Source organism: Pelobates fuscus, chromosome 10, assembly GCF_036172605.1.
Source record: "Pelobates fuscus isolate aPelFus1 chromosome 10, aPelFus1.pri, whole genome shotgun sequence".
NCBI lineage: Eukaryota > Metazoa > Chordata > Amphibia > Anura > Pelobatidae > Pelobates > Pelobates fuscus.
Window position 1 is genome coordinate 53692648 of NC_086326.1, and position 484046 is coordinate 54176693.

At 42.1% G+C, this 484046-nt stretch overlaps 5 protein-coding genes and 1 non-coding gene across 10 annotated transcripts; 4 read left to right on the plus strand and 2 right to left on the minus strand.

Annotated features, from left to right (window-relative positions):
* The first annotated feature begins 65332 nt into the window (after window positions 1-65332).
* CPN1 (carboxypeptidase N subunit 1) lies at window positions 65333-123716 on the plus strand. Its single transcript, XM_063434152.1, has 9 exons — window positions 65333-65715; window positions 74446-74642; window positions 86036-86191; window positions 86995-87180; window positions 89709-89820; window positions 96421-96560; window positions 103561-103660; window positions 119859-119977; window positions 121641-123716. The coding sequence occupies exons 1-9, from the start codon at window positions 65481-65483 to the stop codon at window positions 121770-121772; spliced, it is 1377 nt and encodes a 458-aa protein (XP_063290222.1). The 5' UTR covers window positions 65333-65480; the 3' UTR covers window positions 121773-123716.
* On the plus strand, window positions 80987-81071 carry TRNAL-UAG (transfer RNA leucine (anticodon UAG)). Its single transcript has one exon. It is a non-coding gene; the product is annotated as a tRNA-Leu (tRNA).
* A 69870-nt stretch (window positions 123717-193586) lies between the features above and the next one.
* On the plus strand, window positions 193587-356749 carry DNMBP (dynamin binding protein). 4 transcript variants are annotated; one of them, XM_063434689.1, is made up of 17 exons: window positions 193587-193680; window positions 264365-264511; window positions 284742-284864; window positions 295556-297538; window positions 337475-337671; window positions 339156-339255; window positions 343649-343796; window positions 344324-344341; window positions 344881-345080; window positions 346237-346367; window positions 347399-347503; window positions 348980-349108; window positions 349888-350220; window positions 350371-350550; window positions 351422-351620; window positions 353650-354194; window positions 355196-356749. In XM_063434689.1, exons 2-17 carry the CDS (start codon window positions 264367-264369, stop codon window positions 355379-355381), a joined length of 4722 nt encoding a protein of 1573 aa, XP_063290759.1. In that variant the 5' UTR covers window positions 193587-193680; window positions 264365-264366; the 3' UTR covers window positions 355382-356749. The 4 variants fall into 4 exon arrangements, with proteins under 4 accessions (XP_063290759.1, XP_063290760.1, XP_063290761.1 ...); XM_063434690.1 differs by lacking the exon at window positions 344324-344341; XM_063434691.1 differs by lacking the exon at window positions 264365-264511 and having other exon boundaries at window positions 193657-193680.
* Window positions 356750-362844: 6095 nt separating this feature from the next.
* On the minus strand, window positions 362845-424924 carry ABCC2 (ATP binding cassette subfamily C member 2). The gene is made up of 32 exons (XM_063434151.1): window positions 424766-424924; window positions 409366-409539; window positions 409043-409180; window positions 408813-408947; window positions 405438-405548; window positions 404176-404231; window positions 402441-402669; window positions 401023-401198; window positions 394480-394657; window positions 394149-394403; window positions 393638-393703; window positions 393104-393241; window positions 391441-391587; window positions 390413-390497; window positions 389863-389929; window positions 389610-389736; window positions 388401-388577; window positions 384411-384578; window positions 383768-383954; window positions 382473-382596; window positions 382016-382133; window positions 379229-379448; window positions 378713-378867; window positions 377962-378117; window positions 376724-376923; window positions 376502-376628; window positions 373365-373466; window positions 372342-372485; window positions 371588-371746; window positions 366783-366949; window positions 364271-364465; window positions 362845-363337 (listed from the first exon to the last, which is right to left on the minus strand). The coding sequence occupies exons 1-32, from the start codon at window positions 424805-424807 to the stop codon at window positions 363208-363210; spliced, it is 4653 nt and encodes a 1550-aa protein (XP_063290221.1). The 5' UTR covers window positions 424808-424924; the 3' UTR covers window positions 362845-363207.
* A 6497-nt stretch (window positions 424925-431421) lies between these two features.
* On the minus strand, window positions 431422-446477 carry CUTC (cutC copper transporter). 2 transcript variants are annotated; one of them, XM_063435146.1, is made up of 9 exons: window positions 446346-446477; window positions 438965-439041; window positions 438840-438899; window positions 438557-438755; window positions 436954-436989; window positions 434486-434619; window positions 433501-433528; window positions 432656-432761; window positions 431422-432263 (listed from the first exon to the last, which is right to left on the minus strand). In XM_063435146.1, the coding sequence occupies exons 2-9, from the start codon at window positions 438977-438979 to the stop codon at window positions 432152-432154; spliced, it is 690 nt and encodes a 229-aa protein (XP_063291216.1). In that variant the 5' UTR covers window positions 438980-439041; window positions 446346-446477; the 3' UTR covers window positions 431422-432151. The 2 variants fall into 2 exon arrangements, with proteins under 2 accessions (XP_063291216.1, XP_063291215.1); XM_063435145.1 differs by having other exon boundaries at window positions 438557-438766.
* A 621-nt stretch (window positions 446478-447098) lies between these two features.
* On the plus strand, window positions 447099-461083 carry LOC134574480 (cytochrome c oxidase assembly protein COX15 homolog). The gene is made up of 10 exons (XM_063433576.1): window positions 447099-447183; window positions 448225-448401; window positions 450794-450984; window positions 451180-451302; window positions 452865-453051; window positions 454491-454658; window positions 454795-454876; window positions 456953-457107; window positions 458649-458762; window positions 460189-461083. The coding sequence occupies exons 2-10, from the start codon at window positions 448318-448320 to the stop codon at window positions 460318-460320; spliced, it is 1236 nt and encodes a 411-aa protein (XP_063289646.1). The 5' UTR covers window positions 447099-447183; window positions 448225-448317; the 3' UTR covers window positions 460321-461083.
* Window positions 461084-484046: the final 22963 nt, after the last annotated feature.

Sequence of the window (484046 nt, forward strand, 5' to 3'; positions counted from 1 at the left end):
TATTTGTTTTGGTGGCAAAAAGCAGACATTTACCTCCTATTGGAACATAACTGAGCAAATTCAGTATTTATTTTGGGTTTTTTAATAAAGATATGATTTGCAAAACTGAGCAAACTCAAATGATTTTTACAGAATGTTGCTAATCTTGAGTGTATTTAGAAAATGTATTGTATTTAATGTATTTAGTAAATAACTGTGTAAGATAACTCCCAGTTGGAAATATTTTCCAAGTCAGTCATGTTTTCAATTCATTTATTAACACCCGAACTTTAAAGTTCACTTTGAATATCCAAAATTCATACTTAAGTGAATAATGCTGAAGGTTTAGAATCTCTTCTAAATTCTAGCTTAATATCTATTCTTAAAGTCTCTGCAATGGGCAGCGTCTTAGACGTATCCCCAGTTAACCGGAAATTAGTTACTTGGAAAGTGGCAGTTTAAGTAAAATATATTCTGTTAAATAATTTATTGGATGGATTCCCAGGAAAGGGTAGATTCCCCTCCCCCTCTTTCAAGGGAACGTTTTAGCAAGTAGGTGCAACAAGAGAAGGGTTGCAGGTCAATTTATGTGTCCGTAAGAACACACTCTGCCAACCTTTATGGTTTATAGAATGGCAAGAAAATTAATTTTGCATGTATCTTTGAAGATTTATATAACGAAAAATACCCCCTTCTACCCCCCACTCAATGAATCTTATTTAATCCATCCCTCAAAAATAAAGCAATTACTTAACCATGTAATCATCATACAAGGGTGTAAACGTCTGTGTAAATATTACACCTCCAGTTACACGCATCTTAACCCCTTAAGGACCAAACTTCTGTAATAAAAGGGAATCATGACATGTCACACACGTCATGTGTCCTTAAGGGGTTAAAGTGAATCCATAACGACCTGTCCACTTCAACATATAACATCTCCTTAGGCAGCAAGCATATATTGCTTATGGTGAACGTATTTATTTGCTAAGATAACACCAACCCGTTTGAAACATGCCACACCACAGAATTCAAATGGACGTCTTGTGGAAGCAGAGCAGTCTGCTTCAGGACATCGACATACTGTCTTCAATGACACCACATCAACATCAGAGCAGAATGACATTGGTTCCAATTTTTCTATAGGAAACATAAGGTGTGTTTGATAGAGAAATATCACAGCAACTACAATTTACGTGCTTACGTTACAGTGATGGAGAGTAGGAGAAACAACTGTTCACCTACTTCTATGGCAGGTTCTGCATAGGCAATTTTTGGCGCTTCAGATGTTGTCGACTACATCTGCCAAAATGCTCTTACAGCCATATTGATTAGATGTAGTGCACAACATCTGGAATGCCGAAGGTTGCCTACCTGTCATCTAGGGAGAGTAAAGAGGGAGTGGAAATCTGTCCTTTGATGTTGAATCCAACAATAGTCTAATCACTTTGCTGTACTTACAAAGTCTAAATAAATCAGACGACTTGTGCCAGCCACAGACCACATTGTAACATTTACCAAGCAACAAATTAGTAAGGGTAAATACACTTCGAGGAAGTCACTTCTAGATATCGGGGAAATTTTAAGAATTAAATACAGGAGGTAGTTCAAAAGATTAAAATTTTTTACCAGATTGCCTCCTATTTGATCCTGAAGCGTCCCAGATGGGAATCCTTTTTAATCTGCCAATGGAAATTAACATTGGTCAAGTTAAGTTCCAGAAGGTACAGGGCCTGTGGCTAGATATTTTTGTGGACAGAAGCTGCGATTGATGGGACTTGCAATTACAAGGTCAAGTTATACGGCTTCTCTCATAGAAATGCCTTCATGAAAATCAAATCAATGAATTGAATCAAAAATAAAACCTAATCTAGATTTTTGCAACCATAATCCATTTTGGGCTAACCGCTCTATTAAGAGTCCAAATATTTTGAATAAACATTTGTATCTCTAATTGTCTGTGCATCCACTACATCACAACGGATGGGTAGTGACTACTCCATCACGTGCCATTGTTATTCTGGTGTACTTTAGCAATGGTTCACCATGTTTTTGCAAATCTTTCTCGCTCTACAGACACTTCTGTTTTTTATATGTTAAGATTCTATTACATTATAGACTCTGGTTATAAGAACCGAGAAACTATAGGTGTATTTGTAGGTTAAGAGTTAAAACAGACACTTGAATGGGATCGAATCTACCGCAGGTTGAAGACATGAAACTTGCATCTTTCGTAACAAGAGAACTTATCATTTGATGGAAAACATAGTACAAACATAGATGGTGGGACAGGATAAGGTTATCGTTAGATAATCATAGAAACCCAGACAGAGCCTCAAGCCCTTCAGAAGATGCACGTAAATTCTCACCATGCGGTTTCAAACTATAAAATAGTCTCATTGTTTTGTCAAGCCAGTATGTGTGTATGACAGATTTTGTACAATAACTCAGAGAACTTTAATGTAAAATAGGACTCACCCCAGGCCTAATAGGTCCTTTATTCAGGTTAAATGCTGTGGGCTGTTTTGCCAGGAGCAATGCTCATATAATTTATATCTCTCCATGAGCCAGGATTTAATCTTTCCATTTAGCACTAGGCTACATAACTAACAATGCTGGCCGGGCATCGTGGGAAATACAGTTCACAAATATTCGCACGGTCAGTTTTGAATATCCAAAATATAAACTACAGCGGGTAAACATTTAAAAGGAAGAGGGTAGGTTGGTTGTTGTACAAAGTCACTTGAAGGTCACACTTGGACCTGCGGCCCACCGACTGTACTTAATGCCAATATGCAGTGAAGTTGAAAATAGAACTCCTTTTCATTCATATGACGAATGGTATGTAGTTGTTTCTGCTATTTGTACAAAGTTATTGTATTTTGTTTGCTAAGGATTTACAGGTACTCCTCAGTTACCAACCGGGTTCCGTTCCTGTTTGGTCGGAAAGAGTTCCCTGCTCTGGTGCGCTCGTCTACGGAAATTTCCCCGAACATAGACGAACGCAGCAGAGCAGGGAATCCCTCTAATTCCCATGATGGCTCGCACTTACCACCCGGCGAGAGCTGGTCGTAAGTGCGAGCCGTAGTAAAACAGGTAGGTCGCAAAACGAGGACCACCTGTATTGTAACCAATATCATAAACAAATGTTATGACTATAGGAAACTAAAGGTTATTGTTGCAGAAGGTGTACAGCTAAGGGATCTATTCCCTAAACCTGACATTTTAATTTTATATTTTGGGCACCTTATGTATTGTATTATGTGGAGACATTGAGTTTCTCTTTCCAGATAAGTATTATTTTGTACCACATTCCATTAACTTTTTCTTTTTTTCACATTGGGTTATATTAAAGGAACACTTTAGTGCTGGAGTAAATATTTAGGTTACCGGATCCCTCTCTGTGGAGTAAAAAGGTTTTAAATAAACATATTGGACAGCATTGAAATAGTAAGCAGCTATAGTGGCCGTCTAAGTGACTGTCACTTTAGGGGTTACCAGCCAGAAATGAAAACACTGCCTTTTCTCCGAAAGGGAATGTTTACATTGAAAATCCTGCAGGGACATGCTATAGACACTAGTACAACTATATTAAGCTTTAGTGGTTCTGGTGACTATATTGTCCCTTTAAGGTTGCCAGGGCCCTAAGCATGGGTCTAAATTAAAGGTCCAGTGGAAAGCCTTCCTGGTGCTCTGGTAGGGGATCATTGTGGACTGTACCAATATTGGGTGCAGACCACTTCAACTCTCTGGTAATGCGGTGCTTAGTCAATGACTCTGAGGTTGATGCTCTGAGGCATCAAGAAGTCTTTTCTGCACCTGATATAGGTCAGCCCTGTCAAGCAGGATATGGGGCTCAGGACAAATCAGGGAAAAATTTTTTTATCTCCATGCCAGCTTAAGCATGGATCCCTCATAGCCAGAGCCAGATCTCCAGGCCTAGGCAAAGGCCCACCGGCCCCTCTCTGAGCCCAGGTCCTAAGTAATGGCTATTCTTTATCCCTTAGGGATTGAGTTGCTGCTATTCATTAAGAGGACCTTTTAGTTACTTTCTTTTTGCTTTTTTTGAGGCTCCCTTTTAAGGCGCCTGTACCCGAGTTCCACAATGCAGTCTGGTTAGGTGAGATAGTTAGATTTCTTTGTGTGAACTGCTTAACTCTACAGGGCCCCATGCAGGCCCTTGGACTCGGCTGGGGCCCCTTAGTGGCCTGTGTGTGATACCAGTAAAGATGAAAAGACTGCAAGGCAAGCAGCCATTAAGTAACGGGTTGCTGTAGTAGCTCCTGTGGGTTCCTTGTGGCATGGAGGTGAGGATGAACGAAGTAGTGGATTTAGGTCTTGGTTCAATGTCACTGTTGCCGGTGCCCTGCACCCTGTTACATTTTGTTTTCAGTTAAAGGGACATTATAGGCACCCAGACAAATTCATCTCATTGAAGTGTCCCTGTCCCCTTAACCCTGCAGCTGAAAACATTGCAGTTTTAGAAATACCAGACAGTCACTAGAGGTGCTTCCTGCTGTTTTACAGAGTTTAACTCTATAAAACGACACTGAACTACGTCACACTTTGAAGGAGTCAGAGACAGAGCCAAGGCCGAGGGTCCCCGGCGCTGCAATACAATAAGGTGAGTGTTTAGCAGGTAGTTTAACCAATGGAATGTCACGGGAGGGGGGCTGTGGGGGCAGAGGGGGTATAGGGACACTATAGTTATCGGAATACTATTTTGTATACTTAACGCTCTAGTGCTCCGTTAATCCAATTTGGGGTTTAATACGTTTTTTTTTTTTTTTTTAAAGAGACACTAAGCACCAAAACCAACTAAACCGTAGTGATATTGGTGCCTAAATGCAGTCCTTCTCTTCTTGCAATGTTTTAGACAAATAACATTTTGCCTCAGGAACTCCTGGAGTGGCTGTCAATCAGCTAATAAAAGAGCATCTTCTCTTACAAACTGCAAAAGTCTATAACACTCGGCATCATTCGGCCCAACATGATGACACCGAATGCAGCTGGACTTTATAACATGGAAGCATTAAGATAGCGACTCTGTATGAGAATTCATTTGGCAAGGAGACGCTGACTGCTACACATACACAGTAGGATAAGATTAAATATCACTCTGGTGATAAACTCACAGTAAGTTGAGTAGACTATTGTGGTGGTGGATAAAAGGTGAGTTTAACTTTTTTCCAAAAATGACCATAAACGCTATAAAGATATAAATACATTTTACTGTTTAATAAATAATCCCTGCTGCTTACTTAAAAAAATATTCTGATGTTATAAATACAGTGGAATTAAAGCTCAACAACAAAATTCAAGCTAATAAACCAAAGGTATAACTAAATGGTGGTTTTCAGTTCAATACATTCACTAATTGGTGAATAAAGTGTATTATCAATATCTTTCTTATACAGGTACACCTACAAATGAAATAGTTAAAACACACATAAAATATGCTGATGCAACATAAATTCATGCAGACAGACAAGAGGTTTAGATATGAAACAGGATAGAAATTTAAAGCATGTGACTTCCAGATACTGAAACCGCCAAGCATGGCACGTATATTCATAACTCGTTCAGAAAGGGCTGACCTCCTGGGATTTTCACTGACTTTATTCTCTTGAGATTGCATATAATGATGTGATAAACAAAAAACAGTGAGCAGCAGGTGTGTGGGCAAAGTCACCTTGTTAACGAGAAAGAGGTCACAGGAGGATTTACAGATTTGCGTTAAAAGAAAGGCCATGAATACTGATCCACTTTGGGCCTTGAGCCACCCGTGGCATTTGCCAGGTCCCCAAGCAAAAAATAAAAAACACAACAGGTCCCCTGTTAATGTGGACCTCATCTCGTGGAAGGGGATCTTGGTCTTTGGTGGTCAGATTACTCATCTGTGCCAGTGCACTCTGGGCAACGATGATAAAGAGATAATGCCCCAGAAATACATGCAACCAGGACACTGTAGCTACTGGACATCAAGAAAAACAAAACTGCGAGGGGCTTGGATGAGTCAGATGTCCAACAGCCGTATCTCTTAGACTTGAGAGATAAACAATACTCTGTAGGTCAAGGGTTGAGGGGGCATAATGTAAAGGAACACTATAATATTAGGATTACAAAGCTGTATTTCTAACACTATATTGTCTGCGCATGCTCCCACACCAGCCACTTCTCCGCCAATCTAAAGGATTAAATAACCATTTAACCACTTACCTGATTCCAGCGCAGGTGTCCCTCAGCACTGGATTGCGCTCTTCCTCCTCCCCCCACATCAGCTGATAGGAGGAACTTAATGGGTGTGTGCAGTGCGTGCATTAGGCTTTCCCCATAGGAAAGTACTGACTCCTCATGAAAAGCATTAAAAAGTCCAGTGTCATTTCACGGAAACAAACTACATCTAAATACAGGAGCACCTCTAGTGGTAGACAGCCACCAGAGGCAGTCTTAACACTGAAATGTAAACATTCTTAGCATTCCTGAGCAACGTGGTCTGCCTCCCATTTGGGAAGTTGCAGAGACACGTTCTCCACTCATAGGAGTCACATCCTCCCGATCGTAATGTATGGCGCGAAAGGAAAGACTGGAGCTGGGCGGCAATTGAGTAGGTATCTGACACATATACAATAAAAACCAAAGAACAAAAAGGAGTTATCTACACATATTTAAACACGTCCAACCAGGGACGTAACAGGTATGTTCAACAAAAAACAGTAGTTAATGACCTTGGACCTAGTACGTCCGTGGCAAATAGGAGCCCTGGACTTACCTGGACCGGCGATCCATGGTGATCAAGGTCGAGGGGGGACTGCTTAAGCCACCGCGGCCCTCCTGCTGCCAGCAGGGGGACTGTCTGAGTTGTCAGGCAGTCCTCCAGACACCTAAAAAGTTAAAATAAAATAATAAAATAAATATATTATACATAACTTATATATGTATAATATATTATAAAATAATGAAAGCATTTTACAATATATTATACATATATAATGCATATACATGTTTTCATTATAAGTGTACTTTGAGCTATATAAACACATATACAATTATTCTCCTCCCCCGAGAAAATAGTAGAGAGCCTGTAGCTCATCCGGGTCCTCCATGGCGTGTGTGACTGTGTGTGTGTTTGACTGTGTGTGTGTGTGTGTGTGACTGTCTGCCTGTGTGTGTGTGTGTGACTGTGTGTATGTGACTGTGTGCGTGTGTGTGGCTGTCTGCCTGTGTGTGTGGCTGTCTGCCTGTGTGTGTGGCTGTCTGCCTGTGTGTGTGGCTGTCTGCCTGTGTGTGTGGCTGTCTGCCTGTGTGTGGCTGTCTGCCTGTGTGTGTGGCTGTCTGCCTGTGTGTGTGGCTGTCTGCCTGTCTCTGTATGTGTGGATGTTTGCCTCGGTGTCAGTGACTGTCTGCCTTTGTGTGTGTGCATCTGCTAGTGAGTGAGCGAGCAAGCCTCTTTGTGTGTGTGTGTGCGTGCGCGTGCATCTGCTAGTGAGTTTGTGTGTGTCAGTGAGCTTGTCTGTAGTGAATCTGTGTGTTAGTGAACTCTTCTGTAAGGAGCATGTGTGTGTCAATGGGCTTATCTGTAGGGAGAGTGTGTGCGCATCAGTGAGCTTGTCTGTAGTGAGCGTGTGTGTGTGACAGTGAGCTTGTCTGTAGTAAGCTTGTGTGTGTATCAGAGTTTGTCTGTACTAAATTTGTGTGTGTGCCAGTAACCTTGTCTGTGTGTGTCATTGAGATTGTCTGTCAATGAGCCTATTTGTGTGCATCAGTAAGATTGTCTGTGTCTGTGTGTGAGTATACTTTACTGTATAATTTAAATACCTTTGCACTCAGGCTTCAAAGTTGTGTGACCAGGTGCATCACCAGGGCTCCAGTATCCCGGCAATTGAAACAGTTGGCTGCACGCTCAGATTTCCTTAAAACGTAACTTCTATTTTTGCTTTTTGTATGACTTATGTGTATTGATATTTATTGTTCAAAAGCAAACAAAATCAAATAAAGATCTATTGAAAAAAAAAAAAACTAACTTTTATTGAAATATTTAAGAGAAGATCAACGTTTCAGTCCCTCTTGTGGACTTTCATCATGATCCTGATGAAAGTCCACAAGAGGGACTGAAATGTTGATCTTCTCTTAAATATTTCAATAAAAGTTACGTTTTAAGGAAATCCGAGAGTGCAGCCAACTATTTCAATTGCCTATACTGTATATATATACCCTACATAGCACAATGAATTATGGGGCTGGCATAGATTTTTTTCCAGGGCTACTTCGTATCCCCAGTCTGAAGGGAGGGGGGATATAACATACATTTATTTTTAATACAAAAAAATCTAAACATATAAAAATATTTGTATGGATCTGCCCCCCCACACAATAACTCCCTACACATTTACACACTGCACCCCCATACACACAAACACTGCACCCCTCACACACTCACACACACACTACACCCCTCACACACACTACACCCACTGGCATACATACCGGGGTCGCAGCTGCAAATGGGCCCGGCCCACCTGCGACCCGGGTATGTACGCCAGTTTGACAGCCTCTTCTCCTGGGGGGCCCAGGAGCTGGCCACCTCAGGGCCCCCCGAGGCTGGCAGTGGTGTCAACGGGCACGCGCGCAAGGGAGCAATCTCCCCTGAGCGCTCTCTGCCCAGCTCCCTCTTGCGCATCACAGTGATACCGGAATATGACGTCACTTCTGCATCAGTAAGCGGTGCGCGAGGGAGCTGAACAGGAGGATCAGTGCTCCTTGCCGTCTGCAGGACTGCCCGCCCAGCAGCACCCAGGGCCGGCGCCACCTGTAAGGCGACCTAGGCAGCCGCCTAGGGCGCACCTTAGCAGGGGGCGCTGGATCCCTGTGCCTGGAGTCCCCGCTGCGGCTCCTCATGCTGCGCCGCCTGAGCGCTTTAGCAAGCCCCAGGCGGCGCAGCACTGCTGTATTGAGGGCGGCCAGGTTTGACTGACCAGCAGGAGGGAGGCGCAGAGGGCACCCTCTTGCCGGTCTCTCAATGTAGCGTGGCCGGGCGACACGGAACGCGGGACAGGAACCTCTGTTTGCTGTACCCGGCCGACGGCGGACTGACAGGAAGTGTTCACTGAGCTACATAGGCAGGAAGGAACAAAAGAGGAGGGTAAGGACCATTAGGGGAGGGGAGGAGAGGGGGGTGGGGGGGAGTAAGGACCATTAGGGGAGGGGGGGAGTAAGGACCATTAGGTGAGGGGAAGGAGTAAGGACCATTAGGGGAGGGGAGGTGGAGGGAGTAAGGACCATTAGGATAGGGGAGGGGGGGAGTAAGGACCAATAGGGGAGGGGAGGGAGGGGAGTAAGGACCATTAGGGGAGGGGAGGGGAGTAAGGACCATTAGGGGAGGGGGGAGTAAGGACCATTAGTGGAGGGGAGGGGGAAGTAGGGACCATTAGGGGAGGGGGGGGGAGTAAGGACCACTATGGGAGGGGGGGGAGTAGGGACCATTAGGAGAGGGGGGGAGTAAGGACCACTAGGGGAGGGGAGGGGGGAGTAAGGACCACTAGGGGAGAGGGGGGAGTAAGGACCACTAGGGGAGGGGGGGGGAGTAAGGACCACTAAGGGGTTTGGGAGAGGGAGGACCACTAAGGGGGGGAAGAACCACCAAAGGGTGGTAAGGAGGGAGGACCACTAAGGAGAGGGGAGGAGGGTAAGGACCACTAAGAGGGGGGGGAGGGTAATGACCACTGAGGGAGGGGGAGATTACCACTAAGGGGGTGGGGGGAGGAGGGGAAGGTCTACTAAGGGATTTGGGAGAGGGAGGACCACTAAGGGAGAGAGGGGGAAGTGAGAAGACCACCAAGGGGGGACTGCAGAGGGACAGGGGGCCAAGGGAGAGCACTAAGGGACAGAAGGGGAGAACACAGAGGTACAGGAGGGAAGGGGAAATCAATAATTGACAGGAGGGGAGAGCACTATGAAAATGTTTTAAAAAAATAAAGAGCTGCTCCCCTCTCAGTCCCTATCCTACCCCACAAACCCTCTCTTTTACACTACACACATACACAATGCATCCCCACACACACACAAACATACAATGCATTCCTACTCACACACAGACACACCCGAAACACACAATGCATCCCTTACGTTCACACAAACACTCATTCTCTTACACACATAAACAAAATATATCTCTTACACAATCAATGCACCCCTTACAGACACACACTGCATTCAATTACATACACAGAAACACACCTTGCACCACTTACACACACACACTCACACACAGAAACATACAATGCATTCCTTACACGCAAACACACACTGCATCCCTTACACAAATTGGTATCCCTATACACTACATTCTATAAGAACACACACATTACATCCTCTACAATAACACATAAAACATCCCCTACACACATACACTCCACTTCCTGTGGGAGACCTTGAGCTGTCTAAGGGGCCCTTAAAACATGGAGCTGCTTCCTGTTCGTTAATTGTTGTGAGCACTGTTAAAAACAGTCTCCAGTGAGCCTCTTCTACACTAGACCTGTGGAGCCAGACTGAGCCCATCATCAGCCTCTTGTCCTCATCTGGTGGTAAGTAGGCAATCCAATATATTATTAGTGGCACTAATCTCACATTAAATGGATACTATAGTCACCAGAAGCACTACAGCATAATGTAGTGGTTCTGGTGTCTATAGCCTGTGCCTGTAGGCTTTTTAATGTAAACACACTGTCTTTTCAGATAAAAGACACTTTGTGAAGACTGGCGTTGGCCCATGTGGCAGAGCATATGGGTGGGGCATTGTGATGTCACATGGTGGGCAGGACATATGGGGGGGCGGCAAATATTTTTTTTGCCTAGGGCAGCAAAAATCCTTGCACCGGCCCTGGCAGCACCACTGGACCCCAGGGAAATCTGGAATCCCCTCAGCACTCCCAAAGGTAGTGTGCATGTGTGTTAGTGTGTGTGTGTTAGTGTCACGACTACTAGTGTGGTCCAGCACGCAGAAACTATGTAAACATATACATAGACAAGAAAAGGAAAATAAAAGAACAGAGCGTAAACTGGACCTTAGAATGGCCGGACTAATACACTAGAGACAGAGAATGGTCAAAGGTAAAGCCGAGGTCAAGGAAGCCAGAAAATACACAATACCGTTTACACAAGCCAAGTCAGGGAAACCAGAATTCAGAATAACCAGGGAAAAGCCAAGATCAGGATACCAGGAAATCAGATTCACAAATATAACGCACTCTCAGGAAACCACTACAGGGCAAGGTACTGGAGTGAGCTAGGGATTTAAATATCCCTCTCAAAGGTCTGATTGGTCAGAGGGCGACCTCTGACCCCAGAACGTGCGTGTGCGTCGACGTCGTGACGTCATGCGCACGTCCGTATAAACGTTGGGGGCGTAGCTGAGTTTACGCGCGACCACGTGGTCAGCGCCATTTTGGATCCGGGCGCGGCGGTCGGAGGATGCGGAGAAGCGGCTGTCGGCTCGCCGGTGAGCAGGTAAGCTTGTGCCGTTGGCTAGACTGTGCCGGTCGGGCACAGCTTTGCCACGCGGCGAGCCGGCAACCGCAACAGTTAGTTTTTGTGTGTCAGTGTGTGTGTGTTACTGTGTGTTAGTTTGTGTGTGTCTGCTGAGTGTGTTAGTTTGTGTGTGTGTTAGTTGTGTGTGTTAGTTTGTGTGTCAGTGAGTGTGTGTCTGTTACTGAGTGTGTTAGATTGTGTATGTCTGTTAGTGAGTGTGTGTTTGTCAGTGAGAGTATGTTTTGTGAGTGTGTAAATCTGTCAGTGAGTGTGTATGTATGTATGTCACTGAGTGTGTGTATGTCAGTAAATGTGTGTGTTTGTTAGCTAGTGTGTATGCGTCTGTTCGTGAGAGTGTGTGGTTAAAACCCCTTCAGCACTTACCTTTCTCGAGCGCGGGGCTCCCTTGGCGCTGGGGATCTCTCCACCCCGATCCGCCTCTCAGCTCCGAATGCTCTTGCCGCGCGTGCATTCAAACCACCCATAGGATAGCATTACTCAATGCTTTCCTATAGACGTCCAGCGTCTTCTCACTGATTTTCACAGTGAGAATCGCAGAAGCGCCTCTAGCGGCTGACAGTGAGACAGCTACTAGAGGCTGAATTAACCCTCAGTGAAACATAGCACTTTATCTGAGTGGTATCATTGTACTCAGGAGATGGTGCTGAACACATAATGAGGTATTATTTGGCAGTAACCCTTAAAGTTCTTAAATTGCTATGTGTGTCAAAAAAAATCATCAATAATTTTTTTGTTTTAAATTTGGCATAGATTGGTGGTAAAATGGTTGCATGAAAAGAGTCAAAATACCCCAAGTTTAATACCTTAGGTGGTCTTTTTAAAAAAAAAAATATACATGTGAAGGGTTAGTCAGGGATTCCTGACAGATAGTATTACAATGTAACTTTTGTTAATTTTGAGGTTAAGAAAAGGGTTTGGAAATAGCAAAGTGCTACTTGCACTTATTGCCCTATAACTTGCACACACAAAAAAGCTAAGAACATGTTAACATTTCTAAACTCAGGACAAAATGTAGAAACTATTTATCATGGGTGTTTTTTGGCAGTTGTAGATGCGTAACAGATTTTGGGGGTCGAAGTTCGAAAAAGTGTGTTTTTTAAAAAACGTATCATATTTTATAAAAAAAATTCTAGTAAATTATATGATATGATGACGATAATGGTATCTTTAGAAAGACCATTTAATGGTGAGAAAAACTGTGTATAATATATGTGGGTAAAATAAATGAGTAGGAGGAAAATTACAGCTAAACACAAACACGGGCAGAAATGTAAAAACATCCCTGGTCCTTAACGGTAAGAAATTTGAAAAACGGTCTGGTCACTAAGGGGTTAAATAAGTGGAGATTATTTAGTAACACCAATGACCATTAGATGTAAACCCGCCTGACACATGCTCATCCAAGGATAAATGGAACTGATGTCTGACCGTCAAGCAGCTGCACAAGAGTTGCTACTAGTTTAACCCCTTAAGGACCAAACCTCTGGAATAAAAGGGAATCATGACATGTCACACATGTCATGTGTCCTTAAGGGGTTAAAAACTGCTAAACTGTGAGTGGAGCTGTAAGATGCAAATACACGTATACAGGAGGATTACAATACTTTTTTTTTTATCATGTTATGTTCACCAGAGAATTGCACATGCAAGATCTACATAGTTGAGCTGTGAACATTTAGTTGGATAATTTGTGGGTTAAAAATGCATGATTTATTTAATGTGTGGTATTAACACTGTGGGTCTGTGTGGGAGATAAATACATCAAATGTATCAGGAAATTATGGGCTTAGTTTCCGTCATTCTGTGCCTGCTTTATCATTTGCAACTCACCACTTTTAACCCCTTAAGGACACATGACATGTGTGGCATGTGTGCTGCTACTAATAAAAAAAAGTCAACAGGTTTCTGTGGTTAACACTTGACTTTTTGTCTACACAATCTTCACATTGTTACTGACCACCCTTAGCATTTACGGTTTTGGGGGTTGGAAATATCTATATATATATATATATATATATATATATATATATATATATATATAAAGAAAAAGTCACATTTTCCAATTCATTGACATAAAAACTCCTCCAGGAGGGCGGAGCCTGACTACACAAGAGAGCAGTCGCCATATTCCCTAGCTCCGGAAAAATAGTCTTAAATCCCGCAAATAACGCACACATCGCACCCTAACGACATACGAAAGTGCCAGATAAGAACGGAGGGCACCATACGGAATCCACCGATGCCGTTCTTTCACACCGCGACACGAAAAACCCGCAGCCGCGGCCCTAAGGCCTACCACGCGGGAAGCAGCGCACTTGAGCTGGATTGTACCCCGGAGGTGTGGGGCAGTCTCTACGCACTTGACCCGACCCAGAAAGTACCCTCTGCGGAGGAAATGGGGAGGAAGCTACAGAAACAACCGCCATCCACCCCACAAGCTCACCAGGACATTGGCCAGTTATTGCGAACACCAATGCCGGCCCCAGCCCAGACTCACCAGGCGGAGGAAATACATTCTCACCGCCACCAAACCCCAGCAGAAACGGGGACTTCTACTCCATACAAGGCGGCATACAAGGGGCTCCTGCAACAAAGGGGGATATCCAGGATATGCTGACTACCCTCCAACGAAACTTCTGCCAAATGTGGGAAGCCGACTTGGCAGCACTCCAAACAGAGGTACAAACGCTGACAGCCCGCACCCACACGACTGAGACAGACGTCCTAGGCCTGAAACAAGACCTGAACACATAACGTGACCAGGTACAACATATGCAAGCTAATCAGTCCAACATAGTAAACCAAGTCAGCATACTAGATGATAGGGGCAGAAGAAAGAACATTAAACTCAGAGGGATCTCAGAGGCAGTACCTTTGGAGGAACTACCACACTATATCAGAAGACTGGCGTCATCCCTTCTCCCAACACGACAAACAAAACTATTTTCCTTCGACGGGGTCTATAGGATTACCAAATCCCCGCAATCCCCTAACGCAGCACCACACGACGTCATCCTACGGTACCATTCTCTGACGGACAAAATGGGCCTAATAGCTGCCCTTAAGGGGAAGACACCGTACAAATTTGAAGGCAGCAACATCTCCTCTTTTCAGGACCTAAGCAGATCTACTCTAATATGGCGCAAGGAAATGCAGCCCATCACTAGACTTCTCCAAAAAGCAGGACTACCGTACCGGTGGTCAACCCCCAGATCGCTGCTGGTCACGAAGGAAGGGAAAACATACAAGGCAACTGACCCTGCGAACGGCCCTGCCTTCATAACAGCATTGGGCCTCACTCCGCAAGGATTACCCATTCCAGGCACACCCAATACCCGTCAGAGTGACTCAGAGGACTCCCACGCGTAGAGGAGGACGAGACCCGGAAACCTGACCTCGTCCAAAAGAACGGACTTGAAGTTTATAATCTTGTTGTTCCTGATTTCATTTCTGCTCTTTTTATTTTTATGTTGTGATCTTCCTTTCACTGTACACACGGTTCTCGCAATGTTTCTCATCATGCAGAATCTCTGCTCTGAGATGCCACCCACACGCTCTTTTCAAGTCACCAATAGCATGGCGACAGCCCTGCACACCGACTCCACCACTCCCCCCCCCCCCCCAATGCCCTGGGGTTAAGGGGCACAATCAACACGAAGCGCTACACTCCACACCTAGACTTCAACATATAGGGAACACATAACCAAGGTGCACGGACACAATGGGCGTACCCCTATAAACCTACAGAATAGATAGCCACGCTTCGAAACACAATCCGTCCCCATGTAGACGACACCTGCCAGCTAGGCCAAAGGCCACCCTACACTGGCTCAACACATTCAGGAACCAGACAGACTATAGTACCACATAGTGATACGGACCTGCTAGACATCGGTGCTAGTGCACCACCAGCCCCGCCTACCACACTTTAATGCGCCTGAACCCCCACCTGTAACCCAGCAGCCCTAAGACTAAATACACCCGACACTAACGGGGAACACTATGCACCCTCTACCAAACTGGGAAGACAGGCAGGTGGCACAATGTCTCAGGTCCACGAGATCAACAACGCCAGGTGGTGAGTCAGACGGCTCACAAACGCCTAACCCACAATAGACAACACCCAGTGGCTGAGCCACCCCAGTGCACCTCACAGTCTAGCTCACACATATACTAAAGTAAGCCAATTGTTATAACTTAACAGTCCATCATACTAAAAATGTGCATGCTATGTTAGCCAACTTAATGTATTGACATGTTTAACATACAAGTTCACTCATTGCTGTTGTGGCAAGTGAAGAAATGTCTGTACCAATACAAAAAAAAAAAAAACTCCTCCAGAACACCATAGAAGATTCACTCATCTCCAATCATTTAAGACAGTTGCCGTTATGGTCTTATAGACCTGACTTTCCAAACTGGAAAATTACTATAGTTTTGATGTTGAAGGCTCTCAAAATTTACACACAAAAAAAAAAAACTCTTTATTTGGACCATTCTATGCAAGACAGGATTTTATAGGCAAATACTGAGGGAGAAAATGAAGGCCTTAGATCAAGCATGTCAAACTTACGGTCTGCAGCCCGCATGTGGCCCACAATGGGCATCTTTGCGGCCCAGTGAGCCACAAGTGGATGCTTAGTGTTAAAGCAGAGAAGACACCTGCTTTCTCTACATTGCAGGTGCCTACTCTGCTTAAAGTTAACCGGCCGGGGAGGAGTGGTTCCTGGCGGCAGTGAGGGAACTCAGCCTTCCTGCTCCTCACTGCTCCCTCATGCGGTCCGCCTGTAGTGATGCCAGGCACTGGAATATGGAGTGCGCGAGGGAGCAGTGAAGAGCAGGAAGGAGATCTCCAGATAGAAGAGGGCCCACACCAGCTCCCAAAGGTAGGGAGCAATAAATACAATTATGTGAGTGCCAGAATGTGCAAATGTGTGTGTGTCTGTATGTGTGTGTCAGTGAGTGTGTGCCTGTGTGTGTCTGTGTGCGTCTGTGTGTTTGTCAGTCAGTGAGTGTGTGTGTGTCAGTGAGTGTGTGTTGGTCAGTGATGCATTGACTGCGACTGGACAGTGGAGTACCATTCCGACATGACATTGACGTGCTCCACCTTCAGAGGTTTCCAAGAAGTAGCGGGAGGATCAGATTTGGCACAGGGCACAGACGGCGCCATTTGGGGTATACCAGAGGCCGGAGTCGCATACTGGCAGTGGCAATGTGAGTGGAGTCTGCTTGTTGGCTAGAGGGGGGTACTGGGATTTAGTATATGGGGGGGACTGGGATTTAGTAGAGGGGGTGCTATGATTTAGTAGAGGGGGATGCTGTGGTTTTTTTTTATATACTGTACTTTTCAAAATAAACCTCAGTTTCTATGAAAATTTAAGGTTTACTTTTTTGCGGCCCACATAAACTTAAACCTTGTTTATGTGGCCAATTCTAGACTTTGAGTTTGACATGCTTGGTGTAGGGAGTTAAGGGGAGGACAGAAAGGAAAACACGTTCTAGTGCTGCCTTTGATAAGTTGGAATTACAGTCCTCAATGGCTGACCTGATTCTGGTACTAGTGCTTTGTTATGTATCTGTAGCGTGGCTGGGCAGCGCGGACCGCAGTACAGGAGTTCTGTTTCCTGTACCCGGCCGGACTGAAAGGAAGTGCTCTCTCAAAAATGGAGCTGCTTCCTGTTTGTTGATTTTTTTGTGAGCACTGCCTCCAGAGAGCCTGTTTTAACACCAGACCAGTGGAGCCAGACTGCAGCCTGAGCCCATCATCATCCTCATCTGGTGGTAAGTAGGCAATCCAATATATTATTAGTGGCACTAATCCCTAATTTACCTCACAAATAAAAGCTTGATGTAGTGGTTCTGGTGTCTGTAGCCTGTCCCAGAGAAAAGACACTGTGTGCAGCACTGGCGTTGGCTTATATGGCAAATCATATGGGTGGGATATTGTGATGTCACATGCTGGGCAGAGCATATGGGGAGCGGCAAATGTTTGTTTGCCTAGGGCGGCAAAAATCCTTGCACCAGCCCTGGATACTAGGAGCCACAAAATACAGGCATTATTACCCATTTATTACAGGAAATAACATTGATGACATCACTATCGGCATTTAAAAACATGCTCTGCTGACAGATCACATAAAATAAAATACATTTATGCACAAATAAGCATTTATACAAATACATCAAATACTCATCTGTAAGGGCATGTTTAATTGCTGGCACAAGGAGTTACAGTTGAGAGATGAATATGATTAGGGCCTAGGGCAGCAAAAAGCTAAATAGATCACTGTATACTTTGTTCTATACTTTGGTTACCAAACTTGGAAAACTTGATGTGTGTCACGTATTATTCCTTGAAGTGCATCCTGGTTCTGTTTAAGTTTTCATTGTAGATGCACTTTAAACGTTTCCTAGAATGTCTTAGCATTGTACCCTGTTTTTATGCCAACCTGGCCTCCCCAGTAGTTTCAAGGTGTCATTATAGTTTATATCTCGGTAATCAATGGTACGATCTACACAGTAAGAATGAGCATTCACAGTGATCTGTCCACGCCATGAATGAAAACCAATATGTTTTATTAAAGTCATGGTCACTGTCTCATCTCACACGGAGTTCGCTGGCAAACATCTTCAGGGACATGAATTTGGAAGGTGGCTCAGCTTCAGGTACCACAGTCCTCCATGAAATATTCCAACCAGCCAGGCCAAGCCTGAATAGTATTAGTATTGAGAGCACAGGCCACCAGTCCATGCACAAACCCACACAGTAAAGACCCTGCATAACTACCATGCATCCCTATTTAGGGGGGGGGGGGGGAGTCCCTATTTTCAGCCATAATCTTACTGTCCCCCATTACTATCTTTGTGTGAAGCTTACAGATCAGGTAAGTGAGGGATGAGAGGGGGCAGCCTACAGATCAGGTAAGTGAGGCATGGGGGGCAGCCTACAGATCAGGTAGTGAGGCATGGGGGGCAGTTTACAGGAAGGGTCAGAAAGGAGCAGGAAGGTAAGTAGAAGAGGGAGCATAAAGGAGAAGGAACAAAAATGAGCAGGACGGGGCATTAAAGGAACACTATCGGGTTAGGAACACAAACATGTATTCCTGATCCATTTGTGCAAAACCCACCATTTAGGTGGCTTGACTCCCCCCCCCCCCCCCCTTAAAAATTAATAAAACTCACCTTATTTCCAGCACCATGTGGGTTTGCCGGCGCTGGCCCCGCCCCACATTAGAATTAATGCATCTCTATGAGGAAAATTCAGCTTCCCCATGCAGAGCGTGGAGATGCTGAAAGCAGGGCCGGACTGGCCCACCGGGATACCGGGAAATTTCCCGGTGGGCCGCGGCACCTGGGGCTGGGCTGACAGCCTCATTCATCACTGGCCAGGCTCCTGTAATCCCGGCCGGCCCGAGCAGTGCGGCCGCACTGGGCCCCATGGGAGCAGCTCGCACATGGCCGACCGAGATTGGAAAAAAAAAAAAGAGAAAAAAAAATATATATTGCAGCGGGGGCGGAGCTTACCGGCAGGCAGGGCGGAGCTTACCGGCAGGTGGGGGCGGAGCCCCTGGTAATTGCAGCATGGGAAGCAGGAAGGAGTCCCTGCTTCCCCAACAAGCAGTCTCCAGGAGCTCCAAGCAGGAGGTAAGAAGCAGGGCAGTGTATGTGTGACTGCCTGTGTGTGTGTGACTGTCTGCCTGTGTGTGTGTGTGTGTGACTGTCTGCCTGTGTGTGTGTGTGTATGACTGTCTGCCTGTGTGTGTGTATGTATGACTGTCTGCCTGTGAGTGTATGACTGTCTGCCTGTGAGTGTATGACTGTCTGCCTGTGAGTGAATGACTGTCTGCCTGTGAGTGTATGACTGTCTGCCTGTGAGTGTATGACTGTCTGCCTATGTGTGTGTGTATGACTGTCTGCCTATGTGTGTGTGTATGACTGTCTGCCTATGTGTGTGTGTATGACTGTCTGCCTATGTGAGTGTGTGACTGTCTGCCTGTGAGTGTGTGACTGTCTGCCTGTGTGTGTGTGTGTGTGTGACTGTCTGCCTGTGTGTGTGTGTGTGTGACTGTCTGCCTGTGTGTGACTGTCTGACTGTGTGTGTGGCTGGCACAAGATTGTCTGGCACAGGGTGCCTAAACACCTAAGGTCGGCCCTGTGTGTGTGCAGTGAGCTTGTCTGTAGTAAGCATGTGTGTGATCGTGAGCTTGTCTGTAGTGACCATATCTGTGTCAGTGAGTTTGTCTGTAGTGAGCATGTGTGTGTCAGTGAGCTTGTCTGTAGTGAATCTGTGTGTTAGTGAGCTCTTCTGTAGGGAGCATGTGTGTGTCAATAGACTTGTCTGTAGAGAGAGTGTGTGCGCATCAGTGAGCTTGTCTGTAGTAAGCTTGTGTGCAGGGCCGGTGCAAGGATTTTTGCCGCCCTAGGCAAAAGTAAAGTTTGCCGCCCCCCATCCCCCCCCCGATATGACATCACAATGCCCCATGTTAACTAACGCAAGTGCTGCAGTGCCACCGTGTTTACATTAAAAGGCCTGCAGGGACAGGCTATAGACACCAGAACCACTACATTAAGCTGCAGTGGTTCTGGGGACTAAAGTGTCCCTTTAATGTGAGGTAAATTAGAGATTAGTGCCACGAATAATATACTAGATTGCCTACTTACAATCAGATGAGGATGGTGACGGGCTCTACCTGCAGTCTGGCTCCACTGGTCTGGTGTAGAACAGGCTCTCTGGAGGCTGTTTGTGTTCTGGGAGAACAGGAAGAAGGCTCCATTTTTTTTAAGGCCCTTTGCACAGCTCAAGGTCTGGGCCCCAGGGTCCACCTTCATGTTCCACCAATTAGTTTGTTCACAGGAGTAGGGGATGTCCTGATATGTGTGTAAGGAATGCATTGTGTGAATCTGTGTTTGTATGTGTAAGGGCTGCAATGAGTGTTTCTGTGTATGTACGGGATGCAGTGTGTGCGTCTGTAAGGGGTGCATTGAGTGTGTGTAAGGAATGCATTGTGTGTTTCTGTGTGTGTAAGGGATGCATTGTGTGTAAGGGTTAAATTGCTTGTGTGTGTGTGTGTGTCTGTGTGTAATGCATTGTGTGTTTTTCTGTGTGCAAGGGGTGCATTGTGTGTGTGTGTGTGATGGATGTCAATCTCTCCCCCCTCCCTTGTCACTCTCTTCTCCCCCTCTCCCTCCCTCGTCACTCTCTTCTCAACCCCCCTTGTCCCTCTCTTCTCCCCCCCATGTCCCTCTCTTCTCCCCCTCTTGTCCCTCTCTTCTCCCCCCTCCTCCCTTGTCACTCTCTTCTCCCCTGCGTGTCCCTCTCTTCTCCCCCTCCCTTGTCACTCTCGTCTCCCCCGTTGTCACTCTCTTCTCCCCTCCCCACTCTCATTCCCCCTCCTAATCCCATCAATTCCCCTCCCTGTCAATTTATCCCCCCCCCTTTCAATTTATTCCCCCCACCCTGCCTGTCCATTTATTCCCCCACCCTGCCTGTCCATTTCCCCCCCCCTCCCTGTCCATTTATCCCCCCCGTCCATTTATCCCCCCCTCCCTGTCCATTTATTCCCTCCCCCTCCTGTCCATTTATTCCCTCCCCCTCCTGTCCATTTATTCCCTCCCCCTCCCTGTCCATTTATTCCCTCCCCCTCCCTGTCCATTTATTTACCCCCTCCCTGTCCATTTATTTACCCCCCTCCCTGTCCATTTATTCCCCCCCCCTGTCCATTTATCCCCCCCCTGTCCATTTATTCCCCCTTCCCTGTCTGTCCATTTATTCCCCCCTCCCTGTCTGTCCATTTATTCCCCCCACCCTGTCCTCCCCCCCTCCCTGTCCATTTATCCCCCCCGTCCATTTATTTCCCCCCTCCCTGTCCATTTATTTCCCCCCCCCTGTCCATTTATTTCTCCCCCCTCCCTGTCCATTTATTTCTCCCCCCTCCCTGTCCATTTATTTCTCCCCCCTCCCTGTCCATTTATTTCTCCCCCCTCCCTGTCCATTTATTTCTCCCCCCTCCCTGTCCATTTATTTCTCCCCCCTCCCTGTCCATTTATTTCTCCCCCCTCCCTGTCCATTTATTTCTCCCCCCTCCCTGTCCATTTATTTCTCCCCCCTCCCTGTCCATTTATTTCTCCCCCCCCCTCCCTCTTCATTGATTTCTCCTCCTCCCCTCCCTGTCCATTTATTTCTCCCCCTCCCTGTCCATTTATTTCTCTCCCTTCCCTGTCCATTTATTTCTCCCCCCCCTCTTCATTGATTTCTCCTCCTCCCCTCCCTCTCCATTTATTTCTCCTCCCCCCCTCTCCATTTATTTCTCCCCCCCTCCCTCTTCATTGATTTCTCCTCCTCCCCTCCCTCTCCATTTATTTATCCCCCCCCCTCTCTATTTATTCCCCCCACCCTCCCCTACCTCTATAGTAGCGTGGCCGAGCTCTGTATCATGGTCAGCGGGTACAGGGAGCTTTTGTTTCCTGTACCCGGCGGACTGACAGGAAGTGAACACCAGTGTTCACTTCCTGTTAGTCCGTCCGAGTACAGGAGACAGATGCTCCCTGTACCGGCGGACTATACTGCGCTCGGTCACGCTACAGAGAGGGAGTGACAGGAGGGAGCGCTGAGCGCTTCCCTCCTGTCAGCCCCCTCCCTCTCCTCATGCTGTGCCCGGGCGGTGCGCCCTCATGGACGCACCAGCCCGGGCAAAGCTGCAGCCGCCTGCATTGTGTGTGTGTATTGTGCATTGTGTGTGTGTGATGGATGTCAATCTCTCCCCCCTCCCTTGTCACTCTCTTCTCCCCCTCTCCCTCCCTCGTCACTCTCTTCTCAACCCCCCTTGTCCCTCTCTTCTCCCCCCCATGTCCCTCTCTTCTCCCCCCTCTTGTCCCTCTCTTCTCCCCCCTCCTCCCTTGTCACTCTCTTCTCCCCTGCGTGTCCCTCTCTTCTCCCCCTCCCTTGTCACTCTCGTCTCCCCCGTTGTCACTCTCTTCTCCCCTCCCCACTCTCATTCCCCCTCCTAATCCCGTCAATTCCCCTCCCTGTCAATTTATCCCCCCCCCCTTTCAATTTATTCCCCCCACCCTGCCTGTCCATTTATTCCCCCACCCTGCCTGTCCATTTCCCCCCCCCCCTCCCTGTCCATTTATCCCCCCCTCCCTGTCCATTTATCCCCCCCGTCCATTTATCCCCCCCCCTCCCTGTCCATTTATTCCCTCCCCCTCCTGTCCATTTATTCCCTCCCCCTCCTGTCCATTTATTCCCTCCCCCTCCCTGTCCATTTATTTACCCCCTCCCTGTCCATTTATTTACCCCCCTCCCTGTCCATTTATTCCCCCCCCCCTGTCCATTTATCCCCCCCTCCTGTCCATTTATTCCCCCTTCCCTGTCTGTCCATTTATTCCCCCTTCCCTGTCTGTCCATTTATTCCCCCCTCCCTGTCTGTCCATTTATTCCCCCCACCCTGCCTGTCCATTTATCCCCCCCTCCCTGTCCTCCCCCCCTCCCTGTCCATTTATCCCCCCCTGTCCATTTATTTCCCCCCTCCCTGTCCATTTATTTCCCCCCCCTCCCTGTCCATTTATTTCTCCCCCCTCCCTGTCCATTTATTTCTCCCCCCTCCCTGTCCATTTATTTCTCCCCCCTCCCTGTCCATTTATTTCTCCCCCCTCCCTGTCCATTTATTTCTCCCCCCTCCCTGTCCATTTATTTCTCCCCCCTCCCTGTCCATTTATTTCTCCCCCCTCCCTGTCCATTTATTTCTCCCCCCTCCCTGTCCATTTATTTCTCCCCCCCCCTCTTCATTGATTTCTCCTCCTCCCCTCCCTGTCCATTTATTTCTCCCCCTCCCTGTCCATTTATTTCTCCCCCTTCCCTGTCCATTTATTTCTCCCCCCCCCTCTTCATTGATTTCTCCTCCTCCCCTCCCTCTCCATTTATTTCTCCTCCCCCCCTCTCCATTTATTTCTCCCCCCCTCCCTCTTCATTGATTTCTCCTCCTCCCCTCCCTCTCCATTTATTTATCTCCCCCCCCCCTCTCTATTTATTCCCCCCACCCTCCCCTACCTCTATAGTAGCGTGGCCGAGCTCTGTATCATGGTCCGCGGGTACAGGGAGCTTTTGTTTCCTGTACCCGGCGGACTGACAGGAAGTGAACACCAGTGTTCACTTCCTGTTAGTCCGTCCGAGTACAGGAGACAGATGCTCCCTGTACCGGCGGACTATACTGCGCTCGGTCACGCTACAGAGAGGGAGTGACAGGAGGGAGCGCTGAGCGCTTCCCTCCTGTCAGCCCCCTCCCTCTCCTCATGCTGTGCCCGGGCGGTGCGCCCTCATGGACGCACCAGCCCGGGCAAAGCTGCAGCCGCCTGAGGCTCTCTACAGAGCGCTCGGGCGGCTGCAGCATTAGGGGGGCCGGCGCTCCTGGCGGCGCCCCTTCCCAAGGGGCGCCGTAGGCAGCTGCCTAGTCCGCCTTACAGGTAGCGCCGGCCCTGCTTGTGTGTATATCAGAGTTTGTCTGTACTAAATTGTGTGTGTACCAGTAACCTTATCTGTGTGTCATTGAGATTGTCTGTCAGTGAGCCTATTTGTGTGCATCAGTAAGATTGTCTGCATGTGAGTATGCTTTACTGTATGATTTAATTACCCTGAAGGGACTAATATTTTGAATTAGAAAAATAAATATACCAATAATATATATATATATATATATATATATATATATATGTTTATAAATAAACACACACACTACATAGCACAATGACTTATGGGGCTGGCATAGATTTTTTTCCAGGGCCTCTTCGTATCCCCAGTCCGGCCCTGGCTGAAAGGCACTGCTGCCTACTGTGCAGCATTAAGCCAGGAGGCACATCAAGTGGCCATCTGAGGAGTGGCCACTAGGAGGTTTCCCTAGAGTCAATGTAAACACTGCCTTTTCTCTGAAAAGACCGTGTTTGCATTGAAATGCCTGAAAGGAATGATTATACTCACCAGAACAACTACATTAAGCTGTTGTTGTTCGGGTGACTATAGTGTCCCTTTAAGGAGCGGAAAGGGTCTGCAAGGAGCACAAAGGTAAAGTAGGAAAAGGAGCGCAAAGGAACAGAAAGTGTAAGCAAGGAGCTGGAAAGGGCAGCAAGGAACAGAAAGGGGCAGCAAGTTGCTTGAAGGGGCAGAAGAAGCACAATGGTAAAGTAGGAGAAGGAGCAGAAAGGAACAGAAATGAGCAGGAATGGTCTGCAAGGAGCAGAAAGAGGCAGCAAGGTGCACAAAGGTTAAGGAGCAGAAATAATCAGTATCAGCACAATGGTAAAGTTGGAGAAGGGGCAGCAAGGAGCACAAGGTAAAGTAAAAGGAGCAGAAAGCAGAAGGAATAGAAATTAGCAAGAAGGGACGTAGGAGAAGGAGAAAAAGGGAACAGAAATGAGCAGGAAGGGTCAGCAAGGAGCAGAAAGGGGCAGCAAGGAGCAGAAAGGGGCAGCAAGGAGCAGGAAGGGATAGAAGGAACACAAAGGTAAAAGAGCTGAAATAATCAGAATGAGCACAAAGGGTAAAGTAGTAGAAGGAGCAGAAAGGGGCAGCAAGGAGCAGGAAGGGACAGAAGGAGCACAAAAGGTAAAAGAGCAGAAATAATCAAAAGGAGCACAAAGATAACATAAGAGAAGGAGCAGAAAGGGTCAGCAAAGAGCAGGAAGTGTCAGCAAGGAGCAGGTAGGGGCAGCACGGAGCAGGAAGGAGCTGCATGGAGCAGGAAGGGGCAGCACGGAGCAGGAAGGGGCAGCACGGAGCAGAAATGGGCAGCAAGGAGCAGAAAGGGACAGAAGGAGCACAAAGGTAAAAGAGCAGAAAAAATCAGAAGAAGCACAAAGGTAACGTAGGAGAAGGAGCAAAAAGGAGGAGGAAGGGTCTGCAAGGAGCAGGACGGGTCTCCAATGAGCAGGAAAGGTTTTCAAGGAGCAGGAAGGGTCTGCAAGGAGCAGGAAGGGTCTGCAAGGAGCAGGAAGGGACAGAAGAAGAAAGAATCAGAAATTGCACAAAGGTAAAGTAGGAGAAGGAGCAGAAAGGGTCAGCAAGGAGCATGAAGGGACAGAAGTTGCACAAAGGTAAAGGAGCAGAAAGAATCAGAAGCTGCACAAAGATAAAGTAGGAGAAGGAGCAGAAAGGAACATAAATGAGCAGGAAGGGTCTGCAAGGAGCAGGAAGGGTCAGCAAGGAGCAGGAAGGGCCATAAAGAGCAGAAGGGAGCAAAAGTAGCAGAAAGGGATCAGAAAGAGAAAGGAGCAGAAGGGCGAAAAAGAAGCTGAAAGGTAAAGGAGCCAAGGAGGAGAGAACACAGTGTCAGAAGAAAAAGAATACTCTGCCAAATGAAGGAGATGAAAAGAAGATTGGAGCAGGAAGGACAAGTGAAGTGATCCCTCCTTCACTCTGGACACCAGCTCACAAGGCTTTGGTCTCTGGGCCAGGCAGGGAAACTTTGGACCTTCTCATCTCCCCAGGTAAAAAAATCAGCGCTAATGTGTTATATGTTAGCACTTTTATTTACTGAGTGTCAGGAAGCACAGCGTGCCGCTGGTAGGGGTGACCCAGGTTGGTTAGCTGGCACTCTAACCAATCACTAGATCCCCATTCATAAAAAAAGTAAAACATTTTATGAACCGGGAACTAGCGATTGACTTAGAGGATCAGCTGACCGTCAAAAGGGGGCCAAGCATGGATGTCATTACAATTATGTCCCCCCCTGGAAAAATTCCTGCGGACGCCTATGACCAGACCAACAGCTTATTGTATTTGTTTTGGTGAGTATAATTCGTCCCTTCAGGCTTTTTGCAGTAGACACTGTCTTTTCAGAGGAAATGCAGTGTTTACATTACATCCTAGGGATACCTTTAGTGGCCACTTCTCAGATGGCTGGTGATGTTCAGTGGCAGTGACGTTCAGTGTCTCCACCCTCTGCATGGAGATACATCTCTATGAGGAGATGTTAATAGGCCTGTGTGGTATTTGGCTATCCATAGGAAAGCATTCTAGTGGCTTTCACTTGTCAATTCTGATGATCTCAGCCAAGGAGGCAGGGCAGGGGTGGTACCGGCGCCGGTGGGCCTGCACTGAGCTGGAATAATGGCAAGTTTTATGCTTAATTAAGTGGGGCGACCACCTAGCATGGTTTTTTAAGACTATAGAAAATACATATTTGTATTCTTGACCCTGGAGATTTTCTTTTAACCATACTTAAAATGTTTGATTTTAAACTGCAGGATTCATCAGGACACAACCATCAAATCAATCTTTATTGTATTTTTATTTAAAGCCTCATTTAGCTCACCAGAAGTTATTATTATTGGCATTTATATAACGCCAACTAATTCTGCAGTGCTGCATCAATAATAATAACCACTATTAATTATTATATGTTTTTATCCCCTCTACCAACTGTTTAAGCGAACATGAAAAAAAAAAGCATTAGCAATTCACAAAAAAAAAAAAGAAAGAAAAAAAAGTTTTGTTGCTAGTGTTAATCAGACTTACTATATTGCCACCTACTGTTATCAGTCAGTATTACAAAGTTTCCTTATTTAACCTGTGATAAACAATATTTGGCAGGAGTCAAACTCCTGGAAAGTCCAGGAAGTCCTGGTTTTCCTACCACGCATTTCCTTGCTGCAACTGGAAAAAAAATGATACACCTTTCTGTGTGTGTTTTTAATGAGAGCCCTTAGTCTGTCATAGAAACACATTAAGCCATTCACAACTATTTGTGACTTTAACAATGCTCACTTCATGAAGTATAAGGAACAAGTTATCTAGAGCACAATGAGGGACTCTCCGTTTCCATAGCAAATTCTAAATCAGAAGTGGAAGTATACCTTTAGAAGTTTTTGCATTTAAACTGATAAGTAGTACATTAAACAAAATCGCAAATTAAAAATAAAAAAACATCATTGACTAACACTAAACAAACAAACAAAAGTAGATTTTAGAGCTTATGTGCCGATAATAAGCCATATATATGCAAACCTGTAATTATAATGCTATAGTGCCCTAGTCCATAATTAGATTCAGCCCCCTCCCTTGCGCAATACAAATAAGTAAAAAAAAAAAAAAAATGTTTAACTTCCCTTTTTTTCAGCGTCAAAACTCCCTCAGTGCTGCTGCCTGCCCCACCTCCTGAGACGTTGCTTCCTAGCGGATTGTCCAGTCCAATGCTCCTCGTATAGGAGCATTGGGGACAATGTACCTGCGTAGGTGCCACGCTCGTGTCCAGTGAAATGTTCATTGAATTCAATGCTTTCCTATAAGTTGCATTTAATGACGTTAATGGATGGTGAAAGTCACATGACCCAGTTTTACTCTATTGTTATTATTTTATTTTATTTATATGGCACCATCAAATTCCGTAGCGCTGTACAATGTTTTGCACAGGAAATGCCTAGAAGTGTATTTAACCCTTCCCCAGACTTTCTGTGACTTTCAATCACAGACTTCCCAACATCTTTGCAAAGCAAGTGCTCTATGTAATTGCTTGCGTTTATCTCCACTAAGCTGAACAAACAAGGAAGTGACAGGACTTGTTGTCTGATTGACAGTCAGGGGGGTGTAACATGGTTAATATTTAAATGTGTCATTTTCTGTTTAAATTGCTGCGCTTACAAAGCATTTCGGCAATCTAAAGTGCTTTAAGGTGTGGAGCGTCCCTTTAAGAATTTTAATGTTAGGGAAAAATATTTTTTGAAGTAAGAAAAGTCTAATGAAGAAATTAAGAAAAAAAATAACGAAACAAAACACTATTTAACTATAAACACTTGAACTAACCATAGTTAAACAAAATAGCTTTTTTGTTGTTTTAACTTCCTGTACTTAAAACTCTTACCGTTCCTTATCCTGTGCTGATTTGTTAGTTTTAAGTGAATCAGCCCTTGAGATAAGTTTATACTGAAATTACATTTTCAAAGGTCGAAGGCAAAGCTTCAAAGATCAGCACTTAAAAAAGCATACACAGCAATTAAATGAGGAATGAGGGTTATTCCAAAATACCCAGTCTCTTGTCACCTGCCCATTTCTGTACTGCAGCTGCAAGAAATCAAATGTGTCAGACAAGCTCAATGGGATCAGCAAATCTTGCTGTAGCTAAAAATCACAGAGGAACTAGTTTTACCTATATTATAACAGGGTGGTCTATGATCTATGGTTCACTCATCAAAATGACAGGAAACAATCCATGCTGAATCATGAATATCACTATGAATGGACACAATGATTCATAGCTAAATGTGTAATTTGTTTAAGGAACCCCATTGAAGGGAGACTATAATGCTAAGTATACAAAATTGTATTCTTAGCACTATAGTACCTTATAGTGCCCCCTTGTTTGCGTGTTTCCCCTTCGCTCCCCAGCAGTGCAGAAAGAGCTTCTGTCACTTACCTGAATCCGCCTCTGCTCCACCTCCCCCGACGTCAGGTCAGGGACCTAATGTGCATGTGCGGTGATCGCATTAGGACAACCCCATAGGAAAGCATTCAATCAATGGGTTTTAGTCGCCTAATAACCTGGAAGCACCACTAGAGGTGGAGTTTTCAATCACTGCAATAATTACAATTGCAGAGTTAAGGGGACAGGGACAGAGGCGTAACTAGAATCCACTGGGCCCCGGTGCAAAAATTGCCCTGGGTCCCTCCTCCCATATGTCTCATCCACCCTCCTTTGGTGTCTCATTCCCGCACCCAGACCCCCCCTATGTGCCTCATTCCCTCTGCCCCACAGCCCGTCCATGTGTCCCATTCCCTCTCCCCCTGAGCGCATCCATGTGTCCCTTATGCTCCTCCTCCAGCCAGGGCTGGACTGGCCCACCAGGATACCGGGAAATTTCCCAGTGGGCCGTTGGCACCTGGGGCTGGGCAGACATCTGGGTGTACTGGCGGCCGCTGGAATGGCGGCCGCTGGAGGAGCTGGGAAGGTTGTGCTGTCTCTGCTCCCCAGCGCGCTATTTAAGGTCTCATTAAGTAGCGCGCGAGGGCGGGGAAGCAGAGACAGCTCAGCTTCCCCTGCGGCTGCCATCCCAGCTCCTCCAGCGGCCGCCTTCCTAGCTCCTTCTGCGGCCACCATCTCAGCTCCTCCAGCGACCGCCGTCCCTGCTCCTTCTGCGGCTGCCTTCCCAGCTCCTCCAGCAGCCGCCATCTCAGCTCCTCCAGCGGCTGCCATCCCTGGTCCTTCTGCGGCCGCCTTCCCAGCTCCTCCTGTGGCCGCCAGCACATCCAGCTCTTTGTAATTCTGTTAGTGTATGTGTGTGTGTGTGTGTCTGCCTGTCATGGTGTGTGTGTCTGTGTCATGGTATGTCTGTGTCATGGTGTGTGTGTGTCTGTCATGGTATGTCTGTGTCATGGTGTGTGTGTGTGTCTGTCTGTCTGTCATGGTCTGTCATGGTCTGTCTGTGTCATGGTGTGTGTGCGTGTCTGTCTGTCTGTCATGGTGTGTGTGTGTCTGTCTGTCATGGTGTGTGTGTGTCTGTCTGTCATGGTGTGTGTGTGTGTGTGTGTGTGTGTCTGTCATGGTCTGTCTGTGTCATGGTGTGTGTGTGTGTCTGTCTGTCTGTCATGGTGTGTGTGTGTCTGTCTGTCATGGTCTGTCTGTGTCATGGTGTGTGTGTGTATGTGTGTGTGTCTCTGTCTGTCATGGTCTGTCTGTGTCATGGTGTGTGTGTGTGTCATGGTCTGTCTGTTTCATGGTCTGTCTGTGTCATGGTGTGTGTGTCGTGGTGTGTGTGTGTGTCTGTCATGGTGTATGTGTGTGTCTGTGTGTGTTTAAAAATAGTGTTTTTACTCACTTTTTTCCCCCACGCCATTCTGGTCTCCCCTCGACTAGCCCTGCCTCTATGGCTTGCCATAGGATTGGCTGCAACACGATACACCAATCAGCATCTCTTCATAGAGATGCATTGAATCAATGTATCTCTATAGGGAACCTTCAGTAGCTCCAGAGCGTGGAGGCCCTGAATGTAGGTGCTGCACACTGTGCAGCACTGACACAGGAAGCACCTCTAGTGACCGCCTGAGTGACTGTCACTAGAGGTGTCACTAGGAAGCAATGTAAACACTGCCTTTTCTCTGAAAAGTCAGTGTTTACATTGAAAAGCCTGCATGGACAGGCTATAGACATCAGAACCACTACATTAAGCTGTATGTGTGTGCGCCTGCTAGTGAGTGAGCTTGTGTATTTATGTCAATGAGCTTATGTATCTCAGTAAGATTGTTTGTCTATGAGGCTGTGTATCAATGAGCTTGTGTGTGTCAGTGAGATTGTCTGTGTCTGCATGTATGTATGCTAACTGTATAATTAAATGTTTTACTATGAAATGACTAATATATTGACTAAAATATATTTATATATCATCTGGGGTGGCAACACATAGCCTTACATATTACATGTGACAATATATGGCGCATTGACTTATCGGGCTGGCATATACCCTCCATCTCACCCCTCCCCTCCCCCTCCCCTCCCTGTGTCCCATACTCTCCATCTCACCCCTCCCCTCTCCTCCCTGTGTCCCATACCCTCCATCTCACCCCTTCCCTCCCCTCCCTGTGTCCCATACCCTCCATCTCACCCCTCCCCTCCCCGTGTCCCATACCCTCCATCTCACCCCTCCCCTCCCCGTGTCCCATACCCTCCATCTCACCCCTCCCCTCCCCGTGTCCCATACCCTCCATCTCACCCCTCCCCTCCCCGTGTCCCATACCCTCCATCTCACCCCTCCCCTCCCCGTGTCCCATACCCTCCATCTCACCCCTCCCCTCCCCGTGTCCCATACCCTCCATCTCACCCCTCCCCTCCCCGTGTCCCATACCCTCCATCTCACCCCTCCCCTCCCCGTGTCCCATACCCTTCATCTCACCCCTCCCCTCCCCGTGTCCCATACCCTCCATCTCACCCCTCCCCTCCCCGTGTCCCATACCCTCCATCTCACCCCTCCCCTCCCCTCCCCGTGTCCCATACCCTCCATCTCACCCCTCCCTCCCCTCCCTGTGTCCCATACCCTCCATCTCACCCCTCCCCTCCCCTCCCCGTGTCCCATACCCTCCATCTCACCCCTCCCTCCCCTCCCCATGTCCCATACCCTCCATCTCACCCCTCCCTCCCCTCCCCGTGTCCCATACCCTCCATATCACCCCTCCCTCCCCTCCCCGTGTCCCATACCCTCCATCTCACCCCTCTTCTCCCTGTGTTTCTGAGTTCCGTTTAACATATATGTTATAATGCTATATTCTCACAACAGGCGATTTTTATTTTTTTTAAATTGTAAATAAAATTTTACCTGAACACAATCCCAATGTACATTAAATAACAGAGGTTTTTAGTACCACTGCAATGGCCATTAAAGTAAATGTTCACCGGTCAAACGTGAATTCTACATGTATAAATCACTTTGTTGCTTTAAGGATAATGCAAAAAGGGGGCTATAAACTAAAAAAACTCTAAATAAGGCATACATGGGATGCATGTTTTCCCAAATTTTATATGGACAAAGAGGGACACTTTAATTTTAGGGGTAAAACTGGGGGTGTGACCAGGGGCAGATCTGTTCTGAGAAATTATAGGTGACTTACTAATAACAATTTATGCAGCTGATATGTAATTTATAACAAGAACAATGTATCTTACAGTGATTTCTAGTCAGAGCCTGATTAAGAGCCCAATGGGCCTGGTGCTGACAATTGTGATGGGCCTAATTACAAAATCGTATCGACCAAAAACACTAAAACAGTCCTACCTCCCAAGCGTCATGTATCTGATGGAGATGGTGGTGAAGGGAAACTCATAGGATGCAGCTATGAGAAAACAAATACCCTATGCTAATATCTCACTGTCCTCTTTCAAGTAAATCCATACCCCTAACCACAGTGTCCAGTGAAGCAGTAAGTCTATGGATGGGGTAAAAGGGAGTGCCACTGACGCGAATGACGTAACCAGAACTGCCGAAAGGGGCGAACATACCCAAAAAGGGGGAATATCTGCCCAAAGAATTTGAAGGACAGCCTGGCATGAATGCATGTCCAGCTACCTGCCAATCATGCAGGCTGGCCAACTAAGGGCATACTATGCAGATAGCACCCTAAGCTTGGCATGAATGCATCTAATGATGCACTTGCTCCACTCTAAGGACTGTCCTCTAGCAGTCACATGTACACTTGTCTCCTTACCTTACTAGCAGACAGAAGCACTTGGTATATAGTCTGGGACAGAGAAAAGGTGTATGTAATGATGGTAGAAGAAAGGGAACATGCCACAGTGTTAGAGAGACCAACGTCTGCATTACCTAAACTAATTTCATTGTCAGCCAATCCACACAAGTTTTGTTCCTCTACATCTCTCTTAAGTTTCCATACTTAAGCAAGAGTATGTGAAAAGTAGTCAGGGTTGCCACCTTTCTTGAACAAAAAAAATACCTGCCTTACTAATTTGTATAATAAAGGTTGTATGTGTGACATCACATGATGTAAATCACAATGAGTGACGTAAGAGATAATTCTGTAAAATCACCCAAAAAATACCTACAGTTTGATTCTACTGTATCTATGGATTGCTCCCAGTGTCTCCCAGGTCTCCGAGTGTTCCTATGTATCACAATGTCCCCGTGTCTCCCAGTGTCCCCTAGTCTCCCAGTGTCCCCTAGTCTCCCAGTGTCCCAGTCCCCTCGAGATAGACATCTCCCAGTGTCTATGTCCCCGTGTCTCAGTGCCCCCTAGTGTATCACAGTGTCTCAGTGCCCCATGTCTCCCAGTGTCCCCTCGTGTCTCAAGGTCGCCCAGTGCTCCCATGTCTCTCCCCAGTGTCCCCATGTCACTAGGACACATGGGGACACAGAGACATTGGGGCACTATGAGACATGGAGACACAGACACTAGGGGATACTGGGAGACATGGGGACACAGGGAGACATGGAGTTGCTTAAAACATGCTTATATCTATCACAGTGAGTGCTTGAGATGTTTTATTTTATACTAGGGAACAATGAGACACTGGAAGACTAGGAGACACTGAGACACAACGGACACTGAGAGACACCAGGGACACTGGGAGACATGGGGCACTGAGAAATTGTGATACATAGGGGACACTGGAGACTTGAAAAAAGACCTGGGTACAGGTTGAAACATTGCGGTGTCCAATAAACCTGCTTAAATCTATTATTATTATTTTATTATTTATATAGCGCCAACAAATTCCGTAGCGCTGTACAATGGGTGGACTAACAGACACATAAATAGAAACATCTATCACAGTGAGTGCCTGAGATTTTTTCCATGTCACTAGGACATTGGAACACTGTGAGACATGGGGACACAGACACTAGGGAACACTTGGAGACCTGTGGACACAGACACTTGGGGACACTGGGAGACTAGGGACACTGGCACACTAGGGACACTGGCATACTAGGGACACTGTCTGGGAGACTTGGGGACACAGAGGCTAGAGGCCACTGTATCCCTAGTGTCTCAGGTGTCAGGGTACCTGAAGCCTCTACCTCTGATAGAGGTAGAGACTTAGAAGTTTATCCATCCGGACGGCATGTCTCCTCGGTTCCTCGCGGTTCACCCGGTCTTGCAAACGCCGGCCGCGAGGGAGTCACTTCCTTTTATAGCAGGAGGCCCGGAGGCCGACGTCATGACGCCAACCCGGAACGCCCTGTCACTCAAATCTGTGGAGACGAATCAGGACTCGCCGGAGGCGTGTCTTCTCTCCCTAACCAGGATACTTAACAGTGGCTCTCTCATTTACTCATTGCCCTGTCGTGGTTCTAGTCTGCCTAGTCACACAGTGCTCTGTTATTCTCTTGTCTTTTGGTTCTGACCCGGCTTTGGTATTTACTCTCCTGTCTTTCTGTTATCCTTGACCCGGCTTGTCTCTCGCTTACCTGTCTTCTCGTTCCCTCGACCTCGGCTTGTCTCTGACCATTCTATACGTAGTTTTACGTTAAGTCCGGCCATTCTAAGGCCCGGTATACGTATCTGCTACTCTTTGTACTCTGCGTGTTGGATCCCTGACCCGATCCTGACATTACGACAGGGCCATGGATCCTGCAGGTACAAATTGTCAGCTTGGTTCTCCTGATCCTAGGTTTGACGCCATGGATCATAGGATGGATCAGATGGCTCTAGCACTACAGGCGCTGCTTTCACGTCCTATTAATCCACCTGAGGAGATGCGTAATACGTCTGCTTCTTCTGTGGGTTCAGGGCTAGAGGTAGCTACTGTAGGTGCTTACCCCACGAGTTACCCCACCTGTACGTTATGCTGGTTCTCCTGATAGGTGTCGTGGGTTTTTGAACCAGATCAGTATCCATTTCGAGCTACAGCCCCGTTCCTACCCTACTGATAGGGCAAAAGTGGGATTTATTATTACCTTACTCATTGAGAAAGCTTTGAGATGGGCTAATCCATTGTGGGAGAATGATAATCCATTAGTCTATAACTATAATGCCTTTGTAGCTGCTTTTAAAAGAACTTTTGATCCCCCTGGCAGGAAGGTCAATGCAGCCAGATTACTGTTGCGCCTTAGACAAGACAACCGAACACTTGTGGATTACGCACTAGAGTTCAGGTCTTTGGCGGCAGAGGTAAAATGGAATGAACAGCCCTATATAGACGTATTTTTAAATGGATTATCCGATGTAATACTTGACGAGGTAGCGACAAGAGAGCTTCCCGAGAACTTGGAAGACTTAATTTTCTTTATCTCTCGTATTGACGAACGTCTAAGGGAGAGGCAGAATACTCGAGATAGAACCGGTAGATCTTCCTTTAGACTAGCACCATCATTTCAAATTTCTGAAACCAAAACTCCACAGTTTTCAGAACCTATGCAGTTAGGCCTTACTCGTCTGTCAGAGGAGGAGAGACAGTACAGGAGAAGGGAGGGACTGTGTATGTATTGTGGAGCCAGAGGTCATGTACGTTTGAGCTGTCCCAGTCGTCCGGGAAACGCTCGCACCTAAGTTTCTCTAGAGGACAGACCTTGGGTGTTTCGATTTTGTCCTCTACTCATAACTACAAAGAACATAGACTCCTATTACCGGTCTCTTTAACTTGGGAGAAGGGAACCTTAGAGACTATGGCATTGATAGACTCCGGCGCTGCTGAGAGTTTTATCGACCAAAAGTTTCTCACCAAACACACTATCCCATCCCAGTTAAGGAAGACACCCTTGGCTGTTGAAGCCATTGATGGTAGACCTTTAGTTGAGCCTGTGATTTTCCGGGAGACCACACCTCTTAACTTAACTACTGGTATTCTACACAAGGAGGAAATATCCCTACTACTCATTTCATCTCCTTCTGTTCCCATAGTCCTGGGATACTCCTGGCTTAAGAGACATAACCCCGTTATAGATTGGAGATCAGGGGAAATAGTTTCTTGGGGTCAGGATTGTCAAGAGAATTGTTTAAAGAAAGTGTCACCTCTCTGTAGTGTCAACGCACTTAATAACGCTACTGACTCTACCAAAGTACAGATACCGTCCTTGTATCAAGATTTAAAGGCAGTATTTGACAAAGGAAAGGCTGATACCTTACCACCACATAGGTCTTTTGATTGCAAAATTAATTTACTTTCTGGTACTATGCCTCCCAGGGGTCATGTATACCCTTTGTCTACGAATGAGAACTTAGTTCTAGAGGAGTATATTCGTGAAAACCTAGACAAGGGGTTCATTAGGAGATCCTCCTCTCCTGCTGGGGCTGGATTTTTTTTTGTTAAAAAGAAGGATGGTTCTTTAAGACCTTGCATTGACTACCGAGGTCTTAACAAGATAACCATTAGAAATGCATATCCGATTCCCTTGATCACCGAGCTTTTTGATCGATTAAAAAGTTCTAAGATTTTCACTAAGTTAGACCTTAGAGGTGCTTATAATTTGGTGAGAATTCACGACGGAGACGAGTGGAAAACTGCGTTCAATACTCGATATGGGCACTATGAGTATACTGTAATGCCTTTTGGTCTCTGCAATGCCCCGGCGGTATTTCAGGATCTTATTAATGAGGTTCTTAGGGAGTTTCAAGATGACTGTGTGATTGTATACCTTGATGATATACTTATACATTCCAGGGATATTGAGACTCACCACGGACAAGTCAGAAGGGTTTTACACAAACTTCTTCAGCATGGCTTATACTGCAAATTAGAGAAATGCAGCTTTGACCAATCCCAAACTACCTTTCTTGGTTACGTGATTTCTGGAGAGGGGTTTGAAACGGATCCGGAGAAGCTCCAATCCATATTAGATTGGCCTTTACCTAAGGGTCTCAAGGCTATCCAGAGATTTATTGGTTTCTCCAATTACTACAGACGTTTCATTAAGGGATACTCCTCTATCATTGCTCCCATCACCAATATGACCAAACAAGGGGCTGATACTAAGAATTGGTCTACTGAAGCACTTCTGGCTTTTAAGACACTCAAGGAGCTGTTTGCTTCCGCACCAATTTTAGTTCACCCTGATACTACACTACCTTTCCTACTCGAAGTTGACGCTTCTGAGACAGGTATAGGTGCCGTTCTGTCCCAAAGGTTGGGTGTAGATAAACCATTACATCCTTGTGGATACTTTTCCAAAAAATTGTCAGGTACTGAAAGCAGATATGACATTGGTGACAGGGAACTCCTAGCGGTTATCATGGCCTTAAAGGAGTGGAGACATTTATTGGAGGGGACTTTGCATCCTGTTACTATTTTGACAGATCATAAAAACTTATCCTATATTGGAGAGGCTAAACGACTATCATCTAGACAGGCTCGTTGGTCCATATTCCTCACTCACTTCAACTACATACTCACATATAGGCCAGGTTCTAAGAATTCTAAAGCCGATGCCTTGTCTCGCCAATATGAACCTGCTGCCATATCTGAGACTGTTTTGTCCTCTATAGTACCCAAGTGTAACATTATCGCTAACACTACTCTCAAAATCCACTCTCCGCTGCTTGATCAGATAAGGAGCTTGCAGCATCTGGCACCTAGACTGACCCCTGCTTCCAGACATTTCGTTCCTCCTGAACTCCAACTGGAGCTCTTACAGTGTCTTCACGAGAGTAAGGTGGCTGGTTATCCGGGTGTTCGCAAGACGTATTCTTTGATCTCCAAAGATTTCTGGTGGCCTTCGTTACGGAGGGATATTAAGGATTTTATCGGAGTCTGTGAGGTCTGTACTAAAACTAAACTACCGCATTCGCTTCCTTGTGGCCTTCTACAACCTCTGGAAATTCCTGACAAACCTTGGTCCTGTGTGGCAATGGACTTTATTGTGGATTTGCCTGTTTCTAAAAGGCACACTGTTATCCTCACCGTAGTTGATAGGTTTACCAAGATGGCACATTTCGTACCTTTACCTAAACTTCCGACTTCTCCTGAATTGGCGGAGATATTTGCTAAAGAGATTTTTCGCTTGCATGGGATTCCTTCGGAGATCACTTCTGATAGAGGCTCCCAATTTGTTTCACGTTTCTGGAGATCATTCTGTTCTCAATTAGGCATCAAATTGAATTTTTCTTCCGCCTATCATCCTCAGTCTAACGGAGCTGCTGAACGAACCAACCAGAAGATTGAGCAATACTTACGTTGTTTTGTTTCCGAACACCAGGACGATTGGGTCGGTTTGATTCCTTGGGCGGAGTTTGCGCACAACAATCTCGTTTGTGACTCTACGCATTCAAGCCCCTTCTTCATGAACTATGGCTTTCATCCATCTATTCTTCCCTCGGTTTCTCCTTCCCAAGGAGTGCCGTCGGTTGATGTCCATGTTGCCAATTTGAGGAAGTTGTGGGATCAGACTCGACAAATTCTTCTACACAATTCTATGCTGGTTAAGAAACATGCTGACAAACGTAGAAGGGCGGCTCCGAATTTTGTTCCAGGCGATAGAGTTTGGTTGAGTACTAGGAATATTCGCCTTAAAGTTCCTTCCATGAAATTCGCTCCTCGTTATATTGGTCCCTACAGGATCTTGACTCGAATTAACCCAGTGGCGTATCGTCTAGCTCTCCCAGCTACTTTACGCATCCCGAACTCCTTTCACGTGTCATTGCTGAAACCTCTAATCTGTAACAGATTCTCCTCCACAATCGCCCCTCCTCGCCCTGTTCAGGTGGAGGGTCAGGAGGAGTATGAGGTTAACTCCATTATTGATTCTCGTGTCTCCCGGGGGAGAGTACAATATTTGGTTGACTGGAAGGGTTATGGTCCTGAGGAGAGGAGTTGGGTACCACAAGAGGATGTTCATGCTCCTCGCCTTCGCAGGGCATTTCACTCCCGCTTTCCATCTCGCCCCGGCTCCTTCCGCCCGGTGGGCGTATCTGAGAGGGGGGGTACTGTCAGGGTACCTGAAGCCTCTACCTCTGAGAGAGGTAGAGACTTAGAAGTTTATCCATCCGGACGGCATGTCTCCTCGGTTCCTCGCGGTTCACCCGGTCTTGCAAACGCCGGCCGCGAGGGAGTCACTTCCTTTTATAGCAGGAGGCCCGGAGGCCGACGTCATGACGCCAACCCGGAACGCCCTGTCACTCAAATCTGTGGAGACGAATCAGGACTCGCCGGAGGCGTGTCTTCTCTCCCTAACCAGGATACTTAACAGTGGCTCTCTCATTTACTCATTGCCCTGTCGTGGTTCTAGTCTGCCTAGGCACACAGTGCTCTGTTATTCTCTTGTCTTTTGGTTCTGACCCGGCTTTGGTATTTACTCTCCTGTCTTTCTGTTATCCTTGACCCGGCTTGTCTCTCGCTTACCTGTCTTCTCGTTCCCTCGACCTCGGCTTGTCTCTGACCATTCTATACGTAGTTTTACGTTAAGTCCGGCCATTCTAAGGCCCGGTATACGTATCTGCTACTCTGCGTGTTGGATCCCTGACCCGATCCTGACATCAGGGTACCCATGTCCCCCAGTGTCTCAGTGTCCCCAGGTCTCTCACCATCCCCATGTCTCACAGTTTCCCCTAGTGTCTTATTGTCCCCATGTGTCCCAGTGACCCCTAGTGTCTCAGTGCCCCCATGTCTCCCAGTGCCCCTTAGTTTCTCAGTGTCCCCAGGTCTCTCAGTGTCCCCTAGTGTCTCCCAGTGTCCCCTAGTGTCTGTTTCCCCTTGTCTCCCCGCAGCCTTTCTCCCAATTCCTCAGTTACCTGAGCTATAAGCGGTCTCTGCAGGCTCGGAGCTGCTGGCTGGACTCTCTGGCAGAGCTGCTCCCCCGCGGATCATTGAGTAGAGAGAGGCAGGGAGGGAGATGCTATAACTTCCTATCCCTGCCTCTCTCCCTACTGGCCAGCGCTGGTATTGCACTAGAGGCACAGGTAAGGCAGCCTCAAATACTGGAGAAATACCGGCCACGTGGCAACCCTAAGAGTAGTGTGTAAAAATGTTTTTTTCCATGGGCGTGGGCCTGGAGCTGCAGCTCCATCAGCCCCTATGTTAATCCGGCCCGGTTTCTAGAAATATCTATTGTAGATTATAGATGCATTACTGGGAGTATTATTGCTGTGGAGCTGTGTTATACTCTCAGACACACCAAGAATATGGAGCACCCAGAAAAGACTGACATTAGGATAGAAAAGAGGGATGAGGGTCTGAATTGGACCAAAGACAGGGACTGTCCCTCCTAAATAGGGACACATGATATTTATGGAGGGGTGCTGCAGCAGAGTAACCAGACTATGTGAAACAAAAGGCAAACAAAAACACATAATTAGCCATGCCCTCAAATCCCAAGTACTTTTGGGCAGCAGCCATACCTGATGTATTCAGCTAGTATGTATAGAAAAAAGTTGATCGTTTCCTCCCTAAATTCCTATATACTTTTAACCCCTTAAGGACACACGACATGTGTGACATGTCATGATTCCCTTTTATTCCAGAAGTTTGGTCCTTAAGGGGTTAAATAACAGTCACTATACTTAACATTACAACGGAATTCTTAGTGCAAGTGTATTGTTAGAACAGAATTTCTAAGATATATGTTTTTTGCTGAACTGGTCACAGTCATTTCAAAAGACGAAGAAGCCACATCATCAACTTTTTTAGTCTCAAATTATGTTTGCATTGGATGTTTGAATAAATAGATGGTGGTGGTAGGATATGTCTTTCCCTTTCCTTTTGATTATCAGTCTATTTTTTTTTAAGAATTCCGTAATGAAGGAGTTTATAAAAATCATGCCAGTAGATTGTTTGGGTATACGGCAGACTCTGGAATTTACTCATCAATTCCAGGTCTCTATGGGAGTGCCATATCTGGTGAATATAGTCCAGGTATGCAGCCATCATACTTCATAGACTTTTTTTTTATTAAGCTCCTTTGAAAAGGATCCTGTTAGACTGTTTTAGATCGGAGCTGTTGCAACGAGAAAGCAGTACCATTACTGCAACATTTTTAATGATAGTATTTTTTTTTGTAAATTTCTTTTTATTGAGAATTTTCTTGTCCAAGATACCAGTAAAAGAAAGAAACCACTGTGTGGACTCGCAGGTCCCACCGGTCATTTTTAAAGCGGCTAAAGGTATGCGAGAACCAGTATGTTTATATACTTGCAGACATTGGTGACGCACAGGTCACAGTGTTTCATTGTATATCGTGATGCACTGGACTCGCAGGTCCCATTTCTTAACAGTAGTACTTGCCAGGGTAGCCGGGGGGGTATCAAACATTGTGGGCACGCATGTCTAATCATGTACGGAACTTGTCGTCTCATCAAGGTCATCCGTAAGCAGACATGGTTCATCTATAGCAAACCCAAGGGTTCTGATGTGTATGTGACAAGACAGGCGTGATTCCATGTCCCCCAGAGGGCACAATGCCCGGTCCCGTTTGTCGTCCCGGCAGTCCCTGGTGGTGTTCTGTCTGCTAAGGGTAGGTGTCAGTTATCGTGGGGGATGGGGGATAGAGATGGAGTGTCCACCCTCTCCGGGTCTGTTCGCGGATAGTATTTTTAAATCTCTAGGTAATCTGACTCAACAGAGTCAGGTTACCCATTAGCCGACCAAGGCAGCCATCTTGGGTCACGCTCAGACAGGAGCCTGGAGCTCTGGCTCTGGGTGTCAGGGAGTCCTTCTCGACCGGCAGGAAGATTAGAAAAAAAACGGGCACAAAATACAAAATATTATATAATACGCACATCATTATAGCAGGTGCTTCCTCATTTTTCTTTTATATTGCCATTTCATGTCCTGTTTTTTTATTATTTAACAGAGGCCAATGACAGTTAAAATTCAAACCGTTCCAGAAAACCAATGGAAAAAGTATCCAAACTGCAATACTGAATAAAAGAGCCAAATGAAGGAGCCAATATGGTGACTCATTTGTCTTTTACATCCCTATTCTGTAAAGTAAGCTGGATTATACCCCTCTCCTTAGAATTACAGTCTAATTTCGCTCCCCATCTTGCAGGTTTGCAGCAAGACGTCCAGTTATTAGAAAGCGACACAATCAGAGTTTAAATTAATGTTTCTTATTTTTATTTATATTTTATAAATTATTTATATTTTATACATTGCTCCTGTCTGTAAATATGACACAACCAAGGTTGTTCACGAAAGTCGGAATTTTGGGGAATTCAAAATACCGGTAAATTTCAAATTGTAGACAAAAATATCTGAACTGCCGACTTTTTCAAATTCAACTATTTAGAACTTAACACTTTGAGTTCCCACCAATTCTCACTTTAGAGAATGATTCTGAATGATACTTTATAGAGCATAGAATATGTGTGCTACCTACCTGATAGTAATATTTATTAATAATTATTCCATATATATATATATATATATATATATATATATATTGTGACAAAAGTACTCCTTTCCCTTGGTACCTTGTCCTGGGATTGGGGTGTTACACACAGTCTTTTCAGGCTTTAGAGACACTTCACACGCTGGATGAGGTAAAAGAACTTGCTCTTTTATTGAGGTTCCAAAATAAATGCACAGTAAGGTATAAAGGTAACAAAAATATATCAAACAAAAGCCTTGCTCTTCTGAGCACTAACTAAACAAAATAATCAGCTAACTGGGTTGGATGGCTTATCCATTTCCCAACATAAACATAAACAACCTTACTGCTTCAGGGTTTTCAGCTCTCTGTTTCCACTCACAGAAACCAAACACAATCTCCCTCCTTCCTTGGCAGGGGAGTACTTATTAGCACTGGTAATTGACAATCCTTTTCAGGTGAGTTAGATTAGGATTCAAACTCTGGAACTGGACTTCTCACCTGTAGGTTACAAGCAACTTCCAAAATGTGGAGTGGAGCACTGGCCCACCCTACTCTCCAGGTGCTCCACCCCAGGGCCCAAATATACACATATTTAAAGTGCAACATTCATTATAACAACACAATTCCCTGGGGCTAATTACACAAAGTAAGAACCTTGCAAAATCTGGGGAGGTATATAGGTTCCTTCCAGCACAATTCCTTGCTTTCGGTCACAATATACATACATATATATACACACACACACACACTTTTTTTAAAAAAAAGGGACTTCCTCTGATGAGTCACATTTAAAATGAGTCTGTGCACCATAACCACTATACGACGGGGGCACTTTCCTTTAGTTTTCGAGCAAGTTGCCAAAACCAGCCAAACAGTCCGCACCCATCGGGATCTCAGTATAATCCACCAAGTATATCATGGAATATGCATACTTTATTGTAGAAAAATGGTTAACAACAGGTCATAAAATATGTGCAGTCCTCATAAGTGATAGGCAATAAAAAATCTTCAAGCACATGTCAGTTAATGCAGACTTTCTCCCTCAGGGGAGTCCAAAGTTAAAAAACAAAAATACAAAAAATGCAGTAACACAAAAAGGGAAAAACTTGTACCTGCCAAAAGGGAGTAAAAAAATAAAAATATGAAAAAACAAACAAAAAACTTACAGTAACTCTGGACGCTTTTCTCGCCAGTCCTGACGCTTTATCAACATCAATATTTGAGCAGGTTGACCAAAATTGGGCGTTCCCAAGGTACCTGATACCCAGGCCTCTGCTATTGCTAATAATTTCTCTATTAGCAATAATAAAATTTTCTTCATATATTAATTCCCAATTATTAGTTGACTTGCTCTTCAAACTAATGAATTTAAAATGTCTGTAACTGATATTGCTAATGTGACCACTGGTGCTTTGGACACCCTTGGTTTTGGTCAAACCAGTTTTGACTGAGAACCAGGGAACGTTATAAGCATGTAGTGGTTATGGTGCCTAGACTCATTTAAGGTCATTATACACAGGATTTACACGCAGTGCTGTATAAAGTAAGATCAAGATTTTTTTATAATGAATTAAGGACTTTGTATTTTTTGAGAATGAAGGGCAATTTATACAGTGTTTCCCAGTTCCAATATTGTGTTCTCAGCATTTTTCGGTACAAACAATCACATCGCGGGAACCTTGTGTCATTACCGCAGTCATGAGATAAAGCACATTATGACAATTGAGATGTACTCTTTGAACCCGCCAATCACAAGATGCGGAATGATGCGAATCAGCTGCAGAGAAGGACGGACTTACCAAATGCACCTATCGGACTGGGGACAGTATAAGGCTGATGAAAAACGATAGTTGAAACTTGTTGTGCTATATTGGAAAGATATTTTATGGTCTTTACTCACCAGCTGGTATTTATCTAGTGTTTCTACACTTTTATATTGTTTGTTGTTTTAATAAATTATTTTCCCTGCACTTATCTACAGGTTGGTGTGTTGAAGATTCTTCCTGAGTCCATAAGCCCGAGAAAGGAGCACCTTTAATGGCTCTGGACCATTTGAGTGGTACCCTCTATAACAGGGGTAGGCAACCTTCGGCACCCCAGATGTTGTGGACTACATCTCCCATAATGCACTTACAGCCATTATACTGACAAAGCATCATGGAAGATGTACTTTTAAACATCTGGGTTTCCAAAGGTTTCCTATCCCTGGTCTATAATATTGCAAACACAAATTGGGGTTTTGTGTTGCAATATGATTTTTTTTTCTTGTTTCTGTTCAACTTAGAAATAGGTTTATTAATTAATGCGTAAAAGAAGAATTGAGAAGGAAGTATTTTTCTTTATTTAGATTTTATTCTCGTATTCTGTTAGGTTATTTCCTGCACTGTTCGCGTTTTACTTTTCTATACTGAATGCTAGTATGATTTTACAGTACAGGAACAATAAAAAACAAAACAAAACCCAGTCCTAAATCGGAGGGGTGCAGCTCTACTAGCCCCTAAATTAATCCCACTCTTGACTTGATTTTTCTTCAAGTTACTGTATTGAGTTTCCCATAAGAGCCAAGTTAATCTCAGTTTGGAGATTTACAAAGAAGCTTGCTTGTTTTTGCCAAACTTGCCTATTATGTAACAATAAGGGCAGAGACATAATAATCCACTTCAAGGGCCAATTTAGAAAGGTATTCACTAAACACTGACTTTTTAATCCTTTTTTCTTTATCACCAAGAAGCAAGGTAGAATACAGTATATAAGGGTATACGGTACATTATTAACAAGACCAACATTTTTTTTAAATAGACAATGTTCCGACTGACAATCAACTATACATTGTAAGACGTAGGCCAAGTGCAACTTCAATGTTCTATTTTACTCACTTAGCCTAGGGGGTACTTTTAACAAAATGTTTAACCTCAGCATATTTAAACTCTACCAAATACTGATATTATATAATTTAGATCTAAATATTTGTGCAGGAAAAAGAAATTCCCCAATCCACTCTTAGTGAATAATCCCCTAGTACTATTTTTTTTGCCAAGGTTTTTGTGAAAATTCCACCCTATCACTTTTTTTTTTTTTAAGAAAATCCTTCCAGGAATTCTGTCTATTTCAAGCAAAGCACACAGCTTAAAAGAGAAAGAAAAAATAATCCACAGCACTTCTCCTTCGCAGAGAATTACATTAATTGCCAGAGAATTCAATCAAATGCCCGTAGACTGTTTATTAACATCCATTTTCAAAAGGTGTCTTTCACTACATACAGAAGATTGAGAAAAAAAAAGTATTAAACAATTTGCAAGTCATTAAGATTGTTTAAATAAAGTCAGTCTGATCCTGGTACGATGAACTATGATGTTTGCTTAGAATATTATGAATTCTCAACTGACAAGCGAGTGGAAAGGGAATGTGTGTTGGCACAAAATATCTGAAAGTGCATCCAAAGCACAAACAGCCTTGGATAGCTCACTCTAAATCTCCAGATATGAGGAATTTCTGATTCAATCCCCCAAAATCCAAGCTTTTGATGTTGTGCTCTGCTGAATGTATTCCATCTATTCTTTGTTCGTTGTTAAATTTAACATTGGAGACTCGAGCAATTATTCCCGTAAGGACTTTAAATCCGTAAGTAATAGCTGCATTTGTTGATTTTTGAGTCCTCTCTTCTTTTAATGTCACAATTCGGAAATTAAATCACAATTGTTAAAAGGAAAGTATTTGTGCAAAATCTACCATTATATATTGAACTACTAACGTATGTTAACTTATGAAGTAATAATGATCAGCAGCTTTAGGTTTAAAAGACTGGAGGAGTTTTATAACCTCTTCATGGTATTAGTGAAAGACTGAGAAAGAGTCTGTGCCCATCCTCTAAGCCAGGGGTGCCCAAAAGGTAGATCCCTGGATGTTGTAGAACCATAACTCCCATGATGCTTTGCATGCCTTTAGAATGCCTTAGAATGACAAAGCATCATGAAAGATAGTTTAAAAACATCTGGGGATCTACTTTTTGGGCACCTCTGCTCTGAGCAGACTAGTTTCCCTTGAAAGGGGCGGTCTATACATCAAAACTACATGCTGCTGTTGTATTTATGGTACTAAAGCATGTTCCAAATGCAGGTCACAGCCTTCTTAGACCCTGGTCCATACAGGGATTTGCTCCTGGGCACTGGAAGCGACGTCCAGCTGGACGGCCTCAAAATCAGCACATTGGGGCTCTGAAAGGTGAATCTGTGGCAATGGGGAACCTCGGAACCAAGAAATTGCAATATCAGCTGCTGAGCAAGAGTTGGCTAAGGGGAATACCTTGCCTGGGCTGCAACACGTTGAACACTCACCAGGTCAGGCGCAGCCCGTCAATCAGTGCTCGGTCCAGGTCCCCTATTCCCCATGCACACTCTTTCGGGACTCAGGGAGCCGGCAAAATGTTACAATTAAATAGGTACTCGGGGTGTAAATACGGTACATACCGTAAATTTCAAGAGTAAAGTGCACAGGCGGGAGAGATGGAGCTGCAGCTACACTAAATATAGCGGTGCTTTGAATACTTAATAAAATATCAAAGTCGGTATGTTTGATGTTTAAAATATTTATTTCTTCATTTTGGGCTACAAAAATAGGGTTCGTTTTGTACACAGAAAAATATGGTAAGTTCCACTTCTGTATTAACATTATAAATCACATCCCTATTCAAACAGCATTGATTAGCTGATAGTGTCAATTGCATGTAGTGATTTTGGTGCCTATATTTCCAAATTAAAAGAGATGGAGCTCATTTTGCTTATGGGTTCATGTCAGATGCTGTTTCAAAGTCTCAGAACACCAACTTGTAATGTGATACAATTGCTTCATAAGGAAACCAATAAACACTGTTGCTGTATAAAGTACTTGTATGAAGTCACTATTATGGTGGTTTTGAGACACACAAAGATGTGACGTGGGTTTAAGAGACACGTTACTGTGGGTAAAAGGTCACACACACAGGCAGACCATCACACACACACAGACAGTTACACAGACACAGGCAGACAGTCACACACACACACAGGCAGACAGTCACACACACACACACAGGCAGACAGTCACACACACACACACACACACACACACACACACACACACACACACGCAGACAATAACACATAGTTACCTCTGTTCATTATGGAGGTGAAAGTAGTGCAGCTCCTGGATTCTGGTTGTTGGGGAAGCAGGGATCTGGTGGTTGGGGAAGCACTTCTAGCCTCGCCCCCGCCGCACGCTAAGCCCCGCCGCAATGTTTTTTTGTATTTTTTAATCCCGGGTGGAGAATAATGAAATCCTCCACCCGGCTAGCTGCGCCCCCTGCTCCATGGCGCGCTGTGCGGCAGCACACCTCGCACACCATTAAGGTTGGCCCTGCCTGTAAGGATTGCAGGAGAACCTACAGATCCCTGAGGATCTGTGAGAGCAAGAACAGAGCATTGGAAATACCAGGGTGGAGGAGGAATACCTGAAGGGTAAAGCTGAACTTTGGAGGAGAAATGGCTAAATAGGCAATTGGCCATGTCAATTGTTTTTGTTATTTTGAGCTTTATAACCAGGGATTTAGCTCCTAATGCTACCACTAACAACACCACTGGTTCACAGATGTGAGGCGTGCATCCATGTAGCAGCTGCTAATAGCTCTGTTGAGTTTTACAGTGGGCTTAAATCCCAGAACTTTTATGGCCTTGGCAACTTATTCCATTCTGTCCATTGCCTGGTTAACAAATCACATCTCAGACCAATCTTCAGTTCTTTATGCTGCACATTCTAATGTTAACGGTTATATCCTTTCATAAAAACATGTGGAAATACAGTTACATTTTGTTTTATACACTGAATAGTGAGTGGTGGATAGTTGAATACTGCAACTCCTTCTCAAGTTATTAAAAAAAATGAAAAAATGAACATTTCCAAAGTTTTAATTTTAAAGATAAGATAAAACAATATTTGTGTAGAGCATGGGCCGTCAACCTGGTCCCTACCGCCCAGTAGTGGGCGTTTCAGGATTCCTGGTGGGTGGTAGGGATTTCAGCAGCTAAATCCTCTTTTTTTGAGGATTTCTCCTTTTGGGCGGTCGGGCGGGCGCGAGTGGCTATGCCTGTGGCTGCTCACTGTTAAAAAAAAAAAAAAACAGGACCTTTTGTCCTCTCCCCCCGGCCCCCACCCCTGAGCGGTGGGTGGGGGCCCTAAATACTAATAAGGGGGGACCTAATGTCCTCCCCCCTGGCCCCCACTCCTGAGCGGCGGGTGGGGGCCCTAAATTGGCATAAGGGGGGGACCTAATGTCCTCCCCCCTGGCCCCCACCCCTGAGCAGCGGGTGGGGGCCCTAAATACTAATAGGGGGGACCTAATATCCCCCCCCTGGCCCCCACCCCTGAGCAGCGGGTGACCTATTAATTTTTACTTCGTATTAGTAAATTTGTCTGAAAGATTAATTCAGGTCTTTCAGCCTTTTGGTAGATAACTCCCTAATACCGTGGGAATTAGGGAGTTATCTACTAAGCGACTGCAATAGAAGTCCCGAAGTGCCAAAGTCCCGAAATTCCGAAGTTGCCAAATTTCCGAAGTTGACAAATTTCCGAAGTTGCCGAATTTCCGAAGTTGCCGAATTTCCGAAGTGCTGAAATGCCGACGTTCCGAAGTTGCGAATTGCCGAAGTCCCGAATTGCGAAAATCCCGAATTTCGGAAAGCCGAACCCAACCGAAACTTTTCCCCATGCACATGCCTACTGAATATCACCGAAAGAGGAGACCTTACGAAAATCAAACCAGGTATCAAATATTTAGTCTTGCAGCATCAACCTCAAGGATCTAATTAATCACTAGTAAAGGTAATTTCAATTCACTTTATTGTTTTCTCATTAAACTTTATAAAACTTTATAAAGTTAAAAACATTATAAACATGCATGAAGTAGAAATAATGAATGAGCTCTGGGAGAGGTAGGAAGAGCACTAGGAGAGAGCGGTATCTCGTAGACCGAGATTATGGAGGATGAGAAGAAGCTGTTGATGATCAACAGTGTCAAGAGCAACAGAAAGGTCGAGGAGAATTAGGATAGAGTAGTGGCCATGGGATTTTGCAGTGATAAGATCATTGGATACTTTGGTCACAGGAAGTCTGTCAATCTCGCATACACAACTCTCTCAAGGATCTTGGAGACAAACGGCAGTAGCGAGATAGGGCGGTAGTTGGACGGGGAACTAGGGTCAAGGTTGGGCTTTTTCAGAATCAGGGTTTCGGTTGCATGTTTGAAGGGTAGAGGAAATGTGCCAGAGAAGATTTGTAATGTCTGCAGTAGGCAAAAGAGCAGATAATCAGGGGTTGCCATTTACAGACCCTCTACAGATTGGGAGAGGGATAGCATGGCCCCCTCACAGAGAAACTTGCTTTTCTGCAAAGTGGAAACTAGTAATGGAATTAAAGGAAAAGATCATTGGGAATTTATGGAAATAAATGTTATTGAGAATTTTAAGTTAAAACTACACACACTGTGAAAGGTTGGTTAATGTGACTTGTTAGAGTTAATGTGATTAGTTATATTGGTCTAAAATTGTAAAGTCAAGTGTCAATCACAGGTACATAAACGGCCACATGTCATTAAGAACAGGAGTGTCACTTTATAGAGAATTCAGCATAATATATGATTTCTCCGGTGGCTTGGAGGCCGAGGAAAATGGCGGCGTAAACCCGGTGCTCCCCAGCAGGCTCCGACAAAACCCTCATCACAGCACCTAATCACCGGAGATAATGGGCAAAACACACCGGGCAACGCACACACCCAAACCCGCCGACAAAACTAAGGGGTCCGCGGCCCCATCGGTGAGACAATACCTGACGCGGCCTGCAGACATGGCCTCCCAGGCTTCAAATGACACGGAGGCATCCAACGTCTCCCGCCCGACATCGCCACGTGGCGAACAACAAGAGACACGGACTCGGACTCCCCCGGTTCCCCAAACGGACTGGGTACAGCTGATCCGTGCACTACCAAACAGACAGGACCTGAAGGAAGCCAACATGGAACTGAGAGCCTCCATCACTGCAGAACTACACTCACTCAGGGAGGACATTCAGGGCCTCCATACTAAGGTTTGAATTAGAAGCGGATTGTGACCACCTGACATCCGCCCAGTCGGCTAACACTGACACCCTGCACTGCCACACAGAGCAAATGAGACACCTAGCATTACACATGGAAGACCTAGACAACCGGGGACGGCGGCAAAATATCAGAGTGCGGGGCATCCCTGAAGAAACAGACCAAACCGCCCCGGTAGCGGATACCCTGCGTGAGCTATTCAATAAACTCCTGGGTAGGCCGACGACCACTGCCATCGAATTTGTTCGAGCCCATCGAGCATTGCGACCGAAAGGCCCACCGGAGGCTCCCCCAAGGGACATATCTGCTGCATAGCCAGTTTTCAAACCAAGGAGGACATACTGCGCAAAGCACGTGGCACAGAGAAAGTCACACTTGATGGAGTTACCATCCAGCTCTACCCGGACCTCTCACCAGCCACATTGGCATACCGACGGGCGATGAAGCCCCTTACCAGGATCTTACAATCCCACAGAATTAGATACCGGTGGAACTTTCCGACCGGGCTACAGGTCATCACACCGAAGGGACCCTTCAACGCCCGCCACTTCGAAGACCTCGGCGACCTGACCACGGAACTTCAACTCCCGCCCATCACTATGACATGGCCGGACCCACTTGCATTTTACTCAGCACAGCCTGCAGCCCGGGGCCCCCCGACCCTACCACATCATAGTAGAGGAACCCGCCAACAGACCACCCGACCCTCGGGATCCGCAACATACTAAGGACCGGGGCCAGAACAGTACTCAATCGCAAGTAACCACACCTGTGACTTTTCTTTTTTCCCACTGGGATATCAACCCCTCACAGACACTCTGCAATGCAGGCCCGTGAACTGACATAGCTGCCCTACCGAGGGAAACGAGAAAGGGGAGGGGGTAATACTAGGCCACATGACCACCTACCACCAGACATCCCTCTAATCTAGCCGGTACTCACACTCGAAGAAAGGGGGGAGGGGGGACAGTGGGAGCGGACACAGCCAGGACCTCACTAGGGGTAACATGCTGATAGGGAGATAGCAATGGAGGAAGGCAACTCACAGGGGGGATACCCTGAATAGGGGGCCACGCAGGCAGAGGGGACGAGCGAGTCATGGCACTGGCTGAAGATCCGACTTTCCACCGAAGGACGGGGAGGGGGATGCCCCACCTGGACTGGGCCCAGCCACTGGGGCCACAGACACCCTGTGATGACCTAACCGAGCGGGGTTTGGGCCCCACCGGCAGGACCCACTCACACACTGGTGGGACGAGGGGGGACTTGAGGCCCACTGGGCCGACTGGAAACCAGCTCGTGCGGGGCGGCGGGGGCCTGCGTCCCGCCCTCTCCGCCCCGCGCTGACCCGACACATATGGAATATTGGGGATGAAACACAAAGGGGATTGAGGGTGGAAGGATAACCTAGTTGGGGAGGCACCAGGAAAGAGGGCACATATCCTAAGGAGGGGAGGGGGAAATTAGAGGGAGGAAGCGCACACATTTTACCACAGACACTGGTACTGCGAAAGGAACTACTGTTACTGTTTAATGGCAGGCTAGCCGATGGTAACGCCATGCTCTTTTGTTATTTCATTAATGTTATGTTATGTTATTTTCCATGTACACACTGCGGACACCCGCAACTATCCTACGACCAGACCCGGAGCCCAGAAATATCACGCTCCACTGACGAGGACCATAATGACGGCACAAGTAACATAGATAGAGCCGATGGGGGACCCACACGGACCCGACGGAGTCAGAACACAACACAAAGGTACACGCCTACCACTACCTCGCGCGGGGACACGGGGAGGTCCGACGAACGGAAATAGAGGATAGATCGAGAAGAAATAATATCCGAATAAAAGGAATACCAGAAAACATAAATCATGATGATATGGAAAATTATCTTAAAGAATTTGTTGGCCAATTTCTTGATAACCAACACGAAGGAACACATCCTTTTGAAAGATGGCACAGGTTACCGAAACCAATGGGAATTAATCCCTCTGAACCTAGGGACGTTATTGTCCGATTTATGAACTGCCTCATAAAAGACAAGTTGCTACAGAAAATTAGATACCAAAAACCACACGACGAAAAATTTACAGGACTTGTTATTTACCATGATTTATCAGCGGCTACACGTATGTCTAGGAAAAAATTTCAAGGAATAACCTTACAACTACGAAAAAACAATATCCATTACAGATGGGGTTTTCCAGTAAAATTAATTATCCTTCACAAAGGGAAAACGATAATTATCTCGGACCCACTAGAGGATGTGGGTAAACTGGGACTATTTTAAACTGAATGCCACCACTAAAAATAGATGGAAAAAAAAGAGATGTAAGGGGGATTAGGTAGAGGAGTTGGAATTATTAGTCATATAATTATATATATATATATATTTTTTTTTTTTTATTTTTTTTTTAGTGAGTAAGGACAAATAATAGAAATATTAACACAACATAGGAAACAACACGAGTAAGACTAGTAAGATTTCAAGAAAGGTGTGGAATATGATGAACGATTGCATACATATATATAGTCTCAAATTTATTTGGAATGAATGTAACTGAGTGAAAGTGTTTAATAGAGACCTATACGGTCTCCACATTTTTATAAAGGGTAAGGGATAAGGGGGGAAAGGAAAAAAGGAGAAAAAAGTGTTTCGTTTTGTTTTTGGCACTTATAATATATACACAAGTAAATACTGAAATAGGTTAGGGGAAATTAATAAATAAAGGCAATTGTATTAAGAAATTCGATTTAGCAGATATTTAAGGGAATTTGGGTAATAGTTTATATGAAATTTAGATTTAAAACACATACTATTTGATCCAAATAATATATAACTTAAACCCACAATAGGATATCCACAATGGTGAATACTGTGAACTAGAGACATATCAGGGGAAATTAATAAATAAAGGCGAGTATTATTAAGAAATTCGATTTACCAGATAGACAAAGGAAATGGGGTTATAGTTTATATGAAAGGGAGACTTAAAACACACATCACTCGATCTAAATAATAGATAATATAAATCCACATCAGGATATCCATAATGGTGAATATTGTGAACTAGAGATATATCATCAAAGAAAATGATGGTAGATCCCTAATAAATCAATGTAGAATTATATAAATTAAAGAGACTTGGATGGGATAGGTTCCCTCCCTCTCCCCCCTTTTTTTTTTTTTCTTTCTTTCTCTTCCCTTCTCTCCCCCCCCCCCTCTCTTTCCCCCTTCCACACAACCACGTCAGCAACTGTGATCTAGCTAGTAGCTCAAATTAGAGTAGCTAGACAATGTATAATCCTGTGGATTACTACCCAGTGATTATAGTGACTTGTAGATCCTGTGTCCCCCATAGGGACACAGGCTCATTTGTTTGTATGAATGTGTGCATCAGGGGTATACGGAGAGGGAATTGGAGGGATGTTTTTAGAACTACTATAGATTATAAAGGACCAGAAAAGACCCATGAATATGGTTAGGGTACTATCTATTAATGCCCAGGGATTAAATACCCCTCAAAAGAGAGGATATCTATATGATACAATCAGAAAGAATAAAATAGATCTATGCTTCGTTCAGGAGACACACTGGCACAAACAGAATATCAATTACTGGAAATTTTCTAAATTCCCAGTAATTTTCACATCAAATTATAACAAAAAGAAGAGAGGAGTTGCAATAATAATCTCAGCATATACTAAATTTGAACTTATTATGGAAAGAAAAGACAATCAAGGTAGAAGTTTGATTCTGATCTGTAAACTAGATGAAGAACTATATACATTAGTAAACTTATACGCGCCAAATATATATTCTGGTAAATTTTTTAAATCACTGTTTAAAGAAATTGAAAAAATTAAAAAAGGAACTTTATTAATAGCTGGGGATATGAATGTTACACCAGATGTAATGGATAGAACAGTAACTAGTAAGAACAATCGATATTCCAGAAAAATAATTAATAATGCCAGATCATTTAGTAATATTATGATAGAACACGATCTTTATGATATCTGGAGGGTTCATCATCCTAACAATAGAGATTATTTGTATTTTTCTCATGTACATAAAACATATTCTAGAATAGATATTTATTTAACAAATTCGTATAATTTACAGAAGTTCGAGAATTCTAATATCGATAACATATCTTGGTCAGACCATGCACCAATAATAATTAATATTAAACAAAAAAATCATACTAAGGTAACTATACCCTGGAGGATGAAAGACGAAATTCTAGATTCAGTACCTGGTCTAAAATATTTGGAAGATCAAGCAGAAGAATTTATAAGATTCAATGATAATAAAGAAGTATCTAATAGCACCCTTTGGTGTACATACAAATGTTTTATGAGGGGAAATTTTATAAAAGTTGGAGCAAAACTGGAAAAAGATCGGGGGAAAAACTTAACGGATCTTCACATAGAATTAGCTATACTTGAAAATATTAATAAAAAAGACTTTAGTACAGTAACATTAAACAAAATTAAACAAATACAAACTCAAATAAAAACTAGTTTATCAAATAAAGTGAACAATGCTATTATAAGGTTAAAACAACTATGGTACCACGGAGAAAATAGAACGAGTAAAATCTTTACTGATAAATTAAAATTCAAAAAAAGACAACAAAGGATTATAAAGATTAAATATAATAAAAAAGATCATTTGTCACCAAATGAAATAGGGGAAGTATTTGGTCAATACTATAAGTCATTATATAATTTACCCGAGATTACCAAAACAACTGACGAGATAGACACCTTTCTATCCACTTGCAAATTACCAAAAATTAATGCAGAACAGATCCAAGACCTGGAATCTCCTATATCCATAACAGAAATTACCCACGCTATAAAATCACTCCGTAAAGGGAAAGCTCCTGGACCAGATGGTCTAACGGATTCCTTTTATAAAAAATTCCTTATCCCTATAGCCTCTCTTCTTTTCAAAGTTTATAACGAAGTGAGAATTTTAAAAAAATTCCCTAAGGAAATGTTACAAACAATGATTACTCCTATCTTAAAACCAGAGAAAGACCCACATTTTGTATCAAACTATAGAGATGGAAAGACGTAGAGGAGGCAGAGGTCGGAAGACCGCTATCCACCCTACCATGGCTGAGAGGGGGGAGGACTGAGAGGCAATGCACACCAAGCACGGCAGCAACCATGCGCGTTTGGAGGTCGGCAGTGGGGAGGTAAGGACTGGCGCCGTACCCATCCCCCCTCCTGCCCTTGACACATAACGACAGCTTCCCACCAGGCATGGACCCGAAGGCATTCCGGGACCTGCTTCGCTACGAGACGCCTCGCCTACACCACCTCCTTGACAGGACTGAATGTAAGACACTAACGACCCTACTAGAGGGTAGCACTCCCACCCCCTTACAGACACTTAAGTACAGACAGCTGCAGAGCTATGTGCACACCCTCCCAGGGGGCACGGCACGAACATGGGCCCACACCACGTTTGAGAGGCTATGCCTAGATCCAGACCCCCAACCCCACGGGATCTCGTACATATACGCCATGCTACAGAGGGAAACCCCGACAGAGACGCCCAAATTCATGGGGATATGGGAACGAACACTAGGTAAAACATTCACAGACGGGGAATGGGAGAAGATATGTTACCTAACACACCACTGCACAGTTTTCAGCAGGACCCAGGAAACGGCGTTCAAACTGCTGACAAACTGGTACCGCACTCCCACTTCACTCCACGCTATGTACCCAGACCAGTCGGACCTATGCTGGCGTTGTAATAAAGAAACCGGCACCATGCTTCACCTATGGTGGAGCTGCGAGGTCATCCAACCCTTTTGGAAGGGCATACATGACATACTCCAAACATTCTCAGACGCACCACCACCCTTCCTCCCAGAGGCTATGCTTCTCCATCACACGAAGTCACCTAGATCCCGCTATAAAAAATCACTTACCATCAGAATCCTAAACGTGGCCAAACAAGTACTTCCACAATACTGGAAGCAAACACTGACGCCCCCACTGACGGCATGGTTCTCCCAAATGGAAGAACTTCGAGCCATAGAGGAGCTTAACCTGAGCGCTAACAACATGCCAGACAAATACCTAGAAATTTGGACACACTGGATATTGACGACTAGTAAGACCGAGTTCATGGATAGGCTCCGTTACAACGGGTAGAGGGGGGGGCGGTGAGGAGGTCCGGACCGAGGCCATGACTGAAGATGCAGACGATGACAGCCCTGATGATTCTACGCCTACCCTGACGAATAACCCAATTCCCAAACCCACCCTACCCTACACACAAACCAACAACCCAGACACCAACATACGGCAACAATGCACTCCCACCTGGGAGAGGCTCTCACGACCATAACACTACTCGAGAAGTAGTACACCCTTCTAGACACTCAACACACGGTGAAATGCCGAAACACAGGAAAGCAAACACACGGCCGCCATTTTGGTGCCAGACATCTAGAACTAGTACGGACACATGATACCCTACACGAGAAACACACGACCAAACACTCCGAATACAGCATAACCCACTTACTACGAACCAATACTCTGAACCTACGAACTACTGAATGGTAGAAGATCAAGGGACCTGCGTGTCTCCAAAAATGTGATATATACAAAACTGACGAAACCTGCGAGTTTCAAAACACAATTGACATGTTATTACAAAAGGTTAAGTTTTGAGGACCTGCGAGTCCTCCTGTTACTCATAATCCTAAAAACAAATAAAATCGAATTTACAAGAAAAAAAAAAAATATGATTTCTCCAAGTCAAATTCCTGACAAATGTCTATGAAACCCGTAAGAAGTAATTGGCAGGAAAGTTGAATACAAACGTATATAGAATAGAATTTCTCACCCCTTCCTGGGTGGTATGTGTATTCCTCATTCTCGGGTCCTCTACGAGAGGCCTGGGATTCTGAGGATTCTACGTGGTATCTTAGCTGTTCCTTGAACTGCACTCTTCTGGAAAGCGATCTCAGATGTCCCACCTGGAATCTGTTGAAGCCACTCCCCCAACTTGGGAGCCACAGCCCCGAGTGCTCCTATCACAACTGGAATAACTACTGCCTTCACTTTCCACATCTGTTTTAACTCTTCTTTCAGTTCTTGGTATTTCTCCAACTACTCATGTACCTTCTTCCTGATGTTATGGTCACTGTGTATTGCCACATCCACCCCCACTGCAGTCTTCCGTTCCTTGTTTACCACCACAATGTTGGATTGGTTGGCCAGCACTTGCTTGTCTGTCTGGATCTTGAAGTCTCACAGGATCTTTGCCCGGTTATAATATATATTACTATCATTACCATTTTGAGGTGCAATGTTGAAAGAGAAAACACTCTTCAAGGGTGCATGTCTTTTTTAAGTAAAGTTTTTTTTAATATTAAAGTTCAATAAAGATTACTTTCCTCGTTTCCAGCTGGCTGCGCTGCCTTCATCAGCATGCCTCCTGACTCTTCCGCATTCTGTTCCAATCAAATACTTCTCAGAACACAATGAGACAGTTCTGGAGGCAGAGGCACCTCTAGCAAGTGACTATTTCACCTCATGTACTAGAGGTGTATTTACCACTTTATGTAAACATTGCAGTTTTTACAAAACAGCAATGTTTTGCATTGAAAGTTTAAAACTACAGGCCCCCTGCACACAGACCACTTCCTTGAGATCAGGTGGTCTGAGTGCCTTTAGTGGTCTTTTAAAACCTCCACGTTGACATTATCTTTCAAATGTAATTATCCAAACATTAGTTTAAAAAGGTCATATTTACATGCAGTCATGTCATGTATTCCAGCTATACGGCAGCAGTAGCTATATGCAGTGGCGTACTAAGGGGGGGGCGGGGGGGGCGGCCCGCCCCGGGTGCCACTGACTAGGGGGGTGCCATGACTTCCAGTGTCATGTGTCACCCCCCATCATTACGCTGCGCACAGCCGCAGCACCTTTGCGGCCAAACACCGGCGGGACTTCCTTCTTTATGAGGAGGAGGGGGAGGAGCGTTGCGGGCCGCGGCATCGCGCAATGTTATGACGTGCGCAGCGCCGTCAGTCCGCCTTCACGGATCTTCAGCGGAAGGATCCATTTCCGGGCGGTGAGGCACCCAGTGGTCGGACTCGGCGGGCAAGCAAGGCATCATCAAAATGTAAGTATAAAGTACTTATTTTATGTCTGGGGCTGAATTAATTAAAGGGGGGGAGTATTAATTAGAGGGGGGTGGATTCATTAAAGGGGGGGGTGTATTAATTAGAGGGGGTGGATTCATTAAGGGGGGGTGTATTAATAAGAGGGGGTGTATTAATTAGAGGGGGTGTATTAATTAAAGGGGGGTGTATTAATTAAAGGAGGGTGTATTAATTAGAGGGGGGTGTATTAATTAGAGGGGGCGTATTAATTAGAGGGGTGTATTAATTAAAGGGGGGGTGTATTAATTAGAGGGGGGTGTATTAATTATAGGGGGTGGATTAATTAGAGGGGGTTTATTAATTAGAGGGGGTGTATTAATTAGAGGGGGTGGATTAATTAGAGGGGGGTGGATTAATTAGAGGGGTGTATTAATTAAAGGGGGGTGGATTCATTAAAGGGGGGTGTATTAATTAGAGGGGGGTGTATTAATTAGAGGGGTGTATTAATTAAAGGGGGTGTATTAATTAGAGGGGGGTGTATTAATTAGAGGGGGTTTATTAATTAGAGGGGGTGGATTAATTAGAGGGGATGTATTAATTAGAGGGGGTGCATTAATTAGAGGGGGGTGTATTAATTAGAGGGGCTGGATTAATTAGAGGGGGTGTATTAATTAGAGGGGGGTGTATTAATTAAAGGGGGTGTATTAATTAGAGGGGGGTGGATTAATTAGAGGGGGTGGATTAATTAGAGGGGGGTGGATTAATTAGAGGGGGGTGGATTAATTAGAGGGGGGGTGGATTAATTATAGGGGGGCGGATTAATTAGAGGGGGTGGATTAATTAAAGGGGGGTGGATTAATTAGAGGGGGTGGATTAATTAAAGAGGGGTTGTGGATTAATTAAAGAGGGGGTGGATTAATTAAAGGGGATGTGGATTAATTAAAGGGGATGTGGATTAATTAAAGGGGGTGTGGATTAATTAAAGGGGGTGCAGCACGGGGGAAGTTTATTTAGAGGGGTATGTTTAATTAAAGGGGGGATGCAGGTTGTTTTTTTATTAAGGGGGTTGCAGTATTTTATTTATTAAGGGAGGATGTGCACTGCAGATTTTTGTTTTTTATTAAGGGGGTGTGCAGGGTTTTTATTAAGGGGGGTGCATGTTTTTTGTTAGGGGGGTTGTGAAAGTTTTTGTTTTTTATTAAGGGGGTGTGCAGGGTTTTTATTAAGGGTTTGCATGATTTTTTTTAATTAAGGGGGGTTGTGCAGGTTTTTGGTTTTTTTAAGGGGGTGTGCAGCTTTTTTTTTTTTAATTAAGGGGGATGTGCAGGTTTTTTTATGTTTAGGGAGTGTATGAAATTTATGTGATCGGGGTGCAGGGTTTTTATGTGTACGGAGTGTATGAAATTTATGTGATCAGTGTACAGGGTTTTTATATGAAGGGCGAAGGGCAGGGGTTTTCTAGAAGGGGCGAGACCAGGGGCTTTGTAGAAAGGGGCAGGGGAGGAGTTTTCTAGAAGTTTCTCACCAGCCCCTTTCTACAAAAGCACTGGTCTTCCCCCTTCTACAAAAATGGTGCATTTATACAAAACCCCTGCCCTGGCCCCCTTCTACAAAACCTCTGCCCTAGCCGCTACATCTTTTGAACTCAAATCCCTTTCCTATGCTATTTCTAAGGATCCGCTCAATAAAGTGGTATGGGTGCCAGGTCCCTTTAGTTTTAACCCTGCAGCTGAAAACATATGTTTCACTGAGGGTTAATCCAGCCTCTAGTGGCTGTCTCACTGACAGCCACTAGAGGCGCTTCCGCAATTCTCACTGTAAAACTCACCGTGAGAAGACGCTGGACGTCCATAGGAAAGCATTGAGTAATGCTTTCCTATGGGCAGTTTGAATGCACATGCGGCTCTTGCCGCGCATGCGCATTCGGATCTAACGTCGGCAGGGGGAGGAGAGGTCACCAGAGCCGAGAGAGCCCGACGTTGGAGAAAGGTAAGTGGCTGAATGGGTTTTAAGGGGTGACCTCTTCTCCCCTGCCGACGTCAGCTCCCGAGTGGAGCCGAATGCGGCAAGAGCTGCGCGCACATTCAAACAGTCCTTAGGAAAGCAAAAAATTGTGGGTGTTTTCTTACATTTTTATTATGGGGGGGGGGGGGGGGGGGGGTGCCACACTCAGGGTCCGCCCCGGGTGCCAAATGCTCTAGGTACGCCCCTGGCTATATGGTCCCCATATCAACCAACACAAGTGTATAACTTGCTGCTCAACTGTTAAATCAATCAACTGTCTCAAGTTTTTTTAGAACTTGTTTTGTGATTAAGCTTTAAAACTTGCATCATCTCTGAATTGCAATTATGTCCCAAGTTCAATGGACTATGAAAACATGGCAAAGGACAGTTTGTGCTATAATACCAAATACATTTAACGTGGCAACCTTGAAAAGTTAAAGGGAAAGTTGCAAAATAAATAAATCAACATTTGAAGCATGTCTGAAAAGTAATACCACCCTACAGAAATAATAAATTGTGTAAATGCCAAGGTTAATTCCTAGATTTATATCTTCATACAAAATGATTAGACAAATATCCACCATTACAACAGTAACTCCTTCGAAATCAGAAGTTTAAAGATTATGTTCCTAGCAGAATTAGCAGTGAATGCACCTACATTCTGCTTATTTACAGAAATATTAGTACGAAAGGTATCATATGCAATTTTATGATCACTTGTCAATCATCGCAGCATTATACATCATCCTATTCTGGACTGCTACCAACTCAGATTTATAACCGGTTTCCAACATAGTGGCATTAGACTAGAATACTTCATCATTAAATGAAAAACACCAGGTACGGGGCGGAGCCTGACTGCCAAGGGAACCAGACGTGCTCGGCAAGAGCTCCTGCATCTGGTCCCTATAAATCGAGATTTACACTCAGGTCACTCACCTAGCAGACCGTTTTCGGCACCTATCTTACCGAGGGAGTCACGGTACACCAGAGGATACTCGCCGTGAGCTGATCCGACCCCGGTACGTCCTGATAGCAGTCAGCGGCCTACGAAAGCCTGAGCTCTGGAGAGACGGCCGCTCTCCAGGCTCCTTCGTTGCCTGAATGGCCCGGGTAACCGAAGCTATGCTCCTTCCCCCCCCCTCTGGACCGGCGGGGGTTATCCCGGTATCCACTGGCTGGTGCCCCTGTCAACCCTGCACAGCTCCCACCTCCCGACGCATGATAGTGGCTGATCCACCTAAGATGGCGGCCGGGCCCCTGCATCACCATCAGGGCCTACTGCAGCACATGGAGACACGGGAAGGTGCAGCAGAATATGTGCTAGAGCGACTGGATGCCACCTTTGCGGACTTCTGGGCCAAATTGGAGGCATTATTTGCAGCAACACCAAATCATTCTCCAGAGGGAGATCAACCCAACGAGCTATCCTACAAACCTGCAGAAAGCCAGGCAGTTCCAGGGGGATATTCTACTACACGAAGCGGCAAGCATAAACCCCCCCACCCCCCCCCCCCCCCCGCACAACTAACAAACGGAGAAAGCGCAAGAAACCACAGTGGCGAACAAAACTCCGCCGACCAGGCCAGCTGCATGGACACTACCACTCACCTCGACCACGGAGCTCCAGACGCCCGCAACAGGGGCAAAGACCCCCAGAGGCGATCTCCTTAAGCTGCCTGCCATACAAAAATGCCAACCCATGGAGGTCACGATCCCCACTGGCTCAACGCCGCACATGGAAAGTGCAAGAAGGGGGAGCAGCTAAGGCTGCGCCTGGCAGCTTATTGGACTCACACAACTGGCACCACCGATCCAGCCGCGAGGCCCGAGAGGCCAACACGCATACCAAGTGCAGAGCTGGCGTCGGTTGACTCAGGGCTACACAGCGGACTATAGCCACAATTCCGCCCGAGCACTGGAGAAAGCCAGGCACTATAATATGAACATCCAGATTGCCTTGTTACCATGGGTTGACCAGGTGTCTCCTTTTTGTATCCGTCTGTTCTCTTCTTCCTCCTCTTTCCAATATCCTTCTGTTCCTATATCAGGAGCACTGTATGCTCCATATCTAAAGCCTGTACACAGCGAGAGCACCATTGCTATAGATATTATCACTCAGCCTGCATTTAACGTGTTTTATTAATCCTAATGTTTCAGCTTCGAAACAACAAACATGTGAGTTATTATAATCAGTAGTTTAAAGTTGCAGTCAGTTTCTAGTACTAGCCTGTCATACTCACCTGAATTTTTACACAAGCATAATCTACAATGTCGACTGATCAGCGAATATGCAGACTAAGCCTGAATATTGTTTTAAGCATAGACTTTAAAGTCGATTACATAAGCAGAATATAATAGAACTCATGTGGTCAGACGTTATTGTACAGCATGTTGTGTTTTCTTACTCTTAATGCTACAGCTTAGAACCAACAAACGTGCGACTTATTATAACCTGTAGTTTAAAGTTGCAGGCAGTTCCTCGTACTAGCCTGTAGTACTCACTTGAATTTCTACATATGCATAATCTATGATGTCAACAGATCAGCAAACGTGCAGACTAAGCCTAATTATAGATTTAAGCGTACACTTTGAAGTCACTGACTTAAGGCAGAATATGATAGAATTCATGTGGTCAGACGTTATTGTATAGCCTGTTTAGACTGTATCTAATATGCCAAAATAGTGCAAAGTCCTGTTATATCCTAAGCTTACTAAAATTAACACTAAAAATGTGCAAGAACTAATATATACCTCACTGTACTTAATGTTTGAAAAAACATGTGGATTGCCTTTGGGGTACCGCATGTACGTTCTGTTACGCTTGCACTACAAAAATAAAGAATTAAAAAAAAAAAAAAAACACCAGGTACCATAACAACTTCAAACGTAAGTTGTTTTAGTGCTAGGAGGTTTAACCCAAACATCTTCTCTCAGTGCCTTTTTGCTCCTCCAATATCCGCTTTATTACAATCCTCAAAATGGACACTGGAATCAGGGAGGGTCGCCGCTGATTGGGTTTAAGCCAATCAATAGCTTTCCGTTCATAAAAACAGCAGCTTGAGAAACGTATATACCTATGGACTTGCATCCATCAAGTTCAGCCTCTCTCACAAGTTCTGTTTCTGCTGTTGATCCCTCTAAAACAGCATTTCCAAATTGATGTTCTGCGGAAAGAATAAAACTGGGGCACTTATGGCCACTTGAAGGGTATTGCTGAACAGGGGCCGGATAAGGCGCCCTTTAAGAGGGCGGCCCTGAAGTATCGGATGCTGGGAAGAAGCGTCAGTCCTCCCAGATGATCGCCGCACTGGAAGGAAAGAGTCAGCGGTGGGGAGTTGGCTGCTGCCAACTCCACAAACCAACCTCAGCCAGCAGCACTCTAAACAAAGCCACTCTACTGCAGGCAAAAGGTATGCTAACAGGAGGATGGCTGCAAATATAAACATTATGATGTGTGTGTCTGTGTGTCAAGGTGTGTGTATGTATCAGTGTGTATATCTGTGTGTCAAGGTGTGTATGTGTCACTGTGTGTATCTGAGTGTGTGTATTGGTGTGTCATTGTGCGTATCTGTATGTCAGTGTGTACCTGAGCATGTGTTTTCCCCCACATGTTTGTATCTTTATGTATATATGTGCCAGTGTGTGTATCTGCCACTGTGTGTGTGTGTGTCTGCATGTCAGTGTGTGTATCTGTGTGTCAGTGTCTCTGTCAGAGTGTGTGTGTGTATGTGTGTATCTGTCAGAATTTGTATCTGAGTGTATGTGCCAGTATGTGTTTCTGTGTGTCAGTGTGTGTATGTATGTGCCAGTGTGTATCAAGGTATGTGTATGTGTCATTGTGTTTGTATCTGAATGTCAGTGTGTGTATCTGTGTATGTGCCAGTATGTGTACCTGTGTGTGTGTTTCTATTTATTAATGTATATGTATGTATGTGGCAGTGTATGTGCATACATCCCAGCAATCAAACACCAACACAACATACTAGTAAAACCCCTGCAGACACAAACATGACATACAAAGACACCCCTGAATTCCAACTCCAAAATTATATACAAACACTCAAACTCACCCTTCACTAAAACTAATACTACAGACAAATGTACATCAGCATTTAAAATGTAACACTACATCCAAACGTACCTCTGCACGCAAATGTAAACATTACATACATACATACACTCTCCTGTATTAAAATGCTAAAATTATACAGTTACACACAGAAGCACACCTGCTCCTAAGGACTACAATTTGTTTACTATCTGTAGAAATTAGTATATATATATATATATATATATATATATATATATATATATATATATATATATATATATATATATATATATATATATATATATATACATATATATACATATACACACATATACACACACCCCAAAAATTATTTTTGCAAAAAACAGAAAACATTACGCTTTGCTAATTAAAAGGTTTGTGCTATGGCGCCACAACATTTTTGCGGTTCCACATTGTTGGTCCATGGGAAGAATGCATTGGGAAGCCCTGCTCTAAAGCAAGGGCAAAGAAAGGGTTTTGTCCAAATCACTTAAAAACTTATAGAAGTTTCAAAATGTCTTTGTTTATACAAAATCTAATTATATTCTAAAACATCCCCCCTTCCCACAATAACACACACACACAAAACAATCTAGCCAACTGTGTCAGTGAGTTTGATCGACTGCAGGATTAAAGGGGGCCTTGTGAGCAGCAAATGTTGGTGTTTGCCGCTATAAATCATTCCCTAGGATGCTGTATAGCTGTGCAGGGAGGGGCCCTGTCAAAGTACGCTCTCTGCACAGTCCACCTCACACACTAACATCCACTGGGATGCAGTGGGCTGGCACTTCTGTGTGAAACCAGAGCTAGCTGGTTAAAGTTTACACTTCATAGAACAGGAGAGCTGTGTTACATTGTATATAGAAACTTAGCCATGGTTCTAAGGATGAATGTGGGATTGTGGACTCTTCTTAAACTTTGCCTCCTGTGCCAGGTGGCATGCTCAGTGAATTTCTACCATCACCGCTATGAAGACCTGGTCAGAGCCCTTTACAGCGTGCAGAATGAGTGTCCTTATATCACCAGGATATACAGCATTGGAAGAAGTGCTCAGGAGAGACATCTCTATGTCATTGAATTCAGTGATCAGCCTGGAACCCATGAACTGTGTAAGTACTGCACTGACTGATCTAGATATCCACACACAGACATGGGGGGCACCTGCCTAGGGAAACTGCAAACTGTACTGCAGATCTGTTTATTTGGACTTATTTACAAACAAGAACAGAGAATGTCTCTGCTGCTGCTGTGGAAGTACATCTCTCTATGAGGCTAGAGTTGTAGGAGTTGTACTTAAACAGTTTCTAAGAAAACTACCTGTAAAAGCACTTACTTTATAATTGCAAGTCAGTGTTTGTGTGTTCTAATTAACTCTTTCATTACAGCAGATCGATTGCCTGGGACCCTGGTGCTGATGAGGTTAAATCTATAAACACACAATTTTTTTTTTTACAAGGACAATATATATATATATATATATATATATATATATATATATATATATATATTATTTTTTATTTTTTTTATTTTTTTTACATAGTGCCACACCTGTTGTATTTCACCTGACCTTTCTTTATGTGTTATATGTGATTAACTGCAGATTTTCAAAGTGAGAGAGGAAGCAGTGCATGGAGGGAACATGTGTTTTTATTGATAAAGGGCCAAATGTACAGAGAGACATTCTGGGATGAACTGCTAAATGAAGAACCCAATGGAATAATCCTGATTCAACATAGGCTTGCTCTTAATGCATGTGTCTCATTGAGGGGGATGTTAAAGTCACAAGCAGTAGTAACAAGCTGTCATCAGTAACTTTGTTGAAATATTCTGGTTGAATCCGAAATTTGTTAAAAAAAAATGTACAGAATTACTGATTTTTTTTGGAAGTTTTTAGAGGGAAAAGAAATAGCACATGACTTGCTATTTTATTTGCAGTCATTTTTGCCCCGTTATGCGTCAAATCATCTTTTAATCTACTTTTTAGAATTCTAAAAGAATAGATTTATGGGAATCTGCAATGTACAGTTTTAGGAGCAAACAGATATGTCAAAAGTTGTGTGGGGGTTATCTGAATTTATTATACCAATAACTTAGTACTATGTGCCAAGAGCAAAGTACGTAATTCATTGGAAAATATTCTAAAAATTATAGGTACTGCTTTTGCATTTATAGTTTGCCCTGTTATAAAAATACTTATGTAATGGGATTTACTGAGATTTAAAGGCCAATGGTTTTATTCACTAAACATTGAACTGCAGTGATTTGAAAACCTAACTGCAAAAATTCAGATACAATAGCCAAGGTGGATAATAGCTGTTCAACGTTTACTGAATACAATCTCAAAACATGACCGCTTAAAGGCAACAGTTGGATCACAAATCATTTGAGATCAATTGACTTTGAGGACACAGAATGCCAAAGTTGAGTTATGCCATGACTGCCCCATTCAGACTCCACGTTGGAAAAACAGTAAATTGTAGCCGGACGTAGCTGAACTCATCAGCTCACCATACCCAACATTAACTTCATGAAAGTCAAAGTTACAAAGGATGTAATGGCTAACCGGAGTGCTAAAAGAGTCACTAAGTTGAAATGTCAAGTCCACTCAATTACCATTTCTCTTCTTGGTTTTCCTATAAAAATAATCAACGTGTACATGTATTCACCCTACTCCAATTCTTTTCCATGCTACATTGATATTTACAAGGATGGATGGAGGTGCTCAAAACCTGTATCTCCATTTACATATGGTGAAAAATCACACTGAATTATAATTGGTATGTCTGTTAGTTCACAGTTTTTTTATGAAACCTACAGCTGCTTTAATGAAAAAAAAAAAAAGGCTTTAAAAAAAACCCACAATATCCTTAGAAAAGCAGATTGGAATCTGCACGTTTTTAAATGACTGGCTGTCAGACCATACAATGGTGCCTGTTAGTTTTTGTTACATGATTTTAAAGGTTCCCTGCTCCCCGTTGATACTTACTAGCTGAGGAATTGTTTCTCTAGTATAGTCATTGTGTGAATATTTGTGCCTGGAGGGGATATTGACAAAGCAATTAATGCACTCACTACTGTGTCTATTCTAATGGTTACCATTCATTGCAGTTTGAAACTTGGTTGCATTCTATTATTGATCATTGTCATGCAGACGTCTAGACCAGTGGGTTTCAAAGCAGTTCCCATGCACCTTCCAAACAGTTGAGGATTTAGGGATTTCCCAATTCTGTTCCATTGCCAAAGGAAAAACATTGCGACCCTTGAGGGTGGAAACTGTTTCGAAGGCAATTGATGCATTTTGTGATTTCATTCAGATCCTGATATTAAGGGACATATCTTAAAATGAATGATGTAGTTGTTTTGCTAACGGGGATCCCGTTAGCAAACTGCATCCACTATAATAAGATGATTCGTACCATGAAGTTATTACCGAAACCCAGCAAGAAGCGAAAAATAATTGAAACTGCCTTTGCTCAGGCCGCGTATCTATTCTTGAATGCATGTAAAGTGGCACATAGGATATGATTGCTGTCCCACTTTTTTTCCCCAGCCTTTGGGATGTAGCATTTATTTACCTCAAAGCCAACACAATCATGGATCTGAATATGGAAAACCTGCCTACAGCCTAAGGAACCCGTGCGCAGACAAACACACACACAAAATACAGCTTTATATTTTACAAGGCTACTTACAATCACCTGTCATGGCAAACAAATATAGGGATTCAGTTGTACCATATGGCTATATTGTGTTAAGCCCACCACTATGTCATAGTACCCCAATATCGGTGGGTCCTACACTTATTTTAACATGGGATATAAACATGCTGACTGCAATAATTACTGTTTAAATTGCTTCCTGGCACTCTCCTCAAATGTATGTGTATATGTGGTCACTTTAAAAGGGTACCTATAGTGGATGAGTGAGGTGCTCAACACAAAGGGAATCTTGAATATGCCTACAGCCATCAGAAGTGCACAAACCTAGTACTTTTTAACGTTTTTATTTAGTCAACTTGGTAACATTTTGATCCACTCAGGCCCTTTATCATGCCTTTCATGAAAGGTATTTTTTTTACTTCTAGGCAGTAGTGAGTGTATGCTGGTTTATTTTCTTTGAATAAAAATATACACACAAGGGCCAGATTGCCGGGAGAGAACAGTGTAAGTAGTAGTAGAAGTAACTTGTAGCCAGGGCCGGCGCTACCTGTAAGGCGACCTAGGCAGCCGCCTAGGGCGCAACTTAGCAGGGGGCGCCAGATCCCTGCACCCGGTCATCACCGGTGCGTCTCCTCATGCTGCGGCCCCTGAGCGCTTTAGCATGCCCCAGGCGGCGCAGCACTGCTGTGTGTCGGCGGCCGGATTTGAGTGACCGGCAGGAGGGAAGCGCAGAGCGCTCCCTCCTGCCGGTCTCTCAATGTAGCGTGGCCGGGCGGCGTGGAACGCGGGACAGGTACCTCTGTTTCCTGTACCCGGCCGCCGGAGTACTGACAGGAAGTGCTCACTTCCTTTCAGTCCGCCGGCGGCCGGGTACAGGAAACAGAGGTTCCTGTCCCGCGTTCCGCGCCGCCCGGCCACGCTACATTGGCAGGAGGGAAGAGGCAGAGGAGGGTAAGGACCACTGGGGGTGGAGGGAGGGGGGCAAAGGACCACTGGGGGAGGAGGGGGGGAACTAAGGACCACAAGGGGGGTGGAGGGGACTAAGGACCACAAGGGGGTGGAGGGGGAGGGGACACTAAGGATCACTGGGGGAGGAGGGGGGGGACTAAGGACCACGGAGGGAGGGGGGACACTAAGGATCACTGGGGGAGGAGGGGGGGGACTAAGGACCACGGAGGGAGGGGGGACACTAAGGACCACTGGGGGAGGAGGAGGGGGGACAAAGGACCACTGGGGGAGGAGGGACACTAAGGACCACTGGGGGAGGAGGAGGGACAAAGGACCACTGGGGGAGGAGGAGGGACAAAGGACCACTGGGGGAGGAGGGGGGGACTAGGACCACTGGGGGAGGAGGAGGGGGACTAAGGACCACTGGGGGGGAGGAGGGGGGACTAAGGACCACTGGGGGAGGAGGAGGGGGGACTAAGGACCACTGGGGGAGGAGGGGGGGACTAAGGACCACTGGGGGAGGAGGGGGGGACTAAGGACCACTGGGGGAGGAGGGGGGACTAAGGACCACTGGGGGAGGAGGGGGGGACTAAGGACCACTGGGGGAGGAGGGGGAGGGGACACTAAGGATTGCTGGGGGATCAGGGGGGGACTAAGGACCACTGGGGGAGAAGGAGGGGGGACTAAAGACCACTGGGGGAAGAGGGAGGGGACTAAGGACCACTAAGGGGGGAGGGGACTAAGGACCACTGGGGAGGAGGGGGAGGGGACACTAAGGATCGCTGGGGGATCAGGGGGGGACTAAGGACCACTAGGGGTTTGCCAGAGGGAGGACCACTAAGGGGGGAAGAGGGGAAGGACCACCAAAGGGGGGGAGGGAGGACCACTAAGAGGGGGAGGGGGGAGTGAGAAGACCAACAAGGGGGGACTGCAGAGGGACAGGGGGCCAAGGGAGAACACTGAGGGACAGGAGGGAAGGGGAAATCACTAATTGACAGGAGGGGAGAGCACTATTAAATTTTTTTTAAAAAAAATAAAGGGCTGCTCCCCTCTCAATCCCTATCCTACCCCACAAACCCTCTCTTTTACACTGCACACATACACAATTCATCCCCACACACACACAGAAACATACAATGCATCCTTACACACAGACACACCCGAAACACACAATGCATCCCTTACGCTCACAAACACTCATTCTCTTACACACAGAAACAAAATGCATCTCTTACACACTCAATGCACCCCTTACAGACACACACTGCATTCAATTACATACACAGACACACCTTGCATCCCTTACACTCACACACATCCAGAAACATACAATGCATTCCTTACACGCAACACACACTGCATCCACTATACACACACACTACATCCCTTACACAAATTGGTATCCCTATACACTACACTCTATAAGAACGCACACATTACATCCTCTACAATAACACATAAAACATCCCCTACACACATACACTCCACTACCTGTGAGAGAACTCATGGGTGGGCCATGTAGGTCGATTTATGTGTGGGCATTGTAGGCATACTCACGGTCAAGCCCTGGGGGCCCAGACCTTGAGCTGTGTAAGGGGCCCCAAAAAATGGCACTGCTTCCTGCTCTACACCAGACCTGTGGAGCCAGACTGAGCCCATCATCAGCCTATTGTCCTCATCTGGTGGTAAGTAGGCAATCCAATATATTATTAGTGGCACTAATCTCTAATTTACCTCACATTAAATGGATACTATAGTTACCAGAAGCACTACAGCTTAATGTAGTGGTTCTGGTGTCTATAGCCTGTGCCTGTAGGCTTTTTAATGTAAACACACTGTCTTTTCAGATAAAAGACACTTTGTGCAGACTGACGTTGGCCCATATGGCAGAGCATATGAGCGGGGCATTGTGATGTCCCATGGTGGGCAGGACATAAGGGGGGGGGGGCGGCAATTAGTTTTTTTGCCTAGGGCGGCAAAAATCCTTGCACCGGCACTGCTTGTAGCGGTGCCCTTATTTCTGTGATGCTTATGGTTTTTCCTTCTTCAGAGACAGAAAATCATTCCCAGTAGTGCATAGGGTTCCTGGACTCCTGATGTGAAATCAGTTAATCACAGCCATGATCCCCAAAGGAAACACTATAATTAGATAATTGAAATCCTATCTAGAGCACATGAATTTCACATGCTGCTGGGCAGTACTTTCAAACCCGGCCTGGTAGAATGTAGAATTCCTTCGACACCGTGTAACCAATATGCATCTTGACAGTTTTCTGGTATCTGAAGGAATCGTGGCTCTCAGACTATGACCCACAATTTGCACTGCACATCTGATCCCTTGCACTGTACATGTGCAAATACGGTTTGTGAATCCAGCGAGTAAAAGGCCACAGCCTGAAAATTGCAAGAGAGTGCATATTATAAGATGAAGCAATTTTATAGCCTAATATTTGATGCAATAATGTATCCTTCTGTTAGAATCACTCAATCTATTGATTCTGTGCATGTGTGGGGAGCTCTTTTAGTAAGAGGGACAGACTCCTGGGTATAGTGAACTACATTCTGTGGCCAATGGCAATGTAATTACTGTTCTCTTCAAGTGTTTTGATACATTCTTAGTATATGCCCCAGCAGCTACACTTACAAGGAATGGAGATAATACCAGCGTGTTCTACGGTTGAAGATGCTAAGATGCTCCCTTTTTAAAACAAACAAACAAAAATAATTGAAATTACAAATTTATCTCCACTTGCCCACATGTATTAGGAAGTCTCTTTCCTTCCATTGAGCTAGGCCCATGCTAAATTCTCTGAGGGCTGAATTGTTCATGTCAGTTGAAGGGACACTATAGCACAACTTAACTATCTTAATGAAGCAGTTTTGGTTTACAGATCATGCCCCTGCAGTCTTGCTGTTCAATTATCTTTTATGTAGGCGTTAAATCGCTTTGTTTATGTAGCCCTAGTCACACCTCCCTGCATGTGACTTACACAGCCTCCCTAAACACTTCCTGTAAAGAGTCTTCTAATGTTTTCACTTCCTGTATTGCACATTCTGTTTAATTTTTTAATTTCTTATCTCCAGCTCTTATAATCGCTTGATAGACCCTGCATGAGCTTCCTGTATGTGATTAAAGTTTACTTTACAGAGCAGGAGACACAAACTTTTAAAGTAAGTTACATCTGATTGAAAATGAAACCATTTTTTTCATTGTGTCAGTCTCAGCCAGGGGAGGAGTGGCTAGGGCTACATGGATAGAAAAAAAGTGATTTAACTCCTAAACGGCAGTGAGACTGCAGGGGCATAATCTACACTGAAACTACTTCATTAAGCTAAAGTTGTTTGGTGACTATAGTGTCCCTTTAACTTTTCGTGCAGACCAGGTGGGGCCCATTCACTAAACATCCTGTTATAGCAAGCTGGCCAAAAACACACCTTTTGGTTTATCCCTCAACCTTTTCCATTTTCTCAAACTGGGTTTAATGACCTACATTTGGCAACATATTGCAATAAATAAGGATCTGAGGTAAACAACAGATGCTATAAATACAGGGAGTGCAGAATTATTAGGCAAGTTGTATTTTTGAGGATTCATTTTATTATTGAACAACAACCATGTTCTCAATGAACCCAAAAAACTCATTAATATCAAAGCTGAATATTTTTGGAAGTAGTTTTTAGTTTGTTTTTAGTTATAGCTATTTTAGGGGGATATCTGTGTGTGCAGGTGACTATTACTGAGCATAATTATTAGGCAACTTAACAAAAAACAAATATATACCCATTTCAATTATTTATTTTTACCAGTGAAACCAATACAACATCTCAACATTCACAAATATACATTTCTGACATTCAAAAACATAACAAAAACAAATCAGTGACCAATATAGCCACCTTTCTTTGCAAGGACACTCAAAAGCCTGCCATCCATGGATTCTGTCAGTGTTTTGATCTGTTCACCATCAACATTGCGTGCAGCAGCAACCACAGCCTCCCAGACACTGTTCAGAGAGGTGTACTGTTTTCCCTCCTTGTAAATCTCACATTTGATGATGGACCACAGGTTCTCAATGGGGTTCAGATCAGGTGAACAAGGAGGCCATGTCATTAGATTTTCTTCTTTTATACCCTTTCTTGCCAGCCACGCTGTGGAGTACTTGGACGCGTGTGATGGAGCATTGTCCTGCATGAAAATCATGTTTTTCTTGAAGGATGCAGACTTCTTCCTGTACCACTGCTTGAAGAAGGTGTCTTCCAGAAACTGGCAGTAGGACTGGGAGTTGAGCTTGACTCCATCCTCAACCCGAAAAGGCTCCACAAGCTCATCTTTGATGATACCAGCCCAAACCAGTACTCCACCTCCACCTTGCTGGCGTCTGAGTCGGACTGGAGCTCTCTGCCCTTTACCAATCCATCCATCTGGCCCATCAAGACTCACTCTCATTTCATCAGTCCATAAAACCTTAGAAAAATCAGTCTTGAGATATTTCTTGGCCCAGTCTTGACGTTTCAGCTTGTGTGTCTTGTTCAGTGGTGGTCGTCTTTCAGCCTTTCTTACCTTGGCCATGTCTCTGAGTATTGCACACCTTGTGCTTTTGGGCACTCCAGTGATGTTGCAGCTCTGAAATATGGCCAAACTGGTGGCAAGTGGCATCTTGGCAGCTGCACGCTTAACTTTTCTCAGTTCATGGGCAGTTATTTTGCGCCTTGGTTTTTCCACACGCTTCTTGCGACCCTGTTGACTATTTTGAATGAAACGCTTGATTGTTCGATGATCACGCTTCAGAAGCTTTGCAATTTTAAGAGTGCTGCATCCCTCTGCAAGATATCTCACTATTTTTGACTTTTCTGAGCCTGTCAAGTCCTTCTTTTGACCCATTTTGCCAAAGGAAAGGAAGTTGCCTAATAATTATGCACACCTGATATAGGGTGTTGATGTCATTAGACCACACCCCTTCTCATTACAGAGATGCACATCACCTAATATGCTTAATTGGTAGTAGGCTTTCGAGCCTATACAGCTTGGAGTAAGACAACATGCATAAAGAGGATGATGTGGTCAAAATACTCATTTGCCTAATAATTCTGCACTCCCTGTATAGGTATTTTATTTTGACAACAAAAGGCAGTAGAATTCTTTAGCAGATTAAGTTTGTTTCTCTCAGTTTCATAGCTAATCCACAGGGTCACAACTTTCAACTAACGCGTGCTTAATTTATTGTTCTCCAGTGGAGCCGGAATTTAAATATGTTGGAAACATGCATGGCAACGAGGTACTCGGAAGGGAGCTACTTATCCAACTCGCAGAGTTTCTGTGTGAAGAATATCGGAATGGCAATGATCGGATTACCAGGCTAATCCAGAATACAAGGATACATATTCTGCCGTCGATGAATCCAGATGGGTATGAAGTGGCTGCAGATCAGGTACTTACAAACCTCATATTTGACATTTGCAAACATAGTGTGGATTTGACTCTTTTAATTGAATTTATTTATTTGGCCAGGAAAATAACTGGGAAACAAAGTTTCAATGATATTTTCTCACAATTGATTTTCTGTCCGGTGCAGTGGGGCTGTATGCAGTTTGCAAAATTTATCAATAAAATTTTACATTCTTTAAAGGGACACTCCGTCACATACCAGTACAGCGGTCTTGAGCATGCAGAAATTACAATCGCATGATTATTTTCATTCAACTTCGATGACGTTGATAGACTTAGAAAGGGCTGTGGGTGTTGGGAAGAGAACCTTTTTGTCAAGCTATCCAAATTGATTGTGCAATATAAATAAATTAAAATATATATAAATAATTTTAAAAGTGTGTCATGCCCATAGATTCTTGGCAGCATGACCGTGAGCTGTGCCTTTGATAACCATGTTTATGTATTTGCATGAATGGTGCACATTGAGTTGGTTATAACCTACTTATTTGTTTAGTGATATACTGCATTCATCCTCTGACATGGGAAGGTTTAGCATCACGGTTTTATTTTTTCCTATTTTATTACATTTCTCATAGAATGTATCACTGTTGTGTGGAATGTTAAGTATGGTAAAGAGCGAATTTAAATGCTTTATTTATTTATTTATTTTTTAATTCTTTATTTTTGCTGTGCATGCAGTAACAACAGGCTTGCAGAGCCACAACAGCAACTGCAGTCTTTTTCATAGTATTTTACAGTGTGGCAGATTAAACAGCAAATTTCTTAAGAACAAGAAAGTATCTGACTTTCGAACATCTGTAGATTGCTTTAAACATACTAAACTAGACAGGCTTATGGTTGATTTCGTTACGTTAAGATTATGTAGAGTATATGGCATTACATTCCTGAGGAGTACAAACATTTATACATATGCCAGGATTATAATTGTTTGAATTCTTGCTTTAGGGTAGAAACAAGCAAGGTAAAAAGCATTGTTTAACAGGCTTATGGCATAGATAGTTACTGCACATATTGTTGTTGGGTTAGCATAATGCACTTGTCAGGAAAGAATATGCAGAGGAGTGACAAAGGGTGAAGACAGGACATGTGCAATCGTAATTTTAGCAAAGTTATTCAATTAGGTTCATGCTAGGCTTGTCAATGTTGCATGTTATGTTACACTTATGCTAAGGTGTAAATGACTTAAAAACATATGTGAGAGACATTAAAGGCAGTATCAACAGATAATATTAAACTTTAAAGGTTAGAGTTTAAAGTTTCCACCCCAAGGAGATCCCATGTCAGCCAGGTGAGGATCAGCGTTTGTATGCCAGGTCCTCCTTTTTTATATACAGTGAGGGTAACTTTTTCAGGATCAACGGTTAGGTGACTGCTTTAATACTTATAGACTCTTTGAGTGCTCATGGAGGAGGGAGATGGTCTCGTTGTGGGTAGTCCAGTCGGGTGCTTGCTTTGGGATGTCCCAGCAGTTTGTTAGGTGCAGCATGGCGGCTATGGGTGGTCAGTCCTTGTGTTGCGGCCCCCTTGTGGTGAGCTGTGCGGTGAGGCAGGTTAGGCCGGTGTGCGGTAGGGTTGTCGCACTCTGTTATTGTTAGTCCCCGGCTTGCCAGGTGTTCTTGCTGCTTCTCTTTGGTTATGCTTGTGAGGTCTCGGCACTTACTCGCTGGTTCCCGCTGAGATCAAGTCTGCAATCTGCTTGTGTGGCGTCAGGGTAGATGGGTGCATCCAGCGAGACTCGCATCTGTGCTGCTTGCCATGAGGTCTCGCCATTTTGGAAGCGGCCACTATGTACTGGGTCTGCTCCGTCGCTGTTCCGAGTGCTGATGTTGTGGCACTCCGATGGGCCTCAGGGTGGGGACCGGGATCACCCCCGCCGGTCCAGAGGGAGGGGGAACAGGGCCAGGCTCGCCTAGTCTCGCGTTTCTGCCTTACCACCGGTGGGTAGGATAGCTGGGCGGCGGCCGTCCACCCCGCTCACCGCCCGAGCGGCCCCCATCCTGTGCGACAGGAATCGCCCCCCCCCCCCCCCCCGAGGGACTGGAACTTCGCAGCTAGCCTCTCCTCGGGACCAGGGTGGCTTCTTACACCGGGTAACAGCTGCCGGTCTCCAGGTAAGCGTTAGGTTGATATTTAGGAGCTTAAAATTGGAGACTTTTACAGGAGCCACTCCAGTGTGCGACCATTCAGCCTGGCGGTCCGGCCACGCCCCCTTTAAATGCTTTATTAAATCTAAATTTTAGTTGCTCAGAATAATTTTTATTGTTCAGCACAAGTGTTCAGTTTCCTTAACACTTGGTTAAAGGGACACTCAAAACACCATAACAATCTATTTCCTTGTGTAGGGTATGGTGTAGGGAAGTCCTCTATCACTGCAGCAATTTGGTCTGCCTCTTTTATGATCAACACTAAAGCAGACATTTTAGTGTCCCCCTTTGCCTTCCACATTCCTTCTCTCTGGTCTGCACAGAAAATAGGAGCATCCTCGCCTACAGTTGCAGTCGTTTTATGGGGGGATAAAGATGTGCAGACCCTACTTCCAAAACCACTAAATGGACCATTAAATGAGATCAGACCCATAGACCAGAAATTGCAGTACATGCATGAAAGTACAGCAGTGATGAGGACTCATAGTGGATAAAGAGCAAGGAACTGAATCAAATATCTGCCCATAGTATTCCCTGTGGGCCTCTGCACTCCAAGTGGAGAAGTCATCTTTGGGGACCTTGGTAAATGTACAGGGTGGGCCCAAATTCAGAGTAGGGTTTGAGAGGTCAATAACCTTTGTTAATGAACCAATTTCAATGATATTACATACAATGAATGCTTAGCGTATGCAGATTTGTTGGACTAGGTACAGAAGATGACATATTCTAAATGAGTTCCATTTGGAATCTTTCGATTGCATTGTTCATAACATTAGTTCATGTTTGAGGCTCACATACACCCGCTCCTTCAGATATCCCCACAGGAAGTAATTGAAAGGTTGGGTGAACCGATTACTGTACCCGCCACAAAAAAAATTACCAACAAATACGTTATTTGCCTTTCAAATCCTGATCTTAAATGTTGCCCACCCTTTATTTGCAGAGACCTCTAAAAGGTGACACAGCGGCTTTAAATTCATATTTTTTTTATATTTTAGGTGATGTAAATATATTATTTAAAAAACAACAACTCAGTTAAGCACTAGACTAATGCATGGAATATGAACGCAGATTTGTGTTATGAAAATTGTCTGAAACACGCACATTTACAAACTCAGCTGAAAAGACTTTATTTTGCTCTATAAAGAGGAAGAAATTGTAGCCCTACCAGACTATAATCCTTGTGGATGTTTTGCTGCAAAATCCAACAAATTTGCTTCTTCGTTTCCAGCACTAAGGGTAACCAAAATAACTGTAATCAAAATTACAGAGTGACTTTTTTTTTCAATTGAAAACTAAAAACAGACATCCAATGAAAAAAAAACACTAATGTTCATGGCTTTGGCTTGCATTGAATGTTTGGTTATTCTTCACAATGGGAGACTTATATACAAACTCTCCTTTCAAACACAATTTTACCACATGACAGGAGGCTTCATATTTGCATATCTTTCTTTACTGAAAACTCCAGCAGCATAGAAACAGTAACAACCAATCAGAGAAAAGATATGGTGCCCATAAAAGGCCCTGTCTATGACATCACTTCCTCTTTCTTTGCTGCTCCAGCCTCAAACAGGTCAGAGTATTTTTTACCTCTCTAATATTCTTATTTGTTTGTACTTTACTATCATCATTGTACTTGATATTTCTATTTCCTTGTACTTTGTATTCCCCTGACTGCCTAGCCTGTCTCCCTGTTCCCCCTTTCTCTGTGTGCCTCCTGCATTTATTTGGTAGTGTTTGCCTTTAATCCCTGTTTCTGTTTCTGGCGGTCCGCGGGTGTCGCGGCTGCAATCCGTGCCGTGCTCGCCGCGAGGACCTGCCCTGCGGACACTACTGGGGACTGTGTGGGGACGGGTGGAGGCTGTCTTTGCTGTTTTTTTTTTCTCACCCTGACTACCTATAACCTGTCCCTTTCTCCTTCCCTTATTCAGTTCCCCTGCCTCATCGGATTTGTTATCTTTTTTGATTTATTGTGCTTGTATATTTCGGCCCGGTGGTCCGCGGGCGTCACGGCTGTCCGTGCCGCGTTCGCCGCGCGGACCTGCACTCGTTACATACAGGGGCTGGGTGGGGACGGGTGGGGGGTAGCCGGGGTTGAGTTCTCCTTTTTTGCCGCGTTTTTTCCGGCCCGCTCGCGGCCGCGAGCGGGTAGTTCTTATTCACACGGCCGGCGGCCATCTTGGATCTCGCGGCTCGCGAGACCCGCGACGGCCGCCCTACCTTCACACACGGCGGTCTGGGAATCACCCGACCGCCGCAGCGAACTTGGGGGATTGCCCTCAGGGCAATTTTTCTCCCCTAACTGCATCTATCTCTGGCAGTTGGATTACACTGAGTAAATAACCCTTGCAGAGCAGGGTAACAAGCAGGCAGTATGAGGCTTTAGAGAACATACTGTATACCTTTTTATTGTGGCTCATAAACATATTGCCTTTTTTAACCCCTTAAGGACCAAGCCTCTGGAATAAAAGGGAATCATGACATGTCACACATGTCATGTGTCCTTAAGGGGTTAAGCACCTTAAAATATTCTCTGTATGTTTGTATGTTTGTTTTTAGTTTTTATAGTAATTAAAATAAACTTAATTATTGGCATAATTCTAACAAGTTATGACTTATGAATGGATGTAAACTATCATTGGTTCATTATCTGCCCCTATACTGAGCATACTACTTAAAGGGTCCCTGCAGGGCAATATGAAATATTACATCACCCCTCAGGGGATTTGGCAATACTATACCCTCCAAAGGGAAGATCATATTAGTTACCCTACACAGGGTCATATTATATTACTGTACCCAAGGGTGCAAGCTGATGTGGGTGTCCTCTGGGTATTTTTTTCATGGCACACCACCTGGGGTGACCCCCCAGATATGCATGCAAGGTCATTCATAGACCATAACATTGATGTGGGTGTCCTCTGGGTACTTTTCATGGCACACCACCTGGGGTGACCCCCCAGATATGCATGCAAGGTCACTCATAGACCATTACGTTGATGTGGGTGCCCTCTGGGTATTTTTCATGGCACACCACCTGGGGTGACCCCCCAGATATGCATGCAAGGTCATTCATAGACCATTACATTGATGTGGGTGTCCTCTGGGTATTTTTCATGGCACACCACCTGGGGTGACCCCCCAGATATGCATGCAAGGTCATTCATAGACCATTACCTTGATGTGGATGCCCTCTGGGTATTTTTCATGGCACACCACCTGGGGTGACCCCCCAGATATGCATGCAAGGTCATTCATAGACCATTACGTTGATGTGGGTGTCCTCTGGTTTACCACGGCACGCCACCCGGGGTGAACCCCGATGGAATACAGGAAGTCCTATGCCTCAACTTTATCACTGATTACTGCATACATATATGGATGTTTAAACACTGCCTGGTAGTTTTTACATTAAAACAACAGTACCACCTTGCTGGATACGATTTGCAGGCAGGATCATGAGTGAACTGAGTGTATTGCGGAGTACCCTTCACAGGGATACATATCTGTACAGTTACTGTACCTGGCGTACATATTGAACGTGGGTGTCCTCTGAGTAAATTTTCATGGCACACCACCTGGGGTGACCCCCAGACATGCATGCAGTACTTGTAAGGTGCCAACAAGTATAATGTGGGTGTCCTCTGAGTTACCATGGCACACCACCTGGGATGACCCCAGTCGAATACACGTGGGCCCTGCGGCTGCAGGCCTTATGGAGACAGGTCCCACGCGCTTCTATAATAAGCCTGTATAGTTACATCCGTGCATACAGCTCGGGCGTGCATTTATGAACTCGGCTAACCGGACTAGCACTACCGTTCAATCGCGCCTACGCCACAGCTCCCAATAGCCGGATTAAACTAATGGAGGTGACCCCTCTACACTTGACATGAGTATTTCATACACTCAGACAATCTGATGCAGGCAATTCAAGCCGCTTTACCTGGGTGACCCCCAGTGCTACCAGAAGTCTAGCACCCCTACGTGCTGACCCTCAAACACTACTCCCACTGACTACCACTATTTCCCAACAGGACGAGAACGGGTCATGGAGAACACTCTCAACCCCTAGGACTTCCAGGCACTGATAAACGACGCAGTAGCGGCCTCGGTGGAGAAGGTTTTCTTGTTATGAGCTCTGCCCCAAACTGCTTGCTGAAGACCTCAGCAGCAAGGTAGCGTGGCCGAGCGGTCTAAGGCGCTGGATTTAGGCTCCAGTCTCTCTGGAGGCGTGGGTTCGAATCCCAACCCCGCGACCTTTCATGTCAAAACGGCAAGGGAAGGGCTCCAACCCCCCTGCCACTAAGGTCTAAGGCAAGTCGCCCATCGAACAGACCAAGTAGATGGAACACTGGGAATCCACGACCCTGTCCACCACAATCTTCCGACAAAGAAGACTACTATCCACCACGCAGTTGGACATACTAGATCACTCACACGAAGACAACTCGCCATCTGAGGAAGGGGAACGTGAGAACGACTAGTTTTCGGCCCAGAAGCACAAATCCTACTATTTGACGGCGGGAACTTACCCACCACACTAACTTTAGCCCAAACCTCGCTGAAGCAAATCCTCCACACCCCTTCGGGGAAAGGTGTTTTTGGGAGGACTGGTCGGTAGCGGAACCGAACCACCAACCGCTTCATCTACTAGCGAGTCAACCTATCACCAAGGGTATCACGCGGTATACAAACGCTTCAGGATAGAGAAAATCAACCTTCTACTAGACCTCCTGAACGATAACGACTGGTTTACACATCTGGACCCCGAGGACACATACTTGTCAATATCCGCTACCCTAAACTACCTAGTTTTCCTCCGATCCCAGTGATGAGGACTAACACAGCAGTTTACGACTCCGTGGTACCCACAAAGCTACTGAAGCTGGTGAGTGCTCATATCCGCGAATTTGGATGTGCGATGTCTCGTGTACCTGGAAGACTTGCTGACCCTTTGCGAATCCAGGCTACGTTTGCGGTCAAATTTGACGTTCACGTTCTGGACTCCACGGGTTTTTTGGTAGTACGCAGACAAATCGACTCCCCCATCTGTGTCGGGTCAGTTCCTCGGTTTCGACATCGGCTTGGAGAACTACGTTCCGCGTCGGTCCAAGCTCAAGATCACCCATATACGGATGGATATCGGACACGCTCTAAGGTTGGATACGATTCCTCTCAGAATACTCACCGTTTTGTGGGATCCCTCTCCTCCTCTCCTCCTCCGTACAATCGATATTCCCTGGCCCACTACACTACAGGGCCATGCAACGACTGCTGACTAGATACGTACACGCCGATCACTCATGCGACCACTGGATCCCACTGTCGGCAGAAGTGAGGACGGAATTCCGATGGTGACTACTTCACTTGCAAACTTGGATCGGCAAATCGATCTTTGACTCTTCCTCCGGATGCGTAGTGGTGGATGAACCCATACAAACGGACCCAACCGCTCTCCACAATGGCAAGGGTGCCTCGATACAGACGCACACACAGGATATCGCTCCTGCTCATGACACCCCTCGGACAATGCCAACCGTGGTTCCCGGATCGCCTGGGGGCGTCTCGCGGAGACCCTCTACCACTCCCTACCTTCCCTCTACTTTTGACAGGACCGCAAGGGGAAGCCCACTCCTTTGTCATGGAAGGACGACTGGCACTAGTGGACTGGACGATTTCAGGGCCTCCTGAAATGTCCACGACCTATTGCACCAACTACGACCTCTGATGGGACTCAGACTCCCGGCACCAGGATTGACTATATTTCTGCCTGATCGGCCTGGAGTGTTTGGTGGGTGGAAAGGGATTCCGATCCCTTTACCGCACCTGCCCCACTGATCCTTAACTATCTGTCACACCTGGTCTCATTGGGGCGGTCATATCAATCCCTCAACGTGATCGGATCCGCCATATCGGTGGCGCACGTTCCAGTACAGGGCGGACCAGTAGGTCAAGATCCACTGGTTTGTCGGCTACTACGGGGTACCGAGTAAATCGAGACCCGGCACCCAAGTATTCACACCTCTGGCAGGTGGATGTGGTGCTGTGATTCCTTGGGGGAATAACAGGAAAATCCTTGTTTGTCACTGAAACAACTTTCAGCCAAACTAGCCCTCTTGTTATGCCTCGTCTTATTTAGACGGGTGACGGACGTTGGGACTTTCGATATGGATGTTTTTTCTCTATCACACCAGACGGGATTACCTTTACCATATCAAGACGAACTAAGTCCAATTCATCTTCGGTGTCATACCCATAATTTGTGTCAGACACCAAACTAGGTGCGGTCGGAACGCTAATGGGGTATACCGAAATCATTCCCCCTTTGTATTCATGCGACGGGTCTACTCCTGACTTCTTACGTGGAACTTCATGGAGAGATGTCTACCGCTACACTGGCCAGATGGATCCGCTGGCTATCGCATCTAGCGGGCGTCGAACCTTGTTTCGGAGCCCACTCGGTCAAGGGAGCGGTGGCCCCACAAGTCCTTTTCGGACGACGCTTCCCTAACCGACATTATACGATGCGCGGTTTGAGCGCGAGAGGGTACGTTTAGAACGCTCTATTTCGGCAAACATCTCATACTTCCTTCACACTGGTCAATTCTAAGCTTTAAAAATGCAAATATGAAGCCTCCTGTCATGTGGTAAAATTGAAGATTATACTAGCTTTAGTGTACTAATAATCTTAATTTTAGTAATGACAGGAGGCGAATATTTCCCACCCTATAGGATCCCTCCCATGTTTTTCTCGTGTTTAACAGAATATGCCCTCTATGTTCAGGAAGGTAAGTACGTTATGGTTGTATGTTTGCTACTTAGATATGTGGCTTGAGAGACTTGTATAGGTTGAATAATTAGACATGTACCTTGAATTATGTTGTGTTTACAGATTCTTAAATATCATTGCTTTAGAATTAATATATATTGATATGTTACTCATTCTAGTATCCATTGGTATATCAGATTCTTAATGTTTATTGTATGCGGACAAGCTACCACGCCAGAGTCCTTTCACCTTTTCTTTTTCTTACAGCGTGAACGTCTTCTCATCAAGACAAAGACTCACCTTCCATAACTCTACATCACGGAACTACTGGAGTTGATTATTCTAATATGTTGTGTAACTGCTGACGTAATATGATTATGTTTATTGTTGATATTTATTGTTTCGCTTCAAAGAAAGAGGAAGTGATGTCATAGACAGGGCCTTTTATGGGCACCATATCTTTTCTCTGATTGGTTGTTACTGTTTCTATGCTGCTGGAGTTTTCAGTAAAGAAAGATATGCAAATATTCGCCTCCTGTCATTACTAAAATTAAGATTATTAGTACACTAAAGCTAGTATAATCTTCAATTATTGTGACATTCTGCAATCTTGTAATCTTATCACACAAGGGACAATACATTGTAGGCTAATGAAGAAACCTACTCTAAAAAACTGTAATGGAAGAAAAATTCAATGAACACCACAGTTTTTATAGGCCTGGAAGATATCTGGATTTTGCTGGTGCACATACTGCGCACATATATAATTTTGACTTCATAGCGTTATCCTTTTATGAGGACAATGAGATGTGTTTCTGGGTGGCAAAAATACCAGGGGCTTTAGTCCAAGGGCAAATTCTACGCCATCACCTTTATTGACTTAAAGATCTCCATACAGCCTGTCTTATAACCAGGATCTCAGACCTATACTTATGCATGTCACACCAAGCTTTATTAAATTAGCACCCTCAGCATTAACCTTAAACTAGCAGCACTAAACCTGAATTACGCTGTATAATTAAAAGGGATAAGGTAGTCGCCAAAACAACTTTAGCGTAAAGGACACCATAGTCACCAGTACAACTACAACATATTGTAGTTGTTTTGGTGAGTATAGTATGTCCCATCAGGCTTTTTAATGTAAAAACAGACAGCCACTAGGGGTGGTTCCTGGGGCAGTGCTGCACAGTGTGCTCTCTGCATTGAGACACTGAACTTTAAATCAATGCATCTCTATGAGGAAAGTTCAGTGTCTCCATGCAGAGGGTAGAGACACTGAATGGTAGTGTTGCTCACTGTGCAGCACTGCCCTAGGAAGCACTTCTAGCAGCCATCTAAGGAGTGGCCAGTGGAGGTATCCCGGCCTAGGCTGTAATGTAAAAACTGCCTTTTCTCTGAAAATACATGCTTTCTTATACTCATATAAATACAATAAGCTGTCGTTCTGGTGACTCTAGTGTCAATTTAATGAAGCAGTTTTGGTGTATAGATCATTCCCCTGCAGTCTGTCTGTTCAATTCATTCCCATTTAGGAGTAAAATCTCTTCTGTTTCTGCAGTTCTAGCAACACGTCCCCTGGCTGTGACGGACACAGCCTGCATGAATAATTCTTTCATTTTTAATCAGATGTAACTTACTAGAACTCTTTATCTCCTGCTCTGTAAATCAAAGTTTGATCACACACAGGAGACTCCTGTCAGGCCTAGCAAGCTATTAACAGTGCAGGAGATTAAAAATTCTAAATTAAACAGAATGTGCAATAAAGAAAGTGTAAACATTAGACCTTACTTTACAGGACGTGTTTAGGAAGGCTGTCCGGGTCACATACAGGGAGGTGTAACTACGGCTGTAAAAAAACAAAGTGGTTTAACTCCTAAATGACAGGGATTTGAGCAGTGAGACTGCATGGGCATGGATTATACACCAAAACTGCTTACTTAAGCAAAAGTTGTTCTGTTGACTATAGTGTCCCTTTACCTCTAAATTACAGTGGCAATGTAACAAATTATTTAACTGGATATGATATTTTTCATTCAATGTTACATGAGAATCAGGGCCAACAATAATGGTTGCTTGTGTCTCCAGTGTGTGAATTGTAAAATATATATCTTTGTTAATATATAATTTCAACAAGATGTCATATCAGTAAACATCCATTGCTAAAAATGTGGTTTTGATAGCACCAGGGCCATGCTTAGGCAACCTTCGACACTCTAGATGTTGCCTACTTCATTATGACTGTAATAGCATTATGGGAGATGTAGTCCACAACATCTGGAGTGCCAAATCTTACCTATCCCTACGTGACTAGACTGAATGCAGGGGTTTGTTATCCGCTGTATGTAGTATTTGTAGTGAAACCTCACTCTCTAAATCCAGTCACGTGACAGATTTATAGCTTGATTAAATATGCTGCACTATGTTCACATATGTGCATTCTCACATACTCAACAGGGACCAGAAACAAACGGGTACCTCACTGGACGTAGCAACATCAATGGAGTGGATCTGAATCGGAACTTCCCAGATCTCAATATTATAATGTATTACCATGAAAAGAATGGCGGACAAAATCATCATATACCTCTCCCAGACAACTGGAGAAGCCAGGTAGGATAAAGTTATTTAATATGAAGAAATGAACAATTAAAGGTGATTTTCTAATTCTTTGTAAGTACAATTTTTCTATATTTTAAGTCTAGGTCTTTCATTCATTTTATTTATTATTTATTTTTCAAAGTAAGCCCATCAGAGGAAATGGGTGCTGCTTAGTATTAACCCAACCTATTTTTCCTCTCACCCTTAATACTTACATACTGGGGGAGGTGCAAGGGCACTCGTAGTACCATAACCACAACAGTGCTCTGTCAATATCTGGCACTCCAGGTCTTTTGGCTGGCATGATGATTTATCAGCCAAAGTGCCAAGGATCATGCAAACAGTCACACCAGCTGGAATGTCATGGTTTATCCAATAATTGAATACTTGACCCATGGTATTTTGTATAACACACACACACACACACATACACACATATAGAGAAACATTCATACAGACACAGCAGTTCCATTCATAAATAAGACCGTTGAAATATTTGCTTTGATTTTGTCAAAAATTACATTCATATATTTATATTTTTTACAGAGTTTTCATTAAAGTAAAAAAAACAAACAAACAAAAAATCTACTCTAGTTTATAATGCCACCTTTAAGAAGAGAAAACCGTTTATATTGCATATGGAGTCTTCTTACACCAAACTACCTCTAGCATCAAATTTCTCAAATTTTCTCTTTGTGTTTCGATAACTTCAATTAGCTCTTTCTGTACATAACATTTATGCTATGGTAATATTAATAAAAAAAATAAAAATAAAAAACTTAATAGTTAATAGGATACACAAATTACTTTTACAGGTGGAGCCTGAGACACTGGCAACAATTGAATGGATGAATAATTACAATTTTGTCCTCTCTGCAAACCTGCACGGTGGGGCTGTAGTTGCTAATTATCCGTATGATAAATCCAAAGACTATAGAGGGAAAGGTTATAGACGCACTACAGGTCATACTCCAACACCAGATGACAAGATGTTTAAAAAGGTGAGCCAAATACAAATCCATCTATTCAACAGTGAAACTAACATTTTACAGTGTACCCGTGCTTAGCTTGGTGTAAAGTGTACATTATGGCACTAGATGCAATGATTTTCTTTAAATCAAATTATTTACAGATTAGAGGAATTCAGGGTATAGTTTGTTTCAAGTGTATTACTGTTATGGGGAAGAAATCCAGTTGTGCATTAGGTTCTTATTTCCCTTTTCTCCCAATAGCATGTAAGCTTTATATTTTGTAATGCAAAACAAAATCTAGTCCATAAAGCCCGACTTACCTTTCTCTTGGTGCCAGTGTGGTTACTTACACTGCAGACAAATGCATATTATTTTTGCAACAGCTCAATTCAGTGTGACGTCACAACGTCAACGCGCACGCACGTTCTGGGGTCGCCCTCTGACCAATCGGACCTTTGAGAGGGATATTTAAATCCCTAGCTCACTCCAGTACCTTGCCCTGTCGTGGTTTCCTGTTCCTGGTTTCCTGAGAGTGCTTTATATTTGTGAATCTGATTTCCTGGTATCCTGATCTTGGCTTTTCCCTGGTTATTCTGAATTCTGGTTTCCCTGACTTGGCTTGTGTTAACAGTATTGTGTATTTTCTGGCTTCCTTGACCTCGGCTTTCCCTTTGACCATTCTCTGTCTCTAGTGTATTAGTCCGGCCATTCTAAGGTCCGGTTTACGCTCTGTCCTTTTATTTTCCTTTTCTTGTCTATGTATATGTTTACATAGTTTAGTCGTGACAATACTGTAGAGATGCATAATATACCCACAGGTACATGTTTACATTATAATAAAATTAGTTATGGGCAGTAAAGAAAATAAAAGCTCAACCCATAACTTACTTTTAGGTAGTTACTAGCTTGTGCTAAAATCTCAGTTTGGATTCTATGTAGTGATCGACCGAAATTAAATTTTTTTAGAGCCGATACCGATAATCTGTGAATTTTCAGGCCGATAGCTGAAAACTTGCAGATACCGATATTCTGTACATTTACCGTTTTAAAAAAACAAAACTATTTCTACACAAATCTACTGTTAACTGAACATGTTTATTTATTTATTTTTTGCAAATCTTTTTTTTTATTAAGGTAAATGAACAAAATATACATGCGAGTCAGAATATTTAATGTTTTCAAGAATATATGTGTGTAGTGGATGCCGTGAGAGTATTTGGTTAGTGAATGTAGTGTGTGTGTGTTTGTGTAGTGGATGCAGTGTGTGTTTGTGTAGTGTGTATATAATGAATGCAGAGCGTGTGTTTGTGTAGTGTGTGTGTATAGTGAATGCAGTGATAGTTTGTGTAGTATGTGTATCGTGAATGCAGTGTGCGTTTGTGTAGTGTGTGTATATAATGAATGCAGAGTGTGTGTGTGTGTGTTTGTGTAGTGTGTATAGTGAATGCAGTGTGTGTGCGCATAGTGACATAGTGCACTCTTACTTCCCTTACCAGCAGCTCCCCTGTCTAACTCTTGTGGCCTGCGTGCCGCACGGAACTTTGCCATGGTAACCCGTGGCAACGCTCTGATGGCTGTGGGACTTGCGAGATTTAGACAGGGGAGCTGAACGGAGCTGCTGGAAAGGCAAGTAAGAGTGTGCTGCGGGACCTTCAGGACCGCAGGGCCCATGACAACCGTCTCGGTTGTCATGCCCTGATGGCGGCCCTGGTCTGCATTATCGTCAATATCGGTATCTTTATAGTCCGATACCGATATTGCTGAAAATTCTGAATATCGGCTGATAATATCGACCATACCGATAATCGGTCGATCCCGAATTATATGTGCTTTAAAGGGTTACTCCATGTATAAAATGTACCTACAATCCTGTGCAGTGTGCGCTGATGACATACATATTTTTGGCACATAATTGACACAGATTTCCTGGAATGTTTAAGTCACATATGCAGGGGGTGTACCGGTAATTAGCCCACAGCACAAAATAGCCGATATCTCTGTACGTGCAGTATTTCAAGCAGAAATGCTGCACATACAGACTCCTACTACTATGACCACGTCTAAAAGCAGAAATGGTCATGGTGGTTGGAGTAACCCTTTAATGTTTATGTTAAACACTCCATCACTGGCATGTCTCTTTTACCTCTTATCACCCATAATCTTCAGATTTTTAAAACTATCAATTTCTAGGAGGTATGGAAGTGATCAAGAGTGAAATATTTGTTCAGAATATTAAAAAGACCCCCCCCTGGCCGAACATGACTGGAATGATTGAAATAATTACTATGTGTATAAAGAAATATGTCTATTTTCCCTAAATTCCCCTCATATTAAGAAAATTCCCTGGATCCATGTGATAAATGTATCCTCATGAGGAAAGTCATTGGCGCCAAGAACCCGTGAAGAATCTATGTTGATCAATAACACATGACGATTTGAACATGTTAAGCTGTAGAGCGTGTATTTATTAATAGTTTTAACTTGTTTGATAGATTGGAGCTTTTTGTAGTTGACCTTGGTCTTTATAGGTGTTACTGATTTCTCACCTTTTCACACAGCTTGCTAAAGCCTATTCTTATTCACATGGTTGGATGTATCACGGATTGAATTGTGGAGATTATTTCCCAGATGGAATCACTAATGGAGCTTCCTGGTATTCACTAAGCAAAGGTGAGGGCTAATCCGTGTGATGAGCATTAATTGAGAAAATGAGCATTCACCTGGTTGGTTTTTATAAAAATAACCAAGTATTATTTCAGGAAAAAATACTTTTAAGGTTATTAAAATACGTAAATTCTTAGGAATTCAAAGTAAATTTAAAAAATGTTGGCCAACATTTTTAGGATTCTATGATGAAAGTTATGCATTTTAAATAACGCAGAGACCAGAAACGTGAGCTCAATAATCAAATTAAATGTCAGATATTATATAAAATGATATGTGTTTGTTCTCTAAAAAGTGAAATTTGTGGAGACTCGACAAGGAAATCCCAAATTATAGGAAAATAAGAAGTAAAAAAAAAAAAAAAAAATCTCAAAATCACGGCGGTGATATTTTTGGAAAAAAAATGTGAGATGGAGAGAATTAAGCTTTCATTGTTAAACTGTAATTTTTGCTAGAATTGGAGACATATATACACACACACACACACACACACACACACACACACACACAATCCCCAGGGGTACCACACTCACAGTCTCCACTATTTTCTTGTTTAGATGACACTGATCATCTTAGATGATATTGAATGCTTATATGCTATTTAAATATTTTCTTTTGAATTCATATTTTTTTTTTACAATTCTTTATTTTGGTGTTGCATTGCAAATACATGGTTGGTATAGAGCAATTTTGTAAAATGCAGGTAAAAAGATTGTAAATTGACATTGCTATAACACGGCACCTTTTTTTTTTTCCATAATAAAACAAAATTCAACATTTGGGGTGTATTTAAGAAGGGGTGCAAGATAAGGGGATTGTTAGATGAGGAGAAGCTCTAAGGTGCTCCTATGCTTTAGGTTTTTAATATGCTCGAGGGTCTATGTTTAGAGGGTTGGATGGGTTCAGCATATTCTAGTTCATGGAGGTATGTAGGCATTCTCCCATGAGTGACCTAGCGCTATCCCATGCGATGATGCCAATCCTTTTTTGCACAGTTTGACTACTTACCTTGCTCATTACAGTTGCACGCACCGCTTCTGCCACATTCATCCTTCTTCAGCAGGAGGGACCAGATTTGTCTATAAAGCACAGCAAGGCCATGCAGGACTATGCTCATTGGCTGAGAGGGTCAGTTGAACGCTCTCTAAGCCAATAAGCATGGTCCTGCATCTACCATGTGCTATTCTACAGAGACACCTGGCTTCTCCAGCTGGGGCGCTCAGCAGGACCCAGGTAAGTTGCTAAACTATGCTAAAAACACTGACATCTTACCTTGGGACAGTGCCAGGGCACTCCTAGCACCACAACCGCTACAGAGGGCTGACATGGTTATGGTACTTGCAGTGTTCCTTTAACGCTGATTATATGGATATAGTAAATACGTTTCCTATAATTAGATAACAGTGAATACTACATACTTATGATATCAAAATATTCATTACACAACAGGGGGGGGGGAGGGGGGAGAAATAAAGTGTTTAATAGAATTTTATGTTTCTAATGTAAAGTGTTTGGGTTGCTGATGTTGCATTTTTTTTTGTTTTTTTATCATGGTGGGTTTGAAACATGGTTCACAGTGGTATTGGGCATTATGCTGTGGTTGTAACTAGTTGAATGAGCAATTTCTAATATTCTTTGTGTGCTCTTCTGTATTCTAACTCTCTACCAATTCATAGACCAACGTAGCCAAGAAAGAGAATTGATTTATTTTAGATATTATGGCTTAAAAGGGTTACTCCAATTATCATCACCAGTATAGCCTACTGTAGTAGTTATGATCTGAGGAGTACCCTGGCCCTTTTCCTCCATAGCTGGTCAAACCCTTTAGCAAAGGTTTGCCCCCTTTCTTAGTTCACTCAGGCTCCAATGCTCCCTGCTGGTCTAGTGATGCCCTTGCAGAAGCCGGGAGCCACAACCATCTCTATACATTGGATGAAAGCGTCAGCTGACCGCCAATTAATGAAATTCTGTTCTAGAGTTCCAGGCTGGCTTATGACATTCCAATGATGCTGCCAAGGGTTGAGTTACTCCTCCGGTAGCATAGAGGATATACTCCAGGCACCATGACCACTTCAAAATCACTGATGTGGTCATAGTACTTGGCGTATCCCTTTCAAATTGTTGATTCCCTTGTCAGTTCTCCACCGTTGCCAGCTTAGTGAATAAACTCTATAAAACCTCAAGCAAGCTGACTATAATAAACACTATAAAAATTCTAAGATTTTTAGAAGCAGTACATCAACCCTCTACAACAATTCCTGGCATTTGAAGTGTAATTAGGATAAAAGTAAAGAGATTTACAGTGATAATAAGACACATTTGTAAATCTAAAAGGGTGGACTATTATTCTACCATTACTGATGCTCTTGATTAGCTTCAGCGCCAGAGAGATGAATTGCACGCCTTTGTGAATTAAATTACTAACATGTGTAAGTCTGCTTTACCATATTTAGCATGTCTTAAAAGAAATAAATGGATTTTTCACAGTTTACCAGGCGAAAACAAGTCAGATATTTCAAACCATTAAAGAGATTACTTCTGTGTCTGTAAAATAAATTGCTTGGGCCTCACTCTTAAATAGGATTCTTTAAATATCTCTACATTTAAAAATTAAAAAAAATATATTTTAGAATGTTTACTTTCAGTTATTAATTACAAACATCAGTACGGTTTAGGTTTTATGTTTACGTTAAGTTACAGCTCTTATGATGGATGTTTGGTTATTTTTTTTTTTTTTTATTAATGCGTTTTGCTCCATAAACTAACCCTTTCTGCACATCACTCCTAAAATTTCAAAGGACAATAAAGGCATTCTTCATTATAGCTGTTGTGTCTAGATCAGAAGTGGGGATATCTTGGAATATTGGCTTTCACTGTTAATCTTTTTTATGTAACTGAAAATGTAATTTTAAACAAGAACAGATGTATCTTATTTATACAGAGTGATTTCTAAGCACGTTTATGATAGTTCATTTATTGTAGTTTAAAGACACATCACCAATAGTTTTATGGCATTGAAGCTTTGTTATATACACACCATATATTTAAAGCACTTTGAAAAGAGGGACAGGGGAACCCAACAAAGTGAAGGGGGAAGAGGTGAAGTATTTCCAAAAACTGGAAAATACACCCTGGACAGGATAACGGATTTCTGGGAGTTGCAGTTCAGATATTACCTTTCTACACTGAAAATCATAGCTGTGCCCATAAACATGCTTGTGCGATAAGCTTGGTAGTGCTATGCAAAGTAAAGTGAGCACTGTGATTGGCTGAGTCACTTCCTGGTTTGGGCAGAGAGCTCTGCAGAATATGAAGCATTGGGGATTTGCAGGAAATGGGAAAATCTAGTATATGTTAAACACATTAGATCCAAAAGGCATAAAAAAAAATGGTAAAGCCTGGAGTATCCTTATGAGTAATGAATGAGTAAAGCAGTGGCTGAGTGAAAGGCAACAGAGGGTTGTAGTCAATATTTAAAACATGCTCAGTACCTCAGGGTTCTGTACTTGGACCCATTCTCTTTAATATTTTTATTAGTGATATTGCAGAAGGTCTTGATGGTAAGGTATATCTTTTTGCTGATGATACTAAGATATGTAAGATATGATGTTCCAGGAGGAATAAGCCAAATGGCTAATGATTTAGGTAAACTAGAAAAATGGTCAGAGTTGTGGCAACTGACATTTAATGTGGATAAGTGTAAGAGAATGCATCTTGGATGTAAAAACCCAAGGGCAAAGTACAGAATATTTGATAGAATCCTAACCTCTATCAGGAGGAAAGGGATTTAGGGGTGATTATTTCTGATGACTTAAAGGTAGGCAGACAATGTGATAGAGCAGCAGCAATGCTAGCAGAATGCTTGGTTTTATAGGGAGAGGTATTAGCAGTAAAAAGAGGAAAGTGCTCATGCCATTGTACAGAACACTGGTGAGACCTCACTTGGAGTATTGTACGCAGTACTGGAGACCGTATCTCCGGAAGGATATTGATACCTTAGAGAGAGTTCAGAGAAGAGCTACTAAACTGGTTCATTGATTGCAGGATAAAACTTACAAGGAAAGGTTAAAGGATCTTAACATGTATAGTTTGGAGGAAAGACGAGATGGGGGGAGGGGGATATGAAAGAAACATTTAAATACCGTATTTATCGGCGTATAACACGCACCGGCGTATAACACGCACCTCATTTTTAGAAAGAAATTCCAGGAAATTTCCCCCCCCCCATAGTATTCCCCCCTCATCCTATAGTGTTCCCTCCCCTCCCATAGTATTCTCCCCCCCTCCCCTCCCATAGTATTCTCCCCCCCTCCCCTCCCATAGTGTACTTCCCCTCCCCCCCTCCCATAGTGTACTTCCCCCCCTCCCATAGTGTACTCCCCCCCTCCCCTCCCATAGTGTACTCCCCCCTCTCCCCTCCCATAGTGTACTTCCCCCCCCCTCCCATAGTGTACTTCCCCCCCTCCTCCCATAGTGTACTTCCCCCCCTCCCATAGTGTACTCCCCCCCTCCCATAGTGTACTCCCCCCCCTCCCATAGTGTACTTCCCCCCCCTCCCTCCCCTCCCATAGTGTACTTCCCCCCCCTCCCATAGTGTACTTCCCCCCCCTCCCTCCCCTCCCATAGTGTACTTCCCCCCCCTCCCTCCCCTCCCATAGTGTACTTCCCCCCCCTCCCTCCCCTCCCATAGTGTACTTCCCCCCCCCCCTCCCTCCCCTCCCATAGTGTACTTCCCCCCCCCCTCCCTCCCCTCCCATAGTGTACTTCCCCCCCCTCCCTCCCCTCCCATAGTGTACTTCCCCCCCCCTCCCTCCCCTCCCATAGTGTACTTCCCCCCCCCCTCCCTCCCCTCCCATAGTGTACTTCCCCCCCCCCTCCCTCCCCTCCCATAGTGTACTTCCCCCCCCCCTCCCTCCCCTCCCATAGTGTACTTCCCCCCCCCCTCCCTCCCCTCCCATAGTGTACTTCCCCCCCCCTCCCTCCCCTCCCATAGTGTACTTCCCCCCCCCTCCCTCCCCTCCCATAGTGTACTTCCCCCCCCCTCCCTCCCCTCCCATAGTGTACTTCCCCCCCCCTCCCTCCCCTCCCATAGTGTACTTCCCCCCCCTCCCCTCCACTCCCATAGTGTACTTCCCCCCCCCTCCCCTCCACTCCCATAGTGTACTTCCCCCCCCTCCCCTCCACTCCCATAGTGTACTTCCCCCCCCTCCCCTCCACTCCCATAGTGTACTTCCCCCCCCTCCCCTCCACTCCCATAGTGTACTTCCCCCCCCTCCCCTCCCCTCCACTCCCATAGTGTACTTCCCCCCCCCTCCCCTCCACTCCCATAGTGTACTTCCCCCCCCCTCCCCTCCACTCCCATAGTGTACTTCCCCCCCCCTCCCCTCCCCTCCCATAGTGTACTCCCCCCCCCCCCCTCCCCTCCCCTCCCATAATTACTTACCTGTCCTGAAGCGTGGGCCGGCTTCACAGCTTGCACCGCGGTACAGGAACTTTAATTTCATGTTCCGGTTTCCGGTGGGACTGAAAGGAAGTGTGCACACTATTGTGCACACTTCCTTTCAGTCCCGCCGGAAACCGGAACATGAAATTAAAGTTCCTGTACCGCGGTGCAAGCTGTGAAGCCGGCCCACGCTTCAGGACAGGTAAGTAATTATGGGATATCGGCGTATAACACGCACCCACGATTTTTCCCCTATTTTCAGGGGAAAAAAGTGCGTGTTATACGCCGATAAATACGGTACATAAAGGGAATAAACACCGTAAAGGAGTAGACTATATTTAAAAGAAGAAAAACTACCACAACAAGAGGACATAGTCTTAAATTAGAGGTGCAAAGGTTTAAAAATAATATCAGGAAGTATTACTTTACTGAGAGGGTAGTGGATACATGGAATGGCCTTCAAGCTGAAGTGGTAGAGGTTAACACAGTAAAGGAGTTTATGTATGCGTGGGATATGCATAAAGCTATCCTAACTACAAGATAAGGCCAGGGATTAATGAAAGTATTAAAAAATTGGGCAGATTAGATTGGCCGAATGGTTCTTATTTGGGACCTAGGCCCCTACCTTGGCATTCATATAGCATATCCTTTTCTTATTTTTGTGCTTGGAGTGATCCTTTAAAAAAAAAAAAAAAAGTATTCTCTAGGCTGCCGTATTATATCATAATTAATTAAGAATTGTGCAAAAACAATACTTTGCAGCTTCTGTAAATGTAGCTTACAAAATGGTGCACAATTAGTTGTGATGATGGCGATGAGCTTATCCCATAAATTGGCACAGCATGGGTGTCTGAGAGTTTTAGTTAAGTTAGCAGTTTTTTACTGTAGAAAGACAAGCTCTACTACAGCTCTCCAAAACCTTTGCTTTGCATCACGAAACACCTGTATTATTGGAGCAAAAAGGTCAAACGTTTTTTTGTTTGTTTTTGACCTATCCCTATTTGCAACTGTCTTCTATACATCTCTTGGGTTTTATTGCAAAACTATTAGCAGCTCTTTGCAAATTCAACTATGTATTATGTAATGCTGCCAAGCTACAGTATATTTCAAATTGTTGTTGAGTGTAACCCAGTGATGTAATAGATGTCTTGATATTGTAACAGGTATGCAGGACTTTAATTACCTTTACACAAACTGCTTTGAAATCACTCTGGAGCTGAGCTGTAACAAGTTTCCACGACCGGAAGAACTTGAGAGAGAGTGGTTTGGAAACCGTGAAGCTCTCATCACGTACATCGAAGAGGTAAATCCTGTCTAATGAATTTCTAATCTTGTCTGTCCATACCTGCATTAGTTATGTTGAGTACGCACACAAGGGCAGCCGGTTTAGTTAATAGTAAAGAATGTTTCGAGAACCTTTTGGATGAAAGGCTTACAACTAACCCCATTTACTATAAGAAAAGATACAATGGAATCTCTAGTTCCACTAAACTAATAAATAACTCCAAGGATAGTGAAAGAAGTAGATATAACACCCCTCAAAGGGGTTTAACAACCACCAATAAATCCATGCTGAAAACAATCTGTGGAACTATGAAACTTTGCATATACAGAGAAAATGCAATTTGTTGCTGGAGGTTACATCACCTCCAGCAGAGCCGTAGAGTAATTAGCCAGCCCAGAATAAGACTGGCCAATGTCAATTATATGACAAGCTGGTGTAGGACAGTCAATGGGTACATGGCACATTCAGTGGTGTCTCTAGGATTCATTTTTAGGGGGGGCACATGGTGGGCCAGGGACAAAAGTAGGGGGGCACATTTAACACTGCCCTCACCGCCCCTGCTGCATGTTAAGCCCCGCCCCCGACACAATGTGTTTTTTTTGTTTTTGTTTTTTTTTTATAATCCCTGGTGGAGAATTCATTATTTTCCACCAAGGATTATTTAAAAACAAACTCATTTCCCTTGATACAGTCCATACACACACACACACAGACTGCCGAGTCCTTACACACATACAGACTGCTGAGTCCATACACACACACACACACACACACACACACAGACTGCCGAGTCCTTACACACATACAGACTGCTGAGTCCATACACACACACACACACACAGACTGCTGAGTCCATACACACACACACACACACACACACAGACTGCTGAGTCCACACACACACACTGCTGAGTCCACACACACACACACAGACTGCTGAGTCCACACACACACTGCTGACTCCATACATACACACACACACACACAGACTGCTGAGTCCACACACACAGACTGCTGACTCCATACACACAGACTGCTGACTCCATACACACACACACACACACACACACACAGCTGAGTCCATACACACACACACAGACTGCTGTGTCCATACACACACACACAGACTGCTGTGTCCATACACACACACACAGACTGCTGTGTCCACACACACACACACACACAGACTGCTGTGTCCACACACACACACACACACACACACACACAGACTGCTGTGTCCATACACACACACACACACAGACTGCTGTGTCCATACACACACACACACACAGACTGCTGTGTCCATACACACACACACACACACACAGACTGCTGTGTCCATACACACACACACACACAGACTGCTGTGTCCATACACACACACACACACAGACTGCTGTGTCCATACACACACACAGACTGCCGAGCAGTGGCGGATCCAGAACCAAATCCCGGGAGGGGCACTGGTGGTGGGATAGAGCGGGGTGAAAAGGGCTGCAGCGGAGGAATAGGGGACTCTTGTTTAGGGGATAGGAGGCTGTACACATATGCGGCCACACACAGTGAAATGAAAACACAATAACACACTGGCACATACACACAGAGAAAAACATATATCTTCACACACATACACTGGCACACCCACAGATACAAACCTATACCTACATATTCACACATACCTACACATATACACACACAAACACACACATCCCTAAATATACACAAAATGACACACATGCCTTCAAATACACACACACAGATACAAGGCAATAGAATATACAGACAAAACTCCAGGTACTGAAGATATATTTATTGGAGTACTTTTATGTGGTGTTCTACCCACGGGCGTATTAGCCGCGAGGCAAACAAGGCATTTGCCTTGGGCGGCATTTTCCAGGGGGCGGCAATGTCTTGTTAGGGCTGGGCTGCCGGCGGGCTGCTGGGCGGCTGGCGAGGGAGCACTTCCTCTGAGCTGTCTGCTCAGCTCCCTCGCGCGCCGCAGAGTGAGGCTAGGAGCCGGAATATGACGTCATATTCCGGCTCCGCCTCCCAGCCTCACTCTGAGGCGCGCGAGGGAGCTGAGCAGACAGCTCAGAGGAAGTGCTCCCTCGCCAGCCGCCCGCCAGCCAGTGCCGCTCGCCCAGCAGCCACTGGACCACCAGGGAGGAAGAGACACCCCCCCCCCCACAATTCCTAAAGGTAAGGAGGCTGGGGGGGGGGGGTGTTTAAATGCATTTTAAAAATGTGTTAATGTGGGTGGGTGAGTGTGTGTCTGTTAGTGTGTGTCTGACTGTGTGTGTCTTAGTGTGTGTGTTTGCCTGTGTGTGTATGTTAGTGTGTGTGTCTGCTAGTGAGTGAGTGTGTGTCTGTTAGTGAGTGTGTTTGTCTGTTACTGAGTGTGAGTGTGTCTGTTAGTGTGTGTGTTTCTGTTAGCGAGTGTGTGTTTCTGTTAGCTAGTGTATGCGTATCTGTCAGTGAATGTGTGTGTATTTAGAATGCGGGGCGGGGGGGAAAGGTTGGGTGGGGGTGGCGCGGGGGGGGGGGGGGGAAGGCCTGAGTTTTGTCCTGCCTAGGGCAGCACAAAACCAGCATACACCACTGGTCCTACCCTTCAATAACTACACCTTCAGTACCCGGAGTGTTGCCTGTATATTCTATTACCTTGTATTGTTGGACGGATTAGCAGTGTCTTTCTAATGCAGAACACCTCTGAGGCTGTGTGCCAGAGTGAAAAGCGGAACCTGAGTGCAGTGGTACACACAGATACACACTAACACACAAACATACTCACAGATACACACTGAAACTCACAGATATACACACACACACACACACATACACACCGACACTCACAGATACACACCGACACTCACAGATACACACCCATACAGATACATATACACACTGACACTCACAGATACAGATACACACTGACACACACATACACACTGACACTCACAGATACACACTGACACTCACAGATACTCACAGATGTACACATACCTAAACATACACACTGGTACACACACAATTTGCAGCTTCCATAATGTTAAGCCACCCCCCCCCCCCCCCCCCGCTTCCATACCTTTTGGTTGCAGGGAGGTGACTTTCTGGGGCTGGCTGATCCTGGTGGGAGTCCTCCTCCTCTCTCAGCTGCCTCCTCCTTCTCTATCACCTGCCTGCAGCCTGTGTCTTCTCAGCCCACGCGGTCTGTAAGCTGGGAGGAAGTAACAGTCACTTCCTCCCAGCACTCCCTGCAACTTTAAAGGGGCCCGGTCTGCCAAAGGGCTGCAGCACCCGACCGAGCCCCTAATGAGGTAGGTCCACAGATGGCAGCTGCACTATTTTCGGGGGGGGAGGAGGGAGGGGCAAGTTGCCGGCATCTGGGGGGGCCCAGCATGATGTAGGGGGGGCCATGGCCCCCCCTAGCGACGCCACTGGGCACATTGACAGCTAGGAGAACTTTTTTTATGGTTTTAATCAGGGCTAGACAAATCTCCAGGCACCTTGGATGTGTCTACCCCCTTTCAGCAGATGCGGCCGAAGGTGAATGGAGTCCACCCAGTGAGGGAGCATGCAGGAGGCCTGCTGAGGGAGAATGAGGGCGAGAGGAACGGAACCGTTACTTTCCTAATCTCCTTGCTCCGCTCCCTCGCACGCCATACAGTGATGCTGGGAGACGGGATATGATGTCACTCCAGCCTCAACACCAATGCACAGCGCTCTAGGGAGCAGAGCAAGAAGAGCTCCCCCCAGGGAAAGGATCCACTCCAGCTCTCCCAAATTTAGGAAGGCTTGGTAGAGAAAAAAAATATGTAATTTGTGAATGCGTGAGAAAATGTGTGTGAGTGTGTCAGTATATGTGTGTCTGTCAGTGAATGTGTGTGTGTGTGTGTGTGGCTATTGAGGCTATTGCGAATGTGCTAATCAGCATTTCCTCATATAGATGCATTGAATTAGTGCATCTCTATGGGGAATATTCAGTGCCTCCATGCGGAGCATGGAGACTATGAATGTAGGTGCTGCACACTGTGCCGACTGAGTGACCATCACTAGAAATGTTACTAGGCAGCAATGTAAAAAGGCAGTGTGTACATTGAAAAGCCTGCAGGGACAAGATATAAACACCAAAACCACTACATAAAGCGGTAGTGGTTCTCATAACTATAGTGTCTCTTTAAGAATTTTGAACAAACCTACTGGGTGGGCATTTAATAATATTCAGTAACATTGCAATTGCATCATTAAAATCTCAATGTGTTTTAATATTGTCATATTAAACAGCTTCTTTACACCTATAATGCCAATAAGGAATAAGCAAATAGGTGTTGTAATAGAGTTAACACACTCTTGAACATTAGGCCAGTGAAATAGCTCAGTGGGCTAATGCATCATCAATAGAATATGTCTATCTGAAATCCTGGGTTGACTCAGCCCTTCATCCTTCCCAGGTAGATAAAATGAGTACCATTAAGCTGGGTAATAGTAAATATTAAATTGGGAAATAGTAACAACCCTTGGATGTTGGGCTAAGGTGACATCCCCAGGACGTACTCGAAAACCCAAGTAATCTGAAATGACTGCCTTTTAGCATTTATGCAAACATTATATAGATTAACCCAAAACAACGTAATGCACCATTCATTGGATCTAGAACTCAGATTAAAATAACTTCTTTCAACTAATGAAATGGCTCTATACATTAAAAAAAAAAAAAAATACCCAAAAGCAAAAACATCCATGGAAACGCAAGAGGAAATTTCTTTCCAGTAAATTAGGTTGTTACCCACCTCCCCCCCTAGAGTTATCTGTTTGAGAATATATATTCACAACATAAAACTAGAACAGGGGAACTACAGAAAGGAAACCAATAGAGAGTCCAACACTGAGCTTATACATCCATGACCTGTGCCAAACTCAGGAAACATTAACTGAACACAGTACAAACCTTGTTGCCCTTCCAGCTTCACCTTCCATATTCTGTAGAGCAGCAAACATCGAACAGACCTGGCTCAGTGATGCACCTGGTTTTATAGGCTTTAAAACTGCACTGACGACACTTAGAGACGTGTCACGTAGTAACCTGTATAATCATGCCTTGACTTCATTTTTGCTTCATAGAGCAAATAAAAATGCCAGATTATTAAAGTCGGATTTATATCTTATATGGAACCTGTTTGGGACATACAGTAACATGGGGTGGCCTATTACGTGCCAAAGCAAGCTGCCACAGCACCAATATGTCTTACACGGAATGTGACTGCAAAGGAGGCAATAGACCTAACACACACACACACACAAAACATAAATCTAAACAATGATTATTTTGTCCACACACGACATATTGTAAATGTCTCCGAGTGTATTAACCTTGCTTCTATTCATTTAATTACCTCACCAATGAAAGGATGGAGGGGTGATCATATTTCCCAGTTTGCCTTATTGTTCAGAAAGGTCTGAGCTTAAAATATGCACTGCATGTAACTATTTAAATTTGTTACAGTTAAACATTATTTTGTTTGATCTACTTTAAACATTTAAAGTATGATGAATGGGAAAAAATCCTGAATCCCAAGCCTCATGGTGTGAAAATCCAATTAAATCCATACTGTATATAGAATACAAACCTGTATAGTGTCCCTTTAAATACTTCTAACATTATATTGTTCCTTTAACCAGTAAAGTTGCACTGTTTTTTTTTTTTTGCTTTTTTTAAATAGTATTGGGGTTAGATATATTATTGTCCATCTTACTGGTACTCATTATATTGTTCCTTTAAAGTAGTATTAGGGGTTCAAAATATTATTGGCCATCTTACTGGTACTCATTATATTGTTCCTTTAAAGTAGTATTAGGGGTTCAAAATATTATTGGCCATCTTACTGGTACTCATTATATTGTTCCTTTAAAGTAGTATTAGGGGTTAGATATATTATTGGCCATCTTACTAGTACTCATTATATTGAATTTGGAAAGAACAGTCAGACAGTCAATGGGTACATGACTGAGTTAACCTGCGCCGGGAGCTCTATACACCGTACTATCTCATCGATAGTATGCTATTAACAGGACACGCGAACAGTAAAGTTTACCAAAAATGTACACAGATTTATATTTCACATTTGTTTTAAGTTGAGGGGTCATCACAGTGATTCAAATAGGGAAGACCATACATGTAACATTGCAGATATGAGTTGACAAAAAAGGCTGCTATATATCATGATATACATCATGTGATGTGGGAGGCATCCAGAGTGGCAGAAGATGTGTTTTGTTTTTTTAAACTAAAAATGAAACGTATTGACTTAAATACGCTTGTGAATAGACAGAAAATCAAGTTTATCATAAGAAACAAAATTGATTTGCTTTGTACCAATTTCATTTGCAATTTTTTTGTTTGCAAGCAAAATTTGACAAGCCAGTGATATTTTAAACCTATCAATCATCATCATCATTGCTGCTGAGTGAGGGGTGAGAAACAGAAGCGCTAGTGAGCATAGCTTCCCACCACTTCCTTCCCCAAATTCCTCGGGGAGTGGGGGGGGATTAGTACAATATTGAGGAGAGCTGGTGTAGTTTTCCTTCTATGCCCCTCACCTATTGAAGTCTGCTTCATTCCCCCAATTTATTGGGCAGTGAGATAGGGGAATTGGTTTAATATTGGGGGATCGGATAGCTACCTACAAATAAAGCATTGCCTGGACTAATTCTGTCCAATGTTTCCGCGTATTTCGTTTATAATTCAATTCGTTCATTTCGGTTTCTGACTAATTAATGAATTGCTCTATATTCGGTTCAATTCACATTTGTCCGAAAACAAATGCATGAGAATGCTTGTAAACAAAATTGCAAATGTAGGTTTTATTACCCAATTTGGATAAATTTGTCATCTCTGCTTCAGCCATCATCAGCCTAACTTTCTACATCAGTGTGTGTTTTCAGTTTACTACAAGTCACGGTTTATTGAATAAACTTCTCCTACAATGATTTACAATTTGTTTCCTGATTGATATTCTAGGTTCACCAGGGAATTAAAGGCATTGTAACAGATGAAAATAACAATGGAATAGCTAATGCGGTAATCTCTGTGAGCGGCATTAATCACGATGTCACGTCTGGTAAGTTTATGTCCCATTATATTTTGGGCATAGTGATCCAATTCAAAATAAAATATGAAAAAAAATAATCTAAACTAATATAATATTAGAGAAATGCACACACACATACACACCAGTTGTTGCTGGCCAGCAGGAACCAGATTTGGGAGTCACAGGGCTTTAATTAATACTGCAATAAGGAGCCACAATCTCTTGATTACAATTTTAACTAAAAAAAAAAAAAAAGAGTGGAGGGGAACAAAAAGATGAGATGGATAGGAAAGAACTGGAAAAGCAAAAAGGGGCAAGAGGCAGTGGTGTATTTTGGATCTGTGCTGCCCTAGGCATGACGGAACTAAGGCACCCCCTAATTTACTTTACCCCACCCCTTCCTCTCAATGCCACACCTCTTCCTGTTAAAGAGTAACACACACACTTTGACAGACCTACACTCTCAGATACACTGATTTGACACAATCTGACAGACACACACAGTCACTGACTCACTGACAGACACACACACCCACTCACACACACAATCACTCAGACACACACATTCACTAACAGACACACTCACTCACAGACACATACTGACAGACAAAAAGGAGTTAGAGTCTGCGCTAATTCAATTAAGCAGCAACCCTAAAAGGGAGATCCCTCGGGAAACCCTTTATTGAAAACAAGAAAATGCAAGAATGGGGGTCAAGGGCTGCGCTTGAACAAAAGAAGTAAAAAGTGTATAAAAATATATATAGATAAAATAAGCAATAATAATAAAATCAAGTAAAGTTCATCCGGATGTATAGAAAAATAAATATAAATGAAATTGAAACAGTCTCACTGGTGTGTAATGATACAGTAATAATCCTCAAGTGTTGCTCCGTCCGTATGGTAGGTAGTCCATATATGTGAAAATAAAAGAGAAAAGAAAAAGCTGCCAATGGTGAAATATGGTGAAATATTGTATGTCCAGATGTGGTATATATTCAAAGGAAATGTATTTCACTCACATTTGTTGGAGCTTTAGCCAGCTCTAGGAGAAAAGACACTTAGTGGTTTGATCCCCACTATCGGATGTACTTAGATGGTTGGTCCGTCTATCCGGCTTGGGATTCCTGTAGTGTAGGCTAGGACCTACTCAGATATGCGTTGTTCTTTAATGCTGGGGAGATAGGTCCGCCTTTCCGGTATTGGATGGTAGATGTCCACGGAATATATATAAAACAGCAAATAGTGCTCTCAGTGTGAACAACAAGGTAATATATTTAAGAGTTATACTTACAAGAATAGAGCAGACAGGTACTGCTCTATTGCCACAGCGCTGGTGGAATTATCCCCACCTAAGGATTTCTTTTGACGGGATACACTCCGAATAAAAAATAAAAAATAGAAGGATAAAAAGTAATAATAAAACTATAGTATGATAATATAAAAAATATAAAAAATGCCAGGAGTAGAAAAAGTGTATAAAATACAATAAAAATAAGTATACAATTGGTCCTAGTATAAAAGGTAACCAAAAATAACTTTTATTGATTAAAATACACTTATTAAAACCATTTACGCGTTTCACCTTTGGGGTTTTCTCAAAATGGTAAAAGAACAGTACACCTGGCAAGGAACTGAATATATAAGTTTACAGAGATTGAATATGGCGCCAAAATTTGAGTGCACCAATCACAAACGAGTATTAAAAACGAAACTTTCAATACATTTTAAAATATCATTAAAACCATATAGGTACATTTATATGAGCCTAATTAGGCTTAAGAGATTTAAATATTGCTAAAACGAAGCTTTAAAAAAGGTATTAAAAGGATTTTAAAAGGATCTCATTACTTTTGGACCCGATCATGTGATACATCTCAAAACAACATTAAAACCATATAGGTACATTTGTATAAGCCTAATTAGGCTTAAGGAATTTAATTTTAATTAAAATGAAGCTTTTGAAGGGATTTAATTACATTTAAACCCGATCACATGATCGGGACACAGTGCACATGCTCAGATCGTCTAATGGGCGAAAATACTTCCTGGTATAGGCGGAGTGCTCAGTGGTCGGCCAGGAACACAATGCTCTATGGGAAATGAAGTCCTGCCGGTCTGTTTCAATTTCATTTATATTTATTTTTCTATACATCCGGATGAACTTTACTTGATTTTATTATTATTGCTTATTTTATCTACCGTATATACTCGAGTATAAGCCGAGTTTTTCAGCACATTTTTTGTGCTGAAAAACCGGAACTCGGCTTATACTCGAGTCAATAGTCTGTATTATGGCAATTTGCATTGCCATAATACAGACAGGGGCTGTGGGGGCTGGCAGAGATCTTACTTACCCGTCCTGCAGCTCCTGTCAGCTCCCTTCTCCTCTGCGCCGTCCGTTCAGCACCTCGGTCAGCTCCCACTGTAAGTCTCGCGAGAGCCGCGGCTCTCGCGAGACTTACAGTGTGAGCTGACAGAAGAGCTGAACGGACGGCGCGGAGGAGGAGAGAGCTGACAGGAGCTGCAGGACGGGTAAGTAAGATCTCTGCCAGCCCCCTCTCCCCCCCCACTGAACTGCCAATGCTGGACCACCAGGGAATGAGCCCCCCTCCCTGCCATGTATCAAGCAGGGAGGGGGGACGAAAATAAAAATAATAATTAAATAAAAAATAATAAGAAAAAAATATATTAAAATAATACAAAATAATAATAAATAAAATAATAAAATTGCCCACCCCCCACCACTGCAACACACACACACACACACACACACACACACACACACACACACGCACACTGCACACTGCACACTGCACACTGCACACTGCACACATACACACATACACACATACACACACACTGCACACATACACACACACTGCACTCATATACACACACAGCACTCATATACACACACACACACTGCACTCATATACACACACACACACACACTGCACTCATATACACACACACACGCTGCACTCATACACACGCTGCACTCATACACACACGCTGCACTCATACACACACGCTGCATTCATACACACACGCTGCATTCATTATACACACGCTGCATTCATTATACACACACTGCATTCATTATACACACACTGTAAATAAATATTCAATTAATATATTTTTTTTAGGATCTAATTTTATTTAGAAATTTACCAGTAGCTGCTGCATTTCCCACCCTAGTCTTATACTCGAGTCAATAAGTTTTCCCAGTTTTTTGGGGTAAAATTAGTGGCCTCGGCTTATATTCGGGTCGGCTTATACTCGAGTATATACGGTATATATATTTTTATACACTTTTTACTTCTTTTGTTCAAGCGCAGCCCTTGACCCCCATTCTTACATACTGACAGACACACAATCACTCAGACACACAGGCTCCCTCACAGACACACACTAACAGACATACTCACTCAGACACACACTGACAGACATACAGACACACTGACACAGGGCCGCCATCAGGGGGTGACAACCGTGACAGTTGTCACGGGCCCGGCGGCCCTGGGGGGCCCGGACTGCTCGGGCCCCACTTTCCCTCCCTGCACACATAGATAGCGAATCTATGTGTGCAGCCCCGGGCCCCCGGCTCCCTGTTACCGCAGAGGGGGCCCAGGCAGCACACTGCTTCTTCTCTTCTCCTCCCTGCTAATAACGCTCGCGAGACCCGGTTGCCATGGCAACGCTCCGCGGGTCTCGCGAGAGTTATTGGAGGAGAGAAGAGGAGAAGCAGTGTGCTGCCTGGGCCCCCTCTGCGGTAACAGGGAACCCGGGGGGCCCCACCATGCCACCGGACCACCGGGGATGGAATCTCCCCCCTCCCTAGACACAGGTAAGCAGGGAGGGGGGAGAAACAATTTAATTAATTAAATTATTATTATTTTTTAAATAATGTTAAAATGCCCCCCCTCCCCCTCCTCATTGGACATTTACACACACACACTACATACACTGACACAACACACACACACACACTACATACACTGACACAACACACACACACACACACTACATACACTGACACAACACACACACACACACACTACATACACTGACACAACACACACACACACACACTACATACACTGACACAACACACACACACACACACACACACACACACACTACATACACTGACACAACACACACACACTACATACACTGACACAACACACACACACACACACACTACATACACTGACACAACACACACACACACACACACTACATACACTGACACAACACACACACACACACTACATACACTGACACAACACACACACACACACTACATACACTGACACAACACACACACACACTACATACACTGACACCACACACACACACTACATACACTGACACAACACACACACACACACACTACATACACTGACACAACACACACACACTACATACACTGACACAACACACACACACTACATACACTGACACAACACACACACACTACATACACTGACACAACACACACACACTACATACACTGACACAACACACACACACTACATACACTGACACAACACACACACACACACACTACATACACTGACACAACACACACACACACTACATACACTGACACAACACACACACACACTACATACACTGACACAACATACACACACACTACATACACTGACACAACACACACACACACACACACACTACATACACTGACACAACACACACACACACACTACATACACTGACACAACACACACACACACTACATACACTGACACAACACACACACACTACATACACTGACACAACACACACACACTACATACACTGACACAACACACACACACTACATACACTGACACAACACACACACACTACATACACTGACACAACACACACACTACATACACTGACACAACACACACACTACATACACTGACACAACACACACTACATACACTGACACAACACACACACTACATACACTAACACAACACACACACACTGCATACACTGACACAACACACACACCACATACACTAACACAACACACACACACTGCATACACTGACACAACACACACACTCTGCATACACTGACACAACACACACACTCTGCATACACTGACACAACACACACACTGCATAGACTAACACAGCACACACTGCATAGACTAACACAGCACACACTGCATACACTAACACAACACACACTGCATACACTAACACAACACACACTGCATACACTAACACAACACACTCTGCATACACTAATACAACACACACTGCATACACTAATACAACACACACCGCATACACAAACACACACACTGCATACACTAATACAACACACACTGCATACACTAACACACACAGTGCATACATTAATACAATACACACACTGCATTCACTAATACAACATGCACTCTGCATACACTACACACTAACACACTCACTGCATCCACTATACTGACACACACTCTGCATTCGCTACACATTACCGCACTCTGCATTCACTACACTAACACACACTCTGCATCCGCTACACACTAACACACTCTGCATTCACTACACTAACACACACTCTGCATCCGCTACACACTAACACACTCTCTGCATTCACTACACATTAACACTCTGCATTCACTACACTAACACAGACTCTGCATCCGCTACACACTAACACACTCTCTGCATTCACTACACATTAACACACTCTCTGCATTCACTACACTAACACACTCTCTGCGTTCACTACACTAACACACTATCTGCATCCGCTACACACTAACACACTCTCTGCATTCACTACACATTAACACTCTGCATTCACTACACTAACACAGACTCTGCATCCGCTACACACTAACACACTCTCTGCATTCACTACACATTAACACACTCTCTGCATTCACTACACTAACACACTCTCTGCGTTCACTACACTAACACACTATCTGCATTCACTACACTAACACACTAACACACTATCTGCATTCACTACACATTAACACACACTCTGCATTCACTACACATTAACACACACTCTGCATTCACTACAAATTTACACACACACTACATTCATTACACTGACACACTCTGCATTCACTACACCCTAACACACACTCTGCATTTATTACACACTAACACACACTCTGCATTCACTAAACTATGCACACACTCTGGATTCACTATACTGACACACACTCTGCATTCACTACACTAAAATACACTCTGCATCAACTGTACACACAGCATCCACTACACAAACATCCTGTATTCACAGTACACACACTACATCCACCACAAATTGAAACATTCTGCATTCACTATACACAGACAGTGTCTAATACACACACTTCATCCACTACAGACACTGCATCCACTAAACACATTTCATCTAGTACATACAAACACTACATCCACTACACAAACACACACTACATCCACTACTCAAACACTCTCTGCATTCACTACACTAACACACACTCTTCATCCGCTACACACTAAAACACTATTTGCATTCACTACACATTAACACACACTCTGCATTCACTACACATTTACAAACACTCTGCATTCACTGCACTAACACACACACTACATTCATTACACTGACAAACTCTGCATTCACTACACACTAACACACACTCTGCATTCACTAAACTATGCACACACTCTGGATTCACTATACTGACACACACTCTGCATTAACTGTACACACAGCATCCACTACACAAACATCCTGTATTCACAGTACACACACTACATCCACCACAAATTGAAACACTCTGCATTCACTATACACAGACACTGCGTCTAATACACACACTACATCAACTACAGACACTGCATCCACTAAACACATTTCATCTAGTACATACAAACACTACATCCACTACACAAACACACACTACATCACTGTACACACACTACATCCACTACTCAAACACACTCTGCGTTCACTATACACACTGCATCCGCTACGCTAACACACTCTGCATTCACTGCACAAACAGTATCTAATGCACACAAACACTACATCCATTACACACATTCTAATTCACTTCCACTATACACACCACATTCAGTCCCGCATCATTGTCAGCGGACTAGGTAGGGCGTGGGCGGGCCCGGGAGGGAGGGGGAGAGGAGGAGGGAGGGGGGGGGCCCAGACCTTGTGCTTTGTCAGGGGCCCCAAAATTTCTGATGGCAGCCCTGCACTGACAGATATACAGACACACTGCCAGCCAGACACAGACACACACTGCCAGACAGGCACAGACCCCCCTGCCCCACCCCAACACATTTTTTAATTTTAATTTAAATCCACCCCGCCTCCCTACCCTCAGCGGTGGCTTGGGTCCACCGTCTCTCCTCCCCTGCCGACATCAGCAATGACTGCGCTCGCATTAGGATTTACCCATTATTCAACGCTTTCCTATGGGATTTTGGGTGACGCTGGACATCTCCATGCATAGCTTGAAGATGTCCATCGTCAGTTAGGCGACCAAAAGACACCTATCCACCTGAAAGTCCCTCAAGTGGCTGTCTAGTAGACAGCCACTAGAGGTATAGTTAAGCCTAGCAGGTAATTCACCTACTCACGGTTAAGGGACCTGGGACAGTGCACTCAGACCACATCAATGAGCTGAAGTGGTCTGGGTGCCTATAGTGTCCCTTTCATAGAGAGCCAAAATAGAGGTAAAGTGGTGCAGTTTTTTACATTTAAATTGTAATTTTCCAAAAACCACATTTGATAAATACATGTTTTGGACTCTGCAACTCTTGAGGAACTTTCATTTTTCTATTCAACACCTGGTGGCCTTGATAATCCCCACAAAGTAAGCCAACACTTCATATTTCATGGGGTTTAGCAGATTGCCAAAACTCCTCATGCATCTACTGCTAGCCTTTGAGATATTTCTTTGTGTAATTGTATATACTTTGTATTTGTAGCTCTCACAAGTATTTAATTCGCCATTTTTGTTCTCGTCATATCTATACCTCTTGCACTGTGCTACCAATCAGTGATCAACGTGTCTGCGCTGGTATTATAATGTGTCAACAGTCTAGGGTCATTTTTTTTTTTCATTCATATTTAAAAAGGACACCCTGGACCCCAGAACCAACACAGTTTATTGAAGTGGTGCCAGGATAACATCTCTTTAGTCTTTCATATAAGTAATTTAGCAAACTTTTCAAAACAGATCTTTAAAGCTAAGCTCTTAGTGCCGCATACAAGCCCGGTCAGTCAGAGAGATGAAAATTGCACTTCCTTGTCCTCTGAACACACGGTGTGCTGACATGGAGGACCTGTCAGGCACTGCATAATGGGAAAGAGCTCTTGCAAGTCCAGAGAGTGACATGTCTCTGTGATGATCGGTGCTAGGCACACAAGGAAGGATCTCCACGTCAGCACTGATGTTCCGATTGATTTAGTATGAGAACCAGGACAAAAGAGAGCATGGAGAGTATCCTGGCACCATAACCATGTCAGCAAGATGAAACCGCCATGAGGCCTTGGTTGTCCCTTTTAAAAAATATATATTTTTTGTTGTTGTTGTGCATATGAGTACAAGTAAGCTTACAATGTCACAACAACATTAGTAAGCAGGCATATTAATAAGCACAGTAATACATTGGTATGACATTCCTTACGATAGCACATTTCTAGAAATAGGGTAGATATTCTGGGTCTGAGCTATGCATTAATGTTGAAGATGGTAAGTATTCCTAAGCTTGTGAAACTGACAAAGGTATCTAGACATGGATAGTATATGAAAGCTATTGTTAACATGCTGAGATAGATTCTCTGTTATACCACCGGGTTATGGCTTGCATTCAAAGAATGGGGTATTAGGAACAAGAAAGTAATAATAAAAATAGAAGACAGCAGGTCTAGATAAAGTAAAAACATAAGAGCAAGACCATGGCTACGGAGGGACTAAGGATAGTAAGTCAAGTCCAATGGCTAATGAAGATTGCAATATGCCCTTGCCATTATCACAGATGGGTCAACCGATGCCCTTCAGTGATAGAGGTGTTGTGCAGCTTGAAAAATGTGGGTAGGGGACTACAGGATATCTGTACCAGAATTAAGCTCTCCTCCAGCCCCATGCCTGTGTGAGGGCACTCTCGAGGGCCAAGTTCTTTCCCCTTCTGGGGTGTGCGGCGGTTCTAGGTCTTGTGATCCTCCGTATAGGTGGACGCTGTTGTGAGGCAGTGCCCCTAATGACTTCCAACCCGGGTAGGTTGTTCCTCGGGTGAGAGGTACTTGCGGTGCTTGAACGACAGGAGGCCTCTGTCTCCTGCAGCTTGCTTCCCGTCTGGCTCTCTTGCTGTGGCGAGCTAGCTTGTGCTCGTGTCAGAATTTTCGCCCAGAAGTTCTGGAAGATTTTATCCAGACGGTGCAGAATGCTTGCTGTCGAAGTATAGAGAGGATCATGAGTTGGGTGCAGGCCCTGCTCTACCATTGGAATGGAGGCCGTCATCTTGCCCTCAGATCCCTGTGGTGTGCGGTGAGCTTGCGGCACAAGGTAGGAGCTATATAGCAAATGCCAAATCACCCAGTGGCGACCAAGATATCCTGTGCCGTTCCAGGAGGGGGAGGTGGCTTAGTAGAACTGCCTCTGCAGGCTAGAAAACTGGAGCTGAAGGAGATCGGCCACTTCTCCCCCACCCCGTCCATGGTAGGCCGCATCGGGTCTCAAGAGATACTTGTGGGCAAGGTGTAGTCGCTTTGTTGTCGGGATAAATGCCCCAAAATCAGCTAAAAGGCGGGATCCCTGGCACCACGCGTCTGCTCCATTCAGTAGCTAGGCTCCACCCCATCTAGGTCATATTTATCTGCCTCTTTCCCCCTTTAGGGGTAATTCCTTGCCTTGAAGCCCTCTCGCTGTATTCAACATGGGCATTTTTAGGTCTTTTTGCACCATAGACTAGCCATCTGATTGTCCCTATGCTGTATATTCTTATGAATGTACACCCTTCTTTCATGGATATTATAACTTTATCTTGAGAATTGGTGTTTAATATTTGTAAAATGGGTGCATTTACATGACGTCTGTCCATGCTTTGCTTTTTACTGCTATATTATTTTGTCATGACATTGTACCACCCACAAAAATACAAAATACATTAAAAAAAAATAGTAAAAAACATTCAGGAAAGCGACAGTTCCCTTTAATTCATTATTAATTTAGCACTTTACTGCACACAAAAATGCTTTGCATTTTTTATATAAATCTATACAAATCGAAAAGGTACTCATTAAAGGGCAAGCAAGGAGAAAAGTTCTAAACCTTGTGTAGCACTGCCAGAAATAGGTTATTTAATTATTAAAATGTAAAACAAACTCAATAATTAAATTTACTGAGAATTGGAAACACAGAAAATGACCTACTCTATCAATTCCCTTAAAAGGAGAACGTCTGAACAATAAGCATGGAATCACTTATTTCATTACTTTTTACAGTTCAGTAGATTGCATAATCATGGAGCTCAGAACAAAATCATATTAAAAATAGATCTTTAACCATCATCTTCCCCAAACCAACAGTCACCACTATATGCTCTCTGAAGTGAAAGACAAAACTGAAATTAAAGAGGAAAAAAAAATATATAATATTCTCAGAACACCAAAAATCCCCTGACATGGATGTGAATCACATGAATACAAACCTAATGCTCAGAAACGTGTTTAAAGACCCCTTTAATGACAAATTGTTGATGTGGTAAATTGCAGAATTGCCGACTTGGTGCTCAGAAACACTAACAGGGTTATTTGACAAATTGAGATTACAAAGTGAATTTCATGTCTATTTGAATATGTGGCCCTTAAATTTGAAATTCACGAGTGGCGGAGCCAGCACCTGAACGAGCAAGTCGCAGCCTACCTTAGCTCTGAGAGCCGAACCCGATAAAATGGATCTATTAGAGCCAAAAATTAACCTCTGGGTCCAGAGAGAGGTCCCCTGAGAACCCTATACCATGGGGAAAAAGACGAAGAAGCACAGAGCAGATCCCGGCTCCGAATCAAAAGATATTGGTGCTTTTATGCGCCTGACCCAGTGGCATGAGCCTGTCAAGATGGCGCCGGTGGTGGCCTACACTTCAGTCGCCGGACGACGACAGCTTACCTGATTCATTATCTGCACCCTCCAAGGTACAAACAATGCCCCAGCAGTCAGAAGAGCTAGGAGACCCAGCTCCTTCCACAAAAGCCAACATAAAGGCGCTGATGCATAATATTAAGGCGATGTCTGACGCTGACATGGCACTTGTCCGAGGTGAAATCACTACACTCACTGGTCGCATGGTGTTTGTGGAGGAGACCCTCAGGAGCACCAGAGTGGCGCAAACGGCCACAGACGCAACCCTGGGATCCTTACAAAAACAGTGTGTCACACTGATGGCCCAGCCAGCTGGTTTGGAAGACAAAGCCAAGGCAAGAAACATGCGGATTCGGAGGATACCCGAAACGGTCTCAAACATGGAACTGCCGCATTCCTGTAGAAGGCTTGTAGCCACTTTATTGTTACCTAAGCAAGCTAAGCAGATCGGAATTGATTCCTGCTTTCGTTTCCCCAGAGCTACTAAGGCGCACAAGGATGCACCACCGGATGTGCTTATTAAATTTGTCATTATGGGAGCAGCAAGGGGCTCTCCCATGATCACTTTTGAAGGAACAAGCCTGATATCATATAGGGGCTTTTCAAGACACACTCTTACATGGTGCAGAGCCTTCCACCCAGCAGCTTCGGGAGAACTCAATCCCTTATAAATGGGGTCGTCACCTTTGCTGGCAGAACACGCCAGCAAGACGCTCCTCCTGACGCATATATCCGAGGTGCCAACTTTCCTCCAGGCATTGTGTCTCTCAGCGACAGCAACGACATTGGATGCCCGTCCATCTTGGAATATCGCAGAAATAACTCCCTTTGTGCCCAGAGGAACTGTGCCGCAAGTGGAGGACTCCCTAACCTAAGCTTGGCAGTCGCATACTACTGTATTACTGTACTACTTTATCTTGTCTCACAATGTTCACACCACAGTACCCAGTTTTGGGCTTTATGTGCCTGTTTTATACACCTGTTTTTTATGTTTTCTATTTATAAGTTGCACTCCCTAACCTGGCTCCGTAAGCGGACAGCCAACGCCACCATATAAGCAAAATCCCCCCCCTCCTTCTTACCCAGAACGTGCTGGGTCCCGACCCTCTAGTTTAAGCACCTCGGCACACGTTCAGCTCATTACCTGGAGCTCCGGACCGTACACAAGATCACAGCATAAGGCCTTGGGCAACCACAGGCCAAAATATCCACACTCTCTTAACCTCCAGTGCGTACACCTATGTACAGTGTGCAACCCCGCCATTTTTCAGCAGGGCACACCACGCATATTACCTACACCCTACTAGGCATTAACTTGCACAACCTTTCATTAAACATGAGGGGGATTATCCTTATTTACAAAAAATAAAAAACTGTGTAAAAAGTACCTGTGCTGTTATAAATGTTACATAATGGATATTTTACTTGTACTTCATACATGTACTTCCTTTATGCACATGTCGTAAACTGATTTTTCTTCTTGAATACCCACAAAAATAAAGAATTTCAAAAAAATAAATAATCATTTGAAATTCACGTTGAATTCTCAAATTAGTGAATAATCTGATAGACAGGAAGAGATCCCTAATTCCTACAGATACAGTTTACACAGTTTGAAGCAATAAATGAAGTGAATGTAACTCTTCCCTACTAATTCTGTCTATATGTGAAGATATGACCCTGTCGTCTCTAGCACTGAAGGTGGACCAGTTCAGGCATGCTTTCGGCCATGGGTTTCTTTTACATCACCTGCACGCTGACTGCACCACTCAATGCTAGGGCTTAGGTTTCTGGTTTACCATCTGGTTACTATATGATGTTCTATGTATCTAGTCCTCTGGCAATACTCTTATTAGTAACTATATAAACAAGTGGTGTGTGTGCGCTCCTGGTATAAAAACAAAAATATAAATAAGAATTCAGTAGCAACTATAGCTTTAATAAATTAAAACACGGACTAGATACAATCAAACTCCAAAAGGACAATGTATTACTGTAAGGATTAGATACTGATCTATATAAAGCCTGTGTATCTGTGTTTGCAATTCAGGTTTAGATACAATCTCTACCTTGTCTGTTCCTTTTCTACATTGGTTACACTGTGACTATGGTTGTTATTTACGGCATAGTGTCACAGGCTTTATATAGATCAGTATCTAATCCTTACAGTAATACATTGTCCTTTTGGAGTTTGATTGGATCTAGTCCGTGTTTTATTTATTAAAAAGTTACAATTGCTATCAAATTCATATTATGGTTTTTATAAAAGAGGAGCGCTCACACCACTTGTTTATATGATTTATTCATTTTAAGTCACTCATTTTATGGTGTTGGGCAGCCCATATTAAAGGATCACTGTAGTGTCAGGAAAACAAAGCGGTTTTCCTGACACTATAGTGCCCTGAGGGTGCCCCCACCCTCAGGATCCCCCTCCCTTGGCGCTTTACTTACTTTAATCCAGTGCCTGTGACCTCTCCTCCCAATCCGACGTCAGTGGAGCCGAATGCGCATGCACGCGCATTCAAAGTGTCCATAGGAAAGCATTTCTCAATACTTTCCTATGGACGCTCTGCGCGATGGATGCGAAATTCCACTAGAGGCTGGATTAACCCCAAATGTAAACATAGCAGTTTTTCCGAAACTGCTATGTTTGCATCAGAAACTGAGGGACCTGGCACCCTGACCACGTCATTGAGCTGAAGTGGTCTGGGTGACTATAGTGTCCCTTTAACGGTCTTATTAGTAACTACTCTAAAGAGAACAATGAACAGCAATCTACCTGAGAGACCTCAAGGAAGAGACAAACAAGCTTCTTGTTGGCAATTCTAAAAAACCCTGACAGTTTATTGTAGAAAAAGTCAGCATATATAGATCACAGCGTACAGTAAAACATATTGTACATATATTTACACCAATGGGAATACAGAACTGGGCAAATGGAGCACAAAGGAAATAACTGGTTACATAGTCATTCATTCTGCTAGTTTTTGAACCCTGTGCAAGTCCACTCTGACATCAAAAGGTTATCTTGATTGGGCACGTAGATATCTGGACCCCATCTGTCCACAAGTAGACATGCACAGGAGCCTGCCATATTCAATGTACAACTTATGAAGGACAGCATTAGGGGGAAAAGACATGTGCACTATAATATTATACCAAGTCCATTATAGCATTACTGCTGTAGGTTCTACATATACTGTTTGTGGCAATATAGCCAAACAGACCAATAGTTGTAGTTTTTTTTGTTTTTTTAGACAAATATAGACTATATAGAGGTAGATCGATAATTTATGTTTCAAAAGTGATATTTGATTTTCTGCAAAACTTTTCTACACCTTATGCACGGATTGCAAGATAAGGGATATTACATCATCACAAATGTTTGTTCCTACCAAACTTATAAAGTATTACCAAATAAGCAACAAAAATGCATACGTAACGGGTATATTTCTGTTATTCCTTTGTAGCAGTAACTTAGTAGCTCTTAAAATTGTTCATTCTCAGGTTTGTATTTTTTTATACATTTTGTGTTTACAATAATAGCAAAGAAATAAAATATTACTTGTAACAAGTCATCAATGCAACCAAGTGCAGGTATGAGGCAAAGGGTTAAATGTGCGGAGACATTCAAATGGTTCCTATGGCGATTGCTCCTTATGGATATCAAAATAAATACCTGGTTTATAAATACGGTCCAAAAAGTTTTATACACCAAGCCTCACATTTCAGCAACCATGTCAGATTGCTAATACTCAGAGGGAGACTTGGCCACAATTCTTCTAAACTTGGCAGATCTGAACAGATTAGTTTTTGTTCCTCAAAAGTTCCCCTAAGCTCAGTTCAAAGAAAGCCAAGTCTTATTTAGTTCAATTTCCAATTGTCAAGTAAACACTAAAATTGTTACGAATGGAAACTGTGACGAGGATCATCTCAAAACAAAATTTACATCAGATCAAATAATGAGTAAATATACAAAGACATCCTCAATAGCTTCTAAAGTCACGTGGAAAAATAAATATGAGATAAAAATCCTCAATGTATCAGAAGTGCCCAAAAAGTAGATCCCCAGCTGTTGTAGAAACTACAACACCCATGAAACTTTGCCAGTTCTAAGTGTGGAAAAGCACTTATACTTCTGAAACGTCTGTGGGTTTCTCAATACAATGGTTGCAGCTATTAATATGATGCTTAGACACATTCTAAAATACAAATGTATCTTTTATTAGGGCAGCCATAATACCATACTAAATTCTATATTTTCCACTGTACATCTCCTAATTACCCCATGCAAATCTCATGTTAACCTCCTCTTTCTCCTGCTTTTGCATTAACCCTACTAATACAGTACTTATACTTGCACCTCCTCCCAAACGCTCAAATTGTTCACTCTGCCAGTTGCCATTAGCAAGTATAACTGAGCCCTGGTATGGAAGGCAAACCTTGCCTACTTGTAGGAAGGGACCTGGTTTTAGTTGTATGAAGCACAATCTTGGAGTTTTGGTGAGTGCATTAATGTGTGTGTGAGACAGAGAGAGAGAGACAGAGACAGAGACAGAGATTTGCTCATGTCTGTCCCTTTTCCTCTAATTGTCACTGTCACCTTTCCCCCCCCATTTTTTCATGTTTTCTGTGTTTTGTGAGGCAACCCCTGACTGGCCCTGTAGTCTTACATACATTTGGCAAGGACTTAAAACCTATGTATGTATCTAGCCATCACTCATGGTATGAAGCGCAGATTTGGCCAGTTGGTAGGGGTTTTGGTTTGTGGTTTTGTTCTTTTGTTTTTTTACTGTTCAGTCATTTGCCTGTTCTTATTCTTAATGTTAAACTCCGATTGAATACAGGTTTTCTGCTCATTTTGTTGAGTCCTTTAGTTACAAGTACATGATATAGTGTTTACATCACAGACTTCCTAGTATCTAAGATCATAACTGGCCGAACTGTAGAGCCTCAGCTATCAAAGAACCCGGTCACGTACCTCAGACCACCCCTTTATTAGAGACCTGAATGTAGGTAGGAAGCGGTGTACTTTGGAACGTGTATAAAAAAGTTTTACATTTGTTTTATAGTGCTATAACATCTACATGTGCTGGATTTTTTTTTGCGTGTGTGTAGGTAAAGGCGGTGATTATTTCCGGTTGTTGTTGCCCGAAACATACAGCGTGACAGCTTCAGCAGATGGATATTATGCAAAGACCACAACCGTAACAGTTGGTCCATCTGAACCAGCGGTGGTAAGTTACTGTAACCTAAAATTTCTTAATCCGTGCTCATCATTCACTGAAAAAATTTAATTGTGATGGTTCATCTCAAAACAACTACATTTCCAGATTGCTCAGCTGTACCACAGTTCGCTCTCACTGCAATAAGGAATATAAAAATAGCACCTAATTACCAGACATGCCTACCAGTGAAGGGCCTCCCTCCATCTTTTGATGGGAATAATGATGCTCAGCAACTATTATATTAGGGCTTACATTATGACATCTGGTGGAAATATGTAAGTTTTCTATTTGTAGCCAACTCTTACTCAGTCAGCTACTGGCATATACATATAAACATACAATGCTATCCCTATTATGGCTGGGCTCATCGTTGACTAAACCCATGTGAACTCCATCTATGGTTATTGTGGGTTTCATAACAAAATGTGTAGGACCAGGGGTGCAACAGAGGGGGAAGGTACACACAATTATCTGAACTTCTGACATGTTCTTCTTTGCCTAGGTCTCCAACTCATAATAGATTCATTTGTCTGGACCTTCTTTCACAATGAAACTCTTGTTTATACACAAAATTATGAAATGGAGGTCTATGAAAGACCCCACAATCTAGCACAGGGGAATTCAACCCCAGCACTCCAGATGGAAACTCAATAGCTTGCCCTTCGATAAATCCCCACTTAGGTCTCAAATAGTTTTTGTTCACTTGTGACATTACAGAGAGAACCTATACCATTAGATATCGAAATGATCCTACTCATAAGGACAGTCCAGAGCCAAGTTTTCTGTGCATGAAACATACAGCAACCCTGGACAATCGTTCCGACCTTCTTTGGGCCTCGTCTGTGAAGGTGTAGCCGTTATCCCACTAGGCACAGTGAGCATGGGGTGCCTTTTGTCCTCTGGAATCCCACATATGAAGACAGAGACAACTAACAAGCAAATGCAGCACCAACATATCATTAAATTAGCTCGCTCTGCACAGAACAAAAACAGGAAATTTATCTCATGTGAGAGCTCTTCAGCTTCCCTGGAAGAGCATTGAACCAACATGCTCACTTTGAGGGGGAATGCTTGTCATTGATGGTGACACAACAACCCCCGTTTGTGGCACCGCCTCCTTCCCATGGGGCCACTGTGACTAAAAAAAAAAAAATGCTAGGTCAATTTTTTTTCCCCCCAGGCAGGCCCTGACTACATCTATTCCAGTACATCTTCCTACATACACCCTTTAGCAGATGTACTCCCAAAATGAGATGTACTCTCCAAATGAGTTGTCATAGCAACTCATATGTATCACACAAATCTTTTACTGATGGGTAATTGCAGAATATGGTTACAGAAGCTCTGTCCATAGAACACCATGCAAAAAAAAAAATCAGGTCTGACATTCAAGGGTTTTTTTGTCTGCTTTATGAAAAAGGGACAGTGGTGCTTTAAATATTAATAGTTGTATGTGATATCAAAACTTATATTAGTAGCAGCTATATTATTCTGAAAACTATAAGTAATAATTACCACTAATAAATTAAATACATTAAAAAAAAGAAAATGTGCAAAAAAATATAAATACATAAAAAATATATATATATATTTTTTTAAATAATATGAAAAAAGTAAGTTAAATTACATATTCTGTGTAAGTCTGGCGTTCATACGTCTATCTTTCTTCCAGGTTAATTTCCAACTGAAGCAAGTTAAAGTATCCAATTCAAGACGAGATGAAGCACATTCCCTTAGAAACATAAACAAATTTCAGGGGAGAAAGATTATTCCGAGATCGATTAACAAAAGGAGAAGACAATAGAAGAACTACGAGTCATCACTTTTTGGCAAATATTCCCCTCACATATCACCTCTTACACTCTGGCACATCATTCATGAACCTGTTATTCAGTAATAATTATTTTGTTTTATACTGCTTAGCGAAAGACGTTTTGATATCCCTAGTGCCAAAGAATTTCCAAGGAATAAAAAAAGAGAACGTTTATAAAAAGCGATTCCAACACTGATCTCATCCTAGGGATTTCGGAACATCATCAGGAATGTTGTTTAGACATTGGGGAGAATACAGCTTGAAAGGAAGCTATAATTAATTAGGAGTTTATAGCATACTTTTTTGGTTTGGGGTAATAGCAAAAATGCTAAAGCAACGTTTCAGACCATGTCATTTTTATTTAAAGACATTTCAGGGAAGCATCCATGTTGTCTTTCTACAGGTCACTCCCCCATTGTATATGCGAAAACAATTATTACAGCCCGTGCCATAACTACTTGCTCCTATGGTATTTTTGGCTATGGTGTAGTGGTGTGAGGGGCCCCCTGTTCCCAGCTTAGTGTAAACCAGAATGAATACACACAGGATGATGTAATACCTACATTCATTTCTGCAGTACGGCCATCAAAGGGTCAAGGGGATAGTGGTTTCTGTATGTTCATACATACCAGTAGACCATCAGCAGAACAGGTTGAAGAAAGGTTCAGAGCTGGTGGGTCCTATGTCCACTTTTGGGTCCTATGTCCACTTTAATTCCGTTCTAAAACACCACACATACATGCTACCATGTTCTGGGTAGATGTTAATAGGGATTCTCACTGGGATATGGGTTTTAAGACAAATCCAAATTTAACTGTATGAATGATTTGTTACAAATTCACTTTGCAGCCACTGTAGTGGCCGCTTTTGTATGGATCACATGACACATAGCACTGTATCCCTAAAGATGGCCTTGTACCATTGCCAAAACACAAGATGGTCTTCTTTGGTGCTACCTGTTTATTGCTTAAGATATATACATATATTTACAAAAAATATGTTTAAGAGAACATTCTTAGCTGGTCAATAGACTTCCATCAAGCGGGTATTACTTAATTTTTTCTTGCTTTTTTTTAAGTGCATCTGGGAAACATGAAATTTAAAATATTCGTTGACAGTCACTGATAAATAAAAAAAATTAAAAAAATGTGGGTCAGGCTGGAGAGATCATTTGACACTAACAGTCACAGAATTCAGGATTTGCTTAATGGCACCCTACATTCCACAGAGAGAGAGAGTTGTTTAAATTTCCTTCGAATATCATTTTCACAAGGAACATATTGGATTAAAGGAAAAAAAAAAGTATATATAAAATGGCTAAACACATTTACAGTAATCAGTACAATATATGATCTGCTGTGTGTGCTAAGTGTTGCATAGAGCATAGATAAGGGAGTATTGTTTGAACTACTGCTGGGGATCCACTTTTTGAGCAGTCCTACTCACAGGCACTTAATTGTGACAAGGAATAATTGTCTTATATTAATGGGTGTGTTGGTGAACTACGTCAAGGCCAGTGTTGCAGAATGTTGATGCTGTAGACATTTGATACATTTCTTTATTTCTCCTCCTTAGAAAGTATAACTCACAGTCATTATGTAAAAATCCACTAGTTATAAATCTAATATGTAGACTATAAGAATTTATATTTGATAAAAAATAAAAAAATTACATAAAATATTTAAATTCAGCCTCAAAAGGTATTATCATCTTCCTTCCATTCAAACAATAATTTATTGATATTTTGTTATTATTTTTTCAGTATTCTATTTCTGTATTTTTCTTCTCTTTACAATCACCAGTGTATTTCATTATTTTGTGGTGCTATAGTCATTTTGGAACTCAAGCCAATATTTAAAAAAAAAAAAAAACTGTAAATTTAAACTTTTCATAAGCGAACCAATAAAAATATATTGTGGTTTCGTTTATTTTTAACTTGTTTAAATTTTTTTTTTATTTTTTTTTTTTATGTGTTTGTCATTTTTTGCTTATTAAAAACAGTTACTGGGAAATAAGCCTGATCGCAGAAAAAGAGAAGGAATGTGATAAATGAAAGAGGACTATGACTTAGTATTAAGTTAATCCCATGTTGGAAAGGCATTTAAAAAATATATATATATATATATATATATTTGGGGAAAAATGCATAAATACGAACTTTGGAATTTTATCAGAATGTATTCCAAGCATTTGATACAATGAAAAGGAGTGAACTGGAGTAAGTAGAAACAAAGATGTATATTAGGGATTCAATGTGGAATTAGAATTTTAGGCCAAAATAGTCAAACTAAAAATATACTTTAGATCATATATGCTTTCAATTCATATATTATGACCTAAAATGTTATATTCACTTAATTCACATTTTAAATATTTTTTTTCTCACCTTAACATTTGTATTTATATACATATATATATATATATATTTATAAAATGCAAAATATTCTACATGTGTTTGTTATATAGAGATACAAATAGTGAGCAGACAGTGCTCAGTAGAATGGCAACTAGCCTGTCAATCAAGGGAGGCGGTAGATATATAAAGAATTATTGGGAAACAAAGAAAAAAAAACAGCCTAAACTCCTAGAAGTCTAGGCAGAAACCAATAAAAATTCCAAATAGAAGGGAGAACAGCATTGCTTTCAGGCATGGAATGGCTTGGCCTGCAACAAATCTATAGTAATAAGCACAAGAATATTCAAGTTAGCTCACAGAGCTCTGAAGAGACTCATCTACTCAAAGTCGGCTCCGGTTACATAGTTCCATAGCTGAAAAGACACTTGTGTCCATCAAGTTCAGCCTTCCTCACATTTGTTTTTTGCGGTTGATCCAAAAGAAGGCAAAAAAAAAAAAAAACAGTTTGAAGCACTTCCAATTTTGCAACAAACTAGGAAAAAAATTCCTTCTTGACCCCAGAATGGCAGTCAGCGTAATCCTTGGATCAAGCAGCTATTACCCTACATCAGGGATAGGAAACCTTCGGCACTCCAGATGTTGTGGAATACATCCCCCATAATGCTCTTACACCCACTATGCTGACAAAGCATCATGGGAGGTGTAGTCCAAAACATCTGGAGTGCAGAAGGTTGTCTATGCCTGCCCTACATCAACCACAACATCTTTTATATACATAAGAAGACATCTTCTAAAGAAAGCTTTATATACATAACACCTTCCCCCAGCAGTCCTGGATCTCTTCTTTATATGTCAAAGGACCATATTGCTCCAGTCCATCCTCCTACCTCACACAAAGGGTCTATATATTGTGAATATCCTCCTTGTACTCTACTGGAGCCTAGAATGCTTAATGTAATAGGTGGTACTAAATAGCACACAAGGTGTTGAGAATCAGTATGCAGATGCATGATTTCTACAAGGCAGCTGTATTTATTATATGTTGAATTATTGCCAGGAAAGGTACAGTCCAACATTTGTTTCATATATTTGTATGTCTGGAGAAGTTTTATAATTATTGGTATATTCACATAGTTTTACTGATCCCTAATGTGCCTACAGCAAAGTAAAACAAATATGTAAATTTTACAGATGTAGTTTTTTATTTTTTGTCCTCACACTCAAGGGGGAATATTTATTATCCTATAATTCTCTGCTGAAAAAGAAAGAAAGAAAGAAAGAAAAAAAAAACAAAAGATACACTTTGATTTATGTTACACCTGTGTTTTAAAGAGTCACATTCATGTGGGGGTGTGATAGATGTGTGAACTCATTGACGTATGCCACAACACTTTGATGTAACGCAAATACCTTTTCAACTCACAACATGCAACTTTGGGGGATAAGTATGTCCCTTAATAAACTTTTCATATAGAATGTAATCTACTTTTTGTGAAAAGAGACACAGACTGGTTCTAGGGCATTTTTTTTTAGATATAGCCATCAAGCTCCCTCCAAAAAAAAATACAACTATATCCTAACATGATGTTCTGTGCCTACAAGTTGGCAAGTTGTTAAAGAGTTGTAAGAACAACGTGAGAAGATGCATTTATTTTAGGCAGATATTATTAGCATTTCTCACACAGCACAGAATAATTTCACACTCAAGAAATACATTTTATAAACTCCTCAATGCTTTAAAACTGCAGCCACAATTATAATAATTATTATTATTTTTTTTTTTTAATAGCGCAGGCTACGATCCCTGTAATCAAGCCTTGAATAATAAAAAGGTGACTTCTTTTCCACTTACCGTAATTAAGATTGCAAGCATCCATGTATAGTTTTGTGTAATATTTAGCCAGCTCGCTGAACAAATTATCTCATGGAATCTGCTCTTTGCTACAGGGGAGCTGCCACAAGTAAAATATGCAGCAGTGTGTGTCAAGGTGTCCATGGGGCATGCTCCGTGGTGACACGTTCCAGCACAGCTGGCTCTGGCCTCCTCCCTCTTGTCCTGGACTCCCATTCGGCATATTAATAGACACACACCACTTCAAAATTCTGGCCAATATATAGCCCCACCTCCCTGGAAACTATTAGTAATGAGAACATGCGTGAATCGTAACGCATACATCATGTGCACATGTTCTGGCGTCAATATTCTGGCATTTATATAGCTATATAACTAGGGATGTGCATGGGCAAAACATTTGGTTTGGTTTGACACTTCTCAAACTCAGGATTTTGGCAATTCCCTAGCCCTAACCCTATCTTTAACCCTACTAGGGATAGTATTGGGGGTAGGGTTATATTCCGGTCATCATTCCCTTAATTTCCCCTTCCTCTCCTGTTTTGACACTTTTCAGAAATCCAAAGCAGTTTGGGACTTCTGAAATTTGGCAATTCGGACATTCAGAAGCATCCGAATGTCCGAATTGCCGAAATTCGTCCACATTGACATTCGAACCGAAACGAATTGCACATGTCTATATATAATGTTCTGGCGTATGTATAGCTCATTGTGACATTAGTGCAGTACCCTGTCGTGGTTTCCCTTGTGGTTGTCTGAGAGCATGTTCTAATAATTGATTCGGCTTGTACCTTGACTAATCAATCTTCTGTATTCCTTGATATGGCTCGCCTTATCGTTTACACACTGTCTCCCTCACCTTGGCCTGATCTGTACTATTCTATTTGTTAGTGTTAAATCCAGCCATTCTAAGATCTGGTAATACGCTTAAGTAGTCTGGTTATATTTTATTTTGAAAACTTAGCTATGCATGTTGGGTTTTCATTAAATCCTGACACAGTTGTAACATTTAGGTTATTTTAATGTTAACTATTGGGCACATGGGCAGATTAGGGCTATCACTGGACACATTTTGATATTGAGATTGCTTCATGTTCTGCAATCGTACAGGATATTATTTAGTCACATATGGGTTTTATACTACAAAATGATAAACAAGGCTATGGACATTCCATTCCCAGGAGTAGATATACTCAATGACATGCACACAAATACACGCACACTTTTTAAAAACAAATAATCTCTTTTTTTGTGTGCACATGTTAAACAGACAATCTTTCAATGCCCCAACAGCACTGGCAAGAAAGTTAATTGGACAAGGCATTTTAGTTACAAGGCATTCGAGTATACTGTGGCAAACCTAGCCACTTCTGAACTATATGTATTGTAGGTTGTCCATAGGCTGAATGTATACTGTAAGTCTTTACCTGTAATAATGCTATGTTACAGCCGTTCGCATACTGGCCGCCGTACCCTGCCAGCATACAAAGCATTCGTTGACGGAACATGGCTATCCCGGCCGTTCGCCGTACGAATGCGTGCTCCCCAGGTAGACCACACATTCACCAGTTGTGTGGCACCAATTAACCGATTGCAACAATGTTGCAATCGGTAATTAAGGGCTCTCCTAGGTGGCCGCCGATCGGCTACCGACCATGCGGCGGTCGGCCATCTTGGATCCTTTGTCTCTGCAGCGGTGTTCGGTCGTCGAGATCCTGGAACCGAAAACGGCTACTCAATGATCCGAACACCGCTGGACTTCCAGAGCGTTCGGGAGTGCCGCGTTTGGTACATTATGTTCCCCATAAATGTTCGGTACTTTTAGACCGAACTCAATGTTTGAATGTATTTTGTGCGGCGTTCGGTTAGAGTAGCTGGGATCGGAGCGGTATTCTCACTAAATGTGCCCGCCGACCCCAGCTATCTACCGAACGGTCATTCGTCTAAAAGCGAGTAAGAATGTATAAAATATGGATTTCTGTATAAATTGTCGGTTTTGCTCCACGAGGGGATAATCCACTTAATCGTCCATTTTAGTGGGAGTATCCCTCTCGTGCAGCAATGCCTGTTGGGATAATTACAATGCCTGATGGGAGAAATCCCCTGTAATAGCTGTAAGGAAACCCCTTGCACGGGGAACTGCATAAATACGGAAGTCTGTGAATAAAGCGAGTTAGTTGACTCCCAAACTGTGTTTCGTCCGGTTATTGGGAGGATGAGGAATATTGCCGTGCTTTCTGTCCTGACTGTGGATTTCCTGAAGATACCAACGGATATCGTGGACTAATATACTGCGTTCCGTTACAATTGGTGGCAAGCGACGGGATCCGAACCTTACAGCCGAAAAACGGAGTTCGTGTAACTGGAACTACCGAACGAGGAAAACAAAGGCAATTCGTATGGAGATTGATTATACCATACTGAAACGACAGACTTTAAAGGAACTACTGGAAGCCAGAGGGAAAGTAGCCAGCAGCAAAACCAAGGCTACAATAATTGCCGAGCTGATGGAGGGAGACCAAGCCCGCAGCGCTACACCCCCAGTAGTTATGGAGGAAACGCTCTATGAAAGAGAGATGAGGACCAGGCTAGCGTTTTTGCCGCAACCTATATCGGAGGCCATGTTGAATATGGTAATGGCAAATGTGCAGGAATATGTTATGGCACACAGCCCGCAACACACCTTGACCCGAACCGAGTCCAACACAGGGTCCCTCTACAACCCAGTAAAGCCCAAGATCCCGTACCAGGCCTTCAGGGCTTTTTGCGAGGAAAAGGACGAGATAGACGGGTACTTGCAGGACTCTGAAAGACTGCGTGATCTGCATGAGCTAGAACGGTCCGTATGGGTGCAACTGCTAGCAAGCAAACTAGCAGGTCGGGCAGCCGAAGTGTACCGTGCTGTACCCAGTGAGGACAGCAAAGATTATGCCAAAGTAAAACGCGCAATCTTGGAGAGGTATGCCATTACCCCAGAGGCATACCGGCGCAAGTTCCGACACTTACGCAAACCAGAGCGAGATTCGCACGCAGAATGGGCACACAAATTGGATCAAGCCTCCCAAGGGTGGATCCAGGCCAGCAACGCCACCACCATGGAGGAATTGCGCCAGCTGATGTTGCTGGAACAATTTTTTAATGGATTATCCCCGGAGACTCAAGAATGGGTGCGGGACAGGAAACCCCTCACCCTAACGGAAGCGGCTAGATTGGCCGATCAACACTTTGATGCCCGGAGACACCAGGGACCTGTAGCCAAAAGCTACTCCCGACCCCCAGGACTACCTAGCGCTACCCCACCTCTAGCGCCCACCGCCGCCCCGTTCCGTCCCTCACAAGGACAGATACCGCCACCTTCCAGATACAACGGGCGGGCCAACATCCAGTGCCATTCCTGTAAACAATGGGGGCATATGGCCCGAGAATGCACCCAGAATCGCAGCAGGCCCACCTGGAATCAGGGCCGTCCAAACCCCGCACCCAGGGCGGCTGCCCACCATTACCAGAGGGAACCCGCCACTCAGGATTTATGGAGTGTGCAGGCGGAGGAACCTCTGGGTATCTTGCACGAAGTCATGTCGGTCCGAGCCACTGATAACCGGCAGCATCACCGACAACTGGTAACACTCGAGGGAAACGAGGTTCAGGGGCTGCGGGATTCGGGAGCTACCTTAACCCTGATAGCCCCCCATTTGGTTTCGGAGGGCACGCATACCGGCGGATCTGTGGCTGTTCGGGTAGCCGGGGGAGCTGTATACCGACTACCCACGGCGAAAGTACATTTGAACTGGGGTGCGGGAGAGGGGACAGTAGAAGTGGGGCTAATGCAGAACTTACCAGCAGATGTTGTGCTAGGGAATGATTTGGGTCAGATTACCTCTACCTTTGTTCCACAGGCCCCCTACCAGGAAGCCCATCCAGTAACCACACGGCAACAGGCTCGCACCACGGCTACACTCTGAGGCTCAGGTAAGAGACCACGACCCCCACCCGACTTCCATATCCTGGGATACCCCGACTACCTTTGTCACTGAAGTACAGACCGATCCCACTCTACAAGTCTATAGGGACCGGGCACAAGCTGACCAGGCCGGGCTAGAGGGGGAGCATTACACGTGGGAGAAAGAGTTATTGTACCGTATCACGGCCAAGGACGTGGGGGGGTCTGTCACCTTGACTAACAAACAGTTAGTGGTACCACGGAAGTATAGGCAGGAGCTGCTCAGAATTGCTCACGATATCCCCTTGTCAGGACACCTAGGGATGACCCGTACCCGATACCGCCCAACGCATGCGTTTTTCTGGCCCGGAATCTCACAGGATGTACGACAATATTGCACCTCCTGCGACGTCTGCCAGAGAGTAGGTAAACGAGGGGATCGCCACAAGGCCAAGTTATGCACCCTCCCCATTATCGCCGAACCCTTCAGCTGGGTAGCAGTAGACATAGTAGGGCCCCTGCCAAAACACAGTCCCTCTGGGAAAAAGTACATTCTTTTTTTTTTTTTGACAATCTTTATTTTCAAGAATCAAACGTATACATGACATGTAAACAGGGTTAGCTGGAAAGTACCTCTAGCATTATAGACATATATGTAAAACTCCGGTGTGTGGCAGAAGGGTTTACATCATAGCAGAGTTACAGCAAAAATGAGCCCCATACGGAGCCTTTTAAATAAACATAGGAAGCAACTGATAGGCAGGTTGGTTAGTGCATCTGCAGGGAGCCACAGAAGTCTGCTTGTGGTCCAGAGTATGTAACATAAGACAGATGTGGGTAACTGCAAGTCATTGATGCGTACATAGGTTAATCAAGGGTGTGGTGTAGAATACAAAAAGGGTTTGGGGCAAGAATCTGCCAACATTAGGGAGTTTCCGTTCTAGTAGCTGACAACAATAAAACCAGGTATGAATCACATGCGGGGTCACTCGGCTCAGTAGTAGTGTGAGTCGTGAACTCCTCTTACGTGAATGCAAACTGTGACAGTCAGCGAACGGGGTATGGGGTACCAAATGATGGGGTAAAGGTATGCGCCTATGTCCCGATACCAAGTCTGGAGGTAGTTACGGAGCAGTCTGGCGGTTATAGGTAGGGGTCGTCAGTCCCAGCTGTCAAGGAATCTGGGACGGTCAGAGTCTGTCCAGTCGGCGAACCAACTTGAGGGAGGCCGTGCAGGCCAGGATGTGAGGGTTCAACAGTTCTGTGTCCGAGTTCTGGGTATGAGTGACAGGTGTGAAGGGGAAGGCGAGGTGTGGGCGGTTTATGGTCGGTGTTTTAGTGCAGGTGAGCGGGGGGGGGGAGGGGAGGAGAGGGGGGGTGGGGAAGAGGGGGGGGGGGAGGAGGATCCACGGTTCCCGTCCCATCCATCATGAGGTACCACAGCCATGGCATCCAGGCGCGGTCGCACTTCTCCAGTCTGCCCTGTAGGGCAGCCGTGAGTGATTCCATGTGGTGTATCTCCCGAAAAAGTACATTCTAACCGTGGTGGACTACGCCACCCGATATCCCGAAGCGGTAGCCCTCTCTAACATTCACGCTGAAACCGTGGCGGAAGCTCTAATAAAAGTATTTTCCCGGGTAGGGTTTCCCCAGGAAATAATATCCGACCGGGGCACCCAATTTACTGCTGAGGTTACCCAACAGATGTGGAAGGTGTGTGGCATTAAGCCAATAGTCAATTCAGCCTACCACCCCCAGTCCAATGGACTATGTGAACGATTCAATGGGACGCTGAAGCAGATGCTTCGGACGTTTGGGGAAACCCACAAAGACTGGGAGAGGTTCCTACCTCACCTGCTCTTTGCGTATAGAGAGGTTCCCCAAGAATCGACCGGGTTCTCCCCATTTGAACTATTGTTTGGGAGAAGAGTACGGGGACCCTTAAACTTGATTAGAGAGCACTGGGAGGGGGAGAGTACCGCTAGCGAAACCCCTATCGTATCGTATGTACTGGAGTTCCGAGACCGACTGGAAGCGTAACCCAGGCTGTGCACACCAACCTCCAGGCGGCCCAGCAACGTCAGCGGCGATGGTACGATAGGGGAGCCAGGGACCGCAGCTTTCAAGTGGGACAGAAGGTTTTAATTTTAAAACCTGTCCGCACAGACAAGCTGCAGGCCATCTGGCAAGGCCCATACCAGGTAGTGGAGCAGCGATGCGACACTACCTATGTGATCGGCCCCTGCTCAGGGGTGGGGAAGAGACGCATGCTTCACGTAAACATGCTCAAACCCTACCACGAGCGGATAGAGGATGTGACGGCAATCTGTGCCTCCGCCATAGAAGATCAGGAGAACTTGCCACTACCTGATCTGCTAGAACCGGAAGAGCCGGTAGAGCCCTCCCGGGGAGTTCAACTGGGGGAGCGGCTAAGCCCTCGCGAGCGTGCCCAGATACAGGCGCTGATCGTAGCTAAAGGGGCTACCTTCTCCAATTTACCTGGGTACACTCCGCTGGCTACACACCGAGTTGAAACCCCGGGACAGCTACCTATGCGACAGGCGCCATATCGAGTTCCGGAATCAGTCCGGACCCATATGAAGGCCGAGCTGGATGAAATGCTGCAGTTAGGGGTTATCGAACCCTCAGATAGCCCCTGGGCATCGCCGGTAGTCCTGGTGCCTAAAAAAGACGGCACGACCCGATTTTGCGTTGACTACCGGAGGCTGAATGACAAGACAGTGTCTGATGCCTACCCGATGCCCCGTATAGACGAACTGCTAGATAAGATGGCACGGGGTCAGTATCTCACTACCATTGACTTATGTAAGGGATACTGGCAGATTCCTTTAGCCGATGATGCCATCCCCAAGTCGGCGTTTGTCACTCCGTTTGGCCTGTACCAGTTCAAGGTCATGCCCTTCAGAATGAAAAACGCTCCGGCTACTTTTCAGCGGATGGTAGATCGGCTACTGGACGGCTTCCAGGACTATGCCTGTGCCTACCTGGACGACATAGCCATCTTCAGCCAGACCTGGGAAGATCACCTCCAACATATAGGGGCGATCCTAGACCGTATTGGGGAAGCCGGGTTAACGCTAAAACCCAGTAAGTGCCACGTAGGGATGGCCGAGGTGCAGTATCTAGGACACCGAGTAGGGTGTGGGCAGCAGAGACCCGAGCCAGCCAAAATTGAGGCCGTAGCTAAGTGGCCTACCCCCAGGACCAAAACCCAGGTGCTAGCGTTCCTAGGAACTGCAGGGTATTATAGGAAATTTGTACCCGACTACAGCACCCTGGCCAAACCCCTGACGGACCTGACCAAAAAGAACCTTCCTCGACTGGTTGTCTGGGCCCCAGAGTGTGAGCAGGCATTCCAACAGCTCAAGACCGCCCTAACTAATGCTCCTGTGTTAACGGCTCCTGATCCAACTAAAAGATTTCTTGTCCACACAGACGCTTCAATGTTTGGATTGGGGGCAGTGCTGAGCCAAGTGGGAGCCGATGGCGGAGAACATCCCGTAGCCTACTTAACCCCTTAAGGACACATGACATGTGTGACATGTCATGATTCCCTTTTATTCCAGAAGTTTGGTCCTTAAGGGGTTAAGCCGCACGTTGTTACCCCGTGAAGTGAGCTACGCCGCCATTGAGAAAGAATGCCTGGCCGTGGTGTGGGCCCTTAAAAAGTTACAGCCGTATTTGTATGGACAACCTTTTTCCTTACTCACAGATCACAACCCGTTGGTGTGGCTAAACCGTGTATCTGGAGACAATGCCAGGCTGCTGCGCTGGAGTTTGGCGCTGCAGCCCTTTGACTTTACCATCCACTACCGGCCAGGAAAACAAAACGGTAACGCCGACGGGTTATCCAGACAGACTGAATTAGAAAAATGATCTGTGAGTACTCCCCCGGACATCCCCAAGCCGATCCGTTGGGATCAGACTGTGTATGCCGGCTTGGTTCTGGGGGAGCATTGTGGCAAACCTAGCCACTTCTGAACTATATGTATTGTAGGTTGTCCATAGGCTGAATGTATACTGTAAGTCTTTACCTGTAATAATGCTATGTTACAGCCGTTCGCATACTGGCCGCCGTACCCTGCCAGCATACAAAGCATTCGTTGACGGAACATGGCTATCCCGGCCGTTCGCCGTACGAATGCGGGCTCCCCAGGTAGACCACACATTCACCAGTCGTGTGGCACCAACTAACCGATTGCAACAATGTTGCAATCGGTAATTAAGGGCTCTCCTAGGTGGCCGCCGATCGGCTACCGACCATGCGGCGGTCGGCCATCTTGGATCCTTTGTCTCTGCAGCGGTGTTCAGTCGTCGAGAGCCTGGAACCGAAAACGGCTACTCAATGATCCGAACACCGCTGGACTTCCAGAGCGTTCAGGAGTGCCGCGTTTGGTACATTATGTTCCCCATAAATGTTCGGTACTTTTAGACCGAACTCAATGTTTGAATGTATTTTGTGCGGCGTTCGGTTAGAGTAGCTGGGATCGGAGCGGTATTCTCACTAAATGTGCCCGCCGACCCCAGCTATCTACCGAACGGTCATTCGTCTAAAAGCGAGTAAGAATGTATAAAATATGGATTTCTGTATAAATTGTCGGTTTTGCTCCACGAGGGGATAATCCACTTAATCGTCCATTTTAGTGGGAGTATCCCTCTCGTGCAGCAATGCCTGTTGGGATAATTACAATGCCTGATGGGAGAAATCCCCTGTAATAGCTGTAAGGAAACCCCTTGCACGGGGAACTGCATAAATACGGAAGTCTGTGAATAAAGCGAGTTAGTTGACTCCCAAACTGTGTTTCGTCCGGTTATTGGGAGGATGGGGAATATTGCCGTGCTTTCTGTCCTGACTGTGGATTTCCTGAAGATACCAACGGATATCGTGGACTAATATACTGCGTTCCGTTACATATACTGTACATTTTTACTATTTTTTTATGTAGTGTAAATAACAGGCTAAGCAGAACATGTCTAGGTTACCTATTGAGCGAGAGAAGCGAGGCTATACAAAATCGTAGGCATGTTGATAGAGGTATGAAAACAATAAATTAAGTAAGACAGGCTAACAAAGAATGTCTGATGTGCTGGGTTGTGCGGAGTTAGTCAGGCTTGAGACAAACAAGTGGTGAATCTTAAATGTGTAAGTGTGAGCAATGTTAAGTTACAGGTTTGTATAGAAAGTACAAGCTAAGATAGGTTTAAGATTTACATATAGCGTAAACATAACTTAATTCAGTAGGGCTGATCGTTGCAGGTTAGGCACCCCTGTGGGTCACAATGTAGGAGATTAAAGATAATGTGGTCTTGGATTAAAGTCCCTGTGCTAGATATGATAGTCCCCTGAGAGGCTGTATTTGCAGAGGGCCCCATGCATGGCAGTTCGTTCAGCCGATGTCCTGTCGCCAGGCAGGCACCAAAGAACCATCTGGCCGGGCACAGGATATTTTCTTTTTTTCTGCGAGGCAACCTGAAGAAGCCTATGAGAGCCCCAGTTGTGGGTTATTGCCCGGTGGTAGGTAGCCCATGGGGCTGATCCTCGTTCCAACTGGAGTTCAGAGCGCGTGGGGATTGGCTCAGGCCTAGCGAGCCTTGGAGACCTCTTCTCCTTTGGGAGCCAATGCGCCGAGCTGGCTGGGGTTTTACTTTCCCGCCCTGCAGCAGCTTGTTGGCGTTGGAGGGGTCCCCCTGCTTCACGGAGTGGCCTTCCGTGGGCCTGGCTGGATGTTCATAGTGGTGGTGGTTTGGGGGGGAAGTTGGTCCCATTTCCCTTGTCACCTGTTGCTTGTGGTATACCGGGAGCCACTTGTTGCTGCAGCCTGTCCCAAAAGGCTTTGCATAAGTCGTTGAATGCCACTGGAAGGTCTTTGTGAGGTGGTGTGGTGCTCTGCCGCCATCTTGAGTTTAGCGGGTATGCCTTCCGTAGTAGCAGGGAGTTTTCAGATCAGCCCCAGATTCAAGGGTGCCGTGATATCCCCCAGCAGCAGGGGTGGAAATGAGGATGTGCACCTCAGTGTCTGCTAGCGGTGTGCCGGCGGAGGAGTTGGCCACCCCCTCACCCACACGCCGCCAGACCGCAGCTAGGCCTCGGGGATGTCCCGGTGACTCTGCCAGCTAGCGGTAACATTGGTCCACAGCTCTGGTTAGAAGCTCCAGATTAGTAGTTATTTTGCAGAGTAGTAATGTGCTAAATTCGGGTTCCTTAGATTGTCTGGTAGGTTCAGTTTTGCTTGAAAAGACCAGGAGCTCAGACTATGTGTGACCGCTCGCCATGCTGCTCAGGCCCCGCCCCCAACATGCACACAATTAACTATGCATTTTGGATCATTGTGAATATATCTAAAACCCCACAATCAATAAAAATGTGATTGCAAGCCCCCACCTTCTTCTCCAGCAGAGACATTCTGTGGCTGTCCAATCAAGCACTTCCCTATTCAGCTCAATGAGAAGTCTTTGCAAGGCAAATTCTCTGGGTGCTCCATTGTGCTAAACAAGCCAGGAAGTAACAGGACAGGTTGTCTGACTGACAGTAAGGGGGTATAACAAGAAGATACACTCTTCATACATAAAGCACTTCAGCAAGCTGAAGTACTTTAGGGGACTGGCTTGCCCCTTTAATTGTAGTGTGGATTGTTGGGAATTCAAAGTGAATTATACATTATAAGAAATAGATAAACTGGATATTTTCTCCAAGTAAACTGTTTTTTTTCATATACACTTTCATAGAATATGCAATACTTAAACTGCATTTCTAGTGCTTGTGAGTGCTGAGCTTGTGCCAAATCAATATCGGTTAAATGGCTCTCCATTAAAATTTCTGTGGGGCCAAGCAAGGAATTAGTCATTGAGACAGTTACACGATGGCACACCGACAAATGTGGCAATACCCCTTTAAATTTCATGTTCGTAAGATTCAACAGTTTTACACATTTTTTTGAATTTCTAAAATGACAGGGTTACAGCATGCCTGTAAGCAGGGTTTGTGCTGTACTTACTAATCTACTTTCTGTGTAACTCTTTGTTATTCGATGTAAATCAAGAATGTGGCAAAACCGTAATTGATTGCTGAAATGGAATTATGACCAGAATGGTGTATAATTATATATTTGAAACAGTTTTTATTCAGTGTAGCATAAAATTCTCCAATATATAGATGACAATGTAACAGGTTTATTCTCCTGTATTGAATGTTCTGCCTACACTAAATTATGTATTCAAAATAATACATTTACAGCCCAGGTTACCCTCACAGACATTCAATAATTTAAAAAGGGACACGGTAACCACTTAATCTCATCAAAAGTGGCAGTAGTGCAAAATGTAAACAACAAAGGTGTAATGTGCAAAAAAGAGCTCATATACTTGGACACAAATCAGCAGCTCAAAAACACTTGTGTTGAGTTAACCTTACTCCCCTCACCAAATAAAAAAAAATAAACAAATAAGTGAAAAACAGGGTAAAATGGAGTATTTTACCTGTGACAAACGCTCCTTGCCCTGGACGTTTGCCACAAATTCATGGAGGAGTGTAGAAGCTGGCCTCCTGCCCACCGACAATGGGCCGTATACAAAGACTCTGTTCGGGAGTTAAATCTCCCCAACCTCCATAAGTAGCTTGCCCAAGTTCGGCACTTGACCTTAATGTGAATGGAACCAAAAGCTGGCTCTCTGGCAGACAATCACGTGAACCAAACCAAATCTTAGGTAGTGTTTGTTCCCCTTATTCTAAGGCACCTTTTCTCCAAAAAGCGCTCTCCTGGCGGATTCAAAGTGGTCCAAAACTGTGACCGGGAACCCACAAAGTCCTCATGCCAAAATTAGTTCCATAGCAGTCGTGGCTAGGGGCATCCAGGGCAACCAACTAATGGCGGTTGGGGAGATTTAACTCCCTAACAGAGTCTTTGTATATAATTCATAGTCGGAGAATGATTGGAGCACTGCTCAATTAACTGAGAGCAGTCATACTTCAACTGCAATCTGTTTTTTTTTTTTATCCAGTCCAATTCACTGATGAATGAAATGGACTGTGTTTTATTATTGACTGAGCTGTGCATGCAAAGCCCATGACTCCACTCTACCTGGCCTTCTCTGATGTACATAGACCAGGCACACATAACAGTGACATAATTATCAAAGACACCCTGAAATAAGTATTTAGGGGCTACTTGATGGACAGTCCTGGTGGGCTGTCTTAAAGCAGCTGAAATGTTTACTTTTTTTCCAGAGACAGACCCTTTAAATTCGTATAATTCAATTCAAACGTTATTTGAGCACTGTCCCAAATCAATGTGCACATTTAAATAGTTGTACTAAAAACCTCCTGCTATTGAAATGTGCAGAGAGATTTGGGATAGTGCACAGGTAACTTTTTTTTTTTTAATTAAATCTGTAAAATAGTCTTGAGATTTTCCTATTCGCCACATCAGCAATATTTGCTTACAGAACAGTAAATCCAAAAGCTTTGTAAGAAATTCCAATATCCATTCCCAGACATTACACTTCGAGCAGACTAAATCTGTGACACAAAATGAAATAAGTCACAAAATAGGATTAGCGGTGTCTCCAATGAGCTCCAAGATTCAAATATAAGATCCAGCTAAATGCACATAAAGAACACAAAACTCAAAGTTAAATAGTAACCATTACAACATCTCTCTCTCAAATTATATACTGGACACAGACCGAGTCCTGCGAGGGGCCCATGTGGTATGAAAACGTGCCAAAGTGGCACGTGGACATAACTGGTTTCAAAACCGTTGCTATAAAAAGAGCAATAAACTAAATATAGACTTTAGCCATCTAAATTCAAAAACATGTTTATTGTTAATTATATCTGCTCGTTAACATTCTAAGAAGCATACTAACTCCAGAAAGGTACGAAAATAGTTTCAACCAGTGGTTCTAAAATCACAGAGCAAGCAAAAAAACAAGCACAACCGTGGTTCAAAGATTATTATAAGTCTGCAAGAAAATTATAATATTCTTCCAAGGATAGACAAATAAAAGGTATGTATAGAATGTGTGTAAATTCCACAGGGTATATAAACCTCAACCACAGAGAGCTTGTTTTCTTTTGTGGTTCAGCATACCCGTATGTGTGTTAAATTGGTATATTTCTTGTTGCCTTGACTTTGAATCAGACTATGCTGATCTCTCCCATCTTGACATTTGGCTTAATGTCTCTTAGAGTCTCTCTGGTATCTTCAACCCAGCTAATATTAGACTTTGCTAGACTCTTTCATCATGTGACATTTGGATTTCTGGGAAGTTTAAAGGAATACTTTGAGCTTGTTGTAGTAGTTATGGTGCAAGAAGTGCCCTGGCACCCTCCCAGAATAAGCAGCACATACGTAGACAGGTACTTTGTATTCCTGACATTATAATGTTCCTTTAAGAATATTATGACAAACATGTATTCCTGACACTACAGTACTGGTGTAGCTGCTAAGTTTCCTGGCACCCCTCAGATGACGTTTTTAATCACCTTTTTTCCCATGCTGCGCCGTCGTGCGGCAGCTGGCTCGGCCCTATTGATCTTGATTATCTCAGCCAATTCAATGCTTTCCCATTCCCATACACACACTACTCTATATCTCCTATAAATACACATACTATACCCCTATACAAATTCTACACCACCTATGCACACACTATACCCCTATACACTAAACCCCATATGCACAAATTTCTGCACTTGTACACACACATCATGGGCACCCTACATGCATACACACTCTAAAGCCCCTAGATACACTCACACAGTACAGCCCTTACATACACATATAACACCCCCTAGGCCCACACACACTCTACACTGCCTATAAGCACACACACATACTTTACAGCCCAGAAACATACACACATTACAGTCCCTAGCCACACATGGAACGCCACGAACAGACCCCTTTTACACACACAATACAACACAAAGAGTTTGCACTACACACATGCAATCTCACAAGCAACCTCCAAACACATACAGCACTTCAGGGAGCATCCCCACACATGCACAACACACTTTAACAGCCCTGTTGCACTTTTGTTCTCTGGTGTCCCACTATTGAGGACACCAGAGACAAGTCACCAGCAAACACAGCACATGCTTAAGTTGCACAATCCTCCACCTCCCCCCAAAAAACACGGGACATTTACTTCATCCAAGAGCACTGGATGCTCTAGAGAGGCAACACACAAACATACTCATTTGGGAAGGGGGTGGGGGGCAATGTGCTAGTTAATGATCATGACATAACATGCCCCCTTTCTGGCCCTGCTCTGCCTTTAATTGCCCAGGATGAATTTTTGGCCCAGTCTAGCCCTGGATCAAGTTGTGTAAGTTAGTGACAGCACAACATCCTTGGCAGACTCTTTCCCAAACACATTTGAGGTTTTGTCACTCAACCCATAATTGTATTTAACTGAAACCAGAATGGCAAAAAGATTAGGGAAAACTCTCAAACTCTGCTAGTTATGGGTCGGCTTTTTCAGCCTGTATTTTCCAATTTGGATTATGAATGCGTTATTTTCCTATTTACTAAAAAGTCATCTAACTGCCATCTTTGTTTACTGTGATATAGGAGTACAAAAATCAGTTTATGAAAAATGACACGCTGACATTTATTTTCCTATCTACACCTTTTTGATTTGATTGAGTCGGAAATTAGAGACTCTACACCTTCACAGTCAAATCACTCGAGCAGACGGATATTTAAAAATATTTCGATTTTTTTTTCCATAATTAGGAACTGTGCTAAATAAAGAAATGAATGCAGATGGACAAATAACAGGATGTCCCCAATATTGCATGGCTTTTAAAATTGCCCAATCTATTCCTAAGCGTTATCACTAAATAAACATTTGTTCTGCTCAACCTTTGGTGTTCCTGGCCTTTGACAAAGAGGATTAAATAAATGATTCACTAATTATTCACAGAGGGCTCGTGTTACCTGAAATAGTGGGTATATGGAAGCAACCCCCTTAAACCTAAATGGGTCACTCTAAGCGCAATAACAACTTGGCATTATAGCCTTATTTATGGTGCAGAAAGTACACTGGTCACATCATGAGCTCTGATAATGGCCACTTAGTGTGCACTTCCTATCAGTCCGGCCGGGTACAGGAAACAGAAACTCCTGTACCGCAGACCGGAGAGGAGCTCGGCCACGCTACAGGAAGGGGAGGTGAGGTTAGGAGGAGAACTGGGGAGGGGGGGGGGTAGAAGAACTGGGGGAGGGGAGGGAGATAAGAAGAAGGGGGTAAGAAGAACGAGGGGAGGGGGGTAAGAAGAAGAGGGAAGGTGGGGGAGTAAGAAGGAAACAAGGGAGGGGGGAGTAAGAAGAAAACAAGGGAGGGGGGAGTAAGAAGAAGACAAGTGGAGGGGGCAGTAAGAAGAAGACAAGTGGAGGGGGGAGTAAGAAGAAGACAAGTGGAGGGGGCTAAGAAGGGGGAGGGGGAGTAAGAAGAAAGGGGGGGAGTAAGAAGAAGACAAGTGGAGGGGAGGAGTAAGAAGAAGAGGGGAGCGGGGAGTAAGAAGAAGAGGGGAGCGGGGAGTAAGAAGAAGAGGGGAGCAAGAAGAAGAGGGGAGGGGGTAGTAAGAAGAAGAGGGGAGGGGGGAGTAAGAAGAAGAGGGGAGGGGGGAGTAAGAAGAAGAGGGGAGGGGGGAGTAAGAAGAGGGGAGGGGGGAGTAAGAAGGGAAGGGGGGAGTAAGAAGAAGAGGGGAGGGGGGAGTAAGAAGAAGAGGGGAGGGGGGAGTAAGAAGAAGAGGGGAGGGGGGAGTAAGAAGAAGAGGGGAGGGGGGTGAGAAGAAGAGGGGAGGGGGGTGAGAAGAAGAGGGGAGGGGGAGTGAGAAGAAGAGGGGAGGGGGGAGTAAGAAGAAAGGGGGAGGGGGGAGTAAGAAGAAAGGGGGAGGGGGGAGTGAGAAGAAAGGGGGGAAAGAAGAAGAGGGGAGGGGGGAGTAAGAAGAACACAGGGAGGGGGTGAGGAGAGGGGGAGGCGAGAAGAACACAGGGAGGGGGGAGTGAGAAGAACACAGGGAGGGGGGAGTGAGAAGAACACAGGGAGGGGGGTGAGGTGAGAAGAACACAGGGAGGGGGGAGTGAGAAGAACACAGGGAGAGGAGGGTGAGGAGAAGGGGAGGTGAGGAGAACACGGGGGGAGGTGAGAAGACACGGGGGGAGGTGAGAAGAGCACAGGAGAGGGGGTGAGAAGAAGTGGAGATGAGGAGAAGGGGAGGTGAGGAAAACACAGGGAGGGTGGGTGTGAGAAGAGACCCCCAGGGGAGGGTGTGGGGAGAGGAGAGACCACTAAGGGGCAGGGGAGAGCTCTAAGGGACAGAAGGGAGAGCTCTTTCACACTACACGCAAACACACACAATGCATCCCTATACATACACAGAAACACACAATGCATCCCTTACACACACATGCAAACACACACACACACACACACACACACACACACACACACTGCTTCTCTTACATACACACAGAAACATTGCATTTCTTACACACACTCAATGCACACAATTACAGACACACACCTTGCATCCCTTATGCATACAAACACAGATTCACACAATGGATCCCTTACACACAACCACAAACACACACTGCTTCCACTACACACAAACACACTGCATCACCTACACAAACTGGTATGCCTATACACTACATTCCATAAGCACACACATTAGATCCTCTACAATAACACATAACACATCCCCTACACACTACACTCCCTGTGAGCGAATTTAATGGGTGGAACATATAGGTGGACGTATGGGTGGGCCTTATGGGAATACTCACCGTCAGGCCCTGGGGCCCAGACCTTGAGCTGCTTCCTGTTCTCCCAGAACATTGAATTTTGTGACCGCAGTTACAAACAGCCTCCAGAGATTCGGTTCTACACCAGACCAGTGGAGCGAAACTGCAGCCAGTGCCCATCACCATCTTCATCTGGTTGTAAGTAGGCAATCTAGTATATTATTAGTGACACTAATCTCTAATTAACCTCACATTAAAGGGACACTATAGTCCCCAGAGCCACTGCAGCTTAATGAAGTGGTTCCGGTGTCTATAGCGTGTCCCTGCAGGCTTTTTAATGTAAACACAGTGTGCAGCCCTGGCATTAGTTCATATGGCAGATCATATGGGTGGGGCATTTTGATGTCACATGGGGAGCGGCTAATTTTTCTTTTGCCTAGGGCGGCAAAAATCCTTGCAACGGCCCTGAGTGAGGGGAGGAGAGAAGGCCATGGGCACAGTAGTTCCTGGTGTCTAGTGGTTGGGGAAGCAGGAACCCCCTTACTTCTAATCCACAATATGCAGCAAAAAGAAATTCGGTTCCAGCAGCATTTAATTCTGCCCCCTTGCATGTACCAGTGTGTAAAATGCTCTACCTCGTGCCACGCTGACACACTACAAAGTGACAGGTTAGACGGGTTTGCTGTGTGCACTCCTCTCCAGCCAGTCGCATGGGACAAACTGCCCTCTCCAAATACACTACTGGTTAGTGAGCCACATTAAAGGCAAAAATATCCATAAGATCAACTCCAGTCTATTCAGGCTCGATCTAATGTGAGTTTAGTAGCTCACTACAAAATTTGCACTTTATTACTTGTTGCACTTCACAGTATTACACTATTATTTATATTGTATTCTATGTAAGAACGCAATAAAATAGGGGTAAGTCTACAAAACTGAGTGCTTGACACTATTTTGTTGCCTAATTACTATCTTTTGTTTTGCATGTCCCAGCTGACATGGATTCAAAAGGATGTCTGTGTAGTATTCATGGTCAGAGGCAGCTCTAGACTTTATGAGGCCTTAGGCGAAACTCAAACATGAGGCCGCACTAACACCAAAGTGAAAAAAATAAAGTGTGTCTGACAGAGTATCATTGTGTGTGAATGTATGTCTCTGTGAGCATGTTTGCTTTTTTATCTGGGACCGTATGTGTATGGGGTAGCTGCTTGAAGTGTGTTGTGTGTATGGGGGGTGGGGGGTTCTGTCAGTATGTCAAAGCTATGTTTCTGTGACTGTGTGTATGATGAATGTCTTCAGCTGGTGACTGTGATAGGTGAGTAAAGGGCAGCGAGAGTGTGACAGGGTAAAGGGGGGTGGGAATGGACAGGGGGGGGGGTTGTGAGAGGGAGAGGGAGTATGACATGGTTTGATGAGGAAGTGTGACAGGGCGAGTGGAGGTAAGTGTGTCAGGGCAATTGTGGCAGGGTAGGAGGGACAAGTGAGACAGGATTAAGAAGGGGTTAATGTGACAGGGTGAGTGTGGCAAAGTGAGGGCAGGTAAGTTTGGAGGGGGTGAGATTAAGAGGATTAGGAGTGGTTATTGTGAGTGTGGATGCATGAAGAGGCTGACAGTGTAGGGAGGGGTAACAGTGTGTCTGGGGAGGCTGTGTGTGTGTGTGAGTGGGGTGATACTGTGTGTGTGGGGCGATGATCCTGTGTGTGAGAGGGGGGTGATGGTGAGAGGGAGAGGGGGGGTGATGGTGAGAGGGAGAGGGGGGGTGATGGTGAGAGGGAGAGGGGGGGTGATGGTGAGAGGGAGAGGGAGAGGGGGTGATGGTGAGAGGGAGAGGGGTTGGTGATGGTGAGAGGGAGAGGGGGTGGTGATGGTGAGAGGGACACGGGGTGGTGATGGTGAGAGGGACACGGGGTGGTGATGGTGAGAGGGAGAGGGGGTGGTGATGGTGAGAGGGAGAGGGGGTGGTGATGGTGAGAGGGAGAGGGGGTGGTGATGGTGAGAGGGACACGGGGTGGTGATGGTGAGAGGGAGAGGGGGTGGTGATGGTGAGAGGGAGAGGGGGTGGTGATGGTGAGAGGGACACGGGGTGGTGATGGTGAGAGGGAGAGGGGGTGGTGATGGTGAGAGGGAGAGGGGGTGGTGATGGTGAGAGGGAGAGGGGTGATATTGAGAGGGAGGGTTGGGTGATGGGGGGTACTAAATACCTTTATTCCCTGGTGGTCCAGTGTGGTCCGCCTGGTGGTCCAGTGGCCATTACAACCGGTCTGCAGCTCCACAGAGCTGCAGACCATGTATCTCGCGGGACCTGTCAGAGCGTTGCCGTGGTAACTAATTTATATGCTAAGCAATTTTTTTATACCAATCCTGGTAGCTATGTAGTCAGGGAGCATGCTTGGCATCCCACAGATGTCCCTGAACTTCAGAAATTCTGGGCTCTTACAATGCTCATAGGGATAATAAAGAAGCCATCAATTCGCTTTTACTGGAGCACCAACCCAATCTGTTCTAGTCCAGTGTACTCCCAAACCATGTCTAGAACAAGATATGAGTTGATGCTGGGATACTTACATTTTAATGACAATACCCTCTGTCACCCCAGAGATCACCCCCAATATGATAGGCTTCATAAAATACACCCACTGGTAGACCATCTTCAGCACAAATTTTCTGAAGTTTATACTCCCCCAACAAAATGTATCCATTGATGAATCCTTAATGAAATACAAAAGGAGATTAGGATTCAAACAATACATCCCCTCAAAGTGTGCTAGGTATGACGTAAAATTGTACAAACTGTGCGAGAGCGAAAGTGGCTATACGCTTGCCTTTGGCATATATGAGGGGAAAGATGGTCAACTGGACCCTCCTGGCTGTCCTGACTCTCTGGGGACAAGTAGGAAAATTGTTTGGGACCTACTGATCCCCTTGTTCAATAAAGGTTACCACCTTTATGTGGACAATTTTTTATAGCAGTCTCCATTTGTTTAAAACGCTTTATGGTTTGCAGACACTGGCCTGCGGCACGGCAAGAAAAAATTAATCTCAAAGAGGCCAAATTAAAAAAAGGTGAATGTAAAGCTCTGAAGTGCTTGCAATAAAATTTAAGGACAGGAAGGATGTTGATATGCTAACCACCATCCATGATGAAAGCATGTCAGACGTCACTGTCCGAGGCAGAGTACAGACCAAACCTGTTTGCATCAGGGCTTATAATCGGCACATGGGGGTGTAGATTTGGCTGATCAGCTGGTGCAGCCACGTCTTATTTTAAGATGATATAAGAAGGTGGCTATCTGATGCAAGTAGCAACCCACAATTCAGTTTTACTTTTTTTAAAAATGAATCCTGGAAAAAACACCTTTCTCCAATTTCAACTTAAACTGATTTCCACAATCATTTATGGAGATGGTCAAGTTCCAACAATGGTGCCAGAGGAATCCAGAATTGGTGCTACGCATTTGAATTTTTTTTTTTTTGTTTCTTTTGAAAGTGGAAATTTTTAGTTAGTCAGTTTCCTTCCCCCAAATCCCCAGTTAGATTCTTTTTGCAGGAGTTCGTTAAGAGATTGCTGCTAAAGGTGCATTTGATACCTGCACATTTGGTTAAAAAAGTTAAAATGTTTTCCTGCAGAAATCTAAAAGCAATGTGTGTATAAAAACAGAATTCAAAAATTACCACCACACACTTTCTCTGAATTTGTTTGGGCAGAATGGCTGGGGAAAAGAAGTCAAAACCTTGGAGGTCTACTTTATACAAATATATACTTTCAAACCATAAATTCATTCGGGGGATGGAAAAATGCACCACACTCAACATGTGCCTAGCAAAGTAAGCAAAACTATATTCAGCCAAAATTTGTTCCTGTAAAATAATGGCAAACCAATGCATGGGGGGCATGGGTGTACTCAGGGGACTTTGCAGAAAAAAAACTGGGGTAATTTCTGGCAGTAACATATAACCTGATGGCTTAAATCAAAAAGCAGAATTAAAAAATGATCACCATGCACGTTCTCTGAATTTTTTTTAGCGCAATGGTTGGGGGAAGGATATTAAAATACCCCATATACTATACCCTGGGATGTCTACTTGATAAAAATATCTACTTTCATGAAATTAACACTAACTGGAGGATGCAAAAATACACCAAACTGGAGATAGGCCAAGCATACCTATAAATCAAGTTGAAAACCTGACATGTACAAGTCTCTATCGTGGCCTTTTAGCCCCCAAACAACCCAGCAAACCATTGCATGGGTGGTATCACTGTAATCACTGAGATGTTGCTAAACACATATTGGGTGTTGTTTGGCAGTGACACATAACAGGATATGTTAATTCATGCCTGAAGTACAATGTGTGTGAAAAAACACAAATAAAATTTACTAACTCAATGTTTGACAAAGCCTGGTGGTAGAATTAGTGCATGAAAAGTGTTAAAATACCAACATTTGAAATACCCTGGGTTGTCTACTTTTCAACAATATATGGTTTGATGGGAGTAGAATACATTGGCCGGCTTCAAAAAATGTCCCAAATAGGATATGGGCGCAGGTTGACTACATGTCAAAATTCCAAGTTGGAAAATGGATATGCACACCTGCCAAATGTGGCCTTTTAGTCCCCTAACAACCTGACAAGCCTATGCATGGGTGGTATCACTATACTCAGGAGATGTTGCTGAACACATATTAGTGTGTTTTTTGGAATCAACACATAACAGGATCTGTGAATTTATACCTGAATTGCAATGTATGTGAAACAAAATTAAAATACCTATGCGAAGTTTGGCAAAGATTGGTGGTAAAATGGCTGCATAGAAAGTGTCAAAATATCCGTAGATGAATACCCTGGGTTGTCTACTTTAAAAAAAATAATAAAATAATAATAATAATAATAATATGTGCATGTGGGGTGTTTTCTGAGATTTATGACAGATAACCGTGTTACAATGTCACTATTGATAAATTTAAAAAAATATATATTTTGAAACAGCAATATCCTACTTGTACTTATAGCCCCATAACTTGTAAAAAAAAAAAAAAAAAAAAAAGAAAAGCAAAACAGCATGTATACACTGGGTGTTTTTAAACTCAGGAAATACTTTTGAATCTATTTAGCAGGTTTTTTTTTCATTAACTTTTTTAGATGAGTAAAATATTTTTTAAGTAAAAGTAAAACAAAAAGTTTTTGTTTTGTTTTTTCACCATATTTTTTTTTATTAATTTTAAATTAAATTATATGACATGATAGAAATAATGGTAGGTAAAGAAAGCCCCTTTTATCCTGAAAAAAAACAATATATAATTTGTATAGGAACAGTAAATGAGAGAGAGGAAAATTACAACTAAACACAAACACCACAAAAGAGTTAAAACAGCTCTGGTCCTTAACGTACAACATCGCCAAAAGAGTCCAGTCCTTAAGGGGTTAAAAAAATAATCAATAAATAAAACAAATCAAGCATGATGCCCCACAACCATGCCTGCATTTAGTGGTTATGGTGCTTGGACTGCTGGATTTGGTCTCTGAAATCCCCAGAAATGGTACACCAGACTAAAGGTGAGACAGAATCCCAAAGTTAAGATTACGCTTCAAAATATTAAACTGCTTGGAGATCTATTGAGCAGTAGTAACTATGGTACTTAGAGTGCCCATTTAAGAATGCTAGTGGTATAAATATTTTTTTCAGTTTACAAACATATTAGCCTCCATCCAAAATAAAATCCTTGCCTAGGAAATTAGGCTGTGAAACAAACAGAATAATACATGTGATCATTTCACAAGCGAGAGCAAGAATATGGGACTTCTCTTTCTATGGTTGTATGGTTCCCTCTAGTGGACACAATCTGTAATACATAATGATAATTATTAGACTTGGGCATTCCCTTTTGGACAAACAGGTTTTCTTCGCATTTCGGCTATTCATCCATTTGTCAGAAAAATGAATGAACAAATAGATATTACAACAAATGAAACAGAGACCGAATTACTTCTTGGACAAAAATGTTGTCTGTGCTATTCCTTCTTCAGTCGTTTAATTACAAGAAGGGAGCTACCAGCTAACTAATTAGGAATGAATTGAAACAAATTATTTGATATCCATGGATTTTCATAAGAATAGCAAGGTAGGGACTTATCTACTAAGCAACTAAAACGTTAGTTTTCCTGGCACTGCAGGACCCTGTAGTGCCTCTCTCCCTCCCTCCAACCCAAGTTGCTGAAGGGGTTAAAACCCCTTCAGTGACTTACCGGAGTCCAGCGCCGATGTCCCTCGGTGCTGGTCAGGCTCCGCCTACTCTCCTCCCCCGCCATCAGTCGGCAATGACTGCGCACGCGCATTAGACCTCCCCATAGGAAAACATTATTCAATGCTTTCCTATGGGGATTTCGGCAACGCTGGAGGTCCTCACATAGCGTGAGGACGTCTCATAAACAGCCACTAGAGGAGGACTTAACCCTGCAAGGTAAATATTGCAGTTTATGAAAACTGCAATAATTACAGTTGTAGGGTTAAGGTTAGTGGGAGTTGGCACCCAGACAACTCCAATGGGCAGAAGTGACCTGGGTGCCTGGAGTATCCCTTTAAGAGGCAGTGAAAAATATTCTTAGAAAAATACTGATTTGTACAAGGTCGAGAGAGTGAGTGTGTGTGTGTGTGTGTGTGTGTGGGGGGGGGGTCACAATCCCAAGATGTAATACAATAAATGACTCTACATATATTTGGCAGTAACTACTTGAGAGTCAAACAAGCTGATCAGTGTGGAATGATGACTTACACATGCAGATTCCTCACTCAAGTGTGAATTTTCAGGAACAAAAACTGAAAACACAGTCGTTTCGAGTATTTTTTTCCCAGTTCAGCTATTTCGGTTTCAAATTTGAAATTCACTTTTAATTGCTGACAATTCACCCTTTATTTATAAATCCTATATGAAGAAAAAGCAGTAAGCAAACCAAGTGTTATATCGGGACATAAGAAAAGCAAAATATTCTTAAAAAGTCTGCTCTATTCCAGATCACAATGTAACAAACATAAGTTTAAGGCCGTAAGGCCTGTATTTGTGGGAGGAGTTAAGCGTTCCATATAAACGCTACTCCCCCCCCTTCCTACCTGCCGTACGCACGCTGTTCACTCAGTGACAGCCAGACTTCCGGTCCCCGCCTCTTCCGGTCCGGCTTCCTCTCCGTTCCCCCGCTCCTCCTTTCGGGCAACTAACATGCGAACGCAAGGTAATCAGCAAATAGCCGCGCTCGGGCTATTTGCTGTTCGACAAATCTCCAGCTGTACTATCGGCGGTCCAGCTTGCCTGCCAACCGTGAGTAGTCTCACTCCAGTCCCCTCCACATCGCTGTGGTCTCAGGGAGGACCGGAACACACATGTCGGGGATATGATTGCTGGGAGCCTTTCTCTTGCACCCTTTAGGACACTGGCAGCCTGGGTGCCCCTGAAATACTCTGACCCCCAGGTCAATCACTAGTTTAAGTAGGGTCTTGATCTCTGAGATGTGGGGCTATTTGCCCCTGGTTCAAAATGACTGGGGAAATTAAATACCGAATCAGTAACAGTTGGGGGTATGAATCAAATGGCTTGCAATCCGTTTTGAACAATATACGTCAATTTAAGTGCAGCATTTAATAACTCATATCTGTGTATGAACACTGAGCAATTCTGTTTTTACGTTAGTCATGCAGGTCATGACTTTACCTTTCATATTACTAAATTAGGGATTTTGGGCATACTTTCCATTATGTTTTTCATGTATCAGTACAAAGTCCTAGTTTATTCGGCTGGTATCTCCACCTAGTGGTTTGATGGTATTTGCTGTTTTATTCTGTACAATATGTAGCTTCTCTGCCGTCCTGTTTTCAGGTTTGTTAATGGTGTTTCTACGATTGGTGCATCCCATGTAATACTACTCAATGCCTGACACTATGCATTGTACTGTTTTATTGGGTCAAGTTAATCTAACAAATTAAACGCTGTATATGTTGGATTTTTATCTCCCAGATTACACTGACGCTTGGGCAACTCCTTTTATTCATGTATCGAATTGCCTCGGATTCAGGCGTTACCGCCATTTGACATTCCCCGCTAATTTCTATTAATGTTGCATACTGTCATTTGTTATCATTAGACAATCACTAGTTCGCTATTATCACCTATTTCTATCAGGTACAATTAAGTTTCGTCCACATTTCAAACAACTGTCTCGACAAGGCCACGTTGTTACACGATGGGGTATCGAACCGACAACAAACTAACGTTCAGGTCATCGGGGGGAATGGCCTCGTTCGGGCTATTCCCGCCATACAACGCCTGTGCGAGTTATGACCTATATTTCAAACGCTCAAACTCACGAACGTTCTAACTCATGAACGCTTCAAACTCACGAACAACACGATTCGTATGAGACCGGCAATCAGGTTGCGTTTCGGCAGACTGGTTGGTTTTGGTAATTATTATCTATTATGTCTGTATCTTTATGCGGAAATATGATCGTTGCAGGTACCACTTTCATGGTTTCTTTCACATTTGCACCTATTACATTGCAGCCTTTATACAGTCAGTATAATTGGGATTTCAACGTGTTCCTTAGCGATTTTGCAATTTTTCTGTAACTGTCAGGTTCACTGTTTTAGGCTGCAACCAAACACTGGTGTGATACATTAATAACATGGTTTAAACAGGTCTTCAATTGTTTCTTTTTCTTGTGGTCCTACATTGTAGGTAATTCTGTTAATGTTTAAATCGCAGTTGACTGATCAGTTGACTGTACAATTGCCTGTCTCAATTACGATTACGTAAGTTTCGCAATATTATTACAATAACTGAGGTTATCTATTATTCAGCCGCTTCATCATGTGGATAACCATTCTTTCACTGTCATTGGACTGCCTGTCCTATCACTCCCAGCTTTGGCTAGGGTAGTAATTTATGTAATACCCTTGTTGGGGGCAGTGGTGTATCCTGGTTTTGTGCTGCCCTAGGCAGGACAAAACTCAGGCGCCCCCCTCCCGCCCACGTCACCCCCACCCAACCCTCCCCCCCCCCCGCCCGCGCCACCCCCACCCAACCCTTCCCCCGTCCCGCCTTCTAAATACACACACACACATTCACTGACAAATACGCATACACACACTAACACACACACTCACTAGCAGATACACACACACTCACACTAACAGACACACACACACAGTCTAACAGACAAACACACTAACATACACACACACACTTACAGACACACACTAACACACACACAGTCTAACAGACAAACACACTAACATACACACACACACACTTACAGACACACACTAACACACACACTCACACACTTACAGACACACACACACACACACACACTGACACACACACACACACACACTGACACACACACAGACCCACACACTAACAGACACACACAGACACACTAACAGACACACACAGACACACTAACAGACACACACAGACATACACACACACTAACAAACACACACACACACACACACACACACACTAACAGACACACACTAACACACACACTCACACACTTACAGACACACACACACTTACACACACACTGACACACACACACACTAACAGACACACACACACACACTAACAGACACACACACACACACAGACCCACACACACACACACAGACACACACACACACTAACAGACACACACACACACAGACACACTAACAGACACACACAGACATACACACACACTAACAGACATACACACACACTAACAAACACACACACACACTAACAGACACACACACACACACTTACAGACACACACACACTAACAGACACACACACACACTTACAGACACACACACACTAACACACACACTCACACACTTACAGACACACACACACTAACACACACACACTGACACACACAGACACACAGACCCACACACTAACAGACACACACAGACACACTAACAGACACACACAGACACACTAACAGACACACACAGACACACTAACAGACACACACAGACATAAACACACACTGACAGACATACACACATACTAACAAACACACACTTACAGACATACACACACACACACACACACACACACTAACAGACATACACACACACACACACACACACACACACACTAACAGACACACACACACAGACATACACACACACACACTTACAGACATACACACACACTAACAGACACACACACACACTTACAGACATACACACACACTTACAGACATACACACACACTAACAGACACACACACACAAACAAACACACACACAGACATACACAGACATACAAACACACTCACTCACTCACATATTTAATACATTTTTTTTTTTTTTTTTTAATTTAACCCCCCCAGCCTCCTTACCTTTTGGAATGCTGGTGGTCCAGTGGCTGCTGGGCAGTGCGGGTGGGTGGGCGGGCGGCGAGGGAGCACTTCCTCTGAGCTGTCTGCTCAGCTCCCTCGCGCGCCGCAGAGTGATGCTGGGAGGCGGAGCCGGAATATGACGTCATATTCCGGCTCCCAGCCTCACTCTGCGGCGCGCGAGGGAGCTGAGCAGACAGCTCAGAGGAAGTGCTCCCTCGCCGCCCGCCCACCCACCCGCACTGCCCAGCAGCCCGCTGGCCGCCCAGCATGCCTTGTTAGCCGCAAGGCTAACAAGACATTTGCCTTGGGCATTTGGGGGCGGCTTTTTTTGCCGCCCCCTGAAAAATGCCGCCCAAGGCAAATGCCTTGTTTGCCTCGCGGCTAATACGCCCCTGGTTGGGGGGACAACTCTGTAAGTTACACTGTGCAGGCAAGACTTTAAGGTAAATATTTTTCGTGTGTGTAATTTGAAGGAAAACAAACAAATGTTGCATTAGTTTCACAATTACTATTGTTGTTTCATTTTGTCATCTGCTATCAGTAGACAATTACTGGTTCGCTATTGCCGCCTGTTCTATCAGGTATAAATGTGTTTTCGTTCACATTTCCTACATGTGTTACACAATTGGCCATTAGTCAAACGATTGTCACCTGTTTCTATCAGGTTTAATTACGTTTTGTTTCCAAACAACTGCCTCTACTAGGCCACGTTGTTACACGATTGGGTATTGGGGTACGGGGGCTTGATTCCTGCCTTGCCTCGTCAGGCCACGGCTCCACTCGACAACTCTTCCTTCGTACTCACTACCCGTAACAATCGTTTTGTTACTCACTACCTTGCTAATTTCACCCTCCTCTCTCCGTCAGCTGCTACGACGTTTTCTTGGCACAACGCCTTCATTCATCTCCTCCTTTCAGGTTTATATAGTAACCATCACGTGAATCCTCAGCACCCTCAGGGTCTATCGATACTGTACTATCAGCTATATCTCCATAGTACTTCACTATACTGCACATTATTTTCCTACCCTCGACTTCAGTTCCTTCTTCTTTCTTCCTCCTTTCTCTCCCTTCTTTTCCTCTGTCTGGGAAGCTCCGGGTACCTATCATTAACCACAACTTGGGCTTACCAAGCACGTTACGTTACCCCCTTATCAAGCCCTCGTCTAGGGTCAGAGAACTGGCTATCTAGGGTTAGGAGCTGGCCTCAGCTGTACAACGTAGCTGGTCCCGCGAGGCCAACTCCCCAATCTCAACACGGAGATTTCGCCCCTCGGCCCAAATCATAGTTAGAGCCTCGCATTCGCCCACCTATCGGGTTTATAGTTAGGGCCTCACCTGACACGGCCACACGTTTTTGGATCTTTACTGTCACCGAGAGGCCACTACCCCGCCACCACGCTAGTGGCTCGAGCCCCACGCCCAAATCATAGGTAGAGCCTCTCACCAGCCGCTTGGCTACTAGCAGGGCCTCACTTGTCACGGGGTAGTGAGCTTTTCGCTTCGGCACTAGTTAGCCAGCCAGTTCTATATTACTCAACCGTATTGTTGTTATTTGAGTTCATTGTTGTTGTCATGTTCTTTTTTAGGATGTCCTACGAAGGCAACATCGGACAAGGGATTGCAGCATTTTCGTATCTATTAGGGTCGACTGACCAAGAGTCACTCAGTCTCGTACCTCGCCCAACTCACTACTCTCAAGCATATTCCGCATTTCAGCATCACCTTCCGGTCACTCGACTATTGGGGCTCGACGCAAGTTATCATCTAGAACGTTATTCGTTTGCTCTAAGATACATATAACAGAGTCGTGACAGTCTTCCATGAGTCAGTGGAGCATGACGTCCACAGACATACTGATCACCCTGTAGTCTTTTCTACATTTTTGCCACATTTTATTCAAACCTTCATACGCCCACGATCGCACTATACCGAACTGACATACACGTTTCTGACAAGCCTTTCAAACCATACCCCATCTTACATAAGATATCAAAAGATAAATAATTGGTTTATCGCTCTGCAGTAACGTACGTACACAGATGGGAATACTGGGCAGTATCAGACTCCCTAAACAGCATTCGCGCCATACAACCAGGTCTTAAATCTATGTGCCTGCAACCATACAAGGGTTCTGGAACCCTACAACTCCACGATCACAACTAATCAGACTGGTAAATCATGTTTCCTCAAGGAAAATTTAAGAAGGTACAAACACTACACCGCGTCACGCCAACATTCAAACCAGACTATCAAGATGCTTGACCTACTAATCATTCCCTAACTACTTCCAAATACGATTCAACATTCACACTCCTGTCAGAGTAGGTAGGACCACTGGCTCCTATTTTTCACCATCCTTTCTATAAGCACGACATTCAGTAGCAGTACGCCGGTACAACAATTAGAGTCTCTAGGAATCAGCTACATTATACAGGAGCATTCCCAACGCATAAGTAGTAAGACAACGGATTTCATGATAATTATAGTGCTATAAGTGTGTTTTCTGGCATTTCCTTTTGCCCTCTTTTTCAGGCCTACCCTCTATGTCGGGTCCGGCACACCACACCGACTTAATTCCAATCACAAGGTATTTCACTATACGATATTAACCGACCACAAGTTTAAGGCCGTAAGGCCTGTATTTGTGGGAGGAGTTAAGCGTTCCATATAAACGCTACTCCCCCCCCTTCCTACCTGCCGTATGCACGCTGTTCACCCCACCCACCTCTCCCTCTTATACAATTCATTCAGGGAGGCCCTCTTTTTCAGGCCTACCCTCTACGTCGGGTCCGGCACACCACACCGACTTAATTCCAATCACAAGGTATTTCACTATACGATATTAACCGACCACAAGTTTAAGGCCGTAAGGCCTGTATTTGTGGGAGGAGTTAAGCGTTCCATATAAACGCTACTCCCCCCCCTTCCTACCTGCCGTATGCACGCTGTTCACCCCACCCACCTCTCCCTCTTATACAATTCATTCAGGGAGGCCCTCTTTTTCAGGCCTACCCTCTACGTCTGGTCCGGCACACCACACCTACTTAATTCCAATCACAAGGTATTTCACTATACGATATTAACCAACCACAAGTTTTTTTTTAGTATCACTGTAATAACCATCAAAGTGTATGCTCACCTGTAAAAATGAAGGTAAAACTCTTCCTCAAGTCTTTTTTTTTCTGACTGCTTTCGGCTCACATTTAAAATCCTAATGAGATGGCGTGTCTTTACCTTTAAAATCCCTGCTAATTAAGCCTACATATTTAACACATGGTTTGTAGGAGATTCCATTGTAATAATGTCTATAAAACAACGCAGAATATTGTGTAGATGAGATTTTGTACAGGTGTTTTGTTTTCGTTGTGCAGTAGGGCGTTATATTGCAGATTGTGCTGTTGCCCAAGGGTGATGGGATTTTCAGTACAGGGTACTCTTATAAAACTGCCATCCCCCAAATACTCCTTATTTAGGGCTAATACATTTAGAGGGTTTTAGAAGAAGATTCTATTGATCAGGTTAATTCACTAAAGGGAATTTCAAATTTAAGGTCTAATTCATCTAGGCTTCCAGTTGAGCTACTTTGGCCCTACATTCCCTAAAGGGACCCTACATTCACAAAAAAACTTTAGATCACACCTCCCTGCATGTAAATTACGAGTTCTGTTTCTGAGAGACATCCCTGTTAATAGTTTGAAATCAAATATTAGGTGAGAGCACAAAGAGAATGACGCGTATCACCACTGGTTGCAAAATGTGTCCAAAACGCTTCAAACTTTTTTAATAAGCATTAAAAGGACAAAAGTATATAAAACACTATTTATTTGCTCAAAGAGTAAAAATCCGGTAGTTAAAATACAAATGCAAAGTACACCTGCAAGCTGTTATACTAGAGTTTAAAGGGACTGGGGCACCAATACAAATGTTGGCCTTGTTAATAGACTGTATTGTTTGCATGCTCAAATCTTTTCTAGGTTTTTTTTCACAAACCGAAAAAATTTTGGGGCACAAAGTTGTACCATAAGTCTGTTTCTTCAGCCATGACCACTGACTTTAGAAAGACTTCCTTATCGAATGTCTGCATACAGTGTCAGCCCCAAGAAGCACTGAGTGAGCGTTTTTTAATTCACAAAAGAATTAAAGCAGTGTTGGCATCAGAGTGTTCTTTTAACTTACAGTTGCCTTCTCAATTCACTTATTTGTTCCCATTTTTTTTTTTTTTTTTTTAGAAATGTCTCTGTGTAGATGGCAAACATTTATACACTTTTTTTTTTAAATCAATTTAAATCTTGCTACAGTCAAAACATACAATGCTGATTCTTTCAGTCCCATGTGCTCCATACGCAGGTCAAATGGTGACACATGTACACATCTGGCACAATAAAGGTAATTCTAGAGCAGGCTTCCCCAAACTCCGGCCTTCCAGATGTTGCTGAACTACAACTCTCATGATTCTCAGCCTATTCCATTCATAGAATCATGGGAGTTGTAGTTCAGCAACATCTGGAGGGCCGGAGTTTGGGGAAGCCTGATCAAACGTGTGCAGGGTTTTCTGCAGCACTATCAAGGCATATCTTTCGCACACATCTGCACTCCTGGAGCAAGGCGAGATGATGTTGGCCAAACAGAAATGTGCCGTGGTTGTAAGTACGTTTCCTACTTACCACCTCTGGACTCTTCACCCCAATAATCACTTTTATAGTATTTACTGGGGTGAATGAATTAAGATCTGTCAAAGAAAAACAAGGTTGTTGCTTTACTTTTCTGAGCCAGTAGGTGGAGTGGATAAAATTAAACCTCCATTCAGTTCATCTGAATTTGCAGGCAGGAGGTAGCCAATAAGTAATGAGCTTTCGGTTGCAAATTTGTATCATTTTTGGATTTTAATTTCCCCCATTCGAAGCAGTTGTAATAAGAGACTCTCAAAAAAGCCTAAAGATCCAATAACTTTACATTATATTTTAAATAAAATTTAAAAAGCGATGTCTGTGCTAAGGCATTCATGTGTAATCATAATGCTTTGATAAATTCTTAGGTGCAATTGTACATAAAAAAAAAAAAAAAAAGTATGAGTGATGGTTCTCTCTTAAATACAATACATGGCTTGTTTCAGTGACACATTGCGGTCAGTCTGTTAAATTGCTAATACCGCATTATAGATGGTTTATCCATAACATGTATTCAAAGATTTTTGGTTAGAATGCGTACAAAACAAATACGGGAAAAATCAATAAATAAATCTGGACTGTGAGATCTTTTTTTTTTTTTTTAATAAGGTTGGCCCAAGACATTGTGCCGGCTTGGATCTAAAGACACAGTGCTACCCTCACCCTGCCCAAGAAGCCCCATCTCCTGAAGCTACCCTCACACACGTCGTTCCATTTAAAGGAAAATATCCCCTCCAGTTACCCTTTTTTATGCACCCATAGCTGTAAGCACATGCATTCAATGCCTATCTCCATTTCATGATCCGCACCTATTACCCCCAATCTCACTACATCTTTTCCATTACATCTTCCTACACCACCTAGAACATCTACATCACTTCACAAGTACCCCAGAAATCCCATTGTCTCTTTCCTCTCCAGTACACCTTCCCAGATCCATTCATCCCCAGTGCATCTCCCCCAGCTCATCTTTCCCAGCTTCATTCCTCTCCAGTGCATCTCCCTCAGCTCCATTCCTCCCAGTACATTTTTCCCAGCTCCATTCCTCCCCAGTTCAATCTCCCCAGCTCCATTCCTCCCCAGTATATCTCCCCCAGCTCCATTTCTCCCCGGTATATCTCCTCCAGCTCCATTTCTCCCCGGTATATATCCTCCAGCTCCATTCCTCTTCGGTACATCTCCCCCAGCTCCATTCCCCTCTGGTACATCTTCCCCAGCACCATTGCTCCCCAGTGCATCTCCCCCAGCTCCATTCCCCCCTGGTACATCTTCCCCAGCACCATTCCTCTCCAGTGCATCTCCCCCAACTCCATTCCCCCCTGGTACATCTTCCCCAGCACCATTCCTCTCCAGTGCATCTCCCCCAACTCCATTCCTCCCCAGTTAAGTCTCCCCCAGCCAGTGCTGTATCTTGAATTAAAAAACGCTGCCGCCAAACTGTCCTGGCAGATGCCATGTTAGCCTATGGCCACCCGAGGCAGACGACAGCTAATATTGTCGGTGGCGAGAGAGTGCTCTTCCTGCTCCACTCCCTCGCGCACTCCGCAGTGAAGCCATGAGCTGGAATAGGATGTCATTCTGGCTCGCGGCATAACTAGGTGGCACAGAGCAGGAAGATTACAGCTCCCTTATTGCCTCTACTGTGCGCCTGCCTGCCCACCCGCATGCCCTGCTGCCCAGCCAGCCCAGCAGCAGCCAGCCCCACTGGATCCAAAGGAAGAATCCACTCCAGCTTTCCCAAAGCTAGGGAGGCTGGGTGGATTTAAATTAAAACAGAAAAAAAAAAACATTATATATAGAGGTTTTCAGTATCAGGGTGTCTGTGAGCGAGTGCCTGTGAGTGAATGTTTGTGTCTTTCAGTGTGTGTATGTGAGTGAATGTGTATGTGCTTGTCAGTAAATGTGTGTGTGGCTGTAAGTGTGCTCCATACAGCACTATAAAAGGGAATTCAAGAGTGAGACAAAGAAAGGGGCTGGGGTAAGAGAGGCACAGAAAGGGGCTGGGGGTAAGAAAGAGACACAGAAAGGGGCTGGGTAACAAAGAGACACAGAAAGGGGCTGGGTAACAAAGAGACACAGAAAGGGGCTGGGTAACAAAGAGACACAGAAAGGGGCTGGGTAACAAAGAGACACAGAAAGGGGCTGGGTAACAAAGAGACACAGAAAGGGGCTGGGTAACAAAGAGACACAGAAAGGGGCTGGGTAACAAAGAGACACAGAATGGGTCTGGGTAACAAAGAGACACAGAATGGGTCTGGGTAACAAAGAGACACAGAATGGGTCTGGGTAACAAAGAGACACAGAATGGGTCTGGGTAACAAAGAGACACAGAATGGGTCTGGGTAACAAAGAGACACAGAATGGGTCTGGGTAACAAAGAGACACAGAATGGGTCTGGGTAACAAAGAGACACAGAATGGGTCTGGGTAACAAAGAGACACAGAATGGGTCTGGGTAACAAAGAGACACAGAATGGGTCTGGGTAACAAAGAGACACAGAATGGGTCTGGGTAACAAAGAGACACAGAATGGGTCTGGGTAACAAAGAGACACAGAATGGGTCTGGGTAACAAAGAGACACAGAATGGGTCTGGGTAACAAAGAGACACAGAATGGGTCTGGGTAACAAAGAGACACAGAATGGGTCTGGGTAACAAAGAGACACAGAATGGGTCTGGGTAACAAAGAGACACAGAATGGGTCTGGGTAACAAAGAGACACAGAATGGGTCTGGGTAACAAAGAGACACAGAATGGGTCTGGGTAACAAAGAGACACAGAATGGGTCTGGGTAACAAAGAGACACAGAATGGGTCTGGGTAACAAAGAGACACAGAATGGGTCTGGGTAACAAAGAGACACAGAATGGGTCTGGGTAACAAAGAGACACAGAATGGGTCTGGGTAACAAAGAGACACAGAATGGGTCTGGGTAACAAAGAGACACAGAATGGGGCTGGGTAACAAAGACACAGAATGGGGCTGGGTAACAAAGAGACACAGAATGGGGCTGGGTAACAAAGAGACACAGAATGGGGCTGGGTAACAAAGAGACACAGAATGGGGCTGGGTAACAAAGAGACACAGAATGGGGCTGGGTAACAAAGAGACACAGAATGGGGCTGGGTAACAAAGAGACACAGAATGGGGCTGGGTAACAAAGAGACACAGAATGGGGCTGGGTAACAAAGAGACACAGAATGGGGCTGGGTAACAAAGAGACACAGAAAGGGGTTGGGTAACAAAGAGACACAGACAGGGGCTGGGTAACAAAGAGACACAGACAGGGGCTGGGTAACAAAGAGACACAGACAGGGGCTGGGTAACAAAGAGACACAGACAGGGGCTGGGTAACAAAGAGACACAGACAGGGGCTGGGCAACAAAGAGGCACAGAAAGGGGCTGGGCAACAAAGAGGCACAGAAAGGGGCTGGGCAACAAAGAGGCACAGAAAGGGGCTGGGCAACAAAGAGGCACAGAAAGGGGCTGGGCAACAAAGAGGCACAGAAAGGGGCTGGGCAACAAAGAGGCACAGAAAGGGGCTGGGCAACAAAGAGGCACAGAAAGGGGCTGGGCAACAAAGAGGCACAGAAAGGGGCTGGGCAACAAAGAGGCACAGAAAGGGGCTGGGTAACAAAGAGACACAGAAAGTGGTTGGGTAAAAAAGAGACACAGAATGGGGCTGGGTAAAAAAGAGACAGAAAGGGGCTGGGTAACGGAGACACAGAAAGGGGCTGGGTAACGGAGACACAGAAAGGGGCTGGGTAACGGAGACACAGAAAGGGGCTGGGTAACGGAGACACAGAAAGGGGCTGGGTAACAAAGACACAGAAAGGGGCTGGGTAACAAAGAGACACAGAAAGGGGCTGGGTAACAAAGAGACACAGAAAGGGGCTGGGAAACAAAGAGACACAGAAAGGGGCTGGGTAACACAGAGACACATAAAAGGGCTGGGAAACAAAGAGACACAGAGAAGGGCTGGGTAACAAAGACACAGAAAGGGGCTGGGTAACAAAGAGACACAGAAAGGGGCTGGGTAACAAAGAGACACATAAAGGGGCTGGGTAACAAAGAGACACAGAAAGGGGCTGGGTAACAAAGAGACACAGAAAGGGGCTGGGTAACAAAGAGACACAGAAAGGGGCTGGGTAACAAAGAGACACAGAAAGGGGCTGGGTAACAAAGAGACACAGAAAAGGGCTGGGTAACAAAGAGACACAGAAAGGGGCTGGGTAACAAAGAGACACAGAAAGGGGCTGGGTAAAAAAGAGACACAGAAAGGGGCTGGGTAAAAAAGAGACACAGAAAGGGGCTGGGTAAAAAAGAGACACAGAAAGGGGCTGGGTAAAAAAGAGACACAGAAAGGGGCTGGGTAAAAAAGAGACACAGAAAGGGGCTGGGTAAAAAAGAGACACAGAATGGGTCTGGGTAACAAAGAGACACAGAATGGGGCTGGGTAACAAAGAGACACAGAATGGGGCTGGGTAACAAAGAGACACAGAATGGGGCTGGGTAACAAAGAGACACAGAATGGGGCTGGGTAACAAAGAGACACAGAATGGGGCTGGGTAACAAAGAGACACAGAATGGGGCTGGGTAACAAAGAGACACAGAATGGGGCTGGGTAACAAAGAGACACAGAATGGGGCTGGGTAACAAAGAGACACAGAATGGGTCTGGGTAACAAAGAGACACAGAATGGGTCTGGGTAACAAAGAGACACAGAATGGGGCTGGGTAACAAAGAGACACAGAATGGGGCTGGGTAACAAAGAGACACAGAATGGGGCTGGGTAACAAAGAGACACAGAATGGGGCTGGGTAACAAAGAGACACAGAATGGGGCTGGGTAACAAAGAGACACAGAATGGGGCTGGGTAACAAAGAGACACAGAAAGGGGCTGGGTAACAAAGAGACACAGAAAGGGGATGGGCAACAAAGAGGCACAGAAAGGGGATGGGCAACAAAGAGGCACAGAAAGGGGATGGGCAACAAAGAGGCACAGAAAGGGTCTGGGCAACAAAGAGGCACAGAAAGGGGCTAGGCAACAAAGAGGCACAGAAAGGGGCTGGGCAACAAAGAGGCACAGAAAGGGGCTGGGTAACAAAGAGACACAGAAAGTGGTTGGGTAAAAAAGAGACACAGGCCAGACTCCCCAGCGGTCCTGACTGCAGCTCCAGCCTCCAGTGCAGCCCCTCCCAGCCGACCACCAGGGGTAAGGCTCTCCCTCCTGGACCAAGTGTACAGGAGAGGGAGGACAAACAAGAACATATATGGCAAAAATAAGAAAGAGTGATGATGGAGATGTGGAAGGATGTACGCCTACTAGAAACTGTCTCCCAAAGGTTCACAGAAAAGTAAGACACCGAGAGGCACCAGACCGCAGAGACGAAGCTAAGATGGCCGCCCATCGTAAGCCCAAGAAACGGAGCACGCACGCCCAACATGCCGCGAACCCTCTACTGGAACTCGATCGGCTCTGCGCGAGCCTATGGGCAGTGTTGTGGGACCGCGGAATGGCTCGCAGACTGGCAGTCAAGCTAGTGGCCACGTGGATCCGGCCTAAAACCCGGCGCCTCCACTACAGGCACCCCCCGCAAGCACCCAGAAAGGCCGCCATGACACGAAAAGGCAAGCGACCCCACGGGCGGGACATGACGCCCGGCTACCTGGGCAAACACACGGGCACACACGTACAGGTGAGCGAAACCACGAAACCTGGCCCCCACACAAGCCACTCACCTGATCCGGGAACCGGTGCACGGCACAGCTTATATCATCCCCTCCACGCCACAGCTGCAAAGCTGCACACTCCACTGAATGCAGAGAGAGCTCATTCCCGGTCCAGAGGTGCCCCTGAGACACACATCGCAGGCAAGATGCAAGTCACGGCAATGGGCATAGGCTAAAGCAACTTTCTCGATGCCTCCTGAGCGAGCACGTCTCAATGGGGACAGTCAGCAACCACCTGTCTATCCTGCCAGCCCCCATCCTGAGGGACAATACGGGACTTACATTTACCTTTTATTTTATAATCGATAGCAAGCCTATTCATTACCAAGCTTGTTTAGTGTTTTTATGCAATATGCTTAAATATATACAACTGCGATGATAGCCAGACATGTTTTGTTAGCGGGATATATTTCTCTCTTTATTAGCTATCAGGCATGGAAGTCTTAGCCTGTTCTAGCACTGGTATATGATAACAATGTTATGCTTAGTGATTTTCCTTTTTATTTTTAAACCACAGAAATATGGTATGACACCAACACCTCAATACATCAGTCAGTTAATCTGTAACCCAGCATGTTTTATTAATCTGTTATTTAAGCATAAATATTCTCTCCAGACCTAGCCTGTATATCATACATACTTAGAAAGCACTAGCATGTTGGCACAGTTGACGCTATATATATATGTATGCATAACCTGTACTACGCAATGTCTAGTTCAAACACTGTCTTAGCCCACCCACAGTGTAACACTACTATCAGCAAGTATAAATCAGACACATAATCATAACTGAGGCGAGAAGGACTAGGAACGGTATAAACATATGGGACATCTAGCTCCTTAAACATTACAATCTTAGAACAATTTTTAATCCAGAAGCACTCGGATTCTACGCATGTCCCTGTTACATTTGTAAGATCATCATTTAAAAATGAGCATGTAATCTCAAACAAAAACGCGCTACTGTTAATGCCACTGTTTAGCCTGTTTAACCCCTTAAGACCGCAGGACGTACTATGCCGTCCTTATTTTGGTGGCTCTAAACGCCGCAGGACGGCATAGTACGTCCTGGGCGGTCTTCAGCCCCACGTGGCCGGCGGAACATGGCCGCTGCAGATCGCGGTCGGGGGGCATGCCTGGCCCCCCAGGCAGCCCCCCTGTGCCTGGGGACCGCGGTCTGCAGCTTCCGATCGCAGTGACAGGCTGTCACTGCGATCGGTATTTACCATGTGTCAGCCGATTTTAAAATCGGCTGACACATGGAGCCGGCGGAATTCTCTGCAGCAGATCGCGGTCGGGGGACATGCCTGGCCCCCCAGGCAGTCCCCCTGCGGTCAGTGACCGCGATCTGCAGAGTATGATCGCAGGGAGAGGCTGTCTCTGCGATCTGAATGCAGAGACAGCCTCTCCCTGCGATCTGATCGCAGTGACAGCCTGTCACTGCGATCAGAGTTACTATGTGTCAGCCTATTGGCTGACACATAGTAACTGCAGGCAAGATCCCCCTGCAGATCGCGGTGGGGGGCATGCCTGGCCACCCAGGCACTCCCCCTGTGGCCAATTACCGCGATCTGCAGGAGGTGATCACAGTGACAGCCTGTCACTGTGATCACTGATCCTGTGTGTCAGCCAGTGATGTAAAATCACTGGCTGACACTGTCTCTGCCCCTCTCCTCCCCTATTAACCCCTTAATGTAAAAAAAAAAAAAAATTAGAGTTAAAAATAAAATACACTTACATCATTTATATATATATTATATATATGATCTATATATAATATATATATATATATATATATATATACGCACACATTTACACATACACTAAGTGTATTTTAATATTTATATATATATATATATATATTAATATCAAAATACACGTAGAAGGATATTGATTAAATATATACATAATTATATATATATATATATATATATATATATATATTATAATAAAAAAATATGTAAATACGTAAAAAAAAATAAAATAAAAAAATAAATAATTAAAAATATATATGTGTGTAATTTCGTTCTAACTGTATTTTGATAATATATATATATATATCTATATATATATATATATATATATATATATATATATAGATCAAAATACACGTAGAACGAAATAATATACCCAAGTATATACGTATACATCACTATATGTATACCTATATATAAATAAAAATAGTAAAAAAATTATATACATATATATACATATATATATATATACACACACGTGTATATATAATAATTTTACATATATATTTATGTAATAATTTTACATAATTAGGTATCCTAATTAATTACAATTAGCGGGACCTGCCTAACAACCCAGGCCGAAAGTATAGGGAATTTAATTTGCTAGCACTATATTTAACCCTATAACTTTCCAAGACACTATAAAACCTGTACATGGGGGGTACTGTTTTACTCGGGAGACATCGCTGAATACAAATATTTGTGTTTCAAAACCGTAAAATTTATTACAACAATGATATCGTCAGGGAAAGTGAAATTTATTGCCTTTTTCGCACACAAACGGCACTTACACTGACGATATTTTTGCTGTCATACTTTTTACTGTTTTGAAACACAAATATTTGTGTTCAGCAAAGTCTCCTGAGTATAACAGTACCCCTCATGTACAGGTTTTATGGTGTTTTCAAAAGTTACAGAGTCAAATATAAGGCTTGCGTTTCAGTTTTTTCACAATGAAATTCGCCAGATTGGTTACGTTGGCTTTGAGACCGTATAGTAGCCCAGAAATAAGAATTACCTCCATAATGGCATACCATTTGCAAAAGTAGACAACCCAAGGTATTGCAAATGGGGTATGTTCAGTCTTTTTTAGTAGCCACTTAGTCACAAACACTGGCCAAAATTGGCTTTCAAATTAGTTTTTTGCATTTTTCACACACAAACAAATATTAACGTTAACTTTGGCTAGTGTTTGTGACCAAGTGGCTACTAAAAAAGACTGGACATACCCCATTTGCAATACCTTGGGTTGTCTACTTTTGCAAATGGTATGCCATCATGGGGGTAATTTTCATTCCTGGGCTACCATACAGTCTCAAAGGCAACATAACCAAACTGGCAAATTTCAATGTGAAAAAACTGAAAAGTGTAACATGCTATATTTGACCCTGTAACTTCCCAAAACACCATAAAACCTGTACATAGGGGGTACTGTTTTACACGTGAGACATCGCTGAATACAAATATGTGTATTTTATTGCAGTAAAAGCAAACAGTATTATGACATTCACAGTTAGAATGTCACATAGAACTAAGAAAATTTAAAAAAAATCATATTTTCTCTCATTTTTTTTATATTTTATTCATATTACGTTATGTTCCATACCTAAATATTGGATGTTAAATGAAAGCCCTGTTTCCCCTGAACAAAATGATATATAATAAGTGTGGGTGCATTTAATATGAAAGAGGTAAATTATTGTTGAACAGACATATAGTCAAAATCTGTGGTTTGTTTACATTTTTTTTGGTTCACAACTTGTACATTTGGCTGCGGTCTTAAGGGGTTAATATGCACACGTATGCTGTTGTGGCGTTTGTCGTTATTATTGTAATCACCTGCGCAACAAAAATAAAGAATAAAAAAAAAAAAAAAAAAGAGACACAGAATGGGGCTGGGTAAAAAAGAGACACAGAAAGGGGCTGGGTAACTAAAGAGACACAGAAAGGGGCTGGGTAACAGAGACACAGAAAGGGGCTGGGTAACAAAGAGACACAGAAAGGGGCTGGGTAACAAAGACACACAGAAATGGGCTGGGTAACAAAGACACACAGAAAGGGGCTGGGTAACAAATAGACACAGAAAAGGTCTGGGAAACACGGAGACACAGAAAGGGGCTGGGTAACGGAGACACAGAAAGGGGCTGGGTAACGAAGACACAGAAAGGGGCTGGGTAACAAAGACACAGAAAGGGGCTGGGTAACAAAGACACAGAAAGGGGCTGGGTAACAAAGACACAGAAAGGGGCTGGGTAACAAAGACACAGAAAGGGGCTGGGTAACAAAGACACAGAAAGGGGCTGGGTAACAAAGACACAGAAAGGGGCTGGGTAACAAAGACACAGAAAGGGGCTGGGTAACAAAGACACAGAAAGGGGCTGGGTAACAAAGACACAGAAAGGGGCTGGGTAACAAAGACACAGAAAGGGGCTGGGTAACAAAGACACAGAAAGGGGCTGGGTAACAAAGACACAGAAAGGGGCTGGGTAACAAAGACACAGAAAGGGGCTGGGTAACAAAGACACAGAAAGGGGCTGGGTAACAAAGACACAGAAAGGGGCTGGGTAACAAAGACACAGAAAGGGGCTGGGTAACAAAGACACAGAAAGGGGCTGGGTAACAAAGACACAGAAAGGGGCTGGGTAACAAAGACACAGAAAGGGGCTGGGTAACAAAGACACAGAAAGGGGCTGGGTAACAAAGACACAGAAAGGGGCTGGGTAACAAAGACACAGAAAGGGGCTGGGTAACAAAGACACAGAAAGGGGCTGGGTAACAAAGACACAGAAAGGGGCTGGGTAACAAAGACACAGAAAGTGGCTGGGTAACAAAGACACAGAAAGGGGCTGGGTAACAAAGACACAGAAAGGGGCTGGGTAACAAAGACACAGAAAGGGGCTGGGTAACAAAGACACAGAAAGGGGCTGAGTAACAAAGACACAGAAAGGGGCTGGGTAACAAAGAGACACAGAAAGGGGCTGGGTAACAAAGAGACACAGAAAAGGGCTGGGAAACAAAGAGACACAGAAAAGGGCTGGGAAACAAAGAGACACAGAAAGGGGCTGGGTAACAAAGAGACACATAAAAGGGCTGGGAAACAAAGAGACACAGAGAGGGGCTGGGTAACAAAGACACAGAAAGGGGCTGGGTAACAAAGAGACACAGAAAGGGGCTGGGTAACAAAGAGACACAGAAAGGGGCTGGGTAACAAAGAGACACAGAAAGGGGCTGGGTAACAAAGAGACACAGAAAAGGGCTGGGAAACAAAGAGACACAGAAAAGGGCTGGGAAACAAAGAGACACAGAAAGGGGCTGGGTAACAAAGAGACACAGAAAAGGGCTGGGAAACAAAGAGACACAGAAAAGGGCTGGGAAACAAAGAGACACAGAATGGGGCTGGGTAAAAAAGACAGAATGGGGCTGGGTAAAAAAGACACAGAATGGGGCTGGGGTAAGAATGAGACACAGAAAGAGGCTGGAGGTAATAACACACAAAGGGGCTGGGGAGGAGTAAGATACATACAAAGGGGGTTGTAAGACACACTAAAGGGGGAATAAAATACACTAGAGCAAAAAAGGGCAAGAAATTCAAAAGGGGCGCTCAACAAGACACACAGGTGAAGATGCATTTTTTTTTATGGGAGTGGGGGGCTGCAAAATACAGCTTAGCTTGTGTAGCTAAAAATCCTTGCACCGATCATGACCCCAGCTACATTATGTCCCCGTTTCATCTCCCCCAGCTACATTCAACCCAGCTCAATTCGACCCCAGTACATCTCCCCAGTTACATTCCCCCGGCTACATTCTGTCCCAGTTACATCCCCCCCAGCTCCATTCCTTGCAAGTTACAGCTCCATTTCCCCAAGTGTCATCTCCCCCAGCTACATTCCCCCCAGTTAGATCTCCCCCAGCTTCATCTCCCCCAGATCCATTGCCCCCCAGTTGTATCCCCCTCAGCTACATCCCCCCCCTAGTTACATATCCACCAGCTACATCCCCCTGCTACATTACCCCCAGTTACATCTCCCCAGCCTCATCTCCACCAGCTACACCCCTCAGTTACATCTCCCCTAGCTACATTCCCCCACCCAGTTACATCTCCCCTAGCTACATTTTCCCCCAGTTACATCTCCCCCAGCTACATTCCTCCCCAGTACATCTTTCACTGCGACATTCCTTGCCAGTTACATCTCCCCTAGCTACATTTTCCCCCAGTTACATCTCCCCCAGCTACATTCCTCCCCAGTACATCTTTCACTGCGACATTCCTTGCCAGTTACATCTCCCCTAGCTACATTCCTCCCCAGTACATCTCCTCTAGCTCCATTTTCCTCCAGTTACATTTCCTCATCTCCATTCCTCTCCCCAGCTACATTCCCCCTCGGTTGCATCACCCCAGCTACATCTCCCCAACTACATACATGTAGCTGGGGGAGATGTAACTGGGGGGGGGGGGATGTAGCTGGGGGAGATGTAACTGGGGGGGATATAGCTGGGGGGAGGAATGTAGCTGAGGAGATGTAACTGGAGGAAAATGGAGCTAGGGGAGATGTACTGGGGAAGAATGTGGCTGGGGGTGTAACTGGTGGAGATGCAACTGGGGGAGATTTAGCTGAGAGAAGATTTGCTGGGGGAGATGTAACTGAGAGGGAATGTAACTGGGGGGGAATGTATGAAAGAGGCTAACATGGCATCTGCCAGGGCAGTTCGGTGGCAGCGTTTTTTATTCAAGATACAGCACTGGCTGGGGGAGATTAAACTGGGGAGGAATATAGCTGGAGATGTACTGGGGAGGAATGTAGCTGGGGGAAATGTAACTGGGGGTGGATGTAGCTGGTGGAGATGTAACTGAGGGGGGGGGGGGTGTAGCTGGAAGAGATGCAACTGAGGGGGAATGTAGCTAGGGGACATTTAACTGGAGACGTATCTCCCTCAGCAACATCTCCCCCAGCTACATTCCCTCCCCCCAGTACATCTCCCCCAGCTACATTCCCTCCCCCCAGTACATCTCCCCCAGCTACATTCCCTCCCCCCCAGTACATCTCCCCCAGCTACATTCTCCCCCCTCCCCCCAGTACATCTCCCCCAGCTACATTTTGCAGCACTACACGACGGTGTAATTCCCAGTGATCACGTGCATGATTTATGTTCGTTTGGTTTATTTACTTTCATTTCATTTTGTCTAATTACCCAGTGGTATATTTATGTTATCAACAATCCTACGATATAGTATTTCTATGTCTTTCTGTTCACCATCATAGAATTGTGTTACTGATGCCTTTACTGATTTCCTACAACAAAGTGCAGTATTCTTGACATTTCATGATATGCTATTGTTGTTCTTAACCCTGAGAAATGTCTACGTATTCTGGTTTGTTATGCTATTCACTACCAAAAAAGAGAATATAAAAAAAAAAAACTTTTTACCCATTTAAGTCTTTTTTGAAACTCTAATTCTCAGCCCCAAAAATGCATCATCTTGTGATGCAAATCTTAAAAAGAAAAAAATAAACCAGATTGCAAAAAAAAAAATTTTTTACAATACTTCCATAACTCTCTCCCTCAAGGTTCTAAAAAGTTACTAGCCTCCGGGAACCCATCATAACTTCCTCCACCATACAGTTCATATAGCCGGTATGTGCAAACCAGCTCTCACTATTCCATCAATAAAAGGAGATTTCGGAAAAATGGGGGATGGGGAAGGGTACGACCGCTGTTTGGAAATAAACCCCTGAGAGGATGTCAAAGTGCTGTCCCCCTCGAAGGGCTGCCTGGCTCCAACGATAGGGCTGACCATGCACTCTATAGTGAATCCTGGTGACTTGAGAACAAAATTGCAAAATTCAGGCAATAGATTAGCATTTGAAAAAAAATCTTCAGTTCAACAGAATGTAAGTTGTTGGTTTAGTTTTTGTTTTGAGAACTTGACTAGTTTGATCTAAAGTTTGCACAGTGAGTCCTCCAGTGTTTTAAGCGTATACACACCCTATATTTGCTGAGCACACAATAATTAAAAACAGATTTCTGGCTGCACTTTGCCAAAGGATTTAACCACTTCATTACTGTGAAAGGGTTATGAAATAGAAACAGGCCTTCATCACGTGAGGAGCTGCGTACAACGGTTAATAATGAAGATATGCAAGAGGGAGATTGCAAGAACACACGTAATCCTTTGGGAGGAGTCTGGAACGCATTTAATTTTAAGAGATAATACAGAACATATTTCTTTGAGTCTTAACGGGTTAAAACTTTTTTCCAGTCCAGCCTATGGACAAGAGACTGTGTCTTTAACATTTGTAATAAATAACCTTGTAAAGTGGACAGTATTTTTCTATATTAAATTTCGAGGCAAAATGTAATCTTTTTGCCAATTGCTTAATTTTTGGAGGAAAAAATAAATAAATAAACAGGATTTCTTCTATATATTTCAAGGCAGTTTTTAAAATATTTCATGGAAATTAGCATTACTCTGTAGCGGTCATCTGTTTGTTCTGTTGATGTTGCCGAATTAGAACATGATGTTAAAATTGAGTAAATGTAATTCAGTACTGAGCACAGTCCTTGCCTTGTACACTTCTAAAGAATAAATTATTAATTGGTGGATAACAAATAAATCCCCCAGTTATTTACCTGCTGTAAATAACTTTTTATCCAGCTCCAAAACATTTTGTTTTTATCTACCCATCTGCCATCTGCTTGCTTTAAATATATTTACCAGCTCTTTATCTGTGAAGGTCAGAGTAGATAATCAGTAGGGTCAGATAAACAAAGTACATAATGCCAGAGAGAGAGAGGTATCTGGTGTAGATTTAAAGGGACACTACATCTCAGTGAAGTGGACTGGTTGCAGATATTGCTGTTCTTTTGGAGATGTGATTTTTACATTGCTGGAAGTCCTACAACCCTGTCCTACAGCCCCATGAGTCCCTAATGACATGCTAACCTAAACCCCCCAATTCTAAACCACCTTAATTCCAACCGAACCTTAGTAATGCCTCTTTTCAAAGAGGCTTATTTTTGATGTATCTGTTTAAAAGGAACATGCCATAGAAAAAGTCTACCACTTGGTATAGTAAGCCCCACACACATTTGATTGGACACACACGCATCTCTTACTCAATCTTTGAGGAAGCAACACCTCCAGGATGATGTGGTGGGAGGAGGTGATGGTGGCAGCACCCAGTGAGTCTTGATGTTGGGGAAAAAAAGTAAATAAAACATGTTTTTATAAATATTTCTCTCTCATCTTTTATTTATTTAAATGGGTTAACAGGGGAGGCCTGAATCTAAATATGGCGTTGTGAAGAGCCACAGGCTGAACAGCATAGGGTGGACTGCAGGTCACCACATGGATACAACGTTTCAGCCGTGAGGCCTTAATTATGTATGGCACTTCACTTGTCGATATATATTTTTAGAGGTTAGGGAACCTCTACCACAGAGCTCCGGTGCTACTGATACCAGCGTTCAACACTCTACTGCTTATCTAAATATGGACTAGAACACTACAGCATTGGGAATATATGTTTGTATTCCCACTAAGGAGTCCTGCAGTCAAATCATGCATGTTTGTAGCTTGCCAGTCATACACTTCTTAACGAGATGTAATCCATCTCAATGATTGAGCATGAGAGGCAAGCATTGGAGTGTGCATGATTAGTGATGTGAGCGTAAGTCTAATAAGCTCACTTATCACGGCTGCCCACCTGCTTTTTATCAATGCCTTTTTTCTTCTTCATAAAACGTGCCTTTTAAAATCTACACTTCTTTAAAGTAAAACTACAGGGACAGGCAATTTAACCCTAAAGCACATAAAACAAGCTAAGTGCTTTCGGTGGCTGGAATGTACGTGAATGATTTTGGAGACATACAAATACTAGCATCGTTATAAAAGTATCCTAGTAGTTTGTTGTACTGGACAGTGGTTTCATTATAGTCACTCATCGAATCTTGGCACTCAACTGATTTACTCCAAACTTAAAGTCTGCTACATTGTCATAATTCCTATCATCCTCATACATTTGTTGAACAGAGAAAGAAAACAAAGGTGGCTACCAATATTTAATAAATAATACCTATTCGCTGATAAGGTAAAAGCACTATGCATATGTAGCAGAACGAAAAGACGCTGCTGTTTATTTACTAAACATCAAATTGCAGTAAGCTGAAAACCAATTGCAAAAATCAGGCAACAACAGCTAAGTAGGAAATATTTTCCATCTGAAATATAATCACAGTTTGACTATTTTAGCCAAACTATTCTATACCACCATTCCTTTTTTTTTTTTTTTTTTTTAATATCATTTAGTTATGTTCAATAAAAAATGACTTATTACTCATAGGACATATAGCTTTGTTTGTGCTTGTCAGCTAGAATTGATACAAGAATGTGATAAAATGAATTTAGGTGCCCATCTATTCATTTGCTGATCTCTCCGATGACTCCGACTGTTCACAGATGTTTCCAGCAAGACTCCCTTTCTGAGTCACTGTGCTATTCTGTCACTGAACAAAGGCCAAACTCACTTACATGACCAATTTAATTGTGTTGAAATGAATGGAGCATCATTATGCTTTTGTGCAAAGAGGGCGGTGAAAAAAAATAAAAAATAAAAACCATGTACATTTTCAGAATATCCACTCTAGATTCCCTACCTATAGAGTATGAGGGAATATTAGTAAATTGCCAGAAGTATAAAATGGATCAGTTTAAAATCAGCTTTTAAATGATCGCATAGTAATATCTCACATTCTAGCAAAGTGGCTTTTAAAAAAAAATAAAAAAAATCTATTTTACTTTCTAAGAGCATCAAAGCTACATGCTATGCACCACAACAACTTGCAAATGGTACATATATTATAATGTAATCCATTAAAAATAGGGGATCATTTCATGGTTTTCCTTTAATTCCTTGCATGTTTGCGCATAAACTATATATACCTGTGAGTTATTTATGTAATATGTTTTTGTTTTCTTCTTCTTAAATAAATGCCCCCTGGTATTTTATCAGTCACTGAGAGTAGACAGGTATGTACCTATGCTGGTATAGGGAGGATGGGGTAGTGCCTCACAGTGGTTTATGGATATATATGGATAGTATATTTAACAAGAATTTGGAATTGGAGAAGTCTATAGTGTATGAATAAGAAATTAATTTTTTTTACGCTATTAAGGGCTCCACTTCTATGAGGGTGAGCAGTACAGCCCCGGTGTATGGATTATTGTTTCAGTCAGTGGTCTGGGATGTACAAAAGATAAAAAAAAACAAAAAAACATACAGATAGACTAATCTAGTGTAGTATATCTGGATGATGTAGATAAAATGTGATAAAATAAAATTGCACTCACGTGTTATGGAGCCTATGTGCTGGCTCCTAAACTGTGAAAATACTGGTGAGCAAAGTTCCTCTCCGTAAGTGGAGTATGCAATAAAACAAATAAAAAAATAAAGTGCACACTGTAATATTAATTAGTGCAAATAAAAGGAAAATAACTTACAGAGAAGGGACAAAAATGGGTTTTGCTTAATCCAAACAGCATAGGTGGTATATTCCCCACCAAGAAAAGTGATGTCCAAAAAATAATGGAATAAAAGCAATTGGTGACCTGTAAATCCAATAAGATGGGCAGAGTATTATGGGATTTGTAGGCTAACAACTTCTGGGGGTCTAGGCATGGTTTGACAAACCTGACCTAGTATGGTCTGTTGACATAAATTACTGTCCCAACAATGGTCCTTCAACTCTTCTCACTATTGTCAGCCTGCACGTTCAACATTTTTGCAATACTGCCCCCCTCATTCACCCTCAAACTGTGACCTTATTCTCTCTCTGTATATATTTTGACAACGCTATCTGTATATATAGTGTAAGGGGGCAAAAAAATTCAAATTATAGCATCAAAAGAAATTATAATGAGAAAATGTGCAAAAAAAATTCCAATGAAATCTTACAAATATAAATAGTTTTCTATTAAACCATCATCTTTCATTTATTATGCAGTATAAAGCCGTCCTATTGTCTACCACTGCTTTGTAGATAGAACAGAATATAGGGATGGATCCCTTCAGGTAGGAAGAGCCAAGGGGTCAATGGCTCCTGGATGCAAAATTATGTAGAGCTGCTTTAGGAGAGCCCAAGTTATCCTTACCCTTTGCACATCCTTTTTTATATTCATTTATATGTTCTTCATTTCCTCACTAAAGTTTTGCTGAGCATCAGAGATAATATTGCTAAAAACCATACTTTTGTGGTGGACCACATTTTAAATTAGGCTCACAGAGCCTAAGAGTTTCTGTAGGGCTCCGATAACATTCATATTAAAGGGACACTGAAGGCACTCATCCCACTTTATCTTATTGAAGAGATCTAGGTGAAGTACTCCTGTCTGTTCTTCTGTTTTTCTGATCTGAACGTCCAAAAACTACCAGAGAGCCAGTAGAGGTGTTTCCAGATGCCTAACAGAATTGTACTCTATGAAGTGATGTTGGACGTCCTCACGCTTTGCATGGTGACATCTAGAGTTTTCATACTTCCCCATAGGAAAATGAATAAATGCGTTCCTATGGGGAAGCTTTAATGTGTGCATTAGGTCTCACAATTTCTGTGACGTTGCGGGAGGAGGAGACCGAGCCAGCTCTGAGGGAACCACAGCGCTAGAATTAAGTCAAGGAAAAACAAAAATAGTTTTTTAACCATTTTTTACTGAAGGGTAGATGGGCCCACAAAACTAGAGACAGGGACACTATTGCGTTAGGAATACATGTTGGTATTCCTAATGCTATAGTTTTCCTTTAACAGGATCAGCAGAGAACAAGGACTAGGTGAACTGATAAGCATATCAGGTATCAGTAGATAGCAAGAGTCATAATGACAGGAGAACATATCAGCTTTCTCAGTAGAGGTCAGGAGTAGTTATAACAGTCTGCCTGTTGCAGACTAATGTATCAGGTGTTGTAGCAGTTACCAAGTATGAGTATCAGGATTACATACAGACACATATTATCTTAGTAGATTCCAAGAACCAGGATAACAGTTAGACATGTTTCAAAAATAAGATGTGTATAGAACAGGAGTAAGAATTCAGGAGTCACCATCAAATTGTCCAAAAGACTTGCCATGTGACATAACCAATGACCTCATATTCTGTATTCAATACAAGATACTTGTCAATCCATTCCTGGTTAATCAGGGTCTAGGGAACCGCTACACTTTTATCTGTTTGGGTAAGACACAAAATAGGACACTTTACGTTACAAAGTGATCCTGTGAATTTCCCATTCAATTTGGTTTTCATGGGGAGACTGTGGGATTTTGAGTAATCAATGAACATATTGTTTTCCTGAGGACTCCCTACTACAGAGTTTTTAACATTATTTGGTGATAACTTTGTGGTTTATTTTCTGAACACCGAGTTTGGTCCACATGAACAAAATTTGATTCAAACAGATTTGCCACTCTCATATCTACTAATGGCCAACCTCATCAAAATGTAGTCATTTCAAACGAATAAGCACAATTTGGTCAGTAGTCTTTGGTACATGGTTTACAAACCATAAATTTCACATGCCAACCCTATATAAAATATAGGTTTATCATATTTACTAAACATAAAATGTTTTCTACCAGATTTATTTATGTACATCAATATTCATTACTGAGCAAGTATCATAAGAGGCAATTTGCCCATCAGAGTGGCAACCAAATACGGACATTAAAAACCTGAAAGACTTGTATAAAAGTATTTCGAACTTCCAGTGATTGGAAGACAAAGGCCTTAATGGGCTCATTTGGTTTTTGGTTTTTTGCCTATTTATTTTTTTTGTGCCACTTTTCATTTGAGTTAGAAAATTATTAATTTTATGAAATAGTTTTTGACTCTTTTGGGGCTAAAGAAAAAAAAAAAGTGAAAAAAGCCTTCAAGTTTATATTTTTTTTTCTTAATTTGCCTGTGTGAATTTGTCTGTTTGAATTTGTCTGAGTGAATTCAAATTTTGCCCCAAATGTAATGCGCCATCAAATCTAATGTGCATTAAAATTTTGAAACTTTATTTCCAAAAAAGGTGCGCATTAGATTCGAGTAAATACGGCGGGGCGGAGCCTAACAGCGCACAGGAGCAGTCGCCATATTCCGAAGCTCCTGGGTGCCCAACTTAAAATAGGCAAACATCAGCGACATCTCGCCAGCCACAACATACCTGTAGTTGGCATCATACTCGGGGCACCGTCCGGATTCGACCGATGCCTTTCTTTCTGGCTCCGGGCAGAAAATACCGCAACCGAGGCTCTAAGGCCTACCGCACAGACGGCCGGCCGCAAGTGACAGCGGGAGATTATTGGGGAGACCTGGACTTCACCAACTTGCTACCACCCTACCTCCCGGGCAGTGAAATGGGGAGAAAGTCCCTAAGGACACCCGCAAACGCCGCGAAAACGCAGCGTGAACTAGGCCAGATGTGGCCGTCACAGACTCCAGCAAGTGACTCCAAAGAATCCTCTAGAGAGAGGGACTCGATACCCCAGCAACCGGAGAGCGGGAACTCACCCCGGAGCCCACTCCAGGCCACCCAAGAGACAGCCAGCACGTCAGGGCCTCTGGCTCCTGCCACAAAGCAGGACATACAGGAGATGCTCACAGGCCTCCAATCCAATCTCATGGCGATGTGGAAAGCAGATCTGGCAACACTAACCACAGAGGTACAAACAGTAGCAGCACGCTCCCAAGCCACAGCAGCAGAAGTACTGGCCCTGCAACAGGACTTCCAGGCACTAAAAGACAGGGTACTCCAAATCCAAACAGCCCAGACTGAAACAAACAGACAAGTGAACACTCTCGACGATAGAGGCAGGAGAAAAAATATAAAGATTAGAGGAGTCCCAGAAAACATACCCCTGGAAGAACTGCCGCACTTCGTGAGACGGCTGGTGGCGTCCCTCCTACCGGCGAAACAAGCTAAGTACTTCACGTTTGATGGGGTGTATAGGATAGCTAAATCCCCTACAGCCCCAGCCACAGCACCAAGAGACGTCATCCTCAGGTGCCAAACTGTTGCCAACAAACTAGGCCTAACTGCAGCGCTTAAAGGGAAATCCCCATATGACTTTGAAAACAGCCATATCTCGTTCTTTCAGGACTTGAGCAGGGCTACCTTAATTTGGCGCAAGAGCATGCAACCACTCACAAGGGCATTACAAGGGGAAAACCTGACCTATAGGTGGGCAACTCCAAACACCCTGTGGGTTACTAAGGACGGACAATCCTTCAAAGCTACGGCCCCGACGGACGCACCAGCCCTGCTGACAGCGCTGGGCATCCCCGCTGCTGGAACCTCAACACCGGGAACAACTCATCCCCACCCCGGAACGGATGCCAAGTCATCTACACTAGCGCCGAGAAAGAAGCAGGGACCTACTACCTGAAAAGACGATGACAACCGCAGAGCCCCAAGAGCATCACGCACTGTTTATTGTTGCAAGCCAAGGCTGCTGGGACATATAAGTTAAAATTATTTTAATCAACCAAAGTTCATTTGACAGTTTATTTTCCTTAGTTCCTCTATGTTCACACCTGCTGATACGCTCCACATACACAACCGCAGTAGGGCGCCAGAGCCTCTACTGACCGGGAACCCTCGACACACGGGTTTGGTAAACCTGCCGGGAGGCACCTTAAAAGCACCCTCCCCCCCCCCTTTTACCCTAGGTTACAGGGATAGAAATCACAGGGGCACACAAGGGTCACCACTTACACGCTGACCTCCAAAACAAGGGTCACACCTCCAACGGAGACCAATAACCCCACATAATCATAGCCTAAGTCATGCGGCTCACCACTTGCTCCCCACATAGGAGACTACTGCAGCAGACACGTAGAGCGTCAGGAAGGAGCAATATCTTCATGGCACACCGCAAACAAAAGAAGCGGACATACCTACAGACAAATCTCACTCGGCACTCCCAACAGAGACACACTCACTATGGAGATACATTACAAATACATAGGTCACCCCGGTACAACCACACAGCCCAACCAAAACAAAATGTGCGACTTATTGGATGCCATGTTAATTGTATAACTGTGAATTTTAGACCACATGAAAGTGGCAACCATAAATGATCTGTATTATGCAACATGCACCAAAAATAAAGAATTAAAAAAAAAAAAAAAAAAAGATTCGAGTAAATACGGTATATGTCATTTCTGGATGGACAATAATCATCATTTTGTACTACATATGTTAGTGCCACATCATCATTTACTATGGTTTCAGTTTGACATTAGTAACTAATTGTCAGGCATTAATTATCATGTTACAAGATAGGGAAGAATTGGCATTTCCTTCTATTGATTCCCTTATGAAAGTAATGTATTTAACCCAATCACTAAATCAGGTTAAACAGGTTAATGTGCAGTTGGAATTTTTTTTTTTTTTAAATTCTTTATTTGTCAGGTCATGCACAAACTGGGTACAAAAGTGAGCACATTACTCATGGTAACATATACATAGGGAAACATATTCAATCGATTTTGCTTAGTCTCTGAGAAGGTCTAGGAAAGATGCCGGGTTAGCCATGCACAGTTTACATATCTGTTACACATATACAGAGGGGCGGCCACACAGGGATGCCGGGATGGACACATGTTCATTGTAAGCTGTCTATTTACATTCAGGTGGTTATATACAGGCATCATTGCTTTTGTGTACCAGAGCCACAGCCCCCATGCGCGGACATCCAGGCGGCCACACAGAGACACCAAAGATGGCCCCGCACCGCCGCCAAGACGGCCACACACAGCAGGCCACCTGTTCCCACCCCGACACCCGCTAGGGGCACCCCACTTGGCATGCACCTTCAGTTCTTCTGGTTGCTGTTGGTGGTGCTTTTGTCAATACCTGGCCATTGTATTTCAACGTTGCGTATTAGTGTCGTTCCCTATCCGCAGTTTGTACTTTAAGTACTAATGCCACGATCGAGAGTGCTTGAGTTTAGGCATGAGTTTTTCTTTATTTTAGTAGAGGTGAGATGCAGTATGAGGTAGTGAAAAATAAGGAGAGAGAAAGAAAGATAGGTGGGGGTGGGGAGAAGCTTAGGGGGGAGGAGCGGGACGGACTTACACTTTGCAGTTGGAGCTTGAGCTATTCGTCTGTAAATGCGCGCAATGTTCTTGTATGTGTGTGCGAGTCGGTGTTATGTCGTCTAATGGTCGGTATAGTCTTCCCAGGGTTCCCACGTTTTGATAAAGGAGGGGTACGTGTCTCTGAGTTGAGCTGTGAGTTTGTCCATGATATGTGCTTCTTTTATGTTTCCAGTAACTCTGTCCATTGGGGGTAAGTCGGCGTGCAACCACGTCTGTGCCATGGCTCGTCTGGCAGCTAAGTTTAGTTTATTGAATAGTTTTTGTTCCCTGTGTGTCAGAGCATCTAGTGGTTTTGCGATTAAGAATGCACCGGGGTCCGGTTGTATGTGTTTGTGTAGTACTTCTGTTTGTAGCTTGGCTATCTCGCTCCAGAAGGCGCTCGCTTTTGGGCAAGTCCACCACATGTGGAAGTATGTCCCCTTGTCCCCGCATCCCCTCCAACATGTGTCTGTGGTTGTTTTACCCATTCTGCAGAGTTTGACTGGTGTGGTGTACCACCTCATCAGGGTTTTGTAGCATTGTTCCTGGTGTAGGACGCAAATGGATGCCTTTGCTGCCGCCTCCCACACGTCCTGCCATTCCCCGCACTCAAGGGGTTGTTGTAGATCTGCCTCCCATTGTGCCACATATGTGGGTGTCTGTGTGTTTTTTGTTGGTGCGCTTAACTGTGTGTAGAGGAGGGTGATGAGGCCGGTACGTGGTCCCCCGGTTGTGCACATTGTTTCGTAGAAGGTAAATTTGGCCTGAGCTGCTGTGCGTATTTGTGGTTGTCCCGCAAAGTCACGCAGTTGCATATAACGAAAGAAGTCTTTCGTGGTTAGTGGGGCCAATGCTTTGAGGTCGTCAAATGTTTTGATGTGATTCCCCTGATATAGTTGGTGATAACGCTGTATGTCCGTATTTTCAATGTTGCGGAAATCCCTCGCCACTAGTCCTGGTGGGAATGCTTTATTACGGAGGTATGGGGTTAGTGGAGACACTTGGTGTGTTAGGGCATATTTATGTGCTGTTAAGTCCCAAATCCTGATTGAGTTCAGGATGGCCGGGCACCTCGTTCGAAGTTCTGGTCTGTCGGGTCGTGGCACCCAGATCCAGAACTGCGGGAGGTCGGAGCTCATGAGCAGGGTCTCTAAGTCGACCCATCTATGGGCATCTGGTGGTGAATGCCATTCGATGATTTGTGCAAGCTGTGCTGAAAGGTAGTAGAGGTAGAGGTTCGGGAGCCCCAGTCCCCCCTTGCTCTTTGGAGTATACAATGTCTGTCTGGCTATCCTGTGCCTCTTGTGCGCCCAGATAAAGTTGTCTATGGATGTTTGTAGTGTTTTGAGATCTCCCTTAGTTACTTTGACTGGTAGTGCTTGGAAAAGGAACAGGAGGCGAGGGAGAAGGTTCATCTTAACGCTATGGAGTCTCCCTATCCAAGAGATGGGTTTTTCGTGCCATTTATCAAGGTCTTTTATTAGGGTGGTCATGAGTCTCTGATGGTTTTCCGTGTAGAGGTCCTTGGGGTCGGCGGTTAGTTGTACACCTAGGTACTTGATTGGTCGGGGGCTGATGTGTAGGTTCGTGGCTCGTTGCAGCCAAGTCACTTCCGTCTCTGTCAACCCCAGTGGCATGCCCACCGACTTGTCCAGATTGATCTTATAGCCAGAGACCAGTCGGTACTCTTCCAGTAGGGTGATGAGGTTAGGTACTGAGCGTGTTGGGTCGGTGAGGGTAAGCAATATGTCGTCTGCGTAAGCAGAGACCACGAAGTCTGTCTGCGCTATAGTCATGCCCGTTATGTGGGGGTGGGCTCTGATGCGTTGAAGTAGTGGTTCAAGGGCTATTATAAATAGAAGGGGCGAGAGGGGACAACCCTGGCGTGTTCCGTTCGTCAAAGTAAATGGGCGTGTTTCAGCGCCCTGGATAAGCGTTTGCGCTCTGGTGTTGGTGTACAGGGCCTTCACAGCCGTTATAAAAAGGTCCGGTAGTTGTAGCTTACGCAAGACCGCGAACATGTAGTGCCACTGGATTCTGTCGAACGCCTTCTCCGCATCCAGAGAGAGGATCAGAGAAGGCGTTCGAGTCCTCCCGGCCCACCACATGAGGTCAGTGGCCCTTCTCGTGTTTTCATAGAGCTGTCTGGTGGGGACGAAGCCCACTTGATCAGCGTGTATGCATGTGGTAAGGAGGGGGTTTAATCTATTTGCAAGTACCTTGGCATAGACCTTCACGTCATAGTTTATGAGAGAGATGGGGCGATAGTTGGTGACTTGCGTGGCATCCCTCCCTGGCTTGGGGAGGAGTGTTATATTCGCGGTTGCCATGTCTGGGTTGGGGGCAGCCCCCCCAGTCCACTGTGTGTACATTTTCATTAAGTAGGGTGTTAATTCGTCCTTGAAGGCCCTGTAGTAGGTGCCGTCAAAACCATCGGGGCCCGGGGCTTTGTTCCCCTTGAGCCCTGCGATTGCTCTTTCTACCTCTTCCGCATCTATGGGCTCTTCCAGGGGTGCCATAAGGTCAGCCCCTATCTGTGGTAGCTGGGTTTCATCTAGGAAGGAGGACACCGTTGCTGCGTATGTTGCATTATCTCCTGCTAGTGTGGGGGAGTGGTTATACACAGACTCGAAATAGTTTGTGAATTCCTCATTTATCTCTTTAGGGGTTGTGAGGACCTGTCCATGTTTGTTTCTTATAGCTGTTATTAAGGTGTTGGCAGCTCTGGGTCTAAGGGCTCTCGCAAGGAGGGTGTCCATTTTGTTAGACTTTTCATAGAAAAGTCTTTTAGTCCTGAGGAGGTCTTTAGCAACGTCCTCTGTCATGAGTTCTCTGAGGGATCTTCTTGTGTTTGTCAATTCGCTAGTCGTGGCTGGGGTGGCTGTTTGCTTGTGTTGTGCTTCTAGTTTGCGTAGTTGGTTTTGCAGGTCTACTAACCTCTCGTGTTTTTTTTGTTTTTGTCGTGTCGCTATCTTTATAAGGAGACCCCGGATTACTGTTTTATGGGCCGCCCAGAGGGTGGTTGGGGATATATCAGGGGTGTCGTTGGTTTGGAAGTAGAGGACTATTTCTTTGAGGAGGTCCTCTTTGATGTGTGGATCCCTGAGGGAGGCGTTTAGTCTCCACTTCCAAGGGGTGTGGTTGCTTGGGGTTTTTAGAGTAAGAGCAATGTCTGCATGATCAGACCACGATATGGGGTTAATCTCGGTGGTCTTAAGCCAATGCATGCCGAGTTTGTTTGTAAGGAACAGGTCTATCCGTGAGTAAGTGGTATGTGCCGCGGAGAAGAACGTGTAGTCCCGTTCTCCAGGGTGCTGGAGTCTCCATGGATCCAGCAGGCCTGTGCTCTGGATAAACTGGTGTAGGAGTTTATCTTGCGCTCCCCTGTTATGCGAACGGGGGAGGCGTGTGCCTCCACTACGGTCAGAAGCGGGACAGGGTGTGGCATTGAGGTCGCCTCCCAGGATGAGTATCCCCCTGGGGAGGTCCCTAATCAGGCTGGTTAGGTTCGTCCAGAACTGCGGGGTGGGGGTGTTTGGGGCGTATACATTTATTAGGTGATACGTATTAGCGTGCAGCGTGCCTGTGAGTACCACGTACCGGCCTTCAGTGTCAGTGTGTGTGCCCGTGATTTGAATGGGGCACCTTTTATGTATGAGGATCTCCACTCCGTTTTTTTTATAAGGAGCTCTGGAGGTGTATGCTTTCGTGAAAATATGGTTTGTTAGCTGCGTTTTAGCTGAGCGCGGTATGTGGGATTCCTGTATGAATGCAATGTCTGTTTGTTGTCTGCGTAGCTCCCTGAGAAGTAACCTGCGTTTGTTAGGGGCGTTAAGTCCGTTAACGTTCAGTGAGGTCAGTTTGAGGTCCATTTTGTGTCAGTGTGTGTTGTAAAGGTGTACTCACTCTGTGCCTTGTCGCTTACTGTAGGTCCGAGGCTCGCCCGTCTGCTTCCGTGTAATCTGTGTCCTTTCAGGTGTTGTAGCTCCTCCGAGGGGGAGGGGGGGGGGGGGAGAGAGAGGAAAGCAAGAGAGTGGTAGGAAGAAAAGAGAAGATGAGGAGAAGGGGTAGTAGACGATAGGTGGTCTGCTACCTTAGAGAAAGCAAAATACAATTTAGTATTGATCTGCGTGTTTACCGTTCACAGTTCTACAATACAACCCCCTAAGTGGTGGGTCGGTATAACAGTGTATAAATACGATACTGTAACAAAATAATAATATAACAATTCCGGGTCTTACCAGTCGCCAGGAGCTATGGGGGTGTGCATCCACCGCGCCGAGGGATTCGCCTCAGGCGGGGTGGAGGCTCAGCCGCCTAGCACCCTAACGAGGCTCCCATTTAGAACAAATACAACCTTAGGTAGTAGGGTTCACATGCTGTAGTTGGTGGGCAGGGTGGGACTGGGGTAGGCATAGGGCCTGTCATTTTCCTTCTAGGGTTTTAGTATAGAGTTCGTACGTGGTTGGTGCTTGTGGCTGGTTTTTTTTTTTTTTTTTTTTTTTTTAATATATCAATAAGCATTTTTACAATCATATGGTTATTTATTTATTCCTAGTTTTTCTTTTTTTTTTTTGTGCGTGTGCTTGTGCTGGGTCTTCCGTATCATGCCCGTAAGACATCGCTGTCCGATGGCTGCGGTTAGGCAGAGGTGACCAGGCTGCCCCCCGCTCTAGTTTGGCTAGCAGGCCTGCGGGCGTCCCCCTTTGCTGGTGGCTTATTGCCACGTGTTTGGGTGGTCGGAGTTCCCACATCACCCCCTGTCCGCACAGTAGGTGGGCTGGTGCTTGTAAGAGCAGCCAGGGCCCCTGAGGCACAACTCGTCTCCCCCCCCATCCCACCCCCCCCCCCGCCCGTAGTGACATAGTGCAAATTACCCCCCCACTATCCTATGTCCCAAACATAATGAGCTATCTTAGGTGCAATAACAATATGCAGTATGGCAATGTAAAACTTATGGTAATCAGCTGAAGCTTGCGTGTTTTATGTCCTTCTTATCTGGAGTCCCTCGTGCTGGGGTGGTGTGAGCCACCAGCTCCCCACGCTTCTGGTAGCAGGGTTAGTCCCTCCGTGTTGCTGGTGGGGATATGGAGGTCCGCAGGAGCCGTGATGTCGACGCTCTTCAGAAAGGCATGAACGTCCATAGAGGGTAGGAGGACGGCAGGCTTCGCGCCATTAAATGCTATTATCTTGAATGGATATCCCCATGCGAACCGGATTCCCTTTGCTCTGAGGAGGTCTGTGATCGGTTTCCATTCTCGCCTTCGCTGTAACGTTGCCGGCGCTACGTCCTGGTATAGCTGCAGCTCTACTTCGTTCCATTTATATATTTGTGTTCTGTTGCGTTTCAGTATGGCTTCTTTGGTTTGGAAATAGTGCCACTTTATAATCACATCTCTGGGCGGGCTGTTGTTGGGGCCCTTGGCCCGGAGGGCTCTGTGGATTCTGTCGATTAGCCAGTGTTGATCTGGTATGTCAGGCAGACCTTGGCGGAGGCAGTGTATAAGGGTAGTCTCCAGTTCAGCATCTGGTACAGACTCAGGTAGGCCGCGGACGCGCAAGTTGTTTCTGCGCGCTCTGTTAGAGATATCTTCTATCTCTAGTTCCATGTCCGTGATTCGCTGTTTCATGGCGTTGGAGGCTGCTGTGGAGCCGTTGTGGGCTGTAACTATGCGAGCCATGCGTTGCTCTATGGCCGTGGTGCGGGCCCCAATGGCGGCGATTTCGGCCTTAACTTCCGCCGCCGTTCGTGCGATCTCTGCTGCTAAATACCCCTTTACCTCTGCCAGGGATTGGAGGATGGCAGCGTTGGAGGCTTCTGGAGGGGCATCCGACCATGCGGGTGGACTCTCGTCTCCTCTCTGAGATGCAGCCTGGTCACTGTGTGCGCCACGTGCAGCGGGCCTCGGCGTGGTGAGCATGTCTGCTACTGAGACTGCCTCTCTGCGGCCGTACTTGCCGGTTTTGCGGCTGGACATCCGCGGGTACGGGGGTGCACCTCCTCGGGCTGAGTCAGGATCGGGATTTTAACGTGGTGAGTCGAGGTTTACAGCGGGTTACAGGGCGGTATTGGGAGTCTCGGGTGCGGAGCTCCTTCTCTAGGCGGCCATATCGTTCAGCGCTCAAACCACGCCCCCTCTGCAGTTGGAATTTTTGTAAGACATACATATTCACTTAAACTCCATAGTAATTTATTATTTGATGTTATTATTATTATTTCTATTTATCCAAAATCAGACTGTGTTCGGTAGTTTGTTTGTTTTTAAACTACCAAACTAGACCGACCGCTAGCCATGATTTCATGGAACTGATTTGGGTATAGGACCTTGTGCATGGTCAGTCAAATAATTGACTTCCATGGAAATCCCGAACCCCTGAACCGATCTGGGTGATTTTTGGATATGTTGGTCACCCAGATCGGGGCTATCAGGGGATGTAACTTTGTGGGGGTTTTCATGTGTTTTGGGGGTACTTTTGAGGTATTGTTATATTGCATGGTTTCTATATTGGGAGATAATTTAATTCAGATGATTGCTTGCAACTAGTTCTCTCAGGTCCAGCGGGTAATGCCTCTGGAATGTGATTTAGGAAACCCCTTGCAAAGGGTGTTGCATAAAAGGCTGTGTGTGGCTCCCAATTAATCAGTTCATCCTCAGCATAGAGCCTCGTCTCGTGTGTGTGGGAGAAAGCTATACCAGCTATATCCCTGCTCTTTGGATTTCTATATCACTAGCTCTTTTCAGGGCTATTCTCTCTTGTAGGAGAGGTCTTCCCACTGGGAGCTGCATCCAGGTGTTGATCCAGGGTGGGAAGGACGGTAAAACCCCAGCCAAGGGTGGCTAAGGGGTCTACGGTGCTTATGGTGCCCGGTGCGGTGCTTATGGTACTCAGTGATACTAGGAAGCAACGATTGGCGGAGGTACCCAGTCAGGGTGCCAGGCGGTCTGCCACAGGTAGATCCCTAGATGTTTTAAAACTACAGCTTTCATGATGCTTTGTCATTCTAAAGACATTCTAAAAGCATGCAAAGCATCATGGTCATTGTAGTTTTAAAACATCTGGGGATCTACCTTTTGGGCACCCCTGGCCTAGAGATTTTTATTTAATAAACAGCAAAATCATGCAAACTGATTTATTTAAAAAGTAGGTCAAAATACCAAAACTTGGTCTGATTTCTCCCTCTTTTTGAGGAGAGCAACAAATTGTGCACTTGAATGGTCATTGGCTCAGGCGATCGCTGCACACGGCCCAGCATGAATCAAGCTCAAAATCTTTATAAATAATTTTATTTATAACCAAGAACAGCTGCAGTATGGCTGCTATCAGTTTATAGAGAAATTCCACTCATCCTAAATGGAACTAACGCTGAAAGATAAACTGCTTATCCCATAAACTTCCATTGTACAGAGGTTTATAGGATAGGATTCGACCCACAAGGACCCAAATGGGAGTCAGCTTCCTTCTCTGTGCTGTGCAGTTTCAAAATCTTAGTAAGAACATATCTATTCTCTATATAATGAAATTAAAAATGAGGGGTCCCAATTTTACGTCACGATGTTGGTGGGCTTGCATTGTGACCATAGCTCTTTCTTGTCTCCTCCGTTTGCAGCAGTGTATTATATTTCAGTGCAATCTGGGGAGTTGCTAGGGACCGACACTGGCTCGAGCATTGATTGGGCTTCTTAAAAGCCCCTGGTTGAAATGTTGCTGTATTTTTTTTTTTTTTTTTTTTATTCTTTATTTTTGTTGTGCACGGAACAAAAAATGCGTGCAATGCCACGATAGCAGTTACAGGCGATTAATAAACATGTATATGTTAACAATTGCATGGCATTTGGAAAAAGGCACACTTTTTATGATGTGTAAATAAGCTTAATACACGCTAACTTTGTATGTCTGTTGTAGAGGTTCACGTTATGATCATCAGGCTTAAGACTGCAAACATACATAGAGTATATACTAATAATTAAGAATTGTTAAAAATTGCTTAGCTCGCTAGAGTGCCCTGTTTTAATGGCTTAACCAAAGTTTAATCAAGAGTGTCAGACAGGGTTACAGGGGAATAGTTAATAGCTCATCAAGCTTAAGTAGCTCTTGCTGCCTTAGGTCAGGGAAGTCTGCAGTGCTATAAATCATAAGTTGAAAAACAAACAACATTGAGAGACCTATAGGGGTACATTGAGCCTGGGTTATCTTCAACAATGCTGGGTACACCTGATATGGTAAAACAAGTCACTGCAGTATTGACCCCTCCTGAACTAGCATGAACATTTGAAGTGCAGTAAAATAATATAGCTTAAGGCAACAGGCCAAAATCAAAATAAAACTATTAGAACACAGTTACAACTAGTTATCATCGGTTCCCAGCCGCTTTCCTTGCAGCTTGATGTGCCGATTGGGTAATAAAGCCGTTGTGGGGTTGTGTAAGTCCCGGGTGAGAGAGCATGCTAATGTGGGAGGCTGTGTATCCCAGTCTTCATGTCCCCGCTAGTCCCCTTTAACCTATGCCTTCAGGGGTTTCTGTTCCGCACGAGGGCTCACCCTTCTCAGCTGTGCAGTCCGAGTGTGTCATAGAGGTGTTCAACCACCAGCGTGGACGTTGGCCGCTTTCAGGGTTCCTCGGGATGCTTGCCGGTGCTGTATGGCCCCTGCTCGGGCAGGTAAGTCGGTTCTTGCTGGTCCTTATAGGTTGTTGCTCTTTGGTTGCTGTTTTTGGTGGGGCTGGCGTTTTCTTGTGCGGTGCAGTGACCGTTGGAGGTCGGCTACGCTTGTGTGTCCCTGTCGGTAGGATGGGACGTCGTTTTCGGCGCCATGTTTTGGCGCGCTTAATCTGGGTGGGCAAGCCAGTCGAGCAGGAGCGGTACGATGGTGTCATGGGTGATTTTGCGACCGGGACTTGTGTAGTGTACAGACGGTCATTTAGCTTCTCCCAAAACGCTGCAAATGTGGCCTCTAGCCTCACCAGGATGTCAGCCTCTTGAATTATTTCGATTGGCTTACTCGTGTGTTCCGCCATCTTGGGTATCGCCGCTTGTAGTCTGCTCGAGGGTGTCGCCGCTACCTCTGTTTCGTCCAGGGCTGCGGTCGTCCAGCTCGGCAGGGACCGGGATATCCCCCACCGGTCCAGGGGGGGGGGGGAGGACAATATAAGAGTGCTCCCTCTTCGGCCAGAGAACCGGGAGAGCGGCCGCCTCTCCACGGCTCCCACCCGTGTAGGCCGCAGTCTGCGATGTGGTCGGTTCAGCCACGGAGGGTCTCACAACGGGTATCCCCCGATGCAGCATCACCCCCTGAATAGGGTTGTCGCTATCCACAGCTGGTACGCTTGGGTGGTCGGGCGTTATCACCCAAATCTTGGCCTCAGGCTCAGGAGCTCTTAGCAGGCACGTCTGCTTTGCTTGGCAGGCTAGCTCCGCCCCCATGTTGCTGTATTTTAACCATAAAATACAGCAACATTTCAACCAGGGGCTTTTAAGAAGCCCAATCAATGCTCGAGCCAGTGTCGGTCCCTAGCAACTCCCCAGATTGCCTCAGGCCCCATTTTTAAGGCTGGATAGGTACTTAGAAGCAGTGTGCACATTCATCACTGAAGATTTGGCACTTCCCAGCCGTATTCCATACCTGAACATCAATAATGACATCAGTCAGGATGGGCAAACTTGGCCCACTGTCTTCAGCTACATTGAGCAGATGGTTGCCAATCCGGAGCAGAGAAGTGACATGCAATATTACGTAATAACTTTATCACAATACGCACAGACCTCCTCAACTTCCTCTAGGAAGAGCAATTTACAGCCACCCAGCGACAGAGAAAATAGACCAACATCACTGTGCCATCACTGTGTTAGGGAAGAAGGTGATCTTTAACGAGGATGGGAGTGAAGAGGGGATATCTAATAGAGAGGGTTAGTTACAGAAGCAGGGAAGAGCATTGAGACGGTCTGTTTTGAAACACTGTGTGACCCAGAGTGCATGTACATGGTTTAAGGATCCTGTCATATACTAAAGGCAGGGATGTGTTTCTTATTTTCACATCTACATAATTTAAACAAATATACATTTCTTTAAAAACTTGATGAAAGGATTATTATATAAGAAATTATTTTGAGGTCACAATTGTCATTTAAATGATTTTACCAGGAAGCTTCTCCTTTGGTATGATGTAGTTGTTATGGTACATGAAGTATTACCTTATATTATTCTAAGCGGGAGAAGTAATTAAATTTACCTTCAAGCTGAACATCCTGGTCTTTTTGTTACTTAGTAACAGAGTGCTTTCCCAAACCACATGCAAGACTTTAAAATTTGCAGTGATGCCGGGTGCCTACGAGAAGGAAGCGGTACATGATGTTATTTTGCAGTACATAGTGTTCCATGTGTCTATATTTTTTTGTTAAATAATCTTTTACATGTTTTGTTTAAATCAATAAGAATTAAAGCATTTTCCCAGTCATTGTCTATTAAAGGGATACTCCAGAGCCACAAATCAATTCAGATTGAGGAAGTGCATTATGAGCGAAGAGAGTGTCCTCTTTCTTATAGTCTTACAAAGAAAATTTACACTTTTATGAATAAACCTTATTACAACCACCTGAAACAGACAACCAGTTCTGTTACTTCCTGGTTGCTTAGTTCAGTGGAGCTAGACACAAGAGGCAGCAATAGCCCAGAGCATCTGCCTAGCAAAAACATCTAATTGAACTGCATTGGGAAAGTCTGGGCTGGGTAGTAAGGGGAAGGCAGCAGACAAGAGAACTGCAAATTATAAAATCTGTTTTTAGATATAACCCCAGTTAAAAAAAAACGAAACAAAATCCATGATTGAATACATGCATGTTTTCATTCGAGTTATATCTATTAAACAGCGATATTTTAAAAATGTATTTATTAATATAATATTATTTGAACTCGGACAGCCCTGTGGAACTATCAGGACCTTTTCTCTACATATGCCTCTAAGAATAAAATCTGCTTGGAATCTGATACTAATGGAGTTATTCACTAAATAGTGAATTATGGAAAAATAAAAACCAAATTGCAAAATTCAGCTGAAAGGACCAATATACTCACCGAGACCACCTTATCTCAATGAGGTGGTCTGGGTGCAGTGTCACTGTCCCCTTAACCCTGCAATGTAAAACATTATATATATATATATATATATATATATATATATATATATATATATATTTTTTTTTTTTTTTAGGGTTAAAGGGACACTCCAGGCACCCAGACCACTTCTGCCCATTGGAGTGGTCTGGGTGCCAACTCCCACTACTCCTAACCCTGCAAGTGTAATTATTGCAGTTTTCTATAAACTGCAATAATTAACTTGCAGGGTTAACTCCACCTCTAGTGGCTGTCTACTAGACAGCCACTAGAGGGAACTTCCTGGATTATAGCACAGATTATCTGTGCTAGAGCGTCGCTCATTTCCCCATATGAAAGCATTGAAAATCTTTTTCAATGCTTTCCTATGGGGAGCGCTAATGCGCATGCGCGGCATTGCCGCGCATGCGCATTAGGTCTCCCCAGCCAGTGGGCAGGATCAGTCTCACCCACCGGCTGACGGAGCCAGTAGGAGGAGCGGCGCGGAGGAAGAGACAGCGACGAGGGACATAGTCGCTTCCTCAGGTAAGTTACTGAAGGGGTTTCCACTCCTTCAGCAACCGGGGATTGGGGGGTGGGAGGTAGAGGGAACCTGCAGTGCCAGGAAAACGGATTGTTTTCCTGGCACTGGAGATTCCCTTTAACTCCTGCTTTAGTGGCTCTCATACTGACAGCAACTAGAGGCGCTTTTGCAGCACAGACAGAGTAAAATGTGGTTATGTGATACGGAAGCCCCATAGAAAAGCATTGATTTAATGCCTTCCTATGGGAACATTTAAATGCGGAGGCAGCACTCACAGCGCATGTGCATTAGTTCTCCAATGCTTTTTTTCTGATAAGGATTGGACTGGGTTGGATCATGCAGGAGGTAGTCATGTCTTCTCCGTGATGGAGCCGGGGAAGGAGAGGTGGAATAAGGTAAGTAAATAAGGGTTTTAACCTTCGGGGGGTGAGAACACACCTAATACTACTAGGGACAGGCACACAAAAATGTTAGGAATATAGATTTGTATTTTATTATAGTGTTTGTTTAAATAAACATGGTAAATGGAGTTGTATTTTTTCCAAATCAGCCATTTGGTTTAAATTTTGTAATTCCGTTTTCTTTCTGCTACAATTGATTATTTCCTTGATATCAATGCTTTGTTGTTTACATTTTGTTGTACTGCTTTCCTGCTGGTGATTGCAAGAAAAAGGGTGAAAAGAGAAGAAGAAAGATAAAGAAGAAAAGAAAAGGAGAAAAAAATTGAATAAAAGAACAAAAGAAAAGAAAAAATAATCCAGTTTTCACATTTAACTTAAATTTAAGCAGCTCCTGCGCTAGTAGGTGCTGCATCAATGGAGATGCGAAAATTCATTACAATTAAATTCTATATGTATAAAGCATGCATAAAGTACAAATAAAAAGATAAATTTAAGAACACATTTTTTAAATAACCCGCCTTTCCTCAAATTTTTCGCACTTGTGCTAAAACATTTCGTTCATGTGGCACTGGTGGGCGGTAAGGAAATGTTACCATCAAAAAAGATACATAAGTGGGCGGTAGGTATTGAAAGGTTGACTACCCCTGCACTAAACAGTAAATTGAAAAGCAAAGAGTAAATTGCAACATAAAGCATTAGGAAGTTTATCAAAATAAGAGGGACTCTATGTTTTAAAAGCAGTTGTGAGCAGAGTTCTAAATAAAAAGCTGTCTCCATGGAAACCAACTAAAGGTTCTTACATATTCCTTCAGTTTCTGAACTTGCCACAAATATTCTCCTTACCCGTAGCAACCTCATTTTTCAAATAAGTGTGCAGGTGATATGCATACCTGACTGCTCACATCACAAGGTGCCTGACTCATGTCTCATTTCAAGAGTTTCTGCAGCAGCTGAGTTACATGACCTAATCACGAATTCCCCTTAGTTACATGATGGTATGCTGGCCTCATCTGAAACTTAGTCACATCACTAAATGTATCTGTAGAGCTAGGTGCCAGCAGTGACAATATAACACTCAGCAGACAGGAGGTGGACATATCCCTGCGGATGGGCGGGGAGGAAAAAAGCAGCTGAGGGAGGGGGCTGTCTCATGACTCTAGTCAGGCGGGGCTGTCTGGGCCCAATTGACTTGTTGGATCCTCTGAAAGGGAAGGAAAGTGACAGCCTGACCCAGGAGAGCACAAGCTGATCAGCGACCTGGGGGAAGCTGTGTGCAGGTAGGAACATAAACAGACCCCTCCAGAGGGGAGAAAGTGAGGGACCACCTTAAATTGAGATTGGGGCCCCTGGATGGAGAGACTGGGTGTGCAGTGTATAGAGGGAGATCTGGGATACTGTAACCCCTTCCATACTGCTGGATCAGGATGGGCTGGGAGAGCAGAGTGAGTGTTTAAAGCTTTTATGGTGGGCAGGCTATTCTGTATCTCTGTTTTGGGGGCTCTGTAGGCTAGACCCATTAGTTTTAGGCTAGTAATGTTACTAAAGCATCTCAATGAGCTGCAATGCTGACAGTCTATGGTCTGTCCAGTTTTCAGATAGGCAGGGTGCAATACTACTTGGAACCTTGGTGTGAAACGTACTGCTCCACTCATTTTATAATGAGGAAGCTGTACAGGAACTTCCACTCCTATGATGCTATGGACTTTTTTTTATTTTTTTCCCCCTACCCCTATCACGGCGTACTCTGCTTAAACTCTGACAAAACGTATAGCAAAACAGCCACACTATGTCTATAGCTTATTTGGAGGATTTATACAGGTTCAATATTTTATCTCCATTTTTGTGTTTCAGTTAGTTTAGTAAATACACTCCCTGACCTGCATTAGTTAAAATGCTATGTTTTGCTATGGAAACATTGTTTACTTGCTGTATTTGTTTCCTCAGTAAAATGAGAAATTCAGGTGGAAAGTTTTTTTTTTTGTTTTTTTTCGTTTCTTGTACATCTATAGTTTCTCCTACATACAAAGTGTTGTCATTTGCTCATCATAATAATGAGGAGTATCTATCTGGTCTATGTTATCTTATCTTATCTATATAGGTGTCTATCTCAACTCAAATAATTGCACTGTAAAAACTAGTTACTGCTGTGTTTACCATTACATGGAGAATGTAGTATTAGTAGTTTTATTTATATATATGTGTGTGTGTGTGTGTGTGTTTATAACAGTAGGAGGGATTGTCTGTCACCATGCTTTGTAGTGTAATGTTTGTTGACAGTTGATCAGCATTTTCATACTTTGAAGGGACAGTGTAGGCACTTTAACTGTCTCATCCTATTAAAGTGGTTATAGTGTCAGGAGTCCCCTGGTACTGTCCTTCCATTCATTGCTAAACCATTTTTAATGTTTTATTGCTAAACAAGAGACTTTTTCATAAATTCATTTCAGCCGGTTCGTCTGAATCAAAATCCCTTTAAATTATACCTGAACTAATAGATTCGTTCAGGATTTACCTGTGGAGTCATAATCAATACGAGGTATGTCCAACGAGTATCTAGTTATGTAATATGAAAAAAAGGACATTTATAAAAGAAGAAACATTGTACATAGGACAGGGACACCTCAGTCCCCTTCAAAGTAGGCGCCTTGGGACCTCAAACACTCTGCAAGATCCTTTGTAGGAATCTCCATCCGCTACCTCATTGTAGTTGACCTGAATGTCATCGACGATCTGAAATCTCTTCCCTTTAAAGGTCATTTTAGTTTTTGGAAAGGCCAGAAGTTGCAAGGTGCCAAAACTTTCAACAGATTCTTGACCATCTTTAAAATGTTTGTGCCTAACTTTTATTTGCTCTGCACTCATGGCATCGCCCCCAAGAGCCTTCTGAATCATCCAATTAAATTTGAACATTCCTCCGCGGAAATTAACGCAAAATTTGATGCAGGTTTGTTGTTCTATTCGCTCATTCATTTTTAATGTGACCACCACACAGTACACATGCTCACTCAACGGTGTGTAGCGCCCCCACTGACTAGCACAGTGAAGTTGCATTGTTCACGTATGCGCATTCCAGTTCACTCTACCAGGTTACATCGATGTTGCGTAAACTGTTGTTGTTATATCCTCAATGGCTGGACTTTTTCCGGACAGACCTCGTAAATACAATTCCACAGGTAAATCCTGGGAGAATAAATTTCTTCATGTGTGGATTTAAAGGGATTATGATTTGGACGAACCAGCTGAAACTGATTTTTGCATACTGAACATGAGTTCTCAGTAGCCCATCTCCTCTGTGCTGCTTGAGTTAATGATGCATGGGGCTACTGACTTGGGCTACTGACTGACTGAAAAGGTATGTTGACTGCTTTTATCCCATCACAGCGCTCATTGTTGGTATGAACTGGCATGGCTAGAAGGAAGTGTGTAATCTCGGCCTTAGGCAGCCTATGGGTGGCCAGGAAACCTTATTTAGTGTTAACTTATACATAAACAGATTAACACTGAATGGAGGGACAGTGCCAGAGGAGTCCAGATACTCTAACCCAGCGTTTCCTAATTGGTGTTCCGCGGAACCCTGGGGTTCTGTGAGAACACAAATTGGGTTCCGCCAAAAATTTGTACTCTCCCTGGCTCAGCTCCCTCGCATGAACAGCAGTGATGCCGGACCCGCAATATGACTTGGCTACGGCATCACTAAGAGGCGTGCAAGGGAGCTGAGCAGGAAGATCAATGCTCCCTCGTACCCGCCAGCCGCTCAGCAGCCCCACTGGACCCCAGGGACTGCATGCCAGCCGCTCAGCAGTCCCACTGGACTCCGGGGACATAGACTCCATGCCAGCACTCCCAAAGGTAGGGAGGCTGGGTAAAGTAAATAAAAAAATAAAAATAATAATTGTGTGTGTTTGTCAGTGAGAGTGTATGTGTGTGTGTGTGTATGTCAGTATGTGTGTATTGGGGGGGCGGTGTATGTGCCAGTGTGCGTATCTGTGGGTGTAAGTGTGTGTGTATGTATGTCACTGTGTGTGTGTATTTGTGAGTCATGGTGTGTATGTGTCTCTGTGTTCATCTGGGTTTGTATCTGTGTGTCAAATACATACACACACTGGCACATACAAACACAGATACAAACATACACACTCTGGCACTGGGGGAGGGGGGGTTTGTGTCAAAGGGTTCAACAGAAAAAATTTAATTGGGAACCTCTACTCTAACCAATTTAATGAGATGAAATGGGTATAGTGCCTACAGTGTATCTTGATTAAATACAGCACTTAGTGGCTGAGGAAGCTGATGTTTTTTTTGTAAATTTTAGGTCTATGCTAAACCATGTTATCAAATCAGCATTGATGACACTTTCGTGTCTCCAGGATTCAGACAGGTTCTTGGTACGTTAATTTGTGGGACCAATTTATCACTGAGGAGCATTAGAGTTGCAGATTGCCTAGTCATTCATTAAAATAAGTCCAGATTGCATAGGCCAGATTTCATTTTCTTTCAGTTTGCTCTTGAGATAGGTCATTTTCATGTTTTTCAATATTGTGCTGGGAACATTATTTTCAGAATGTGAGCACACCTGGTAGGGTTGTTGGATTAAATTCCTTTTCAATTAAGCTATAATGGTTTGTGAATTATGGGAGAATACAATATAATTGGCACTAAGATTCATAATTAGAATCGAGAAGGAATACAGGGAGGATAAATATCCTCGTAGTTGAGTGACTGTTTACACCTTGGCACTGCAGGTTTTTGTGAACTACATTTCCCTTGATGCAGTGCCAAGTGTGAGCAACTGTGGGTACACCTTTTTATAAAACGGAAGATGTGTGTGTACAATGTAGGATTGAGGTAGGATACAAGGTAGGATTGAGTGTGTGTGCAATGACATTTTGTGAATACTTTACTAGGAACATTTTTAGTTCAAATTCTTTATGGACATGTCTGCGCAGAGCTGTACAATTGAACAATTATCAGGTTACTACAGGTCCTGCACTGCCCCTAGACAAATGTTAGAAAAAGGTAAAAATAATTAGAGCTGTAACAATACCTCCCTATAGACTTATTTTTAATGGACATTCTCTTTTTGACACTGAAATTCCTTTGTATCGCTTTTATTTATATCCCTCATTTATAGTATACTCATGTAAAGCAAAAAAATAGAAATGGCAGGATAGAAAAAATAGGGGCATTTGGAAGCCACAGAGGGACTGTCCCTACTAAAGTGGGACACTTGGAAAGTATTTTATTAATAGATCACATACTCATTTGTCTTTTTCTTTCTTTAGAGCAGAGACTACTAAATTAACTAGAGAACATGGCTACAGGTTTTATCAATATTTATTTTGCTTTTCTGCGATGAAAAGAATCTATAGGAGTGACTCTACGTGGGAATATTGTCTGTTTGTTTGTGCATGTTTGCATGTGAGTCTTTATACAGCTATATAGAGAGTGAAAGAGACACAATTATATGGGAACACATGTACCAACTCTTATAGGGTTATTCACTAAATTGGGAATTTAAGGATGAATCCTAAGTTAATTTTAACTTCAAAATAGTGGATTTGGGGAAATGCTCTGTCAGCTATGCTTTCCATTCAGCTACTCTGGGCTTCAATTTTGAATTCACTTTGAATTCTCACTTTACTGAATAACCCTGTTGTTCTTGGGGATTTCTTACAATGTGATTGCTGTCTATATACATTAAAGGAACCCTATAGGCAACTGGGCCGTTTCATCTCAATGAAGTGGTCTGGGTTCAGTGCTGCTGTCCTCGTAATCCTTCAACGTGAAACATTTCAGTTTTTGGAGAAAAGGCGATGGGTTTTTATTGCAGGGGTGCAATAGTGACATATCCACTGCAACAGGCGAATAAAATGCTTCTCACAGAGTGGGTTTGAATGCTTCTCTTTTGAAGCGTTGGTTTGGACGGGAACATGGAGGACATCAGCAGGCTTGCTGGTGATTGCAGCAGCAGGGACTGCACGGAATAGGAGGCGAGTAAAATATATTTATGTACTTTTATAAACCTCGAAAAGTGCTGGACAGAGGTAAAAGCAATCAAAGGAATCTTCTATTCCCCCCCCCCCCCCCCCCTCCCCATTGAAAAACAAGATTATTCACTTTGGGACTATATGATCCCGTTATGCATTGAACTCTAAAATATAATTTAGATTTGTATATTTAAAACGGTACTGAATGCCTTGCCATTTCTGGTAACAAATACTTAAAAAAAAAAATTTTTTACAAAAATTAAGTGTGCCAATTTCTTTTTTTCCTTGACATGTTTCCTCTATCACAAATTCGAGAATGTCCGCACCTAAGTAGTGAACTAGGCTGTCTCTTTATCACGTAATGCACAGTCCTATTAGTTTCTCTGCTTGTGAACTGAAATAGAGGCGGCACGTGTCTGATCCTCTAAATGAGATAATCCGCATGATTCTAGAAGAGTATTAACAAACACTAGCAGGGCACCGTATTGTGTAGTGTTATGCCAAGTCAGCTTTATTGCAGATAAAATGTAGCGGGGAAGTGTTTCATGATAACCGTAATTAGAAATAGACTTGAACACATTTCAGACATATTTTTAGCATGACACATGTAGTTCTGGATAGGGAAGATTGCTACTAAATCAATATTCCTCTATTATAGCTCAATAGGGTTAATATTATGATGAAACAAGGCTTGCCACATTTCGAAACCTAGTTATAATGAAACCAGACTATTGTTTCCAAATATAGTGATTACTATTTTTTTTTTTTTGTTCCCTCACTAACTTTATTGCTGAGGGAAGATGGTAACTTAAAGCGGCACTGTCATGCCAAACTTACCTTTCCCCAATCGATTCCTCTTCTCTCAGTCTCTCAGGATCTGTTCTTCATTTCTTCCTGTCTGCTCTAGTTTTCTTTAAAACATAAGTCAAAGTAGGGACTATTTTGTGTTATGCAGGTTTCCTACGCCTGACCAATTATGACCAACGAAGGAGCAAAGGGTGCTCTGTTTCCTGTGGTCCGATAAATTTTCCCACAATTCTTACCTTTCCTCCGTGATCTCGCGATGCTTTCTGTCAGTATTCCCGAATGTCCTGTCATTTAGACAGGATGCTGGCGAAACTAATTAATTTCGTTCTAACCGAATGAGAAAAGTTTCTCCATTCATGTTAGAACGCAATTAGGGACATTGTTCGGATCGGAATTTCATTTGCATGAATGAAATTCCGAACCAGTTCGTGCCGTGGCTGCATCTTGCAGCTGCTTAGTAGAGAACTCCCTAATTCCCACGGTATCAGGGAGCTATCTACAAAAAGGCTGGAAGAGCTAAATCTTTCAGCCAAATTTACTAATACTAAGTAAAGATTACTTAGTATTAGTAAATTCTGGCAAAGTAAAGTCTACTAAACAGTAAGTGGCCTGTGGACCTACTGTCCCCCCACCCCCCTGGCCACACCCATGAGCGGCAGGTGGGGGCCCTAAATTAAAATGGGGGGTAATCTATCGTTCCCCCCCCCCCCTTCCCCCTTCCCCAACCCATGAGAGATTAACACAGTAAAGGAGTTTAAGCATGCGTGGGATAGGCATAAGGCTATCCTAACTATAAGATCAGGCCAGGGACTAATGAAAGTATTTAAAAAAACTATTGGGCAGACTAGATGGGCTGAATGGTTCTTATCTGCTGTCACATTCTATGTTTCTATTGTATATTCCTGCTAATGGACAGGTTAGCACCTAGTGGATTGTACTGCTCCTGTACATATTTGAATAGTATGACTTATATCTCCTTTTTAGATACCTTGTTTCCTTTTTTTTTTTTTCTCATCAGTTTTGTTTTCCATCCCCCTTATTACATTTGTAGCCTGGCTCTGCAGATTTTCTAATTCTGTAATATCCTTCTATAAAACTGGTGGCCAACACTGCACCACATATTTGAGCTTAATATACTATTTGTTTTTATACATGAAATGAGCTTTCTTTTTAACATTTTAGATGGTCTGCCCTTATACATCCTGTGTTTGTTGTTGAATATAGTCCTTTAAAATGTTCAAATTAAAGAATGGCATACAGTATTTCTAAAATTAAGGTATTTAAAACTCCTTTACCAATATTTATTAATCTCTGGACTGCTAATGTAATTCTGATAGTAAAATAGCAGAGTTATTTCAGACCTCTCCCTCCATGACTGCAGGAATGATATGACCCAATTAAACTTTCTGTACAATATGAAGGCAAAATACATTTTCCGCAACCTTCCATTCATTATATCAGTGACTAGTGGCTTCTGGCTGAGAAATTGGTTCCACTACAGACTGATAATCATTACCAGAGTATAAATTATGGTCGGTGAGGCTTTATGGAATAGATTTCAAACTGTGAAATACATGAGAATAAAAATGTTTGTACAGTACTTGATTTTGATATTGAAGAGGTTAATGAATGGCACCATACAGGAGCATAATTAATTTAAGATATTCTATGAAGGCATACATACATAGGCAGGTAGATCACCTGCAACACATTAAGGATTACTCCAAGCCTTTTGAGGGAGGGACCTTTTCAGTGTGATAAGTTCTATTTGGCATTATAAAATAGTCCCTCTCCCCCCACATGTCTGCAGAATATTCTGCAAAAATATGCATTTTGTTTAACTGAAATCTAGTGCCGGGCGAAATTCCCGGTGCTGACGTCCATGCCTCCATCTGACGTCACATGTGCCTCTTGCAGTCCAATTACAGGCTTCTTATGCGCACAACCTGAGCTGGGGAAGGAGGGTGGGAGGGGTAAATAATTAATACATTTTTAAAAAAGCATTACAAGTAGTAGAGGGAGGGGAAACTATCTTCCCAGGGATGATTAAAATGTCAGTTGCCAGTGCACTGACAACAGATGCTAAATATGCACTGAATTGACATTAGGCAGCCTGGAACATAGCAATAGGCTGCCTAAGTCATGTGTGCTGGGGGGGGCAACTAGCCTCCTGCACACAATTAAAATGTACTCTGTGCAATAAACTCTGCGCATACTGACTCCTACCACAATGACCACTTGAATCACTGAAGTGGTCATGTTGGTTGGAGTAATTTTCGAAGTTGCCGGGGTTCAACACATACTGGCTCTGAAAAGCAAGGAAACAATTGCAACTGTTTCTTGTGTACCCCCACGGGATTGACAGACATTGCAACCAACAGGTCTTTCAGGAATGCAGAGAGCAGAAGACTGATCAGGGCATTCTTCAACTCTGGTCTCTGTTAGTTTTTGTATCTCGTATACTTGTTGTCCGATATCCCCATTCTATAATTGTAATGCGCTGCGGAATATGTTGGTGCTATATAAATGCTAGTAATAATAAATATCATGCATAGTCACAAGTGAATTTAATGACTAGCTCACAAGGGCTCACATATTGTCTGCTAGGATTCTTTAGCAGAAAGTCAAAACCCACCTACACAAAAAGCATTTAAGTGGAAATTTACACCCTCCAGTTTTGCATAAATGTTTTACAGAAAATGTATCCAGTGCAGCTGTGAATATTCTCATAAATAGAATTCACCATGTATGTCCTCCTAGGCTGTATTCAAAAAATGTTTTAGACAGAATTTTTATTATGGAGTAATTTAACTAATGAGATATGTAGAACCTCATGGTAGAATTGTAAAAAAAAAACTTTAAAAAGTTGCCACACCAGCACATTGATCAAATTAAAATCTAGAGAGATTTAAAGGAGCCATCATAATTGTGTGTGTGTGTGTGTATATGTGTGTGTGTGTATGTATGTATGTATATATATATATATATATATATAATTGACAATTATGATGGCTCCTTTAAATCTCTCTAGGTTTTAATATAAATAAATAAATAAATAAATATATATATCGCCTTTGGGAAGAGGTGACGGAGTCAGGAAAATTCCACCTGTGTAATATTGCAAATGTTTGATTTGTGCACCCTTTCTATTTTCTCACAATTTTACAGCAGCAAATCCACTGCTGGTGAGGCTGCATCAGGTCCCCTGCGCTGAGGGGGCCCAACGGCTGACCCATGCACTTAGGGTCACCTAATGGAAAAGTGTCTTCAGTGGCCCGGTCGTGTACTGTGGCCCTTTTAACAGCACGACTGGGCCTTTTAATAATTGCATTTTGCATGTTTGTCCATGCATTAGTATGTGTCTGTCTCTAGCTATAGTTTGTATGTGTATCTGTGTTCATTTGTCTCTCTGTGTGTATCTTTGTATTTTTGTGTTTCTGTATGTATATGTATGTCTTTGTATATGCATGTGTGCCGCTGTGTATCTGCATGTGCGTCAGGGGTTTCATCTGCATGTGCGTCAGGGGTTTCATCTGCATGTGCGTCAGTGGTTTCATCTGCATGGGTGCATTATGTGTATCTGTGTGAATGTATTTGCTTGTCTAACTGCAGGGATGTGTCAATGTGTCTGTGTATCATTGTGTGTGTGTGTCTGTGTATCTGCATTTGTACCTCTCACATCAACATCTCATCCGTAATGACATACTAACACATTGGTATGAGCTGGGAAATCCCTGCTCTACTACTAGACTTTTCAATGGAGCAATGAACTTCCTGTACTGTACAGCAGCCAGAGAAGGAGACAAGGCAGTGTTGTCAGGTGCCCAAAGCATCAACTTCAAGGTTAAAATGTTCAAAAGCGTTATCAAATCTGAAGGCAAGATGGCGCCCTGTGATTCCCTCCCCATAACCACTCTGTGGAACGTACACTGACCAAAGTATCCAATGCTCTACTCGCTGCAAAATCTCGTGGTCGCTACTCTATCCTAATTCTTCTTGACCTTTCTGTGGCTTTTGACAATGTTGGTCATCAACAGCTTCTTCTCATCCTCCGCAATATCGTTCTACAAGATATTGCTCTCTCCTGTTGCTCCCCCTACCTCTTCCAGCACTTTTTCAGTGTTTCTTCCTCTGGCTCTGCTTCTTCTCCCCAACTCCTCTCTGTTTGTGTCCCCCAAGATTCAGTCCTTGGTCCCCTACTGTTCTTCAGCTATACTGCCTAAACTCATTACCTCCTTTGGCTTCCAATATCATTTCTATGCGGATGACAAGCAAATCTATCTGTCCTCTCCTGATCTCTCCTCTTGACTAGTGTCTTTGACTGCATGTCTGCTATATCTAACTGGATAGCTGCCCACTTCCTTAAACTCAACTTGACCAAAACTGAAATTCTGGTCTTTCCTCCCGCAAGTGTTGCTACTCCTGTGTCTCCCTCCTAAGTCAACGGTGCTACCATCAGCTCCACCACGCAGGCTCGCTGCCTAGGTGTTCTCTTTGACTTCAACCTCTCCTTCACGCCTCATGTTCAGTATATCGCCAAATCCTGCCGCTTCCATCTCAAAAATATTGCGCGCATCCGACCCTACTTAACGCCCAATGCAACGCCCAATCACCTTGATTATTGTAAGCCACTTCTAAGTGGTCTTACGTGCTCCCAACTTCTACCGTTACAGTCCATAATGAATTACGGCAGCAAGGTTCATCTTCCTGTCCGCCGCACCTCCCACGCCTCACTCTTCTGTCAGTCCCTACATTGGCTTCCTGTAAGATATAGGGCTCAATTTAAAATTCTGGTTCTTGCTTGCTAATCTCTACATAATGCTGCTCCCACCTATCTATCCTCCCTAATACACAAGTATGTCCCGTCTAAGCCCTTACGATCTGCTGAAGACTTACGTCTATCTTCTGTCCGTACTCCCACCTCTGATGCTCGCCTTCAAGACTTCTCGAGGGCTGCACCGTTCATGTGGAACTCCACTTCCTTCCTCCGTTAGATGCTCACCCAGTCTCCACTCCTTCAAAAAAATCATAAAAAACCCACTTCATAAAAACGTATAAATTAAACTGTTACTAGCTTACGGCTGATTCCTCTCTTGCAACTGTCATTAGTCTAATACTATACTTACCTTTTGTGTCACTTTACCCCACTCCCTCTAGCATGTAAGCTCATTGAGCAGGGCCCTCAACCCTTCTGTTTCTGTATGTCCAACTTTTCTGGTTACAACTACATGTTTGTGCATCCACCCACTGTAAAGCCCTGCGGAATTTGTTGGCACTATATAAATAACATAATAATAATAGGGGCTATAGTCACCTAGGACTGTTCCTTTAAAATTAAATTATAATTTTTTTGGCACAACCCACAAGCTTAGAAAAAATGTGCTGTGTTTAGTTTTTTTTTTTTTTTTATTAGTTTTTTTTGGTTGAAGGAATGAGCAATGGTTTCTTGAACAAAAATGGCTATTCTGCTTGAACTAGGAAACTCCGTTCCCATTCCGTTAGGACACATCTTCAGAAAATGACGTAGATTATTCATCTGTACCAGTATTTTGCTCCTACAGTTTTTGCATGCATAAACATGCTATTATGTCGGGCCGAGGAGATCTATTGAGCTAACATTCCAAACGTACTACAGTCGTGTGTGGGTTTGTGCTTCAAGCAAGCTTGTCAGTGTTCTGCCAATTTGACAGTGTAAACCATTTAATTATTTCACTATGACACACAGTTCTCTGTTATGAATAGAGCACTCCACTCTGATTGCGAATATGATCTTTTTTTGGGGGGGGGATTAAGATCCACTCTCGTTTTCATCTTTGTCCTTTGCTGTGACAATCATTTTGGTTCTGTTTCAGTTATACATGTTCTTGTATGAAATACAATGTATTGTATTTAAACAAAAAAACTTTGCGTGCACAAATTACAGAAGTTTACAGTATGAGAAAAATAAGATGATAAAACATTGGTCACAGAGTCATGGATGAGACAATACATACACAATGTCAATTAAGTTATGTATGAAGACCTGCGTTATGAGCTATTTTTTTTCTGCTTCTTACTATTATGCCATGCTGCTGCCTCCTTGAAGTTGACTTAGGTGGAGAGATGAGCAGTGCCGAGTAAGCCTCGGGGCTTGAGAAATGTAAGTAGAAATCCTGTTTTTCTAATTTTCGATTTTGTTAAAAATAAATAAACAATGACATGGAAGTAGGGCCAGTGTAACTAGCAACACCGACTCTAAAGCATTAAGAATCTAGGTCTGTATTCCTAATGCTTTAGTGTTCCTTTAAGGCTCCCCCAGGGCAGAGATAGGCAACCTTCAGCACTCCAGATGTTGTGGACTACATCACCCATAATGCTTCATGGGAGGTGTAGTCTAAAACATCTGGAGTGCAGAATGTTGCCTATGCCTGCCCTAGGTGATGTGTGCCATCAAGCCCAAATCTTTTTGGATTTTTGAGGGTTTTTTAAAAACAATTTCTATATATATCTGATGGGATGTATACCAGGGCCTGGTTTCTGCCTGGGTCGCAATCATTAGTATAATTTTTTTTATTTTTTTTCAAGTTGGGTTTGGCAGCTGCGGTGCAACTTATTAGTTTGCATTTTAAGGATTCCTTCTTTCCAAGAAATGGTTTAATAATGAATATGCACATGACCTTGGATCTCTTTAAAGTGGTGCTTCAATCACCATGTCATCTACAGCTTATTACTGTACTTATTGTTGTGTTTAAAAACAAACAAAAAAAAACCATTCCAATAGAGTTGACCATAACCATAGAAATGTCCTGCACCCAAAGTCAATATCAAATTAAGGAAATGTAATTTTCTTCTAACCTGTCCAAGTGTTGAAAGGTTCCCAGAAATGAACAAAATTTGCCAGTACTCCTGCTCTTTAGAGTGTCTCTGTTAATAGTGCTGTAATGTGTGCTTGTTACATACAAAGCTTTGATGAATCATGAGAGGTGGATTTAATCGTTAGGATTTCTTGGGTTTAGGGGTGTGGGTGCAGGGATATTTTATTATTATTATTATTATTTTTTTAACGTTGCTTAAAGAAACCTGCACCCATGGCCTCCTAGTGCCATAACCAGTACAATAAGCTGTTGTGTTTATGGTGCTTGGAGTGTCCATTTTAAAGATTCGCCTCAATTTTAGTCTCTACTAAGTTTGTCATCGAAGCTCTATTCCATTGTTGCCACGTGTGACCTTTTAAACATCTGTTCTATAGCATGCCTTTCAGAAACAGTTTGTTTTAATTAATTATGTGTGGTCTAGTTGGAAATGAAACAAAATTAGCCTGCAAGGAACACGTTTTAGATGCTGAGTGATATGTTTAAGACTGTCAAGTATGTTTAATTTATTGTCCTAATAAAATAAAACTTTAAGAAAACAAATGAAAGAGCTGGAATTATCTCAAAATGGATACTCTGTTCTCCATAAAATGGTGCACATAAATAAATTGAAGGGGCACTTCATGAACTTTTTTTTTTTTTTTTTTTTTTTACAAATCGAGAAAGAAATGAGTATGAGCACCCTAAAGGCATGGTTTATTTCTTTAATTTGTAGTAATTACTTAATTGCTTTATAATTGTTTTGTTTTGTGTTTTATTTATTTAAACATTACATGGCTTTAAATTGAAGATTAAAGGGACACTCCAGGCACCCAGACCACTTCAGCTCATTGGAGTGGTCTGGGTGCCAACTCCCACTACCCTTAACCCTGCAAGTGTAATTATTGCAGTTTTTTTAAAACTGCAATATTTACCTTGCAGGGTTAAGTCCTCCCCTAGTGGCTGTCTATTAGACAGCCACTAGAGGACACTTCCTGCTTCATAGCACAGGTTTTCTGTGCTAGAGCGTCGCTGGACGTCCTCACGCTGTGTGAGGACCTCCAGCGTCGCTCTATTCCCCATAGGGAAGCATTGAAATTCATTTTCAATGCTTTCCTATGGGGTGCGCTAATGCGCATGCGCGGCATTGCCGCGCATGCGCATTAGGTCTCCTCGGCCGGCGGGCGAGATCAGTCTCGCCCACCGGCCGACGTAACCAGAAGGAGGAGCGGCGGGGGAGGAGGAAGCAGCGACGTGGGACCTGTCGCTGCCCCTGGTAAGTGACTGAAGGGGTTTTCACCCCTTCAGTAACCGGGGATTGGTGGGTGGGAGGGAGAGGGACCCTCCAGTGCCAGAAAAACGGATCGTTTTTCTGGCACTGGAGTTTCCCTTTAAAGGGGCACTATAGTCAAAATATAAAAGCAAGAAAGACCGGTTCCCTAGCCTTCTTCCTTGCTTTTATATTAATATCCCCTTAAATTTTTTTTTTTTAAATTCCAGTGATTATAATAATAATATAAATTTACCTCCGTTCCAGCGCCAAGATCCTTGGCAGGCCACTCCCACTTTTTCATCAAAATGACAAAGTAGCAGGGCTCAATCAGACGATTCTCTTGGAGAAGTTTCATAGCAATTTGGTGCGCATGTGCAGCTTCACGCGGCACCAACCGCATTCTTAATAGAGCGGCATTGAATGCCGCTCTGTGAATGAACACTGAGCGCTGTACCGCGCATGTGCGCGAGCTGAGCTGACTGACAGCTCAGCTCGCTGTCTATGCCCGCCCCTCCTAAGCACAAAGTTTGTGTGTACAAACACTATATATAGCGATATCTCTATGTATAATGTTTGTATAAATACACACAAATTTTAAAAAAACGTACACACACACTATCTATCACCATCCATCTATCTATCCACCCATCCCTCTCTATGGATTAATAGGGATGGATCCATCCATCCATCTCTCTCTCACACTCACATACTCTCTATCTATCTCACACACTCACTCTCTCTCTCATTCATTTTAAAATAATTTTACTTACGGTTTGAAGTCAGTAAATTCTCCTGCCTTCAGCCTGTCAGCCAGAGCCCACACTGTGTGCAGGAAATCGTAATCTCCCAAACTGTCGGCTCTGATTGCTGACAGGCTCCGGGTTACTACAGGACACAGGATGCGCGTTCGCAGTGCCTCCTGTCTCCTGATATCACGTTTGATGTATTCACCGAAGCGTGAAGACGTCAAATGTGAAGAATGCGAATTAGGCAGCCCTGAACTCGTCCCTCTGGTGGCCGTCTGAGTGACTGCCGCTAGAGGTGTTCCTAGCTTCCAAGGTAAACACTGTATTTTCCCAGAAAATACAGTGTTTACATGAAAAAACTGCAGTGAGCTTTTGTACTCACCTGAACAACCCCATTAAGCTGAAGTTGTTAAGAAGACTATAGTGTCCCTTTAAATAAAATGGGTTAAATTACTGAACAGTGTAAGAATGAAGTGCATTTGAGGAGTGGCCACTTGGAGGTGTCCCTAGGGGCAATGTAAACACTGCTTTTTCTCAGAAAAGGCTGTGTTTACAAAGGAAATTTCTTGCAAGGAATAATTATACTCACCAGAACAACTATATCAAAGCTTGATGAACATGTGCCCATAAGAAAGCATTAGAAAGCCAGTTTGCATGCGCAACGCCAAACAAATGCTGCTCTAGAAGCAGAATTTCATCTATGACTGAATTTGACTTTGTTAGAGCTGAGGAAATGCCGGTAGTGGCTGTCTTCTGAACAGCCTCCAGAGGTGTGTTCACCCTGGAATCTAAACTTTGCTGTTTTGTACAGAAGGGCAATATTTTACATTCTAGACTTCAAAAGAAAGGGGCACTGCACCCAGACCACTTGATACCGGAGAAACTGACGGAAGCCAAGCACAGAGAGATGGACACAGGTTTCTTCAGGAAGGAAGAGATTCTTTATTCGATTCACCAATCGGGACTCAGAGGGACTAATGTCACCAAAATACAACAAGTTCTGAGCCCCGAACAATAGTGCAGGCTCCTTATATAGGCACATAACTCCTCCCATATTAAGCTCCACCCGCACATTCTCTTAACCAATCAAAACAAATAAGAATTAACTTCCTGCTTGACCGCATGGCTTGTCCAGCACAATGGAGGAGGGGAATACTACATCCGGTATTCTTGCACATGCTCCGTACACTACTGATCGTATCTTTGCCACGTGCAACCAACCGACCGATACGTCAGCATATGCACGTATGCATGCCACGTGGTAATCTCGGCCTACTAAATTTATTTTTACCGAGATTCCACCACATTCCCCCCTTTGATGCCTCTGATATTTCACAATTACTTGAGGCATCACTTAATGTTGGTTTACATACACCTCAGGTTACCATGAATCAGACCAGACTTTTCTATGATGTGAATCCCTCAACACTCCTCTTCCTGCATTGGTTCTCCCTGATTTAGAGCCTCATATTTATATATGGCCATTATCTGTGCTGCAGCCTTCCTCTCTGCTATATTTTCTATCAGGTTCTGCACAGACCTAACTACTAAAGGAATAAGACATGGCAGGAGTAGACACAACATTAAAATCAGTATGACTCCGCCTACCAATGCCTTAAGCCCTCCAAACTGCTCATACCAGTTACCAAACCAACTACTTGGATTATACCCTTTCCATACCTGAGTAGGCACATGCGCTAGTTTAACCATATGGCTAGTAAGCTCAGCTATTACTTGCCCTTCGTCATCTATTTGAAGACAGCAATTGCTCAGGTTAAACTTCCCACATACACCTCCCTCTACTGCCAATAAGTAATCCAAGGCTAATCTATTTTGGTACACTGCTGTCCTCATTCTGGTATTATGCTTTGCTAGAAGATTGAGCGCTTGTGAGGTCTCATTAGTAATTATCTCAACCACCGCCTGTAACCTTATAATGCGGTTGAGCATATAAATTGGGGTTCTATATCCGAAAGTACCATCCTCTGCCCAAGTGGCTGGCCCATAATAGTCTATAATACGCTGGGGAGGCCATTCATCATCTTCCCAGGCGCCTATCTCTATGGGTCCTCTTTTCTTCCTATGATTCACATCATACACTTTAACACCTAAAGTCTCACCTGTTTCAATAGGTAACAAGAAGAAGGATGGTTTGAGCATACCTAACACACATGCCCCTTCCCAGTCCTGTGGCAACTCCGAATAGGCCTTCTTAACACAGATCCAGTACAAGTTTGCTGGGGCTTTCCAACTAGATGTGATGGATAAGTCAAACCATACGTCCTTTAAATTGGCATATCTTGCAAACGGGTTAGATGGTTCTGAGACATTTGAAGCCGACCACCAAGTTGTATTCTTTGTATCATCATCATAAGCTTTTTGCCCTAGACAAGTTAATTCTCCTACAGAAGTATTAAACATAATTCCTTTCCTTGCTATGCAAACATAACCTATGATGGAGGTTTTCAATCTCCACTCAGATTTACCTCTAACACTCATCTGATAATCGGCTTGTGAAGATATTAATTGTTCAACTGCCTCAGAACCGGACATTACCTCCTTTGCTTCCCAAGGCCATTGGTCTCCCATGTTAGTACCTCCACACACATAGCAGTTGGTTACATTAAGACTACCAACAATACTCTCAGCTAAATCTATGAACAGGTTTTTAGCGTTATGGGGGATCTTATTATCTATACTCATCTCTTCATAAAAGGAATGGAATACCTGATGAGTTTGGGAGGTTACAGTATCGGTCTCTATCCCTATGAACAATATTGTCCCAGGGTCTAAACCTGTCCCATATATTTGAAACCCAAATAAGTTACCATATTTATCTAAGAATTGGTCAGGATTATTTATAAGAATATGGACTGGATTGCATTCCATAGACTTACAGTATGGATTGGTAGGCAACTTAGTAGCAATCATATCCTTGTCTGCTGTCTGTCCCCAAGTTGCCCACCCCACACAAGACCAATATGGGCAAAAATTATATTCTCTATTTGGGCATCTTGGACTCACATACTTATTTTTACTACTGGGACAAATATATTTATCATTAGACCCATACGTTCTCTCCCATCTAAGATCCCCACATACATTCCACGGCTTTCTACCACTTGATATCGCATCAAATAGCAGAACACCCGAAGAATGTACGGTTTCTAACACTGTTTTATTTATTAGGGTCCCCTGAGGATCTCCATTCCTGAGGGTCAACCAAATTGTACGAGGTTGATACTCTGGATTGAAGCACTTAGGTTCTCCTACTCCTAAATGGCATACACTATACTCTACATTTAAGTATCTACACCTAGACACATCACCTTTACACTCATATTGCGAATGCCAAATTAGGGTCTGGGAAATATGATTACCTGTTCTTGTAGTCTTAATGCAAACCTCACAGCTAGGAGTGTCGGTACCTCTACCTTCCTGAACATAAAAAGGACATATAAATAAACATTATCATAAGTAAATCTTTCGTCGGCTGCATCCTCAGTCTTCGTCCGTGCGATGGCACCTCAGCTTCCAGGATGTAAGGGCTGCAGGGAATGGAGTTCTGCTCGTCTTCACAGGGGTCCCTTCGAGACTTTCCTGGCTTTTAAATAACACGTTGGTGAGCGGACAAGCGTTATTATGGCCGTCTAAACACTCACTTACCAATCTCTGAAACAATAAAATTTGTAATCCATCACTTCGGCCACTTTTATCGCTGTAGGGGTAGACAAAAGAACAACATAAGGACCCCTCCACTTAGGCCCTAACTGTATATTATTCCACTCTTTAATCCACACTTGGTCTCCTGGATGGTAACTATGAACAGGGGGATAAATATTCACAGGTAATCTATCTTGTACCCATTTCTGTACCTCCTCCATAGTCTTACCCAACTCTACAACCTGCTGCCGGGTAATTCCTTCTCCCAACTGACTCAAATCCCCCCTTAAGTTACCAAGTACGGGAGGTGGACGCCCATACATGATTTCAAAAGGAGAGAGACCCATCCTTCTGGTAGGTGTACTGCGAATTCGCAACAGAGCTATAGGCAAAAGAACGTTCCACTTAAGTTGGGTTTCCTGACACATCTTTGCCAACTGATTCTTAATAGTTCTATTCATTCTTTCTACTTTACCAGAACTCTGAGGTCTATATGCCGTATGAAGTTTCCACTTTATACCAAGCATATGAGTCAGTTGTTGTAGGCACTGATGAACAAAAGCTGGACCATTGTCCGATCCTATAGAGCAGGGTAGTCCATATCGGGGTATTATTTCTCGTAGCAGAAATCTCACAACTTCTCCTGCTTTCTCTGTACTAGTAGGACATGCTTCTACCCAGCCTGAATAGGTGCACACAACTACTAGTAGGTAGCGATGTCCACCAGATTTAGGCATAACTGTATAGTCAATTTGTAGATCGGACATAGGGAGTCCCCCCATATACTGAACTCCTGGTGGCTTTACTGGTCCTTGCCTTGCATTATTTTTAGCACATGTTACACATCTTCGTACAATGGCTTGAGTTAAGTTGGACAATCTTGGTATGTAGAAATGTTTTCTGAGAGATTCTTCTGTACTATCTCTTCCAGAATGTGTCCCGTTGTGATAGTTTTGGACAATTTCTACCGCTAGTAATGCTGGAATAACTATTCTCCCATCTTCTAACTGATACCATTTGTTCTCCAGGTACTTTCCAGGTTCAGTCTTTAACCACTCCTCTTCTTGAGTTGTATAAACTGGAGTCCATTGAGACAGTGGAGTCGGTATAAGAGCAGCTATATGTTCCACATATTCCTGTCTTCCTGATTCAGCGGCACGCTTAGCTGCATTATCTGCCATCCGGTTTCCTTTAGTTACATCACCATCTCCTCTCAGATGCGCTCGACAATGTATAATCCCAACTTCTTTTGGTTCCCATACTGCTTCCAGTAGTTGTAGTATTTCAGCTGCGTACTTTATTTCTTTGCCCTCTGAATTCAATAGTCCTCTTTCCTTATACAAAGCTCCGTGGGCATGAGTGGTTAAAAACGCATACTTGGAGTCCGTGTAGATGTTCACTCTTAAACCTTCAGCCAATTGTAACGCTCGTGTTAGTGCTATCAATTCTGCCTTTTGTGCTGATGTTCCTTTTGACAGTGGCCGAGCTTCTATCACCTTGTCTATCGTTGTTACTGCATATCCTGCATAGCGAATCCCTTCTTTCACATAACTACTGCCGTCTGTATAATATTGGACATCAGGGTTCTGGATGGGAAAGTCACGAAGATCTGGTCTGCTTGAAAATACTTCATCCATCACCTCCAAACAATCGTGTTGACTTTCAGTAGGTTGCGGCAAAAGGGTAGCTGGATTTAAGGTATTGACAGTCTCTAAATGCACTCTTGGGTTTTCACACAACATTGCTTGATACTTGGTCATACGGCTGTTACTGAACCAATGATTTCCTTTGTAATCCAACAACGTCTGTACTGCGTGTGGGACTCGTACATAAAGTTCTTGACCCAGAGTGAGTTTATTGGCTTCAGCTACCAGCAGGGCGGCTGCAGCTACGGCTCTTAGACAAGGTGGAAGACCACTGGCCACTGCATCCAATTGCTAAGACATATAGGCAACAGGTCTTTGCCATGATCCCAAGTACTGTGTCAATACTCCCACAGCCATTCTTCTTTGCTCGTGTACATATAAGTAGAATGGTCGTGTGTGATCAGGTAGACCTAATGCTGGGGCACTCCTCAAAGCCTTCTTCACATCTTCAAATGCCTTTTGCTGTTCTTGAGTCCATAAGAAGGGGTCGTGTTCTGTACCCTTGATAGCTGCATACAGTGGTTTCGCCAATATCGCATAACTGGGAATCCATATCCTACAGAAGCCTGCTGCCCCCAAGAATTCTCGCACTTGTCTTCTATTCTTGGGTATTGGTATTTGGCACACAGCTTCTTTTCTCTCTGGCCCCATTATTCTTTGACCTTCAGAGATATGGAATCCCAGATATTTGACAGTTGGCAGACACAACTGAGCCTTCTTCCTAGACACCTTGTATCCTGCCTTCCAGAGAATGTGTAGTAGATCGTGTGTTGCTTGCTGACATATTTCTCTTGTGACTGCGGCTATCAACAAGTCATCTACATATTGTAATAATACACACTCTCCTGGGATGGACCTGAAATCCAGTAAGTCTTGACTTAGAGCTGAACCAAATAGGGTAGGTGAATTTTTAAACCCTTGGGGCAGTCTTGTCCAAGTCATCTGGCGTTTCGAGCCCGTTACAGCATTTTCCCATTGGAAAGCGAAGATACATTGGCTTTCTGCAGCAATTCGGAGGCAAAAGAAGGCATCTTTGAGGTCTAAGACTGTAAAATAGGTAGCCCCGCCCGGAATTAAAGCAAGCAGGTTATATGGATTGGGCACAACTGGATGTATACTGACAACCGCATCATTGACTGCTCTCAAGTCCTGCACAGGGCGATACTCATCTGTACCGGGCTTTTGAACAGGCAGCAATGGGGTGTTCCAGGGGGAAGTACAGAATTTTAGGATACCATACCGTATGAACTTATCCAGATAAGATTGAATATTCTTCTTAGCCTTCTGCGGGATATGATATTGCCGTAGGCTCACTGGATAAACCCCAAGTTTTAGTTCAATTCTAATAGGTGGAATATTGCGGGCCAGTCCTGGTGGGTTGTTCTCTGCCCACACTCCTGGTATATTAAACAAGGATTCATCACTCTTAGGGTTTTGGCTAGTCAACGCTGTATAAAGTCGCCACTCTTCTTCCTTTGGTACAGATAATGTCATAATACCTGAAGGTCCATTAAACTTTAAGGATGTTGTTCCATTTGGTAGGAACGTTATCTGCGCTTGTAATTTTGATGGCAAATCACGTCCCAGCAATTGGACTGGACATTCAGGCATATAAAGGAATTGATGTTTCACTACGTGGCCTCCCAATGCACATTGTCGACTTTTAAGAACCGGTTTTGCAGCACTTCTTCCAGTTGCTCCTATTACGGTGATCGTTCTTCCAGATGGAGGAGCAACCAGATCAGTCACCACCGAATGTTCAGCACCAGTATCAATCATGAATGCACTGCTTTTTCCCCCTATTGATACTTCGACCATAGGCTCCGCTCGGCCAAGGGGGATGGAGCCCGGTCGGTATCAATTGTCATCCATGACCGTGTCAGCCAATCCTACAAAGTCCCTATCTTCTCTATCGCGGGACCTTTGTGCTGCGGGATAATATCTGTCTTCCCTAACACTTCCTCTGTCATTACTATTACTCCCTCTAGGACCTCCTCTACCTCTCGCTCTACCTCTAAAGTTTCCATATCCTGCCCTGGGTGGGTCTCTCTCATACTGCTCTCTTTTTGGACACTCGCTTCTCCAATGCCCTTCTTCTCTGCAGTATGCGCACTGATTCCTACTCAGGGGTTCCCTATTCCACTTACTAACGCCTCTATCCGGGCCCCGTCTATCTACGCCTGCGATCGCTACCGCTAGCATATCCACCTTTTTCTTACTCTCTGATTCCCTATTCATGTAAACCTTATTAGCTACCTCCATTAGTTGGGTGATGGACATTCCTACGAACCCTTCTAACTTTTGTGGCTTGCGCTTAATGTCGCCGTAGGCTTGGCTGACAAAGGCAGAGTTTATCATTCGGGAATTCTCAGGGGCTTCCGGATTAAAGGGGGTATACAAGCGGTATGCCTCCAATAATCGGTCATAAAAGACACTAGGCGCTTCATCACTTTTCTGTATCACCTCAGCCGTCTTAGACATATTTATGGCTTTCTTCCCTCCGGCTTTCATGCCAGCAATTATAGCGTCTCTATAGGCTCTTAAATGAACCATATCTGCGCCATTAACATCCCATTCGGGATCAGCATTAGGATAATGAGTTGCGGCCCATGCTGCTGGATTAGCTTGGTTTAAAGTACGGGCTTCTTCTTCCAGCGCTTTAATGGCAGCTTGGTTTATTCTAGTCCTCTCCTCGTTGTTAAACAATGTCATTAATAATTGCTGGCAATCAGCCCAAGTTGGATTGTGCGTCTGGACTATCGAGGTGAACAGGTCGGTCATGGCTTGTGGTTTATCAGTATACGAGGAATTATGGGTTTTCCAATTCAAGAGATCGGTAGTTGTGAATGGGACATATACGAAGATTGAGTCAGCATACACATTTGACCTAAATCATTAAGGTATGCTGACCCGGGAGTCAAACGAAGTGGCATCTGATAATTTTTAGGTTTTTGGGTACCGGTCAGTTGTCGGGTTAGTACAGGGCTTCGTTGAGGGGCGTCAGTTAGGGGTTCCGGTCGAGGGGTAGTAAGGCATGGTAATGCGGAAGCTTTATTGTGGGGAAGGTCGGTGAATAGAATATTCCGAGCCGGGCTAGAGGAAGCCTGACCGGAAGCTTGAAATGGCGCCAAATCAGGATATGTGGGTTTAACGGGGGTTGGTACCGGAAGGGGGGGTTTAGTGATGAGGGGGATGGACTCTGAGCTAGAGGAGGAAGCGGATGGGGACAACGGGGGAAGGGGTGTAGAACTTCCTGTATCACTTCCCCTTGAGGAGAAGTAAGGGGGCGGCATAGGGATCTCGGACTCAGGGGGCGTGTCCAAAATGGGCGTAACCATGGCCCTAGTGGACAAACGAGTCCTGGCCACCATGAGGCGACATTGCTCCTCGTGGCATATTCGGACCCATCTTGGCGAGTCGTTTACGGCCTGCCTCCAACAATCAATGTATGGAAACTGTCCGTAAAGTTCAGGCCTACCTGATACAGCCACGTGTACACGCTGTACCAGATTTGGATCTAAACTGCCACGTGGCGGCCATGCGGCAACCAAAGTAGGCCATTCCCTAGTACACAAAGTGATCAAACGTGCAGGAGACATTTTAACCCCAAAATCACATACTGTAAATCCCTTTTTAAAATTCTTTATCATACAACCTAAGGGATCTCAAATCGTCGACTCCGACGCGCCCATACTTATCAATGGAGCGTCGTTTCCAACAAATACTACACACGCACTCTATTCAACGGTCACACCCGTTCCCTCGGCAACAGCACCACGTGGTACAGTTACTAAGTGAAACGTACACAATAAAAACACTCAGGGAATTCCCGTACACACAGCTGTTACACCAGTCACTAAATAATAGATACTATGCCCTTTGGCGAAACTATACCGTCACCCACGCTATAATTCCTATATATGAATTACCCGTCTATAACATACCCCAGTAACATCGTCTTTACAAACAGTAGTTACAGTACGGTTAGCATAGGTCAAGTACAATTTAAGGTCACAGTACAATTAATAGTGGTTATGGTGTTAGACATGCAATAGACGACAATTATTAGTATTCATATACAGTGTCAGTAAATATACAGGGTTATGGTACCGTGCACTATAATACAGCTACACACTATTAACACTCTCGCTAGACGGCAGAGCTCACGCTATCTAGCAAGATATACACGCTACTAAACAATCTTTAACACATATACAATCCCAACTAACCTAATGGCCAGTACCTTGATGGACTACCTAAAACTATCTACATCCGTTTTGGTTAGCCTCACTGCCCAAGCACCACATATAGCGAACTAGAGGGCGGAATTTACAACAGAACCCTTTTAGTCTATCTACTCTATCAAAAGTCTAGTGGGTTCCAAATTTACACGCCTTCCCACTTAGCCAAAATAGGTTGAGAGCTAGCGGACCGAATTTACACAGACGCCGCTTAGTCTCCCGGTCCCTCCGACCTAGCGAACAAATTGTACACCCTAGAACGCTAGTCTAGACAAGACACCGGTGTCCGGCTAGGGCTATTTACACAGAACCCCGCCTGACTCCAAACCAAATTAAACGGTCTTACTAAAGAGCGTTCAATTGAGCGGTGCGCCTTCGCTCCTTCCCTCTGACAGAGGGGGCAGATTCCGTACACAAATAACCCCTTATGGGCCTACCGCACAATCGGTATACCCCTAGTGGGTCCGCCGTCTAAAACAGCGGTCGTCTTACCTCCTCGTTCCTGAACCTGAGTTCACACTCGTCGACGGGGACACCCCAGCACTTACTACGTAGAGGCCGATGATCTCCTGGACAACAGACCAGTGGCGCCGAGACGAAGGGAGGTCCACGCAGAAGTTCAGGGGTGCAGCCGTAGAGAACGTGGGCAAAGATAGACCGTCTCACGCCTCTGCTTCTCAGCTACCGTTGAACGATGAGCTTCCTGGCCAATGCACCAAATGATACCGGAGAAACTGACGGAAGCCAAGCACAGAGAGATGGACACAGGTTTCTTCAGGAAGGAAGAGATTCTTTATTCGATTCACCAATCGGGACTCAGAGGGACTAATGTCACCAAAATACAACAAGTTCTGAGCCCCGAACAATAGTGCAGGCTCCTTATATAGGCACATAACTCCTCCCATATTAAGCTCCACCCGCACATTCTCTTAACCAATCAAAACAAATAAGAATTAACTTCCTGCTTGACCGCATGGCTTGTCCAGCACAATGGAGGAGGGGAATACTACATCCGGTATTCTTGCACATGCTCCGTACACTACTGATCGTATCTTTGCCACGTGCAACCAACCGACCGATACGTCAGCATATGCACGTATGCATGCCACGTGGTAATCTCGGCCTACTAAATTTATTTTTACCGAGATTCCACCACACACTTAATTGAGGTAAAGTGGTATGGGTGTCTTTAGTGCCCATGTAACAGTCAGGAATAATTAGTCAATCTATTTTGAGTTATTTTTATTTAATGGTACTTGTGTAAAAAATAGCAAAAAGCAAAACTAGGGGGACAAAAACTGTTTTTTTGTTTTTTCCACAATGTGAAATTGTGTTGTGTACACAAGTAAGGAATCTAAAGAAAGCTCTATTTCCCCTTTAAAATAAAATATATATAATATGTATAGGTGCACTTAAACAGGGGGAAATTGCAATAAAATTAACGCATGGTAAAAGTGCCATAAAGGCCTTGGTTATAAACGCATTGCAACTAAAGAGCCTTGGTCCTAAAGGGGTTAAGAAATAAAACAGACTTATGGCATCAAGTTGTATGTTAGAATAAAACATCAGGCAGTCCAAAAAAAGTAATGGAATTATTGCAGAAATTAAACATTCACATACCCGAAGAATTTACATAAAAATTACAACTGGCCTCATGAGAACCAGTGTTGCCAAAAATCAACTTCTAGATCCATTAGCGTTCAGCCAGTGAATAATGAGGGCTGAATCTTGGTAATTTCCCCAGCAATTACTAGAATTCTGAAATACATATTAGAATGTCAACTGGACTTCCTTGTAAAACATTTTCATAAATAGATCATCTATTGGTTTGAATTTAAAGGACCACTATAGTGCCAGGAAAACAAAGTGCAGAAGCGCCTCTAGCGGCTGTCAATGAGATTAACCCTAATGTAAACATTGCAGTTTTTCTGAAACTCCTATTTTTACAGCTGCAGGGTTAACCCTAGATGGCTGAAGTGGTCTGGGTGCCTATAGTGGTCTGTTATTATCAATATGACTTATACAGTAACACAAGATATATTCTTCAATTTACTAATGTATCTACCGTGTATGTTTCTGCATGTCCCAAAAAACAAACTTTTCACTGTTTCCGGATTTATTTATTTTTTCTGTTCTTATGGTTGTAAATACTTGACAAATTCATAAATAAATAAAGAACTTATAATAAAAAAGAGAAATCCTAAATTGAACTGCGTGACAGATGAACTGCAACATATTTTTCTCGGCTCTGTATGGGCATGAATTTTGGAGTTTTGTCAACCGTTATCCACCATTCATTATCTGGAGAACAGACATCCGTGTAAGTGTGAAATTCCGCTTTGATTGTTCCACACGTTGCTGGTTATGTAAAATAATGAACCCCCTCCCCCATTATTTGATGCTTTCTCATTGCTTTCCCCTTTGAATATTATGAAATATTTTGGTACAGGGTGATATGAGAGCAAACTTAGAGGGACACTATAGGCAGCAGAACCACTTCAGCTCAATGTAGTGGTTCTATGGCAAGCTGGAGGAGTGTAAATGTTGCCTATTCAAATGTTTACACTGCTTGACATCACTTCTAGTGGCTGTAACTTAGACAACCACTAAAGGGACTTCTTGGACGAGGTCCTACTAAGATTGCAGGACCTATGTTTAGCATGCATGTGGACTCTGAACGCTCCATGCATCTCTGAGGAGCTGCTGATTGGTTGCAGCGTGTAGATTGTGTGCATGTGCACTAGCCTCCCAATGTTTTATTATGGGGATGAATTGGATTGACTGAGACCATACGTTTTAATTTTCTCAATAAGAGAAGGTGGGGCAGGCGCTGAGAGGCGTATGCAGGGGAGGTCTATTAATCCAACTAGCTTTCATTATACTCCGATTTTGGGAATAATTTTGCATTCCTAATGCTATAGCTCTCCTTTAAAGTAGTGGTTTCTAAACCAGTCCTGAGTGACAGTCCTCAGTGACAGTTCAGGGTTTGTGCATTTCTTTTTTTCTATTCTAAAACTGAGAAAAAAAAAAGTGGTTAAATTCTGTATGTGCACAGACAAGCTCCAGTCAGTGAGCGTGAGCAATACAAATCCCTGAAGTGGTCATGGTGCTTGGAGTAACCCTTAAAAAGATTGGCCCGTGGACTGAAACCAATGAGTACACTTAAAAACTAACTACGGAAGAGTCTCTTTGTGGTTTGCACCGCATTATGGTAATTATGCTAATTCTTTGGTACGCATTTTAAAAGCAAATTTTGCATCACAAAAAAAAGAGAGCTTAACTCAAGTTATGATTTTTCATGTTTTATAATGTAAATTCCAGAGAAGTGACTGTCCCCTTTTCAGGGCCGTCTTTAATATTGATTGGACCCTGGGCAAAGCATTTGCTTGGGCCCCCTGGTACCCTCTCCCCAGGTGTGCAATCCCGTCCTCCACCCCAACGCAGTGGCAGTCCTAATGTAGATAGGTGCAAGAATTTTTTTGAGCCTCCCTATCGCACGGGTGATTAAAAGGTAGTTCCCCATCTGTCGTGCAACTCCAGCAATGCATTGACAGCTGGGGCTCTACCATTTACCCATGTTTGAAGGTTTGTATTTAGCACTAAGCTGTTTTTATGTGTTTGAATGTAAACAGGTTTTTGTATGGAATGTATGTGGTGTTGGCGTACTTGCATGCATGTATTTATGTGTAGTGTTGGTTTTTGAATGCAGGGGTGTGTTTACATATAATTTTGGTGTGTGTTTGTACGTAGTGTTGGAGGGGTGCATTTGTATGTAGTGTTTGTATATGTGCATACATCTCCGCATTCACACACTCACACACATAGATATGTATATACACACACACACACTGAAAAACATGCAGACACACCGATATACACACTGGCACACATGTAGATATACAGACACATATACACACATGCAGATACACCGAAACACACAAAGACAGCATACAGATACACACTGATACACATACAGACACACAGATATACAGACACATATAGACAGACAAACTGACACATACATACTGACATATGGATACCGACACATACACTGACAGACATGCTGACACACACACAGACACATACTGACATACATTCACAGACACACACACAGACAGACATAGTGGCACACACACACAGACATACTAATACCCAGGCAGACATACTGGCACACTGACACACACACACACAGACAGACCTACTGACAGACACACACACACACAGACCTACTGACAGGCACACAGACAAACTGACACACATACACATACCTACTGACACACACACAGACCTATTGACAGACACAAACACATACCTAGTGACAGACACACACACAGACCTAGTGACAGACAGAAACACAGACCTAGTGACAGACAAGACACACACACACACACACACACACCTATTGACAGACACAAACACAGACCTAGTGACAGACAGACTGACACACACAGTCCTACTGACAGACATAAACACACACATACTGATGGGCAAACTGTAAATACACATGGGCAAACTGTAAAGCCCCCCTCCAGTTTCCTACCTTCCCTGGGGTTCAGTGTGCTGCCTTGGGTGGTTGGGAGTTGGGGACTGGCTCTCTTTGCTCAGTCCCCCTCCTCGCTGCCTCCTGGCTCAGCCTCCCTCCCGCGCGGGTCATCATCTCTGAGGGAGGAAGTGACTCCCGGACGTCACTTCCTCCCAGGCTGCCGTAAAGCAGGAGGCCCGGTCGTGCTGTTAAACGGCCACAGCATCCGACCGGGCCCGTGCTGAAAAGTGCTCACCGGGTGGCCCTAAGTGTATTGGCCACCCGGTGAGCACCCTTAGAGTATGGGCCCCGGTGCAGCCGCAATACAAGCACCGCGGGCCCATGGGTAGGGAGGGAATTTTTCTTATGCAGGCTATGGGCGGCGGGGCCACGGGGCAGCTGCTTTGGGCCCCCCAGGAGTAACTGGGCCCGGGGCAGCTGCCCCATTTGCCCCGCGTTAAAGACGCCCCTGCCCCTTTTTAAAGTGTATGTGCAATCACATACTAAGTCTGGCCCCAGAGCTAAATTAAGAGTGTGCAGTTTATGTATTCTAAACCATATCAGAGGATTAAAAATGTTTATTAATGAATCTTTCCTCAGTAGAAATCAGATAGCCAACTTGTGTTTTACATTACAAAATGTTTATACTGAAACCTCCCTTTCAATGCAAATTAGTTTGTAGAAAGTTGTATTTATTTATTTTATTTTTAAAAATACTCAAGTGAAAATTATTGTTTTTATATTTTTTTAAATGTTATTTTAGTTATCTATTTTAGATATGCAAGTCAGCAGATTTAAAAATGTGGAGTGTTAAAAATTGAAGATATGTGGTTACAAAACTCTCTAGAAGTTTTCCTGGCACTATAGGGTTGTTAGGTCCCCCTCCCGCTGGGCTGAAGGGGTTCTGAACTTGCGCTGCGTGAGTTCAATACGATTTTCACACTGAGAATCGCGGAAGCGGCCTCTAGACGCTGTCAGGGAGTCAGCCACTAGAGGCTGGATTAACCCTGCAATGTAAACATAGCAGTTTCTCTGAAACTGATATATTTTCAGCTACAGGGTTAAAACTAGAGGGACCTGGCACCCAGACCATTTCATTGAGCTGAAGTGGTCATGGTGCCTATAGTGGTCCTTTAAGGCATTGAATTTCTTCTATGTGAAGTCTATGGGTTCTAAAGGCAGAACATATTCCTGGAGCCTTGTCAGTAAAGCTCCTGTAATAATACTGATGTAAATATTGTTATGCTTTTTTTTAAAAAAAATTATATTGTTCGTTTTATGTCTCACCCCTCCCTCCCCCCCCCCAAAAAAAACACACATTACATTGAAAATGGTCAAGTTTATTGTCACGTATGCAACCGTGCCACCCACAAGACAAATTTGATACACTCTGCAGGGTATAAAGAACATTACATTAAATGAGAAAGGAATAGAACTATGAATACTGTTGTGCATTAATTTGTTACATTTAAATGGGAACAGTCACTTTGTTTTTGTTTTTTTGTTTTTTTAAATTCTTTATTTTGTTTGTGCATTATTAGGTTTCATGCATTATATTGACATACAGGAGATAAAGCAATTTAGTTTATAAGAGTATGCATTTCACAGTATTTAGTCAAGTTGATCAGCACATCTTTTTCTTTTTATACATGTTGCGTAATAATTGCCAATATTAGTGCTTACATATGTTCCTGGGTTTATAGCCCTTCATGGAGTAGTGTTAGCCCTTATGTCTGTTTGTTGTAGTTAGGGTCACAAGTATGTACCATTGGTGAGGCTACTTATTGCTATGTGTAAGTGCACTAGTTTGTGGTGTTCATGAGTAGTCAAGGGTAGTCTACCAGTGGTTTGATACGAGGTGTTATCACCCTTTATGTGCGGGGGGGGGGGGGGGGGGGGAGCTTGTTTGGAGCTTTCCTGTGTTAGTGAGGTGTTGTGTGATTGTCACCGAATGTGTGTGTACCATGTGGATGAAGAACAATGGTTGTAACGGTTATAACAAAATAACAAAACGGCTATACTAAAAGAATAACAGTTCTGTATGCAGGTATAATAGAGTCTGGTTTAACCGAGTAGGCTAGTTTCGCTTGCAGACATTGTCAGATTTCCGAGTCTGTGCTTGGGGCTTGGGGAGTGAATGGACTTGTGGTGGCTGGATCTCCCATCTGGGATGTTCATGTCTGGGCGGTTGTCTGGAGAGTGTCCGATAGTCCCAGAAGTGTGAGGACTGCAAGTATGTCTGTCTCCGATGTGGCTCTGTGGATAGTCCCGTTGTGCGTAATCAGCAGAGTCCGTGGCATGCCCCATCTTTACTGTATGCCTGTGGTTCTCAGGCGGCTTGTTAGGTGCTTTATCGATCTTCGCCCGTGCAGTGTCGCTCTAGTTAGGTCTTGGAAAAAAGCAGGTTGGAATTTTCGAATGGTAGGGGAGTTTTGCCTCTGATTGCTGCCATCATTGCTGCTTTATCTTGTGTTGTGGCACATTTCAGGATAACGTCTCTTGCCTCTGTGGCAGGTGTGTTGTTCCCTGCTGGCAGGCGAAATATGCCCTCTAGTGTGAGTTTTCTGGCTATAGCTGGTGGTAGTATAGTGGTTAAAAGCCTTCTTACAAAGTGGGGCAACTCCTCTGAAGTGATTCCTATCGGCACTCCCCTAAGCTTAATATGATTGCGACGCAGGCGGTCCTCCTGGGTGGCCACCTGTGTCGCTAGTGCTTGGTGGGCTGTCTGCAGGGATTGCAGGGCTTCGGTGAGATTTGATGCCCCACTGGTTAGTGATTGTATGTCCCCTTCCATGGCACTCACCCTCTCCGCGGTTTGACGTACATCCGTCTTTAGAGTACCAATATCCGTGGCCAGCAAGGATTGAATCTCCTGCATCCATTTTTGCAGGTCTTGTTTTGTAGCGAAGGTGTTGTCGCTCAGCTCTGTGCAAGCCAGGGGTGAGTTGGGTCACGTGTCCTCAGGCCTTAGCTCCAGTGATTGATCTATCGCCGGTAGTGCAGGCGGTGGGCCTTCTGTGGAGGTTCTCGTGGCGGCCATTTTGGAGGGTGCTTGTCGTTGCAGCATCTCCCCGATATTTGGCTGGTCCGATGCCGGGTGCTGTTTCTGCGTGCGGCGCCCCATGGTTGCAGTGGGGTTGCTGTGTGTTGCGGTGACAATCTCCTCCAAGTCAGGGTGGTATTGTGTCCCGATGCTGTCTAGGAGAGTCTCCAGGCTGTATCTCGTGGGTGTGAGGTAGGCCCGGTGTTTTTGTTTCACCTTTCCCGGCTTTGTTTGGTGAAAGAAGGGCATTAGTCGACTCCTCTCGGTTTCCCAATACTCGGAGTGGGATTAATGTCTTCGATTGGGTTGAGATGTTCGTGATATTCACAGGTTAATCGTTGTGAGGTCGGGAGCTGATGGAGATGGTGTCCGTTCAGCTCTGCTCCCAAGCCCGCCCCCCCAGTCACTTAGTTTTTTTGTCAAGAAGCAAATATATACATATTTTTTTTCTGTTAGAACAGTTTTTGTGTGTGTGTGTATTGAGCTAAATGTACCATTTAGTTGGTAGTAAATCTGCGTTATCCTTCTCTTTACGTATAAGAAATGTGAGAGATGTATTTGTCTCAGTTGTAAGTGACTGACCTGATAAAATAAGTTATATGTGTAATTAGAAGCAGAGTATCACATGAAAACGTTAACTTGAGCTATCGGTGAGTTACTCCAGCCTCTATTAACCTTTCTTTTTTTTAGAAGTGGTCATGGTTGTCAGACTCTGTATGTGCAGAGTTTCACATTGAAGCACTGCACATGCAGAGATATCTGCACTTTTGTGCCATGGGACTGTTGCACCCTGGGCACACGTGACTTAGGTCATGCCAGGCTGCCTAATCTGAGTTCTGTGCAAAATTTACTTACATTGTCAGTGTGCTGATGACCGGTGCAATGAGCTTCTCCTACATTGATATTATAAATATATATATATATATATATACATTCTGAGTTGGTAACATGGTCCAACCAAATGCTTCTTTATGAGACCATGGTCAGCCCCCCGTGTTGTCGAATGTTGACATGGAATCCAGCGCTGGGAGCTTTGCCCACTGCTGGATTATAGATAAGTTTAAACTTTATTGTCAGGTTTATTAGGGGGTTTATATATGCCCAAAAACCTAGACAACACTTTTTGCACATTCTAAGGGGGGAACCTAGTAAATAATGACCAATATGGCTATTTATAAACCATACTATGATGTTATGAAATTGGTTTAATTAATCCTTTGATCCTGCCAAGATCAGTAGCGCACATAAGAGTAAGAATAATCTGTGTATCTATGAAAGATTGCTTTATTTATTCCTCTTTACACATTTCCTTTTAATTGTAATTCTAATTTGTAATATAATGTAGATAGATGATGTAGATGGACCACCGTTGGATAAATACACCTTATTGCAGTTTATAAGAAACTGCAATAATTAAAATTGCAGGATTAAGGAGACCGGGTCACTGCTCCCAGACCACTTCAATGAGTTTAAGTAGTCTGGGTGCCTATAGTGTCCCTTTAATAATCGTGCCTAGAGTGTCATGCCCTTAATTCCAGCTGGAACTATGCAGCAAATCTATATAATGTGAGCATGAGCAAGCATGCTGCATTTTCTTGTTTGATCACTGCTAAGATTTTATAAGCTCTGCGGCTCTGGTTACATTGTATGCGTGTTCTCTTGAGCAAGTTAGCCTTGACTGGGCAAGTAATAACAAGAAAAGGCACTTGCTGTGTAAAATCATTGCAGGCTTTGAAGTGAGTAATTGTACATTCCAGGTTCACGTGCCCATGGATGTATGCCAGTTAAAGGACCGGTCAGTTCATGCCCTGGACTTGCCAGTGGGTATGGTCCGAACACAAACTGTGCATTGTCCCTACGAGATGATTCTAATGGGAGAATGAAAGCAGCCAAATCAGCAGTAAGAGCTGCAATGTTTGGATGACGCGTTGCACTCTCCTCGTCTCTCTACAGCTTGTTTATATTACTCCCTGGCGTTCGTGTATAGTCATGGTCCCATGACATGGGCTATGCAGCAAGGGACATGCTGATCTGTTGTTACACCATGTGTCCGAGAGGTATAATTAGCTTTTTTTTTTATTTATAATTTTTTTTAGGTAATATCTGGGTATGGAAGTTATTTTGTGCCCTAAAGAGGTTTGTGATTGTGTCTGTCTGAAATATACAAATACTATGTCCATTCTCCGTTTACTAAATAAGCTTCATTGCAGACATACAATATATCTTAACAATCAGTGATAAGACATTATCGTAACGGGGGCAGATCATGCTGACGCAAAAACGTACAGGGCAAAAGGTGCCCTGTCTCATCTCATCAAAGTGGTCTGGATGTAGTGTCCCTGTCTCCTTAACCCGGCAATGTAAAACATACAGGGCCGGCCTTAGGGCTGTGCGTGCGCACAGTGCGCCATGGCAGCAGGGGGCGCCATGTGGCCGTCACAGCTCACACACTCCATGGGTGAGAGGTGTCTGTTAGGTAGTGCACAAAGCTCTCCTATAATGCAGGTCGCGATATCTAGCGTGGCCGCGCTGCACCTGAGGGGAGCATTTCATTCTTATTAGCCAGGACTAACTGATAAGACAGGGGCGGAGCTACATGAGCAGCAGGGGCGGAGCTACACACAGCCGGACCCTGCTGCCTGGGAACTTATGGGGAAGCAGGTAGGAGTCCCTGCTCCCCAGACACCTCTACATATCGTTCTACATGCATATTATTATCTAAATTAAAAACCCATCACACACAGCCAATAATCCCAGCACCAATTTCACACAGCCAGCACATAGCATACATATCACACACAGACATCATGCCTCTCGCACATATTTTTAATAAATCCTCCATATAAAAACTACACCCTTTTACATACATTATACATAAATGAAGGGAAATGACCGAGGAGGGGCGCTGTGATGATTTTTTGCACAGGGCACCCTAAGGCCGGCCCTGTTTACATTGCAGGGTTACGATAATATCTAGTGGAGCTTCTGGATTTTATGGAGTTTGACTCCATGAAACGATGTTGGAGAGAAGTCCAGCATCTTTAAAATCCCCAAATTCAGTGTTTTCCTATGGAGAGCTCTAATCCGCACAGGACGATCTCTGTGCATGCACATTAGGTTTCCCCATCCCCATCGTCAAGGAACCTCAGCTCTGTAATCAGGTAAGTGTTAAAAGGGATTTTTTTTAACCCTTTATTTGCATGGAGTGAGGGCATTGCTAAGGGACACTAGAAGGAAAGGTGTGCTATAGCGTGATATTTCTTACAGTTAAATTGTTACTGTTCCCCTAGATCAAAGCAGAGCCCAGTTCACTGAATAATGAACTGGACTGTGTATTAGACATGTGCATTTGGTTTCAATTTGTAATTTGTCATAATGTTTTGCAGATTGGCAATTTGCATGAAATCCCAATCTCTGAAATGCTATATGGAAGAATCACAAATGAAACGGACAATAGATGACCCATTTAGTATTTTGATCCAGTGTTCCGTCCATGGTTCAAAATGATGACTGCTAGATTACAGCCACTACATGTTGATTTTAATCGCAAATCCTCCATCTATTAATCACTTTTGACTTGATCGGGTGCATTAAAGGGACACTATAGTCACCAAAACAACTTTAGCTTAATTAAGTAGTTTTTGTGTATTTATCATGCCTCTGAAGTGTCACTGCTCAATTCACTGTAATTTAGGAGTTAAATCACTTTTTTGTTTCTGTTTGTACAGCCCTAACCACACCTCACCTAGCTGTGACTGACACAGCCTGTGTGAGAACAAAATGGTTTAATTTCCAATCAGATGTAACTTACCTGAAAAGTGTTTTTTTTTATTTTTTTTATCTCCTGCCCTGTAAATTGAACTTTAATTACATACAGGAGGCTCCTGCAGGATCTAGGAAGCTATTAACAGAGCAGGAGATAAGATATTTTAAATTAGACTAATTTACAATAAAGGAAGTGTAAACGTTAGATGACATTTTACAGGAAGTGTTTAGGAAGGCTGTGGAAGTCACATGCAGGGAGGTGTGACTACGGCTACACAAACCTTGTGTTTTAACTCCTAAATCGAAGAAAAGTAGGCAGTAAGACTGCAGGGACATGGTCTATACACGAAAACTGCTTCATTAAGCTAAAGTTGTTTTGGTGACTATAGTACTATAGTGTCCCTTTTAAATACATTTTTTTTTTTTTTTTTTAACTTTTGTAGAGACTCAATTCATCCAAATCAAAACCATTTTTTAAAAAAATGTATTTATTTTTTCTTGGATGAATTGATTCACACAGATTATTTTTCTCAATGCACAAGCCTAACAGTATAAAAATTGATAGCAGCTGTGTTATGGCAGCTATCCGTTTAGTGAGCAGTAACTATCATCCTATATGACTGGAACTATAATTTGGAGATAAACTCTTATAGACCAAATTGAGATGTTCATGATTAATTTATTTAACTGGTGCGCACCAAGGGACACTAAAACTTTTTTTTCTTAGTTTTTTTTTTTTTTATATTTAATGCATTATCTAAGTAATGAATTAAAAATATATACATGGTCAACTGTATATAAATTAAATCATTTTATTTCTGTATCCATGTGCGTAATTTCTTAGTTCTTTCTTTCTACATTTTTTGTTAGTGCAGCTGGTGTAGTGTCATATATTGGCTGTAACTGTCTGTGCGTCACCATGAAACACTTGTTGCCACAATGTTGTTTATTTTAATTAAAGAGTTTACAAAAACCCCTCTAGCATAGCATAGCTGGTTCAGGAATAGTATTAATCTACTCTTTCTATGTGTCGTTAGATGTTTACTGATAACAGCTCAGAGTTCTAAATGGAAGGAGTTCTCCATGGAAACCAATGGAATTGGCAGATGCAGTCTGTTAGTGATTACTCTCCTTTCATTTTTTTCACCACTTTTCGAATTACTTTCATAAATCTACCACAGACACCTTAGTTTGAGATTTAAAAAAAGGAAACCTAAAATAATTCCTAGATTTTACTAGTAACATGACGTAAAGTCATGATTTTATTAAAGACACGGAGGCGAGTATTATGCATATCTCTTTCTTTATTTCCTCAGCAGCAAAGATAGAGGAATATAAATATTATCAAAATGAAAGAAAAAACTGTACAGGCATAACGAGTAGCCAATCACATAACAGAGGAAGTAGCTATATAAGTCCTGTGTCTCCCACAATCCCCCTCTTTCTTGCGCAACCGAAGACCAGGTAAGATAAACGATGTCCCACTTGATCCAAACAGGAAACGGGAAACAAAACGAGAACTTCAAGCTAAAAAAGATAGAAAAATATGGTAATTTCCAAACTCAAACTGTAGACTTACCAAACATAAACGTGAGGGATCTACATGAAACATGATTCTGAAATAAAATATATACATGATTAGAAATCAATATAAAACTGTCAAATCATCTAAGCATGATAAAAACTACACAGTACAAAAACATGAACTCAATACAGACCTAATTGCCCACGTACTTTGTATTGCATCGAAGCATCTCCAATCCCAAATCCACACCGGGAGGGTGGGAGGGAATAATACTCGCCTCCGTGTCTTTAATAAAATCATGACTTTACGTCATGTTACTAGTAAAATCTAGGAATTTTATTAAAGACACGGAGGCTCCTATTATGCAAGTTTAAAGCTGTGCTATCACCTGAGATGCGACGTGTTCAATTGGTCTGAAATAGAAGTCTCTGAAGGTCGACTCTCGGGACCAGTCCGCTGCGCGCATGATGTCCTCTAGGCGGCAACCAACTGTGGATGCCTTCGAGGCCATAGCACCCCTTACAGAATGAGGCGTAAAGACAGATGTGTCTATACCCGCTAGGGATAAAAGCCAACGAATCCAACGCGCCAGCGTCGGAGTCGATACTGGGCGATGAGGAGCCTTAAACGAAATGAATAGGGGATGGCGTTCAGATGAGCGCACCGCACGTGTAGCCTCTAGATAGGCCTTCAAACAATCCACCGGGCAGAGCGCCGGACACAACGGGAATCTAGGATATACGAAGGATTTGGACGCCGACTTAGTTCTCCTAGATATGGTGAAAGTAACGCCATCCGGCGTAAACACAAAGGCACCCCAGTCAAGAGCCCTAACATCGGAGACTCTCTTACAAGAGACCAGGCAAAACAGCATAACCATCTTGGAGGATAGTTGTTTAAGAGTCAAGTCCTGGTTAGGGTACCAATCCGACAGAAAACGCAACACAATGTTGACGTCCCAAAATGTCGAAAACCGCGACCTAGGCGGACGGACGAAGCGAATACCCTTGAGAAGACGGCATACAAAAGGATGTTTGCCGATGGGTACACCTTCCAAACCACCATGACCGGCCGATATGGCCGATCGAAAAACATTGATAGTCCTGTACGCCTTGCCTGAGTCGAACAGGGCTGTAAGAAACCCCAGTATCAAATGGAGAGGGGCAGATATGGGATCCACTGCCCGTTCCATGCACCAATCAGCCCAAGACTTCCATGCAGCTCGGTAAGCTGATCGTGTGCCCGGAGCCCAGGCGTTATCGAGGAGCAAGAGAGTCGACTGTGGAACGTCAGGGACAAGCCAGCGTCCCCTGAAAGGAACCATGCTACCAGGGGCAACTGGTGCTGGAGCACTAATTCGTGCGAGTTCCCATCCGGATCCAGAAGGAGGTCCTGGAAGTTCGGCAACAGACGAGGGAAGTCTATGGACAACTCCATCAGACGAGGGAACCACGGCCGTGATCTCCACAGAGGGGTGATCAGGGTCAGACAACAGTCGTGACGAACCAGCTTCGAGATCGTACGAGCGATCATGTTGAATGGGGGAAAGGCATACAGGTGGCCTGGAGGCCATTCTTGAAGAAAGGCATCCGTCGCCACTGCCGCCGGGTCCGGTCTCCAACTGAAGAACCTCGGTAACTGAGTGTTCAGTCGAGATGCGAACAGGTCCATCTCGAACCGACCCCACAACCTGTTTAAGCTTTTGAAGACCGAGGCGTGCAAATGCCAGTCTCCCGAGTCTCTCAAATGTCTGGAGTTCCAATCCGCACCTGAATTGTCCAGACCCGGAATGTGTTCCGCCGTCACCGAGACGTTGTTTAGGAGGCAGAACTGCCAAAAGTCCTTCGCCAGCAGAGCCAACATTTTGGACTTGGTTCCGCCCAAGTGATTTATGTATCGGACTGCCGACACGTTGTCCAATTTGAGGAGAACACAACAGTTCGCCTTTCCAGGGGTAAGGCTGCGAATCGCAAAGGCCCCCGCCAGGAGTTCTAGGCAGTTGATGTGTAACGACTTCTCTGCGTCGGACCATCTGCCCCCCGTGGAGATGTCGCCACAACGAGCCCCCCAGCCGTGCAAGCTGGCATCTGATTCTATGACCACGTCCGGAACGGAACCGAAAATTGCTTTTCCGTTCCAGGCTTCCATGTGTGCCAACCACCATACCAGTTCGTCTCTGGACTCCTCGTCCAGACAAAGTCGGGATTCGTACGATCGACCCGAACGTAGGTGTGACCCCTTGAGCCGTTGGAGAGCCCGGTAATGTAAGGGGCCTGGGAATATTGCCTGAATGGAGGAGGCCAGTAGGCCGATGATCCTCGCCAACTGCCGGACTGACAAGTCCGAAGCGCGAAGAGCTCGACGGAGCTCCTTCTGGATGGCTTTTATCTTGGATTCTGGTAAGTACAGGAACTGCCGCACGGAATCCACCTGGAACCCCAGGAACTCCATAGACTGGGCGGGTGTCAGGACCGACTTGTCCCAGTTTACCAGAAAACCTAGGTTCTGTAAGAGGTTGATCGTCCAGTCTAAATGCAACTTCAGGCATTCCAACGACTGCGACATGATCAGGATGTCGTCCAGGTAAATAATTAGTCGAACCCCTCGGGTACGGAGGAACGACACCACCGGCTTCATAACCTTGGTGAAACACCAAGGAGCCGAGGAGAGGCCGAACGGAAGGCATGTAAAACGCCAACGCCGTCCGTGCCAGGTGAAATGCAAGTAGTCCCTGGATTCTATCGCTATTGGAACCGTGAAGTACGCATCCTTCAGGTCCAATTTGGCCATCCAATCCGACTGTTTCAGAAGGTCTCTGAGACAATGGATGCCTTCCATCTGGAAATGTTGGTAGCGTAGGAAGGCGTTGAGAGGGCGAAGGTTTATCACTGGGCGGACACCGCCCCCTTTCTTGGGTACAAGGAAGAGATTGCTCGTAAAGCCTGGAGTGGCGAACGGCAATTCTTCGATGGCGCCCTTTGAGGACATCTCCGCGACTTCCGCGGAGATCATCGCGTCCTGCTCCCGTGGGAGGGACAATTCCCTGGGGGTATACGTTTGGAACGGCAGGGAAACAAAATCTAGTTGGTAACCCTTTACGCATTGCAGAACCCAAGCATCTGAGGTAATAACTGCCCACCTTGGGTAAAATAAGGCTAGCCTCCCCGCCACCCGAACCTGATCGAGAAGGGAAGAAGGGGTACTCACCATAAGGGCGTCTGCCCGACGACCCACCACGGGGGTATCTAGAGCCCCACGATCTCCCTCTAGCCGGGAAGAAAGGAGGCGTTTTCGGGTCCTGGAGCCCTCGAGAGGGGAAAAAGGAACCTCTGTTGGCCCTGAATGAGCCTCGGAAACCACGGCCGGGAGGACGGTTCCTGCTACGCCCGGCCCCACCGAAAACCTTGGGCGCGAAGACGCGCTTCATATTAGCTTGCGCCTTGTCAATAGCCGTAAAGGTTTTTACATAGGACCCCATGTCCTTCACAAAGGATGTGCCGAACAACATCCCCTCATCGGCTGAGTCAGGTTCGGCTACGGTCATAGCAGCCAGTTTAGGGTCTATTTTCAAGAGAATAGCCTTGCGTCTCTCGGAAGACATAGCCGTGTTGGCATTCCCCACAAGGCATATAGCTCGCTGGACCCACCCGATGGCCACATCCATATCTAGAACTGAGTCGCCATTACGGGCTGCCTCAAGGAGCTCGTACAGCTTAGACAGGGGGCCCAGCGTATCTAGAATTTTATCCTGGCACCCTTTTAGGGAGTGATCAAGACCCTTTTTAGGCTTCCACCCAGACTTATTAAGGAATTGGGCAATCTGAGGGTCCACTTCAGGGGTCTTACAGGCAGCGCCAGGGAGGGAAGGTCGTGGGCATTCGGCACGCAATTTATTGCGGCCTTCCTTTGACAGAGGTGTGCGAATCCTCTTAGCCACATACTGGGCGATATGGTCCGGAGGGACCCATTCGGCAGACCGCGGGTGACGCAGGTCGTCCGGGTCAAACAGGGGGTTCCCCTGTGGGTCTAAAAGCCCTTTTTCATTATCCCCAGCGGGGTCTGGCACTTTTCTACGGGGGACGGCAGAGGACCCAGAAGGGGTGACACCCGTAAGGGGTTGATCCTCGCCAGACTCGTCCTCCCCATAGGAGTCATATTCCATAACATCGGAATCATTGTCCACACTCCGGTCGGTATCCGACCCATCATCCAGGGCTCTAGCCCGTTTCCACAATCTAGCCTTTTTAGCCCGGCCAGGGGCTCTTGTGCGCGTGGGATGCGCGCTATCTGCGACCGCCAAAGGCGTGTCAGTCATGACAGGCAAAGCCTGCATCGAGGAGTGGGACCCGAGATGTCTAGCCTTTGCCTTCGCCTTACGGGCACCCGGCACAGTTAGGGCAGGGGAAGGGGACCCCGCACCCAGGGGGTTAGGGGCAGCCATAGAAGGCAAGAGCACAGACTGAAGTGACTGGGCAAAGGAGGATGAGACGGTCCCCATAGCGGAGGCAATAGCCTTTTCAAGGGAAGAAGCCATAGTAGCTTCTAACAAGGCCTGGAGTTCCTGAGAGGCCATAGCGCCCTCGGGATTATCTATCGTAAAATCCCCAGAGGGGACAGTAGGCCCATCTTTGCTATCCTGCATAGTGAGGTACAAGAGAATCAAAGCTGAATACTAGAAAAATGGGTTGATTAACCCAGTAGAACAGAAAAAAGGGCTAAACCTGATCGTTGGTGTAGCAAGGGGACCCGGAGGAAGGGACCGACCGCGCGGCACAGCAGGGTGAAACGAATGGTCGCCCAAAATGGCCGCCGCACGTGTCAGGGTGTGCCCGTGGACCGGCTCCAGGCGGGGGAAGGGGCGCGTGCACCTACCCGCGTGGGCAGCCCGCGAGAGGGGAAAAAACGAGCACACTCAGTCGCGTTCACAGGGAAAAGGCCACGCGGCTGAGACAGCGCCGGGAAGCGGCAACAGGGGCTGTAGGAGGGGAAAACAGCCCGCGGCGGCGGGCAAAGCCTCTAAGGGAAAACCCCCAAATACACCAACGATGTAGGTACTAGTTAGTAATCAACGATAAATAAAACGACAATAATGAAACAAAGCATAAGCAAAACATGAATCACCAGTAAATAAAATGCAATGAGTAGGAGAGCTCAAGTAAAATACTTAGCTGTCTGAGGAAGCAGCAAAGAAAGAGGGGGATTGTGGGAGACACAGGACTTATATAGCTACTTCCTCTGTTATGTGATTGGCTACTCGTTATGCCTGTACAGTTTTTTCTTTCATTTTGATAATATTTATATTCCTCTATCTTTGCTGCTGAGGAAATAAAGAAAGAGATATGCATAATAGGAGCCTCCGTGTCTTTAATAAAATCTCCTCTGTGCAGATCTAAAGCATTTTCTTTCTTGGTTTATAGGACTTACTGCCATAAAAGGCCCTCTCTGTCATGTCTATATCTCCAAGATGGGCTAGAAGGTCTCCAGTTAGACAATGGTAGACTTTCCTGCCCTCCATTACTTTCTCTATTACTTCATCTATAATGTTCCCAAATAGGCAATTTCTTTGAAAAGGTAGAGCACAATAACCATGCGTAAGCAGCCACTCAATGTTTCTATGTTTGGCTAAGTGTTATTTCTTTTCCTCCTCCTATTTTACTCCATCCTTCTGCTTTTATCTCCATCCACACCACCAGTCGTGTTTTCTGATTTTGTATAATGGGACTCTGTTATTTATTTATTTTTTGTCTGTTTTTGATAATATACTTCGTTAGAAAAGTAGGACAAAACGCTTGGAGGCACATTAACTGTTCAGTGTCTCTCCCCAGCTACTAGTAACATGTTGATCTATATACGGCACATTATGCAGGGTAGGCATCTGTCCTATTTACAGTACTTCTAATGTGCCTTTTTTGCAGCTTAGGTGGGCTGATGAGGGAAGATCAGTAACCGGAGTCTTGATCAGTGTCCATTGTAGTCTAGTCAGTCTACTGTGATTGATAGCAGAGCTGCAGGACAGTTAAACTCAGTGTTGTCCCAGTCCTCCAGTGTCTGTGTGTGAGGCTGGACAGGAAGTGGGATGGATCACTTCCTATCTGGCCAATAATCGCCTCTCACATAGGAAGTACCTTGCCGGAGGAACAGGGGAGCACTCGGTGATGCACACTGTACAACAGATCCTACAGTGCTACTTTCAATCATAGGAGGATTAGGTCTTGGCAAGCAATGCTTCAAACTCTTTACACTAAACACCATTTCTTACCTACCCTGCATTCAACCCCTCCCACAACCTATCCCAGATCTTTCCTTGGTCCCAAATGTAAGCACTAAGCAATCCAAGATACACTAATTGATACTGTGAGTGTATACTAATGATTAAAGACTAATAAACACTGCCTAACTGGTTCAAGACAACTGTTAATGTTACTGCAGCTTAAGTAGATAGGGCATCATCTCGGTAATCTGTCGACTTGACATTAAAGCAGCGGACCATTTTGTTAACGATGAAGGCAACATAAACGTAAACATTGTAAACAGCCTGCATTGCACATTGTTAAGGTTAAACAAAGATAACACTTTAGAGATTAGCCAGACACCGGAGTTACCCGTGTAGCTGACGGCAGGGGAGACTAAACATTAAGCATGGTCAGCTGTGAGAGAGAATAAGGGTTTCAAAGTGCATGGCTTTAATATAGCAGGTCTTATAGTGCTCTAGCAGTGCTTGTGGGGAAAAGAATAAATATAACTCATGAAACCTAACTGCTAAACAGCATATTGATAAGATTGCACTAAAGTAAAGAGAACAACAAAAAAGTATAATACTCGCTTGAAACTAGGCTAGTCTAAGCCTGGGTATACTCGGCGTTTAATCGATGGACTGTGGATAATACCCCCCGTAATCCCCCGTGCAAGCAGTCCAGATAACAAAGTCACTCCTAGAATATGGATGCCAGCCGACATACGCGGAAGTTCAGTTGGGGCATAGGAAACTGAGTGACAATTGGCATTCTGCCTGACATTGAGTCCAAGTCCCGTTGGGGTCAGCCGATGCCTTGTTGAGGCTGGATGGATGCCCCCAGTGTTGGTAGTTGCACCCGAGGATGTAGCATACAGGAGGCATGTGCGGACGATTGAGTGCAGTTATAGAGCGTCTGTGGTACTGTCCCTGTAGTGGGTAAGTGGCTCTGCTTCGGCATTGTAGTGGTATCTGCCAGTTCAGGCTCAGTAGTCCGCCATCTTCTCCTTCTGTCTGGCTGAGCTTTACCCTGCTTGAGTCTGCGTTGGGTTGCTGCTCTCCGTCAGGGGCTGCCTGCAGCGCTGCGCAACAGGGATCCTCTTGTGTTTTTGAGCTTTGTGCAGGCTGTGTCCAGTTGCAGCATTGCGCTGTTTGGGCGTTGTTGGGTTGGACCCTTTCTTGTGAGTGTCCATAGTAAGAGTGGGGTGTGTCCCGCTTGTCGCCTTGCTCTTACGCTTCCGACCTTGCAGCACACTGCCGGGTGAAGATCCCGCTTGTGAGGGCATCAGTAGAGCCTCTAGCTTCTCCCAGATTGCCTGGAATATACGGTCGTACCTGAGCTCTGTTTCCCTTTGGATCGTGAGCACAGCATTAGAGCACTGGCTGCCCGCCATTTTGTGGGCTCCGCCCGTCGTTTCTGGACTTCGTGGTTTTGTCACTTGGGCCTTGCGTGGCCGGTTAGTTTCATGTGGCAGGACCGGGATAACACCTGCCGGTCCAGAGGGGGGGGGAACGGGGGCTTAGAGTCTGTGTTCCTTTCGTTCTCGGCGGCAGGAGGGCAGCTACCTCTCCTGCGCCTGCCATGCCAGTAGGCCTCACTGGCTCGTGGGGCGCATGTCGGGTCGGTCGTCGCTTGTAAGGCATCATATTGTGTGTACCGATTTCCCCTCACACTTGTTGGCCCTAGTCTGGCTCTCAGGTGCCGTTTCAGTAGGGTTTTCACGCTTTTTTAGGTGCTGGTCACAGGAGCTGACAAGGATTGCTGCTGTTCAGCTCTGCGGTTCGGCCACGCCCCCCACATCACTTCTTTTGATAAATGTTCTCCTTTTTTTGTGTGTGTGTGTGTGTTTTGAATTCTTTTTTTGATTGTATTTCTTTATTTTTTCAATAGCATTGACTAGTAATTTCTAATAAACAAAGCCTGTTTACTAAATCAGTAGTTGTAGAAAAATTACAAGCGAACTGCACTTTCTAGGTCAAAATAAGTAAAAATAAAAAATGTACAATTCCTGGTTCTGTAAAACCCAATCAACCTTGCCCACATCCCATTATTTAATATAATTATCATGTCTTTCCTAATGGAACAGAATATCACTTTAATTTGTTCCTGCACATCTTTCACCTGCCAAGCTTCTTGGTTGCCTTTCCGCATAGTTATTAATGTATTTATAGGTAATTGTAATCTGGCACCACTACGATGCTGAAAATACACAGGTGCTAATCAGTGTGAGCATTCATTGTAAATAATTTATTTGTACAGCATTGAATGACTTGGATAAAAAAAAAAAAAAAACCAGCAGGGTGTTGCATGGCTAGGCCAAGAATTCTCTAAGAAACCTTCTTCTCACTTCCCAGAAGCCGTTGTGAAAATAAATTATTGAAAGGCTTTTGGACATATTTAACTATTCAAGATATTTGAGGGACTGTAAGAGGGGGAAACGGATAACACAAGAGGGGGAGAAGGGAAACCACACTGCCCCGCCAACCTCCGTTTGAGGCAAAAATCTTCTTTCGTCTTTCACTCTGTCTATACAGCCAAGGTGGAAATATTTAAACATATAAGGGTATTGTCTGCATTTTATCTAAAGTGTTTAATAAACAAAGTGTTTAAAAAATGTAATGGAATCTTTACTCTGTACATGAACGTATACATTATACGTAATGGAATGTTTGTGATAATTGGTAGGAGTTTTGAATAGTTTAGTCCAGGGGTAGGCAACCTTTGGCACTTCCAGATGTTCTGGACTACATTCCCATAATAATTATACAGCCATAATGCTGGCAAACCGTCACGGGAGAGGAGTGCCAAAGGTAGAATCTTAAATATTTTGTCGCCCATTTCTTTGATAAAGTCATATAATCAGCATTGATAGAAAAAAAAAAAACTGTACATGTTTTTGAAAGCAAAGGAATCTTTTTTGGTCTTGCATCTCGAACCAAAAAAAAAAAATATATAACTCCCAAAATTGCCCTTAAGAGATGATCCAGTAGGGAACGTGCAAGTGATGCCAGGTAGATTCCCATAAAAGGGGTCATTTAATTGTGATTTAAAAAAAAATATATATTATATTTTTTTTCCACCTGCCTCATTTGCCAGTTCTTCTAAGCAGCCCATGTACAGCGCATCTCAAAGTGTTCTTGTATAGGCTTTGCCTGATGATGTGTTTTTAAATATTCCCTTTGTGGTCCAGAGAAAACTTAATCTGAACCATTAACTGTAATTAGAAGTATGAAATTATAATGATTGCAATTTATTTTACTATATTATGTGCCTGGAGGCTAAACTATGTGGGAAGAACAAAGATCTTTAGAATTGGGAATACAGATTCTTGAAGATATGATTTTGTTGGTTATAAGAGGCACACAACAAAACTCACAAACATTACTTTGGTGATAGGAAATTAAACACTCTAAAAGTTTTTTTACAATTCCAATCACTAAACCGTGAACTGTGGGGTAATTAAAACAGAATTGCAAAACCCATCTTCTATATTTACACACAATGTGGAGATTTATAAAAATGTGGTGATCTGAAAAATGGTGAAAATTAATAAAAGTTGAGCAGCCACCATAGAAATAATTGGAACTGCCAGGTATATTCCATTGATAACTCCTCCCTTTTTAAATTTTTGCATCACTATTCAGAACTGGACACTTTGCTCCGTACTCTGGAATTGTAGTTCATACCTAGTCCTCGAGGCACATCAATAGTACAGGATGAAAGAACTAGGTTGGGAACGACTGTTCTAGGCATTTGATTTGGGCAAGATGATAATGTGAGAATTGGTTGCATGTGTAGTTATTGGTAGAGAATTACTAAAATACCTAAGGCCTGTTAAAGATGGGAGCTCTCCATTTAATGCTTTAAATTTGGATAATTAAAGGGCAGAGCTAGTTGGACAGAGCTGTTATGAGAATGTTGTCAATATATTAACGATGATCTGAAGATCTAGTGTAGGCAAGTGTGCAAGCATGGCTTTTTCAACATCGAAACATTGTTTACTGACCATCAAAATAACTGCATATGTGGTTTCTCCAAGTCCTTCATAATGATGATAGAGTGGTTATTCTTTGGAACTGGATTTCCAATTTTTTATTTTTTTTTTATAAGATGGATAATAATGTGCTCACATGTTGTATATGGTATGGAGAAATGCTTGAAGGATACATGTTGGTGGTTGATACTATTGTAGCATTAGTGCACATTAGTGATAATGCGTTTGGACTTCTGTGGTTGTCTGTTTCATTGGTGGTGCATGCTTGCTTTTGGTCTTTGTTGTCTGGGTCTTTTGGATGGATAAAGCACTTTATATGAGAATTTTGGTCCAGGATCTGGTATGTGTGGCTTTTGCACTTGTATGTATCTCTCTTATCACTTCTAGGCCAGAATTTACTTCATGCCAATTGGTTTATGGTCATTGGTCCTTTTGGTTTTTGGTTTCAGTGCGTCATTGCTAAGACTGCCTGCAGCAAAGCAGGGTGACATCTGAAACCAGATGTATGTCTGTGGTCATCTGCATGTCGAACTGAGAATTCTGGGATGGTTGTAAAACCAAGATTTCTCTGAATTACTGTGACCAAAGCAAACTTTTTGTTTCATAGTTATAGGAGTCAGTATGTGCAGTGTTTCAGCTTAAAACACTGCATGTACTGAAATGTTTTGTTTGGTGGGGCTGGTTGCACCTGCAGTGCAACCACTAAGCTCCAGTGTAGATCCAATTTAAATCTACATCTACTCCATTTAAACAGAACGATTCAGGAAATCTTGTAGCAGTCACACACAGAGCTAAGCACACATTGATGAAATCAAGCACTAAATTATTAAAGGATAAAAAACAAAAACTAATAATAAAATATATACACACAAGTGCAAGTTTTGTATTTATTATTAGAATGCTTGATCAAGGAGTCGGCAGGCTGTATGTCTGTTTAAGAAGGAGATAAGTGTGTTTACTGGAATAAATTCTACATACCAGCAGAGCAGACTGTACACTATTCCTTTATACACAAATAAAATATTTAGCTACTGCACATACCTGCCTAGAAATCTGCACCTCTGCCAAATCGAAATATGATACTGTGCTACAGCATTAATTTCTTCATTCCTAGCATTTAAGGTAAAGCCAAGGTTGTTGGTGGTTTTTTTTTTTTTTTTGTTCTCTATAGTATTTTTTTCATTATTTAATGATGTCATTATTTACTAAACTGTGACTATTTACTTCTATTTTAGAAATAAACGGAAATGAGTGTGGGGTGTGTCTGCATCCTATGTTTGGATACGTGAAGAACATCTGTCTAGGAACACACTCCTTGCCAATTTAAGTAGGACGGTTTGCACAACAGACGCAAAACATTAATTTGTAAACCGAATTAAAAAAAAAAATTGTTTTGTTTTTTAAATGTGTATGTGTATATATATATATATATGTATGTGTGTGTATATATGTGTGTGTGTGTATATATATGTGTGTGTGTGTGTGTGTGTGTATATATATATATATATATATATATATATATATATATATATATATATATATATATATATATATATATAAAATGTATTTATGCATTTTTACACAAGAATGGGTTTAGGTGGACATTTCCATTGGCTCTTTTTTTATAAGCAATCCTTTGATTATGTCATGAAGGCATCGGCTCCATTTAGCAGGATCTGTTTGAGATGTAAGAGCGATGATTAATATGTATAAATACTTTATTCAGAAAGTATAAAGCGACATTCTGCAAAGAGTAATGATTTATAAAGCTAGTTGAAATTGAAGAATAATTACAAAACAACATCAAAAGTAAACAGAAAACGTTTTCTAAGCAGATTCACAGATGTTCTAAATTTCTTTATTTAATAAAGGTCTCTGTGCAAAGCCTCAACTCTATCCAGAGCATGTATTTTTTAGTACGTGTAATTTAATTGCTGTCTTTCTTCTTAAGAAAACTGTTGCTAAACAACTCTGAGAAACATTTGCTGTGTTGTATCTTGACGTATTCTACTGTGTTCTAGGACACTGCATGCTAGGCCAGAGGGGAACTGTGACATCACATACAGAATGTACAGTACAAGGAAATAATTTGGTATGGTGGGACAGATAGGTTTGGGTTACATTGTAAAATGCAGCAACTTTATTTTTTCTGCTTAAAAAACCCAAAACTAGAGCAGTATATTTTTGCATGCTGAATTTGTCATTTAGACCAAAAGTTATAAAATCCATACAGGTTGTGTTGGTGCCTTAAATCTCCCTTTTAGCTTTATAAAACATTATTGAATAAATATTTTACACACATTCTATTTCAACTTGCTATAGATCTGGGCAAAAAAAAACTAGGCCATGTAAATATGGGCTTGCCTAATTCAAAGTAATGGAGAATAATTCTTTGCATGCTACACCTCATATGCATTTTAGCCTTGTTAATTTGTATTGTGGTCCTTATAGATTGCTCCAATACAGAATGGAACATTCGGAAGGCAGTACTGACCCTAAAGTCTCTCTTATTATTTATTATTATTTTATTATTTATATAGCGCCACCAAATTCCGTAGCGCTGTACAATGGGTGGACTAACAGACACATAATTGAGATCAGACCACTGGACGTACAGGAACAGAGGGGGTTGAGGGCCCTGCTCTCTTCATTGTTTCCACAATGAAATGCTTTATAAATATTATTTCCAGAAATCCAGCCCATTCTTCTGAAAGTGGACCACAGTAGTGGGAACTTACAATATGATCCCTTTGTACGGTTAGGTTTGCTTCAAACTATTCCAAAAGGGACACGATTTGTATTGTAAACCCCATTGTGATGCACAGAACAGCTGTCTGGAAGTGCAGAGCATAAAAGATTATTGCTCATCGCACAGAGGGGAGCTGATTATGGGTGTATTCTATCAGGAGACCAGAACTGACCTTTTCCGAAGAGCATATACAGTGTGAGACTATTATTCAGTGGCTTTCTAATATTTGGTTAATGAGGTCAGAAGCTACAATTTAGATCTCTTGAACTTGGCTTAGAATTCAATGATGGTCATTATTTACTGAACATTCTGAGTTCCACATTTAAAGGGACACTATAGTCATCAGAACAACTACAGCTTAATGTAGTTGTTCTGGTGAGTATAATAGCTCCCTTCAGGCATTTTCATGTAAACACTGCCTTTTCACAGAAAAGGCAGTCTTTGCATTGCCGCTAAGGACACTTCCAAGTGGCCACTCCTCAGATGGCCACTGGAGTGGCTTAAACATTTATAGGGTCAGGAATACATGTTTGTGTTCCTGACCCTATAGTGATCCTTTCATTTAGGATGTTGCAGAGTTGTATCCTGGTAAAAAGAGAGTGTGGCTTGACATTTGGCCAGGACACCAGACTATTCCAGAGCATGACTTAATGATATTTATATATTTCAAGAAGTAATTTGAATACGATTTTTAGTTTTGTTTTTAAAAGGAATTTTATTGATTTTACACCGATTTATTTCTGAAGATATGTCTTGCAGTTTAAAGACACAATGTGTGGTTTTTATTGCTGCAATGTTCATTTATTCATTGACGCATAGCAAGAATTATAATATCTGAAAAAGTTGGGACAGTGGCCTTTAGTCCTTAAAGATGCACTGTCTGTTAAATAAGGGCACTTCTAGAATTTCAATACAATTTCAATTACAATTACAATACTGCTGTCCTCCTACTTATTTAGATTCAGCCCTCCCCGAAATCTAAATACAAAATTTGGGGAAAATTTGCCTCCTCTGACTTTATACCAACGCTTCTTAAAGTCCACTCCATTGCTCTTCTGAATTCAATTTGGGACTAAAAATGCATGCGCCTGAGCTTTGCCTCTAGTAGTTGTCAAGAAGACAGCCAATAGATGTCTATTTACAGGAATACTCTAGGCATCAAAACAACTTTAGCTTAATGAAGCTGTTTTGACGAATAGATCATGCCTTGCAGTCAAACTACTCCACAATCTGCAATCAGGAGTTAAATAACTTCTGTTTCTGTTTATGCTATACTACTCACACCTCCCCTGAATGTGACTGACTCAGCCTGAAAAAAAAATATATATATATTTTTTTAAAATCAGACTTTAACATGCTTTAGAAGTTTTTATCTCCTGTTCTTAAAAATTGAACTTTAATAACACACAGGAGGCCCCTGCAGGATTTAGGAGGCTATTAACAGAACAGGAAATAAGAAATTCTAGATTAAACAGACTGTGCAATACAGTAACCTATAATATCTGGGTTCGTTTTCAGGAAGTGTTTAGGAAGGCTGTGCAAGTCGCATGCAGGGAGGTGTAACTAGAACAGTCTAAACAAAGTGAGTTGACTCCTTAATGGCAGAGAATTCAGCAGGGGCATGATCTACGAAAAAAAAACCTCTTAATTAATCTAATGTTGTTTTGATGCCTATAGTGCCCCTTTAACCCCTTAAGGACCAAACTTCTGGAATAAAAGGGAATCATGACGTGTCAGACACGTCATGTGTCCTTAAGGGGTTAACCATGCAATGTTCATGGGATGAACTATATTTTAAAAAGTCTAGTTTTGCGGAATTTTAAAAACAAAAAAGGCAACATGCAGGTTAAAAGGGGGCCAGCTGGAAATGTTTAAACTAGTTATGTTTTAATAAAATTGTGGAAGGAAGAACATGTTCTGGATTTTATTATTGGGGCCCCTGCCTCTTATGTGTCTCCTATGTGTATTGTTATGATGGTTTACCCCTCCCTTTGCATTTTAACCCCTTAAGGACGCAACTTCTGGAATCATGACGGAATATTTCCGTCATGTGTCCTTAAGGGGTTATACCAAGCTAGATGTGCTTTATTTTTGATTTTATATATTAAACTTTATTTTACAGCTTTAATATTTATTCTCACACAGGCAGTGCAAATGTTTTTAGATGGATATTAGCAGCCAATAGTTCTTTTGAAAATGCTTTGACATGCGTCATCTCATCATTATTAAAGGGAAATAGAAAACCATAGCTATATGTAAAGGGGCATTCGGAGCAACAGAATATCTTGTTCTCTTCTCACTTTTTCTGGTGCTTTGAGACTGTTGCATACAGTTGTTTCAAACTGCAGCTATACTTAATAGGCATGCAGTTGTACTCATATTTTGTACTTTAATGCACACTTATTTCATACGCTGCATCAGCACGTAATGGAACATACTGCATTTTTATTCTTACCAGTTTAAACATGTTTGCTCAGCTTGTTTTTTTGTTTATTTTATTTTAAAATGAGGCTGTCTCACTCGGGAGTTTCTCTCATACCGCATGCTGATTGTATCTTTTGATCCCTTTCCATCTGATGTTAACTCGATTTCTATATTCTGTATTACATATGTATGCATTAATAAAAGAAAAGAAAGATTGACAAAAAAAATCTGCACAGTGGCAGAACTACCGCGATCACAGGGGTCGCAGCTGCAACCGGGCCCGTCACTCCAGGGGGCCCAGCCTCCCTGCGACTGGGGTGCCTGCCGGATATGTAATGCGGCCTCAGCCCGTGCAGTGTAAGTGCCGGGGCTGCGCGTTCAGGGGCCCATCGGGTGGCCAGCCGATGGCAATGAATTTCCAGAGGGCCCCTTTGATGAGGTCAGAGGCTGGGAGGAAGTGACATGTGACAGTGTGTGTGACCACGTGAAGAGATCCTCATATATTAAATTATGATATATTAATCTAATTCCATTTCAAGCAAAAAAACAAACACATTTTACTTAAAGTTCACTGTAACGTAAAATTAAGTCTCACCATTATTATAAATTAAATCCCACCAAATGCATTGATCTATTGTTATAGGGGAACTCTGAAGAAGCCACGCACAGAGAGTCCGGACACATGTCAGTTTAGGAAGCAAAGGTCTTTATTCTCAGCGATCGGGTCTGAGCACATGGAGTACAGGCTTTTTATAGACTATACATTCCCCATCTGTACCCTTACACCAATCAGCAAACCGTATTTACAGCATTACTATGTATGGATAGGCAGTATGGCACTAGGAGAATGGAATGTGGTTTTTCAAATCCAGCACATGCTCAGTACATTGATGACAGTATCTTAGCTACATGTAACTAACTAACTAACAGATACATGTATATGCCACATGGAGATTTTAGGCCTACAAAATGTTGGGCCTAGCTGAAATCCCATCACAGTATGTTTTTAGGCAGTATAATTGTATGGATATATGTATTAGGCAGTATGAGTGCATGGATGTATATATTTGGCTGTGTGTGTGTCTGCTTTCACTTAATGTCTACCCAGTGTGTCTCCTTTCCTAAATGTATCCTCACTGCAATTCAGAGTTTAGTGAAAAAAACCTCTGCTCAAAAAAATAAAGGGAACACAAAAATAACACATCCTAGATCTGAATGAATTAAATATTCTTCTGAAATACTTTATTCTTTACCTAGTTGAATGTGCTGACAACAAAATCACACAAAAATAAAAAAATGGAAATCAAATTTTCAACCCATGGAGGTCTGGATTTGGAGTCACACTCAAAATTAAAGTGGAAAAACACACTACAGGCTGATCCAACTTTGATGTAATTTCCTTAAAACAGGTAAAAATGAGGCTCAGTAGTGTGTGTGGCCTCCACGTGCCTGTATGACCTTCCTACAATGCCTGTGCACGCTCCTGATGTGGTGGCAGATAGTCTCCTGAGGGATCTCCTCCCAGACCTGGACTAAAGCATCTGCCAACTCCTGGACAGTCTGTGGTGCAACGTGACGTTGGTGGATGGAGCGAGACACGATGTCCCAGATGTGCTCCATTGGATTCAGGTCTGGAGAACGGGCGGGCCAGTCCATAGCATCAATGCCTTCGTCTTGCAGGAACTGCTGACACACTCCAGCCACATGAGGTCTAGCATTGTCTTGCATTAGGAGAAACCCAGGGCCAACCGCACCAGCATATGGTCTCACAAGGGGTCTGAGGATCTCATCTCGGTACCTAGTGGCAGTCAGGCTACCTCTGGTGAGCACATGGAGGGCCCCCAAAGAAATGCCACCCCACACCATTAGTGACCCACTGCCAAACCGGTCATGCTGGAGGATGTTGCAGGCAGCAGAACGTTCTCCACGGCGTCTCCAGACTCTGTCACGTCTGTCACATGTGCTCAGTGTGAACCTGCTTTCATCTGTGAAGAGCACAGGGCGCCAGTGGCAAATTTGCCAATCTTGGTGTTCTCTGGCAAATGCCAAACGTCCTGCACGGTGTTGGGCTGTAAGCACAACCCCCACCTGTGGACGTCGGGCCCTCATACCACCCTCATGGAGTCTGTTTGAGCAGACACATGCACATTTGTGGCCTGCTGGAGGTAATTTTGCAGGGCTCTGGCAGTGATCCTCCTTGCACAAAGGTGGAGGTAGCGATCCTGCTGTTGTGTTGTTGCCCTCCTACGGCCTCCTTCACGTCTCCTGATGTACTGGCCTGTCTCCTGGTAGCGCCTCCGTGCTCTGGACACTACGCTGACAGACACAGCAAACCTTCTTGCCACAGCTCGCAGTGATGTGCCATCCTGGATGAGCTGCACTACCTGAGCCACTTGTGTGGGTTGTAGACTCGGTCTCATGCTACCACTAGAGTGAAAGCACCGCCAGCATTCAAAAGTGACCAAAACATCAGCCAGGAAGCTTAGGAACTGAGAAGTGGTCTGCAGAACCACTCCTTTATTGGGGGTGTCTTGCTAATTGCCTATAATTTACACCTGTTGTCTATCCCATTTGCACAACAGCATGTGAAATTGAAGATTATGCTAGCGTTAGTGTACTTATAATCTTAATTTTAATAATGACAGGAGGCGAGTATTTTGCATTACTCTCTTTACTAAACTCCACAGCAGTAAAGAAAGTGAAACATTTAAACCAATCAAAATGCAAACAGGGAGTATATTATCCCAGTAAACAGGCTCCTCCTCCTCTTTCGGAAGCGACATCGGAACAGGGAAGAAGGTTAGCGATAAAAGTCTGTAGTAAACATCAACTGTGGTATCTAACTGGAATGATGAACGTCTTGGCATGAGTGGGAACAGGCACCAACGGGTGATCGTCCGATAGAAGTTGTGGTCTTTATGTGAAGAACCGCAGTCCTATGATTATGCCGCAAAAGTTGCAAGTTGAAACAAAGTTAAACTGAAAAGAGAATGTGAGAAAGGTTAGGCACCGGTCTAGAAACTGTTTGTAATATAGGTATTGATCTATCGGATAACATTGAAACAGTATATATTACGAATTCAGAGTATAATCTAACAGTAGATCGATAGACTGATGGTAATAGAGGATACAATATGCCAACATGTTGGTTGATGGAGATAAAGAAGGAAGAAAGGAGAAAGTTGTAGACGTATGAATAGAGTAGTTCCCCTCCTCTCCGGGTGGGGAGGGTGGGAAAATACTCGCCTACTGTCATTATTAAAATTAAGATTATAAGTACACTAACGCTAGCATAATCTTCAATTTTACCACATGACAGGAGGCTTCCTATTTTGCATTTTTAACACTGTTGTTTAAGAGACATAGCCGCACTGGAGTTCGGTCGGAAATAGAAGGTGCGGAACGTAGATTCTCTAGACCAATCCGCGGAGCGTAGGATATCCGTTAGGGAGGCACCCGCCATGAAGGCTGAGGATGCTGCTGCTCCGCAACGTAGTGTCCACGCCGGCTAGCGATGGCAACCAGCGAACCCATCTCGCTAGGGTGGTCATTGTGATGGGGACATGTGGTCTAACGTATGATACGAAGAGTTGACCTGAGGGTGTAGACCGGAGTGGTAAGGTAGTTTCTACGTACTGTCGTAGAGCGGAGACGACGCAGAGTTGTGGATCTGTGGGGAAGAATGGATAGAACACCGATGTGGAGTCCGTCTTCGTGCGACGATCTATCCGGAATGTTACTCCTTCTGGGGAGATAGAAAAAGCGTCTATGTCCAGCGCTCGAATGTCTGACACTCTGCGGAAGGAGACCAGGCAAAGCAAGACCGTGAATTTTGCTGAGAGTTGTCTGAGGGAGAGTCTGTCGTTAGTTGGCCAGTCTCTCAGGAATCGGAGGATTACGTCGACGTCCTAGAATCGAGAATATTTCGGGCCTGTGGGGCGTTGTAATCAAATGCCTCTCAGAAGTCGACACACCAGTGGGTCCTTGCCAACCGGGATCCCTAGTATGGGGACATGAGCCGCTGAAATAGCTGAACGAACTACGTTAAGTGATCTGTAAGACCGACCTAATGAGAACAAACAAAATGATAGATGATAAAATATAAAATATAAAACTATATTTTACTATTTTATATTTTATCATCTATCATTTTGTTTGTTTATATTAAAGTATACTTTTAAAGTTACTTTTTATACTTACTATTTTTTATTTCCTGGTATCCTGTATATCCTTGGTGGGGATTATACCACCTAAGCTGTTTACACTAGAGCAGGTCACATGCTCTGGAAAGTGTAAGTACAATACTATTTATTATCTATTATATTATTGGTACTTGCTTCACCATATTGCTGCTATCTTTCTTTTATACCAACTACGCACATTGCACCCTGAGAACATCTGTGGCAACTACTACCAATCCAAAGACGTGGATTGTACCGTCCAAGCGCTTCACAGCAGAGCTCTGTTATAGTTCATCTCCATGTGAGTGGACTGTACATAGTTACTAACTACCTATTTTTAAGATAAAATTTACTGTATTGCACTATTATTTTTTATCTTAATTTCTTTTTTGAGGTTACAATTAATTGGAATATCCAAGGATACATGTATGTATTTTCTGCATATATAAATTACTAGGCGTGGTATACGCCCTCTTTCTTTCGCTGTTATTCACTCACAAGGTTGGGGAATCCTTGTTTTGTATACTGCTGCCTGATCACTATAAGAAAGCACCAGGGACTTCTGTGAATCAAAGCATCTTAATTTTGATGAAGTTGTTATAGTGACCATACAGTTCCTTTAATGCTCTGCAATATTTTTGTTTTCATCACTATTTGTTTAAGAACCGGCTATATGTTAATTTCAGCACCTTTCTCAATATAACCACTGCCATAAGCAATTCTACTATTTTTACTCTGTTTGCAAAATCAGTATGCCAAGGGTATCTCCCTGTAATATATTTAATCAACGTGTGCAATGTGCACAAATGCGTTTCAGGTGCTATGAAGAAATCCAATCCCTTTTAAACAATGCTCGAACGAATCAATCCATCGGGTATTTGCCTGTGGAGTCTTATTCATTGGGTCGATTTGTTCATGCATAGATTAAAAGGAAATTGATTTATTCATTCCAGTTGAAATATTTGTGCACAAGTAACATTTTCAATGGGGAAGGTCAGCCAACAGTCAAGGTATATTATGCACTCCCTTCTCCATACAGTTCAGAACTACTGTTAGTCAGACAGTTTAACATGTTAATAACCTAAGTTGTTTGTAGAGATGGATCATAATATATTTTAGTCCCTCTACCTTAGCAGTTTAGTAACAAAAAAAATACAAACAAAAAAAAAAAAAAGACCGGCTTTTATTGAGTTTTTGATTTTGATAGCAGTAAAAACATGGCAATCTTTGTTAAGGAGACAGTATATTGAGAAGTTATATTATAGCTGCAGATTCAGAGGCATAACTAGAAACCATGGGACCCTGGAGTGAAAATTGACACAGGGCTGGTGCAAGGATTGTTGCCGCCCTAGGCAACAATCCATTTTGCCCCCCCCCCCCCCCCCTCATGGTTGCAACTACACTGCTCAAAAAAATAAAGGGAACACAATGTAACTCCAAGTCAATCACACTTCTGTGAAATCAAACTGTCCACTTAGGAAGCAACACTGAGTGACAATCAATTTTACCACATGACAGGAGGCTTCCTATTTTGCATTACTCTCTTTACTAAACACCACAGCAGTAAAGAAAAAGAAACATTTAAACCAATCAAAACGCAAACAGGGAGTATATTATCCAAGTAAACAGGCTCCTCCTCCTCTTTCTTTACTGCTCCATCGCAGACAGGTCAGAGTTTTGGGCTCTTCCCTTATTACTTCATAATATATACGTTTTATCATTGATATTGCTCCTTACATTTGCTTATATGCTTTATTTCTTATTATCTTATTTCCTATACTTACTTCTACTTGTGTCCCTCCTGTATTTTACTCACTACCTTTTCTCCTTTGCTGGGACTGTTAGGCTGTATCCTCCCTAGTCCCAGCAACCTCGCTTCCGTTTTCCCCTTTTCCCCGCTCGTTTTTTCCGCCCTCGGGCGGTCCCAGAGTTTAGCAGGTCCCTCAGCCTTTACCCCCTGCTTTACCGTCTCTAACGGCTCCCTCTTACTCAGTTTGCCGCGGCTCGGCACCAGTCGCGGCTACACTCGCGGTGGGCATCTTTAATCCCGCATCTCACAAGATTATGGACGCCATCTTGAAAGTGCCGCGAGGGACACACACAGGATCGCCCATAACGGAATTTTATCGAAATACTCCTACACAGAGGTCAGTTAAGCTTAAAAGCTGTTAAGGCACATAGGTGGTTAACCTGTGCCTGCTCGGGGTGCTGCCCTTAAACTGTGCTGCTAAAGAGGTCGCTTTGTGGCCACCTCTACAACCTGGGTGAGGCCCAGAACAAAAATCCCAACTAGTGGTTTTGTATCCTGCCCTGCTGGGGCAATTTATTACTACTATCACCATTGCCACTATATACCCTGCTGGGGTGATTTTTGCCACAGCTCACCATGGTCACAGACCCTGCTGAAGGTATAACCTTCTCCTACATACCCTGCTGGGGTATTGTCAGGGACCAGGAACCAGACAGAGACAGAAGTAGATGCAAACACACCTTTATTAATAAATAACAAATAATAAACAAAAGCAAAGTCCAGGAATCAAGCAGGGGTCAGTCACCAGAGCGGGTAGTCAGACAAGCCAGGATCAGGAGCACGGAGAGCAGCGGAGTCAGGAACAAGGCCGGAGTCAGGAACCAGGATCAAACAGGAAACACAGGAACAAGGAGACTTCTGGGAAACAGGAAACCACGCAAGGGCAAGGAGGTTCTGGGCTTAGCTGCTTAAATAGGCAGAACTGATTAGCAGCAGGGTTGATTACTACTCACAGGTGAGTAACCGTGGCAACAAGCAGAAGCAGCTCATAGTAATTGCAGCTGCAAACTCAATTACTGAAACAGAAAGGTTTGCTGTTTAAAACAGCAAAGAAACCCTGACAGTACCTCCCCCTCAACGATTCCCCCCATCTCTGTTGGTGGGTCCGGGCTTCATGGGGAAGCGGGCGTGATAGGAACGAAGGAGGGATGGTGCATGGACATCAGAGGCTGGAACCCAGGAGCGTTCCTCTGGACCGTATCCTTTCCAGTGCACCAAGTATTGGATCTGTCCTCTGAAGACCCGTGAGTCAATGATGCTGCGTATTTCATATTCCTCATGATTGTCAATCAAAACAGGACGTGGACGTGGCACTGAGTTGGTGTAGCGATTACAAACCAACGGTTTCAAGAGGGAAACATGGAAAACATTTGAGATGCGCATGTTAGCAGGAAGGTCAAGTGCGTAAGCTACAGGGTTAACCCTTCGAAGTATACGAAATGGCCCAACGTATCGGGGTGCCAGTTTTTGTGAGGGAACACGGAGGCGTAGGTTGCGGGAAGACAGCCAGACCCTCTCTCCGACCTGATAGGTAGGTGCAGGAAGGCGTCTGCGGTCGGCCTGGAGTTTGTAGTTCTGCATTGCGCGTTGCAAAGAACTCTGAACCTGCACCCAAGTGGAACGGAGTTCCCTGAGATGTCCCTCCAATGCCGGTATCTCCTGTGGCAAGAACGTATCAGGCAACATGGACGGTTGAAACCCATAGTTTGCCAGGAACGGGGATAGCCGGGAGGAGGCATTAATCGCACTATTGTGGGCAAACTCCGCCCAGGGTAGCAGATCAGACCAGTTGTTCTGGTGGTCAGAAATGTAGCAACGCAGAAACTGTTCCAGTGTTTGGTTAGCTCGTTCTGCTGCACCATTGGATTGCGGGTGGTAGGCCGAGGAGAAGGAAAGCTGAATTCCCATTTGCGTACAGAAAGCTCTCCAAAATCTGGACACGAACTGGCTACCCCTATCTGAGACTATCACTTTGGGTAACCCATGCAAACGAAAGATCTCCCGACCAAAAATTGTTGCAAGTTCCTGGGAAGTTGGTAGTTTTTTCAAGGGAATGCAATGCGACATCTTCGAGAATCGGTCAACAACCATGAGAACGACTGTATTGCCACGAGAGACCGGAAGATCTACGATAAAATCCATGGACAAGTGGGTCCAGGGTCGTTCACCATTAGGTATGGTTTGCAGGAGACCCACTGGAGGGCGTCGTGGGGTTTTGTTTTGAGCGCACACAGGACAGGCAGCTACAAAAGCGGTGACATCCGAACGGAGACTAGGCCACCAAAATTGCCGGGATACGGACCAGATTAACTGGTTTTTGCCTGGATGTCCAGCTGCTTTGGAGTCGTGGTATGTACTCAATAGTTTCGTACGGAGGTTAATAGGTACAAAACAACGGCCATTAGGTCTCTCTGGAGGAGCATTACTTTGTGCAGCCAGAATCTCCTCGCCTAGGGGTGAGGTGAGGTTAGTACGGATGGTTGCCAGTATATGGTCCGGAGGAATCACAGGAGTAGGGGTTATCTCCTCTCTAGATGGAGGGGAGAACTGTCGAGACAAGGCATCAGCCTGGATGTTTTTTGTACCGGGCAAGTAAGAAACCACATAATTGAATCTTGATAGGAAGAGAGCCCATCTAGCTTGCCGGGGGGAAAGTCGCTTAGCTTCAGAAAGATATGTTAGATTCTTGTGGTCTGTGAGTATGAGGATTGGCACTGAAGTACCCTCAAGAAGGTGCCTCCATTCTTTGAGAGCTAAAATTATGGTTAGAAGTTCTCTATCACCAATCTGGTAGTTGCATTCCGCCGGGTTCAATTTCCTCGAGAAATACCCGCACGGATGCCTGGAACTCTCTGGGTTAGGACGTTGAGACAGGAGGGCGCCCACTCCTGTCTCAGACGCATCGACCTCAAGAATGAATGGTAAGGCAGGGTTAGGGTGTGCCAGTATAGGGGCAGCAGCAAAGGCGACTTTAAGAGACTCAAAGGCAGTAATGGCTTCCTGTGACCAATGCTGTGGATCAGCATCTCTCCTGGTCATGTCCGTGAGAGGTTTAACCAAGGAAGAAAAGTTGCGTATGAACTTCCGATAATAATTGGCGAAGCCCAGAAACCGTTGTATAGAGCGAAGACCCGTAGGTCGAGGCCATTTAAGTACAGCCGAAAGTTTCTCCGGATCCATAGAGAATCCAGTATCTGAGATAACATATCCCAAGAATGTAACCTGTTTGCAGTGAAACTCACATTTCTCCAATTTGCAGAACAGACTATTTTCTCTAAGTCTCTGTAGAACACGAGAAACGTCTGCGTGATGGTTCTCGAGAGATGTGGAATGGATCAGAATATCATCAAGATAAACCACCACACATTGCTGCAGCATATCTCGCAGGACGTCATTTATAAATTCTTGGAAAACCGCTGGAGCATTGCAAAGACCAAAGGGCATTACTAGGTATTCGTAATGGCCGCTCCTGGTGTTAAATGCGGTTTTCCATTCGTGGTCCTCTTTTATCCGGACAAGATTATATGCCCCTCTCAGATCAAGTTTGGTGAAGACCGTTGCTCCCTTGAGGCGGTCAAATAATTCCGTGATTAATGGAATGGGGTAGGCATTCTTAATAGTAATGCGATTGAGACCCCTATAGTCGATACAGGGTCTCAACTCGCCATCTTTTTTCTTTACAAAGAAAAAGCCGGCCCCGGCAGGAGAAGATGACTTCCGAATAAAACCCTTAGACAGTGCATCGGTAACATACTCCTCCATGGCTCGATTTTCTGCTACAGACAGTGGGTAAATCCGGCCCCGGGGAGGATTGGTACCCGGTTGGAGTTCGATACCACAGTCATACGGACGGTGTGGTGGCAGAACGCTGGCTTGACCCTTGTCAAATACATCTTGGAATTCTTGGTACTCAGCGGGTAAGGAAGAGGCAGAACATGCGCCCAAAACTTTGACCGGTTTCTGGAGACAGGACAATGTGCATTGCTGGGACCATGATAATATCTCAGCTTTGCGCCAATCAATTGTGGGGTTATGCTTCTGTAACCAAGGGTATCCCAAAACAACCTGGTAATATGGAGAGGAAATGACCTGGAATTGGGTCGTCTCATGATGTAGAGCCCCTACAGCCAGAGATATGGGCACGGTTTCTTGGGTCACGTGGGTCGGCTGTATTGGTCTGCCATCGATGGCTTCGAAGGCTAGTGGAGAGTTGCGAGACTGTAAGGGTATAGAGTGCTTTGCTGCAAATGCACAATCTATAAACAAGCCTGCGGCCCCAGAATCAAGTAACGCCCGGGTTTCAATGGATGAATCAGACCAGGAGAGGATAACAGGCACCAAGGGTTTGTGCACACATATCTCTGGGTCTGCAGAAAGACCACCCAAGATCTGCCCCTGACAGTATCTTGGGTACGGACCCTTTGCCGGACGGATCGGGCAAAACTTTAACATGTGACCGTGGTGTCCGCAGTATAGGCACAGGCCCTCCCTCCTCCTAAAGGCTCTCTCCTCGGCCGAGAGGCGTGAGAAGCCTAACCGCCTTGGCTCCACACAGACAGAGGACTCAGGACCAGGAGGCAAGGGAGGTGAGGGAGGTTCGGGTGGGCAAGAAAAGCTCGGTGTCAAATTTACAAGAGGCCTCCGCAGGCGCTCCTTGGATGAGGATCTCTCTCGGAGTCTGATGTCAATGAGGGTGACAAATGATATCAGTTCCTCGAGATCTTTAGGTAATTCTCTGGCTGCAATCTCATTTTTAAACACATCGGAGAGACCTTGTGCAAAGGCAGCCACAAGAGTCTCGTTGTTCCAGCCACCCTCTGCTGCCATGGTACGGAATTCACTGGCATACTCGACAATAGTTTTTGTGCCCTGAGAATTAGACATGAGTAGTTCGGCAGTAGGGGTGGAGCGAGCTGGAATATCAAAAACCCTATTGAAGGATGCAACAAATTCAGGGTAATTGTAAATAATAGGCTTCTCCGCCTCCCAGAGAGGTTTTGCCCAAGCTAGGGCCTTTTCAGACAGCAAAGAAATCATGAAGTGAACTTTGTCACTGTCTGTAGGAAATGCCTGGGGCAGGGTTTCAAGGTATCCTTTAACCTGATTTATAAATTCTCTGCACTGTGCTGGGTCGCCCCCAAAATGCTGAGGGAGCGGGACAGACCCAGTCATTTCTCTAGCCGCTACAGGTTTGGAGGTTACAACCGGTGCTAGAACAGAAAGTGAGGCAGAGGCGGCCGCAATCGCAGGCTGGCCGGGTACTGGATCCAGATGGGCATACTGGTCCAAATGGTGGTTCTGCTGGTCCCACTGGGTAAGCAGGTTAGGTATAGGTGTCTTGCCTGTACCATCTGTATTCATGGCCCTTGCGTAATGTCAGGGACCAGGAACCAGACAGAGACAGAAGTAGATGCAAACACACCTTTATTAATAAATAACAAATAATAAACAAAAGCAAAGTCCAGGAATCAAGCAGGGGTCAGTCACCAGAGCGGGTAGTCAGACAAGCCAGGATCAGGAGCACGGAGAGCAGCGGAGTCAGGAACAAGGCCGGAGTCAGGAACCAGGATCAAACAGGAAACACAGGAACAAGGAGACTTCTGGGAAACAGGAAACCACGCAAGGGCAAGGAGGTTCTGGGCTTAGCTGCTTAAATAGGCAGAACTGATTAGCAGCAGGGTTGATTACTACTCACAGGTGAGTAACCGTGGCAACAAGCAGAAGCAGCTCATAGTAATTGCAGCTGCAAACTCAATTACTGAAACAGAAAGGTTTGCTGTTTAAAACAGCAAAGAAACCCTGACAGGTATCCTATATTTACAACCCTGCTGGGGTTATTTGGTTTTCTCCTCAAACCATTATCATACCTTTTATAAACCCTGCTGGGGTAATTTGTACTCTGTACAACGAAAACACGTTATTGCACCCTGCTGGGGTCCGCATAACAATACTAAAACAGCTTATTACTGTCTAATACAGCATACTGCCCTCTATCACATACGCCCTGTGCCAAACACATATTCAGGCATTATGGAGACCTCTCAGACAACAGAGCTCCAAAACATGGTAAACGAGGCCGTGTCCGCCTCCATGGAGAAAGTTCTCTCCAAAATGATGGCCTCTGGTCCTGACAAGAGGAAACCATTAAAAACCCACCCATCCCGCCATGACTCAGATTCTGATGAACCAGAATCACGCAAGAGCCCAGAAACCCTCACGGGCAAACGCCATTGGAAAGGCAAAAAGGGTCACCAAAACCCTAACAAAGGCAAAAACCCTGCTAAACCCGCTACAGCCACCACCCCGAACCCGCAACACGAGTACTCTTCGGAAGAAGAAGAATCTCACGCTAAATTCATGGCCATCTTAGATGAATGGCAAGCGGATGAGTCAGATTCCAACGAGGATGCTTGGGGCTCAGACTCAGGATCCCAATCCTTCTTTCCACAACACACGTTCATGGGAGAACCCCAACCCCGCTCGGACAAAAGCTTTTTGACCTAAGAAAGATAAGACACCCACGCTCAAGTGACTGGACACCACCCGACCACTTAGCAAGGTTCATGCACCTCTGGTTACGAAAGTACATGGACAAGACAGTCCGCAACCGCTTGAGGTCCGAATGCCCATGACCCTTTCTACCTGACCACGTTGCAGACACTCCAGAATCCGACCAGGTGATGACCACCTTTATGTCACGAGGTGGCCGTGACCCACGCAAAGGAGTGGAGAAAGGGTTTAGAGGGGTACAGGATTAACTTCTGGATTCAGTGGGACCACTATCCAGAATTATGTATTTGGCCGACGATGCCCTAGCCAAAGCCGCGCATGATGTGCGGGAATGGGCAAAAATATGCTTTTGTTTTGTGGGTAATGCCAATGTCGCCATATCTTCCGAGCGATGAAAAGCAGCAATTCTCCGCATTGACGGGATGTTGGTGGAGTTTGGCACCAAAGAACTAGGTCCTATGGCACAGGGCAAGCTCTTTGGAGAACCTTTCCTTAAAGAGCTGAGCAGACATGTAAACGTCTACACATCCTTAAACAAGGCTCAGACATCAATGCGCAGAGTCTTTAGACAAAACCCCTCCAGGGGTGTTTTTTGACGGGTTTTTGGACTGGCCGCCAAAGGGGCCGTGCTGCCAGCCGCTTCTTGCCATCAGGCCCCCGCTCTACGAGACCCCAACCTTTTTACCCAGAGGTGGGATACCGCCCATCCTCCTACACTCGAGGCGCAGACAGAGGTCGCGGACCACGCACCCGAGGCAGAGCACATTTCTCCTCAGGTAAGCAACCATTTCACTCATTTTTCCCTTCCAATGCATACAGCAGGTCGCATATCTCTTTTCTTCCAGGAATGGACCTCCATCTCCACGGACGCATGGATCCTACAGACAGTACAAGGCTACGTCATAGACTTCGTAGACCAACCACGACAGATGGAACTACCACGTCCCATCAACTGCTCAAGGATAGAAACCGCTTTCATCAACGACGAACTACAAACCCTATACTCGAAAGGCACGATCGAACCCGCCTCCGACCCTCGAGGTTTCTTCAGCAACATCTTCTTAGTAAAGAAGAAAACTGGAGATTTACGACCCGTCATAAACCTACGACAACTCAACGAATACATCACTTACAACCACTTCAAGATGGAAGGCATACATCTTCTACGAGACCTCTTACAAGACAAGGATTGGTTCACGAGACTAGACCTCAAGGACGCATACCTATCAGTACCCGTCCACCAGTCCTGCAGACAATACCTTCGTTTCGGAAAAAGAGAAATAATAGGCGCTCGCTATAGTGATCAGGCAGCAGTATACAAAACAAGGATTCCCCAACCTTGTGAGTGAATAACAGCGAAAGAAAGAGGGCGTATACCACGCCTAGTAATTTATATATGCAGAAAATACATACATGTATCCTTGGATATTCCAATTAATTGTAACCTCAAAAAAGAAATTAAGATAAAAAATAATAGTGCAATACAGTAAATTTTATCTTAAAAATAGGTAGTTAGTAACTATGTACAGTCCACTCACATGGAGATGAACTATAACAGAGCTCTGCTGTGAAGCGCTTGGACGGTACAATCCACGTCTTTGGATTGGTAGTAGTTGCCACAGATGTTCTCAGGGTGCAATGTGCGTAGTTGGTATAAAAGAAAGATAGCAGCAATATGGTGAAGCAAGTACCAATAATATAATAGATAATAAATAGTATTGTACTTACACTTTCCAGAGCATGTGACCTGCTCTAGTGTAAACAGGTTAGGTGGTATAATCCCCACCAAGGATATACAGGATACCAGGAAATAAAAAATAGTAAGTATAAAAAGTTTTTTTTTTGTTACTAAACTGCTAAGGTAGAGGGACTAAAATATATTATGATCCATCTCTACAAACAACTTAGGTTATTAACATGTTAAACTGTCTGACTAACAGTAGTTCTGAACTGTATGGAGAAGGGAGTGCATAATATACCTTGACTGTTGGCTGACCTTCCCCATTGAAAATGTTACTTGTGCACAAATATTTCAACTGGAATGAATAAATCAATTTCCTTTTAATCTATGCATGAACAAATCGACCCAATGAATAAGACTCCACAGGCAAATACCCGATGGATTGATTCGTTCGAGCATTGTTTAAAAGGGATTGGATTTCTTCATAGCACCTGAAACGCATTTGTGCACATTGCACACGTTGATTAAATATATTACAGGGAGATACCCTTGGCATACTGATTTTGCAAACAGAGTAAAAATAGTAGAATTGCTTATGGCAGTGGTTATATTGAGAAAGGTGCTGAAATTAACATATAGCCGGTTCTTAAACAAATAGTGATGAAAACAAAAATATTGCAGAGCATTAAAGGAACTGTATGGTCACTATAACAACTTAATCAAAATTAAGATGCTTTGATTCACAGAAGTCCCTGGTGCTTTCTTACGTGAAGGGGTTAATCCGTTATCAAATGGTTTAACCGTAAAGGTTGCTCTCCAGCGTCGGATCTCCATTCCCCAGCGGCATCCTGCTTCTTCGATTGAGTTGCAGGAAGCACAGAATGCCACTGGGCAGAGGTGCCGCTTATTGCCTAGAGCATTCAGCTGGTGCTATAAGCCAATCAGTAGCTCCCCATTCATAAAAAAGTGTGTGTGTGTGTGTGTGTGTGTGTGTGTGTGTGTCTGTGTATATATATATTAATTTTCTTTTACTTTTTTTTTTACACGAATGGGGAGCCCCTGCCCAGCTACGCTTCCTGAAACTTAATTGAAGTAGCAGGATGCCAGACGTTGAGCAACCTTTGGGATTACACCATTCGAGAACAGGTTGGAAAGCACTAGGGACATTGTGGGCACCACAACAATCTAATTTTGATAGTGACCATACAGTTTCCATAAGTGAACTTGCGTATGCAAACTTAAATTAACAAAATTTAGTGTACTGGCTAATATGCATTTTGAACCACATCATGGGAAGGATGAAAAGTCAATCTGTATTAAGTTTTCTTTTAAAGGGATCGGCTAAACTACATAACTGCTCATTGTAGTGGTTCTGACGCTACTGTATTATCTTTTGAAATAAATAAAAATATAAATAGATTTTGAGATACTACGAGGAAACAAACTATCTGAGCCTCTGGAAGATGACAAATTAGGGTTTGTACATATGGAATTTTAGAGCATACTCCAAAGGTTACATGAGCACTAATAAAAAAATAAAGAGGGGGGTGGGGGAGGTGCATACATATTGGAGATTCCCTATGCGCCCTTCCTAAAAAAAGTTTGCTACTTTTATTATGTTTTGGAAAGTGAAAGTAAAACTGTTGCAAGGTTTGTTGTTCATGACTAGCAACATTTTTACTCGTGTACCGAGAAGATTTCAAACATATTTTAATAGTAAGCATAGCATAATAAATAAAAGCGAACTTAACCCTTTTGCGTTCTACTTGGAACGTTCCATATAACTGATAAGACAGGAAGGTATATCCTGTCACCTTCCCTTCCTATTTCCTTCCTCATATTCAACGGACATCCTCACTTGGACACGCTCCGTATTAATCTTCCATTACCTGAATGCGTGGAACAAGTTATCGGTATTACATTCAAAACAGCTATTTGTGTTAAAGGGACAAGGTAGTCACTAGAGCAGCTTAATGTTGTTCTGGTGTCTATAGCCCCTGCAGGCTTTTTAATGTAAACCCTGACTTTTCAGACAAAAATAAGTGTTTACCTTACTGCCTAGTAACACATCTACTGGTAGTCACTCAGACAGACACTAGAGGTGCTTCTAGTGTCAGTGCAGCACTGGTATTCAGAGTCTGCATGGAAATGCTGAACGTTCCCTGAGCTGTATTGATTGAATGGATCTCTATGAGGAAATTTTGATTGAAGCAGTGCTGGGTTTTGCTGTGCATGCGCAATACCTTTCCAATGCTTTCCTATGGAAAAGCATTAGATTGACCGAGATCATAAAGTTTGATGAACTCAGCCACGAAAGCGGAGTTAGGCAGGGCCAGCCCTTTTGAGACTAGCGTGACTTGGAAGAAAAGGTAAGAAAAATCACTTTTTCAATGAGAGGCTAGAGGGCCCGGTGGCCTAAACAATTGTTTTATCATTATAGTGTCCGAAATACATGTTTGTGTTCCTGACACTATAGTGTTACTTTAGCTTGTTTGAGTGCTAAAGAGAAATTAGCTACTGTCAACCCTCATTTTTTTTCTCCATTTGCCCATGGAATTAGGAGTATGATGTAGTTGCTGGTCAAGATGCTGTATATTTATTATAAATTCAGCAACAGCGCACACATAAAAATAAAGTTTTACATTTTATAAGTCCACTTTAAATCGCCAATCTCAGCGGACAAATATGTGGATATAGTTCCACCATATGGCCATATTGTGTTAAGACCACCACTACTTCACAGTACCCCAATATAGGTGAAGAGTGAATACTCGGAACCCAAGGCTTCTGGGCAGTGAAACCAATCATGATTAGCTTCACTAATCATTCTTAAAGGGACACTCTTTAGGTTTTGGCCTCATTAATATACTTTATTTGTTTGCGTGCGCAAATATTTATAGTTTTTATATAGAAAATTTAATGTTTTGCAGCATGCTACACCTTAAGCCTGCCTCTTTAACCACGTCCCCTCACTACAGAAAAATACTTCCTCATCAAATGTATGCACATGGCTGAGCCTTAGGTTGGCTAATTTCTTTTGAGAGTCCTCAAAAGAAATATACCATCAGCGCTCAAAACAAAATAATCATTTATATACATCAGGTGTGTGTTTATCTCATCCATCCTTTATTTTCCTTCTCATTAGTTTTTTTTCTTCTCCCTCCTCACCTATCTTTATTATGCTTTACAGCAGGGGTTCCCAACCCAGTCCTCAAGTACCCCCTACCAGTCCAGGATTTAGGAAAAAGAAAAAAACCTTAGACACGACTAGATAATCCCCAAATCCTGGACTGTTGGATGGTACTTGAGGACTGGGTTGGGAAACCCTGCTTTTCAGCATTATTGGCAGAGACTGTGATAGTATGTCATAATGCACATTTTCACTTGTACACCCTGTCCTCTCTGGGTGAACAGAAGATGTCTTTAGTGTTTCTACATGTTGTTGCAAACCTTTTAATTAAGGGCTTATATTCAGAGCAGAGACACTTCAATCTCAAAAAATATTAAAAAGTGTATTTACTCTATGCCGTACTTTTCAGGGAAGTTTAAAATGATTTATTACATAGAAATAGTTTATCTTCACTTTAAAATCTGCCCGGGGTTCATCTATGTGTTTGTGTGTTCTCCAGTCAAAATGTATGCAAACCAGGTGACTGTAGAAAATTATGGTATTTTAGATCTTCAGTGTTTTAATTTTCATTTAATTGTTTCCTTGTGTCTATTGCAATTAATATAGTTGTTGTCCATCCACAGACATGACAATGGGTATTGAAGGAACACAAAGGGGCATGCAAGCCTACAAGTGCATTGGAAAATTAAGGATTAATGACAATAACACCTTTTGAATCTTCCAATGACATGGTGCTAGGACCTAGACTCTCCTATGTTTAAAGAATTGTCAATAGGTGGTAGATATTTGTATTCTAACTCATTGCTGATCTGATGATGAATTCTCTTAACCTCTGATATTAATTAATAATTCAGCATTTGTTAATTTGGAATGCAGAGTGGCAACATGATCCCCCTGTGTACTGACATCACTAGACATTGTGCTCTAGAGTTCGGGTGTGCTCTATCTCATTGTGGGCTTTGTAGATTGTGTTGGTGCATGGAACATTTACTATAAGAACATTTTGTTACATTTACCTATGGAACATCACTAAGGAAAATAAAGGTGAGACTGTGCTTAGGAGATACCTAGATCTAGATGTCTTTAAATGACTTAGGAGATGATATATAATCAGTAGACAGTAAAGGAATTGTGTTTATGGTTATATTCTATACAGCCTTGTTGAGTTTTTGATTTTCTTCTTTTCTTCTTCCTCCCCTAGTAATGGAGGTCGGCTGTGTGGTTCGTGCAATCTTTGATTTTTGCCCTAGTGTACCGGAGGAGCTTACTCTGTTTGCTGGTGATGTTATTGAAATTTTGAGTGTGATAGATGAGTTCTGGCTTCTTGGGAATAAAGAAGGCATAACAGGTCAGTAAATTCTTTCATGCTCTTCTTTTATTTTTTATTTTTCCTTTCTTTTTTCCTTGTCTTGATTTATTTCATTACTTTCTTTTCCTTTTTATTAAGAAGCACATTCTAGTGTTTTAAGTTACATGTGTAATTGCAAAGAAAATGGGGTAAAGTTCCTTTTAAAAAATGTAAAATGTTGAAGAAAAAAAATATAAGCAAATGCATGTGACAGTGTATGAACAATCATTTTTGTGTGTGTGCATATATGTATATACAATAATTTCCTGTCCATATCCATGGCAGCACAACAATTAGTATCTCCTATTACCACTCCCACCCTCATTCTTTTAGTTCCGTTCTTTATAGGACAGACTGTCATTTTCTGACAATTTTTTTTTTTGGTTTACCTGAGGGTTCTCCTCCTCTGCCCAACGGGAGTTCAGCCGCTCTTACTTTTGAAACCTCAGTATACGGCCCTATGCAAATGTGTCCCCTGAAGAATCCCCTTTAATAACCAGAGGCTAGTATTATATACCCTTTTTCTCCCATCTGCATTGACTCAAGGGGTAGCAGTCTGTAACATTCCCGTACATCCCCTTCCTGTGATATATGGTATAATTTGTGCATTTTTCCATCACCTTTTTTAAAAGCTATTTTTCACTTTGTGGATTGTCATGGTGTGTTTTTTTTTTCTCACTGGGTCATGACCTCATCTGTGGCATACTAGCACTCTTTTTAAGCCCCTCCAATTTTTCCCCCTCATAGGTGTTTAAAGGACCACACCACTGGTCTAAACACCCCCTCCCCCCCCCAAGAAAAAGTTTAGTAGAAATAACCCCAATGAGTACATGCATGCATATTTTTATGCATGTATTCATTGGGAGCATAGTCAAAAAGAGACTACAAAAGCTGCAGTTCTTAGGACTGCAGCCTATGTAAGCCCTCCCCTTTTTCCCGGAAGACACTTTCAGTTTCTCACTGAGAAGCCTCCAAAAGGGTCTTCACGTGCACACACGTACCGGCTCGTGCATCGGCATGTACACAGTTGCGTGCAAATGTTCCGACTCATGCGCGCGAGAGTTTCACTTGAGGATGAGGAACTGATCTAAAGGTCTGTGAGGGAGAGGCAGCCACATTCAAGTAGAGCGTGCCTGTCACATCCGTTGGCTCAGGGGAGCTAATGGAAGTAGGAAGGAATCCAGAAGACCAGCAAGCAAATAAGACCTCATAAAGACCTATGGAAAAAAAATTTCAGGGTGCTGGTTTCTTGTTTAGACAAGAATGTCCCATCTACCCCTGATTCAGTGGTGGAACTAAAGAAGACAGGGCCCTGGTGCAAGAATTTTTTAGTTCCCACCCTCCATCGCAAGGATGGCCAAAAGGTAGATTGCCATCTGTCGCATAACTCCCACAATGCTTTGCCAGCTGGGTATCTACCAGCTGCCCATCTTTGCAGGCTTGTATCTTGCACTGAGCAGTTGTTTTTGTACATATTTAAAGTTATGGTGCCTTTTCAGGACATGTTATCTCCACCTGTAACCAATCTATAACAGTATAAGGGGTTTAACTTCCTGGTTGTTCTTAGTTCCTTGTCTTGTCATAATATCTGTATACCCAAGAGTGCATTATATTATAGCACTTGTTCCAAGTTCTGATCTTGGCTTGTTTTACTATTCTTGCTATTCGCAACACTGACTTTGGCTTGTTAGCGTTTATTCTATGTCTGCTAGCAGACGTTCTCACCTTATTTTTCAGTGCTAGTTTTGCCTCTATGGACTGGTACGCATACCTTCCTTGTTTCAATCTAGTTTTGTGTGTTCGGAGAAGGGGAACTCATTGTCATCACTGACTCTAAGTCTAAGGGTGGAACTACATGGGATCTCAAGACCGGCTCAGCCCTTTTCTACCAAGGACCAGTTCTTTATTCAGATCCACTTTCTCCCATCCTGAAGACCTGGAAACCGTAAGGGTACATTTCTCCTCTGCAGTTTATATTCCTTTTATTTATTTTTTATTTTTTTATAATTCTTTATTTTTGCTGTGCATTATAAGAACAATGCATCTCTCAATATACACTATAAGGAACATCAATAGTGTAACCTAATTCACAAGATAAGGTGTATAGTAAAAGCCAGCACATTTTTAGTTAATAGTGCATGTCAGACAATATAAACAGTTTAACGGTAGTAATGAAAGTTATATGCACTGTGTATGCTTATAGTGAAGAAAATAAATCCATAGGAGGCCCCCTAGGTACATTAGTTGCGAGATCTACATTCAAACAGAGGAAACAAAATAAAAAGAACATCAACTTCTTTCTGCTGAGCATGTAGGTGCGATGGGCTTATTGGCGGTGTGTGTGTGTGTGTGTGTGTATATATATATATGAAAAAACAAAAAAGGCTGCGCCAGGGGAAGTAAATATATAAACGACAATTAGTCCAAGTAAAAAGAGAAAGTCTTATCTAGAGTATGCTCCTGTGGGGAATGGAGGGTCTGTAGATCCACGGTCAGGGGAAAGTTCCTCGTTGGTCTCCTTCTTAGGAATTCACTCGTATGTGGGAAAAAACAGATACAAAACAGGATAGTGCAATACGTCTGATAATGAGGTAGATAGGAAATTAAAAGCTGGTATAAAACTCACATTTATAAGAGCTATAACTCGCTCTAGTGTTGAAGGCGTACAGCGGTACAATCCCCGCTTATGGGATATAGGGAAAATTTCCTCCGTCAGTGATATGTTCCACGCTAAGGGAGGAGCAGACCAACTGCTCCTTGAAGATAGCGCTGGTGGTATGATCCCCACCTCGGATTACAATCTGCACTTCTTGGATTGTCAGCTTGCTTTCTAGTGGTTGAAGCAGTTTTGGTGGTTTATCTGTGACAGGAGCTTCTGCAGAGCCCTGAAATCCCGGCTCTGAGGTTGATAAACAATGTGCTACTTTAGAGGGGGAATAGCACTCTCCCCAATGGAGTTCCTGATGGCTATAAAGGACTTTGGACTAAAGTATAAAATAGTAAATAACATTTATTGTTAATACATTAAAAACAAAATAAATGGGTACTTAGAAAGTAAAAAAATCCAATAAAAGTCCAATAAAAAGTCCAGAATAATCAGCTAAACGCGTTTCACTCTATGAGCTGAGGAAGCTACAGACCCTCCATTCCCCACAGGAGCATACTCTAGATAAGACTTTCTCTTTTTACTTGGACTAATTGTCGTTTATATATTTACTTCCCCTGGCGCAGCCTTTTTTGTTTTTTCTTTTGTCTCCTCTTTTAAGGGTATTTGAGGGATTCCCTTATTAGGTTGCTGCCTTTCTGTTACTTAGCGCTTACTCTCTCTCCTTGGTATATATATATATGTAATCCACTTGGTGGAAAGTAGAAGGCAACATTCTGCGAGGGAGGAAGGCCCATAGAGGCACACCGCATCCTCCACTGTGGTGTTGAGACCCCATGTGAAGCAGGCTCATTGGGAGTGCTTTAAGCCGCTGCCGATATCTGGGTCCGGGGTGAGTCTCCAGTCTCTTTCCACGGAGCCCCACTGCTTCTGGCTTTCGGTGACTGGCTGTAGGGTTAGATGGGAGACGTCTCTGTCTCTGCCGCCCTTTTCGTACTTGCTTTGCTGTGGGATCCGAGTGCCTACAATGGGAGCTTGTGGGCATCCCCAGAGAGTGTTTACTTGGTTTGGATGATGCAGTGTGTTGCTGACGGAGTTTTAGGTTTCTCCAGAAGGCATTAAATATGTTGTCCTGATACCAGAGAAACTGACGGAAGCGAAGCACAGAGAGATGGACACAGGTTTCTTCAGGAAGGAAGAGATTCTTTATTGGATCACCGATCGGGACTCAGAGGGACTAACGTCACCAAAATACAGCAAGTTCTGAGCCCCGGACAATAGTGCAGGCTCCTTATATAGGCACATAACTCCTCCCATATTAAGCTCCACCCGCACATTCTCTTAACCAATCAACTCAAATAAGAATTAACTTCCTGCTTGACCGCATGGCCTGTCCAGCACAATGGAGGAGGGGAATACTACATCCTGTATTCTTGCACATGCTCCGTACACTACTGATCGTATCTTGCCTCGTGCAACCAACTGATCGATACGTCAGCATATGCACGTACACATGCCACGTGGTAATCTCGGCCTACTAAATTTATTTTTACCGAGATTCCACCACATTCCCCCCTTTGATGCCTCTTGATATTTCACAATTACTTGAGGCATCACTTAACCTTAGTTTGCATACACCGCAAGTTACCTTGAACCAGACCAGACTTATCTTATGATGTGAATCTTCAACACTCATCTTCCTGCATTGGTTCTCCCTGATCTAGAGCCTCATATTTATAAATTGCCATTATCTGTGCAGCAGCCTTCCTCTCTGCTATATTTTCTATCAGGCTTTGCACAGACCTAACTACTAAGGGTATAAGACACGGCAGGAGTAGACACAACATTAAAATCAGTAGGACTCCACCTACCACTGCCTTAAGCCCTCCAAACCACTCATACCAGCTACCAAACCAACTACTTGGATTATACCTTTTCCATACCTGAGTAGGCACATGCGCTAGTTTAACCATATGGCTAGTAAGCTCAGCTATTGCTTGCCCTTCGTCATCTATTTGAAGACAGCAATTGCTCAGGTTAAACTTCCCACATACACCTCCCTCTACTGCCAAAAGGTAATCCAAGGCTAATCTATTTTGGTAGACTGCTGTCCTCATCCTGGTATTATGCTTCGCTAGAAGATTGAGCGCTTGTGATGTCTCGTTAGTAATAATCTCAACCACCGCCTGTAATCGTATAATACGGTTGAGCATATAAATAGGGGTTCTATAACCAAAGGTACCATCTTCTGCCCACGTGGCTGGCCCATAATAATCTATAATACGCTGGGGAGGCCATTCATTATCTTCCCAGGCGCCTATCTCTATGGGTCCCCTTTTCTTCCTATGATTCACATCATATACTTTAACACCTAAAGTCTCACCTGTTTCAATAGGTAACAAGAAGAAGGATGGTTTGAGCATACCCAACACACATGCCCCTTCCCAGTCCTGTGGCAACTCCGAATAGGCTTTCTTACCACAGATCCAGTACAAATTTGCTGGGGCGCTCCAGGTAGATGTGATAGATAGGTCAAACCACACATCCTTTAAATTGGCGTATCTAGCAAACGGGTTAGATGGTTCTGAGACATTTGAAGCCGACCACCAAGTTGTATTCTTTGTATCATCTGTAACGGAGCTCCGTGTACTCCGACCGAGTACTCTCCGTTGATGGATGCTCCTAGCGCTCTCAGAGGACTCCAAGCACTGCAGACGACACCACAACCACCGCAGGCTCCACAACCGCCGTAGCTTAACTGGAGCCGCGCCGTCTTCCTTCCACCCTGGATCGGCTTCTGTCCTCCAGGACCGTGTGGGGAAGACCTCTCCTCCAGGAGAGCGTAACAGGAACAAGCTCTTAAAAGAGCTAAGTGATTAAGAGCTCAGGGGAATATGCAGCGCATAGCAATCCCCAGTGTGATATAGCAGTTCCCTCCAATAACGAGACAAGGCTACGTATTGAGGGTCAGAAGAGGTCTGAGGACTGGAACACCCAGCCTGCTTTTTATTAGGATAAGGTACACACAGGACACTCCCAGGGGGAGGATGAAATTAACCAATAACAGCATAGTACAGCCCACAGGTTCCCTCCCCTCAGATAAACAGTTAAACCAATTATTACATACAGTAAAAATACAGTTTTCACATACACACTGTAACTTTAAAACCATACATTCAATTTCAATAAAAGTTGCATATTCAGACTCAGCATACATCAAACATAAACACTTCCAAAAATCAGCCAAATCCCTCCAGTGGATCAAAAGTTAGCTGGAAGTCCTTTATGACCGACCGCAAGCACAATTTCCTGCCCAAAACAGTTCCATAGATTTGGGCTGTGCAGCCGGTCAATTTCATGCCGAAAAACGACTAAGTCCCATTTCGAACGGGACTTAGTCTCTGGAGCTGCAAGTTCAGTATGGGAGAAGGTAAGGGGCAAAATGTGTAGCCGATTTTAGTTCCACAGAATCTTTAGCATACACCGCTGACCGCATTCGAATGACTAAAATGGCCGCCGCCACGTGTTCGGCTGCCGAATGGCGGCCACCCAGCGCTCGGCAATTAACCTGCAGTAACCTCACAGCCTGGGAGGTAAATTGCCTGCACACTTTAACTTCTGGGTGGTCCGCCTGTGTGGTACTTGGTTCAGTAAGCCCTATGTACTGAACCAAGTGGGAGAGAGCCAGGGGCAAGTTATTTTACAGGTCTGGGGACATAGTCTTAAAGGGACATTGTTCACCAAAGTTACAAGATGTCCCCAGACGGTTCTTAAAGGGCCATACACACCCAATAAAAGTTAATACATTATCAGGGGCACAATCTTCCAGGGGCCATAGTCATGAGGAAGGAGGCTGGCAAATAGGCTTCTCCACAATCCAAGGAAGCAGGGCAATTTTCCATTTAAAGGGCCAGTTACAAATAGTGATTTGTAACATCATCATCATAAGCTTTTTGCCCTAGACAAGTTAATTCTCCTACAGAAGTATTATACATCATTCCTTTCCTTGCTATGCAAACATAACCTATGATGGAGGTCTTTAATCTCCACTCAGATTTACCTCTAACACTCATATGATAATCGGCTTGTGTAGATATTAATTGGTCAACTGCCTCAGAACCGGACATTACCTCCTTTGCTTCCCAAGGCCATTGGTCTCCCATGTTAGTACCTCCACACACATAGCAGTTGGTAACATTAAGACTACCGGCAATACTTTCGGCTAAATCAATGAACAGGTTTTTAGCATTATGGGGGATCTTATTATCTATAGTCATCTCTTCATAAAAGGAATGATATACTTGATGAGTTTGGGAGGATACCGTATCAGTCTCTATCCCTATAAACAATACTGTCCCAGGATCTAAACCCGTCCAATATATTTGAAACCCAAATAAATTACCATACTTGTCTAAGAACTTGTCGGGGTTATTTATAAGTATATGGACTGGATTGCATTCCATAGACTTACAATATGGGCTGGTAGGCAATTTAGTCACTATCATGTCCTTGTCTACTGTCTGTCCCCAAGTTGCCCACCCCACACAAGACCAATATGGGCAAAAGTTATACTCTCTATTTGGGCATCTAGGACTCACATATTTATTTTTACTACTGGGACAAATATATTTATCATTAGACCCATACGTCCTCTCCCATCTAAGATCCCCACATACATTCCACGGCTTTCTACCACTTGATATCGCCTTACATGCATCAAATAGCAGAACACCCGAAGAATGTACGGATTCTAACACCGTCTTGTTAATTAGGGTCCCCTGAGGATCTCCATTCCTGAGAGTCAACCAAATTGTACGAGGTTGATACTCCGGACTGAAGCACTTAGGTTCTCCTACTCCTAAATGGCACACACTATATTCTATATTAAGGTATCTACATCTTGATACATCTCCTTTACACTCGTATTGTGAATGCCAAATTAGGGTTTGGGAAATATGGTTACCTGTTCTTGTAGTCTTAATGCATACCTCACAGCTAGGAGTGTCGGTACCTCTACATTCCTGAATATAAAAATACACATAAATAAACATTATCAAGAACACATCTTTCGCCGTCATCCTCAGTCTTCGTCCGTGCGAAGGCACCTCAGCTTCCAGGTTGTAAGGGCTGCAGGGAATGGAGTTCTGCTCGTCTTCACAGGAGTCCCTTCGAGACTTTCCCTGGCTTATATACTATACGTCGGTGGGCGGACAGGCTTTATTATGGCCTTCTCACTCACGCACCAAATCCCTGAAACAATAAAATTTTGTAATCCACAAAAGTTCCTCGTTACTCCGACTGAGTCGTGCGTTTTAACCGGATCTTGCAGGGATTCTCTGGATCTGCTGTAACTTGCCAAGAATCGACTGCTGCTGGTTTAACCCTGGAGTGATGTATCCACGGAGTCACTTCGGCTACTTTTATCGCTGTAGGGGTAGACAAAAGAACAACATAAGGACCTCTCCACTTGGGCCCTAACGGTACATTATTCCCCTCTTTAATCCACACTTGGTCTCCTGGATGGTAACTATGAACTGGGGGATAAATATTCACAGGTAATCTATCTTGTACCCATTTCTGTACCTCCTCCATAGTCTTACTCAACTCTACAACCTGCTGCCGGGTAATTCCTTCTCCCAACTGACTCAAATCCCCCCTTAAGTTACCAAGCACGGGAGGTGGTCGCCCATACATGATTTCAAAAGGAGAGAGGCCCATCCTTCTGGTAGGGGTACTGCGGATTCGCAATAGAGCTATGGGTAAGAGAACGTTCCATTTAAGTTGGGTTTCCTGACACATTTTAGCCAACTGATTCTTAATAGTTCTATTCATTCTCTCTACCTTACCAGAACTCTGGGGTCTATATGCCGTATGAAGCCTCCACTTTATACCAAGCATATGAGTCAGTTGTTGTAGGCACTGATGAACAAAAGCTGGACCATTGTCCGATCCTATAGAGCAGGGTAGTCCATATCGGGGTATTATTTCTCGTAGCAGGAATCTCACAACTTCTCCTGCTTTCTCTGTACGAGTAGGACATGCTTCTACCCAGCCTGAATAGGTGCACACAATTACCAACAGGTAACGATGTCCACCCGATTTAGGCATCACTGTATAGTCAATTTGTAGATCGGACATGGGGAGTCCCCCCATAAACTGGACTCCTGGTAGCTTTACTGGTCCTTGTCTTGCATTATTTTTAGCACACGTTACACATCTTCGTACAATGGCCTGAGTCAAGTTGGACAATCTTGGTATGTAGAAATGTTTTCTGAGAGATTCTTCTGTGCTGTCTCTCCCAGAATGTGTCCTGTGTAACTGATACCATTTGTTCTCCAAATACTTTCCAGGTTCAGTCTTTAACCACTCCTCTTCTTGAGCTGTATAAACTGGAGTCCATTGAGGCAGTGGAGTTGGTATAAGGGCAGCTATATGCCCCACATATTCCTGTCTTCCCGATTCAGCGGCACGCTTAGCTGCACTATCTGCCATCCGATTTCCTTTGGTTACATCACCATCTCCTCTCAGATGCGCTCGACAATGTATGATACCGACTTCTTTCGGCTCCCACACTGCTTCCAATAGTTGTAGGATTTCAGCTGCGTACTTGATTTCTTTGCCTTCTGAATTCAATAGTCCTCTTTCTTTATACAAAGCTCCGTGGGCATGAGTGGTTAAAAACGCATATTTGGAGTCCGTGTAGATGTTCACTCTTAAACCTTCAGCCAATTGTAACGCTCGTGTCAGTGCTATCAATTCTGCCTTTTGTGCTGATGTTCCTTTCGCCAGTGGCCGAGCTTCTATCACCTTGTCAATTGTTGTTACTGCATATCCTGCATAGCGGATCCCTTCTTTCACATAACTACTGCCGTCGGTGTAATATTGAACATCGGGGTTCTGGATGGGAAAATCACGAAGATCTGGTCTACTTGAAAATACTTCATCCATTACTTCCAAACAATCATGTTGACTTTCAGTAGGTTGTGGCAAAAGGGTAGCTGGATTTAAGGTGTTTACAGTCTCTAAATGCACTCTTGGGTTTTCACACAACATTGCTTGATACTTGGTCATACGGCTGTTACTAAACCAATGATTTCCTTTGTAATCCAACAACGTCTGTACTGCATGTGGGACTCGTACATAAAGTTCTTGACCCAGAGTGAGTTTATCGGCTTCAGCTACTAGCAGGGCGGCTGCAGCTACGGCTCTTAGACAAGGTGGAAGTCCGCTGGCCACTGCATCCAGTTGCTTAGACATGTAGGCAACAGGTCTTTGCCATGATCCCAAGTACTGTGTCAATACTCCCACAGCCATTCTTCTAGAATGGTCGTGTGTGATCAGGTAGACCTAATGCTGGGGCACTCATCAAAGCCTTCTTCACATCTTCAAATGCCGTTTGCTGTTCTTGAGTCCATAAGAAGGGGTCGTGCTCTGTACCTTTGATAGCTGCATACAGAGGTTTTGCCAGTATCGCGTAGCTGGGAATCCATATCCTACAGAAGCCTGCTGCCCCCAAGAATTCTCGCACTTGTCTTCTATTCTTGGGTATCGGTATTTGGCACACAGCTTCTTTTCTCTCTGGCCCCATAATTCTTTGACCTTCAGAGATATGGAATCCCAGATATTTGACAGTTGGCAAACACAACTGAGCCTTCTTTCTAGACACCTTGTATCCTGCCTTCCAGAGAATGTGTAGTAGATCGTGCGTTGCTTGCTGACATATTTCTTTTGTAACTGCTGCTATCAACAAGTCATCTACATATTGTAACAATACACACTCTCCTGGGATGGACTCGAAATCCAGTAGATCTTGACTTAGAGCTGAACCAAATAGGGTAGGTGAATTTTTAAACCCTTGGGGCAGTCTTGTCCAGGTCATTTGGCGTTTTGAGCCCGTTACAGCGTTTTCCCATTGGAAAGCGAAGATACATTGACTTTCTGCGGCAATTCGGAGGCAAAAGAAGGCATCTTTGAGGTCTAAGACTGTAAAGTAAGTAGCCCCGCCCGGAATTAAAGCAAGCAGGTTATATGGATTGGGTACAACTGGATGTATACTAACAACCGCATCATTGACTGCTCTCAAGTCCTGCACAGGTCGATACTCATCTGTACCGGGCTTTTGAACAGGCAGCAATGGGGTGTTCCAGGGGGAAGTACAGAATTTTAGGATACCATACCGTATGAACTTATCCAGATAAGATTGAATATTCTTCTTAGCCTTCTGCGGGATATGATATTGCCGTAGGCTCACTGGATAAACCCCAAGTTTTAGTTCAATTCTAATAGGTGGAATATTGCGGGCCAGTCCTGGTGGGTTGTTCTCTGCCCAAACTCCTGGTATGTTGAATAAGGATTCATCACTCTTAGGGTTTTGGCTAGTCAACGCTGTATAAAGTCGCCACTCTTCTTCCTTTGGTACAGATAATGTCATAATACCTGAAGGTCCATTAAACTTTAAGGATGTTGTTCCATTTGGTAGGAACGTAATCTGCGCTTGTAATTTAGATAGCATATCACGTCCCAGCAATTGGACTGGACATTCAGGCATATAAAGGAATTGATGTTTTACTACGTGGCCTCCCAATGTACAGAGTCGACTTTTAAGAACCGTTTTTTCAGCACTTCTTCCAGTTGCTCCTATTACAGTAATAGTCCTTCCAGATGGAGGAGCAACTAGATTAGTCACCACTGAATGTTCAGCACCAGTGTCGATCATGAACGCACTCCTTTTTCCCCCTATTGATACTTCGACCATAGGCTCCGCTCGACCAAGGGGGATGGAGCCCGGTCGGTATCAATAGTCCTCCATGACCGTGTCAGCCAATCCTACAAAGTCCCTACCTTCTCTATCGCGGGATCTTTGCGCTGCTGGAAAATACCTATCTTCCCTAACACTTCCTCTGTTCCCATTGCTCCCTCTATTACCATTGCTCCCTCCGGGGCCTCCTCTACCTCTCGCTCTGCCTCTAAAGTTTCCGTATCCTGCCCTGGGTTGGTCTCTCTCGTACTGCTCTCTTTGTGGACACTCGTTCTCTCCAATGCCCTTCTTCCTTGCAATACGCGCATTGATTCCTACTCAAAGGCTCCCTATTCCATCTACTATCGCCTCTATCTGGGCCCCGTCTATCTACGCCTGCGATTGCTACCGCTAGCATATCTGCCTTTCTACGCATCTTGCGCTCTTCCTCTTTCTTACTTTCTGTTTCCCTGTTCATGTATACTTTATTCGCTACCTCCATTAGTTGGGTGATAGACATACCTGCAAACCCTTCTAACTTCTGTAGCTTGCGCTTAATATCTCCGTAAGCTTGGCTGACAAAGGCGGGGTTCACCATTCGGGAATTATCTGCGTCTTCCGGATTAAAGGGGGTATACAAGCGGTATGCCTCCAATAATCGGTCATAAAAGACACTGGGCGCTTCATCACTTTTCTGAATCACCTCAACTGTCTTCGACATATTAATGGCTTTCTTTCCTCCAGCTTTCATGCCAGCAATTATAGCGTCTCTATAGGCTTTAAGTTGGATCATATCTGCGCCATTAACATTCCAGTCGGGATCGGTGTTAGGATAATGTGTTGCGGCCCATGCTGATGGATTGGCTTGATTCAAAGCACGGGCTTTATCCTCTAGCGCTTTAATGGCCGCTTGGTTAATCCTTGTCCTTTCCTCATTGTTAAACAAAGTCATTAATAACTGCTGGCAATCAGCCCATGTCGGGTTATGTGTCTGAACTATCGAGGTGAACAGATCAGTCATAGCTTGTGGTTTCTCAGTATACGAGGAATTGTGGGTCTTCCAATTCAAGAGATCGGTTGTCGTGAACGGGACATATACGAAGACTGGGTCAGCATGTGCCATTTGACCTGCGGCATCAATATAGGCTAACACGGGATTCAGACGAAGAGGCATCTGATAATGTTTTAATTGTTGGGTACCGGTCAGTTGTCGGGTTAGTATGGGGCTACGTGGAGGGGCGTCAGTTAGAGGTTCCAGTCGGGGGGTAATAACGCATGAGGATGTGGGAGCTTGGTTTTGGAAAAAAGTAGTAAATAAAACACTTCGAGCCGAGCTAGAAGAAGCTTGACCGGAAGTCTGAAGTGGCGCCAAATCAGGATATTCGGATCTAATGGGGGTTGGCTCTGGTTCCGGAAGGGGAGATTTAGTACGAGAGGGGGTGGATTCTGTACTGGAGGAGGAAGCGAAAGTGGATGAGGGCAATGAGGGAAGGGGTGCAGGACTTCCTGCATTTGCGTCACTTCCTCTTAAAGGAAAGTAAGGGGGCGGCAAAGGGATCTCGGACTCAGGGGGCGTGTCCAAAATGGGCCTAACACCAGTCCTAGTGGACAAACAAGTCCTAGCCACCATGAGGCGACATTGCTCCTCGTGGCATGTCTGAATCCATTTTGGCGAGTCATTTACGGCCTGTCTCCAACAATCAATATAAGGAAACTGCCCGTAAAGTTCAGGCCTACCCGATACAGCCACGTGTAAGCGCTGTACCAGAGTTGGATCCAAACTGCCACGTGGCGGCCATGCCGCAACCAAAGTAGGCCACTCCCTAGTACACAAAGTGACCAAACGTACAGGAGACATTTTAACCCCAAAATCACATGTTTTGAATCCCTTTTTAAAATTCTTCACCATACAACCTAAGGGATCCGGAATCGTTGACTGCGACGCGCCCATACTTATCAATGGAACGTCGTTGACAACGAATACTATGCACGCGTACTATTCAACAATCACACCCGTTTCCTCTGGCAACAGCACCACGTGGTACAGTTACCAAGTGAAACGTACACAATAACACAATAAACACTCAGGGAATTCCCGTACACACACAGCTGTTACACCAGTCACTAGATAATCAATATTATGCCCTTTGGCGTAACTATACAGTCACCCACGCTATAATTCTCTATATACGAATTACCCGTCTATAACACACCCCAGTAACATCGTCTTTTACAAATAGCGGTTACAGTACGGTTAGCATAGGTCAAAGCACAATTTAAGGTCACAATACAATTATTAGTGGTTATGGTGTTAAACATGCAATAGACGACAATGATTAGTACTTATATACAGTGTCAGTAAATATACAGGGTTATGGTACCGTGCACTATGATACAGCAACACACTATTAACACTCTCGCTAGACGGCTGAGCTCGCGCTATCTAACAAGATATACACTTTACTAAACAATCTTTAACACATTTACAATTCCCAACTAAACTATTGGCCAGTACCTTGAATGGACTACCTAAAACTATGTACACCCGTTTTGGTTAGCCACACTGCCCAAGCACCACATATAGCGAGCTAGAGGACCGAATTTACACAGGCGCCTCTTAGTCGATAACTATCAAAAATCTAGTGGGTTCCAAATTTACACGCCTTCCCACTTAGCCAAGATAGGTTGAGAGCTAGCGAACCGAATTTACACAGGCGCCGCTTAGTCTCCCGGTCCCTCCGACCTAGCGAACGTAATATACACCCTAGAACGCTAGTCTAGACAAGACACCGGTGTCCGGCTAGGGCTATTTACACAGGACCCCGCCTGACTAACCAAATCAAACGGTCTGACTAAAGAGCGTTCGATTGAGCGGTGTGCCTTCGCTCCTTCCCTCCGACAGAGGGGGCAGATTCCATACACAAATAACCCCTTATGGGCCTACCGCACAATCGGTATACCCCTAGTGGGTCTGCCGTCTAAAACAGCAGTTGTCTTACCTCCTCGTTCCTGAACCTGAGTTCACACTCATCGACGGGGACACCCCAGCACTTCTTACGTAGAGGCCGATGATCTCCTGGACAACAGACCAGTGGCGCCGAGACGAAGGGAGGTCCACGCAGAAGTTCAGGGGTGCAGCCGTAGAGAACGTGGACAAAGATAGACCGTCTCACGCCTCTGCCTCTCAGCTACCGTTGAACGATGAGCTTCCCGGCTGTAAGGAAACCAAGTTTAGACAAACCGCGTTCGGTAGTTTCCTCCCGAAAGGTCAGAGTCTAAGGTAGTGCGAGCTTGCTTCGATAGTTACAGGAACCGAAATCCATACGGAATAAAACATAAGATAATTCCCTTGTTACAGCATACGAATTCCAAATAACAGTCAGAGTCCAGGTTCAGGATACAAGTAGAACTCACGTTTATTCACACACATGGCTTTTTATGCAGGTCCCCATGCAAGGGGACATCCCACAGGGAGGAGTAACATTTATCCAATCCCGAACAGTAAAAATATAAAACACACCCAATACAAACAGGCAGTTCCCTCCCCTAGTCCTGGAGATAATCAGGTCTGATATAGTAACAACCTAATTATCTCCAGGCTGAAAATTCACTATTTTCCCCAATTTCTGGAACACCCCTTTATACCTGGGGTATCCCCACAAATACTATATCCCCTGATAGCCCCGATCCGGGTGACCAACATATCCAAATTTCACCCGGATCGGTTCAGGGGTTCGCAAAAAGTATGGAAGTCCTTTGTGACCGGTTCACTGTGGGCGGACTGCCCAAAATAGTTCCAGAGGTTCGTGTGGTTTTGCCGGTCACTTCAGAAAAAGGGAAAAAATGCATAAAAGTACCGAATGAATTCCCCTGGCTCCTAGCAGCGATTGTTCCCCTCATTCGTGTGCATATTTGTACCGAATAGCGCTCTCCTAGCTAATCGGTATCACTAGTTCCAGCGTTCGTATGATTGAGACCGGTGTTTGGGAAGTCGAGTGTCCGATTTTAGTTCCAGACACTCGACGACCAAGTCCCGCTGCCTTTGTTTGGCGAAAAAAAAGATGGCCGCGGTTTTCTCTGCCACGTGGCGTTCGGCAGTACGAACGCTGACCGCACACATAGAGGGTGAAAGTGATGCCGGCTTTGAAGTTAAGTGAGCCAGGGGTGGTCTCTGTTCGGCAGTCCCATCTGCCGAATGAAAAATACACAAAAAAACAAGAACTATGCAACAAAATATCGAATAATATAGTCATTTCTTCACACCGGCCAATGCACCAAATGATACCGGAGAAACTGACGGAAGCGAAGCACAGAGAGATGGACACAGGTTTCTTCAGGAAGGAAGAGATTCTTTATTGGATCACCAATCGGGACTCAGAGGGACTAACGTCACCAAAATACAGCAAGTTCTGAGCCCCGGACAATAGTGCAGGCTCCTTATATAGGCACATAACTCCTCCCATATTAAGCTCCACCCGCACATTCTCTTAACCAATCAACTCAAATAAGAATTAACTTCCTGCTTGACCGCATGGCCTGTCCAGCACAATGGAAGAGGGGAATACTACATCCTGTATTCTTGCACATGCTCCGTACACTACTGATCGTATCTTGCCTCGTGCAACCAACTGATCGATACGTCAGCATATGCACGTACACATGCCACGTGGTAATCTCGGCCTACTAAATTTATTTTTACCGAGATTCCACCACAGTCCAGCCTGGTCACAAGGTCCGGCTGCTCAGCATTGCACTTAGGGGAGCTTGTGGCATCCGCCATAACACTTGCCTCCAAGTCTGCCAGTTGTTTATTCGGCATTGTTTCATGCTTCCTGTTATGCGGGGTTGCTTTCCAGGATTGGACCGGGATTACCCACACTGGTCCAGGGGGGGAGGGCAGGGGTTCCACATGCCGGTGTGAGGAGAGTGGATGCCTGTTCCCGGCACCCGCAGTCCGCATCAAGCCATCTCAGGCTTCTGGACTCCAAAACTCTTGAGTAGGGGTTTAAAAAGTGCACCAAGGCACTTCCGACACGGGTAGTGCACAAAGATGTGTATACAAGCAAATCCAGCCGGAGCCCTATGAACATGCGTCTGTTCAGTTTGCAGGTCAGGCCCTTCCCCCACCCCGCTTTATATTCTTAATGATGAAAGCAAAGTAATGGAATGTTCTGCATTTGTCTCAGTAATGTGTTTTGTTTCTACTTTGATAGATCTATTTATTATACCATTTCATAAAGTCTGTTTGTTATCCATAATGGGGCAGTGTAGGCCTCCAGCTTCTAGGTAATCTATCAGTAGATGTATTGTTTCTGCTGTTTTTACAGGCTAACCAGGCCTCCTGAGTTTTGGTTCCTGATGGACTAATTACTATTTATATAGAGCAGCTTCTTGGGGTTCTGCTCTCTCATTCATGAGTCCTGACCAATTAGATGTCAGAGCTGGTCGTTTGATTATTCTGGTAAGAGTGTTCTTTGGTATCTAATGGTAATACATACATAGTATTTTTTTGTTTTTTGTGGATGGACAGTCTGTTTCTATACACTTGTATTTGGTAATTTTGGAACCTGTTTTTTTTTTTTACTCCCATTCTCCTTCGGTTATTGCTTTGGTATTACCCATTGTTGTGCTGCCATGGATATGGCCATAAAAACAGAACATGTATTCCGACTTACTTTAATTTTCTTTTCCTGGTCATAGACCATGGCAGCATAAAGATCTCACCCTGGAATATTGCTTTAAACCAGACTGAGGGTGAGAGGGTTAGGAGGAGGTATACCTTTATACCTTTTATTTTAATTAGGTTCCTGTCTAATTAGGGATAGGGAGGAGATACTTAAAGGGACACTCCAGGCACCCAGACCACTTCTGCTCATTGGAGTGGTCTGGGTGCCAACTCCCACTACCCTTAACCCTGCAAGTGTAATTATTGCAGTTTTTCATAAACTGCAATCATTACATTGCAGAGCTAACTCCACCTCTAGTGGCTGTCTACTAGACAGCCACTAGAGGTCACTTCCTGGGTTCTAGCACAGGAAACCTGTGCTAGAGCGTCGCTGGACGTCCTCACGCTGTGTGAGGACCTCCAGCGTCGCTCAAAACCCCATAGGAAAGCATTGAAATGATTTTCAATGCTTTCCTATGGGGAGACGTAATGCGCATGCGCGGCATTTCCGCGCATGCGCATTACGTCTCCTCGGCCGGTGGGCGAGATCAGTCTCGCCCACCGGCCGACGCAATCACTGGGAGGAGCGTCGCGGAGGCGGAGACAGCGGCGAGGGACATCGCCGCTGTCCCAGGTAAGTGACTGAAGGGGTTTTCACCCCTTCAGTAACCGGGGATTGGGGGGTGGGAGGGAGAGGGTCCCTCCAGTGCCAGAAAAACGGATCGTTTTTCTGGCACTGGAGTTTCCCTTTAATTGTTGTGCTGCCATGGCCTTTGACCAGGAAATAAAATTAAGGTAAGTAGGAATAATTTTTCAGTATACGTCATAACATTAGAATTACTGAGGTGAAGTGAACAGCATTGATTATATTATTAATATAGCACATGTCACGGAGTGGGACATAATGGGCAGCATTAGTCTGTTTTTAAATTTAATGTGTTTGAAGCAGGAAAAAATGGGCAAGCAAAAAGATCTGAGTGATTTTGACAATATGCACATAGCCAATATGGTGTAGCGCTTTATATAAATACAAAAGGAAGTTAAATACCTTAAAGAGTATAGTACCGTGATGATGGTAGTCTACAACTGGAGTGGGCGGAGTAACTGTTATTTATTTATATAGTACATTTAATTGCAACGTTGTTGCCCAAAGTGCTTCACAGTTAAATTAAAATATAAATGTATAAAAACATTAGCAGGTGTACAAAAGGCCCTATTTTGGCGGTTGCCATCTTCAAACGGTATTTTTATATATCCTACAGTGAAGAGCTTTATATTGTGAGAATCACAAGACCCAGACCTACATTTTGATGCATAGTATGCCTCTGAAGTATTAAAAATGAAGGTGCAGTCGCAGTTTAGAAATTGCCTTTCAAGTTTGAGCTAGCTAGAGTGGAGTTTCAATGAATGTCATTGGATGGCATGAGTCGCAAACAAATGGTCATATTGTGAAAACTATCAGGACTATGGCTTTTTAGTGGCAGCAGGGATAGCTAAACGTTTTGATATAAGATTTGTGTAGGTGGGCTTGAAAATGAGGGAGTGGTGGCAGTTTAGAAATCATGTCCTGATTTTTCCAGCTTTTGTCCGCTCCCACTCTAGTTTTGAACATTTTGCCATTCATTTCTATGGGACCAATTTCGTCACAAGAACTACGATATTCCGTGAACCATTCGGCGTAACGTTCCACAAAGTAATAGCAATCCAATCGGGAACAATCCGCACGTTTCGGTATATTATGGTCTATGTAGTGTAAAAACTGTGAGAGGAGTTAGGGTTGGGGATATTTGGCTAAAATAAGAATAATATATATGTGAGAGAACCTTAAGTGGTCTTGCTATGCAAGAACACTTAATAAGAGTATTGAATTTAAAAAAAAACATTGCATTTCTTCTTTACTTAATTTAAGATCGAAATTGCCCCCTCTCCAGTCTCTCTCTACAAAAAATAGTGCCATCAGGTGATTTATCATGACATTGTTTATAGTGTAATGGTACACTGTGATTTTACAGCCCCTTTAAAATATTCCTAGCATGTCTTACCAATATAATCAAGGCCACACGGGCATTGCATAACATAAACTTAATTGTTGGAATGACAAGTAATAAGCTCTTTTATCACATAATCATCACCTTCAAATATGAAGATGCCGTATTGAAGCAATAGAACTGGCGAGTTACAAATGAAAACGAGGTTCGAAGCACATGAACAGGAAGAACATGTCATATGCGGAAGTAATACAGCATTTTGAGAAGGTTTGGAACGCATGCACCACCCCCGGAAACATATGAGGGTTGGCGCGCGTTTACAAACCGGCATATTATTATTCCTCCGAGATGAGGGTATATAAGCAGGACTTCATATCCATGGATGGACTGACTGCCCAGCTGAGGAAGCAGAGGAGAATTTGGCAAAACGCGTCCTGGGGACAGAGAAGACTTGTGGACTTTGCCGTGAGAGTGTAATTATTTTATGTACAGTTAGTTTTTGTTTTTAATATATGTTAGGAGATACCCTTTAATAAATAGCAGTTTTACACACACTTTGGGCATTTGGTTCCTGCTTATAGGAAGTTAGTCCTTAACTACAAATTGTGCTGTTACTGAGCCTATGATAACTGCTCTATCTTTGTGAGCATTATTCTACCCAAACGGACCTACAGGCTATTCATCCTTGAGTTGGGTTCTTAGCTCAGAAGAATGTGAGTGGTTCTATATATTTACTTTATTTCATACTGTTTTTTATTATTTTATTTTTTTTACGCATTTTATCATACATACAATCATCACTGTAATATGCTCTTTAAGGTATTTAAGCTCCGTTTGTATTTATATAAAGCGCTATACCATATTGGCCATTTATATATTGGAGAGTTTACACTTGGTGTTTTAGCAGCTGTATTGCAATAGATCTGGTCAGAGCACTTGCATTGTATATTGTATTTCATATACAGTATTTAGCGCATGTATACTTTTTTCTTTTTCTGATTTTATATATATATATATATATATATATATATATAAACAAGTACCTTTTTATATTATAATGTGACAGATCCACATTATTGTTTCATAGCAAAAGACAGGAGGAGAACAATATCTTTAACTCAGAGTCCTGCTTTGACCTCTCTGGCATGCTCTGTGCACATTTTGTTCTTGTCCATTGGCGCTGTGTTTGGTCAGTTACAGTGTCTCTTTTTTTTATCTTTCCTATCTCTCTACAGGACAGTTTCCATCTAGCTTCGTGGAACCATTGACAATCCCCAGTTTGAAGCATGGTGAGAAGCTGTATGTGTGCATCAGTGAGTTCACATCCCATGAACCAGGATCCCTCTGTCTTCAACGAGGTACGTGTTTGTTTCTTCCATTGTCTGCGAACCATAGGTTTATAAATAGTTGATTAGTATCGCTTTAAAGGGACCTCCAGATATGTGTGGTGTGACAATGTATCTGTATATATCATCATGGTTAATCAAAGCTACAACTTGCTGACTCAAACTTTTAAGAAATTGTACATTTCCCTTTAATCGTTGCTGTGGCCAAATATGATACATATACATACATACATAAGGCTCTGTTACAGCTTTCACTGAGAGAACACTATGGAAACTGTGTGCATGTCTGGCAGATAGGATATGTGTAATCTCGTCATGTTACTTACACACGTATAAATAAAAACTAAAACCACTGGCTGTCGGATTCTATAAAATTGCATAATTTGTGTTTTTCATTATTGTAACCTCTTCATGCTGATTTACAAATTTTAAATCTTTCATAATACAAACTTATAGAGGTTAAGAATGGTCAGAACAAAAATCATCCACTAGATTTTATACATTATATTGATAACAAAATGGGGGCAAAAATAAAACAACATAGTTTGAAGATCCTGAACCTGCAAAGCTTATACAAGCTGATTGCAGTTTCTGACAGTCCCCTTACCCCGAGGGTCAGATAAAGATTGTGCCTGGTTCTGACAATTATGATCGGCCTAATTATAGAATTGTATTGACGGAAAACCATAAAACAGTCATACCTCCCAAGTGTCACGTGGTGGAGGTTATACCTCCCAAGCGTCATATATCTGGTGGAGGTGGTGCTGGAGGGAAACTCACAGGGTATAGCTATCAGAAAACACGTACCCTACGCTAATGTCTCAATTTAATTTTTCAAGTAAATCCATACCTCCCAACAGCTGCATCGGGTGACGCAGAATTTCAGTGGATGGGGTAAAAGGGTGGGCCACTGACCCAAATCATGTAATCAGAACCACCCAAAGGGGCAAGCATTTCCCCAAAAAATCTGCCTGAGGAATTAGGTCAGCCTAGTGTGATTGCATGTCCAGGCTGCCTGCTAATCATGCAGACTAGTCATCTAAGGGCATACCATGCAGACAGCACCCTGAGCTTGGCATAAATGCATCTAATGATGCGTTCGCTTCATGCTTTTTTAATTTTTTGTCAATCTTTGTTTTATTGAAGCAAGTTTACAAAGATATAGGATTCACATGTATGTTGAGATTGAACATAGTATAGTCTTAAAGGATCACTATAGGCACCCAGACCACTTCAGCTTAATGATGTGGTCTGGGTGCCCGGTCCAGCTAGGTTTAACCCTTTTTGCTTTAAACATAGCAGTTTCAGAGAAATTCTAGTTAGGTGTAGGTACCTCGTAGGTGGATGGTGGGCTGTGCCGCCTGTTATAACAGGCTAGTCTAACACCAGACCATCCTGTGCTTATAGCGTGTCTAATTCTCAGGTAGGTGAGTCGGGCATGATTATAAGTGACACCATCATTGGCGATATTGGTATCAATCGTTTTAACTGGTGAATGAATGATCCCTAATATAGGGAGACAAGGAGGGAGGGAAGGAATAGCGAACCATCTCATGAGTTCGGGCACTATCGTGGCTGTTATGGGCCATTTGGGGGTAATGACTGTGGGAATAGATTAGGCTTAGGTAGGCCTAATGGTATTCTACTGAGTGTTGAGGCTTAAGAAAAAAAAATGAAATTAAATCAATGGTAGTAATGCTGAACAGAAATAAAGTAATCAAAAACAGCTTTAGGCATAGTGGGTGGTCAAGTCGCTGCGCTCGGCTTCTCTCTCCCTCAAGGTGTGAAGGGCTTTGTTTGGGCTGGATCCCAGGACTGGATGGTGGAGGAGGTATTGGGCTCATATGGATGTGGGCTTAGTCCCAGTGTTTGAAGAAACGCTGCGGCATCAGTTATGGGGGTGAGTCTTAGTAGTCTGCCATCCGCTGTTGTAGCCATAAGGGCTCTCTGTAGAATCCATCAATATTCCACTCCGGCTTCTCTTAGTCGACCCATGACTGCGCCTAGGGACTTTAGCCATTGTAGGGTATTTCTGGTAAGGTCCTGAAAAAAATGTCAGTTTGAAAGCCTCAAAGTTCAAGGGAGTTTTGCCCTTCACTGCTGCCAGTAAGCGGTTCCTGTCCGACACGGAATGGCAGCGCACAATTATGTCATGGGTGGCATCGGATGGGGCCTGTCTGGATTTATTGATTCTGTAGCATCCGTCGAACTGGAGTTTTTTTAGCCTGTGAGTGAGGCAGGAGTGATTCTGTCAGTCACCTTAAATAGTGTGGCAGTTCAGACTGGCTTATTGAATCCGGGACACCACGGATTTTGATATTGGCACGTCTATTGCGGTCTTCAGTGAGATCTTCCCTTTGTGTCAGGAAAGTATATGAGTGGTGTAGGCTTTGAATTTGGCCTTTCAACCCTTGTACCTCTTGCTTGAGTTCCAGGACTTCCTCCTCTGTAGTTTGTGTGTGCACTTTCACTACCTGCACTTCGACGTGGACCGCATCTACATCGGCCGCCGACATCTGTCTTATCTCCCTTAGGAGGTTGGCAGTGTCCTGTTTGGTAGCAGGGGCCAGTGGGTCTTGGTCTGCCATTTCCTCCAGTAGTGTCGTGGGGGCCATGGCATCTCCAGGTTCAGTTGGGTTGGCTTGGGATTCTGTCCTGCGCACTCCATTGTCCGACTGGGCCGCCATCTTGGAGGCTGCTGGACGCTGCAGCATCTCCCCTATGTCTTGGGAGTCTTTGCTGGGGCCAGACAGAGGTTTCTTGGTTTTGCGTCCCATGGTGTCTGTGTGCTGTGCATGGTTAGCAGGCAGCCAGGGGGGGCTGTATAGCTCTGCTAAATCTGCCTCAAGGTCCCGTGTGGTTGAATTCCCTAGGTAGGCCCTGAATTTGTGGCGAGCCTTCTTGCCCTATTTCAGGTTGCTCCGCGCTTTATAAGGACTGTCCTCTAGAACTCACTTATCCACTCCTCTCCTTACCTTCTTACTAGCAGGCAGAAGCTCCTGTTACACAGTCTGGGACAGAGAAAAGTTGTATGTAATGAGTGTAGAAGATAGGGAACATTCCACAGAGTTGGAGAGACTGAAACAGCAAGAGCATTTCAATAGTGCGCAAAGTCAGCTTTACCTTAACTAATTTCATTGTCAGCCAGTCCACACAAGTTTTGTTTCCCTACATCCACATGTGAAGATTAGCCTATTCCATGGGGATGGGCCTCAAGCTGCAGCTCCATCAGCCCCTATGTCAATCTGTCCCTGCCTACCCTCAGCCCCTTGAGGGGTGTCTGATTCTGGGCTATTTGTCTTATCTTATCCCAAAAACCTTTGTTGTGACAGCTCAGCTCTCTCTTTGGTGGGGACAGATCACTTCAAGTGGTTAGTGCAGCACACACAACCTGGATAAAACTAACACAGGCTGCCTGGAACATGGAATTACAGCTGCTTAACTGCAGTTATAAGCCATCCCAGAAACTGAGCATGGGTGCAGGATAATCTTTGCACTAATGCAAAGTTTTACAGTATTTAGATTGACCATTTAATGATATCAAATTTTGAAAAAATCATTTATATTTTTTATTCAAGGAATAATTTTAGGCTGCTGTCCATAGAGGGAGCTGGTAAGCTGACAGACTGTTGATGCAGCAGTAGGGAAAATATTCCTAAAGGGACAGCATTTGATTTGTCACACAGTTCCTTCATTTGTTGAGCACCTTGCCATGACAATATAATGTTCTTGCACTCTTTTCAGATTATGAACCCTCAGAATTATGAGGAAAGTATAAAATGGGAGACTTAACTTTTATAGGTTAATATTCTTGTACCTCCTGCCACACTATACTTGCACTTACATGATGATATGATGATACCAGAGTTAAAATACCTTGTTAGATAAATTGTCTACTATGACCGCTCTAGGCATTCTAAAAATGCCTTGCCTGTTTAGATCCATAGACTGTTGCATTGAATTAAGTGGGATTTTGGTGCATAAACTAGCAAAATTAAATCTGAAATGTTGAGCCAAGTTACTAAAAGGTTTAGTTGGAGATATCTATATTGGTAGTAGAGAGCCTTCGGCACTCATGTTGTGGACAGAAAAACAAAAAAAAAACGAGGTCTGTGAAACAAGATTTGATTTGTCAAGACATTTATGGTTTATGTACAAAAGTCCAAATACAAATACATCAGGAAAAGAACCAACAATATACATAGCCCTTATAGCGCTCAGGTCCTTTAAAAAGGGGTCCTTGAATATATTTTAAACATTAATATGCCTAAACCTGGATAAAACTGTTGTCAACTCCAGGATAAATAAGATGCTAAAATTAATAAAAGCCCTCAAAGAACCGCCCAAGGAGTTTAATAAGAGCAACAAGCAATACTAGATATATACCAATTACTGGTTATCGCTATAAAACGCCTGAATTTGAAGGAGAGAGAATTATTTTTTTTGCAATGGCCACTTAGAAGAATGATCGCAAACACAGAAATAAGAAAGAGAAGAAGGTGCACCAAAAAATTTAAAAACTTTTATCAAACTTCTTCTCACCTCATATATGTGGAATTCAAGATACCCACTGGGTGGCAACTGATAAGGACATATTGAGTCCTAAAGAGTTTCTGTAGATTTATAAATCTTCAATGTTCAACAGAAACAAAAGAGGGGTGGCAACTATAATTTCGTTATAAGTAGTTTTCAAACTAATATATCAAGAAGTTGATACTGAAGGAAGATTTCATATTTTAATATGTGAAATTAACAATCAAAAATACACCATAGTAAATATATATGCCCCTAATATAGTACCTACATAATTCATATATAAAATGGTCTCCAAACTAGAAAGGATTAAACCGGGGAAAATCATATATCAAGGAGATTTTATTGTATATTAGATCCTAATATGGATAGAAATAGTAAAAAAGAGAATAAAAACCATTGAAAATATTCCTCTTTAAGGTTTGGTGACATTTTGAGAAAATCTGCTTTAATAGATATATGGCGGATTTGGCATCCCAAAGAGAGAGATTTTCCGTGTTTCTCCCACCCACACCAGGTATATTCCAGAATAGATTATATACTGGCAGAGATAGATACAGCAAGATTAGTTTAAAAAAAAAAAAAAAAAAAAAAAGTACAATTCCTAACATTTCATGGTCAGGCCATAACGCAATAATTTTGGTTATTAAGGATGACTTCATTAAAACAAGATCTAGTTGGAGACTGAACGAACAACTGTTAAAAACCCCCACAAAATTTAGAGACTATAAAGAAAGCAATAGATTTATACTTTAGGGAAAATCGTAATATAGAGATATCAGCATCGACTTTATGGTGTGCATTTAAATGCACAATTAGGGGTTATCTAATAAAATTGGGAACTGAAGAAAAAAAAAAGAAATATGCAGAATATAGCAGAACTCTATATTAAATATGATCTCTTGGAAAAACAATAAAAGTACCCTCACGAAAGAAGTAAATGAAGATCTAAAAATAATTAGAGAAAAAATTAATACTCAATTAATTCAAAAATCCAATTATGCACTGGAAAGGTTAAAAAGGCAATGAAGCCGATAGGTTACTCACAAACAGGTTAAAAAAGGAGAAGACAAAAAAAAAAAAAATTCTAAAATTAAGGGAGAGGAAACTATTCTTCTGCCCTATAAAATTGGTAAAGCCTTTCAAGAGTTTTATTTAGAACTCTATAATTTGCCAGATAGAGATAAAGAGGTTAAGATGTCTGATTTTTTTTTCCCACAACTTAAGCTTCCTAGGATATCAGAGAGGATCAATTGATATGAATAAAATAAACCAATTTCTCAAAGTGAAGTAAGTATAGCCTTAAAGCTAAAAACAAAAAAAAGCACCTGGACCGGACTGTTTCAGTAACTGCTTTTTTTGTAATGTTTGAAAAAAATTAATATAGTAGAGCCTCTTACAGATTTATTTAATTATTTTATGAATTTTGGAGACATTCTAAAAGAGATGTTAAAAGCCCACATTGTGCCAATACCAAAACCAACCTTCCCTCCCCCACCTTAATTGATGGCAAATTACAGACGTATTTAGCTTTTTAATAGCGATATTAAAATTTACTCGTCGGTCATAGCATCAAGGATAGGCAAAATCATACCTACAATCATTCATCAAGACCAATGATATTAATGAAATTGATTATATAGTAAAAAAAAATTGTAAAATCAAAGACTTTGATTCTTTAAAGATGGAATACAAAATGGATAGCAAAGACATTTTACATATATAATGGTAAAAGGATATCTTAAGGATTATTTACTTAAAGATAAAACAAACAAACAAGCAAAACTACAAAAAATATAAAAAAAAAAAATAGAAATGTTACATAGAAAATGGTGTCAAGCTGTCTAGACCTATATGCAAGAGATTCTGAAAGTCTTATCTGTTACACAATTAATAAATAGGAGAAAAACATAAATACTAAAATAAGTTATGAAGAATGGAAAATATCCTTAGCTATTGTTTCTAAGAATATACATTGTCTTAATTTATCGGAGGTACAGTGTAAGATCATGAACAGATGGTACTTAACGCCAAGCAGATGAGCAAAAATGCATTTAAATATTTCTGACAGATGCTGGAGATGTGATCTTCACAAAGGAGGGTTGATACATATCTGGTGGGAATATGGGTCAATATTTTTTTTTTTTTGGAGCATGTTGGCCATTTAAAATAAAAAAAGCTGACTGATATTGATTTTACTCTCGAGTATTTTTCTGTTACATCTAAATACACATCAAGTCTTTGGGCAATTTTCTGCATTAGTTATATACATATTGATGGCTGCAAAATTATTGGTGGCAAGTGAACTGGAAATCTTGTAAGGTTCCATGCTGGGACCTAGTTAAAGAACAACTAGTATATCCGTTAAAGATGGAAATGGGAATTACACCAGCAGCTAGGAAAAGGTTGAAGGAATGGTTGTTTAAAATAGAACAGATCTAATTATTTTAATTTAATCCCCTGAATAGAATAGAATAGAATAAACCTATTTTGAGTCGATAGGTAATAAGATATGTTGAATCCCTACACACTCTAGTCTCATCCGCAGGGAAAAGGTAAGAAAAGTTATACAATGCCAAATGTTGTTTTGTGATGCGGTGTCCGTTGTGTGAGGGAATACTTGAATCTAGAATATAAGCAATGTTTTAAAGCAATAGTTTTACAAGTTATAACACTATGTTACTAATATAAACACATAACTGTGTCTTAGTTGTATTGTATTGTCTTGCGATTGTATATTTATAAACAAAATCTTTTTATAAAATAAAGCATAAATATGGGGGGTGAAAAGAAATTGTGAATTTTCTGTAAATAAGCTTTTACTTCTATGTTCCAATTTTTGAGTGGTCTTAAAAGGTACAGAGGTGGGGGGTTGGGTAGCGTTGAAAGTTGGGCCGTATTGACCCTCAACGGTGGTAAACGGACTTTGTGTAAGTCGGGTGTCTAATAGCATAGAAAACTTTGCAGGCATTAATAAAACAAGCAACATTAACTTAAAACAATATGATTGGTCAGGCTGTGCCTGTAGTATGGATATTTGCTGAAACTAAAGGGGTGATTTATGCTATGTCCCATGTATGTGGTGGCAATGGGGCACCATGTGGGCCAGACCTGGCCAGAGTCCTGCAGGAGGCCCAGGGTCTCAAGTAGGGCGGCAGCCTCTGTCAAATCACGAACCTTGTGGGTAACATTGCCCTGCAGGACCTGCAGCTTCCTCGGTGAGCGCCATCTGTAACAAATGTCTCTGCTTTGGAGTGCTGCCGTAAAGAGTTGCAGGGATCTTCTCCATTTTCGTGTTTCCCCTGAGAGGTCGGTGTAAAATGTCAGCAACATATTCTCAAACTCTTAAAGGAACACTATAGTCACCTAAACTACTTTAGCTAAATAAAGCAGTTTTTTAGTGTATAGATCATTCCCCTGCAATTTCACTGCTCAATTCACTGTCATTTAGGAGTTAAATCACTTTGTTTTTGTTTATGCAGCCCTAGCCACACCTCCCCTGGCTATGATTGACAGAGCCTGCATGAAAACAAAACTGGTTTCACTTTCAAACAGATGTAATTTACCTTAAATAATTGTATCTCAATCTCTAAATTGAACTTTAATCACATACAGGAGGCTCTTGCAGGGTCTAGCAAGCTATTAACATAGCAGGAGATAAGAAAATCTTAATTAAGCAGAACTTGCAATAAAGAAAGCCTAAATAGGGCTCTCTTTACAGGAAGTGTTTATGGAAGGCTGTGCAAGTCACATGCAGGGAGGTGTGACTAGGGTTCATAAACAAAGGGATTAAACTGCTAAATGGCAGAGGATTGAGCAGTGAGGCTGCAGGGGCATGTTCTATACACCAAAACTGCTTCATTAAGCTAAAGTTGTTCAGGTGACTATAGTGTCCCTTTAAGGTGATGTCCCCTTCAGCACCGCCAGTACTGCCGCTTTATCCCTGTTGCAAGTAAATTGTGCCACTATGTCTTTAGTGGCGGACTCTGGTGCTCTCTGGGGTTTCGGGATTAGGAGCGTCCCATCTATTTGGCTGCTTTTGGCCTTTTTGGGAGTTAGCAAGGCCCTGATCAGTCTCCCGCAATGTGTGGGAGTTCTGCCGTGGATAATTCGTCAAACCTTGATATTGTTGCCACGCCATGCGTCTTCCAGTAGGGCGAACCGCTCCTCGAAGGTACGTTGTTGCTTTTTAAGGTATCGCACTGCCTCTTCTAGAGAGGCGAGCTGTTGAGACTGCTGTGTGGATGTCCTTTCCATGGTCTCTAGGCGACCCACAAGACTCGAGTGGTCAGAGCGTAGGGAGGCCACATCAGCCTGAATGGTTTTCTGAGTGTGGGTGTCCGTGTCTCCGTTTTCGGGTTTGTTGTGGAGTCTTGATCGCTATTATTATCGTGGTGAAGTACGGAGCCCATGTAATGTGCATCTGTCTTGCTTACCCCCTACCAATTGTTTACTTTTTATTGTTTTGTTTGTCTTCTTGACAATAGTATTATTGATTAAGAGATCACTATTCAGTGACCAGTTTGTATATTTAGTAATATCTTTGTTTGATCTATCTCTCCCAGCAGAGGGCAGTCACAGATTTTTTTTGTGAGTGAAGGAATGTGTATTGTATAAAAGACACAAAAGGCTGGTGTGTAATGTACAATAGCAATAATGCAAGGCTTGCCTTGTTTACTCTCTGTATAAATCCATAAGCAGAGTGAGAAATACATTAAAATATGCAAAACCAATAAATTAAATATAATAAGAATAATGTCTAAAAAAAACAAAACAAAAAAAACCTGTCGCCTCTCTTGCAAGCTAATGGCAAACTATCTCTTCAGCTGTTCGAGAATATTATTAACCCTTAGTGGTCCTGTTTCAACATTCTCAGAATTTAGAATTCATCTTCTGTCTTTGACTGTATAGCTCAGTTGTCTGACCTTACTAGAACAGAGCTCATGTGACTGTCCAGAAGGTCTGCTTTTATGTCTGCCACAGAAAGGAGGCATGCGGTGATATAATGAACGTGTAATGATGTGTGTGTGTTTTGTTTTTCTCTTCTATTTAGACGACTCTTATTTTTTGCACTGAAATGTTCTGTGCTTATTCTAGTTGCATGTTCCTGCTTGTTAGTAGACACAGTTGCAACTAAAATAATGACTATTACATTTTCTTCCTGGAAGGTTTACTGTTGTTTCTATTATGTCTGTTGACTACTATTCAACCTGCATCTTAGGTCTTTAGTTTAAATATGCTGCAGGAAGAAATGTGTATGTGTGTGTATATATATAAACGACAACGGTGGTTGACAAAAATACAAAAGGACTATGAAGCCAAAACCATGAAATGCATTTAAAGCAGGGGTGGGGAACCTTTGGCCCTCCTGATGTTTTGGACTACATCTCCCATAGTGCTCTTACAGCCACTATGCTGGCAAAGCATCAAGGGAGATGTAGTCCAAAGCATCTGGAGTTCCAAAGGTTTCCCACCCCTAACTTAAAGGGATACTATAGACACCTAGAACACTTCATCTCAATGATGCTTCCTGGTTGCAATGCCCCTCTAGTTTTAACCCTGCAAGTGAAAACATTGCACTTCTGCAGGAACCGCTATGTTTACATTGCAGGTTTAAAATGCCTCTAGTGGCTGTTACCCTGACAGCCACTAGAGACACTTCCACAGGAATAGCGGCGTAAAAATTAGATTTTAATCAGTCTCGTAGAGACCATCTGATTGGAGCAGCGTCACATTTTGCTGTCCATGCAAACTAGCTTCTTCTACGGGTAATTGTTAATTTGTCTGAGAACATCAAGATAGATGATCTCGGTGAAGGAGGTAAGACCACCTGTGGAGAGAGAAGTTTGCCATTCGAGAAAAGGTGAGTAAATGTACCGGTTAATCCTTTAACGGTAACTAGGACACTATAGCTTTAGGAATACAAATTTGTATTCTTAATGCTATAGTGTTTTTCCTTTAGGTTGCTTTGGGTTCTGTAGCACATACTAAGCTTTTCCTGTCAATTGCATTCCGGTTTCTGGTCTCTACCTACTTCCACATAATGTATTTATGGGTTTCTTTCCTCACGATTTGATTTAAACGGTTGTAAATAACTAAAACACTAAAGAATTTTAAAGGTGGAAATAGCCATATTTGTTTCTAATTGTAAAATCTCTATTTTCTTGTAGGAGATCTAGTGGTGCTGGCGGGGTCTCTGTCATCCAGTTGGCAGCAGGGAAGGAATTGTTGGGGGTCAAGAGGATTTTTTCCAATATCATGTATCCAAGAGTTTTTCCTATCATCTAAGGGTCGTGAACTTTGTCATAGCTTGACTTTGGAGTTGCCGAGTCATGCCATTGGTCAAGCAAGAGCTATTATGGGTCTTTCTGCACAGCTGGAAGAAGAGTTAGATTTTCGAGAAGGGGATATTATTATCATAACTGGAGTTCCAGAACCTGGTTGGTTTGAGGGGGAACTGAATGACAGAAGAGGAATTTTTCCTGAAGGCTTTGTTGAACTTTTGAACCCTCTGAGAGTTGCTGATAGTGTTACTCTTTCTGGCCATGGTGAGGACAATTACAATATAAATACAATTACAGAAATATCCCAGTTTCCTAAAGAAATAAAAGAGGACAATAAAACTGCAAGAGATGGGGAAACTCATGAAGGGGTCTTTGCCATTGCTCTGTACAAGTTTGCAGCTTTGGAGCAGAGGGAGCTTGATTTTGATGTGGGAGACAGGATTAAGATAATTGGTACATTAGAAGATGGATGGTTAGAAGGAGAATTATACGGAAACCGTGGTATTTTCCCTCACAGATTTGTAAAATTGGAGACTGTAGAAAAAACACATTGTAAGGAACTACCTACAGAAAACCAGAGCAGGCATACTGACCCTCCTCTCATGGATTATCTCGATGTCTCCTCATCACATATACAAAGTGAAACAGATCCACATTATTGGGATGTCCACATAGAAGATAATTCTTTGTTGACAACTGACGGCCCACAAGAACAGCCAGAAAATTCAGTGCAGCACATAAAAAGCAAAGAAATACCAGTTAATCACTATGAAATGATAAACACCTCTTCAAAACCCCAGCTACCTCCCCGTCCACAAAGCAATGTCTATAGTCCTCCAACTGTGCAGACATATGTGGAAAAACCTAAGGAAGTCCAGCATGATCGTAGAGAGAGAACCCACTTATTTAATGGTGCACAGGATAAATGGTCTTCAAAGAAGGCTTACTCTTTTTCAGCTTCAGATGGAAATGCTCAGGCTGAAAACAGTTTAACCAAAAGGTTAAAAAGTAAAACGAACAGGAAAAATAGTCTTCCCTTTCAGGATATTATGCACTGGGTAGATGATCAGTGCCACAAGTCAAATGTTTGTTCTTCTAGCTCCAGGGAAAAAAATGAAAATACCAAAACTTTATCAGGCTTGTTGACATCTGGACGAGAAAGCCCAGCCAATGACCTGTATGGTGGAACTGAATTATTTGATTTAGATTCCAAACTCTCAGAGCAGCTTTCCCAATTTGAAAAAAGTCTTTCCAACCCCAGAGGGAATGGCAACAAGAAGGTCTCAAGACATTTTTCTATACTGGATTACAAATCTGAAACTGATCTTATTCGAGGAACATCTCCATTCCCTAAACAGCAGAAGTCTCCAGAAAAGCGAAAGATATTACGGCCACCACCTCCTCGACCTCACATAAGAGCTAACTCAACTACATACTTATCCGTCAAACCTAGTCAATATAGAAGTGTAAACACACAGAGTTCTCATGTTCCGTTGTCACTGAAGCCATCCAGGCCAGCTCCACTTCCTCCACCACACAGTCAAAGAAATACACCATCACCAAATCCCCAGCCAACGATGGACACATCAAGTGAAAGCTTCTTATTTTCTGATATTCATGATGGGGAAGATGCAACTCTTGATGACTTAAGCCAGTTTGAAAAGCAGCGCAATTCTCCATGTCCATTTTTACTCTTAAAGATAGAAGATGTTGAAAGAGACCTGGACGTGTACAGAAAGACGCGGGAGGAATTGACCTTAATGCTTGAGGAGGAGCAAGATGAAATTACAAGAGCAGAAACTATTGAGAACTTGGAGTTCTGTGACTCAAACATTGAAAGTTTGGATATGGAGCTTCAAGGGTTAAAAGGTAAGACTGTTAATATTTAATGAAAAGTGAAATTGTGTACACATACAAAAAGCTGCTTCTGAATAACAGAGGATTCATTATTTTGCAGATTCAAACCAAAATTATATTTAGGCGCTTAGGTGTTAAGGAATTTTTTATATGTGGGTATGATGGACTTATTTTATTATTGAAAGCTTAGGTGAGACGATCTTGCCCCCCCCTTTTTTTTTCTTTTTTTTTTTTAATCTAGAGAAAGATTTGATAAGATGTCACAAATGCAAACATACATTTAAGAGTACGAGTTTGAGTTCGCACTTTTTGTCAGGGAAATCTTCTTGATATTAATAACTCCTCATCAATTGCACATTTCTAAACTGATTTCATGTTGGTCATCAATGCAGTGGTCCCATGTGTAGGAATAAAATCTTTCTGACATTATTCAAATAGTGTTCTAAATTACGCATTACAACATATTAATAACTTTTTGGGGCAGCAACGTTGGTACCTCAAAGGAGACTGTTCTGCTATTAGTTATTTTAGGATTTTGGATGATGGGGAAGGTTCACTCTCTACCTCTCTTTCTGTGTCCCTGGCTCTCTCACTTTTTGTTTGTTTCTCTCGCTCTCTGTACATATCTTTTCCTCTCCCACTTTGTACTTAAGCATTCCTTCTCTGATTTTCTGCTTTTTACAATCATTCCACTTGTGCGTTTTTTTTTTGTTTTTTTTAAATGTCAGCACACACCCAGAACTACCTTCATGTTGCTATTGTTACCACACTGGATTCTCTGCAGAATGTGACCCAGTCAGCCCCTCCTGCTTACAGCTTTAGTTTCCACAGCTGGCCAGATATCATTCCTGCGCTTGAGCCTAATACCTTGATTTGTTTGTACATTCACTGCTCCATAGAAACCTCTCAATCATTGTCTTTACTCTGCATTCTTGCACAACAGGCAGGTCATTTAGCCACAGAGAATATATCCGCATTTATTACCTCAATTACATTTTTTTTTTTTTTTTTTTTTTAAAGACAATTAAAATATTTTATTAGAGAATCCGCTTTCTTTCATTTCTTTTGTTTTTATAATGCTTTGTTGTTTTTTGGTTTTTTTTAACTTATCTGTCCTAAAGTGTACATTGTTTATTAGATTGTATATGCTACTAGAGTGCTTTTTGTTGTGTTTTTATGTTGTTATTTTTTTGTTAATACAATATTGTGTCTTCACAAAAAAAAAAGATTTATACTTGATAGTTTACACTTGCACAGTATAAAACTGTCATCCATGGTACCAAATAGAAAGATACACTCCTCACTTAGCTTGCTGTGAGATTCAGTCTGGTGGTACAATTCTCCCACTTCTGCAGAGAAACACCTTTGGGTTTGTTTATTAAAAGCTAATTAAAAACCAAATGGCAACATGTAATCAAAACAATAGCCTTATTCAAAAAAATAGCTGAATTAAAGAATTCTTCCAACTTGACTAATTTAGTTTAAAGTCCGCCCCCTCCCCTCCCGCCACACCAGGAATAGCTGTTTCGTAAAGAAACCAGATTGCTTTGCTATGAAACTGTTATTGTGATTTAAGGTGAGTCCTCTCTCTCAATTCTGTACTAAAATTACTCACAGCAACCCTGTTGCAGTGTCTTTGTGCATCTGCTGCGGAATTCGTGCTAAGAAATTGTGGTGAGATTTTATTTAGTTATTTTGAGTTTCGCAAAGATACAAAGTTGACGATTTATCGGATTATTCACTATAGTGGGTTCTACTAGGAATCCACAGTAAACTCAAAATCCATTTACATTGTTGACTAATATAGCTCACAATATTTTCCAAAAATGAAAAACTAATTTTGAATTCCCAACAATTTGTGAATTGTATAAATATTCCTCAAAGCTCACCAGGACAAGACCTTTCTTATACACATTAAAAGATGCTTAGTGGGATATTACAGATGTCTGTTATCCTCCGTGAAACCCAATGGGTTATTCACTGTGGTGAGCATTCAAAGTTTAAGACAAAGTAGCCCAATGGAAGCATAGCTACTCGGGCTATTTTGGCCTTAAATTTGACATGTACTTTGAATTCTCACATTGGTGATTAACCCTGACAGGGTAGCAATCCTGTTTTTGTGTACTGAATGCTAGGTATGTATGCTATTTGCATGAAGCTACTTCTTTTATCTGTGTGTCAACTCATTGTTGTCTGTTACATAATGTTCTTTGATTTGTCACTCGGATAAGATGTGATGCAAAGGGCCAGTGATTTCTGAAAAGGTTCTAATGAAGTGTGTTAAGCATTTTACCTGTCTCCTATCCCTAAAACCTTTACTTTAGTTCAAAAATACGACTTGTATAAATATCCACAATAAAAATAAAATAAAAAAGTCCCTACACAGAAATCACTGAAAGGGACATTATAGGCACCCAGACCACTTCATCTCATTGTGTTAACTGTTCCCTTAACCCTGGATTGTAAACATTGCCGTTTCTGAGAAACTGCAATGTTTACATTGCATGGTTAAGACAACCTCTAGTGGCTGTCTAATATCCATGTAGTTGCTGTGATTACAAAACAAAGCACATTTCATGCTTGCTCCTCAAGCATACACATCCTTCCGAATATACATTGAATTCCTGTCTACGCGTGTCAGAGAGACACACCCGATCTAGAGCTCACATGCAAACAGACTGAGACATTCCCACTGGGTGTTCAATGAGAGCACCCAACGTAAGACCTATGGCAGCATGACAGAAGTATGTGCTTCTGTGAAACTTGTCAACACCTTGATTTCTCACGGATGATCTTTTGTTTAATCGCAAAAAAAAAAGGACATAGAAATCGATTTAGTACTAGAGAAAAACAGCATTTTGTAATTTGATTGCCCTTCTGCATTTTTATTTATTTATCTTACAAATGTGTAGCTAGACTTGATTTTATAGTTTCAGAATCCTTTTTGCTAATGCAGAAAGGACCTCAAAAGTGTGCAAGTACTCCCAGGGACGGACTGGCCCACCGGGATACCGGGAATTTTTTCCCGGTGGGCCGCGGCACCTGGGGGCTGCTCTGAGCAAGTATGTGCCACCGGGTGGCCGGTCCGGTGGCACACAATCTGAGTGGGCCGGCCGCATTCCGCGCTGGAGCCGCCGGACCGGGTGGCAGCCTTGCCGGTCCAACAGCACTCCTTTTACTAATGCAGTCTCGCTGAAGGCTGATGGAGGAGGGAGGAGCATGTCTCTGTACCATGCTCCCTCGTGGTTCCCACAATTCCCAGCACAGGAACCACGAGGGAGCATGGTACAGAGACATGCTCCTCCCTCCTCCATCAGCCTTCAGCGAGTCTGCATTAGTGAAAGGAGTGCTGCCAGACCGGCGAGGCTGCCACCCGGTCCGGCGGCTCCAGCGCGAAATGCGGCCGGCCCCAGCCCCACTCACTACTCGGGTAAATGGGAGGGGAGGAGAGGGGGGAAATAAAGAGACACAAGGATAGGGGGCAAATAAAACAGAGGGGCACATGGAACGGATGGGGGAAAGAGACAGAGGGGGGATAGAGAGATGGCGGAGGGGGGAAATAAAGAGACACAAGGATAGGGGGCAAATAAAACAGAGGAGCACATGGAAAGGATGGGGGAAAGAGACAGAGGGGGATAGAGAGATGGTGGAGGGAGGAAAAAGAGACACAAGGATAGGGGGCAAATAAAACAGAGGGGCACATGGAAAGGATGGGGGAAAGAGATGGTGGAGGGAGGAAAAAGAGACAGGGGGAGAGAGAGAGAGGAAGGGGGAAAAGAGAGACAAAGGGAAAGGGTGGAGATAGAGACAGAGGGGAAGAGAGAGACAGAGGGAGAAAGGAGAGAGACACAAGGAGAGTGGAAGAGAGAAACAGAGGGGAAAGAGAGAGACTGGGAAGGAGAGGGTAAACCCCCCCCTCCCCCTGCCAGACGATCTCCCTCCCCCTTCCACAGGCACCTTGCGGGCAGCCGGTAGGGGAGGGAGGGAGAGGGGACCCAGGAGGTCAGCCTGCAGCTCCTCTGCGTCCTTCTCGCACGAGCACAAAGCGTTGCCGCGGTTACCACGGCAATGCTCCGGCTCTCACGAGAGTGAACTCTAGCCCTGGAGCTATGGGCTAGAGTTCACTCTCACCACGAATTCCTGGTGGTCGCAGTGTTGAGAGTGAACTCTAGCCCCATAGACACACTGCCCCCACACACACACACGATACACATTCACACACTGCCCCCACACACACTGCCCTAACACACACACCATACACACACACACACACACTGCCTCCACACACACCATACACACTGCCCCCATGCACACATTGTCCCCCATACACACACACACACACACACACATTCACAGCCCCCCCATACACACATTTCCCCACACACGCTACGCATTCACACACTACACCCCCCCACACACACATACACTGAACCTTTCACACACACACTGCACCCCTCACACATTGTACCACTGCTCCTATACACTACTACAGCCCCATATCCCAGCAAACCCCAGGTAAGTTGTCAAACTGTTCTTAAACGGTTTGACTACTTACTCTGTGAGGGGGTCCCGGCACTCCTTGCACCATAACCACTACACAGAGCAGTAGTGGTTATTGTGCATGGATTTTTTCTTTAAATAATCTACAAGTGCCCCTCCCGGGATCAGGCTCTGGATCCTCCACTGGTATTTGACATGTATATTAATGTGTGTATTAGTTATATATATATATATATATATATATATAAAAAAATTTGTCTATTATATTTACACATATATTAATGTACATTTATATATGCATAATACACAGAGAAATTTCATTAATGTGGACCATATGTAATGAGCAGATATTGGCCCAGTCTTGTTGCTAGGTAGGTGCATACTCCAGCACAATAACATATTGAAAGTGAAGAGCGCACCCACAGGACTTCAAAGTAAACAAGATAACGTCAATTTTTTACAGTTGTGCCCAACATACATTCACCATTTCAGTTCCATTACCTAGCTTTCCTTAATATGTCATGGTAGTTGGACTGAAACATTGATTACATGCAAAGGCACGTCTTCTTAAAATAAATCAGCACTTTTGTTTATTTTGAAGCATATGAGTGCTTTTTTTTTACGTTGGAGTAATAATTTGTAATTTTAAGTTCTCTTTTCTAACTCTGTATCTGCACACTATGCTGGCGCGACTCATTATGGGGCTGGTAAAAAATTTTTTCCAGGGCTGCTTTTAATGCCCAGTCCGGCCCTGAGTACTCCTAGTTATGGACTGTAGTTTTTTTTCTTTTGTTTAGCATATAATGTTTTTTTTTGTGTGTTTTTTTTACCTCAGACAGCATGATTTTATATCTTCCAAGTAAATTAGTGACAATCTATGGGGAGAAAAAAGGCGGGTGGCTCGTCGTACTTTTATTAACCCCTTAAGGACACATGACATGTGTGACATGTCATGATTCCCTTTTATTCCAGAAGTTTGGTCCTTAAGGGGTTAAAACATTTTTGTATTCAGGGGGGACCTTGGGAACGAGATACGCCTTCAAATGAACTTTCCATCCACAGCAAAGTGTTAAATAAAGATAATTGGGCTAAACTTTCACATGTTCTGTCCACATACTTCTGCTGTCAATGAAACATTGTTCTGATTCCCCTGTTTTAATCTCTTCCCACATTTTACATTTTTTGTAATTTTTTTTTTACAGTCTTTATTTTTTTTCATTATAGCACAAAGCTGTTTTGTTCCCTTTTTTTTTTTTCTTCTAATCTTACCTTTGTGTTGCTTTTTCTATTTTCACTTCTGGGATAATTTCAGATGAATGCAGTTTGTTTCAATTTTCTGGAGACCTCCTCTTTTATCTTTTTTTATTTTTTTCTTCATAATCATGACATTACACTGGACATCAAATGGGAAATTTTGGCATATATTGGCCAACCCTTGGTTTAGATTGGCCACTTTCATTAATCAACTTATCCTGATTGCCTCTTCAGAAAGTGCAGGTATCACATGGGGGGGTTTGGGTGGGGGCATATTAATTGTTTGTGCTCGATATGTGATATTATATTCGGTATTAAGCAATAGTATTAAATAAGAAGCTACAATATTTGAATATAATTTTTAGGTTTGTCATATATTAGTACAGTGCTTATATGTAGGAGTGTGTATGTTTAAATACATAGAAATTATAACTATTTGTAGCAAGTCTTTGTTTTAACCTTGCGTCTGTGTGTGTGTGTGTGTGTGTGTGTGTGATGTATATAATCACATGATCCCTCTTGTGAGTCACTTTGGAGAAGTGAAGATCTTCTCTTAACTGTTTGCTGGCTGCTATTGATAGGAGTGTGCATTCTTGGTATGTGTACACTAGTGCTAGCTGTGTCTAATTATTCACCATCAGATAGGTACCAGAGGGTGACTGGCACAACAGGGGGAAATGACGACTAATGCAACTGGTGTGCAAGGTTCCTGTCTGTGTGGCAGCCTGATTGTTTAGGTGACTCCAGACTGATCAGTCTGCTTGCAAGCGAAGTCCTCTTTCCATTGAATATGGTAACATGTGCATCCTAGTCTTCAATACATATGTGCATGACACAGAACACTTTAAATATGCTGGCCAAGGTTGGCTACTGAAATGCAGTCAGAATGATGTACATATGAACTATGCGGACAAACTCTGTTTTGTAGGCTTCAACTCCACTGCTTCCCAATTAAGGGGGGCTAAAATATAGGCAGCATTGATTTAACTGTTTCAATTGGGGGTTTTCACTATAAGTTTTTTAAATTTGAAATTCACTTTGAATTCACTGTTTGAACTCCAAACAATTCACTCTTTAGTAGTACTTTGTTTGAAGATTATAGGAAATATTGCTTTATGTTTTTGTTTTTGTTAGCTGTTTTAAACACTCACGTCAAAGGATTTTTAACAAAATGTTGTCCTTGTGAATATAGTGACAAGGGCATAGCTAATGTGTCTTTCATTAGAACGCTATGTAACAACCATGTGATTTGTGTAAAATCCATGTGACTTAGCATGTGTGACAAGTTCCCTTTGAGTTGCCGCATGGATTTGGGACATTGTAAATAATGACGCAGTGAATAAAGAATGTTTAGCAACAGAATTTTAATTGGCGAAGATTTATTGTGAACAAATTTATTGACACAGCTACATTCACCATACATGTAAAGGCTAGTCCGTCTGTCATCACTGTTTGCTTGTTGCAAACCACGTCAGCAAGTAGCAACTTGATTTAACTGTTCTATAATACGGCTTTCGATGTTTAGGATTTTATTTATCTATTTTAAAGAAAATCTCTCATGGTAGATATACTTTTCTGGTTTTCACACCCGTAAGCAATGAATAGATAATTTATTTGTTTAATACAAATATTATACACATTATTATAGGAACACAACTTATTATCACCTAATCAGTGGTGTTACGATCACCATGACTCTAGATCTGTGGATATTTGGATAGTTCTAAAACCTGCCCTCTTTTTACTACTGCTTATCTGATTCACGGTGTTTGGAAAGCACTTCCAAGATGATGGATTCATTGTCAGAACAACATGTAAATGGAGTGCAGTCTGTCTCTATTCCTCTGGAAAATCATAAGACCATTTTAGAACAATAACAATGTATCTTAGTTACACAGTTTGATATCTAAACACATTTATTGCAGTTTAAAGACACATTACTGTGAGTGTTATTGCTGTGCAGCTCTGTTATATACTCAGACACACCAAAAATATGGAGCTCCTGGAAAAGAGGGGCAGAGGAAATTTGGCTCAAAATAGGGACCGTCCCTCCTAAATAGGGACACTTGGAAAGAATGTTTTTACCTGTCAGTGTACAGTATTATTGGCATACGTATTATGCCACATATCTAGACACGCGAGGTAAAACCTGATTGGGATAAATGTGTGCATTTGCTAGCAATTCTACTATTGCACAATGTATAGATGCACTACAAATCCTGCAGCTTATGTTAGTTGATATGGTGTATGCCACAGTTTGTATCACACTATTGTCCATCAGTTTGACTAAAACAAAGTCCAGACCTTAGTATCCCCACCACCCCACCGCCCAGGACACCATAAGGTGCTCTCTCACATACACAGAGCTGCACAGCCGTTGGGTAAGACATAACATTTTTCAATAAAACAAGTTTAAATAACAGGAAATCGATGGTGACAAAGGCCCTACTCCGTTTTTATATAGCAGCTTTATTGGCTAATCTTGGCTTCAGCAAAATAAAAATTACACATTGTTATTTATTTGCCAACATATCCTGCAGTACTATTCAATGTCTGAAATGAAAAGAAATCTGAAAATTAGCAGGACTTTCCTATTTGCCGGAGTGTAGAATAAATAAAATAACTTACAAAAAAAAAAAAAGACAAGAAATTTGCGTGTAGGGAGCTGCAGTAGGGACATGTCTGTACAGATTGCAAAAATGAGCCACAAAACATCATCTGTGCTTTGGGACACCTTTCATTGTAACAGGAAATGAAAGGTTCCCTGCGGAGCCCCATTTTGCTCCAATTTGCGTGGCACTGAAAGGTCAATATCCATCATGTTACCTTACTATAAGTCAGACCAAAATCCAGCTTTCTGCCAGTCTTATTCTCGGTGTCCTTCCAGGTGTTTAAAGGACAATATTCTAATCACGGTGCCGCCTTTGTTTCTTTCGTTTAAACTTTTACAAAGGTCATTGTAACCCATACACTTAGTTTCACTTTAACTGGAATCTATAATGAGCTGCACTGAAACTGTATTCTCCATAGTAGCTCACCTTAAACATGTTCATGTAGATTTGTTAGTTTAGAATCTTTTATTCTCCAAGTTTCTGAGAATGGTAACAACGTTTTACACTGTCCTTGGGTACACAGAGAATCAGCCCAGCTTTGGCAACAGGTTGCTTTTCTGACATTTTTAAGAGCACAATAAAAAGTTTATATTCCAAGAATGAGATCAAGAAACATACAATGCTACAAAACCTCAAATTTAAAATAACATGATTATACCTGAGTAAAACAAAATACAGGGTTTATTTTAGATCCGCAGCAGCACTGGTGCATGAAAGATTGAACTGAATACGTTTTTTTTTATTTTTTTTACATTTTTAAAGATTTTTTTGTTTTGTTTTTTTAATAGATGCCATGGTTCTGGTAGGGAAATGAATGCTTTGAAAACTATGTGCGTTTCTATGTGAATGAATTCAATATTGCTTCCACCATTAGCCTTTTGAAACATAGAAACATAGAATGTGATGGCAGATAAGAACCATTCAGCCCATCTAGTCTGCCCAATTTTCTAAATACTTTCATTAGTCTCTGGCCTTATCTTGTAGTTAGGATAGCCTTATGCCTATCCCATGCATACTTAAACTCCTTTACTGTGTTAATCTCTACCACTTCAGCTGGAAGACTATTCCATGCATCGACTACCCTCTCAGTAAAGTAATACTTCCTGATGTTATGCCCCTCTAATTTAAGACTATGTCCTCTTGTTGTGGTAGTTTTTCTTCTTTTAAATATAGTCTCGTCCTTTACTGTGCTGATTCCCTTTATGCTAATTTAATTGCATCCTCAATCTTCACCTCAGGGCAGGATTGTGAATCTTGGGTATTGAGCAGTCTCCTGGACAGGAGCAGCTCCATGGACAATGAACTCAGTGGCCACATGACTAATGAAGCCATTGGCCAATGAAATGAAATGGTCCATACAGGCATCCTGCCAATGATTGTAATGGGATGTGCAGGAGAATACGAAGGGAATAGTCATGCCAACATTTATCTGAAGAAAACTCTTTTCTCTTTAGGAGGGAAGAGGATTTAATTTTCAATAATAGCTCATTTCCTTTTGATGCAATGAATTAAAACCATTTCAAAGACCATTGAGAGCTTTGCCTGTGCAAGTGAATCTTTTGTTGGACAAAGCAGGTGAGCCAGTTGTATTGTGTGCAGGTCTTTAACTGTTCCATGGTTTATCTTTCCTCTGTCTGCAGGCTTATCAGTTTTATCTGTAACAAGGAGGATGAGATTTATATTCACAGCTAAGCTGCCAGACAAGATTTGTGTGTAGGTTCTATTTAAAGAACCCCCACTCAAACTCACAATTTAACTTTTTGTGTAAACTTGGTATGAAATTGTTAGGAATTAATTGCACATTGAACATTAATTATTAGTGACATGGATCCAACAAGGTGATGGAAACATGTGTTTTTGGTCCAGTTCTGATAGACGTTTTGGTCTCACGTTTATGATGCATCCACCTCCTAATTTAAATTAAAAACCAATGTTCGGTTTTAATGTTTTTCAGTGTTGTTTTAACCCTAGTTATGCCAGGTGTCCACTCCATGAAATAAAGTTTACTTACCTTTTTCTCCCGAATAATTTCTCACCACTGTTACGTTCTGCCCCCAGTAAGCTGTTGCTGTTGACAGTGTCCCTTTCTATCTGGATGAAATTAGGGCAAGTGCAGCAATTGCTGTGAATGCGCCAATCCTATATGACGATCGCCCTACAGGATGCTTCTCATAGGTAAGAATTAGGCTAATGCTCTCTTGAATAATCATTCAACCAGAGTGAACCAGGAAGTCCCCCGGCTGTTGATTTGACTGCCTAAATTCATTACAGTCCTGCTTTCTCTTGATATCAGGACTTTTATGAATTGGTACAACGGGGGCTTGGAGTTTACCTCTAATGCACTTCAGCAAGCTGAAGTAAGTGCCTTGGGAGTTTGGATGGCCCTCTAGAGCAGGAGTAGGCAACCTTTGGTACTCCAGATGTTGTGGACTACATTTGCACTAAACGGTCAGTCTAGGCACCATGGCTGCTACAGAGCAGCGTTACAGTTATGGTGACAAGTTTCCTGGCTTCTGCTTGAGTGACATCCGTTCTGCCTGTTTTGGAAGCCACTGTCTGAGAGTGTCTTTCATAGGGACAAAATTGATCTATCTGTTGTAGAAAGGGGACGATATTTAGAAATATCAAAATAGACTCAGTCTGAGGTACCTTGGCAACCCAGGTAAATGTCAAATTGTTTATACATGGGGGATAGAACTATAATCAACACCGTGTTCTGTAGTGTTGGGGGAAAAAAGATATAAAAAAAAATAGCCAATGTGTCCCAAGAAAATATAATACTATTACACCACTTAATCCGCAGTGATTGTTTGCCAGGGGTGCACTGGTGCCCCCTTCCCCAATGTAGGAGGTCAAACTGTTTTTTAATGGTTACTTTTCACCTTGGGTCCACTTGGCACTACTCCCCGCCTCCACTACCTTTGAAGCAGTGCTGTGAGTTCCGATGCAGGAACTTATTAGCTCAGTGTGATATCAAACTCACTCAGCCAAGGAGCTAAGCCATGTGTTACTGATTGGGATCTTCCAGCTTTCTGCTTCTTTTTCTTTTTTTTCTTTCATTAGCAGAGCCGGTAGAGAGTGGACCACAGGCAAGAAGTCAAACCATCCAATATTGAAGTCTTCCAATTTTGAGGGCACTGGGCACCATAACACCTAAAGAAAGTTGTAGTGGTTATGGTGCTTTGAGTGATCCATTAATAAGAAGTTGGCCCAGGTTTGATGACTCTTAACTTCACTCTGGAGGAAGGTGAATGTCACAATATAAAATCCCAATACATACTATATGAGCCCACACTTGGCTAGACAGGATGGTATGAGAATGTAATACTGGTCCTTAGTAGTTCCTGGGCTTGGGTTATAATAAGCCAAGAAACAAATCTGGGTCAAGGATGCCAAAGATTGAAATGGTCAAGGGAAAGCCAAGGAGTCTAACACGCAAGACAGGATCACACAGTAAAGACCATAACTACAACAGGATAAAGACTAACAGAACAACTTTATATATAGGCCTTGGGACATTAATGTGATTTGCATGGTTTCTGTTTGCCAAAAACGTGCATGAGTGTTGGAGATGGAGTGATGCCATGTATCTTGCGTCATTTTCACTTACAGATGCTGTGTCATTTATTATTATTTATATAGCGCAAACAAATTCCGCAGCCTATAATTGTCTTTGCCTTGGCATACAGGAAATCTTTATACAGTAAATGAACTGAATTATCTTTAAAAATAAACGTAGGCACATTATTGGGCATTACTTCATCAGTATGCCTGCCAGCTGTCCCCTGCACAGAGAGTCATTTTATTATATATTACATGCAAACTATGTGGAAAACTACTAGAATTACTCTAATACACAGTCCTTTCTGCTTTTCATTTAAGAAGCCATTTCTTCATTTTAGAAGCCAAGTCTGTCACATTTTCAATAGCATGCTGACAATGTTGGGAGGTATGCTTCAAATTGTTTTTCATATCATGTCATCGATAAATGATGTATGATATGTTTATGTAATAGCCTTACCAGCTTATAAATAAATCTAAATAAACACGTCCTAATTGTCCTTCTCATAGACCTTTAACATCTAGTACTTTTATAAGCATTCCGTGATTTTCTGTGTCATAATGTAAATGTAAATACCCCAGGAGGGGAAGTAAACCTTTCCTATTTAAATTCTAAACTGTGTGTGTATTTTTTTTTTTTTTAAAAGCAAAATATTCAGAAGGATTTCTTTGTATTATTTTTTTTTTTTAAATTAACTTTTCTGCCCTTCGATTATGTTTACAGACTGAAAATATATATATTCAAAAAAAGTATATTTTATTTATAATTCTATTTTTCAGTGTGTGTGTGTTTGTGAAACCTATTTAACATTAACAAGTTCACTCATTAAAAGTTTCTGCTTTGTGTTTCCCCTGCTGGTATGCCTGACATATGAGACTGCCTCTTGTCTCCCTCTTCAAGTATTTTAACATAACAAAGCAGTCAGGCTGGTTCTGCTGGTGAGAACCCTGCCTACACATGCAAAGATTTATATTGTCCAATCAGGCTAAAGGACTCATCAAGACTCTGATCACATGATACCAGTTACTAATTAATTCTGAAATCAGGTAGGAGAGGTGGTAGATGTTTTCTGATTGGCTGCCCAAAAAGAATGACAGGGAAAAAAAAAGATACGACTTGAGTTTCAGTGAGAATTTGCTAAGGAGGGAGTGTCTGCAGGTATTCTGAAGGAAACTAACGCACAACTTCATTTGGATTGATTGCAAACGACTCAATGGATACTACTTTTCCAGGCTCCAGATTGTGTTTTGAAGCTGCTGGCTTGAATCCGCTGTGTGAACAATGGGATTTGAAAAATAGAGTGCCAGCCTAAAGCTGATAAGGTGGACAGTCTTCAGAATGTGTGCTTTGCAACATGAGCCGTACAGAAGGGCAGAAAATGTGTCTGCTCATACAAAGAGAAACCGCAACACTCTAAGCTGGGAATACGAAGACTTTCAGAATGTTCAGAAACGGGAAATTTCAGAAGAAGAGAAATTGTATAGAGACCCACTTTTTCCAGAGTGTTACAACACCTCTCCTGTTCGAGGAGATCGCTATTACAATGATGGCAGGAAAAATGTGAGAGCAACCAAAGGGTACAGATATGCAGATGATCAATATGGGAATTGTACGAGATCCCAGAATGAGGATTATAGATTTGTGAGAAATGCAGAAAAATATTACGATACTTGGGAAAACATACATAGAAATCCAGAGACACCTAGGAAATACGGAGGTAGGTATGATGACAGAAGAACGGTCTACGATGATGTCTCTGATTATAGGCATTACTATCCTGATCAGAGGGGTACTAATGCACGCTATGTGGCAGCTAGAGAACCAGATCTTGATTATGGTGGCCAAGTAAATAAGGACGCATATTATAGGGAATACAGTCCGAAGAAAAGGTTTGATGGTAATTATGACCGGGAACTGGACCCATATGGTAGCAAAGCCCGCCAATGTCTAGAAAAGAGGAATTCTGACCCTGAAAGTAGAGACTATAGACTTAAGCAATATATGGACCGTAAACGATTTGATGATGACCTGAGGGATTACAAAAAGTTAAAAGATTACCGTCCGAACAGTGAGAGGTTGGAATTAAGTTCTGGTAGATCAGCTGGAGTTCCCTGTAACAAATATCGAGATTATGATGGAAATTGCACAGATCACCGAAGAGAGAGAATAGAACCCAATACTGTGGTAAAAGAGGAAAAGGGTCCTGAATATTCTAAGCGAACTAATGTACGACGTTATGATTTCAAGCCTTTGGATTGTGATGCTATTGGCAAAATTGACTATCAATATGAGGAGGATGTAGATTCAGATGAATATGATGATCACAATAAGAGATACCGAAGTCATTCATTGGGTTTTGATGAAGTAGATTCTCAGCGCTATTTAAAGCGTATGGGTTATGATTTTGAATACAATCCTCCAGAAGACATTCAACTCTATTTAAATGAAACCCAACGCGATGATCTCCAAGATAGTCAAAATTACAAAGCAAGAGACAGAAGGGCAAATAAAGAAAGTTTTGAACTTGAAGGTACCCCAAATAAAAAAAATGAGAAAAAAGATCAATCTAGGAACTCTTGGGAGGACCAAGACAATAAAACTTCTGAGATTTATAACAGACGAAAGGAAATTGGATACAATAACTGTGCAGATCCAAGAGATTCTATTTCAGCACCAAGTCATGACACTGAAGATCATAAAAGAACTGAAAATGTACCAAACATGGACTCCATGAAAAGGAATAGTATATACAGGAGAACCGCTCCAAGTAGCCTTCGGAATTCAGAATTTGTGCGGAACAGAAGAAAAACACAAGGTATGATGTACTGCTTGTTTGTATAGTACTAGAACATACATGGTTATGGGGCCTACCTTTTAGAGTGGCTCTTTGAAATGTGTAATGAGAGAGATTGTGTTGCAGGGAGGCTTGTATATATTATGGGTCTGCATGTATCCAAAGTTAATATATTTGAATTGTAAGGATCATTTTGTAACGCAATTAAAATGCTCCTGTTTGGAAGTCTGTTGCTCTTCTAGGGCCTTACAAGAACATTTACAGTTACTTTTCAAAACAGCTTGATGTAGACATGCGCATTGCCTGCCAATCATACGTCTTTCTCACTGTTACAATATGGTGTTATTTGAGGGGGGAGGGGTATGTGTGTGTGGTGGGTTATATATTTGTAGTTATTGTTTTTTTCTTTGTTTTCCTTTTTTTTTATGCATCAACTATTTTTGTAAGGTTACTGAAGGAAAGAATATGTTGAGGTGAACTCTATGGTCTGCTCCACCAGAAATAATGGGGGTGGGGAATGTTGACAAACCCTGATTTTTAAGCAGTTGATTAGTTACAGCTTGGCTCTGCCTGCAGCCACACTGTAAATTCTACAGGTTTACTGTACATCAAGCTTCTCAGGTGTCCAGTGCTGAATAACTACAAAGATTATCACTAGTTAACCCCTCCTCCTACTCTCAGCTAATGTATAACCCAATGTGGTTTGCAGTGAATTCTGTGAGTTCTTCAGTAACATTGTAGCGTGGTTTTACTGGGTTTAGCACTAGGTATAGACCAAGCACAGTTCTGGGTTAAGAATTTTATTTGTTTCTCTTTTTGAACACTCCAAGCACCATAATCATTACATCCTTCTCTATTGGGTATGGTGCCAGGAATCTCCCAGCACCCTTCAGGGAAATATAGTCAAAGCTGATAGGAGCTTCCGTTAGTTCTACTGAGCTAAGTCCTGCCATAGAGGGCCATCTCATTAGCTGAGTGCTAAGGGGCTAGCCCACTGCAAAGGGCCTCTGGGTTGCACAGGAATAGTAACCAGTGCCTGGCAGACCCCTTATAAGTTGGCTGTTTGCAAACTCTTTAACAACTTGCCCTTAGAGGGTGCCATGGCACTCCTGACACCATCAACAGTATAGGGGACTGTAGTGTCTATGATGCTTGTTGTATTGTGCTCCTTTAATCTGGTGTAGGCATATTTCTGTGTCAATTCATGTACTGGGTGCTTAGTATAAAAGTAAGCATCTAGGCATTAGAGCTCCTTATCCAATGAGAGGAGTTCAGTGAATCAAGATAATTGTATTTCACTTACAAATGGAGATCTACACTACTTTATAGTTTTGCTGAAATTACACAAAACCCTACATGATAAAATAACACCCTATACACACACAATCTATATTTTTAAAACAGGACTATTAGGGCAGTTCTCAGACCCTCCCTATCCTAACCATGTTTGTTCCTTTAACATATTCAGAACCATTTATCAATCCCAACCTCCAATACATCCATGTCTAGCTTCCGCTATCTATATTTCTTTATGTATCCCTTGTATTACCAAACTGTCTGTGCCCCTACCTACCCTCTTCAGCCTGTCTAGCTGTTGCCCCTATCACGCCTCACTAATCATGCCTGATCCCTTATGTGGCAAAGCTGTTTTGTTGATAATTGGAATAGACAGGTTCAATACAAGCACTGCCAGAACAGAAGGTTAAAAAATTGGGGGGGAACACTCCTCCCATGCTGCATCGTGGCTCTTGGGGGAGGGGGCATAGAATATGCATTTTCCCATTCAGTGAAGTGGAATTTACAAAACCGACTGTAGTTACCAAATCTTACAATTTTTTATTTTTTTTTTTAAACCCCGTTCCTATATGCAGGTTACACAAAATAGTAATTATTATGTAATTACAGTGAAAATGCAACAAAATACATGGGCTGTTTTTCTAAATATTCAATATTTATCAAAAACTCAAGTAACAATATCATCTTTAATTTGTCATCTTTAAAGTTCATAAAACTTTTGCATCTACATACTTATTGTAGATTTCTGTAGATTTCTGTCTGCATACCATTGCATATATTAATGTTGCCCTACATGCAAATGTCAACCAGTCAGTGCTCTCGAAAAAAAAGTATGCTTCTTCTTTAATAAATAACAGTGGCTGTCTTGCCTCCCCCCACCAAACCTGCATTGTCCACTTAATTACACCCCTCTTTTCCTCCCACTCAGCTGACATACTTTCACATACCCCTCCCTCCCAGTCTCAAACTTTCTCTTTAACCCTCTTGGCTCTGTGCACGTCCTCCCATTAGAACACATTGCATTCTGCTCCCTGGGCGTTAATAGGTCAATCCCACGTATAGCTATCTAGAGTTCATGTTGCGTCACTCAGTATTTGATGAAGGGTTGGTCTCTTGGACTTTAGTTGGTTATCTGATCTTGGCACAGAGTTTCTAAACAGACAGTACACACAGTAAGCGTAACCGTCAATAAATAAATCTGAAGGCAGGGATCACACCCTGCTGTCACAGGCAAGGATAAAATGAACTCTGAATAGACATTGTCCTCAACCTCCATTTTCATCTACGTTCTTCGTATAGCGGTTATATTCAATAGAAATTCCAGCAATTCCCTAGAGTTAGTTGCAGATCCTGTTCGTTATTGGTTATATGTATGTATACATGATTAGTAGTAGTTAATTTGTAATAAAGAAAGTGTATTTTTGGACATAGTTTCCCTTTAAGACTATTAAAGAGCAGCCACACATTCTGCTAGTTGGCAAAGAAAATTCACAAATTTTAGCACAGTACAAAAACCTCTTTCTTTTTTAAACCCCGTAAAGACAGATGACTGTTAATTCCAACACAACTATTTTTGTTTGTAAACCGACAATTCCAAACTAGAATTTCTCATGCATGTGTGACATGAGTACTGTATGGGACTGCTGATGCCCAATAAGGTGGAAAAACCTTCTTGTTAAAGATCTTAGACCAAGACCAAGCATCACAAGATCTGCAGTTCTCCATAGTTATGGTGTCAGGAGTGCCCTGGTCCAATTCCCCAGTAATAGGGCAAAATGTTTAATAATGGTTTCCTCTCTGACCTGGATTTCACCATTATTCGTTACAGGGCCACTTTAGGCACCATAACATCCTCACAATAAAGTTGATGTTGTGCGAGGTGGTCTGGGAGACCATCTAAGCTTAAGGAGTTAAACTGCTAACCCCAAAGTTTGGAAGACTGTGCCAGATCACTCTTTCATCCACTTCCTCTGTAGGTCGTCCAGAATTTGGAGTTAAATCGTTTAACACCTATAGGAAGGCGTTAACCAGAACCTCCTTGTACCATAATAACAATTGCTGTAAAGTTATGGTGCCCGGAGTGTTTCTTGAAGAGGTTAAATTCTCAGGTCATGTGAGCTAAGTGTGACATGAAAATAAACACACAAAAAAAACAATACATCTGGCCACTTAATTGTCAATAACCCAGTTCTTATCAGCACGTTGTTTATCTTGCTTTCCTAGGTAAAACTAGATACAAACACTTATTTTTAACAATATTGTAAAATACTCAAACAAATAAAACACTTATTTTCCCTGAAAGATCCAGATCAATTGTGGTTACGTTGGCTGCACAGTTAAAATTCCTGTTAAACAAGGCCCAAGTGAACCTGTAATTTGAAATTTGGCATCTCCATTCTAGAATTCAGGAGCTTCTCTTAAAAGTGAATTGGAAGCATTGATTTCCTCCCTGTCGTGATTCTCTACACAGGGGAACGTAAATATCCAGCAAATAGTTCATGGGGCTAACGGTCACTGTGTTGGAGGCAGATTCAGCAAAATCATGGGTACTATGTTACTCTAAATTAATCGTATATCTACAGTAGCCCAAGCCTGAAATCTCCACCTTCCGATTCTGGAGATCTAATGTGTTATGTCATAGATATCCATTTGTTTTGGATCTGTTCCCTATTTAGAGTTTTTAAATCTCGGTTCTGTAAGCAAGTTTACTAGTTCCAGCATGTTTTCTTTTATACATTTCAGTTAGGCAAATTTTTTAGGTGATTTTTTAGAAACTGTGGCTCTGCAGTGTTTAAAAATTCATATTAAGCAGGGGATTAATCAATAAACATAGTAACTCCCGGCAGAATTCCATTCTTAAACGAGTCTTCGTACTGATGGTAGACGTAAGTGTATATTAAAACATCCCATAAACTGGTAGCTGTACAAACTGATCTTTTAAACATTGGATAATCCCCTAGTCTTTTACTGTGATGTATCTACCACTGCTTAATAGAACACTTTAATAATGAATATAAATATATTAAAATTTTCAGTAAAAAAAAAAATTCAGAGGCAGACTGTCTCCCTTGGGCCACAGCAGATCATCCATCTGAATGATTTCTGGACCAATTCAATCTTCTCATAGGGCAGCATTAAGGAATTTCGAAGCCAATTGGGTGCTTCTCTATGAAGCATTCGTTTTGCTGTTTCTCTGGAAGGGCGGCTTTTTACATTGAAACCCAATAAGGGTCAGAGTGTAGGCACACAATTAAGATGTGGTATTGATTCACTAGACACTCATTGTATGCATCATAGTTAGTCTTGTGTAGTATATACACATACACCCATTATATTTTGGTTACCATGCAGTATGTAGAATTCTTATGCTACATGATGGAAATCGATCATTTGTCATCCAAGGAGTGATCTCAAAGGAAGACCTTAGACATGTGCACCAGTGAAATTTTCTGTGAAATTCGGTAAAAGAAAAACCTTTTGTTTTCGTCCATTAGGGAACTTTCGGCTAACCCATGGGTTTTAGTGGATTACATATTAAAAGGGTTGTCTATTAATGGGTTTTAATAGGCAACCCTATTAAAACAAACCCAAAATAGTTCCATAAGAAAAGTGGTAGTGGTCAGTCAATTTCGGGAGTGTAAAAACGAACAAACCACCAAGCATAGTCCATAGTTGTAATGTGGAGATTGTTCACCTAATTCATGCAAACGATTTCACCTAACAGGGCGCTTCTAAGATGTAGGAGAATGAACGCAGGCGATGATGGAAGTTCAGCGGTGTTCGCGAGTTCAAGTGTCCAATTTGAGTTCCATGAACTCGACGACCAAACACCGCTGCCTGCGTTCGTGCGAACGCAGCCGAACACTTAGAATCCTGAGGGGTTAATCGATTATTAAGGTGCCAAGGAGGTTAACAAGCATGTGGGTGGTACACAGTTTGTGGGTTTATTTAATTATTTAAGGTCCCTACCCACCGGTCATAGGTGGGGACCTGGGGGGGGGGACATTAGGTCCCCCCATTATTTATTTAATTAAGGTCCCCTTCCGCCGATCATGGGCATTTATTTAATTTGGTCCCATCTTTATTTAATTAGTGTCCCCGCCAGCTGCTCATGGGTGGTGACCTGGGGGGGACATTAGTCCCCCCGCCTTTAATTAATTATGAGCCCTACCCGTGGGTCACGTCAGTTTTTTTTTTTTGTTTTTTTTAAAGTCTCCTGATGCAGGGAGATCAGGTATTTTTGTTTCTCCTCAGTGCTGTGAGGGTTAATACTCCTGTAGCACAGAGTTTATTAAATGAAAGAACTAAAACGAAAAGGTAATGCATTCGGCATTTGTCCTTTCGTTTCGTATGAGATTTGTATGTAGGACTTTCATTTATGTTATAGTAAAGAATGCGAAAAAGTCTGAAAATACTGACAAAATAATATACGAATAATTTGCACATGTCTGGAAGACATTGATTAATGTATTTTCTCTGTTTAGAATATGCAAAATTACATTCTACAGGGCAGCTCCTTTCATGTGCTGACTATCACCATGACAACATTAGCAGGATTCTTTTGTGTGTGTGTGTGTGTGTGTGTGTCTCTCTCTGTGTGTGTGTGTGTGTCTGTGTCAGTCAGAGTGTCAGATAAAATTTGTATCTTGTAATACCTTTTTTTTTTTTTTTATTGGACTAACAGAATGTTTTTAATGACAAGCTTTTTGGAGGTTCTCCCGAAAGCTTGTCATTAGAAATTCTGTTAGTAAAAAAAAAAAAAGGTATTACAAGATACGAATTGTATCTGGTTTTTGCATCTACATCACTGCACTAATAAGGCTACAATCTCTACTTGAACACTATATATATATATATATAATCTATATAATCTTACTAACAAAGTCCGCAGCACTGTACAATAGGTGGACTAACAGACAAGTTTTTGCAACAAGATGAGTTGGACGTATAGGAACAGTGCGTGTAGAGGGCCCTGCTCACACAAGCTAATATTCTAGAGATTGAGATAAAACAGTCCAGACGTGAGTTGGAGAATCTTCTTTTTTTTTTTTTAGATCTTAGATCAGATATTTTTGCCTTTCATTTTCTATTCAGTTTTAGTTTGTGAAACCTGAGAACTATTTAAATGTGAAAAGATAAAAAATATCATTATAAACAAGGTAGTTAGCAATAGTCTTGCCCTTGCATGTCTAGAACTTAGCATGAATTTAAAATTGCAGCTTGTTTAATAAAGAAATCGTATACTGAAATGCAGAGCAGATAAGAGTCTGTGAACAGTAAAGGATATAGTTCTTATCAGCTAGACTGCCTTAATCATAGACCCATTACATTAATAACATAGGTAACACCCATTGCAAACTGCCATAGGCACAAAGTGCTCTTGTAGCCAATGGTCATTTCATTCAATATTTAATTCAGCTTAATAAGCGGAATGCTGATGCATGAGTGTCCTTGTGTTTCTTTTGTATTTTTATAACATGGCTGACCATAAATATCTTTGAAATAAAACCCTTTATCCCATATTGTTTTGACGTCCCTATTTTTCAGTTTGCTTTTAACCTCTCTTTCAATGTAGAATAATTTTCCGTACTTTCCCACATATAGTAGAGAGATTAAAAAAAAACTTGTTTACATTACAGAAGGGATTTATTTTAGAGATTTATTCTTGGACTGTCATAAATAATTCTGCAAAAACCACTTTTGTCATTATCTTCTTTATGGTTCTTATTAGCACCTTGTGTGAATGTTCTAAAAACGCTAGATTATGTGGCATTGGGTGGGGTTCTCTGTTCCTTTTGTTATCTTTCACGTCTTACTGTATATTTTATGGTCTGTAACCTCCTTAACCATGAATAACTACTAATCTCTGTAAAGTCCCCTGGATAATGGGTCTACATAAAACATGTTAACTAAACAAATTAGATTACAGTACTCTCTGTGAATAGTTCTGAGAGAGAGCGAGTGTGAGTTGAAGAGAGAGAGTGTTTTGATTTTGGTCAAGTTTAATTTAGGCCAATATATGATACTCTGACAATACACCAGAACAAATTCGCTTAGATAAGATAAAGGACTATTCCAATTAGGACAGCTAGGATTTATGATGATATTTCTATCCTGTTGTGCTCTTCAATGACCATTAAGTTATGCCATAAGATTAATGCATTGCCTTTCCCCCCTCCTGATCCTTAAAACATACAAAACAAATACACAAAGGAAATAAAGATCTCTTCAAAGTTTCAACTGCTTCTGCAAATGCACTGCTAGCAGAAGCTGCAGGCAGACCCCTCCCCTACCAAGAATAGGTTCCATCATTTAAGAGACTCTCATTCTGCATGAGTGGACCCGTGGAACTGTTCAGTAAGCTGATATCAGCCTATTCACAGCAATACACAGCCTCTTTCAGCTTTGCCAATGGGACCGTGTGTTTCTTAAGACATAGAATGTGCGTGCGTAAAGCTACAACTCTGGGGGTAGGTAGGGACATGAGCTCTGTATGAGCATTCTATATGCACAAGTATGGGCAAAGGAGGAAGTAAAATCAGAAAACCAGCAAACATTGTGCACGCACCATAACCACCACAGTTTGCTTTAGTGGTGATAGTGCTTATTGTCCCTTCAAACCAGCATTACACAGATATCAGGAATTTATGAGAAACATGGATTCTTTGTTTGAGGAGTTCCCTCAAGGATAAAATGTGACCTTTTCATATATCTCTGTTAATGGACTTGTCAAATGTCTGTGTGATAGACCGAACCCAGGTGTTTCAGTAGGTTTTGAGATCTGTCTGCAATCTTATTATCTAAGAAGCACAATTGCTAAATATCTTCACAGACAGGTTTCTCCTCGCCCTTAACGAGCAGGTAGCTTGTAAATATTTGATTATTAGTCACTGAATGGAATTGTATGAAACCCGTGACTAATACTTTATCTATAAGACATGGATTGTGCTGCAGTTACGTCATGAAATGTGTCACTTGGCGCTTTGCATTTCCTTCTCTGAGATACAGACAATGTTTATCATTCCCATTCTACTGTTATTTAGAATGTATCAACATTGATCTATGATGCTCTGGAAGGATGGATTTAAAATTTTCAAGATCCACTTTAGACACATTTTAACTGTAAAGATCCAACCTTGTGAGTCTTACAGATCTATTATTTTAGAAGAAACACCCAGAACCCATGAAAAGTGCCACCACGTGATTTATAGAAATTGAATGTTCCAGGTAGCAAACGAACATTAAACCATGAGAGACCCTAGAGCATGTGAATTCTACATACTACGGGGCATCCATTTTCATGTGCTGCCCATCTATATTAAAAAGTGATGTACCATGGTAATTGGGATTGTTAGGGCAACTCTAGACTGCACAGATTGTGGTGGATTTAATGCGTACACACAAGATATCTACTTACTTTTTTGGTTGACCTACTGTAAACCTGTGCTTCCTGACTAATTTATTCTTTTTACACACGGAACATATTAGCATGTTCTGCACACACGAATGCTTGGTCAAAGAGGCCGCACACAAGGCTTTCTCTCTCTAAGCACTAGAGACCAACATCAAAAGGAAAAAGATGGTGCCTACCAGGAACCTAAACTTTTATAAGCCATGGCCCCCCCCCCTCATTCCTCATCTCTCCTCCTCCCCCCATTCCTCATCTCCCCCCCCACCCCACCCCCAATAAAAACCAAAAAACTATGGTAACACTGGGCCTTCTGTAGCAAGACACTGATCTCCTTTCCATACAACAAAGGCAGCTCCGAGTTCTCAGATAACCATTTGAATGTCCCTTGCTGAAAGTTAATAAAAGTTAGAATCTTTCTTTTCTGAATTTGATTTTATACCTTCAAACTGGGGGGGCAGTACAATATTTAAAGGTAGTTTTCCTTGAGCCCTTACATTTCAAATTATGCATATCATCAGACTATTTTATGTCATTCTTTCCTTTGGATAAAATCTAATTAAACCTGTACATAGGTTTCTCTCTGAGTTTTTTATTTTATTTTATAATGACTTGTTTATAGAACAAGGCTGTGCAAATAACGTAATCATGGGCCAGACTGTGGTTTCTAAGAATGTACTTATCGTTGGCAAACAGTATAGGATGGCTATTTTGTGGGTAAAATAGAAATCATAAATTCATGGTTAAATTACTTCCCTCAAGTACTTCAAACTGGATTTTTTTTGCCTTCTTTTGAATCAACCTCAAAAACAGATGTGAGAAATGCTGAACTTGATGGATGCATGTCTCTGTTCAGCTATGTAACTCTTTTTACTTAAAGGAACACACCAGGCACCTTAACCAATAATTCGCAAGTGAAGATGAAGTGGTTATTGTAAAGGTAAAAAATTTGCATACGTTTAGTTGTGATAGGCAGCAAGTAACAGGCTGAAAACGTCTCCTGATAGTCTCAGCCTATCCCTGCCCCCTCCCTCCCCTTTGCTGCTCCGCTAATGCTTCCAGGGGAAAGAAAGCACATCTAACTGTTCAGAAAACGATTTGACACTGAAAGGAAGGAAAACATCAGGGAACTTCAGCCACCATAACCACTGCAATTAGATGAATACCTGGAGTGTTCCTTTACAAATTGTGATTGTGATTTCATTTGCAATTCACCACAGTTTTAGTGTTCTGCGAAACCTGACCGACATTTGCATTACACTCCCCATTCTCTCATTATCTGGTCTTTTGAAATACATAAGTGACCAAAAAATATCCTGCCTTTTCTCTTAAACATATTTATCACCTTTTATGTAAAAACAATGAAAGTTACTGATTTGAATAAAGTCCCTGGTATGAAGAATCAAATGGCTAGTTTAGACTCGTGAAATATAGCCCACAAGAAACAAGCTGTTTTAGCACCCACTGCACTGGTTTGACTTGACACACCCTAATCTTTTGCAGTTGTATCTTTTTTTGCGTACAGACTGCCACTTATATGAAACGATACCCCTAATACAAAAGGTATTCTAGTTCAAGAACAATTAAAATCACAATGGCAATGTTTAGCCAGAAAATACTCCAACTCCCCTTTAGTTATATATTGATTCACTATACTCCATAATTCAGTTTAATAATATAATTTTAAGTTCAGGTCAAGCTGTGATTATAATACATTTGAAGAATTTTTCCAAATTGTCTCTTTTAGACTTTTAGACCAGATTTTAATCTGCAGCAATTCAGATTTTACTGAATAATCCTGCTTTTTTGTGGGTGTTGCTCTTGTTGTAACACCCATCTCTGCGTGGTCTCGACATAGCGACATCTCCACAGTGATGACGTCATGTTGGCTTCGGAACGGAGTGATGTCATGCCACTCAAATTTCTATACTACCTAGCCAGTGCTATAAGCCCCGGATAGGAAGTTTCCATAGCAACCACAGTGCATGCGCTGTGGTTGCTATGGGTGGAGAGCAGGGGGGGACCTGCTCTGGGAGGTATTTTCTGCTAATCTATACATTTGCTAGCAAAACTGGTAGAACAATGTATAGATGGATATAAATATAATGTTGTTTGGGGGCAAGGCAGGTGAGTGGTGCTGTGGCAAAAATCAATAAACCATGTATATGATTTAGCATTATTTATTTAAAAAAAAAAAAAAAAAACACTAACTTCCCACATTAGTGGATAAACCTCTGTGCCTGTTCTCACTAAACAGATTTGTAGGCTTAACTAGATGCTTTGTCGAAAAAAAAAAAAAAATTCAAAACAATTTTTTGTAGTGAATAAACCCTAATGTATACAGTTAGTATTTCAACAAACACACTCTACTATAAATCTTAAATGGTAGATAGTCTGTGTTTATCCTGGGAAATGTGAGTTTTCTGCTGTCTGCTTTTCACAGCCTAATGAATGTGTAAATCCTCTAAGTAAACATGGCAGCCATCTTTAAATACCATTGAATTGTTTTCACATACAGACCTGTAAGGCTCACATTGTATGTTAATAGTACATTGAACTCTGCAAACATTGTTCTGACTTGTGGTGTGATTTCTCAAATTCTAGAAGTTTCAGTCATTTTGTTTGAAACTGATCTTTTCTTTCTGACAAAGAGAATACTGGCAGCTGATTACATTGTTGGGCAGATTTTTTTGGTGTGTGTGTTTGTTTTTGTGTATGTTTGTCACAGGAAACTGTCCTGGATGTATTTGAATTCCCATGACAAACACATTGAGCAACAAATGTTACCATAAAATATACATGTGTATTTCTTATATGCTCATATATTATTTAGATGCTTAGAACATGGCACAATGTTATGGTCTCCTGTGATTACACATAATGGTTTTTTTCTTTTTTTTTTTATGTAAAAGTGCTGCCATGTATGTACCCTTCATAAATCTGGATTCAATCCTTTGGAATTCTCTCTTATATGATTATTTGATTCTCTGGAGCTACAGCATGTCAATTTACATTCTGCAGGGAACATTTTTCATGTGCTGCCCATCACCATGTAGAAGATATGTGTCTAGGAAAATATGGTCGGTCTGAAAAGCTCACTTTACTAGTATATGTGCTAACTGGGGGTTGGAAAGAAAAGTGAGTGTGTTTTGTTTATGTAGCAGTAAGAAAATGTTGCAACCTTATTGCTCCTGAATGGCTGTGGGAAAATTCCAGAGTAATAAAACAATCTTGTACATTGTGATTGTTACATTGTTATTGCAACTTTCAACCTAAATTTTGCAAGTTGGTTATAAAATTCACTAGTTAACTCCTTAGAGGATACACCGCTAAGTGACAGTCTGGTAGTCCTCAATTCTCCATGCTTTCAGCAATATAGATATGTGCTACAGCTTTAACCCCGCATTGTGTATTTTGTGCTATTTCGAGTTGTCCTCGCAGCTGCCCGCGTGTATCCAAAACAGGTGGTTTGTTCTAAGCTCTCACTTTGCATTTTTAGTCTGGTGGCTGTAAGATTATGTTACAAATCGGTTGCTTTGCATTGTCACTAGAGTACTTTCTAGCTGTTCAGGACACACTGACAAATGGACGGGAAATATAAGCAGACATTTCAAAGCTAATACTAAATGTTGATTGATTGGTTTTCCTTTTGGCAAATTCACAATCAATTCCATCCATAACCCATTTAATATCTAAGGGTGGATGGACTGAATGGTCCTCAAATTGAAATGGTGCTCTATGTAATGATACAGGCCAAGACCTTTCTAAAAAATATGTTCGAATGACTAATTTCAATGCAAACGCATCTTTTTTAACAGATATGCCCACTTTTCAAATGCTGCTGCTGTTTTTATTGCAATAACATTAGGATTGTTTAAGTGACAAACTATGCCACCAAGTTGCTGGACAACAATTCCCATTATTCTCTTGCAGCTTTAGCCTGGCATAGAATCATGCAAGTTGTAGGTCAGTTGAAGTCATCTAAGGTTTTTCTGCAGGTAGACACTCTTACACTAGGGAAGGATTCACAGACTTCCATGACTCACATTAGGTTGAACTCAAGCTTAGACAAAACCCTTTAGATAGGACAGGTTTGTATTCAATTCATTAGTTCAGTTAGTTGGGGCAGGAGGAATATGGTGTTTTCTGATGCAAAGCGTCTCTTCGTAGTGATGGGCAGTACACGTAAAGTGCTGCCATATAGTATATAGAAATTATATTCTGCTGGAGGGGAATTGATTGATCAGGAAAGAGGTAACTGATTTCACTACTGATGCTCATGAATTCTACACACTGAAGGGCAAGTGTAATACCCACATACCTCTGATTTAATCTGAGGTTTTTTGTTTTTTTCCCAGAAGAGTTGAGTAAGCATAACTCAAGGCACACTGAAAGAATACCTTTCCCAGGCTGTATTACATAAGCAGAACTTCCCTCAGCTCTCGGAGATTCTCTGATGTGGTTTTACACTGGAAAGCAGAAACTGCAGCACAGCCAAAGGCCTTTAAAGGGCTGTGAGTTGAATACCTTTTTATTAGCTGCATTTGAATTTAGTTTCAATAAAGATACTATTTCATACAGCGCTATGGAATTTGTTGGCGCTTTATAAATAATAATAATTAAGGATACTTTATGCATCATGTATATATACCTGCATCTGCAGATATGTCTTTTTTTTTTTTTTTTCTAGACGAATATTTGAGTTTGATCACGTCATAGTTCATAAGCTATGGGATGGATTTTTTTTTTTATATGCTTATAGAATGATACCTACTGGCGCTTTCGATATATTTAGTGATCTTAAGCGTTATGCAAGAAAGGTGGGAATTCTGTGATATATCAATCTCTCATTCAGCTTTTTACCAGCAAATATATTTCTGCTTGGACAAGAAATGACCCCTAATGACAAGTACTTTCGAGGTGCAGCTAGATGATTTGTGTGCAAGACGTTAACTGATGTCCCTCCTACAAAGCTGACAGCTGCTGTGTGTCCAGGCCTTGCCCCTACGTCCATTGTTGAGGCCAGTGCAGTACCCAGCTATTGACATGTTAATGTGGAGTGTGAGGAATACTCTGCTGTCCTTAGTCTGAAGGGAAGACTCTTAGTACACAGCAACTTGAAACTTGTTGATGTCAGCCAGGTCTGGTTAGAGGGCACTCTGCAATGGCCATGGTTGGTGAAAGTGACTGACTACAAAAAGGTAATACTAAGGAATTTGAGTTTGGTGTCTATGTAAATACATTTATATTCGTTTATATGCACAGTAGGCTTATATACAAAATTGGTTTGCAATTGGCAAAGGGAGTGTAGTTTTCTAGAGTGCGTTGAACATTAACCCTGCTAAGAAGGTAGCACATGCTAATAACGCCTTCATTTAGGTTATTAAGAACAAGCACACACTTGGCTTTCTGTGTGGGGGTTGGGAGCGCAGAAGCGGTGTTGTTACATAGGATAGCTGCAGGTTGCTCTGGGTTTAGGGAAATGATGGGGGAGGGATGATTGGGCTGCACTTTCAATGAGACTCAAACTGGGTAATGTTCCCAGACCTGGAGGATATAACGGTTTTGGTTTGATCCCCTCTTATTGTGATACAAACTTACATTTATCCAAAAGATACCCTGAATGTTAGCATATCTAAGCACTCATCACATATCTGTCCTCAGAAACTCTAATTTGGGGAGGAATTCTAAAAAAAAATAGATTACCCTTACGTATATTATGGTTAGTGTACTGTCTTTCCTTTACCTTTATATTTTTTTTTTATCCCAGAGAGTATAGTATTGTAGTGGCCATTGTTCATTCAATCAAAAGGTATAAATAAATAAATAAATATATATACATTATTATTTTATTTTTTTTTCCTCTGGAGTTAGTTTTATATTGTTTCTAATGACTTTGAATTGTTATTTCAAGGGACACTAGAGTCACCAGAACAACTAAAGTTAAAAAGTATAATCATTCCCTTAAGGCTTTTTGCAGTAAATGCTGTCTTTTCAGGGAAAATGCAGTGTTTACATTACAGCCTAGGGATAACTCCACTGACCACTCCTCAGATGGCTGCTAGAGGTGCTTCCTGGGGCAGTGCTGCACAGTGTGCAGCACTGCCATTCAGTGTCTCCACCCTCTGCATGGAGGCACTGAACTTTCCTCATAAATATGCATTGATTCAATTCATGTGTATAAGGAGATGCTGATTGGCCAGGGCTGTGTTTGACTTGTGCTGGCTTTCAACACTCTGATGATGTCAGCCAAGCAGACAGATCAGGGGCAGAGCCAGCAGCAGCAGACTGCAATAATGGTTAGATTTTACTATATTTAGAGGGGCAAGGGGATCAGGGAGGCTAGAGGATTTTTTTACACTGTAGGGTCAGGAATATATGTTTGTGTTCCTGACCTTATAGTGTTCCTTTAATGGCTAGGTTTTTATACAGTACTGCAGAATACACTGGCACTGTATAATTACATTTTATGAGGACTTTCAACCTTAAAGGGAATCTCCAAGCACCAGAACCAGTACAGCTTAAAGATATTCTGTAGTGTAAAGAATACAAATCTGTATTCCTTACACTATAGTTCCCCTTGTGGCCCCCTCCCCACATCATGCAAATGGTTAAAATTCCTCCTGTACTATACCGGTTCCAGCGCTGATCTCCCTCAGCACCACCTCTTCAGACAGGGGGTGGGGGGAGGGGCTAATGCGCAAGTGCGGTAAACGCATGTCCCTATGCAGAGTGTGAGCACGCCCAGCATCAGTCGACCAAAAGTCGCTTAACCACCAGGAAGTGCCTCTACTGGCTGCCTGATTGACAACCACTGGAAAAACTGCAATGATTTACATTGTGGGACTAAGAGGGACTGGGACATTGCACCCAGACTACTTCAATGAGCTGAAGTGATCTGGGTGACTAGTTTTCTTTTAATGTAGTGGTTTTGGTGTAAACAGCCTGTCCATGCAAACTCACCCGTGTGTTCTCAACTGAGAAATGGCAGTGTTTACACTAGTGCCTAATACCACTTCTAGTGGTTGTCACTAGGACAACCACTAGAGGGGTTCCTTGAGCAGTCCTGCAATCTTTGCAGAACCAATGTTCAGCATCTTCACACTCTGCATGAAGACTCCAAACATTCCCCATAGAGATGCATTGAGTCAATGTATCTCTGTGAAGAGATGCTGATTGGTGCAGAGCTTTGATTGCCGCACATGTTTGATACACCCCATGTGCTTCTCTATGGGGAAGCATTGGATTGGCTGAGATCATCAAGAATTATTATCTCCACTGGGGGAGGAGCAGTGCCCACAGCAACCCACAGCTGATGATATATATACAGCTTCCCAAATTGGTTTGAATGCAGTTGATGGGGTGATAATTATGGGAATAATTGTCCAACAACATCTGTGAAGCTAGAGTTTGGCAACTTTGGTTTATGGGATAGATTTAGACTCCATATATAAGATTGAATTATCTCTAACCAGTGTGTGAAGTGCTTGCTTCCAGCTCCAGTCAGATTTTCCTGGAATTTTGAAGGCAACATATTTATTTTTGTTTTGTTCTTCTTTCCATATTCCATGCCGTTGTTCTTTCTTCTTTCCATGGTCCATGCCGTTCTTTCTCGACTTGACTACTGCAATCCCCTTCTCAGTGGTTTTATGTGTTCCCAGATTGCACCGCTGCAATCTATAATGAGTGCGGTGGCAAGGCTCATTTTTCTGTCAGCCCGCACCTCCCACGCCTCCCCCCCTCTGTCAGTCCCTTCATTGGCTTCCAGTTAGATATAGGGCTCAATTTAAGATTCTGGTGCTTGCTTACAAGTCTCTACATAATGCTGCTCCAACCTACCTATCCTCCCTAATACACATGTATGTCCCGTCAAGGCTCCTGCGCTCTGCCGAAGACCTACGTCTATCCTCTGTCCATACTCCCACATTTGATGCTCGCCTCCAAGACTTCTCCAGGGTTGCCTTTTCTGTGGAACTCCCTTCCCTTCTCCTTCACCCAGTCTCCACTCCTTCAAAAAATCTTTGAAAACACACTTTCTCAGGAAAGCATATCATTTAAACTGTTAGAGGGTTTTTATTCCCCCACCCATGGCTCCTCTCCTGCAATTGTCAAAAATAATAAGTTTATAGCAACCTATTTCATTACCCTTACTCAACCCTTTGTGTCACTATACCCCACTCCCTCTAGCCTGTAAGCTTATTGAGCAGGGCCCTCAACCCCTCTGTTCCTGTGCGTTCATTTGTCTGGTTACAATTACCTGTCTGTTAGTTCACTCATTGTACAGCGCTACGGAATTTTCTGACGCTGTATAAATAATAAAATAATAATAATATTAATTTATATACTATTCCTATAATGCATTAAAAATCTTTAAGATCAGTTTTACCCCATAGTTTCTCTTTAAGAGGGGTATAGCATCATAGGAATTGTAGTTCTGTTTACACGTTGTGGACTTTTCTTTGTAAATGCACTCTGTAGACAAAGGCTCAGCCCCCTCTCCTGATGTCTGTAACTAAATCGCTGTTAGGCTGGATTTGTGCTGCCTGTGTTCTTTGTTGAACCGTGCTGCCATGGAAATGCATTAGTAGCACATTGATGTGTAGTTTGGATGTACACAGTGCATTATTCAACCCTTACTGACTAATCGGATTCATTCACTGAACCCACATATCTGCACATGTAGGGCTTTACCAGTGATTCACATTTTAGTCCATTTTATAACATGAGGTTACGCAATTATGATTTTTTTGGTATCCTGATGATTTTTAAAAAAAATATATTTTTCGTGCTTGATTTGAAATAGTGTCAGGCATAACATAAACTTGGTAATAAATCTCATTAGTTTAGTTCAGGCATAGGAAACAACAGTATGGTATACCCAAATGAGTTTCGGGTGAAAAGTTAAAGCACATTTCCCTTGTATAGGATGCAAGTGTGGGTACAAACCCGATGTGGTCTATGGATGAGCTATGTGAGAGGGTATCAACCCTGTTCATTAATTTCTCTGGATACTCCATGCTAGGATGTGTCATGCTAGGCTGGTTGTTCCCGCAAGGTGGGAGTAAGGTATACAGTTTGGCTAGTTGTAAGGTTAGCTGGAACGTGTGGGTGGTTGGGATGCCAGTAATTGTAGTGTGGTCTGACTAGGGTGGCAGTCGTGCTTGAAGTGTTGGCATGTATGAGAGGTTAAGCCCCTCTACGGGGGGAGGGGAGAGAGGATTTTTGGCCGTGTTTGTCTCCCCTAACCTTGGGGGCAGCGGGGGGGGAGGGATGGGAATAGCTATGCAGTCGCCGTCATGCTTAGGATAGCATGAGGGGTGTCGCTCTGTCAGTTTGGCACTTAGCGGCATAGTGCCGCAATTTTCCAGCGTGTTGTAATGTCTACGGTCTTCTCTCTACGTGGGAACTAAAGGGAGGCAATACATCTTGGTTAAATTGTCAACAGGAGCAAAAACCACAAACCTAAAATACATTAGAGCATTTGAGCCTGTAGGCCTTTGTGATCGGCCATCTGTGAGCCTTGCTCTCCCCAAGCTGATTCAGGTAACTGGGCTAGCCAAGCGATGGTCCATCGGAACAACTGCTGCAGGTGGTGGTTGTGGTGCAGGCAGTCCCAGTGTCTCTAGGAAGGCAGTTGCCCCTGACATGGCTGTGAGAGAATGGACAGTCCCCTCACAGTGCACCAGGAGAGATCCCGTGTGTCCCCATCTGTAGGGTATTCCTACTTGTCTCAGGGCGGTTGTCACCGGTTTGAAGGTCTTGCGTCGAATCAAGGTGGCTCTAGTAAGGTCCTGGAAGAACGATAGCTGGGAGTTCTCAAATGCCAGCGGTGTTTTGCCCTTTAGGGCCATCATGATTTGTATCTTATCATGCGCGGTCACACAGCGCAGTATGACGTCTTGTGTCGCTGTGGTTTGAGTGCATGCTGTGCTGGTATCTCTGTAGATCCTGTCCAAGACAATTTTCTTGGCTATGGCGTTTGGCAACATTGTGGATAGCAAGCGCCTCATATAGTGTTGCAGCTCTTCAGTTGAGACTGTGTTGGGGACTCCCCATATTTTAATGTGTGTTCTGCGCTGTCGATCCTCTAGGGACATCAATTGGGCGGCTAGCACATGTTGTTCTGCTTGGAGGTGCATTACTGAGTCCTGGAGGGTGGTTATATTAGTTTGGACATCCGTTATGTTTTCTTCTGCGTATTTGAATCCATCTGTCACTTGTATGTCCCCTTTAATTCTGGTGACATCAGCTGCTCGTGCGGGCTCTGCTTGTGGCGACCTTTTAAGCATGTCGCCTATTTTGGGTGTTGTTGTAGCCACTTTTGACATGTGGCGGCTCATGTTCAGTGTGACTGAGGGAGTGCTAGGTATGTGGTGTCCTGTGGCTACGTGCAACTCACTCGGACCGCTGAGCAGGGCCTTGAGGCCTAGTAGGGGTGACATGCGGTAGGCCACAGACTTGCGCCTCTGTCTGGGCTGCTTCAGGGCCTGAAAGAAAGGCATCAATTGGTTTTGTGCGCCCTCAGGATGAAGGGTGAGTCGGATGGGCGTTGGTTGAGGGGATATCTGGCTGGATTGTGCAAACTGCAGGAGAGCTAGCAGAGATTGCGTCTGCTCATGACGGTTGGCAAGCTCCGCCCCCCGGTGTCCTGATGATCTTGGCATAACACAAATGAGTTAATTCCTTCCTGTAAACCTAGGACTGCTGTGTTTAGGTATTAATCATCCGTTAAGGATGTAAAAACCACTGGGGAGTTGACCCTAAACAGTCAACGGTTTAATATTTACTTTAATTATTTTATTATGTCTGTATAATATTCACAACTAATTATTTAATTTAGCTGACACCCTGACATCCTTAATGTTTTAGCAATATTAGGGGGACAGGAACTTACGCACACAGGCTTCCCAGGTAAATGACAAATCAGTTGAAAAACTGTTTATTTTTTACAACGGGGATGATGCAGGGGGACTCCTGGCACCATAGCCACTACAACATACTGTAGTAGTTATGGTCCTTAAAACGGACCCTTTTAGTACCTCAAGTTCAACATTTCACACATCGGTTTTTCACAGAAAAAAATTCCGAAAATCCTGATCTGAAACAGATGTTTGATCTATAGGGATGACTTCATGTCTGCACATGTAAAGAAACCTGCGGTGTTTTCCAAGAATCAGATTTGCTGTTTGTGTTTAAATGATATCTAGTCTGTGATGGCCATAATCCACCTTGAGCCTGGTCACTATGCAATGTGCGAAGTCTTATCTTGAAAAATTGGTTTAGCTGTGGCCACGACTGACAGAATGTGAGCCTGCTTGCCTCCATGCTTAACAAGTCCAGATATCGCCATTTGACACCATTTGTGTTTTCTGATGAAGAGTGACAGCTTTCTAAATGAATAAATGTGGATCTATATACATAATGCTTTAACCAGAGAGATTCTTTGAGCAGAAAGGAAGTCTAGAACACTGAGGTTTCGAACATGTTTTTGTTGCTAGGAATGTAGCAGTGTCACTAATCGGTGGTAAAGGGCTAAACTTGTTCACCCGCATTTGGAGGAAGTAGGAAAACATGTTTACTAAATAAACAATGTTGTGATTCCTGTTTTACTAGTATGTGTCTTTCTTGAAGTCTAGATTATTCTTTTTTTAATTCAGTCCAACACTGGGGAAATCTAATATTCTGTCCCTTAGGGCTTTATTTACGAGTTATTTATGAGCGTCCTGTGACGCAGGGTTCCACAAGGAAAGTAGTGGAGCCCTAAAGCTGCAAGGGTGCCACATGGGAAGCAGGGGAGCTGTGAACCTGTCATGGTGCCACATGGAAAGCAGGGGAGCCCTGAACCTGTAACTGCTACAGCAGCATATAGCTTCCTTGCCGAGTATGGACTGGTCTTTTAAAGACAAGGATACTCCGTTCTCACAGTCAGGTCCCATATTTATCTATCAATCTTGCCTTGGATCTGTTGAATTGGTATAATGCGAACAGAGAAGATTATCTGGGTTATTCACTAAAGTGAGAATTGCAGGGAATTCAAAGTGAATTTAAAATGTAAGGTCAGTATAGCTGAACTGGAAAACTTCTGTGAGCCCCCTTTGCTTTCAGCTCGACTGCTTTGGTCTTAAATGTAAAATTCACTTTGAATTCCCCACAGTTCTCACTTTGTGAATAACCCTGGAAGAGAATGCTGTATACTGGTGCACTCGGAGTGTAATCCCTCGTGTAATGAGAGGGTGTACCAAAGAAAGCCATGAAACTTGCAGCACAGAAACTGGTAGAATTAGTCTGGGATTAATACAACAGATCTGGTGCTTTGCAACATTTACCAGATACATAGAGCCTCTAGAACCCAGGACCCCGTTACCACTGCGCCCCACAGTCTGTTATTTCATATTTGTGTCCATACTTGTTGCTTCTGCTTTTGCATAAAGTACAATGTGTCAGTGCCTGACCTGCTATTTCCCAGGTTTGGGTTCTGTGTAATCTGTAACTGAAATATATTGATTATAGGGCTAACTGGGGATCTGATATATTAACAAAATCACAGATTCTCCCAGATGGACCTAAATAAATATATCAATTTTTCTCATATATCCACAAAAATAAAAAGTGAATTAATTGTGGATTGCGTAGAGGGTGACCATTGCCACATACATTAAAACAACCTCTACATTAATGATCTATTTGTGTTTTTATTTTTTATTTGGGGTATTTATTTAATCCTCATATTTTATCAAACATGCTCTAGACAGCAACATTTTCTTTTATTAATTTTTTTAAACTTTTTTTTGGCCCAGCATTAAATGTTATAACAATGCAATCTACTTTTCTAGCAAAAACTGGCATGCAGTGTTCTAACTACTTACATGAAACCATTACTGACTGTCAATCCTCAATATAAATCCTCTTGTTAGAGCAGTTAAAGGAGGGAGGAGGGGCGATTTCATGTCTCCTTCGAAAGCACGTGTTAAAACCAGTACTGTTGGATTGTTCTAAAGCAACAACCCAAATAGGAATGAAACTAATTGTTTGGTCTTTTTCATTAAAAAAAAACAAAAAAAAAAGCTTGGTTATTCAATAAACTCTGAATTATGCTGGGTTAATGTTGCCTGAATTTTAAAAGGGAGGCTAAAATATTCTGGGGGGAAAAAAATCCCCCAACTACATTTCAGTCACACACTGGCTATTTTTAGTCAACATTTTTTTAAGTCCGATTTCAAAAAGTTTTTCAAAGTGTATAATTTTGAGTTGATTGCTGGATTCATTTCTGTGTTTCCTGAGAAAATTCATTAGGAATCCGCTTCAGAACTTGGTGTCACTGCCGGCTCTCATACATGTTAGGTGCACTCTATTGCAGTGTTCCCCAACCCCCGGGCCGCGGACCGGTACCGGTCCGTGGATCAAACGGTACCGGGCCGCCCAGGGGTGTGGGGTGTGCGAGCCTGCCGGCTAATGCAGGGCTGGCATTGCCCAAGTGCCAGCCCTGCAATGTGCCTGCGGACCGGAGGGGAGATCAGAGATCTCCCTCCCCAGTCTGCAGGCACTGTGCTGACAGCTGGCAGGGGAGTGAGAGAGGACCCGGAAGCTCTTACCTGCAGCTCCTCCGGGTCCTCCTCTCGCGAGATTTGGAGCGTTGCCGCGGTAACCACGGCAACGCTCCAAATCTCGCGAGAGTGAACTCTAGCCCTGTAACTGGGCTAGAGTTCACCTCACCACCACCGGACCACCAGGGAATCCCCACCGGACCACCAGGGACTAAGAAATGTCCCCCCTCCTCCCAGTAAAGGTAAGAAGGGAGGGGGGACATGAATATCTTAATTTTAATTAAATAAATTTTAAAAAAGCCTCCTTACCCCCCATACACACACTGCCCCATAAACACACTACACACACTGCCCCCACACACACACTACACACATTGCCCCATAAACACACTACACACACTGCCCCACAAACACTGCCCCATACACACTACAAACACTGCCCCATACACACACTACACACATTGCCCCACAAACACTGCCCCCATGCACACACTGCCCCACAAACACTGCCCCATACACACTACACACATTGCCCCACAAACACTGCCCCATAAACACACCACACATTGCCCCACAAACACTGCCCCCATGCACACACTGCCCCACAAACACTGCCCCCATGCACACACTACACACACTGCCCCACAAACACTACACACATTGCCCCACAAACACTGCCCCATACACACTACACACATTGCCCCACAAACACTGCCCCCATGCACACACTGCCCCACAAACACTGCCCCCATGCACACACTGCCCCACAAACACTGCCCCATACACACACTACACACACTGCCCCACAAACACTGTCCCCATACACACACTGCCCCACACACACACTACACACATTGCCCCATACACACACTACAAACACTGCCCCATACACAGACTGCACACACTGCCCCACAAACACTGCCCCATACACAGACTGCACACACTGCCCCACAAACACTGCCCCATAAACACACTACACACATTGCCCCATACACACACTGCCCCATACACACACTGCCCCATACACACACTGCCCCATACACACACTACACACACTGCCCCATACACACACTACACACACTGCCCCACAAACACTGCCCCACAAACACTGCCCCCATACACACACTGCCCCACAAACATTGCCCCCATACACACACTGCACACACTGCCCCACAAACATTTCCCCCATACACACACTACACACACTGCCCCACAAACACACACTGCAACTCTCACACACACTGCCACCCTCACATACACACTGCACCGCTCACACACACATACACACAATTTTGAGTCTATGTCTTTATGTGACTGTGTTTGTGATTTTCTGACTATGTATGTGTCTGCGTGTTTTTTTTAATATATGTGACTGTTTGGTTTTTTTTTTGTCTTATTAAATCAAAACAAGCGGGCCACGGAAAAATTATCAAACGTTTACCGGTCCGCGGCGATAAAAAGGTTGGGGAGCACTGCTCTATTGGAAAGGTTACAGTTGGTTATACTGGGTGGGTTTATATTATTAAATGGACATTCCAGGTTCTCCCATAGGTTGCAGCTAGTTCTGCTCGGTGGGTTTCTGAATACATGAATTACCCTAGGGTTGTCAGTGGAGTTTAATTTATTTGATATATTTGGGCTCCCTCTCCCCCCAAGAGGGAACCATCATCTTTTCATGGTTCTGGTAAACTCAACTTAAGCCCAGAGGAGGGTTAAGAATAAATCTCTTGTAAACAAGCGAACCATATCTGTAGTGTGGCAGTTCTATCTATATTAGAAGAACCGTACTTCCCAGTCCTTCTCATGCGGTCACTGAGAAGCAGATCTTCCAGCAAATAAATCTTCTGATTAGAGTATTGGCAGCCTAGTCAATAGGCAATTACTCAACCATAACAGAGCCAAGCAAGATTCCTCACCATCTGTCAAACTAACGTAAAAGCCTGTGTTTACACTCTAATCTGCTGACCAGACTCCACCACCACCACCACCACCACCGATATTACAAAAGAGAAAATTATTGTTGTAATTTTTCTGTGACTTCAGATGTTTTGTGACCTATGAGTACATATTCAGCTCCCAACCCTACAACTGCCCAGGCAGTAATATTTGTGGAAGCCACAGAATTCTGGGGTTCATCAAGCCTACTGTAGTTGTTAAAGTACATAGTATTGTTCTTTTGGCATGTTCTTCTTGAGGAACCGTGTGCTTAACACAGCAGAGCTAAGCTGCTTTCTATTATTTATACAAATGGCAACCTGATATCACATTGTTACAGAATATGTATACACTGTTAGACATTTTGCCTTCAAAATGATTAGCAAGCTTTGAACACATATTGTAAGATTGATTTACATAATGTGTGATATGTAAAGGTAGTTATGGAAATTGTAGGTTTATCCCTGGTTATTGTTACCGTCAGAACATTGCCCCATAACTGCTAAATGCAAGTTTCATAATAACACAACACTATTAGTGTTTGGATTGCCCCATGCTGTCATTCTTGCTTTGTCCTAAATTAAGTAAAAGATAGATCATTAAGGAAGGCCAGGTGGTCTTGTAAGTGATTAATCACTTGGGCATCTTAACAGATTAAGTAAAAAAAAAAACCTCTGCTATTCATTGGTAGAATTTGAATTAATGCATAGTTTTATATTTGGTTTTCTTTGCGTATTTTTTTAAAAGAAATTAAACTTAAGTAAATAAAATTCTAGACTTTTTTTTTTCTTACGTAAGCGGTTATGCTATTGATTGTGAAGGAGTTGGGATTGTCCTACATTGGTCAAAGAAGGGGCGGGCAAGTTTAATTTCATTTTTAAGTTTGATGATCCCAAGATTTAATTCTGCAAAATCAAGAGGTTTAAAGGATTATATGTATGATTAGATGATTAGACATCAAATGGGCCATTGCTTCCAGTCTGCTGATTTGCACGGTATTTGCACTCAATATCACAGATTGATGGTCTGGACTATCATTTCAGATATGACGCTGCTGTCCTCACAACCAGAGGCACTGGATGAGAACATGCCTGCATCGTCTGTGTCCGAAAACTTAGAGCAGAGGATGCTGGAGAAGAGGTCAAAGGTGCTAGAGGAGTTGCTACAAACTGAAAGAGATTACCTTCGAGACTTGGAAGCATGCGTGGAGTATATTATGGTTCCACTGCACACGACACAGGTAAGATAAGGATTAATCCCATCACACTTTATAAAGAACACAAAACCAAAAAAATGATTTGATGATTCCAATCCCCAAAGAACTTCATTGGCTGATGGCGTAATTTGACCGCTCTCAGCCAATGGCTGACATTCTATGCAGTGAAAGTTGCACAGAATTGTAATTACCCAAATCAGAACTCTAGTTACACCTCCATTAGCATGAGGGTTAAACTCTGTATGTGCAGTGTTTCACATTGAAACCCCGCACATACAGACTCTGAGCACCATGACTACTTAAAATCACTGCACATACAGACTCTGAGCACCATGACTACTTAAAATCACTGCACATACAGACTCGGAGCACCATGACTACTTAAAAGCACTGCACATACAGACTCGGAGCACCATGACTACTTAAAATTCCTGCACATACAGACTCTGAGCACCATGACTACTTAAAATTCCTGCACATACAGACTCTGAGCACCATGATTACTTAAAATCACTGCAATTGTCATAGTATTGGAGTAACCCTTTAAGCCTGAACACTTTATAATTTGCAGAAAAACAATATTATATTCCACAACAAAGTATGTGGGGGGGGGGGGGGGGGGGGGGGGGGGGGGGGGGGGGGGGGGGGGGGGAGAGAAAGAAGAGGAACCAATATATGGGAAAAATTAAACATTTTGTACTTGTACCAACTCTGTACCACTCCCTTAAACTTCCTAAACCATGATGCGTTGGTCTTTCAAACATGCTATTGGATTTAATCTTGTTTTTTAGCCAAGATATTCCAAACCTTCAAAGGTGTGTCTAACTAATTCAGTTTGAGTTGCTTCTATAATTTTAGATATAAAAAGGTAGGGTGGGGTGGGAAGGGAGGTCACTCTGTTTCTTCCAATTCCTGGGTTACTTAATTAAAAAAATATGTCATTCATTTATTTCTAGACAAATTCTAACTTGTATTCACTGGAAACATTGCTTTTTTTATGAGAACATTTGCATGTTCGAGAACTATTTAAATGTTACTCTGGTATTTATTATTTAAACCCTCAATTGCAGTAGATTCAACTGAATTACAAAATATAAGCAAAAATAGATGGTTATATGCTTCACTTCAGCGGTAGCTGTCACACTATGACTATATTTAGACAACATTTTTCAATTCACTGAGATCTGGTATTGTTTGCATAAACCCATGTATTTTAATTGTCCACATAAGACAACACATAATTTATTTCCATTTTACTCTGTATAGCAGGGGTGTCCAAAACGTAGATCCCCAGATGTTTTAAAACTACAGCTTCCATGATGCTTTGCCATCCTCAAAGCATTCCAAAGGCATGCATCATGGGAGTTGTAGTTCCACAACATGTGGGGATCTACCATTTGGGCACCTGTGCTGTATAGTATACAGTTAGACAGAATTTTATATTTGGACTCATTTAAATTAAAATCACTGGTTGTGAAATTAGATGATTTTTTTTTTTTTCCTGACAGTTGGCCAATGTGGATCTTGAGGTCCTTTTTGGAAATATTCATGCTGTGATAGAACTTTCAAAGAGATTGCTAGGTGCTCTGGAGAACTGTGACTCTGCAGGTAATTCCCTCTACTTTCATTTTATTTTTATTTTATTTATTTCGTTTAACTGAAACTATTCATCTTTCATGTTTTGGGTGTATCTGTGTGGCAATGAAAACTGCCATGTTTATTCAGGATTACGAAATTTATTTTACTGAACAAACCGGGCAAAAGGTTCTCATTTACTCTCACTGAATAAACTTTTGATTTATTAGAACTACTGGGTCACATATCCCGTTTGAAGTGTGTTAATGTGCATGTAATTCCACAGGGGGTGGGAGTGTGCAAAATATCAGTTTGCAAATGGAACCCCAGTACAAGTATTGTGGCCCTTGCTTTTTAAAGATCATAAAGAATGAACATCAGACCCCCAAAGTGTCTATATTCAGGGAGAGAAGACCATATTTTGGACTCAAATTCTTCTCTCGTTCTTTTCTGGTAGCTGAAGATGTTGCCTTTTGAGTGGATAGTAGTGTTATACAGAAACATAGCTCACAGTAATGAGTTCACATTAAAGGGTCACTTCAGACCCCAAAATAACTTTAGCTTGCTGAAAAGCTTTGTGTGTGAAGGATGTGTCCTCTTTGCGCAAAAAAAAAAAGGGCAGATTTCAGTAGAAATTTACACTTTTATAAATTCACCTGGTTACACCCCCTTGGCTTTCAAACAGACACCAGGAAATGTTACTTCCTGTTTCGTTGGCTTAATGCAGCCGACCTTAGCAATTGCCCAGAGCACCTGACTTACAAATAATTCTCATTGAGCTGTATTGGGAAATCTGTGATTGGACAGACACAGAAAGTCTGGGTGAGTATAAAAGGGGAGAGCTTGCAAAGGCAGCAGACAAGAGAACTGCATGTTTTGCAAGATGATTTTAGATATATCTCCAATTAAAAAGTACATAATTAAATGCATGCAAGCTTTCATTTGGGATGTATGTACCGGTATATACTAATGGTGATTTTGATTTATTTTGTATTTGGGCAGCGGAGTGTCCCTTTTATATGTCTTTTGAAGAATAAAATTGTAAATTAGTCTGTATAACTTCAAAGCTCTGGACTTGTTTTAAACTAAATTTTTAGTTACATAAATATTTATGAGAGGACCCTTACATTTTCCTGATTTCCCGGTCTCTGGCCATACCTTCAGTCACTTGTCCTAAAAGTAGGCGTCTTCCTCTGGCCATTTTAAATTTGTTGGGTGTGGGTATAGGTGAGCATAACTTGCTTTTGTCAAGTGTTTCCCACCCAACCAGCGCCATTGGCCACAAGTCTAATTTATGACGTCCTTTTATCCCCTTAAGTGCTGAAATCAAGGACACCTGCATACATATTTCCATAAAGGGACATTATAGTCATCAAAACAACAGTAGCTTAATGAAGCAGTTTTGGTGTATAGATTATGCCCCTGCAGTATCACTGCAATTTAGGAGTTTAAACCATTTTTTTTGTATTCAGCCGTAGGCACACCTCCCTGCATGTGACTTACACAGTCTTCCTAAACACTTCCTGCAAAGAGTCATCTAATGTTTAAACTTCATTTATTGAAAAATCTGTTTAATGTAAAGTGTCTTCTCTCCTGCTTAACCTTGCAGGAGCCTCTGGTGTGTGATTAAAGCTTACTTTACAGAGCAGGAGATACAAACTTTTAAAATACTTTACATCTGATTGAAAATGAAACCATTTCATGCAGACTGTGTCAGTCACAGCCAGGGGAGGTGTAACTAGGGCTGCAGAAACAGAAACAAAGTGGTTTAACCCCTAATGGCAGTGAACTGAGCAGTAAAACTGCAGAGGTATGATTTATACACCAAAACGTTTCAATAAACTAAGGTTATTTGGTGACTATAGTTTCCCTTTAGATAAACTTAAGACACTTTATTTAAAATGGGGAAAAAGGCCACCTGTAATTGTGCATAAGCAATTGCCTTGAATTTGTACAAAAATTTACATCCAAATTGAGAACACCGTTCATGTAAAAAAATCTACAATAACATTGACAACATTGTTGCTTTATATTGGGTTTTTTTTTTCTATCTGGGTGTAATCTTGCTTAGTTGCCTTCCTCCCAAACAGAAACTTGCATTGTTCTTACACCATCTCTGTGAATTGTTTAATTTGTTATTATTCTTTATATAGTGCCAACAAATTATGTGCTTCACAATAGGTGGACTAACAAACAGGAGTTAAAACAAGACAAACAAGATTACATTTTAAGTTCTATAAATCTTAACCCCTTAAGGACGGAGGACGGTTCAGGACCGTCATCGGCATTTTTGCGGTGACGGTCCTGAACGGTCCTAACCGTCCAATGTACTTACCCGATCGCCGTCGTTCCCCCGGCGGCGATCGGCGGTGCTCCCGGTGTGGGGAGACTGCCTGCAGCCCAGACAGTCTCCCCATGGCGGTTTAGGACCCCTGTGGCCATGTGATCGCCTCACAGGGCGACCACATGGTCACAATAGGTGTCCTAGTCTCTGCCTGCAGGGGGACTGTCTGTGCTGACAGGCAGTCTCCCTGCAACTGTAAAATCAGTGTAAAATCAAATTTTTTTTTAAAGTTATAGTTAATAAAAAAAGAAATATTATATATGTGTATATATATGATATATAGACATATATTATACCTATATAATATATGTCTATATATCATATATATAATGTCATGCTAAGTGTATTTTTATATTAATATGTACATATATTAATATAAAAATACACTTATAATTAATTTACACACGTATATATAATATATATAATAACTATATATTGTATATATATATTATTATAAAATACGAATAATAAATAATTTAAATTAAATTTAAAAAATTTAAAATAATAAAAAAAAAAATTATATATGTATACGAAATTTTATTCTAACTGTATTTTGATATTAATATATATATATTTATATCAAAATACACTTAGAATGAAATTGTATATATATCTATGTATATATAAATAAATAAAAAGAATGCAAACTATTCATATGTCCATATACAAAATTACATAAATAATTATATAAATATACACGTAGACTTCAAATATATAAATATGCATATATATTTAAATTCTACGTGCGTATTTATGTAATATTTTTACATAATTAAGTTATTTTATTGATTGCAATTTAAGGGACCTGCCTGCCAACCCAGGCCGAAAGTACAGAGAATTTAATTTGCTATCACTGTATTTTACCCTGTAACGTTCTACGACACCCTAAAACCTGTACATGGGGGGTACTGTTTTACTCGGGAGACTTCGCTGAACACAAATATTAGTGATTCAAAACAGTAAAACATATCACAGCGATGATATTGTCAGTGAAAGTGACTTTTTTTGCATTTTTCACACACAAACCGCACTTTTACTGATGATATAATTGTTGTGATACATTTTCCAGTTTTTAAACACTAATATTTGTGTTCAGCAAAGTCTCCTGAGTAGAACAGGACCCCCCATGTACAGGTTTTATAGCGTTTTTGAAAGTTACAGGGTCAAATATATGGGTCAAATATTTTTACATTGAAAATGGCCAGGTTGGTTACGTTGCCTTTGAGAGCGTATGGTAGCCCAGGAATGAGAATTACCCCCATGATGGCATACCATTTGCAAAAGAAGACAACCCAAGGTATTGCAAATGGGGTATGTCCAGTCTTTTTTAGTAACCACTTAGTCACAAACACTGGCCAAAATTAGCGTTCAATTTAGTTTTTTACTTTTTTCACACAAATATGAACGCTAACTTTGGCCAGTGTTTGCGATTAAGTGGCTACTAAAAAAGTCTGGACATACCCCATATTGAATACCCTGGGTTGTCTACTTTTAAAAAAATATGTACATGTGGGTTGTTATTTAGCAATTTATGACAGATAATAGTGTTACAATGTCACTATTGATACATTTTAAAAATGTATGTTTTGAAACCGCAATATCCTACTTGTACTTATAGCGCTATAACATGCAAAAAAAAATAGCAAAAAGCATGTAAACACTGGGTATTTTTGAACTCAGGACAACATTTTGAATCTATTTAGCAGTTTTTTTCATTCGCTTTTGTAGATGAGTAAAAGATTTTTCACATAAAATTCAAAAAACGTGTCTTTTTTTCAATTTTTCATCATATTTTTTCATTTTTTTAAAATTAAATTACATGAGATTATATAAAATAATGGTATGTAAAGAAAGCCCCTTTTGTCCTGAAAAAAACAATATATAATTTGTATGGGAACAGTAAATGAGAGAGCGGAAAATTACAGCTAAACACAAACACCACAAAAGTGTCAAAAAGATGCCTGGTCGCAAATGTACAACATCGCAAAAAAAGTCCGGTCCTTAAGGGGTTAAACAATACTTTTGGTGGATTCCATAAATCCAACCTGATGCATTTTATCCCTCTTTGTGTTTTGGATATAGGAGTGGTATTCTTAGAACAACGTGGAGATCTTGAGAGTGTGTACAAAGAGTATTGTCAGAATAACGAGGAAAGTATCGCTCTGCTGGAAACCTATGATAAAGATGATCGCTTCCAAAAACACCTGATGGACTGCATTGAAACCATGAAGTAAGACTTTAGATGGTACCCATCTATGTAATAGAGGACAATCTTAGAGGACCATCATAAACGTTATTTTTGGACTTACACATGCCTACTTTAACCAGTGAACATTATTTTACGAACCCAGTGAGGGTAATCAAGATGAGATCATTGAGCTGTTGACCTTCATTTTGCTTGCCTTGAAAAATAATGGGAGTTTTAGTCCAACTTTAACTTTTACAGATTACTAATTTAAAATGTTTCATCTCACACAGACTCAGATCTTTAAAGTTCAACAAGTTTCATATTACGTGTCCTCTACCACAACTTTCAGTGTTTGTCGGGTTTTTTTGTTTTGTTTTTTTCTTCTTCTTCTATGTGCATGCCGGTAATGGAGTAAATATTTACAAACAAGGAAGCTGAAATACCTTCTAAACATGCAATGTTCTCTATTAAATAATATTGTTTAAAGGGTTTTCTACGGGTGTTTTTCTGTTACTAACTATTGTCTCTTACTCCTCTTTTTTGGTGATCTGCACTTTTGTTTGGCTCAGGAGTCTTTACCGAGAATGGTGAGTTTGTACATATATTTTAATTACGTAGGACTTTTGAGGGACATATTTCAAACCATAATTATAATTAAACACTTTACAATGGCCCCAGCTTGTTTTGAGAATTTAATATGTGCCTTTTGTCATCTCTGTACTTTTGTTGTTGTTTTTTTTTTGTTTTATTTTGCAGTTCCTCTCATATTCCAGGGTAGTTGGTATACAGAGGTTTTATTAAAATAAAATGTTATTGCTGCAATATAGAATTATATTCCTGCAGTTTTCTTTTCCTATTTGATATAGTGTACATATTCTCCTTAATTCCCCAATTATTGCAATAGGAATGTGGTCAGTAAGGGTTGACCAGAGCTGGATGTAAAATTCCCATGAGTACGCAGTCCCATGTGTAAAACACGTACTGTTTTCTGTATATTCTATTATTATGATTATTATTAGTAGTAGTATTTATATAGAGCCAACTTATTCCGCATCGATTTACAATTCTATGAATTCTATGAGTGATGACGTTTGCTCTGTCTAATCCTGAAACATTCTTTCCACAGGGGCTGCACAAACTACATTAATTTGGGTTCTTTCCTCATCAAACCCGTGCAAAGGATCATGCGTTACCCTATGCTCCTCATAGAACTTTTAGGAGCTACCCCGGACTCCCATCCGGACAAATCCCCACTGAAAGAAGCTGTACGGGTCATAAAGGACATTAATGTCAACATCAATGAGTATAAACGGAGAAAGGATCTGGGTGAGTTTCGTCAAAGTAAAAATTATTTATTTAAAAAAAAAAAAAAAAAATCCTTATTCTGATTGATTTTATTCTTTGAGGCCATGTCCCTTTGTATGTTAGTATTTCTTTTCAACTAAACACTAAATTGTAGTGAACTTAAAAAAAATAAATCATAAAATTAAGACAACAACCACCTAGTCGTGACTACAACGTAATTGGAGCAATGTTTCCAAAAGAGCTATTTTTGTCCACAAATTGCTGTTTGGTTTTCAGTTCATTATAGCTCAGTGAATTGTTAAGCATAATGCAGTTTACTGTACAAAGTAGGAGTCCAGTGCTTCATGTGTAGAGTTTAGTTGGTATCTGCAGATCACACTGTATGAATATGGTTACATGGAATTTGATGCAACTATATAAACAAATCATTCTAATTACCGCTTGCAAATCCAGAATTTGCCAAGCTGATTGAAACCATGAAGTAAGACGTAAGATGGTACCCATCTATGTAGAGGACCATCATAAACGTTATTTTCGGACTTACACATGCCCACTCTAACCGGCTCAATTAGCTGATGACCTCCTTCCTTCATTTTGCTTATTTGTTCATATTATGTAGGATGCCATGCTATGCCCTTAGCTCTAGATTTACCGATCTGTAAAACCCATGTGCTTTGGAAGTTTGTGATAAATGATGGGACTTTTAATGTAGCTATAAGGAAATAATGCCACGATTTACTTTCCTGACAAGTGATAGCAAGTTTTATTTTTTCTGAAAACGCTGCACACACATGATTAGGCTTGACCCCCTTAAAAGTGTGTGCCATTGAAAACAGATTGCGAAATACACATCAATACTTGAGGTTTTAATGAGCTGTAGATTGTATTACATTCGTGTCAACATGGCTACAAGGATCATCACATATCTTGTAGAGTTGAAGTCTCCCTAATGCTTTGCTAGTGTTATTGCACTTTTAAGTGTAGTTTTACAGGTGTGTGTGTGTGTGTGTGTGTGTGTGTGTGTGTGTGTGTGTGTATATATATATATATATATATATATATATATATATATATATATATATATATATATAATGTGTATGTATATACATTTTTTTTATATATGTAGCATTATAATATGTGTATAGGTTGTTTTATTTGTGCACATTTATTTTGACAGTTTTGAAGTACCGGAAAACTGATGAAGATCGTTTGATTGACAAAATATCCAAACTCAATATCCACTCGATAATCAAGAAATCAAATCGAGTGAGCAGCCACCTGAAGCACCTCACTGGATTCGCTCCCCAGGTAATATGTTCCCCAATAAGAAAGCAACAGGCCTTTAATGATAAACTACTTATTAATACACTCGGATTTTATCAGCTGGGAAATTAGAATGCTACAATTACTGAATGCATGTTCTATAATTCAATATGCTATATAGTGCAGCTCGTTCTCCAATTCTGTATGGTGAATGGCATATGCCTGTTCTGTAGTTCTCTATGGTAAATGGCGCATGTCTGTCCTGCACTTCTCTATGGTAAATGGCGCATGTCTGTCCTGCAATTCTCTATGGTAAATGATGTATGTCGTCCCTGCACTTCTCTATGGTAAATGGCGCATGTCTGTCCTGCAATTCTCTATGGTAAATGGTGTATGTCTGTCCTGCAATTCTCTATGGTAAATGGCGCATGTCTGTCCTGCAATTCTCTATGGTAAACGGCGCATGTCTGTCCTGCACTTCTCTATGGTAAATGGTGTATGTCTGTCCTGCAATTCTCTATGGTAAATGGCGCATGTCTGTCCTGCAATTCTCTATGGTAAATGGCGCATGTCTGTCCTGCAGTTCTCTATGGTAAATGGTGCATATCTGTCCTGCAGTTCTCTATGGTAAATGATGTATGTCTGTCCTGCACTTCTCTATGGTAAATGATGTATGTCTGTTCTGCAATTCTCTATGGTAAATGGCGCATGTCTGTCCTGCAATTCTCTATGGTAAATGGCGCATGTCTGTCCTGCACTTCTCTATGGTAAATGGTGTATGTCTGTCCTGCACTTCTCTATGGTAAATGGTGTATGTCTGTCCTGCAATTCTCTATGGTAAATGGCGCATGTCTGTCCTGCAATTCTCTATGGTAAATGGCGCATGTCTATCCTGCAGTTCTCTATGGTAAATGGTGTATGTCTGTCCTGAACTTATCTATGGTAAATGGCATTTAAGTAAATACTTTAACAAATTGTGCTATGTTACGAATACAATTTAGCAACAAGGCTGTCTTGCCTCACATCCTCTATAGCCAGGCAGTGTTTGATTTTTACTTTTGGTTGATTGGAAACAGATTAAGGATGAAATATTTGAGGAAACTGAAAAAAACTTCAGAATGCAAGAGAGGCTGATCAAGTCATTTATCCGGGATCTTTCTGTGTATCTTCAGCATATACGGGTAAGACATTTCCTTCAAGGCAAAGAATGAACATTACAAGTGAATGTAGTAAGCACACACGCCTTCGCCTTGATCCATTCATGTCTAGAGGGCTTTAATTCTTTCTTTTCGTTTTCCATATTCCTAAACAATTATCCTGTTTAGAACTTTCATAAAAGGATATTATTAAACTGTGACCCTCCAGCTATAGCTCCAGTGTATACGCATTCATGGAGCGAGCAGGTTTCAAACCAGTTATTAGCTATTATTAGCAAACAGACTCTCGCACACTGGCCTAAAGCAAGGGCATTCAAATGTTACGACAAGTTTCGTTAATGTTATAGGAGAATGGTTTATTATTAGTCATGAAAGGTTCACTTAAATGTCAGAAACACCTAACATTACTTGGTGTCCATTTAAAAGAATAGAATGTTGTCTATGCATTGAGTTTACAGATACGTAAATAAAAAGCTAACTCTACGTTTTGTTCTCCTTTGGTGTTACTGCTGTTGTGCCATTGTCATTGCAGTAAACAATACAAGTTTTGACATTAAAGGCGGCAACATATGTAAATGCATCCCATAACACCTGGCCTGGGCACTCCACTGTGTGCGGTAGAAGAAAACTTTACGTAAATCGATTATTTTAATATATATAAACTTGACGGCAATTTGACCAGCCAAGTGTATTGATTAAATAAATACTTACCTTAATGGGTATTTGTCGTCTATGTGGTTTTTTTTGTCAATGACCGCAAAAATTGAATAAAAGCAAGCACCTGGTTTAGAACTATATAGAGTTTGTTTTTGCAAGTCTAGTAGGTTATGGGTTTTATAGATTAATTATAATGTGAGATAAAATCCTGCTCTTTTTTTTATTAATATTTTAACAAGATTCTGTTATGGCATTTAATATGCATCTAATTTCTGGAATTAAATGGGTATCTTCTACCTGATTCTTCGTGACACTGCCTAAATATATGTAAAACTAATCAAATTCAGTATAAAATAGAAATAAAAATTATCTTTGAATCTGAACATCACATCAAAATATAGTGAACACCTATACGGCAATTAGAATTATATTATCATGTAAAAAAATAATAATAATTAATTGAAATTTTGGGGGATCACTTTATATTTTCTACAGATTATCTTAATTAGTTTTTTTTATTTAACCCCTTAAGGACACATGACGTGTGTGGCATGTCATGATTCCCTTTTATTCCAGAAGTTTGGTCCTTAAGGGGTTAAAGGATTTTTTAATAATAATTGGTTATTATAAGTTGTGTTTTATTTTGGGTAGGTGGGTAGGGATTCCCTTCAAATGTATATCATTTACAAATTATACTAAATGAAGCCCTACTCAATTGCAATCACTGACTCGTGAACCATTTTGTTTCCAGGTAATCTTCTCTGATAAAGGCCTCAATTTTAATATTTTTGGATAAGCCTCCAGCAGATATTACTAGCCATTCTTTCCTTGTGTGTTTTTCAGGAAGCTGCTTGTGTTAAAGTTCTGGCTGCCATGAGTATGTGGGATTTATATGCAGACAAAGGAACCAGCGACCTGGATAAATTTCAGAAAGCCCATCGACACATCAGCGAGAAGCTTTTCACGGACTTTGTGAGTGGTCCCATTCATTCCTGTGTGCTTCATACCTGATAACTGGTTAATGATTTGTTGCGAACAATGACCTTTATTCGATGAACGTACCCATACACATCTATGTATATTACAGTTCATAACAGATAGGACGACTTGTTCTTATCTATTTTATGGTACAGTAACGATCTTCGTTCAGGTGTGGCTGCAAGCAGGAATTTTTATCATTTTCCTTTTTTTTTTATGACTCTTTAAAAAAAACATGTTTGTAGAATCCTGTATTTTACATACTATGCGGCTGAGAGTAATGTGTTTTCATATAGATTAATGCCCTAACCTATATAGTGGATTAATATGTAATACCTGCGCATTCACAGATCACAACGTACTGACATTGTTTTTTGTTTTGTTTTTATGGTAGACCATGTTCAGGTCTTGCTTAATATACTTCCTGCTATTTAGTTTTTTTTCAAACTGCATTTCATAAACTGGTCAAAGTCTTAATATGTTTACAATTACATACTAGATTATGAAAAATAAAAAGCATAGCTCAAGCGCCCAAAATATTACTGTACTAAATCCACCAATGTTCTGACCAAATTTAAAGGGGAAATCAAGTACCAGAACCATTACAGCTTATTTTAGTGGATGTGATGCTGTAACATGTTTTATTTAATTAAATTTTTTTGGTTCTTTGCGCCATAATCACTACAATGAGCAATGATTCTATTTATAAAACATTTACGTTTTACCTTTGTTAGAATGAAAACGAACGTAACATTTGTTTTTCTCGTTTACAGAAAGAGAGGACGGAGAAGTTGGTCATATCTCCTCTTAACCAGCTTCTTACAATGTTTGCTGGCCCTCACAAGTTGGTCCAGAAGCGGTTCGACAAACTCCTGGATTTCCACAATTGCACAGAACGAGCAGAGAAGCTGAAAGACAAGAGGACTCTGGAGGAACTGCAGTCAGCAAGAAATAACTACGAAGCTCTGAATGCCCAGTTACTTGACGAGCTGCCCAAATTTCATAATTACGCCAAGGAACTGTTTGCTAGTTGCGTGCGTGGGTATGCCAACGCTCACTGTGATTTTGTGAAACTTGCTTTGGAAGAGCTGAAACCTCTCCTTATGGTGAGCTAAAAAAAAAAAATTATATAATTCATGGGGGGGTGGGGGGGCGGGGAAATGTTGTCTGCAAAAACAACCATAAAATAGTTTCACATAAAGTCAATCTGTTTTCCCCAGTACAATCAGGTCTGAGTAATGTATTTCTGATTTCAGCTTCTAGGAATAGGTAGCAGAGAGGGGAATATCGTTTCCATCTTCCAGGAGGAACACGGCAAGGTTCTACAACAGCTTCAGCTCTTTACCTTCTTCCCTGAAAATCCTCCCCCTGCCAAAAAACCCTTTGAAAGGAAAACAATAGAACGTCAGTCGGCGAGGAAGACTGTCCCAAGCCCAGTAAGTTGCATGTTTTCTATGTGAGTGATACATCCAATAATATTCTAATTAATTTAACCAGAAAGAGGACAGAGAACTTGGATTGATGGACAGCCTCAAACGTGTGTCTAGTTGTCCTTATTATGTTTACTTGTAATATTTTGATCAACATATAACCAACACTTTCTGGAGACTAGACATGCGTTTTTTTTTACCTTTTGAGCACCAGAGGAGTCGGAGATCTCTTACAAACGAAAATCCACTGTCTGATTATGCAGAATCAACACAAATAAGAATTCCATTAAAGGACCTGCCAGGAAGATTCTTTTAGCGTTTGATGGTTTTTAAGTATATTCTTGACTACAAGTGTTAGGATTTATCAACTTTAAAGGGACACTATAGTCATATAGTCACCCAAACAACTACAGCTTAATGTATAGCCCCTGCAGGCATTTTCATGTAAACACTGCCTTTTCAGCACTGATGTTCAGCGTCTCCATGCTCTGCATGGAGGTGCTGAACGCTCCAAAGAGAGATGCGTTGAGTCAGTGCATGTCTATGAGGAGATGCTGATTGGTGCAGAGCGGCATTTTTAAGTGCATGCGCAATAGCCTCCAAATGCTTTAGTATGGGAAAGCATTGGATTGGCTGACATCATCAGTTCTGATGATCTCATCCAAGGGGGTGGAGCCAGCGCTGGCAGACCCACACTGCACTGGAATAAAGGCAAGTTTAAACTATGTTTACAAAAATGCATGTGTATTCCTCACCCTATAGTGTTCCTTTAATGTTCCTTTATCAGATAAAAAAGGTTGAGAGAGTTAAAGCTGCTGGCCATTGAGTAGAAAAGAAATATTCCTCATAACAATTTTTTTTCCACCCTACTCTCTAGTCCAAGTACATACCTCAGTTGGATGAACATAGAGTAGCTCTGCTTGCAAGATACCCTCCAGAAAAACTCTACCAGGCAGATCGCAACTTTAATGCTGCTCAGGATTTGGATGTGTCAGTCTTGGAAGGTGACCTTGTTGGAGTAATTAAACAGCAAGATCCAATGGGAAGCCAGAACCGATGGCTCATAGACAATGGAGGTAAGATTTTAATTTTATTTTATTTTTTAAATATTATGCATAAATGATGTTGATAACCAAAAGAACCAACAATAGGTGAGCGCTATAGAATATAACGCGTTCAGTATGGCAGCAGTCAACCACAGTGAAACAAAAGTATACACAGAATACAGACAAATGTTTACCAAAAAGAGCGCGCTAAACTGATGGAGATCTGTAAATACAAAAACACATAGAATAGTGCAGACTATCTGGACCAGAAAATATGTACCGTATTTATCGGCGTATAACACGCACAGGCGTATAACACGCACCTCATTTTTAGAAAGAAATTCCAGGAAATTTCCCCCCTCATCCCATAGTATTCCCCCCCCCTCATCCCATAGTATTCCCCCCCCTCATCCCATAGTATTCCCCCCTCATCCCATAGTGTCCCCCCTTTCCATAGTATTCCCCCTTTCCATAGTATTCTCCCCCCTTTCCATAGTATTCTCCCCCCTCCCATAGTATTCCCCCCTCCTCCCATAGTATTCCCCCCCTCCTCCCATAGTATTCTCCCCCCTCCCCTCCCATAGTATTCTCCCCCCCTCCCCTACCATAGTATTCTCCCCCCCTCCCCTCCCATAGTATATAGTATTCTCCCCCCTCCCCTCCCATAGTATTCTCCCCCCCCTCCCCTCGTATTCTCCCCCCCCTCCCCTCCCATAGTATTCTCCCCCCTCCCCTCCCATAGTATTCTCCCCCCCTCCCCTCCCATAGTATTCTCCCCTCTCCCCTCCCATAGTATTCTCCCCCCTCCCCTCCCATAGTGTACTTTCCTCCCCCTCCCCTCCCATAGTGTACTTTCCTCCTCCTCCCCTCCCATAGTGTACTTCCCCTCCTCCCCTCCCATAGTATATAGTATTCTCCCCCCTCCCCTCCCATAGTATTCTCCCTCCCCTCCCATAGTATTCTCCCCCCTCCCCTCCCATAGTATTCTCCCCCCCTCCCCTCCCATAGTATTCTCCCCTCTCCCCTCCCATAGTATTCTCCCCCCTCCCCTCCCATAGTGTACTTTCCTCCCCCTCCCCTCCCATAGTGTACTTTCCTCCTCCTCCCCTCCCATAGTGTACTTCCCCTCCTCCCCTCCCATAGTGTACTTTCCTCCCCCTCCCCTCCCATAGTGTACTTTCCTCCCCCTCCCCTCCCATAGTGTACTTTCCTCCCCCTCCCCTCCCCTCCCATAGTGTACTTTCCTCCCCCTCCCCTCCCCTCCCATAGTGTACTTTCCTCCCCTCCCATAATTACTTACCTGTCCTGAAGCGTGGGCCGGCTTCACAGCGTGCACCGCGGAACAGGAACTTTAATTTAAGGTTCCGGTTTCCGGCGGGACTGAAAGGAAGTGTGCACACTATTGTGCACACTTCCTTTCAGTCCCGCCGGAAACCGGAACCTTAAATTAAAGTTCCTGTACCGCGGTGCGCGCTGTGAAGCCGGCCCACGCTTCAGGACAGGTAAGTAATTATGGGATATCGGCGTATAACACGCACCCACGATTTTTCCCCTATTTTCAGGGGAAAAAAGTGCGTGTTATACGCCGATAAATACGGTAATATGTATACCAGCTTCAGGTGAGCACACCACTTGGAGTCTATTCAGTGTGTGAGTCTTCCCTCTCAAGTGGAGCATTGCAAACCCAGAGCCAGGGGTGATAGGGCTCTGGTAAATGTGAGTTTTTTTTCCCCCCACACCCCCATATTACATCTTTTCTGGTCCAGATAGTCTGCACTATTCTATGTGTTTTTGTATTTACAGATGTTGATAATCAAACAAAAAAAAATGTAAATAAAATAGACCAGTTGGATTTGTTTTGCAATACTGCCATTTACAGCATCATAATGTAAAATCTCCTGCATAGGGGTTTATTGTGTATGCAGAGGGCTCCCTTTTGAAAACGACTGGACCAGTAGTAGATCCTGACTAAAGTGTCCCCACAGTACACAGCAAACATATAAACGGATTGTGCTCATTCCATCCATAACCAGTTATTTTTTTCTTTTCTTTTCTCCAGTCACAAAAGGTTTCGTTTACAGCTCTTTTTTGAAGCCATATAATCCCCGGCGCAGTCACTCAGATGCATCCATCGGCAGCCAATCTTCCACTGAATCTGGCTACGGTGGCTCCTCTCCAAACTTCTCCAGACAGAATAGCAATAGCACTTTAACATTCAACCAGAACAACTCCTCAGTGAGCTTCACTGCAAAATCCAATTCAGATTCCTCTCCCCCAGGTAGTATCCTACCTTTGTCCAAACCCGCTCAAGCTGACTTCAATTTGTCTACAAGGAGCTGTGAAACAGACTGTGCCCTTCCGCTACCAACAAGTGACCGGGGACCAAGCAGTTCTAGAGAAAACATGGTTGCCACAGAGACTGTTCTACAGATGAAGCACACAGAGGCCAGTCGCCGAGGCAGCCAGCCTGAAAATGGGAATAATGCTACATTACAAAACAATGGAGAAAAGGGTCGTATATCAGATGGTTCTAACATTTATCGAAAGAAAGCCAACTACCCCCTGTCTGTTGATTTGGAGGAAGATAGCTGTGAAGGAAACCAGGTAAGACACAGAATAATCCAGTCCAACATGGATATAATTCAAATCAGAATTTCCACAAGCATTCTATAAAACTAGTTGATATAGAATACCCTAAGAGCAACTATTGCTACCTTGGCACTTTGGAAGGCTGGCTCTGTCTCATAGGGAAATGTAGTTCACACGGAACTTACATCCCAAGGCTAAACATTACGGCCATACACTAGTTAATTACGTTAATTAAATCATCAATACTGCTTGTGGACTTTCGTGTAACACTTTCGTGTAACAATATAGTGGTTTTGAGGCTGTAGAAGCGATATGTATTTTCTGAAAGGAAGAATAATATTTTTTTTCGCAGTAAAGTTGATTATGAATGCATGTGTTTGATCAAATAAATGTTTACAAGATTTTCTTTGAATTGGGATAGAGACACAAGCAGAAGAGTGTTCACTTCACTCTTATCTAGACCATGGTGGTTCTCAGTTCCAGCACCACTACTTCTCACTGCAGTGGTTATGGTGCCAAGATAGAATGATTTAGTTGATGTGGCTAAACCCAGCACTCTCAGAATATCATTGTTGCCCAAAGATGGACACATGCATGTTGAGGTCCACTTTCATATTGGTTGGGCAGACACAGACTGATAGGACGGCAGCCACAGAATATTATCACCATAACTATTGCAATTAGCTGTAGTATTTTGGGTGTTTAGAAAGTCCATTTAAGGTATGAATTTTATTTTTTGTTTTAATATGTTTTCTTAACTTTGCCATAATCCATGTATTCTCCCAAATCCTCACCTATGTCAAATTGAGTCTCTTCTTGTCGAATCCTGATCACTCTTATTTACTGCCCATCTCCTTTTTCCATCCTTCTTCCCATTTGTATACATTTCTCGGATGAAAATTGTTAGACAAAGTACAAGGTCCGTTTGAACACCTTCATTGTCTTTAGTCTTATTTATTAAATACATATTACAGGGAGTCTGGCAGACTTTAAGTCTATTTTTATTTTTTTTGCAGGTGTATTATGCTGTATATACATTTGAAGCCCGCTCTCCAAATGAACTTTCAGTTTCAGCTAATCAGAAACTTAAAATCCTGGAATTCAGAGACATGAATGGGAACTCTGAATGGTGGTTGGCTGAAGCAGGAGGAAAAAGAGGCTACGTACCATCAAGCTACATCCGTAAAACAGAGTACACGTGAATTTAATACAGGCCCTGGACATTTTTATTCCTCTGTTTGGAATGGAACACTTTTGTGCCTTTTCTGGGATGAATTTTCTTTAAATTTCTGCTGAAATTACGAACAATATTTATGATGGATGAGTCTTTAAGCAAACAGACTTAGAACAGACAGCTTGTATGCCCATGCTGAATCTGAGAGTATTTTGAGGTTTCGTGCAGTTTTGGGTTGGGCACATTAAGGCACATTATAGCACTATGGATGTTCTCTTAGTTTGGTCCAACTCTTTCATTGGGTGGGTTGTTGACCACATTGAATTTTGTACTGGTGGACCTGTATCCTAATAAAATAATAATGACAAGGGGATTGATGTACCCCATTTGTTCTGCTTTATTATGAAATAGAGAAGCAAAACATGGAATGTTAATACATTTGGTCAGTAAGATGAGGCATTCCTCTGAGGCTTTCCCCCCCTTTTATTTTTAAAAAGAGTATCAATGTCTAAAATTAGTGTTTCACTTTCTGGACAAAGCGTTCTCTGCTCACCCTTGGGAGATCTAAATAGAAGTCTTACACATCTAAACTTTGGAATGGCAAGTGATATGTGCTGTAGAATTATTTTTTTATTCGGCTTGTTAAAATTAACTTCATATTTTTAGTTGCCACAACATTAAACTGATTGGGTTTTTCGCAAAACATTTGATCGGCAACATTAAATTTGTATTTTTTTGGGGGGGTATTTAATTTTGTGGTTTCCTTTATTGTCATTATGCCAATAACCATTACTGAAGCTTAAATCAACGATGCTATTCATTCAAGTAATATGTTTATTCAGGACATTTCCTTCGACTTGTCATTCTTATTACTTCTATGTGTGTGCTGCTGATCAGAAAACCCAACAGTATTCTTATTTCATAGACATTTTTTTATTTAATAGTATGCTTATGCAGCAAACAATAGTGTTACGAAATCTGGGCCGAAATGTGGTACATAGTTTAAGGTTTTTTAAGGCCTACATTTTGCAACAGTATTGATAACTCGCTGTTTGGTTAATAAAGTCCAAATATTTTGAGCAGCACTGAAATTTTTGTACCAGCCGTTTGCAATACATTAATGGTTGGATATACCTAGGTTTGCTAGATTTACAGTGTTTTCTGAACATGTTTAACTTTTTCATGGTGATGGGCAGCACATGAAACATATTACCCTTCAGTCTTATAACAACACTATTCATACATATCATTTAAATAGATCTAGATCATTGTCTATTAATGAGTCAAGGTGGGATTTTCAAAGAACTGATCGATCAATTCCCATCTGCAACGTGTGAATACTGCACTCTCAGGGATAGTAATTTCATTTGCTGCCTGTGAGCATGAATAGGATTTACTACAGTCAAGAGACCTGACTTTCATTTAAAAAAAATACATATATCTTTTAAACTAGCTGCTATAATTATTGAAAAAGTTGCCTAGCCCTTTCTGTACCTAAAAATCTTCAATCACACAAAGTGAAACCCTTGTGTCTAACTCTAATTAGAAAGAAGTGACTGATTACCCTACACATGGACGAACTTTGAATACTAAGCAGAAAATCCGATTTGTTTGTCTGCGGTTTTGTTCTTGCGTTCGGTTGTTTTTGTATATTGACTGGCTCCTTCTCACATCCCTAGCGTCTTGCAAGGGGTCAGGCAAGAAACTTTTTGTAAAGCATATCAATTCCTATGAAATGATTATACTATGTATATACTATGTGTATTAAACAAATGGCAACTTGTACCAAGTATAGATCAGAACGAGTCGAACTACTGATGTGATGGGGTTAGAGATGTAACATTTCTTGTTTTTTTTATAAAGTCAGTAGCTGAATATTTTATTTCTTAGACTTAAATGTTATTAAAACTTAACCGTTGCACTTTGTTTTCTAATAGGCACATTCTTAGAATATACAGGTTACCCTTTTTTGACTTTAAATCTCTTAGAACAAAAAACTGTATTGTGTCTTCTTATATTTTTATATCTTTTTTTCTGCAGAGGAATGAAATTTAACTTTTGGCAGGAGGTTCATTGATAATAGGCAGGTCCACCATATTGTGAAATGCTACACAATACCAATAAACCTCACATCTTCTTAATAAGCATGTGTCTAAGAGTGTGTTTTATATGTGTGCGTGTGTGGTATAAGAGTAAATTACTGCTATGGTTACAGGAAGAACCATACTAGATCAGTCAAACTTTGTATATTAAGGAGCAGAAAGGAAGGATGGTGACTTTATTTTTTTATTTTGTATATTTGCACTGCATAAGAAAATTAAAAAAAAGCTTGAGGTACCCCAACGGCAGTCCTCAGGCATATTTCCATGCTTTACATTTGGGGTAATCGAAGATAGATGCCCAATTTTATATTATAAACAGGCTAATGATATGAACATGTTGGGTACATTGTTTGATCATTCAAGCTGAAGAAACTCAGTGCTAGTGCTGGTTCGTAAAGGGTTACATGCTGAATTTAATGGTAGTTCTGCCCGGTTGGGGCCTCTTCGGCTGCACCCCGGTATTACTCCTTGCAGGGACTTAATGCTTTCCTATGGACGTACAGCGTCTTTTCACTGTGATTTTCACAGTGAGAATCGTGGCAGCGCCTCTAGTGGCTGTCAGTGAGACAGCCACTAGAGGCTGGATTAACCCTCAGAAACAGCTATGTTTACAGCTGCAGGGTTAAAATTAGAGGGACCTTGCACCCAGACCACTTCATTGAGCTGAAGTGATCTGGGTGTCTATAGTGGCCCTTTAATAAAAATCAAATGTCATTTCTCTGGAAAAGAACATTGAAAATCTCCTAAAACTTTATAAAATTATATAACATATTTAACAAGTGACATAATACAGTTGTGACAATGAAGCCAGGGCAAACATCGCAAATGAAAAGGAAAAATACAAACATTTTATTAATTCTCTGTATTTTTTCTCTGTGCTGTCTGTCAGGTGCAAAGGACAGAACGTATAACAATGATTGACAGGGAGGACAGATGGAGGCGCCCAACTGCAGGATAAAGGGTGCGGATTTCTATATTTTATACATGTCAGAAATTCATATTGGTTAAATACAGGGCTAAATCAACATAATGAAAACCCCGGGAACTTTAAGACCAGTGATCTGTAAAATGCAAATACACCTGGAGTGTTGCCTTAAGGTAGCTCTTTCTCAGTATCCCAATATTTAAACAGTGTAAGCTTGTTGTGTAAAATGTTTCTTTTAGTAAACAATGACTCCGGAAAACCTGAGTGTATCTTAGCAAATAGTTACAGGTGTACCTGAAGGCATGCATTGAGTCAACAGGAAGTAAGCTTTAAAATTGGCTTTTTACCTTGTTCTACTGAATACAGAACATGGCTAGAATGTTGTGGTGCAGTAGCTTAGAAATAAATGTTAAACTCACCTCTGTAGACAATGCAGCAGTTCTGTATAAGTAGTAGGTGCTCCTAGTTTATATACCAAAATAATTCGCTTGCAAGTGATGTGTACATGGAATGCTCTTAAAATGATAATTGTCGAACAATGGATGACTTTATACCGATAAATTGGGTGTTACCTTTCACAGATGTGCTCCAGTTTTGCAGCCTGTCTCTCAGTACAACACAGCACAGTGCACTCCATTGCCTTTGAAAGCCCTTACCTTCTTCCCCCGTCCAGATTTCCTGTGTCTGTCCAATAACAGTCTTTCCAATGCAGCTCAATGAGAAGTCTTTGCAAGGCAGGTGCTCTGGGCAATTGCTGCCTTTTGGGTTTTTCTCCACTGACCGGTCACAGGCAGTCTGAAAGCCAGGAAGGTGTAGGAGGTTTCATTGATTATAGTGCCAATTTTTCTTTTAGAAAACAAAAGTCAGACATGCCAAGTCTCCCGGTAGATCCGGGAGACTCACGCATATTAAATGAGGCTCCCTGACACCCGCATTCCATATGTAATATCCCGGAAATCTCACACACAATCTGACATACAGTGTGTGTCAGATTGTGGGTGTTTGATTTCCAGGATCATACACATGATAAATGCCCTCAAAAATGCCCTTTACTCATTACCCACCTGATGGGTATTGTTCCTTAAGAGGGGCCAGGTTGGGTGCCTTGGCCCTTTAAGAGCCTGACTGGGCCCCTGCAGTATTATATCCTGTCATTTCCTCCCAGCTAAAAAGACAGCCGCGTGGGAGGAAGCAAGCTGGAGGCATCAGCACCACAGTCAGCATGGAGAGGCTGGAGTGAGCCAATCGGCTCCTGCCCAGACCCCAAAAGGTAAGAAGATTGTGTGTGTGTGCCTGTGTGGGTATCTGGATGTGCCAGTGTATGTATATCTGTGTAAAGGTGTGTTTATATGCCAGTGTGCATCTGTGTCACGTTGTGTATATGCCAGTGTGTGTCAAGATGTGTGCATGTGTCAGTGTGTAAATAGTTGTAATGCTTCCACTTGTATATGCACGATTCTTGGGGTATGCAGCCATATCCTGCAATCGTGTATACACTATTTTAAAGACACTGTAGCATTGGGAATAACACTCTTTTTCAGGCGGTTCCCACCTCCCTCCCCATGACCTCAGATGATTATGGTGCTATCATTCTACCACAGCTGCACCGTATGGGCTGGGTACCTACAGGTCTACCTGCACTCACTGTCTGTGCAGGCAGCACCTCTGACCAGAAGGAATCATCTACAGAGAGCTGCTCTCAGAAACTGGAATAGGGCATCCAGAGGGGTCTGCCATCCAGCAAGAGGTGCAGATCCTGTTTGGCAGCCCACCGGACCACTAGGAAAACTGCTGGACCACCAGGTAATTAATATTATCCACCTGACAATTATAGTCACCTCACACACAGTCACCAGTAACCCTCATAACACACACAGACCAAATGCTAGAGACAATCAAGTTGTGTGATGGATGGAGCATGATTGGAAACATGTGAAGATGGAGGACAAGCATGTTATACTCTACAGCAAGCATGTCAAACTCAAAGTCTAGCACGGACCACATAAACTAGGTTTAAGTTCATGTAGGCCACAAAAAAAAACAAAAAACTTACATTTTAGTAGAAACATAGGTTTATTTTGAAAATTACAGTATTAAAAAAATAAAAGCACCCCCTCTACTAAACCACAGCACCCCCTATACTAAATCCCAGTCCCTCCCCCCCCCCCCCATATACTAAATCCCAGCACCCCCATCTAGCCAACAAGCAAACGCCACTCACATTGCCGCTGCCAGTATGCAACTCTGGAGTCCGGCCTCTGGTATACCCCAAATGGCGCCGTCTGCACCCTGTGCCACATCTGATCCTCCCGCTACTTCTTGAAACCCTGTGAAGGTGGAGCATGTTGATGTCAAGTCGGAATGTGTCGTTGCGTGCCTCCATGCACCTCAAGGTATGTCACTGACCAGTCGCAGCCAATGCAACACTGACCGACACACAAACACACACACACTCACTAACACACACACACACATATACTTTTCTTTATTGCTCCCTACCTTTTGGAGCCGATGTGGGGCATCTCCCTGGGGTCCTTCTATCTGCTCTTCACTGCTCCCTCATGCGGTTTAGTGGTAATATGACTTCATATTCCGGCGCCCGGCTTCACTACAGAAGGCACCCAATAAGGGAGCCGTCAGGAGCAGGAACACTGAGCTCCCTCACTGGCCCTCCTCCCCAGCCGGGTAAGTTATAGCAGAGTAGGCACCTGTAATGTGGGGAAAGCAGGTGCATACTCTGCTTGGAACACTGGGCATGTACTTGCGGCTCCCCAGGCCGCAAAGATGTCCCTTGTGGGCCGCGAGTTTGACATGCTTGCTCTACAGCAAACATTTCTGTCCGCCATTAATAACAAGTGGATACCTATAAAATATCTTTCAATAATGCTCTTTCATGGAAGTTACTTACCGATTTTGAAAAAAAAAATAAAATTGGGATCTGTTAACCTTTTTCACCGATATGAACATATACAGATCAATAGTCATTCTTCCATTAATAGATCAATAACCCCTTAATGCTAAGCTATAACAATATACATTCAGCAAAACATTTTCACTACGTGTCTGTAATGGGGCCTTCAGGAACGTTACAGAAACCATTTGCCTATAGTCTGATTAGGAAGGCACTGACACAGCATGCTTTAGTATGTATGTCCCTTCCATAGACTGCTAATGTCTGTATTTACTTCATAATGAATAAAACTGTCCCCAATCCTTACATTTCAATTTAGCTGCCACGCTCAATCTAAAAAGCTTATTTGTTGTTTGGGCTGTAGCACATTGTTTACGCTAAAAAAATAGGAGAGTGCACAGTCTCACCCGCTGCCTGTGTCCTTGTAATGTGTTTTACAGATAGTTCTTGTCATAGCAATGATATACAATGACAATATGTATAGAACAATTCACATAGATACAAAATGCAAGACACACTAGGGTTTTCTCGTTATGAACTTTTATTTGAGAGATAAAGGTTAGTCTTCGAACATTGTATGTCTTTTTTTTCCCCCTCTTTTCTTTCGTACACAGAGCAAAATTTATAACACATTTTGTGCAAGCAAGCTAGTAGTATCCAAGGCTAAATCCCATTCACCAGAAGAGTTTGGTAATGCACTTTGTTTTGTCAGGACCATTCAGTATAGTGTGAGTTGCTGTGCTTACTTGGGGTGGGTGGGAGGTTATTAGCTTAGTATGAATTGAAAATTCAACTGCAGAAATTGTCCAGCTGTAACAGCTAGCAAAATTGAAACATTTTCTTAACTTTTTTTCTCTCCCAGAATAGCCAAACTGGAAACATTGTCCATATTTTAAGTTCTGTCATTTTTGTCCTAAAATGTAATTCACATTAAATTCTGACAATTCACACTATAGTGAAGAACACTTTGCGACTGTAGTAAGATGGTTAAACATGTTCCTTTGTTTAAAAGCTAATAGGATTTGGAGGGGGTTTATCCAACATGCTTGCTATGTGCGGTTATTATGATGTTCCTTTACTTCCTCCAGTTTGAATTTGGCTCTTTTTAGCCTTCGGAACCTGCCGATATTCAGTCTGTCCCGACACTTTCTCTCATCTCGATCACAGCACTCGGACCCTGTTAAATTATCCGGAAGCTTCATTCTCTTTTTTTTTTTTTTTTGGCCTGCTTCAGAAAATAAATGAATAGTTGCTGATGCGTACCTGGGCTGACACTGCTGATCTGCCTTTACTCAGTCTATACATACTTAATCAGGTTTCAGAAGTTTTAGGAAATCACAACCCATGCGCACCTCAAATTACAAAGTATTGCCATTTGCCACCCAAAATGTTTTTAGAGCAACAAAGTACATCAGAATATTTGTCTAATATTCACATTCCATTTGGATTTTTAACATTCGAGGTGGTTCCAATAGAGCAACAAACATGTAAAAATAATGAAAATAGTATAAATACAAACATGAGTTTATTGACAGGTTACATCATATGCACCCCAATTTAATAATAACAACTTCTCACCTACTCCTGGCCACCTTATTAAGAGGTAACACAGCGTGGAAGTCATATTTAGCCTGCAGTCATTTGGAGTAAGTGCTGATGACACCACGTGAATGCTGCCAGAGTTTTATGAACACAGTGTGCCAACACATCACTGAAACCAAGTTTAATGGCAGACAACGACAGCATTACCACTCCTGGTTAGTCCATTAAATTAAGGACTTTGTCCAAATCATTAGCTCCTTTGTCACATTGCATTTATGCGAACATGCTTTTGTTATTTTATGTGATGTGATGTCTGAGCTGCCGGCACACATTTCCATAGTCTTTGCCTTTTGCAATTTGCAGCACCTCTGTTTCTAAAATACAGTACTTGAAGCACTATCGATACCAGCATCCTTGGCCATAGAATAGAAGTTTCCTTGACGGTTAAAGAGCTCATCTGGGCTTCCAAATTCAACAATATTCCCTGCGTCCAAAACCATTACCCTATGATAAAAAAAGAAAGGGGATTTATTTAGCCAACATTTCAAATTCTCAGTATGAAACTCCTCCCCCAACACATGCCCAGCAGTACTACACTGTGGTGTGTGTGTGTGTGTGTGTGTGTGTGTATATATATATATATATATATAAAAATAAAAAAAAAGGAAATAGCCTTTGTCAAGCTTTTTTTTAAACTTGGGCTTGACCATAAGCAAAGTAGTTCCTATTTATTCTTTGGATATTTATCGACTGTGTTGAAATTCTAAAGCAGTGCGTACAAATATTGATGATAAAAAAAATACAACACAACTTTATAAAACACAAACTTAGCCATTTATTAGCAATACTACAATGTTGCACATTAAACATACGATGGCTGTGTTACAACGCTGTTAATACTAACAGGTTGTAGCACCAAGTACACTGCTTTGCGCAGTAATGTTATGATGTAAAGTATAGCCCTGATGCATGGTTAGGTATATTTATGGGGCATCTGGCTAATGCTTCAGACTGAAACATAGAATGATGAGAGTTAAAATCTACAGCGTTTTTTTAAGGCATGTACCCCCTAACCTAAGTCCTTCAACACCAACTACCTCGACTACAACAGAACCTTTAACCTCCTCCATTAGCGCATCATGTTTATAATCCCAGGGACATTGTTGTGTCAATGTGAGTGACGACCAGATTTATAGTAACTGTACTCAATCAATTGAGCTAAAGTTGGGTGCAACAAGACCAGGAGCTAGCACAATTCCCACAAGGTTAAAGCCAAAGAAAGAAAAACGGTCTAGGCACTTCTAAGCTCTGCAAGGCAAGTTTATTGGAACAAAGTTACAGCAAAATTTTGACCCACACTGGCATTTCAGACTTGCCCGTTCCACAGAGAGGTTGTGTGCTTGTGTGATGAGGACTCAGTGTAACAATCTTTCTCACCTGTTGTTGTCCAAGATGGTGTTTAATCTATGTGCAATGGTAAGCACTGTGCAGTCTGAGAATTCACTGCGAATTGTTTTCTGGATCAAATTATCAGTTTCCAAATCTACAGCAGCTGTTGCTTCATCCAGGATGAGGATTTTGGATTTCCTGAGAAGAGCCCGAGCAAGGCACACAAGTTGCCTCTGACCAACGCTGGACCAAGAGGAGAAACAAGTTACATTACAAATCATGGAAAAGGAACAAATTTCGGGTAAAATATCAGGTAAAATGAAAAGAAGACACATTCCATATTACGGTAATATTATGGGGACGTAGCCTTCAAATGATGATGCATTTAAACGCAACCATTTAGGATCTGCCCTTGAGACTTTGGCTATTGCTGCTAGTCCTGGATGGTTTCTAAAGCATTTATCTGTGCACACTTTAAAGTTTCTCTTGTCTATTTTCCTGCTCAATTTGCGTTTCTCTGGGATAGTACTATACTTATTCATCATTGAGAAGATAAGAGAGAGAAATCTATTGAAGATCTACAATGGTCAAAGACATTCACTAGTTACATGCAAAAGTTACAATTATATAGTTTATTAAGAAATAATGACTAACTCCATTATTCTAGTGAATTGATTTACAGCTCACAGCATTTTGAAGGCAGGTCACCCCTACTCTACAACATGAGATACATTGCTGTACACCATGTCATTATGGCACTGCATATAACAGTGTATCTGTACAGCATTGTAATGACAACGCAGTTTTAATACTGTCACATTACAGAGTTCCTACTTTTTATGTTAATATTTTGGTTATTATAATTCATCTGCTTCTTTGATATATGTACTTTTAAAAAAAATTATTTCATTTTTGTCATGCACAGGTAGTAACACAAGCTTGTCTTGCTACGACAGCAACGACAGGCATAAACATGATACAGAATTGATAAACAATAGTGTGGCAGTCTAGATATTGGCACATTTTTATAATAACAGTTAACATGGTACTTATTATATTCCTAATTTCGTGTGGACTGATGACATGTAAATCCTGCGCATGAATTGCAGAGCGTGGCTTAAGAGAGTGAGCTGCAACAGGTGGATGGTGTTGGTGCAAAACTAATAACAGAAACCAGTTTAAATTTCTAAATTGTCCTGCGCCCTAATGTTTTGTGGACCTCTGTGGTGTCTAGGTAGCAAGCTCAAGGTTAACTCAAAGCGAGGGCTCATGAGTGTGACAACTGTGGCGCAGGATTGTTATAGGACTGATAATCCATGAAGAACATTAACAAAATCGGATAATCGCACAACTTTTAAACAAACAAACAAAAAAAAAAGCATTAAAGAGAAGTAAAGTGAAAGGAAGAGAAAGGGGACAAGTCCCAACACCAATAGTGCTGTATTCGGGTGATAGCTACGCCTGCTGCTCCTCGGGGTGAAGGAGTGAACGGGACCACAGTGGCGGGTCGAGGGTTCGGACCAGGTCCCAGGGAGGACAGAATAGCTTCCATTTCAGATGTTTCTGTGATTCTGTGTTCTGCACCCTTGTGCTGGAATATCAGCGTACTAGGCGTGCCCCAGCGATACTTTAGGCCTTGGGACGTTAGTGTGGATCTTAGGGGTCTCAGCGACTTTCACCACTGCAGTGTTGATTGAGAGAGGTCAGCAGAGAATGCGAGATCCATTTCTTCAAAGAGGTATAGGGGTCTTCCTGGTGGCTTGTAAGATGGCTGCTCTATCTTTCCCATTTTGAAATTTAACCAAGAGGTCACTGGTAGCTGGGGTAGTAGTAGATAGAGGCTTGGGTAGGCGAAACATGCCATCCAGTCATATACCCTTTGCTGTTTTAGGGGGTAGTGATGCCATAAACAACCTGCGTAGGAAGTGTGGCATCTCTGCCATAGTAATGAAGTCTGATATACCCCTGATCTTCAAATGTTTCCACCTCCTCTTATCCTGCAAAGTTGCTAGCTGACTGTCAAAGTTTGTCTGAGCTGTGGTGATGCCCCTCACCTGCTTCTTGGGGAGTATGCTCTTGCACTGTTTGTTCTACTTTGGTTAAGCTGGCTGTGAACCCCCTGACATCATCTCCTCCCCCCTCCCCCCCCCCCCCGATATATGTACTTTTTACCTTTACGTTTGCATACAATTCTTTAAAACTTCATTTATGCTCTATGTCTGTCCCACAATACAAATTGGGTGCTTACATAATGAAGGGAAAGTATTTAGCTTTAATTTATGTTTCCCTTAAAGCAGTGGTTCCCAACCCAGTCCTCAAGTACCCCCTACCAGTCCTGGATTTAGGGATTACCCTGTTGTGTCTAAAGTGTTTTTTTTTTCCCCTTTCCTAAACACAACTGGGTAATCCCTAAATCCTGGACTGTTAGGGGGTACTTGAGGACTGGGTTGGAAACCACTGCCTTAAAGTTTTAAGAAGACATTTTAAGAAAATGCCTAAACAGAAGATGGTATAAATACACATATATGGTCAGGTTGTGCTCAGATTAAACTATTCTTACCTGAGATTTTCACCTCCTTCATTCACTACATAGAAGAGTTTCTCCTGCAGACCCTCTGTATATTGCTTCAGGTGGGCATGTTCAAGGGCTCTCCATATTTCTTCATCAGTATACTGATTGAATGGATCCAAATTCATCCTCAAGGTTCCAGAAAACAAGACGGGATCCTGAGCAAACAAGCATATAGGTCAGACACACAATGTCTCAAGCCCACTAGGTATATAAAAAGTAACATTATTTTCAAGCTGGACAGAGGTGGCAAGTGGTGTCCCTCAAGGTTCTGTTCTGGGACCCCTTCTATTTAACATGTTTAAAAAATAATCTTGAAAAAAGCATTGAAAGTCATGTTTCAGTGTTTGCAGATGACACAAAACTCTGTACAGTAATACAATGTGAGCAAGTTATTACTTTGCTGCAGAGAGATTTAGATAGACTAGGCTACTGGGCACTCAAATAGTTGATGAACTTTAATGTAGAAAAATGCAAAGTTATGCACTTCAGCGTAAAGAATACACAAGCAACGTATACCCTTTATGGTAGCGAATTAGAGATAACCACACATGAGAAGGACTTGGAAATTGTTATAGACAACAAATGTGCAATATCAATCAGCAGTGGCTCAGGCCAGTAAGGTATTGTCATGCATGAAAAATGGCAATAATTCTCAGGATGGGAATATAATTTTGTCTCTTTATAAATCACTGGTAAGACTCTTTAGTTTAGAAAAATGTCGCTTCATAGGGGATATGATAACATTATACAAATATATCCGGGGCCAGTACAAACCATTGTGTGGAAATCTATTCACAAACAGGACTTTACATAGGTCATGCCTTTAGACTGGAAGAAAGAAGATTTAGTCTAAGGCAAAGGAAAGTTGTTTTTTTTTTTTTTACCGTAAGAACATCAAGGATATGGGATTCTCAGCCTGAAGAAGAACTAGATGCATACTTGCAAAAACAGAATATTCAAGGATTAATCTGACTGCCATTCTGGGGTCAAGCGGGATCCCTCCTAACCCCTCCCCCCCTTCCCTTTTCCCATTTGTTAATAAAGGGCAAAGGATGATGGACTGTCTCCTATAATATGCTTGTGGGTGTCTGAGATTTAAGGAATTATTGCTCTATGCAAATAGATACGTTGTTTGCATGTGAACAAAATAATATGGAAAAATATTGATATTGATAAAATATGAAACTGAACACTGAGAAGCAAAGGTAGAATGACCAATTTCCTGGTAAAAGTGCCAATCACTTATTTTCCTTGTGCAATGGCTGCCATCTAGTGGCCCATTTTAATTATAGCATGTCATCTCATATGGAATAGATTTATATATTTGAACAGATTTTTTTTCACATTCAGTAAGTGGAACCTCAGCTCAAGGCAATCTTTGTAACAAATTTGCAGAAAATAGTAAAGAAAGATATAAAATAGATACTGACTGTAAGGGATATTTTACAAAGTGATCTGAAAAGTGATGCAAAGATTTCTATGGAAACAATATTAGCACAAACATTCCATAGGTGATTACATATACAGCTTTAAACCACTTCTGAGATTATGACACTTTGATAAATCCCGTCAAAGACTAAAACAATGAATGTTTTCCAAAGGACTTAGCCTTTTCTGGAGCACAAATATGCAAGACTTTAGTATAAGGCAGGGTTTCCATATTAATTTTTCAATTTGAACCATTTGACATGGTATAGCAAAACTTTGGAACCCCAACAAAAAATGTGTGCCGTAGAGAAGCACAGCACAAACCTTTTAATGAGCAGAGTGTAATGTTCTCTTTTGCTGGCAAATTCTTTTTAAATCTGTTTTAATTGTTGACAATTGTTTTCACATGTCTGCAGTTGCATCAAGTCGATTTCGATAGTTTTTTTTTTTTGCAGAGTAAAGCCAGAATCCAGTTTTACATAAGTATGTGCTGGTGAATAGGCAACAGAACTTTGATTGCCCGCTTGGATAATTCTGGGTATTCTTCGTGCAACTTTTTTAAATTTTTGGCTTAGCTGACTGTCAGAAGTTATATCGATCAGATTCTCAAAATCTACATCAGAAAAATTGGCTGGCTTGTCTTTTATGAATGAAATTCGAACCTACTCATTATGCAAACAACTCTTGACGCAATTCAAACATTCTAACAAGGACTGTACCTCGTGATAGCCAACAGACTTTTGAATGCAAAAGCAGAGCAGAGTGGTGACTACCCATATCTTGACATATAATTTTAAATAGTCGTGACTGTAATGGTCGACTTTTTATAAAATTAATAATCTGGACCGATTCGTCTTGCACAGTTTTAAGTGAGATTTAAATATTTTTAGCTACCAGTGCATGTCTGTGAAGAACACAGTGAGAACTGGTGCTGTTTTTTGCTACATTTCTTATTCGTGTCACAGCGCCTTCCACATTCCCAACCATTGCTTCGGCACCATCACTGCACACATCTACACATTTCTCCCAATTTATACTGTGTGTGTTCATGAACGTCTGGATACAGTTAAAGATGTTCTCACCAGTGGTATGAGTTTTCAAAGTTTCACACAGAAGCAAGTCTTCTTCAATCTGTTTTGATCAAAGTTATAGCTAACAAAAAGCAACAAAATTGAAAGTCCTGTAACATTTGTGGACCCGTCTAATTACAGTGAGCACCCATCACATTGATGCAGTCGAGAAATTAGTTCAGTATGGATGTCATCAGCAAGATCATGAATACGGTGTTGTTGGAAAGTGGCACAACTTAATTTTTTTTTTTTACTCAACTTCTCACTTAAAATACATCCCACTATTTCACATAAAATGAATGAATAAATGAATAAGTGAATAAGTGAATGGATTAAAAAAAAAAATATATATATATATATTAGTGGGGCATACCGTTTTTTTTTTTTTATCCATTCATTTATTCATTCATTTTATGTATTATATGTCTATAAGATACAGATTTCTTATCCAGATATATCCCATTTACGCTTTTTAAGTATATCTATCTATTTATCTTGCTTTTACCCTTTATAAACATCAGTTCCCTCTTAAAGGCACAGTACCATTGTACACCCACTCACTTTCATATCCAGATATTCACCCTATCTCAGCCATATTTTAGGCCAGCTCCTGGTATCTGCACACACTATCGGTGTTTATCCATAGTATTTTTTCTATAGCTTTTAGTGGATTCCTATTTTTCCAGTTTTTGAGCGGCCCAGTGCCAGTCCTAGTCCCTCACCCCTGGTTAACACATTAGGTGTACCAGATACAATTATTTTAAGTTCGCGGTTGTGCGATCTCTGCTGTTTCCAACATTCCGGGAACAGCAGGTAGCGGCGGCCATCTTGGATGTGGCAAAATGCCGCGGAACCCCAATTTTGTTCTCATGGAACCCTAGGGTTCCACGAAATACCAATTGGGAAACGCTGGTATAAGGTCTAATGAATACTTGTGATTTTGCAGTCTAATTACTAGCATGGATACACTGAATTTCACATCACATTACTGGCTAAAGAGAAAAACACTGGCATGTGAGCCATCCCTTTCTTGAATTTAATGCAAAGTAATACTATTTAAAGTAAACATATGACTGTGATAAAGATTCCAAATTCAAGGCTAATCACCAAACCATTTTTCTCTATTGTGGAAAAATTAGCTTTTTTATTCTGTAAAGTCCAACAAGATCTTCAAATCGAACAAGATATCCGAGAAAGAATTTTTTTCTAACTTTTCCTAAAATTTCCTGGTAAATTCAGGGCAATTCCAAGTTTAGGGAATTTCTGTGACAACGAAGAATACACAAATAGTTCCAGATAAATAAACAAGGACTGTCCAAAAGTAAATCAACTGCTGAAATGTAAAAAATGTGCTAAAATAGCAGCAGCAGCAGAAATATAACAGACTTGTACATGGTAAAAAAAAGTTTGGTTTGATCAAATCTATTTAGAAATAAAAATTGGGAAAAATGATTTGGACAAACCAAAAGGGTGCAAAAATGGGCTAATCAATAGCATGCACAATTGATACAGAAAATAAATATTATGAATTTGCAGTACACTGAGAGGTGCATTTCCTGCCATTTGGTTCACAGATCATGTGAAAAGAAGAACCAGTGGGGAGGAGGGGAAGCAGCAGTAAAAAAAATAAACAAATCTATCTATATATATATATATATATATATATAGTTTTTTTTTTTTTACTGCTCCTCCTTCTCCCCGCCCCTCTATTGATCACTTTTCACTCGATCTGTGAATCAGCATTTGTGACTGTCTCTCAACCATCAATCATCTTTTTCACATCATCTCTTATTTTTGGCAACACAGATAGAAATCTGAATCCCAAATCAAGGAGAATGGCTCGACAGGTGTTTGTTTACTTTGTTTCATGATAAGTCTATATGGAGATTCAGAATTATGGAATTTAGAGGACTTGCCATTCACCCAAAATTCGTTTGAAGCCGAATGCACAAGTCTACACTAGAACATATCCCTAAATGACTTGGCACCACACACTATTGAAGCCCATAGAAAGAGAGAATATTACAATTGTAGGCTGGATACAAAGCAAGTAAGTAAAATGGCTTTAAACTGTTAAGGATCTGCAATGTAATAATTCCATCATAACAATCTAGCTTTCAGGTATCCTATATAAAAAAAAAAACGGTATGCCCCACTAATATAGTGACAGCAGGACGGTATAGAGCGTCCTTAGCTAAATAAGCAGATGGGGTGGTAACATTTAAAGTCAGAGGGCCTTAAGAGGTTTAAAAAAATGATACATATTCTGAAGTGAAAATTAAGGAATGATTTTACCTGAGGAATAATCGTAAGCTTTTGCCGTAAGTCATGGAGGCCAATAGTTGAAATGTCCACACCGTCAATTAAAATCTTGCCCCCAGCAGACTCGATGATGCGAAATATACAGTTTGTGAGAGAGGATTTTCCGGCTCCTGTCCTGCCAACTATTCCAACCTGAGAACCAGACCAACACAGAATTAAAAACCATCCAATCATTAAAAAAAACATCTGACTGCATAAACTCCCCAAAAACTCCACAAGCCACAGAATACCTGTCCAGGTAACTATCATAACTACCAAAAAATATGAGCGTAAAATTGGACTTGTATCGGGGCAAGGGGTTACATCTGGAGCAAACAGAGCATTCCTGGCGATTGTTCCACATTTAGCAATTTTTACTTTAAAAACCACTTGCTTTATGGCTTGGACGCATAAAACCAAACACTACAACTCAGCTATACTCTTGTTTAATTAAAGTGAAAATATATTAAAAGATCTCTGATAAAGTTTCAAGACATATCCCTCCTGCTGGTTATTTTGTATTGTTTTCTATTCTTTACACTATTTAACCCCTTTAAGTGAGCATGATTGGCTAAGCCACTTCCTGGTATGAGAACTCATGCAGGAACCTGAAATGTGGGTATCATTTTTATTGTGCACCATTTTAATGCATTATTTAGGACTATTATCAATGATTATTAATAAAAGAATGGGACAACATTTCAAAAAACAAAACAAAAACAAAAAAACTTTGAAAAGCTGAAAATACCTTCTCCATGCTGTCGATAGTGCATGATAACCCCTGGAGAACAAGATCCAGTTCAGGGCGGTAACGAACTTTGTAGTCTTTGAACTCTACAATGCCTTTGTCTGGCCAGTTGTCTGGTGGGCGATGCTGCGTTACCCAAGGGGCCTGGAGAACACAATCATAAATGGTATGGTTTGTTCACAAAGAACCTTCAAAAAGATCTCTTATGGTGCGCCTTTTAAACAAATATATAGGTCAACATAATCTATTGTTATGTGTCAAGATACAGTGCCATTAATACTGGCAAAGATATTACAGAACAGGGCAGAGTGCTGTAAGCTGCAGAGTAACCCAAACAATATAGTTTTTTCCCCATGTCTTCACACTCAAGGTTATTTATAAAGTGAGAATTAAAAGTGAAAGCCAGAGTAGCGGAGCTGAAAGCATAGCTGACCAATCCACTTCCAATTCTAAATTTAGTGAATAAAACCTGGTGTGTGTAATAACATCACTTTATAATGACCTTTTTTTCTGAATGAAGAGCAGCCAGTTTATGTTATGAGGGACATACAAACCTGTATTCCTTATGTTATAGTGAGCACCTATTACATACTAAGTCCCCCATCCCCCCCATAAGCTTGAAATAGTGAAAAACCCTTTAATCACCTATCTGTATCCAGCACCAAGGTCCCTTGGCTTGCTTGATATTGTTCCCCTCCAGTAGCGATGGGAGAACATAATGTGCATGTGCGTCCAGCACACACATTAGGTGTTTCCCATAGGAAAGCATTGAATCAGGAGTTGGATGCCCTCATGCAAAGTGTTAAGACAGCCAGCGTTGTTTCACAGAGTTAAACACCAAGAAAAGCCAGTAGAGGCACTAGTGCATGGTTAAGGGGACAGTAAAACTGCACCAACATCACTTCAATTACATGAAGTGTTCTTGGTGCCTATAGTGCATAATTATATATTTATAGAATATATTTATAATTATTGTGCTTTGGCATCATTCCGAAGTCCATTGAGCATGCTTTTGAAACCTACCTCATTTTCAACTTTAATATACTCATCGACACGCTCCACAGCAACAATGTTTGTCTCCAGCTCTGATGTCATCCGCACAAGCCAGTTGAGGGTTTGCGTTATCTGGTGGGGAGATACATGAAATGCTTAGTATTAATTTTTGGAAATAAGATTAGTAGTAATATATATGTGGTCACCTTATAAAATGGATACAGACTTTACTTATTGTGCTCTCGTGCATTTTATGAGGAATTCATGTGTGAACCTGTTCTCACTGATAGTTTGCTAGGAAGATAAACTGCACTAAATATAAAACTAAAATATTAATTAAAATAAAACATATTTCTGCGGCCTCTGTGCAAAGATGAACTTCTTTGCACTTGGAAAATTAGCTGTTAACGATGGAAAAGTCAGAATATATAGTACTGATTAAGGATATACACCCTCTTCTACTATAGCATAGTTAGCGAGTGCAGGGGCGGACTGAGAACCCTCAGGGCCCCCGGGCAAAATAAATCCAGGGCCCCCTTACAGGCCCCACCCATACTCCGCAGCAAGCGCCACCCATGTCCCGCCTCCATGCACCGCCTCCAGCCACACCCAACACAATCTTTAGACACAAGGAACAAAAGTGCAATAATCCCTTCAAGGCCCCAGTAGAGACTACAATTGAGGGCTAATGAGCCATGAAGGGGGGTCTTTCTAGCAGAGGCTATCTCAGTGTCCTTTAGAGAGTGTGTTAGAAAGAATACCCTCCAGGTCCCATTAGAGACTACAATGGAGTCTAATGGGGCCTGGAGGGGGGTCTCTCCAACACTCTGGTTCCTATTCACAATATAGCAACACAACATAGCTCGCTGATACCTAGGCCAAGTTGGCTCCTCTTACCTTAATTACTGTTGCTGGCTGGCAGGCTGTGGGCTTACTGGCAGGCTGTGGGCTTGCTGGCTACTGCCGGCAGCCTGTGGGCTGGCAGGCTGTGGCTTGCTGGCTGGCAGGCTGTGGCTTGCTGGCTTTAAGCCTAACTGGTGGCCTGTGGGCTGGCTGGCTACTGGCCAGCCTGTGGGCTGGCTGGCTACTGGCCAGCCTGTGGGCTGGCTGGTTGGCTGGCTGGCGGCCTGTGGGCTGGCTGGCTTGCTGGCTACTGGGGCACTCGTAGATTATTTAAAGAAATAATCCATGCACAATAACCACTACTACTCTGTGTAGTCGTTATGGTGCCAGGAGGGCCGGGCCCCCCTCCTAGAGTAAGTAGTCAAACCGTTTAAGAACAGTTTGACAACTTACCTGGGGTCTGCTGGGATATGAGGCTGTAGTAGGGTATAGGAGCAGTGGTGCAATGTGTAAGGGGTGCAGTGTGTGTGTGAAAGGTTCAGTGTGTGTGAGGGGGTGTAGTGTGTGAATGTGTAGGGTGTGTGGGGCAATGTGTATGTGTGTGGCAATGTTAGTATGGGGGGCTGTGTGTGTATGGGTGGGCAGTGTATGTGTGTGTGTGTGAGGCAATGTGTGTAAATGTGTATGGTCTGTGTGGGGGCAGTGTGTGTGTGTGTATAGGGGGCAGTGTGTGAATGTGTATGGTGTGTGGGGGCAGTGTGTTTATTGGGCTAGAGTTCACTCTCACCACTGCGACCACCAGGAATACCTGGTGGTCACAGTGTTGAGAGTGAACTCTAGCCCGTAGCGGCAATGATCTGTGCTCGCGCAAGAAGGACCCAGAGGAGCTGCAGGCTGAGCTCCCGGGTCCTCTCTTCCTCCCTCCCCTGCCGGCTGCCCGCAGGGTGCCTGCGGACAGGGAAGGGGGCAATTGCCCTCCTCTTACTCCCCCCTCCCCCTCTTCTTACCTCCCTCTCTCTTTTTACCCCCCTCTCTCTTTTAACCCCCCTCTCTCTTTTAACCCCCCTCTCTTTTAACCCCCCCTCCCTCTCTCTTTTTAACCCCCCTCTCTCTTTTAACCCCCCTCTCTTTTAACCCCCCCTCCCTCTCTTAACCCCCACCTTCCCTCTCTCTTTTAACCCCCCCTCTCTCTTTAAACCCCCCTCCCTCTCTCTTTTAACCCCCCCTCCCCCTCTCAACACCCCCTCCCCCTCCCTCTCTCAACACCCCCTCCCCCCTCCCTCTCTCAACACCCCCTCCCCCCTCCCTCTCTCAACACCCCCTCCCCCCTCCCTCTCTCAACCCCCCCTCCCCCCTCCCTCTCTCAACCCCCCCGCCCTCTCTCTTTTTACCCCCTCCCCTGTAGCGTGGCCGAGCGGCTTTCCGGTCCGCGGCCGGAGTGATAGGAAAGTGCACACTGTGCACCTTCCTGTCAGTCCAGCCGGGTACAGGAAACAGAAACTTCTGTTCCGCGCGGAACAGGAGTTTCTGTTTCCTGTACCCGGCCGGACTGACAGGAAGGTGCACACTCAGTGTGCACCTTCCTATCACTCCGGCCGGGCACCGCGGACCGGAAAGACGCTCGGCCACGCTACAGGGGAGGTGAGAAGCTGCAGCCGCCTGAGCGCTCTTAGGAGAGCGCTCAGGCGGCTGCAGCATTTAAAGGGGTGGCCGGGCCCCCTGATGCGGGCCCCCGGACCATGTCCGATGTGGCCGACCGGTCAGTCCGCCCCTGAGCGAGTGTGTACGTCAACACACACAGTATCAGTATATATGGCTTCATAACTACATACATACATTATAGTATAGTCACACACATCCTCATACACTACAGCATATTTTTAACAGTCTTTGCGTAAAAGACAAAGAATATCTCTGCATCTCAAATGTCTGTGTAAGGCCTTTTAACTTGTGACCCATAACTGCATCCTCATCATTAACTGTCAGTATACATATACAATGCATCACAATATTCTTTTGTCAATTCTGAATGAAACAAACAAAAAAATGGATATCAATTGGCACTTTCTTTCTGAGTTGACTAGGTGTTACCTCCGATCTAAAATAAACATGAAAAATTGACTCTTACTAAATATCTTGCCCCTGATGCCATGGGTCACCTGTAAAGAGTGCAGTACTAGGGTGATCATCTCCTAGAGAACATATCAGTATGTAGCACTGCACACGTTAAACAGAATGATGCCACAAAAATGGTATGGCTACAGGAACCTCCAAAAATATTTTCTTTGTATGGTAGAAAAGATTCTTCTGCTACTGATACTCACATTAAGAGCTGAAGAGATGGACAGCCCAACGGTTCCACTGTCCACGGTACCTCGTGCCAAGACAGCAAAAAGACCCGCAAAGAACACAGTGATATTTCCGACAAATTCCAAGCGAATTGCCAACCACCTATGGAAGAAACAGAACCAGAATTATCTACTTCACACCATGGCTTTACATTCTACTGTCCCTACATCAGGCTGGTCTGATGGTGGAATGGCTACCTGTTTGATACAATCCAGGAATAGACACTTTTCTGATTGATATCAAGGGTACTTTCATTATGTTCAAGGAACCTCTGCTGGTGCCTGTACGCCCGGATCACCGATAGCCCAGAGACAGTCTCCCCAAAATGAGAATAGATAGGAGACCTTGTCACCGAATCCAGACGTCTCAGCTGTCGAGATGTAGCGACATAAAATCTCTAGATGTAGAATAAGCAAAAAAGCAACAAAGTTGACCCTGTGGCAGTTCAGGAATAATTTCTTAAAAATCCACCTAGTGCATATCCTCCAATCCAATCTCCTTTTCAAAAGTGACGTTTGTTACACACCATGTCCCATCCAGCATTCGTAAAACATATCCAGGGCTATCCCAGAAACACTGATCGGATTATTCACTAAAGGGAATAAAAGCTTTAGACCATAATAGCTGAACTAAAAGTATAGCTGACTTGGGGAATATGTTCAGTTGAGTAATTTGGGCATTAACATGTTACTCCAACTATCATGACTAGTTCTGCTTTTAGAAATGGTAATGGAGAACGGAATCTCTATGCGCAGCATTTCTGCTTGTAACGCTGCACATACTGAGTTTTTTGCACTTTTGTGCCAGGGGCTAGTTATACCTCCGGAACATGTGATTTGGCAGCACAGAGGCCAAATTAGTCTACCATCAGTGCTGGAAGTTCATATAGTTTTCCTGCCTTCTTCCTACTCTCATTTGAGCCCTCCCTGTATTTCTTATAATTTCTCTGTTTATGTCTTTAATTCCACTTCTCCTTTGTCCATGTTTTTTTTTTATATTATTATTATATATTATTTTTTAAATGCCATATAAGTTTAATTTTTAAGTTTAATAACTTTTACTGGAGGCAGATGGGTTGAGCGCACGGAGGGAAGGTAACTAAAGCTTCCCCTTGCAGGCATGCAAGAGAGAAGCTAATTACATCTGAGGCCAGGGCATTGATGACATAATATTTGCACAGAATTGACATTAGGCAGCAAAGAACAGAGTTTCAAGTCATGTGTGCCTTGGGTGTAACCTAAGCCTGGCACAAAAGGGCAGATAACTCTATATTTGCAGCGTTTCAAGCTGAAATGCTCACATTCAGATTCCTACCACCATGATCACTTCTAAAAGCAGTCAAAGTGGTCATGGTGGTTAGAGAAACCTTGTAATAATAGGCAGCAGTTTACACACACCATACTAAAATTAACCTTCAGGATATCGCACATCTTACCTGAACAAAGTAGTAGAAGATTGCTAATGGGACAATAACAGCAGCAAAGATTGGAGTGGCCAAGCAGATCATCAATAAAGTACTGAGAACTCCCAAAGCGCAGGCAATCCAACTTCGGAAGGACATAGGAATGGTTTCATCCACTGTGAAGATATCCTGAAGATAAATGGTAATGGTCAGGCAATGGCAAACACTAGAAAACAACAGTCAAGTAACCGAGGCAGAATTTAGAGGTCAAAAACAAGACACAAACATATTTGGCTCAAAAAAAAAAAAAAGGTCAATATTAAATACATTTAGAGTAGGTTGTGGGTAGGGCAATGCAGGTGATGGTACTGACATTTAGCTGAGCTCCACACCTGCCCCCATTTGTCATAAAAAAAAAGGATAGTACATTTATGGAACAAATTACATTGAATGTAGATATATAATGCAAGTAGACACTATTTGTCAGTTAAACCACTGTATAAGTCCCCACAAATCCATAACTCTCCTTGCTCACAGACAAAGGCACATAATCCGTTTTCATCTATCATAGATTGAATGCAGGAAGGGAAGAAGGGGTCACAAGTTTAGGGCAGCAATCATAGTACCCTGTGAGCTTAGCACCCAAACTCTACAACAGTGGCAGACAGAGAACCCTGGAATATATATCCACAATGAACTAATGTTTTATTATATTATATATAGGAACCTCTTGATGCTACTTCAGAACCATTGGCAGCATAACTTACAAATGTCGGATACTCACTTTGGCGAATCTGTTAACAATGCGTCCAGATGGCGTGGTGTCAAAAAATTGCAGAGGGACATGCAAAATATTACGAAGAAGTTGTGTGTGAAGCAATCTTGAGGCTCGGACTGTTCCTCCAGCCACAAGGAATGCACCCAAGAACACAAATAAACCTAGAATGCATACATAGCACATTAGTAGAATTCCATCACACTCTGCATAGACTCTAATGAATGTTGCAAATACAGAGCTATAGCAATACTACATTACTCTATATAATTCTAGGCATGTTCCAAATTAGAGTCTCTCATCATGCTGCACACCTACACCCAATCCACATTAGCCAGGAGGGGGATCAGGGCTTCCTGTATTTCCATAGTTGCAGCAATATATACATAGGACTCTATGGTACTTGTGATCAGTGTAATGTTAACAAATTACTATATGGTCAATGAACAACTGAACACAGAGTCTATCTGAATTACTGCTGCATTAGGTAGGAGCTGTGTTCTAGGTTGATCTGACAATGATTACCTTGAGCCACCCCAAGAACTCCAAATATTCCAACCCTCATGTCCCTTTGTGATGGAGGATATGTCTTATTATCATAGATCACAGCATCTGTCGTCCAGTCACTTAGCCAGAGGTTTTGACCAACAACAGCTCCATTTTGTAGAACATAGCAGACAAAAATCCAGAAACTGAAACACCATCCTATTGCACGCAGGTACTTGATATAGAGGGAGAACTTCACCTGTGTCGCAGAAAATAATGGTTGAGAAATAAAATCAAATCTACGACTTTAATTTATTCATTAAAATAACACGGTTCAGGGGGCGGGGCCGGACCGCCATGCTGCAAGGTCTCATAACAGAGAAGCTCCTGAAACTTCTAATATTTTCAGCCCACAAAAACTGAAAAGATAATTACCTGAAACCTGGAAGCTGTGGCCCAGTGTAAGAAGGCATCCTGGCTCCGAGGAGAGGCTTGTTGACTGGTTTTAGTCCCTTGGAGTTGTGCTCTCCGTCGTCCACGATGGGAATCACTCGGGCGGGCGGTGGGGTGGACGGCCGCTGCCCCACTATCCCGCCTTACAGTGCCATGCTAGAAGTACAAAGCGGCCTATGGACCGGTGGGGGTGATCCCGGTCCGCACCCTGGGGCCCCAGGAGGTGCAAAGACACCGGCGTACAGAGCTGTGGCAGTGTCTACACGAGGCTCGGAGGCCGCACACAAAATGGCGGAGTCCGCATGGCGAACCGCCACTACCAAAAGAGAGACCAACGATCTTATCACACCGGCACATAGCCAGCGCTGGCCACATAAATACCTACAGGTGCCTGCAAAGAAGCAACTCAGAACCCAGGCTCCGAGCCCGGAACGAGCCAAGACGTGGAGGAAGAACCAGAGACACACTAAGCCACCACATGCAGCGCTGCAGAGATCAACAGAGGCTGACTCCCACACACGTTCCACCAAGCCCACCCAAGAGCACGGCTTACAGCATGAGATACTGCTCCGGCGTTACAGCAATGCCTGCTATAATTACCCATCTGCCGTGAGAGGACCGCAACGCTCGGGCCGACTACTTACAGCTGAGGGGCTGGAAATACAGCGCAGCGAGGCTGGGAGGATCCACATCCTGCCCACGGAGGGCATTGGTTAAACCACAGGCTAAACATAAGAGGACTGCCACTCCGGCGCCTGCCGCAACTACAAACACTGTACTGCATCTCATGATACCGCTTTTAAGCTCTAGCCTGAATACACATGGTCATCTTAATAGCGAGGGGGCTACCAGGGGGCTGATCTCGACTGACATACCCACACCTGTCTGGGAACTTACCTACTGTTACTTTCACGTTGTCTAATAAGCCATCCCCAGATGGGAAGCCTAGCAACATAAGCATATTGAAGTGTCTGCCTACTCAGAGATATACACTCACTCACCCATTCATTCACTAAGCGTCTGCCACGCTTATATTAACAGGGTCACTAGATAGGCCTAAACACTCTCATACTCACACGCTGACCTACACAACTCTGTTTAAATTTAAAAATGTGCATAGTTTCTCCATGCCATTTGTATCTATACGTATGCGGAAATCCTGGCATTAGCTATTGTGGCATTGCTGGCGTACATGTAACCTGTATAATCCATGCACAACAAAATAAAGAATTTTAAAAAAAATAACACGGTTCTTACTGAAAACCAGTTAACCTCTCTAAATCCTCTAGTTCAATGGTTGGAAGAAAGAATTGGTTTGGTGGCAATCTACCACAAATGCACTCTTTACGAATTAGCAAGTGCCGTTTAAAATGTAAATGTTACTGTTTGAAAAGGAATTTGAGAACAAGAGAATAAAGCTACATTTTCACACAGAATTTTCAGATGAATTACACTGTTTTGCTACTTTAGGTGGTAGGATCGACACCTAAACTCCAGTAGCTTTTTACTTGCCTGCACTCCATTGGCTTCAATCAGTATATGTGATGGAGGCTGCAACATCATTGATGAAGCCACACTATGCTTCCCTAACCCAAGGGATTATGGGAATATCTATGTATACATCCACAGGTTAACCAGGTTAGAAGACAAAACAGCATCATTTCCTATCCCTTTGCTTTAAATGGATACTGAAGGCACTGCATTTCAGTTCATTCATTTGGTATAGTGCCTGGAGTCCTCTGACCCTGTCCCTTCTGTCAGCTTTAACACATTCTTGAGCAATTTAAGACTAAATAAGGCTTTGTGGACACACACTGTCTGGTCCTTATTGGAGGTATGGCTAAGGCACATCAATGGGTGCTGTGATGGGCTGAAAGCAGAAAGCTGACACTCTCAGCCAATCACAGCCGCTGACTGCTGTTTCCCCATTAGCCCAAGCAGCTTATAGTGGATGGGGCTGATGGGGACTCTCGCTTAGTATTAAAACATTAAAACCGGGTAAATGCTGAATGGGAGGACAGTGCGAGGGACTTCAAGGAGATGGGGTAGTAACAGTGCCTGCCCACAGTTTCTCATTAATATAACATTTCAGCGTTCGTATAATATGGTTTTATCACGGTTGCATTTCCATTAAAACCACATTTATTTCACATATTTTCGTTACTAAATGAATCATCGTTTGAACATGCCTATTCAATATTTACAGCTGTGGAAGCACAATATGGTCTTTACGTCTTTGTATAGCGTAACTACAGCTGTGTCTATTCTGCATCAATGTCAACTAAATAATATCATGAGGCTATTTAACAACTCTTGGATGTTGGAGCAAAATGCCAATAGAGACCAGGAAATGCACTTAGATGCTGTACTCACCCTCCCTGTCTCCATAGTTTCCTTTTCGATGAGATGTTGTCCTTTTGCAGGCTTCTGCTGGTCCTCGGTCTTTTCCTTTGCAATGGACTTCAGTGACTTTCTCAGAGTACCATTCATACTGAAAATGATGGCAACTAGTAGGTCAGTAATCTCAATAAATATTGTCTATTAGAAAAATGATGAAAGCACCAGTAAGTGCTATATAAACACTTATTCTAAAACAGTATTTCACAAGATACAAAACCAAATACACCAATTAATTACCATTCCATTGTATCCACAACATCGACTCACAAGATGCAAGAGGGGCAGCAGATACATTGGGGGACCAAGGAACGTTCCTTGCATATAGCCAAGGAACACGTGGTTGTAACCAACTGGTTAATGTTCCCCATCGGCATTTGTATATTTTGACTATTTGTCTGAAATGTTTCCTATTGCTTCGTTGAGACCCCACCTGCTAAGTTTTCTTATACGTTGACTGTTTTCTCTTTTTAAGGTTGCTGCCACTACGTCATCAGGAACTTCTGCTGTTCGTTCTGCCGGTTCAATATCATCAAACTCCTCTGCACTGGTAAAAACTATGGAATAAAAGGAATAACCATTTGTTACAGGTTTATATGAAAGAAAGAAAAAAAAAAGGGTTGAAAAAGTAGTTCCTAAAGAATATTTCCAGGTGAATAAAGCTATTTAAAATGTATGTTGATGCATTCCTATTTATATCAATTATGGGAACAAAAATGTACAACAATAACTACTTTTAACAATAATCTACAATTGATGCATTCATTATATTAAGCATGTGCACACTAAAAAAAAATTGTGAAACACAGGTACAAAGTGTATATATTAACCACACAGAACCACGTAATAAATTACATAGATGTAATAAAAAGTAGATCTGTGTCGTGTTTGCATATAAAACAAAGTAAGGGGCACCATACAATCGAGCAAACATGTAACAATGTATTAGGCAAGTGGTTTCCAAACTCTTGGTTACAACCCATATGAGGGTCACTGAATCAGACCCGGCCTTAGGGGTGAGTGACCTGTGTGATTGCCGATAGGCTGGGGGTGGGGGAGCAGGGTATTCCTTTTGGGCTGAGTTTCTCCCTCCTCCACAGCAGCATTGGTTGGAAATTATCTTGTGTCACCCAGCGTCCCATGGCAGCGGGCAGGTGGAAATAGAGTGCTTTTATCACTGGATCCCAGGTAGCCACCCTCCTGCATCACAATTGTAGATAAATCGGAGGATGGCTAAAATGTAATTTTAATGATATTTTATTGAGGAGAAAAACAAAATGACAGCTGGTGTTTACAACTGTGTATCTGGGAGTGTGTGAATCCCGGGTGTATGTGTGTATCTGTGAGTGTGTGTGTGTGTGAATCTGTGAGTGTTTGTTAGTAAACATATAAATGTGTGAATCTGTGATTTATTAGGACAAAAGAAAAGAACAGTTGGGATCCATAGCATGATTTGCACTGTGATCTATCTATCAACATGAAGCTGAATCTGGAAGAACTCGCCCATAAAATTAAGGAACATCATAGTAATAAATACATGTTCCCCAAGGGCCATGGCCAAAAAAGTTTGTGAAACATTGTATTAGGGCTGAACATGTTCATTTACAGGAATCCTACTTTAACAGTACATTCTAAAAGATAATAGATAAAAAAAAACGGAAAAAAAAAAAGTATAGTAAGTGTGTTTGCGCATATGGCACATAATTTTTTCAGTTTTATTTTTTGCACCTGTGGCTTCCTCTTCCACTTTGTTGTTGTCCTGCTTCGCATATGTCCTGAGAAATTCTGCAAATGCTCCGTTGTTTGCCTGCAACACCTTGTAGGACCCCATCTCAGTAACATTTCCATCCACAAGCACGACAATCTCATCTGTGTACTTCAGGAAGCTAACACCGTGGGTGACTAAGATGCGCGTCTGTAGGTGAAACATTAAATTTTGAGAAGAATATGAAATCACTCTCTAGTGGCTCATATTCAAGAGAAGGCTCAAAATAATAGTCAATTTGATGATTTACCGTTCCACCAAAGAGGCAAAACCAAAAAAAGCACATTATATTAGACTGGCCTACCATTACTGGCTTGTTATAGTCAATATTAATTATGAGTGCCAGGGAACTGAGTTTAGGAACAATCTTACTTGTAGTATATATTTCACAATAAAACATAAAAAAAAGGCCAAACAAATCCAAGATCACCAATATAATGGTTTTAAATTTCTATTTGGGACAAACCGCTCTGGTCAAGTATTTCCTGAACAATATTTTCACTAGTGCCACTGTAACGCAAAATCTATCATTATGATTATTATACCCGGCAAACAAAGGTTTTTGAATCCATTATAAAGAATAAATGACCCGAACACCCCACTTACCTTATTCTTTAGTAATCCACTGGGTCCAATCACTTTCTCGAATATGTGCTTGCCCACGTGAGCATCTACTGCTGAGAGTGGATCATCCAGAATATATAAATCGCTATCATTATACACAGCTCTGGCCAAGCTAACTCGCTGTTTCTGCCCACCGCTCAGGTTAATACCCTGTTAGACAAATATTTTCCATTGTCAGATATATTTTCCTTATTTGTTTGATATCTACATTGCTGTAATACAACTACAAAGTTAGATTTTTCATTATAATAAATCCAATAAAAAGTAGATATGCTTTGGTTTCTAGATCCTAATCAGGATTTCCTCAGGTTTAAATAACTAAAACACTTGAAAGAAGTAGATTTGAGAATAATGGAACAGGAAAGTGGATACATGTACACAGTGGGCAGGTTTTTTTTCTTCCAATTTGTATTTTATGGAAGTTTAAATACTCAAGATACATCATAACAAGGTCGCATCGGTGATCTATTTGAGGCGAAAATGCAGGGCCTGATGAACAATTAAAGAATATTAAAAGAACATGAAAAAGGGAAAGAAAACACAGTCGTCATGGCAATTGTACTGCGTGCGTGCTAATGCATATACAATACACTGCTACACAAGTCCATGTAGGGAGTTGAGGTGACTATTTGGGTGAGCTTTAATGAGCATGTGTCTGTGTTATTACGGTCACTGGTTAGGCTTTTGCTGGTCCCAGATCGCCTTTGGGTCTACGTTGCGTTCGAGCCCCGACCTCCCTGGCTTCTCCGGGTTCTGCAGTGAGCAGGTTGAACTGCCAGAGGAATGGCTCTCTGTCATCCGATGAGGACAAAGTAAGTAACTGGTCTACCTTCAGAACCACTAGGGATCCATCCACTCCCCAATGGTATCTGATTGCAGCTTACTGCCTCTGCTCCACAAGCGCTGCAAATGGGAGGTCTCCATAGAGGGCCACAGTGCATCCCTCTAACTGCACTGTACCCAAGTCTCTGGAGCGGGTCATAATGGCAGAGTGGACTACCAAATCTCTAGTTACTGCTATGGTGTCTCTGGTGCGTCTTCCGGAGCTGATGCAGCCTTGTGGATGCGGAGAGTATCATGCCCGGTTTGGTGCCCCTTTTAATGCCTATTGTTGTCAATAGACGCTGGATAAAAGGCAGTAAGGCATCCCCGACGATGCATTCTGGTATTCCTCGGAGTCAGATGTTCCGTCTTCTGCGCCTGGACTCAATTGTTGTGATGGTCTTGTTAAGTTTCTGGACCTAACACAAAATAAAGCACCGCGCTTACAGCAGCAGTGGCTCAGTATCTAACAGTTTAAAATACATAGTAAAAACAAAGAGAAAGTTACCTGCGCTCTGGCCCAAATCCCTATGTACATTTAAACAAAATGGAGGCTCTTTAGTTTCATTTCATTCCAATTGCGATTTAAATATAAGCTCACCTGACACTCAAAAGGTGAGTCCTACACTAGTCCTTAGATATGCTGATATCAGCCAAGAATCTCCAGTGAGACAGGAAGGGATATTTTAAAAAACCCTTTCACATGTAACCCTTTATAGGGCTTCTACACATACAATACATTTCACTGGTATCAGACAAAGGTAAACGTCTCTAATGAGACATGAAGGGGTTTTTATAAACCCCTACATACTTATTAACCCTAAATAGGGCTATAACACATACAAATCACCTTGCTGGTATCAGCTAAAAGGCAGATTTCTCTGTTGAGACAGGAAGGGGTGCTGCCCCTACATACTTATAAACTCTTAATAGAGCAAACATGGGGTGGCTGGCAGTTTCTGGACCTGTTGAGTAAGGTCTTGTATTTCACCCTGGGTGATTTTTATTTGGTGCTCTCTGGCACTGTCTCTGGTCTCCACTGCCATGATCCTGTGCTGAAGAGCCCCCATCTCCTTCTGTGTACTGAGCAGGTCTGCCTTCCAAACTTTTCTAATTTCTATCAGGAGGTTTTTAATATCTCTAATCATCGCTGGGGCAGAGTCCTCTTCAGAGTCTGAATCTCGGGACAGGGCCTCGTCGGAGGCGAGGTATGGCTCTCTCTTTCCTCCTGGGAGTCTTCCAAGGCCTCGCTGTGAGCCTTTGGGCCATCTTGGAGGGAGGCGGTGGTGAAGGCCGTGCAAATAAGAGCCTAATATCGGACACTCTGGAGGTCTCTGGTAGGCGAAACTTTTTATTTTTGCGTTATATATTAGTATCTGGGGGGAGCATGTTTGTGGACGCTTGTGGGAGCCTTTTCCCACTAAATTTCCACTGTTGACTGGAACCTTATGCGGAGCTCCAACGCAGGGGGCAGGTTTAATCAGACACATACACTAGTTACAATCAATATTAAAACAAACATATCGGCTGATGTTTGGCTTCTGATACACAGAGGCAGGCTTGTCTTGCAGTGTACTATTGCAAGTCTTATATTTTGGCTCTCAGTATGCCCCATGTGAAATATTACTAGACAAAAGGTACAAATATCGGTCAATACACCCATTAAATGTGTGATAATGTACAGCGCTTTCTTATGTTTTTACGCCAGTAAGAAGGGGCATGCTAGAATAGCTCAAAACGTATTATTCTGAACAGTCTCATTGAAAGTATTATTGGGTGTATCTCTGCCTGTCTGTTTGAGACTGGTATAGAGGGAGTGGTGAAATTAGAGACTTGCACTGATGAAGAGGATGATAAGGGAGACTGTTCAAGAGGATTGAAAGGATATAGAAGACAGACAGTGGTGAAGACCAGGTAGAATGGAATCTTGGCAACTGCTTATTGGAGGAAAGGATAGGGTAGCGAGATTTGCACCCTGGTAAGGAAATGTAAGTATGAGTGGTATAGAGGAAAGGAGAAGAGAGTCTCGCCCAAGACTACTTTAATGTAAAGTACAAGTGTGCAGATGCTAGACTGTATACCATAAGTTTAATTCTAGAAATAAAGACATATAGAATCATTATTTGGGGGGGGGGGGAGGGGGGGAAGAGGGGGAGGAGAGGGGGAGGGGAGGAGCGTAGCCTGGCCTGATAGCAGAGCAGATGTGTGTCCCCGGGGCTCCAGCAAATCTCACTGATTTCGAGGCACTGCCTCCCTGCATCTGCCACACAAGTGGAAGATCATCCGCTGTAAGCAGAGCATACCAACACGACCCTCTGCTCACCCCAGACAGGGGAAGAACGTGGACTAGTGATGCTGGTCCTCACACAGGCCTGGGCCTGGAGAAGAACCCTGGATTGCTACATTTTGGTAGATACTCACCGGGACTTCCCTACACATAAACCACCTTTACCGCTGTTGGGGATCGACTGACCGGGTAGCCAAACCGGCAACCAGAGTTCCTCATTGATCATGGTAGACACCAAGTAATATGCCATGTCCAACAAGAGACCCTTAATTCTTTGCCGATGAATAGTTTATTTAGTTTGTTTGTTCTCATATTATTTTATACAGCTCTCATTACCAATCATTGCTGTATTATTGATTGTGCTATATAAAGTTCTCAGGTCAATGTATGCTCCGAGTCCTTAATTCCCATGCTAACACGAACGAGGAGTAGGCTAGTCGTATGAAAGCCGATTTGTCATAACAAATGAGTATTGATTAGTCTGCCTAGCGCCCTCACTTTGTTGCATCATACCACATTTGCACATCTTGGTATTCAGGTGTTAAATTCACCATCAGATTCGTGACCAGCCATGCATGACCTTGTTTTCTAGTCTTACTTAAAAAATGTGCAGCTATTTGTGTATGCCTTTCTGTTCTTATACTATGTAGTTACAACACCTTGCTATAGCTGATGAGGTTATTTTCATGCACATCAAAAAATAAAGAATTCAAAAAAATATTAATCATTTAGGAAAACCAGTGCATGAAACCATACGTCTAATTTACCAGACGAAAGTACTAAATAAATCAAACAGATATGGTTTTGGAAATAGAAGTATTAGCTCTTGCATTACTGTTGTACAATCACTCCCAGAATATTACCTTTTCACCAATTTCAGAGAGATCCCCTCCAGGAAGCATCTCCAGATCAGGGAGGAGAGCACATGCCTCCAGAACACTTTTGTATCGTTTGTCGTCGTACTCGGCACCAAAAAGGATATTGTTCTTCAGAGTATCATTCTGGATCCAGGCTTGCTGAGGTACATAGGCAATTGAACCCTAAATGAAAGAAAAATAATTATTTCAATTGCTCATCTTCAAGAGATGAAAATCCTTGTAAGTTGTAATTCATGGCTTTACATGTGAAAAAACTGACAATAAGGAAAATAAACCATTAAATCCATTAAGGAGAAATAGTCTTTAGAAAGAAAATGAAAGTGCACTGTTTAATAAGTGACAGATGCCTTAAAGGAACACTATGGTCACCTAAATTACTTGAGCTAAATAAAGCATTTTTAGTGTATAGATCATTCCCCTGCAATTTCACTGCTCAATTCACTGTCATTTAGGAGTTAATCACTTTGTTTCTGTTTATGCAGCCCTAGCCACACCTCCCCTGGCTATGATTGACAGAGCCCGCATACAAAAAAACAAAACTGGTTTCACTTTTAAACAGATGTAATTTACCTTAAATAATTGTATCTCAATCTCTAAATTGAACTTTAATCACATACGGGAGGCTCTTGCAGGGTCTAGCAAGCTATTAACACAGCAGGGGATAAGAAAATCTTAATTAAACAGAACTTGCAATAAAGAAAGCCTAAATAGGGCTTTCTTTACAGGAAGTGTTTATGGAAGGCTGTGCAAGTCACATGCAGGGAGGTGTGACTAGGGTTCATAAACAAAAGGATTTAACGCCTAAATGGCAGAGGATTGAGCAGTGAGGCTGCAGGGGCATGTTCTATACACCAAAGCTGCTTCATTAAGCTAAAGTTGTTCAGGGGACTATAGTGTCCCTTTAATAAAACTACACAAATACAGGTGCTATCTATAGATCCTAAGACGTCCAGAGATCAAAAACACAGACTCAACCAATGATAGAGAGTGTTTGTATTTACAGCATTCAGGACTTGTAACTATTTCCCATTGCCTGAAAATGCTCACATGCCAAGAAATATAAATGAAAACAAAAAAGAGATGAGGTTAAAATTGAACTGCACAATTTCACTTTATTATTCTCACTCACTGGTTTCTTGTATTAGCTATTAAAGCAAGACAGCACGTCAAGGCATGAATTTTACCATTGTCTACCTTAATATTGATGTATCCGCTTATGTGATCCATTTCTCCAAGCGCTGCAGAGACAAGGGATGACTTGCCAGACCCGACACCACCAACCACAGCTACCAGATGGCCTTCTTTAACTTCCAGGTTAACACTACACAAATAGAGGCAACCAATAAATTATGATTTCAATATACAATGAGACACAGTTAATGTGGGAGAGCTGTGCTCCCTTGCACTTTCTAAAGGTTACCGTTTACCCTGACTACAGATTGCTTACTTTTTGACTGCCGGGGGCTCATCTTCTTCCCAAGTGAAGGTGGCATCAGAAAATCTAACAGCAGCCTCTGAAGAGAAAATGTTATTATTTCAAGACACATGACTATTTAAAATAAATCAATGTGTCTATATCTCATTAAATTCAGTGCCTTAAACAAGAAGATTGTGCTGCCTGGTGGGATTGATGCTATTGATCCATGTAGGCATCTTGTAATGAAATCTTGGATTGATTTTTTTTAGAATACCTTTAATCTGTCCCTAAAAAATTGTGATTTCCTAACTGTGTTAACCACTACTGTTTCCACTAGAGGATACTGCACCTGGTGCCTTTTTTTAGAACGTAATATTTCTAGCTATTAACTCCCACTCTTCTATTCTTTAGGTGATGCGTTATTTTGTAATAATTTTATTGTAAACACTTTGTCATTCCTTTGTCGGATGTATGTAAATGTTATCTACAAACGGACATAATAGAAACCAATGAATTCTCAGTGATTACAACAATCACATAGACATACACGATCACTGATAAAATGAATAAGTCTGCTCACCAACAGTGGGGTCGTTACGAATAGCTGATGAGTCCAGGTCATCTCCTCCCAAATATTTCTCCAGACGTCCAGAAGATACGCTCGTCTGAACAATCATAGATACGTAGCTTAAGCAATGTTATATTAGAAGAATTATATTTCCTACAACTATAGCTAAACGCAAAAAAGGGTATCATCATAATAACCTATAATAATAATAATAATGAGCAACCAGCTATAAACAAGCAATCAGGAGCATGCCGGAGTTACTATTGGAAGAACAGGTGAAATGTAGCAAAGTGGAAAGATGCCTAATTACCGGTAGCTGGTAATTGAAAATGTATAATGAAACCATTTTACAAATGTTGCCATAATATAACTAAAATAAATAAATAAAGAGGACAATTTCTACTTCCTGATGATTATTGTTAAAACAATCTCTAGTCTAGCTAATTGAACCTCTGAAAACAATGACTCAAATATCTATGAGGGAAATTAGATAAGAATGCACTCTATTTATAGATGGCAGTTAAAATTAAACTGATCAGTTTTAGACATCGACAAGTTTATGTCCTGTGTCCACAACCTCTTAAAAAATATTTAAGACAAAGAACATGCTTCTTTGTATATTCAATAGACAATGTTAAGTTGGTACTGGAATCACTACTGCTTACATTTTAAATTACTCGTGCAAGATACACTAATATTTTTGGCTCATATAACCCTTCACCCTTTTACTCACTATTTATTTTCATAAAAATATGTGTTTTAAATCGTTTAAATATTTCAAGAATTATTCCTTTTCTTTACCTTCTTTTATTACGACAAGTGGGAACCTACTTGCATTCAAGATTTTTGTTTGATCTTTTAGGTGCTAGCCAATCCCTTTCCACAAGTGAAATTATATATATAAATATATATATATATATATATATTTTTTTTTTTTTTATTTCTTTTTTCATAAATGCCTTGAATAATTAATTCAAATAATAAATAAAACATGCTTAAGTGATGTTAATTTATGATGTGCTAAGTGATTTCTTACTTACTTGCACCATGTTGGAAATAAGCATGGGAAGCATAGCCAGAGGGAACCGCAGGATATTAAACAGAGATATCGATGTAAATGCTTTCTCTGCGGTTAAGAGATTATCTGCATCTATCCCGACAAAGACTGCAAAACTGGCAACTGACACCTATAGAAGCAAAATAAAAAAACAACCAAGGACTTCAGGAAGTTTTCAAAGAATCTAAGAAACATGTCATTTCTTGAAAACTTGAAAGAACAGAACATCAAAACACTAGGTTGACTAAGCCCTTATATAGTTTCCAATGATCTGTATATCTATTCATATATATATATATATATATATATATATATACCGTATTTTTTTTTTTTTTAATTATGAGATACTTGATTTTACATGTTTAAGTTTACTTTAAATTTCATTAGAGATGATAAGTATTTATTGCAGTTTTTTTGTTTCAACAATCTCTGCTTTATAAATATTTGGTTGATTAGAAACTCAATAACATTATTGTAGCCCTCTTTTCCATTGGCTTCCAGGATGTAGGCTAAAGTTGGTAGCACATGTATATCGGATAGCTTGGCTAATCCCATGATACCGTTTTTCTGCCAGTGTGATAGAAGGCTGTGTAGTAAAGTACAGGTGTGGTATAGGAGATCTAGGGAGTTAGGAGGAATAGTCATCGAAAAATAATGGCAATGTTTATTCAGCAGAATATTCAATTGTGGAGAATTAACACGGGAAGTGCAAGTTTTAGGACAAAATAATAGGAAAACTTCAGTTTTCCCACTTGGCTATTAAAGCATAGCATTTTTAATTCATTTTTTTTTTAACTTTCCAGAGCTCCCAGTATAAAAATGAATGGGTTAAATCCACCTCCCATTACATTACAGGGTTTGAGGTCAAAGTCTGAGCTTCACAGGGCTTCTACAAAGTATAGGATCCAGAAGATACACAAAGCACCGTTTTGCTAAATGTTTGGACCAAATCCATCTGACTGGTTACTCATTTGCAAATGATCATTCACTTGCTTTTTTCAAGCCAATCGATAATTTCAAGTACTATATGCCAACTAGCAGCGCTAACCGCCAGTAAGCAAATTGTTAAAAACCCTCAGCGCTGTGAGCATTAATTATGGGGCTGCTGACTATTGCTATTATAAAGGAGGTTTAAAATCTCCCCACCTGTAGGGTTTTATTTACTTAGTAACCTATTTAATGTGTCAGCAGACAAACAGTTTGTCCAGACTTCAGATGTCCAGTAGTGTTTGGTCTAGCTGAAATCTAAACCCAATTCAGGCCTGTTTAGTGCCTGAAATGCAATATACAGACATTGTATAAACAATGTTTGGATGCTGCAGTCCGAATGGGACCATTCAGACTTTTGGCTGGAATACCAGCTGACTAGAAACCAAACGATGTAAAGATAAAGTTTAAAGGGAACTAACCACTTAAGATGGAATGAAGAAGTTCACTAATTCTAAAAAAAAAAGAGGGGTGTACCAATGCTCAATCTTCTTGTCATTACTACATATTATTACTATTTTTAGTATTTATGTGGCGCTAACATATTCCACAGCGTTTTCCAATTATAGAATGGGGAATTGACACACAGAATAATAACGAAGACTAGAGGTGGAAAAGGCCCTTTTCAAATAAGTTTATGAGATTAGTTAGACTCTTACCAGAAATGGTGCACAGGTAAAAATAAACAGAGACACAGAGTGAAGGTAAGTGAAGTGCAGTAAGTCTTTTAATTCCTTTTCTCGAATCTCCTGAACCTGATTCTCAAATGATGGTTCCCACGCAAACAGCTTAAGTATCTGTTGAAGAGTATATTTCAGGTCAATAATAAAGACAAATTGCTTCTGTAGCAATGATGAACATGTGCACAATGCCAAAACAGGACATGGGCATACAATAGATATCTGAATACATTAAAAATATATATATATATATTTAACAAATGTATAAGTGCTGCCATCTATGGGTAACTTTTTAGTTTCAAATGATATATTAAAAAAAACTAAACATTTTTTAATAGGCCATATCTACTGAAAGGTAGCCTATTTTTTTCTAACACTACATCTTAAATCCTCAATCCTCTTTTCATTCATCCCTTATGATCTATATCACTGATATGAATTGGTCAACACATGTTTAAGGGTTTTGTAAAGAAAAAAGTTGGATCAGTCCTCTGAAATTTTTTTACATCTCACCTTAATGCCATTTAAAATTTCATTCATTATCTTCAACCTCTTGTCTTTGTTCTTCATGTTTTTCATCTGTAAAACACAAAACCTTATAATATACTGAAATTGATTTAGGGAAACATGCCTTCCATTTCTCTGTCACCCATGCTATAGGGAAGTGATGAAACACAGATCTTAAATCAGATGATATGATGTGGGCAGGAAAAAATAGTGGTCAGAGTGTGGCAAAAGGGAGTTTATTTGACTGAATGATGGCCAAACATGTTTGCAAATCATTTGCTTCCAGGCCAATAAAGTGAGAAAGGACTGCCAACAGTTTTTAAAGGTGAAACGAAAAACAAGATCAAACCAAAAACCACAAAATATACAGTTGTGGCCTCAGGCAAATGCTAAACAACCATGTAAAAAGAACGGCACACAAGGATCACAACTTTAGGTATTTAGAAATTTGCTTAAGGTTAAAGCCCAAAAAGAGGTAAAGGTAATGAGGTTTCAATGAATTCAGGGAGATCTTAACCTGAAGTTTCTTGGATTTCGTGGCTAAGACTGCATTGATGGGTATCAACAAGATCATGACGGCAAGTCCGGCCAGCACAGATGGACCTAGCTCTTGCCAGAGAAAGAGTATAGAAATTGCAATCTGCAAAGGGGATGACCACAGCAAGTGAATGAAGTTGGTTAGATCCATGAACCTCTGTGCATCGGCGGACATCAAGTTTACGGTTTCACCCACAGTAGACTCTTTTCTTACAGAATTTGAGACAGTCAGTGCCTGCAGAAAGAACATAGCATGATTTATATACAGTCGGCATTAGTGCTAAGATAAACCCATGTATGACAAAACATACCTTCTTATACACCGCAGCTGTCAGGGTTGTACGGACTCTCATACCCAGAACAAAGCAGCCTTGAAAATACTGCTGGAGGCAGATGGACTGAATCAAAGCTGTGACAAGTAGCAAAATTGCATAGAAAAATCCCCGCCACTGATATTCTGCAGGATTCGCTGTGAATGACACCATTAACCTACAAAGGAAAAAACAAACATGTATTTATTCAACATTATACCAGGGAGGGGACAATGAATGGGTTAAAATAATATGTAGTATTCTACCTGCATACTGCTATATACACATATATATATATATTTATTTATTTTCACTATAAATTCTACTTGGCACGCTACGAACAAAAAACTTAATTAAGAAATCTGCCTGGGTGCAATCCCGCGTTCGATATATAGAAAAGCAAAGTTTAGGGAGCACTTACAGGTCTTCTATAGTGTCATCAAAAATACAACTGTGTTATAAATCAAATTGACGTTTTGACCCGTTCTGGGGTATTTGTGTGATATATATCACACAAATACATATACATTTCTAAAACATCCTTAAAGGGACATTATAGTAACCAAAACAACTTTAGCTTAATGAAGCAATTTTTGTGCATAGATCATGTCTCTGAAGTCTCAATGCTCAATTCTCTGTAGTTTAGGTGACACTATAGTCACCAGAACAACTACAGCTTAATGTAGTGGTTATGGTGTCTACTGCCTGTCCCGGCAGGCTTTTTACTGTAAACACTACCTTTTCATATAAAAAGTGGTGTTTACACTGTAACTTAGGGACACCACCAGTGGCAGTCACTCAGATGGCCACTAGAGGTAATTCCTGTGTCAGTGCTGCACAACGCTCAGCACTGACGTTCATCTTCGCCATGCAGATTTACTGCATCTCTATGGACATCTCTATGGACACCCTGCCCAGCCTCCTTGGATGAGATCATCAGAATTAACAATCTCAGCCTGTGGGAAAGCATTTTATTGGCGGAGATCATCAATCCTGATGATGTCAGCCAATGAGGCGCATCTGGGGTGGGTCTAGAGCGGACCTGCGTGGCACTGGAAATAATACAAACACATTTGCATTCCTGAACCTTTAAATCACTATTGTTTCTGTTTATGCACACCTCCTCTGGCTTTGACTGACACAGCCTGCATGAAAACAAACTGGTTTCATTTTTTAGCAGATGTAACTTACTTTAAAAAAGTTTTTATCTCCTGCTTTGTAAAATGAACTCTAATCCCTCACAGGAGACTCCTAAAGGGTCTACCGAGCTATTAACAGAGCAGGATATAAGAAATTCTAAATTAACCCCTTAACACCGCAGCCAAATGTACAAGTTGTGAACGAAACAAAACGTAAACAAAACCTGGCATTTGCGCTATATGTCTGTCCAACCGTAATTCACCTCTTTCATATTAAATGCACCCCCCCTTATTATATATCATTTTATTCAGGGGAAACATGGCTTTCATTTAATATCAAATATTTAGCTATGAAACATAATTTAATATGAAAAAAATGGGAGAAAATAAGATTTTTTTTGATTTTTTTTCGTTCTTCATGACATTTTAACTGTCAATGTCATAATACTGTTTGCTTTTACTGCAATAAAATACACATATTTGTATTCAGCAAAGTCTCACGTGTAAAACAGTACCCCCTATGTACAGGTTTTATGGTGTTTTGGGAAGTTACAGGGTCAAATATAGCGTGTTACATTTGAAATTGAAATTCGCCAGATTGGTTACGTTGCCTTTGAGACTGTATAGTAGCCCAGGAAATAAATTTACACCCATAATGGCATACCATTTGCAATAGTAGACGACCCAAGGTATTGCAAATAAGCGATGTCCAGTCTTTTTTAGTAGCCATTTGGTCACAAACACTGGCCAAAGTTAGCGTTTGTATTTGTTTGTGTGTGAAAAATGCAAAAAACGCCAATTTTGGCCAGTGTTTGTGACTAAGTGGCTACTAAAAAAGACTGGACATACCCCATTTGCAATACCTTTGGTTGTCTACTATTGCAAATGGTATGCCATCATAGGAGTAATTTACATTCTTGGGCTACCATAGGGTCATAAAGGCAACGTAAGCAATCTGGCGAATTTTAATGTGAAAAAAATTAAACACAAGCCTTATATTTGACGCTGTAATTTTTGAAAACACCATAAAACCTGTACATGAGGGGTACTGTTGTACTCAGGAGACTTCGCTGAACACAAATATTTGTGTTTCAAAACAGTAAAAAGTATTGCAGCAATAATATCGTCCCTGTAAGTGCTGTTTGTGCGTGAAAAATGCAAAAAACGTCACTTTTACTGGCGATATCATGGTTGTAATACATTTTACTGTTTTGAAACACTAATATTTGTGTTCAGCGAAGTCTCCCGAGTAAAACAGTACCCCCCATGTACAGGTTTTATGGTGTCTTGGAAAGTTATAGGGTTAAATATAGTGCTAGCAAATTAAATTCCCTATACTTTCGGCATGGGTGGTCAGGCAGGTCCCGCTAATTGTAATTAATTAGGATACCTAATTATGTAAAATTATTACATAAATATATGTGTAGAATTAATATATGTATATATATACATATGTGTATATATACGTATATATATATATATATTTTTTTAATATTTTTATTTATATATAGGTATATATATAGTGATATATACGTATATATTTATGTATATAGATATATATATTATTTCGTTATAAGTGTATTTTGATATAAATATATATATATTAATATCAGAATACAGTTAGAACGAAATAAAACACATCTATATATTTTTTAATATTTTATTTTAAATTATTTTTTTTATTTAATTTTTTTACGTATTTACATATTAATTTTTTTTATATTATTTATAAATATATATATAACAATAATTATATATATATTTAATCAGTATCAGTCTACGTGTAATTTGATATTAATATATATATATAATTATATATATATTAATATTAAAATACACCTAGACAGTGTATGTGTGTGTATGTATATGTGTATATATATACTTAGATCATATATATATAATATATATATATGATCTAAGTATATAATTTATTTATTTTTACACTGTTTTAAAAAAAATTTGATTTTCAGCCAGCAGGGGGACCAACTGTCATTACAGTTGGTCCCCCTGCTGGCAATGCAGCAGGCAGCTATACCGGCCATGTGATTGTGAGGTCCTCGCAAGGACCTCACTCTCACATGGCCGGGAGGGCTCCTGGAGGGCGGACGTGCCGCGGGGGGCTCCCTGGGAGTCCCCCCAACCGCGATCGCCGGCGTGGGACCGCCAGCGACCGGGTAAGTTACTAAAAACCGGAGGGCGTACTATTACGTCCGGCGGCGTTTAGAGCCGCTTTTAAAAGGACGTAATAGTACGCCCTCCGGTCTTAAGGGGTTAAACAGAATTTGCAATAAAGGAAGTGTAAACATTAGATGATTCTTTACAGGAAGTGTTTAGGAAAGCTGTGCAAGTCATATGTAGGGAGATGTGCCTAGGGTTTCATAAACAAAGTGATATAACTCCTAAATGGCAGAGACTTAAGAAGTGAGACTGCAGGAGCATGATCTATACCAGGGGTAGGCAACCTTTTAGTAGTACTGTGCCGATATAGGATTGTGATATTTTTTTTTTATTGAGGTGTGTATGCTGCCGTATTCTGCTTGTGTTATTTATACTGTAATTGCTTTGAATCGTTGAATTTGTGCGTATATGAGCTATTATCAGGGGTGTACCTAGAGTATTTGGCACCCGGTGCGGATTCTGGGCTTGGCACACACACACATAGTCACAGGCAGAGAGTCACACACACATACACAGTTACAATCACAGGCAACATCACACAGTCACAGGCAGACACACACACACACACACACACACATACAGTTATAGGCATGCAGTCACACACACACACACACACACACAGTTACAGGCATGCAGTCACACACACACAGACACAGTTCCAGGCAGACAGACACACACACACACAGTTACAGGCATGCAGTCACACACACACACACACACACACACAGTTACAGGCATGCAGTCACACACACACACACACATACATACACAGTTACATGCATGCAGTCACACACACACAGACACAGTTACAGGCATGCAGTCACACACACACACACACAGTTACAGGCATGCAGTCACACACACACACACACACACATACATACATACACAGTTACATGCATGCAGTCACACACACACATACACAGTTACAGGCAGACAGACACACACAGTTACAGGCATGCAGTCACACACAAACACAGTTACAGGCATGCAGTCACACACAAACACAGTTACAGGCATGCAGACACATACACACAAACACAGTTACAGGCATGCAGACACATACACACAAACACAGTTACAGGCATGCAGACACATACACACAAACACAGTTACAGGCATGCAGACACACACACAAACACAGTTACAGGCATGCAGACACACACACACAGTTACAGGCATGCAGTCACATACACACATACACAGTTACAGGCATGCAAATACACACACACATACACAGTTACAGGCATGCAGACACACACACACACACACACACACACAAACACAGTTACAGGCATGCAGACACACACACACACACACAAACACACAGTTACAGGCATGCAGACACACACACACACACAAACACAGTTACAGGCATGCAGACACACACACACACACACACAAACACACAGTTACAGGCATGCAGACACACACACAGTTACAGGCAAGCAGACAGACACACACATACAGTTACAGGCATGTAGACACACACACTGACACACACAGTTACAGGCAGACAAACACACACAAACACAGTTACAGGCATGCAGACACGCACACACAAACACAGTTACAGGCATGCAGACACACACAGTTACAGGCATGCAGACACACACACACACAAACACAGTTACAGGCATGCAAACACACACACAGTTACAGGCATGCAGACAGACACACACACACACAGTTACAGGCAGACAAACACACACAAACACAGTTAAAGGCATGCAGACACGCACACACAGTTACAGGAAGACAGTTTTAAAGACACAGTCACACACACACACTATTACTTACAGACAGGAGCTGGAGGAGGAGTGGATTCACTGGAGTTCTCCTGAAACCTGTTAGGTGGAGAAGCAGGGATTCCTTCTTGCTGCACCTCCATGTGCAGCAGTAACAGCAGCGGGTAAGGGTCTATTAAGCCCCGCCCCGCTGCCAATTTGATTCCGCCCACGATTCTGCTTAGCCCCGCCCCCACTTTCCTTCTGTGCGGCCAGTGCAGCTGCTCCTTGCGTGTGTGAGCTGTTCTGGACGCCCGGCACCCTAACTACAATGGGGCACTGTGCGGCCACTGCTCACACAGCCCCCACACCAGGGTCATGCACCCCCCACCCAGTGGCACCCGGGGCGGACCGCCCCCTCTTAGTACGCCACTGGCTATTATATTGTATATGTTCATTAGTAGTTTATGGTATTGTGTTGATACATATGAATGTGGGCGGTGTATGAGGGCTGCTCGTGGAATTGTGTGTGGATAGATATGTCACATTGTGTGTTTGGTTGTGTGTGTGTGTGTATGTGTGGGGGCTGTTTGGGGTATTGCATGTGAGAGGCTGCATGTGGGATTGTGTGCATGTATGTGGATTGTTAGTGGCGTTGCGTTTGTGCGGATTGTGTGTATGTTTGTGTGTGGGCTGTTCGTATTATTTGTATGAGGGGAGGCTAACTCTGCAGGTCTGTGTATATCTAGCAGTGTGGGTGGCTTCCCTGGGTTCCAGTAGGGACCAGGCTGGCCAGGTACAGGTCAAGGACAGGAGTTGCAACAGCAGCTGCAGGCTGCTCTACTACAGTGTGGATTCCCATGCACAAGTGCTTGGAGGAAATGATCTGAGATCACTTCCCATACGTTCTGCAATGCATAAATTGAGTATTGTCCTTCGCTACCTCTTCGTATTAGCAGATATCTGAAGTTTCACTGAGACTCCTGATAGGCCAGAGCCTGTTTGGCTCTAGCAGCTTTGAGTGCCGTGGAAAGACACCTCGAGTGCCGTGCATGGCACTAGTGCCGTAGGTTGCCTACCCCTGATCTATACACTTAAACTGCTTCTTTAAGCTAATGTTGTTTTGGTGGCTATAGTGTCTATTTAACAAAGACAATTTGTGAGATATTGATGGAGCAGAGATAGAGACACAGGTATTAACCACACATGTCTCCAGCAGATCCTTAAAAAGTACTATATACCACCGAACTAAAAAAAAAAATGCTACATTAAACAAACTGTAATTTCCAATTTAGCCAATCCAAAATATATAGGCAACATAAAAAGAGCAGGACTTGCTCTGTATGAGTCAAACTGGTTACATCTTAACAATGTCCAATTTTACCTATATCACCTTTCTTCTTGAATGCTCATGCTATAACTTTTAAGTATTGCATGCTTATCTGAATGCACCAGTCCTTCATAGTAAACAAAGCACATTTGACGTTTTTATAACTCACTTGAGAATCTGTGGACTCACAAACACCAGCAGATCATGCACAAGTTTGAAAAAAGCAGAGTGGAGTAAGACGCGTGGAAAAGTTTTGATGAGTGTTTTAATTAACCAAGATCTGGGATAATCTTTAGCAGTTCCATCCTTGGATTCTTTTTTCTTTTTTGATTTTTTTGTTTCTTCCTGAAACAAAAAAGAAAACAAAAATTCAGCTGTGATTGATTTTTGTACAGCAGAAAGTGTTAATTTATAGTAGCACCTGAAATTTGAGAAACTGATGTGAAGTTTCAATGTTTTACATGATATTATCTGTGATTTAAAGATGATCACATGAGAGAATCCAGTCAACAAGTGATATTTCTCTTGGAGAGTCTTCTATCGCTGTTCTCCTCTCTGAAGGAGCGGTGACAGAAGACTACTTGCTAGCTGCGTTCTCTGTGCTGATCGGCTGCACACCAGGTAGTTTGCAGATATGCCCTAGTGCACACACTTTTCCCTACTCTAGAACATCCCCCACTATAAAGACCATAATTCAAGGTTTACAGGTTAAAGATAAAAAAAAATTGAGAAAAATAAAAATACTAGTGTTAGTATTTTAGAGTAAATAGCAAACCCCAGCATGATAAAGTAAAGAGGATCAAGCATGCTAGTCAGGTGATTCAGACTATCCAGAATAACACAAATACGCAAACGTATTTAGAACACAAAAAAACAATTAATGTCGAATAGTGATTAAAAGCCAATGTTGTACATTATATATTGTATGTCTTGCACTTAAACTTAAAGAGTCCATATTTTATTTAAATATATTGTTATAAGAAATAAAACATCTTGAGAGGCTACTGAAAAATTAAGCTGAAATACATTGAGGGATTCTCCTTTATTCTTAAAGTGCCATCATAATTGTTAAAGCAATACAAATATAGATTCATGTTTCAGAAAACGTTAGCTTATTGACACAACTCTGTGCAGACAGAGATATATATATATATATATACACTATTTCCGGGTTATTCCCTAAAGTCTGAATAGCTTTGTACATGGGGCAAAACCATCTGGTTGCATAAGGGGCTATTTGGACAGTAAAATCCAGACATTGTTAATGCTATTCAACAATGTCTGAATTTTGCAAAACAGGTCCCAAATGGGCCTGAATTTGGTCTGTATGTGTATAGGATTTGGATTCGAAAGCACTGATTTTAATCCGGACACCGAATGCATCCGGTTAATTGCTGAAAATTCAATCGGAGTGACCAAATTCTGACCATATTTGGCTTTAATAAATCTGAGAATTGTCTCTGCGGTCAGAACTCAGTCATTTTCACCCAGTGTATATGAACAAATAACCCTGTATATGTGAACATAAACAAGAAGTGTATTTAGGATGTTTATTAAAAAAAAAAAAAAAAGCACAAAGATAGCTACCGTGACCAAGACGTCTTGGCTTTGTGCCTTTCCCAGTCCGTTCATTTCAATGGCACTATCCTTGTATTTTCTGATTTCTTTTCGTTTCTGTAAATTTGCCTTTGCTTTTGTCAGCTCATTCTTCATGTGCTTCTCGAATACGTCACAAGTGGTTTTAGTCTTATCTTCATTCTTTAATTCCCAGAGATCATGCAACTCTAGCGGATGCCTGTATCCTTTTACAATAATTCTAGTAATAAAAAGTAATAATATTCTAACATAAATGTACATTATTATTATTATTGCCATTTGTATAGCGCCAACAGATTCCGTAGCGCTATACATTGAAATATATCCATTGAAAAAACATTCCAAGCCCAAAGAAACAAAACCTACACATTTCAACTAAGTAAGTAGGAGCAGGATTTACAAAGCAAGTAGGAGCAGGATTTACAAAGCCACTTCCTGATTTGGAGAAAGATCACTGCAGAAGCTGCAAACATAGGAGTTTTGCAGCAAAAGCAAGAATTTCAATCCAAAGTATCCATTTATTGTGCAATTATATATTTGTTTCTATAAAATGGGGGAGGAGATCAACTCCAGCTTAAAGTGTTCTTTAAATAGTTTCAAAAAAACCCTGTCAGTACAGTGGCGAGAAGAAGGCAATTTGTCCTTAACAGTGGCTGCATTTCACCATTCAGCTTTACTATGTCATAACTTAAAAGGAATTAATTTGAAAAAGTAGAAAAATAATTCCAATCTCAAATTTAAAGGAACACAATAGGGTAAAGAAGACAGACCTGTATTCCTGACCCTGTAGTGCAAAACCCCCCATGAAGGTGGCTTGCCCCCGCCCCCCTCCCCTTAAAAGCATGAAAAACTCCCCTTATTTCCAGCGCTGTGCGGGTCTGCCGGCACTGGCAACGCCGTTTTGGTGACACCAGAATTGCCTATTTTTAGCCAATCCAATGCTTTCCTATGGGGAAAGCATTGGATTGGCTAAAATCGGCAAGGGGGTGCAGAGCGTGGGGACGCTGAACGGCAGAGCTGCCTACTGTGCAACACTGAGCCAGGAAGCACCTCCACTCTGAGGAGTGGCCACTTTGAGGTGTCCCTAGGGGCAATGTAAACACTGCTTTTTCTCTGAAAAGTCAGGGTTTGCATGAAAATGCCTGAATATAATGATTATACTCACCAGAACAACTACATTAAGCTGGAATCCAATATATGTTTAAAATGAACTAAAAGTGGTTGTAAAAGCATGATATTACCTTCCAGTAGAGTTTGAGGCTAATATATGGGTTTGATTCTAAATATCATTTGTAGACCCACAGCTGCCCTGAATGAAACATGCATCTTGATGCTTATGATTTGAACCCATACTTTATTTGCACATCCAAATGAAATATTTCGACTATGTCAATGGTGCACTTACTGGAGCGAAGTTTCTGTGGTTGGTGTACTTGTCTCCACTAGATGAAAGGATATTTTTTTTCTCAAAACTGCACTGGGGTGGAAAAAACGTAAAGGGACACTATAGACACTCAGACCACTTCATCTCAACGAAGTTGACTGGATGTCAAGTCCCCTTCGTTTTAATCCCACAAGTGAAGAACATTGCCATTCTGACAATCACTAGAGGCGTGTAAAACTCAATGATTTTTGGACTTTGATATGTCACTTATATAGCACTGCTGTACATGCTAATGGATTTTATGTAAACCATAACAATGCAAATAATATAAAGCATTGTTACCTGTTATACCAGTTGAATGTGATCCTACTTAAAAATGATGCTGTCAGCTCTGGATTCTGAAATCAAAAAGTTAATAAATTAAATAGCATATAAAAACATTTAAATGTTTTACACTAATTGCCAACCTTGCTTTTTGTTTGCAGTATAACATTACAGTTATACTTTGAAGGGACTACACAGTATATACCGTAATTTTCCTTGTATAAGACTATGTTGTTTTTTTTTTTATAAATTTCTAAATTGGGGGTCGTCTTATACTTGGAATGTCACTGGGGTTAAAATAAACACTTGTATGTGGGCCTAAGCCAAGATAATGCCTGCCGAGTTTCATTGTGCCACGGCCCACACACATACCTGGCTTCCCTCCCAGCGATCCATTTTTGAAAGTTTTGGCAAGGAGGAAGAGGTCCCTATATGCGTGGGATGTCAGCACTTACCACCAAGGGAGCTCAAGGGACATGCAACACCATACAAGGTGCAGCCACCTCAGCTAGGTCTTGTTTTCTGATTTAATTTATAGGGATGGAAATGTGGATCAGGGAGCAGAGGGAATACGACTGTAATATCCCAGCATGCCCTCACACCACCTGCTATTTTGTGGGAGCTGTAGTCTCCCAGCATGCACTATGGAGCCATTAACTTCACAGAGTACTGTAGCAAAGGGGAGGCATGAGAATCAGAAGTGTGTTGTTCTCCTCAGAAGTTACCTTGAAAATATCAAAGTTGTCATATCTGATGTTTAAAATATTTATTTCTTAATTTTTTGGCTAAAGAAATAGGGGTCATCTTATACACAGGGGCATTTTATACACGGAAAAACACAGAATTCTTCCTTGTCGTTACGTATTAAGCAATCATTAGTTTGGTATATATTTCTTTTAATGTAGTGGCAGTCTTATGTAAATTATGATCATACACTACAACTAAATCCCTATTCCTTTTGTTTAATTCTGGTGTTAAGCTAGTCTGAAGTTGAGTGTGCCGAACCTTAGATGTGTATTGAGAGATAGTGATATACATATTGGAAATGTATTGTTTACTTTTATTAAATATAGGATGAGCAAATGCTGTTTTTTACCGCATGGTAATTAAGAATTACATGGAAATTTTAATAAAAACTTAGTAAGTGCTTGAACGTAATTTTTCTACAAGTTGTTCAATTCCCCATGATTCTGCCAGTATCGTCCGTACTGGTTACATAGATAGGAGTTATATGTTTTTATGTGATACAGAACATTATCAGACACATGCTATTTCTGTACCTTTTTGGTCAGCTCATTTTTTTCCGAGATGGCAGAGATAACCAATATAAGAATTTGAAGACCAAAAGAGATGAAAAACAGGCACACTCGGCCAATATCGAGGTCATCTCCCTAACAAGTGAAGAAAAAGCGAAGATAACAATTAAAATTTAGAGGTTTATTAACAGAATAGAAAAGAGGTCGGCATCTTTTGGCACTCCGTATTCTGACATGGACTACATCTCCCCTGATACTTTGCCAGCATTATGGCTGAAAGAGCATTTTGGAAGAAGTATCCCACCACAAGACGAGTGCCAAAGGTTGCCTACCCCTGCACTAGTTAATGACTGAAATATGAAAAAACATAGGTTCTTTATATACATCCTAAATTTGTTTCCCATCACTCTTCTGTATTTCTACCCCAGAAATGTAGCTTTTGTTTTTTTTCCCCCACAACCTCATTGCACTATTCCATCCGTGCTCACTCTCCCCCATGCAGATGTGTGTGTGTGTGTTTGTGCGCGCGCTTTGGTAAGGGGTTTACTGGATCTATTGGCATGGATATTGTTATAACCATATATAACATGACATCTACTCATCCCTGCATTCTCATATAGTCTATTAGTCGCTGCATTCTCATGAAGTCTATTAGTGGCTGCATTCTAATGAAGTCTATTAGTGGCTGCATTCTAATGAAGTCTATTAGTGGCTGCATTCTAATGAAGTCTATTAGTGGCTGCATTCTAATGAAGTCTATTAGTGGCTGCATTCTAATGAAGTCTATTAGTGGCTGCATTCTAATGAAGTCTATTAGTGGCTGCATTCTAATGAAGTCTATTAGTGGCTGCATTCTAATGAAGTCTATTAGTGGCTGCATTCTAATGAAGTCTATTAGTGGCTGCATTCTAATGAAGTCTATTAGTGGCTGCATTCTAATGAAGTCTATTAGTGGCTGCATTCTAATGAAGTCTATTAGTGGCTGCATTCTAATGAAGTCTATTAGTGGCTGCATTCTAATGAAGTCTATTAGTGGCTGCATTCTAATGAAGTCTATTAGTGGCTGCATTCTAATGAAGTCTATTAGTGGCTGCATTCTAATGAAGTCTATTAGTGGCTGCATTCTAATGAAGTCTATTAGTGGCTGCATTCTAATGAAGTCTATTAGTGGCTGCATTCTAATGAAGTCTATTAGTGGCTGCATTCTAATGAAGTCTATTAGTGGCTGCATTCTAATGAAGTCTATTAGTGGCTGCATTCTAATGAAGTCTATTAGTGGCTGCATTCTAATGAAGTCTATTAGTGGCTGCATTCTAATGAAGTCTATTAGTGGCTGCATTCTAATGAAGTCTATTAGTGGCTGCATTCTAATGAAGTCTATTAGTGGCTGCATTCTAATGAAGTCTATTAGTGGCTGCATTCTAATGAAGTCTATTAGTGGCTGCATTCTAATGAAGTCTATTAGTCCCTGCATTCTAATGAAGTCTATTAGTCCCTGCATTCTAATGATGTCTATTAGTCCCTGCATTCTAATGAAGTCTATTAGTCGCTGCATTCTAATGAAGTCTATTAGTCGCTGCATTCTAATGAAGTCTATTAGTCGCTGCATTCTAATGAAGTCTATTAGTCGCTGCATTCTAATGAAGTCTATTAGTCGCTGCATTCTAATGAAGTCTATTAGTCGCTGCATTCTAATGAAGTCTATTAGTCGCTGCATTCTAATGAAGTCTATTAGTCGCTGCATTCTAATGAAGTCTATTAGTCGCTGCATTCTAATGAAGTCTATTAGTCGCTGCATTCTAATGAAGTCTATTAGTCGCTGCATTCTAATGAAGTCTATTAGTCGCTGCATTCTAATGAAGTCTATTAGTGGCTGCATTCTAATGAAGTCTATTAGTGGCTGCATTCTAATGAAGTCTATTAGTGGCTGCATTCTAATGAAGTCTATTAGTGGCTGCATTCTAATGAAGTCTATTAGTCCCTGCATTCTAATGAAGTCTATTAGTCCCTGCATTCTAATGAAGTCTATTAGTCCCTGCATTCTAATGATGTCTATTAGTCCCTGCATTCTAATGAAGTCTATTAGTCGCTGCATTCTAATGAAGTCTATTAGTCGCTGCATTCTAATGAAGTCTATTAGTCGCTGCATTCTAATGAAGTCTATTAGTCGCTGCATTCTAATGAAGTCTATTAGTCGCTGCATTCTAATGAAGTCTATTAGTCGCTGCATTCTAATGAAGTCTATTAGTCGCTGCATTCTAATGAAGTCTATTAGTCGCTGCATTCTAATGAAGTCTATTAGTCGCTGCATTCTAATGAAGTCTATTAGTCGCTGCATTCTAATGAAGTCTATTAGTCGCTGCATTCTAATGAAGTCTATTAGTCGCTGCATTCTAATGAAGTCTATTAGTCGCTGCATTCTAATGAAGTCTATTAGTCGCTGCATTCTAATGAAGTCTATTAGTCGCTGCATTCTAATGAAGTCTATTAGTCGCTGCATTCTAATGAAGTCTATTAGTCGCTGCATTCTAATGAAGTCTATTAGTCGCTGCATTCTAATGAAGTCTATTAGTCGCTGCATTCTAATGAAGTCTATTAGTCGCTGCATTCTAATGAAGTCTATTAGTCGCTGCATTCTAATGAAGTCTATTAGTCGCTGCATTCTAATGAAGTCTATTAGTCGCTGCATTCTAATGAAGTCTATTAGTCGCTGCATTCTAATGAAGTCTATTAGTCGCTGCATTCTAATGAAGTCTATTATTTGCTGCATTCTAATGAAGTCTATTATTTGCTGCATTCTAATGAAGTCTATTAGTGGCTGCATTCTAATGAAGTCTATTAGTGGCTGCATTCTAATGAAGTCTATTAGTGGCTGCATTCTAATGAAGTCTATTAGTCGCTGCATTCTAATGAAGTCTATTAGTGGCTGCATTCTAATGAAGTCTATTAGTCGCTGCATTCTAATGAAGTCTATTAGTCGCTGCATTCTAATGAAGTATATTAGTCCCTGCATTCTAATGAAGTATATTAGTCCCTGCATTCTAATGAAGTATATTAGTCGCTGCATTCTAATGAAGTATATTAGTCGCTGCATTCTAATGAAGTGTATTAGTCCCTGCATTCTAATGACATCTAATGGCATTGGCACCTGAATTCTAATGACATCTACTGTATTCTAAATATGTCTACTTATGGAAGGCAGCCATTAGAGGCACAGTTAAATGTAAGCATTCTTGTATCTTCCAAAAGGCAGTCTTTTACATTACAAGTTTGAAACTAAAGGACCACTGCACCCAGACCATTTAATTGGATAGAGGTAGTCTGGGTGCCCTTAGTAGTCTTTTAATAGCATACATAGATTATAAAAAATACCCATCAATATACGATTTTACTTCTGACCTGCAATAACTTCCGAGTTATAGTCTGAAATGGGAAAATTCCAGAAATTACAGATATTGTCCAAAAAGTAAAGAGAACCCCAAAATCCTTTCTGATACAGTAGCGCCGACTGTGATGAATAATTAGCACCATAATCTAAATAAAAGAAACAGGACATTATTAGTCAAAGAGCAGAAACGTTAACAGACATATCTACATATATGCAGGGACAAATAAAAATGATTCCTTACCCATGTGGCAGCAAAGAGTGAGGGATTGACATATAGAACAGTGGGTAAAACCTGAGAGGAAGAATTCCCATTAACATGGTCCGACACAGTAAGTCCTATTCCAGCCAAGGATGTAAGAAGAAGTAATAATGTGAGGCTCTGAAACAAATGAAATGGTTGCAGAAATATAGAACATTTTATTTTCTTCATTAATCTTCTACTGTTTGCAGATTTCAAAATAAATAGCTACGTAAATAAATAATTCTCCAATCCAAATACATTAGTCATTTTTTTCTTCAAATTAATTATGTTTATTGCACTTTAGCATAACAGCGTGGACTTACCTGCTTAGCTATATAAAGTTTAGTGATGGGGGATTTAACTTTTCCTTTTTTACATAGTTTAAGAAGTTGACAGGGAGCAAAGAGCCAGAAGAAGATGAGTGGAATCCAAACTAGTACAGTTTGTTCAAAGCACAACGTCAAATCAGGATCCGGCCTCTCCAGCAGGGAGTTATTCTACAATGCAAGACAGCACATATGGTTCCATTTAACATGTTCATCTACTATACTACATGCATTAATGCAACTGCATTTTCTCATTGCAGAACATAAACAAAACATTATTAATCTTATAATTCATATTGTTTAATTATGGCTAAATGTTTTGCATCCAGAGGGTAAAACTATAAATTTTACATATATATATAAATATATATACATATATATATATATAAACAGTAAAAAGCAACCCTTATCTAATTATATTATCTTTCCAAAATAGTTCTTTACTCATGTTTTTTCCCCCCATAACTGGAGCTAAGCCCGCAGCACAAGCTAAGCTAATCTATGCAATACAGATCCTGAGAAGTACATCAATTTCAGAATCCTTGCACAGTTTACTCTGTAGTTATTTAGTAATACAACCAGTTGAATCTTTATACTCCATGTTAACTTTGGGTTAGGACTCCATATTAAAATCTCATGACTTATTTGTAGACTTAAAGGCAACATATAGTCCCGAAAACAATTGTGATTTCGGGACTACAGGCTTCCTTCTTCCAATGTGCACACTGACCAAACACGTTTGCCCAGTAAAAATGAATCTAAATAATTACTCATCTTTTTTCGAGCACCGGGAGTCCTTTGCTGTAGCCTTCAGCCATGCCTCCGCTGATATCGGCAAGCCTGCTGACGTTATCCATCATCTCGTCCAATCCAATGCTTCTTATAGAGAAGCATTGGATTGGACAACGCAATGATATTATCAGCAACATCTGATTGCAGGACTGCGTTTGACTCCGTTATGGAGATGGAAGCGCCTTTATTTTACCATTACCAGTACAAGCAGTCCCCCAAAGTGGAAATGGAAGTTATAATAAAAGCATGTAATGAATATATTATACATATAAATGTATAATATATTATAAAATAATTAAAGCATTTTTGATACATTATACATATATCATACATCTATAATTTTATTGTTACTGTACTTTGATATAGATATATATATATATAAACGTATAATGTTATATATGTATAATATATTAATTAAATTCTTAAATTATTTTACGATATTTTATATATATATATATATATATATATATATATATATATAACGTATAATGTAATTATATATGTATAATATAGTAAATTCTTCAATTATTTTAAATATTATATATATATATATATATATATGAGTGTTTTAAAACAGTGAAATGTACAATGAAATCATCAGTGTTTTAAAACACTCATATATATATGTGTGAAAAATGCAAAAATAAATAAATAACAAATATGAACATTAACTTTGGCCAGGGTTTGTGACTAAGTGGCTACTAAAAAAGGCTGGATATACCCCATGTTGAATACCCTAGGTTGTCTTCTTTTGCAAATGGTATTCCATGATAGAGGTAATTGTAGCGGATTGGTACCGGGCTGTCCCACGACATGTATGAGAATAAGTGTATTTGGTCATATGGCTGGTTTAATGTGTATGTACATGTATAGAAAGCATGGTATCCGGGTATAATGACAGTTAAATGTATGTAAAGAATTGTATTCCTCTAGTTGTTCGGTAGAATCATTCAAATAAAACAAGGGAATGAAACTACCGAACAACCAGACCACCCAGGAATGAGTGTGCCTCCAATTACCGTTTGCAACAATGTTGCAAACAGGTAATTGGCAATCAGTGCAGTGTGGTCTTTGTCCTCTGGGTGGCCGCCATTCGGGAAACAAACACGTGGCGGCGGCCATCTTAAACTACCGAACAGCGGTGTTTTGCCGTCGAGTGTCTGGAACTAAAATCGGACACTTGACTAGGCAAACACCGCTGAGACCTCCATACTTCCAGAAATTCGTATGGAAACTACCGAATGACCCGCCGTTCGGTAGAAAGAGCCCCATAAACAAGGGAATTCATTCAAACCCTCTCCAGGCTCTATAACACAGGCAATTCGCCTGTTTTCATTCCCTTGTTTGTGACCGACCGCAGGGCCAAAATGCATGGAACTGTTTTCGGATACTTTACCCATGCGGTCGGTCAAATCTTTGGAACCCCATATCTCACGAACCATTCATCCGAATGGGCTAATTTTTAAGTATGTTGGTCCCCCAGAATAGAGCTATCTGGGGATGTTGGATTTGTGGATGTACCCCAAGTATTTAGGGTACATCCAAAACTCGGGGAAAACTGTGTACACAATAAGGGGATTATGATGCTAGAGGAGGGGAGGAGATCTGTGGGAGGTTACTACTTAGAGATTGGATAATGTCTTAAGTGATAGAACCTCCTCCCTTGCATGGGAGAGGGCTTTATAAGGAACTGTGGAATAAAGCTTGTCAGTCTACTCCTGAAACTGTGTGTCGTCCAGTTATTGGGATTGCGATGGGGATACTGCTGTATTACTTTACCTGCTGGAAACCTTGCCTATGGACTTAACATCACCTTGTTCCTGAGCCTCACTGGAATCTCTAGTGGAGAATAGCTGTGCAAGATCGGCTCTCCGCTACAGTAATTATCATTCTTGGGCTGCCATATGGTCACAAAAGCAAAATAGGCCCAGGAAACCAATCTGGCAAACTGAAAAGTGCAAGCCCTATATTGATCCTGTATCTTTCCAAAACACCATAAAACCTGTACTTGTGGGTTACTGTTGTATTCATGAGAGATTGCTAAATACAAATATGCTTTCTTTATTGCAGTAAAAGCTATCAGTATTAAGACATTCACAGTTAAAATGCCATGCAGCAGTTGCAAATAACATTTCTAAGATTTTATTCATAATAAATTATTTTTAATATATAAATATTTGATTTGAAATGAAAGCCCTATTTTTCCTGAACAAAATGATATATAATAGGTGTGGGTTCACTTAATATGAAAGAGGTGAATTATTGTTGAACAGACATGCTGATCAAATTCTAGGTTTTGTTTTGATTTTGATCAGAACTTGTACAATTGCCACCATCCTTAAGGGGTTAAACAGATCTTTTATAGGCTGTTGATTCAAAGGAAGGCACAAACTCAGCAGTAGCACCTGTAGGAGCCCCCAGAGACACCATTACGACTGCAAGAACCAACATTCTAAACTGTTCCAGATTGCTGGGAGAGGTGACCTTCAAGGAAAATGCTGTGGTTCTATACAGTGATTTTCCTTTTTCAGTTCTCACAGAGAAGAGACAGCTGGCTCCAATAGCTAGAGCTCTCAGAGATCACTTCATCAAATACCGATGGAGCGCAGAATGCTCCACTGTGGTTCCTTGGGGCACCGATGTTCTCACCCCATCCTCCGCAGAGGATCCAGAGAGACTACTATGTAAACTGTGTCTACCGTCCTTTCCCACAACAGAGAGGACATCCCAGAATTAACCGCCACGAGAGAAGAGGAACACGGGGGGCGTGAAGATCCAGAGGCTTCGTAGAGTCCCTGGCTAAGACACAGCCATCCAAAATCTAGTCTACCATGTCGCTAACACTTATACGTCCAGCATTTTGGATTTTTAATATTCCCTTTTACTGCTAATGTTTAATAAACTCCACATTGATAGGAATATTGCCTAGTTACTTGTTTTATTGCAAAGTGCAATAAGCGGTAAAATGAGCACACAGTTTATCATGCTGTACCAATGAGTATCCTAGTCTGTTACCATGCTCTTGATTCTATTTTTGTATTACTTTTACCTGTATGCTTTGTCGCCTGTATGACTAATGTACTTCTTAATCAGTCTATTTCAATATTTCACATAATGGCTCCAATAAAACACAAACAAAAAAAAAAAGAGAGAAAAGAAGGCACAAACACTCAACTTGAGTCTATAGTGGCAATCGGATTTCTCCTTGGATTAACAACCTGTACAATTTCATAAAAAAGTGACCCACTTATTAAGCTGCCACCCAAAGTGGGAGACATTATTCAACCAGTTGACTACTTTGGACAAGCAAACCACAACATGCCCATTTCATATTCTAACTTTTGTTTAAACCCCAGGGATTATTTATAGGCACTATATATTGTAGTACTTTGTCCTCAACAGTGAGATTACCTACTTAATATTATTTAATGTGCATTGGAAACATCAAAAAAGGGGAATACTGAAAACTGCTTGGAATTTGACTATGTTCAATATTCCATGACTCTAGAATGGTAAAGTGATTAGACAAGCAAGTTAAAATTCAGTCACAGTAGTTATAGGGTGAATGTATTTAAGTTACAAACATTTGATAATGGATAGTACAGTGAGTCATGCAATCAATGTGTGTCTTTTAAAAATAAATGTATCGTTAATCATCTATATAACTACAAACACAGGACAGCTCTGGTTGTTTTGGAGCCAAGCTCATTAGGGGGCTTTGCACCCATCAAGCTTTATCACGTTCTGAATCCAAAGGCAGGTTCCCACTTGGTACTTTGTTGTGTTCCATGGCTCATAAATCGGAAGACATTGCTAAAGAGTTCCATACATTTTATACACAACTGTATAATCTTGAGTTGTAGAGGAAAATCTTAACAAAAATTTAAAAACCAAAATATACAAAAATACAACTATGTGTAATTTTAGATACTGCTGTAAGAAGAATAGTGAATCTTTAAAGTGTGTGTTTAATCATTATAATACATAACCTAAATTGCTGCATTTTTGGACTCATGTTTTCCACATTACGGTAAGTTACTTCAGATAAGCAAAGCAATATCCATAAATATTGATCTAATAATTATTTAGCCTGTCTGTAATTTATGTACCTTTATTAAGGTATGCATCTATGTATGGTATTATAACATTCACAAAAAAAAAAAAGGGAAAAAAATAGAAACACAAAGATACCATTCTTCCAGAAGATTGTAAATATTCTGATTAAGATTAGAAGAGTGAGATGAAAAAAAAAAAAAGATAATGGCAGACATAGTGAGAAGACAGAAATATGTAACAAAAATAGGTAGGAATGAATTCACATATCCAAACAGGTATCTGTAATTACCACACTAAAATAAGGCAGCATTCTTCTTTTTACACTACATTTGAAAGATATAGAACACAAAGTTCATGAAACATGAAACGTGTTTTAACACCAAAAATGATTTGACAAAACTTTCGGGACAGATTTCTATATCCTACCTCCAAATTACAGACGTTCCCCACTACTTGTATCACATCTAATGGCTATGATTTGCCAATTACCCTAGGCAGGGGAGTTTACAGGGCTGGCCCTTATCCCACTTATTGTTTAATATAACCTTCCCCCCCCCCCCCCCCATATAAAACAAATAGTAATTTAACTCTCTCATACCTGATATACATTTACATGTTAATGGCTGCCTACCTAGACTTACTATTTCTGATGCCCCAGCCAACAAACACTTTCTCTCCCCAACAATGTATAGTTCACCATTTGGCCCATTCACAAATTGTTTTCCTAACTCAGACACTGAAAAATATTTTAACCATCCTCCTGGTTTCCTATTTACGAGCTAGATATCATGTGGTCTCCATACCGGGAATCATCAATTTTGTTTTCTTTATCCACTTTTATTACTCCATATTTAGAAACACAAACTTCTGCAATTACATACAGAGAAATGTACTATAAGATCTTTCATTATGCTTGCCCGCCCCTGGTGCTGGAAAAGGGTAAGTAAAAGTTGTATTTTTTTAGGTATCACTGCTCACTTACCATATACATGGAATGGATTCGATACATATAATATGGTAATTTACGGTCTATTGTATGCCCGATTCATCAGTTTATGTGCATTTTTACTGTGTGTGCTATCTCACGATCAAGCACTTCTGTGTGAATTAGAGCACTGTCACTAGAACCAGCACTGTGCTTTCTTAAAGGGACACTATAGTCACCTGAACAACTTTAGCTTAATGAAGCAGTTTTGGTGTGTAGAACATGCCCCTGCAGCCTCACTGCTCAATCCTCTGCCATTTAGGCGTTAAATCCTTTTGTTTATGAACCCTAGTCACACCTCCCTGCATGTGACTTGCACAGCCTTCCATAAACACTTCCTGTAAAGAGAGCCCTATTTAGGCTTTCTTTATTGCAAGTTCTGTGTAATTAAGATTTTCTTATCCCCTGCTATGTTAATAGCTTGCTAGACCCTGCAAGAGCCTCCTGTATGTGATCAAAGTTCAATTTAGAGATTGAGATAGAATTATTTAAGGTAAATGACATCTGTTTGAAAGTGAAACCAGTTTTGTTTTCATGCAGGCTCTGTCAATCATAGCCAGGGGAGGTGTGGCTAGGGCTGCATAAACAGAAACAAAGTGATTTAAATGACAGTGAATTGAGCAGTGAAATTGCAGGGGAATGATCTATACACTAAAACTGCTTTATTTAGCTAAAGTAATTTAGGTGACTATAGTGTTCCTTTGATGCCAGAAGTAGTGTTTGAAGTGAACAGCACCTGTTGGGGGTTCAGCTCACCCTACTAGACAACAAGGAATAAAAACGTCAAGCAGGTGGTAGCATACACACACACGGTCCTCAACACACACAATCATCCTAACACACACACACACAACACTACAAGCACCCTTCCTACACATACAAGACTATAAACTACTTCATCACACACAACACTACAAGCATAACACTACAAGCGGTCTACAAGTGAAAAACAGCAAAATAAACTTTGCAGCCTAACAGACAACGATACAAGAAGAGTCCCCTCACACAGCCTTCATCACTCAATTACTGTCCTATACGAAAGAGTCTGCCAGAGTAATACAGGGAAATAGAAAAACATAAAAAAGAATGGTGGGAAGAAGGAAATAGAGATTTTCAGAGGGAGAATATCTGGATGAGAGACTGAAGGGTAAATAATATTCTTGCACCAGACCTGCTTCCAAGTTGATAAATTGAGTATCATGAAAATGGGAAAATCATATCTAGCACACACTTGTAAACTTATGACAAGCTAAATTGTTCTTGGTTAAATGTTAACATAACAATACAAATAATACACACACATATACACACAAATAGTGACATAATTTATTATTATTGTATTGGTAGCCTGAACTCTCCCTCAAGGGATTATGGAATTTTAGATGTGATGTGATGTTTCACTGTGACTTTTCCCAATTGTACTCTTTTTGTGTTTCTCTTTTCCTTGATCCAATTGCCATCGATTTGTACTTCCACATACATCAGTGGTAGGCTTGGAAATGTTAGCCCGGAGGACAAGTACAAATGAATGTCTTATTTTGTGCACACAACTCACAGATATCTGTGTGGATGGTCCTACTGACACTGAGTAAAATATATTGGTTTTACAGATAGAGGTAGCTTGAGTTGCGAGGTATGACATCATCCATGCAACTTTCATATCTATGAATAGCACTCTAATCGTTCCATCTCATGTGTCAATGGTTTGAGTACCCCACATAATAATTTATCGAAAAACAATTGCTTCTAAGTGACCACCTAGACGAGAACAATTAGAACTTAAACGAAAACAAAGGCAAATGCTTATGCAACCAGGCCATGGCATTTCGCCTCTCAAGGGGTCATCCAGGCTGGTCAGCCCTCCCCCTTGCAAAATCATTGTTTACTGTGTTGCAATTTTTCTTACTTGTGGTGGGCGCTCCTTCAACGAGTCAGATATCTGTTTGGATGGTCCTACTCACACCGAGTAAAATATATTGGTTTTACAGATAGAGGTAGCTTGAGTTGCGAGGTAGGACATCATCCATGCAACTTTCATATCTATGACCTGCTCAGGATGATGGATCATTTACAGAGATCTGTACATTCCTAAGAAATTCAGACTCTTTCTTAGAACACAATTGGCAGCAATAACAACTGTATTGATTTATGAATTTCATTAGAACTTTCTCATCTCAGCTTGCAGTCACTTGTGAACACCTCCAGGGACATCATAGATCATGGTCTGGCAGCCTGGCCAACCACAGATACTGCTGTACACCAAAAATATAATTCGGCCAGTCCAGGCCTTGAGAATACCATGATCGCAATCCACCAGGCCAGACATAAAATCATAAAGTGCTAAGCTAAGACAAGTTGTTCATATTCCCTACTTACTGTCTCACTCCTACTATGCAAAAAGACATTTCAAAACACTACTGCTGCATCTAATCAGCTGCTGATGAAACCTTAATATTCAAATGGATAGTAGCCAATTGTCCCCAAACCCCACTTTTAAGGCATAGAGGAATCTCAGTACTGCTATGAGACAAAGTGGCCTAAATCATTTGGGAATTTAAAGGAACACTATAGTCACCTAAATTACTTTAGCTAAATAAAGCAGTTTTAGTGTATAGATCATTCCTCTGCAATTTCACTGCTCAATTCACTGTCATTTAGGAGTTAAATCACTTTGTTTCTGTTTATGCAGCCCTAGCCACACCTCCCCTGGCTATGATTGACAGAGCCTGCATGAAAAAAAACAACTGGTTTCACTTTCAAACAGATGTAATTTATCTTAAATAATTGTATCTCAATCTCTAAATTGAACTTTAATCACATACAGGAGGCTCTTGCAGGGTCTAGCAAGCTATTAACATAGCAGGGGATAAGAAAATCTTAATTAAACAAAACTTGCAATAAAGAAAGCCTAAACAGGGCTCTCTTTACAGGAAGTGTTTATGGAAGGCTGTGCAAGTCACATGCAGGGAGGTGTGACTAGGGTTCATAAACAAAGGGATTTAACTCCTAAATGGCAGAGGATTGAGCAGTGAGGCTGCAGGGGCATGTTCTATACACCAAAACTGCTTCATTAAGCTAAAGTTGTTCAGGTGACTATAGTGTCCCTTTAAGTATCTATATTGTTCTTTCTGCCTTACTCATCCGGTCTATCAGTCATCGGCTTTTGTCATTGTTAGGCTCGAGTTTGTAATTTATGAGACTTAATAACCCTAGTTATTTGTATTTAGTTTAACCCCTTAAGGACCAAACTTCTGGAATAAAAGTGAATCATGACATGTCACACATGTCATGTGTCCTTAACGGGTTAATGTGTTTGTTTGTCAGTTATTAATGTCTTGGCATTTTTGGATTGTTGAATAGTCTTGGATAGCAATTGTGTTTTAATTGATTTTGGTAAAGTGTAATTTTCTAAGTAAGAAAAAAATTGTCAACCGCTTCTTAATTTTTTTTTTTTAATTTGTAACATTCTTGTTTCTTTTCAGTATTTTGCCTATACTACAATATATTTTTAATAGTTTTGTTGAAAACAAAAAATACACACAAAAGTGACAAATAACACTTTAAGCAGTGGCGTCGCTAGGGGGGGGCCAGAGGGGGCCATGGCCCCACCCACATCATGCTGTGCCCCCCCTTGGGCCCCCCCAAATGCCGGCAACCTGCTGGCCATGTGTTTAGATTATATTCCCTCGGGCTGTAACAGTCTGTGACAGCCCGAGGGAATGCAGGACAGTGCAGCTCAGCTGGAGGCTGTCTGTGGCCGGAGAGAGCACTGACAGGCTACCCGGCACAGGCCCCGCCCCCAAACGAAGCCCCGCCTCCCGCACATAAGCCCCGCCCCCGCCGTTAAGCAGCAGCCCTTGCTGCTGCTGCAAAGGCCAGAAGATGGCTGACCCCCAGCAACAGGTAGGCTTGATGTGTGTGTGTGTGTGTGTGTGTGTATATGGACTCAGCAGTCTGTGTGTGTGTGTGTCTGGACTCAGCAGTCTGTGTGTGTGTGTGTCTGGACTCAGCAGTCTGTGTGTGTGTGTGTGTGTGTATGGACTCAGCAGTCTGTGTGTGTGTGTCTGGACTCAGCAGTCTGTGTGTGTGTGTCTGGACTCAGCAGTCTGTGTGTGTGTGTCTGGACTCCGCAGTCTGTGTGTGTGTGTATGGACTCAGCAGTCTGTGTGTGTGTGTATGGACTCAGCAGTCTGTGTGTGTGTGTATGGACTCAGCAGTCTGTGTGTGTGTGTATGTGTGTGTCTCTGGACTCAGCAGTCTGTGTGTGTGTGTGTGTGTGTGTGTATGGACTCAGCAGTCTGTGTGTGTGTGTCTGGACTCAGCAGTCTGTGTGTGTGTGTCTGGACTCAGCAGTCTGTGTGTGTGTGTCTGGACTCCGCAGTCTGTGTGTGTGTGTATGGATTCAGCAGTCTGCGTATGTGTGTATGGACTCAGCAGTCTGTGTGTGTGTGTCTGTGTGTGTGTGTATGGACTCAGCAGTCTGTGTGTGTGTGTCTGGACTCAGCAGTCTGTGTGTGTGTGTCTGGACTCCGCAGTCTGTGTGTGTGTGTATGGACTCAGCAGTCTGTGTGTGTGTGTATGTGTGTGTCTCTGGACTCAGCAGTCTGTGTGTGTGTGTGTGTCTCTGGACTCAGCAGTCTGTGTGTGTGTGTGTGTCTGGACTCAGCAGTCTGTGTGTGTGTGTGTGTGTGTGTCTGGACTCAGCAGTCTGTGTGTGTGTGTGTGTGTGTGTGTCTGGACTCAGCAGTCTGTGTGTGTGTGTGTGTGTGTATGGACTCAGCAGTCTGTGTGTGTGTGTGTGTGTGTGTGCGTGTGTATGGACTCAGCAGTCTGTGTGTGTGTGTGTGCGTGTGTATGGACTCAGCAGTCTGTGTGTGTGTGCGTGTGTATGGACTCAGCAGTCTGTGTGTGTGTGTGCGTGTGTATGGACTCAGCAGCAGGGCCGCCATCAGGGCATGACAACCATAATGGTTGTCATGGGCCCAGCGGTCCTGGGGGGCCCCGAGCCAGAAGATGGCTGACCCCCAGCAACAGGTAGGCTTGATGGATGTGTGTGTGTGTGTGTATATGGACTCAGCAGTCTGTGTGTGTGTATGGACTCAGCAGTCTGTGTGTGTGTGTGTGTATGGACTCAGCAGTCTGTGTGTTTGTGTGTGTGTATGGACTCAGCAGTCTGTGTGTTTGTGTGTGTGTATGGACTCAGCAGTGTGTGTGTGTGTGTGTGTGTATGGACTCAGCAGCAGGGCCGCCATCAGGGCATGACAACCATAATGGTTGTCATGGGCCCAGCGGTCCTGGGGGGCCCCGAGCCAGAAGATGGCTGACCCCCAGCAACAGGTAGGCTTGATGGGTGTGTGTGTGTGTGTCTGGACTCAGCAGTCTGTGTGTGTGTGTGTGTCTGGACTCAGCAGTCTGTGTGTGTGTATGGACTCAGCAGTCTGTGTGTGTGTATGGACTCAGCAGTCTGTGTGTGTGTGTGTGTCTGGACTCAGCAGTCTGTGTGTGTGTATGGACTCAGCAGTCTGTGTGTGTGTGTGTGTGAGTATGGACTCAGCAGTCTGTGTGTGTGTGTGTGTGTGTGTATGGACTCAGCAGTCTGTGTGTGTGTGTGTGTGTGTGTGTATGGACTCAGCAGCAGGGCCGCCATCAGGGCATGACAACCATAATGGTTGTCATGGGCCCAGCGGTCCTGGGGGGCCCAGAGCCCCACATTCATTATGTGTATATGTGCACAGAGGACCCCCGCTACCTGTACAATGAAGAGGGGGCCCAGCAGCACACACTGTCCTCCTTTCCAGCTGCTCTCTGTTTAACTTTCCTGCAACCTGCGGCCGCCAGAGCGTTGCCACGGGTTACTATGGCAACGCTCCGTATTGAAATATACACAAATAAAAAAATAATACTCCCCTCCCCCATATTTTACACACACACACTGAATCCTCTCTGCACACTCTGCACTACACACACACACTACATTCACTAAACACACTCTGCACTACTCACACACACTACATTCACTAAACACACTTTGCTCTACACACACACACTACATTAATTATACACATTTTGCACCACACACACTACATTCACTATACACTCTCTGCACTCACTACAAACACTACATTCACTATACACTCTCTGCACTCACTACAAACACTACATTCACTATACACTCTCTGCACTCACTACAAACACTACATTCACTAAACACACTCTGCACTACACACACACTACATTCACTAAACACACTCTGCACTACACACACACTACATTCCCTATACACACACACACACACTACATTCACTATACACACGTTTCACTCACTACACACTTCATTTACTAAACACGCACGGCACTACACACACTACATTCACTAAACACACTTTGCACTCACTACAAACACACTACATTCACTACAAACACACTACATTCACTACAAAAACACACACTCTGCATTCATCTAATGCATGCATACAAACATTACATACATTACACAAAACTTACAATCTGCATCCACTATACACACTGCATCCATGACACACATACTGCATCCACTATACACACTGCATCCATGACACACATACTACATCCACTATACACACACACACTTCATCCTTGTGGGCAGACTCGGGGCTGGCCCTGGGGGCCCAGATCTTGAGCTGTGTCAGGGGCCCTAAAATTTCTGATGGCAGCCCTGCTCAGCAGTCTGTGTGTGTGTAAGGACTCAGCAGTCTCTGTGTGTGTCTGTGTGTGTGTATGGACTCAGCAGTCTGTGTGTGTGTGTGTGTGTGTGTATGGACTCCGCAGTCTGTGCGCGTGTATGGACTCAGATGTCTGTGTGTGTGTGTGTGTGTATGGACTCAGCAGTCTGTATGTCTGTGTGTGTGTGTGTATGGATTCAGCAGTCTGCGTATGTGTGTATGGATTCAGCAGTCTGCGTATGTGTGTATGGACTCAGCAGTCTGTGTGTGTGTGTCTGTGTGTGTGTGTATGGACTCAGCAGTCTGTGTGTGTGTGTGTATGGACTCAGCAGTCTGTGTGTGTGTGTATGGACTCAGCAGTCTGTGTGTGTGTGTATGGACTCAGCAGTCTGTGTGTGTGTGTATGGACTCAGCAGTCTGTGTGTGTGTGTGTGTATGGACTCAGCAGTCTGTGTGTGTGTGTGTATGGACTCAGCAGTCTGTGTGTGTGTGTGTATGGACTCAGCAGTCTGTGTGTGTATGGACTCAGCAGTCTGTGTGTGTGCGTATGGACTCAGCAGTCTGTGTGTGTGCGTATGGACTCAGCAGTCTGTGTGTACGTGTATAAATCAGCCTGTGTGCATTCAGCAACACCTGTGTGCATTCAGTAGTCTGTGTGCATTCAGAAATCTGTGTGTATGTACTCAGCAGTCTATCAATAATTAAACATTTTATTCCTGTGAGTTGTTGTGTAGAAAGGGCCCCAGTGCACTGCTTTGCCCGGGGGCCCTTAACGCTGTTAAGATGGTACTGCTTGTGTGTGTCAGTGAACTTCTATTTAGTGAGCATGTGTGTGTCAGTGAGCTTGTCTTTAGTGAGCTTGTGTGTGTCCCTGAACTTCTTTGTAGTGAGCCTTGTGTTTATACAAGTGAGTTTGTCTGTAGTACAGCATACAGTGTGTTAGTCAGAGTTTTGTCTGTCAGTAAGCCTATTTGCGCATGTCAGTGAGCTTGTGTGCTTACTGTACAATATATAAATATTGACTTGTAGAAATGGCATACATTTTTTTCCAGGGCTGCTTTGGATTCTCAGTTTGGCTCTGCCAGCGAGTGCGCTTTACAGCTGAGTCATCTGTGTGAGCTGCCGCACACTTTAGCCCTGTTACACACGTCTGGGAGCTGCTGTTGACAGGTACTAGTAGTCTAGAGATTGGGACATGGGGTATATGCTCAGCTATCTGTATAATCCTATAGTGCTGTTCTCTGTATAATACAGATCTGTGTGTGTATAATATCCCGGGATAGTCAGTGTTCCTGTATAGTGCTGCTCTCTGTCTTGGGATATTATACACAAACAGACCTGTATTATACAGAGAGCAGCACTATACAGGGAGCACTGACTGTCCTGGGATATTATACACACAGACATGTATTATACAGAGAGCAGCACTATACAGGGAGCACTGACTGTCCCAATTTATTATACACACAACCCTGTATTATACAGAGAGCAGCACTATACAGGGAGCACTGACTGTCCCAATTTATTATACACACAACCCTGTATTATACAGTGAGCAGCACTATACAGGGAGCACTGAATGTCCCAATTTATTATACACACAACCCTGTATTATACAGAGAGCACTGACTGTCCAGGGATATTATACACAGACAGTAATTGATAGCTGTGCTGCAAAATGTCCTTGGAATTTTTTTTTCAAATGTTGGCAACTATGGCACTGTATCAAAGGAAATGTGTTTGTTTTTTTAATAATCCCTGGTGGAAAATAATGAATCCTCCACCAGGGATTATAAAAACAAAAAACAAAAAAAAAAAAACACATTTTGTCGGGGGGCGGGGCTTAACATGCGGCAGTGGCGGGGTCAAATTGCAGCGAGGGTGGGGTTGAATGTGCCCCCCTACTTTTGTCCCTGGCCCACCCTGTGCCCCCCCTAAAATGAATCCTAGTGACGCCACTGACTTTAAGCAAAAAAAAAAAAAAAAAAGACTGGTTCATCCCCAGGTGTTTTAAAACGACAACTCCCATGATACTTTGTCATACTAAAAGTATGCAAAGCATCATGGGCGATATAGTTTTACAACATCTGGGGATCTACCTTTTGGACACCCCTGTTTTAAAAAATCAATACATGTAAAGCATCGTCAGCCATCCGAGAATGCTTATAATAAATTTTTTGTAAACTATATAATGTCTAAAACAAAAATTCACTGACCATTATGTTCGCATTCAGTTCTGTCACAAAACAGAACTGATTTTAAACGGATATCACCAAGACTTAGAACGCAACGGCAGTAGATATATACATATGTAATTTAAAGAAACAATTAAGCCTATGTTTACTTCCTGGGAACTCAATTTGCAGACCTTTGGAGAAGAGAGTATCACAATCAATTAAATAAGACAAATGCTGTATTCAATGTAATATAACTAAAGCAAGATGACAGATTGTGTATGAAATGTTTGGACTAAATAGACTTTGTTTGAAATCTCAAACTTTTGTGACAGTACTGTATTGGAACTTTTCCCATGCGCTAGTGGAGAGGTGAGTTATTTCACACTTTCAAAGTCTGACTTATGTTTAAATAGAGGAAACACACATATCATTGTTAAAACAGTCTTTAAAATAACACCACTAAAGTTAAATAAATAAAGCTTTACTATCCCTTGAAAACCTAACTTAATGTTCTCAAATACGAAATACAAGCAACTTAAGACGACCAGAGACTTCAATAGTTTTTTAAACTAGTATATTTAACAGATCTTCTCTTAAGGATAATCAGAAAACCCCTAACACGTTTAGCCAAGTAATAAACTACATCTGTAATGAACAAAGTATTTAATATATAAGAATAGACTTACCCAGAAGACAGAACCGCAATACTTATCCAGACTGTTAGACATGTTTATTCGTGGCTGAGCAGAATATCTGCTTCCAGTGACACTGTCACGAAACGTATGTCTGAAACAAACCGCGTTACATGTTTTGTGTAGTTTATGTCAGGAGCATTGCTATCACTGTGAATCAGCAGGTTAAAAGTCCCCCCTCACCCATATCATTCTACCTAAGTGCATCTCAGTTCAGGACTGTCCCAATCAAGAATCCAGTTAAATTTTAACCATTCTGGCATTTCATAACTCCGCTACTTTTATCCTGGAAGTCTCACTAGACAGATCCTAATTGTGTGGCAGAAGCTGTTTTTCCATGCTTTGATGATTTGTTTGAGGGACATTTCTTGTAATTGACTTTAATAAACCTTTCAATTAGCCCACGGAAATAACGTACACAGTCTCAATAATGAGTCCTGGTTTTAAGTAAGATATCCTGTAATATAATGTAATAATGCTGTTATGTTGCCATCGGTCTCTTGGCCATCTACCCTTGAATGACCCAACACTTCTTACCTGTAATGTAACCTCTCCAAAATAAAACAAGTAATCTTTCCTAAATTCTGTTTCTCAGTGTTTCTGAATTTCTTACTAATCCTTTAGGGAAGGGGTGCCGAAAAGTTAGATCACCAGATGGTTTCAAAACTACAACTTCCATTATGTTTTGTCATTCTAAATGCATTCTAAAGGCATGCAAAGAATCATGGAATTTGTAGTTTTACAACATCTACATTTTGGGCACCTCTCCTTCAAGTCATTACTTTTTCCCTCGTCAAAACTAAACATGCTTTGGTAAATTTGTTACTCTGCTACTTATAGCCATTTTTTTTAATCTGATTTTGCTACTTCCATCATAAGAATAGCACTCTAATCGTTCCATCTCATGTGCCAATGGTTTGAGTACCCCACATACTAATTTATCGAAAAACAATTGCTTCTAAGTTACCACCTAGACGAGAACAATTAGAACTTAAACGAAAACAAAGGCAAATGCTTATGCAACCAGGCCATGGCATTTCGCCTCTCAAGGGGTCACCCAGGCTGGTCAGCCCTCCCCCTTGCAAAATCATTGTTTACTGTGTTGCAATTTTTCTTACTTGTGGTGCGCGCTCCTTCAACGAGTCAGAATGTTGCTGTCAGGTTGCCATGGCAATGATCTGAGTCATTCCGACTGGGAGGAGGGTGTACTGTAGACTGCTAACCCTGGAGATGAAGATCGCATGCTGCTCCTCCGCTGGACCACCAAGGATCCTTCCAGCAGCCACTGGACTACCAGGGATCAAACTCCCTGCCTGCATAAACATAAGCAGAAGGGGAGATTTAATAATAAAAGTCAGAGATCTCCACACACACACACACACACACACAATCACACTTACATCTGTGTCGGACACTTTCATTTTAGGGGTGTGAGTGGGTGTGTGGTAGTAACTGGGCTGTTATGAGATATTTTAGGTGACTTACTAATAACAATGTATGTTAGGACAAAAACAATGTATCTTACTTACACAGACAGATTTATAAACACATATTTTTGTTTAAAGACACATTACTGTATGTATTATTGCTTTGGAGCTCTGTTATACACGCACCAACAATATGGAACTCCTAGAAATGATGAACATTAGGAGAGAAAAGAAAGACAGAGGGATTTGGGCCTAAACTAGGGTCTGTCCCTCCTAAATAGGGACACATGGAAGGTATACACATAGGCAACCCCACACACCGACACACCAGTCACCAATCACACTCTGCCATGACTACACAAAAGGGGAGGGGCACTTAATTGATTCTTGCACTGGGGCCCTGCGGTTTCTAGTTACACCCCTGTACATATTGCTGGTGGAGAAAATAAAGTGACATCCAAACCAACAATGCTACAATTGTGAACAAACAGGAGATAGGAATATGAACTAGAAATAATTAAAGAGGATTTTAGGTAGATTAAGAATTCTCGTCTATAAAGTAAAGTGAAAGTAATGTAGAATTGTTGGCAGAAGGAAATGTCCGAGTTAAACTAGGGTTAACGTGGAGTAATAAGATTTTCTGTGGGGGAGATATCGGAAGAATAACATACTCAAAATGCAATTGGGGTTAATTGTGGAATATAAAACGCAAGTTGAGCAATGAGCAGGATAAAGCAGAAGATGAGGAAAAAAAAAAACCAAAAGGTTAACATACATCTATAACAGCCATGCACATATAAAGAAATCCCACACACAAACTTTGAAATGTTTACAAGTATGTCTAGAAAATAAAGTAACTGATGCAAGAAAGGCTTGAGATGAAATACGGATATACTGGCAGAAGTACATTTGCAATGACAAAATGAGATGTTCTTGTGGGTGGACAAAGTGAGGAATATTTCCTACAATATTTCTTCTACAGTGTATTGGTCATAACCAATAAGCCTGTCTGTAAACATGATTTACTTTAATTTATACAACATGAATAGATTTTGAAACAGATATATTCAACACTTATTTGTATGAGCAATATCTATTGCGTTTATAACGGACTAGGAGACCCAGAATTAGATCAACACAAAATCAAATTTGTAATGCAAAGTGTCTTACTTTTCAAACCTATATTCCATAACAGGATGATATGATTCAACAGCCAATTAAGTATTCGTCATCTGAACTAATGTTTAAAAGTTAAATACAGTTTGTTAGATAACGAGAGCAAAGTTTAAAATCATTTAGAAAATTGCACCTCTAATAAAATAGTGATTAGTGTTGAAGAAAATGCTCATATAGACCAACCAATAAACATTTGACACTCCTGTTGATATGTACCATGTTTACCATGATGCCCAACTGTATGGTTATAAAAGAAAATTATTAAACAAAAAAAAAACAACAACAAACAGTAGGAGAGTCATATGTAAAAATATATATAGAAAATTTGGAGAGATATTGTTAGGATCACATTAACAAGATTTTAGAAACTATGCACAGAGCTTTATTCACAAAATCAAGATTAGAGAATTAAAAAGGAAAAGGCTAAAATGCCTGAAATGGAAATACGTTTACTTTATCAAATGCCAAACATGGGACAAAAATAACATGAATTATACATTTTAATTAAATGTCAAATTTTAACCCACTTTATATTTTATCGTCGTTGAGATGAAACAGGGAGCGGTTAATAGGTTAAAAGGCTTTAGAACCATACCAGTACATACACAAACAATTCTAGCAATTTCACTCACTACCTCCAGATTTTGAGGACCATCCCAATTCACAAGACCCTTCAAAGTTGTACAACAATCAATCCTAGGGTGTAGCGTAACTTCACCAAGATGGCGCCCGAAGTTACTTGTACAGGTTCTCAGAGTGGGTATCCTGGTTACAATTCATATTTTGACTGAACCCTCAGTCTACCATACAGCAAAGCATTAGTTATATATCGGGATGCAAAAACCTTAAGTAGAATCTCTTTCCCATTGACATATATAACACTTTCATTGTTCTGACTAAACCTCCTTTTTTGCTATTATATATTATTGACGCATATATTGAACAGAACTGTTGGTAATTGTACATCACTGGACATCTACTATACATAGTGTATATGGGGAGCAGATAAGAGCTGTAATAGCAAGGGCACTGAAGAGGAGACATTGTAATTAAAAGGGAATAGGACAAAAAGCAAGCAAACAAAATAAATACATTTTAATTTTTTTTTTACTCCAGGCACATTGACCGCTTTAATAGTTTGAAGTGGTCATGGTACTTTGAGTCTGCATGTGCAGCATTTTTCTATGATAGAAAAAGGTAAAATGGATACAGTGCCGGGAATTTTGGCAGCATTTGTTTTCTTTACATGTATCAAAAATTATTGTCTTTTTTACCAATCATCTTCACCACAAATGCTAATTTTCCGAAATATGGTTGCCCCTACATTGGCTTTAGACAAAGTAATAGATTCCCGATGTCTGCTTTTATTATACAGTTGTATATCAAAGGAAGTGTTCTCACAATACCCAAGGTACAAATGGTAAACATTCCATGCAGTGATCAACAGATGATCGGTGCTGATCTAGAACTTATCTGTGGTATAGGTTTATTATGCTGATCCCTTTCTATTGTGACAGTTCTGACAAGCCATTTTTACCGAAGGAATTACAGAAACTAAATCTTAACGCAGTCGTTTTGGTACAGAGACCCTGTCCTTGCAGCCTGACCTATGTCAGCATTGTTATTTCTGTGAAACAGCAATGTTTACATAGATCAGTTAGTGTGCTTCTAGTGGCGGTCAATCAGCTGAAAGAGGCACTTCCCAGTAAAGACTTTCAATAACTCAAAGCTTCACATGTGGTGGCATCACGCACAGCGTGACAATAGTAATTCTTGTCATAGAGAAGCATTGGGATAATGCTTCTATCAGAGAAGCATTCAACTGGCTGAGCATGCCAATTGCCTCATATGTGCCATATGCTACAATGCTTCTCTATGAGAAGCAATGAATTGACCCAAGATCATCATCAATTATCTCAGTGCATGCAGAGTGGCTGCTGTGAGGATATCAGCATGGTAATGAATTAAAGCTATAAAATTATTAGAACAAACAAAAGAAAAAAAAAAAAAAAACTCCAATACAATGTCGGCCTGAATTGACCGTTATGTCTGTTGCCAATTAAAAAATAAAAAAAATAAAATGACATTTAAAAGGAAACAGAGCATCACAGAACAAAGAGGCACACATTACATTTTTTATGTTTTATTTAAGGGTATAATTTTGCAAAAACGGATCGTACCCCTTTATTTTTCCAAGCTTTACATTCATATTGCAAAACACTGTTTATTAGAGATAAACAACAACTGTGGTGACAACGTATTCCTGTAATCCAACTGGCTGTAAACCTTCTATGTTTTCTATATCTCCTACAGGGAAGGGGTGGCCTCTCCTAATTATTAACGGATGAGCTGTTTGACTGTTAGATTATTTCTGCACATTGAACCCCCAGCCCTTGTTTATAGCACAAGAGAAAAGAGTTCACTTTCATGAAGCACGGCTGACCATTTAGTCATATCTCCCTTTTGTCCCAGTTGACGAGGGATGACACTGCATTTTTGTTGCATGTAGTTGTGTTTTGTTTTTTGTCTTTTTTTTTTATATATTATTTTCTATATATTATTTCATGGATGTTGTGGTTTATTAAACTTTAGTGACATAAGCAGAAATGCTCATATTATTAGTGGACACTTTTGTATTTGGACTGTTTCTTTTTAAATCCTCTGGTGTTACCCAGATATGTGAAAGACAAGATCTTTTCCAGAATACCACCAGTATACAGAAAGCAACACAAGCTACATCCTAATAAATCACCAAGTGTATGAAAAAAGATGCAGGCTAAGAACATTTTAAAGACTTATTGGATGTCAGCCCATCGTCAATCTAAAAAAAAAAAAAAAAAATTGAAAACACTTGTACCCAGACAGGCTTTCCTTAAAATAAAAAAATAAAATAAAAATTACATGGGACAAAATGTCCACATAGGTTTCTAATATAGATATGCATTATAACCTATTCACAAATCCTAGCTTTGCTGTATACAAGTTGGTTCTGGCCACTTCAGTGCCTTAATAAATGCAATCACTGAATGCACTACAAAAACTTCAAAAAGATGAAGTTGTTAAAGTGCCTACAGTGTTTCGTTAATGACAAAATGGATCCATCTTCGACCGATCTGACCTGATAATAGTCGACATCACCAAATCACGTTATACATCGACATTGAATGAGTCTTTAACAGTGTTCAGATTGGACATATTGGGTGTAATATACATGTGCATTTATTTCGTGTTCTCAATTTTTCCATGTTATGTTGTTATAACAGTACTTATTTGTACTTGATATTCTTTAATTAACAAGGCTTCATTAGTAGAAGTTTAGGGATGTAGTTTCCATAAGTCATTAAAAATCATATTTTTAGAGTTAATTCTGCTTATTCACAAGTCATTTAAGGCGTATTTTCCAAGTCTAAATTTTTGAATGTTAATATGTTCAAAATGTTTTTTAAAGATTGTATTGCTAAAAATCAAAAACTTTTAAAAGTGCTATCAGTAAATAACCAAATAGTAAGATTGTGTTCATATAAGCAGCATTTAAAATGATAATTCACCCAATTAATTAGAATATAGAATAATTTTATATATATACACATACACACACACATACACACACATACAAACACACACATACAAACACACACACACTGTCCTCAATCTTAAATCTATAATAGGTTGATCATATCGAATTATTTCAAAGCACATCTGCATTATTTTCCTTTCATTGTATATCAGGTGTCTTATTGAATGACTGCTTCACAGAAAAAAGACCACAGATGATGGCTGGTGCAGTCATTCAAGACTACACTGACATTTTATCAGTCTGCCAAAGACTCATGCTCAGTTCTTTAAATAAAATGAAATTAAAAGAATAGACATTCGTCACTTTAGCTTTTGTGGCCTGTGACTTCCTTTATGCTTAGCCGATATGCTGGTGTAGGCTGTCTAAACAGCTGTAAGCAGAAAACAAAATCATTTCCACATTCAAAAATTAAAAACAATTGTATCTTTATTAACAAAAAAAAAAAAAATCACAAAAAAAAAATTAAAAGGTAACATGATCTTAGCAATTTTATTGAAAAGGGGGAAAAGGGAATTTTGAGTCTGCAAACAGAGCATAACTTAAACGTACACAAAAATAAAAAGGGACCTTCATGCAAATCTTTAACTTGACTGATGATTTTAAGATTTCCATTTTATCATGATTAAAAGGCAAGTAGTGGGAATAGGTAATTTGGAAACAGAAATTCAACTGAACTTCTGCAAGTCACAGAGGATTGGTGATTAAACATTACTAAACTAAAGGGAATCAATTTTAAAATAGCTCATTTGCAATTTATAGTGGTTATCCATGAAGAGCAGTTGTGGTGTAATGCTGAAGGGCAGCAACCAGCTATAGGTAGGTGGCTTCCACAGGTAAATGCCAGAGTAGTGCTCTTCATACATTATCTGCAAGAATCAGGAAAAAAACAAAACTAGGAGGTCTTTATGGGTAGCTTTGCAACACAAAGGATTGTGCACAATAGTGAATGTGGGCAGCACTCAGGTCTTCAACCGTGATCCGTTTTACTGTGTATTTGCAGTATCCTCAGGTGTTTTTATTTTTTCCTTCTTCAAAACATGTACACGAAAAAAACTAAAAAAAACAAATCCAGCCATGCGGTAATTCCCATACAACGACCTCATCCAAAAAGGAGGAGAATTGCTGATGTCAGGAGCTTTTATTGTGTTGATGCAAGCATTGCCACCAGCCCTGCTCAAATGGTAAAATGGTGTTGTCCTTTCATAGGAGATTTTTTGCCATAGCATTCAATGTCCTGACTTTTGCCACATCTGTAACCTTGATGGCATACTCAGAGGTAGAAAGAGTAGCTCCCATGGAGACAGAGTTATTCCTGGAAATGAGCATATATGTAACCTTAAAAGCACTCTACCACATTGTTTATGCTTACTTTTATATATTTTTTTACCATTCACAGACACCATGTACGTGTAAGCATGCATATTAACTAATTGAGGGAATATAGATGGGTCCTTTTTGTTTCTCGCAACATTATGTTAAATTGTTATTGAAGTGGACAATATTTATACATAAGTTAACCAGCTGCATAAAAAAAAAAAACAAAAAAAAACCCCAACAACAAAAAAACAAAAAAACATATTAGATGCACGTTCTACAAGAATAGGAATAAGCAGTAACAAAAAGATACAAAAAAGATACTGCAGGATTCTTCATTTTGTATTTAGAGGGTTTTATATTTAACTTGTGATATGTTGGGTGCTCTACCTGTACTTCATTATGGAGTCTTTAGTAGATCGCGCAGAGCAATGGAACTCCTGAACACCCGCACCCTCAAGTATCCTCTGCAGATTCCTTTCTGTGATACCACCGCCTGCAGTGAGGTAGCACAAGCACATGTATTTAAGAAAACTAAACAAAAACGGAAAAAAAGAGAACTCTAGGGTAGTTAAAAATGCAGCCTGGAACAGTACTTATGCCATATTTGTATCTATTGTGCAGAATAGGCTTTTATTCATACTATGGCTTTACTGATAGTGATGACTATTTGAGGATATGCTACATACGTCATATAACTCTGATGCTCTCGGTTGCCCAACTCCAAAACTCCTTTTGCTATGGAAAGTACACGCACCTACGAACATCCATATACACGCATAAACAAACCTTCACATGTACTTACACTTAGAACTGCATCCACTTACCTAGACAGGGAGAGATGGAGTGTTACCTCCTCCCTGGTGCCCATTTGTTTGCCCTGGGATCAGTCCCTGCGCCCTGATGTTCCAACTCCCTACATCTCTGTAATGTTGTACTGTTGTCCGTGCTGGGATGATGTCATATCCTGCTCCAGCAACAGTACTGGGTGCATGCAAGGGAGGTGGGAAATCAGTGCAGAGTGATGCTGTATGGCATCCCCACTGTGCCCCCCCTCCCGATACCTATCACCCGCATAGGCCCTTTTATTACATCCCTGCTTGTTTGAGAGGACGTCTGCAACTGCAAACAGATGCACTAAGCAGTACACAGAAGGACACTTTTTATTGCGAGAAAAGACAAAACAAACATTTTTTTTTTTTACATAGAACATAAAAAAAAGGAGGTTTTGTTACCTGGCATTACTATGATTCTTCCTTTTGCCTGAAAGGATAAGAAGTATTATTTTAATGTGTGTACACTCTTAAACTGTGTGAATACAGGCACTTTATTTCAGACTGCCAAACTTTAATCTAAGTAACATACTTCTAAAATTATAGAGGAGAAGGGGAAAATACATAGTAAGCAGAGAGAGTAAAATTGACATGCATACAAATTTAGGCTTGGCATATCATGCATGTCACGAGCATTCCAAGGCCTTAAATGGAGATTGGTGTTGAGCATATATTACACTGTAATCATGTATACACAGAGTAAACCTGAAGGAGAGGCTGGATAGACTGAATTAAGAGATTATCCACTAGATGCCGAGGAAGCGTCAGTGTAGACCAGGCTTCCCCAAACTCTGGCCCTCCAGATGTTGCTGGACTACAACTCCCATGATTCTATGAATGAAATAGATGGGCTGAGAATCATGGGAGTTGTAGTTCAGCAACATCTGGAGGGCCGGAGTTTGGGGAAGCCTGGTGTAGAAGCACAAAGTCAATAGAGACTAGCTGCTTTTTTTGTTTTTATACTTTTTCAGCCTCCCTTCTTTGAGATGTGGTAATTATTTTTGCATATTTATTACCCAGAACTATGTGCCTCTCTTTTCCTGCCTTGTATTCACAAGATCACTTTATAATGAGTTCCACTGTCAAGTGTTACCCGAGCACTGTTTTTACAGTATTTACCTGGGTTTATCCACTAATCAGTAAAGAACAGTGTTGAGCATGGTGTTGCATTGAATGTAATGTGCAAAATGCAGGAGGAAATAAAACAGATGGTAATTGTGCTACATTTTAAACCTATGTTTCAATTACTTGCTTAGAAAATAAACCTCTTCACTTCATTTTTATTTGACTTCATTTCCCCCACAATTGTAATCATGGGATTATATGCACTTAATTGAGAATGTATAGTTTCCTTCTGTTTCATCATAGCATTAACTTCCATTGTTACCTGTTCCACAAGCCTTTTAATGAGAGGGAGACCTTCCAGGGCTGAGCTGTCACATCCACTGGTTAGTACCCTTTCAAACCCCAGGGATATGAGCGTTTCCATGGCAAGCATAGGATCATAAACCATGTCAAATGCTGCAAAGGAAAATACATCATAAACCACAGTAAAAGGGTTTGCTTGACTATCAATTACTGAGCTGCAAGTGGTAAGAAACCTATGACATTTTTAACATGCGAGGCACAGACAAAAAAAAAAAATTAAACATGTTTTTCACATTCATCGTGTCTAGTGGGGTCGTGAAAACACCACATAAAGTGAAATAAAGAAAAGATAGATGGCAATTGGGACACTGAGCAATCCACACTATTGTCACAGAGTAGAACATAGTCCATGGCTGTCTGTACCCATCATTACCCAAGAACAAAATTATATCGGTAAGCACAGCTTTGTCACTAGGAAGAGACTAAAAGAGGTTACTCTGGCTACTTTTTGTTCTACTTGGCCACAGTGAATAGCAGTGGTGGATGAGTCAGGCTCAATGTTTTAACCAGAGAAACTACATTAATACAGGAACCAACTATTTTTTTTTTTTTTTTTTTTTTAATTCTTTATTTTTGTTATGCAATGGTTAAACAAACGCTCTTGCTATGCCGCAACAGCGTAACAAGAATTATGAAATACAAACTATGCAGATTTCAGGGTATACGATATCTTGCACAATTTTTTTTTTTTTAAATAACTGAGTCTCAAACTTGTTGTCCATGTCCTAATGTAACGTTATGTAAGTTATGTTATCTGGGTCAGTTGGACATGTGCGTGGCTCTCTGAGAATAATGTTGAAAGCGGGCTTTTTAAATGCAAGAACGAATAGGTAGTGTTACTCATGAAAAGTCACAGCTAAACAGTCAGATATACACATTGTTTGCTAGGCAAGCTGGCATGTCGGCTTGATGTAAGTGGGCGATAGGGTCTAGTTTGCCCGTGTAGTTGTGTGGTCGCAAGGTCATTTGTAAAAGTGCGTCAAGTGTTGTTCGTCTAACGGCCTGTGCAAGCCGGTCAAGCATTGAGTCCTGCAAGATTACTTAGCCCACACCAGCGGCTGGTATATGATTGTCCCCCAAGGCAGCTTTGGAATTCAGGAGGTCGGTAGAGTGCTGCAAAAGTCCCTGAGTGTCCTCGTGTGTGTTTAGTCCCTTAGCCTCCCGGTCGGGAAACTCTGGCCCCGTTTCAGCTTGTGCCGGAGCAGGTCTCTTGTCAGCCAGTCCAGGGTTGTGTCTTTGCTGTCTGCGCCGCTGGGATTGTGCCTTCCGGGTTGCTGTAGCCGCAGGTCGAGCTTGGTGATGTCGAGAAGTCCCAGCATGTAAGCGGCTTTTGTGCTTCTGTTGCTCATTATGGCATCGGGTGGGAGTTGTGGCTCGTTATCTGGCCCTGTTTCCCCCGAGAGGCATGCCTTCTTGCTGCGTGCTGGATCTTGATAAGGCTGCTGAGGTGAGTCCTCGGGCAGTTGTGGTGTGTCAGGGTGAGGGGGTGTCAGCGGTGGTCCTGTGCTGCACTCGAGGGTGTCTCCCTCTCTAGGAACCAACTATTTTTGATCAAGAAATGCATGACACCATGACTCCTTTTCGGATGTAGTCAGACTTATTCATTAAAGGGACAATGTAGATACTATATGAAACTGTTTGAAAGTAAAAAAACATGGTCCCTGGTCAAAACCAGCCTGGCAGTGATTACACACTTCTGTCTAGCTATGTCAATTCATACAAGCAATCCCCGTGTTGATAAGCTGTAAATGGTCAAACAACACTCTGAGCCAATCAAGTCACCCACTGCTGCTCAGGGCAATGCTTAATTATTTGCCAAAGCAGCAAAGAAGGCATGGGAAGCTGGGAGCTCTTATTTAAAAATAAAACCATTCAAAAAAGGATGGGGTCAATTGACTTGAGAAAATATAAACACTTCAATGAGATGAAGCAGTAACCATGCCTATAGCGTACATTTAAGCCGTGGTCAATTGACATTTAGGGTCACAAAAGACAAACTGGAAAAATTCTCCTTTTTCTGTTTGGTCTTAAATGTGAAGCTCCTTATTTCTCTGCCGTTTCTAGTTTAGTAAATAACGCTAAATGTTTTTATATATTAGATTATCTTCATATTGTGGGCATATAGTGTAAATGAATACAGGAAAAAAAGGTTTTGTTTATTTACTGGATTAAAGTGTTAAACACCACAGCGAGCCAGAAGTTTCAGACGATCACTCTTAGCCAATGAGCTACGCCTTGCCAAGCTCAGACAGACTGACCACAGGTAACAAGTCAAACTTATCTAAAACAGTTTGACTACTTACAATAGGGAGTGCCAGAATACTGTAGTGGTTATAGTACTTTGGAGTATTGCTTTAGATGTCCCTTCATAGGCATTACGGTTGACAGACATGTTCAAACAGCACAGTTTAAAAGAATGTTACCTACCTCGATGGAAAGTGACAGGAAGTGGTCGAGATAGAGCTATACAAAACAAAAATACAACAAGGGTTAGCTTTGCAATACCATATGTATCCACCTTAAATGAGTCACAAATCAGTTTTTTCAAACATTTTTAATTTTTTTAATTCACTGATTAGGGAAAATAATACAATTTAAGGCTAAAAATTGAACATCTGGAGATCTGAGGAAGTGGAACTGTTGTAACCGAGAGATACTAAAGGCTGCACCAGGGAACTTAGCCCTTTGAGTGGCTTATAAGCTTTTTTTGCACAATTTAGGAATCTTTCTAATTATGCCATTTCTTTTGAGAGTGTGATTTTAACTTTTTCTATTATATAAGTGTTGTTAATAAATTACTATACTATGAAGATTTTTTTTTCTTCCATTTACTTGCATTTATCAACTGATGGGCTAATATTGTTACACCTGTGTGATTGTGGCGCCCTATCTCGTATATAGATCTGGTGTGACTATATATTTTGCACTAAGGCTAAAAGTGTGAAAAGATTGCTGGCAAATAAATAAACACAAATTTGTTTAGATAATGAGTTCCAAGATTTTAGAGCTTTAAAGGGACACTACACTCCACAAATACAAAGAAAAAAAAAACCTGTTTAGTAGACATTCACCAAATGATGTATGCTTGGAATTCAGTGCTGTGTAACAAGGCTAATTTATAAAAGTGGCAAGCTCAAGGCTCTCGGGATGCAGAGTAACCAAGAAAATGCAAGTTTTTTTTTCTGAGAAATAAACCAGAATGTTAGCTGATTTCTTAATTGTTATCGACTTGTTCATAACTTACACCTAAGAACAAAGTAAAGTTTAATTTTTGCTGTAATACATGGTGACAAGAAAAAAAGTCATTTTTTTTAAAGTTAGAATGAGGAAAATATCCAAAGTTTTAAGAACAAACAAACTAATATATATATATATAAAAAAAATAATAAAAAAAGTCCAGCTAATGCCATGAGTCATCTTTGGGCAAGCATTCATGGGACAAGCCCAGCTATCATTGCAAACACCGGGAAAGATAATAATGGATGACAGGTAGCTATTTATTAGTTTGGCAGAGCTTACTACTGGAAGCTAAAAAAAACAAAAAATAAACAAACACATAACACACACCTAAATCTAAGAAATTATATATACACACACAAACACCAAGTCACATTCAACTATTATTTGATGACCTATCGGACACTCAAACTTAAAAGAAATAGCCTCAGATAGATATAGATTACCTACTGGAATGTAAAGTTTAGTGGAGCAGAGATTTTGGTCTGGGCCATATTTCAGGGTTTGGACTAAACTTCTTAGTACCAGTAAACAGTCTCATAATGCAAAGACATTTTAGAAAATTGGGTGCTTCCAACTTTGTGGCAACAGTTTGGGAATGTCACTTCCTATTACAACATGACTGTGCCCCTGTGCACAAAGCAAGGTCAAGGTTGCGAAGGAACTCAAGTGACTTGAACACAGCCCTGACCTCAGCCCCGCTGAACACCTTTGGGATTAATTGGAACTGCAATTATGTATCAAAGATGTTTTCATATCAAACATATAATGGTTCTTTTGGTTGCTCTCTTACCAAGTAAATCCATGCACAATTCTGCATCAATTCGACCATCTTCTGTCAACGCCCCAAACACCAACCCATCTGCATTATGCATTTTAGCCAGGCGAATGTCCGCTTTCATCACTTCGGCCTCCCTGTCTGAGTAAAGGAAGTCCCCACCTCGTGGGCGTATCATCACAAACACTGGAATCTGGACATACTGCTTCACTACCTGGAGGAGACCTGACACAGGAACATCATAAGTGATGTGCAGTAATGTAATACACAGACAGGACCTTTAAATGCATAGACTCACCCATGCTAGGAGTAATCCCTCCTTCCAGGAGACTGCCGCAAAGCTCAATTCGCCCCGCTCCTGTAACACAGAGATCGTAAGTTTCTAGAACAGTAGAAAGATGGTGAAGAATAGAAAGTACTTGCCTCCTCTTTCGGCATTCACTGCAGACTCTACAGAATCCACACAAACTTCCATAAGAAAGCCCTGATCTGCCATCTCTCTTGAGAAATATAAACAAAAATTATATACATTATAATAGGACAAACAAAATGGAAATGCAATACATTTATTTCAATATGTTTGGATCTAATTTAATCTTAGGACCAGTAATTAACAGAGTCAGATTGAGACGGAGATACACACACACACACAAGTGTGGATTGTCAAACTAATATTAAATTCTAGTTTAAACAGCCAAACTGGATAAAATCTATTAGCTATTGTAACAGAATTGTAATATTCACATTAAATTCCTGGCAGAGGAAAACCGTATATCAATCTCAGGATTAACTGAGGAAAAAACCCCAAAAAGATAATACCAAATTGGATGGGAATTATTTTCCTCTACGAATGCCACTGGTTTAAAATGATTATTTTATGCATGCCTTTTTTACAGCCAGTTTAAAGAGCATCTGTTATGACAAAAACAACTTAAACGACAGGGTTATTCACTAAACTATGACTTTTCCAAGAACAAAAAACTGAGGCCAAAATAGCTCATCAGGAAAAACCCTCCAACTCTACTATAGTCATAACTGGCTATTTTTTGCCATGGATTTTCTATTCGGTTTTAATTTGCAAAAATTGGGAGTTTAGTGTCTCGCACTCTGTTCACCCCCATTATGTGTGATGTGCTGGCTGGCAATATATGCATATTAAAGAGTCTGTACAGATAATAATCAATATAACAGTAATGAGTAGGTCTAAAGTAGAAGAAAACTGCATACATAAAAAGTGACTGTATATAAAATATGGATAATGTGATAAAGTGGCAAAAATTAAGAAAATAAAAAAAGGTCAGACAATGATAAAATAGTGACAAAAAGAAAGCAATCAATGAAGGAGCATGGAATTTCATAAATAAATAACAAAAAAAAGTCAGAAAGTAATTAATAAAAATCCAATGTAAAAATCTGTTAAAAATACAAGAAAGCAATAGATGGAAATGCATAAAATAAAAAAGGGTGTGTGGGAATTTATAAAATGATGAATGGAAACGGAGATCTAGATTTAGTGGAGAAACATTGGTTGCAGATGCCCAAGAGGAAGCTAGAGATCGATCCAATGGTATAGGAACTCCAGACGCTTGGTAAGCCTGGGAGATGGCAGATACAATCAAATGCCCAATCGAAGAGGTAGAAAGCTGCTTGTCCCAACTTGTACCCTGACGGAATAACAAAAAGTCGGGAAGATTCTGATATTATAAGTACATTTTAGGTAAGTTGATAAACAACATGCTAAATCCAGACAATGCCATCTTACCTCGCTCTCTCTGATGAAGGATTGGGGAAAAAGGCTGGAAGAACTATGTCCTGGTTGACGTGGAAGGAAGAAAAAAACTTTAGGATGAAGAGCTGGAATAGTCCTTAGAATGACCCTGGTCTTCTTGTAAAAATCAGGAAAGGAGATTCACAAGAGAGCTTGAAGTTCTGAAATTCTTTGCCCTGAAGTAAGAGCCACCAAAAGAACAGTCTTTAATGTCAACGTAGCCAAAGAAAGTTCTTCCAGAGGTTCAAAGGGAGGAATGGATAATGCCTGAAAAAAACTGCCAATATCCAGATCGAAGGCCAGTTTCTTGCCCAAAAGAATGGAGAGAGCGGAGATCTGATCTCTTAAAGAACGCATACTTAGACCTTTGTCAAATCCATCTTGTAGGATTGCTTACGTTACGGGCTTGAAGAGGAACTTCATGACAAGCACACCAATCACAGAATATACCCCATATTCGATAGTAAGCTGATGAGGTAGACTTTTTCCTTGCTTTAAGTAGGGTACCCTTGACAAAGACAGAAAACCCTTTGTCTGAGAGATGTCGCCTCTCAATTTCAATGCCGTCAGTCTCAACAATTGAGGTGTTGGGTGGAATACTGGAAATTGATGAAGTCGAAGATGACTCGACAGATCCAAAAGGAGGTTCCTGGGATAACCTTTTCAGAAGGGGAAACCATGGATGTCTGGGTCAATGATGAATGATCGCAATGATTATCACTGGTTCCTGTTGAATCCTCTTTAATAGAGGAAAAATTAGAGAGTTGGGGAAAGACATATCCCCGGCTGAACCTCCACTCGCAGGACAGGGCATCCCTGTCTTCCGCCAAAGGGTCGAAGAACCACACATAGAACATTTTTAACTTGTTGTTCAGATGAGGAAGTAATGTTCTGGAAAAACCTTAGAAGAGATGGAACAATTCTGTCAGATCCAGGGTTATTCTCCTCAGCAAGTATGCGATTTGATTCATTTTCCCTAGGAGATAAACAGCCTTTAAGCCTTCCAGATTCCCTTCTGCCCGGGCCATCAGGAGAAAGAATCAACATCAACCGTTTGCTTCTTGTTCCCCCCTGATGATTGAGATAAGCCACTACAGAAGTGTTGTCTACCCTGACCTTGATTTATTGGTGATTCAGAGAGGGGAATCGTAGAAGGGCTTTGAACAGTGCTTTCATTTCCAGGACATTGGAGGTGAGATGAGGCTGACTGTAGCTCCAAAGGCCCTGGATGTGAGGAGAATCCAGGTGTACTCCCCAACCGGTCCGACAGGCACCTGTTGTAATTGTTATTCAGAGTGTGACCCAGAGGGAAACCGAGGAAGAGGTTGCGATCTTCTAGCCACCAAGCTAGTTCTTTCTTTACCTTGGAAAAAGTTAGGATCTTCTGGTTCAGATCTCTGTTTAAGAATTTCAAAAGGAATTCCGACTGGGGGATCCTCATGTGCCACTGAGTCCATCTTGTGAGGCCTATTGTTGAGAATAGACTCCCCAAAAAGATCATGAATTCTTTGGCTGTGACTGACTTGACTGCTATGAAATGGAGAATTTTCTGTTGGATCTTCCGACCCCATCCCAGAGACATGGACACTACCTCTTTGATTGTATCCAACCTTGCTCCTAGATAAATCATATTCTGGGATGGCAAAAGCTGACTTTTCTTGCGGTTGATGATCCATCCGAATTTGTGAAGCAGTTGAAGAACTCGGTCTCTGTGGGAAACAAGAAGATTCTTGTTGTTTGAAAGAACCAGGATATCGTCCAGATAATGGAAAATGAGTATACCTTCTAAACGAATAAAAGCAATGAGGGATATTAAAATTTTTGTAAAAAGGTTCTTGGGGCTGTGCTGAGACCGAAACGGAAAGTGATGATGCTCTATTGCAAACCTCTGTAATTTCTGGTGAGGAATAGCAATCAGGACACGGAAGTTTGCATCTTGAAGGTCTATAGATACCATCCTGTTTTCTGGAGACAAGACCTTTATGATGGAGCTGATGGATTCCATTTTGAAATTTTCTCACAGACAATTGTTCGCTGAGATCGTGAAGAGCCAAGATCGGTCTCCATTCTCCTGAAGCTTTTGGTGGTCAGGAAAAGCCTTGAATAAAACCCCAAACCTTTTTCTTCTTGGGAACCTGGCAGAATAAAGATTCCGTAAGAAGGGACGAGGTGAAAGAGAAGAAAGCTCTTATCTTTTCCGGGTAGGAAGGAATTGTAGATGAGGAATAGTTGTAAATTCCAGGAAATAACCAGCATGGATGATTTTTAGAACATATATTTGTCCGAAATATTCTGAGCCGAGAATTTTAGGAGTCTGGCTCCCACCGTCAAGGACTGGTGTCCCATCAGAACAGCTTTGATTGTCTGGATAAACCACCTTTTCCAGAATTTCCTCTAGAAGAGGAGAGGCCTCCCTTCCATGGCTGTGTTCTGGAGAACTCTCTGCCAGGTCTGTAGCGCCTGAAATCTTTACCCTGAAAGGACCGTCTTTCTTGAGGAAAGGATCGTTTGGGGGAGAAATGCTTTACGTCCTTCCACTGCCCTTTTGATGCACTCATCAATATGTTTCCCAAAAAACATATCCCCCTGAAATGGAAGGGCACATAAGCTATTTTTGATGAGGTATGCACCATCAAATTTCTCAGCCAAAGAGCTTGTCTAAACGCTATGGATAAGGCCATGCTTCTCGAGATGATCTAACCAGATCTATAGAAGCATCTGAAGAAAAATCACTAGCGAGCCTGAATTTGTTCAGGGAATCCAGAAGCCTGGTTCTACTGACCCCATTTGAGATATCCTCCTCGAGGTCATCTAACCACAGTTTCAAAGCTCTCGACACTGAAGTCATAGCCACAGCTGAACGGATCCCAGATCCAGATGCAAGATATGCCTTAGTTTAGGCTTTCCCAAATTCCGGCGCTCCAGATGTTGCTGAACTCCAACGATTCTATGAAATAAATCGATAGGCTGAGAATCATGGGAGTTGTAGTTCAGCAACATCTGGAGGGTCAGAGTTTGGGGAAGCTGCCTTAGATTGGAGTCCACCCTCCTATCCATAGACTCCCATAAACACCCTGTGTTATCCACTGGAAGGGTGGTCTTTTTAGACAGACACACAATGGCAGCAATGCGAAAGGTATCACTTGCTGAGGGAAGGAGCAAACTCACTTAGGAGTGTGTGCCAAATGCGTTCCATTAATCAATCCAGAAGAGGAACCGGTAATACACCCCTGTGTTTCAGGAATAACATGTTTAGAAATTGGGAGTCCCCCAGAAATATCTATGGGGTATAAGCCTCCAATACTCCAACAGGAAACTTTAATATCAGGGAAGAAAAGTTACACTCACCATATACAGATGACACAAGAGACCGAACCCATTCTTCATGGAGAGGAAAAGTAATCCTTGATCATCCTGAATAGACATAATTCATGGGAAAGCCAGTAGAATCCCAGTGCTTCAATAGGGTAGGTGTACCCTTGCTCAGGAGTTATCACCTCATGGGTACTGGCACAGCTGCTACCTATAGGGTCACTGCAGCAAGACTCCCGGTCGCTAAGGGGATAATCCTTCAGGGGGACGCCCTTGGTGAGGCGGTGTCCTGAGGCTTCCATGGGGAGAGAGGCTGAACTCTTCATGGGCTGGGGTACCATTAGTAAGCCACAAAAAAAAAAGGTGTAAAACATCTTTGTCCATGTGAGTGGACAGGAAAAAAAAGACTGGGGACTTAGGGGAGGGAACTCTTTTATTTGTTTAATTAGCAGGTGTTCCTGTCCAATTTGGGAGTGGGAGGAGCTATACCCATCTGTAGTACTGCCATGGATATAGTCGAGAAATAGGGCATCATTGTGAGAGAGAAACCCTAATACAGATCCTGCTATGCATGAATCACACTGGTCAGACTCCATCTCTTCTCCCCTTGTGAGGATTTTACAAGGTCAATGCGCATGGAATAGCCTTGTTAACCTCTACCACTTCAGCCTTTAGCTGAAGTGGTAGAGGTTAACACAGTAAAGGAGTTTAAGCATGCGTGGGATAGGCATAAGGATATCCTAACTATAAGATAAGGCCAGGGACTAAGGAAAGTATTTAGAAAATTGGGCAGACTAGATGGGCCGAATGGTTCTTATCTGCCGTCACATTCTATGTTTCTAAGAGATCTTCCAACTGCACGTGTAACGGTCATGCAAGCCCATGCACTTTTCCAGCATTCCTAGGGATATGATGCCGATTGGTTAGATCAGTATCTCCCCTGGAGTAGGTGTTTAAAACATAAGAAAGAGAATATATATATATATATATATATATATATATATATATATATATATATATATATATATATATATATATATATATATATATAAATAAAATTACATGTTTTTTCTTCAGCCTGCAGAGAGGCAATGGTCTCCAACAAAGCTAAAGCTTTTAAATGAGACAACCGACTCAAAGTGATATATGTGCTTTTGACCTGTTATGGGAAGCAAGTGCTTCCCAGACAGAGGTATGCAGGAGAGGTGTGTATTAAAGCAACTGTGACACCCACTGAAAACATGATTTATGAGGAGACAGGGGTAATGGAAATACATTTAAATATTAACTATATATAGCATGAAAGAAACACTTAAATTGTAAGCCAGATTGCTAGGAAACTCCAAACAAATATCGGTGATGACAGGTTTACTTTAATAAGTTATAGTGCCACCAAGCTACAAAACAAACCAATACCATCACAACAACAGAATACCAATACATGTTTTAACTCAATTTCCAAGCAGGACAAATCTCTTACCAACACTTACAATCCAAATAGAAAGAACAGAATTATGACGACCATATAAAAGTTATCCTATGTCGTTTTAAAAATGTATTTATCAAAAAAGGCAAACATACAGTTCAAGGATTTTCTTTTTTTTTTTGCCAAGGGAATGGGGGTGTTAAATTTCACCCACCAGATGGTAACTTCATATTTCAGTAGGCTTTGTTGGTTGGGTAAGGTTACCAGAGTACATGCATCTTCCTTGTTACTTTACAGTTCATGTTGTATCCAATATACATGTGTCATGGCTCTATTTATGTTTCTGTGCTACTGTTCGCTTCACCGAAAACTTTCAAATAGCAATCATGTAAAGATTGGACAAAAAACAAAAACAAATCATGTATCTTTCACATAGTATGTGAGTGTGCTTAATTCATATTCTGGCTCGGAATCAATTATTTAATTACGGCTGGAATCCTGTTAAACAGAGTACTGTATAATTATTTTTATATTGTCAACGGTACATTTACACCCTGCCTGGAGAAAGTATTTCTTACACACAGCAGAAACAAAAGTTGTTAACTCTATGAGCTGACTGAGGCCAGCAAATTGCCATATTAATGTGCAAAAATACATATAAAAATCTACCTTCTCATAGCAAAACCCTGAAAAGGGCACAATAATCTAAAATTCCAGACCCCCCTAAAAAATAATCCAAAACAAATAGAAATAGGACATCAAATTACCCAATGCATACAAGAAGTGTTATGCCCACATGCTAGCATAAATGGTACAGAGGAATTTTTAGGAAAGACAAATAGTAGCACTCTACAACTCCCATGATGCAATGCCACCCTTAAAGCAAACTCCATGCCAGGGCAGCATTGGAATTTCAGCTGGGGAGCTACCATTTGGCCACCACTGTGTGGTAGGTACCATAACAGAGAGGTGGCTGTAGTGGGGTCTACAGGAAACACTTATATCTGCAGGTTGTATAAATGTACAGCAAAACAAACACAGGGTTATTCACTACAGTGCAAAAAAAAAAAAAAAAAGCCAGGAATTTAAAGTGAATTCCAAGTTTTAGGCCAAAGTAGCCGAACTGGAAAAATTCTCCAAGTCAGACATGGTTTCATATCGATTACTTTGGCCTGAACTGTGCAGTTCCAGTTAGAGTGAATCCCCTGGCTGTGTGTGTGCTGCCTCTGTGGGGTAACGGCTGGGGGTGTCCTAACACAGAGGGTCAGACATGCAGCTAGCACACACTGCGTGTTTACCTCCTATATTCACCATCCCACATCCTCTCCCTGAGGGAGAAACACTCTACACACCGCCCACTCATCCACTACAGGCACGGCCCCTCCGGCTTGCCGTACTCCCAGGAGGATAATTTCACACACTCTATTTCCATTGGCAGGCATCCTATTACAGCTCTGATTGGATACTCGCCTGACAGCCGGGTTTTTGATTGGACGGCATCAATCTAAGAGATGATTGGATAACCAACTGACAGCCGTGTTTTTGATTGGATATCAATCTATTAAAGCGGTGATTGGATAACCAACTGACAGCCGTGTTTTTGATTGGATAGCAATTCATCAACGCGGTGATTGGATAACCAATTGACAGCCGTGCTTTTGATTGGATAGCAATTCATCAAAGCGGTGATTGGTTAACCAACTGACAGCCGAGTTTTTGATTGGACGGCAATTTATGTAAGCGCTGGATGCTAGCCTGACAGCCCTGTTTCTGATTGGGCATCGCGTCTTTTTACTCTTCACTGGTTGCGCCGCAGAATTACAGCTTTGGCTTTTGATTGGACGACGATCAGAGGAGCTCTCGCACCCTCTGGCGCCATCTTTTGTACGTCACAACAAATTACGTAATGAGGAGCGTCCTCCCGACTGCTACGGGTTGACCTATTTTTACGCCATGTTACTAAACCCACTCTGCTCTATTTCCGCCCTCGAGTGTAGCTGTCGGACGCGAATGCGTAACCAAAAGGACGTCAAGCCCATCTGGGCTCGTGACGTAAGCACGTTTCGATAGACGTCCACTAGTGAAGTCATATTCAAGATGGCGGCGCCCTGTTATGACATTACCCTGTGTTGCCAGGTTAGTAGCTTCCATAGTGCGGCTTTGGATAATGCTTTATTTATTATGTCACTTTAAATGGGCCATGCACTACAATCCAGGCTCTATGAACTATCTCCACTGTTATTAAAGTTAAAATCTCTTTGCTAATATTTTGACTATATGAGGATTGTATAATGATTAAATCCACCCATAGATGTGGTACTATGCGATTTGTTTTCACAATTTTGGGTTTATTAAGATATAAAGTAAATTACCCTTTATTGGGTTTTTATATTTATTTATTTCTACCCCATTTCTTGTGAGGGGGAAAAAAATAATTAGTTAAAATCTATTAGTTCCAGAAATCTCCACTTGTTCTAGTCACAGCATGGCTATTGAAATCTTAATTTTGTTATTTTAATTTCAGTTTGCTACTATTTAGAATTTAGTGACTAAACCCCATATGACCTGGACCCAGCATGTAAGCTAAAACTGCAATTTAAGCCTGTTGTGCAAGGTATTTTGATATATATATATATATATATATATATATATATATATAGTCTTATGTATTCAGCACACTTTGTCAATACTATTGGGTACATTTGTCTCATGTACACGCCATTTGGGTCAAATTATCTTCTGGTGGAAGCGTGAATCGGCTTTAATCGTTTAACATAAGAGTATTGTATTTATTCAGAGGTAAAGTTGACAGCTATGAATATGTCAAGGTTTATGCACCAAATAGTGACGTGGAAGTAAAACTGCAAATCAAAAATGTATTTAACTGTAGCCAGAGTCAGAGTTTTTTGTTCTATGCCTGCTATTTTGAGATTCAGTTTGTGGTACAACTTTTAAATTAACTAAAATTCACTGCTTAGAGAATAAATCCTAACATGCTGTTCTTATTGTGTTTTGTCTTTTTCCCAATTGTACAGCGTTGCGGAGATTGTTGGCGCTTTATAAATGCCAGTAATAAATAAATAAAATAAAAATGCACAAATATTTGGGAGAATGTTTTGACAGAGCGTGAAATATGTGTTTTCGCTTTATAAAACCTCACCTTTCATTTATTTTCAGGTAGAAGCTGATGCACTCTAGGTCACAATTACCTTCTTCTTCCTGGTAATAGATTTGGTCGTAGATTAGAAAGATTAGGAATTGGAAATAAAAATGTTTCTTCTGGTGACTCTCCGGTCCAGCTTGGCACAGAGCAGGCAGCATGCACTACGCTTCATACACTGTGAAAGAGGGCAGGTAACTGATGTGTAAGGTTTGATTGTTTTTATTTCTTCCTTAGTTTAGATGTGCATATATATATATATTTGTCAGTTTCACCATCGCACCCCTTTCAGATATGGTAAACAACCAAATATTAATTTGATATAGGATAGTGATTAATGCTATACATTTGGAAATCTATATCCTTTTGTAGGCAGGAAAAATGTTTTAACTTTTTATATTTTATTGTATGCTGGAGGCTAGTTGCATCCCCAGCACATGTGACATTGGCAGCCCAGAACTCTGTTCCTGGCTGTCGATCTCAATTCTGTGCATAAAAAAAAAGTCTGTCGTCGGCATGCACTGCATGCTGCCGACAGCCGTGATAATCTTGACGCAGAGTGCCTGCAAGGGCAAGGTTGCTATCCCCACCCACCTCCCTTTGATGCACATTATTGATTTTTTTTATTTAAATAAACCAAAATATTGTCTTTGGCGCAAAAAGTGCTCTGTGCAAATTCACAATAGGTGCAGAATACAATGTAAGATATCAGTATGACTGTTAAAATCAGGCCAGGGCACTCTCAGAATTAGTATATATAAAGTGGATCATATAACGAAAAAAAATAAAATATTGTGTAGTATTTAATATAACAATACAAATTTAAAACAACAAAATGTACACTCATAAGGATATATGCACAAAAGCATTTGTGCTATATACGCATTGCCAGTGGTCCACTTCTCTGGCAATCATATACAGTCCCCAGTCCCCTTGTAGTGTGTTGAAAAACTGTGATTTTTTTTTTTTTTTGTGTAATCTATTTAAAATCAGGTCCTGCAATAAAATAGGCCAAAATGTTTCCATACTTTTTTCACTTTGTTTGCCTCTTTGGTATATCTGGTGGGCACATTGAAATTCCCTCTAAACATTCTTCTAATATATATTCCTATTTTCATATAGCCACACATGTTATCTTCTGTATTTTTATAACTCTCATTTTATATTTATATATTCACCATAAAGGAAATCTTCAACTGATTTGTAGTATGTTTTGAAGTGGATTTTATTTGTGGTTTTATAACAATATATTAATACTTTGAATACGTTTTGTAAATAGCAAATTTAATTTGTTGTAATTTTAAATGTATTATTATTATTATTGGTAAGGATACTGCAAGTTCCCAGGTTCTGATATATTTTATCTAGGATCAGGGATCCCTTGCATTTTCCTGTGTATTTAACAGTGTTTAATTGCCTTTTTGCACTTTATGGACAATGTCTATACTGATAAAGTTGATTGAAAACGTAAAAAAAAACAAAAAAACTTGGGTGTTTAGTCCCGAATGGGATGACGTCACCAACAAAAAACTGCGAACAAGGAAGTTGTCAATTGTAAGGGGGCGAAACCAATTCATTCAGCTATAAAAAGGCAAACGCTCTTAAAGGAATCACAATTTTTGAAACAGTCCAGAACGTGGAAGAAAGGCATTGAGCAAATCCAAATGCACAAACGCACTACAAGGACTCTAGCGAACTGAAATTCTGATGAATGAACTTTGCCTTTCCAGACGATTGCTACTACTGCATAGGATCCTGGGGACAGCATATGATTGCTGGTGAAGTTCCCCCCTGGTGGCCAATCTGTATATAGCACAAATCCTTTTGTTGAAATATCCTTTTGAGTGTAAATTTGGTTGTTTAAAATTTGTATTGTTATAATAATTATTGCACCATATTTCATTTTCTTTTTTTTCTCAATATATGATCCACTTTATATATACTAATTCTGAGAGTTCCCTGACCTGATTTTAACACCTTTTAAAGGTAATATTGATATTTTACATTATATTCTGCACATTATTGTGAATATGCACAGTGCACATTTTTGCACTAAAGACAGTATTTTGGTTTATTACATGTTTTGGTTTGGAGCTATTGGAGGGGATATTATCTATTAGACTGTACTTTTGCACTTTATCAAGGTTACAGTTCACTAGGTTTTTTTTAAATTTATTTTTTATTTAAACCTTTTCTCTTCTCCCTCCCATGCCAGCATTGAGTGCACACATGCACTCCGAGCAGACAAAATTGTCCAATCATATGATTCTCAATGAGAAGTCTGTGATTGGACTGCATGTGGCTCCTCCTGCTGGATTCTGTGTGAGTAAAAGCTTTATTTTGCAGGGGAGGGGGGAAATCCAGGTATTGAGACCCAGCACAAGGAATAAAAATAGTAATATAAATAAAGGCAAGTGACAAGAGAGTCGGTATAATCGTTAATATATTGAAAGCATAAGGAATTGAAAACCAAAAGGGGGGGGGGGGGGGAAAGTGACAAGGCCATTTTAAGAATCACAATCCGTTATTTGCTGATACATAATCACATAAGGTATCATACAACTTTCTTGACCTTTGTTGTTACAGAAGAACAGCACACATTGGAGAGATTTCATTCAAAAGAGATGGAAAAGCAGCACAGTGTCAGAAATGGCAGCTCCATCCAGAGCTGCAGTTGGGTCTTTACCCAACTCTGCTGCAGAGCGTACAATGGGGCGCTGGCTTTTAGTCTGTAGTGGGATGGTGGCTGGAGCTGTTATACTTGGAGGCGTAACCAGGTGAGACACTTATCTTTAATTATTCAAAATGGTTATTTGAAAGTTAGTCTTATAAATCACAGAGAGCGGAATATGGTGTTTCATCAACTCAACTAGTTTGTTACTTCGTAACTCAATTTTGAAAACCTGCGAAACACATTGAGTTTTTAGAGTTAAATTCTTAATGTAAATTAATTTGTCTATGACTTTGAATAGATTAACAGAATCTGGGCTTTCTATGGTTGATTGGCATTTAGTAAAGGAGATGAAACCACCATCTACAAAAGATGAATGGGAAGCAGAATTCCAGAAATACCAACAATACCCTGAGTTCAAAATGTAAGTGCGTGTTGTATAATTTATTAACATGGTAAAAGAAGAATATATTAATTCATTAGTCCAATCATTTACCAACAGAGCTATTTATTAAAGTGGAAGGTGTTAGGAATTCAAAGTGAATTTTAAACTAAAGGTCAAAATAGCTGAACTGGAAAAAAGCCTCCAGTTGGGCCACCTTGGCCTTAAATTCAATATTAATTTAGCATCCACTTGCATTTCCCGACAATTCTTATTCTAGAAAATAACCCTGCAAGTAAAACATTTCCAATAATAAAATATTTAAAAAAAATATTTTTATTTTGCTAGCAAGATTGATATAAACCCATAGCTTCTATGCAGTTTAACACCTGTGTTCTAAAGTTATGTTTCGTTTTTGCACTAAAAAAAAATGCCAATATCCATCAATAAACATCATTCATTCTATATTGTTAATCTTTTAAGCAGGTCTTGTGCATTTAGGAGAAAACACCTTCAGTCAAAATAAATATGCAAGTTAAAATAGATTACTAGTCACTATTTTTATAAATATTTATAGAATTCACCCGCTTTCATAGTTGGTATTATTTTAGTTTGCCGACCAGTCTAACTTTAGAATTCTATACCTGTTTTCAATTGGAAATAACAATGGAAATTAAAAGAAACTTTTTATAATTCTTTGTTGCTTTTTACTACCTTTTAACTTGTGCAAGGACTGCATAGAATTGGAAATATTACATATATTTAAAAATAATATTTTTATTTGGGGGGGAAACGCGATACTTTTATTTATTTTTTTGGTTAGAGTAACCTTTTAAGTGACTTAAAATAAATAAATTCTAATTTCAAGCAATATACACATAAATACAACAGTAAACCTACTGCTACAATGAAATTCCAGCTAGATAATTACTCTAATGACATGTATTAACAAATCCTATGGTGTCTTGCTTTTTTGGCTTTAGAAAGACGTGTTTAAGGGACACTAGTTACCAGAACAACTACAGATTAATGTAGTGGTTCTGGTGTCTACGGTCTGTCTTTACAGACTTTCTTAACGTATACACTGCCTTTTCAGAGATTGGAACACCTTCAGTGGCCGTCACTCATTTTGTATTCCTGACACTTTAGTGTTCCCTTAAACTATATATCTTTAATCCAAGTGGGTTCTTTAGAATCTAGAAGGAAATTAATGTAATACTGTATTGTGCCAGAAGTTACTTCTTACCTGAGCTCCATTACAAACCTCTTCCTGCCACCTCTCAGCCACCTGAAATGCCAGAGGCTCCTAAGCAGGAGCAGCAGCACTGCTGGGCTTAGCTCAGACAGCTAGCTTCTGGCTAGTGAGAAGGCTGTAGTGGAGGCTGAGAGTAACGTCTTGCAGTCTCCAGGCAAAAAGCCAAACCATTCTAAAATGGTTTTACTGCTTACTTTGGTGGGGAGTGCAAGGCACTCCTGACACCATAACTGCCACAATGCGCTCTAGTGATTCTTGTGTTTGGTGTGTTCCTTTAAATGCACTGTTCCATTGTGGATTTGTGATCCTACATATAAAATCATGATGTTCAAATCACTTTTTTTCGCAGCTTGAACCATGATATGACACTGAATGAATTCAAGTTTATCTGGTTTATGGAATATTCCCATCGTATGTGGGGACGTGCAGTGGGACTAGCTTACATTCTTCCAGCTATCTACTTCTGGAGAAAGGGCTGGTTTAATCGAGGAATGAAAGGCCGTGTTCTAGGCCTCTGTGGATTTGTTTGCTTTCAGGTAATATACTAAAAGAGAAAATGAGACCTGTGTAATGTAGAAAAGCGCTTAACAGTGGTCTATATATATAACACAAGCAGCTCAACACACGTGCAGGTATCCCAATCCTACACAAATAGATACTAGAAAAAAAGGGTAAACTTGGTGGATAGTACCGCCACAAAAAGGTCACTCAGTGGAGCGCTAAAATCAATATCTTACCTCTAATGACAATTGGGGAGATCAAATATAACTTGTATGTATGACTGTAGGTCTAGAATAAAAAAGTGAAACATATAATGGTGCAGTATGCCAATGCACTATGGATAAGATGTAAGGGGAAGTATATATCCAACTCACATGGTGAAGAGCCTATCTTCAGGCTAAAGGGTGTAAGTAGCCTATTTTGTGATTTGTTTGTGGACTCTGATATTCTGGTCTCTTTGCTAAGCCCCTGATTTTTTTTTTGTAAAGTTACACAAGATGCAATCACTCATTAACAGAACGCCAGGCAAAAAAAGTAATCTAGGATTTAGTGTGTGTTGTTAAATGCATGTTTATGGGCAATCTGGAAGCAACATTACCATATATGTTTATTGTATAGGTTATTGGGCAAGGAGTGACCCATATATGCACATTATACAATTTAAAAGTGACTAATGGCTCTTTCATGTCATTTTATGTGTGAGCCAAGCAAAGGGTGTGTCTAAAAGTACATAATGGAACTTTAAATTTTTCCGTGCTCTCACCTTAGGTAAGTGGAAATTAAGCCCTGACGATATAGTGTTAGATTACCAATGGTGAGAATCCACATGCAGACGTCCGTCAAGAAGCAGAAAAAGCCAACAGTGATATAAAGTGTTGCTGACCAGAGCTGTCCCTCATGCTACTGTACAGTGATCCATTATGCAATAAACATAGCTCCAAGTAGCTTCACTCGCACTTTACATCAGGGGTGAGGCCTCCAAATGCTAGCAAAGTTAAACAAATTGAAGGTAAACACAGTGGCGTCCAAGGACTTATGAGATAATTGGAAGGACGGACAGGTATACAGGATACAATCAAGATGGATGTAATGTACAATGTAAGGATGGGGAGTAAAGTTTTCTAGTATTCGTCCTGCTCCTATGCCACTGTTCTACTAATACTAGTACTTCTAACTATCCCCATACATCTTACCATGTGGAGGGACAGGAAAAGTTACATGGGCGGGGAAAAGAGGTACAAATACACTGAATCTTCACACGCCTGTACTGTCCTGTATTCACACTTGTTCATACATAGCTAAGCCCAGATTGGTCTTTGAGTTTAGGAGAATAAAATTTAACTTTTATACTGTGAATGAGAAACTATTAGAGAATTGAGATGTTAAGTGAAAAGTGTGTAATTTTTAGTAAATTCTTAAAATAATCCTGGTAACAATCAACCTTTTTCTCTATGCATATTTTGTTTTCTTGAAGGGTCTTTTAGGATGGTACATGGTGAAAAGTGGCTTAGAAGAAAAGCCAGAATCTTATGATGTCCCACGTGTCAGCCAGTACCGTCTGGCAGCCCATTTGGGTTCTGCTCTTGTTCTGTATTGTGCAAGTCTTTGGACTGGTTTATCACTTCTTCTTCCAAGACACAGGGTAAAACATGTTCTCTCACTTCTAGTTTTATTCATTCATTTCCAGATTTTATCAGATGGCTTCTGTAACAAGTAAAGTATTCTTTCTGTAATTGTGGCTGTATACTTGTGCTGAGATTGTTCTGGTCTCTTAACAGTTACCTGAAACCCATCAGTTATTAAGGCTGAGAAAATTCACACATTGGACAGCAGGCCTGGTTTTCCTCACAGCCCTGTCAGGTATTTCTAACCGCAAAAAAATAAAGTCTACCTAGTAAGCAGACATGCATATAAATTGGCATAGACCTGATCTATAAGTTGAGTACACAATTGGTTAAAAATAACTGTAGATATTAACAAATTGAAGTAGTTACGGTGCCTGGAGTCAGTGATCATCAGGTCTCACATCATTAGTAAATGGTTTACTCACTGTTTAGAAGACATGTGGTCCCAGGCAACCTATAGCCCAGCCTACAATGAGGTGTAGCTATGATCAGCTTCTTACCATACCAGGTGTAGCAACTAGTAATGAGTAGCTCTCAGCCAATCACTGCCAAATCCCTGGTATGAATTGGTATTTTGTAAGGATGAAGCTTAGCTCCGCCCACACCATACTGCCATTGGAATAAAGAAGATGATCCAGCACACCAGGGTATGTGAAAGCACTGTAAATTTATTGATGTGCAAGAACATGTAATGTTTAATCCTTATCACAAGGCCTTTGACAAGCTTGACAAAGGCTTTGTGATAAGACCAAAACATTACTCGTTATGAATCCTCAGTACATTTTGAGTGCTTTCACATACTGTGGTGTGCTGGACCATCTTTATGTCGTTGTTGCTGCTAGACTGGGGAACCAGTGTGCCTTACGTCCATGGATGGTGAAGTATATTGAGTACTGGATACTTAATTATATTTCTGTATGTTGCTATTGGAGGCCCGCTGCAGTGACTCAACATTATAGTAGTGATTAAGGACAAGGACTCCAGGCACCATCACCACTTCAATTAATTGTTCTTTAAAGGAAAACTCCCATTAATTTCTATTATTTTTGACTATTAACTATACACTGAATTATACTGAAATTAAAAAGTTATCCCCTCTGATGAGCAACTCTGGCGAAACGTGCGCGTTAGGGGCTCAGGACGCCTACCCGGTAAGAGCCACGTGTTGTTCTAACACTGCCGTTACTTTGATAAAAACGGAACTTATTTCCGAATAGACATCCTGTCACAGGTTTTTCAGTCCGCTCAATTCCTCAACCTTACTTATCTAACTTCACAGTGGGGGGGTCTTAGTAGTAGAGCAGGTCTTTCCTAAGGGGTGCCCATGAAGGCGCATTCGATTCCAAGAGATCAGTTTATCACATGACTTGCTAATTATGCCGGTCTAGGTAAAGCTTTAAAATTTACCATGTTGATCTACCACTAATAGGGACTCTCGACCACAGTACTTTAACCGAGAATTCAGCTTGTATTACCTTTATTAGGTTTAATTAAGCATGTTCATGCTCTTTGCATCAGAGGCATTTAGGATGAAACACTCTTGCTGCAGAAGATATCTTTCCTTCATCTGGAGCCTTGATTGTAAATATTTGTACCACTGAATCCTTATAAACCTTATTCTCATACTTACTCTAGTAATACAGGTACATTTCTGTTTAACAGCAGACACAAATTGTCTGCCCTGTGTAAGTAAGATATATTTCCTGACAACAATAGGACTGAATATCCTGTTCTTTTCATTTAATTTATTTTTATTCATTGTCTGTCCTATTATTATTTTTTTTTTTTTTTTAGTTTTAATATTAAACGTTAAGTTGTATTAGCCACTACTTGTTACTGGGACAAGGTTTTACCCTAGCTGTAACTCAATAGGAGCAATTAAACATTGCATGCTATCTCAATAGGAGACGCCTGCTGGTAGATCTCTCTTTTTATTTATTTTTTATTTTTTTTGGTTTTGTATATATTCTATTGGATTTCACTTTTTGGGGGTTATCCCCCATTTTTTGTTCTTTCTAACACCACTCTGTCCCTTCTCACCATTTAGGCTCTGTTTTATTTTCAAGCAATTTGATAAAGTTATGATATTCAGGCTAAAATGCTAGAGATTTTTTCCATACGTTCTTTTCCTTTTTATGTACTTTTCAGTACATTTGGTGTTTGTGAATAAACAGTTGCATTTCTTTGAAGGCATGAATACAACACTTTTCCCCCTTTAGTTTTTTTGTTTTTTATCAAAATAACTGCACATTTAGACTGAGGTAAATATCAGCACTGGCGTATCTTTCTAATCTCCAATATCTTTTAACAGGTGCCTTTGTCGCAGGATTAGACGCTGGTCTTGTTTACAATTCCTTTCCCAAGATGGGGGACCGTTGGATTCCTGATGACTTACTTGCATTTTCCCCAACATTAAAAAACTTCTTTGAAAATCCCACAACAGTCCAGTTTGATCACAGAATCCTTGTGAGTACTGTTCAAATACTGATCTGTAGTGCATGCATCAAAAAATGATTTGCGCTGTATTTGAACTCATTAACAAAACCTACACACTGTTTTGTTATATAAACTGGAATAGATTAACCTATTCCTGTATAATTGTTTTTTTTTTTTTAAACCAAACATTAAAAAAAAACAAAAAACCTTGCAGCATGTAATGGAAAGATAGTTTGTTTGTTTATTTTTTATTTTTTTATAAATGACGTGTATGCAAAAATACCTGAAAACTTGCCCCTTACTTTCTCAGAGCACTATTTACACACCTTCGGCTCAACTGAGACTCCTACTTTGCTCCCTGCAGAGAGCAATGACCTCTTTAGCCATTACCCTATGTGGTCTGCCTGGCCCGAATTTCAACCACATTGTCAATTCTTATATTTTCTTAATACAAATGGGGACCGACTTCGATCTGTCCGACCAATTCTGTAAAACTGGTTCGAATGAGGAAATCAATGTTTTTGCAAACTAATCTACAGTTGTCCTTTAACTTGGGAATGGGAACATGTATGAAGGAAATACAGACTGTAAAAATTGTCCACGACCGCTATTTATTTACTGGGATGGTTATTTTGCCATTCCAGTGTGCATTCAAATCCATATATTAGGTGCTCTTGTGCTTTATTTTTCAAGTTCTCTTCAGTAAATCTATATCAGGATATTTTTTTCTGGAACTATGTGACTTTAATGCCACTAAATAACATTGTTTTGGTATTTTATTTTCCTTGGGTTTATACTTCAACACTGCAGTTGCCAGAGATTTAAGATGTTGCAAATGTCAAAAAAACTGAGTTTTTGTCTTATTGATGGTATGCATGAAACTCATCTTATGAATTGGGTCAATGTGGCGTATGCATAAGGTGTATGTGTATTTGAGTCTTGTGAAACCCTGAAAGTGAGTGGTTTGGAATGCTGTCCCCGAAGGAAAAATAAAAAAGTTACAGGCTGGACTTCAGACAAAATATTGGTCCAGTAAATTAGGAACAGCCCATTTATTAATCTTTTAACAAAAACCACACCAAGCACCATCACCACTACAGCTTAGTGTAGTGATTGCGGCTCCAGGAGTGCCCTGCCCCCGCCCATTGTACAGAGTCAGACTATTTTTCAACGTCCGCTAAACACTCTCAGCCAAAGAGATATGTCCTGTATTGTAAGGCTTGGCTCAGGAAAGCTAACGGAAGTTCATACTTAAGAACTTCCATCTTTCTGGCGGATGATCGAAGAGGTGGGAAGCCATGCCCTTGGGACCCCAAGTAAGAAGTCAAACTGTTCAAAAACAATGCAAAGGTGCCAGGGCACTCCTGACACAATAACTACTACAGTGAGCTGTAATTGTTATGGTGCTTGAAATGTTCCTTTGATTCTATATTGAAATCATACCTGCAATTAGTGTTTTGCTTTGTAATGGTCTATATTCTGATTACAGTAAATGTGCTTTTTTATTATTATTTTTTTTTAATGTTCACTGTTATAATTGTGTGACTTGTTTGTTTTTCATAAATATTTAGGGCATCAGCTCCGTAGCTGCTATCACTGGACTGTACTATGTGTCTCGCAAGGTTCCTCTTCCTCGTAGAGCAAAGTTGGCCTTGAACTCCCTGATTGCTGTGGCATACCTACAGGTTCTAATCTCCATTTTTACATCAAAATGCTAATGAATCTGTTTTTTCAAAACACTTTTGCATTACATATTGAAGCTTACAACATTTAAAGCAACACTATAGCGTTAGGAATACAAACATGCATTCCTGATGCTTTTATTTCCTGTAGAAGTTTAGGTGTCTGCCCCATCCAAGTGTATGATAAAGGTAATTTTACTTACCTTTACTCTATCACTCTACTGCTCCACCTCGTTAGCTGAGATCATTAATCTTGATGACCTCAGCCAATCCAATGCTTTACCTTAGGGAAGCATTGGGAGGCTTGTGGGCATGCACAGTATATCACACACTGCACCATTCAAATGCTACTCTAGGAGCAGAATTTGATTGAAAACATAGTTTAGGTCTGTGCTCAAAGCAGAAACTTCTCCAGTGGCTATCAGGAAGACAGCCACTGGAGGCGTGTTAACCCTGCATTGTTTTACAGAGCTGCTGCACCCAGACCAGTTCATTGAGATCAAGTGGTTTATTCCCTTTTATTCCAGAAGTTTGGTCCTTAAGGGGTGAATGGTCCTTTAAGTCAAAATAGAGGAGTTTAGAGAAATAGTCAATTAAGGTTGATTTAGTGTTTCCCAAATCGTCTGTTTTGGCAAACGTTTTGCAAATTAATTGTGAGTTTTAGTCAAGTAAACCAATTTGTGTTTCAAATCTATTGATATCTGCACATTAGCATTGGAGTTACCCATAGTCAAATCACTATGGTGATTTGAAGTGTGGTTTTTCAATGTTTCATGTAAAGTTTGTCTGAAGACTAGTTTAGAAAATTTGCATTACAGAGATTTAAGGGATACAATATGTAGGATATCTGGACTGATCTGTTCAGCTGCAGTACTATTCATAGTAATTTGTCACAGAAATTGTATTTATTCTTAGCTTTGTGAAAAAAATTTGTATTTTGTAAGGCTACCCAAAAAGTGAATCCCCAGATGTTGTAGAACTACAACTACCATAATGCTTTGCATCCCTGTAGAATGACAAAGCATCATTGAAACTGTATTTTTTTGAAACAACTGAGGATCTACCATTTGTGTACCCCTGTTGTAGTGGGTTCATTGATTTTCGTAATTGTTGACTTACACGTGCTAACTAGATTCTGAACCTTCAGGTCTAACACATAACAGATTAGTGAAAGTGCTTAAACATATTAGGAGTTAGAATTTAGTCTAATTCTAAATCACTGCCTTCATCCCACCTGGTCATGTAGCGTTGGTACTTCACATGATCTTTTAAGACAGAATAATCAGCATTCAAACGAGAAATTATCACAAATTAGATATTGAATTGTGTTTCCTTTATTATGTCATTCTGATTAAGAAATGCATATTGCATAAATTGTTTTGAGATAAGCCAGAATATGTTGTCATTTTTTTAAAATGTATTTTTCCAGGTCACTTTGGGTATAAGCACCTTGCTGCTGTATGTCCCTACTTCTATAGCAGCTACTCATCAGTCTGGATCACTCGCTCTCCTCAGTATGGCTATCTGGTTAATGAATGAGTTAAGGCGTGTACCTAAATAACATACACCAGAAGACAACAAGGATCTATGAAAAGCATTCAATCGCTGCATAATATTGGGTGCTTTGTACTTTGCATTTACCTGATATTCTTTTTTTTTTTTTCTTTTCTGTTTGGAGAAAAAAATCTACTTTGCATTTGCTTCCTTCTAAAGGGTGCTGTCATGTTACTAATATGCAATATGGTGATAACAAATTAAGAAGAGAGATGTTTCACTAGACCAAGTCAATTTGTTTACATTTGGGAGATTGAAAAAGATAAGTGCACACAGTATAACTGATGTGCCTTTCTAGATAAAATGAGTAAACAGAAATATGTCCATTTCTCCCAGGTTCTGGATAAACCAAATTAAAGAAATTCTATCATGTTTAACATTTTTCTAATCTTCAAATGATTTAATTTGTACATATTCCAATGTCTAGTAGAATTACAGTTTGTAGCATTAGTAAACAAAATACCCTATCCATTTCCAGCCAATACATGAAATGAATCACAGGAACTTCTATACCTCTCTCCAGATCCTCTCTGCCATGCTTTGAAATGCTTTGCCTCAGAGGTATATTAAAGAGACTGCAAGATGAGGAGCCAGCACATACTGAATGTCTGTATGGCTCCCTATTTCACCAGCACTGAAACCGGATGTGGAATAAGTAAATTTTGTTTATACTCCTGCCCTGTTTATTAATTTTGAATTGAAATGTTTAGTTTACTACATTCACGCCTCCCTGCCCCAAACGCATTTGCCACCCAAATTGAATAAAATAAAACATATAAAAGTCTGTCTTCTGTATACAAGTACACTTGTTATGGTTATTGGTGGCTGCTGTAGCCAGGACCTCTGTCATCAGGTGTCCAAAATCTAGAACTTCACAATGAATGCATTGTCAGTTATGTAACATCAAGTTTATTCAAGCATCAGAGGTGAAGACCTTCAGCTTGTCAAGCTTGGGTCTCTAGGACGATTGCATTGAACAGCTACAATCAGTCCATTCAATACTGGGCAATGTAAGATAATTGTCTGTTTTCTGCATAATTGTTCTGGAGTCATTGCAGCCTTAGATGATGAATTTTCTAGTTCTAAAAGTGTAATAACAGAATGTTCTGCAGGTTTCACTGGTATCCTTGAAATTCTTTCTTCTGTTAAAACATTTTCGGAGTTGCACCTTTTGTTTTTATGTAAAGTATGTGACTCACTGTAAAATATGCGATACCCTCATATGGAAAAAATGCTTAATACTAGAACTGGATTATTGCATTGAATATCTTCACTTCAAAACATTTATATAATGAATAAAAAGACTTATGACAAACGCTGTGTATTCTTGTAAAGATGCATAGATTCAGAACATATGGGGATCTTTTGTATTGTCACTGAAAGTTGGAGGAGTAATCTACAATGTAATTTGCTGATAAAATCTGGGTTCCACATTTTGTTGGACAAATTGAGCAATATGTCCCAATTGATCTATCAGTGAGAAAGTATCACATCAGTTTGGAACTTAAGCATGAGGTTTGAAATGGCAACCTTATGACAGAACATAGTTGCTTGGTATCATAGTACAGTTCCTGGTTTTGTATAAGTAACATGGGTAAAAAATCAAAATTTTCGTGATATATTTGTGTCTACAAACACCTGAGTCTTGTTACAATGTCGTAACTGTCACAACTGCTAGTGTAGTCCAGCACGCAGAATTATGTAACATCTACATAGACAGAACGGAATAAGACAGAACGTAAACCGGACTAATAAGTTAAAGACAAAGAATGGTCAAGGGATAGCCGAGATCAAGGAAGCCAGAAATACACAATACCGTTAAACAAGCCAAGTCAGGGAAACCAGAAATCAGAGTAGTCAGGAATAGCCAAAGTCAATATACCGGAAATATCAAATATAGGAACAGAAAACGCACTCTCGGGACCCAGGACAGGGCAATGAACTGGGTAGCTTCAGGAATTTAAATATCCCTCCTTTGACAGTGATTTGTCAGAGGGTGACCTCTGACCCCAGAACGTGCGTCGACGTCACGTTTGTATGACCCTGGGGGATGTGGCTATAAATGGCCACGACCGCGTGGTCGCTGCCAATTTTCTTTAGGGCAGGCGACCAGGAGAAGCCGGCAGGGCGGCTCACTGCTGAGCTGGTAAGTTCAGTTTGTTGGTGTGGTTGTGCTGGTCAGGCGCGACCGCGACGAGCCGGAGGCTGTGAAAGTACCCCCCAATCGAAGACCGCCCACTGGGCGGGAAGGAGCCGGCTTGTGAGGTAACCTGCTATAAAACGACCGGACAAGACGAGGAGCATGGCCTCTATCAGCAGGAATCGAAGAACTTTCCTCAGGGCCGTAACCCTTCCAATCCACCAAATATGACAACACACCTCTAGAGATTCTGGAATCTAATATAGAGCAGACCTCAAATTCCTCCTGTCCACCAACCACTAGAGGGGGAGGAGGTACGAATCGCTTTGTGTACCGGTTGCAAGTAAGCAGTTGTAATAAAGACACACGAAATGTGTTAGTAATCTGCATATGAGCTGAAAGGGCCAGCGAGTACGTCACAGGAGTAATTCGTTGAAGGACACGGAAAGGACCTATGAATCGAGGAGCTAGTTTCATATAAGGAACTTTCAATTTGATTTGACGCGTGGTAAGCCAGACCATATCCCCGACTTGATAGACAGGATTGGCACCACATGGTTTGTCAGCCTGGAGTTTAGTACGCTTAGAGGCAGACTGCAAGGCGTCATGTACCAAAGCCCAAGTATCTTTGATAGAGGCCAAATGGACATCCAAAGCAGGAATATCAGTGCTCGAAAAATTAGAAGGCAACACAGTGGGGTGAAAACCATTATTTATAAAGAAAGGACTGAACGTTGAGGATTCATGAGTAGCGTTATTTCTAGTGAATTCTGCCATGGGCAAGAGATTTGACCAGTTTGTCTGATTTGCATCGATAAACCAACTCAAATACGATTCTAAGGCTTGATTGGCTCTCTCCGCTGCCCCACTGGTTTGAGGGTGATAAGAAGAGGAAAAAGAAAGCGCGATGCCCAACTGTTTGCAGAAAGCATGCCAGAATCTAGAAACAAATTGGGTCCCTCTGTCCGAGAGTATACGTTTGGTATCCCATGAAGCCTAAAGATGTCGCGCAAGAATATCTGGACAAGGTCTATGTGGAAGCTGACGTTGTCTTGTTGTCAGCCATCTTGCTACTATTAGCCATTCTTATGGAACAATTTAGTGTCCAAACTGATTTCCTTGTACTCCTTGAAAGACTTATTTTTCCTTTTTCTGAACTATGGAAGCTGAACTATTAAACTATTTTATTATTATTTTGTATTTATTTTTGAGTTAACCAGAGAGAGAGGAATTGTTACTGACCCAGTGATGGACGTAGAATGGGTGGTTTTTGATGTACGTTGAGTCTGTTAGGCATAGATTCCACAAGTTTTGAACTTGCATAGAGAAGTGAATTATATTTTTACTTCCCGAGTGTAGACAGATAACATTTAATATGCAGCCTCAATATTGCTTTACCTCCAATCGGGTTGCATATTGTGATAATTTGATTGGACATTTAGATTAGTAGGTTATTTGGAAGGAATAGCAAAGAAAGTACTACGGGGAATTCATCTTTGATAGTGAGGAATTTTCTCTGTCAGGAATTTCCCCTTGCCATGGTCTTTTGTATCAATTTGCAACTCTCTGGAATTCTCCTTGTCCCCAAACCAGCTGGCGAAGAGCCCCAATGAATGATACAAGACAAGGTTCAAAGTGATTTCTGACATTTAATAGGCTGTGTAACAGGTTTTGATCAGCAGGAAACAGGGGTGGTCTTACAAGCAGTATCCAATCCTAAGAAAATCCTCTATCTTATCTTAACATCTTAACCTATAGCACGCTTGCAGGTGTATCTTCATGTTCGGGCCTTGCTCAAAGCTTTTCACTATAACTATGCTCGTAGAATTTGAAAATATTTACTACGCAGTTCTAAATTACACATTACTATGCAGTTATGATCAAAGGGAGAAACACAGGAAATAAAGCCAACAGCAGAAACATACAGGATATAACACTAACACTTGTTACACCATGTTCTATAGCTCTTGTCTAGGGGTATATTCACTAAGCATTGGATATAGATAAAGTATATTATTTCAAATAGCTGACATGTTCCAAGTTAGTAAATTGTAAACAGACTGAGCATCCAGTCAGCTGTAGCTTGAGCCTTGGGCCAGTAGGCAATGTGTATTATTCCCAACAATCTTGTTGTTCTGGTTTTTGTCACAATTTTGGCTTTGTACAATTAATGAAATTATTATTTTTCCATTAATGAAATCCTTCAAATAATGAAATGGATGATTGACTAGGCAACATTGAAAGAAATTGTTGCACACTTGGTAATTACTTTTTCCTCTGTGTTCATGGTGTATGTAACTCATAGTAGTTAAGTGCTTACTGCTACCCCTTAGACTTATATTAACATATGACGCTGGTACCCTGGTGTCCAGGGCTCCCTGTTCGGTCCCTCCCTATTTCAAGGTATGTGCATTCAGGGTGGGGGGATTGTAGCATGAATTTTGGCACAGGTTATCCACTTAAAGCTTTAGACCACAACATTATTAAACTATACCCTAGCCTTGGGACAGGCATCATCTGCACGGTCAAGGAAGTTCTTGGAATCATGATACGCTGCATATGGAGTCCGGCTATGCTTGGTTCTGGTCCCAGATATAATGGGGTACCCCTGTAGTTTCTTTGTGGTCTAAGTATCCATTATTTATCCACTATCTCTTAACCCATCCAGTCCTATGGCTGGTTTTGTGCCAACTTATGGGAAGAGGCCCCCTAAAGAACATCAGGTTACGGCCGTGTTGGGCGTAACCTGGTGACCCCATTCCCACTTACTTACACAATTCCCTATGGATCTCCTAATTTTCGTATGTAAATGGGTATTTTAAAATACCATCAATACGTGGTTTCCCCCCTCCTACCAAACCTTTATCTTTGCAAGTATTTTACAATCACATATGGTGTCAGCACTAAGAATGCCATGTCTGTACAGTTGTGGTCCTCACACTGTGAGTTTTTCTCTACTGTGAGTTTTTCCCCGGCCCCAGATCACCCTGCAGACCAAGTAATCCTATACCCTGGTTGACAGATGAGGGACAGGTATTATTCCCAATGTGTATTGTGTGTTCATAATGTGTATTGTGTGTACTGTGAACACAGGAGGGATTCATGGAAACAAATAGTTTTACCAATGCAAAGCTTAGTGAATATTCCCCTAGACATACAGAGCTTTATATATATATATTATGTTAGAGGGTGCCAGTCGCATGTCCTGCTTTCTACGTCTGTATTTCTTATTACTTAGCTAAAGTAATACTGTCTACATAAATTGAAAGACCCAATGGTCAGTTGGCCTGATTATAATACAAGATACTCATACTCACATTTTTTAAACATACAATATTTTTCTGTTCTTGTGTCCTTGCGCCTGACAGCCAGCTTTCGCTATCTTTTATAAACATCCTGCACTTGAAAAAAATAGCATTCTTTCTAGCACCTGCAATTTTTAATTGAGTTCCTAGTCTCATTAGCTAAAATGAACTAATTTACAGCATTACGAAATGTTATATAAAAAATTACACTGTCTGTTCTGAGACTCCTTTGATTGGTTAATGTTGCCTTAGATGTATACATGCCTTGACAAATTGTGTTTTATATATACAATGTACCAAGCATTAAAACGATTGAATTCTTATTGATAATCCATCTGAAATGGTGTGACTTCTTTGAGTATTCCCAGCAGCTGATTACAGAGACAAAAGAAAAGCAGAAACGTGTTAGTGCATAAGTTCATGGCAGCGTAAGGGTTTCCAGACAATGTGGTGATTCGTCCAGCCTAACAGGGTCAAATACAATAGTGTCTTTTTTTGCACATGAAAATCACAGATCAGAGGCATAACTAGAAACCACCAAACCCCAGTGCGAAAATTGCCCTGGGGCATGCATATCATTTCCCCCCAGCCCTCTCCATGTGTCCCATTCTCCCTTCCCAGCCCTCCATGTGTTTCATTCCCTTCCCCCCAAGCCCCTTCATGTGTCCTATTCCATCCCCAAAGCCCTCCATGTGTCGCATTCCCTCCCACCAGCCCCTCTATTTTTCTCATCCTGCCCCCAGCCCCTCCGCATGTCTTATCTTCCCCACAGCCCATCCATATATCTCATCCCTGCCACCCATTCATGTGTCTCATTACCACCCCCCAGCATATCCATGTGCTGCGGCCGTGCACCGGCCTTGAAGTTATGCCGGCCCAATGTTGCAGAGGCTGACGGGCCCGCTGCGACCACTGTGTCCGTGGTAGTTACACCACTGATCAGAGTGTTAAATGTTAATCAGAAGGAGCAAATAATATAAATAGATCTGGCAAATGGAGACTAATAAAGTTGTAGGGTGTAAGAATATATCTCTCTGCAACCGTATGACCTGCACAGTATGAGAGAACATTCACAGAGATCTGCGCATGCCTCAGAGATGCAGTGTTTGCTACTAACTCCACTGCTACAAGGACAACTGGTGTGTGCTGTGTACCCCATGACGACTTCAAGCGTAAGCCTCATGATGACTTAAAGCTTTAGCAGGGTTACAGTTTTGGTAAGAGGATTAGAGTGGGGTTAAATTTAGTATTGGTGCAGCGTGTGTATAGGATTATTGGGTTTATTTTTGGAGTTGGGGTACATTTAGTAAACCTAGGATCCAGTTATTTTTGGTCATGTTTAGATTTTAAATTTGGGACTAAGGAAAAGGAAATGTTTTCTGTAAGTTTTGGAAGGTGTAAAATTCAGACCTAGGGGAGAAGAGGTGTTTAGGGTATAGGCATCTAGAGTTTGAATGGTTATTTACAAATGTAAATAATGTTTGATAGCAGAGCTGCAGGAATTGTTATACACAGGGTTACCTAGTAACGGGAAACAAACTGAATCTAAAGCCAAAATAGCCAGATTGGAAGCATAGATGATTTTGAGATTTGTTCCAGTTTGGCTACTTTTTCCTTGTTTGAAATTCACTTTGAATTGTCCACAGTTCTTACATTAGTAAATAACCCTTAAAGTGGGCATCCCTGCTCCTCTTGCAAACCTTTCCTGTGTGAGGAGACTGTAAGTGGGCAGATTGGAAATGATCCCGCCCACTTGCGCTAACCAAACCAGGAAGTAACAGGACCATTTGTCTGCTTGAGAGCCAAAGGGTGTATCCAGTTTAATTAACAAACATGCCAATTTGTATTGAAATCTGCAACTTTTTGCAAAATGAAAAAAAAAAAAAAAAATAGGACATGCTCTTCACACATAAGGGGCTTGGAGTGTCCCCACTGAAAATGCTGAATGCAGGCGCACCTTACAGAACATGTGCCTGTAGGCAGTGGTCTACTCTGACTAAAGGGAATTTCAGTCCTGATAGTGATGCTGTAAGACAGGATTCAATGTTATTTTAGTCCCAACATAGGTACTGAGCAAAGGAGTTGAGCAACCCATGCACAGTGATCACAGTAGCTACACACTAGGCACCAATCCATTCCTGCTTTCCCTCCGGTTAAGGTAGAGAGAGGATGGCTAAAATTCATTACAAAAAGTGATAAAGTACGTTTGCATGCATCAGGGCCGTCTTTAACATTGATTGGACCCTGGGCAAGCATTTGTTTGGGCCCCCTGGATCCTGCCCTTCCCCCCACACACTTCCAACCCTTGGCATGCCTTCATGCCCTACACCCCAACACAGCGGCAGAACTAATGTAAAGAAGGCCCTGGTGCAAGACATTTTTGGGGCCTCCACTCTAGCGCAAGGGCAGAGAAAAGATAGATCCTCATCTGTTGATGCTATGCCAGCTGGGGAGCTACCATTTGGCCATTCTTGCAGGGCTGTATTTGTGAGCAGTGTTTGTACATTTGATTGTGAGTATGTTGTTGTATATAGTGTGTGTGTGTGCATTTAGGTTGTTGTATTGGTGTTAGAGTGACGAGGTGTGTTTCTATATACTTTTTGAGTTTGAATTCATGGGTGTGTTTGTATGTAGTGTTTGTGTTTGCAGGGGTGTGTTTGCATGTTGTGTTTGATAGCTGGGATGTGTGACATACATTCACAGATATCCATACACATTAGCACACTGGTACATGCACACATCTGGACACATGCACAGACTGACACAAACAGACTGACGTATACACACAGACACATACATACATACATACAGATAAACACTGGCACATCGACACACACTAACACAGATATGTACACACACTAAGATACACACAGACACACAGGTACACAAGCAGGGGTGTATTTGTGTGCAGTGTTGGCGTAGAAATGCTGGGATGTATGCATTGCCACACAGATGCACACTTACACAAACACTGAGATACACACAGGAACGCAGATACACATGCAGTGGTGTATTTGTGTGCAGTGTTAGCATTGGAATGTAGTAGTGTATTTGTGTGCAGTGTTGGTACTGGAATGATGGAATGTATGCATTGTCACACACATAGATTCACACTTGCACAAACTGACACGCAGGTACACATACAAACTGATACACAAGTACACAGACACAGGTATACATCCACATAAACACTGACACAAAGGTACACATACACTGACACAAACGCATCCAGATACACACATACTGTCAGATACACACATAAAGTCAAATACACACACAGTCAGATACACACACATACAGTCAGATAAACGCATACAGCCAGATACACACACATTCACACACACAGTAAGATACCCCAACATACACTCAGATAAAAACATACAGTCACATTTATATCAATTTAAATAGTTAAGCCACCCTCCTGTCTCCTTACCTTTACAAAAGGGTGGCTTCCCTGGGGTCCAGTTGGAGCTGGATTGCCGAGGTTAATCGGAGTCTGAGGAACTTGGCTACCTCAGTCCCTCTCCTCCTCCTCCTCCTGTGTGTGCATCCTCCTTCTCCTCCACTTCCATGTGTGTCTTCTCCTCCCCAGTGGCACTCTGTTACTTGGGAGGAAGTAAGGCAGGCAGGAAGACAGGGGCTCAGTAAGGAGCACTCTTAAAGGGCCGGGGGGGCCCTGATTACTTCACCTGCTGCAGCCCACCGAGAAATTTCTCAGTATCCCGGTGGGCTGTTCAGTCATGGTTGCTGGCAGAGGGCCCACGGGACATATGTGTCTGTGTGTATTAAACCACCGTCCCTTCCCTGGTATAAATTAATATAATGAAACGAAAACATAGATTTCCACACTAAGCTTCAACCCCAAGTAATGTAAATTATTCTATGTTTAAGGCCGAAGGCCTGTATTTGTGGGAGGAGTTAGCGTTACTATATAAACGCTACTCCCCCCTTCCTACCTTGCCGTACGCACGCTGTTTACTCCTGGTCCTCGCGTCTCCTCGACTCGCACTTCCGGTTTCCGGCCACCCCTCCATTCGGGGAAACCTAACCGAACACTTCCAGTGACGAAACGCAAATCACACGAACACCCAGGTAACCGGCGGGAATAGCCACGTTCGGGCTATTCCCGCCGTTCACATATACAATTACTTCACGTTTAATGTTGATCTGGTACGAATATCTGTCAGACCTGTCATACCAGGTCAATTCATTATCGACCACAATATATATAGCAGTCTGTTGAATCTGGTGACCTTAGGAATTAGAACAGTGTGCATAAATGCGCTTTCAGTACAATCCCTGTTGGTGGATTAGCTCAATTACTCCATACCAATGGAATGGAAATGTCTCAATTAGGGTACCAACTTGATTTAAAGTGGTGGAGCTGGAAAAAGTTAATCTAACATTAGATAGTAAAGTAGTATCTCTCTTGGTTGTCTCTACCCTGCATGTTTCTGAGGAGTACCATAATTCATTAATGGTAAAATGGATTATATGAGTTGGTAAATGTAAGCATGAAAGTCTCTAAACAAAGCTGATATTTTTTTTTTTCTAACTGCAAAAAAATAAAATAAAAAATTAACTGTTAAACAACAACTATTGTTAGGTGGTTTACACCGGTGCAAGCAGGTTATGTATTACGGCATGACATGTTAATTAAGTTTTAAAATTAAGGTGACGTTGGTTCTAGTCACAGAGAGTCAAGTAGTCCTAATATGGGATAAAAATACATAATATGGTCAATTTTTTCAGAATGTTATTATGTATACTAAATTACGCTCATATTGGTACTATGCCCTTTCAGAAGTCAGGTTAATACTTTGTCGCTTACCAACCGTCCCATTGATTTCTTTTTGGTACATCAGCCCTCTGTACTTGTTAAAATGGGTACGCTAACATCTACCCGAATATGCGATCTGTACCTAATTAATCTTAATTCACGTCGCTATTCACTGCCACTCTGTGTGCTCTGCATAGCGAGCCTGCAGATCGCTGTCCTTAAAAAATGCCTTGCGCACACAGCGTCTGCTTCATTACCTGTTCGGGTCCTGCGCTGTCCGCATGGATCACCACTCACATCACAGTCAGCACTAAGTAAGGCAGATTTTATACAGCAGCTGAGTGTGATATGCCTTATGTTCGAGTTATATTAACAGTTAGTTTGAAGTGTATATGGCTGCCTGAATATGTTGAGAGCTCTTCTCCTCAACAGCTGCCTATTGCTTGACTCAGACTGCAGGTTCCTAATTGAAATCACCTGTACCTCCACGCACCCTAAACTTTAATAAAAAAAATATATATATAAAAAAAAAAATCTAAAATAAAAAAAGTTATACATTAGTTTTGCAAATTACTATTGTTGTTGCATATTGTCATCTGCCACCATTAGACAAATTACTGGTTCGCGATTGTCGCCTGTTTCTATCAGGTTAAAATAAGTTTTTCGTTCACATTCCAAACAACTGCCTCTACAAGGCCACGTTGTTACACAATTGGGTATTGGGGTACGGGGGCTTGATTCCTGCTTTGCCTCGTCAGGCCACGGCTTCACTCAACAACTCTTCATACGTTCATTCAAACTCACTGTCCATAACATTCGTCCTATTACTCACTACCTTGCTAATTTCACCCTCCTCTCTCTATCACACTTTCTTGGCACAACGCCTTCCTACATCTCCCTTCAGGATTATATAGTAGCCATCACGAGAATCTTCAGCACCCTCAGGGTCTAAGGATACTGTACTATCAGCTTTATCTCCAAGAACTGCACTATACTGCATATAATTTTCTTTCCCTTGACCACAGTTCCTTTCCTCTTCTTTCTTCCTCCTTTCACTCCCTTCTTTTTCTCTTTCTCTGACTGGGAATCTCCAGGTACCTATCATTAACCACAACTTGGGTTTACCAAGCACGTTACGTTACCCCCTTATCAAGTCCCCGTCTAGGGTCAGAGAACTGGCTATCTAGGGTTAGGAGCTGGCCTTAGCTGTACAACGTAGCTGGTCCCGCGAGGCCAACTCCCCAATCTCAACACGGAGATTTTCGCCCCTCGGCCCAAACCATAGTTAGAGCCTCGCATTCACCCACCTATAGGGTTTATAGTTAGGGCCTCACCTGACACGGCCACACGTTTTGGATCTTTTACTGTCACCGAGAGGCCAACACCCCGCCACCACGCTAGTGGCTCGAGCCCCACGCCCAAATCATAGGTAGAGCCTCTCACCAGCCGCTTGGCAACTAGCAGGGCCTCACTTGTCACGGGGTAGAGAGCTTTTCGCTTCGGCACTAGTTAGCCAGCCAGTTTTTTATTACTTAACCGTATTGTTGTTAATGAGTTCATTGTTGTTGTCATATTCTTTTTCAGTATGTCCTAAGAAGGCAACATCGGACAAGGGATTGCAGCATTTACATAACTATTAGGGTTTACTGACCAAGAGACACTCGGTCTCGTACCTCACCCAACTGATAACACCCGAGCATAATCCGCATTTCAGCATCCCGATCCGGTCACCCGGCTATTGGGGCTCGACAACAAGTTATCACCTATAGCATTATTCAATTGCACTAAGATACATACAAGAGTCATGGCATTCTTCCAAGACTCAGTGGAACACAACATCCACAGGCATACCAATCAACTTGTAGTCTTTTCTACATTTTTTTTGCCACCTTTCAGTCAAACCCTCATACAACACTATCGCACTATACCAATCAGACATACTACAACACATTCTGACAAGACTTCCAAACCATACGCCATCCTGTTAAACGCTTAACATAACTGTTCAAGGTAAAATAGTTGCTTCATCACTCTACAATTACATACGTCCACAGATGGGAATTCCAGGCAGTATCAGACTCCATAAACAGCATCCGTACCACACATAGCCGGTCTTAACTACTTAAGGACACATGACGGAAATATTCCGTCATGATTCCCTTTTATTCCAGAAGTTGGGGTTAAACCTCTGTGCCTTTAAACTTCCAAGGGTTCCGGAGCCCTACAACTTCACGATCACAGCTAAACAGACTGGCAAGTCATGTCTCCTCAAGGGAATTAAGACAAGGGAAACCAGACAATCAAGACCATTGATCTAATAAGTATTCCGCTAACTACTTCTAAATGCGATTCTACATTAATACTCCTTGCATTAGATTAGGTTGGGACCTCTGGCTCCTATTTAGAACATCCTATCAACAAGTACAGCATCCAGTAGCAGTACGCCGGTATACATAATAATTAGTCATTGGAATCAGCAACGTTATACAGAAACATTCCTAACGGATAAGAGGTAAGGCAAACGAATCTCATGGGATAATTATATTGCAATAAGTGTGTTTTCTGGCATTTCCTTTTGCCCTCTTTTACAGGCCTACCCCCTACGTCGGTTCCGGCCCATCACACCGACTTAATTCCAATCACAAGGTATTTCACAATATGATATTAGCCGACCACAAATATATATATATATATATATATATATATATATATATATATAAAAAAAGTCACTTACTTTAAAGTCCTAATGTGGAATCAGATTTCTGGTGCTGGTCATGTAGTTCCATAGTAGATCATTGAAAAACATTAAAAGAAAGACCGTACTGTCAGTAACTCCAAAAAGATTCAACTAGGCCAACCCTGATATATGCAGTTCCATAGCAGATAATTGAAGCATATCAAAAGAGAAACCATCCTGTCAGTAAATCCAGACAGACTCAACTAGGCCAAGCCTAATATATCCAGGTTTATTCATTAACCCCTTAAGGACACATGACATGTGTGACATGTCATGATTCCCTTTTATTCCAGAAGTTTGGTCCTTAAGGGGTTAAAGAAGTATAAGGAGCACTCTTTCTACTGGACTACTGACCTGGCAGGAGAGTGTCAACTGGATATCTTATTAATTGCTGAAAAATAATAATATTAAGTAGGTGAATAGAAAAAAATGGCTATCAAACCCACTCCAAAACAAATGTAATGGTCAAAAACAGAAAAAAGAAAACTTATCTAAAGCCAAGTGGCTCATTCTCCTAATACTCTGCTTAATCGTTTCCCTATTCACCAGACTTTAGACTTTAATAACATAAATATGGTCTCATCTAAGGCACCGAAACGCGTGTCGGGCTTCTCTATGTTTTCACAGGACACTCTATCACACAAGTGCAGGTAACCAGCATTCTAAGCATGGTTCTGCACTTTAGCACTTCACTTTATTCTTTTCCTTTTTTTTTATTCCTCCTATCTATCCAAGACTTTTACTCTATGGAGAATTATTCACAGTTCTGTGGGCTTGCATAAGACAGGGGCACTTAGACTGTTGATTTAAACGTCGGTCCTGTATTGTTTTTTTACGGACTAAATTTAAAGCCCTTTTCTTTCGAGTAGGCATTATAGAAACGTTGTTGCAACTGTATCTGATACACTTTGCAACAGTCTCTAGATACAGCCTTACTGGGTGACTTTTGGATATTATTATCCCATTATCCCTGCTCTGCACTAACTGACTACTACCATTCCCATTACCCCTGCACTGACTGAGTACTACCATTCCCATTATCCTTGCTCTGCACTAACTGACTACTACCATTCCCATTATCCCTGCACTGACTGAGTACTACCATTCCCATTAACCCTGCACTGAGTACTGCCATTCCCATTATCCCTGCTCTGCACTAACTGACTACTACCATTCCCATTATCCCTGCACTGACTGAGTACTATCATTCCCATTATCCCTGCACTGAGTACTAATATTCCCATTATCCCTGCTTTGCACTAACTGAGTACTACCATTCCCATTATCCCTGCACTGAGTACTACCATTCCCATTATCCCTGCTCTGCACTAACTGAGTACGACCATTCTCATTATCCATGCACTGACTGAGTACTACCATTCCCATTATTCCTGCACTGAGTACTACGATTCCCATTATCCCTGATCTGGAATGAGTACTACTATTCCCATTATCCCTGCACTAACTGAGTACTGCCATTCCCATTATCCCTGCACTGACTGAGTACTACCATTCCCATTATCCCTGCACTGAGTACTACCATTCCCATTATCCCTGCACTGAGTACTACCATTCCCATTATCCCTGATCTGCACTGAGTACTACTATTCCCATTATCCCTGCACTAACTGAGTACTACCATTCCCATTATCCCTGCACTGAGTACTAATATTCCCATTATCCCTGCTTTGCACTAACTGAGTTCTACCATTCCCATTATCCATGCTTTGCACTAAATGAGTACTGCCATTCCCATTATCCCTGAACTAACTGAGTACTGCCATTCCCATTCCCATTATCCCTGCACTGACTAAGTACTACCATTCCCATTATCACTGCACTGACTGAGTACTACCATTCCCATTATCCCTGCACTAACTGAGTACTGCCATTCCCATTATCCCTGCTCTGCACTGAGTACTACGATTCTCATTATCCCTGCACTGACTGAGTACTGCCATTCCTATTATCCCTGCTCTGCACTAACTGAGTACTACCATTCTCATTATCCCTGCACTAACTGAGTACTACCATTCCCATTATCCCTGCACTGACTGAGTACTACCATTCCCATTATCCCTGCCCTCAGTTCTACCATTCCCATTATCCCTGCTTTGCACTAACTGAGTACTACCATTCTCATTATCCCTGCACTGACTGAGTACTGCCATTTCCATTATCCCTGCACTGACTGAGTACTGCCATTCTCATTATCCCTGCACTGACTGAGTACTACCATTCCCATTATCCCTGCACTGACTACTACCATTCCCATTATTCCTGCACTGAGTACTACCATTCCCATTATCCCTGATCTGCAATGAGTACTACCATTCCCATTATCCCTGATCTGCACTGAGTACTACTATTCCCATTATCCCTGCACTAACTGAGTACTGCCATTCCCATTATCCCTGCACTAACTGAGTACTGCCATTCCCATTATCCCTGCACTGAGTACTAATATTCCCATTATCCCTGCTTTGCACTAACTGAGTACTACCATTCCCATTATCCCTGCACTGAGTACTACCATTCCCATTATCCATGCTTTGCACTAACTGAGTACTGCCACTCCCATTATCCCTGCACTGACTAAGTACTACCATTCCCATTATCACTGCACTGACTGAGTACTACCATTCCCATTATCCCTGCACTAACTGAGTACTGCCATTCCCATTATCCCTGCACTAACTGAGTACTGACATTCCCATTATCCCTGCACTGACTGAGTACTACCATTCCCATTATCCCTGCTCTGCACTAATTGAGTACTACCATTCTCATTATCCCTGCACTAACTGAGTACTGCCATTCCCATTATCCCTGCACTAACTGAGTACTGCCATTCCCATTACCCCTGCACTGACTGAGTACTACCATTCCCATTATCCCTGCACTGACTGAGTACTACCATTCCCATTATCCCTGCTCTGCACTGACTGAGTACTACCATTCCCATTATCCCTGCCCTGAGTTCTACCATTCCCATTATCCCTGCTTTGCACTAACTGAGTACTACCATTCTCATTATCCCTGCCCTGACTGAGTACTGCCATTCCCATTATCCCTGCACTGACTGAGTACTGCCATTCTCATTATCCCTGCACTGACTGAGTACTACCATTCCCATTATCCCTGCACTGAGTACTGCCATTCCTATTATCCCTGCTCTGCACTAACTGATTACTACCATTCTCATTATCCCTGCACTGACTGAGTACTACCATTCCCATTATCCCTGCTCTGCACTAACTGAGTACTGCCATTCCCATTATCTCTGCACTGACTTAGTACTACCATTCTCATTATCCCTGCACTGACTGAGTACTACCATTCCCATTATCTCTGCATTAACTGAGTACTGCCAGTCCCATTATCCCTGCACTGAGTACTGCCATTCCCCTTATCCCTGCACTGAGTACTACCATTCCCATTATCCCTGCACCAACTGAGTACTGCCATTCCCATTATCCCTGCTCTGCACTAACTGAGTACTGCCATTCCCATTATCCCTGCCCTGACTGAGTACTACCATTCTCATTATCCCTGCACTGAGTACTGTCATTCCCATTATCCCTACACTGACTGAGTACTACCATTCCCATTATCCCTGCACTAACTGAGTACTACCATTCCCATTATCCCTGCTCTGCACTGAGTACTGCCATTCCCATTATCCCTGCACTGACTGAGTACTACCATTTTCATTATCCCTGCACTAACTGAGTACTGCCATTCCTATTATCCCTGCTCTGCACTAACTGAGTACTACCATTCTCATTATCCCTGCACTGACTGAGTACTGCCATTCCCATTATCCCTGCACTGACTGAGTACTACCATTCCCATTATCCCTGCACTAACTGAGTACTACCATTCCCATTATCCCTGCACTAACTGAGTACTACCATTCCCCAGGGCCAGATTAAGAGCCCAGTGGCCCTGGTGCTGACAATTATGAGGGGCCTAATTACAGAATCTTATCGACCAAAAACACTAAAACAGTCATGCCTCTCAAGCGTTATGTATCTGGTGGAGATGGTGCCAAAGGGAAACTCATAGGATGCAGCTATAAGAAAACGCAGATTCTCTTAAAATATCCTAATCTCTCTCTAATTAATGCTTTCATCTATCAAGTAAATCCATTCCCCCTAACAGCAGTGTCCAGTGAAACAGGAAGTCAATGGGAGGTGTAAAAGGGTGGGCCACTGACACGAATCACGTGACCAGAACTGCCAAAAGGAGCAAAAATGCCCAAAAAGGGGGCATGTCTGCCCAAAGAATTGGAAGGCCAGCCTGGAATCAGTGTCCCAATGTATCACAGTGTCAGTGTCCGCATGTCACCCAGTCCACTAGTCTCCCAGTGTCTGTGTCCTCATTACTCCCAGTGTCCCTATGTCTCAGTGTGTCCTGTGTCACTAGGATACTAGGGGACACTGAGAGACATCGGTACACAGTGAGGCATGGGGAAACTGAGACACTTGGGGACACTGGGAGACATGGAGACACACTAGTGACACAGAGACATGGGGACACAGGCATTTGGGGACACTAAGACACTAGGGACACTGAGAAACATGGGAACACAGACACTGGGAGACTAGAGGACACTGGGAGACATGGGGACACTGAGACACTAGGGACACTGGCTGGGAGGCATGGGGACACAGATACTTGGGGACACTGGGAGACATGGGGACACTAGGGATACTGAGAGACATGGGGACACTGAGACACTAGGGATACTGGCTGGGAGACATGTGGACATTGGGAGACATAGGGACACTGAGAAACATGGGAACGCAGAAACTGGGAGACTAGGGGACACTGGGAGCCATGGGGACACTGAGGCACTAGGGAAACTGGCTGGGAGACATGGGGACACTGGAAGACATGAAGACACTGTGTCATTAGTGTCTCCGTGTCCCAATGTGTCTCTCAATGTCCCTATGTCTCTCAGTGTCCCCAGATCTCCTAGTGTCTCAGTGTCCCCATGTTTCCCAGTGTCTCCAAGTGTCTGTGTCCCCAGGTCTCAGAGTGTCTCAGTGTCCCAATGTCTCCCTGCAGCCTTTCCCCTCATCCCTCACTTCCCTAAGCTGTAGGCTGTCTCTGCAGGTTGGGAGCTGCTGTCTGACCTATCTGTGCTGTGTAGCTGCTCCTCTGCGGATCAGTGAGTAGAGAGAGGCAGGGAGGGATATGCTGTAACTTCCTATCCCTGCCTCTCTCCACACACACTGACCCCTATTGGCCGGTGGTGGTATTGCAGAGTAATCTGTTATACTGAGAAAAATATCTGCATTTGTATTGCCCGTATTACTGCAATACCGGCATGGCCAGGCAGCCTCAAATACCATCTGTGTCAGTAAAATACCAGTCAAGAGGAAAACTTAAGAGTAGGGTGTAAAAAAAAAAAAAAATGTAAAGAAAATATTTTTTTTTATTATTTTTTTTTAAATGGGCCTATTCCATGGGCCTGGGCCTAGGCCTGAAGCTGCAGCTCCATCAGCCCCTATGTTAATCCGGCCCTGCCATTCCCAGTATCCCTGCTCTGCACTGAGTACTGCCATTCTTATTATCCCTGCACTAACTGAGTACTACCATTCCCATTATCCCTGCACTGACTGAGTACTACCATTCTCATTATCCTTGCACTGACTGAGTACTACCATTCCCATTAACCCTGCTCTGCACTAACTGAGTACTACCATTCCCATTATCCCTGCACTAACTGAGTACTGCCATTCCCGTTATCCCTGCTCTGCACTGACTGAGTACTACCATTCCCATTATCCCTGCACTGACTGAGTACTACCATTCCCATTATCCCTGCACTGACTGAGTACTACCATTCTCATTATCCCTGCACTGACTGAGTACTACCATTCCCATTATCCCTGCACTGAGTACTACCATTCCTATTATCCCTGCTCTGCACTAACTGAGTACTACCATTCCCATTAACCCTGCTCTGCACTAACTGAGTACTACCATTCCCATTATCCCTGCACTAACTGAGTACTACCATTCTCATTATCCCTGCCCTGACTGAGTACTACCATTCTGATTATCCCTGCTCTGCACTAACTGAGTACTGCCATTCTCATTACCCCTGTGTGGCAGTTGATATCTTTGTATCTGCGTGTATTTCTCGCCGCTCAACAGTAAATGCAGCATCTATGTATACTATGTCTATAGCTCACATGCTGCACTGGCCAATCACAGCCATGCCATTAGTAGGAATGGCTGTGATGGCTTCTAAGGGCACACGAGTCAAATGCTTGTTGATTGGCTGCTCTGCAACGCGCCATTAAATCGCCGAACACTGAACTTCAACCCGAACATACACTGAAATGTCCATGTTCGGGTCCGGGGTCCAAAAAACCTAATGTTCGGGTTTGCTCAACTCTACTTATACAGCCTTCCTAAACACGTCCTGTAAACAGAGCTCTAATGTTAAAAGTTCCTTTATTGCACACTCTGTTTAATTTAGAATTTCTTATCTCCTGCTCTGTTAAAATCTTGCTAGAGTCTGCAGGAGTCTCCTGTGTAATTAAAGTTCAATTAACAGAATAGAAGATAAAATCCTTATGGAGGAAGTGTCCAGGGGAGATGAAGCAAGGGCTGCATAAACAGAAGCAAAAGTGATTTAACTCTTGAATGTCGGAGAATTGAGCAGTTAGACTGCAGGGGCATGATCTATACACCAACATTGCTTCATTAAAGGACCACTCTAGGCACCCAGACCACTCCAGACCGCTTAATGAAGTGGTCTGGGTGCCAGGTCCAGCTAGGGTTAACCCATTTTTTTTATAAACATAGCAGTTTCAGAGAAACTGCTATGTTTATTAATGGGTTAAGCCTTCCCCCAAATCCTCTAGTGGCTGTCTCATTGACAGCCGCTAGAGGCGCTTGCGTGATTCTCACTGTGAAAATCACAGTGAGAGCACGCAAGCGTCCATAGGAAAGCATTGTAAATGCTGTCCTATGCGACCAGCTGAATGCGCGCACAGCTCTTGCCGCGCATGCGCATTCAGCCGACGGGGCGGAACGGAGGAGGATCGGAGGCAGAGATCTCCCCGCCCAGCGCTGGAAAAAGGTAAGTTTTACCCCTTTTCCCCTTTCCAGAGCCGGGCGGGAGGGGGACCCTGAGGGTGGGGGCACCCTCAGGGCACACTAGTGCCAGGAAAACGAGTATGTTTTCCTGGCACTAGAGTGGTCCTTTAAGATAAACTTTTTTAGGTGCTTAGACTATCCCCTTAAGACTATTTTTTTTTTTTTTTTTTACATATGGCAACAAAACAGACTTTTTAATTCAAATACACATACATTCTCTCTATTTGTAATACAAATATAATTCAGTATATCACTTATATTCCTTACCAGTACCATGGCTTTTAATTTTTGTTAAGAAGCCTGTTTTCAAAATCCTCTAAAAGATCCAGTGGCTTATTCTCCAGGAACTGGATCAAACCATGCTTGATGAATTTCCCATTGCTCATTGAATCCAGGTTATAATCTAGGTAGTCTATGAATTCAGATAGAGCTTGTTCATTGACTCGACTGTCACAGATAACATTCTTCATGCTATCTTCAATTGTCTTAAGGATCTCTAGATGCTCTTTCTTGTCAAGGAATTGCCGAACAGCTGTCATGTACTCATCCACCAGGGACAGGGCTTCATGTTGATCAGATGAAAGACCTTTATTGTTATCATCATTTGATGATGAGCAGACTGTGAATGACATAAATTAAATATAATCATATAGTAGTTTAAGACATAACAGTTTGGATTATAATCCATAAAGACCTGGTGTTCTAGCTGGTAAAATTGCATATATGACAAAAAACTGGTACACCAAAGACTTCTTCGGTCGCAGTTAAATATTGTCTGGATAAAATTATGTGGTAATTTGGGCCAGCCACATTTTGGTATACGTCCACATTCACAGACGAGAACTGTTACTTTTTCAACACACACAAGTTACAGGAGGACACTACCATGCTCACTTAAACTTCATGTTAAAATATGTGTGCTGCTATCTTGTAACTTTCTCTCGATTAAAGTTTTATTTTAAACTGAAATGTTCACCCACTAAAAGTTAAGTAGGCTTTACAGAGCTTGGAGTGTTTTTTCAAATGGCTACTACAGCCACTATGACCACTTTAGTTACTTGAAGTGGCCATGGTACCTGTAGTCTGTATGTGCAGCATTTCGCTATGAAACACCTTCACATACAGAGATTAACCTCTCTGCTTCCAGAGTTGATCTAAAGATGAACTAGAGTGATCTGTCCAGCCCCCATTTTTTTAAATTTAGCAGCCCTCACCAAATGTCCATGGGTTGGGACAGGGGAGAAATCTGCACCAGGTCCTCCTCGTATGTTACCAGTAGTGATGTCCCGAACGGTTCGCTGGCGAATAGTTCCTGGCGAACATAGCATGTTCGCGTCCGCCACCGCGGGCGAACACATGCGGTGTTCGGTCCGCCCCCTATTCGTCATCATTGAGTAAACTTTGACCCTGTACCTCACAGTCAGCAGACACATTACAGCCAATCAGCAGCACACCCTCCCACCTACTGGACAGCATCCATTTAAGATTATTTCGGAAACTGCAACCATTTTATTTATTTTTGTCAATTTTTTTTTTTAGTGCATATAAATGTTACAAGCAGATACTCCCCCCAGACACTCTGTATTACTGCAGATACTCCCTCCAGACACCCTGTGTTACTGCAGATACTCCCTCCAGACACCCTGTGTTACTGCAGATACCGTATATACTCGAGTATAAGCCGACCCGAATATAAGCCGAGGCCCCTAATTTTACCCCAAAAAACTGGGAAAACTTATTGACTCGAGTATAAGACTAGGGTGGGAAATGCAGCAGCTACTGGTAAATTTCTAAATAAAATTAGATCCTAAAAAAAATATATTAATTGAATATTTATTTACAGTGTGTGTATAATGAATGCAGTGTGTGTATAATGAATGCAGTGTGTGTATAATGAATGCAGTGTGTGTATGAGTGCAGCGCGTGTGTATGAGTGCAGCGCGTGTGTATGAGTGCAGCGCGTGTGTATGAGTGCAGCGCGTGTGTATGAGTGCAGCGCGTGTGTATGAGTGCAGCGCGTGTGTATGAGTGCAGCGCGTGTGTATGAGTGCAGCGTGTGTGTATGAGTGCAGCGTGTGTGTATGAGTGCAGCGTGTGTGTATGAGTGCAGCGTGTGTGTATGAGTGCAGCGTGTGTGTATGAGTGCAGCGTGTGTGTATGAGTGCAGCGTGTGTGTATGAGTGCAGCGTGTGTGTATGAGTGCAGTGTGTGTATGAGTGCAGTGTGTGTATGAGTGCAGTGTGTGTGTATGTGTGCAGTGTGTGTGTATGTGTGCAGTGTGTGTGTATGAGTGCAGTGTGTATGTGTGCAGTGTGTGTGTATGAATGCAGTGTGTGTGTGTATGAATGCAGTGTGTGTGTGTATGAGTGCAGTGTGTGTATGAGTGCAGTGTGTGTATGTGTGCAGTGTGTGTGTGTATGTGTGCAGTGTGTGTGTGTATGTGTGCAGTGTGTGTGTATGTGTGCAGTGTGTGTATGAGTGCAGTGTATGTGTGCAGTGTGTGTGTATGTGTGCAGTGTGTGTGTGCAGAATGCAGTGTGTGTGTATGAGTGGTGTGTGTGTATGTGTATGAGTGCAGTGTGTGCAGTGTGTGTGTGTGTGTGAGTGTGTGTGTGTGTGTGTTGCAGTGGTGGGGGGGTGGGCAATTTTATTATTGTATTTATTATTATTTTTTATTATTTTAATATTTTTTTTTCCTTATTATTTCTTCTTATTTTTTATTTAATTATTATTTTTATTTTCGTCCCCCCTCCCTGCTTGATACATGGCAGGGAGGGGGGCTCCTTCCCTGGTGGTCCAGCATTGGTAGTTCAGTGGGGGGGGAGAGGGGGCTGGCAGAGATCTTACTTACCCGTCCTGCAGCTCCTGTCAGCTCTCTCCTCCTCCGCGCCGTCCGGTCAGCTCTTCTGTCAGCTCACACTGTAAGTCTTGCGAGAGCCGCGGCTCTCGCGAGACTTACACTGGGAGCTGACCGAGGTGCTGAACGGACGGCGCGGAGGAGGAGAGAGCTGACAGGAGCTGCAGGACGGGTAAGTAAGATCTCTGCCAGCCCCCTCTCCCTCAGTCTGTATTATGGCAATGCAAATTGCCATAATACAGACTATTGACTCGAGTATAAGCCGAGTTCCGGTTTTTCAGCACAAAAAATGTGCTGAAAAACTCGGCTTATACTCGAGTATATACGGTACTCCCTCCAGACACCCTGTGTTACTGCAGATAGTCCCCCAGACACTGACACAGAGCAGAATAGGGACTGTTCCCCCTACATAGGGTCACTTGGCAGATATGGATTGACACCTATCCTAAGGATCCCTGATACACACTGACACAGAGCCCTCCATGGGTGAAGATGGATTATTTTTTTTTGCGCTCAGGTTTTTTATTTTATTTTTAAGTTCGACGGGTATGATTGCTTTTTATTTGGCCTTTTTGGGGGCTGAAAAATGAAGATTTTAGAAAAAAGAAGACGTTGAATAGAAAGTTGAATTTTACTTTTCAGGGTAGTAATTTTATTCCCCCCTCACTATTTTTTAGGGTGAGGGGGTAGGTAGGGGCTTTTTTATTTGGTTGTGTGACTAGGGGCTTGGGGACCCCTAGTCACCTTTGATGGGAGAAGGGGGAATTTTCATTTAGGGCCCCCACCCGCCGCTCT

Coding starts and splice junctions, on each gene's coding strand:
- CPN1 (XM_063434152.1), top strand. CDS start 65,481: ATGGTTCTAAGGATGAATGTGGGATTGTGGACTCTTCTTAAACTTTGC. Junction 86,192..86,994: donor CAGACAACTGGAGAAGCCAG/GTAGGATAAAGT, acceptor TTACTTTTACAG/GTGGAGCCTGAGACACTGGC. Junction 96,561..103,560: donor TCATCACGTACATCGAAGAG/GTAAATCCTGTC, acceptor TTGATATTCTAG/GTTCACCAGGGAATTAAAGG.
- ABCC2 (XM_063434151.1), bottom strand. CDS start 424,807: ATGTCTAACAGTCTGGATAAGTATTGCGGTTCTGTCTTCTGG. Junction 390,498..391,440: donor TTATTTCCAACATGGTGCAA/GTAAGTAAGAAA, acceptor ATGATTGTTCAG/ACGAGCGTATCTTCTGGACG. Junction 382,597..383,767: donor AGTGGAAGAGGAAGCCACAG/GTGCAAAAAATA, acceptor TTTATTCCATAG/TTTTTACCAGTGCAGAGGAG.
- CUTC (XM_063435145.1), bottom strand. CDS start 446,410: ATGAGTGGGCGGTGTGTAGAGTGTTTCTCCCTCAGGGAGAGGATGTGG. Junction 433,529..434,485: donor TTAAAAGGCTTGTGGAACAG/GTAACAATGGAA, acceptor TTATCCTTTCAG/GCAAAAGGAAGAATCATAGT. Junction 432,762..433,500: donor AAGAATCATAGTAATGCCAG/GTAACAAAACCT, acceptor ACCTCACTGCAG/GCGGTGGTATCACAGAAAGG.
- DNMBP (XM_063434689.1), top strand. CDS start 264,367: ATGGAGGTCGGCTGTGTGGTTCGTGCAATCTTTGATTTTTGCCCTAGT. Junction 339,256..343,648: donor GGAGAACTGTGACTCTGCAG/GTAATTCCCTCT, acceptor TTTTGGATATAG/GAGTGGTATTCTTAGAACAA. Junction 350,221..350,370: donor AGCTGAAACCTCTCCTTATG/GTGAGCTAAAAA, acceptor TTCTGATTTCAG/CTTCTAGGAATAGGTAGCAG.
- LOC134574480 (XM_063433576.1), top strand. CDS start 448,318: ATGTTTCTTCTGGTGACTCTCCGGTCCAGCTTGGCACAGAGCAGGCAG. Junction 450,985..451,179: donor ATACTTGGAGGCGTAACCAG/GTGAGACACTTA, acceptor GACTTTGAATAG/ATTAACAGAATCTGGGCTTT. Junction 457,108..458,648: donor AGTTTGATCACAGAATCCTT/GTGAGTACTGTT, acceptor ATAAATATTTAG/GGCATCAGCTCCGTAGCTGC.